The 576,716-nt window shown below is 40.7% G+C and overlaps 1 protein-coding gene across 6 annotated transcripts; it reads right to left on the bottom strand.

Moving 5' to 3' along the window:
• Window positions 1-8,770: 8,770 nt before the first annotated feature.
• Window positions 8,771-334,107, bottom strand: PBX1 (PBX homeobox 1). Of its 6 annotated transcripts, XM_037825461.1 has the most exons (10): window positions 333,931-334,107; window positions 333,451-333,737; window positions 330,210-330,283; window positions 99,074-99,318; window positions 92,481-92,671; window positions 85,167-85,302; window positions 80,657-80,816; window positions 73,727-73,839; window positions 72,293-72,382; window positions 36,187-41,538 (listed from the first exon to the last, which is right to left on the bottom strand). In XM_037825461.1, exons 2-10 carry the CDS (start codon window positions 333,639-333,641, stop codon window positions 41,446-41,448), a joined length of 1,293 nt encoding a protein of 430 aa, XP_037681389.1. In that variant the 5' UTR covers window positions 333,642-333,737; window positions 333,931-334,107; the 3' UTR covers window positions 36,187-41,445. The 6 variants fall into 6 exon arrangements, with proteins under 6 accessions (XP_037681390.1, XP_037681394.1, XP_037681389.1 ...); XM_037825462.1 differs by lacking the exon at window positions 36,187-41,538 and adding an exon at window positions 8,771-10,160 and having other exon boundaries at window positions 333,451-334,107; XM_037825463.1 differs by lacking the exon at window positions 333,451-333,737.
• Between the last annotated feature and the right edge of the window lie 242,609 nt (window positions 334,108-576,716).

Raw genomic sequence — 576,716 nt, forward strand, 5'->3', positions numbered from 1 at the left:
AATCCTCATTTATTCAGAATTCACATCCATATTAAACACTCTTCATCCCCAGCCATGCCTCTCCCTTGCTGCAGGGTGAGTGGCCGTGTTGTTAGTCACCACTGTGGAAGGAAACCTTTGTGACAGTTAGCAGTCTCCGTGCATGTAGGAGATTCAAAATAAAGCAAAATAGCCTATTTGCATAAGTAGAATCTGCTCAAATGTTGGCAAGCACAGCTCGCAACAAATCTGAAGACAAGGAGAAGGAAGATAAAGTGCCACTCCTTGTCTCCCACCCACCCTTGTCTCTGCCACCTCTGTCCTGGACCTTATGACCCGCTGGGGGAGCATGTCCTGTCAAATAAGTCCCAGTCAGACAAACGTTGTCATTTGACTTCAGCAGATCGCTCTGATCCAGATCAATTCCAGGTTTAGGCTTGACACCCAACTGTGAGCGGAATACGGTTTGACATGTACCTGGCCATGAAAGCCAAGTTCTTGCCCCCACCCCTGCCCCACCTGACCCCAATAGCCTCACATGCCAGAATGTGACATCCCAGATGTCAGCCAAAACACCAAGGGCACAGAGCCGGAGAAAGATGGGCAATGACAGCCGAGACTGCAGTGCCCACCCCAAGCCTGGCACCCTGCGTGGCCGCCTGCCTGTGTGGAGGGAGCTGACATCCAGCTGTGTGTTTGGGGAGGCTGAGACTGCAAAGACCCCCTGGGGCTGGGTGCCATGGGGCCAGGAATGCCACTGCCATAATTTTGTATGAGCTTATGCCTTGTCCTCTCCTCCTAAACTCTAAATCACTCACTGTGAATCTGGATATCGAATAGCATTTCTCTTGGTGGGAAGAAACTAGGGGCGCCAGCGAATGGACATGAGAGATGGAGGTCACCAAAGGCAAGGTTTGCCAATTCACAGATTTGCCAAGGACTGCCCATCAGGCAACCTACGAAGATGACTGGATGCAGAAAGGAGATGGAGACTAACGTTTCCTGAGCGTTTAGTACGTACCCAGCCCTGCATTATACCTGCTTTGTATAAGTTATATGATTTTACTGTTGCAACAACACTGCAAAGCTCAAAAAGGAATGTGCCCACGCTCATACACCTATCTATTAACAGCCTCAGAATCTGGACTGAGGAGCTCCACACCACCCTTTCTTTCTATTAGGCTTCTCCGCCTGGGGCCAGGAGAGCTGTGTCCGGCACACTGTCAAAGTTGTCAGTTCCGCACACTCGCTCCCCTGTCTGGCACCCCCGAGCTAGGGAGGGAATAGTCCAATACACAATCAAATAGCCAGTCTCCCAGGCTCCGTGTGATGGCTGAAAGTCTCCCCTTCCTCACAGGCATCCTAGGGCACCCTCAGACTATACTGATTCCTCAGACCGCATCAGGCAGGAGCTATGAGCTCCATGAGGGCAAGGCATGTAGAATGCCAGGTCTTACCCCACAGTGCTGAGGGCAGCACTGGGCACAGAGGGGTGATGGCTGCTGGACAGGATGAACAGTCAAGTGCTTGCAGGAACTTCCCACTCATCCTTGCTGACACTGCTGGCAACAACATAAATGACATCACTGTATTCCCAGACTTCGGGTTGTTTAATATTTAAAATCTTGAGGACTCACATGTAGTTTCCAATGTTTTATTTTGCCAAGCAAGTATATAAGCCACCCTCCATTTATTATCACTATAAATTCATGAAGAAGGGAACTTTAAATACCAAAAATGTGGTAAAGACACCATCTCATTGTAAAAGAGAGCTTTTCCCAAGAAAGGAAATTAGCAAGCTATGTTGACATACATATATGCAGATTTCACATTTTGTCACAGATACATGAAAATGTCATCAACCACCAGCATAGGTCCTTGGGCCGACATTTAGGGACCCCTGATGTGATGGAAAGCTCTTAGACTGAGAGTCAGGATACCTGGGGACAATCCCGGACCCCATGACCAGGTGGCCTCAGACAGGTTGCATCATTCCTCTGGTACTCGATTTCCTCAGCCATAGGACAGAGTAGCAATGTACCCATCTCAGAGGGCCAACGTGAGAATTGAATGAAATGAGCGTAAAGCACACATGTGGAAACCTGTCAATATCTTCATCTGTTAAACAAGGAAATTAAATAAATGGGTTTGGAGATCTCTTTCAACACTGTGATTCCAAGAAAGCAGCCCAAGCTTTGTGGCCCAGTCACAGGGCACATACCTCAGAGAGAAAACCTCCTTAAGAGGGAAAGTGCCCCAAGAATCCTGGGACAGATCGGATTTTGGGTGAATCCTGGCAAATTCTCAGCCCCTCCTTACATGTGGCCTTATTCTCATCCCATTTGTCCACAAATGAAAGCAGCAAGCAGTTTGGGGCTGTGGTTTGGCAGAAGTGAGGCCCCAGAGTCAGCTATGGCAGTTTATCCACCTCAAGAAGCTGAGACTGGGGTCAGGAGGCAAAGCATAAGGACGTGAAAAATGAAATTACAAAAGATTCCACTGGGACCACATAGCTGGCTTTGAATTCCCTGTTTGTACTGGTATCCCTGTTTCCTTCTCCCACTCGGCCACTCTCTCTTCCAGACTACGACACTCCCGAGAGGGTCACCTCTCAGGGGAGCCCGGGGAAGAAGGTGGGAGGGAGGGTATGTGGTGTGTGCTGGCTCGTGCACATGTGTGAAGGTTGAGGCTATTAATGCAGCATTACTCATTGATGCACACTAGCTCATGCTCCCTTACATGCCCACAGATTTACAAGCCACATGTATGAGGCCAGAGACAGCTTAGGCAGGAGACACATTTTACAAAGCTCAAAGAATGATTTAAAAGTGCTCCGGGCTCATGGCATTGAGTGTCAGGCTGGATGCAGGTGCATCAGTGGCATCTGCACTTGCCTGACTGTTGGATTTCACCCTGTCTCCAGCCCCATCCTCACAAAGCCTGGCCCAAGCCCAGTCTCTTCTCTGAAGAACTTATTTCTGGACTGTCCCATTAGCCCCAAGAGGTCATGTGAATAGGGCCATGTGTGTGTCTGTGTGTGTGTGCTCATGTTTGTGTGTGTCTGTGTGTGTGCTCATGTTTGTGTGTGTCTGTGTGTTTATGCTCACGTGTGTGTGTCTGTGTGTGTTCATGTTTGTGTGTCTGTGTGTGTGTGTGCTCATGTTTGTGTGTCTGTGTGTGTGTTCATGTTTGTGTGTGTCTGTGTGTGTTCATTTGTGTGTGCCTGTGTGTGTATCTGTGTTCATGTTTGTGTGTCTGTGTGTGTGTGCTCATGTTTGTGTGTGTCTGTGTGTGTCTGTGTATGTGCCCACATTTGTGTGTGTCTGTGTGTGTTGTTTGTGTGTTTCTGTGTGTGTGTTCATGTTTACGTGTGTCTGTGTGTATTCATGTTTGCATGTGTCTGTGTGTGTGTGTCTGTGTGTGTTCATGTTTGCGTTTGTCTGTCTGTGTGTTTGTGTTCATACTACCCAGCAGGGAAGAGCAAGGGCAATCCAGATGCAGCTTGCTAAAGGAGCCCAGATATCAGCATGTAATCGGCAATGTTGTGAAGGTCCTAGCTTGCCAATGTCAAAGTGCATCTGAAGGTCCGCACGCCCAAGGGAAGTGGTTTTAGAAGTTCTCACTAGGAAAGGAAGATTGAGTGGAGCATGCCTCACAGCCTCACCACCAACTACCCCAAACCTTGTAACCAGCCTGAGGAAACTGCATCCAGCCCCACAGATTGCAGTATTTGGAGATACGTATTGAGCTGCTCAGGGGCGCATGACTCTATGGGAGCTGGGAGATGGCAGTGGCAGAGGTTTGTAACAGACCTGGAGAATGTTTCATAGCTCCAAAATCGGTTTTTTCATCTGTTCTTTTATGGTGAAGGTTGAGACTCTTGCCTTACTCAGGGGCTCTCTTTTTTTCTTATTTGCACATGTGAACCAGAAACTTTTAAACAAAACCCAGCAAGTTTTATTGCTTTTTTTTCAGAACAGCAGAGATTGTTTCTATAAGAGCCATCACAATTAACATGGCATCCAAAGAGGCGTCTGTACAGAAATAAAGTAAAATAACAAAAAAGAGGAAATAGTTCACTTGGTGCACAAACCATCATTCACCCGCACCCCACCCCATGCTCCCATCTCTTTTCGTCAGGGGAGAACTGACGTTTAAAATACTGCAGGTCCCAACAGGAAATCTGCTGAAGATGCAAGAGTGAAGTTTAATAGGGGCCACTCTGTGCTTGGTCATCTTGCTGCCAGTGGGGACACCTACTATTGGAAAGAATGACAGGTCATGTGAAAAGAGAAGGGAATGGCCCACAGGGTTAGCATCCAGGGACAGGCAGCCCTTTGGTGAGAAATCCTCTGCTGGAGTAGGGGGTCAATGCCAGCAGCCGTCAGGGCTGGACTGGAGCAGAAAATTTCATGTTCCCTGGAGTGGGTATGGAGGAACAGACCTAGAACGGGCTCTGTCCAGGTTTGCCATAAGCCCTAAACTCAGGGGAAATAAAAGGCTATCACAAATGCACTGAGCTGGGGCTGATATCTCTGGCATTGCCAACCTTAGGAGCCTGGAAAATATTATCAGTTAAGTGAAGTCTCTACATATAAAATCTTACATGCCAGTCAACGTGTGCTCTGGTGTGGCTCCTCAACACACAGAGCTTATTGCCGTCCCTCCTCACCATGAAATAAATGTGATCCACTGGCATGTTTCTTGGTACTCTCCTGCCAAGTTTTCACAGTAGACAGTCAAGTGCAGCAACTGTGCTCTGAGGGCATGGGGACCAGAATCACCTGGACACCAAATGTATTCCGCCCCCTGCCTCAATGGGTAGCAGCAGCATTGCCTTCTCATCAGGGTCAATTACTATGGACTCCTTTCCCTGCCTGCTGGTGTCTTGACAAACAGAGCACAAAGTGTCCAAGCAATAGCCATAACTTGGAGACTCTTGTTTTATCTCCCAGAGGAAGCATTCCTTCTGTGTGAACCAGACTTCCAGACTCACCGAGGCTAGAGTTACAGGGACAGGAAGCATAAACCCCTAGGTGGGTCATCAGGAGTGATGGGAGTGGGGTCACTCTTTCTTCCACTCTTTAGTCTTAGATTCATGTATTCTGCTATTAAGGACTCAACATCATATAATGGTCACTGGTTTTGCATGCATATTGTCTTCTGGCGGATGGTGCCCCATCATTACAAGGCATCATCTCCAAGTTGGTGCTGTCTTCAAAAATCCATTTTGTCATTCTGCCAAGCCAGTAGCTTCTAGCTGGTGTTGAATTGTGATGGGAAAAGTAGATTCTATGGTCATGTGCTCACTGCCACTCCTCCTTTACTATAAAGTGGGTTCCTTGGTCCAGTGGGATGTTATGCAGGGCCTGTGTCAGTGGGCCATATATTTTATAATCCCTAGAATGGTGGTCCTAGCTAAGGCCCCGAAGGCAGCAAAGACAAACCCAAATGTGGGATACCTTTGATTCCAGTAGAGATGAAGTCTTGCTCCTCACAGAGTGGAAGGGATCTTATGTGGTCAAGTTGACACCAAGTAATTGGTGTTTCTCCTTGAGGGATGGTGCCATATTGGAGGTGGGGGGTGGGGCTCAGTTCATTCTCTGTTGCTAGCATCAACACTGGCAGTGGTGATGGTTAGATCAGCCCTGGTAAATGGGAGCCATGCTCTTGGGCCTTCGCATAGCCTCCAACCCTGCCACCATGGCTATTCCATTCTGTGCCCATTGTGCCAGCATTGGAGTGGCCAATGAGAAAAACAGACGGATGTCAACTTTTTGAGCCAAGCCATTTGTTTGTTTAATGCTTCTTCTATAGTGGATGCTCTCTGGTGGGCATTAAATATGTGATGCAAAGGTTTTCAATCTCTGTGCCCACTCCCTTAAGTTCACCCACATATGCCTTCCTCAATTGTCCTTATTCTTTAAATCTCTATCCTTCCAGGCTCCCAACCAACTAGCAGAGCCATTTGCCAATGCTTATGAGTCTCTATGTATTCCTATCTTAAGCCACTTATCTTTCCATGCAACACAGATGAACAGGTGCATCATCCCAAAACTCTGCCAATTGGAAGGATTTCCCCTCACCACTTTATTTCAGAGTGTTACCAGAGAGGGGCTGTAGTACAGCTGTCATCCATTTTTGGCTTGTAGCCACATACAAAGCTTAGACTTTTCCTCCTCAGTCATTTGTTCATAAAGGATACTTCAAGCAGCCAAATGTGTAGCTGATGGAGAGGCACCAGTACAACAATGTGGGAGAACATGGGTGTCTGGGCCACCTGCTCATGCAGCTTACTTGTGCCTTCCTGCCATGTCTGATCCTGGACATAACTCTACCATCTTACAATGGATAGCTGCTAGGAACACTGTATTAAAATTTGGTGGATCTGAATGAACCCAGATCATGATAGGTTGTCTGGCCAGCCATTGGTCACTTGATATCCCATGGTCAGGTAGTCCATCTATACTAGGTCCTAATAGTATACCAGAGCTCTTTGTCAAATGGTGTGTAATTCTCTGATGCAGAAGGCATGACCTTTCTCCAGAATTTCATGGTTCTCTATTGTGATTCTCTCATTGAAATTTGTCATAAACTCCACAGAGCATATTTGCCTGCCATAGATTCCTCTAGTACCACAGAGACTTCTGGATCATATGGTTCAAGTTGCAAGGCTGCTTGTCCCCCCAACCTGGAACTTCTGAAGATCTCTTTCCTACTGTGGGTCCCATTCGAAGTTGGAAATCTTCCACGTTACTTGGGGTCAGAGAAGTATTCCCGAGTGTAGAATATGTGGAAGAGGTCTATGTGGCATTGTGACTCCTTCTACGTGGCAGGAGGTATGAGATGCAATGATTTGCTATTCTATTTGGAAGGGAAGCCTCAATATGCCTGACACCACTGGACCTCTAAAACTTCATTGATATGGCAGGTTCTTGACTATTTATAGGTGTTTTCTCCTATTTTCTGAAAGCACATGTATCCTACTCATGGCCTCCAACATATTTGCTACCTCTTGCTCATCTGGTCCAATTAATATAAGCTCATCAATATAATGGGTAGATGTGATGTTCTTTGGAATGTTCAGACAGTCCAGGTCCCTTCAGACTATGCTGATGGGGGGGGGGGAGAATTAACTTAGCCCAGTGGCAAGACCACAAATATCATTTTTGTCCACCCTACATGAACGTGATTGCTTCTTGTCCCTCCTTGATAGGGCTGAAAAACAGTATATTTTCCAAATCAAAGTATGTATACCATATCCCCATGGTTGTGCTAAGATTGTGCTTGCAAAAATACCACATCTGGCAAACGAGTGGCAATTGGGGCTACTACTTAAATGAGTTTGTATGAATATACTATCATCCTCTAGGATCCCTCTGATTTGTGTAGCGTGAATTCTGAATCAGATTCTGAATTAGAATCCCAGGAAATTCTGCTGCATTAAGTGGGTATATAATGGGTACCACCATCCCTACATCTTTTAGGTCTTTAAGAGTTGCCCTCATCTCTTCCATTCACTCTAAGACACAATAGTACTTTTAACTTACTGTCTTGGAAGGAAAGGGGATGTCAGAGGAGAAGTTTCAGTTGCTTCCAATTGGCCTTTCCCATTACAACAATTCTTAACCAAAAGCCCAATGAACACTGTTGAGTTTCTACCAACTACCAAGTATGTCCATTGTAATTATTTATTCAATGAATGAATGGACCCACTGGACCCACTGTGAGGCAAACATAACGACTCCACTTGAACAGTGAGACCATGATGACTATTTGGGTCACCAGATATCAAGGTCAACTCAGGCTGTTTCTGACAGTCCTCCAAATGTTTGGATAGACTTCTTCTCCCAGTATATGGCTACTGAGCAAAGGGTTAAGGGCCTTTTGGAGAAGGAATGGGAGAATCATTACCACATACACTTACTCTATTTGAGGGGTCCTTCCACCTGGGAACCCAGCCTTTCCTATCAATGGGCTGTGGAAGTGAAAATTGACTCAAGTCTGGAAATTGATAATGGATTTGACTTTTATTGGGGTGGCTTTCCTCAGACTCTTTATCATCTTTCTTTGATTTCTGTGATTGCATAGATTAAGCAATACTCTTATTGGCTTTCTGTCTATCTTGCCCTTAGGGATACCATGTTTTATTCGCCATCTACAGAGCCCTCTAAGAATTAGGTCCTCTTGGCTGCACTTCAAGCTTGTTACTGATTATAATAATTATAACCAGGGTCAGTGAGACGTGGTTAACCAGCTTCTAGGACACCTGCAGGCATGAGATGCTCACTATCTCCTGGGTCATCTTATTCCATCATGGGGCAACAGATTTCGTAGATACGCTTTCTTATGCAGCAGAAATATGCCTTCCTGGAATTTCTATTCATGTGACACACCTTTAGATATTTGAAGGCAGCTACCATGAAAATCCTCTCCCTAATTTCCCTCACAATTACTAATCCTTCTTGTTTCTAGACTAATCTCAAGAGTCAGGCCTTCACATTCACCAAGGGGGTCAGGACACTAATCCCAGGTTACCTGGAGGGGAAAGAGAACACACGTGCCCATTGAGACACAGCAAAGTAATTATAAAAAATTATTAAAAAAAAAAAACAAAAAACAGTTAATACATATGGAGTGCTTACTAATGGGCCAGGCCCTGAGCCAAGCACTTTACTCACATTAGACTCACAACAACCACTCATTTATGCAACAAATTTTATTAAGCACCTAAGTCATTCTAGAAATCAGGGATTCAGCAGTAAGGAATACAAAAAAAAAAAAACCCTGCCCTTATTAAGCTTACATTCTAGAGGTAAGAAACAAACAATAAATAAGAAAATGGAGTGCTATGTATAGTATAGTAAGTGCTGAGTGTTAAGAAGAATAAAATGAGGAAGAAAGGAAATGTCAAATGATTTGCAAGTTTAGATATGGTATTCAAGGTCTCACTAAAAAGTTAAATTGAGTGAAGACCTTAAGGAGGTAAAAGAGGGACCTCTGTGGATAACTGGGGAAGCCTATCCCAAGGAGAACAAACAAAAAGGGTAAAGATCCTGAGGTAGGTATTATTATCTCCATATTACAGATTGTTAAATGTCTTGTCCAAAATCCCATTGCTTAAGTATGGCTCCAGGAACCCAACTTAGGTCTGCTTGACTTTAGGACTTTCATATCATACACCTGCCCAATGATAGAAGGTGAGTGACATTAGACAATTTAGAAGTGCTCTATGTTACACAAACTCTAGAAAAGAAAAGCAACTTGCTCAGATGAATACTTGTAGATAATGGCTCAGCTGAGACCAAAGTGCTGTCATTTCCACTCCACCATCCTTGCCTTCGGAATCCAGACATTTATACTCTGGCCAGAAATCTTTCCCAAATCGGTTAAAGGACCTCGTGATACTTTATCAATGTATTTTGCTGATACATATTTTAAAGGACCCATGTTTTCTAAATGATGTCACTGAGCTCTGATTTCTCTTTTTGGCAGGTGTCGATCAATAACAGAGCACAGGCTTTGGAGTTAGACCTATCTAGATATGAAAACAGTCTCCACACCCTTCTAGCTATGTGATCTTGGGCAAGGTATTAAACATCTCTGACCCTCAGTATCATCATCCATAGCAAAAGCACAGGAATGCCTCTTAGCGATGTGGTAAGGATCAGATAAAATAATATATGTACAGCACCTGACACAGTGACTGGAATATAGGAGGTGCTCTAACTGTGTTAAGTCTTCTCCCCTACGTAGTTAGCTGTCTTTGCACATACATGGCTCTTACTCTCTTATTTATTATAATTTTATTGAGGGTTGAGAAGTTGTCTTATATTTCTTGCTACTCACCACAGTTTGCATTATATCGTGGTATATAGTAAATGTTTAAAACTATTTGATTGCTGGAATAGTGGGGAAGAGAAAGAAGAGTGATTATTGCTTTGGGACTTTGTTGGTGAAACAGTCATCTCGTTGCAGCATCTGTCAGCTCACGGCTCACCAGAGCTTTTTTGCTGATGTGAATGACCGGCAAGTATCCTCTTACTCCTTCAAAAGTCGATATATGTCATTCTGGAAGGGAGACCACTTTTCAGGCAGAGGAAGACATTTCTTCAGTCAAGAGAAGAGGAGTAGCTGTCACCACCAGGTCATCCAAGCAATCAGTAGGTTCTTGCAATTTCCTGGTAAGAAGGCAAAATTCCAGTTTAACTTAGAACTTCAACACTCTCTACTCACAGATCTTTCATCAGGGCTGCTATCAAAGAGCAAAATTGACCAATTTCAGTTTTTATTTCTTTTGCCCACCCTCTGGCAAGATTTCAGTGAGCAGCTAACCAGCTGAAAATATGAGGAGAAGGAAAAGGCCCAGACCTAGATGATTTAGAAAATGGCTCATCAGCCACCCCAAATTGAAGTTGCTTTTTCATTCATATGATGTGGAAAAAAAATGTCTTCATGATGAATATTAGGAATAGTGCAGTGGCATAACCTATTTATAATTTGTTTTTAAGGAAAAAAAAAGTGTTTCATTTGTGTAACACTTTCCCCTAAACTAACTTGTTTAATCCTCATAGCAACCCCGTGAATCATTATTTTACCATGTTTTACAGGTGAAGCAAATGATCCAAAGAACGTTAAGTAACTCGAGAGAGGTTACACAGTTGGTAAGTGGCAAACCCAGGACTTGAACCTAAGACCTCTTAATTTGAACCCAGTGGTTTTCCTCTGCTCCTCGTTTTTCTGCCACCATCTAAAAAGGATTAATGAAGGCCAATCTTTCCTGACCCTATTATAGGCCAAGGATGGGTGAGAGGAAGCTTTATAGATAGAACTGTCCTCTCTTTTTATACATCCTAGCCTTAATATGAACAATTTTCAGAGGAAAAAAATAGTTTTTCAAAGTTAGTAATATATCTAAGACTAATTTGTATTTGTCTCTGTAAAGCTGAGAAGACTTAACAACTGACACTTTATCCCTAGTCACTACAGAAAGAGAGGAACAGTGTCACTGTTCCCAATTTTGTGGCCAGGGATCAAGAGGACAGAAAGAGAACCTATATAGCAAAGTTGGGAAAAGAACCTGTTTTTCTAACTTCTGAACTCATAAATTGAAAATTGCCAAAACTAGGCATTATATGTATATATGCAATTATTAGAAAGGAACAACGCAAAAAATATTTCCTTCCTTCCTCCTTCCCTCCCTTCCACCTTCCTTCTCTTCCTTCCTTCCTTCCTTCATTCCTTCTTTCCTTCCTCATCAATTCTTCTTGGGAGCACTTCCAAATATCAATTGGCTTTTATACGGTGGTGAGATTAGATTTTAGCACCCAAGGGTAAGCTGTTTTCTCCCAGAAAAATCCCCACTTATCTCCAGACTCCAGGGAGAATGCAGCCCAAGGTGGGAGAAGGTAAGCATTGCCGTGGCTGCAGCTGGGTACCAGAAAGCTGGGCGCAGCGATGCCCACGAGGACAGGAGCCGGAGAGGGCTTGGAGCATTGGGTTCAGAGCAGATGGCTAGAACAGTTCACCAAAGACCCCTAGGTACTACTGCCAGTCAGAGGGGTTTCCTTTCGGAATGTTCCCATTAACACATTTTCTTGGCTTGGGCCTTGTGGCTGCTGGGATGAACAGCCTTTTTCCTTTTCCAAACCGTCTTTATCAGTAATGCAACAATAGCTAATTTAATTAGCTGACCTGAACGGCAGCCAGTTTGAGCTAATTTGGTTTTGCTAGCTGCTTCCTGGGACATACAGAACTGATGAGCATACTTCCCTCTCCAGACAAACAGTGGGGAGTGGGATGGGGCAGAGAGGGTGACGTGGCTCCTCCAAAGTCCATTCTACACCTGTGGGATTTAGCATTCCAGCGACCAACAGTAAGTTATTCTTGAGTCAGTATTCCCCAAGGGCTTGTCAAATTTGTCAGCTGAAAAGATAAAATAGACAACTAGGAAATTGCAAAGGCAAGGTGCCCAGGTTGAGAGTGCTGGGAAGAAACATTCCCTTCAGTAGAAGGGACACTTAGCCAAAAAATTTGGATCTCAGCCACCGACTGATCTTCCCCAAGTCACTATAACTCTGTGTCTCAGCTACCGGACGCATAATAATAATCATTGCCCTACTTGCTTCACAGATGTGTTGTAGAACTCCAATAATATAATGTAGATGAGAGTGCTTTGAGTCATATAAAGAACTAAACAAATATAGAATGTTTTGATAATTAGCACGATCCCATGAGGGTATTCTGTTTCTCAAGGGCAGGGACTATCTACTGTTTATCTTTGTGTCCCTAGCACCTAACATAGTCCCTGCATATAGAAGGTGTGCAACGGGTATTTGGCGGCTGAATGATACAGAATTGGGGATATGAAGAGATATGAAGGGATGGTTTAAGGTGTGGGGAAGTCAACACATAACTAATTGAACACCATAGAACTTTAGCCTTCTTTCCAGTTCAGTATCTTAACTCTCTCCATCCTTGACCAAAAAATAAATAAGTAAATAAATATTATATATATTATATATAGTTTTGAGTAAGACATGACTTTTTATATCAGATTTGTATTCAATATATCAAAATAGCTATTCTATTCCACCTGCCCCTCTGCCCACCATTCCCTGCCCCAAGCTCTCCCAGAGTTACTGCCCCAAAGAATAGGTAAAGGACCACACCCACGGTAGGTTTGGGGGTCTTTTTCCCTTTGAAGCACTGTATTTCAATGGGATATGGATTAGAGTTCACATCTATTCACATAGAATAAATGATCTGTGCTTGAAATGAATGGATTTGAAAAAAGTTTGAATAGGAAAGGTCTATAAGGTAATATTATCTATCACCATCACTTTAATATGCTTTCTGGTTTTGGTATTTGGTTAAATTTGTTTTTTCCATCATGATTACTGCACTGACCAACTATGCTCACTCCACACACTCTCTGTGGGTGATCTCATCCACTTCTGTGGCTTCAACTACATCTCACATGCTGACAACTCACAAGTCGTTTTCTTTAATCCTGACGTCACTCCTGAACTCAGGCACCCGGAAACATAACTGGATCCACCGGGATCACCTATTACACCTCAAACCCAAGATGCCAAAACTAGCCTTCATCTCATAGTTTCCCAATCTATTTGTCTTGATTCCTTGCCTTTGCAGGAAGCTCACAGTTTCTGAAGCCAGAGCTCCAAGCTTTCCTTCATGCCTACTTCTAGGTAGTCACCTAGTCTATTGCTTTTACTTTCTAAAATATCCCTTGAATATAGGCCATTCTTGCCACTGAAGTTATTTTATTTATATCTTTCATCCCCTACCTCCACTCCAAACAAGAAGTCCTCAAAGACAGAGCTCCTGTGCATACCAGGCAAACAAGAAATGCTGGTTTATCTGAACTAAATTAAAATCTCCCTCACCCTATGCAATCAAATCCCAATCTTTAGTGAATGCCAATTACTGTACTTAAGACAACTGAAGATGTAGCTGAGTTTTTCCATTCTGCTATAATAGCTGTTGCAATGGGCTCTAAGTTGACAGCCAACCCCCACATTTAGGGTGAGTACAGTCTGCTCAGCTGGGACAGTATAACCTCAATGACGGATCTATCTTCTGGGTCTACTCTAAAACCTGAGGCTCCCATGCAGAACACTCATTAAGTTTCTCAAGTGTTTCCAGTTAAGGCAGAATCTGTTCTGGCTGCCATAGTTTCTTCTTTACAGATTCCCTGTCTTTGACTCTCTCATGCCTAACTCGAGAATCAAGTGTGGATTACTCTTCCTAAACTCAAATTACAGGTGTATGTCTATAATACATCGGAAGTATTTAATATCCCTTAATGATAATTGGTGTCCCAATAAAATTTTATATTAGTCATTTCTATAACTTTTACTGTTACTTATATGTTCTTCATGTCTAGGTCATTTTTTCCCCTGAAGTCATGTCCCTAGAACCCTAGTGTTAGTGGGTGACCTCACCGCAAATTTTGAAAGGTAGCCAAACCAAAATGGAAAAGAACACAGGGTCTGGAGCCACCCTGCCTCATTTCAGATTCTGATTCCACCACCTACCATCTGTGAGAATAGAAAATGTCTGTATCTCTCTTTCACAATTTCCTCATCGGTAATATGGGAATAATGATATATATACATTCTCTACAGGCTTCCTGTGGGAATTAAAAGGCTAGACCATTTAGCATAGTTCTTGACACTATGTGTGTCAGCTATTATTAAATTACTTGATAATTAGGTCCTAGAAGACATCAAAAGGATTTTGATGAATAATTTGTTTGCATCACAGATTCTTTGCATGTGGTTTACCCACATTATCTCATTTAATCCTCACACTAACCCTATAAGGTGCTTTTATCATATTCATTTCACAGATGAGAAAACTAAGCTTCAGAGAGGTTAAGAAACTTGTCAATTGCCACACGGATAGCAAGTGACCGAACCGGAATTTGAACTCTGGACTGAGTCTCAAGTTAGACATAAAGAAACTAGAGACAAATTATTCAAAGTCTTTACTTCTTTGTAAATAAAATAAAGAAAAAAGAAAACACTTGGATGAATCTTGAAATAATTACGCTGCATAAAAGAAGCCAAACAAAAAAAGAGTATACTATGTGATTCCATTCATATAAAATTCTAGAAAATGCAAGCCAAATATGACAGAAAGGAGATCAGTGGTTGTCTGGGGAGAGGGGTAGGTATGGAGTGGTGGGAAGAATGGACTACAAAGAAGCACCAGTAAATTTGGGGGGCAATGATATACCTATTATCTTGACTGTCATGATGGCATTACTGGTATATACGTATGTCAAAATTTAGCAAATTACACCCTTCAAATGTGTGCCGTTTATTGTGTGTCTGTTATGCTCAATAGAACTGTTAACATAAACACTCTAGCTACTTTTATACCCACAAAAGCAAGCACATTAAACAAAGGGTAATTAATCATTATTAAGAACAGAGTCTAGTGATGGGCAAAGAAAAAATATCCCAAGAATCAGGGCCTCTGAGTTCACGGGTCATAGCTGTGCAGTTAAGAGCCCAAGCTTTGTTGACCAAGCTGGTTCTTACCTCCTCCTTCTTGAATTATTTGTGTGACTTTTGGCAAATTACTTAAAGAAATCTTAGCATGCTTACCTATAAACTGGAGGCGATAAAATATGCTTCATGGGGTTGTTGTAAGGATTAAATGAGATAATGTGCACAAATCCCTCACAGTGTAACACACATCTGCTAAATGTTGTTTAGGTGCACAAAACGTTTGAAGGGGGTTCTACCAGGCTCTGGTGACCAGCGTTAGTCAGATCCACAGCAGGGGACAAAGAGAAGTGGTTATTCTGTGTGTAGCCTTGAAGGAAGAAAGTGATTCATCATACAGTTGTGTGTCCTGATTTGTGGGACAAATCAGCAGGTCAGGCCTTCTCTCATTTCCTGGGGGCCCCTCCTCATGTTCCGGGTCCCACTCCTGCCCAGCATGCAAATAGGAAAACAGCAGCTATGCCACTGTGTATGTAAAATAGTAATGCATTCTGCTTCATTCCACTCCTCTATTACTTTAATGTGCTGGCCTGGAGGATAAATGAGATAATAAATGCAGAGCACCGAGCACTGTGTCTGGGTCAAAGGAGGCACTCAATAAATGTTCGTTCCCTGTCCCCATCCTCCTTCTAGGGCAGACCTGACTTCTCAGAAATGCAAATCCCTCTGCACTCCCCTAAGTCTACATTCAAAATGCTACTCCCTTCAAACCGGCCAGAATCGTTCTCCTCTGCTAATTGTCCCACAGAGGCCAGGGGAGAAGGCAGCCCATCCAGGAGGCCCACGCCTCGCAGCAGAAGACACTGTGCTGCGAACCTGGCCTTCATCCATCTTCACAGACAGTGCTGCGCCATCCATTTTAAATGACATGGAAGCCGACCCGTTCATCAAGATCAGCATACTACTATATTATTATGATTATTTGGCATTTACATAACACTGTATTTGCAAAGTGCTTAATAATAATTTATTTATTACTTCATCTAGTGACTCACTAATGGAAAATCCAAGGGGTTGTCCTGAGTTCAGTGACCTCCACTCTGGAGACCCCTTAGGCCATTTCCCATAGCTTGCCCAAATGCCTGCTGTAAAGTATTTTAATGAAAAACCATTTGGCATAAGTTTTTCTTTTCTTTTTCCTGCTTGTAATGTATCTATTGAGACAATACTTTTATTTTACAATGAATAAAAATAAGCATTACTGTTATTATAAATTCACTGAACATAATCTCTCTCTAGAACTTACAAGGAACCAACAGGATTACATCCCAGTTCTGTGGCAGACGTGGAAATGCACCCTTCATACCTCCCAGCAGTGAGGGGTGTGGTTTGCTGACAGCCTGTGGCTGTTAATTCCTTTAGGGTCCTCTTCAGCTTTCACCTGATCATGGTGATGGTTCAGAGGCCTGGCCATTTCTGCCCAACATGGGACCCATCTAAAAGGCGAGCTTTGTTCCAGAGCTCTCCATTGGGTTGGCCAAAGCTTTTTCAGGTCTGTATCACTGTTTGACAGCTTCCTTGCCCAGTCAGGCTTCCTTCCCCTTTCTCCTTCCTGGGTGTAACTCCCCAATAAACCTTTTGCGCTCTTAACATTACCTCAACATCTGCTTCCCGGAGAACCCAGCCAGCACAAACACCTACACTAAGCCATGCCATTCTAGGCAAGTGTCTCTGGACTTCAGATTTTTCAACAATACATTATTAGGGAGGTGGGTTTGATTCTTTCAAAAGTCTTTCTACCTCTTTCATTCTATGATACTTTATATGCAATGGAGTTCAGTATAAATTCTGCATCTCTATTCTCTATCCCAGGGGGTTTTGTGGTGGAGTCCCCTATTTTCCTACCCACAACACTGTTATGACCCCACCTCTGTTAAAAAGTGTAGTAGAAAGATGATTACAAGTGATGATGGTTGCTTGTGAAAATTATACGGTAAGAATTTATATGTGTCAAACAGCATATGTATATCTAGCATTATATAATGTGTAATTATATATATAGTTCAAGAAATAATACCATAATATAAATGATATACTATTAGTTGTAAAATACCAGTCAAGACAGGGGATCCACCACCAGAGAGAAAATGGGTAAGGAAGTCCCATTGACAGATGGGACAGATGGGGGAGGACAGGACCGTACATTGAAAGGGTCTTAATACCTGGGACTGACGGGCTACATCCCCAAAGTTCTTCTCTCAAACTACACACAACAGAGGGAAGAAAAACCCCAAGTGAGCCAATTCCAAAGGGAGCAGCCCCTCGGACAGTGCGCATTTCAGAATTCTGAAGGATGCAGCCTCCTTATCAGCTGCTCAGGCTGGTCCCCTGTGGAGGTTTTCGTTTCCAAACCAAGAATCAGAATGAAAGGTTGAGAGCCCTCCTCCCTTGTCTCCCTATTTCCTGTTTTTCTTTCTTTCTTTTTTTTTACTATTTTTTTTCTAAACAATCTTTTAAAGAAGTCTGTTCTCTACCTTTTGCTCTGGATTCTTCGGTGGTCTCAGATCAACGGTGCTTGTCACAAAAAAAATTATTAAGAAACCCAGTGAAGTTTTCCCAAATTAAAACCCGAAAAGAATTTATTTACTTCTGTATTCTAAAAATAAACCTGTCATCGTAAAGTCTGTGTATAAGGTTGTCATTTGACCCTGGCTCTGAGATTCATGTATGTTAATGGAATTTTCTAGTTTAAGAGGTGGTATTATCTAAAACATGTTCAAGAAGTTTTGTGTAAACTGTGTAAAGCCATGGAAGATGGCTATCCAGTGAGTTGGGGGACACACAATGAATCAGTGTATCTGAGATGTTTTTCCTCTCTGCTGCTCTTGGAGGCCTGGTAAAAATTGTACCCCACCCCCCACGACCAACTAGGAGGGCTCAGCAACGTTCGATGGCAAGAGTCTAGACTCAGTTCTTTTAAACAATGGTTTCAAAGCACATAGAAAAGGAATCTGGGACTCATAGACACCAGCATGAATTTACCAAAATCAAGTCACACCACATTCATATCATTTACTTTTTTGGTCAGGAGACCTGTGGTACAACAAAGAATTACCGTAACTATGTTTCTATAAAATGGTAAACAAAATCCCTCTCCCTATTTATTCCTCAAGATAAGATGAGGTAATGTGGTTAGTGACATGCCAATTAAGGGGAATCATGTTGAATGATCAACCCTCAACCTGAAGCTATCGCTAATGTTTCATTACAAGGTGCTGGGTCCACCTTCCTGCTCAAAACATTAATGAGTGAGATGGATACAACAGAGAGGCAACAAGCATGGCTTTCAGAGTAAGACAGTATTGGTTTCAAATCCCGACTCCTCTCTGGACTGGCTGTGTGTCCTTGGATAGGTTACTTAGTCTTTCTGAGCCACAGTTTCCTTCTCTATATGATGGGGATTATAACACACACTTCACAGAGCTGGCATGAGGATAGGATGCAATAATATCCTGTGTAAAACACGGTATCTGGCAGACAGAAATACTCCCCCAAATGGTTGCTTTTTTGTGGCACACTAAACATATTGTCTGAGATTAATGAGCTAATATGTTGGATGACAAAATCAGGATCCAAAAAGGTCTCACCAGACTGGACTCAAGGACCAAATCTAATAGGATGGCATTTAACAAGGATAAATGTAAAAGTACTGCAATTAGGTCTGAACAGCAAGCTGCACAAATGCCCAGAGGGGAGATAGGGCTTATCAACAGTGCACCTGAAAAAAGACTTGGGAGCATTAGCTGACTCCTTGCTCATTAATGGGTCAGTGGCGTGAGGTGGCTGCCAAAAGCGGATGCTGTATGCTGTATGCTGCCCATCAACTGGAACAAAGGGAGGTATAATGCCCATCTCCTCTGCCCCTCTCTGGACACCACATTTTAAAAGAGGTAGCGACAAGCTGGGCTTTTTCCAGAGACACAGAATCAAGGTGATGAGGAGACATAAGCCCCGTCAGAGCAAGGAGGAGCTGTAGCAAGAGAAGTCCGAGGAAGCTCAGGGCAGGTGTGGACTAACACCTGAAAAGCAGTTATGGGAGTGACGGGTTAGACCCCTGGTGATAAGAAATGTCCAACTCCTTCCCTGCTTAAGGTTTCTCAGCAGAGAACAAGGATGATGGGTGGGAATTATAGAAAGGAAGTTTTCTATACACTGTGAAGAAGATGCCTCTAACAATTAAAGCCACCATGGGCAGGGGGTGAATTCCCTGTGGCTGGCCCTGTTCAGGCTGCGGCTGCAGGACTGCCTGTGCAGGAAAGCGGAAAGAGATGACTATGCCCGCCAGGGCAGGGCTCAACCTGTAGCGCATGTGCCCCAGAAATTGCTTGCAAAATCTGATGTGCAAAGTGCAGTTTTCTTGGAGCGGGGGGAGGGTTCAGAGTCCTATTATCCTTTATGGAATTTGAAACTCCACCCAGAAAAGATTAGGATGAACTGAGCTGAAGTATCATTCCTTTCAACATTTCTTGGACATCTTCTATATACTACTAGGCTAGATTCAGGGACACAGAGAGGAGGAAGATATTGTCCATCATTGTAAAGTGAAACTTTGAGTTGGTGTGTTCTTGTAAACAAACAAGTGTAAAAAAAGCATCTTTTTGGTGCTGTGACACGGTATGGGATATGGTAGGGTGACAAAGAGTGGCCTGAGACGCAGGGACTCTGTGACAGCCAGTGGTGAGAGAGCCTTTGGCGGCCTTGGTCACTGTCTGGGTGGAAGTTATGTTCACAAAAGGGCATATGGGCAGATATGGCAAAAGGGCAGATATCCTGAGAGCTCCCTGCAAGGCTCTGGGAATTGCTGATCTCCAGACCTGACCTTTCTCCCAAGATGCCATCTCAGCTGTCCATGATGGGGCAGGTTCACTCAGATGTCCCAAAGTGAGATGTTGTAAGATCTGTAGGAATGTGTTTTGGGTCAGTCCATGAAAACCCAAATCATCGGCTGCCTGTGCTTGTGCTCACACCAACATCAATCTGCCAATGTGCTTTACATTTATTTACCCACTGTGTAGTGACTGCTTTATTGGGCCAATAACTTAGAGGCGGCAATATCCACCCATCAATATCCTACCTGGCTTCCAAAGCCTGGCTCCTGCCATAAACCCTCAGTGTTTTCCCCAGTACCTCTGTCCACTGAAACCCCTCCATTCTCTAGACCCCTGCATCACCCCTTGTGTGTCTCTCTCATTAGGCACCTACTGTTTACCTTTTTGTGCTGTTACTTAGCTGGGTTCCATGAGTACATTTTGTCTGCCTGATAAGATAATTAACTCCCCAAGGATAAAGAACCTGTCCTATCCTTCTCCTCTGTCTTCCACTGAGTTTTTCATGGGGTAGGGTATTTGGTAGGGGCTCAGCAAATACTTAATAGGATAGAAGAATGCATTAAATAGGATAGGCTAATAATTATAAAACCAGGGCATTTTGTATAAGCTGCTGGATCTGGTTGTCAGGCATGTGAAAGGGGAGTGGAGGTAGGATTTGAGACCCTCGTGGAGTTGTAGCTTAGTCTTCTATGCCTCTGATCTGTCCCCACATTCTGAACTGAGTGGGAGATGGGGAATAAGTGGCTTCTCATTGTGATCTGGTCCAGAGGAGCCCTAAACAGGGAAGAATGTGGGAATGTGTCCTTCTGATGCAAACAAATGGTTTCTCTGATTTACTTATAAATTTGTTTACCTACATCACAGAATGTTAGAGCTGGGAAAGATCTTAGAATTCAAATTACAAACTCCTTATTTTAAAGGTGATGAAACTCATTTTAAAGGCTGATAGACGTAAGCAATTTTAGGATGAGAATAATTGAAAATATTTGGTCATAAAGCTAGTTAGTGGTAAAACCAAGACTAAGACTTAGATCTCCTGTGTTTCAAATAAGTGCTCCTCTACTTAAACCCTCCAGAGACTCCTCATCTCTGTTGGAGAGTTCTTATCCTGGCAATATCCTTGTCCTGGCAGTGGTCTACAGGGCCCTTTGGGAAACAGCCCTGCTACTACCTCTACCACACTCCCTCCACCTCACTTCGCTCCAGCCACGCTGGCCTCTGTGATGTTCCTTGAACATGCCAGGTATGCTCCCACCTCAGGGCCTTTGAACTTACTGCATCCTCCACCTGGATATTGCCCCAAATATCCATGTGACTTGCTGCCTTACCTCCTTTAAGTCTTGTTCAAATGTCAACTTCTTGATGAGTCCTTTTCTGACCATTCCAACTAAATCATATGCCCCCTACTACTTGCCCCAGCCAAGTACTCTCTCCCTTCCCTGCTTCCTTTTTTCTCTTTATTTTCTCTTTAGCATATATCACTAACATTCTAAGTATTGTATTTATTTATTTTGTTTTGACCTGTCTCCTCTACTACAGTGTGTGTTCTCAGAGGGCAGAAACCGTTTGATCTGGTTCATTCAGTTATCTGTCCCCTTTATTTAGAACAGGGCCTGGCACATAGAAGATGCTCAACAAATTCTTATTGAATGAATGATGCAGTGCTGCTGGGACAGAAGCCAAAGCCCAGGAGTTTCCATGTGAGATTCCAGGGACATGTGAGCCAGTGGCCAGATAGGTAGCCAAATTCCAGCCCTTAGGTTGTTCCTGAAAGTCTCCTGGAGCCACAGGGAGCCAAATCTGGGAAGGTAGCCCACCTGCCCTTGCCTGTAGGGGTTGTCCAGACCCCCTGATGAGCAGAACAGAAGGAGGCAGATGGGTCTCATGGGTTTTCACTACGGATTTAGAATTGTGACCTTCAAGTGAACAATTCAGTGGAGTGAAGGCCCCATGGACCACCACTGTCAACTGTCCATACAGCATTCTGAACAAATCTCAGCAAATGAATGAAAGTCTGGGGATGACTGGGATGGGCATCACCAAGGTGATATTTAGGTTTTGATAAAGTACAAGTTCATTCTCAATTCATGCCAGAGATACAAGAACCAACATTCAAAACGTCAGGAGGCTTATCTGCCAAGAGTCAGGAGAACCCTCCTCACCTGAGCAAGGGTCCCCCAGTCATGCTTAGAGAACTGCTGCATTTAGATGTGAGTGAATCATGTTCTTCATTCATTTCTGAAAACCGTGAAACAACTTAGATGAGAAAAGAAAATACGAATTGAGGACAATTAAAATCAGTGGTGCTGGTAATGTGGCATGCCTCCCTACCCAGGGCCACCTGAGTGACAAAGGTTGTAACTGGCTCTTAGAGGGACCCGAAGGCCCATGTCTGTTTCTCTGGTCGGTTCTCTTAACTGAGCGTCACCCAGGGGATGCTGGACTCACAACTGTGAGCGGCCTCTGCTTAAGAGCCCAGACCGTCCCTAAAGGCCTCTCACTGAATCCTATCCTCTGCATCTGCTTAAAGAAAGCTAGGACTCTTTAAGGGCCAAGGGATCCAGGACAGAGAATGTCTTCATGCCCACTGACCCAAATCTAGGCGTTTCCCAAGCTAAAACGTCAGATGCCTTTTGCCCCACCCATTCCTCAGACTCTGCGATTTGCAAATAAACCCTGTTTCAGAGGTCAAGGGAAGTCTTTCTCTCTCCGCCTTTCTTACACTCCACCTGGGGTCCCCGTGGGTGGTGTAATCATCCAGATTCAGGTCCAAACACTATCTCGGAGCAGAAAGACTTCCCAACAAAACCCGGGGCCCTTAACTGACGAGCGCACGCTCTCCCTCCTGACCCGCTGTCGCCTGCCAGACCCCCAGTGCCCCGCTGCACTGAGACAGATCCAGTGTGTCTGGGGATCACGAAAAGCCCTTCCTGCCCTCTGGTGCCACGCTGGAGCCTCGGAAGCCACCTCTGGCTCTGGCTGAAATGGGAACCATCGCCGATTTCTTAGGCCGGCCTTTCACATGAACTGGAAATCCAAAGCGAGCTGTGAGCTGCTCTATTCTTTCTCTTTCTTAGTATTCTCTACTTCCTCCCCCACAAAATGCTTGGGGCCCACCTGAGACCTAACATTTGTCTGTTTTGAGAATAGATGAGTATTTATTAGAATTAAACAGCTGGGAGCCCTGTGATATTTAGACGGGTATTAGGAGGAGCGTATGAGAAGAAGATAATGCCAGGTCTTTTTTTCGGTAAACCAGTCTGGGCTTAGTTACTGAGGGGATTTCTTGGGTCTCCTGTGAGAGCCAGATACAGTTAATTTCCTGCAAAAGCTGCGGGCTGGGCCGTGCTGATATTGCAGTGTTATTTAGAATAGAAAGGTCAGGCCTGAGATTGAATAATCATTGACAAGAAATCCATGGGGGATAAGAAGCAGTTGGTGAGCAGTGACTGAGACCGAGTCTGTCTCTGTCTCCCCCTCCCTTTCTTTCTGGGTATCTGGCTGATTTGGGGGTTTATTTATCATCCTTTTTGCAAAAATTTTCACAAAATCTCAGAGCTAATGGGAAAGGTGTGCTGAGATAGGGAGAGTGACAGCTTTCAGGCTGCCCTTCAAGATAGGAAGTTCCACCTAAAAGACTTGAAATACCTACTCTGGGGCCACCACTCATCCTGGATACTCGTGCATGGAATTTTCAGATTACAAATGGTGGCTTTCCCTTCAGGACCTCAAAGCACTTTTTTGTCCCCTCCAGAGCTTTTTTTTTTTTGCCTTCTACATTGCCTCTGAGCTATAGTTTGAGTAGCCCAATTTTATAGCCTGTCCTATGTCCTAAGAGTGTGAAACCAAATGTAGAACATCAGGGGAGCACAAGAGGGAGAATCAGATGGGCAGGCACTTGCTATGCCATCAGGTATGTGCTGTGTCCTTTGAATATATTGTCTCATTAGTCCTGATAGCCTTGTGATCCCTGGTTTGCAGAGGAAGAAAAAGGCCCAGAGAGGCGGAATAACTTGGTCAAGAGCTCACAGCTCCGAAGCAGCAGAGCAAAGCTTTAAAATGTAGGGCTCTGTGAGTGCCAAGTGCATGCTCTTTGTCTGTGCCGTGCTGTCCAATAAATCTCCTCATCTCGGCTGTGGACATTTTCCCTGAGGCCATCTTCCTTCTCTTTAATCCAGGTCACCTTAGATAACTTCTCAGAAATCCATGTTTTCAATAAAAGAGTTTCTTTCTTGCTGAAAATTTTCAGTAGCAACAATATCAGAAGTCAGATCCTACACATTTGGTGGTATAGGATATGTCTAGCATGGAAAGAGGAGGAATGGGTAGGGGGCTTCTGAGGTGTCTTTTGAATCACAGGTGCCATACAATTTGTTTATTTTAAACTCAGATTCATTTCTTTAAAGTTTGGCCTTGAAATGATTCTTCAAATCATAGCCATATTATTCAATTTTGTAAATTTAAGGGCACAAATAATAATAGAATAACCAACAAATAATCTACCAGCAACCAATTGTGAATTAGCCTCTAGGTCAAAGTTAAAGCTATTCCAAGGGTCGTGAGTCGAGCCAGGTAAAATGTTAGTATCGGAGGTTCTGGTTAGAATTAGGGAAAGGTTTATAGTTATGTTCAAGGTCAGGGTCAAGGTCAGATCTCTGTGGATAGCTCATAATTGAGGGGAGATTATCAATTCGGGAATGTCATTTTAGGAAGACTTCTTGGTCCAATGACTTTGACTTGTGCATTTGCTGGTTTTTTGTGTCCTGTGTTGTCACAGAAGGGTTCTGGCATCTGCTGATACTTCCTGTGCTCTCTGCAACTCCTTGGCTGGGTAATATGAAGGAATCCTGGGTAATGAGCTGAGAATTAGGAAGGAGCTGGGGCCAACAGCCTCTTCCCTAGGCTTCACCACTAGGGGGCATGAGCTACAGCGTGAAGATACATGGTGTGTGATTAGATTACCCAAATCATCTGCTTTAATGCAGTTTCTAGAAATTCACCTCTTTAACTGAGATGAAATTTTATCACAGCTACAAAATAGTGAATCGAAGTACATTGCATGCTTTTATGGATTTTAAAACATAGACTTAAAAAATAATACAAGTTTTAAGGTGTATCATCATGGAAGCTTGGAGGCTGAGTTTAAACTCCAGAGTGGATTCCCCTTTTCTCCTGAGAGAACTGAGGTAGCTTTGTGCCTTGAGTCTGTTTCCTAAAGCTACAGAAATTGCAGGGAGGTGTCATAGCTTCATATTGTATTCGTTTAAAAGGTCTAAGTTCTTTAGGGAAGCAAAGATGTCTGCTATTATTTCCTTCCTTTCTTTCCTGAGCTTTCCAGTCCCATGCCCAGGCAAAAACTGCTCCTTTCTTTTCACCTGAATCTGAACTCTGGCCATGAGACCACTAAGACAAAATATATGTAGAGCAGGAGCTTGCATATTCTGGAAAAAAAATGGAGAGGCATTATGGCAGAGTGATCAAACTCTCAGACTCTGAAGCTAGATTGCCAAAGTTTAAACCCAGCTCCTTTGCTTTGTAGCTTTGTACCCTTTGGAAATTGCTCATCCTCTTTGTGCTTTTCAGTTTCTTCATTTTGAAATGGATCTAATGATAGCATCTTCATAGGCTTGTTGGGAAAATTAAGTGTGTGAATATACACAAAATCTTAGAACCATGCCAGTTCCATCATAAGTACAATAAGGTGAGACAAATTTTTCCCTGCCTATTATGAATCCACAACTTCAAAGCACCTTTTCCAATTCCCAGAACTCTGTAATGCACAGGAATTAACTAGGGGAAACTGGTGGTGATTTCTTATCCGGCTGGCTTAGGTGGAAGCTGCAGGTTCCACGATCTCAGTCCTGGACCTTTCCCTGGATATGGTTCCAGAAGCAAACTTTGACATGTATCCCTGAAGCTCTTTAGGGGCAGCAAGAACCCACTCACTCATTCAACAAACACTCACTGAAAGCTGACTATGAGCTGGGTACTACCTTGAGCAACTCACTCCCTGGTCCTGAGTCTCAGTTTCATCACCTGCAGGATGGGAATCATAACACCTGCCCTGCCGGACTCACGGCACTGTCACAAGGCTCCAAAGGAACGTGTCAGTATACCTTGTAAAAGGCTAGACAAATCATGATGCCGACATTATAACCACCACTACTGTCATCTCTCCAGAGTTGTGGCCCTGCCGTCAGATGGCAATGTCCCCACTGCAGAGTGGCACTACATCAGGCCGGATGACCTCGGGAATGCAAACTCCATGGCACCATCTGGCATCCTCTTTGCCTTTGATTTATCAGTGCAGAGCTCTCCCCGTGCAACACCATAAAGGCAGGTGGTGTGACACCTTTACTGCCTGGCACAATGTGGAGCTGGGATGAACTTATGCATGCAGCGACAAGGCGCAGAGGCTCACCTCTGCCTTCTCAGCATGTTTCTCAGACTGGGAAGGGCCCCAGGTGCTGCTCAGGGGCACTTGGCCCCTCAAACTGCCCCGGGAGAGGCCAGGCTGAGCTCAGGGCAATAAGAAGCACGGCCAAGGCCCAGCCAGGTGGGATGTGTTTCTGCAACAATGCCCCCTCCCCTGTTTGCTCCGGTGGCTGCCATCTCTGAAGTTTATAGGTATCATTACCTATGAAAAATCTGTTCCATCTGAAGACGGTCAGGGTTGGGGATGGGTGGCAGATTGCAATTTAATGATCAGATTAAAATATGCTAAAGCAAACAAATAAATAAATAAAAAGCCCAGCAGCCTGGAGCGCCACAATTCATTCTGTGGGCAACAGAGGCTGGGGCTCCCGGGACCCGCTCGTAACTCACCCCACAGGCAGGTTTAGTAGCCTGTTACTGTAGGACCACAAGGAGAAACAACTCTCCAAGAAAGATTTACACTGAATGGTTCCAAAGCTGAAGGGCTAGGGGCCGGGAGAGGAGAGGGAAGTGAGAAACTAACAGGTCTAGTAGCTAATAATGGAAGAAGAAGGAGCTAAACTCATTCACCTCAACAACAATGGCCTGAACCTTCCCTCCTCTTCAAAATCTTTCCCAGCCCTTCCCCAGTTCCCCACACTCGAGTCACCTACCCCCTGGCGATTAAGCATAACTTGATAATACCACATATCATGTAGAGTCATTTTTCTCTTGTGATCTCCTGAGGTCAGAGGGTATGAATTATTTATTTCATTATCCCTACTCTTAGACACAAAGTTGCTACTCAATAAGTACATGTTGGAAGGATGAATGAATGAACTGCTCCATCAGAGCTTACACTCATCAGTGAGAATCTATTTTGTGTGGGCTCTCCTGGGGGGCAAGGGGATGGGTGAAAACATGGCATCAAAGCCTCACGCGGTTCAGCCCCAGACTCCTTACCTTCCCCAGGGACCCTCCCTTGCTCTCTCTGGCCCATGTTCTGGTGCTGGTACCTGTCAGGTCCCCTCCAGCAGCACAGCCTTTGTGCCTGCTAGTCCCTCTGCCGAGAACTCTCCTTTTCTCCATTGCACATATTCAACTAATTTTTTTTTTAGTTTGCAGCAAGAGAGACAATTCCTCAAGAAGACGTTGCTGACCCCCTTGTCTAAGTCAATTCCCTTTATTATAGACTCTTATAGGATCACATACCTTTTATGCATATTACATATCACAGTTACAGATTTACATCTATGTGTGTGAATAATGGATTGATGTTAGACACCCCCACTAGACCATAAGCACCATGACAGCAGGGATTAGGCATTTTCATTTTTGCCTGTCACTGAAACCCCAGCACCCGGCACAATGCTGGGCATGGAATAGGCTCTTGGGAAACGTTTTGAAGCACAGTACCTTTCCTTAGGGTTATATGAAATGTATACGAAATGTAGGAAATGTACATCACGAAAGCCCCCCACCTCACCCTATCCTATTACTCCATGACCCATGGCCTTTTGCCCACCCCTGAAATGTCTACTGTCATTACAGCAACAGATCTCCATGAAGCTTGAATGTAAAACCAGTTAGGGCAGCTCCCTGCTGGGGCCCTGCATGGCAGTGGATTGCTGTTGTGTCTGAAGGAAGAGAAAAAGGTGGGGAGATCTGAGATAATCACTCATTCCCCCCCTTTGGGGAAATTTTTTTCCTTCACACTCAGCAAACGATGCTCTTGTACCAATAACAAATGTCAAATGCTCTGCCAGGAACTGGGGGGAAGATAGAACATTAGCAAAAGAGGAGTAATTCAGTGAAAAGGACAGAATTTCTGTTTAAGGACTGAAAAGCCAAGTAACAAATGTCACCAAGAAACTCTAGGGAGACAGTTTTGCATCAACAGCTGCTACCATAGAAAAAAATAAACATGTCCACGACTACCTATAATCATTTTGTGCCCTTCATTTCCTGGCATCTTCCATGGGATTGGGATCTTCCTCTCTCCCTCTGATGGGATCCTTAGCTCTCAGCACTGTGGGATCTCAGGGCAACTGTCCAGGATGGCCCGAGTGCTGAGAAATAGTGAGGGAAGCATGGGAGAAGAAGGGGAGGGGCCCAGGACCTTAACTAGCCTGGTAAATAAGGACGCCACTTTCCCAGCCTTATCAGGGCTTAGGCTCTGGTGAATTTCTTTATTCACTTATTCATTTGACAACCACGAACTTAACTCTGTGCTAAGTGTGGGAAGAGTCATTCTGTCTTCTCCTGCACTGCATTGTAATTAGGATGTCTTACTTACCTCTTTATTACCACTCACTAGTTCAGTGGCTAGAACACAGTAGGTGCCCTTTAACTGTTGGAACGGAGCTGAAATAAAAATGTTTTCAATTTAAATGGGCGGTGGAGGGATAAATGAATAACTGCAAAATGATATGATGAGTGGTACAAAAGAGGAATAAATAGGCAGTAATCCCCTATGGGGATTCTGGGGAATGGGTGACTTTGGAGTTAAGCATTGAAATACGGGAGACATTCTAGCAGGAGAAAGGCATTCCAAGCGGAAGAAATGGTGTGTGCAAAGGTTGGTCCTAGCGAAGGCAAACGGACTTTGTTTACACTGCGGTTTTCTCTGGGTCTGGGTCACCATCTTCTCTTGCCCAAAATACTGCAGTCACCTCCTCACTGGTCTCCCTATTTCCAAACTTGCTTCCTGTAGTCTATTTACAACACAGCTGCCAGAGTCTTACTGTTCAAACTCAAGTCACACCATGTCAGCCCTCTGCCTCCAGACCCTGCCAGCTCACTCAAAGGGAGAGCCAAAGTCCTGACAGGGCCCTGCAAGATGTCCTCTGTGGTCGGCCTCTCCCTCCCACCATAAATTTTCTCCCCTCAACTCCAAGTTATCTCCCCTTCACTCTCTCTCTGACCCAGCCACACTGGGCCCCTGGCAATTCCTCGAACCTACTAGACACATTCCTCCCCAAGGGCCTCTGTCTGCCGCAGTCTTCGCAGATATCCTAACGGTTTACTCCCTCACCTCCTTCAGTTCTTGGCTCAAAACCACCTCTTCTGTGACCTCCCCCAACCCCGGACAACCCAATCTTAATTCATCACAGCACTCCCCATCCTCCTTTCTTACTTTTTTCTCCCAGCATTTACCACCATTTAACACCAATTTGTTTTATTTATTTTTTTGATTGTCTCTTTTCCCCCTCACTGGAGTCTAAGCTCTGTGACAACAGGGATTTTGGTCAACGTGGTATCACTAATACCTAGACTAGTGCCTGGCTTGTGGGGGGTGTGTGCCCAATATTTGCTGACTGACGGAATCAATGATTGGGTAGTTGCAAATAACAGTGTGTTCTAACCAATTGTTGGCAGGGATATTCAGGCCTGCTAGATGCCCCAGTCCCCGATCTTAAGGAAATTTAGGATTCCTATATAAATCACAGACTTGATGGTTAGATGTGAGGTAGGCAGGGCTGCTCTTGAACAATACTGTGAAGTCCTCAGAGTTTGTCTTTGTGAATACTTTCTTTAAAACCCTTTCTCTCTTAGCACCTCTTATTTTGATTTCTCATTGCCAAGGTGCTGGAGAGCTCACCTTAGTGGTGGAAAGGATGTGACATGTTTCCAATGTCTTCCATCTTTCTTTTTTTTCCCCCTTGATCTCTAACACTTCTTCAACCTCTTCCTTTTTCATTCTTTCTTACCATTTCCTCTCATTTCTTGTCTTTTCTAAGTACTTTACCTCCTTCTCTGTCCCTTTATTTTCTTTTCTTCCCTCTCTTTCTTTCCCTCCTTTTCTCACTCCTTTCCTTCCTTCCTTCCCTCCCTCCCTCCCTCCCTCACTCCTTCCTTTCTTCCTTCCTTCCCTCCTTCCATCCTTCTCTTCCTTCTTTCCCTCTCTTACTCCCTGCCTCTCTCCCTCCAGGGAGAGCATGTATTAAGTATATAATATGATGCCTCATTTTCTGTATGTGAAAGATCTGGCCCCTTGAGTTCTAACAATTGATGTGGGGAGATAAGATATTTAATAACAGTTCATGGCAGGGCCAAGTACACACTGAAGGAATTTTAAGGAGGGACAGACGACTTCATGGAAGATAGACTTTATGAAAGAGATGGACTCCTGCTTGAAGAATGAGTGGGTCTGTAAGTATACTGGAGACCACAGTTCTACATGGCTGGTAGATCATGACATCACGAGCAAAGGCAAAAAGAGAGGAACAAGCTCAGAATTTCTGAGGGTGCTTTGAGAAAACCAGTCTGGCAGGAGCCAACAGTTTTTATATGAGCCTATAAGAAAAAGAGGAAAGATTAAGGAAGGGGGCCCAGAATGCATCCTTTCTTTTCCAACAGCATAACATTTCTTCACTTCTAGAGAGGAAACTAAATGTACATACAGTGTTTTTTTAAGAAGGCAATTGCTAACAGATCTCAGTAACCTTGTTCATTGGGGTATTTCCAGCACTGTGCTGCCAATGAATATTGGTTGAATTGGATGGAACTGAGTTCTTGCAGGGCTGTGGGAAGGTAGAGCAACTACATTCCAGGACTGGGGAAGTTTGAAATCTCTATCAACATTGCTTCTGGGTGCTAGGAATTCCTGCCCAACATCCTTTGTCCTCTCTTTGCGGCTAAATAATTTAAAGTCATGGAGTCATAGCTTTTCCTCAGCAGCTTTTTGGACATCCTATTGTTCCATCCCTTGATGGGATTAGTTGCTTCAAGTCATCCAATACCAAAGACTTTTTCATTTCAATCCACATATGTTCCCTTAAGCCTAACATAATTTCCCTCTTGTTTAAGCCATTGTTAATAGACATCATAATTTTAAATTCTTGCCCAAGCTTATAAATTGATGAATACAGCTGTCTTCAATCAGTAAGGTCCCAGAGATTTGGTTGCTGCTTTGTTTTATCATTTGACTTATCAAGTCAGTCTTCCCAGTAGCAGTCCCAGGGGAAGCTAAGATCCTCCTGGGGTACAGAGCAGAGCATGGCACATAGGAGGTGCTAAGTGCATGCTTGCTCATTGGAGAAATGCAAGGCTGGTCACACAGAGAGCTGTCTGTCTATGATGCCCCATGCAACAACTCCCTGGGAGAGACTCACAGAATCTTCAGCAGAGATTTTGCTATGGGCACCACGAGGATATTGGCAATGCAAAGAAATTCTCAGGGAGGGAAGTATAGACAACTCGAATAAAGCAGTAATATGTGGAGAAGCAGGACCACAGACCTGGCTTTATGCCATTGAGGTCAAGATGAAGTGACTTGGCTGGGATAAAACAGTGAAGACGATAAGTGGTTCATGTGATTGATGAGGTCACTGTCCCTCGTTCTCTGGAGCCAACTGCCTCGAGTTGCCAAGGGGCCTACTTCCCGGATCAGTGGACAAGTGGGCAGTCAGGGCTCTTCAAGGGTCTCTACCGATTGGTCTGGCCTCTCAGATGTGTGACTGGAGTGAGATTCAGGCCAGGCATGAACTGAAGGCCATTTCTCTTTGGTTTGAGGTGGGTCAGGGAGGCCTGTTCCATTCTCTAAGAAAGTTTATCAGGGCCCTGCATTTGGAGAGCAACTGGGTACCTCTTTAGCCATCAATAAAAAGGATTCTTTGATTCCCATTCAACTACCGCTCCTTGTTTCAATTAGTATGAATCTGGAAACCCCTAACCTTCAACTTAGATTATATGGGTCTGGAAGACTTGAGAATAAACCACCAAACTAGTATTTGGAAAGCAGAGCATCACATAAAAAGAGATTTTACATTTTGAAGCCATTCAAGTAAGATCTTAGAGAAGTGTCACTTCCTTTCCTCCTACGATGAGTGGTCTGGCACATTGGCAGTGAGAAGACAAGAAAAGCATCATTAGGAGAGAGCGAGGATTCAAAGAAAGCATGCAGCCTATGTGAAGATAAACTTCAGTGATCTCACAGATTTGTCTAAAAGCAACTCTGCCTACCTTGCATCTAACCATCAAGACTGTGATTTATATAAAGAATCCTAAATTTTCTCAAGATGAGAGCCTGTGGTGTCTAGCACCCTACGTGCCCCAAGCTCTAACCTTATCCTGCCTCATCATATCCCAGTGTTTGGTTAGAACAATTGTTTGCAACTGTCCATTCATTTATTCACTCAGACCTTTAGGTTTCCCATACTGAGCATAGGTAGGCTGCGCTGCATCAGCTACCCCAAATTCCCCTTTTCACTTTCTTGCATTGAGCTAGAGGATCCATGAAGGTAACATTAGAGGAATTGAGACATGTGCCATATTTCAAGCTGGCTCTCATGAAATCTGTGGATTTCATAAACCCAGATTTGCGCTCAGCCATGTGTGTGCGCGAATCTGTGTATGTGTTATGTGTGTGCGTTGGCTGTGATGGTGGTGAAAGGGCACTTTATCAATGAACTGATACAAAGGAATGGAACCCTTGTTATTTGTGGGAGATGCCATCTACTCTTGGATTGAGATGGGGAAAAATCTCAATGGTATTTTTACAAACCCAAAGGCTACACAAGACATCTAGAAGGCATGTACCTAGAACACTCTGTCTCTGGGAATCAGGCTTGCTCAGATTTTCAAGGATAAATGGGATTAGTATTTTAGAAATAATTTGCATCTTTACTTTCAAAATAGGAGCAGTGAGAGAGCAAATGAAAAAATGATGGAAGATACACTGATTGAGCTGGGGTAATGATAGAAATTTCCTCAGGAAAGATAAAATCTTAGAGGGTAGGTTAGACCAATATGAAAACAAGACAACAGTTCTTTACAATGGAACTAGGAAAAAGGAGATTTTAATTGTTACTTGTTCAAGGATGGAGATGCACCCAGAGAGATATACCACATTCTTAGCATTAACTGTTTTCTAAGTGTTTCACATATTATCTCTATTTTACAGATGAGGTAACTGAGGCACAGAGACACTAAACAACTTATCTAAGGTCACCTAGCTAGAGAGTAGTGGAGCTGGGATTTACATCTTGGTAGTCTGGCTTTTAAGATCTCAGGAAGCAAACTACAGCATTCTGTATACCCAAGTACCCAGGAAGCACCGTCTTAAGCAGCCAGTGGGGAAATCTTAAATACGTCTACTGAGGGGAAGATGGGAGACGCCTCAAGGTAGCCTGTGGACTGGGGTACCCATTGCACATTTCTGAATTTTGCCCAGAGACAGGAATATCTCAAAGGTCATCCTCTGAGTGAGGAGGCAGAGTGCATTGATTACATCATCCCTCCGAAGATATTAGGGAGCAAAGTGCAAAATGAACCTCTTGATGGTGGCTTTTTTTCAACACTACAGTTGATACTAATCAATGAGCAGTATAAAGACCGAAATAAAGATTTCCTGGTTTACTCTTTCATGTGTTCTCTGTCTTTCCTGCTTCCTCCCCAGACTACCCAATCTGTGCTATGGGCATTGATTTGCAATAGTCATGTGGCCTGATCTGGATTATGTTCTGGGTTCCAAGAATTTAACTTTGCCATAGGAGCCTGGAATTTGCTTGTGTTTTCTAAATTCTGTGGGTTAGGCAGAAGCTGGGACATTTTCCGTATGCTAACGAAGTGACTTTTTGGGAAAAGAGGTTAGAGTAATTGAAATTTGGAGATGCCAGCACAACTACCCCCATTCCAATAGAAGAGGCTTCCCTGTTGCTTTGGAAGGAAGGGCCTGGACTCGGCTTCTGGCAACACACTAGGAGCTCTGGCTGAGACTGAACAAGGCAGGAAATCAGCAAGGGTAGAATTTTGGACTTAAATTTCTTTGAACATTAATTTTTTAAGACAGAGGAGGATTTTATTTTGATTTTCAATTTCCCTCTGGATATTTTTTAGTGAGAGATTGATATTCCAGCAGCCTGTTGTCACTGTTGCACTCAGGGTGTTTTCTGCCATCAAGAAGGGCTCATGGGTAACTTCAGCGAGTTACGCCGGACAGGGTGGCTGTGCCCCATGGGGGAACGTGAGTTTTGGCTTAGACTTGACCCTTCTAGCCCTGCAGTAGATGTGGATGAGTGACCTCCCAAAAGTGGAAAGAGGGCTGCCTTAATACACTGTGGTTCTCCTCTCTTGGTGACCACAGGCTTGGTGCTGAGACCTGAGTTTAGAAGATAAAATTTGGAGAATATTGGGGAAGAGGGAGCGTTTTTCCCTCCATTCTTACATTTCCATAGAGGAGGGGAGTTTGCTCCCTTTCTCTTGAGGTGGCAATTTTGGATTGAACATCTCCAGTCCTTTTCTTAATCTTCCCCACTGAAGAGTAACAAAGCCAAGTCTTGGAAGTTGACTGAAAACGTTTCTACTGGAAAGACTATGTGGGCTTGTCTTTCACCCTTGCTTATCCTTTTGGTCACTAGGTGTGACAGAGACGGCCGGCTGTTCATCCAAGCCATGCTCCCTGTTCAGTGTGAAGTTGTTGCTGGGAAGTGGCTGCCTAGCCAGAGACTACCTTTCCAAGCCCCACCCTCCACACCTCCCACCCTCGCACGCAGGTGTGACTATAGGACTAAGGCTCACCAAGGAATATGAGTGGGTGGAAAGTGTCCCTCCCCTTGGTCAAGTCTTTCAAGAGGTGGGCAGGCTTTTCCCAAATTCTTTCTCCTTCTGCTGGCTACATGTGAAGGACTACAAGTGGCTGGAGGCCGGATCCCTCAATCACTGCATAGAGAAGAGGCCACTGCTTACCAGGAACATTTGCCTCAGGCTATTACCTGAATGAGAAACAGACTTATACTCTTTGGGTCTATTGGTTACAAGAGCTTAGCCCTACTCAAAGGAATACGCTGAGTGAGTTAGGTCCACAATTCTCCACGCAACTGGAAAAGTAAGTGAAGTAAGCGGTCTGAGTGGGTTCCAGGGTCTACAACTGAAGAGGGAATATGAGGCCCCCATTTTGATCCTTGAACGAAGTTCTCCAAATCAACATCAGCAGATAGCCTTGTACTTTTGAAGTCATTGGGTACTTGGCTTAGGTCATTAATAAAAATAATAATTTGATCCCTATCAGCTCTCCATTTCTTTGATCTACTTTCTATTGATTAGAATAGTGATCAGAATTAGGAAGTAAGTGACTGATACCTTGACTTTCAATAAACACATGCTTTGTAGGGATGATGTGACTGAGAGAATTACAGCATGAAAATGAGAAAACAACCCATTCAATGGATAGGAAGATGGTATTAAAGGCTGAGACAAGGACTCTGGTGTGGAGGGCTGAAGTGATCTTCCAGCCAGAATACTCTTTGACAGCAAACTCTGTTAACAGACTATAGCTCAAGAGGTCAGGGGCTCAGTGTGAATGCAAACTATTGGAAGAGATACTTAGATGGCATGGCAGAAGCAATATATGGTAGGTGTGTGAAACGACTGCAGCAACATCTAGCATGAGAGCCCACGAGTGAGTATGATCTGTAATCTAGCTTCCTTCCCCTGAAACATCTCTTGGGTACTAGAGCTTTCTTTAAGTCCAGATCCCAGCAGACAAAGAGAAGGAAAGGAGAAACACTGGGAGAACAACTATGACTTAGGAATTTAGTTTGTTACGGGAAATGTCCCTGATACCTTTTTTAACCGATGCTAGGCAGATGGCAATCAAGAGGGAACTCAGAGTCAGACAAGAAGACAAGATATGAGGTGCTCTGTTCCATTGCAGCAGTCACGATAACTAAAAAATATTTGCCCGTCAGAGATCCTTACTCCCTCCCTCCCTCCCTTTCCTCCTCCTTCCCCACCTCCCCCTTCTTTCTTTCATGGGTGAAGTAGGTGGCTCAAGAGGTCATTTTCCCCACCAACATGATATGTAAACTGTAAAATGATTAGGGCAGCAGTCTAAACCATAATCCACACTAACCCAAGTTTGGGAAAGACAAGTTGTCAGCACTTAAGAGAAGAAATTTACACAAAATGCAAGTATGTATTTTTTTTTTTTTTGCAACAAAAGAAACTATTTATTTGGAATATGCATTACCAGTACAAATTAGGAGACTGTAAAACCTACACCGTGTTAGTATCATTAGAGAACACAAAAGTTCAGTTGGAATCAAAAGGGACAGAAGCCTGTGCTCTCACAGAAGCAAAAAAGCTTAAACTTTCAAAACCAAAACAGAGCAGAGCTTTGCAGGTTTATACTCTGGATAATAATAAGTAAAGGGGAAGGGAGGGGGGAAAGGGGGAGAATAAAACCAACAACCAAAGGAAAGCATTTCAAAGTAATTGAAAACTTTTAAAAGCCAAAGGAAAGGGAAGAATAAGAGAGAAAGGGGGAAACATTGAATGTTTTATTCGTTTCAACAAAAGAAAAAAAATGTTTACAAAAAATAAGATTCCAGAAAGCTTTGAGCTAGGGATTGAAACCAAAAAAACAAGAAAAAAAAAAGGTGATGTGAAAAGCTCGTCATTATTTTATTATGACTTAAAAACAAGAGACAAGAGCTCATGTGTTTGGGTGGAAACACTTCCTAAAGGGTTGCTCCACAATTCTGCTCTCTTTCTTCACTTTTCTTGTTTAGGTCTGGATGCTTTCTGAACACTTAATAATTTGCTGAATGAGAGATGTTGTAAAATAAGTTTCTTCCAGATAACATTGCTTTCATTTTTTCCTACAACTAATAAAAACATTCCGAATCAGGCCAGTCTTACATTTTACTTTAAGCAGTGACCTAAATCAGAGGTTAATGAGAAGTATACTGTCAATAAATCAAACTTAGCCTCTGAACTTGAAACTATAGCTCAGTAAGTGCATTCGCTCGATATCTCACCAATTCTTCATCCAAAATCAGAACTCAAAAGGATCAAGAGGCAGACCAGCTCCAAGGACTGCTTTGTGGATCTAGTTTATTGAGCCAATGATGCCCTTCACATCAGCATCTCCTGTGGGATTCTTCTGGAAGAAAAATTCTTCCTAGTTGGAAGAGGCCTTGTGGCATGTTGGTATTAGCCAGGGAAACAGAAAAGAAGGCATGTCCTCTGTGATACTCAGAATAAACAAGGCAAAAATCCTTTCCCCACAGTATTCAAGGTCCTCTGAACTGATTCCTTGAATTTTTAAAGGGCCAAAAGAGCCCAAGTCCCTGACTTCATTTTTCTCAGGGACCCCAGGGATGCCACCCTTTCTGAAGTGCAGGTGAGCGATGCAACACCGATCTTTGTTTTTGAGTCAACTGAATTCTGAACCAAAGTAGAAGAACAAGGAAACTGCCTAGTCTACCAATGTCATCTTTTCACATCACCTCGTGTACATAGTAAGGAATAAAAAGAGCAAGTTCATAATCCTGACAATAAAAAAGCCCCCCTCCCCCGATAAACAAACCAAAAACAACACAAAACAAAACATAGTATTTTTTTTTGTATTTTTTAAGGGCAGGAATAAAGAAAAGAAAGAATTTATTTCTGGGTCTCAAAGTTAATAAACATGATAATGTGTTAGGTTGTACCTATTATGTTCACTATTCCAACTTTTTTTTTTTTAGCTTACAAAATGAATTACTGTCACTTTTAAACATTGTGAAACAGGAAATGGATGTGCACAACTCGACACTTTTCTAGCATTCTTGAACTAATTCACAAATGTGAGAAAATAAAAGAAAAATGGGGGAAATGAAGAATGTAGGTAGTTTGGTGTTAAAAACTAATGCAGGAATGATGCGCATTGTCACAGAAAGAAGGGGAGATTTCCCCATCCTGTTTTGCGTGCTATGAGGGTCATTTTTAAAATTTTTATTATAAACACTATTAAATTCAGACCGCTTTTTTGGTTTTTTTTTCCTTTATCTGAATATACAAGAACATTCATTATCAAATGTTCATCATCAATACTACAAAGAACGAGACACAAGTTGCAAGAAACAATGGAAAATGTTAATAAAGCTGAAAGAATCGTTGAGGATTTTTTTTTAATTTTTTTTAAATTTGAGTTTCTGTAGTTTTATCTTTTTTTGGTATCGAAGTCAGGTTTTTCTGGGCAGAAAAAAAAAATCAGAAGGAAAGAGGAGGAAAAAGATATGTGTGAGAAAAGGTAACTGGCAAAGAAAGAACCACCACCACAGCAAAATAAAAAAAATAAATTCAAAGAAAGTGCCACTTGGCCAAAGTACTGCAAGGGAGTCAATTCTATGCCAGGGGAAGGAGCCTGGGATGAAAAGGAGGCTATCACGAAGAGCTGCAAGGCAGGCCAACCCAAGGTCTAGTACCACTTCTCAGGGGAGATTTGCTGTCAGGGAAAACGGAGCACTCCTGGTTCCATTAGAAAATGAAGGGATTCTGGGGCACATTTTGGTACCTGTAGAAATGACTTAATAAGAATTCCCAGGGAGCTGTTATTTCCAGAGGCACGGCTGTTTCCATTCCCATCCTTCTGCTGCCAGCGTTCTCATGGTTGGCTTAATGCTGGGAGATCGCGTAGCTGCTACATTTGAAGTGATGGTGCACCTGGACGGGAGGTTGTGGGAAAGGTGTTGGATATAGAGAGGGCTGGGAAAGGTGTTGGATACAGAGGGGGCTGAGTGGAGTGCTGGGTGGGGAAGATGCTGTGAGAGGTGATGACCAGTGCAGACTAGTGCGGTGGGGGAAACTGCCCGTGCAAATGGAGCACTGCTCTGATCTTTTTCACGAACCTAAAATGGCAAGCAATCTTCAATCCAAATCTGGAATCATCCTTCCTGTCCCCAAGAGAACCCTTTTGTACCTTTTTTGTATTTTGCCCAAAGTCAAGTGGCTGTGATCCAACCATATGCTCTGGAGGGACTTTCAGTCTACTCCTGCCACTAAGACATAGTTCTCCACTGGTTCTAATCACTAGAGAGTTGTCACAAAGATGCTCCCTCTGGGAATCCCCTTTATTTAGCCCTGTTCTGAGTACGGCCCAGGTTAGCAGACACGGCCTTTCAGTTGTTCTTAGTCATCAAGGCATCATCTCATATTGACAAATATTTACTTTTTCCATTTCCTTCAAATTCACATATCTTTGGGTTTCTCAATGTAGCAGTTGCTTCCTCCCCTTCCACCCATACACACAATACAGGAGCATTTTCTGTGTGTCACTGTAGTGCCAGAAGGAATTCCCTGGCCTTGTTCGCTGGCCATCCTCACCCCTTAGGGTCTGTGCCTCTACCTGGATGCCTCTCAGGCAGAGGGGATGTGACAGGGAACTAAATACTTACAAGGCTACATATTGGATTCAAGCGCCCACTAAAACAAACAGGTACTATTTTTCTAATTTGGATGCCTTTCTCTATTCTAAGAAACCAAACGGACCAAAATTACAAAACCAACAACAACAACCCTTTGGTTTATCATCAGGGTGCTGATGGTAACCAGAAATGCAAACAGGAAAACCATTTATTGCCCCTACATGGCATGGTCCAGGGACATCATTATATTCCAGTAATGTCTCCAGGACATTACTTCCCCTTACTTCCAGACTGGGGATGAATGAAATCAATATCCTCAGTCTCTGACATGCCTCTTGGTGAGCAGGCATAACCATCTTCATTTTACAGGTAAAATAATGAGGCGCCAGGAAAGTTGGCTCCTTCCCCCTTAACCCGAGTGACATAGCTGCCACCTTCATCACTGGCAGAGCTGGCTATGAAGAAAGTCAGCCCAAGTGATACTAGAGAATAGCATTCTAGTACATATTCTTCCCTCTTAGCAGCCCCCAGGGAATAAAAATCACTATGATGACTCTCAAGGAAACATTACCTTTGTTTTCCCCATGACCCTCAGGTCTTCAAATTAAGCTAGGAAAAAGTTAGCCTGAGCCATGCTCTTATTCAACTCTCTCCTCCAGAACAAGAGGTCAAGAGTCAAGAACATGGTGTTGTATAACACTTCGGAGAATTAATGAAAGATCCCCAATATAAAAATAAAACCAAAGAAAACCAAATCCACTATGGATGCTATAAGTACTGTGTGTGGCTCCCTGAGAACTCCAGAGGTGGGAGGGAATGGGAATAGTTAACACTGGAAACCTGGCCTTCAACACGAGCAAATCCTGTGTACGTTGTTCTGTTATGTGCATGTGGGTGGGCCTTTAGGTCGTGGAAGCCCCAGACTCATATCCTTCTCAGTGACAGCAACCTTCACTCAGAGTGGCTAATTCCCTCTCCTGGGCTCACAATGCACAGTCCTATGGTTACTAATGTAAATGTTTGCAAATAACATGTGAATGTTCTCCAGAAAGTGAATGTGTGAGGTTGTGCATATACCTGCATGTGAGTGTATGTGTGCACACGTGTATGTATGCACGTGAGGAAGGACAGTTGAAGGGTTTCAGGAAAAGGAAACTTCTACTTGTTAAGTGTTGCATTCATCACCGTGCCCAACTCAGATTCGAGCAGGTTCTGAAAATTGCTTTACTAAATGCTGAATGGTCTCCAAAGACTGTGCCTCCGAAACCAAGAACTGTTATCAGGAAGATGAAAAAGCCTATAGGAATTCTGCCCTTCCTGTTCTGTGTGCTCTCCTGAGGCCTGATATCCTGCCTGGGAATCAACCTAGTGGAGCTGTAACCAGAAAATGTGGCAGCTTTCAAAGCCCTGCTACGCCAGTCCCCAAAGAATAACTGGGGATGGGAAGGAAGAGGAGGAAAACGTTCCAATCAGAATTGTCCCCGGGGAGTTAAGAGCAAGAGGGGACAGGGAGGCCCGGAAGTAGTAGGGCAATGTGGCGTATTCCTGCTAAGAGGTAGTGAGAGTAACGAGAAAAACAGAGAAGGACTGCCTGTTGATACAGGGAGTGAGGGATCCGAATGAGGTAAATTTGGCTCCTCAAACCACCAGCATGAAAACATACAAACGCTTTTATTATTTTCTTTGTCATTTTTTTCCTCTTTCAATTTCTCTAATGGTTGAAAATATCCTTCAGTGATGTAATAGAGGGCAGGGGCCCAGGGAGTCTAGGACAGGGGGAAAGGGACAGGGAAGATGACGGAAACCAGGCTGACAGCTGGAGGCAGGGAAGGGTGGCTTCTACCCAGAAAATTAAAAAAAAGGGAAGAGAGTGTAAAGAAGTGTCCAGATTGGCTGAAATAGCATCCCAAAGAAGAGAAGAGAAGGAGACTCTTATTGTGTTTGCTGATTGCTTCGACCTCCAGTCTGACCGCTTCAGCGTTGGGAGAGAAACCCCCCCTCCTGCCCCTGCCCCGACTGGGGCACAGGGTCAGCCGGGATGCGATTGCGGGGAGATCAGTTGGAGGTATCAGAGTGAACACTGCCAGGGCCTTCTGTAGGGGAGGTCACTGATGAAGGGGTAGTAGCATCCTGCCAACCTCCATTAGCCTAGAAGGGAAAAAGGGAGAGAAGTCAGTTCTCTGTGATCTAGTGGCCTGTTCTGAGCAAACAATGACAATGAAGCAACTTGTATAAAGGACTCTGCCTGGTGCCTGGTACTTGGGGGCACTCATCAAATGAGAAGCTGTGATTGTTGTGGATACTATTTCCACCACATTCTGATGTGTTGGGATCCTCCCAGTGAACCACCAGATACCATGTTAACATCTCCCACTGGAGCAATGTGTTCGCACTTCTCAAAGCCATCAGATGATTGTTAGGTGGGCTGCAGTAGAATGATAGCTTCCTTGCAGGTCAAGAGACAAGAGTTTTAGTTCTGATTCTGGCAACAACTAGCTGGTGACTCTGGAGAAGCAATTTTATCTCTCGGGCCTTGGTTTCCCCTTTGGAAAAATAAGAAGGTTGCCCCAAATGATTCCTAAGGTCTTTTCCAGCTCTGGATACTCCATATGTTTATGCAATTCCAGGCACCTGTTCTGTGCAAGGTTCTATACCAGATGTTCTTGGGTACACAGTGAGTGAGATATGGGTCATGTCCTCAAGGAGGGGGATAAGACAAGCACATGAATGAACTGTAATTCAAGGCAGAACCTAATAAATAGTAGAGCCTGGTTGTTAGGACGGTTCAAATGAAGGCAATATCACATCTTGAAGGAGCATCAGGAAACACTTTGTGGAGGAGGTAATCTTTGAGGTGAGCCTTGAAAAGTACAGAGGGTGATTCAGGTGAATATAACAAGGCAAAACAACAGTGCCAAGACCTTAAGGACTGGTATGAGTGAATATATCTAAAGAAATGGTGAGATGAGAAGCTACATGTTTGGTCTGCATTTTGTAGATTATTTTTCTAAGACTCTAATACCAGAAGCATCCAAAACAACAGAATTGTTCTAAAAGGATTTGTTTCAGTGATCACTCCTCTCAAAAAAGATCCCACCAATAAAATGGTTGAAGAATGATTTGCTATTGGAATCTTTTCATGATGCACAATTTATGATTACTTACATGTTTTAAAGCATTGACACACAAGTGTGCTAAAATGTCTTCTTTTTCCCAATTGCAGTATTCATCTGGAGCTAATATACCACAATTCTGGAAATACTGTTAATGTTGAACACAGCAGTCTTAGGCGTTCTTGGCAAATGATTTTCTATTGTACTTTCCTCTCCTTTTGCCCTTTGAAAAATTTGGTGTAGACTGGACAGGCAATATTATTATTATTGCCATTTGGGAGTGACCGTGGCTTCTACACGAAATAATTACTAGCAAATGTCTGTTCACACTTCATTCATAAGAAAGTAAAGTGTGAGAGAACAGTGAGCTTCCTGGTGTATGGCCGAGACAGAACACCGGCCTCTTAACCTTTGAATCAATGTCCTTTTTCTCTGCCATTTTCATCCATTTGGCTTTGTTTCTCATTGGCTCAAACAAATGAGGCGCCAATTGTCCCAGGAAAGGTGGGCTTTTATGCAAAGCAGGTGGGCATGAGGGTAGGTTTTGCTCATACCTCATTAACAAGCAGCAAGTCACACACCTGGATTCCAAGAGGACAAAAGGTCACCCTGGGTGATGACTTCACCTCAATCTCGGATCAACTGCTCTCATGTTCATGTTCAAATCTTCCATCTCCTAATCTAGTCAAGTAGCTTCTCTTGCTCCCTTTCCCGTTAGAGGACATTCTCCCCTGCTGTTTGTGATAGAGATATTAGTAGGAGAACTAATAAGGGGAAATGAAGATTTGTTCTTAACAGAAGGCTTTACAGTATGATCAGAATCTAGAACAGAATTAATTCAATTTCCTAATGCAGTTTTGTCACAGGGGTGATGATATCTTAGTCTTTCTTCCTAATCAAGTAATTATTTATTTTTCCCCAAAGAAAATCTATTAATGTCATTTATCTTTTCTGATCATAGCAGTAAGATATGCTTATCATACAATTTTGGAAAATAGGAAAATCATAAAAAAACAAAAATAAACACCCATAATCCTACCACTCAGAGAAATTTACTGTTAGCATTTTGATATTTGCATGTCCTAATAATCTTTTTATATGTGTTTGTTTACCTGATAGATGGATATAGATAGATGTGTGTGTATTTACATATGCATCCTGCATAGCTGAGTAGTTGAGGATTTTAAGGAAAGATGAAGGGGGTTAAGTAAAATGTCATGAAGTAGACAATAAAGTACTAATTTAAAAAAAAGGCCATGTATCTTAGAATCAACCTGTTATGAGACAAACAGATGAAGTTAGCACCCATGTCATAGCTAGCACACGGCACAAGGGACTTTTATTACACTGCTCACAAATCACCACTATTAACATTACTTAGCCATGCTATGATTCTATTAAAGTAACAATAAGCGGTGTCAAAAATGAAGTCATTGGTAAGGAAAATTAGCTCTGTGTTGTTTCATGAGGAAGGAATTGGCAAGTGATTCTATATTGCCCAGAAGGTTTGTGGGAGACTTCGAGCCATCTTTGAGATGAAACAACTCAAACAGTAGACATTTGATCTCTTTCCCTAAAAAAAGTTCTGTTTTCTCAGACCAGTGCGCAAGATGCCAGAGGGTGCAGAGATCTCACAGATGGTAAAGACAGGAATTAGTTCAAGCTGATATCAAAACCAGCATTTTAATTATGTTAATTGGTCTGGTGAAGAAGATAAAACATCATCTATTAAAAAAAAAAAAACCTCTTTGATTCCCTCTTTTTACTCTCCCTTCATAAAAGCGCACACTCCCTAGAAAGGGTGACCAACTGTACCAGTTTGTGCAGAACTTTTGCAGTTTTAGGCACTGAAAGTTCCATGTCCCGGGAAAGCCCTCAGATCCAGGTCAGCTGATCACTCTCCACCAGGCTAGCCCAGCTATGGCCCTCTCTAATGCCTGCTAAATTTAGGACACTGCAGCCTATGAGATCCAAATTAGACAAAGACAAGTCGTTTTTAGAACAAGCATGTCTAACACTGGAAAAGGTTGAATAATTCTTCTCTCCGGAGGTGCTTTATACAACTCTGCTGAAACCTCCCCAAGATCAGAAACTGTGAGCAAATCCAACTCAACAGGGTTTCCAGTAAATCACTTTGGCTGCTTCAGCTGTATCATTCTAGCTTTAATGTAAGACGTTCAGAGGCTGCATCGTCTTGGGAAACAGCTGACCTCGCTTACTGCCACGTTAACCCTGGGGAGCAATTCTTTCCCTCTTCCTGACTGCGGGTGAATATCAAGTAGGAAACTCCGCCTTTGTGTATTTATTTATCTCTGGGCACAGTAAGAGTCAAAGATGCTCTCATTAACAACCATGTGGGGCTGGCAGGAAATAAGATTTTTGTTTTTATTTTTCTTCTGCACCCCAACCACCCCTTCAGTCTCAGATGCAAACTACATCCTTTGTAATGGACATATACACTTTTCAAAATGCTGATGCCAGAAACTGTACTGAGGAGTTACAGGGGTGGGGAGGTGAGAACTGCAAAACCAAATGTGCCTTCCATAATGGAAAAGATTCTACATTTGCACCTAATTCAAAAGGTAACTCTGTGCTGTGATGCAAGGCCTGTGAAGCAAGACCAAATCTAACCTTTAATTCCACCAGGTGAGGCCTAAACCAACAGCAGGTACCACCTGAAACGGCACAGAAGGGGGAGCTAAATAGAATAGAAATTTAGAACAAAATGCAGAGTTCCTATAGGAGAAAATCTGTGTTTTCAAAACACAGATTAAAGGTATTTGGTAACAAAATGATTCCGGACCAAAAATGATCGGCTATTTTACTCGACATCCTATCCTAATGCATTTGATACTTAATTATTTACACGGAATTTTGCCAGAGCCCCACCTAATGGATAAGGGCTGGCATGCCCATCTGAGAAGATGGGGGAGCCATGGAGCTGAGCATGGGGCAACGGTGGACGGGAAGACCACATGGTTTCTCCTAACAAAACTTCAAAAGCACAGAACTGCCAGGGAAGTCCGGACTTGTCCCTTCTCTGTCGCCCTCTTGAAAATGAACACGTGCCACCTGCAGTAGCCTCTCCTGGCTGTTGCGAATCAAGTCCTGTTTTAGCCTAGAGCAGCGGCTGCTGGGCTGAGATCCGCCTGTGCCATCCTCCTCTCCTTCCTGCTTTTCCTCTGCGCTTACCTTAGCAGCACACCGTTGATGCAGAGAATTCATCACCTGATGTGACAGCCCAAGCGAGCCTGGCACTAAGAAACTCTCATTTGCAACCGAGAAATACGCTGAGGTGCCACAAACCGGCTGATGTCAGCACCGAGTGGAGCAAGATCTGCATATGGGCCAGATGCCATTACTAAAGATGCCTTCGGCGTGGGTGCGGAGGTGTACGTGCTCCAGGCCCTCAATCACCAGGCGCTGGTGGAGCCGACCAGGAAGAAAAACAAAGAACGCGGACGCCTCCTCTCTCTCCCTACCTGCGCTGGCGCGGCCACCGTGTGTCAGGAGAGTCAGCAGCTCCCAGAGCGGAGGTCGTGCACTAGATCTTTCCATCAAGTTAGCAGGAGAACTACATATTCCTAGTATGTCTGCACTTTTCTCAAGATTACACAGTGAGCACCTACCACAGGATGCCTTGGGATGCAAAGATGCTACTGCAAAGCCCCCTTAGGAACACCAAGGGATTCAAAATTTCCCCAGGAAACTTGACAGTAAAACCCTTCCCTGCCCAGCACCCCTCCGGTCCTGTCTTTAGCTCCAATCAGAATTGTCTTTCAAAAATGTAACTGTGATTCTGTCACCAATCTGTTTAATCTTTCAATGGCTTCCCGTCGACCTCAGGATGAGGTTTGATGTCCTCATCAGGCATAGTGTCCTTGAACCCATTACTCCTCAACTCAGTGCTCATGGTTAAGACTTCATCCATATCAGACTTGATATTCCTACAGCAGAGCAGCTACTTCACTCCTGCTTCTTCCCCCTTGAATACAGGCCCTCACATATCCTATTACATTCAGCCCATAACCTGCCTGTCTTTCAAGATGGAGTTTCAGAATCCTTGCACCCCTATCTGTACCTGGCCATGCCCGTTCCTCTTGCAGACCTCTCTTTCTCTTCATGTACCTTTTATCACAGCCTGTAGGTTACCATACTGCACTTGTTCTTTACAATATCTGTCTCATCTTGCCTACCAGACCATGAGAGCAGGGCTGTGGAATTTACCTTCAATTCCAAAGTGCCTATCAGTGTCAGACACATCATCAAGTTTGAGAAATATGTGTTGGAAAGATATGAGAAGTAAATACACGTTTAGCAGCACTGTAACATCCATCCTCAATCGTGGGCATAGAGAGATACATGGTACCAAGACCCTGACCTCCAAAATTCAATCTGACTAAAGATAAAGGAAATATCCAGGAGACAGATCAGCATTAGTACTGTATTTCACGGTAACTTTACGTTCAGGATACTGAACTTTTCGCTTATTAGAAAGGCATCAAGGAGATTGGTTACTGCATAGGGCATCCCAAACAAGTAACTATGGCTGATATTTGTATTGCTCTGTTTTGTTGTTAGGGAAAATAGCTGAGAAAGACATTGGATCCTGTCTGTTGCCTCTCCACAGCTTAGCACACCAAGACACCAAGGAGTGTTCTCCACAAGGGCACAAGAGAAAGATGTTTCTTTTGCTCTGCATCTGGAACAGTCTCCAAGTCATTACCTTAGGCACAGCAGGAATTGCAAAAATGTACAGAACAGATAAGTCCACAAATGGCCTGTAGGGCCCTTGTCCCCCATCTCTCCTCTCTTCAGGGCTAGATCCCTTGAGCCCCACAAGCCGGCTCAGCTTATACCTTAGGATCTGGGTATACGGTTGCCAGATAAAATATAGAACACTCAGTTAAATGTGAATTTCAGTTAAACAACAAATAATTTTTTGGTAGAAGTATGTCCCATGCAATATTTTCAGTTGCTAAATCTAGCAACCCTATCTCAGAATAATGTCTACTCTCAGCCAAAATGAAAATTCATTCTGGACTAGTTTTGTTGCATAGGCAATGCAATCAATTTTGCTGCCTGTCCTGCTCTGATTTTTTGCATCAGCATCTTCTTGCAGGAACTTCTTTCTTGTGGCCGAGACCATCCATATCAAGCCTGTGCCGAGCTTCTGCTTGATTTCCTGCTAATTATTGCAGTTCCTTCAAGACTAGACAGTGACTTGCTTTTGCAAATCGAATCTGGCTCTGAAATCTCACCCAGCTCACCAATTACTACCTGTCCTGAACTTGATCCTGTCCCTGGATTTTCCCATGCTGCCAGCTCTAGGATACCTGTTTCCATGACCCTTGCCCGCTGGGAGAACCCCCTCTGATTGCCAGCTCTCCGCCAAGCCAGTCCCTGGTAATCTCATAGCCATGTCACACCCCTTCCCAGTCTGGCTCCTACCATAGCCTTGTGAGCCCTGAGATCTTGCTTGAAGTTCTATATGTCCGGAAAGATCCACATTACAATCGACTGTTACTGGCAGTAGATGGATACCCCTACTGCCAAGACTTTTGTAGTTTAAGCTGCTGCAAAGACATTACGTATTTCCCCTTACCAAAGTGAGATTCCTTATTACTCTATAGGGAAGTCAAATGACAGGATTTCTGCCTTGGCCTGTCCCTCTCCACTGGTTTACAGGAATTCCTCTCACCTTTCGAGGTCCTGCTTGAGAGCCATCTTCTTCCTGTGGGTTTCTTCAAACCACACCCTGACCTGCTTCTCTAAAGTCCAGTACCACTGACTTTCTGACCCTTCATCTCGCATTTAACCTTGTGCAGCTTTTGTTTATTTCTTAACATCCCCATATGAGCACCAGAAGATCATATTCGGTGTAGTCATTTAATCTTCAATTCTATAAAATGTATTCAGTTCCTACCTTGTGCTAAGTCCTGGGCATACAGTAGTAGATAAAAGGAATTTTAAAAAATCTGATTCCTGTCTTATGAGAAATACATGTTAAATAATCATCAAAAGAACATAAATAGTTTCTAGATTGTAATAAATACTATGAAAGAGTACAACAGGGGCTTCATTGAGGTTGGGGTTTTAGGAAAGGTCAATATTACAGCTTCCTAGCTGCCAAAGCAGATATTTTGCAATGGGCTTAAACAAGGGGAATTTATTGGCTCAGTTTTGAGGCTAGGAGAAGTCCAAACATCCAGGCATCATCAAGGCGATGCTTTCTCCCAGAAGACTGTGGCATTATGGGGCTGGCTGCTGGTGATTCTTGATCCTTGCCTTTTCTGTCAAATGGCAAGACACGTGGCAGCTTCTGGTCTCTCCCTTCTCTTCCGGGTTCCGATGATGTCCGGCTTCTGGCTGCTCCCTCTGTCTTTTTCTTTGGTCTGACTTTCACTCTGTGTATAAAGGACTCCAGTAATCTTGATCACTCTGTTTATAAAGGGCTGCAGTAATCTCGATTAAAGTCCTATCTGATTCAGTTGGGCCACCCCTCAACTGAAGTAACTTCTTGAAGAGATCTTATTTACAATGGGTCACACCCAAAGGAATGAATAAAGTTTAAGCACATGTTTCTCTGGGGTATACAGGTCCAAGCCACTACAGTCAGCTGAAGGGGAACAAGAGATAGCCAAGTAAAGAAGAGGGTGAACAGCATTCCAGCCTGTGCAAAGATCCAAGGAGTGGAAAGAAGGCCAGCAAGAAAGGAATATAGGAGCCAAGTGGTGAATGTAGCAAGATGGGGTTGGAGAGCTGGGAGAGCCTCATTATGCCACTAGAGGCCATGAGAAGTTTTGACTTTTACCCTGCATGACACAGTAAATTATTCAATAGCAAGCCATTAGAGAACAAGAATTATGTCCAAGACATCAGCTGCACATATAGGTACTTGCTGAATGAATGCAGAAATGAATAACTTTGAAGGCTTCTTTTGGGGCCACAGCCTGTGGATATGGGGCCACCTGGCTGCTGGGGATCATGATTACTGCACAGATGCATGTACAGGAATCTGAACAGGCCATTCTCTGACTCAATGACAAATATGTAATGGTATGTAAATCTGGTAAATCCAGTGGGAACTCCCTACTTCTGCTTCTCAGGCGAGGAAACTAAAAATCAGGAACAAGGATTTGCCAAACTTAGTTCCCACTCTGTGCCACTGCCTTCTGGACATTTCTGATTTCAAAAAACGGGGACTGTGTGATGTGTTTTGGGCACCCCACGTGGAACACTGCTGCTACTGACTGTTCAAGGCTGAAGACAGATGATCCTCCATTGTGATCCGAGAACCTATGTGTTATTTATTAAGGTTCCAGAACCCATGAACCATAAGTCTGCCCTTGGAGAGTCTCTCAGGGAATTCTAATACCTGGCCATTCCTAAATCATAATCCACCTTCTCAAACTTGATTTTGGGTGAGACAAACTCTGTTCCTGTTGGATTATACTTCTGAGGTATCACCATGTGTAGTTCCCATCCTGGCAGTTAATATTGTTTATTTTAGGTAAATACAACATTGCAGAGTCCTTGTCTAAAACCTGTGTAGTAAGACGTAAACCTGATCTGTATTCACTTGGTATGAATATGAACTCTCTTATTAAGAGTCAGTATCCCAACCCTTATCTGGTATGCACCTTAACCACTGGCTAGGAGGTGCTCAGTCAAAATCCAACTGCAAGACTCTGTCAGTTGCACCCCCACCATGTCGTGTCATCCTGTCAGCACCATGACACTGGATTATCTCTGAGACAGAGGTCTGTCTATCTCTTGGCTCCTTCTTTGCTTCATACCTTTCTAATTAATCTGTCCTGAGGGCCCAGAATTAATAGTGCCACATAAAGCACCTGAGGCACACTTCAGCCTCTCTGCAGCTCATACAGGGTAAGAGCGAGTACACATTTTCAGATTTACATAAGGTTGCTTTCTTATTTCTGTTAAAAGCACAAATAGGACAGTAACAATCAACATTTCCATGTCCCACAGACTTGGGGGTCTATAGGTTAAATATACATACAAGAGGTTAAAACTTAAAGTTTGTTTTTATTTAACTTTTCAAAGCCCATTCTGAGCTCCTGGCAAAGAAAAATAAGCTCAGCTTGATTCAGCTAAATGGAGGTAGAGAACTCTATTTATATCTGAATAAACATCCTTGACACTCAGAAATGCACAAACCAAAACACATGTACTTATACATCCACACAGTTTGCATAATTCCATACACTTTAATATAGTCACATAGAGCTAATACACGTTCAGAAAGTACTCACTGCACCTACAGAATGCACAAGTGTGCACACGCATGCGTGGGTGCACACACACACACACGCACAGGTGCTGCTTAATCTGTAGCTGAGTAAGACAACAGACAATTACCTTTACTCATGCAGCCAAGTCTGGATAATTCAAGCCAAATTCAAGCAAAAGGTATTTTTTTTCAAAACTCTAAGTAAAAATAATATGATTGGGTGATTATATAGCTCCAAATTCTTAATTTTGTTTTTTTAACCTTTGATTTTGCTTTGGCTTTGCTGACAAGGTTATTATTTTCTAAGGGTACACACAGAGACTGTATACATACAATGATAAACACTAAAAGGGTGGCTATGCACAGAGTACACACACATACTGGTGCCTGTGAACATGCCCTTGTGGCGTAAATCTTGATGCTATTTACATTTGCACAGGAAGCTAAAGCCCCTTCCACTTTTCTGACCATCCAAGAGACAGCAATTACCCCAGATTATCAGACCAACAATGACATGCCGCGTAGAGAGAGACACTGAGCCAACTCCATATCCCAAAGACTGGCATATTCAAGTACACTTAGAACATTAATAGCAATTTACGTGCCATCACTGAGACAAAGCCACAAAAGCTCCGTTGGCAGCCTCTTATTTTGAAGCCTATTATTTGTGGGAGTTACAGGCTATAATCACAACAGAAACTTTCAAAACCCTTATCTTCCGTGACGCACCAAATCTATTTCAGAGCCATAATTGCTATGTCACGGGAGAGTTTGCTGCTTAATGCACTCAAATGTCATTTAGTGTTTGTGGGGTCATTACAGCTAACACAAGGGCAGGGGGAGATATGGAGGGAAGCTGTGGGGGAGGCGCAGACAGAGAATGTGTGTGTGGGGGGGGAGGGATGTGCTAGAACGGGGCACCAGGCTCCATTGTGCCTAATTTATTTATAGGAGAATATTGCTGTTTCAAGAATTCTATCTACTGAAGAAATAAGTGAAAGGGCTTGAAAAAATATCTATGTGCTCAAGAATTCTGAAATCATTTGACACAACCCTAGAGTCCTAGTTAGATGCTGGGGTTGCCCTCCTTCATTCTGGGATTCTTAATCAAGTGTATTGCAGAGGGGAGTATTCTTAAAAATTTTGTTCTTTTTTAAATGATCCCAGAAATCTCTGGAGTGGAATGTTTCTTGCTGTACAGTGGGTTCTGGAGTCTGACTTGGTTTTCGTGTATATGTGCTGCTATGGAATGAGAAGGGGAATGAAGATGATGGTGAAATGTCAAAGGTTCAATCTAGAAGAATGCGCTTCCTTGCATAGATGGCAAAAGATCCAAGGAGACCGGTATAGCATCCAAAATAAGAAAAAAACATCTAGTCACTCAAAAGACCATTTTCTTGACCTAAGTCTAGCTAAGGTCATAAGAAATCTTTTTAAATATATGTAGCTTTTGTTTTTCCAACCTGGCTGTAAACCTACCAAAGACTTATTTATTTAGCATCTCATAATGCTTAGAGCACTACTAGGCATGGGGTAAATTTTCAAAATTTTAACTGGACTAACATATCTCTGTTAGGTTCTATTTGATAACCCTGGACCTATTTTTATAGGTCAGATATATAGAAAATTCCAAGCTAATTCAGATTGCATGTTTGATTATTATTATTTTTAAGATCAACATCATTACCACTTACAGATCTGCCTTGGGAATAATTTTCCTTTAGTTTTCCTAGGATGACAATTCAGCTCTCACTGAAGAACTTTCCACAGCGAAAAACAGGATGTGACTCGGACTTATTCCACACGAACCCTCCACCATTCAGAAAGAGAGTTACTCTACTGTTGGCCATAAGTGGAATGGATAATATCCTTATTGGGTAAAGAGTTATTAGAAATCAATAAGAAAAAGATGAACATTTCTAGAACACATATAGAAGGCCAATAAACATATGAAAAAAGTGCAATCTCAGTAGTAATCAGAGATACAAATTAAAGTACAATAAAAATGAGATTGCACTTATAATTTGATAACTGGCAAAGATTGAAAAACTCCTAAGACATTGTTTTTGAGGGAGTGAGGAAATGGGAATTATCATCTTCTACTGGGAGAACCACAAAATAATACAAATTTTCAGGACTACTTTCATCACAAACACCTTAGATTTGTTCATATTCTTTGATTCAGCAATTCCATTTCTAGGAATTTATTCAAGGAAATAATAAAGAATATACACTGACTTTTCTGTATTATGTTTTCACAGAGTTATTAATAATGGTTTAAAAAATAAAGAAAAAACCTTAAATGTTCCACAGTAGAGACTGATCAAATAAATAATGAACTTTCCCTATAACAGCTTCCATGAAGCTATTTAAAGTTATATTTAAGAAGAATGTTTAATGATAAGGAAAATATTCATAATATATTTTTAGGGAAATAAGTAGGGTACAAAATAATATGTTCAATATGATCATAACTTTTCTACACCCACACAAAGCTACACATGTCCAAACAAACAAAATCACAGACGGCTATAGAACAAAGAATTAGCAGTAGTTTTCTTCTGTGTGATTTTCCTACATTCTTCAGATTTTCTACATTAAATATTAATTTGTAAACAGAAAGTAAGTACATATAAAATTTAAATAAATCATAATAGGAACTTTCATATTTAATTTCTTTGTTTTGTGGTTTGAAAAGGTCTTGGCCAACTTCCCAAGCTTATTGGAGAAGAGGCCAATGCAATTATTGGTCTTGGGAAGAATGGCTGGGGGAACTGGAACTCTTTTGCCTACAGAAGAGAAACTAAGCAAGTGAACTCATAACTCTCTTCAAAATACAGCAATTACCTGTGAAAAGTGTTAGCCAGGTGTTTTCTCTTTCCGCAAAGAATAGGGCCAAAGGAATCAGGCTGAAATCAGAAGTCAGCTTAGACAAGGTGGAGAGCTGCTCAAGAAGAGATATGCAACCTCCTGCCCTGGTGCCCAATACAATTACTGGTTCATAAGAGAGGCTAAGAAAATGCCTGCTTGATGAATGAATGGAAAAATAAACTGTGGATCAAGATCAAGGTCACAAAGACAAGTGCCCCAGAAAAAAGTATGGGAAAGAGAAGAAACAGCAATAGATATATGGTCTTTAAATATATACCCATCAAAGATTTCTGGTGTGAGTTGGTGAAGATCATATGGTACAAAGTATAGAGAAGTAAGAGGTAAAAAGTAGGTACCAAACTGTACCTACTGCCTGGAAAGAAAAAAGAACAAAAAAGTCACTCTCTTACAGGAAAGACTCTGGATAACAGAAATACAAAAATGCTTATGCTGGTGGGGTTTCTAGGAGGCAGAAAATACAGCACTATAGTCTGATTGTCAGTAAAAACCAAACAAAACAAAACCTCTTGACAACTGGCCCAACTAGGCTCAGTTCAATAAATGTTCATTGAGCAGCTACTATATGCCAGGCCTATGCTGAAGGTCAGGATGCCAAACTATGATCTTTCTCCTCAGAAGTAGGAGAAGGTCTGTAGAGAAGTAAAAGAAGAGAATCAGATTAAGATTTCCTCCCCCAACTCCAGTGAATTAAGTACTGTATAGTCTGGAGGGACTAGGAAATACCTCCAGGAAAAGACAGTGCCTGAGTTAAGTCATGTAAGAAAGGATTATGAGATGTTTGCCCACCGCTGTAGGTTCTGGCCCATGGATATAACTGCTTGAGAGTTTTAATCTCTGGGGAGTTCCTCTAGGAAAAGGCCAGGCTTACTGGGACAGACAAGAGCGGGGAGTAACAATATTTATCGAGAATCTACCATAGATCAGGCACTTCAGGAACCTAGGGTCTAGAGAGGAAGTGAAAAGGAAGTACTTGGCTAGGAGCTTTTAAACAGCAACACTCATCACAACAGACAGCAATGAAAAATGACTTTGATAGGTCCATTTTACAAACCTTGAGATGTTTGTTGATGTTCTGATGCCCAGTTTCCCTGCTCTGAACTTTTTTTGCTTACATTTTAAAATGTCCTAATTATTTTCATAAACTTGAATTAAATGAGTTAATGCATATAAAGTGCCTAGCACATGGAAAGAAGTCAGTGTTAGCTATTAATACAGTTATTAAGTGTCATTTTATCCTGTTAATTTTCTATCCTTATTGCTTTTTAATTGTTCTTTAATTTAGTGCTTCATACCACTTCCTTATTTTATTACTATTTGATCTGTTTTCTTATCTTTGTAAGTATCTTTTTAGCTGATGTTATTTATTTTAACTACTCATCCTAGCTTATGTTATGTTTTTATTGTTCTCCTTAGTACTTGTGTATCTTAATTGCTTTTAACCTTCATTTTGCAATTTCACATGCAATTTTATCACTCTCCTGCCATTTTATCTTTCCACTGCCTTGTATATTCTTTCTCTCTACCTTCTCGCTGTTCTTATTCCCTGGATAGTTTTTAATTTTTTTTTTTTTTTTCATTTTTTTTCTACTCAGTTTTTCTAATTTTATTCATATGGCATTATCCTTGCACTCTGTTGCATTTATTCTTCTAACTTATTAAAGTGGCAAGTGTTGACTGTTGATAAAGAAGAGGGAGTATTTTGATAAAAATCCTGACCCCGTGAAGTGAGGGTGGCTTTTCTTTGACTTTGTCCAGGAGTCTGCTATTTCTGTGGTTGATACCCCAGTTCCTCCAATGCTGATCTTCCCTCTAAAACCTTTATTTAACATGTGTAATGTAGCAATTTTTCTGGCAAAATTTTCTTGTCTTGCACTTAACTGCACCCTCTACCACCAGATTAAAAAAATAATCTACCTCGCTTTTTCACACCTAGATTCCTGGCACAGTCTAATGGACCACCAAATCCCTTTATGAAGAGACACTTGATCTAAAACCCCTGCTCTCTCTCATGTATTATCACTGGTCACTGGCTAACTAATATGACTCAGTAGTGGTGTAGAATAGGTTATGTGCAAGGAAGGACTTTCTATTTAATTTTTGAGGTTTAATTTTAATGAAAAAAAATCAACTTACTCTTAAGCCTTTTTATACAGGATCTTGAAAGGATGCACAACAGAACCATAACTGAGCCCTTATAGTTCTTTTTCATATAACCCAGGCACCAAAATATTTATTACCAGGCAAGGTAACAGAGACTCTAATTCCTTGGAAGTTTTTACCAACTCTCTTCACTTGTGTAAGGACTGAAGGGTCCGTTTGGAGAAAGGAAACAAACAGAAGTTTAGAGTTAGACTAACCTGCATGCAAACTCTACATCTTTAACATATTAGCTGTGTGATCTTGGGTAAACTACCCAACCTCTCTGAGTCTCAATGGCCTCATCTCCAAATTGGAGATGTTTATAAAGGTATTGTATCTTGAGGGCCCTCAATAAATGCTATTGAGTTAGAATTTTTAGAATGGATATTGGTGGCAACTAAAATTGCCTCCAGAATGTTAGGCATACAAGTAGTTATGTTTTATGTTGCCTTGCTCCTCTATAAAAGTAACAGAGCCCTCAGTAGTTACCTGAATCTCTCCAGAAGGGCAGAGCCCTGGTGAGAGAGGGATGTGGTAGTTATGTCAGCTTGGCTAGCTTATGGTGTCCAGTTGTTTGGTCAAGCAAGCATTGGCCTAATTGTTACTGTGAGGGTATTTTGGGCATTTAAATAATTAGTCAGTTGACTGCATCTATGGCTGATTACTTTTAAAATCAACAAAGGAGACTGAGAAGCCTCACACAGTAAGTTAAAGTCCTTAAACAAAGAACTGATGATTTCAGCAGTCAGAAAGAATTTCTAACTCTACTTGGCAGCCAGCTTCTCTGATGAATTCATCAAAACCTTCATCAGTGTTCCCAACTTATGACCTTTCCTATTGAATGTGGACTTGTCATTTTCCATGGTCGCATGAACCAATTTCATTAATAAATCTCATAATATTTACTTACATATATATCCTGTCAGTTCTGTTTCCCTGGAGAACTCGGCTAACACAGATTTTTGTAATGAGAGTGATCTTGAGAAACACCATCTTGAAGATGAGATTTCTGAATTGGTTCTGCAGTTTTTGGAATTAGTTTTCTAATCTGATTAGATTAAAAGCTACTAATGGCTCTATTTCTAATGATTGAGATGACACTGATAGTTCATAGTGTGAATTGGTAATAGAGAAACATAAAATATCACCATTGGATACTGCTACCCAAATGCTTGTAAGAGGCAAGACTCTAAGTGATAGTGTATTTGATACCTTAATAGAGTTTTGTGGAGTTAAAAAGTATACTGATGTCGGCTGGTTTTTCTTAAATATTCTGGATATGGTTATTAAAGAAAGGGATGAACAAGGCTTCAAATTCCCAGCTCAAGTGTCATATGAAAGACATGAAAGTTTCTTCATGAGCCCTGAAATTAACTCTTATTACTTGTAGCCACATGAGATTTCTGAAAACCAGAAATCATTGTGCAAGTTGATGAATTACAAAGTAAACTAAATTCCTAACCTTGCAGATTGTCTGTTGTTAAAGTGAGGGCATTAAGGGGAAAATAATGGGAATAGGGGAATATGGGCTGCTAATGATGATGGTGGGAACACTGAAAATCTACATTTTGCTAAGTTGTCTGCCAAATAAACCTGTAATGGTCTGCCCTGAGGAATCAGCCATCCAGCCTCCACCTAAAGAGATTAACCTTGTTGTGCTTGATACCCTGCAACTGCCTCCCCTGAAGAAACAGCCCTCACATCTCCATCTGAAGAGATTAACCCTGTTTCACCAAATGAAACTGTAATGGAATGCCCTGAGGTAGTTAGCTTGCAAGAAAATGCTAAATCCTCTCATGACCCACCCCCATCACCCCTCCTTTTCTTCCAGACCTGTAAGTATAGTGAAGTCCCAACAGGCCCCAAAAGGTGAGGTCAAAGTGTGACACATGAGGAGGTGTACTACACTCTAAAACTGCATGATATTTCCGATTTTATAAGCAGAAATCAGAAGAACATGTGTTGGAATGGATAGCAAGGGTGTGGGATAATGGTGGAAGAACTAGAAAGTTGGATCAGACTGAATTGGATCAGGCTGAATTTATTTATATGGGCCCATTAAGCAGAGACTCTGGATATGATTTTGTAGCTTGATGGGGTTAAACAGGGTTCTAAAGGTTTGTTCGGGTCATTGGCTGAAACACGGACCTAAAGGTGGCCTACATTTGCTGAAGTTGAAATGCCAGAACTTCTCTGGTATAATGAAGATGAGGGGATCCAAAGGCTTAGAGAGACTGGGAAGTTAGAGTGGATTTATCATGGAAGAACTGCTTATCCATCACAGGAAGGTCCAGCGGACACAACTTTCACCAGAACTGTGAGGAATAAATTTGTGCCAGCAGCTCTATCATCCCTGAAGGACACTGTGGTCACTCTTCTTTGTAGGTCAGACATTCCTATGGGAACTGAACTTGGATCTCCAACACAATGGGGATGATTGGGTCCCAGGTTAGCAGGAGCCAAGTGGCAGCACTTAATTGCCAGACAAGTTGGGCATGGCTACTGTGCTGGTTTGAATATATTATGTCCCCCAGAAAAAGCCATATTCTTTGATGCAATCTTGTGGGGCAGACATTTTAGTGCTGATTAGATTGGAATCCTTTGAGTGTTTCCATGGAGATGTGCCCCACCCAACTGTAGGTGATAACTCTGATGAGATAATTTCCATGGAGGTGTGGCCCCGCCCATTCAGCATGGGCCTTGATTACTGGAGCCCTATTATAAGCTCAGACAGAAGGAGCGAGCTTGCTACAGCCAAGAGGGACACTTTGAAGAATGCACAGAAGCTGAGAGAATAGCTGCAGATGAGAGACAGTTTGAAGACGGCCATTGAAAGCAGACTTGTGCTCCAGAGAAGTTAAGAGAGGACAAAACACTCCAAGAGCAACTAAGAGTGACATTTTTGAGGAACTGCAGCCTAGAGGATGGTCCTGGGAGAAAGCCATTTTGAAACCAGAACTTGGAGCAGATGCCAGCCACATGCCTTCCCAGCTAACAGAGGTTTTCCGGATGCCATTGGCCATCCTCCAATGAAGGTACCCAATTGTTGATGTGTTACCCTGGACACTTTATAGCCTTAAGACTGTAACTGTGTAACCAAATAAACCCTCTTTTATAAAGGCCAATCCATTTCCGGTGTTTTGCATTCTGGCAGCAATAGCAAACTAGAACAGCTACCATAGGGAAGGCAGTATCAAAGCAGTAATCAGAATATCTGACTTGCAGAGACTTAGGGGCATTGGCTAGTTGATTATGGAGTACCTAGAAGTAAAATAGATGGGCAGTCTACTAAATTCTTACTTCATTTGTATAACCAGATTTCTAAATCAAGTGAGTAAGTCTAACTTGCATCACAAAACAGAGAATCATGGCCCCTCAATCAATTCCCAGACTGGAGAAAGTTTACAGACCCAGAGCTCCTTGAATGAAGGGAAGGCCAGGCCCCTTGGGTAAGACCATGCTACAATGCCAAAAATTTGTACTGTTTTTCTCCCAGTCCCAGTCTTCCTACAGCCTTTTACCAGTGTAACTTTGCATTGGGGAAAAGGAAATGATCAGACATTTTGGAGATTATTAGACATTGGCTCGGAAGTGACATTAATTCTAATACCACATTCCTGGAGGGATTGCAGAGATTCCCACCACATCCCCATTCAACTCTGCCTTTTGGCCTGTGCAGAAAACAGGTGGATCTTGGAGAATGACAATGAATTATCATAAACTTAACCATGTGGTGACTTCAATTACAACTGCTATTCCAGATGTGATATCATTGCTTGAACAAATCAACACATCTCCTGGTAGCTGGTGCAGCTATTGATCTACCAAATGCTCTTTTTCTCAATACCTGCTAGTAAAGATGACCAGAACTGATCTGCTTTCAACTGGCAAGGCCAGCAATACACCTTCCCTGTCCTACTTCAGTGATACATCAGCTCTCCAGCCCTATGTTATAATCCAGTCTGCAAAGACCTTGATCATCTTTCCCTTCCACAAAACATTATACTGGTTAATTACATTGATGAAATTATGCTGCAACTGGGCCTAGTGAGCAAGAAGTAACAATTATCCTAGATCTATTAATAAGGCATCTGTGTGTCAGAGGGTGGGAAATAAATCCAACAAAAACTCAAGGGCCTTCTACCTCATTGAAATTTCTAGGCATCCAGTGGTGTGGGTCACGTTGAAAGACCCCTTCTGAGGTGAAGGATAAGCTGTTGCATTTGGCACTGCTTACAACCGAAAAAGAAGCACAATGCCTATTGGTCTCTTTGGATTTTGGAGGCACCATATTCCTATTTGGGTATGCTACTCTGGCCCACTGACTGAGGGACCCAGAAAACTGCTAGTTGGGGGGACCAGAACAAGAGAAGGCTCTGCAACAGGTCCAGGCTGCTGTGGAAGCTGCTCTACCACTTGGCCCATAGAATCCAGCAGATCCAATGGTGAGTTTCAGTGGCAAATAGAGATGCTGTTTGGCGCATCTGGCAGGCCCCTACAGGAAAATAACAGTGCAGACCCTTACGATTTTAGAGCAAAGCCCTGCCATCCTCTGCAGATAAGTACTCTTCTTTTGAGTAACAGCTTCTGGCCTGTTCACTGGGCCTTAATAGAGACTGAATGTTTAACCATGGGCCACCGAGTTATCAGGTCTCACTGAGACCTGAGCTGCCCATCATGAACTAGGTGTTGTCTGCTCTATCAAGCCACAGAGTTGGGCCTGCACAGCAGCACTCCATTATCAAATGAAGGTGGTATATATGACATTGGGCTCAATCAGGCCCTGAAGGTATAAGTAAGTCAGTCAAAGAAGTGGATCAAATATACATGGCCCTCATTCCTGCCACATTGCCATCTCTTGCCCAGCCCACAGCTATGGCTTTTTGGGGAGTTCCCTATGATCAGTTGACTGAGGAAAAGAAAACTTGGGAAAGTTCTGTATGATACACAGGTACTGTCCAAAAGTGGAAAGCTGCAATACTATAGCTACTTTCTGGGACATCCCTGAAGGATAGTGGTGAAGGGAAATCTTCTTGGTGGGAAGACCTTCAAGCAGTTCATTTTGCTTGGAAGAAGAGACTGCTGGAGGTAGGTTTATACACTGAGTCATGGGCGGTGGCCAAAGGTTTGACTGGATGATCAGGAACTTGGAAGGAACATGATTGGAAAATTAGTGACAAAGAGGTCTGGGGAAGAGGTATGTGGAATGGGCGAAAACCATTTGTGTTGCATGTGAACACTCACTAGAGGATGACTTCAGCAAAGGAGGATTTTAATAATCAAGCGGATAAGTTGACATGTTCAGCGTCTTTCCCCGGTCATTCCTGTCATTGCCCAATAAGCTCATGAACAAAGTTGTCATGATGGTAGGGATGGAAGTTATGCATGGGCTCAGCCGACCTGGCTGAGTGCCCAAGCTGCCAACAGCAGAGATAAAATCTCAAGTCCCCAGTATGGCACCATTCCCTGAGGTGATCAGCTGCTACCTGGTAGCAGACTGATTACATTTGGCCACTTACATCATGGAAGGGGCAGCATCTTATTCTTACTGTGATAGACATAAGCTCTGGATGTGAACTTGCCTTCTGGGCATGTGCATGCAATGCTCCTGCCAAAACTACCATCCATGGACTTACAGAATGCCTTATCCACTGTCATGGTATTTCACACAGCATTGCTTTCTGATCAAGGAACCCCCTCACAGCAAATAAGTACAGGAATGGGCACATGCTTATGGAATTCACTGGTCTTATTATATTTCCCATCATCCCACAGTAGCTGAATTGATAGAATGGTATATTAGGCTTTTGAAGACTAAATGACAGCACTAACTGGGTGGCAATACCTTGTAGGGCTGAGACAATGTTCTCCAAGAGGCTGCATATGCTCTAACTCAATGTCCACTCTATGAGGTGATTTCACTCATGGCCAGGATTTATGGGCACAGGAATCAAGGGGTGAAATGTGAGTGACATCACTCTTTTCCCTAGCTATCCAGTAGAAAAAATTTTTCTTCCTGTCTTGTGACCTTAAACTCTTCTAGTCTACTGGTCTTGGTTCCAAAAGAGGAGTGCTTTCATCAGGAGACACAATGATGCCATTGAACTGGAAGTTAAGACTGCCACACTGTCATTTTGGGCTCCTCACGCTTCTGAATCAATAGGAAAAGATGGAATTACTATACTGGCTAGGGTGATTGATCCTGATTATCAAGGGGAAATAGGACTGATGGTACACAAGGGAGGTAAAGAAGAGTATGCCTGGAATACAGGAGATCTCTTAAGGCATCTCCCTGTGATTAAAGTAAATGGAAAATCCAACAACCCAATCCAGGTAGGGCTACTAATGCCCCTCACCAGGCAAAGAACTGAGACCAGTTGAGGTGCTTGCTGAGGGTAAAGGGAATATGGAATGGGTAGCGGAAGAAGGTAGTTAAACACATGAGCTACATCCACATGACTTTTGCAAAAACAAGGACTATAATAGTTATGAGTATTTCTTTCTTGTTTTGTTAGGAATATGTCTGTATATGTACTTAAAGCAATTGTCTTTTTTCTCCTCTTTTATACACTTATAAGTTATATTAACTTTATATAATAGTATCCAAGCTAAAGGATATCAGAGATAAGAATGAGTATCACAAAAGGGCTTGCATTTTCTTCTGGAAGGGTTAGTGTGTTTCTAGTGTACCCAGGGCAACTGAATTACATTAGGTGAAAGTATGACTATTATTTTTTTAATTTGGTTTGATGAAATGTGTATGGGTTCCAAGTTGTTTGGTCAAGCAAACACTGGCCTGATTGCTACTCTGAGGGTATTTTGAGGATTTAAATAGTCATTGATTGCATTTATGGCTGATTACTTCTAAAATCAACAAAGGAAGTGGTCTTCAGCTATGAGGGAACTCTCATCCCATCAGCTGAAGGCCTTAAAGGAAAAACTGATGGTTTCAGCAGTCAGAAAGAAAAGTTTCTATCTCTACTTCAGCCAGCAAACTTCTCCTGGGGAATTCATCAAAAGCTTTATGAGAATTTCCAATTTGCAGACTGCTTTATGGAATTCAGACTTGTCAATCCCCATGGTCGTGCGGGCTAATTCCTATATATATTTAATAGTATTTTCGTACATATATATCTTGTTGCTTCTGTTTTTCTGGAGAACCCTGACTAATACAGGACCTGTCTGCGTCCGTCATTGGAACCTCATCCTCTTACATGGTACTCTCTTAGTACAGGGGTTGGCTGAGGATGGGTTTCCATATTTTCACCACAGATCACTTCCCTATACTTCCCAACAGAAGAATAAGAGGCAATTCTAGACAGGTGTGTGTCTTTGAAAAAGAGTAAATTTGTGTAAGTTTGGGGAGGCATCAGTAAGTTAATCTGATCCAAGGTAAAATACACTAGAGATGTAATAGAAGAAATGGCAAATGATAAAAAAGGAAATGAAGTATCTTTTAAGTGATGAAATAATACTGAAATTTAATTTTCAAACATTAGTTTCTATTTTTACAGATTTCAAGTTTTTATTATGGAAAAGGGACAGTAGTCTCTTTAAAAGGAGGCATACCAGGTCAGAAGCTAAGGCAAGTGTAGAATAAACAACCTTATTCATTTTTAAATGGCCTTTCTAGCAGTGCCTAGCTTTAAGATTGGATGAGGGGATGAGCAGCTGAAGGTGGGAGAGGGTGGGGAATCTCTGCCCAGAAAAGAACAGATTAGTCATCTGTGGATAACCTTTGTTCTCTCCTTTTTTTTCCTCTTGTTTTTGCTTACGTAAACTATGAGAAAGAGGTAGACACAAGAAAATAAAGGGTGGTACCTTGCTACACAGGTGTATCATACCTGTCAAAACTCAGAGAATGTATACTTACTATTTGTATACTTAACTGAGTATAAATTTTACCTCAGAAGAAAAAGAAACTGCAGAAAACACTGAACTCTATTGAATCATATGCACATCCATAGTATTAATTTAGGGAAAAGTGTACTGTTGTCTGCAATTTACTTTGAAATGCCTTAAAGAAAATAAGGTGGATTACTGGATGGACAGGAGATAGATATGAATAGATGTGTGATAAACATGAATGGTAAAACATGAATGGTAAAATCAAGGTCATGGGTATACTGGTTTCACTGGAGAGTTCTTTCAACTTTTCTGAATATTTGAAAAATTCTCAAACAAAATATTGGAAAATTTTAGAAAGGTAGTATCCTTAATGCAAAGAAAACAATGTGATTTCCTCTTTTAGGTAGACTCTAGGCAGCACTTAAAATCTTTAGCCACTAGGGCAGAGTTTCTCATACGTAATGTGTTTAGGAATCACCAGGGGATTTGGGGTAAAACGCAGAATCTGATGCAATAGGTCCGGGGTGGGGCCGGGGATTCTGCTTTTCTAACTAGCTCCAGATGATGTATTGCTGTTGATCTGCCCACCACACTTCGATTACAATAGCAGAGCAAGGAGGACCAGCTAAGCTAAGCCGAGTCTGCAGTTACCTGGGAGATCTGAAACAGAGATTGGACTTTGTATAAGTCCCAAAGGGTTTAGACATAAAGAAAGGGTTCAAGATGAGTTCAAAGACATATCCTGTTTAGGCTTAAAAAATTATTAGGTAGATGAATTAGTGGCTGGCAGAGTTGAAAATTCCTGTAAATAGACCATAACAAATGCAAGTATTTATATATTAAATCTTCTTCTTTATTATTTCATTGTTTAAATCATATTATTATGCTAATCTGAGTTAACTTTTTGTATATGGTTAATTTTTAATAAAGAGTTCTATTTATATTAGGAGAGGCTTATTAAGTAGAAAACATTTTTTTCTGTGTTCTGTTTTAGGACATCTACTCTGTTTTTGCAACATGGTCATGGCTTTCATGCCATCATCCCATGCCATCATGCCATCTTTGGGGATGAACTGCACTGTCCAATAGCCACTAGTCACATGCAGCTATTTAATTTGAAGTGATTTATAAGTAGATAAAATAGAAATTTATTTTCTTAGCTACACTAGTCATATTTCAAGTGCCCAATAGCCGTATGTGGCTAATCACTAATGTATTGGACAATACTGAAATGGAGCATTTCAATCATTGCAAAAGACAATTGTACAGCAGTGTTCTAGAAGGAAAGAATCACTTCTGGGCTGGTCACTTACAAAAAATAAAGGCAAGCATTCATCTATGTTTATAAGCAATTCATGTATTTTCAGTTAACAGGAATGATTATTTATATGTAAATAACTCTTACAATAAAACAACGGCATTACCTTTCCCAAAATTCTTTAAAAATGAGATAGGGAGTTACACTGGGAGGTGCAATCCTTCCCTTTCTGAGAAGCAGGGGACTGGACCAGATAACTCAGCTGTCCTTTTGGCTTTCTGTGACTTTATGGAGAGCAAGAACCAGGTCCGATTTATATTTGTATTCCTGGTACTGGATGGTTAGATGGTTCTCAATAAAATATTTGCTGACTAAAGCTTTTATTCATTTATTTACTCATTTCGTCAAATTGGAGGAGCTCTTATTATATAGAGATGCAGAAAAAAATTTCCCCAAACTCAAATATGGTCAGAGATTAAGTGGAGATTTAAAAATTTACCAAATTCTAAAATCACAGTAGGATCTTCTAAGAAGAACTCAAGTCTAATTACCTCTGAAAACGGGCTTATCTAAGAACATGGAAGTTCTTAGTGGAAGGCAAGAAAGAAGTGGTGAGACTAGACCCAGCAAGGAGAGGGCCATCTTCAGAAATCAATGCTAATGTTTCCCACAATTAAATACAGTCTGTTTAATTAACTTAATACTAACTGAGGCCTGCAGAGGCCATACCCCTTTCAGAAGCAACCACAAAAACAAACTGCCCTTCTGAGCTTTTGACTTTTTCTCACAGAGCAGAAAGGAGGAGCGATTTGAGTCTGGAACCCTAACCAAAACCCAGCCCAAGGACAAGTTGCACAGTGTCATCTCACAGATAGGAGTTTTTCCCAAAACGCAACTCTTCCCTTTTATTCATAGCTTTGAAGTACATCTTTTCCCTGAGGATGGAAAAACAATCATGATTTATAATTAGAATCTTAGACTATGACACTGGAAGAGGCCTTAGAGATCACCTAGCTCAGTTGTCCTTTCTCGAGTTCAGGAAACTGAGGCATAGAGAGAGAAAGTGACTTGTCCACAGTTACACAGGCATAAAGTGCTGGAAATGGAATATGCATGTGCACACACACACACACACACACACACACACACACAGAGTATTATGAATGTGATGTTTAGAGTGATCATATCACTAGGTTTGAGACCAACAAAGTTGGTTGTGACTAATTCTACAAAGAGAAAAATAATTTCTCTACAAAACACGCTTATTATTATAAAGCCATTGTGTGTCTGTTTGGTTGGACAGGGTAGATTTCTCAAACTACTGCTGGTTGGTCTTGAATTCCTCTCTTCTACTATGTAATTTCAAATTCCTTCCTAGACTACAGAGTTGGTCAGCTCCCTTATCCTTGTCTTAGAAGAACAGGAATCCTAATCCCAGACCCAAAGTGAAAACACATCCTGATGGCATCAGGGTTTTGCATCATCTCAGATACACAGTTTGTCCAACTTGACTAGATATAGTATGACATAGTGTCTTTCCAACAAAGTCAAAAATGCTCTTGATCAATGCTATGGAATGAATGGATGAATGGGTGAAGGTATAAACGCATGCATGCATGAATGAATAAATGAGTGAATGAATGTGTCTATTTTCTGTTCCAGGCTTTCACCCAGGCAGCTGAAGAAAAATGATGAACTTACAATATTGCAGAATTTGTGCTTCCTGAACTTTGTTTGGCTGAAATAAAATGCTTTCCTGGTTTCAAAGGCTCAGGTGATATGGACTTGAAGTTTAAAGGCCTTGTCATGTAAGAAGAAAGGGAATTTACTTAGCTTCCCTTTGGTTCTGTCATGAAGGAAAGCCAGTTTGTAAGCTTCTTGAAGGTGGGACTCTATTTCTCTACTCCTATGCCTTTAAAACCTTCTGAATTGGGTTCTCTGCGACCAGACCCATCACTTCTCCCTGTCCTCCACCCTGTGGCTGTTCACTCGTCACTGGCAGCAGCAGCAGAAGGCTCCCAAAGGCAAAGGGCTGGGAAGGTGAGGGATTCATATTGGCACATCTGGATACATCTGGATATTTCAATCCCTTCAAAATTCAAATTCATCTTGGAAACATGGAAGACCAAAAACTCTATACAATTAAAATGAGTTTTCAGAGATTTGTGTATGCCTTTTAATTATTATCCTCACTTTCCAATCTTACAATTCCACATACAGCAGTAACTTATTAATATATGCTTTAAGTGGAGGGAGGTCCCTCAGAATTAGTTTTAAAAAATTAAAATTGTGGCAAGTTGCCAAGTGTTACCAAGTAACGCTTGTGATATCCAAATGCCTGAAAAGTGTCCACTTAATAGGAAGTTGTTTTCATTCTAATGATTTATATTTTATTTATTTTCTTAGTAAATGTCCTTTTTCCCTCTTCTAACATAGGAGAACAGAAATATAAAACAAAAACACCTATATTATGATTTACAAGATGAAAGCTTCACCTCTATTTTTCCACTGCTATAATTATTACAAAGGCAAATTAAGATTTTTCTGTCATGAACTGACATTAATGTCACATTTGCCTTACACAGAGAACACTGACACTTTTATTTTCATTTTCACTGAAACTGTTGAATAAGAAAAATCTCATGGGAGTATATATTTACATTTGAGACTGGCTGGAACAAACTGACTCCCTTAAGTCACATTTTTAAAAACATTAAAAATAAACTGTTTCACTCTAAAGAATAATGCTTTCTGAATCTCTGAGAATTCAAGGAAAAATTTCCTCCTCCCATTTAGAGGCCTGAGATCCAATACGAGAAGAAAATGAGGGGTGGGTTATAAAGTATGGAAGAGACCACTTTTAATGAAGGAGATTTTGGGGGAAAGGACTCAACCTGAGTCTGTTGACCCTTGAACTAACAGTGAGCCTCAAAGATCCTTCTAGAACTACTGAGTAGAAAGGGGCCTTAGAGCTTGCTCCCCTGGGCCAACTGGTAGATCTTACAGATTAAGCAACAACATGGGGAGGTGAAGTGACTCACCTAAAGAAAAGTCACAAAAGGATCCGAGTTTCCTAACTTCAGGTTGCCTCCACCTTCCACCAAGCTGTCTGTGGTGGTTCTAGTCCCACACCTGGTAGGGAGGGCACCGAGACTCCTCTTAGAAACAATGCTCTATTGCTGGCTGGATGGCTATATAACAAAAAGTTCTCAATACAGGAGTCTTTTAGGATAAGAACAGTTAAAGAAAGCAAACGGATAACTGTCTCTTAGCAATATTATCACCACATGGCCTCACTTATTTAATACTGATTCAATCACTGTCTCAGAATCTGCATTGGCCAAAAAGTCTGGAAAACTTCTAAAAAGGAAGACTTTAGAACAAACCTTTTTGAATCAAAAAGCCAGTATATCTATGGATGAATGAAGCATTTATAAGAAAAACTAAAACTATAAGAAAAATTATGGCTGATACACAACACAAGATACGGCTGTCGATCATCAAAATGTGTGCATTTCAAATTCAGTGGCATCTTGTCTTCTGCTTGATTTATTCATTCAGCAAGCACATTTGAGCAACTAATACATATGCATTTTAGGGTCATACATGTATGAGGGAGTGAAAGACATAAAGACCAAGTAAGAGGGCATGTTCTGTGCACACATCTGTAATGCAAGGGAGTGTGCGTGATAAAGGAGAGAGGAGAGGGGAAGAAGGGCGAAGGAAGAGGAGAAGAAAGACAGTGAGGAGGAGCTGGGCTTCGAGGAATAAGTATGAATTTGATGGTGGGGTGGGATGGGGAAGCTGGTTTAGGGATGAAAGGACATTTGTGTAGATGGATTCAAGAGAAGATGTAGGGGGAAAGGTGCATAGTCAGGTACAGGTGAGCAGACCACACTGAGTAGTGTCCATAGGTATCTTTGGTGATGGGAGGATGAGGCTGGAAGGACAGGTGACTTGGACCAGAGCCTAGAGGGCCCTGAACGCTAGACTCAAGGTGTGAGCCTGCTGAGATAGGCCATGGGAAGTCACTGACTACTAATGAGCAAGGAATCACACAATTCAGGGGATGTGTGCAGGAGAAAGGAGGAACTAAAGGCAGTAATAGTAATTAGGAAGTTGTTGCACTAGTCCAGCTAATTATTCCAGAAATATTTCCACAACTAGGAAGGTGGCAGTGGAAAGGAAAGAATTCATTTGATAGCTAAGTGATCTTTAAGTATGTCTGATTGACAGAGAAGTGGAATAATCTCCCTCCATTACTAAGAGCCACTCTAAACCTAGTAAGCATTGCCTGTTGTCATTTGAGAACACAAAGTACTTCAAGAGGTATAATTTAACTCTCACAGTGGCTATGGAAGGGGGTCTTTAGGTCTTACAGAACTCCATATCCATCTCAAAAGCATACCTTTCCCATCAGAAGAGAAAACACAAGTGACAACTGTGTCTTAACTTATCCTCACTAGGAACTTCCTACTGGGAAAACCGCTCAACACAAGAGATGATAAAGGTCAAATTAGAAAGTTATCACGTAAGACATTTTATACTGCATTTAGGCAGAACGATTTATGCTGTGTCTAGCCTTTTCCCACTTATTTTCTCCTTTTCCCCAAGCAACCCTTGAGGTATTCAGGGTAGGACTCACTGGTCCCATTTTACAGAAGAGCGTTAGACGCTTTCCCATGGGCACAGAGAGTGTTCTCAGGGCCATATCCAACCCCAGTTAAAGAACTCTTACCCCTACATCCTGCAACCCCAGGCCACAGTTAAAATGGTCACAGTAGAAGTCGAGTGGTCTGACCGTTACGGGATTTAAAACAGACGTCTGTTGGATGAGATATGGGCGCTGTGAAACCCAGCCAGGGTAGGGGATAATGGCTGCCCAGAAAATGTCTTCCACAGAATGAAACACAATCCAGAGCCCAGCTGGGAATTCCATTACTGCTTTGGGTTTAGGAATTGTTTATTTTTATTTTTTGGCTCAAATTTTTCATTCCTGTCCCTGTCTCTTCTTGACTCCCCTCCTTTTCTCTCTCTTTCTTCTCCTGGCAGCCATAGCCATACCCTGCATCTAACACCACTATCTAAAAATACATATCACCATAAGAGGCTTAGTCTCCTGCAGGTGGCACAATTTAAAACTGATACCTAAGGAATCTATCATATCATGATCAGTTTTTGATTCATTTACTCTGCATATTAAAGAGCCAGAAATGAAATAACCACAGCTCATAGGAAAAAAAAAAAATAATGCACACTGAATTAGACTCTTTCAAGTGGCATTTTCATGCCTCTTTTTTTTCCCCCTGTGGTGGGCTTATAAAATCAGACATAATTGTCTGCACATGTTTGGTTACACTATTCCAGAAATGATTCCCAGCCCACCAGATGACGTCAGAGGGGTTTCACTGCTGACCCCCCAGAGTCTGAGAGCTGCTCTCTTTTCTGTGCTACCCAATTAAGAAGGAAAGATGCCAAATAGCAGAACTGTCAGCCCAATTTACCACCCAGTCATAAGGATTTTCTTCAGTTCCCTTTTTGAGTGTGCCCACATCGTATCCCTGTACTCTGAATTTTCCTCATGTTCTTGTCTTTCATGTGTGAACAGAGCAAAGCTTTTGCTGGAAAAAAATCGATCTTATACCTCCAAAAGATTCAGGAAATGCATCAATGCATATGTGCTTGAACATGCATGGGCACACAAACACAGGGTAGTTTCATTCTTTTGGCATCCATTTTTGAGAATGTACTTCCCTACCAAAGTATCTCACGTTTCTCTAAGCAAGCTTCTGGTGAATCAGCCACGAATATAGCAATAATAATGAGCAGCATTAGCAAAAGCACAAGATGGGAAGGATTCCTCTCCTTTGGAAATCCTTCCCGGAAAGTGACATGATTTCCCAGACTATCTCTAACAGGGTTAGCTCTGACCTCCCTGTTTCCCCCCTAGAGGGGAATTTGTCTGAAGAACATACAAAATAAAGAATTCCTGATTGGAAGAACCTTAAAAAATCCTCAAGACCCATCACCACCTGGTGCCCGACTCCCTTCTCCAATATCCTTACCAAGCTCCTAGCTAAACCACACTTGAATTCCACTGATGGGGAATTCTTGAATTCCAGAGGCAGCCAATCCCTTTTTTGGACAACACTGACTGTGAGAAAGACCTATTTAATGTTGAACTGAAATCAGTTGCTCTGAATCATCTACTCAGTAATCCTATCCCACCCGCTTCAGATCCTTCACCATGAATCTGTTCCTTCTCACAGATGACAGCCTGTCTAAAACTAGTACGTACCACCCAAATCTTCTCTTTTATGGACTAAGAACTCGTAATTCCTTCAACCATTCCTCATAGGACAGAATAGTTGGTCTTCTCTCAAAGCCTTCCTGTATGACCATGACCATGTACAATTCAACCAAGGCAGAGTTGAAGGGGCTTCCACCTCCTTCACTGCAGAGACGATCCCTCAGTCAGGACAGCTAGGATTGCATTTATAAATCCTATCCACCTTTCCTTCCTTCCTTCCCCAGTTTACTTTAACCATAACAAGAGAAACAACAATAGAATAGCACCAGAACTTCTATAGTTCTGAGCCAATGGTTCTGCTGGAGCCTCTCGTGACCTCTAAAAGCCCCAAATTACCCCCAAAACGAGAGAATAGCCTCCTTTTCCAATATGCCCTCTTGTCCCAGCTTGCTGTCACCGCTGCTGAGATAGCAGACGATTGATCTGAGAAATCAAGTTGGATTGCTGTCCCAAATCTACACTCGGTTCTCCTTGTGTCTGTCTGATCGATTTCACTCCGTGCAACATAGCTTGTCGCTATGAATTTTCATGCTAGTCAGAAGCCGCGAGCATACCCAAGAACAAGTAGAAGATGGTCTGCACCCCTCCCCATCCCTTCAACAAACCCAGCCTCTGTGTTCATTTCTTTTTTACTTTTTTTTTTGTCGCCCACAGATTGGAGAAAGGTTTTTTGTTTGTTTGTTTTGTTTTTCAGACCACAGACCTGGATGCAATGGATTTTAGCCACCGGTTTTTCTCCCCAGGTTCCTGGGCCCAGCTTGTGGTGCTATTTCCTTCCACTGTGGTACTAGGTGTCACCTGTTCAGCAGCTCCTCTCAGCTGAACGCATGTGGCCGCAGGTGCCATGCAAACACTGATTGCGTCTGACAGCCCTACACGCCAGCTGCCTGCATGCAGTCTGCCCAATCGCCACTTTTTCTGTGGGTAGAAAGCTGCCGATGGCGTGACCGATACAGAAACAAGAAACTAGGTGACTGGAAAGCTTAGGCAAGTCCTACTAAGTGGCATTCTGAGCCCCATGGCTTTGAAATAATTGGTAGTGATAGAATAAAAAAAAAAACAAAGGGAAAGGGGCCTTGTTTTCTTACACTGATGCCCTGCGGACTGTACATCTGACTGGCTGCGAGTCCGTCACTGTATCCTCCTGTCTGGCTGATAACATGGCGAAGGGTATCCACCTAAACAGATGAACAACAGAGAAGAAATTAGTCAGGGATATGCAGGGAAAGGGAGGCAGATCATCACCGCACAGGATACCGTTTGGGCATGGCAAAATGTAATCATTTGGAGGTGCTCTTCCTGGGGAAGGGGTCAGGAGGAGGAGGCTGAGCGCCTTCTATCTGCCAAATCCAGTGTCCATTCTGAGTTCAGTAAGCAAGACGGTGAAATGGTAAAAGGAAGCTGGGATTCCCAACAATGAACCCAATTCAACAGTGGTACATGAGATGGCAGGGAGTGGGGTGAACAAAAGGTTAGAGGGGAGTACGAGAAGGAACGTTCCCTTCTCCCCATTTTCCCTCCCTACGGATCATCCTAAGTAGCGTCTCCTTTGCTGGGTATCCTATAAAAGTCCAGGTTCTGTCTAGAGAAGGCTTGGGCAGCCGTCTCACAGAGATAGTGACAGGTGACTGAAGACCCTGGTTTTTTTGAGGACTTAATGGTCAGTTGTATAGCCACTTGACTAAAGTTGAACCATATCACCTCAAACTTGTTTCCCGGTAATGTTTCCTGAGCAAGGGGCTGAATCACTGACCAGTTGGTCTATTCCAGGCAGGTAATGCCTCCAGTTCCATTGCAGGGTGGGAAAGTAGATTGACATGGCTCTGAAATTTCCGAACCTCCTGATACCACATACTACTTTACCCTTCACTTCGCGCTTTCATGCTGAGGCAGTAGGATGGCTTCCTGAGCTGTGGTGATGGGGACAGGCTTACTGAGGAGCACTGAGGTTTTACACATGCCTTGATGTTTGCTTCCCAACATGGACTTACACTCATCACCAGAAACCCAAGTCCTTTGGCTCCAGGATGACTGAGAAGATGAGTTTAGACAACCTGGCTGAGTATTTGCAAAGCTTAAAAAGAAAACATGACTTTCTAACTAATTTGCCTACTCATTAAGTGTTTCCTTATTTGGCCAATATTGAGTGTGGGAAACCAACAAATGAGAGGGAGACCTGGAAAGTGAGACAATGGGCTGAACTCCTCCTTCCTTTCCCTTTAGTGAACAAAGAACACACGGTTACACTTGCCTGACATGCCTCGGTCACCTTGCCCTGTCCTTGCTGCTCCTCTCCTGCCTACCTAGTTTGACTGACAAGCCAGAGCCAAATGCATTCACAAAGTGTGGACGAGATTCCCCACAACAATGGTTGTCTTTGTTTTGGTTTCCTTTTGGTTCTTTGTAAGGTTTTGTCTCAGTTATTCTCTCTCTCTCTCTGGACAGGAGCAGAAAATGCCAGTACGACTGAGGCTCTTGGACTCTAATGCATTCACCTGGCAGTACAATGGCTGGGTCCCTACCTGTGATTGCACGTTGGCTCCAACCTGGGCCCCTTGGTAAGAATCCCCATTGAGTGACTGCACGCTCATGAACAAATCTCCAGAGTTTGACATGTTAAAAGAACTGGAAGAACCTGGAAAGGAAAGAGTGAGGCACCTGAATCAAAGAAAGGAAAAGGCTCAACCCCCGCAACTAACAGCCAAGAGGAAGGATGACATGCAAAGCAATCCCCCCAAATAAAAACGAAAATGAAAATAACATCAACAGAGTCTGGTTAGTAGCATGGAGAACAGAGCAAGCAATAAAGGATGCATATTGCTCCTGTTATGTGAAGCCACCCCTCACTACAAATTGTCAGCAGGGTCGCTTTCCCTTAGCATCTTCAAGCTGAGAAAAGGAAGATTTATTCATCTTAACTTAGGCTATTTGGATTGGAGACTGTCTTCAGATCCAGGATCTCTCTTCCTGGCCTCTGAAATTCTAGGGTTGGTCAGGGGACCACAGACTGGAGAAATACGGGCTGGTCAGTGATGCTTTCCTGCCCCCACTATGGAGCACGTGAAGTATTCTGCTGGATTCCAACTATGCTACTGCCAAACCCATCTACTCTAACATGGAAGCAGCACATGGACAGGGAGTACATGAAAGCATTGCCACGCTTTAGGGCTGGTCCTGTGATATGAGTCCACTGGCATTCCTGACTTCTAGAAAAAAGCTGGGGTTCCATGCTGGGTGGCAAACATCCCAGGAGAGCCTTGACGACTATAAAAATAGGTGAGGGTCTTCTACCCTTCCTTGCCACTGTCATTATGGAGGAAGATGAAACAGAAGCGTGGGCCAGGGATTCTGAAGCATGCATGAAATATGAAATAATATAATTAGTAACAATAATAATAATAAAGCAGACCTCAAGAAGGGCAGTTAACCATCTGCATTTGCCTCCCAGAGATGGAGCCACAGCTTGCCTTTAGGTCCATCCTGGCCACCACCCCCTGGTTCCACTGTGTTAAACCTAGCCTGCCCTCAACGTAAACACATGGATGGTAAAGCTCAGTATTATTCTGAAGTCATCGTGCAGTTCAGCGCATTAGGAAAGAAAGCTCAACGTGCAAGGTTTGGTTAAAATATGACGTTAGCCTGGAAAAGGAGAGACCTTAGGGACCCAGGTCAGTTCCACTCTATTGTTTCCAACCCTGTATTGCTTAAATTGCTCTCTTGCCCTCTCATTCTGACAGCCATCACCTGTGTGGAATCGCCCAACAGTGATTCATGGCTCAGCTCTGACACTTTGCTCCCAAGATGGGGATTTGAGTTCTCCTGAGAGAGTGGCCCTGGCCGGTATGAAGAGACACAGCTAAGCAGAAGAAATGATTTTTCCCCCACAGAAGAACCACTTAACTAGCAACAAACTCTAAACTCTGCCACTTTTATCTATGCTTACCTATCCACAGGATCCTCCTACTTCAAAGGTAAGAGTCATTTTGGTGAACCAAATGATAAACAAACTTGGAGACTGGGTAAGAAATATCTCCAATTTTTACTTTGTTCTTTTGGGATGTTCATCCATTTGCAAAGAATTAACTAACAATTTTGCTACATAGACCCCACCTTCACTCTAACTCCCCTCTCCTTTCCTAGGAGAAAGGAAATGCTTTCATTGGGAGGTATGGGAGATTCAAGTATCAACCAGAGAACAGTGACATCTCCCGCTGCTCTGCAATATATCCTTTCTCTTCTGGCACAAGTCTATGTTTAGCTTATCTGAAAGAAATTAGAAAAGTTGGGTCTTGGCAAAATAGGTACAAGATCTGACCAGGTGTGGTTTACACCCAGTAAGTGGGGTGAATGCTTTGGCCTGTAACTTCCTTCCATTAATGTGGTACAAATGTTTCAACTATCCTCCCCAACATATGGGTGAAGCAGTGTGTAGTACCCAATACATTCTCATATTAGGATATATAACGCTCAGGCCTCTTTGCACTAGTTACATCAAACCTTTTTTTAATCACAGGGATATAACCAAAAAAGCTATTTTGTCCTAAGTGTTATGATGCATGGTCATGTTTAGATGTCATCAGGACCAAGAATAGTCAGCAGAAAGAACCCAAATTATAATTGTTTACACATCATCAGTCTTTTTTTCTTCTGAGACTGCTCAGTTTGAAGCCCAGGTATTTGATTTCTCTCCCAATCAAATACCATGCAATAAACACACAGGCTATATGCTTGGCTGACGGTTTATTGGAAATTAGCACACAAACTGTGAAATGGGAAAAAACCCCAAAGGGCTACAGTGATTCCAAGTAACACGGTGTCCATGAAATCATGAAGGCATGGAATATGCCATTTACAAGATATATACTGCAATTGACACACATGATTTTAAAAATATATGGGCATAGATAAATTGCAAATATGTCTGGCTGCTTAATGTACACAGGGATAAATATGTGCATATAAATGTACTTCATGTACAAATGCATTTGTATCAGAGCAGTAATTGCAGGAATAGTCCCTTGTGCTCTTGGCTGTGCTGTTTCAGCATTTTATCGTCTCTGTATGCCCGTGTACAGCACCACCACGGCTTCTGACTCTCTGATAAGCATCTAGAGGCAGTGATTGCTGTGAGGGAAGAGACTAGGGTGCCACTAATACCACAAGAAAGCAGACAGATGTCCACAAAGAAATCTAAATAATGAGGGGAGGGCACTCTTCATCCAGCACTGGAAGTTGGAAAGAACTGATCGCAGAATGGATGATCTCTTGGGAAGTACATAATTCGTTGTCAAATAGTGAATGGTCTCCCTTGGAGGTGCTATGGAATTCTCAAATTGCTGAAAAAGAATTACCTGGCTTGATGAGAAGGGCATTCAGAAACCCTACCTGCAGGTTGTTGTAAAGTAATAAGCAATTACCCGAAGCACTTCTTAAGATGTGCTTGTCAGTTAAAAGATTCTGAATTTGGCTTGGGAAGCAAGGCAAGTGGCTTATTTAAGCTGCCACCCAATCAGGGCAGGTACAGAACTGAATCTGCACTCAACTAGACAGAAAGGAAACAATGCATCACCTATGGATTCTAATGCATTTGGAACATGATAATGTGGAGATGTGTTAACTTCCATTAAACACTTTCCCAAAGACTACATTTCCACACTAGAGAGTCTTCAGAACACTCAAATAAGTGTAGGAAAGGAAAAGACAATTGACTTTAAAAATGAAAGATAGAATACCAATGATAAAATCTAAACCTAGAACAGGGTTTTTCAACCTTTCGACATTTTGGGCCAGATAATTCTTCACTGTGGGAGAATGTCCAGTGCATTGCAGGATGTTAAGCAACATCCCTGGCCTCTGTTCGGTAGCACACCCTTCCCCAGAAATGAGACAACCAGAGGTGTCTCCAGGCATTGCCAGATGTTCCCTAGGAGGCCAAACTGCCCCCACTTGAGAGCCACGGACCTAGAACAAGGATGGCTTTACTTTTTCCTCCCAAGGAACTCAGAGTGTTTAAAAGTATAAGATCTTTATTTCTCACAGCATTTTAATGAAGTAGCTGCATGGCAAATACTGCCTTAATTTTTCTGTTTTAGAAACTGAGGATTCAAATAAATAAGGTGAGCAGCTCATCAGCTTAGATTCCCATACCATTTGGAGGTGCAAATGATAGAGCCACTTTACAAGGTGTAAGCAATTGTCTCATGCTAGCTTTTCCATTTTCCATGATTCTTCCCTTTCGAATTACCAAAATTATTGTTACTTTATACTAAGGGCACAGTAGAAGGGTGAAGTGTTGTCTGGTTCAATGCATGCATGTCAAGGTTCTAGAGTTCCAACCCCAGGAGGCTGTGGTTCCATTTTCCACTTAGAAATAAAGGCAAGAAATTGAGGACAAAAGTACATGAGCGGAAACACTGATAGAATAAATTCTTCCACTTGATTTAAAAAAATAAAATTAATTTTTTTTCTGAGGATTTACTAGAGTCCCAGTCAATTTCTCTGGATGCTTTGCCTCATCTCTAGCTTTATGTACTATATAGATACTTTCCCTAAGAAGTTCAATATGATCACTTCCCACCACCCAGAAAAAAACCAAACCTCCTATTAGCGGTGTAGTAGGAATACGTACAAGGGCTTGCCATTGACAAAACAGTGCTGGAAGGAGAACTTCCATGGCTGAGCTCACTGTTGTCCTTGACACATGCACAGTTAAGAAAAATAATTCAAATCTGGGTGTTCTGAGCCTCAGTAAGCCTGGGATCACCTACCTAGTCACAGAACCCAATATAATATCAATGCTGACATGATGCTATACCAAACATCTGCAATTCACAAACCAATTTCTTTATTCTTAGATGTCAATATGTTCTCCAGAAGATAAACCAAGCTTCCGGAAAGGGTCCCCTTTTCCTGAGGTCTTAATTCTTGCTCTTAATAATCTCATCAAGAGATAGAAAATTGAGAATGTGTCACTCCCAGTTACTCCAAAAAAATTTTGGCGTCAGGGTTACAACTATTACTTCAGTTGGTCCCCAGTTTTGTTTTCTTCTTTCAAAACTTAATATTCCCGCCTTCTTTGTATTCTTCCTCTTTTGCTCCCTCCATTTTGCCCAACTCTGCTAGTATAAAAAATGAAGCATGATAAGTGTCTCTGAATGATTGCTAATCCCCCACAGGGCCTGTTCCTAAGTGATTTTTCTAAATTATGCTTGAGGTAGTAAGAGACAAGGCATGGATCAACAAATAGGAATGTTTAGAAGTGGCCTAAATAGAGGTACTATAGTACTGCTCTTCACACAAAAACCTCTAGAGGGAGGAAGATTATTTATAAGGTATCTTCCCTGCAGTAGAAATGAAGTATTCATATGTTATAAAACTTGGGAAAACTCCTGTTTCAGTACTGAGGATACAAAAAGCTGCCAGGTCTCAGAACTCGGGACTTCAAACACAACCCAAATATATTTTCACATATGAACCTCTTATTTAAAACTTCCTATCTATTTCAATTACCAAATACTCTTTGAAATGAATAAAGAGCCAGAACCCAACATAATAAATACCCTTTGTGAAAAATTTGAACATTTTTAAGCTCTCACTTTATCTGTGCAATGATTTGGGTTGTGTTAAGAGCAAAAGAAAATACCAAAAAGCTTACTTATAACTTTTCCTGTAAAGATGTTTATCTTTGAAATTCCATGCTATTGCACATACACAATAGGATTTTCTTTTGATTTTACTTGAAAGAAAGCTCTACAAAGGAGTTCCTCTGCATATTATTTCCAACAATTTAGACACAACTGGAAGGCTTAGCTCAAATTTTCCATAATAATTTACTTTGTGCTCAGAATAGTCAAAATGAAGTTTAAGCCCCCAGAAAAATTCCTTAGAAAACTGTAATCATAGACTGACATTCCATAGAGCCAATATGATTCTTAAACACAGAGTTCGGGGTTAAAATGCTTACTTTTCTCTTTTTAAGTGCTTTAGGAAAGAATAAAGAATTATGGACATAGTAATGAAGGTAGTCCACAGGGCCCTTCTAAGGACTAGTCATGAATCATCTTAAGCCATCTGCGATGCAGATATATCAGGGACAGGAAAAAGTCATTTCGGTATCTGTTTTGCATTATGACAACCTTTGCAGGAGCGTTGAGTGTGTTTTTGCTAATGTTGACAGAATGGTACTCCTTCCAGAGAGACAGGTGAAAATGTCTGCCTAGTAGTACAATTCAACTAGTGTTGCTGGGTCTGAAATGCTTAATAATTGACCAGATGGGGAAGAAGGAAACTCTAGCTATTGGACCTGGTATAGCCTTGATCCTTTGTCATTACACCATGATGGGAAAAGAAGGACATATGCAAAAAGCCACAAAAAGCTAACATGCTTCTCATGGTAACCCAATCTGCAGTGCTGGGAAAAATAAAGCTGGACTGAATTCTGCTTTGTCTTACCATATCCATGTTTACAAAGCCCAGGCCACACTTCACGCCTGATTCCATTTAAAAAACAGAAGACCATGCTGGTATGGCCAATGACTTGGAGAACCTTATGATAACAAATCAGTGCATCCAGAAGCTCACAGAAGATGTTAGTGTGTGGAACCCTACATGTCTCCAATAAAAAGCCACCATAAGGCAGAGGGAAAACTGATTTTTGCAGACAAACAAGCTTTGGGGTCAAAGACACCCCAAAGTCAAACCCCAAAATATATTACATTAGCCTAAACTCTGAAATTAATGATATAATGCATATTTACTAAAATAAAACCTGGAATATAGCACATGACTGATATAACATGAACACTGAATCTAAATAATTTGAATCAATGACTGGCAATTTTCTTTGTAGTTTACATAAAGAAAACCAATAAAATAAAAGAGTAAAGAACAATGACTATAAATATAAATGGAAACATATATATACAATTATAGCCTGGCTTTGCAGACCAAAATATTCCAAAGAAATGTTTTCTAGAAGAGTGAAAACCCTGCATAGAATATATGCTAGTAGGCGACCCATAAGGTATGTGATGGGAACAGCAAAACAGATAAGAATAAGAATAAAAACTTCATATAAAATAGACCAAATAATAGAACCCCAAAGTCTCTGCCCATGTTAGATCTTGCTTATTTATTAGCATCTCTTGAAAAGAGAATTTAGAGGTCCTCTCATCAAAACCAACCAACTTGTCTCTGTATCAATTTGAACAGGACATATCAGAGCAAACCTCCAGACAATCCCAATTTGTAAACAGTATTGATACATTGCTCTTTGGAAATAAAAAGAAAAACCCAAAATGGTATCAATAACAACAACAACAACAAAAGATCAATAATCAAATACATAAATCAATCAATTAAAATCCTAAAGAATTAAAAGGAAACCCCAATGTAGGAAAAGCAAGTATAAAAATGAAGAACAATTCCCCCAAATCAAAGAAGAGAAAACTAACCAGCTGAGTTGGGAGTTGAGGGTGAGTTAGCTTGGCTTCCATGGGCTGACACATTGGTAGCAGTGACAGCCGTTTTGGCAGCATAAATATTGGCTTCCTCTTGAAATTTACCTATGTTCTTCTTGTACCGGATTCGCTTATTTCCAAACCAGTTTGATACCTACAGCAGTTTAAGAGAGGATGAGAAAGTTAATATTTCACCCTTCACAAACTTGCCAGAAGAAAAGGAAGGGCTTAGGAGAAGGCTGAAGAGGAAGGCTAACTGGTTTTATCCTATTTACGATTCTGCAACAAGCAAGAAAAGGCTCGAGTTAAGAACTTTGAGAGCAGCCAACTATATAAAATGACTTTCTCTTGCCTAATGTAACTAAAATTTAGAAAAGCCATTGTGATAAAAATTTTCCAGTAGAGCAGCTGCTCATTTAAACTAGGACCCTTTTAGTTTAGGGGGAATATTTTAAATTTGCTTACCTCTTAACTGTACAATACTAAAATAAACATAATTTATTTTAGGAGAAATGCCTGTTCCTTATCAATGCCAAAGCTGACTTTGGGCAAGTAAAATATACAGACTTTAAACTTCCATATGAACCTATGCTGACATATTGGTGTTTCCATGTGATGCATTAATTTTAGATTTTTAGGTGTTAAATATTCTTAATATGGACTTAGATTCTTAGTTGCATTGTACTATAGACCTTAGATTCAACATAATTCAATCCAACAAATTTTACTAAGTACCTTCTGCAAAGCTTGGTGTTACATACATAAGGAAAAATTGAAGCACACAACTGATTATTCCTTTGAATTCCAGACTTTAATTGTTAAAGCCAATAAACAAAATAAACCTAATTTACTTTCATTTGTTACTTTATTTCCTTCATGTTGCTCACAGCAGCTGCCCTGGCTTGATTCTATGTCCCTGCTCCCTTTACACCAAGACCGCTGCCAGATACAAGCGGAGATGCAGTTAAATTCAAGTTTTTCCTCCGTAATTCCTGCCTTAGGGAGGAAAGTTTTATATCCCATATTCCAGATGTGACTCCAAACTAAAATGCTGTGGTTTTTATATAATTACAAAACTATGAATTTGGTGAGGGAAGGAGAAGCTGATAACACCGCACCACAGCTTACATATAATTTATATTTACCCTACCTCCCACCCAAAAAAAGGTAGAAAGAGAAAATTCTTGCTAAACTACACCTATTTGTAAATGCTTTAGTAAAGTTAAAACATCTTATCAGGCTATCCCTCAATGGCCGATGCGGCTTACAATACACTGAAAGGCCACACCTTGGCTCCTAAAAACAAATTAAACTCCATCATTGTAACATTAGTAAACAAGAGCAAAAAAATAAAATTTAACAAGAAAATGCTTTATTCCTTGTAAACGTTAGTGCCTACAGTAAAACAGTTAAGGTGACTCCTAGGTCCATTTAAGGACCAATGCATTTCTAATTTCACTTCAAAACTCACGTTTCTCTTGATAGAACTTTCACTACTCATATGAATCAATCATAATTATGGTTGCTTTTTAACTTATAAATGGAATAGGGAGAGGGAAAAGGCAGGGAGATTTTTCTGAGGTAGCTGGATGAGCTGGAAGAAAGAGGGAAAAGATGAAAGCAGTTTGGAGGGACTTTCACGGAAATGCCCGAGGTCTAATTAAATGAGCTACATGTGAGAAAAATGAGAAGGAAGTGGGTGGAGAGAGACAAGGTGTAGGAATGATTCTCTTCTACATAGGAATAGAACTGAGCTGCACAGGGAGGACATGAGGTCAGTTCGGGCATTTCCTGCATTGTCCACTAGGTGATATCACAGGCCCTGGACAGTCAGTGCTTTCACTCATTTACTCACTGTCCAACAGTCATGTGCTCAGGGCCTTCTATGTGCTAGGCACTGGGGACACACAGATGACAGATAACAGTCTGAAACAGGTAATACAGGAGGAATAATGGACTTTGTGGGGAGAGTCTGATTCACATTCTGAACACAGAGTTTGAAGGGCCTGTGGGCATAGCCATGGTGAAGTCCAATAGGTGGTAAAATTTATGAGTTTGGTGTTCAGGAAGAGAAGTCTCATCTGGATATCCAAATAGAGGTATAGCTACAGCTGTGAGTGGAAGAACTCACTCAAAGTGTGTAGAACAGTGCTTTTCAAGGTTGTATGTGCATGGAGAGCTTGTTAAAACACAGATTCCTGGGATCCACTCCCAGAGATTCTGATCCAGGACTCGGCTGAGGCCCAAGAACTTACATTTTCATTTCTAATATGCTCTTAGGTGATGTGGCTGTTGTGATCGGTGAATCACACTTTAAGTTGCACAGAGGAAGAGTTTGTTAGGGATGGATTCTTCAGAAGAGGATGGTCAATAGATGGATTTCAGAAGGATTTTTGCATAGGAGAATATTTTTGCATTAGACCAAGGGAGGAATCAATAGCTTTTAAGATAATTTTTAAAAGAATCTGTGACTCAAAAAAGAATGAACAGGAGTGGCTGAAGAGGAGGGAGGAAAACACAGAGAAAATTTTGTCAAGGAGGCTGAGACAGGAGAATTTTAAGAAGAAGGGGTGATTATTATTTTTCTCCAGTGACAAAAAAAAGGTACAGCCAAAAAGCATCCACTGGATTTGGGAACTGTGGGGACATTTAATAAATCATGTGGGGCATGACTGGCAGGTAGGGCAACCAAGATGCAAAAGGAAGAGTCAGTTCTTCAAAACCCCACAGTCAACTCTTAGCAAAACCAAGCTCCCAGCCAAATGTGCTTTCCATGGTAGGATATTATGTAGTCTCCCACTGGGACCTTTGTGGTAGCAGCACAACAGCCTAGTTGCTTCTGGGAGAGAGGAATGCGATGGAGGTGGAAGAATGGCATCGCCTTGAAGTGGGTAGAGGAGAGGGAAAGGTGACATCGCTTGCAAATAATCACTTTCGTGAACAAACTATCTGCAAGTTGAGTTCCCATAATGAAGGAAGTAAAGTTTGCTGGATCAGGTCAGAATTCTGCCTCTTACCTAGATATAATACAAACTAGTTCCCAAAGAGTTCATTTTACCTTCGATAGGGATTTGGGATTCTGAATTCCAGACATGGAACTCAGACAACATAGTGATCTAATCCTGCTTTCGAAGTAGAAGTTTCCATGCCTGAAATTTACTGATTTGTTGAGTTAGTGATGTGTTTCATACCTGGAAATATTCCTTAAACTTTAAAGGAAACTTTAAAAAGCATCAGTTCCTTTTTTGAGTGGACAAGGAGTCAAGATTTGGACAAGAATAGTTATTAGATCCCCAGGCAAAACTGGGCCAGTTCTGCTTTCCCAGGATTGTCAAGACTGGAAATGGCCTTCAGCTTGGGAAGCTCTGGGTTAAAAAGGAGCCAACTGATTCTGCCATAACGGAAAGGATGTTTCCAAGGCTTCTGCAAAATCACCCCAATCTTGTTGGGGAAGCCCAGGCAATCCCTTCATTATAATACCCTTCGTAGATATCTATATTCAGACTAGACCTAATTCTGCTTGGCTAAACTAAGGTTCATGGGATCAGCACCCCGTGGGGAGCAGCAGGAGCTGAGATTCATTTCAAGGAAGTGCAGATGCTCAGTTTACACAGAACAGCATCTACTTCACTGGGAAAACATCCGGCGAAGCTTCTCAATAAATTAAACCTCATCCTCCCTCCCTCCTTCAACTTTTAGTGGAAAGACCAGTGTATCTGGTTCTCTTGCATGTGACATGATCCTGAGGAAAATGTCCTCTGATGGATTTCAGAACTCTCACTACTGGTCTCATCTAGAGACTGGGTGATGGTATTTGAGGTTCAGACTGAATAAGAAGTTTGGATGGCTCCTTTGAGTGGTCATATAAATATTGCTTAATTTCCTACTTCCCATTAATGCTGAGACTCTAGATCTATAAAAATGTCTATCATGTACCTTTCCAACCCAATAGCCACCTGTTACATTATTGCTCTTTAGGGGAAGGGAGACTCAGTGACATTTTAAGCAATCATTCCATTGTAATCATAGTGACATTAAAATTCCTCTACTCCATCAGTTAGAGAGTCAGAAAATCGAGACAAGATATCTAAGTTCCTTTTGTTTCCAAGGCTACATGACTGTCAGGTCCATTCACTGACTCTTAAAGTCTGGGTTGGCCATAAAATAGGCTAAGCAGTTGACCAAGTTTGAGAAACACAGACAGTATTCCAAACGCACGCAATAAACTTTACCCACATGAAGCAAGGGAGCACTCCGTGGGAAGGGCCCTATCCCTGTTTTCACACTGTAGTTATTCTCCTCTTATCCTTGCTGGCCCCCTCAAAGTTTTGCCAGGTTTTACCTGGACTTTTTTTTTTTCCTTACACACACAATGTGTTTACTTGCCATTTTAAGGATTTTGCCGATACAACTTTGCAAGGCATGAATGTTCAGTAAAGCAAGACCTCCAAGGCCCAGCTGTGTGGAGGGCCCAGCCCTCTGCAGGTGCAGACGGGCTCCTTACCTGGGAGACTGTGATGCCACACTTCTTGGCTAACTCCTCTTTGGCTTCCTCACTGGGATAAGGGTTGCTGAGATGGGAATAGAAATATTCGTTCAGGATTTCTGTAGCTTGCTTGTTGAAATTCCGTCTCTTCCGCCTTGATAAAGAGAAAGGGAACAGAATAACAAAAGTTCAAACCAAATAAATATTTTAAAAAAGGAGGGAAGAGGATCTGCTTCTGAAAGAAGATAAGCTTTTGACCAAAGGTGAGCTGGAGGAGATTTGGAAAAAGGGGCTGGACACCAAAACCAGGGCTAAAAGCATTTGAGAAATACCTCATTGTGCACCTGTCCAGGTAGTGAACAGAAGGATGATCACAAATATTTATATGGAATGGTGAGGAACAGAAAACTTCAAAATTTTGACAATCTTGAATTTGGATCCTGGATCAACTGAACACCACCAGCCGGGTGACTTTGGGTTCCTGTCTAAGCCTCAGCTTCTTCAATGGAAAGTGACAGGGTGGGAGTTAGGGTGCCGTAGGGCCATACAAAGACAGCACGCAGCACAGTGCCTCACCAAAATGTTAGGACATAGCACTGGTAGTTTCATAGCACTGGACATAGCACTTAAGAGTTAAAAAAAAACTGCCAGTGCTATGTCCTAACTCGAAAGTTTCAGGCATTTAAAATTATTCAGTTCTCACAACTAGTAAGGTAGGTATGATTATTCCCATTTACAGATGAAGGACTAAGGTCAAAGGTCACTCCATCGGCACATTAGGTAGCCCATCCACAAGCCCAGCCTCTTTCTTCTAAACAAATTGTAGCCAGAACTTTACAAAAAAAAAGTTATCATCTTCTCTCTGTTCTATCCTGGTCTGAATATATGCAGCATTTTAAAAAGGCATTTGAGGAAGAGGGCACAGAATTGACTGAAATTAACCCCTTGACTGCTTGACCTCTCTCAAAAGGAGAGAAGTGGCACTTCTTAAGCAAGAACAGCTGCTAAATGGTAAAACAAATACCCACAGAAATCTTTTTAATATACAGGTTGCTGCAAAGGAAGAGAACCACTTTTTGAATAAAAGCATTTTTCTGACTTTTTAAAAAAAGTGCTAATTGAACTAATTTAATGTGAGAATCCCTTTATTGCCTCCTCACAGCTAAGGCCTGTGGATAGCTGGGGAATTTGCTGAGAGATCCCGGCTCATTGCTGAGGATGGCTGTCTCTCCTTGACACTGTGGGCTACCATCTTTAAATTAGCTCAATTAGCGCTTTTGCCTTTCTTGCTTTTATCAAATGCTTTTCCTTATGGATGTGCAAAGACTTCCAGAACATCTCTGGTTATACCAGAACACAGAATTTCCCAATTTAACCAGCATAAAGCACTAATGGCCATGCTAGATGGGAAATTCAGCTAATACTGTATTTTCAGGGTCCCACTTGGATTAATTAACACAATAAAGTGCCTGATTTTACCAGATGAACACCATCTGTGCACAGGTATTAACCACATCTGTCCAGACTACACCAAGTCCAAGTCACTCTCCCAAGTCCTGCTGAGTTTCTGGGTCACCCAGCATCAGAAATCGCGCAGACTGGATGAAAAAGCCCGACGAAAAAGTAGGCATGTGCTAAAAGCTCTTGCATTTTGAGGAATATGGCCAAGTGGCTAACCGGGTCTCCGGGCTGGTATTTATATGACCTCTGGCTTCGTCTTTGCCTAAAGAAGACAGTTGTTTTAGGCCTATGGATCCAGACCCTGAAGGCTCCCCTAATTGGGAGAGCCTGGGTTCATGCACTGAGTTGTTTGCATTAGCATTACAGTGTATTTTTTGGGATTCTTCCAATTGAGCTCAAAGGAAGCCTCTCTGGAATGAGCTGGTGGTATGGGGATGGGGCAGACAGCTGTTCCCGGCCCTCTTCTCGTTTTGACGTGTAATCTTCCCTGGGTGGTCTCATTTACACTGATGGACTCGCTTATCACCTTTCGCAGTGGCTCCTCAACCCAAAGGCCTTTGAAATCCTAGGACCAAAATGTTTCAGGATTTTCAGAAACCCAGTGAAAATAACACACCTCTGATGATAAGGTTGGTCAGAGCTAAGACACCTGGTTTCTTCTCTTTGGTATGACGTGTTATCAGTTCAGAGCTAACATTTGTGATCTCAGGATTTTAAAAAATGTGGAAGTTGATTAAATATTACTGGATGAATACAGTGCTTTAGGGAGAGTGGCGACAGAAACCTTTCGAGGCACAGGATCTGGGGGGGGGGGTTATAACAGATATGTGATGGTGAAAAGTATAAGGATCACAGACGTAGACTGCTAATTCCAAATGTGATCTCATGCCCTAACACTGCTTCTAGGAGCTGCTGCCCACTTACTGCTGCCTCCTTCAGGCACCTTCAAACAAACAGTTTCCAAAACTAGTAACACCTTCACCCCAAACATCTCCATCTTCTTTATTACTCATATTTTATAACAATGCCACCACAGATATAGTTCATTGTCTTTGTTAACTTGTTTGCTCGCTCATTCATTCATTCAAATGTTTGACAACTAGCTTGTACCAGAATCTGGGAGTGATTCTCAGCTCCACCTGCTCTCTTACCTTTACCAGGTAATTGACCCCAAAGCAAGTCCTGCCAGTTCTATCCATTCAAATCTGTCCCTTGTGCTCCATCCTTATTGCTGCTATCTTTGAAATGAGATTAGATGAGCCACTGCCTATCCTATCATGCGCTCTCCTAGTGCTCTCCAGTAGCACTTTCTGCAATGACACAAATGTTCTGTATTTTGCTGTCCAGTACAGTAGCCTAATTGATTAGCCTCATGGGGACTTTTGAGCAGTTACAATGTGGCTAGAGCAACTGAGGAGCTAATTTTTTAAAATTCTATTTTAATTAATTTAAATTCAAATTCAAATACATGTGGCTAGTGGCTGCCACACTGGGCAGGTACCTCCAGACCAGGGCTTCTCAGAAATAGTGCCCAAGCAGCCCTGCTGGAAGGGGAATATGAACTCACAGCCCTAGGGATCCCATCCAAAGCATGAAATGTCTTTAAAACCTCCTGTTTTAATCTATTCCATGATATACCAATGTTTATCTTAAAATAAAAATGTTTGCCCCTGAATACATGAGTAAAATTGGGGAAAGTTTACATATACCTTCCAGATTGAGAATCATACACCTCAACAGCCATCCCCAAACTATTCTCTCCTTCAATTCAGCTCATCTTCAGAGAATCACCACCTAATTTTTCTAAAGCATAGATCTGATCATGTCACTGTTAATAATTAGTATTATATGCAATTATTATATAACACTAATCACAGGTAATTATTATATATATTTATTAAAACTAATACCAATAATTATTATAACTAAATTGTTGTGTGCCAGACACTATACTTTTTCATATTATGTAAGTAATCCTGTCTACAGGATTATCCGTAATCTACAGAAGAAAAATTGAGTCTTAGGAAGGATAAGCCACCAATCCAAGGTCACAAAGGTAGCCAGATGTGAATCCAAGCAGCACAATTTGAAAACTCATGCTGCGAATGACTACACTTCCTCCTAAACAGCTCTGAGTGCTGCTTTTGTTTAACAGGTTAAAGTCGAAAACATCACTGGAACATTTAAGGTTTTTCAGTGGTTCTATCCTCTCCCCAGTGCCTCATTCCTCCCAGGCTGACACATGCTGAGCATAATTTCATTTAGCCACATCATAAGCTCGCCCATTCCCCAAAGGCACCGTGGCTTTCATATGCTCCTGTGACTCCTCGTACCACCCTGTGTATTTCTCTCCCATGGCATTTGCCACAGGTTTACATATGTCTTCCCAGCTAAGTAGTATATTCTTCAAAAGTAGGAACCATGTCTCATTCATATTGGAAACCTTATGTCTAACACATAGTAAGCATTCAAATACGAAATGCATGTTTAATCATGCTGTTTTACTTTGCTCTGTTATTCCTTCTATTTGGCAAGACATCATGCTCCTTTGAGATTCAGTACTGTCTCCTTTCTCTCCAAAACTCTGGCCCCTTTAAGTGGAGTTGTGGGACCACCCCGAGCTCCCCCACTGCTTGGGAGATGTACTTCATGTGTAGCACAGTTTTCTGTTTAGTCACAGGAGGGTCTGTTTGCCCCATGAGAATACAGGCTCCTTAAAGGTAGGGTCCACATTTTTATATACATTTTTCACCCTTGTTATGCCAATGGCTAATATAGCATCTAGCAGACAGTAAGAGCTCAAATGGATAAATACATAAATCTGGATAAAATGCCAACCTGACTAAACTTCACAGTTCTTGTCCCATCATACCCTTTCCTCTTTCTTGCCATCTTCATCTTTGCACATTCATTTTATGCAATCCCCTCTATCATGGCAAAGTGTGGAGGTGTACTTCTAATCATCTGTTGTGTTCTTCTTATTGCCAGCAAAATATTACAGAAAAAAGTTAAAATTATTGCTTGGCAATCATTTAGATGGTTAATAAACACCCCTCTCTAGCTTTCAACTAAGAAAAACACTATCTATAGTCTTGACCACAAGCTTACCAAGTCTTACTGCAAAATGCTTGGTATATTGCATGAGAGGATTGATGACGAATGAATGAATGAAGGAAGGAGTGAATGGAATCTGTAAGTTAAACTTTCCAGGCCCAGTTAAGGCAATGTAAGAAAGAGAGAGGGGGAGGTGACAGGACTGGAACAAAGCTGGGCCACGTGCTCAGCTGAAGGTGATAGGCAGAATTCTGAGATGACCCTCAAGCTTCCCGCCCCCTGGTGTATACACTCTGTGTGATGTGAACATCACACAGTTGTGAACTGCCTCTGGGGAGGGGTGGCCTCTAGGAGCTGGGGCCAACAATCAAGGACCCTGAGCCTCAGGTGAAGTCACAGCCTCGGCCGACAGCTTATTACAGCCTTGTGGGACCAGAGCAGAGAATCCAGCTAGGATGTGCTGGACTCCTGGGCAGCAGAAACTACATGCAAACCCACTGAATAAAATAAAATTGTGTTGTTTTAAGTCTGTGGTAATCTGTTATGCAAAAATAGAAAACTAATACAAGGAGTGTTACACAACAAAGAGGTAATATTCAATTCTGTACACAGATTACATTAGGAAGACCAATCTGTTACTAAATCAAGTCCCCTTGTATTTTGTCTTCCACGAGATCTCTTTAGAAGAGGCTCTGCCCATTGCATGCATGGGTAGGAATGTGAATATTAGCAGTGAGGATGCCTTTCTCACTAAGGTTTGTTCAGCCAGCACTACCAACTATACTTAGCAACACTGGAGACAATGATATGAAAGCCCCGAATCAGGAAGTCTGGGCACACATTTGTTTTGAGCTGGGAAAGTCATTTGCTGCTCAGCGTTAGGCTGACATTCAGGGGTTATTATTTTTCACTGGCACTAAATATGCCCCAAACTAAAATGATAATAACCATGACAATAGATGGGTTGTTTTCATTTGGAATCTTTGGCTCAGAGCAATGAATCAAAGGTGGCAACCAAAGCAAGAAAGAGGCCCTGTCTAAAAGCGACTGTCCTTCTGGTGCCAACTGGAACAATCCAGGCAAAGGCTGGTGGAAGTAAGAGAAAGGCAGTGGGTACAAAGCTTGGCTAGTTTTGTCTTTTGGAGTCTGACCTTCAACTAGGCACACTAGAATTACTGCGAGAAGAAATCTGATGAGACAATGATTCTGCTCCTCCCTTTTCCCCCGATTTCTTTCTTGAAAAGAACACAGTCTGGGTCCAACTTTTTTTTTTTTTCCAGGATCTGCCAAGTCCAGCATTTTAACTAGGGGAGTTACCATGGTGATGGAAGCAATGCATGCCAGAGTGGCGGTGGCTGCAGCAAAGAAGAAGGACCCAGACAGGCCACCAGTCACTAGCACTTGGCACTCCGCAGAACAGCACGCATTAAAGAAGCCAGGCTGGCATCAGGCCACGGGGCGAGGGAAATGTAGAGGATCCTGGTGGAGGGCGACCCATGCCTTCCCCCAGGGCATCACCATGCCCACTTGGGAAAAGCTATCTTCATTTTTACTCTCTTGTGACTTACTCTATGTAATCCTATTGTCCCAGAGATACATTTTGCTAGCTCACATTCTCATTTCATATTCCATGTGATCCAAAACACTTGGAATAAAAAGGAGTAGAGGAGAAGATACCAGGAGGAGTCTTAATATGTTCCATTGACTGTAATGACCACATTTGTGAAGACAGAGAAAAAATCCAGGTAAGAAAACTGAATGCCACATGATTCACAGGTAAGAAGAAATTCAAGAAGTGAATCTTTCTGTCTGATTGAAAAGGAACAAAACTATAGATCATGAAATGGTATACACTGACCTCTGACACACCTAACATTTGAATAATAATCATAAATTGCAATTCCTTTCGGTTACAGCAGTAATTAATTATGACGTCTGCATTTATAGAGGATGGCTAATTTAAAATGAACTCTAGATCACAAAGGGTGCTCAAGCTCTTAAAACATATTTGCTAGATAAATTAAGATACTCTTCTAGAGTAGATAAAAGATATGGTTATCCCATGTTACTGGCTGGATAACAGAAGCAAAAGTAATCAAAGGGATTAGGATAAATCCAATGCGATAGGGTAAGGGAACCAAGAACTAATTACTTGTACCCTATTCTCAGTTTTTGTTTCTTTTTATTTAATTACTTTTCCATCCATGGTTTCTCCAACTGAGTTCTTTTAACTGGCAGCAATGCCAGAAAGAAAACCTCAAATCTGCATTAAAAATGTGGCCCATATCAGACAAGCTCCTTCCTCTCTATGCCCAAGGGATCATGTCTCAATCATCTTTGTTCCCCTAAAACTTAGCCAAGAGCCTGGCATGCGGTCATCCATTTATAAATATTTGTTGAATTAAAGTGAATGCCTTCTCTGATTATAAGAATATAATATATATTATTCTTATATATATAAGTGTATTATGTTACACTTATAAATGTGCTCATCATACAGCTCAGGGTCCATAGTTATGAGACCTACCCATAAAGGAAGTACCTAGTGCTTTGAGCAGAAAAAAAAAAATCCTGACTTTTCCATAACTGAGCTAAGTCACAGAGTGAGTAGCAGTGGCAATAGAAATCCCCCTCCATTCACATATCACTCACTTTCCTGGCGCTGTGTGATGCCAGTGGGCGATCTAGCCTCATGGCCCTCCTTTACCTGACCTGGGAACCTTCCCCAGGCTGCCACTGGGCACAGCAATGAACAGGGCAGGGCTGGAGGCTTTCGAGAAGGCTGGCCAGCAGATTCCAGCCCCATCCATGACTCACCGTGCGTCCAGAAACCGGGAGCGCAGGATCATGACGGCTTCACACGTGCTCTGCTTGAGCTGCATCTGGATGGAGCTGAACTTGCGGTGGATGATGCTGACCATTCGCTCGATTTCCTTTGGGGAGATGGGCCTGGTCCGGCTTTGCTCTCGCAGGAGGTTCATCACGTGGGTGGTGAACTCGTTGCATGCCTGGAACGGCAGGACAATAAACATCAAGAGGCGTTGAGGGTCCAAGCCTCGGCACACGCAGATCCTGGAATGAAGGCTGTGTGTGTGCTTTTCTAGAGACTCTTGCAAATAAAGAGAACTGGGATAAGAGGATAGAGTTTCCATCTCATTTCTGGTAGAAAGCAGAGTTTCTATTTGGGTTGATTGTAAAGGTTCAATAATGGATGGCGGTGATGGTAGCACAACATTGTGAATGTAATTAACAGTGCTGAATTATTTATGTGAATGTGGTTAAAAGAGGAAATTTTAGGTTGCATATATGTTTCTAGAATAAAAATTCATAAAAAACAAACAGGACTGTACAGCACAGTGAGCCCTATAGTAAATAATGGATAATAGTTAATAATACAATTACAAAAATGTTCTTTCATGAACTGTGACAAAGGTACTAACTACACTGATGCAAGGTGTTAATAAATAGGGTGGTATATGGGATCTCTGAAGTTTATGTATTTCATGCAGGAATTTCCTATAATCCTACAACCTCTCTAATAAATAAAATAAAATGAATGACCCCCCCATCAAAAAAAAAAAAAAAATGAAAGAAATACCTTTCAGCCCCCAAAGCTGTGGCCATGATATAGAATTCAAGGGAAAAGACAATTCCTAATCATTTTTCTTCATTATTTTACTGCACTGAAAGGCAAAACATGAATCCTAATATAAAACCCATATTACCATCCTTTGTCCCAATGTTAACAGCCACCAAGAATTTGGGGTCAAATATAGCAAGAGCTTTCTGCCTTGTTCATTATCTCGAGAGAGTACAGCTTCCAAATACTCCATTTTGGGATGGATGAAGAGCCAAAGGGTTTAAGTGGAATCACAGAATTAAAAGCCTTGATAACACTTCTGGGAGATTTCCCATAGATCCTTTTCTACTTGTAGCTTTAATATGCAAACTGCCTCCATGCAGCCTTCTGAGGATCTACTATGCCTATAACATAAAGGGCATCTGTCCCCAGGGGCCTTAAAGAACAGCTTCAAAAACATTAGGGGAAGGCTCAGGAGCCATCCTTGCAGAAACAAAAACATCCAGCTACAGAGCAACGTGCCATCAGTGCTAGAAATGATGATGGAGATCATTTGTGCCACCCTCTCACTTTATACTTGGGAAAACGGTGTCCCAGAAAGATGAAGGGACTTCTCCAAAGGCACATGGAAAAGAGCAATGACAGAGCCAGAACCCGATCACTTTGTATTCCAGGCCAGGGACTTTCTTTCCTTTCCCAGAACCTGAATTTGCTTCTCTGAAAACAATCACCCTTATTTTGATTACTATTACTTAATTCTTGTATTCTTCAGTGGGCATTCAATAAAATATCTGATCACAGGTTAACTTGAAGCAATGTTGTAAGTTGTATTAGATTTGTAAAGGAAAAGGCAAAATGATGCTTTGAGGTTGAAGAACCAAGGACTCAAAGGACTATAACTTAATATTAAGAGCAAAAAAACACTCATTATCAGTAACACTGCATTGCCATTGTTTTACAGCACGAGGCCCTTCATATTTGTCAATGACACAGAAACAATAACAGTAATACCCATTTACTGTTTATTTCTCTGAGAAATCTTTTGAGGTTGGTTGGCCACCGGATTGTGTTTGAACTGAGGACTGAGAGGCCTGGTTTCTGAACCTGCCTCCCTAAGTATTTGGATGAATCCTTTCGCTACTCAATGCCTTTCTTTATTCATCTGGGAGTGCGTTTAATCAGTGCTAGCTCTTTAAGCAAGGCCTGCGGTGTCCATGTTCTTATGCAGTGAGCAAATCACTCACATGAGAATAGCAAGGTGCACTGCTTAAGAGCACAGACTGTCTGGGTTAAGATCCTAGCTCTGGGACTCATGTTGCTGTGGGAACTTTGGCAAGTTAGTTAACGTCTCTGGGCCTAGTTTTCCTAATTTGTGAAATGGGGATGACGATCACCTCATAGGGAAGCCAGGCTTACTGGCGAAGGATTAGAGTTACTACGTGTGCCTGGCCATGTAAGTGTTGATCATTATTATCTGTTCTTAATATAGATGCCTTAGAAAACCAAGATATTACCACGATTGGGGAAACTTCTCAAGGCCTCAGTTTCCATCTTGGTAAACTAAAGGTAGTAATAAACACTTCCTTCCCACTCTGCAGGTGTACACTGAAGGCAAATGAGATCAGGTCTTTAGAAAAGTGCTGTATTAAACACAAGATCTGTCTTATAAGCATCTTCCCTCCCTACACCAGTCCCCAACTTACAACAAAGAGAAGGAAATAAAACCTGGCAACAGCGACTTGGCTGAAATTCTATGAGGCCACGGGGTGGGGAGTAGAGGGTTAGGAACATAGCAAGCATCCCAACTCTCTTTCTGGGGAAAAGCAGCACCCTGCTGGGCTGCTGCCTCCCACCTCATGGGGGCTGAAAGGGAGGAGGGGCTGAATGTGAGGGGATATTGTCAAGCGCACCCGCAAGCTCAGCTGGGAAGCCACAGTTCCCGGCTAATAATAATGTGCTTCATTACGGTGAATAAAAATACTCACAATATCTGATGTTTATTCAAGGCATTTTATCCCGGGGCCCTTTCTGCTCTGCCATAAACAGACAGTGGAGTCCTTTCACCCACTGCTGAGGTGGAGCAAAGCAGCTGCTGAACAGCTGCTCAGAAATACACGAGAGCAGAAACGAACTCCAAGTCAACGTCAGATGGACAGAACATAATGATTCCGGTTTCCCCAGCACCTGAATTACCCTCATCTCCTCCTCAGTTCCCCCGGCTAGGCAGCCTCAGAGGCTGCTAGGCTTCTGCCAGGTCAGGTGATTACCGTGCGACATTTACGTGACTATTTAGGGTTACAACTATTAATTATGTAGAATCCTCACAGGCTGGAAGTTTCTGTGACAGGGAAGACTCAGCTGTAGACTGTTGCAGAGAAAGTCGCTTCCTGGAGCTAACACTGAGCTGTCCTATAGGGCTGAAGTTCTTCTGAAAGGAAGGTTTCAGGGCAAGGATGTTCCTGGGAGCAGTAGACTAAAGAGAAGCTGCCTTAGAAAATCTTGCTGAGGGTCCTAACGTTGAAGCTTACATCCTGCAACTCTACACTGTCCATCTTCTTCCTTCCCTCCTTCAGACTGGATCTGTCTGCCAACCTCATCAACCAAAGTAAACTGGACACTAGGATTCTCTTAGCTGTGAAGAGAACTAACCCAGCTCATTTAAGCATTAGCTATTTAGCCCCATCAAGGCCTGGCAAAAGCTCCAGAACTGCAAAGTTACAAGGGCATTTTAAAAACAGTGCTTGGAACAAAATTCAGGTTTCTGACATCATGGTTTTATCTGTTAGAACACCCTGGCTCTTAAACACCTTAGTTACCAACATTATCTGCTGAAAAAGTGTTTTACCAACCCCATTTAATGAATAAAATGATTTCCTTCCTTTCTTTCTAATGAAAGTCTCTGGAAGCCTTCCTTATTTAATAACCTCAGGGTGAAACAATGGCTGATTCAGGTAGTTTGGCTGTTTTTTTTTCTTTTGAGAGATGGGGGCAGGGAGGGTTATGATCATTAATTACTCCAAAGCCCATTGATTGTGTGGTTATCTGCCACTACCACACCAAAAATAAAACAAAACAAAGACCCCACAGAACCAATTATTAAATATAATTTCATATACGCACAACTAAAATAGAGTGACATTTTTACTTCACCGAGATTTCCTATTTTTAAAAAAGCTCCCATGAGGAATTGTTACGAAAAATGAAGATATATTTCTCAGAAATACTAGCTAGAAGGTTAATCTGTAATTTCCCTACAATCTATTTACAATAATTAACAACTAGTATTAATAAACCATTAAGCACCAAGAGTGTGATAGGCTGTATTTAGTTCTCATCCAGAAAAGATCCATTTACATATGAAATGATATTTTAATACTTTAAAAAATATAATAAATACAGATGACTTCTACTACAGTACTATTGTATGAACATAATTTGTTCTCTACTGATCGATTTTTTTCTTGGGTTCTCAATTTCCAACATCTTTGTTTTTTAAAATACTCATGGGAAGTCTCTAAAGTAGAATGTTTTTATCATTAGCCTCTTTTAGGCACCAGCAATCAGGTCCAAAGAACTTGCAGAGACGACAAACTGGTTAACTCTATTGTCTACAAACGTCTATACCCTCTTATTAAGGAGAGTCAAGTGTTGTTCCAATAACAGCCCTTGGGCTTAAGGTCAAAAAAACTGGATTCACAGGCAAACTCTGCCCCTAACTGGATATGCAATGTCAGATATATCGCTTAACCTCTTCGACCTCCACTTTCTCACCTGTATCAAAATGGAGATGATGACAGTAACTGTCCTGAGTGCCTAACCACAAAATTATCTTGAATGCAAGTGCAATTATGTTGGCCAAAGCGTTTTATAAACAGTAATATGCAATTGAAATTAATATTGCTGCCAGAATTTTTATACATTTGGAGGAGGATGGAAGTGTGACAAAGGAATTTAAATCAAGAAAACAGGCAGTCCTTCTATGTTACCAGCAACCTAAGTTAAGCATGAAGCCTGTTTTCAATACCTTCCAGCCTAACATACATTGCCAGGTTTGGGTCTAGTCGGGGAGGCCACGCTGGGCTATTCCTATGTCCCTGGAGTCTAGCGTGAGCTAATCAGGATGACAGGTCTATGCAGGTTGCTTTGCCAGAGGCCAGGCTCACTGGTGAAGGTGAAGCAGAAAGAGTAGGAAGAAGCCAAGAGGCCAGCTGGGAGCCTTTATAGCAAATGTCTCCATCTCCCTTCCAAGCTGTCCCAATAGGTTAGGGCAGACTCTGGAGTCAAAACTGGCAGTCCAGGTGGGGGCAACTGGTACCAATTAGCCAAGGTGAGTTCAGCATCTCCTGGGATCTGGGGAAATGTCTGCATTAACCAACACTGTGATAAGAGCATTTGTTCCTTCACAAGGGGGTGAAGGATGATGATTCATGGGTTCTTACCACAAGCTGACTTTCATTTTCCTCCTCTTGAACACTCCCTAAACCTTATCTGATGGTTGATTTTCACCATGCTTGGCTTCAAGCTTAACAGCTTCTTTTCCCCCCACACACAAGGAACTTCGTAGCAATCCGTTGCAAAGGTGGAAAGGAGTGCAACCATAGAACTTTCTTCACTTGAAATTTTAAAATGTCTATTTCCAAATTTTTAAATTTATATTTTCTATTACATTTGCACTGGCCTTGGACCCAGACAGCCATGAGGGAACTGCAGAGGGTCTTCTACCTTTCTTTCTCTGCCCTCTTTTTTCAGGATCTTAAAAAAGAGAAAAAAACCCAGGAACCTAACAATTCAATCAAAATAAGTTAACTATAGAGCAATTCAATGACAGTAAATTAATTACAGAACTTCAGGACAATGTTGCACCCAAAGATACATATTTGGATACAAGGTGATTGTCAGCTAACTGGAGGAAGAAAAGGCTGACATGAAGGGACTCCTAAGAAAACGGTCCTGCTCATACCGCCCAGTATTGGTGCATAAATTCATGTGTGGATGGGGGGTGCTTTTAGTGGGAAGGATCTGGTATAAGAAGACGAATACCTTACATTCATATGCTGCTCTAACACTTACAATTGCACAATTTAAAATCTCTCTTATCCTTTCCTTCATTTGACTTTTGTGCTCTCTTTGACCCTAAATCCACACTATTCCTTGCCATATACAATCAGCTTTCAGGGTAGGGAGTGCAGACCACTGGATCCCACAGGTAGTCAGTGGAGGGCCAAGATCAGAGGTCGAGTTTCTCCAACTTCCAGGGGCTCTCCTGGGAGATGCAGGTCCCGTATTATGACACAAGGAGAATGTTCGACTCTCCATTGAACTGAGTCTGGGGTACAGTGAGGGACTTCAAGGTCAAGTGTGACTGTCCTTTCCCATAGAATCCTATGAACCCCAGGAAGATCAGGAATCTTCCTAAATGAGGGTGAACAAGAGCAAGGGAAACCTCCTCCCTCCCGCAGGTCAGATGGGGACTCGGCCAGTGATCCATCACCCCGCGAGCCCCACACTATGTGAGGTCCAGGCACTGTCTGAGCGTTCCTCGTATTGACTATTAATGTTTCTTGAAATCATCATCTACAACTTCACAACATTTTCCAATGTCTTTATCTCCAGTTTGCCTGGGTTTTTAACATTTGAGCCCACGGACTGCTGACTGCCTGGACTCAAGTTTTGAGAGTGGCTCTGCGGTTGGGCAGGGAATGCCGGGACAAGAATGCCCGGGTCCAGGGCAGGCAGCCCCTAGGTCTCTAAGGAGGCCCCCAAGTGCTCTGTTTCTTCCACCCTTCCCTAAAGGGCCCAGGTGCCAGGAAGCCCTGCTGGCTGTGGTTACCTGCTCGTATTTCTCCAGCTCTGTGTGGTAGATTTGTCTGATCTGTGAGAGTTTGGCTCTGTAATCGGAATGCTCCACTGAGTTGTCCGAACCTGCCCCTCCAGAAGCCGCCGCGGCCGCCGCCGCCGCTGCCGAGCCCCCTCCCTTCTCCGGCCCCGCCACTCCCTCCGCCAGCAACATGTTGTCCAGCCGCATCAGCTGGGGGTCTGTGGGCTCCTCTTCCTGGGCTCCCCGGATACTCAAAACTACAGGAAAAGACAAAGAGAAGGAAGACTGTTAATAGCAACCCAAGGGAACAACAATAACAAAAAACCCAATTGTGTTACTTGGCTCAAGAAATCTCCAAATTACTTGCAACATGGCATTTCAGGAAGGGGTGAGGGTCTGGGAAAAGGGAGCCACAGAGAAGGTGAGAAAAGGCAATGAGAGACTTGTTTTGCTCCAAAAAATAATTTTAACAGAATTTTTACCTGCATTGCAAAGCAACCAAATTTCAAGTAAGGAAAAACATTTCCTTCTTCATTTCTAATTTTAGATTTCTGTGCATTTGTGGGTTTACATGCACTGAATGTGTCTGTCATAATTGATCAGCCTCGATTTTCTTTTCCAAAATAACCAGAGCCAGGTGTTAGGGGTTGAATTATGTTCCCCCAAAAGACATGTTCAAGTCCAAACCCCCAGGACCTCAGAAAGTGACTTTCTTTGAGTTTAGGGTCAGGACGGATGGAATTAGGCACAGTAAAATGAGGTCATAGTGGTGGGCCCTAAACCAATATACCTGCTGTCCTCATAAGAAGAGGAAATTTGGACACAGACAGAGAGACAGAGGGAAGGACACCATGGAACGACCGAGGTGGAGAACGCCATGCATTGCCGGCAAGCCACCAGAAGCCAGAAGAGGAACAGGGCAGGTTCTTCCCTGCAGAACTTGAAGGACGCCTGGCCCTGCGGACACCTTGGCTCAGAATACTGTCCTCCACAACTGTTTATACAAGCCACCCAGTTCATGGGTCTTTGTTCGGCGGCCCTAGGAAACGAAGATACCAGGTAAATCCAGTAAATCTGGAGTCAAATCTTAAGACCTTTCCCACAGACGGTGAGGTAGTTTAGAGGCATCTGATTACAGCAAGAAGACAGACTGGCCTTCCAGAAGCGACTTCCATCTCCCAAAACTGAGATCTGTCCTAGGTGACAGGATTCTGTCCTGTTGGAAACCAGGGGGAAGCCCCTTCAACAAGCTGTCAAAAGGGATTCAGAGAAGCAGGCTCTGGTAGGTTGGAGGCCCAGATGAATGCGATGGCCACTTTTTATTAAAACACCACAACCGTTTATGGGGGAGGTAATTTGGACCGAAAGAAATATGTGATTTAGTAAATCAGCAGAAGAGCTAAGCAGTCTCTTTTTACTACCTTCACACAACCTGCCATAAAATAAATCACTCATCTAAATCCAGTTTAGTTGTCAGCATTCAAATCATGAAAAGAATTTTCAATTTTAAAAAAATCAAACAAATTTTGGGGGTAGGGCAGGAAAGGAGGGCAGTGAAGGAAGGCAGAGGAAAGGATTCCAGAGGTCACATTTGGGGGAAGGCAATGACAGGGTCTAAACTATAGCAATCAGAGAGTCAAGAGCTGTTTTCAGGCAGGGCACCTCTGGGAGCCCCAGGGGACAGTGCCAGCTCCCATCGTCTCACACGGCAGCCGCACCTGCTGTGATCAAGAAGGTGGCTATGAGCTCAAGAGGAGGTGACATCTAGATGTTGGGGCATTTCATCAAGTAAAAGACCAGCCTAGCTGCTGGCTGCACCCACAGGCTCCTGGCTTCTAGCAGGCATGAAAAGAATCAACTTTGAAAGCTGTTCAGAAGGAAATCCCAATTCCTTTTCTGAAAGAAACACCACAGCACTGCTTTTGTGAAACAGGAGGCAGTCGAGCAGGGTGCCAAGCCTCCCGGGCCAGTTGCTGCAGTTAGTAGCAAAGAGGAAGAAAAGCACGGGGGAGAAACACTTGCTCCTTGATGAAGTAAGAGAGGATGGCCCTGATGGAATGGAGGAAGAAGGGAAGGCAGTGAGCTGGGAGGGAGGAAATAAGGAAACTCACTTACACATAAACCCGCAAACATTTCAGTACCCAGACTCTCCCTGCTTCACACCTTAATTCTCAGTATTCAGCTGAACTAAATAAAATTACTATGGCGGTGATGGCACAGGGTTAGGGGATCTTTGAGGTTTATTTTGTGGACTTATTTTTTAATGAAATTCTCCTTTTGTAGGCTCAGGAGACTAAATCGGAAATTGCCCTGGTGGCTGATCGTTGAATAAAGATTTGGGCATTTTATTCTCTTCCTTGAATTTATTTACTCAAATCTCCAATGTCCTTTGAAGAACACAGCACCAGTAACAGAGGTTTCCTTAAGAAAATAATTGAATGCTGTAACCATTTCCTGAATACCAATCCCTGGACATACCAAAAAAAGAAACTAACCTTCCAAGCATTAAGCATCAGGGTCCAGCAGCCTCCTTCCTCACTTCTCCAGGCTAATGAATTTCTTCAAGACAAAGGCATTTATTTGTGGAGTTTATGGGCATTTCTCTTAATTTAGTGAATTTTAATTGCTTTACCAACAAAGATATTTATGGGCCATTTAAAAAGGAAAAAAAAAAATTACCTCTCAGCCATTCTTAATAAACTAATGTAATTGTTTCACTTTCGTTTGGTTATTAAAATAAAATGGTGCTGGGGCACAATTTCAGTCTCTAATCCACTCTGTTCAGTCTCATGCCCGAATACTCCCTTCAGAAACAGTCATAAGCTCCAGGAGAGCAGCCGCTGAGGCTCACAGGAAAATTCCTGAGACGTTAGGCTGGTGACACCTGATCTGGGTGATTGTACCTCCAAGGGGGTCTTCCCCTCGACTCCATAATCAATCCATCTTGCAAGTGTTCCAAAACTGATAGAACTTAAAATAATTTCTGGTCTCAATGATGGTAGCAAAGTAAAAAAGAACAAGGTCAACTTAATGGTCAGGGTTTGCCTTATTTGATCTAGAACAGACACCATCTACCTGAGAGGACATCCAGGGTCCTACGCGTTCTCCAATCCCACTGATGCCCCAAACTGCCTCAGTAGCTCTGTGTGCTTGTTTCTCTGGCAAACTGAGTCCATTCTGAGCGAGTCGGAGAGGCAGAGCAGCTGCATCCACAGACCTAGGTTCCTCCAGGTCCTGGGTATGTGACCTTGGACAAGCCACTAGTAACATTTCCCACATGCTTCCTTCTTACCTCTGAGAACGTGTTCCCTTCCTGGCCCCTTAGTTTCACCCACGCCTATACCCTGCTTTAAAATCATCAATGTGAAGCACAAACTACCCATACAAACCCGACTCACCAAGTTAATATCTATTTTGGCCTTGAAATCCAACTGGCTTTAAATAAAGTAAGAAAGAAAATTGCCAAGGCTGGCAAAGGACACCAAAGAAGGCCTTGAAAGGATACACTGCAGGGCCCCACCCACCATGGAAGTTTCCGGACAGAACTTAAAGCACTAATCTATATTGACTCCTTTTTTTTTCTTCTTCCTTTTTTCAGGTGAGAAGTGATACACTGAGTTGGGGAAAAACAAACAATAAAAGTGTTATGTTTTCTCAATTTTTCCATCATTTTATGAATCCTGTAAGCTAATACTTTTTAAAGAGAAACTTGGATTCACTAAGATTTAATATAAGTGGTTTCAAAATGTGGCCAATAAGAAACTGGTATGATAAAAACACAATGTACTTTACAAGAATGCTGCTTGCATTTACACTCAGAGTTCAGGTTACATCATTATGTTGCAAGCCAGAGATTTGAAGAAAATAAAAGAATGAAGGAAAAAAAAAAACTCAGAAAAGAAAAAACCCAAAGTCTTCCCCATCTTACACCTTTTAAGTTATACTGAAATTATTACGGAAATCATAAATAAGTCAGAGATGTGCCAGGACACAAAAAGTAAAATAAAATGGAAACAGTATAAGGCAGAGAAAACCTTAAAGAAAAACCTTCACCTTCCTCTATTTTACCTAGAGATTTTGGTTGTGATGGACGTGGGCTGTGTATATGTATGCCTGGAGGGGGGATAGACATGAACAAATGAACAATACCGCATGCATGCACATGTATCTACCCAGACCCAGGAGTATCCTAATTTGTACTATAAAAATCGGTCCTGGGATTCACTGACACCAAAACGGTTCAGCCAGTCAGTATATTAAAAAAAAAAAAATCCCACCAACATTAAATAAATAAATGAAAAGGGTGATATGTCTAAGCAGAACTGTTGTTACCTATTTATTCCTTGCAGCCAGCACTCTGGCGAGTAGGAGACAAAATGATTATTTAAAAGCTCCTTTTTATCTCTGCGGCACCATGCAAGACTCAAATGAACCTTTCGCCAGGACACCAGAGATGTTAACACTCATCCTCCAAGATCCAATTTCAACCAGCAGAGCTGTTACCTAATCCAGCAACCATCACATACGATCAGGTGCCTGCTTCCCTGATGGGTGCTCCCCCCGCTCCCCGCCCTCCCCCTTCCTCCCCAGCCTAACAGCTTTTCCTGAAATGTTTTAAAGGGCCAAATTCTCCGTTTATGCCAATGTACACAAGGTTTTCATGGCCAGGCCTGCACACTTCCATTACAAAAAAAAAAAAAAAAAAAGCAATCAATTGCGGTGAATTTGCTATCCGCAGAGGGGTCAGTCCATTAAGATATTTAACCCATTTGGTAATAATTCTTAAAGAATTGGTAAGAGACCAGTCAAGACAGGCAAGTGATTTATACAGAAATTGTCACAAGCCCTTTAAAAAGCATCTGATGGCACATCCACCTTGCTGCCATCCCTTGCCCTGGGGTTAATTCTTTGGTGAAACTCCCAAGATAAGGGGGCTGTCACTGCTTGGTCGGAGCTGCTCTCACAACTGGCTCCCTGCTGTTTTTTTATTTATTTATTTTTCTTCACACAAGGAGAAAAACAAACCAAACCTAAAGGCCTATTCAGGATGCTTGGCAGGAGGGATGTGTGGGGGTGGTTTTGTCCTTGCCTGAGCAACACGGGTCTGGAGCAGCTCCAGCCGGTGCCCACTAGAGGGCACTCTTTCTTCACCAAGGACCGGTACTCCGGGGCGGGCTTGGCAGGCTCCAAGTCTGCAGGTTAGCACTGGTGGCAATGCCCCTGCACAAGATTCAAACTTCCACAGGTGGGGCAGGTAGGGAGGGGAGGAGGGAAGATCTACAGGAAGGCTGGGGCAGCAGTCCCCATCCAGGGCTAAGACGAGAACGAGAGAGAGTCAGAGACAAGAAAGACTGAGAGGTGGTTCAGGACAGTGCACGAGGCGGCTTTCCTGGGTGGGTATACAAACGCAGGCCCTCCCTAATCCTCTCTGGCTGATTTTTTTTGTTTGATTTCAAGGCACGAGTCTCAACATCTATTCACTCACATGCAAGCTCTGAGATAAGTCTATACTGCATGTTTCCAGGAGGAGGTAGGAGAATGCAGCTCTCCAGGCTTCACTGACTGCTCTGCAATCTCCCGGTCAGTCAGGACTTTGGAGAGACGATGGGACAGAAGAATGGTGCCCATAAATTTTCAGAGACTGTCACAGTTACACTTTTTATTTATTCATAAAGTACTTGCACACACTGAATTGCATCACCCTACAAAACACAAAATAACATTCCAAATTTTCGAAGAAGAAAATTCAACATAAAAAGGCAAAGGAACCTTCCAAGAGTCAAAGCAAGTGGGAAACAGACAAGACTGGAATCTACGCCTTTGCTTCTTGGACAATATTCTCTTCTACATTAGGATTCTGACTCTTTCACAAATGACAGCTAAGTGGATGTGTAGTGCTTCTCCATTACTATATATGCATGTGCACACACACACACACATTTTACACACACACAGTGTCTCTGCACAGATCGTGACAGATCCTCGTGACAGAAGGCAGATGCTAGGAAAGGAAGGAAGTTCTTCCCTATTGACCTCTTAATTTCTTTTATTTCTTCTGAATCTGCTCTCTTCAATTACCTCTCTCTGCTACTGGCAGCATAACGGTCAGAGCCACTGTGCCCTGTGATAGAACGCCCTCTTCCCTCTCAGTCAAAGAATCCACTGACCACAGTGCCACCCCATTTCAAATCTCAGCTCAAACCCCTTCTCCATGAAAACTACCCTGACAAAAAGGGCCCAAAGTGAACAAGCTCGCCTCTGAGCACCAGGGCATGTACTTCCACGCCATGCTGTGGAGCATCTCAAAACACCGCAGATCACACCTGCCATCTTGCCAGCAAGACTGTGAGCTCCTGAAAGGCACTGATGACCTGTCCTTCATGTGTGTCTCCCCCATATGACCTCACAGAGCCTCTTGCACAAAGTCTGTTAATAAGCATTTCTTAATACATAAAAAGAGCAAAGGAGAAAAGGGGAATGCATGATGGCACGATCCCAATCGCTCTGCCTCGGCCTCCCATTCTCAGCCAAGCACTCAATTCCCTTTATGTGCTCTTTCTTCCTGCCTTCCAGTTACGAGCTGTACCAGAGCCAGCACGCTGCTGGGTAAAAGGCCTTTCTCTCTGCCACCTCTTCTATAACTACTTCAAAAAACTGTCAAATGTGCCTTTTCAAATCTGACAATTCTAAAACCAGCAAACTCCCTGTCGTTAAGCCAGAGCCTCCCAGAATAGCCTGGCATGTCCCAAAGAAGCCAACACTGTCAGTGACAAAGGCTCTGGGTGTTTGGGAGGGTCTGGCATGTGAATGATGCCTGGGGAGAAAGAATCATGTGAGGGCCAACAGTGGGCCCGGCTCAGGAAGGGGCCACACAGGTGACGCAACCACGGATGGGCTCCCTGAGGAAGGCTCAGCTCAGTTACACAAACTACTGACCAAGCACCTACAGTGTGTCAGGAATATGATGGGTGCTGGGATTTCCAAGATGGATCAGACATGGGATCTGGCCTAAAGAAGTCCACGACTTATGCTGCTGCTCTTATTCCTTCTTACACATTATGCCAACTGCTTTAAGGCCCATGGTGGATCCAGAAATTGCCAGAGGAGGTGGCTGGCAACCAAAATAAATCCAATGGATACACACTCTTTTCTCCTTCCCCCAGTTTCTTCCATTTCTCTTAAACACAATTACATCCACAAATCAGAACTTCCAAACTTGAGTTGAGAAAGCACCATGACATGATTTGATTTTTCAAAATTGACAGAGGGAACTAAATCTTCAGTTGGTGGCTTGAAGCTTACAGTAGTGCATCCTTATGTTCTTTGCCACTAACTTCAATCCCTTCCTTTTTTGGAGGGCAAACTCTTTTTTGTGTTTTTTAAAGGGTTTGCCCATCAAACAAATGGAAAGGACTAATAATTCAACTTCCTGAATTTTACAAACCAGCCTTCTAGGTACCTGCCAATAGGAGCTTCTGCCTGGCATGGCAGAACCAGTTACCACTGTGGGTTGAGGTTTTCCAATGCCAAGTGGGGACTCTGATGCTGGGCTTGGCCTGGAGCAGCCTTGTGAGATGAGAAGCACTAATAGTTCATGAAGTCCTGATATGCTGAAAACAACCCTTGGACTTTCAGTACTCTCTCAACCGTTTAGAAGCTCAGGGATACTAGAACAGGACCTGTAGATCTAGGGTCTCTTAAAATGGCACCAGGGATTTGATTTGAGGATGTCTTTTAGCCCTTTTGACATTTTCCCTGGGCTTGTTAAGCAGGGAGGCTAAAATATAGCCAAGCTTCAGTATTCAAGGGCTTTAGTCAGTCAATGAGCAAGTTTTGGAGATTCCTCAAATATGTCAGCCCATATATATTGAGAGTCTTCCATTGTGCCAGGCACTATGGTGAGTTTCAAAATAAAATGTGGTCTTGCAAGGAGCTGACTTGAGGTGATACGCTCGTGTATTATCACTTGGCCAACAGGCTATACTATGTGCAGGGCTTTGTGCAAGGATTTAGGGCAGGGGATGAAAACAAAATACAGGAAACTCCCGAGAAGGTTTTAGGGTTTTGGTTGTTGTTGGTTTGGTTTACGTGGTTGGGTTTTCCTCGGAGAAACAAAAGAAGTCTTTTAAGGGCCGGGCTTCTGTGGTTCTGGTCGCCAAGCATTTTCTTCTTCTCAGGGGACACAGTGTGGATCTCACTCACATGTTCCCCTGCCTGGACCAGCTGGCAGAGACAGGGCTCGTGTGCCAGGCAACAGGCTCCTGCCCTTCCGGATGGGCACTGGCCACCTGGGCAAGGGGCTCGGGTTGTACTTGGGGGACCCTTTTAACCAGACAGGAGAAGCAGGAGTTGGTAGGAGGGTGTGACTTCACACTGGCTTTGGCCTCAGGCTGCCCTACTCAGTGGTGCAAGGGAAAGCGGTAACATCCTCAGGAAGGACCACAGCAAGGTGTGTGAGGCTAGACTGCACATGGCAACCCATGACGCAAGAAATAGTTTCCTATTTAGTGGTGCCTAAAGCAGGAAAAATGTGGAGCCATTGGTTGGTGGCCTCCTGCACATTCCCTGGAGATGAAGTCTTTTTTCTATAATGGTAGTGTCTAAAAGAACTGACCACAGAGGAAGCAGGAGAAATTTCTCAACATTTTTTTGCCTTATGAGGAAAATGCTCTGAAGCTCGGCATCTCAATTAGGTACCTGCCACATTGCTACATAGCAAGAGCTAACACTAGACAGATTTCTTCTCTCATTATACTCTAATACCCCAGAAAACTTCATACATGGGCCCAGGACTTGCTTCTGTTAGCTCCATAGCATGGCCCAAAGAAAAGGCACTGGAGGAGTCATTGGAGTGTCTGATACCTAGCTGGCTCCCAAGCCTCACACCATATGTATGACTTTGAGTTCCCTTAAGCTCAATTTTGTTATCACTGAACAGGGGATAATGATATCACCCACTCCATAATTCTTGTTAAGGAGTAAGTAAGGCTATTTTTACAAAAAGGACCTATCAGGGCCTGGAAACTAGTAGGTTTTTGTTCTAGTTTGCTAATGCTGCAGAATGCAAAACACCAGAGATGGATTGGCTTTTATAAAAAGGGGGTTTATTTGGCTACACAGTTACAGTCTTAAGGCCATAAAGTGTCCAAGGTACTTTTATTTTTATTCTTATTGTTCTTTTTGGAGTATGGACAATGTTCAAAAATTGGTTGGGGTGATGAATGTACAACTGTATGATGGCACTGTGAACAGCTGTGAATAGGTGATTGTACACTGTGGATGACTGTATTGGTATGTGAATACATCCCAATAAAATTGAATTTAAAATAATTAAAAAAAATGACTGGCTTATCTCCTCCGCTGAGACACAGAGAAGCCCCACACTCAAAAAATTAAAAAAACTGAATGTTGCTGCATTTGCATCACGGGAAGTATTATTACCTTGCTGTTGATACCATCACCAAGGTCTTAGGGCTGCAAACAGGATTCCAGCTCCCAGTGGCAAGCAGGATTTTTCTCCCTAAGTTTACAAACTGAAAAGTAGCAGAACTCTTTTTTTCTTTAACTCCCCGAACAATTTCATCAGGACTAAGTTTGAAATAAGAGCATTTTGTTCCCACAGGAATCCTTCCCAGGTTTTGAAAACCACTGAAATCATTCAAAGGCAGGATTTCTAATACAATGTGCTACTGACCTCGAGGGGTCCTTACAGTACACAGGGATACTTTAGTCCTAACTTGATCCATGATCATTTATCATTATCTCCAATTCCACACATAACAGAAAACATATACTGCTAACAATAGTATGCTTTCACCCTGCTGTAGTGGGGTCTCTTTCCAATAAGAGATGGAGATACAAACCTATGGTGGACAACGGCCACAGACAGAGGTGCAGAAAAACTAAGGACAGACAGAGGACTGATGTCTCTGGCAGTATGCAGAAAATTCTAGGCAGAATCAGACATGGGATCTGGAGTCAGGAAAGAAGGTGCAATACTTTACCTCACTCTATCTTTTCTACCTCTTTGATTTGGTCCTTCCACTTCTCTCTCCACTAGAACTAAGATTCCTTTGACTTTGTAACATGATGGAAAGTGGGAGTGTGGAGAGAAAAAGGACAGGCACGTCTTTCTTGAACAAAGCAAGAGGAAAGGACTCACTGGATCCCACAACCACCACTGCCACTACAGCTACTTTAATAACAAGATCATTTTGTGTAAATGTGCATGTGAACTATGCTAATATTTATATTGAATGAGATATGACAGAGCATGTTTCTTGCTCCTATAAGGGACCTCGGAGAGGGGACACCTAGGGAAGGGCTGGGCAGAGGGTGCTTGCACAAAAATGAAGGAAAAGGCAGATGTGCTGGTTTCTTCCAATACATCCCTCTCTGTAGTAAAAGAATCTTGATTTCTAGCTGAGTTCATGGTCACTGGGAAGAAAGACACTTTCCAGTTTCACTGACACTTAGATGTGGTCATGTGTCATGTGACAAAATTCCGGTCACTGATGGTGAAAATGGGTTTTAACCCTGCTAGGAAGTGTCCTTAGAAAAAGGAAATGCTCTTTTTGTCCCTCTCTCCTTTCTTCCTGCTGGCCAGAATAGGAATATAATGGCTGGAGCTCTGGCAGCCACCTTGGACCATTAGCTAAAATAGGGAAAGGAAGCCACACGAAGGAGAAAAACCCAGTGGAAAGAGCCTGGGTTCCGACATGGTGGAGAACAGCCTGGATGGTCGGTCACCTTTAGACTCCATGAAAGTAAGACAGAAATGAACTTGTACTGTGTTTAACCCAAGTTAATTTGGGATTTGCTGTGATTTTGTTTTGTATTTGGTGGGTTTCTTTTTTTATTTTTCTTTATTTTGTGTTTTTTTTTTTTGTTTGTTTTTGGCAGCTTAACCAATCCAAGCCAAAAAGCTGTTATAAAGGAAATCTAGAAGGCAGAGTGATTTCATGTTGGTTTGAAGTGTTCCAGAGGAAATTAGAAAGAGGCAGATTTAATTATGAGAGGCAAGCCAGAGAAAAAACCTGAGTGGTCACCGGGGAGAACTTCTCCTGACAAAAAAAGAGAGTTTAGAACAGATAGAATGAGGCTTGGTCATTAGAGGGACTTCTCTTGGGTATGAGTTTGAGTTATTAGCCAGAGGGGAGAGAAGGTCCAAGAAGTGTGGGGTGAGGGGCCAGAGGAAGGAGTCCCCACCTGCTCGGGGTGTAGGGTGGCTTTGAGGTGTTCAGCTTAGACGGAGAATACGGGTAGGGGCTGGGGGTGACAGGTTGCCTGTATCTGGAAACTAGCCAAGAGTACTCTGCTGCCCTTGTGATTACGGGGTTAAAAGAAGATTCTATCTTGACCAGGGAAAGCTAAGGTAGACCAAATTGTAAACCTGGAGGCAAACCTAAGAGCTGGAGCAATGTGTGTGACTAAGTTCTAACAAGTTACCTGGGGATGCATACCTGTAACTGGCCTACCTATATATAGCTTGCACCGAGAGATTTCCACACACAATAGTAAAATCATGCTTGTACCTTAACCTGACTTTTGAGTGTGTCAGGTGCAGAGAACTACAAGTGGAGCACAGGAGAAGGGAAAGAGAAAAACTGTGATCCCCAATGCACTCAACAGAGAGAAATCACCTCCTCTCACTTTGGTGGTAGCAGGAATTCACCAGCTGAAGGACACTGAGTCTGTTTATGGGTGCCCCAGGTCCATTTCAAAGCACATGCCAAATAGCTTTCCTTGTTCAGTAACCACATACAACACCTGTGACCCCAGACAGCCATCTCACAATGCACACAAGGTCAGACAGGGTCCTTCAGGGAGAGAATGTGGCTGATTCATCACCACTCATTACAAAAGCTACCCCAAGCACAGGTCTCACTGCCAATGAGTCACTTGTGCCCTCTTCTTGCACAAGGAACAGTGTAATACACAGGCAAACAGGCTGCATGAGAAGAGGGAGGTTTAGTAGCCCCTGAAAGCACCAAGCCTTTTTTTAGGGACAGGGAAGATGGGATGGCAGAACGGGATGCTAACTGTGCCTAGATTCCCATTCTGGGCAGGTGGTGCTAAATGAGAAATCCTAAGCCGAGAGCGGAAAGGGAAGTGAGGGGAGATTGTGAGCTCCAGATGGCAAAACATGCCTTCAGTGTTCAACAGCCCCATCTCTGGACAAAAGAGAAACACCTTCTCATGAGGACCAAAAAAGCTCTTGGCTTGACACCTTAAGGGAAGCGTGGCATTTCTGCTTTGGGGAAGTCTATGGAGTCCTCACTGCCTGTCTCTCCCATCGCAACTCATTAGGGAATAAGCCCTAAGACGCTGCTCTATCTCCTGGGCTGTCCTCACGGGGCCTCTTCTTTTGCTCGCAACTGAGTCCAAGTGGCTGAAATCTTGTACCAACCAACACCTGGCTGTCAAAAGGGTTATCTTTTCTTGAACGTGAGAGCAAGTATTCAAACTCCATCTACAGCAGGGCTTCTCAAATGCTGATTCAAGTTTCCAGGGGGACATTTTAAAGGAGAAGTACATTTCAAGTAAATGATTGCAACTTATCGAAAATAATGTGCTACTTAGCGTCTGCAGCAAACATCCTGGCAGGCAGCGAGGGGAAGCAGCAATGAAGCAGATGGGAGCGATTAGGCTCTGATTTTCAGAAGGGCTTTTTTTGTCGTCCTCGTTGCCTCCGCTCGCTTTCACATACTGAAGAAATCGAGACCATGGGGAGAGAAGGGTTTTCTGGCCCATTCCTTCTTTCCTGCACTAGAGAGGGAGCCCACCCCCCACCAGCACTCTCACACCAGAGGCCCCCTCCCCCGTGGGGAAGGTACAGTGGTCATCATGAGCTTCATCATCAAAAAGCATTTAGCACCACAAGGCGCTAGCTAAATACATCAAGGGTTGACAGAGAGACGGATGAGGGGCTATCTTAATTTTCCTTTAAAGATCTGCCTCCCTGAGGCTGGGTCTTATTTGCTGTGGTTCTTACTGTATTTATCTGAGAAGGTGTCTTGTTTTCTCTTTTGCTGAATGAGCCAACATCTCTCCCATCCATGTAATATCTGCTTTCAAGAGATGCACACTCCAGCCTCATGAAGGCACCCCTAGCAAGATGCCTGCAGTCTGAAAAGGACACCCCAGCTGTCCCCACTTCAGCAGAGTACTTTGCATGGGCTCATGCTCTCCGGGGAAATAGGCAAACAGTTGTCTCAGAGGCCAAATCTGTTTTTCTCTTTCGGTGCTGTCTGTTTCTAGCCCACTCTGCTCCACTCTGCCAGACTGGCCATGTCCACTTATGTTTAGTGACAGCCTTTCAACTCAGTTTAAATAAAAATCTCTCAGCCTGCACAAGGTGGTACCAGCCTGCACAATTTCACCCACACTGCCACCATAAGGGTCCAGACTGGTCTCTTGGTCAACCATTTCATTCATCAAACGTGGACTGAGGTTCTACTCTCTGCCGGGTCCTAGACTTACACTAGGAAAACTTGACCAGGAAGAAGATATGTTTGCAGAATCATGGGAGAGAGAAGCATCAGTGAATGAAACAAAGTGAAAGCGAGAGAACAGACTAGACAATGTGGTATGGGAGAACCAAGGAAAACCGAGGAAGCGATGTTTTTGTATGTTGGAATCAAACTCTACAAAGCGATTTGTCTAAAAATTAGCACATTTTCCTTTATTCTCCAAAGAACGTTATGGGCTACTCTTAGTCCCTTCATTCAGAAGACCAAACTGCACCAACAGCCCAAGGTCCCACAGCTAGTTTAATGGGGTTGACTAGTCAGGGTGTCTCTACGATACAGCTGTCTCCAGTAGTAGCAAGGCTGGTAGCAAGCCAGGGCCAGGGCCCTGAAGAAATCACAGGGCTGAACCCAGATGTTAAGGCCTGAATCAGTTTTCACAGATTGGCGGTCAACGTGAACTTTCTTGCTGCCTTGTGCAGAATTTCATTTCTCTGCTCTCCTGAACCAGCCTAAACCAAGAAAAACTACTAGCAACACACATGTGGATTTCCCACCTTCTGTGCCCTCTCACCTATTCTGTCTAAAAGTAAGCTAAAAAGCCACAGAATTATTTATACACCAAACCATGAAAAATTACATTTGTGTAAACATGTTTTTTTTTTAAAGCTGAGTTTTACTTCACTTTTTGTGATAAGCGATGGAGGAGTGGAATTAAAGGCACTCTGCTGTGGCTCTGTTTGTTAACGAAAGGCATTGGGTGGCTGGGAGAAGATTATGATGCTGAGGGTTCACAATCATTCCTTGAGTGCTTACTCTGTGTCAGGCAGATACTGGGGACCCAGAAATAAAAGACAAAGTGTCTACCCTAGAGGAACTGATGATTTCGTGGAGAAAAGTGGACAAATAAAGAGATCATTATAAAATAAACAGATCCAGTCCCAGGGTCTGTTTGCAATTTCAAAGCAGAACTACAGAACCACCCCTCTTCCTTCATATACTACCAAAGCGACCCTAAGGCTTTCAGAGAAAGAGTGAGAAGAAAGGTACTTTGAAATTCTCCAGTGAAAGAAACACCTAGCCCTTGTATCAAGATTGTTGGCACACGTGTTTGTTTATATACATGCATATTTCTAGAAATATATAGAAAAAGTAGAAAAAAGATTTATAAAATCGTCTTAGTTTATCCTCATCTTCACAAATTATGTCAAACAGGTGACAGTACATGACAACTTCAGTAAATAAACTAATAAGGTTCTGTAAACCGATGTGAATTGTGTTTTCTTTCCTCTTCTGGAGAGACCTGGAGATGTCTACTGTAGGAAAATAGTCAAACAACACTCCTGGTCTTATAACTCGCATGGCAGCTACATGCTGGAGATCAGAAGTTATCCAGCTTTTAAGTGGCAGGGCTATAAAGAATTATGAACAGAATAAAAACCAGGAGGCTTTCTTAATTCCTCTCTCGCCTATGGCTACTAGTGCAGTCCTGAGAGTCGTAGGACCCTAGACTCTCAAAACTATTGGCATGTGCTAATGTCCCATGAGAAACTGTCCAGATTCTCTGGGATGAAGCTTTACCATTCATCTCGACTCTAAAATCTCCTGAGTTTATTTCAAAGATGCTACAGTGAATTTCAAGGTGTGGTTTCTCCAGACTATTTTTTTTTTTAAATAGCCAAGCATTTACTCAGTTCACACACAGAAGAAAAATGGCTCCATGGTTTGTCCCTCCATCCTTGGAATGAGAGCATTCTCTCTCCCTTTCTCTTCCTCTCTCTCTCACACACACAGCACACACAACTGTACAACCACAGATCGAGAAGAGGCATCCAGTCTTAAATTTTAGTCGAGCTTTAGGAGTTCAAGCCCTATATACAATTACAGGTAATACTAAGCTCATAATTTCATAACCCCTTAAAATTAAAGAAGGGAAAGTTAATCATTCCATGTCAAACGAGCCTTTTCATTGATCAGTCTTAAAACTTTGCAGTCACTCGCCAAAGCTCTGTTTCACTATTTAGTACTGTCTGTATGGGTCCTTTTGGATTTTTCCCAGGATGGCATAGACTAATTTAAATTCAGGAGGAGAAGAAATCCCCCTGGGGGTACAATTCACCCATTTTGAGAACATGCTGATCTTTAGGAACACCAATTTCCCTAGAGAAGACAAAGGGTGAGGAAGAGAGTTTAAGGGGGAAAAAAAAAGAGGACTAATATGGGGGGATAAGGAGTATGGGAGGATTAGGGTTTTCTTTTTTATTTTATTTCTTTTCTGGAGATTTCTATGACATCTGAATATATCTCAATACAACTGCATTAAAAAAAAAAAAAAAGAGGACCAAGAAAGGCAAGTGGGAAAAGTAACAGCAGAAGAAAAAAAAAAAAAAACAGAGGGAGATAAAGTAACCCTCAAGATGCCTGTGGATCAAAGAGGCATTACCTGGATCAGATGTCCCAGCCGTGAGGACGTAAACACAGTGGCCCTCTTTCCACATCACATGCCCCAGTGGCCTCCTAACACACCATGTGGCTTCTCAGGGTTTCTGCTCAGCCTTTGCTCTCCATGCCCTTTACACCTAACGTGCACCCTTTCCCTGGGGATGGGGATTCTGTGCTTCATAGAAGGAAAGGCAGGGAAGGTAGGTGAAACGACATTCCCCTGCAGTGAGCTGTGACATATGCCTAACAACTTACACTGTGCATTCACTCTGGGGTAGACCTGCTCTTGACTGAAATACATCAGTTAGTTTATTCTTTCATTAAATCAAGCAATCATTCCTTGAGTGCTTACTCTATGTCAGGCAGGTACTAGGGACACAGAAATAAAAGACAAAGTGTCTACCCTAGAGGAACTGATGATTTCATGGAGGCAAGTGGACAAATAAAGAGATCATTATAGTACAGTGATGTGCAAAAACAGTCTTCTGCTTGTGATATTATCACAATGAAATGTGTTGACATTCATCCATATTTCCTTACTCCAAAGTAGGCCTCCCCATACTCAAATACACAAACAGACCCCAACATACGCTCGTGCTGAGGCTGATGAAGACCAGGTGCTTGTATTTACCTGTAACTATTTCAGCGCTCACCTTGCCCTCCCACCCTTAAACCCATAAGACTTAAAGCACTTGAGGGCCATTATTAAGCAGAACCTCGGCTCTCCCTCTGGAAGTTCTGCCACCCTTTCGGTGAGGAGCTGCTTTCAGTGCAAGGGGTGGGAATCCCGAGAATGCAGCCAGCATCAATCACGCCAGCCTCACTTCACAGACGACGGTAACACAGGCACTTCCTGCTCCACGAAGAGCGAGGGATTTGTAGACTGGACCCAAGCCACAAGCTGCAAACCAGACGAGAGGGGGGCCAGCAGGGAGAGATGAAGGTGGTTTCAAAGGCTTCTGTGGCTTTGAAGAAAACATCTCGGAGTGAGAGAAGGCTTTCTAATGGTCTCTGTGGGCGCCCTCACCCTGTGGTCACGCCCGCTGGAGTCTGTGGCTGTGGGTTTCACCACACACTCAACTCTGTGCCACCATATTCCTCCCTGACTTAGCCCTCAAGATGACATAACCTCTCAGCTCACCCTACAAGCCTAATCAAGAGCGTCTAGGGCAGTGGGTCCCGGGGGCAAAAGTCTCAGACCCCAAAAATCTTACCTGGTTCCCTCCCTTACGGAGGAGACAACCCTTATGGAGACAACACTTATGGAGGAGACAAGTAAATATTTGGCCACTTTCGAAAAGGTTGAGAGGGAAGCAGCTGTAATCAAGACTCCACTTCTCACCCCTCCCAGACCCGAGGTGGAGTTTGATACCCATGACCCTTTAGCAAGCTGACTCAATGTAGTGAAGCACAGAGCCAACCCGGCAATAATTCCACATATAAACAACTCTTGCTAGGCATGAAGCACACACCAGACAGTAATCAGCTTATCTAATAGAACAGGCCTCTTTTCCTAACCCGGAGGAGGATTAGCAGGCTTGAATTACAGCCGTGAAGTGTAATCAAGCCCTGATCTACACTGGCAAAGGATACTGTATATTCCTGCTGGGCCCCTGGTTCTTGGCACAATGTGTTATACCTACAGGGGACTAACAGGAAATGCGAGTGATGGTAATTACACTGGGAGGTATCAGTTGAGAAATGGGGAAAGCGAGTATTAGGGGAGGAAAATTAGATTACAGATGATGCCTACATCCTCAGCTCCTTCTAATCTTTGAAAAGTCTTGAAGTTTCAAAATTCTAACAGATTTTCTGGTCATTAAAAATATAATATCCCCTAAACCACAATGAAGGGTAAAATCCTTCCTGGCTTGGCCCCAGAGGCATCTTTAGCATTGTCTGCAGCACACAGCCCACAGTCTTTAAACATGGTGTTATGTGCAGGTTGGTGATGTGAAACTTCGGCAGACAGAAGCAGAGATGATCTGGAAGTCAAAAAGGAATTTGTTCTGGGCCTCAGAAGCTCAAGTACATAGATTTAGGCAGTCCATCCTCACCTTGAAGATGCCAACACCAATGCAAACCAGAGAGTATTTGCTTTTTCTATCTCCCAGAATGGACACCTCTCATCTCACTTGAGAGTCCAGCATTTAATGATATACCTGCGAAAAGGTCTTTCTTTCCTTAGTAAATTCCATGACTTGACTTTATTTTGAAGCTTCCCAAAGTATCCTGTACCTGGCTTTTTAAAAAGGAAAAGATTGACTGTAAGTTTATTTTCTCTTGCTCTGTCCCTTGTGAAGAACTTTTCTGAACATCCTCTTTCTACCACCCCTGTACACAAAATGCAACAACGCCTTAGCCTCCTTTTCCAAAGATTAAATAATCACAGCCCCCTTTGAAATTCCTCATTTGTCTTGCCATCTATCCTTTTCTCCTATTCGTATTTCTTAAAGATCAAAGAATCCAAAGTGGACAAACAATTTTAGCAAATTGCCTCCACTAACATAGGGAATAGTAGAAAAATAACTTCATACTCTTCCTAAGTTCTGGACCTTTTGATGCAGATCCATTGCATTATACTGCAAATATGCTACTCACTGACACTGGCGCCCAGGCCTCCCTCCACCGTGCTTGCTTCTCTTCAGTCACTTCTCACCTCAACTAATTCTTTCCAATACTTCCCTTTTGATATCTCCCCAACAACTTTTTCCAATTCAGTTAGCTGGTATCTTGGGGGTGGCATCCTGAATCCCCTCTAGATCCATGGGTGAGTCAAGAGTCCTAGCCTGAAAGGTAGCTCAGGGGTTCTCAAAGGATGTGCCACGGCCCCCTTGTCCTACCAGTCCCACCCTGGTCCTATCTTATCTCTCCAGACACATACTCCCAAAAGCACTCCACACACTAATCACAGCATGGAAACCCTACACCTGTGATCTCTAACTCCATGACCTTTCACAGGAAATTCTGAGGTGAAAACTGTCAGACTCTTAAACATGCATAAAACTGTTTACAAGGATTGAATACACTACCGTATATTTTCTGCTACACGGGGAGGAGACACAGTGTGACAGCAGTGTCTAAGTGGAATGCTGAGCTGAGCAGGTCACCAGGCTATCAGGCTACAACCCCCGAGAGTAGAAAGTAAGAGACAGCACCATATCAAGAACGATTGTGTGGATATTGGCTATATTCAAGCGCTGGATCAAAGAAAACAGTTCTCCTTCAGTGAGAGACATGAGGCTGAAGATCCTTGAAAAGAGCTTTAAATTCATTCAAAGTTGCAACCAAAATAATTCTAGTAAGCAAAACTGTGCTGCCACCAGAAAGAGTCTGAGAGTCACTACTCTTAGTGGGATAGAACACAATACTCAAAAAGGAGCCACGATCCATCTTGGCAATGAGTTAAGCCAATCTGACCTGACATTGGTATTCAGAGCCACGGAATGGGTCAGGGTGGGGCCCACAACTGGATGTGGTTATATCTGAGAAATCAGACACCCCAGATGAGCTCCTTCTTTCTGCATCTGAGTCATCAGGCACCTCCCCACTCTTGACAGGTCTGACCACTTATCACGAGTGAGGAGCACACTCAGGTGTTACTTAAATGTTAAGTACTGCCAGCTCTGCTCAGACTCCCAGCCAGGCCTGGAGCTCATCACAGGAGCCCATCCAGCTAGCCCTTCAAACCTCAAGCTGATATCTCCATCCAGAAAAGCGTTCATGGCTGCAATAGTCCACCACCACACCATCTTTCTTGGGGTGGGGGTGGGGTTGGAAGGGAAGTGCTGTTCTGGGGCCACACTCTAAACCATGAATCCTGTTCCTATTATCGTTTTCCAGATGTTATGTGATCCAGATAACGAGTCACTCCACACCCAAGTGAGTTAGCACTATCCGTAAAATGGGCCACTGCGTTTCCCTTCTGGGCCTGTTGTGGCTTCTATAAACACGCTCCCTGCAAAGCCCTCTCAAATTTATTTTCTTAGCTGACATCTTATATAGCCCCATCAAACAAACACGCTTTTAGAGTGGCTTGTCAGGATGGGTAAATGGTGTTGCATCTTTGGCTAGGATGTAAAATGTCTGAAAGGTTTTTAAACCATACGTTCTTTTAAATATCGACTTCTAAGAAAAATAGCATTGCTGAACTCCAAGATCCAATGGCAAAGAATTTTGCTATAGTAAACCTGTTGTGAGCTATACACTGTGGTGGAACACATTGTGTAATTACAAGGTGTTCCTGCTTTACAACTCTTCTTCGAGTTTCCTATCTGTATGGAAAATGGATTTTGCAGCAGATCTTCAGATAAGGTGCTTTCCTGAGAATGGGTGATCAGACACAAGGACTGCTTGCCTTCTTGGGACCAGTAGGGGGGGTAGGATTTCTCTTCTTGGGGTAGGGCCCAAACTTGAATTCAGCTCTACCTTCTCTTACAAAGAGCTCAGGTTTCCACATTCCATTCTCCTTCCCTCATATCTGCCCAGCCCCCCTTCCGGCCTGGAGGCCCAATCTCATCTCAGGCAGACAGGTCTGGCAGGGGGGCAGATAGGTAATTTTTCCTTTCAGCTTTAACGGCTGCTATTAACAATAAGTTGCCCTGCCCTACTAATGGCTCAACTTTCAGCTTTTTCTCTGATTGCCTATGAGTAACACTGTGTCACATGAGCTGTGTTAACAGAGGTGTAATAAACGCCAAAGAAGAAATATTACCCAAAATAAAAAACAGTTTGTCCCGGTGTGGCCAAGATCTCATGACTCACAGTGTTCATTTCAGTTTCTAGCGCAATTTCCATTTGCATTCTTTTTTTTTTTTAAGGGTCTCGGGGGGGCTTTAAAAAAGCTGTTTAAGAGAAAAGACAGCAAGACTGCTGTAGCAATTGTCAAGTACAGGGAGTTCTGAATTCCAGGCAAACAAATGCAGGATGTAGACCACAGGCAGACTGACAACATGGGGACCCTCCGAGCAAAGGGGACAGAGGCAGGGGAAAAGCAGCCTGTCCTCCTTGTTGTGGTTCAGGATGCTGAGTCTGGGTACCATGAGACAGAGATGGAGAAAGGAAGGCTGAACCCCACCCCCATCCCCCCAACACACACACACACACACACACACACACACACACACACACACCCTTGGGGCAAGAAAGATATCAAGTTCTCATTTAGTTGCAAGAAAGCTCCACTCTCCTTTTGATAATAAAAAATACTTCTATGTTTCCCAAATAGTAGCTGGTAGGAGCTGTTCCAATCCCAGAGAAAAAAAGTAATAAATACTGAAATCCCCTGGCAGTGTTCCCTGTTTGAAAACGTGGGCAGGAACTATTCCAAATTCTAAAGGTTTTCAGGGAGAAGAAAGACGGTATAGGGAGTGGGGAGGAAGCCTCCCAGGAGGGTCTGAAGTGAAAGACGGCATCTTAGGGCAACAGAATCAGAAGGCGCCGGCATTCTTTTTTTAAATAAAAAAAAAATTTTTTATTAAAGAAGTTGTAGGTTCAGAGAAAAAACATGCATGAAATACAGAGCTCCCGTAATCACCTGATTATTTTAATTCATTTTACTGAAAAGAATTGGCCAAACATAGCAAAGCCGCAGTGTTTTGAAAGAATGAATGAATGAATGAATGAGTGAGTGCTGCTTCTATTGGCCTATATCTCTCTTTCAGAGGTCATACCTGCCTCGCTTTCTCTTTCCACAGCTCCCACACCTACGCAATTAACAAAACTTTAACTGCACATCTGAGCAAGGAGACTAGGGGCATCAAAAGACATGGTAGTGCCAAACTTGCCTTCTAAAATGCACTTTGCTCAAGGAAATTCTGAGTCACCAGCGAGACAGTTAAAGACGGTGTTTTAGTTTGCTTGGCTGCCAAAAGCAGATACCATGAAATGGGTCGGCTTTCAACAATGGGAGTTTATTCGCGTTTAGTTTGAGGCTGTGAGAATGTCCAAATCAAGGTATCGTTAAGGCTATGCTTTCTTTCTGGAGACCAGCTGCTGGTGATCCTTGGCTCCTCTGCCACGTGGCAAGGCACATGGTGGTGTCTGCTGGTCTCTCCCTTCTCTTCTGGGTTTCGTTGCTCTCAGCTTCTTGCTTCTGTGGCTTTCTCTCTTCCTCTGAATTTCCTTCTCTTATAAAGGACTGCAGTAAGAGGATTAAGACCCACTCTAAATGGGGTGGGTCACATCTTAAGATCCTACTCACTAAAAGATACTACCTACAATGGGCCAATCCCTGCAGGAATGGATTAACTTAAAGAACATACTTTTCTGGGGTACATATAGCTTCAAACCATCACAGATTGTGACAGTGTTCAAAAGTTACAGCAGACAGAAGAGATGGGCAAGTAGGATAATTGCCTAAGGACATCCTAGAGGAGAATGTCCTTAAGGTGAAAATGGTAGACCCACCTAGATGCAGAATGGCCTCAGGCCATCATGCCAGGGCATTGGAGCAATGCTGTGTGGCAGGAAAAGGGAAGAGTCTGGCTGTAATGTGCTGTGGCTGAGAAGGGAAATAACAACTGGACAGTGAGGCTGGGGCGGTTGGAGCACAGATGGTTACGTTGAGTGATCCTGGAGATTTCACCGTAAGAAGGTGGCCCAGCAGAAAGAGGACTGGTTTTCAAGGGAGACCAAGAGCAATATCCTTGGTATACTACTCCTGATCTTTGTGATCTTGGGCTAGTCACTTTATCTATTAAATGCAGAGATGGGACTCAGAGCGTTCCTAAGAATATTTTTTTTTTCAAGATCTTGGTTACTAAGACATTTCTCTGGTAAACAAGCCATTCTCTAAAGAAGAGCTAGTCAGACCCTCTGAGCAGCAATTCTGACTCCTTTTCTTCTATAGTGCTTTAAACCCTACCAAAGGGCTTTCATCTTATCCTATCTGATTCTCACAAGAATCTTCAGAAGTGGATAGTGGATATCCATTATTTAGACGAGGAAACTAGCTCAGAGAGGCTGAAACCAGACCCGATTGTACTGAGTACTCAAGTCCATGCTCTTTGCACACTCCTGGGCTTACATCCTGGTATTGAGAGAAGCATGGCAGTGGGGTATGTGGAAGTATGTGTTGGTCTCAAGCCAGTTACCACTTTGTGACTGGAAGAGGGAGTAAAAAGATGGGGAGGCAGAGTACGTGCAGGGATGTCAAGGGAAAGTGTGGTGATATGCATGGGCACTGACCTTTTTATAGACTGAAGGAAGTAGGGCAAGATGGTAGTAACTGGACCCAAATCCCTTTCAGTAATATAGCATGTCATCACTTACAAAACAGTTACTCATAAACTATTTCATTTGGTTCCACTGTAATAAAAATTGGATTGACATCTACATTTGGCACATGTTGACTAGATTGCCAACTCAAACTCTAGCTTCTTGGTTACGAGGATATTGTGTGCATTTGTATAGCACACACAACATCTCCTCTGGTCCTTATGATAACTCCAGAAGGGGACCAGTTTTATTGGGCTCATTTAATGAACAACAAGATGGGACTCCTCTACTTGAAGAACAGAGAAGAGTGTAACCCAGTTGTCTTAATTAGGGGCTTGGAGCTTTTCTTTTGAGCCATATACTTCTTTGCTTCACATTTTACCCCTCAGGACCTGAGTCAAAGATGGAGCTGCTTTTGACTTCAAAGGGAATGTGCCTTCTTCTGTATGGGCCAGAAAGTGAAAGAAACCCCGAGTATAGATCCATATTTTGGAGACAGTCTCATTTAACCTCTGTGAGTCTCCTAAGTTCTTCATGATCACCTCTACACCAGCAAATTCAATTTATTTGTATGGGAGGCAAACCACATGTGCAAGTTCAGGCAACGGATCTGAAGTTTAAATCAATTGAGAATGGATTTATTAATGGAAGGATTCTTATTTCACGCAAATAGATTACCAATACTTAGGATCTGAGGTGGAGAGGTAAACAGAGTGGAGTGAGCGGACTGTGGCAAGAAAAGTCATGTTTCTCTTCTGGGAGCATTGATATGCTTCTTTCTTGATTGTTTTTATTTTCCCTTCTACAGTCAGCACAAGGTAAGTCTTCTTGCTGGCTGGAGCCATTTTATTGGGGACCAAAGAGTTCCGCACAATGGAAAGGCTACGCAACCTATAAATCTAAGTCACACTGCAGAAACACATAGGGAGAAGCAAAGGGAAAATCAAAGTTATAAAGCAGTACCCTGACTTCACAGGGACCCAGAGAATGTTAACAACAGGGTCACCCCCCTCCTGATGATGGGCTAGAATATGCTGCAAGGCCCGTTACCCTTTTGTGTCGCTGGCTTCCCATATTGGAATTTAGAATGCAGGTGGGCAGTTTAGTGAATGGGGAGAACACAGGCTTTGGAGTTAGAATTCAAGTACTATCTCTATCGTTTATTAGTACAATCACATTTCTGAGCTTGTTTTTCTCAGCTGTAAAATAAAGTCGGCATTAATTGCTATTTATGGTTTTGGTGGACTCCTAGTACACGGCTGAAGTGAAGTATTAGATTTCTTTCTCCCTCTCAATGTCCCTTTTGATAGCATGGTTCAAAAGAGTGCTAGATTCAGCTTAGCGCCCCCCCCCATGAGAAAAAATTTCTTTGTTAAATGGGCAATGTGTCTCAGATGTGGGAGTTGTGGGGGGGACCATAATGAAAAAGACAAAAAAAAAAAACAAAAAAAAACTCTGCCCCCCTTCCAAAGATGTAATTGAGTTAACCACAATTCAGTTTCTACAACAAGAGTCCTTCATTTGAAACCTTGTTCTATTTAAATACTCTGTGGTTTTAGCTGCGATTTCATGTTTTCCTTAATTGTCCAGGGTGGCAGATGTGATTTTTGTCTAAGTTTCTATCCCATCTGTTTCTCTATGCCCAAAACATACTTAGAAGGTGCTGGGGCTTCTCTACAAGGATGGGACTTATCTATGCTTATAATAATAAACTTGCAAACTTGAAAATGAACTAAATACGAGTTGGCAGTGAATAGAGAAGGCCCATGTTTTAGTGTTTGTGCTGCCTCCCACTTCTCCATTCTCTCCTTTGCTCCAAATCAGAATTCTTAGGGAATGACTAATGGAGAGATATCTTTCCTTATGCAACAGAGATTTAACATGTTCCTGGTACTCGGGAGCATCTACACAGGCAGGCAGGCACAGGAAACGGCCTCTAACGCACACCGTGTCCCCTGACCCCTTCCGCCTCACAAACATATGCACCCCCCACCCCCACCCACTCTGTCTAGGGAGGCCCAGATAAAGCTTCTAAGCTAAAAGAAATTCACTGCTTCATTCTGTACCAAACCTCCAAACAGCACTGGCATTATGGGAGTGAGACCTGTGCCGTCACACCAGGTCCCATGCTCGGAAGGACCCTACATTTGGTTTAATACTCTGTGTTGCCTCCTGAAATTAATAATTTTTGACCAAGAGCTCTGCATTTTCATTTTGCACTGGGCCCCTCAAATCATATAGCTAGTCAGGCCTCAGAACGTATTTTCTTATTAAAAGCTCTCTTGTAAAACAGTGAACAGAAGTAGCTGACATGGAACAAGCACTCTTCCACGTGAGGCATGTTCTGTTTTACGATAGGCATTTATGTTTGGAACTGGGATGCTAGCTTTAGAACTCTTCCAGAAAATGGGTTCCAGGCTACAAAAACAAGGAAAAATAAATAGAAAGAAAGAAAGAAAATTTTGGAATATAACCCACTCATAAACTGGCACCTGTTTATAGGGAATATCAAAGTCTAGAGAAAGCCCTTACTTTTCATCCAAACCTGAATTCTGAAAATTTAGTCTAAGTCCAGTTATGTGCTTCTTTCTAGCTGCGTGACCACAAGCAAGTGTGCCACTGCTTCTCTCTCAGCCCCAGTGTCCTCCATTCATTTCCTCGACAGCCATTTGCAGAGAACAGTGTGAGCCAGCTATGGGGCTTGGTCAGTGTTCATCTGCAAAATGCGGTGATTGCAATAATAGCAAATCCTGCACCTCAAAAAGGATGACCGTCAGGATAAAATGAGGTAGGGAAATACATGTGCTTGGGAAACTGAAAAGTGCCAGGCAGATGTAATTACTCTTACGTCTGCAAATGGCGATACTCTATGTTTTTACAGTCAATCCTTCATCCAGCTGTTCTGCTAAAGCCTTCCCTTCATCCCTCCAAACAGTCACATTAAAACTTTCCTTCTAGGCTCAGTGCAACTCAGCACATACTAATCTCCCTCGCTCTGCCTCTGGATCTCTTATTTGAATGATATCATACAGTTACTTAATCTCTGTTGACACCCCACAAATCATGTATTTAAAATGGTCACGGCTATCTGTTGTTCCACATACCATTTTCTCATCGTCAACTGGGAGCTACCCCAGGGCACAGACTGTATTTTACCCTTCTTTTGTACCCCCAGAGCATCTGGAACTTTGCCAGGGGCATGATGGGTTCATAAATAGTTTTTTAATTTATTCAAGCAAGGTAAGCAGGGTTAGTGAGTACAGCACATAAAACCACCAGGTATGATTTCACATAACAGTATTTTCAGGGGCATTTCATGCCCTGCCAGAATGAGTGTATCTGACTCACAATGACACAAGTTCAACCTTGTGGGAGGCTGCATGTCATACTGGAAAGGGGATGGTTTTATAATCAGACAGACTTAAGTTGAATCCTGACTCCTCTGCCTCTCCTCAACTGTCTGACTACAGGCAGATTGGTTAACTTCGCTAAGCCCCAGTTTGTTTCCTCACCTGTAAACTGGGGAGATTCACATTTATCTCACAAGACAGCACCAGGTTTAAATGAGTTAACATGTTAAAGTCATTAGAATGGTGCTTGCTTGGCACATGGAAGGCATCCAATAAATGTTAGCACCCTTCTCTTCTACTTTCACTAGGTAAAATTCATTTTGAACAGTTACGACTCCAGTAGCTGTTTGTTTCCTCCTCCCCTAAACCTGGCTGCAGAAGAGAACCATTACCAAAAGCCAATCATGTTCATAGACGAAGTCGACTTCCCCCTTACTGATCCAAGTTCCCAAAACAAATCAGAGCAAAATTATCCTGTTTTCCTCTATTGGAAAAGGGCATTTTATGCTCATTCCATTGCACACACACACACACACACACACATACATATGTACACACTTGCATGTACAGCACATCTGAGGCACAATTTTGAAAGATAACATTTAATCTGGCTGAACAGTGACAAAATCATGGAAAAAATAAGGTCAGGGCTGGTGCATGTTTTGATACTGCCTGCCACTTCTTGTCAGGACGTTGCCTCTGTTCCGAAAGCTGAGGGTTAAATCAATATCCACTCTTGACCCTATACTTGGTCACTGGTAGAAGCAAACAAGCTGGAAGGGCCAGGGTGGGGGAACAATATTTTAATTTGTAACCATACGGATACCTGTTCTCCAGGGCTGGAAAATCCCTTCCCAAATGAAGAAGACAAATTCACAAGAGAATCATAGTGACAATTTGGCTGACAAAATAGAAACAAATATTTTAAATTCGAAGAATAATGTCTTTAGAATGTGTGGCAAATGTTGCGATGATAAGCTTAGACAGTTTCAATAATGGTAAAGAAATATATTGACTTCAATGTCTCACTTAGGGTTGCAAAAAAGGTTTTGTACCTAACAGCATTTCACTGCATTTCAAATTATATTATGCATAGGTTTGGGTGCCACCATTGCCACAAGTAAAGTCTTTTTCTATGGAGGTGGACTGTGTCTATTTAGAAAAATGCCAATAAAATTTTAAAGGCACGATAAGCAAAAGAAAAGAGAATGCAACAAAAAAAGACAACTAAATCATGAGTCCAAACATCTTTGGTCTAAATAAAATATGTGGTGATGCAGGTAGCACCATAAAGTTTCTCCTGACATTCTGAAGCAACCAATGTATCTCGCGCCTGAGTAATGTGGTCATCCCCACATTACTGAGACAAAAATATTAGAGCAAGCTACCCTGTTGAATGCACTATATAGATTTGTGACCAATGGAAAATCACATTAAGAGGCTAATGTGATAAATAATGTGAACTTTTTAATGTAGATATACAAGTACACACAAATGAAATGCTGTGAAATGCTGTTAGGTACAAAACCTTTTTTGCAACCCTAAGTGAGACATTGAGGTCAGTATATTTCTTTATCATTACTTCTTTACCTGTCATGAACATATATATATAAGTGCCCTATTTTCATCTTTGTTAAAAAACATAACTAAATAAAAGACGCCCACCAGTCATCAGTGCCTCTGAGATGTGATGTTTGTGTATGGTCTGATTCCCAAAGCCCTTGGCACAGCTGATACAGACAATGAAGTACTGAGGAAAGACCCTTCCCACCATACCTCTCACTTCCACTGAAGAGCTAGGAGAGATTTGGGCTACAAAGCATAAAGTACATGTCCACGTACTTTGCAACTTGGATTGTTTCCTCCACAAATAAAACTGACAGCAAGAAGCCCTCCTGACTGAAGCCACATGGGCATTTGGGTTGCATGACCACTGGCAATAAGATAGAATAAACAAGACGTTGACACTATAAATCTCCCACAAGCCTATAAATGGTGCTTTTTTGATTGAAATGGGAAGGAACACCATGGAGGCATGTATATTCAGCAGACACATAATAAAAAATTTCTGCAGGGAGCACATAAGTTAATCTCCAAGAATTGACACCGGAACTTGGCGATTACTCCTGTGTCTCCGTGGATTGGCCCACGGTGGCAGGATTCGGTCAGCCCCTTGTCAGGGCTGCTGCTGCTTTGTGAAGCACACCATCTTCTCTTTCCTGCAGGCCTCACCACTGACATGTCCGGTTATGCCCAGTTCAGCATTCATTAGTACCAGCAGGAGCTGCCTTTGCCCTCAGCCAGCTTCACTAGTGTAATATGACCCCTGGATTCCAAATTAGATCCGGACAATAAAAATTACTACCCTGTCTATCTTACCTGATCAGGGGAGATTTGAGGGGCTAAGGCTCTCAATTCCCCCTAAACCCAACTGCAGTGCCATCTTGGAAGCTTGTTCTACTGCTTAGAGATAGCTGAAACATTTCCACCCAGCTACATTTTCAAGGTTCTCTGGCAACTAAGTGCAATCGTATCGGTGACTCCTAGCCTACAGGATGCAACTAAAACTGCAGGTAGTATGCTAGAAAATTTTCCTAAAGGGGAAGAAGTCCACCCTTCTTCCTTGCCCCCTCCTCCATTCTAATGCCTAGAATGCATATGGGATGACTGGAGCTCTAGGAGCCAAATTGTTTCATAAGGATGACAGAGGGTGTTACTCTAGGAAAGGTAGAGTGACGATCACGAAGGAGCCTAAGTTTCTGTGGGCTGTAAGGTCACCCTGCCAGCCTTGAATTGCCTACATCTTACCTTCTGTTTCTTGATAGGGGTAGGGATGGTTTCTGTTATTCACAGGTGAACCTAATCCGAACACATTCACAATGGATTTGTATGGTGATTTTGGTTAAGTTGTAAAATTATTTGACAATTATTGCACAATATTAATAAGGTTGCTATTATATTCAGTTTATTTCAAATTTTCAGAGGAAAGCAGGTCAATGATTGACAAATTAAAACTAGCTGAAAACAGGAACTCCAATTTCATAATTTGGCATGATGCCATAGTGTCAGAATGCGATCAGTTTCATAAAAGTGACCATAGGCTGTTAATCATTTCTAATTGTTGCATTCCTAGGAAATTTTCTGTAAAGATGTTTTAGCTATCTGAAAAATATGGAACAACATTTATAACTCCATCTAGGTCCCAAGTCTTTACTTCTGGCTCACCTAAACTCATTTGGATACAGACACTGAGCCAGGAATCAAGGTAGATTAGGACATACACAGGAATCTACCGTGCTTCCGCAGAACCAGATCTTCAATTGCAAGACAGACTCCGAAGGTGGGTTATCATAAGCCAACGTGAAAATGAGACACACTATTTTATAAGATATGTCCTAACTCTCAAAACACTTGGCCCTCTGTTTTGGGTTACTTTTCACTGTTATCTCTAATATAGGTTGGATCTCATTTAATTGAGGAAGAAAGTGAAACTGAACTGAGAATTATTGCAACATGCATGAGAAGAGACCACATCTCCTTAAACCACTGGCTTTCTCCTATTCCGTATTGATCTAGAACATAACAACTCAATGTAAAATTCTAAAATTGTCTCTTTTAAATTGGCAATTGGTCTGTAGGCCACTTTATCCTCCATCATAACGACTTAAACTTAGAGAAATGTGATGATTAGGGGATTCTATAAATCTATATCCCTGTTTAACTTTACAAGGGCAGATCTTCAAAAGAAGGGTAGAAACAACATACGGCTACATGAATCTGTGACATGGCAAAGCCAATTTCCCAAAGTAGTTGAGGAACAAAGTGAAATTTATGAAAAATATTTGATCTTCATGGAGCATCAACTTAATCTAATGAAATATTAATCAATCATTCTAAGAGAAACAAAGTCAGTGTTTTTTTTTTTTTTCTCTCCTTTGAAATTACATGTAGATATTTGAATTAGTCATTCCTCTAAGAATATCTATCATTTTGTACCTGTCGGACACTTAGTACTTGTGAATTTGGGGTCGAAAGAAAAAATATCTCACATTCACTAAAATAAATAAATAACATGTTTTACTATTCACCAAAATGCTTATAAAAATAATGCCCTGATAAAACAATATATTCAATGTTTATTTTTCAGACTTCCAAAACCACACCAAAACCAAAAGCCTTTTGGCATGTGTGTGTGTGCACATGCACTTAAAATACTACTAGTGTCTAATAAATATGTGCATATAAGATTACATTCATAGGTTTGCATAATTTACCATACACGTGTGTTCTATTTTTATATATTGATTTACTGAGCTGGGTATGCATGTCTTAATGTGAGGAAAAGTCCTTTTCCTGACCACCAATGTGTTCCTAAGCAGTAGGATGTGAGGAGGCAGGCATCTTAAGGGCAGAGAGGACAGAAGTGGTTTTACTCAAGGTTCTTGAATAAATCATAGAGGAATCATAAGGAATTGATGAAAAATAGAAAAGAAAAAGAAAAAGAAGAGCGGGAAGCGGCGGGAACAGGGGTCCCTTGTACTTTTGGAATACGGCTTTAGTCCAAGCAAGAGGAAAGAAAATGTCCAAAAAAAAAAAAAAACAATAATAATAATTACGTGAGTGCAACTCCGTTACTCTGAGGAGAGATGGAACTGGGAAACATCCGAGGCAAAAGAGAGGCAGTTTGAGAAATTCCTACCTATCAAGCTTTATTGTGTTATTCCAACTAAGCAGAGAGAAAAAGACAAATCTCAGCTCACTACTTTCATTTATAATTGAACCAGGTCCAGAAGGATGGAGCAAGTACCATCTGTAACACATGCTGCATTAGCAGCCGGGAGAATGAAATATTCAAATTACTCTAGGCTACCTCACATAATGACAAGGCTACAAAAACTGACTTGTAAATGGGGAGGGGAGAGGAAGAAAAGTTTTTTGTTGTTGTTGTTTTGTTTTTGCTGTTGTTGTTGGAGCATGAAATAAGCTAACAAAATGTTACGCTCCAAGCAAGAGAAAGTTATCTCAAAGCATGCTCCAAAAAAACCTTTTAATTTATCATTCCCAGAAAATCTGAAAGAAAGGAAGAGAAAGAAAGAGAAAAAAGGAAAGAGAAATAGATCAAACCTCACAAATTTGGACGCCCTCTCACTTCAGATACAGGATCCCGTTTTGCTTCATGTAAATAAGAGGTACTATTTTTGGGGGGTGGAGTTGGAGCTGCTCGTTCCGATACCGTTAATCAGGGCTGCTGAAATGTGTGACATGGTAAGTGGCTCTAGCCCCTAGCAGTAGTCAAGATGGAGTGACAGGCTCCATTTAAGATGTCACTGCACATAATAAAGTGTAAAACTATACTTAAAATAAACGAGATAGAAACAATAAACTTGACTCAGTATTTGAACTTTTACAGACACACGGGTGCTGAGGGAGAAAGCACGTGTGGCTGTGTGCCTTGGGACCTCCCAGAGGCCCCTGGCCCTGCCGTGCTTTGCAGGCGGCCCTTTTTAGGGGGATTCAGCCAGGCTCTGAGTAGAGGTCAAGTGGTCAGATCTCATCCGGTGAACCGGGCATGTGACCAGCTCATGGCCAAAAATTCCCCAGGGGTAAGTGGCACCAGCCATTCCAGCGGCCAGGCCTGGAGATACGGGACTTCTCTGCTAGTACCTCAGAAGTGTAGTCCTGGCAACCTCCTGGCTCTGGAAGCTTCTCCGAGCTACGGTTCTCTGGGCCCCTTCATTGTCGCCTGTGCCAGGGTGGCCTTGCCGCAGCGTGGCTTTATTTCTTCAGAAGTTTTGGTACAATATTGTCAAGACTGGTTTGCCCCAAATTGGAATGATCCTTTTTTTTTCCCCTATAGGCCCTGCAATTACTGTTACAAGTGGGGGTGGATTCAATGTCAAAGCAAATGTTTTCCTTATGTTTCTTTCTTTTTAAAAAAAAAAAAATCATAAATGGGAGCCAACAGACAAAGCTCCTGAAACAGCCACCCAGGCTTCTGCAATACCCAGCGGGCACCAAGTCGAGACTGACGTGTGAGTCAGGCTTAGGGACTTCAGCTCAGGTGATGATCTACTCCCCAGAAATCTCCATAAATGCAGCACCTAAGTTCGGAGCTCCAACTTTATCCTTCTTTCCGTCTGCTATCATAGCATGTTACTGGAATTTTCATCCAGCCAAATAATGTTATAGTTCCTTGCTTACATATTGGTTTCCATCCCCACTACTAATTAGACTGTAAGCTACATGAGCAAAGACACTATCCTTTTAATTTTTTTAAACTGAAGCACAAACTATGTTAAATAAAAGCACATAACTCAAAGCTGCACAGCTTGATGGATTTTTCACAAAGTGCACACATGCCAGTATCCAGAGCCCAGGTCAAGAAAGAGAATATTATTGGCAGCACCCAGAAGTCCCAGTCAACCCCTTCGTGGTCACTATCCAATGGCAACCCTTCCCCTGCCTCCTCTTAAGCAGTGTGATTTTCCCTTACACCTCCTCCTCACTCCCACCGGGGCCTGCCACTGAGTCATTTGCTCAGTGACTCAAGGAGTATTTAGTGAGTCCCTACTATGTGCCATGCTCTAGGCTAGGTAAGCACAACGGGCACTCAAGACATGTTTATGGAATTGACTCAACTGAAAGGAAAAGGAAACCAATTTCAATTGAAGTTTCTTGGCTGATGGCACTAAAGGAGGGTGACAAGTAGAAGGTGCTAACCAGCGCACTCCGAGGAGGCGAAGCTTACTTTTATATTCCAGTGTGCACTCTGCTCTTATATTTGGCGGGAAAGAAATGAAAGGGTGCAGCACAGACTGTGCTGGCACGAGCAAGGGTGCAGGCAGGGGAGGCAGGTTTCCCCTGACCACGGGCACAGGAAGCCTCCTTCCTTCATCCTCTGGCAGGCAACCATTAGGCAGCGACCTTCCGTTATCCGCTTTGCTCTACAGGGCTAAGATCAGTCCCCAGCATCAGGGTAAATCTAAAACCTGCCTCTTCAAAGCCTGACTGCAGCTCCCCATGTCACTTCCCACCAAGCCAGGCTGCAGTCACTCAGAGTGGGAGTGTTATTAGCCATAAGCATGACACCATGCGATGATATATTTAAGCAATAATGAACAAGAAAGTGGTGGGTTGTCTGAAACAACTACTGAAGTGGTAAAAATAACCATTGTTGGTTTGTGAACACAACCAACTCACAGATCTGTGATTCTCTGACAGGTGAAAATACAGTGGGAATGCAGGTTTTCGTTTTGTTGAGTTTTTGTTTGTTTTGTTTGTTTGTTTGTTTGTTTTGGGGGGTGCCATATGTTTGTTTTTGGGGGGGTGCCATAAGTTCTAGGACCATAGAGGAAAAAATGCTGTGAAAAATTAAGTGCTACATAAACACGAGGAGGTCTTGGTGGGGGGTGCAAGTGGCCGATTGGATGGTTCAGAGCAGATCTGCTGCCCAATCAAAAAAAAAATTAAGATCTGGAACATCTAATCCCAGCCTGTCCAAAAGGTCTAATCACCTCGAAAGCCATGAAACACCATTTTAAACTATGAAACAAAATGGTGAAAAACACTAAAGCGCAGGAGTACTTAGTCTTATTAGATCCAAACAGATCCAAAGTTTTACTTTGGCGTGCCCACCAAAGATGCCAACCAGAGCTTGGAGTTGTAGTTGGGATTGACCCAGTGGCTTACAAGCCTCAGGAAATTTTACTAGATCATCATAACCTCATGTGATCACCTTAATGAAAGCATGCTGAGCTACGTAATTTAGAGGCTAAAACATAGGCTAACCAGCATGGAAAAAACGTCTTTTGGAAATACTTTCCTCACTCCCTGTCAATATCCAATCGACTACAGGTAGAACACACTGACTTCATTGGCTAGATATGTTAAATGGGTAATATAATTTATATGATTAAAAGGGTGAATGAGATAACACTTCTCAAGCCCTTAAATCTCTTCAACATTTTGAAAGTTAAAACATTACTTGTGGTCCACTATTTAATTCTTTAATCAACCCTTTTGTATCCCCTATTTGGTCAATTTCAGACAATAATCCAAAATATTAATCACCAGTGAGCTGAAGAGTTAAAACTCCAATATTAGGGCCAAGTATTATTAGGTAACAAGGGCATATGCTTAGAACTTTACAGGTGTCTTGATAATTTTTTTAAAATTACAATATTTCATGATTTCATGACTTTTCTCCATCTGTACTCTTTTAACTTGAACTTTGAAAGTCATAATCAGCTCATTAAAAATGGCCCTGCCCCCATCCAGTTATGTTCCTGAACCCTCACATTCTATTTCATATGTCTCCCCTACGAGAATCTGGGCTCCTGATTGCTGCTATATCCTCTGTACTGGGGCGAAAAAGGACTCTAAACATATGTTGCATCTTTTTTTTGATGAAAAAGTGCAGTTAGTTTCAGGAAACATTTCCCCAAACACTCTCCCCTACCTCTCCTAAGATATCACCAAGCTAAGAGTGTCCAGTTCTTCAGTGAGTTGGTACATAAATTCAAAAATGTTCTCTTCATCAAGTCTTTATCTTTGACCATTCTTTGGGTTATTAATTTTTTTATATTATCATATTAGTAACTCCTTGTATCCCAATGCCTACCCTTCCTCTCTGCGTGTATGTTCATGTCATGATATCCCTAAACACACACACACACACACACATATACATGAGTGCAGATTCCCAGAGCATTTGTCTTATAATGAACACTGAAACTGGTGAGCTAAGAAATATACCAGGAATTCTCAAATCGGTTTTCCTCTAGTGAGTAGATTTTAAGGTTCTCGTATTTTCACCATACAGGCTTCTGTTCTGAATTACTAAATTTTATTTGACGCTTTTTTTTTTTCTGTGACTGTTGTACAGTGTTAGAATATCTTAAAACCTCATAGCCAAGTTTTTTTTTTTTTTAAATCACAGGGAAAAAAGAAAAATGAATTTTAAATATGATAGCATGCGTGTATATGCACTTCTGTGTAAAAATGTGTAAATTATCTCTCTGGAGAAAAAACACTCTTCCAGTTTTTAACATGTTTTGCAATGAACAAAAGAAAGGGGCCTTTTCAAAAATCGAAGTTTCCAACTGAGGTCACTATTTTCCATAAGACTGTGGAGGGAAAACAAATCAGAAAGTCCTTTTCTGGCCAGGATTTGGGTTACATAGGGCATTAGTGAGGAATGGGGGACTAGCCTTTGTGCCTGGCCATACCCTGTGCAGTGCTATTCATATAACACAACAATGATGGCTTACATCAAAAGCCACAGTGCAAATAATCCTCTTCTCCATGCCATCCCAAGGCAAAAGCTGGCCCCTAAAATTAGGGGCAGTGTGCCAACCAAGATATTCCCTGTAGCTAACTCTATGCAGAGGAGAAAGCAAGGGAGTTTTTCTGAATTGGGTTTTTCAATGAATGTTGACTGGCACCAGGAGGCTACCTTGGGCCCCCAGAGCCGCCTTAAAACCCTGGCACCCTGCCAGGGGAGCTCCAACTTTGTAGCCCAGAGAGAGCCATGTTGGCAGCTTGTCAGGAGCCAGGGAGTTACATGGCGCCCTGGGGGTAATAATATTTTCCAGAACGCTCAGGCTAATAGTCCCATGATGGGTGATTCAAAGGACTGTAGGTATGCTCTTCCCCTGTCCTCAGCCTTGGAACTCATCTATCTCTGCAAAGTGTCGAATCACACTCTGCTGACCTTCCTTCTGTGTCCTTTGTTTCACTTTACCTCCTCACTGCCGTGGTGTTACATTCAAGCCAAGTCTGGCTTCTAGGTATTGTTATGCTTTGTATTCATTTATTTAAAAATGTATGTACATGTATCCAAAGGCATTTTGGCACTGAGTGCATTGTTGTATCTTGTTTAAAAAACAAACAGCATTACATATACGTACGTATATTTTTAAAATATGCGTCATTTTAGTAGAATGTCTAGTTCACCCACTGGTTTTTCCGAAATCAATGAATTGGAATCTTCGGTTGTTTTTCCTAGGGTAGCTGCAGAAACTGACAGCTATCTTTTGTTCTTCCACCAAAAGCGAAAGGAGAGAGAAGCCGTGTTCAGACCCTCAGAATTCATCCTCAGCTCTTAATTCCTCTCATGAAGATGTCATTTAATTCTTGGCATCTTATTCAGTATTATACAGAAATTTCTAGGGCCCTCTATTGATCAAATACATAAAGACAGAATAATTGGGTTCCTTTAAGCTTTCAGATAAAGAAAGATCCCCAATGCCATTTAGACTTCCAGGTGAGTTGAACTATTTCAGAGGTGCTAGAGTATTATTTACAAAATACTTACCACAAAAAAAATGAAGTATAACATGGCCATAAACAAATGTATTATCCTAATTCCCCCTTCTCTCTCTCTCTCACACACACATACACACACTCCTACCTCTATTGTTTTAGAACAATAAACTGAATTTGGTTACACTGATGTAAAGTAGGGTAGCCATTTCTCTTTACACAATGACTTTTTTCAGGCCCTGTAATGCAACCGCATTGAAACCCACATACAGGTTGATGCCAGTTTTACGTGTTGAAACAAACCAGTCACTCTTTCTCCCGCTAAGCAGTTAAATTAGAGAGTATTCAATTAATAACAGCTGAATATTCTGTCACATTTAGGAAGATGTATGGTAAGACAAGCGAGTTGTGATGTATCTGACAGAAATGATAAAGGTTCTCCCGACACAGTCTGGCAGATACTTGGCTCCTACTGCAGTTCTTTCTCGAGTTTGAAAACGTCAGCAGCACAGACCCAAGATCCAGCACGGGCTTCAAGGAAAGAAACGCTCCCAAGTGAACAGGGGAGCCTTTGCCAAACAATCTAAAGGTGCCCGAGCCCCTGCTCTGTCCTGGGAGACGCCACCCGCGAGCACACAGACTCGTGTTCCTGTTTGCCGCCAGCTGGGCACACGCTCCAGCCAGAGGTCCAAGCAGGATCTCCACCCGCCCTGGTCGAGATGCTCGTTTTCTCAAGCCCACCTTTCCCTGGCCAAGGGGAAACCCTTCTCTTTTTTGATATGTACCAGACGAAGACAAGCGCTGACCCTTCCTGGCCACACTGAACAGAAATCCCTCGACTCGGAACCTTTTGAGGCTCCTATGGCCGGTAACCTTTGGACGGTGAGGCAGAAAGAAGCCCTCTCTGATCAAACTGCATTATTCCTGCTCCCGACACCAAGGGCAGTTGATCCACATTCCTTTAGGAAACTGCCCAAGCCCAAATTGAAAAGGAAATAAAAGAGACCACAGTCAAATTGCTAACATACGGGGAGCAAGGGAGCAATCCACGAAGCAATTCTTTTACACTTTTCCCCCAAGCCCCGAGAGCAGCCCCCATGGCCCAGGAAAGGAGGAGGCACTTGTTTCCCAGAACCCGAGGGCTCAAAACGAGGCAAAGGCTGTGTCGCAAATGGGTCTGGCTGGACCCCACGAAGGCAAATATGTTCTTGCAGGATGCATTTTTAAATTCCAAGGAATCCTTTTCTAAAACTGAAATGTCATCTCACTAACTTGGGGACGAATGTACCAATAGCCAGGTAAAACAAGGAAATATAAAGAAGTCCTGCTATAAAACAGCATGAAAAAACATCAGCCAAAAAAGAATAGGGAAAACTCAAGTAGCCCTGCTTTTTACAGAAAAATGAGTGAAGCATCAGTCTAAAGGTTTTTTGTTTTTTTAAGACTATTTAACAGTTTCTGATTTAACTCGGGAATTATTTTAAAAATTCAGTTACACCACCTAAAAACAATCTCAGAACCACATGTTCTGTACTTTTTTAAAAATTATGAGCTCTTTCAAAGAAACAAAAATATATGGATAAAATCACGCAATTCTTTTTTGCATTTCCATTTAGAATTTTCAAGGGATAGAAAAGAAAATGATGCAAAAGCTCTTTTATGACATTCACATAGGGTTCAGGTCATTTTTAGTTTTCTCACCATGTCCATCAACAAAAAACTTGCAAAGCATAAACTTATTCATGTTTACTATCAAGAAATCAAATTCATCTCCAAAACCCTTTCACGTTACATATTTTCTTTAAAAACTGTCATGCCAAAAAACAAAAATCTCCACCCCACCCCACCTGCCCCAAAGGTAGTTTGTAAAACTGAAACTGATAGAAGTTTCATTTCCCAAGTGCAGAAAATACTTACATAAAGGTGCTATGGCACAAAAGGATCTTACCTACCTGTCACAGCCAGAGTCACCTCACCCCAACACACCCCCACCCCATGGACAGAAGCCGAACCATGCAGATCACACCGGGATCACTTCAGAGGATTCACTGCTCTCCTACCCAGATCTAAATTGTCTCTTCAATGTTTCCATGTTCCATAAAATTATTATTATTGCCGATTTTCCCATCTACTTTATTGGCAAGTGCCTTGGATTAATAAAACTCTCACGGTGTTTACGAGAAGAAGATCACTTTATTCTCCTAATACACCCAATGAATGCCACTGTGGGGCAACAGGCCCCACCACTTAATTAGATTATATAACTGTCAGGAGTTGGTGAGGTTTGGAATTTATATTTCAATTAATATTTAATAGGGCTTAATTAACAATTCCCCCCTCTCCTCCCTCTGCAGCCTGCATTCTCCCTGTCTTATTTCCCAGAACTCATTCCAGAATGGCAATCTGGTTCATAGTATTTGGTAGGGTGGCCCCTGTGCACCAGGGACCATTTTCTTTAGAAATGCATTCATCATGACACCAGCAGAAGAAAATTATGGGGAGATGAGGGTCTCTTTCTGAAGAGTTGGTTCTCTATCTACCTTAAAATCTGAGCATGGAGAACATGGAAAACTAAACAAACCCTGAAGGGAGCTGAACTGACACACTGCCTGATGTCTCTAACTTGCTCATTTCTCAGGAAGCCACTTCTAAGCCTCCCTCAGCACTGGAAAAGAAAGAGTATTGGTGACTTTCCCCAATCCCACGACTCACACACAGGTATAGGCAGCCATTATTTAGAAGCAGACGTTCTCAAACTCTTTTGTCTCGGGACCCCTTTACACTCTTAAAAATTACTGAGAACTCCAAAGAGCTTTAGTTCATATAGATTATATCTATCAATATTTACTGCACTAGAAACTTTAAGAAAATTTAAAATATTTATTAATGCATTTAAGGTAATAATAAGCTCATTACATATTAACATAATACATTTTTATGAAAGGTGATCCTATTTCCAAAAAAAAATTGGAGAGGAGCGGCTTTGTTTAACATTTTTGCAAATCTTTTTAATGTCTGGCTTAATAGAAAACAGCTGGATTCTCATATCTGCCCCTGCATTCAGTCTGCGGCGATAGCACATGTCATGTAGCCTCTGGAAAACTCCATTATACACTCATGAGACTGAGGGTGAAATAACAAAACATAATACAAATAGTTTTAAATTCACAATCCTTCTGAAGGGATCTTGAGTATATTCCCCAGGGTTTCCCAGACCATGCTTTGAGAATGAATGCTTTAGAGAATTTCAAAATGTTTTATGCCCAGAAATGACAGGCCTGAAGAGGTAAATTCCTCCTTTGTTCTCCCGACATTCCTACCATTTTAGCTAATTAGAAGATGATATACAATCTACAGGCTACAAATCAAAATGAAGACAAATCTGAATGTAGGCTTTCTGTTCCAGAATCTTGTGTTAGTTCCTATAGAACTTTCTTACTCAGGATATAAGGAACTGAAAAAAGAGGTGGGGTGGGGTGGGCATTAAAAAAACAAATAGAAGAAAAAGAACAGTCTTTCCTAAGCCTCACGCATGCTACCTCTTGTTATAGCATCCAAACTGAGTAAAAGCGCCCTCAGCCCGTGAAACTGACCAAGGCCCACAGAAACTGGAAAGAGGACATCATGCTATTTCAGATCAACTTTGTTGAGACCCAACAGGAACAGCTTTGCCCAGACATCAACTATGGGTATATTTTCTTCTTTTGTGGACTTTTTCTTTTTCTAATGCTCTTGTTTGAGAATGTATTTTAGTTGCTAAGAAACTAGTTTCTTATTGTAGACTCACTGAGAATAAAGATAAAGCAACTGTCAAAATAGCATGTTATTTTGACAGTAGCCATATCATAACCATAATAATATAGTTTATCTGTACATTTTTACCCTCACTAATGGGATCTAAATACTGTATTCTTAGATATTTTATACATACACAGATATACACATATTTGTGTAAGAAAGGCCACCTCACAGTCAGCAATGAGCTCTCACAGGACATACGTACACAAAACACAGACACACAGAAACACAGAGACACACACACACACACACACACACACACACACACTGCCCACTCCCCAATTTGAAAGCTCCTCCAGAAAAGTACAAATATTGTACTGGCTTTAGTGTAGTGTTTAATGCATTTTATGAATTTTTGAAAAAGATGAAACGTCTTTTTTTTTAAGTGACATATATTTTCCCCTAGTGAATAATGTTTTGTTTAAATCTTAACTTTCTATGTAAAGTAAAAGGGCTTGGATATGTCTCTGTTCACTCAAGGACTCATTGCCCTACATACAGACTTTTGATCCATCAGCTGACTACCACAACCATCTACATTGGCCTGATCATTCCATGGTTGTCCTAAACCACAAATTGTCCTTTGATTAATGATAAACTCATTCATTCTCTCCTTCTCTCCCTACCTTTCTTCTTCCTTCATTTTCTTCCATCCATCCATCCATCCATCCATCCACCCAACCATCCCCCAGCTACTGTCCTTCCACAGTATTGGTGTGGGCAAAGGGTCCAAGAGTTCTGCTAAAAACAATAAGTTCAAGTGAAAAAAACCTCCAGGGACTCAAACCCTAACACCTGAACATGCTCGTCATTTCACTTTTGCTGAAAAGTGGTATTTGGTAAAATGTGAAGAAGGGGAAAAACAAAAGTAGATCGTCATCTCCCTCTGTCTGCCCGGGACTGACTAATAAATGCTATTCATCATTATTTTTACCTATTTCTACAATCATGACTCCTGCAACTCTATCTGAGAAATGCTAAGCAGTTGTTAAAAAATAATTGTATTAAAGTTAATGAGGCAACATAGGAAATTCCTATCCTTTTTTAAGTTGTAAATTTAACAAGCAAGATTCTTACTGTATATGTTCTATTTTCAGCTGTCTAATATACATATGCTAAAGAATGAAAACTGAAAGGAGATACTAAAATAATGCAAAGAGTTGCTTTGCTGTATTTGAGGGACAGAACTATCAGTATTTCTCACTGAGTTTTCCAAAATTTCTGTTGCCTACTTTCTTGAAGGTCTTTTAACTGTGCTTGATTTTTCCTACTTTTGGTGGCTGAGAAAGTTTTCTCACTGGGAATGAGGTGTACCCAGCAATGTCAAGGTGAAAAGAGTAGGCTAAATAAAATCAACCCCTACCATAGAGCTGTGAGTGTGTTGTTTTTTTGTTTCCTTCTCATGTTTCCACTCCTTTTCTGAACTGGTACAGGATTTCCTCTAGTTTTCTTCACCCCCCACCACCAGGGTCATCTGCATCCTATCCATCAGGTGCTCCAGTAGGCATAGGGTGATCTTTTCAAATCTTCACTCCAGAATCTAATGCAGTGTGTTGGCCCTTCTCTTCATCTCATCCAGAGCAAAGGACAGACATCCTTGATTTTTGCTCTCTGTGACAATTCCCATACTTGTCGGAGTTCCAAGAGAGCCTCCTCCAGGTTCATCCAAACTGCATTGTGTAAACATTTCTGCTGTGAGATTTGAAATTAGTGATAGAAATTCCAAGAAGCCAGAGACCTCTGCAAAATATGTGAATCACAGGGAAAGAATCTGCTATTTTCCGATGGACCCTTTTAATGACGTATTATTTAACCTTCAATGATAGAGATCACAGAGCCAACCTTGACCTCTTCTAATGACTGTTAAGCTGATCTTAGGCAACAAAGCCAGCAGGAATCAGATTGATTAGGAGGATTTGCTACCTCCTTCTGAAGAGGCCAGATACAGAGTTCTTATATCCACTTAATTATCTCTTGGCCTATCCACTGATACACATGACTGCTTCTTGGAACCAGCAGAAAATGTGAGGCAGCAGAAGTCAATCGAACCCCAATGAACTGGCTCTCCCTGCTATCCCTGGAGACACACACACATACACCCACACTGTATATTGTAGAATTACTATTTATGGTGTGATAGGAGCTCTCTCTATCTTATATTTTGAATACAGGGTTTGAGTCTCTAAGTATTTAACACTTTGCCTCTCAAATCCTGCTAGCCTATCTGTATCATGAAAAGTAACTTTGCTTTTCTTGACAAACCAACAATAAAAAAGGAAATGAATGATGCCAACCCCACTGATCACATTGGCTAGACTTCTTGATTTTGAATTTAGAATGGTGGGTAGATCACTTTTCACGGGCTGCTGGGTAAGAATCATTCTAATACTCATGATCTGTGTATATTTTAGTAGGTGGAGTCAGAAATGGTCCTGTTCTGATTTATAAATCTTATCTTCCAGCTCTCAACCAATCAAAGCAAAATTCAAAAGCAGTCTAGCTCTGGCATGCCCTAGTGCAGAATTTCTCCATCAAAACACAGAGTATCCCCTTCCTTGGTAGCTCTGTAGCTCAGATCAAGCTCTAGGATACTTAAATATCACCAAGGTCCAGCAAATTTCTCCACTCAAAGGATTCTTAATTATCTCACTGCTGCTATAATCCTGAGACAAAGAGAAAACAATAAACACAATGGTGCTTAGCTCAGTCTTCATGTGGAAGCTGGCAAATACTTTCATTTCTGGTCTGCCCATGGTCATTCAAGATTCAGAGGTATAGTTACTTGCTTAAAGTCACACACAATTGATGGCTGTTCAAATATAACATCTAGCAAGCAGACCAAAAAATATACAAGAATACATGGTCATATGATATCCATAACAGACCAAGAATATAAACATAATCAAACTTATCTTGGCAAGTAACTCCAGCCTTACCTTTTTGTACTTAAAATTATAAATATGAAATACATATATGTGTGTGTGTGTGTGTATACAGTTTGTACATCTACAGATGCCACATTTATATTAGTAGGATTATAAACCTATTATGCTCTGCAGCCTTGACCTGCTGAAAGAAACAATATCAATCTCAGTTACTGGTATTTTAAATCAGGAAATAGAATCAGCATTATTTACGGGTAAAAAAAAACAAAATTTAGAGTCAGAAGATCTGAATTTGAGCCAGTACTCAGTGATTTAGGTGTTGGATACTCTCTGGAAACTCACTTAACTTCTTTAGGCCTTAGTTCCTCACCGGGACAAAAGAAAGAACTTTATCTCCTCGAAGACTTGTGGCAAGAATAAAAGAAGAAAATGCAGTGATTCCCAAAAGAATTTTGAGTAACATGAAACCCTTTCTTTAATATTACTTGGAAGCCCGATATGTAAAATAGATCAAATTGTCCCTACTCCATAAGAAAAGTGGGGTCCTGTAATGGCTCTCCTTCCAGCCCTCGGCCTCACCCCCATTCCCTTCACCTATGTGCAACCACGTGGGTCCCAACGAATTCTTTGAGAAACACTAGAGATAATGCATGCAAATGCAACATAAAATTGCCACTGTCGAAATAAGGACTGGCAAGTCTCTAGACAAGAATAACTGAGAGGAAAAAAAAGACAACTATTCACCATAATTTTCTCAAATTACATTTAAAATTTTTATTCTTTGTTATCACGTTCATCTATAAATTCATGCTAAGAGACAGACTTGTGAGTGATGTGCTTCATATGACTATACCGTCTGCTCTCAACCTCTTGCACTATACTAAGATGCCAAACACAGGAAAAAAATACTTCTGAAAGCTAAAAGCTGACTTTTCTAGCTTTTCTTTGGCCATATGAAAACTAAACATTTGATTTCAAAGTATTTAGGACGGCCACTTAAACATATCAGAGGTATATTTTCCTATTGTAAAAGTAATCATAAGCTTTTCGGGATAATGCCAAGGGCTGTGTTTGAACAGCAGATCAGTAGTTGTTTGACTCTGATATTTATGATGCATGAGGAGGCCAGTGGGGAGAACAAGGGGAAGTTTGTAAGTTCATGACTCAATAATGCTAACTTCAGCTGCCCTGAAAAGTAAAGGTACATGGAAGAGCCTGGAGCACAGGAATACGTTATTAGTAACTTTGAGTCATGTGCGCACACATGAAAGCATGCTATGGGACTTTTCTCAAGGCTTCTCGAAAGGTCTTCCCATAGATGCTGGGTCATCACTGTTACTGTCCTTGTTATACTTTATAGCAAGAGTAAATTCTCTTTGGCAGAAAAATGCTTAGAATCTTTGGCCCAGCCTATAGCTTGACTATGTTTATTACTAATTCCTACTGAATTGATACTTCTACTATTCTACTACTACCTTCTTTGGGTATTTTAAATTTAGATGACCGAGCTCAGTTGGAAGATCCCACATTACTTCACAAAGTTACTGTGCTGAAAAGTAGTGATGTTTAAAAGGTGCAGCATTTGTAGTCCTCTGAGCACTCTGTAACATGTTAACCATTACAGCGCTTTGGTGAAGAAGCATTATTAGCCCAATTTTATAAGGGCAGAAACATGGGCGTAGATACAACTATTATTAAGATGAAATATCATTTGTGTAGAGCTCGATGCTTTATAAAGCACTTTTAACAAACAGTCTGCAATGATAAGGAAAAGTCCCAGGGCAGCGTTGGGAACACACAGAATTCAGTAATCCTAATTTCCAGCCCATTGCTCAGTCTGTGGCCCATGCTTTCCATCTATTTTTCACTGTAAAGTTTAAGTTCCTTGCTCTGATATTCTTCCTTGGAGAGCCAATGTGGCATAATGGGAAAAATGTGGCTTTTAATATCAGCTTAGCCACTCACTAGATGTGTGACCCTGAGCAACTCACTTCATCTCTCAGATTCAGTCTCCCCACCTTTAAAACAAGAAAAAAAATACTACTTGCAAATTTGGTGTAGAAAATAAAAATACTAACTTGCAAGTCTGGTAAATTACATGCCATAGAGTCAAGGAAATGACAGGTAATCAACCAAAATACAATCCCTGTCCCACACCTCTTGTCTTCTTAAACAAGATACTGGGCCCAAATAGCTCTGCTAAGATTTGGAACCTATGTAAAATGTGTGCCTATGCTGTTGAATAAAAATCTCCTCAGATTACCCATTTATTTACTACTTCCTGAGCCACAGCTCTCTAAGAGCAGAGGCCACATTTGCAACATCTTTCTACTAACCTTTATAGATCTGAGCATATACAGTATTGAGGAAGAGTGGGGAGAAAGTATTTATCGAGCAATTGTTACATTCCAGGCACTGTTCTAAACACTGGGAATGCAGAGGTGATCCAGACAGATTGGGATGTTCTCCCACAGGTAAGACACAGATATGCAAGTCTTCGGACTCCTTATTTTTAAGTAAGACAATACTCCTGCTATTTAGGGCTGTTGCAAGGATATAATGAGGCAATGGATCTCAATGCACTTGTTCCCTTATGAAGGTTATATAAATATGCCAGAGTAAACACGAGCATTGTTGTTTTATATAAGAGGAGTTCTGTTCAATAACTATTTGCTTATTGAGCATATATATAAACAAGATTGTTTTAGTTTCCCATACAGTTGGTTGGCTTAATAAGAGAAATTTATTGGCTCATGGCTTCAGAGGCTAGAAGGCTTGCTTCCTCCCGGGGGCAGTATCTTCTGGCTGTCTCGCAAAATTTGGGGTTTCTTGGCTTTTCTATCACATGGCAATGTGATGGCGATGTCTTCTTTCTCCTCCGGGCGGGTTCTGGCCACACCTGTGGCTTCTCTCTCCAGCTGACTTTCACTCAGTTTATAAAGGACTCCAGTAATCTGGATTAAAGTCCAACCTCTTTCAGTTGGGCCACACCTTAACTGAAGTAATATCTTGAAGATATCTTAGTTATAATGGAGCTGCACCCACTAGAATGTGTACCAAGACTAAAAACATGACCAAACTGGGGTACAAAGCTCAATCCAACACAAAGATGTTGTGGTTGGAAGTTCTTCAGTAGTAAACACATGAAGTTTTTGATATCTCAAGCCAAACACAAGGTAGCAAGGCAATGTGGGATAGAGAAGAGGGCATCTTCCAAAATTGCAAAATTAGGCTAGGATAAAACCTAGAATAACAATCTGTCACATAACTCTGAATTTCTGAAACACTGATGTGATGGAAATCCAGCAGTCATGCTGAGCTATAAGGTGATTTTGAGGGTGAAAGCGAAAAGCAAACTGATGCCTTTATGAGGCGCCTGGTTCCTGATAACTCACCTTTGGAATTCTAGTCTACTAGACGTTGTTTAAACCACCATTATTTTTTTTTTATGCTATTAGTAGAAAGACTTAATCCTAACTGATACAATGCTGGTAAGCTGTCTGGATTTTTTTTGGAATCAATTTTGGAAACATGAAAGATGATACACAGCCTCAGAGAAAGCCTCTAATGAATTTTGAGGGGCCCTGCATATGTTTATGCAGAAGTACAGGTTGGAAATATGTCACTTCCAACAGCATTAGAGGGAAGTATTTGAGAAAAAGCTCAAAATATGAATGGCTAGACTGGGAGTGTCCGATCCTTAAGTCTAGGGGAAAAAAAAAAAAAAAAGAGTAAAAAGGAACAATTCACCATGTCAGCCTCAACCAAAATTCTAAAACTTTGTAGTGAATAAAGGAAATGAATAAAACAGATCAATAGAACCATTATCAATTTTGTTATCATGGCAATAAATATTACTATTATTCTGGTTGTTCTATTATGTTGCCATTGATTGGGTGTTTGTGAGGAAGGAGTCGTAACACAACTGAAATACCACCATGAACACCCCCTGTAGGCTAGCTGGCTCTCTCTGAGTTTGCTCCCCAACTGGTCCTGGCTCCCAAGGATCTTCTTCACTGGCTTACATTGCTCTGTGCAGGGAACTGAGCCCATAGCAGGAGAGTGGATCATATTATTGGAGTCAAAGCTAGGTGCCTCTACTTTTGTCCAGTAACCAGTATGCAAAGCCATGACATCTCTGCTCTATTATGAAGTTATTCATTACTATTTCACATCCATCATTGTCAATTGCTCTGCAATCACTTCCAGAAGCCATGCCTCTAGCATTTTCAAACAGCAAACTGCCTAGGGCTGTCAACACTCAGTCTGTAGATATCTAAAGAAAAGCCCAAGTTGGGTTACACTGATCTCTATATGGGTTGTTTTGTTTTGTTAGTCCGCAGAAGTTATCTGGTCTTATTTTGTAAAAGTCGAAAGTTAGGACAAGATTAGTTTAAAAATTGAATGCTTTTATGTTCCCATTTCCTCAAGTAAATGACTGAGTTCTAATGAAGATATTAGCCTCAATGTCTTTTTTGGGGGGTGGTGGGGACGGGATCTATAAAATAGGTCTACTACTGTACTGGAAATTAGTTCTTGATTCTGAGTTTTGAATATATAACAGGTCCTCTAGTCCATAAGTAATATAATTACCCAGTAGCTTGAACCTTTATTGAAGCCTTTTCTCCCTCTACCACAGATAGAATAAAGTATCTGCAGGTTTCCCTATTCTAGTGTTTCTCCGGAAATCAAGAGTAGGAAAGCTACCCTGCTCTTTGTGAATCCCTAGAAGACTCCTCTTCAAAGATGGGTATTTTTAATTTGGCTTCTAAATGAAAACCACAACTCTCAGCTTTTCCTCTTGCCATAAATTTGTATTTTTCCAGATGGGATACAATTTGTCACAGAAAGGTTAAAGAAATTTCTACTTTAAAAGAATTAAATCATTGGCTGTTAGCTCCAGGTTTACAAGCCCCTCTCGGAATTGATGGTGACATTTTTCGCTGTAACATAGGTGATTTTCACCCTAGTACTTCATTGTGGTTTCGGTGGTTCATAAATCAAGCGCGCACACACACACACACACACACATACTGAATTAACCCCCCTAAGATACCAGCCTCACAAAGTTGTCTTCATCTAAAGATATAACTATGACAATGACCAGGGGATTTATTAAAACACTCTCACCATTTATTAGAACAGTAAGGTGAAAAAAAAGAAACTAAAGTTTGGCTACCATCCCACCAACTCACAGGGATGCACACCCCATTTTTGCATTATTTCCCTGTAAAGATATTACAAGCAAACGACAGGGGCAAGGATAAAACCCAGTATCCCATCATTCTTTCACTCTTTTGGATCTAAAACATATCTTACTAATAGGACTCCTTCTGGCTACTTTGAGGAGGACGCTTATTAACAAGGATTGTTATTTATAACCTTGAAAATCTGTCTAGCACTCTTTGGAATGGTGAAGACACAGATATGAATCATATGAATGCTGAATCACTAAGAAGAATTTACTAACAAGTCCTCCCTGACCCACTGAGCCCAGAGACATCTTCATGCTCAGTGGATGCTGTTCTCACTTCATGACCCTCAAATAGTCATGAGGACTGCTTGGACAACTTTTGTGCTTATGTCTTTGACAATCTGCCCAACAATCTAAACCTCAGCTAAGATAAGCAAAACTAATAATTCCCACACAGTGGCAAAGAGGAACAGGGAGAAAGGGCTGTTTATTGCTGCAATAACACACAAACACATGTACATAAATTAGCATTCTTTAGATTTTCATTTTTACTTAGGCTGCTTTATTTAACAGTGTTCAACAGTTTAGAAATCTTTATCCTGTATCTTGTAACGGATGATCACTATCCACAGGCAGAAACAGTTGTTCTGTTCTGTCCTCCCATAGCATTTTGCAAATATCTATATTATAAGATACATTTTATAATACACTGAAAAAAGTTGAATATGTGTGTCCTCTATATCAATTGTCCTTGAAACCAAAGATGATGTCTTATTCATGCCTGTACATAATAGATACACATCCAATATTTTATGGATGGAGTAATGAATTCATCTTATATTCCAAGCACCAAATACAATCCTTGGCACATCTGAGGTGTTCAGTATACTAATTCCACATTACACAAACCCTTATTAGTGGGGTCTGAACTTTGAGGTGTTTTTCTTTTTTTAAATATTTGTTCACCAAAATGATCATGGTTGTTTTGTTTTGTTTCCATCCATAGATCCTCTCTCTGCCACCATCAACTATTAGTAATATAGCTGGCTAATATGTGGGGTCAAGTCTATTGCCACTAGACTGAGTTCCTTGAAGGCAGAACTGAGTCTTCTTATATTTTGTATCCTTTCCATACTATAATTTAAAATGTAATTTTTTTCATCATGTAGTTCAGCACATAGAAATCATATGGCATGAAGCAATGGCTCCAAATGATTTTCTCATGGTCACAGATCACAGTAAAGATAACTATGGACTACATGGATAAAAACATAGCACTAAACCCATGATACTGGTCATGAATAGGATGCTCTAATGGCCTCTGCTAACTAGCCATAGGCTTTCATCACCATCTCATTCTTTCCTGCATCCTCCATCCTCCAGCTTAAGTCCTTTACTTACACTTCTTTTTTTCCTTTGCCCACATTTATATCAAATTCTGTCTCTTCTTCAGATACAAAATCTTTAAAATGAAACTTACCTTACTTACCCTTATGTCTGTGGGGCTAGTTGCTACTATATCTTCTTCCACAAATGAAGAGATTTCCATTAGGTGCATTTTTTTTTTTTTTAACCTGAATACCTCTAGTACTTGGGCTTAGAGAAAATGGACCCAAGAATTAAAATATAAAATTTCCATAGAATAGTTCAATATAATCTTATTTTGTCTATGAGATCTCAGATAAATGAATACTAATGTTTAAGGAAACACACTTCAAACCCTGCAGCAAGAACTGCGTCCAAACCCAGAAAAGGGGATGGCATTGTGCTGCTTAAATGAAAAGGAAGAAAAAAGGCAAGAGGGGGAAAAAAAGTATAATCATGTAAACTTTTAAAGACAGCAATTTAAGCAAATTGCCATATCTGCTTTTAGAAATGAAAGGGGAAGAAAAATGCTCATTTCTTTTGAGGTAAAATTGAGTAGGTCAATAGCTGTGACAATCCTCTCAATAACCACTAACAAAAGACCAGGTTGGGTGGTTAGGGAAGCCGCTCAATAGCAGGTATTCATTGAATCTTGGAATAATTTCGCTTACCACAAGCTGTGAGAAAGAACCAAGCACTGTGTAGAATATAGCCTGCTAGGTAACACATCAGCAGCCGAGGTGGAAAAATAAAACCCACAACCAAATATTTCTTGAGCTTTATAGCATGATTATTTACTCAAAGGCAGGGAGCTGAATGTGGAGCCCATTTAATGCACATGAGGAAGAGAGACGGTTTTATAAGAAAGAACATACAGACTGGGTATGCAAGTGAATGCATGCCTATGATGGATTTACATCAGGGGATCCTTACATATTATTTAAGACATTTTACCCATAGACAATATGAGTGGTGGTGAATTTTCTGCACTAGAGCTTCTGATGTCTACATTCATCTATTCAAGAATTTATGGAGCACCTATTGTCTACATGGCAGTATTAAATAGCACAGTGACTATGAAGAAGTACAGAAAATATACTCCAAATTTGTAAGGGACCTATATCAAAATTGATATCACTAAAGAGACCAACCTCCAACCAACTAGAAACAACTGAAAAGCTGTAAAAATATTATCCAAACTGGATGGCATTACAGCATAATTTATATAAATAATAGTGGCATGCATAAGGTTTAAGGGAGTTAAGGGTATAGATACTTAGGAGATATTAGAGACCTCAGTAGGATGTTAGAGAAACCAGGAAACGTAATATACTGGCAGCAAAACCATGTGCCTATTTTTTCCTTAAATAACTGCGCTACTCAACTAGATAAACTGCTAGTTAAGACCTGTACATTTTAGGAAATATTTTAGTCTAGTGTTATTTAATCTTAAATAATGGAATCATTTGAGCTATTCATCTAAGCACAAAGCAGCTTTACAGAACATGAGAAGCTTATATCAACTGGTCATGCCTATTTCTATCACTATACTATGCAATATCTCATCTAACTTGGCCTTTATGGAAAAGATGGTATGGTCTTATTCAAGAACAGCTAAAGCTATAACCATTTTGAAAAAGCTTTGTAGTTTCTCATAAAATTAAATATATACTACCATATGATCCAGATATTTAAATAAGAGAAGTGAAAACATGTTCACACAAAGATTTATATGCAAATGTTCACAGCAGCTTTATTCAGAAGTGCCCCCAAATGGAAATGACTCAAATGTCCATCAATGGATGAGTCAGTAAGCTAATTATTGTTAGCCACACAATGAAATACTACTCAGCAACAAAAGGAACAAACTACTCAGCCAAGCAACAATATGGATGCATCTCAAAACATTATGTTGAGCAAAAGAAGCCTGACACAAAAGACTACTTATTGGATAATTCCATTTACATGAAATTCTCAGCAGAGACGAAATTAATCTGTAATAACAGAAGCAGATCACTAATTACCTGGGGCCAGGGATGGTGGTGGGGGATTGACTGTGAAGGGGTATGAGGAGAACTTTGGGGATGATAAAAATGTTCAATATCTTGATCTGGGTGGTGATAAGGAGGGTACATATATCTGTCAAGATCATCAAACTGTATACAGAATATAGGTGTGTTTATTGTATGTACATTATACCTCAAGAGTTGGGTAAAAAAAAACTGAAAAGAAAAAAAAAATACTGAAGTAAAATGTTTTCCTAATTTTAACTAATTTATTTCTTGGTTTAGAGGACTGGCTGAGTTCACATGTGACTCACGTTAATCTAACTTCAAATAAATGATCATTGTGAGACCTGAAAAGTTTGTCAGCACAGGGATCATCTAAGGAGCTTTTCTCAGGGGCTTTGCCATCAGGGGCTGAGAAAAGCATAGAGTGGCTGACTTCTCAGGAATGCAAAAAGTTAAGGCAAGGAAATGCTCAGACACTACTGCTGGGCGTGTCCACTTGGACACAAACCTTTCTTCCTTGTCTCCTTGCATCTCAGTCAAAGACATAACATCTTGGTTCACCCCATAGGCCTCCTAAACAACTATGGAAAGTACTTCCCAGGAACTGAAAATCAGAGGCTCAAGGAATTCACATTATATCTATTTTCTGGCTCCACCATATTCCCTCTCTACTTTCCTTCAATAAAATGAAACTCTAGGCTTCACTTAAGGAAGTGTTAGAAGTACACTGGACAATGAAAAACACACACAGCATTTTCACTCTCTTTACTACCCTCATTCTCCCTGATTTTTGTGTAAGTTTTTCTCTCCTTCCTTTCTTTCCATACTGCTTTGCTGGCCTTCTTTCTATGTCTCTTTCCTCCATCTGTCCATTTGTCTGCCTTATATTTGTTTGACAATTATTTTGCTGACTTTCGGTGCATTTCCTAGCTTGAGCCTTTGTGAAAATGTATGTATTTTCTGCAGGATAATGCATACGTCATAGTTCCTTATGTGGCCTTTTCCCGTTTCTTTCTTTGGGTAGCAGAGGAGTGGATTTTTCTTAGAGAAAAGAAAAGAAAGATGAAAGGAAGAATTAGGTTGAGAAGCGAGAGCGTGGAATGAGAGAGGAAGGTGTCAATTAAAAAAATGAACCCCCACTGCATCCCTCTCTTGACAGGTGGGGTGAGTGGAGCTGACAGCCATTGCATTTGCTGGCTTTGGTGGAACCCTCATGCCTTGTCGTCTCCTGAGCTCAAAAGAAGTGATTCCATGGCCGGCGGACCCACTCACACATTTTTCCTTGGTGTTCCAATGCCTCTCCCAGCAGCTATTTCTAATAATGGTAATTATAATGATGTGAGGCTTAAGCAGGGCAATTCTGGCCTGAAGGCAGATTGTAATGAAGTAGTCAGGGTGAAGGGAAGGGACGGGGCAGTAGTGGGAGGGGGTTGCATGGGGCACACTCAGGCCTTACATAGCTTTGTCTAGTCAAGTGCAGCCAAGGCGGCTTCATCCTTGGAGCCCGAAGTTTTGTCCTGCGGGATATTCGGAAACCTGCTTCTGCGAGGCAAGGAGGATCACTTACATCCACAGTCAGGCCATGCAGCCTCCCGGGCAGCTCTGGGCACCGGGAGGCTTCCCCAGCCTGTGGCCCAGGCTGGCGGCTGCTCTCTCGACCGTGGCTCAAATCCCCGCCCTTCTGCTTTGTCCAGCCCCTCCCTGTTCCCTCACCATAGATAATACTGTCCTAAAAGCCCTGGCCAGGATCCAATTACTGCTGATATACATCTTCCCTTGACTCCAAATGACTCTTCCTGCCATTGAAGGATACCCCGGAATGCTGAAAACTTGTCTTGATGGTAGAGTTAATGGTCACGCGGTCCTTGTCACTGAGGGAATGGCCTTAGGGGGAGTCTTGATGGGTCTCTCTAGTCATCAGTGTTACCCCACCTCTCTGCTCTGCCCTTATTAAAGCCATTCGTTCTGAAAGCTAAATGAATATGTTTCATCTTCAAATGCTAGAAAACAATAGCAGGCAGCCAGCGATCAGTATAGAACAATGCTGGCTTAATCACTATTCTCTTTCCTTCTCGCTCTTCTCTCTCAATTGCTCTTTTCAGCTTTGTTCCTGCTTTCATCAGTGAGGCCCCTTATATATGACTCCACGATCTGTACACGCGGGTATCAGCACACACATTCAGGCACACACAAATCTGTGATTTTTTACAGTAAGTTTCTGAAGGGCAAAAACATACATATTCTATATATGTGTAACACTCATAATTTAATCTCTCTATATAAATACAGACCATGCATATTCATGCATGTCTATTTTTGGACTCTAAATATTCAGTAAATTCCTATGTTGTCAAGTGTTGAATGAATAAATACTTACATCTAAATACTTCATTTTACAAAAGTGATATATATTTTTTTCAAATATTGTGGTGATGTAAAGATGGAACACATTTACAATGAAACTGAAATACAGATGAGTGACAAGCTATGGTGAATACATAAGACTATACAATATAATGTGAATAACTGAATAATACATGCAAACAAATTAAGCACTCACATTGAATTTTAATTTGAGAAGAGCATTCTTGTAATAGCATTAATGAATGACAGAAGCCTTTGGACTGTTCTATATTTCGCTTTGCTTTCACCGCATATCTATAGCTCTTGCTATCCAGTATGCAAAAGAAGAAGTCGTGATGTTGTCCCTTTATTCCACCTTTCCCTACTTCAGAGATATCTCTGAAGTAACTGATTTCACTGGCAGAAGGACAGTATGTAAAGATGTCCTCTCAGATCACAGCACCATTGTATACAATTTCATCTGTCCATTCCTTTCCCCTCGCATCCTATCTAGGCACTTGAGCAAATGCCACCTCTAAGAGAGAAAAATGTTTATTATGTTGAACATTAGTAATGGCATATTATTAATTTTATCACACTGTAATTCACCACAGGTAATTTATTACCATGTTATCTGCAGTGCCTAGTACTGTGTGGGACAAGCAGCAAGTACTCAATAAATGCTTGTTAAATGAACTACATAGAGTCATTTCATATATTAGGGGGAAAATACCCAATCCCTAACTTCATGAGTTAGCACATGGCAAGTAAGGGCAGACACATTATCTTGATGGTGATGGCTTGCAATATCACAAACAAAAATCACTTTAAAGGAGAATTCAAATAGTGAAGTTAATTATTTGGACAAGAAACAACAGGATGTTAAGCAATTCAGCATTGCAGTCTTTATATTTTCTGTATTTTAAAAGTGCAAATGATTTGTCCATTGACGTTGATTCTGGTTTATTATGTACAAGAAATGCTTCCTTCAAATCATTACTGGGAATCTGAACTTCCAGTAATATACTTCATGCAACAAAATTCCAGGAAAAAAAGAGAAAGCAGATAACTTCAAAGTAGATAGTAGTAGCATCTGATGTATCTGGAATCTATGTAAAGTACACCCTCACTGAAATAACATATGTTCAATGTCCATTAAAATCATGATCAGCAAACACAGTGAAAAACACATGCACGCATACAAACATGAGTCCACCCTTACACAACAGAGCTATATATGTCAAGTAAATATGCTAAAGCCCCACAATCCACTTGCAAATTAGCCAAACAAAGAAAAAATTAATAGAATATTTCTGTGGACTCAGCAAAAAACAAACAGAGAGGTCTATTGAAAAAAGAAAGTTTAATTGTATAAGTTATTTTCCTTTAGGTTGTCAACAGGTTTGGTGTAAGATTTTAAACTATTTCATAAAACTTAAAATCACACTCTAATTAATTCAAATATACAGCTGTTTAATATTTGTCTTACAATTATTAAATATTTTAATTGGATAAATTAAAGAAATACTCATTTCAATGTTTCTTTAGCCCCAAATTAAGATTTCCTTTATACTTGTGCAGCATCCCTTAGTCAATATGGAGATGTCCTTACTTATGTTATATGTAAGCAGGTTACTTTTTGCAAGTGAGTATAGTCCATAGAGTAAATGCATACTACATATTATGCTCAGTGTTCCTTTTCTGCACCGACAATGCATCTTCTGGAATTTTAAAACCAAAAAAGGCCTTCTTTGAACTTCACTTTGAAACCACCCAGTCCCAGGATTTTCTTAAATGACTCAAAGCCTGGCCTCACACACAAGGAGAAAAATCCTCTTATGTAATGGTAAAAGTGGCAAGAGAAACAAAAATGACCCAAAGACGCACAGGACCAAGTGCTCTGTCAGTCAGCAGGCAGGGGATACCGAGTGTATCAGGGGCAGCACTACATCCAGGGATATCCAACAATGAATGAGACACAAGGTTCACCTTCAAGGAATTCTCAGACTAGCACAAGGGTCACAAACACCCAGAGAGGGATAAGATCACCCAACAAATGTGTGCGATGATATCCATGTATAATCAATCTGATAGGGAAACACCTACATTTCAGGGCCTGGTGGGGAAAGAGCAGTCCATTTAAGGAGAACAAAAGCATTTCCAGTCACAGAATCCAAGGGAGTGAAGTTTCTGAGAAGACATAATGAAGAAAACGTTGAATACAGCACAGAAAGGGATCCAAAAAGAAGAGGACTGAAAACGTCTCATTGTGTTAAGCAACCGTGGGGCTTTGTTGACATTACCTAGAACAGTTTCAGTAGAAGACAGAGACAAAGGAAGGCTGGAGGGGTTGAGAAAGTGTAGATTTTTGTCTGAGACTGTGAACGATATGGGGAAGGGAAAGACTATATATAGCTAGAGAAAGAGGGAGTCAAGGAAATGTTTCATTAGGTTGAGAGAGACTTCAGCATGCCCATAGGCTAGAGGGAAAGAAACACTTGAAAGGGAGATATTGAAGACACAGAAGACAGAGAATGATGAATAAAATGAAGGACCAGTAAAGAAAGAGGAGGCTAGTAGTGTCTAAACGGCACAAGAAGAGGAATCACCTTTATTCAGGAAATGGAATAGCTCTTTCACCGAGAAAGGAGACAAGGAAAAAAACGGATGTGGATACATTTGGAAGTAATGTAGGGAGAGATTGAGGGAATTCATGATTAAAGGCTTTAATTTTCTTTGTGAACTGGAAGGTAAGGTTATCAGTTGGGAGAAAGTTGAATTCAGGACATAAGGAGGAAGGCAATGTTTTTGATTAGTCACTAAGGTTAATTAACTTCTCTAAAACAAGTGAAAGCATTAACAAAGTTGAGCGCCTAGGTGTAGTCGGAGATCAGACATTTGGGGTAGCAGTAATCCTATGTGTAGCCTTAGATACAGTGGGCTTAACCATTCCTTCAGCCATCCCTACTACAAAAACCAAGAAGACTGTGTTTCAAAAGGGAAAGCAGAACTCAGAACAAATGGCTGAACTAATACTGATTTTCAGCATCCTCTTTTATTTTTACTCCAATTACTTCTGGTGAACACCAACCATGCCTCAGCACTGATAGGAAATTTTGGCTTCTTCACAGCTCACAAATACCACAGTGCAATAACAGAAAAAGAAGACCAGCTCCTACATTTGCTGATAAAGGTTGGTGGTACTTTACTCATCTCTTTGCAGGTCATCCAGGCCGTCTCCCCAACACCATCCCTGCCCTTCTGGTTGCCCCCTGTGCAATGAAGTGCCTGTTAGTTGACACACCGTGAGGGCCTGAGCACTGACCCTTCCTGCACCTCTGGCCCTTGCATCTCACTGGTGATGCTGGAAGGTCAGGAAGCTTTGTGACAGCAGGGGCCCCAGGCGATACAGAGACCTGCAGAGCTCACACAGGCCGCCGAGCCTGTGCTCACTTCTGTGGCAGACTTCATAAGGCTCCGCTCTTTGACTGGCGTTGAGTTTATGTGAAAGTAATTAACAGTAATTAATCCTTAATTACAGTAATTAGCCAAGTCGCAGTAAATTAAACCACATCTGGAGCAGATGAGGGCTTCCGAATGGGAGGCAAAGAGAGGCGACAATCGGGGAGATGCTGAATTCATCTGACAGCATCTGATTAAGTCTACCTGTTGCAGGCAGCCTCATTTGCATGTTGTTTTTGTTTGCATTTCCCAGTAACCCTTTCAATGGCATTCATAGTGTGGACCTCTTGGTCCCTGCTTAAATACCAGTTAGGCGGCCCTGCTGCCATCAGAGGAAGGAGTCCCTTCATATCCAGCAGGGTGGTTGGGTTTGCCTGGGCTTTATTTATATGTTTCCCCCCTCCCTCCTAACAAACAAAAATATAAATAGCAGGGACCTCATCAAGTGACAGGCTGAAATCAGAGGAGAAGCCAAGAGAGGCTTTTTTTTTTTTTGGCTGATGGAAAGGGAAGATGATAGAAGCCATTAACATATCTGATGGAGGAAGGGAAGCAGAGTGTAGGCAAGAAGGCAAAAGATACTTGCAAAAATAGGTCAAGCGGGTTGTCCTCTTGCAGAGAAGTCTCCAGAGCCTACAGAAAAGGGGCCCAGCCTTCAGAAGACCTGCTGCTGACATGCCACAGACAGACACAAGCCTGCCCACGCACACACACTTGCAGGCATGCAGAATGCATGAGTCCTTGATTTTTCTGACCTCACTCTGATAGGCACTATCCATCCTTATATATATACATGTTATTTTTTTTCGTATCAAAAAAGAAAATTAAGGCATGCAGAAAAACATGGTGATGAAAATAAAATTCACCTCAAATGCCATTATCTGGAGCCAAGTGTTGACAAATCTTAAAAGGAGAGAAAACATGGCAACATATTGGGATAAATGGTTATTCTATCTGCTTCTTTAGCACCAAGGGGAAAGAGACAGTTGAGTTAATCTGCTGTTATATCCTGTCTGTGCTCCAGACTTGGTCAACTTGCAGAAAATGGTACTTTTTCTAGGGAGCTGACCTTGGAGCCTCACCTGCCAGTGTAGTCCGCTCCGAATGTAACAGCTGCGGTAGCTAAAGCAAGGAGAGCAGAGAAAACACAGATCACTTTGCTTCAGTAACACCTCTCATTGGGGGTGACTGAGCTTTCTTGGAGGGGATGGGTGGATATTGGGGAAAAAAGGTGAGAAGAAGGAACCAGCTTCCCTAAAATCTTATACCCAACTGGGTTATAAGACCCAGGATGAGAAAGACACTAAGTGGTTTCATCCCTACCATACACAGAGCAGTCCCAAGAGCCACACTTCTGCTCCCTAGGGCGTGCCCTACAGATGTCAGGACATACACTGGCTTCTGGGCATGCAGTTGGCATCACGGGGTCACAGCCAACAAGGCGTGAGCTTCGAGTTCCCCATCTGGAAGTGATGGTTCTGTACCAGTCTGTCCACATTCTCTTTCCCCACCAATGCCACTAACTCCAGGACTAACAGTCAGGGTTCAGGTACACAGAATAGAGCACAACTGACTTACAAGACATGGATTCATCAACTCCATATTCTAACAAGCTAATCGAACTGTCATTTCTAACCTCCAACAAATCCCAACTCTGCTTTATGCTACCCTCAAACTGAAGCCCTTGAGGACTTATCCCAACAATAATAAGTGGCTCTGCTGCTTACTAGTGTGTAACATGGGATGAGTTTAGAAACTTAGGTCTATTTCTAAATATGTGAAATAGGAATAGTGTTGGTACCTACCACCATTCAATTTTGGGGAAGACTAAATGAGGTAATCAATGTAAAATGCTTACCCCAGTGCCTAATGCATAGTAGTAGTAGTAATAATAGTAGTAGTAAGTCCTTTTCTTACTACACATATACTGCAGGGCAGTACAGTATACAGGTTAAAAGTGCAGATACTGGAGCCAGACTGGCCTCTCATTAGGTTGAGTGAGTAAATATGCTACTTATGAGCTGTGTGATCTTGGGCAACTTAATTACCTCCTCTGGGCCTTAGGATCCTTAACTATAAAAGAGGAATAATAATTATGCCTACCTCATCTGGTTCTTTAAACGTTAAATGACGTGCCTAAAAAGTGCTGAGAATAATGCCCAGCATATAGTAAGTTCTATTTAAATGCTACCTGTTATTATTATTAATTATACACACAGACACATATACATGTATATCTTGACATAATACTTGTGAAATCTTTATATCTATATTAAAAGCATTTGTACTTTATTTGTGAATCCCTAAAGAGCAGACCCAGCCTATTGCTATCCTTCTAGATGGATTCTTAATAAATACTTCTTGATGGATAAGGAAAAGAAGGGAGAAGAAAAATGAAGGCACAAATATAAACACATGGATAAATGGAAAAGGTAATTCAGCAGGTCAAATCAGACCATTTCCTAGTGAGTGAATCTATCAACAGGATATCATTTAAGGAAAATTCACCTTTTATCAATAAAAGTATTCCAATGATTTGAAACACACTGTCAAAATTTATTTCCTACTTACTACAAGAATTCAGCCAAAATACTTTTATTTTTGCTTTTATAAACCTCTAAGGTAAGTTACCAAATATTCCTGGATGCTGCCTTGCAAATTCTGCCTTCCAAATGCACGTGAACCACCTTTATTTAGATGCCCTATAAAAAGTATAGCAAAGGGAAGTGGCTATTGCAAAAAGGGAAGTTGAGCAGAGAAGACTCTAAAGGCCTGACACAATGCTGAGGAGCCTACCAGCAGTAACCTTACAATTATCTTGTGGTTTCCTAGAAGTTATAATGAGCTGACCCACTTGGCATATCAAATTCCTCCTGACTGGTTTTGCAGTTCTCACCCATGCAGAGACACGGCTCTACGAAGAAAAATAACAGGCCATTTAAACTGAAATATGTTGCAGTGGGTGGAGAGAATACCGGGAAAGAGATGCATCCTGCAGTTAAAAATTACTCAATGACTCTCAACTGGTATTGTAGAGTTAAAATCAGGGGCCTTGAGCAAAAATATGCATTTTGGGGAAAATAAACAAATCTTTGGCTGAGAGAGGTCCCTCCCTTCTGTTGACTGAAGTATGCTTAGTTAACATTAATACCCATATTTTCTGCTTTTCTTCCAATTTCATTATTCTGGCCTTGTCTAAATCAAAGATATGTTATAATTTTGAATAATGGGCTATATGCTGCCTGTGGGGAAATGTTATGGTGATAATAAATAATTTCTGAAAATTATGAATTACTTCTCCCCTTTCAGCTTTCTTTTGGAAAACAAGTAAATTATAGGCTTGTACAGGAAGTGGGGACATATTTGTGCAGGACCTCTTTAACACTTGTGGGTTTGCTTATTTCTCCAACAAGCAGGGCCTGAAATGGCTCCCCTGTTTTGAACATCACTGCACCAATTCTCCCCAGAGGAAAAGGAATGCTAACCTGGATGTGGGGGGAAGATCTCTGGTGCTAAACAACAAGACTGTACCCTGAATCCAAATTCTAGCAGCTGACACAAGCAAAAGGCCTCATGGCAAGTGGGGCACCAAAAGTTTGGTGACGGTAGCACAACATGGTGAAAGTAATTAACAGTACTCAAATATATGCCTCAACATGATTAAAAAGGCAACTGTTAGATTGTATCTATGGTAACAGGATACAAATCCTTTTAAAGAAATACATGGAACTATGCTACAATAAACAGTGAACTCTAGGTTAAACCATGGACTCTAGTTAATAGAACAATTATAAAAATGTGCTAGCATCAATTGTAACAAATGCTCCACACCAATGGAAGTTCTTAATAATAGAGTGTTCTACGGGAATCCTATATTTTATGCATGATTGCTTAGTAAACACCAAACTTCTCTAATAAAAAAGGAAAAGCAGTAGGATCTCCTGGCGACCTCGCTGGCCCCTTCCCCACCCCTCACTGACTTAGTGCACAGACAGTCCACACTCCCAGTGTGTAGATCCCTGGTCCTGGTTCAGCTGAGAAAAGAGTAAACCTCGTTCATATACTGGGAGCATGTGGGTCTGGCTCAGTCTCTCCCATGGTGGCCTAAGGGACTGGCCATCCCAGGACTTTCCCTGTATGTGGAAGGCAGTTCATCAAGCTCTCTTACAGAACACTGAGGGAGAGCAGTCAAGTCATGCTGCCCGGGGCAAAGGCTTGTTAGCTGTAGAACATACGGTGCAGTGCCCTGGATGGCGAGGAAACTTTCCTAGGGTAGAAGGGAACTTTATATCCATATAAATAGAGGAATTCCTAAATCCACATGCACAGGACCAAGAGAAGAGGCAGGCACAGAAAAACCAGAGAGGCCCCTACGCTTTGGCCTGGAGCCATTCTCTAAACTCCCTGTATGGATAAGCCAAGAAGGAGAGCACTTGCACAGATCAATCTGTAAAGACTGGGAAAAGCATTTTTCTTTTTCCCTTCTTCTTCTTCTTCTTTTTTTCTGTTTTTTTTTTTTTTTTTTTTTTTGTTTGTTTTTTGTTTCTTTTGTTTTTGGTTAGCTCCTGGCATTCAAGGAAAGCTCTGTCACAACACTAACTGGATACGAGCTTAAGGACCAGACACCTCAGAATCTAAATTCCAGCAATGACACATTAAAATATCAAAATATCCAGGTTTCAACAAAAGATTTAAAAAGATACAAAACATACAAAGAAGCATGAAATGATGGCCCCAAGCAAAGGACAAGATTAAAGCATTAGAAACCATCAATGAGGAGGACCAGACCTGAGGCATACCGGAAACTTACTTTTAAAAAGAAGATCCTACATATGCTCAAAGAGCTAAAGGAAAACATGGACTAAGGACTAAATAAAATTAGGAAAATGATAGATGAACACAAAGGATATATCATTACAGAGATGGAAATTATGAAAAGGAGCCCAACAGAGCTGAAGACCACAATAACAGAAATTAAAAACTCCCTAGTAAGGTTCAACAGCAAATTGGAACTGGTAGAAGAAAGAATCAGAAAACTTGGAAGTAAGATGATTGAAATCATGCAATCTGAGGAAAAGAAGGAAGAAAGATTTAAGAAAAGTGACCAGAGCCTGAGGAACCTGGAACACCATCAAGAGTGGCAATATATATATTGTGGGACTCCCAGAAAGTGAAGAAAGAAAGGACAGAGAGAATATTCAAAGAAATAACAGCTGTAAACTTCCCAAATTTAAGAAAAAAACATGAATATACACATCCAAAACGTTTGAGGAACTCTGAACAGGATAAACCCAAAGAGACTCAAAGCTGTAGCATGTTATAATCAAACTCTAATGCCAAAGATAAAGTGAAAATTCTTAAAGCCACAAGAGAGAAGCAATGTGTCATGTCCAAGGGAGCCTCAATAAGAGTAAGTGCTGATTTCTCACTGGAAACCATGGAAGGCGGTGGGATGACATATTTAAAGTGCTGAAAGCAAACAAATGCCAACCAAGAATTCTAGATCTGGCAAAACTATCTTTCAAAAATGAGGGAGAGATTAAGACATTCCCAGATAAACAAAAAATGAGGGAGTTTGTCACCACTATATCAGCCCTACAAGAGATGCTAAAGAGAGTTCTGCAAGTTGAAAGGAAAGGACAATGGACAGTAGATTGAAGCTGCATGAAGAAACAGAGATCTCAGATGAGAGTAATGACACGAGTAACTATAAAGGCCTGTACTGTTGTATTTTTGTTTGTAGTTCCGCTTTTTACTTCCTAAAGGAGCTAAAAGGCAAATGCATAAAATGTAATGCATAAACATGTAATTTATGACAAGAACTACATAAAGGTGGGGGGACAGAGTGATAGAGGAATGTAATTTGTGTATAGTATTGAAGTTAATCTGGTATCAAAGCAAACGGGATTGTTATAGATTTAAGATGTTGAATTTAGGCCCCATGGGAAACCACAAAGAAAACATCAGAGAAGACACAAACTCACAGAAACAAGAAGTAGAGTATAGGTTGCCAGGGGTGAGGAAGGGGCAATGAGGAGTTAATGCAAAATGAGCGTAGGATTTCTGTTTGGGGAGAAGGCAAAGTTTTGGTAATGGGAGATGGTGAGGGTACCGTAATATTGTGAATGTGATGAATCGCATTGAATGGTATGCTAAGGAATTGCTGAGATGGGAATGTTTATGTTGTATACATATTCCTACAATTACAAAAAAAGAAAAGGCAACTAAAAAGAAAATGACAATTAAAGGCCATACATCATCCACAATGGGATCTAGCAAAGGAGAGGAAAAGGCTTATAGGGACATTACTGGAATATTTGAGAAAATTGGAATATGCACTGTAAATTTATATCAGTGTTAAATTTCTTGAAATCGATAATTGCACTTAAGGTGAATACATAAGTGAATATCCTTGTTTTTAGGAAATGTACATGGTAATATTAAGTGTTTAAGGACCATGATGTATACAACCTATACTCAAGTGTTCAGAAAATGAATTTATCAATAGATATAGACAGAGAGAGAGAGAGAGAAAGGAAGAGAGGGAGAGGGAGGGGGAGAGTGGGGGACAGAGAGAGAGAGAGAGTGAGGAGGAGGGAGGGAGGGAGGAGAGAAAATATGATCCAACAAATGTGGCAAAATATTAAAATTGGTGAGTGGATCTGGGTATCTGGGAGGGGGTACAGATATGCTGGTGTTCTCTTTTGGGGTTTGTATTATCCTTGTAACTGTGCTTTAAATTTGAAAGTATTTAAAAATTTAAAAATTAAAAAAGAGAGAGAGAGAACTACAACCCTCTGCTCCCAATGACAGAACCACTAAATGAAGGTTACGGGCCCTATTTCCTTTCTAAACTATAGGAGTTCTTGCAAAATCTACTTTATTAAAATGTTTTATATATGAATTGTATTACTCCAAATCATAACCAAATCCAGTTTCATTAATATGACAGAGTGAGTGGCAAATAAAATTAAGCAGCCGTAACCCCTGTCTTCTAGTACCTTATAATCAAAAACAACAATATTGCGCAGATTTTTTTAAGATCCTAAGAAAGACATTAAAGACACATATTAAACAAATACGTAAATTAAATAAGTTAATTACTGAATTTCATTACATGTTCATTACATGAATGTCAGGGGGGTGAGTGCCATAACTCACTCAGGAGCTGCTAAAGGGTCAAAATATTTATCCCTCAGGGTCTGTAACTTGACAAAGCCTAAGCCTGGTGTTGAGCTTTAGCAAAACCATAACACCATATTGCACTCCTCAAACATCTGACCAAAATGAAGCGATCACAAAGAGTAGCTGGGGGGAACCCAGAAAACTGAAGGGAAGGCCTCCTCCTGCATTATGGAGGCACAAGGGCATCTCTGGTAGAGAGTGGACACTAAGATAGACGCTGAGCCCCCACTACGCCTCGATCCAAAGGGAGCGTGACGACGTCACTTCCGCCTAGATGGGCCTCAGTTTCTTTCTGTTTAAAATGCAGTCTACCATCTACATAAAAAGGTTGCTATAAAGAACTATCCAAAGAATGTCTGTGGGCAACCATAGCCTCTATTTGAAAAGCTGTTTCAGTGTGAGGTACTGGGCCACTTTTACTAGTGAAGTATTACTTTGTCATTACAGGTATTAGGAAGTAATTCCCTAACCAAAGACTTTTAAAAGACCATTTCTAATCCATAGACCTCCGTTTTATTCTTGTAGACTTCCAATAAAGTGCAAATTCAATGATGAGGAAGTGGCCATGTAATTCCGTGATGTGGTTTCAGCATGCACCCATCCATATAACCAGATGTGACCAGGTGTTTTGTTTCGTTTTGTTTTGTTGGTTACTTCATTGGTTCCAGCCATATTTACGACTGAATGCAACCTGACTGATTAAACCAATATATGGCAAGCTAAGTACTCACCGTCTGCATGGCTAAACATCTGGGCCAGCAGGGTCACTGCCCAGTTTTTCAATTGCTGCACAAGCAGATTTAGAATCCATGATTCCCATTCCACCCCATTCTCCCTACACTAAACCCATGGAAGAAAAAGGTCAGAGTCTCAGTAAGTTCTATCAACTTATGCAAATCAGAAAGATCCTGTTCTCTGGAGAAGGCAGCTGTGGGTTGACAAAAATGTTTGCATGGGAAAAAAAAAAAGAAGAAGAAAGAAAAAAAGAAAAAAAAAAAAACCTCACAGGTAAACACTGTGCACAAACTCTGACCATTCTATGAGTCCAAAATGGCTTTCAATCATGTCAAAAACATTCAATTCTTAAGGTAAAAATGGACATACAAGAAATTTCACTAATCTAACACTTTTCAGGCAAGACAGCATCTAAATCACTCGGGGGTGGGGGTGGGTGTCAATTTCTAAGAAGGAAATTCCAGAAGCTCTTGGGTTCCAAATTTCTAAATCCTGGGGTTGTCAGAGATTCCTTATACCACTGAAAAGTAAGAAAAACAAATCCCACTATGGTGTCAACCATTCCAGTTGTCTTGGACAAGTCACTTTATCTCTCTGCCTTGGCTTTCTGGCCAAGAAATGATGGAAAGCTACTTCATACTGAGGATTTATTCATGTAAGCAAAGTACTTTAAAGATAGGAAGCCAGGCCTATTACAAGACCATTATTTTTGCCCTGAAATGCTCTTGCTATGGGTTGGGCATCAGATGTTCCTGATTAAGTGTGTCAGTCTGAAAATGTTAGACATGCAGTGGTTTCTGATGTGTTTACGGGTAATCAGCCAGTCTGGCTGAAACCATCAGTGGCTGAAACCTTACCTGCAGGGAAGCAGAAAGATGCCACGGAAGTTAAGGTCATGCAAGCAGAGGCAAGTTAGGGGAAATACGTAGATCAAGAGAGGAGTGCAGAGGATTAGTTTGCAGACAGTCATTGCATTGAGAGGCCCTAGAACCCAAAGGAGGTTTCTCACTGGTATAATTTTCCCTGGTGTGTCTGTGTAATGTTTGCCAACAGGGGCAGACAAAGTTACTATATTAGGGACAGATAAATATTCTGAGGACCAAAGAATGAGAAGCCAACTGAGCTTCATTTCAACCCAAACCTTTTGGGGCTTATGCATCATTAGTCTGCATCATGGCTTCCAGCCATTTGCCCTTAGAACAAGAACTCTCAAAGGCCCAACAAAGAAGAATGGACAACGGCAGATTCCTGTTTTGCCTTCTCATTCCCTCTGAGTCACTACTGAGAAGTCAGTGTGGTGCTTGGGTGGCCATAAGTGCCAGAAGGGATTTTCTAATGAAAAGCACAATCCAAAGATGCCTCTGTTTACTACAGCACCACAGCATTTGTCATTCAAAAACCAAGCGGCACCCAAAGGACCTGTGTAGACAACCCTAAAGATACAATAAAGGGTATGCAGCAAATGTCTGCAGGAAACATGCAAAACACTCAGCAAGTTGCAGAACCACCACCAGTAATAAGCAGGACGACCTAGAGAGGCAGCAAAGGACAAACATCACAAAGTAGCCGGAAAGTGGCAAGCAGCGGAAGCAGCAATCTGTGGACCAATCTCCATCTCTGAACGAGGCATTGGTCTCTTTTCCCATTACTCTGTTGCTACTGGAATAGGACTAAAAGTATCTCTCTTAGCCTATTACAAAGGGCAGCTAGAAGGAAGAATAAGATGCTAGATATGAAATGTACCATCACTGTGGTCTAGAGGAAGACATCTGAATTTGTTGCTTTATCTGTGTGCATATGTGAGAGAGACAGAGAACCCTTGTGAGGGAAGAATCTATAGGCCTGCAAGCTCAGTGAAACACCTGAATTTCTGGATTTGATTTATGCCCACTCCCCACCCCCCCACCCCATGAAGTGCAGAAATGAGTGAAGGTTCTGATGGAGCTCTCGGCAGGACCCCCTGCTACAGACAGATAACCCAGTAACATCCAACAGTCTCCCTTCTCCTTGGAACAAAAGATTATTCTGGGGTGAGGGAAGGGTGAATCAAAACCAATTAAATCCCTTTTGAGCTTCTTAGAAGAACAGACCAAGTTTTTGGACAAAGTCCCTTGTCACAGGTAAGCACATGAATCCAGGGAGACCCTCAGGCTTGCTCCACCTAACCCATATGCCGATTTACACTGTTTGGGGATAGAAGCTGAGTTCAGTAAACACTCCCCACACTTCAGCTCCTTCCAGCCTGTGGGCTCTGGCCCTTCTTCTCATCTGCACGGTTCAAATTAATTATACACTTTAATTTCATGAATTATTAATTTGATTCTGACTCGGCAGCTTATGATTATCCAGCGCTACAGACTATACAATTCCAGCTTCATTAAAATATCACCAGCTGCCTGAGAGACAGACATTAAATAGGGGAGAGCAATAATAAAATTAAGCTTCCGGCGCATAGCAACAGAGTCTTCCTCAGCCACAGGCAGTGCAGGGCTCTGCTGCCTGGCTGGCCCAGGCAGAATGGAAAAAGTCCTTTTAGGCAAGTCCACGCCCCTTCTCAGAATGTGTTTCTTGGCCTTCCACAATGCACACAACTTCAGATGGTCAGATGGCATGGGGGGCAGCAGGGAGGGGGGTTGTACATTCATCTGTCTATCTCCCTCTCCAAGCCCTTCCATTTGCCCATCACCCACATTCATCCAACATTAACTCTTTGATGACTGCCAATGCTCCAAGCACAACCAGGCTGGCCACCACCCAGCATCCACCGTAGTGCCATGCTGCTGCCAGTTGGGCAGACAGAGCAAAGCCAAAGCCTCTAAGAAGTTAGCCCAAGCTACGTCTTTTCACTGAGTCTCTCTTTCCTCTCTTTTGCTATTTAGTTTAAGAAGAGGCTGGATGACAAATGGAAAGGGACTGGGTTTTAGCTGCAGCTTACAGTGCTACCAATGCTGTCAGTTACTTCACCATTCAGAGATTAAATATACATAATGCCTAGTCGAGGGCCTGGCACATCATAAGTGTGAGTTTCCTTACCCCCATCTTTGCTTTTATAAAACAAGGGAACTGAGCTCAGACTCTCCATAGATTCTTTTGAAGCTGACTTCTACACCTCTGTGTGGAAGACTCCTACCCATCATGTGAACCCAAACCAGATTTGATGTCTCCCTCCCTCAGAAATCCCTTGCTTACAATTAACCAAGAGTATTAGAATATTAGATCTGTATAACTCAACAAGATCACTGCCCTGGGGGTTTGCTGTGTCCTCCTGGAAGACATCATGGGCACTTGCTCTTCGGAAAGAGGTGCTGGGAGGAATGTCCTCGCTCTTTGATTGTCACACCCTTCTTCAAGAAATTCATGAAATCACTGGCTGTCAAGGCACGGTCCCAGCTGAGGGAGCATTATGGATGTATGACAAAGGAAGACAATGACCAGAACAAAGAAGAGAATGAGGAATGGACTTCTGATGGGGGCGGGGGAGGGGGGTAAAGGAGGAGGTAAAGGAGGAGGGAGCGAAAAGAGAAAGGGAGAGAGGGCGGGATATACAAGCACCTTTTTTCTTCTGCCTTGTGTAGAAAAGCCCATTTAAGAATGCAGTGTCCTCTGTGGAATAATACACTCTTTCAAATAAATAAAACCATAGCACTTCCTCCCAGCAACTTTGTGGCAAAACAATTTGTGGACGGAAAATGTTGGAATTTAGACATTCCATTTAGCTGCTTCAGAAATCTAAGGACCCCGAACCTTGTGGGATTTGAAATCGATGGAATTAATTAAGGGAGCTGTCCAGTGCGCTCCACTAAGTAATCAGCAGGTACAGTAGACCTGAAAGTCTATAAAGAAAAATGGAACGGGATGACATTGAAGAAGGCGGCAGAGAATAAAAAATGAGCATCCAAGTGGGAAAGACACACACACACACACACACACACACACACACACACACACAGCCACTGATCGCGGCATAAGAGATTAAGGCTTCGGTGAGCAGCAAGAAGATTCTGTAACAGAATTCTGGTTACAGAGCATGAGCAGAAGCCCTGAAGATATCTATAACCAGTGACGGCCAGACACAGCCACAACAGGGGACCACCTGCCAGGGAGCCTGGAGCTGAGAGTAGGTCCAGGGATAAAATACAAGACTGGCTTTAAAAGATGCTAGTATTGTACAGTATACAGGTCATTTTCTACCATATTATATCCTACTTATTGTCTGTTTCTTTCAATAGAATGGAAGCTCTATGAGGGCAAGGACTTTGTTTTGTTCACTGTAGTATCCACAGTGCCTAGAACATAGCTTGTCACACACACACAAAAAAGATGATCTATTCATTTTTATTAAAATGGAGGAACGAATGAAGCATTTTAAGCAAATATGTGTACCCCCTTTCGTCCGAATGGGACTCCCCATTTCCTTGGGGCAAACCAGGGCCAGGTGGAGAGAGCGGGAACTCACAGACAGACTCTTCAGAAGCTAAATAAAATGTTCAGGGTTTGTACCTGTAGAACATGGGTGAACCTCTGATAACTTGATTTTTCATGCCAATGACAACAAATGGGAAAATGAGAGAATCTAGATAAATGTTTTTTAAGCCATTCTACAGTGGAAAATAATTGCACTCTCTTGACAAAGCACTGTAGCTCAAGTGGTTCAATAGCTTTTGCTTTTACATCATTATCCTCCTCTCTTCCTCCATACTCTTCCAACCCTGTACAGGAAAAACCAACAAAAAACCAAAAACATACTGACACCCTATTTTACAGATGAGTTACTGAAATTTGGAGCAGTGTTCTAAAAAGAAATCTGGCCACACCAAGAATCAAGTAGAAAATCTAAGAATCTTTAGCCCCCTATTTCATGTGCAACCAAGTCAGATGTTGGGTCAAGGGTCAGTGGGGGTAAAGAACAGTGAGTTTCATGTTCCTTGGTGCTCAGCTGACCTTTCCACCACAAAGCAAAACTAGAAATAGTCCCCTGCATGACAACTCCAAGAAGCAAATTCCAGAAATGGGAGTGGACAGTCTCCCACAAACTTGAATGTGTGCAGGCTCTCGGATTCGGAAGAAACCTTGCTTGTCTAGTCATCTTCCCTTTAGTTCAAGTATAGGATGTAACACCGACTAAAGATATTGTGCCATTCCTTTGAAGAAAGAACTCCCCTCCCCCTGTCCATGAGGATTCTACTGAAATTTGTCTTTTGCTGCAAAAAGTCCTAAGCCAACCCCAGTTTCAATATAGAGGTAGCACCTTCCTTGCACCAGAGATCACAGACCAAACAAGAAACGATTCACTGGGCATCTCTGGTGCCTTATTAGTCATCTCATACTTCCTTGCCCCAGCATCACTTGCTACACATAATAATAAGATGTCAAGTAGGGCCTACTAGAGGCCACCACTAATATTTCTCCGTGTTGGGTCCCCAGTTTGGGCACTGGCAGAAGGCATCCTTGAGGAACTTCTGTTTATGTCAGCAGATGTTAAGCCTGAGAAGAAGCAGCTTTGGTTTCTGTAACTTCCTTCAAATGAAGTTAGAAGCCTCCAGAGCTCTTGTATACGTAATAGAGATCTAGGAGTGTCACTTCCTTTGCAGCCAGCACTATAATGTGGCAAGTGAATGCTGACTTTCTTTGCAGAGTATAAAATGTCAGTCATGTTGCCAAGAGTCTCTCAGAGGGGTCAGCAGGTAACATCAGGATTCCTGGCCCTATGGGGGGATTTCACACTCAGAAAAAATCCAGCAGTCTCTGCCACCTACAAGCTTAGAATCCAGCCAGGGTGAAGTTTCCCATGAGCCCAGATACAGTATCTGAAAAACTGCCTGTGGTCATTAGAACCACAGGACTGTGGGAAAAAAAATAAAAATATGCAGAACAATGAAGGAAGGATTTTCTGAAAGAGAAAACAATCTTTCATCATTTCCCTTGTCTTCACTACAGAAACACAGCATGGGACCTGCCTGGACGTGGGGACTTTCCAGTTCCCATGTGAAGCTGGACATTTGGCATTCGGTACAAATTAGTTCCTCAAAATCAGAATCAATTGTCATAAAATGTAGGGAAGTATTTTCCCACGGGGCAAGCATTTGCGGTAAAACTGGAAATGTTCAACTTGATTATAATGCTTTACGAAAAGGTCAGTGTGGGATTTCAGAGCTTTACCTTGAGGATGTTAACTCTGTTTGCAGGCAGGATGAAATGCAGAGAGTCAAGTTGCCCAGGCTTGCCATGTCCATATCGCTCTGATGACATGTCATAGGGCCAGCAGCAGACTGTGTGCTTCAGAAAACAAATGCATGCATACACATGCCCACTGAGCACACACACATACACACATGCCAATCCACATGCTTTCAGGAGCCAAAGCACCTCTAGATTTGGTGACAGCAAAAGTGTGCCATCACAGGCATGTTCATTGAATAGACCAAAAACAATGTGATGATATAATAATCTAAAGCAACAGATCTCAATTCAGTGAAGCATGGCATAGAATCACCTGGGGAGATTTTCGAAAATACATATATCTGGTCTTCCCTACATCCAGTGATACTGATCTAGGACATGAACAATTTTTAAAAGGTCTCCAGATAGTTCTGACATGCCATACACCTACTCCCTGGTTTCCTATAATTACCACATTTACCACTCCAATTAAGAGTCCAAAACTTCCAAATACTAAGGGCCAGGTAAAAATGGCCACCACTTCCTGATGTTTAGGTTCTGGTTGTACACTTGTCATAGAATTTCATCACATTTGGAATCAAGATTCACAATCTACATGTTACCCTGGACATAGAACCATTGACTTCTCAATTTTCCTTCTAACAGGATAAAGAACAGACAAGAATTTCTCCTAACCGTAAACTTCTGATTTAAACCTGAATGAATGGATAGAAAAATGGGTCAACATTGAGTCACTCACTCTTAGGACACTCCCTGACAATTTATTTCCCCTCACAGACCAGCATTCCTGGATAGGTACCTTTTTCAGATCTTCATAGCCCTGTTTCTTGTTCAGTTTATCAGATCTAAGGGGGTCAGAGCCCAGAAAAAAAGGCTGGATAGCTTTTTGAAACACTTTTGTCATCAACCAAAAGTTGTCCTTTGGCCAGATCCTGAAGGTTAGCCCCTCCTCTTACAGTAAATTCAAGTGTGATTCAACTTGGGGGGAGGGGGAGAGTAACCATGAAGACCAGAAAAACAGGACTGCATTCTCAAGTTTCAAAACAACCAAACTATGCCTTACTTGAATGTCATGACATTCGTACATCGTAAAATCTGGAATTCTGAAATAGTCTTCTCTTTCAAAACTAGTTCCATCCACAAAGATAAGAGTCTTTCACTATCTCCACCATCTTAATACAACATCTGGATGGTCAAAGTGTCAAAAGCATTACTGAGCCAGACAATCTCTGTCATCCAAAACAGTAGAGGTGGATTTGGCCCATCCCAAGGCCTGGGTAACTCAGGGTTTGGCTGCTCATTTGCTCCTAGATCAATACCACACAAATACTCATCATGTGATAATAATTAGCACAGTGAAATTATGGAAACATTTTCAAGACTGTATCTGCCACCCAAGTCCTAAACTCTCCTGGTTGTCAACTATTGCTCTTGGATTCATACCTACCAGAGTTAGTCTCACGAGGAGCAGTGTCCAAAATGTCAAAGGTCACCACAAGCCGTCCACACAGAGGCTGTCAGAGTTCTCGATTATGATCCAACCGGGGCTTCCAACAGGGAGCAGAAGCTTTTCAACCCAGGCATTGCTGTCTATCTGGTGGGTGGTGGTGACAGATCCTTTGACCAAAAACAACCCTGATCTGCCAAAATTACCTTGAATGTGCTAGGATGCCAACACTACAAAATACTATTATATTTTATGTATGTGGGAAAGTTTAGTCAAAGAAGGTAAACTCACTGTATTATTGATAACCTCATGTGGAAATACAACTAGCATTTTCATGAAGGTATTCATAGATCAGGATTCAGACTCCCAAATGTATGATTTAAAGCATGTGTGACCTTTGCAAGCTGTGTAACTATTTTGAACTTCACCTTCTGAATCTATATAAATGGGGATAATATTATCTACCTTGATATTCTTTTGAGGATTAAATAAAACAGCAAATACATCTGACACATAGTAAGTACTTAATGAAAGACTGCTAATGCCTTAAGAGTCACCATCGCTATGACTATTAATAGGGATTTATCTTCTCTTTGAGGTTATGCTTGGTGTTAGGTGTTAGTGATGGGGAAGAACTGGATCAGGAGCTGGAGATCTAAGACTATGCATTTTGCTTACTCCTCTGAAACCACAGTCTCCCCCTAGTGGAGACCCATTAATTTGTTTGTTTTTTAGCTCCACCTCTGAGGTGTTCAGCCAAGGCATGCCTGTTTCCAGGCAGGGCCGGATGAAACAAATGCTTCATTTTGTTTCTAGGTCAGAAATGAGCCCCTGGTCCATGTAGGGGATGTGTCTAGAGTGTGTTTGTTCTAACTTTCTGGAGCCAACACACACCTGCCAAAGTAGCTGGGATGCTGTCTTCCCACCATCCCAGAGCTACTGAAAGGAACTCCCAGCTGCTGCTGGAAGTATTTTTAGCTGCATTATTTATTTGAACACCTGCCTGATAATCCTAGACAGAGGTCAGTCTAGGAGGGGAGGGGACACTGGGATTCCCAAGGATTCTTTCCCAATATGGGCACATTCGTTAGTCTGTATCCATCCTGTGGCCAAGAAGGGCCTTCCTTCTCCCAAAGTCTGGTTCTGATCACACCACACACCAGGTGGAGAGAAGTCTCCAAAGAAACACCTCCAATTGCATGTTCTTATGCAGAGGCTCTCAAGGAACCCAAGAGCTTAACACTAATGCCATACCGGTGCATGCACAAGGGACAGTATCTCACCCAGGCAGCTATTAAGACATTAGCTACCAGCAGCTGTCCTTCCTGTGCTGGCAAACTACTAACCAAGATGGTTTCCTTTATTTTTACCAGTAGGAAAACTGAGATACGGTGAGAACTGTGACCAAAATGGCATCCTCTCTCCTACTTCTCTGCTTTTGCTTATTTGGTTCTTCTCAGATGTAATGTCCATTCTTCTCCCTTCTGCTGACTCAAATCCTACCCATTTTTCAGTTCATACTAGCCCCAATTCCTCTCCCCACCACCATCAATTCCCCACTATCACTACCCTGCAACTTAACTGCTCTCTGCCTCCTAAACTACTTGTCCTTTTTATAGTCTTTAACATTTTAATCATGCTCCATATTGTACTGCCTGACATCCAGTACATGCTCAACAAATTGAAAGAATATTTAGATCTTGTAAGAAAGGAATTAGTACGTCTTGACCTTTATTATTACTTCTTAAGTGATTTTTAACTCAGTACTAGGCACATACCAGGTGCTGAACAGAAGCTTGTAAACTGACTGAAAGCCCTCTCTCAAAGCCACATTGCAATCTACCATTATAAAAAGGGTTATAGTTCAAAATTCTTGTTGCTGGCTCTCGGGTTTGTGGCACCAGGTCATGCTTTTTCTGCACATTCAGCTTTGAGCTAAATTGCCTAATTTCTCAATATTTAGGCTTCATATTCTGTTCAAGGGGGTAAGGATCATATTATTTATTTAAGTCACAGAGTTTTAAATGACTGTATGTTCATGAAAGATTTTGAGATCCAGGAATGACTGATGCCATATTTAGTTCAGAGCACCACTGCTTTACATAGACCAGAGGTGGTGTGTTCAGAGACAGACACATAAAAACACTGCTTAGCAGTCACCACACATACCATTTTCATATGATCTGAAAACATCTTGCTAGCATAATTCATAAGCAGAATGTCTTTATATTTAATGACCCAAATATGCCAGTCACATGCCTCTGAAAATCAAGCTACCTTCCCAAACACTGCAATTTTCTATTACTCCTTCTCTCCCAAATCTCTCTGCCTTAGATTTGGACCTCTCTGAATTGCTCCTCTGGGAAGACCAAGTGGGTAACAGGCCTTTGTGGGTGCTCATCTTGTGAGGTAGGGATGAGAGGAGGCTGGGGGTATAAATGGTTCCAGCAAAACGAGTTACAGTTCCAGTGATACAGATTTTTAACTGACCAACAGACTTGACACTTTGAGAAGACTTTATCCTAGCCCATATTTCCAAGCCAAAGGAATCAACTCTGATAATTCACAGACTCATATATTTTGGGAGGGAACTTACTTAACAGTCATCCAGTCCTACTTCCTACTTTGAAGGCACAGACCATTCAAACAAAAGTAGACCTTGTACACTTATTCATTCATTTTACAAATATTTATCCAGTACCTACTATGATCCAGGTGTTATTCCAGGCACTGGAATGTAGCAGGAAACAAGCTGGATAAGGTCCCACCCACAGTTCCATATAAGTTTTCATCCTCTCTTCAGACAAATGAAAAAACCCACAGCAACAAACTGGAGAAGGTTCTCCGGCAGGTAACAATGCACTAATCCTTGCTACAAACAAACTTCAAGTCCCTCAGGATCACTAGGCCTGTGCAAGGCTTCATGAACAATCAACTGTACAAAACACAAACACACACACACAAATTCCCATGACTCAATCAGGCCTCTGCAGTACTGAAAGGTCTTCCATCAGAACTACCAAAGACATCATCATCACTTTTCACTGCTTCTCCTGAAAGAGATTTAGGAAACAAATGGCTGAGAATGTACGCACAACTTAGAAAAAGTATTTAATGAAAGAGTCATCACTTTAGAAACCCAATTAAAAGTCATATTCATTCATTCATTCATTCATTCAACTATTCAATATTCAACATTTATTGAGCAGCTTTGTGTGCAAAGCGCCCTATTAGTTAGGTGCCTTGGGAAATACTGAGATGAATGGCACCATCCCAGCTCTCAAAGAACTTAAAAATCAATTGGGAAATTACAATATTCATTTTACAGATGAATAAACAGTGGCTTGGACAGTCAAGGGCTTTATTTCAAATGGTTCAGCCTCTAACTAAATCATAATATAAAGGCATTAAAAAGATGAAAAAGCACTGAGCTAGATGGCAGGATATCCTAGTTCTAGTTCTGGTTCAGACTCATTAGGCAGGTCCAATCCCTTCTCTTGGTTTTACCTCATCAACAAAAAATGAGGTATCTTTAGAACACGTCCTTTCAGCTCTCAAGATTTTAGAATTCTAACATTTATGACCAATGAAAGAACTCAGTCTCTTGGCGAAAGGAATGCATTGTAATGAGAACTGTTATTTAAAGAATTTAAAGTACTACTTGAAGGAATATGGGAGCTATTCCGTTCCATTGGCCATTGTCTACTCAGAAGACACTCAGTTCCAACTGGGAATATGTCCTCTTCTGCAGATTTTTTAACTGGCAGCCATCTTAGCAACAATGCCAAAGAAAGCTGGAGCCCTTTCTTACATCTCCCTTAAGTCCCTGCCAAGTGTCCATAACACAGGGCAATAAGTGTTTACAAGAGCTATGTTGTTCCTTGTAAGAATAACTGCTCCAAAGATAATGTAAGCAGTCTACGTGTGATTTGACAAATGGGGGCCTAGCCTACGTGTAAAGAACTCTTAATTAAAGGTTTAATGGCCAATGAGAGGATTGAACTAGATCATATGTAAGGTCCCTTCCAGCTTTAGCTTTCTATATTACTATGAATTCTGTGAGGACAATGTAAAAGATTCCTTTATTGAGTTAATTAGTGAAATTAGGATGTTAATCAAAATTATTTATATTCAGTTTGTCGGTAGTAGTTTCCAAACTGAAGAAAAAGAGTTAGTATACAAAAACCTCATTTTGGATTTTTAAAAACAGACTGTTTAATAATTTCATTACATTTTGAAACAGTCCCACCCCCCACCCCCTGTAGAGATTTCCTCTGAACTTGGTGGCTGTATCTTAAATTGCCAATCAGCTGGCCATTTCACAACACCAGAGCTATAAATCATATAATTAAAGATCTAAAAGACAGAAAGACTGGATGTGGAGCCTTTTGCTTATATTTAGTTTTTCCCTTACTGCTTCGACATATCATTTGGCCTTAACACTTTTATAGTGTGGCCCTAGAGACACAGGTGGTTCTTATTTCAGGCAGTGTGAGTGGTTCTGCTATTCAAAGATGAATGAATAAGGCGGCCTTGTAAATAGATTAGCATAATAATGGTAATAATGCTTTCTGCTGCCTTCTGTGCCTACTTCAATCTGTGGGCCCCTGAAAATACCTCCCCTCCTCCATGCACTGGTCTCCTTTCCCCTCTTTCCCACCACCTGATTGTACTATTTTGGCCTTGGGAAGACAAAAGTGAATCACCAGTCAAGCAGCTGCAAGAGAGGATGGGAGGAGGGAAGAGAGGGGGAGCAGAGAGAGACAGACAGACCGACAGAGAAAGAGGAGGTGAGGAGCAAACAGTAAAAAGCCTAATATAGTTTAAGATAGGAAGGTTTATGCAGAATGAATTGGGAAAACACAGACTTCGCTATTCAACACGGACAAGACCTTCAATCTTCTTTTTATGACATTTGCTGTCTATCACCATTGTATCTTTCCTCCTTTTTATTTTAATCACATGCTTGACCTCATACACCTATATTTATATCTCAAATTCCTAATTGTTTTAGAACCACGCATAGGTCCAGGCCCAGATGTAATGTAAGAATTTTGGAGAATTAGGTGCAGAACCTTAAGCCAGTGGCAGATTGGGCTTTTATCTATCAGTGTAGAGGGACAAGTACAAGGAGCCTTTACCAAGTCCAAGGACTTTGCCAAGACGCAGAAATCCGGACCTCTCTGAAGACTTAAAATCCCTCCCTGGGGTTGGGAGTTAGTAGCAGTAAATCAATGACTCAGTGGGGGCTTCAGTTTACATACCTCCTTGTGTTTTTAGTCAATGTCCTTTCTCATAGACATTCATTGACTTACTATGTGTTCCTGCTCTCTCACCCTAACCCTTCATCTGGCCTATAAGGACGTGGGAGGATGATGAGTGACAGGTGGTCAGGAAAAGTCCTTCTAGGAAGCTGCCATGAAGACCTCTGGGAAAACGGATAAAGGAAGCAAGCAAAGGGCAGTCCCTGCAGCAGCAGGGAATGTGCGAAAGGAGGCATCTCACACAACCCCAGCACCCAGGCCTGCCTGTTCAAAAGGAAACTGCCAGAGCAGGGAGATCCCAAGACGAACAGGCAACAGGGCCCACACACCAGGCCAGGAAACACAGCCACTTCCCTTCCTTTGTCTCCTAAGACCTGTGCATGTTTTCCCTCATTTGAAGGGAGCCGGGAGCACTGGAAGCTGGGCTGACCCTCTGGCTCTCGTGTTGATTAACATCCCCCCTCTGCCTTGCTCTGACCCCCTCGGGGGCACACATCACCACCCACCCCACCTCCTTCCTCCGCGCCTTCTGATACCAACCGGGAAAAGGGAATCTAAAAATAAAGCCCGGGCCAGTGTGTACCTCTCGATTGGGCTCCTGTGCTCACAGATCTGCTTATTTTGGCCTATCTCTCCCCGGCGATAAGACTGCTAACAGCCTGTTATCAGCCAGTCGGTGAAAATGTGCTCCAGCCTGATTAGGCCTCAGTCTTTGCCAAGGTTATAAACAGCCGTTATCGTTTTCCCGAACAGAATAATCCGGACAGTATCAGCTCAGAAACATATGGGCCACACAGAGAAGATAGCCGCTGACGGACACTTCATTTTAATTGTAACGAGTGGGTAGCAGCAGCCTGCAGACAGCAGACAGAGAGCTGCCCGATTGGCAGCAGGACTTTTTTTTTTTTTTTTTTTTTCCTTTTTTAATCCTTTCTTCCTTCCCTGGTTTCTAACGCCTAAGCTGCTTTCGTATTCTGGGTGGCATAATGAACTGGGCCCTATCCCAGATGTTACCACTCATCAAGTATGACCCTGCCCTGCAAGGCAGATGGGACCCTTCCGATTCTCTTATGGAAACAACGGCAAAGGGGAGCAGAGGGGAACCAATACAACTCTCTCTGTTCTTCAGCCCCCAATTCTATTTCAGTAACCTTCCCTCTCACCCCATCCAGATCTTCCCCCCAGAGCCATGCTTTCTTGAAGATCCCTATCTAAGAATGCCTCATTCTCAGTGCCCTGTACAGAGTGCAGGTCCTTAACCTGAGTTGGCTGAGTATTTATGAATGGAGCACGTTAATATCATTTCCTTCATCCTTCCACAGCTAGACATACATATGCATCAACTAAAATTAAGCTTGTGTGAGACAAGCCCATGCATGTGGGGATTTTCTGTCCTGAAAGCAATTTCAAAAATCCGGTTTCTCACCATGGTACCTTTTGTGACAAGACTAGTTTCTCAAGCTTGTCACAAAATGTCAACTAGCTGGCGTTCGGAGGATAAGGAGGGGGGCCTAACAGCAAGAGAGGGCTGTGATGATAAAAGTTTTGGTGAAAGGGTTCACCTCTCTGCTTCCAGGTCAGTAGACGTCTGGGTTGCCAGCGTTTAGCCCTGGGTCACGCTGTTGGCGAACAGCCAGCAGTCACCCTGTTCTTTCATAGGGTGATGATTTTTTTTTCCCCCTTCACGTGTCACAAGAAACAAAGTGGTAGGAAAGGTGTGGAGTGAAAGGGAGAAGAGGTCGATAGTAAGAGGGTACAGGAAAAGCAGTGCCTTCTCCTTCCATTCAGCAGCAGGCTCGTTCTGTACTGTCACTGGTCTTGCTGTGTGTGACGTTGTCGCTGTGGCTCTTACACTAGGGCGCACACCTGGCTGGCCAGATGGGGTCAACAAGAACAGGTGTGGCACAGAGGAGGACAGACGCTGCTGTCCCATCTTGAACCCAGCCATCCTTTTTCACTCTTCAACATTCACATCTCATAATATTTCAAATAATTAACTATCCTCAACTTGGGCTTCCTTTTCTGACCCTTTCCTCTGTTCTCCTCACCTCTCTTTCTTAAACCCTCAAGCTTCTCTTCCCTTTGACCACAGAAAGCCAGCACTTTCCACCGCCCTTCCTCCACACAGTTAAATTCAAGCATTGGAGAAGCCCCCAGTATAAATTCCATATCTGGTGGCTTTCTCCTAAGGAAGAAAGGAAAGAACCGAAAGGAAAACAACTAGAGCAAGTCAAAAGGAATTCCTTCTAAACTGTGAGCGTCCCTCTTTTGGGGGGCATCAGTTTGCAGTTCTGCAGAGAAAGGATAATGACATTGCTTTGCCCAGTACGAAACAGTAACAACTGCTAATATTTATTGATGCACGTGTCAAGCACTGCTCTAAGTACTCTACATAAATTTATTAATTTAATCCTCCAAATAATTCTGATCCTTTCACACCCAAGTAGCCTGCCCACTGGCTGCGACTATCAATTCAGCGGCTCCTGGGTCCACAGCAGCCTCACATCCAAGGAAAACTCTTGTCCACTGCCTCTGAAGGTGGGTGCCTCAGTTCTCCTGCCCGCTCACTCTCTTTGCACAACCTGGGCAGATTTTACGATTCTGGTTCAAGGGAAGCCCGCACATCAGGACAGAACACTCTGGTCATGAGGAGACTTCTAATATTTCACTCTCAGCTGAAAATGGACTCCAAGGCAATGTTTCTGTAATAATATCAAATTCAAAAGGAAAGAGGAAGGAAATTTTGCTGCCAGCCAAACCAAGCTTGAGGCACGTTTTTGTTTTAATTCTTTTTTTTTCATGACTTTTCAACACCTGCCTTCACTCTTGCACTCACCCAACAAAATACGGCTCGGGTTGCTTTTCATTCTTATCAAGAGACTGGTCAGCAGATCTAGGCAAGAAACTCAGTGTGGGTGGTCTGTGTGCAATGTCTTGGTGGTCTTGAGTTCAGTCCCCTGGACAAGGTTTCAAGGTTACAGCGGTCTTTCCCTAATTGCCATCAGAACCTGAAAAGATGTTGGAAACATGAGAAACCCCCTCTGAATCCATGAACCAGCCAGGCAGTAGTTTATTCAACTTAAAGTGCTTTCTTTTTTTATTTTTCTACTTTTGTTTTCTTAGCCTTACTATTTCAATGGACCCAGCTTTGTTCTTCTACCATTTCAGGCTAACAAGACCAGCAGGTTTCCTAAAACAAGCAGCTGGGCCTCTTTCTCTGGGGGAGGGGGAGTCTGCTTCCCATTTTGTCCCTGGCCCCTTCTGCCCATTGGCTTCCACTTAAGTCAAAAGGAGCTGGCTTGCTCAGAGTCACACAACAGAGGCAGATGGAGCCTTAAGGGTAGTAGATGGTGACAAAAATAGCCACACGAAGTTGAGTGCGCAGTGGCCGTCCAGTCTCTCCTTTGCTGCGGACACTGTGGGCTGACAGGCCCCACGAGCACTGTGCCCACCTTCTCAGAGCACCTGTGACACCCTCACCATTGCATGACTGTGAGCCGCCAGAGGGGGAGAGGGGCCTATCCTCCTCCAGTCCATACCCCAGAAGCCAGCACAGAACCTGGCATACAGTCAACACAATAAATGGTGGTTGGAAGGAAAGGATGGATTCAGCCCAAACCTGCCCAGATGGGGTGCGTAAGGCACTCTGAAGACAGCCAGGGTTCAAACCCTGGCTCTACCCCCATTTTATAACTCTGACTTGATTACTTCTTTAGCCTCAGTTTGCCCCATCTCTAAGATGGGACTAATCATAGTACCTGAGCAATAGATATGCTATTAGGACTACGTACGTAAAAAGCACATAGCAGAGCACCTAACACATAAGTGTTTGTTAAATGAATGACTATCCCTCACTCATCCACAACTGCTCCTTATATAGCTACTATGTGGTAGTCAACACCCTCTGAGCAAAGAAAAGGCTGCAGCCAAGAACTTCGGTTCAGATCCCTGCTTTGTTAGACTCCAACAGTCATTCAGTCTTTCTGCTGCCGTGGCCTGGGTCAGGCTGAGGATCGCTGCCTTCCCTAACTGACCGGTAGGTGGCTATGAGACAGCAGGACCTACCAGACGTGGACATATGCAGAAAAGCAAAATTCAGACTATCAACTCATTCACCAAGGCATCGTCTGTCAAAGCCACATGGAGCCTAGCACTCTCCAGAACTTGCTGCCTGCCCCAGGACACCTCTGGCTCTCTGGGGCTTAGCCAATGCTCTTCGCCTTAGATTTGAGCCTCCAATCAAGACAGTGTAATCCAAAGCATCTGCTTGGCCCAAAGTCCTTACCATGTTCTCTGCTGAGATTGAAATGAAATCACCCTTAAGTGATAACACCCAGACAACCTCCCACTTGCCCAAAATGCCATTTTCCGGAGGACGCATGGCTTCTCCCTCTGGGAGCAGCAAATTCTCATTTTCATTTCCTCTCACTATCCTTCCAGTCTCTGGAGATTTTTAATTTTTTTCTTTTCCCAAAAAGGGCAGCTTTAGTTTGAGACTCTTAAAAAAAGCTCATTTGCATTCCCAAGACAAGCTCTTAAGCATAAATTCATTTCAGCGTGGGGGTCTTATTCTCTTCCCTTCCTCTCACTATGAAGCTGGGGAGAATTCATAAACAGCTCTGGTGGTTTTAACATGATGCAGGATTACAAGGGATTCGGGCTTTTCTTTTCCTCTCTCTCTCTCTCTCTCTCTCTCTCTCTCTCTCTCTCTCTCTCTCTCTCTCGCTCTTTTTCACACACACACACACACACACTAAAACAATGGTTTTAGTCTCATTAGCTACAATACTATTCTCATCTCTTCCATCTCTAGACACGCCCTACCCCCGGCTCAGTCGATGCTTTCTTTCTTGGCCTCCTGCGGGAACACTGACAAATAAAGTAACAAAATATTCATATGGTAAGGCACATCGAAACCTTGGGAAGATTTAAGCCTGGGCTTCACGTCACGGATGCTCCCTCCCATAATCTGTATTCCATCTCAGTGTCAGCGGATCTGTGATCAGAATATCCAGGGTCTCATAAAAGATTCAGGGCTCACTGACTTCCCTGACATTTGCTGTCTCATGTCGTTCCTGTTTCCCTTCAGCCTCCAAAGAGTCCACAGTCCCTTTCAACTCGCTGCTGCAGATGGCAAACTTGATATTCAAGTAACTCAGAACAAGTGCAGGACCTAGATCTTCCTGGGAATTTAGTTGTGACTGGGGTTAGGGTTCTTGTTTCCTTTAGAGACTTCTCTTGTCTGGTTGAGGGTTTTTCTAAGATACATTCCTTCTGCTTCCTCCATGGCACCTGGAAGTAGAGCTATATATCCAGGAGGTTAAGGAGACCTGTGCTCTGGAGTGCAGGAGTGGGTATGCCCTACCGAGTGTGTGTGCATCTTCCAGGTTCTCATTGCTTTTAAAACCAGAGGCTGAATTATTTAACCTTGTAAAGCACTGAGGCTGGGTTGAGCACACTCTCCAATGGCCCATGATTCAAGATTAACATTAACTGTGTGTGACTCCATGAAGCCAGGAGGACACAGCTATCATTCATGGGGACCACACTGGTATGGATATCAGTAATTTTTAAATTCGAGCAATGTATAGCATGATTTAAGGAACCCAGGTATAAGTAAGTGGGTAATTATGAGCAGATTAGCCCTTTGGTTTACTAAGAGGATCAACACAGATTTCTTAGCCAGACCCACTCCCAAATTTCCAGTATGATTTACTTTCCAATCACACAATGTACACTCGGCTTATCAGAAAGATATTTAGTGAATAAAGTGAGTTATACCATACTTCTTAAGGATATCACACATCTTCACAAAAGGAAATCTCTGATACACCTCTAGTTTAGGGAACCAAAGACCTTTAGTGATGGCAAGCAGACGAGACAAGACACGTAGTCCTATGGCTAACACAGCCCAGCCATCAGAGGCTAGAGGGCAGGAAAGAACCTCTATTTAATAACAGAATGGAGACACTTTTAAGATACCCCTTAGCAAGCCACAAGTATTAGAAATTAAAAAAAAAAAAAAAAAAAATCAAGCATAGCAGGCAGTCAAAATCCAAAGGCCTATTATAATTTAAATTCTTTTGAAAACATATTAGCTTAATTATTTCTGTAAATGCTATGGCCATTAAACAAATTAACACAACATCCAGATCAAAGTACCATTTACATGTAGGTACTTGCATAACATTAAGTAGCAGGAAGGTGAACAGATGCCATAACAACTTCTCTGAACATTTTTAATGCATCTGCTACTAAAACCTTCTGAAGAGGTTAAAAGATTCTAAAACACAAATTGAAAATAAAAGGCAAGTGGATGGTACCTCAAAATTAAACATGCCAAATGAGAAAATTATAATCCAAATCTTCGCTGTACTTCTCAAATCTTTCACACATATGTGTATAATAAGCATATGAAAAATCAAAGAGTCAAATATGCAAGTGGTTAATCCTAAAACAATATAAAAATATGCAATCCAGTTTCATAAATGAATATACCAATACATACCTTCTCTCAAAAGTAAGCAAGCAAACAGGGCATCTCCTATTACATAGTAATGTGCCCCTGAAAAGTTATATGCAAAGTTTTAAAGACTGAGTTATGTTTTACATTCTTTGGGAACACAACACATTATTTAAAAGAAGTCAACAGTCAAATATTTCTGAAAGTAAATAATCCTTCTCTAATTCATGTGATCTGGCAATATTCAGTGTTCACATATTAGACTGATTTAGTGTGGGGCACTTCTGATTGCTTTCTAAAGTGCTATTTATTACCAAACCCAGCCTATATGTAAAGAGTTTACAAAACGCATTTATTTCTAAAATTTATTTTTTTCCCAAAATACATCATAATACGCTATAGATGAGCGGTTCTCAACCAGAAGCTATTTTGCTCCCCAGGGAACATGTGAGAATGTCTGGAAACATTTTCAGTTGTCACAGTGGTGGTGGGTGCTATTGGCATCTAGTGGGGAGAGGCCAGAGATGCTTCCAAACACCTTACAGTCCCCCACAACAAAGAATTATCCAGCCTAAAATGCCAACAGTGCTGAGGTTGAGAAACCCTGGTCTAGATTATCACAGACATTACAAAATCCCTCATACCATGTCCACAAAAAACTTTAAAGAACTGAAAAAGAAGTTGGAAAACATACAAGAGAACTTTTTAAAGTGCTATTTTGAATATCGAAAGTATAGCTGCTTTTTGTGGCTGCCATGATATATTACTTCACCATAAAATGGGCTCTTAAAACCTACCACCTGCACTTGCAATATGCCCACATACTGAGAACACTGGAAAATCAGCAAGGATCTGAGAGGAAAACATTTACTCTGCAACATCCTTCAACGACCAGAGGAATATCCAGACGGGCTGTGTTAAAATCAAATAAAGTAAGATACAACAAAAGTTAACTTTTTAGCCAGTAAAAAAAAATAAACTCTTCTGGTATGGAGAGTCCTACACGTATGCGTGTATCCATCCACATGCTCAATTCTATAGCATCAGTGATCTGACACTCAATAATATAATAATATTATTTTTGAGATCAGTTAACGTATAAAACGTCTTTAATATTAATAAGTCTTGTAACTAGCAGTTTCTCATAGCTCCGAATTCTTGAGCACAACTAGAAAGGGCACTTATCCTGAAAAATCTAATAAATTTACAGTTTTATATACTTCCTTCAATTGTAAAAGTCTTGTTCAATAAACTTTAAAATGCCACTATAGAGCAATAACACAGACAGTATAAACCCAGCCCTGGGAAAGCTGTGCAACCAGAAATTGTTCCCCTTTCTGCTAGAGCAATAAAGTTTTATATGTTTGAACTGACTGTAAAAAGGTTTGAATGTTGGCAACTGGGGAATAATCTGTCTTCTTTATAGTTATTATCATATTTCCCACAAGACCCCTTGGTCTGTGTCAATCCTTCTTGTATATGACACCTTTGTACTGTCAGCGAAAGCAAGACTACTTTACTTTTTTTTTTTTAACTGTAGGACTTGTATCTGTTTTCCTTCAGATTACAGCTAACAGGAATAAATTATTTCTGACAAGCATCTATTGCAGCATTTTACCAAATAAAGCTGGTTGTGAGCTGCTTTTCCAAAGGAGGAGGGGAGAGGGGCCTCCTCCTTACTCCTTCTCTCTCTTTCTCAACTGATTCAAATGCAATTCAGGGATGGTTAAATTGGAGGGGATGTCAATAAAAAGAGATTTGTAGGAAAGTTGCTCAGAATGCCAGAGCCCCTTGTTATGTGGTGGTTTGGTCCTCATGGGTGCTATTGGATCTGTGTGTAGACAGAGCTTAGGAAAAGGTAGGCAGTGGAACCATCCCTTTTTCCTCAGTCCCTCTCTCAGGTCTGAGAGAATCTGCTTCTTGGTTTCAGGCAGAAAGCAGAGTTCAGCCAGCAGAAGGGGCTAGGGTTTCCAGGCTCTGATTAGCAGGCAGTGAGGAAAGCTGTGACTATGACCAGTGGGGGCAGATACCCAAGCTGTCACATGTGAGCTTCAGCTCTCGGCTAACAGGTCATCTCAGTTGAAATGAGTTTAGGTTCATGGTAGTCAGCAAAGTGTCAGTGTGTATGTGTATGGGGGTGGAGGGGTGAAGTCTCCCCACTACCGTAGCTCTATGACAGATACATGGATCCATACTCAGTAATAAATTACACACAAACCAGCCATACTAAATGCATTCTCCACTCTCTCCCAACTCTCCACCCACATCTCAACGTTTCTCTGCCTTCCAGCTTTTAGAATCTACGAGGTGGGGAAGTCAGAGGGGAAAAAGAATGGATATTTGCAGAGAGCAGGTTTTAAAAAATCAAAAGACTTTACATGGTTGGACATTAGCAGAACTGACAGCGTGAGTTTTATCTCTGTACTCTGGAATAGACAGTCTCTCCCACAGACCATGAGAAGAGGATGGCCAGTCACACGAGCATTGGCACATATGCATATCTGCACAATGACATATCATTGTGAGTGCACACACTCACACTCAAACATAATTCTGCCAACTCAAAATGAATAGTCAACTCAGACATGGATGCTTTGGCACAGAAAGGTAAATGCCAAAATAATATCTACACATGTATCAACTCTACCAGAATGACTGAGGCAATGCAAATAAAATTGAGTAAATGCAATTACATCTCAGTGACCTTGGCAAAAGCCTCATGCTCATGAAAGTGAGATCCGGACATCCCCTTATTTTCTCCACACTATCCCCATCTCTATGAATGTTTAAGACCACATTATGACGTGTTCCCCTTGCCCAGTTCAGACAACAAACATTTTAATCTGTATCTGGTAGGCATCAAAAAAAATCTCATCCAGGTTAATTCCCTAACAACACTGGGAACAACCAGGAAGAACAAAGTGAACTGCTTCCACCCCTAGAAATGCTACACAAGCTACACCTGTTAACAGTTGTAGCCACATGTATCTTAATATCCCTTACATGGCAGCTACCCACTGAAAAACCACAGATCCATAATAACATATTTTGTTTTTATTTTTATTTTTTTTTTACTTTCTTCATGTCCTCTTCATGCACTTTGTCTATGTGGTTAAAGTTTAAAAACTATCTGAATTTAAACAGGTTTTTGATATACATCAAAAGTTCCTGGATTAAGGTAACACGCCAGAGTGACATTAATAAAGGAAAATAGATGCTATTTTTAAAAACTTTTTTATGTACAACAGAGATATAGAAAAGTACACAAACCACAAGTACACAGCTCAATGAAAAACTTATGGAATGGGTTACAAATTTGTACATCATCCTTTGTGCAGGCTCCACATTAATAGCCTCTTGTATTGTTATTTTTTTATATATGTGCTGCTGACATGAGCACATGAGGCAGCATTTTAAAGGCTCTCACATGGCAAGACTTTCCATTTCAGGACCAGTGACTAGACATCACCACCAGTGGAATGGGAGACGTGTGGAGATAGAGGTATTGTCCAAAGAGTGAGGTGTGTACCACGGGCATCTGTGTCATCAAAGGGGTTTATGAAAGGCAGATTTCCAGGCCTCACATCAAACCTGCTGGGGTAGGGCCTGTGAATTTTGCCTTTTAGAAACATCCAGGGATTCTTAAGAACCACTGAGCTTGGCTAATGAACCAACCAACTGCCTTCCTAAATCCCTATCATACTCCCTTGTTCAAAGATGAAAGGCCACTGCCCTGACTCCCAAGGCTTCAAGCACACACATGTCTGAGATAACAGTTGATGAAGTTCAAAGAATGGCACTGGGTGACCAACAAGGAAAACATACTGTCCTGCAAACCTGGCCCCAGTCTGCCTTTCTCCTGAACTCTATATTCTACATATCCTATGATTCTATTCATCCTAATGAAATAAATTGCAGAGCGGCAAAAAGCTTCCTGCAAAGATCAAGAATTGGATCCCCATTCCTTATTTCCGTACTTGCAAACTTCAAGCAAATCAGGGATTTGTATCCGACTGGGTCCTAGAATGAATCTTCCCTCATGAACCCAATATGATTTGGCTTTTTTAGTGACATATTTGAAGAGAATATCCTACGGTTGCAGAGGAGTTCAGGATAACTCTGTAATAGAGTCTCAGCTTTTAGAACAAGTGAGGGGCAAAAGAATTCACTAACTCAAGCCAGACTCACTTTTCACAGAGTCTGGTGTTATTATTCCACAGCTTATAGATTCCGATCATTATTTTTTATATGTAGAACGTTACCAAGATATAAACGGAACAGAAAAGATCAGTAGGGAACATGCACCATCACTACTACTGCTGCTTTTATGACTTTCATTATCATTACTATTACTACTACTATTACTACTACTGTTACTACTATTACTATTACTATTACAACTACTACAACTAACAACTTCCTATGCATACCATGTGTCAGGCACCATCCTAAATCCTGTAGATGCACTGTCTCATTTAAACATCAGAGCTACACTTACTTAAATACACTAACTATATCTTTCAATAAGAGACAAGATCTTATCCCCGGCTGGTGCTATCTTTCACTTACACATAGCATTTATTTCCATTCCAGTTACCCAAGGCCAAATGTAAGAATGTCTAAGCATGCAGAGCAGACAAGGGCAGCAAGAGAACTTTTCTATTAAAAAGCATCAATAAGTTGAAGAATTAACAAGAGAAGTTATGTGCTATATGCCTTGGGACAACAAGACACCTGAGATAAGGCATTTGGCTGTAAGAAGCTGCTAAACTAGTGAGGAAGACCCACAAATAAGCAAAAGGAAACTATAAATCATAAAAGCATTATATAATGGATGGATGGCAGATGATTGGCAAAGAAGGCAGTGTGATGCCAAATGTAAGAAAAAGATTTATACAGGACAGATCTTTTTTCCCAAGAAGATGTTCATATCCTTCTCATATGGAACAATCAGACAAACAAAGAAGACTATATGGCCCGGTGTTACACACAGCAGCAGACTCGAGGAATCAAGAGAAGGGAAAATTCAATGCAAAATGCAGTTGTTGGGGAAAGTGAGAAGAAGCTAATCTTGAAGGATGGGTAGAGAACAGATATATAAAGAGGGTGAAAAGAAAAAAGCAACTCAGGAGGAAAGGATGGGGAGCATAAGCAGGAGAGAGCAAGGAGATCAACCTCCCAGCAACAGAGTTGGGCCCATGAGCGAAGAATAGAAATAGGCCAAAGACAGCCAGAAGGCACTAGCCCCTCACCTAACCAAAGGGCAGTACGTGCTAACCTGAGACCTGGAGCAGACCAGACCACACATGACAAGATGCCAGCCAGCCTGGCTCCTTCGGCTGCTGTGGAAACACCAAGCACCTTTGAAAGCAAAATGCCAGGCACAAAATCCCCAGGATCTGTATCATCATCTCACCACAGTAAGAAAAGGGCCCCTGGTGTCTTGACTTCATAGGCAGCAGCCAGATCTCAGAAAAGGAAGTTGGGCTGATGGACATTTTAGATGGACAAGTCCCAGGGAAAGATCCAGGAGTTGCTGGAGGTGGGATTTGTGCTTCAGTAGGAAGAACTTTAAAAACTAAATCAAGGCCAGTGACAGATGCTTCCTAAGGGTCCTACCAATGCTGAAATTCAGCGCTTCTGTGAAATCTTGGAATGGGAGAGGGAAGACTACCACAAGTCTGAGGTGATCAAGTTTGCCTGCATGAGTGTTTGTGGCTCCCAATGACCCAGCGCCGACAATATAAACATCTAGCCAAGGTTTATATTGTTGCGGATATAACCAACACTGAAAGCAATGAGACATGATCGAACATCAAACAAGAATAACAATGCATGGGTAAAAGCAAGTGAAGCTGTAGACTTGCAAACATTATTTCTCAGGCAAAGTTCTTCACCTTATTTTTTAATACTTTACATTTATTATGATAATACTGTGCTATTTGCACAATGTCTCACAGCCTGTCAACAGGCTATGGTTATGTTTAATCTTGTTAATAAATTTATGAGGTGTCATTCTTCCCAAGTTATAGATGAAGAAACTAACACCTAGAGAGGTTACATGACTTGTTCAAGGTCACACAGCAGGTAACGGCCAGCGCTAGACAAGGGTTAAACCAACTGTGCCCTCATAATTTACTAAACTCTTGCTATATGCAAGACATAGGGCTGGCCTGCAAAGATGGGTGGGAAGGGTCACAGGAACAATACAAGGGGGAAAACACCTTGTTCACTGAACCTGGCAACCTTTCGGTTCACTTCACCCATCTCAGCCACCCTGGCTAGCCCCTTCCATCACCCCATCTGATGCAGGGTCTCCACCTGACTGGACAAGGAGGTAATAAAGGTGACCACATCTGCTCCTATCCTTTCCACCTTACAGCAAAGCTATGACATTCTGGTCAGCGAGTGGGAAACTAGGCATTTGCTACCTAACGTGGCAGAGAATCTTTGGGGGGCCACTAAGGAACACACGCAGCATGAATTTCCTTCTTTTCCAAGTAACCAAAGCACTTCTCTTAAGTCTTCAATGGAGAAATCAACAGAGCCTCAAGCTTCCCCAGAAATGCCCTCCCTGTCTCTCCCTAGCCCAGCGACCACGGCATGTTCCGTCTCACATAGCCACAGGGATCCCTCACCCCTCAGGAGTTGCCAAGGCTGTCTGATGTACAAGCTGCTAATATAGCATTATTAAGAACGCGTTTGTCTCCATCCTCTAAGCATGCCTGCTTCCCTGCCTGAAGGAAAGCTGCACACAGGGTCCCACTGAGGGACATGGTGAGAAGCCCTGGAACCCACAAAGGGAGATCAGCATGCCAAGGGTTAAGCACACCCTGTAATAAGCATCTCTGTTCTGGCATGTTGCAAAAGCCCATTACCTCCCGCCACATTACCTCATTCATTTCTTATATGCGGATGGTTTATTTTCCCATGAGCACCCTGGCTCTCAGTATTAAGTCCCCTCCTTCGCCTCTATTTCTCTATCCATCACATTTAACACTCTGACAGTAACAGTCTATAATGTTTCTATTCTACAAAACCGCTCTGTCAACTCCGGGCTTCCAGAGCAGCAACTGAGGAAAATAAATAACATCAACGCCAGGGACGACAGCATCACAGCTCCCTTTCTGCTGGGCTTTTTTATTTTATATTATTCTACAAAGAGAGAAAAAAATAAAGGGGATAGGGAGAGGTGGAAGCAAAGAGGAGAAGGAATTTCCTTCTCCCCCAATAGACACTTAACAGACCTAAGGAAGGGTCTCGGCATTTCCCTCTCAGACAAAGAAGTGATTTCCCCCTCTCCTCTGTCTTCCCCTGGCCCCCTACTTTTCATTTTCATGGTGGTTTAAGAGAGGGCTGATATTTACTGCACTGCACTCCCACTACCTGCCACCATAGAAGCAAAGCAGCACAGAGTCAAGTGTGTGTGCGACACCCATCCACGGTATAGGGCAATTCATAAATTTTTGTCATCTTTTCCAGAGCAAGAGTCCAGTGAGGAGGCACAAGGCAGTCCTCGGGTCTACAACCTTTGTTCTTGGGGAGACTCTGGAACCAAGGAGCCAACAGATATGCAGGAAAATGTTAAGTACTGAAAAAATAAATCACTCTGGAAAGCTGCCTTGTCTCCATATTACTAGGACTTCACTGAAACTTTTTTTATTTTAATCATTGTGGATAGAAATCTTTTAAAAACATGCTACATTTCCATCTAGCTTCTTTAAAACTAGATAGATGTATAGAAAGATAGATGGATGGATGGATGGATATCCTGAACTTAATTTGACCACCTCTTCATGACCCACATCATTTATCATTATGAATGCTGATGACCACCCAGGCTCACCGCTATGTGGGAGTCTCCATGCCTGATTCTACATAAACTCATCTGCTGGGCCTTTTATATTCTTGAGTTTCCTTTTTATAGTTCACCTGCCTCCCCCTTGCTGTAACTAAACCTTCCCGAAGTTCTCATGTGTTGAGAAATCTCGCCTCCCCCTCCTGAGGCAGTACAGTGTTAATAGTTAACTGGGACACTGGCACAGACCATGGAAGCCAAACATGACCATGTATTGGTTATGGGCTCTAATAACAGTTTCTGAACCCTTCCAGACTGTGTCCTCACGTGGAAAATGGGGACAATCGTGGTCCCTACTTCTTGGGGTTGCTGGTTGCATTACCTGAGTTAATGAACGTGAAGTATTTAGGATTGCATCTACAGTTAGTAAGAACTCAGTAACTGTTAGTGGTTACCATGTGTATTTTCTGGTATAGGCTGGGAAACCAGATAACCATACAGTTAGAGTCATGATCAAGCAAGAGTAAGGGGGTTTTGAGATGCGGCCTTAGGGCACTCTCATGAGTCAACTGCACAGGCTTAAGTTCGTGAGGGCATTTATTTTGGTTACCTAGAAGCCTTCTGTGCTAATGTCTGTCCTGGATTCTCAGTTGTTTCAGATGGGTCTGGCTGCCAACATCAAGTTCTGAATGGTGAGACACCACTGTAGAGTGACTAATCCAGGGTAAGAAAAGAATGAGGGAACCGAGAACAAAGCAAAAAGAAATGACTAAAGACCTTTCACTGAATAGAGCCAAACACAATTCTGCAATTTCTTCTATTCAACCTCAAAAGGCTATTTAAAAGAGCAAGAATGTGAGGTACCATGTGTAAGATTGCTTTGATAAGTATGAAATACTCAGTGTATTACTATTTTTATCAACAGGACCATTATTATTACTCAACTTTGTACCCTAGAACAGTTGACTTATTTTTAAAAGTATTTTTAAGTATCAAGGCTTTGAGAGGTGGGAGTCTTGCCTTCACTCTCAACTAATACCCAAAGGGCCATGGAATTTCTTTTTCCCATCTCAGGTAGGGCAGAATAGAGAAGAAGACACACTGAGGGCCCGGCCCTCAGAATTATGGGTACCCTGGAAGATTCATTCACATCTACTCCCCAGAACCTGCTTTTTTAACCCTCCCTGAACAGAAGAGTCAGACTCCAGAAAATCCAAGGTGCTTACAGCCATGCTTCGGTATAATACCTGCATCCCAACCAAATGGCAAATGTGAGGAAAGTTAAGACCGAATGGGATCTAGCATGTCTGACACCAGGAGGTAAGGAGGGACTGGTTCCTGATACTTCATTTCTTGTCTAGTTCAATTCCAAATATCATAAACAATCCAACCTAGTGAGGCAAAGAGCACTTTTGCTTTTATGACCTTTTCTTTGGCTGGGGGAGGCAAGGTAGGGACCACAATCAGCTAAATGACATTATTCCATTATTTTAAATGATCATATTTCATTACTGCTGCACATAGTACTCCTTGGCACTTTAATTTTTCTATTTCTGTGACAGAAAGGCAAAGGTGACCTCATGCCACCAAATGGCTAAAGGTGTCCCCAGGGAAAGAGTAAGCCTTTCATATAATTTCTTTCCAACAAATGAATATTGAGAACTCTGATGAATAAAAGAAAGCAATGGAGGGAAAATACATAGGTGGGCACACTTCCTGCTTTCCAAAGTTTATAATTTAATGAAGAGAGAGGGACACATGAACAAATCACTGAAATTAAGGGTTGAATAAAGGGGGGATAAAATACGTGCTAATTAAAGCTACAGGTATTTTATTATAGGAACATGGTAGTAGGGGTGATTAATCTGGATGGGGTCTTAGTAGAGCTTTTATATTTTCATAGAAAAAGTGATATTTGGGAGGCAAATATCATAATAGCTTTTAGTTATTAAGGGCTCATTCAATCTAGGTTTTGCAGTCATTCAACCTAGGTTCATATCCTGGCTCTGCCAATTCCTAGATCGGTGATGTAGGACGAATTATTTAACCCCCTTAAGTTGAGTTTATTTGTCCATATAATGGGGACAATGATAGTACATACCTCACAGATTTTGCACTGAGGACTAAATGAGATAATGAATGTGAAGCAACACAGTGCCTGATATAGAAGTCTTAAATAAGTATTAGCTATTATTATAATCTTTCCCCAAACACGAAGTAGATGGTATTATTATCCCCACTTTTAGTATTGAGAAAACAGAGGGATGGAGAAATAAGGTAACCTGCCAAAATCACACAGCATGTGGAGGATCCAGGACACAAATTCAGGTCAGTCTGACTCTAAAATTCAACTTCTTTCCCACTATAATTTTAGCCTGGTCCACTGTTATTCAACACACTCTGACCTCCCACCAGAAAATAGGTCCCTGGGCCTAGAGGGCTCAGTCTAGCAATCGCCTGAAGATAGGGCATGATTCTAGCACAGAGAATGTCAGAGAGACAAAGCCAACAAGGAAATCAACAATTATATGGACATTATCACAATATGCCATGAAACTGAAAGAAGTACTACAATCTGGAGTAAACAAAACTCTACCTGGCATCCAAATCCTCTCCCCTTCCTAATTTCCTCATTCTTATTAATGCCAAACCCATTCTCCCAGGTAACCACATCAGAAAATCTATAAACATGAACACAGAGACTTTGAGATAAAAAATGTCTCAGAGTTTGTCTAGCTCAAACTTGCACAGTGCAGCAAACTCCCCTGTTGCAAGCCTGGCAAAGCCTCATTTCCGACAGTTACATGATAAAGCTGGCAACTGTGACCACACCCTCCAGCCACTGGGGACAGTTAAAATTGTTAGAAAGTTGTTCCTTATATGAGTCATTTTCTATCTCAAACTTTCTCTGGAATCCAAATTAATAAACGAATTTACAAGATTCGGTCATTCTTTACTCATCCCTTTCCTTCAACCTCTATAACCAGGTGATCACCAGGATCTTTCAAAAACTCTTTCAAAACAATCTGAACCTTTTCATTATCAAAATACCATTCTCTTGCTCAGACCCCATGACCTTTTGCTCTTGGCCAAAATCCCTGGCTTCAATCTCTGTACACTCGAGTACATCTTCCACATTTCTACCCGACTAAAGTCCGTAAATTTGGTTTCAGCACCGTCAGCTTTGCTTAAATAACCACTGGGTCTCCATTTCTTACCAACAAGTCTAAACCTCTCTGCTGTATTTCCAGTGCCACTGTCAATGTCAACTATACAGGACTTACTCTACCTAATACATCTTCTTTCCCATATTTTCCAATATACATCCTCCAACTTGGTTTAGGCAACCATTTCATAGGACAGTCTCACAAACATATCATACACTAAGAAACGAGGCATATATAAGTTTTATGTAACACGCCCAGGGCCATATAACTCCTCGTGGATGAGATGGGACTAGAATCTAACTCCTCAGACTCCCTGTCAAAGGCTTTCCCTCTAACCCACCAAGCTATGGGATGGGACTAATTGCCCACCCCTGGAGAATGTTGGGATCAGGGTATAAGATGGTATCCATATGATACCCTATGGATTATTGATTATGGTAAACTTAGTATATGTCCTGGTTTGTCCTAAAAAATGACAGAAGAATCTGAAAAGGCATTAGCCTGGACCAACCCAAGTGTCCATCAGTACTTGAATGGCTAAACAAAACAGGGCATTATCCATACAATGGAACATTATTCAGCCATAGAAAGGAATGAAGTTCTGATACATGCTACAACATGGATGAGCCGCAAATAAGTTATAAGTGAAATAAGCCAGACACAAAAGGACAAATATTGTATGATTCAAGTTATACAAATTATCTAGGATAAGCTAATTCATAGACAGAAAGCAGATTAGAGGTTGCCAGGTCTGGGCAGAGGGGGAATGGGCAGTTATTGCTTAATGGATATAGAGTTCTCTTTGAGGTGATGAAAATGTTTTAGTAATGGAAAGCGGTGACGGTTGTACAACAATGTAAAAGCAGTGCCACTGAACTGTCCCCATAAAATGGTTAAAATGGCAAATTTTATGTTATTTCTATGTCACCACAATAAAAAAGGGGGTGGTGGTGGTGGTGATATTAACTTCCAGGTGCTTGCTTGGGAAAATAAACATGCAAAAAATAAAACAGCATGCAAAAGTCAAACTCACAAAGACCATATAATATGGGTTTCAATGAAGGAAAATATAAGGCAAAGTGAGTTCAAAGAGGATAGAATATCTAGGAAAGAGTCAGGATATTTAGGGAAGGCTTCTGCTAAGAGCTGAATGATTTAGCAAGCAGGAGTTTTCCATTAAGATGATAGGTATAGGGAAATCATGGTAGAAGAGACAATCTACAATGATGTAAGAAAAACAGAGGCAGGTGTTAAGGATCACAGGTAACTCAGTATGGTTATAGCATAGGATGAGAAAGAAGAAACCGGTAGAAAACAGGCCTGGAGAAATAGCCAAGGGCCAGATCACAAGGGTAACATAGGTTATGCCAAGGAATTTGGATTTTGTCCTGCAGACTTCAACCTTATGCCCATTCCTACATGCATGCTCTGTGATGATAAGATTTAAGGCACACTCTCAAGGGTGTGGCCACAGAAATACACAATTTCCAACAGGCTATGACACCCTTCATTTTCTTGCACTGAAGAAAGCAAATGGGAATTCAAGTGAGTGGAAGTGACATTGTTATCGTGAGCGCTTGAGTTAGTTGAAGATTTTAAATAATTTTCAAACCTCAGGTCTTAGACCATTATTAATATCAAAATTACTTGTGACACATTTCACAATCAATCATGGCACAAGACTTTTGAGATCCAGAACTGCAGCTTTTGACTGGGCTGCCAATGAAAAATTCTGAATAGGGGTTTTGCAAGCAGGTTTGCATCCTAGAAGGAGCATCCTGGTAGGTCGTAGAGGGGACAGGCAGTTTGAAGACATGAATGGCAGAGGTATCGGCTAGGAGGCCAGTAGAGCCGTCGGGTAAGAGACGGTGAGGGCCCGACCTAGGACTGTGGCAGATGGGGAGGCGGGAATGATAGGGGAGATAGATGGGTGGCATTGAGTTTTCTCTTCCCTCACCTGGCACAAAGCCTGGCATAAAATGTTCAATAAATGCTTGTTGGTAAACTCAACACAAATTTGTCGATGATTAGATGGCAGTAGGGTGGGGGACTGAAAAAAATGTTAAAAATCTGATGTGAATATGAGGTTTCTGGATTGGGCAGCCAGGGCAGAAGAGGAATACAGGAGGAAGGGCAGTACAGGCAGGGGGGCTGTTGAGTTCTGCACTGGATGTGTTGATTTTGAGGAGCCTCCTGAACGTGGATGTAGAGATGCTTGCTAGGCTGTTATATGTACGGATCTGAAACTCACAAAACCAATCTGGGCTTGAAATACAGGTTTTAAATTAACAATTTTTCAATAAATATTTACCAAATACTGCTTTATGCTGATCACTGAGGATACAGGGGTTGACAAGAGTGAGTCATGAGTATTCAGGGGATAAACGAAGCCATGAGGAATGGTGGGGATTATATTTTAGTGATGGGTTAAGGAAAAGGCACCACTGAAGTTTACTGAGAAGGCCCAGCCAGAGAGATCTATTCTTTGTTGGCTGTGTGATACTCAAGAAAAGCCCTTGCTATGAACTGGCTGAGCGTGGAGAACGAAAGTGTGTGAAAGCAGCAGAGGGAAGAGCCAGTGGCACAGGATCTACTGCTCTGCCAACTGAAGCAGCTTAATGTAGAGATCAAGGAACAAATGGCGGTGGGAAAGTGGGGTGGGGGGTAAGAAAGGGAAGCTCTGAAGTTAACTTAGCATAAATGTCTATCCAGAGACAGGAGGCACCTACAGAATTGCAGCTTTTGACCTGGAGGATGCCAATAAAACGGCATGTTTTGCCCTCTCAAATACACCCCATCCTTAAATTTACAAGACCAATTTACAAGACTAAATTTACAAGACCAAGAACTATGGGTGATTTCAGTGACAGACTTGCCCTCAGGTATAGCACTAATTTTATTAACTCCCTTGTTTCTCAGCAGGAACCCAGAGTGCATCAGGCCCTCCCTAAGGACCAGGTTAAGGTCATCTGTTTCATGCTTCCTCCCTTCTCCAACCAGACTTGTCAAACAGCAAGCATGAACTGCAGGGCCAATTCAGAGATGCCTCCTGGCATATCTTCAAGCACTGTTCCACTGTTCCTAGTAGTTGACACGGTGCTGTGTACTGCACAGCAGCGTTGAGAGGGCCCCCAACTCAGATCCTCTCTCTTCTTCTAGAGGCCTTGGTACACACATGGAAACACTGGCAAATGGAGATCCGAGAATGCCCCATCAGATCCCATAGACACAAAACCCTCTGGGGAATGCACGATGGGCCAAGGTTCACAGAAGACATATGCTGTGGTGGAAAGAACCCAATCTGGATTTAGTCTTGACTCTACAATTTCCTACACAACCTTAGGTAAGTTACTTAAGCTCTCTGTGCCTCAGTTTCCTTATGAGGAATTAGGACCTAATAAAAAATGCTTCCCTTACAAGGTTATGGTGACAATTAGGTAAGCTAATTGTCCTTAAAGATTTTTTTAATATTATTTTTAAATAGATAATGCATTTATGACATAAAGAAATATACATATATTTTTGAAACTGCCCTGTGAGTTTGAAATTATTTCAAAATAATAAGTTTAAAGAAAAATAAATACATTTAAAATAGATACATTATGATTACCACATACTCATGAGTCTCACCACCCCTACACCCCTGTCTCCAATCACCCTACACCCCTGTCTCCAATCACCCCGTTACCCATCCTCATGCTGGTCTCTACAGATAACCAGTTTTACTCATTTCTTGTTTATCTTCTCAGTGGTTTTGAAAGGATTATTTTAAATGTAAAGCACTGTGTAAATTAGTTATTATTGTAATGGAAAAGTGGAAGGGGAGGTGTGGGAAGGGGATGGATAGTTGTGTTATCTACAAGGGGCCCAATTTCCTTCATAAAAACCTGCCTTATTACTACCATAGTTCACACTGATCCCTTTCATTCATTCATTTATTCATCCATTCAACCAATTATTTGTTAAGTGCCTGCTATATTCAAGACACTGGACTCAGCAACAGTATTAAGGAATGCTAAAATTAAAAAGTGCATCTACAGCATTCTTGAGCTCACCCCATCCTCATTTATACTGATCCTCACCCTTAACACTATTCATTTCGGCCTGGGTATAAGCCACCAGTGGGCAATGGCCACATATGTTTTTTTGGTATTTCCAATAGCTATAGGGCAGTACACATGAATATCTACAGGAGATGGTCAAACTGCTGAGTTGCGCTGGTCATGGGCAAGAAACCTCCTTGGGTGGTGGTGCAATTGCCAGTGAGGCAATCATGGGCCCAGCAGCATTTCTACCAGCCATTGAGAAAATCCAAGATTGCCTGCAGACCCTTTGCTCTTTACCAAGGTCTTGGGGTAGGCTACCGCCAGGGAAATGCTTCAGCCTCAGATGTGGCTGGATGGGACAGAGAGAATGTGTCTCCAGGTCCTTACCTGGCAAGTGGAAATGACAGAGCAGGAAGAGAAGAGGAAGGGAGCTTAGAAGACCTTAAAAACATAGTTCAAACTGTGAAAGAGAGAAAATTAGTCCTCAGATGAAAAATGCTATATGCCAACTACTCTCAAATATGATTTGTGTTGGGTCAGGATGTGCTAATCAAACAACTACTGCTCCTGCCCAGACATTCAAACACCACCACCACCTTTTTTTTAAGTTTAACAACTCTCAATCATTTTAGCACATCCTTGGACTGCCCTTCTGAACCCGCTGCATTCTCAAGGACTGGGAATCTGAATCCTCCTCTTTTGCCACCAAGTGGCTTTGTGACCTTGAACTGTAATGTAATACACTCTTCTCCCTGTCTCCATTGCTTCATCTGTAGAATGGGGACAATGATTCCTGCTCCACCCGCCATGTGAGACGCTGATGACACTCAAATGGGCTCATATACATTGAATACACTTGTGTTATAAAAACAAAATGTATTACTGGTATTAGAATAATTATTAGTTCTCCAGGAAAGAAAAACCATTCTTTCTAAATGACTCGTTTTCAAGGTAAGGACCGACTAATCACTGACACAGCAGTCATTTCTTTTTCTTTCCTTTTCTGACCTTTGAACCCTAGAGGGACCACCCTGGCCTCTTCTCACAGCAGACCTGACAACCACTTCCAAAAAATATAATGTTAAAGATTAATTCCAAATACAAGCACAGAGTCTCTTCTATTCCTTCTCCACCAACCTTTGTATCTGGCTGTCTGATATGCCTTCTTCCCCACAGACCCCCAGGCCCTCCCTCTCTAACCCCTAGCCCACATCCTATGCAGCAGAGATGATAACCGATAATGAAAACCTGCGGCCTGCAGACACGGGAGACGAGAGCAGCAGAGGGGAGGCCGAGGAGGAGCCGGTCAGGATGCATGTAATCAGAAGGGTTATCTAATGCTAGTTTCATTCTAATTGAGTCAGTACCATATGTCACCCTGCAATAACATCGCAAGCAGCATGCAACTGAATACATATTTAATTCACATAATGGGTACAGCAGTAGAAGTAATCAAGGCAGTTTGCCATAAGCCATAAAGAAATGTAGCTTGTTCCTATCAAGAAACATTTGGCACTTAGGGAGAGAACTGTATCACCAGTGAGATTGGAACTGCATTACTGCAGAAGCTCAGAAGCTCAAGGGGGAAGGGGGAGGAGATGATGAGGGGAGCAGAGGCATGGGGGGGGAGGGAGAGAGGAAGAGAGAGAGAGAGAGAGAGAGAGAGAGAGAGAGAGAGAGAGAGAGAGAGGAGGAGGAAAGGGAGAAAGAAATAAAAGGATAAAAACACCAAAGAGATTAAAGCCAGAACATCGATTCCCTGCAAATGAAAATCAATGAAGGAATATTGTCAGCACATCGCTGGCCATCTCAATATAATTAACAGTAATGCATATATTGGCAGAAGCTTAATGATTTAATGTTAAATGCACCCCAGAATTTCCAGTCCTTCTCATTCTCCTCTGGCCCAACCAATGTCCCAAGAAATAAATGCAGCTATGGAGGGTCAGGAAAAAAAATTTTTTTCATACCTCTTCATCTGGATTGGCATCTGACAGAAACCTGCTTGCCCATTCCCTTCATTTCCTCCCTCAAGGAGATGATTAATATGGCTGGGCAATGCTCATCAATATCTTTGGACAGATCAACTGGAGTTTTCATTAAACCCATATTAATGTCCCAGATACACAGCTGTGGACAGGTTATTCTTAAAAAAAAAAAAAAAGTAGAAGAAGATGAAGGAGAGAGACAGCAAGAACGAGAGAGAGAGAAAGACAGCAAGAGAAAGAAGGAAGGAAGGAAGGAAGGAAGGAAGGAAGGAAGGAAGGAAGGGAGGAGGGAGGAAGGGAGGAAAGGAAATTTCCTCCACCTTGCTTAAAGTATTTGTCTGGAATTAACAGGAAACCTGGCCCCTTCCCTCATTAGAGTTTCTTCCACCAACATGTTTTGATGTATATTTCATGAGGATAAACAAACATTCATTTCACTTTGGGAAGGTGTTTGCCGTAATGTATTGTCAGCGTAGCCAGCAATGAGGGGACATTAATTTCAATTCTGGTGTTTAAACACTTTGGCGAGTCCCAATTACTCATTCCTTGGCTCCATATCAGGAGGCCGGAGGAAGGTCGCTGGCTCCCCGAGCCGTCCTAGTCGCCAGTCGCCAAAGGGAGGCCCGGCTCCACCCTCCAGCCAGCTTGGCTCTCCTCGGACTGGAGGGAGCGGGAACGGGGGACATGGGATTGTTACCCTCCCATTCTTCAGCCAGGCAGAAAAACAATAGGAAAATGAAAGGTCACTATAGGAAATACCCAACCTTGCATTACAGTGCAAATAAGAGTTCAGGAAATGAAATTATATTTTTTCTTGGCCTAAATCTGAGCATGCCAACCATTTAATGGAAAAGAACAAAGCCTTGAAATATTCTAAGAAGGGAGAGATTATGGGAAGAAAATCTTTAAAATAGATGCGTAGGAGGTCATGGCCCATTTGCAACTGGACAGGGTCACTGTGGCAGCTTCCAGACACCCCAGGGCTCTTTACAAATGTGTGTGGCAGCCTCTTCCATTCTCCAGAGGATCAGGGATGGAGAGCCCATATATCACATGAGAAAACATGTGAATCAGCTTTGCTAAGCTAGAGAACTAAGACAATATCAGGGGTCATTATTCGCTTATATCTCCATTTCTGACAGCACCTGCAACTTTAGCTAAATGTTCTTTCGCAATGGGCCAAACCTCTCTTTCAAGCTGTAACTGATCTGACACACAGTCAAGTACACCAGAGAATCTCTCTACTTACAGGAGCTCGTTAGCAAATACTTCACCAAACCAAAGAATCCTTTTTAATAATGTGAATAACTACCCCCAAATCTATCTGAAAAGTTATTTCCAGTTAATGATAAACTGTCTAGGGCAGATGCCCATGTGTTTCAAAGATATAGCTCTGGCTAAGGTGGAGAAAATGAAGATGGAGAGAAGGCAGAGATGATGGGCTCAGGAATGAGGGAAGAAGACCTGAGAAAGGTGGAAGGCCCCCAGTCAAGGCTGGCTCCAGGAGAGCACCACAGGGTGTCCCAAAGGGCAGGGTCATGGACTCATGAGACATCTTGGGGGTATCACAACCTACAAAGTCCCAAAGCAGGTGCCCGAAGCCGGGCAAACTGGGGAGATTTAGTGAGCTCTGAACATCATGAAACCAGTAAGGAGAAAGAAACACCACCTGGTTCTTATCAAAGTCACTTCTTCCTTAAGTGAGTGCCAACTCCACAGTTTCTTCAGATACATTTTCTAAAAAGAACACAACCAAGTATCGGAAGCCAACGCTGAATATTTACATGACTGTTCCACATTATATTGCCAATATGATGTACAAAATGCTCTTAAACCTCTGCATGTTTTGGACTTGATTCAGACTTGCATGAGAATCTCTATAGTCAGGCAAGATGGGCTGATACATGGTACATACTAGTTCAACTGTCCCACTTGTTAAAATATTGAAATACTTCTATACTGGTTGCTGAAGACTGTGCCTTAACCTCATCTGTACCTCTGAGTGCCACCCCTCTTTGCCCCAGTCCCTTCCCCATTCTTCCACAGGATCCAGTAGCTGAAGTTAATACTTAGGGCACACAGAAAGGGGTCTTGAGGACTTGCTCCAGCCAACAAACCATTTAGCAACAACCATGCCACCCTGGTTGTTGTTAAATAGTTTGAATACCACTTCTGCATCCAAGAGTTATGTATGGTTAATGCTTCACTCATTTTTCAACAAACTTATCCAAGGCTGAGGATGCTCCAGGCCTGTGCCCAGAGGACCAGGGAAACAACTTCAACCTTGTCTCTCCCACTGACTCACTGCAGTGGACCCAAGGAGCATCACTTCCCGGAGGTCACAGCGGCCTGAGACTGGTTAGGGGTCTGCTCACTGATCCAACTGTCTTCTGATATCTTAACTAGTGCCTCCCCCAGAACATTGATGGGCAGCCAAGGAAAGTTCCTGTGGCCTAATTATTCCGGATGTTACCTCTACTACAGCTGACCCTGCTTCACCCTGCTTGATTCCCAAAAGACAGGCCAGGGAAGCAACCCAAGGAGACAGACCAAACACAAATGACAAGTTTGACAACAACAGTGAAGCCTGGTAAGCTCTTGATCTCTGACCCAAGGTGGAGAGACTGGGACACTGGCAAATAGTTTTATCACAGATCAAAAAGTGTATGTGCTGAATAGCATATACCTTTACAGGTTCCAGGTAACCTAACACTTTCATCTGAACACATTATAATGGTAATTGCCATAATAAAAAGGAGCACCATTTATGGAGCACCTACCAGGTGCTGGGGCTTTGCACATATCCTCTCATTTCAACCCTGACAAGCTCCCTGCCCTGTAGGTAGCTCTCCACTTTACAGGCAAATAAATGGAGGCCTGGTGAGGTTAAGCAACATGCACAAACAATAACAGCAAATCATCGAAGCAGGATTCAAACACAGGTCTAACTCCTAAGTCTAGGCTCTTCCCACTGGACAGTGCCGCACTCTGTAACACTTACCATGGGCCATAAGCACCTAATGTTCCAACCAGAGGGTTGCAGGAAAGCCATGGTCTTCGGTTTTCTCCAGCAGACCCTACGCTCTCGCTGGAGGGGAGGCAGCCTGTGTAATTAGAATGCACACAGGTTTTGGAATCCTGCAAATCTGAGACCCTGCCCAGGCTGCATCTCTCACTAATTGCACAATTTTGGAAAGTTATGTATGGCTCAGCTTCCCCATCTAAAAAAATGGGGATAACGCCTACTTCACAGAACTGTCGTAATAACTGAAAAATGTTCATAAAAGTAAGTCCTAACACTGTGCCTTGTACAGAGCAGGTTTATAATGACTATTAATTCACTTCCAGTCTCCCAAGATCCCCTTCACTTTGCATGGGAAGCAGAAATACTTTCCCATTATTTCATGGGTCTACAAAGTAGGAAGGGGTAAGGAGTGGGGCATGGAATCTACGGTAGGATGAGAGAACACTAGCTTTAGATGACTACTGGGAGGAAGTTCACTTTGTATTCCTTCCATCCCAGGAAGTATGAAGGTGTCACTAATTTGTAGGTGACATAAGCCCCTCCTGTTCTGGAACGCTGTGCTAAGCAGCTGCTATGCTATTTCCTTGGGCTAAAAGTACATTTTTCATGAAAACACAACTAAAAATAACAATAGTAATAATGTAGAGAGATACAGGAAAGCCGTTGCCACCTCCCAGGAATAGCTGTGACAGCAGGAAGCCTTCAAAACAGAGGGCTACAGAAAAGTGTGAATAGAACTAGTAACATGTGCTGATGCTTTTGGATTGTATGGACATAACTTAACAGAGCTAGAACTCTGGGTGCAGAGAACCAGGTTCAGGTCTTGGTCCTAGCATGTAATATCCTGAGTCCTTGGGGAAGCCCCTTAACCTCTCTGAGACTCAGTTTCCCAATCAGCAATTGGTTCTGATAATTTATGTCCACCCCTTAAAGTTGGGGTGAGGACTAAATGCAATAATACATCTATAAGTGAGTTTTCTTTTACTTCTTACAAAAGTTCAACACACAATTGTAAGTAGCTCTTAACCATAAAAGTCTATTAAATTTGTTTACTTTCTATAGTACAGATGAAAGCGCAGACAAAAGAGGAATATATTCTATATGCGTATGAGCAAAGCTATTTTGCCACTATAAGGTGATGTAAGAAGAATTTGTCAGGTTGTCTCAGGAAGCTCACTGGAAAAACTACTGATCCCTTTTTAAGTGTTTCTTGGAAGCAGAGAGTGATAATTCTTTTCCTATATTTATTATCCTCAGGAAGTAACATCTACATACATCTTGTGTCCAGAGAAAGAATAGTCACCTAGGTCTACAAATCTAGCACACTTAGAGAAACCTCTGAATGCAGTGTTCTCCACCAAGGGGCGTGGGGTCAGAGAAGAATCCCAGGCTGCCTTGAATAAGCAGGATATGTACTTTAAGTGTCTGTCAATTCTGGCTTCTAAAATTTTTACAGAGATTTTTAAAACCATTTCTCAAAACTTAGGGAAAGCACTAAAGCATAGGTTTCCTTATTTCCCCCTCAGAGAATTCATAAAGCATAAGAGGGATCAAAGAATAAAGAAAGAATAGGGACAGTTCTTTTATTTCTGCAACACTTTCACAAAGCATCAGGAAACAGGGAAAACACGATGATAGTGCTATCTGCCAAACAAAAAGCAAACAGTAAGTTTGAAGAACTCTCAAAGATATTCATAAGGGCATTTTAAAGGTAACTTCAGCTGTTAAATATTCTGTTCAGAACAGGAAAGAAATCTTAAGAATATCGATAAATTGTGAAGTCACCCTCTCCCCATCAAATACTAAAAGGAAAAAAATAAAAGGATGCACACAGAACAACAACAACACAAGCTTATATCAAAAATAAAATTTTAATTTTATTATCACAATAAGTTTCTGGGACAGGTTCAGCAGTTCTCAATTATTCTATTCTGTCTTATATCTAGCAAGGTTTTCCCAACTTATTAAGCAAGGTGGTATAGCAGAAAGGCTTAGATGCACATGGTCTGGAAATGAATCCCAATTCTACCACCAACTATGCAATTCTCTCAAAGCCTCAGTTCTCACATTTGTAACACAGGGAAGATAATAACCTGCATTCTGTCTGCCTCAATCATGGTGAGAATCAAATGAGATAATACGGGTGAGACAATGCAGCCTGACAGAAAGAGCACTGGCCTTGGAATCAGAGGCCTGGGTTAGATCTTATTCTGGGTACTGTCTACATGACTTTAGGAAAATTTCTTGGAATTCTGTGTTTCCTCTTCTTTCTATTGTTCCTTCCTCTGTCATGGCATTCCGATGGGGCTCACATGGTACAACTGATATGATATCCGAAAATCCATATAATGCTAAACAAAAAGAAATGTTATTGACAAGTAAAGGACCATGCAAATGTAAGTACCAACTGCTTTCTGACACTTAGGCAATTCTGAGGTTTAAACCAAATTTGATGATGGTCATAGCATTAACCATCCACTTAGAGGTTTTCTCTCCCTTTATGCTCCTCCTCTCAGTGGTATTCTTTAGTGAACAGCTCTGCAAATGAAAGAAGTCTCATATCCTGGGTTCTGAGCAGTGCTGCATTTGGGGAAAATAACTAGAATGAAAGAAATGGGCCTGACACAACTGAGAGCTGTTCTGCCCTTGCAATTATCCAATCTTCAAGGAACGAAGGGTTTGAGGTGCACAAAAGGGGAAAAATTCCCTTTTTCCCAATCAATCTGTGTTCCAAGGATGAACTCTGCAGGTGCAGTAGCTCTCACCATTTATATTCCAGGGCATAATAGCCTGATTACTCAGTCACTGATTCCATCAGCAGCCTGAAGAAGGAGGTTGCTATTTAATAGCAGAAGAAAAATAAGGGGTAGAACGTTAAGGAATTTGGCTATCTACACATGACCATTTTACAAATTGTGCTCCTGGTACTCACTAGGTACTCAATAAATATTCATTCAACAAATTCACAGATGGATGGATGGATGGACGGATGGATACATAGGTCTTCAAGTGGGTCCAGAAGAGCACTACCAAAACTACTTCTATTTCTAAACACTTCCAAAAAAGGTGCATGAATTCAAAATCCAATTTACTTATGTGCCTGTTCTCTGACCAATTCAAAGTAACCAGAAAAAAGTCTTGTCTCAATTAGTGATGGTTGTCTAAGAGAGTATGTTTAGAAAAGAAAAGGAGGTTTATTTCTTTCCAATTTTCATTGGACCTACTATAACTAGGTAAATAAAATTTTTAACTGCTGGACATCCTTGGTAGATCCCATCAGTTTTAATAAATACATAACATAGATATGTTATATAAATATGTATAATATATGTAAATATAATATAAATGTCTAAAAATCAACAGGCTGTTAACTGAGTTTCTTTCCTCACAGACATCTAGGCCTAGCAATCAGCTGTGATGTATCTTTGAACATCTCTGTCTCCATGAGGCAACTATAATTAACCCCCAAATTAATATCTTATGCCATCAAAAGTCAAAAGATTCATTTTAAATGCCTAATTAGCTTTTCAACTTCTTTCCCATCTATTTACTTTCTAGTTTTCATTCCCTAGGGTTAAATATATGTATCTATCATTCATTTTCTATTACCTGAGCATGAAGAATGAATACAACTAGCTTTCTTTTCCCAAATTTTCAGGCTGTAATTCATATTGCAAGGAAAAGGTTTAAATAAAAACAATACCTAGCTCACACATAGTAGGTACTCTATAAATGTCTATAGAATTAACTATACATTAAGAAAAAAGAATATATAAGGAATGCACAGAAACTTAAGGAACTGGAAGTATTCAGCCTAGAAAAGAGAGGAGAAAGAGGAGAAAAAAAATGAATGGTCTTCAGATAATCTGAGTGGCCTATGTGAAGAGGAGCAATGTATTTGTTCTGTATTTGCAACCAACGGGGGACCTCAGATAATGAGGGAAAGTTTCACTGAGGCAGACTGCGTTCATCATGAGAAAAATGTTTGTTTGATGTTATCATAGTCTAACAGCTTTTTTGTAAAGTAATAATTACCTCTAAGGTTCCTTTAAGATAGAAAAATGTATGACTCTGTGATCCTAGTGCTGATTTCTAGAAGTATTTAGACAAAATCCAGATGACATTAGCCAGCATTATTGTAGCTGTTGGAGCGGTAGAGCCCCTCAGTAGGAGTTTAAAATTGAACCACGTTTATGAATCTGTAATCCTAAAATTGTTCATGCCTTCTCTTTCAGATATACCCAAAATAAGCACATGGATCAAAATATCTGGGCTTTGTTTTAGAAAAAGGGGAAGGGCTGCAAAATGAGTATAATAAATGTTTTCTTTATGATTCTTCTAGAATATAATTTTTTAGTAACTAATTTCTAGTTCCTTACGGAGTAGCTGTTGGATCAAACAGCCTGGAAACAGGCTTTCATCCCGCTTTTATTAAACCATCTAGGCCACCCTACCAACAATATACAGGTAAAGGCCAGATTTCCCCAAGGGATGGAGTAACATATCTGCTCCACTCTGCGTTCTTGCTCTCACCAAGAAGAAAGAAACCTTTAAGTAATTTCATGTGGTTCCTGATATTTTAAATGATGCCTACTTTGTACACCTCAGATAAGATCACTCTTTTTTTCCAGAAAAAAGCAGGAGTCTGGAGTCAGAAACCTGGTGAACCTTGTCCCATCACTTCATCTCTCTAAGCCTCAGATATGCCATCTTTAAGATGGGGAGATCAGTGTTTGCCCTGACAAGCTACTTCACAGGGCGGTTATAAAGACCATATGACAATAAAACATTAACGGATTCTCTAAAAACCTACAATGCTATTACAAATGGGCAATTGTTTTCAGGGAAAATGGAGAAAGCAACCGCAAAGCATAAGGTAAGCACAGTTTGTGTCTTTTAATTGCATGGACAATAATTAAATGAAGGCAATCTGTTTTTACTTTTTCTTAAAAAGCAACATTGACTCCCAGTGATCTATAATCTTGGATTATTTATTTCTGTTTTTTTTAAACAATCTGACATCTCAGATGATGACTTTATAAATGAAAAGTCCAAAAGAGGATTTTTGTAATAGAAGCCCAGATGACTACAAGCACTTTGTTCACTGCCTACTTTCACAGGGGCCTCCACCTATGTCTCCTCCTGAGGTCTCTAAGTCCTGATGGACCCCAAAGTGGCCATCCAGCGTCCAGAGGAGCAGACTGACTGGTTAACCATCCCATTAACTGTTTTAGTCCTTTCAAAGTGCAAATGGAGTTTGGCAAAGGCTTTGTCATCCTCCGTCTCCTAACCATCATCTCCTGCCTAGTGATCATTCATCAACCGAATAAAAAGGCACCGTCCTGCGAGCCCAGCCCAGGAAACAAATTATTTTATGTCGTTAATTAAGAGTGTGAAAACCAACGTAACCTTTAGGGGGAGGATGAGTAGTGGGAGGAAAACTTATGGAGGGTTTTTATTTATATTGGCGAGGCACTTTAATTTATTTGTTTCTCCCTCTGTATAGGTGAGAACAGTTTCCTCTCAACTTATACGATTTCTCTGCAGTCTCAAATAAATCTAAATTCAATTGACTTCAGAGCTCTTCCTCCTCGCACCTCCAGACAGGTCTCCTCTGGAGCTAGCTCTGATTAACAGATGCCCTCGGGAAGCAGGGAGTTGTCCCCAAAGCTACCCTGTGGAGCAGGGGCAAGGGAAGGGCTTGTAGAAAAAGTATCCTTAACTTCGGTCTCCTTAGTTCTAGATTGGTGGTAACAGAGGTTGAGGAAGAGGAAATGATCTCTAACAGATAAAAAGTCTCCCATCAGTGATCTCAGAAGCAATCTGGGTCCCCCAGCCAGATCTGCAAAGATTGAGAGACCTATTGCCTTGAATGTGACTAAGCAAGAGCTCACCTCCAGAGAAGAGGTAGAAACCTCCCCTACTCCTCTGCCCCACTCCCTGCAAGTGCCAAATAACCAAGTTGCTTAATACCTCTTTCACCTGAAAAGCTGTGAGAGGTGAAAAGGCTCATATGCTTTAACGCCCACCCCCACCCACACAAAGCGTGTTTAAGGAGAATCTGGAACCTAGGACTCTGGTTAGACACCTGCTAATAGCAAAACCTATCACAGTAATGCATCCTCTTCTTTAATAAAGAGTAATTTTATTGGGATAATTATCAGTGTGCATACGGGCTCATGAAAACCAACAGATTGCAAAACAGCGCTTAATGCGTCTCAGGGATGGGGTTTGCTTCCCGCTAAACGGGCCGCAGCAGCCGAGTGGCGGCTCACCGTGATTTCTCACTCGAGGCCCGGACCACCTGATCATGTTCCCAACCAGTCACGTGAAGAGGGCCAACAGCTTTGCTCATCAAAAATGCAATTTCCCACACACACAGGGCAATAGCACAAAACTATTTTCTTTCATTGCCAAATGAATTGTGTTTGGTAATCTGAAAGCATCATAAATTATAGAGGCACAGGAGGAGCCTGCCTTTTATGCCTGGCTGTGCCGCCCAGAGCCCTGTGGGGATACAAAGGAAGGTGGCTGCAGCTGCCGGTCCACGTGGAAAGGAGGCAGATCTTGGGAACTGAGGTCATAATCTGACATTCAGGTTTGCCTCTTTGACTGTTCTGTTTCACCAGAGTAATCCGTTCTCCTATATAAACAGAAAGCACTCGTGTGCAGTAAATAAATTCACTGGTGACCACTTTTACGTAAAACTCCTCTGCTCAAGAACCCATTACCTACCATGTCAAGCCTAAGATCCTGTTTTGCATGCAAGGAACCATGTTGCATTGGAAAGAACATGCCCTCTTAGACCTGGGTATGTACACTATCAGGTTCATTTTCTATAAAATGGGGCTAATGACGCTACACAGATAGGGCTGTTGCAAGAATTAAATGGCAAAATACATGTAAACTACGTGTATTCAAAATGTTAAATTCCCTTTGCCTCCTCTCTGAAACCTGACCCCATTCATTCTATCCTACTCCATCACCACTCTAACCCAAATCATGCACAAGAGGCAGGCCAGTCTCCTCACCATCACATCCTTCCCATGACAAGTTAATTTCTACCTCTGTGCTTCCTTAGTGCTAGTCACTTTCTCCTCTTACACCCACCGCCTTCTCCTCCCACACTAGGACTTCTATGTATCTGTCAAGGCAGACCTTAAGCCCCCATCCCATCCCCTCACCCACTCTCACCCTCCCTCTATGAAACCAACCCTAATTACCATGAACCCCAAACCACTGCTTTTGCCTCCGAAATATCACTGTACTTTTCATCCATGACACTCAATTCATTGAACATTATTGTCTGCAATTTGTGTATTTTAGTCTTTTCTCCCAAATACTTGAAGCTCCCTTAGGGCAGAGACCAATTCTTGTACTTGTCTAGTGGACCCCAAAGCACCTTCAAAATTGTGAGTAAATGGTGCTAGCAAATGCACTTTGTTAACTGTAAAGTGGTATATGCATGGAAGATTGCCATGAGGCAATCAGTTGCCATGAGGGCTTGGCTATAAGTCACACTGACACCTTAGCAGCACCATCCAGTTAGGAAAGGTGTAGCAACTAAGTTAGCAGTCTAACTGCAGTGTCGAAAGGGGAGTGACAGTGATCAGAGGAACCTGACATGACAGTCTTCTGCAAAGATAAAAAATGCCCAGGATATAGTGCATGGCAAGACTTGGTGTCTGAGCCAAAAAGGCTCCTTAACTACGAAGTCTACACCCATAACAACCAAGTTCCTGGGCTTGAGATTTTGTCTCCTTCCATCCCAAGGAACATTTTTGTTTCCACATGGCCTTTGGATTTCTGCCTTTACACATGATCTTGCCTCTTGGCCGTCACTCACTGGTTTGACACTTTGGCCTACCTGGATTTGATTTATCCTCATTCCATTCTCCATTGGCCTAGAAACAGCCCTATTCGACTCCTGCTACCCAAATCTGGTAACCCATGGGTCTCCTCATTCAGGAGGGGTTCTGAACACAGAAGGAATTGAAAGTAGAGGCCCAGGCATTTGGGATAAGCAAATACAGCGGTGGTTATAATAATACTTTGTGGGCCCATGGTGACCCTGGTTTATCCTAGCAAATCAAAGATTGACCTGTGGCATCAAAGAATGCAAAACCCCTCCTTTTCCCTCTTGCTCTCTTCTGCATCCAGCTTTCCTCTGTAAAGATGGGATTGGGAACCAGAGTGGGGGACTGAGTCTGCAAACTGCACAAGTTCATGCCAACAGCAAGCCTTAGCAGAATGGCATGATGGGAGAGAGCCATTGAGAAAAAGGGGTCAAGAGGTTGTCACACTGAAGGAACAGAGGGAGGCCCAGCAAACAGACCAGAAATATGTGGGCATGCAAAAATTCTATAACCTAGTCTGATGGAATGTGGACATTTCAAGTCCAATTCCACCAGTATCTGTTTAAAATTTTCATCTGAGGGGGTGCAATGGGATATAGCACCAAGTAGGCAGCAGTCAGTCTTGAACATACCATGGGAAGTCTGGGTCACATTACTGGGGTTCATTCACAATGATCTGAGTAACAGCTGGTGAATGGATGTTGCAGCTACAAGGACAGAACATGGGAAGAAGACCCAATAAAGTGGATGGACCCCTCATAATGGTGCACAGGTCAGAAGTGGGGTGGGCAGCCTGATGCATCAAGTACATGAGAATAATTCCTGAGGCCCCTGGTTGGTGGGGAAAGCCTCGGTATGTCGGATCTGATTCTGGCTGTCTCAAGCCCGAGCAGTGCTGTGCAAGGCCAGGGTGGCAGGATCAGTCTGAAACTGAAGAGCTAGAAAGGCACAGACTGTTGATTATTATTGTTAATACTTTTTAAGTGAGTGATAGAAGGACGAAATTTCCTGTTCTCCTCAATGCAAAGGGCTGGATGCCAGAGGTAGAATAAAGACCTAGAAGAGAAACTTTATTCCATTCCCACACATGAAATGGTTTTGCAATTTGTTTTTACCAAACATCAAGGGAAAGGAGTTGATGACATTATCTATCAGCCCAGAACTGGGAAATTGAAGCCTGGGATTATTGCCCTGGCGCTGTCCTCTACCAGCTGTGTGACATTAAAGTCATCCTAGTCCTCTAAGCCTCAGTTTCCTCATCTTAAAGACGGGGGTTTAATTGTATTTCCCTTGCCAATTTCCTAGGGTTGTTATGAGGATCAAATAGAAATATGGATGTGAAAGAATTTGATAAACTGTAAAGAACCATGTCAAAGGGAAGGGTTAGTTTCATGAGTACCACAAAATCATAACACAAGTTCCATCAAGTTTAAAGTCCCTTTTGGGTAGGTGGGTCTGTAGTTTCTTTCTCTGATCAACCACCCAATATCACCTTTGATCTTCCTTAGGCTGAGGCCAGTTGCCTCCAGAAGCCACTGGAGTCAGACTTTTAAGTGTTTCTTCATTTTCTCCAGTTTGTTAGAGTTGGCAGTTTTGCACCCCTGAAGCTAAGGCACACTGGGTGGTTTCTAAATTCTGGCAGCATCTAACAAGTTCTGCCTATTTAGTTGGCATCAAGTTCTTAATGGTACTTAGGGGTTCAGAATTAATTCTCCCACCACAGAATTATCCAGGACATTCCATGTCTATTTATAGTTTTCTCAGGACTCCTTGACTCCTAGCTTTCAATCCAAGTCCCCAGGCTGTCTCTCTTACCAGAAAAAGGGTTTCCATGGTAATTACCAAAAGGCAGATCTAGCACCCCAGCTTAGAAAAAGCAATGGTGACCTTTGACAGAGAAAAAAAACATAAAGAACAAAGGAAGAAAACTAAATATATGGACACCTAAATCACAGAAGCAACCAGAACTGTACTGAAAACACAAAGATGCTAAAACTCTTTGGAGTAGAGTAAAACTCCCCCTTTCTTCTTGTTTATGTGTGAGTCATGACCCCCAGGATCACCAGGTTTGAGGCCATGAAAGGGAATCTCCTTCTAGAAATACGCTTCTGAAAGACACAAAAACAATGCTGTCTCTCGTAAAACTGGGAAACCCCATCCTTAATGAACTTGCAGAGGCTGAAGCTAACTGATGGCTGCAAAATGACACGTGACCGGAAGTCGACTAGATGGAGAAACCAAACCGTCGGAAACTACAACATGGTCCAATGCCTGGTTTTCAGATCAGAGTCACTTCGTCTCTGGGCACTAGGTTTCCAATGTGTGAAAAAAGTTATTCACCGCCCCCCTTAGCACTTTCCCTACAAGCGAAGAGCAAGTAAAGTATCATCCAGGGCCGTGTTTTTGTAGCTTTTGTAGCTATGGACCCGGCGTGGTTCTAGAGACGTACATACCACAAGTCTGCTGCTTGGCCCCCTAGTGTCTGGGTGCAGCACATGCCGAGAGATCAGTGTGAAATCGCACATTTCCTGAGAAGCTTCTTCCGGTGGGAAGTTCAGGATTGAAAGAAATGCTTTCTTTAATCAATTCACAATGCTAAAATATAAGCAGGTTAATTAGAGTTAAGCAAAACTTAAAAATGTCAGTACTTAAAAAATGCCAGGGAGGGTGGGCTGACAAAAGTACAGGGAGAAATGGTAGCCTGTGAAACTGAAGCTCACTGGAGGACAGGTTATTTTCTCTTTGGGGAGATGTCGAGGTTCTGGTTGCTCCCGATCCCACTCTCACCTTTGGGGAGAACACTGATAACTTATTTACTGCCTTACATTATTGTAGGTGATAAATATTCCAGTGACTAACCTTCCAAAAACTGCTATTTTCTTTTTCCTTTTCAATCTTAATATATGTCATATACTACGATCATTTTCATGTCCAAGCATTCATCTCTCTGGTCAGTATATATGCAGTATATGTATTCATTGAGGCCCAAATAGGTTGCTAGAATTCCTCAAAGAATGCCCCTATACAATAACTCAGGATTTTATTACATACAGATGCATACCCACATCTGAGTGAGCGCAGTGCTTTGGTGTTGCCCCTTTAAGTCGAGTACAATTGTGGCTTTAAGATAAAGGAGGAAATTAGACAGAGAATAAAAGAAAAAAGGAAGGAAAAAAAAAGAAAGACTGACATTTTACCCCATCTTTGAAGTGGCTGCACATTTACCAGATGAATTTTAAAAGGACAAATCACAGGGAGCCCAAAAGCCAAAACAACATGACTGAGGACTCTTCCCAGACAAGAAGAAAATAGAAATCTATATGCGCTCATGTGTGTATACACATTTGTGAATAATCAGAAGTACATAAGAGATGCACAGGCATGCATCTGCACATTTGTGTGATATACAGACATATGTTCAAATAGATGAAGCAAATATCTTTTTATAAATATAATGCAGCAGATATAAGAAATGCCGATCAGCTGCAGCTTAGGAAGAAAGGGGAGAAAAGCCTATGGAAATCATTAATACTCCGAGAACCTCTAAGACTCAACCTGAATGCAGACACTTAAGCTCTCAGCTTTTGCCATTAAAGCTGGGGCCTAAATTATTGATCTCTTGCCTTTATCAGCACAACAGTCACGTCCCAGTATCAAGATCTAAGTACACTGCAGTCCCTCTGCTGCAGCCACTGAAATAATTAGGAGAAATTCTCATTAAAGGAGAGTGAAAGGTTCAGAGACAGAGGCAGAGCAAGGGGTCTGTGAGGGTGTTTAATGTCTTCCATGGGGTCGAGAGATCACTGCGATCCAATCCCCAAGCAGTGCCCACAAATGACAGCTTATCAAAGGGAAAAAGTACAAACAATACACTCAGGCGGTGGCCCTCTCCAGTGTGTTTACACCTCTGAGCATCTATGTAGAGTCACACACATGCTACGGAGAAATCACTAAACATGATGATTCAAATAGAGGGAGGAGGGGATGGCCAGACTGTGTGCATAGTGTGGCAGAGAGGGAATAAAGGAGAGGGGGAGAAAACAGAAAGAGAAACAGCCAGAGTGAGAAAAATACATGAAAAATAAATAAAAAGAAACAAATTAATAATGGAAAATCCACCGTGGACTCTTTTCGATTTAATTTATTCATTCTTTGGAAGTACAAGGGGGTCTGGGGAAGAAAGGAAAGGTAAGGCATATGGCCAGGCAAGAGCTTTCTGATGAGCTCCCGATTGGGTTGGCAGAGAAACCAGGATAATACATACCACTGATTCAGACTCCCACACTCACACTCACACTCACACAAAACCTTTATTCCAATGGCAGAGTGGCTTTCTATTGATTTAAATGCAGACTTAACCAGCTTCCCTCCCCCTCCCCCACCACTTACCAAAAAAAAAAAAAAAAAAAAAAATCAGCCTTTCACACATGTTCCCAGAAATGGCCCAGACTTATGGGGAGAGAGAGCAAAGGACAGAGAACAGCCTTTCAGAAATCGTACTGACAGAAGAAAAGGGTTACAACCAGGGAAATTAAAAATGAAGCAAGTGGTAAAACAGTGAAGGAGAAAGGCAAGAATGAATATAAGATTCTCACCCAGCTCCACGCAGGCACAAACGCTAGCAGGCAAGCCTAGTGCACACACACACACACACACACACACACACACACACACACAAAGTTTGCCCATATTTAATGTCATTGTGCAGTAATTTAAAAGAAAAATTCCATCTTACAAGGCTAATCAGAATTGTTAGAGAGACCATTACCACAAACACTGGGAACATCTGAAATTGATTATTTTACTTCATTCTGTTAATGAAATCCTCCAGCGACCAAGAACTAGCCCTGGACGATTTCTACATAATGAAAAGACACACACACACACACACACACACACACAAAGAGTAACTTCGCTGACCTGAAAAATAAATAAATAAGAGGACTACCCATGTATTTGAAAAAATATATGTTTATTTTGTGATTTCTATCGGTGGGAAATAATTGAGCTGGGCTGAAAGCTGTTCCCACCATTTTGTGAGCGCTGAATATTAGTATGGACCTCACATCCCATAAGGAGTACCACATCATTAAATGTCTTGGGCTGGTGCATAGGGAAGAGAAATGCGGGATGTCACTGGCTGATAGGGAAGAAGACTTGATGTTATTTATTAGGGAACACTTACCAGAAACTGCATTTTCTCCATTTGCATTAGATACGGCACCGTTGCCTTTGCAAAGTGCACACAGGCACGCGGACACAGGGAGAAAGAGAACACTCTTTCAGATCCTCCCCCCACCCTTTGTTCACTGTCCCCTCAATCTCACTGGCACCCAGGCCCTGGTTTACATGATGCCTTGCCCTATCACTTTCTTTTCCCTCTCTATGCCACTCCCAGGCTCCATTTTTCTGTCCCAGAGTTGCTTTGTTGCTCTAAAAGCCCCCTTTTTCTCACTTGCTCTTGACAGTCTCAACATACTGTGCTTCAAACAGTCTCTTGCCTGCTCTCCCATCTTCCCTTCAAACCTGACCCCGGATGCGCTCAGTCAGTTGGCTATTGAGATGTCAGAATGCCTACAAGGAAAGGCCATCACAGTGGTGGCTATACGTGGGTTGCTCCTAAATTCACGAATTACAGGAGTTGCACGGGGTGGAGGAGAGGGGATAGCTGACCTACATATTTTTAATGAGAGTAAGGGGAAAACTGAGTTAAGGTTTCCAGTGGAAGAGCTGAAATTTCCCACCAGGGGATTCTCCAGGCAAGGGATTGTGTGGAACCTTAATTGCTAATCCCTGGCCCCCAGGATCCTCCCCAGCATTTCTTCGGTGAGGCAGTCATCAAAACAATCCGGAAATTTGCTTTAGAGATGCAAGCCTCAGGCCATCAGCTCTCAAAAAGGTCCTGGACTATTTCCCCTGGATCTCCCTGAGGGTGTGTTACCATAAAGGAAAGGAAAAAAAAAAAAAAAAATACACACACACACACACACACACACAGGCCTTTTCTGCTGTGGAAGCTCTCAGGAGTCTGGGCATGCAGTCTTGACCACCTGAGGGCAGAGCCTGGTTTCCTAGCAGACACTGCCCAAAGCTTATGCGCCTCACACTCAAGAAGCAGCCAAATGCGCAAGAGGAAATATTTCCAGCCTCACGAATTACCTTTGGAGTTGGGAGAGGAAGGGCTTGCAGAAGCCCAGACCAGCAGGGTCCGTGAAAAGCTCCTAAACGGGCATATGTACAACAAAAGCCAAATGGGTGGCAGAAGTATTGGTAGGCTGTAAGCATGTGTTTGGGGTTAGGGGTAGAACAGTGAATTACCTAAGAGTGTGGGAATTTATTGTGTGAATCCAGGAAAGGGCAACAGAGTGGGCCCAGAGACAAAAGGTCAGCGAGGTGAGTACACACATTGCTGAGAATCTGATTCCTGGAACAGACTCTTGGGGCTAGAACTCAGCCCACTCTTGAGACTACTTCCTGGGAGTGGAAGGAAAAGGATGAGAATAGGGGGATTCCTGTGAAACAAGTTTTGCTCACCTGCAATATCCACATCTGATAGGAGAGCTTGCTCTCCTCCTCCCACCATATCCTCTGTGCACTTCTTAGGGGGCAACTCTCACCCCAATCCCTCGATCCTGGCTCCCCAGTGTCACGGCCTCTCCCCCACCTAAAGAAAGTGGCCGAGTGTAATTATGCAGAAAACACCACTGGAGCTATATCAATAAGACAGACGTCTGTTGTATCATTCTCTCTCAGTAAGGCATTTCTTCTCCCCAATTGCTCATATAGAATCATAGCCTAATAGCATCCCATTAACATAATTGCCAACACAACTAGTGTTCCGTGTCTCAGAGCCATTTACTTACTTTACCATAAAGAATACCAAAACAGCCCTAAAATCACAAAGAGGAGGGAAGTAAAGGGGTGGGTGATGGGGGAGGAGAGAGGAAAATTTTACCCCCTTTATAATCCCTTTGCTCCCCAGAGTAGGGCTGCAAGATGATAAACACAGGAGTGCCTTTCTCATCTGCAGGAATCGTAACACAGAGCCTTCCTACCAGACTCCCAAGCAGACGTGTGCTAAAATCTAAACGGATTCTGCCAGGCGAAATGAAATTCCCATTATTTTTAATTAATCCTTAATTAAAATATATTACTCCGCAGATTCCGCAAATCTCTCTTAATATGCAAATGCGGCCCATTCAAGGATATTTACATATCATTAATTAAAACGGCACATTCTTTCAGTCTAACAAGCTGAGGGGCTGTGGCTGCTGCCACATTGGCGCGAGGAGCCTGTCCTGGCAGTGCCAAGCTCATCTGTAAAAAGATGTCAAGTGTTGGCCGTGCCAGGGGAAGGTAAGGCGAAAGGGTGAGAGTACTTTATACTTTGACACTCTCTAACACAAGGATGCAGCTTAAAATATTATCTTGGGACCATGTTTTGGCAGGGCTCTGGGGCTCCCTGTTATCTATGCCTATATAAAGATCACCTGAAGACGTAAGGCTAGGTCTTAGCTGGGAGACCCTGAATCTCTCACTCGGGAGCCCATGAGTCACCGTAGAGGTGTGCTGGGAGCAGAAAGATGCCGCGGTGTGAAAGGGGAAAGAATTTGCACACACTTGTCTGGTTTTCGCTGCAGAAATGAAGTCTTTCTGAGCCTCAAAGGCAACCACCTCCACAGTCAAGACACAATCAGGTTTGGTGGAGAGAAATGATAATAAACACAGTACAACAATCCCTTTCACAATTGCTTTGGTTAATGACAAAGGACATTCTAGGAAAAACGAGTCTCTTGGTTGGAACTTTGCACTAGATTTCACGGACTCCTGAGAAGACAAGTTCAGGACCATGTAGCAAAGGGTTGACTGTCGGGAACAGACTATAGGAGGGCGATAATGATGGCATAGCTAGTGACCAAAGCATAAAGAAAGAGGAGTTCACCTAGGAAAAGCATGTAGAAATGGACATTAATCACTCAATTTCTACAGACAAGCCCTATCAGTCAGGGGGAGACTTGCAAAGTGCACTCCACCCTCTCTGGAGGAGCAGGCATGCATCTGTGTACGGCCAGAACAGCCTGCTGGTCTCATGTACTTCACTCTCTGGTCCACCCGAGGCTAGGACAGCTAGGGGGAAAAATACAGGATGTGTAAAATGGCATTTACAGTAAACCTTGTTGTCCTGAGACCTCTGGGAATCCCCATATCTGAGAACCCCCCTCATGGGGATGCTGGCAGCTGGCTGGCTCTCTCACTAGCTAAACAGCTCACTCCTGCACGTGTAATTCAAATTTGTGTCTCAGAAATATTACAGCTGATTACATGCCATAGACATTTGTGGTCACTTTTTGATAGTTAAAATCAAGAATATTAAATCTTCAAGTGCCAGGGTTCTACCAATTTTAGCTGGGAAACTACATCTCAAATTACAACAGGGGCTTCTTCCATGTGATGTGTCGAGGCTGAAGTGGTGACCAAAGGGGTCCAAGACACAGCTCAATGACCATCACCCAATGTTTTGGAGTTAGCCCAAATGTGCTTCTTTGTATTCTGTAGTTCCATCAGGGTCAGAGTTAACGTTCTGCCAACTTTTTTTTTTTTTTTTTTTTTTTCAGATTATAAACTGATACAAGGTAAGAAACCTTAGCCAGAAAATGTGCATTGCTCTTTTATCAGCTCACTGTCATGGAAAGACAGGAAATAAATACCAACACACCGGATGATCAAAGTGAGATCAGGAAGAGAAATGGAAGGTTGCAAGGCCAAGGGTTGGTAAAGCTGGGGGAGCTGGATGGAAAAATCTTCAGAAACAGCCTTAGTCTGGGTGGAGAGAGTAGTCAAATTTTCAAAACGTTTCACTAGAGCGGGCAGGACCATCCCAACAGACATGATTTCAGGCTCTTCTTAGGGTGTAGCAAGTGCTGAACAGCAAATACAAGTTCAAATCTCAGATCTACCCGGTACAAAATGTGTAACAAAGGCTATTTACATAAAACCTCTAAGCTTCAGTTTATTCCTCTTTGAAAAGGGGTTTCAATGCCTTCCTTTAAGGGTTACTGTGAAGGTTAAAGGAAGGAGATAACCTAATAAGGACTTTAACACAGAATCAGGACTCAATTATTAAGGTAGTGATTATTAAATCATTTGTTGTTAATAATTTTTTCACAAATTCCAGTACCTTTGTCTCTGAAATCCTTCCCAATGTTTAAATTCAGTGACTCTCAGGAGTCTTCTCATTCTCATCCCTTAGCCTCCACATTTATTCCATCCCCTCTCCTAGGCCCATATGCATTATGTGGTGATAGTCTCTGAAATTAGTCCAAGGACATTTCCATCATTAGAATAGGAATATCAAAAGCCTCACAGTTCTACTGGGCTTATCTAGCTGTAGAATATCTGCTCCATCAGCCAGAATCTGTTATCAAACTTCCTAGAGCAGCTATCATTATTTCATTTTTCCTTCTCAGACTAATCTGAGAAAGGAACACACTAGTACATTATAACAACATAAACATTAGCAAAATATATCACTGAATCTTTGAAATCTTAGGCATATTTATATATAAAAGCATCAAATAAGAATAATGATAATAATGGACTGAAGCCTCCTTTTAGCATTTGCAATGTATCCACTAAATACAGAAGTGAACAGAGCCTCTTTTCTCTCCGTCCAGTTTCTGAGGCCACTGGGAAGAAGAGCTGAGATTCCACATGGCAGGTGAGAAAGCCCCAGGAGAGAGCCAGTAAGTTAGGCAGATACCCCAAGAATATGGCCACAGGGACATCCTCTGGGAGGTGAGGAATTCATGGGAACAGAGAACAGCATCCAGGACACAGTCCATATCTCTTCAACTCCATCTGACCTCTGCAACACACCCTCCTGGAGTTGCCCAAAACTAAGACCCCCATACCCTAAATGCTATGGTTGCTTAATTTCTTTGAGACAGTTGAGACATTACAATTTTGGTAATCTCCTATATTGCGACTGCCACTTTCCCAAGGTCAAATCAGAAAACTTAAAACCCCAGACTCCCTTGCAACCAGGTGCAGGCAGGTCAAATGGGTTCAATTATCTGATGAACCGTTGCACAAGGTGGATTCTGAAGGGCAGCAGCAGTTGAATGCAGAAGAACCGAACTTTAGGCAGGCATGGTGATGACAGAGGCATGAGGATCTTTGGAGGTGGAAGTGGCCCAATTACTGGCATCGGGTCTGAGTGTCCTGACTTCTGAGCAAAGAGGTAGAGGTGTTTATTTAGAGAGGCCTCCATGGGGCAGCTGAGTGCTACACACCTAGGCTGTCTGGCCCACCCAGGCAGTCTGTGAGTTAACCAATATCCAATGTACTTTTTTCCAGCCTTTTTTTTTAAAAACCCAAGGTCTTTTAATACATTTTTTTCTGCTTAAGCTGGCCAGCATTGGTTATTTTTAGTGCAACTAAAAACCCCAACCAATACAGTTATGCTGCTTATGTACAAGAGATAATCAATTCTTTGTACCCACTTAGACAAGAATCTTACAACTCAACAATCCACAGAATTCATCACAAGATTGAAACTCCATTGAGAAAGGCTCACAGCCCTGCTTCCCCCATTATCCAAAGCTCCCTTTTCTAAGATCCTGCACCACAGTTCCAAGTCTGTGCCATCATGGAGCTCCGGAACAATGCAGAATTATGCCAGGAACTATGTCTCATGCTGGGTGTTCAACTCAAGCCAAAAACCATAATATATTGTGCTGGATGATATTGTGACCAGTGTTGGCACTGCTGTTCCCTGTTTCCAAAAGCAGCATGGATATCTGACTAGAGGGCTAGCCACTCTAAAAAAAAAAAACAAAAACAAAAAAACTCCCTGTTCTTACAAAGGAAGACACAGAGCCTCAAAAGATAAAGACATGGAGAAAAGTCCCACAGCTGGTTAATGACACATCATAATGAGAAGGAAAAGTTCCATTATGTGAAGAGCAGGGAAACCTGGACTTTCAAAATTCCTCAGCATCTGCTCATCTACTTCAGTTGAGACCCTTATGTCCTTTTCTTTGACATCGAGTTACCTCCCTCAGTTATGTGGCTTAATATTAGGTGATTCAATATATTCACCACACACAAAGTCATTGCTCCATCTCTGATTGACAATGTAGGATTTTTTTGCTCTTTCAAGATTTGCGTGTCACAAACAGGGAGACTGTTTGAAACCCCTTCATGAAATAATCAGACACAATTCAGCAGGTGTGTAGCTCCCAAAACACAAGCCTACCACCTCTAACTTTCCTTAACACATGGCTTCTGGGGAGAGTAATTAACTTAAACATCATCTGATTAGTCATAGCTGTACCATGAGAGGTGGCAAGGGTTCACCCCAAACTTACCTGGCAATTGATATTTGACTTCAGGAGTCAACACACTTCACTACACTTTGCTAGTATAATGATTTGCATGGGACTATGATGGATAGGATATCACACCAAGAGCAATACATTGAGGAGCACTCAAAAATGTGTTTGATGATCTCATAAATGTTTTAATTGCCATGAAAGACAGGTGCAATCATCTCATTAAATGTAAGTATCTTCGATACAGCTTTACTTTTAAAGAATACACAGCGCCCCGATGATAAGTATCTTTACTTTCAGGGCCTACTGTACAAGCTGCAGGCCAGAGCCCAACACATGTAATGTTTAATGGATGTCATGTTTTGTGAACAGTAACATATTATTACACTAGGTCATGCTGAATCCATGGAGAGAGATGCCCCACTAGGATACCTTTGCTCTGACCAAATCTCAAGATAGAAGATTAACTAAAAAACAAAAAATTCCAAAAGACTAAAGGAGGGAGAAATTTATACTTCAAGGGGAAGAAAAGCTATTTCTGATCAAAGTTCTGCACATTAACCACCCTCTACTGAAAGAAAACACACATACATGGCCTGCTCATATGCATGTCAAACATAAAATGATACATCTTCACATCAAAAGGAGACAACAATAGGGGAGAAAGAAGTTATCATAATAACTGAGCACCCAAACTCCAGGCAATTGTGCAAAAGACCACTGCAGCTTGGGTACGGAACAGAAGCGTCCCACTGCCAACGGGCTGTGCAAGAGGCCTTGATCAGAGTGCACGCAACCAAATCGCACCGTGGGGCTGGAGGCTTCTCTGGAACGAGCAGAGGGTTTCTTCTCTGACCCCGAGCTATCAGGAATGACACTAGGCCACCCTGACTGTGGAAATTCAGGATTGGCTTGGTCCTGGCAGCAGCACAAAGGATGTACTTGGGGCTTCCCCTGACTTTGAGGTATTCTGTGAGGCCCCATAAACTCTGACTAAATCCCATCTCCCATCAATCCCAAGGTCTGGTCAGAGTGAAATTTCCAAAAAAAAAAAAAGACAGAGGAGGTTATTAAAAGGGGTTTTTTCTTCAGGTCTGTGAGGAATTGATTTGATAGAATTTGGAGAATATTCAAGAAGAAAAAGATTGAAATAATTGATGCTCTCCATGGAAATGTAGTTTTAGATCTTCAAGTTTGTTTTGCTTTGTTTTTCTTTTTCACTCTATAACCAACCCATTCACCCCTGCTTGAAAATACGAAATAAAAGAAAAAAAAAAGCTGGCACTACTGTTTCTGAGCTTCCAATGGGTGATAACACTTTTGTACAGATGACTAATATCAAAAATAAAAGAAACTGCCATACAGTGAAATTGACAGGGATTCCTGGACCACACTGAAGACACATGGTCCCAGGGCTCTTGTAACAGTGACTTTTTAAATATAATCTTAAAAACTGTAAGCAAGCAGGAAATTGTAAAGTAGCCTTAAAAATTGTAAAGTAACCTTCAAAACTGGAAACAGCTATAATGGAGGCTCTTATTCACAAAAAGGAGCAATATGTAAATATAAAATCTGCACCCAGATATGAATAAAGCCTTTTCGTCTATCTCCCTAGACACCTGGAAGCACCTTTCCCAGGTGTCACCTAGTTCCCGAAGAAAACAGGAAATAACTAAATTACTGAAGTTCTTCAAATCTGTTACATATTAACTAAAATAATTAACTCTCTTTGTCTCTAATGGGATTATCCAATTAAAGAATCACTGGACGATTGCCCCAAACCTCTCAGATATAGACAAGCCTTTGTCTGCCACTCTTGTTGCATGTTAATTAAATGATTATCTCTCTTTGTCTCTGAACCTGCATAAAAACAAATTGAAGAAACCCTTCGGGGAGGCAGATTTGGGAAAGCTTCCCCTGTCTCCCGCTGGCATAAATAAACCCTTTCCTTCTCAGCTTGGTTTGGTGTGACTTCTATTGGCTGCACCGAGGGATGAATCCAGATTTGGGAAGGGCCCCTTCTACACTCTCTCTATGAAAGTGGAAGGTCTTTCGGCATGAACCACAGGTAACATTATCCAACTGCCTCTTCCTTCATGCCAGATGGAACGTCCTTCAGACGCCTGGAGGAGAGGGGCCTCTGTCGGGTTCACACACTGATGCTCAGAACATTAGCACTTCTTCCCTTTCTGACTGCTATGAATGCATAAAGGATAAGAACATAGTGGCAGAGGTTCAATTTATAAAGAATACACAGGCTGACAAGGAAGAGATGGTGGCTACAGAGAAGGGGTTTTCTCTTCTTGGCTACTTCCAACCTGTGTTTACTTACATAAGGTGAACAGGTTCAGTGACAAACAATGTGTTTGTCTCCAAATGTGCTCAGCTGTTTTAATGTGGCAATTATCTTGCTGCCCTCCCCAGGCAGAAGCACAGTGCAGATATTAAACAAGGCACTTGGCTCCACAGGTGAGGGAGACAACCCCAGTGCTGAAAAGAATTTGTGGGGAGGAGTATATGAATCCTAAAAAGGGAATTAGTAGTACCGACAGCTGATGCATTATTTATTTGGGGGCATAGACCACAATCTGTATTACTGTTAGGACTGAAATGAAATACTATATACTTTTTTTAAAAATCAGCTTGCGCTTGGTGTTCTAAGCTCAATAACTAGCAAATGCACTGAGGAGGAGCAGCTAAGGATAAGGTACATAAAAGCAGCACTATACTGTTAACCAAGAAAAGCAACAATAGCAGCAGGCGTCAGTACAACCGCCAAGTACAACCTCTAGACAAAAACACTTTCTTCTTCCTCTGCTAATGCTGCTTACAGCTGACTTGGGTTTAGTCTAGCTGATGTGGTGACAAGGAGCAGCAAGTTAATTAATGTAAGGGAAATTTATGTAATGGCATATAGATCCCACACTTTTTATCCCAAAAGAAGATCCCCAAAATGTCCTTGATCTCTCACCAATCTCACCATGCAGGGGTTTGAGTTTTCTCAGCACTGCCATGTCAGCTACAGCTGAGACTCCTCAGCCTCCTGGCAGATGCTTTTCAAATCCAATGTCAGTTCCCCCAGAGCTCCAGGCCCCAGCATGTCCCATGTAGGCAAGGTCCCCAAAAGGCCCCATTCAAAAGCCCAAACCGGTATTTCAGGTTTTGACAATGTTCCCTTGTATTTCAAAGCCAGGTGCAATCCTTCCCCAGGAGACTTAAACCTCATTTTCTACCAGAATGTTTAGCTCACTCAGAAAATCTTGTCCTTATCGCTGTCTACCCTGAAGAAAATTGTCCCTCCCCATTTTCCTCTGGGAAGCAGTTTTGGAGACAGCTTTAATTCTCCCCTTGAGCCTCTCCTACCTGCTTATACCAGTCAAGGTTTCTGGTTGCAAACAACAGGAATGGACTCTGGCTAACCTACCCAGGAAAGGAATTTATTGGACAGATATGCAGTGCCTCACAGAGTCAACAGGAAGCCTGGAGAACCCAGTTCAGAAAAATAAGCACAGGCAGCTGAGAACACAGCTAAGGCGCTGCCACAGGATGCCTGTGGGGAGACTGGCAGCGGCATGGAGAACCCTGGGGACTCACTCCTGCCATGGCCACCTCTGTGAATCGTCTACAGTCGCCCTGGCTCTCTGCTCCTCTTCTGAAAATCCAAGGCCAGACACATGCTTCCAATTGGCCATGTGCTAAGTGCTCATACCCCAGCTGGAGGGAGAGGGGACAAGGGGGAATGTATGCCCCCTTTGTCTTGTTCAGTGGGCAGAAGGCTCTGCAGCCAGCCAACACGGTTCACAAAGGACAAGTACCCTCAAATACCAAGAGTATGCCCTTCCCAGACTCATCTCCTGCTTACTCAATTCAAATTCCTATTTCCTTTACTCACTCAAAGGGCCCCACCTGGTTCAGCAAATAGTTATTAAATTTAAGTATTTCATCTGGACCCTCACCCCTCTCAAGCTAAGATGACGCGAACCAGTGTGTATCTTCAAATCTGGGTACATTCTCAGGATGTGATTTCTAGAGCTTGAAATACCAAGCCGAATACCTGGGGTCCAGTCCTTAATTCCTGACTATTTGAGGAAAGAAATGTTTTCTTTCTGTGCCCATGTCATGGTATTCATGGGTAGGAAAAAGGGTGGCAAAGCAACCAATGCTTACTAAGAGCCTCCTATCCAGCAGGCACTGTTGCAGGCTTGTTCATGTGTGATTGCTTTTCAAATGCTTTGTCAGTTCCCCCTTTTAATAATCATGGGGAGGCAATGTGACATAGAGGCCAAGGGCAAGGGTTGTGGAAATCAGAGCCTGAGATGGAATCCTGGCTCTGCCACTTCATGACTGTGAACACTTGGGAAAGTTACCCAACTTCTCTGTACTTTGCTTCCCTGGCGATAAACAGGGATAATGAGGTCCTTTACCTCAAAAGTTTATAGTGAGTATTAAAATAGATAATATAAGTAAAGTGACTGTAACAGTGCCTGGCACACAGGCACTTACCCACAAAAAGATCTCAATAAATATTGGCTGTTATTATTTTTAAGGTAGCCATTAATATCCCTATTTTACAGAGAAGTAATCTGAGGTGTGCAGAGGTTACATAGCCTGTCCAAGGTCACGCATTCGACCAGATTTATCTGTAGATACGTAACAGAACTGGAATGCAAAACTCAGGTTTGACTCTAAAATCCAATGTTATTTCCATGGCACCATGTGGTGGACACACTTATATACTGTCACAGACACTTGGGGATACCAGGCTGCTATCCAGATGAAAGGCTGTAGTTCTACTGCTTTTGATGCTGAGCAACTGTCACAGCAATTATCTGTATTAACAGAGCGCTAGTATTTTATCTCTAATAATTATCTGTACTTATTTTGGTCATTCTTAGAAAGGCAAGAAGTGAAATTGCCCAGAAATCCCTAAGACCACAGCAGATAAAGAACAGTTTTCGATTGGTTAATCTGCACTTCAGGCTGATGAGAACCTTCAGAAATGACGGCTTTTACTTTACTGGTGTTGGGGTACAGATTCGCGTTTACAAGAGAGAGAAATCATGGCTGCAGGAACAGACTGAAATGGAAGGTTCGTTGGCTTTTGGTGTTTTGCAATTTTTCTTCGTTTTTTTTCTTTCTTATTTATTATTTGAGAAATAACCACAACTTCTGAATGCTTCTCTGAGTTGAGAAGGGACCGGACTTTGAATTTTAGGTCTCCCCAACCCCCTCCTACCTGCCACCTTGTCCCCTAGAAGGTGCTTGACAGTGGGGCACAAATGCTGCAGCCCTGACACCAAAGCTGCTGGGAGACACCTCTCCAGAGGTGCCATAGCAGGAGGCCATTCTGAAAGCCATAGGAATGACGGGATGGCAAGACATGGAGTGGCAGGGGCACCAGGAGTTGGTTTAACTCTGGGACTATCTGTCCATCACCTTTCCTTCCTGCACAGCATGCAGCTTGCATGGGCTTAAACTGCAGCAGTCGATAAAGCCACAGATCAAGGTGAGTAAATGAAAGGCAATAAGACAGCAAATCTAACTCAGATAGGAAAAAGAGTATTTCTTTCCTTGACCACCCTATCAAAATAAGAGCAAGTCTCCTTGCCACTTGGGCAGACTAAAAGAAAACAATAGGGTGTTTTCACTCAGACCAACTTAATGCTGAACCGGAGAGGTGCAACATAAAAGGTACTCCACATCCAGTGCTCCACAACCCAGCACCAGCCAAGTTATTAGCAGCTTGTATGGATTTTGTATTTTGTTTCTGCCCTCTCAGAATAGGCAGTCTGAAGTATGCTAGAAATGTGAAATTATTGTTTATTTCTGATTTTGAAGTAAATCTTATTTAACACATTGCATAAGCATGTACTGTTATTTTGATTTTATTGCTTCGATTAATCCAGTTTTAAAAATCATGATAATATGAGGTTTGGTTTACCATATTATTATTGCCTACTGTCTAGGTAAACGTCTCCCAATCATATGACAGACAGCACATGTCCCCACCTTCTCAATAGATACCAATGCATGGCGAATCTCCTAAGTCCTACAAATACTTAACAAGAACAGGTAGAACTACCCAGTCACAGATGTCCTCCAATCACCACATATTTCAGAGGCTTGTCTCTTGGATCTACTACCTTTTTTTTAATCATTTCTACATATGCTCTTGTTATTTTTTCCCCACCGTGTGGAAAAATACCAATACACTCGATTGTTTTTGTTTTTGTTTTTTACCAAACAGCAGATTATTTGCTCAAGTGGACTGGAATATGTTGTCTTAATATCATTGCTTCAGTCAAACACCCCAATTAGGAGATTTCTGTTTTGTTTTAATATAGGCTTGACATTATACATATAATCTAGAGTTAACTCACTCCTAAGTACACTCAGGGCACCAGTTCATGAGCAATCTTACCTAGGCTTGGAGCACATCAGTATATTATTTCATATACATTGAGATATCAGCAGCAGAATTCATATCCATATACCTGATACATAATTAGCCACATTAATTTTCATTTCCTGTACATTTTGGATTTTTATTGGCCTGTATTCTATTTCACATTAGGAAGTTTTTTTTGTTTTTTCCTTCATTACTTCAGTATCCATCACTCAATCTTAAATTGACATAGTAAATCCTCCGGTGGCACCAAATGGCATACCATGCTTCAGCCAAATTCCAGACAGTTCTCTCTTCATAATTTATCTAAGATGAAGGGAATAGGGGTTTTGTGGTTCAAAATGGGTTTGGGGGTCTATTTAGTCTTGAAATTTTGTGAAGAAGTATAATCTATTTTCTAATTTACTTTCAGGGAAGTGAAAATGCTCCCAATACATACCAGTTTGTTGATCTAAACTAATTCAGATGAGATTAATTCTATTACTATTTTGATTTTCTGACTATGCAAAATATGGATTAAATTCATTAGAAGAATGCATATTCTGCACGTAAATATAGCTGAAACAAAAATTTCCATGAAATACAGTAGGCATTTGCCTTCTGAATTATTGTTTCCTTGAAAAAAATTCCTGATTCTATTAACTAAGTATAACTGAGATTCCATCAAGACCTAACTGCCTTTGCTTCTACATTCCTCAGTTTCCATGTGCCTCAGCTGCCTGGCCAGAGTAACATAATTATTTACATATTAGAGCAATATTTATGTGTGATTTCTTTTTTTTTTTCTTTTCTTTTGTTTCTTGTTTTTTTCTTTTTATGTGTGATTTCTTATCACTGAGGAACTGTATCCGTAGAGTCTACAGAGTTATCCTCTACATTAAGCAGCCCAATTTCTGGTTAATTGATCAGATTATGAAAGTATCTTATTTTCACTCTTAAAAATATTATTTCTAAATTATTTCAGAATATACCATGTCAACCACTTTGTATCTGGAAAAAAAAAAAAAAAAAACCTGCTTTATTATCTGAAAAAAAAAATGCTTTGGATCTGAAAAAACAATAACAACAAAAAAAGACTAGATCACATTAATTCCATTCTCCTACAGTTGAAGGCTGATTATCTGTATTGATCCCCAACAGCCAAGCGGTGTACACTATATAACGCTGGATAGTTACATTACCTTCTTTTTCCATGTATCTGTCACCCTAAAGGCAGCCACAGCTTCATTCATTATACAGAATTTTCACCAAGTTCTTATAACATTTTAGACTTTAAAAACTGTGGCAGTTGCTATTATAAAACCAATATATACATGTCATGTAAGACCTTTTTCACCAAGGTTTGGTGCAAAAACATCACACAATTGTTTGCAATGATTTTTTTTTTTTTTTAATCTATAGCCTAACGCAAGCAAACGAATGAAACAGCAACAGATGACCACAGTCAAGGATGAAAAGTGGAGCTCCCAATGAGCAAACACAAAAACTAAAGTCAATTACAAGAAGAAAATTCACTGATCATTACCAGAAATATACGCATTGTCTTGATCATCCCAGTGGGGCAACACGAGAAATGGCTCACCCTTTGGGAGGTTGAGAGTACTCCCAATACCCATGTGTCTCATCAATCTCTATTCATAATGGACTTTTCTACTCCCTGAACGAGACCACAGCTCCACAGCATCGTGCTCTGCAGAAGGCAGGTGCTCAAAAAGGATGTCAGGGGTGGGGGAGGAGAAATGCTGAATGAATGAATAATTCCTTTGATCAATTTCCATAAAACCAGGTCCTCACTTGAGTTATGTTCAGAGTGGCATCTCTAACCCATGCTAGGGGCCCTTTCTCACTGTTCCACCATACCCTGTGCTCCTCCTGTGACAATACTTATCACACTCTGCTTGCCTGACTGTGAGCCCCCTGAGGGCAGGGGCTGACCTTATTTATTATTTATCCCCAGTTCAATAAATGTTGCCTAATGAGTGAATGAATGCCTAAGACTCACTTAATGGCATTGGTTCTTCTATTGACTGACCACACTGAGTCCCTCCTAAATAGGCCTTAGAATGCCACATAACTGAATTTCTTTTCATGGCTTTCATGTGCGGGAGGTGTGAGAGAAGGTAGGATGCTTGATGTACTATACTCAAACCACTACTCTCAGACCATTTTCCCAATTTTGAATCTTTGGAAAGTATAAATGCCAGCAGGGAAAGTTTAAAGATGGAAAGTATTTAAATTCCAGTATTTCTCATTCACTTGTCCCCATCTTTCCAAACCCTTCTTGATCCTATTCCTAATCTAATGTGTTCAGCACAGCTGAAACAGTGAATCTAATGAAAAAGATCATTAGTGAGGAGATAATCTGATTACATAATAAGTTTAAATCAATGAAACCTGAGGACTGATGTCTTGCCATGATGTCAACTCCAACCAGAGTACCGGGCCTCTTTTTTGTCATGGAAAGAAATACACAAGTGGCGGTCCTCAGGAACCCAGACATGCGCACACACACACACAACCCCCACCCACCTGGTTCAAGGTAAAAGCCGTGGGCTTTTCCCTTCAGGGAACCTGGATTTCCTTGCCACTCTAAGTTGCGAGACAATCTTAGTGGGTGACAAAGTTCTCCAGTTTGTCCCCATTTACAAAATGGCGATATTATAGCTAGACCCGACCCTATTCATCATGTTTATAAAATATATGCCAGAGATTTCTAGTTCTGATTCTGTGGACCTCCTAGGTTGACTCTGCTATTTGGAAATGGAATGGGAGAACTTCCTCAAAACTAAAATTCCACTTTAATCTTAAAAAGGAGGGGCAGACTCCCCTCTACGTGGTATCTGACTCCCAGGGGTGTAAATCTCCCTAGCAACATGGGACGTGACTCACAGGGATGAATCTGGACCTGGGATCGTGGGATAGAGAACATCTTCTTGACCAAAACGGGGATGCGAAATGAAACGACATAAAGTTTCGGTGGCTGAGACACTCCAAATGGAGTCGAGAGGTCACTCTGGTGGGCATTCTTATGCACTATATAGATAACCCATTTTAGGTTTAAATACACTGGAATAGCTAGAAGTAAATACCTGCAACTATCAAACTGCAACTCAGTAGCCCTGACTCTTGAAGACGATTATATAGCAATGTAGCTTACAAAAGGTGACTGTGTGTAAAAGCCTTATGGATCACACTCCCTTTATCCAGTGTCTGGATGGATGAGTAGAAAAATGGGGACAAAAACTAAGTGAAAAAAAGGGTGGGGGGATGTTTTGGGTGTTCTTCTTTACTTTCATTTTTTTTATTCTTACTTTCACTTTTTCTGGTACAAGGAAAATGCTCAAAAAATAGATTGGGGTGATGAATGCACAACCATATGATGGTGCTGTGAACACCTTGGATGATGGTATAGTCTGCAAATATATCTCAATAAAATTGAATTTAAAAAAAAGAAGGAGAGGCAGAGTTTTGAAAAAAAAAAAAAAAATCAATACAGAATGACAAAACTCCAAAGAAGAAGGGAAATACTGTTCTATTGTCATACCCATTGTTATAAATAGCAAGGGACACTGAACCAGAGAATGCAAAGCCTAAGCAAAGGGGAAAATTAATCCCAACCATTTAAGGAATTTGCAGGCCAAAATTTGAGAAGCTGACCAAACAGCCTCCATTAACTCTGTGTCCCAGCTCTCCCCACCCCTTTTGCCTGGCAGCACAACCCCATCACTCAACCCAGGGGAGTGGGCCTAGGTAAACACCCATAGTGAGCCAGAACTTTTTGAAAGGATGTGTCTTTAATACCAAAATATGGTCAAAAGATTTTTTTTTAAACCACAAGTGAGACTGGATGAACAAATTGTGGTACATGCATATAAACAGAATATCCACTCAACAATAAATAGGAACAAACTACTGGTACAAGCATCAACATGAATAAATCTCAAACACTATGATGATGAGCAAAATAAAGGCACAAAAATATATATGCTGCATGATTCCATTTATATAAAGCTCAAGAATAGATCAAAATAATCTATGATGATAAAAATCAGAACAACAGTTGTCTCTGGGGGTTAAAGAAAATCAAACTGAAAGGGGCACAAAAAGAAACTTTCTGGAGTGATGCAAATGTTCTGTATCTTAATTGGGGTATTGGTTACATGGATAAATAAGCTTGTTAAACTCTTCAAATTGTATGCATAAGATCTATCCATTTCACTATATGTAAAGTCCCCTCATTTTTAAAACATCACAAGCTGACACATCCATCATCAACCTCCTTCCACCTCTTCACTAAATCTAGGAAGTTTAGTGCTAAAAGGGAAAAAACACAGAGTTCTGGAAAAGAGGAGGTGAAATGTAAGCCCTGTTCTGTTACTTGCTAAAGCAAATGAGTTAAAAACATCTCTATGCTTCACTTCCCTGTCTGTAAAATGGGAAAACTACACTAACAGTTGCCTCAAACAAAAAGCTCCAAAATAAAATGCCCTTAATATACCCAATAATGCTTTGTAAATAGCATAATGTTATATATAAAAGAGATAAAGGAAATCATTATTTCCCAAATTGGGGGTGGGGGTGGGGTCAGGAAATCTGTCAGAGCACCCCCACTGGGATTATTTAAGTTTGTGAATATTTCATCTTTCCACCATTTTGAAACATGGATTTCCAGAGCTGATTGGAGCCACTAAGCCAGAAGCTCACTTTTGGTCTCCACTTTTCCTTAGACACACATACATATACACAAACTCCCTCCTGCCCACACTTGCTCTCACTACTCTGCCTGCTTTGCAAGGTGCCCGATCTGCATAAACCACAAAGATAAATCAACCAGGCAATGAGAAAAAGATGACAAACCGCAGCCAAGACCAAGGTACAAAAGCCCACACTGTGGGGGACAGGTAATTAGGTCCTGCTGACAGTTGTGCATGTCACCTTGCTTAGAATGGACCTGGTCACAGGAACTTGCCCATTTGAGAGGTTCCTCACTGTCCCATTCTCCTCTATTCTTCTCCCCCCACCTTCAAATGTTCTTCTTTGGGGAGGGCTGTTAATGTGCTCTCTGCACCTCCCTTTTGTCCAGCTCTTGCATTCTCTCCTGCACTTTCTCCTTCTCTCTAGGCTGGGTTTAATTTGACACCTTGAGCTTTGGTAACGAGGTGGGGAGTGGAGCAGCCACAGTGGAATTCATTAGGCTCAACACTGCAGGGCCCGCTCTCTGTGCGTTAATGACATCGGAGGATAGGGAAACGAGACAGCCACCACGCGAGATGAAATAAACATGAGGACTGTCAGCAGTGACAGCCTAAGCAAAGGGGACAAAATGAGGCAGGTAGAGACCTTTCCCAGTCCGCACAATGCAAATCGACAGCTTGCAAAGCCTCCCCCCTCTCCACAGCCTTCACCACCACCACACCCTCCCTTACCCAAAGCTGTAGAGTGGGTAGGGGGTGGGGAGCAAGATGGAAGTGTGGATGGGAAAGAAGAAAATACAATTAAATTATCATTGTTTTAACATACAAATTTCATTTATCAGTTTAATGTTGGCGGAAACCAAATTCATCACCCTCCTTCAGAGACATGGTGTAAGGCGGATGGGGGGCTGGAGGAGTGTGAGCCTGAAGGGGTGTGCTGTGCTTGGAGTGTTCTTTCCTCTCCCCCCACCCCTTAAGCTCTCCTAGCTGATTTTTTTCCTAAGCAGCATCACTCCCCCACCTTCAATCACAACTCCATCTCTCCCTGTTAGTAAAGGAAGAGCTGAAGGAGGAAACAGAGGGAGAACGCAAGCACAGGTGGCAGAGGAAGAATAGAAAAGCTGGCTCCTGTACATGTTGTTTTTCTTGAGGGTGGAGCTGGGGGTGGACGAGGAGGAGAATGACAAAGGAAATTCAAGGAGCAAGAGCTACAACCACACTGAGCAAAGCCCCAAATGTGTACACCGAGAGGAGCGAGGGCCTGTTCTCAATTCCCAGGCGTCAAGAGACAAAGACGAGTTGTCCAGCAGGGTTTACTGTCAAGGAAGGTCTTATGGATTATGATGATCTTCTCTTCTCCACACAATACAGGAGGAATGAACTGTTCTGTAATCAAGCTAAACAAGGGCCTTGTTCTCTTCCAATAGTGATAACACCATATCCAGAGCAGCAAAGTGAAAGCCTCCCGTTACGGCAATTGCCTAAGAGACATGTGGCTTCTCCATCTCCAAAAAGAGCTGATGCCGTATCGTCAGCCACAGTGTGAATCCCAGGGCTGGTATATGCAGTGCTACATTTTTCCTAATTTACTCTGCAGATCCATACAGCCAGAGTTGAAAGTTTCATCCATGCCTCTTCCCAGAAACCTTCAACGCTTTCTGAAAGAGAGGACCCTGGTGAGCCAAAACCCAACTTTAAAGCCAAACATCACTGTTTCCTTTGGCCATGGACTTCTCAAGCGAGGTTTTCAAAGAGCCCCCAAAGCTTGCATTACTATTACAAGAAGGGAAAGGAAAGCCATCATATTTTTATTAACTAGTATTAAAGGGAATTCATAAGGGAAAGTATTTGAAAGCTGGATCAATGACAGAATTCAAACTTAGAATGGATCCAACATGGTCATTTTGAGTATCAGGAATATCTGTTCAGCCTATCACATCGTGGCAGGGGGTAGAGGACAAAAAAATAAAAGCAAACTTACAAGTTTGCAAAGTGGTCTGCTCTGCTACAGGGATGTGAAGGATGTAGGAGGTGAGGTGTGAGGGTGAAATTGGGGTTCCTTGTGCTTGAATTTAGTAGGAGATTTCTAGGACACTGAGGAACCACAGCTCCAAGCCACAGATATGAACAACTGATAACTGGAAAATTGTTTGTTTCACATACTGGAAAACAACTGATAGACTTGAGGCATCTTTCTGGGGAACCATGACAGCTTGTCAAACAGGTCCTGGGTTTAGGGCTTTGCAGCCCTCAGGGCCTTAGGTTCCTCATCAGAAAATAGTTAACACCTTCCTTTCCTGGATGATGTGAAAATAGATGAGCTCTAGCGTTATAAAATCCCTGACAGAAAACTACCCATTAATAAAAGTGCCTTAGAAGTGTTTTACATTTAAGAGACTAATTTTATTTTAAGATAGAAAATATTATAGAGCACTTTATTAAGGGAAGGAGATGCACAGAGTACATTTTTCCTGGGAAGCAATAGGTGTAGTGATTAAGAATATGATTTTATGAGAGGACTGGAATAGATCTGAAAGCCAGTATTACCACATTTGGGCATGAGTCATCCAAAGATGATCCAGAAGTCCACCAGGAAACCTGTGTCAGGACACAAAGATAACACCATGCAAGGCCTGCCATATTAAAATGAGAGAGGCAGAGGGCTTAAGTGACACCCATGATACCAAAATCACAGAGATCATGGGACTTGCCTTTAAGAAGCCTGTTAGTGTGAAGAAGATAGGCCTACTTACAATTGTGCCTAAGAGTCTCCCCCTGAATCCCTCTTTGTTGCTCAGATGTGGCCCTCTCTCTCTCTCTAACTGAGCCACCTCGACAGGTGAACTCACTGCCCTTCCCCCTACGTGGGACCTGACTCCCAGAGGTGTAAATCTCTCTGGCAATGCAGGATATGACTCCTGGGGATGAGTCTGGACCCGACATTGTGGGACTGAGAACATCTTCTAGACCAAAAGGGGAATGCGAAATGAAATGAAATAAAGCTTCACTAGCTGAGAGAATTCAAATGGAGTCGAGAGATCACTCTGGTGGACATTCTTATGCACTGTACAGATAACCCTTTTTAGGTTTTAATGTACTGGAATAGCCAGAAGTAAATACCTGAAACTATCAAACCCCAACCCAGTGGCCTTGATTTGGAATAGCCAGAAGTAAATACTTGAAACTATCAAACCCCAACCCAGTGGCCTTGATTCTTGAAGACGATTGTATGACAATGTAGCTTACAAGGGGTGACAGTGTGATTTAAACACACACACACACACACACACACACACACACACATACACACACACAAAAGGAAAAAAAAATCACAGCAGTTAGAAACTCGGACAGTCCCACAATTTTATTTCTTTTGGCATAGTCCTAATTTCAAGCAGGCCCTAAGGCTTTAGCTCCATACTTATTTGTATATTTTCATTGCATTACATTGCATTGCTCAATCTCAAAGATAAAAGCTTCAGAAGCTGATTTCTCCCCTCATATTTTTTCAACTATCTGAAAGAAGACAGCCAAAGACCTTCCCACCAAGAGAAGGCAGTAGACAAACTAACAAGTACTGTCCCATTCTAACAGGCAGTAAATACAGTGGCTTTAGAATTAGATAAACAGGTCTGATTCCCTTCTCTGCTATTTATGAGTTTTAGGACCCTGGGCAAGTTATTTAACCTCATTGGGCCTCACTTTCCTCTCTGTTAAAATGAAAAGGATAACACCAACCTCACTTTCATGTGAAACTTAAATATCATACGTGTAATATACCTAAAGCTGTGCCTGGCATGTGGGAGGCACTCTTTCAAAGAGAGCCAGGTAGCTGAGGAAGTGTCCAAAGAAGTTGCTATGACAGTTCTGAAGTTTCCCAGCTTTGAAGTATGTGAAAAATGAGCTACACAAGCCAAGTGAACTACTCACTACAAGAATAACCTCTAGCTAGACAATATCAAAGCAGCAGCACAGTTTTAAATCCCTTCCCCCACTCTTTATCAGGAGAAGCACTTAAAATCATGCTTCCAACAATAAACCCTCCCTTTCCTTTCTTTGGACATTCTCAACCCAGCCTCTTCTGATCACCCTCCCCAGTTCCACGCAGCACTATTTCTTAACCCTGGTGCATAATAGAATAACCTGGGGCACTTTGAGAAAATATGGATGCCCAACACCAGCCTCCAGAGAGACTGATTTCATTGTTCCAGGGTGGAAACTGGGCATGGGTGGTCATTTTTTAAAGTTCCCCAGGTGATTCTAATGTGCAGCCAGGATGGCAAACAACTCTGTACCAAATATACTTGTTTTTGAAAGGTTTATGCATATCATTAAAAATACACACACACACATTTTTATTACTACTTTTATTGCCTTAAAGACTCTGTAGGAGGGTGAGACCTGCTCACCTAAAAAGGAAAACCCCTCAGCTTCCCAGAAAGATCATACCCGAGAAGAGTCTGGGAAGTCAACTAGTTCACCCTCGTTTTATGGAAGAGGTTCAGAGAGGGGAATAACTTTCTCTAGTCACACAACAGCCTAAAGGCTGAGCTGAATTCCTCCCAGGAAAGCCAGAGCAAGAGGGTACCACTTTAGGTCACTCTGACTACTCAGCTTTGGCTCTGGAGGTGGCCCTGGGGTCTCGACTGCTAAGCCCCCATCCTCTATGTTGTCTCCTTACCTCGTTTCCCATCCTTCCCAGGGTTTCCCCAGCAGCTGGCCCTGTTTCAGATCTCCAGTGCTGAAAGTGGTAAGTCTGAAGTGTTCCATACAGTGCCTTGAGCTTTGTGAGGAAAGGGGCCATGAAAATCTTAATAAACAAATAAATAATTCATACAAGGTACTGGTCTATTCTCTGCACCACTTGGTTTCAAACATTTCTTAGAAGCAGTCTCTTAACCATAAAGGCAAACAAATAAAATCCATGAAACAGAAGTGCTGTGGTTGAAGCTGGAATAACCTCAGCCCTTGAGTGCCCAAAAGGCAGCCCTGGGGCACCTCCACACTCTTCCCTGAGGTACTGGGAAAACAACTGCAATGCAGGACCAGAGCTGGCACTGGCCCATTTGGGGCACACGGCCCAGGGGACATAATTTCATTACATTGCCTGCCCCACCCCCAACAAAGAAGAAGAGGGCATTTGCCACATTTTCCCCTTGGAAGCAACCAACAGGTCTTTAGCAGCCCAGGTGAGAGGTAGCCTCTTCCAGTTAATCAGCCTATACATGAAGCTCTAAAAAAAAGCAGCTTTGACAATGATTCCTCAATTTATGTGACTATCAATGACAAGCTTTTCTACTTTTGATCAAAACTAGTTTTGCAGCACTAACTACTGATTAAGTGGGTCAACTGGCCCAAAACAGCAGATTATTTTTAATGATTTTTGTAATACAGATGCAGTGAGGATTATAACAGGATTTTTTTTTGGGGGGGGGGTTACTTTGTTTATTTATTTATCTATTTAGCCATCATGCTGCTCCTGAATCAATTTCTCCTTTGTTCTTCTGCTCCAAAGATATTCTGGCTTGCTTAAAAGACCTAAGGTCTAAATATCTAGAAGGCCTTCAAGAAAAGAGGATATTGATGTAAGTCAGAGTGCATTTTGTGTTACTAGTCAAAGTGCTATGATTTGAACCTCCTAATATCTCTACAAGGCAGTGGTGGTCTTGAGCCAATATATCAATGAGATAACTGAGGCTGAGAAAGGTTGAGTGACTTGCCTAAGGTCACACAGTTTGCATGGGACGGACACAGAGCTTGGATCAAAGTCTTCTACTTCTCAATGCAGTGCTGTACACACCACACAACTCCTGCCTCAAAATTCAAAGGGCCGGTTCTTAACCTCTACCCAAGTAAGTCAGAAATCACTGCAAAACTTTAATTCATCAGGATCACATCACTATGGCACTGACATTTCTCTCCAGTAAAATCTTAACCCCATTCCCCATTTCTCTGCTGCCAAAGTTGCACATTAATTGGGAATAAAGTGTGTATCTGTATGTATGTGTTGGGGAGAATATTTTCAAAGGGCCACTAACTGTCCTTAATATTTCAAACCCAAGCCCTTCTGCCATCATTTTCTTCCCATCTCTCTTGCTCCAAGTTCTTTGATCACCAACCCCCCTACCTCCCCCCCCACACACATACACTACACTCCTTAGCCTTAAAAACCACCCCCCCTCCCACCTTAAAATCAAACAGCCATGGAGTTTGTTCAGATTCCCTATTCATCAAGGAAATGAATTCCATATGCATAATTCATTTCTTTTGTGAACTTTTTTCCCCTGCAGGGAGTTAATGCTCCCCAGTGCATTGGGAACAGAGGCAGTGACAGAAGGACTGGAGAGCAAGGGGGCAAAAATGCCCTTCCCCATCTAACCGGGACAGATAGGGGCCAAAAGGTCTGGCCTCTGCTGCCTGGCACCCTGAGCTCACAATTCTGTCTCACCAAAAGGAGGGGAGACCTCGTACTGGTTATTAGGGGACAATAGGCTTCATCCTTCTCTGGACGAGCAGCCTGGGGAGCCTAGAGGCCTTTCGAGGCTGGAGGCCTCATTTCCAAACCCAGTGGCTGACTCACAGATAGAAACAAATCGATGGAGTCCTCCCACTCCTTTATGTCTCTGCTCTTATTAAGAACCCAAAACTAAACAAAGAGATACACACCGTGCCCAATGCACCATGTTTAACAGCTGTTGCAATTGGAGAAAACACAGTCCCTAGTCCAAAGTCAGATTTGAAAAACGGCTTTATTAAGAGAAAGATTTACTGTATATGAACTCCAAGATTAGAAACTGGAGGAGGAGCAGCTGAGAAAGACAGATCTGCCAGACGGGAGCCCAACTGATTCCACTGGCTGATGTTACCTTTTGGCAAGATACACTGACCCACACAACATCCTGCAAGTCACAGGCCCTCGGTTATTAACTCTTTAATAGCAGTCTGTAGTCCTCGAAGTTCAGAACTCATTTAGTAAATGGCAAAATGGAATTTAAGGCCTGTCTAGGTCAGGTCAATTTTGTACACAGCTCCTCAGCCTGGACTGATCTGAAGATGCTATTGAATAAGTAATAATCCAATTTCATTTGTTATTTACTTTTTTCTCTGTGTGGTCTGACATAGGATAGATAGAATGACGCCAGGGAACTAACAGGAAAGAAAGCATGGATCCACCAAAAAACAGAAAGCAAAAGAAATTTCTCTGTGATTCCCATAGGATTAACATGTAAACACAAATAAAACGCCTAATGGTTTTCAAATAATATATGAAAACCAGGAAGTGGCTGGCCAGCTTTATTTTACCATCCCACCAGAAGCACAATGCCAAAAGTAAGCAACCTATGTTGGATAGAGGGAAACTAATAATGGATAGATGAGTTATAAATCAAACTGATCAACGGCATTTGGAGAATTTAAAAAAGGGCCCTGCCACTGGCCTCAGAAAGCTTATTTGGGAAAGAAAGAATTGTGAAGGGTATACTGAAATTGAAGTTAAATTGAACCTGAAGAATACACAAACGAGGAAGTAACCAAGGCTGCTTCCAATGGTTAACTGAGATTCCCTGCTACGCCCTGCGTATGAGCCATCAGATTGTGGTTATAAGTAATTTGGTTTGGCAAAAACTTGGAGGCATTCTGGAACATTCTAGAACTTACAAACAAAAATACCTCCCTCTCTGCAGTGTGCCATATACTTGGTTCTGATATGGAGTGGCTAGAATGTGAGCCAACGAGAATTAAGTGAGCCCTTTTCCAAAACCCAAGATTGTCCATCCTGCTCTGCAGCATTCACCTCTGAATCTTGCCCTGCTTTTCTGCTGTAGATGGAACCTCCACCAATATTCTGTCTCCTACCACAACACCACATCAGCATTGCTCTCCTTCCTATACTAAATCTGGACAGTAAGTGGCATTGCCCTGTCACAGGGGTACGGAGAGCTTCTGCAATGCCCCATTTAACTGCTCTGTGCTCCTATCTTCGGGCGTCATTAGCATATTTCAGCAGTGCCTTGATGGATGAAGATAGATGGGGGAACATCATCCTTGGTGAAATCACTGTTTCATCAAGGTTAAACCAGCCTCAGGCTTCGCCACCTCCCTTTGTTTCGCTAGGTCTCTAATAACAAAATTAACGGCAGAATTAATGCCCAGGAGGCGCCCAGTGAAATATACTCATGCCCCAGAATGAAGCTTTATCCTGGACCTCCCAAGTTTATAATCCATCAATCAGTTGCTTCCATACTTTATCTTAAAATAAAACACCACCTCCATCACAGCAGAAGCCCGCCTCTCTATCCTTTCATCTGAAACAGATGGGCTGGGTAAACGAACAAGGGGTGGCCTGCTCCTTTAGCACTGTGATCACAGTGACGCCAGTCCAAACAGAGGACAGAGGTTTTGTGTGCATGTCCTGCTTCCCCAGCTTGACTATGAGCTCCTTGAAGGCAGATACTTTTTATTATATTTCCTTTTACTATCTCGTAAAGTTTGAATTTTTTTACTCTGAGGCAAACAGTACATGTTCACTAAATCCTTGCTGATATTAAAGGAACTGTGTTCACCATGATAAAAATATCCAATCAAATCAATAAATGTATATTGAACACTTACTATCTGTCAAGGACTGCACAGGACAAGAAAACAGAACAAATCCTTAGGCCCCAGGAACTAAAACTGCCTTGAAAGGTTTCAGCCTCACTCGTAAAGGATCTGGTCTCCTAGTCGACCACTGAGCCATATTTGGATGTTTCTCCACGTGGAAATGGGGAGATGTCCTGACTGTCCTGCTATGAGACCAAACAGAGGAGTAACATAGAGGAGAGCCAGATGAAATGGCTGGGATCATACCTGGGGTTCTATTTTCAGCTCCATTTTGTATTAATAATTACATTCCCTTGGCAAAACACTTCCACTCACTGCAGCTGAATCTCTAAAAGTATGGAACAACCCTGCACTTGGTTCCCTCTTTGCTGACATGGGATCACTACTAACTTCTCATACAAATCTCTCAGAAAGATGGGGATAGAAAAATGAAAACGCACATGGGCTCCTCTGAAAAGCAGGCATGATACAAATAAGCACTATTAGAGAGGAGGCTTACCACATACAAGTAAAATATTGCTAACCTGTAAATTCAAATAATGTTTTAACGAAGTGAGAGAGAAAGAAAGACAGAAGGAGAGAGCAGCCAAAAAGCTGTTAGCATGTTATATAACTCTAATCAAGGCTCTTTACTTCATTGGAACTCAGTTTTCCAGGGGTATTTGTGAAGATCAAAGGCTTAAATTTTATCAAGTATTCTAACTTCCTTAGAGGAAGGGTGTTAGCTGAAAACCAAAAGTCACCATGACCATGCAAAACCAAACCTATTATGTGATATTTGTCATGGAAAGGATGCAAATCCACAATCTCACTCCATTTGGAGGGTGTTGAAATTCAGCAGACAATAAAATCTCCTTCCTTGCAGTGTTTTCTGACATAGATTGAGAAATCCACAGGAAGAAAGCACAGGGAAGAAACAGAAGCCTGAAAGTTGTTCCTAAGGCCTACTACTACCCTTGCTTCTACCTCATTATGTGCTCTCCCCAATGGATAGCTGAGGGGAAAGCACTGAGTGGGACTGGAGTCGGGGCTGCACTCTAAGCCGGCTTTCATGGCAACCAAAGCCCTTGTCACGAGTCACATAGAAGAGAAGTCACACAGAAGTAGGGCACAAGAAGACGGGGCATTTCCAGATATAGCCAAGTGGGAAGGCAGCTGAGGAAGCATGTCTGGGACAGTCAAAGGCCAAATTGCTTAACTGGTCTAGATTAGGGCACTGGTGTCATCCTGTCTGAGCTAGTTTCTCTAGTGCCACAGTGTGAGTTGCTGGGCCCCTTAAGCTGCAGATAAATAGGTGAATGGAACCCACCCATGTCTCTCTCCTCCTCTCCTTCTCCTACCCCTCCCTTCTCCTCCACCCCTCCCCATCACCACCTTGGCCACTTCTCCGTTTGGTGTTGCAGGGAGGGACTGACCATCAAGTAAAAGGCTAAGATCAGTATCACGAGCTGACTGTGGCACATGGCCATGGAATGTGACAGTCAGAGGCAGCTCAGAGAGGACACAACTGAAAGAACAGGTGGTGTGGAATTTTAGAACCACACTGCTGTAGTATTCTGCTGAAAGTCCCAGAATGGTTTATTGGAGGGATGGTCAGTCCCCTCCCTGCATGCCAAGCGGAGAAGTGGCCAAGGATGTTGGTATTATGGAGAGGTTATACCTTTGAGAGCTAAAAGGGCTCTGAAAGGCCAAGTCCCTCCTTTGACAGAGAAATTAAGAAGTTAACACTCACCCATACTCTAGCCATATCACATCCCAGGAAACAGAGTCTGGGTTTGCGTTTAGACACCAGTACATACTGCCTTTCATGCTCATGTCATCATATCATTTCCAAGTATCTATGTTCTGCAAGCAGTGCTCTGCCAAGTGGAGAACTTTTAGAGTAGTCAAAGCTGATAATTCCTAACCCCAGACCTTCCTTATCTGAGATGCAGGTCAACATTATCATCATCCAAACTAGGGAAACTGAAAAATAAGGGCTCTTAGCAGGATGTGACCTACTAAGTCATCTTCCCCATCTGAAGGTCCTTTGCTACTCAGCATACTAGGAGATATAAAATTACAAACAGAACAAAGACACAAAGCTTTATTTCAATGCTGCTCACGTGCCCAGCACATCCAGATCTGCAGAAGCCTACTGTAATCTGTCCAGAGAACACTGATGGATTGAACAATTTTGAAGAGAATTTTAAAATTCAAGTCTCACCAGTTTCTAGAAACTTGTGACTCCAGTAACACCCTACGCTACACCATCCACTCATGGTTTCCATCCACTCTTAGTTTGCTAGTAGGGGTTACATCCACCCCATCAGGCCATAGGATTTTTACCTCATCTTAGAATCAGTGGTCTCTAGGATCCCAAAGAAATAATCCTACTGTTTCACATCATTATCTCATCATCTGTAAAATGGGAACAAACCATCCTAACTGATTTTATAAGGATTATCCATGAACCCACTAAAAATAAATTAATATCTTCCAGGTACCCTATGAACCAAGTCAAGCGTCCAAGGAGAGAGTCATCTCCCTCTTTATAACCTAAATGGAGGGAAATAAAGGCTCTTCATTTGGAAGGCTAAGATTGAGGAAGAAAAAGAAGATGCTGATGTCTGGAATGAAAAGGGCGGCTATAGTGCTTGCCTTCTCCTGACTTCGTGTTCTTTAACCACTGGGAGGAGGTTCACAGCAACAATTACTTCATGCATGCTGCATGCCAAATGTGCTCGCCAACTTTTACCTCTTTTAACCTTCCAGCCCATTCTGTGTTGTCCCTTACAGACAAGAGCTCTAGGGTTCAGGGGAGACAAGTGGCTTGCAGGAAGCCAGAGCACTGGTGGGTAGCAGAGGCAAGGACTGAACTAGGACCTTCCTACACCAATCCTGTACTTGGCCCACTGTTCAACTCCTACAGGCAAGAAACAGGCAGGGATGAGGATGGGGTGGGGGGGTGCTCAATCCCTGTATCTTCCTGCTAGACAATATCTTCCTTAAGCATTCAGCTCCAAATCCTTCCAGTACTACACACACACACACACACACACACACACACACACACACAACTATTAAGAAGAGTGAAGGCAGGCACTGGGATCCATAGGCCTCTGCTAAGCAAGCCTCTTTAGAATCTGTACTGAATGGGTGATTTCACTGAGGAGTGTCATGTGTGAGGGGTGATTGTCAGAGCTAAGAGAAAGGGCAAGCCAGCAGGGTTCACTTGCCTTTACCACTCCCGACTGCTTTGTTCCTCCGGCCCCAAGCAACAATCAGCAGTCACATTCTGCTCCTCCTGTCTTCTTCACACAGGGTATGTGGGGGTGTAAAGATGTGCACGCACACATGCACACATACATGCACACATATGTATGTATCCTGATTGGAAAACTGTCTAATATTCACATGCATGCAGAGTAAAAGCTTGTCAAGTTCAGTAAAGGCAGCACTCGGCAGTCTGCCACTTTTCTAAAATGCCCCTTCTGGCCTAGGAGTCAACTAGCCGGTGCAGCGGCACTCAGTAAAACTTCAAAGGGAGAAACTGAGGGATGCTGGCACAAACCAGTGCTTTGCCCTAAACAGTTTGGAGAGTATCATTTTTAAATATCCATTTATGTATTTATCTACCCCAGCTCATCATGCTTCCTGTCATCACGTTATGGGTAGGGCAGAGAGCGACCCAGGGAAGCCATCTGTATTTTCCTGGAGACCAAACAGGAAGAGGTGCAGAATTCTGCGCAAGTGACCACGCTGCCGCTGTTGCTAGGCAGCACGATTATGTCCATTCCCCGCTGCTTGGCAACCAGCACTTCCCATCACATACACACACAGCCATAGCAGAAACACAAGTGCCCTTAACTGTGGTCTTACGGCTTTCAAAGAAAAGGGCTGAATTTCAAGAGAATTTATAAGCCATAATGGACCCCCCACCTTGACATTCCACTCATATCCAGATGGCCCGTAGAGCAAGGTGGCCCCACTTAATCAGAAAGTGTCCCTTTGGTGACACCTGGGTTTGCACCTAATGGCTGCACAAATCTGAGTGCAGTGGCATGCCAGAGAGGTGGGAAAGAGTCAGCATCCTCCATCTTTCTGGGGGAAAAAAAAAAAAAAAGACAGTGCTGTCTGCCCCATCTAGTGGACAAGGATAAAGTAAGAAGGCTGGATACATTAAATGGGTGTGTTTCTTTCTGTGGTCCCTGACCAAACGTCACTTAGCAAGCCTCTCCTAACCTCACTGGTCACAATCTGCCAGCTCCTCAACAGCAGAACCCAAGTCACCAACTTACCGTTCAAATCAAATAGCTGCCCACTGTCGAACAGGACTCCCTCAGCCCACCTCCTGCCTGTAGGTGATAAAGAAACAGATGCCCCAAATCCCACTGGAAGTTACCATCCCAGCAGGCCCGTGAACTCGGAAGCCCTTGGCTTTCCGTTGGCTGCCTCAGCCACTGTAAGACTGGCTTCTTTGTTTTTATGCCAGACCCGCATAAGAATAGCGTTACTTCATTCTTCCTTTCAGTTTTATTTTAGCCCAACTTTTTAGTATGTTAACTTTTCCAACAGCCCCTTTAGGAAGGAACACATAGAGCTGTGCTCTGCCCACCAAGGGAAGCAGCCTCTTATAGCTACCAGGGGCAAACACCTTCTCTTCCAAGTCTCTCCACAGGATTTTAGGAAATTCTCCAAGCATCATTGTGATTCTACTCTGAATTCAGTAAGATCATCCAAACTGATAACCTCATTGGTATTTTATTTTCTTCTCAGCCCCAGCTGGAGAATTTTTCCCCTCATTAAAATTAACGAGGTCAGTCTCCCAAGCTTAAATACTGAACACTCCCGTTGGTGGAGTTTTGTTTCTTAAACTGAGCTACAGTTCTATAAGTGCAAAGTTATACTAAACGTCATTTACTTTATTGCTGTGTAATAAGAAACCAAAATGGAAGTCCAAAGCTGTTCCCCTAACATATCCTACACTCCATCGGCCACATGCAAAAACACAGAAACCACAACACGTCTCCAACTCAGCCCATGGTTTCCCCTGTATTCTGGCCACAAAAGAAAGCCCACTGCATTTAGCATCAACAGCTTGGAGGGAAAGGGAAAAAAAAAAAAAACTCAGGCCTTCGAAGCGGCCAAGGGATCTAGCATTACAGCCAATTTGAGAAGAAAGGCACAGTCTCCTTGGGCATCTGACAAAGCTACGGCGTCCAGGCGTAAAGTAAGAAAGGGTAAAAAGATCTGAGCAGATGGGAGGATTTTCTGTCCTTTCTTAAGCTCTTGTCTGCAGCCAGCCAACAGGTGAACAGATCGCCAAAGCTTACTGTTGCATTAAGCCATAGTCACAGAATACCCATTCCCACCAAGAATCAAGAGGAGATACCATGTCACCAGGTTAAAGACACACTTAACCAATGCTACAACTCTGGTGAAAGGAAAGGGGGAGAAAAGGAGAAAAATATAAAAGTAATTTTATAAAGAAGCAGAAAGGCACCTTCAACAAAACTACAAATGTATCTGTAAATACGCAGATCCCATATGCTGCAAACAAGCTGGACTCATGCCCCTTGTTCCAAGTTTCAAGTTGGTCACATAGAAAGGAAAATACCCTTCCCCAGGCTCACTCCTTCAGAAATCCTTTCATCAGCCTCCTCTTGGGCTAACCCGAGCACTCTGCTTTCTCCCTCTTTCAAATAAAATCTGACCCTATGTGCAACGGAGATCAAGAAGACGAATAAAAAAACAAACAAAAAAAAAAAACAAGAAAAAGAAAGATGCTGGGGGCTAGAACTGAAGCCTGGGGTAGGAGGGGTGCCCACAGACTCCAGGCCACCAGATTTGTCAAGGCCCATTTACCCAGGCCGGGCAGGGAAGGCAAAGCTCACAACTCCCATTGTTGGCTGATCAAAGTCCAATCAGAAAGTAAGGGAGAAACGCAGCCAGCCTCATGTGATCCAGCACAGGAAGCCAAGTCTAAAGAAAATGAGCTGTGCTTGTGAATAAGATACACCAAGACATCTTTACTGAGCACACCACAGAGCAGGCGAGAGAGCAAACGAGCAAGGGAGTGAGCAAGGGAGAAGGGAGGCTATTTGAAGCTGCATCCTAACGAACCTTAATAAGTTAATGCAGAAATCCTCCCAAGGAGTCTGGCTATGGGAGACACTGGTCTCTACTGAATCAAAATCTGCTATGTTGTCATATAATAGATGTAAATTAAAACAGAAAATCTATCATGCCTCTAATGTACCCTGATAGCTGAGTATGTGGATCTGGACGAGGGGAGGCACCAGGAGAAAGGGTGATATATGGCGAAGCTGGATGGAGGGTGAAAAGCGTGGCGAGACGAGCGGGGAATGGCCCAGCCCGCTCACGCTCCTCAGACCCAAGGGCAAGAGACGAATAAATGTTGATTAGTGTTGATTTTGTCCGACAAACGCCTGTCGAGTGACAGTTGGGCTAAGCTGCACTGAAAGAGAACCATTAATCTTGGTCTGGTTTAAGTAGAGTATATTAATTTGTGTCATTTTTACTAAGTCGTACTGAGAAAGGCCTCTTACTGCTTTGCATTTGACTGCTTTGGTGGTTTAGCCTGATTCCCCTCCCTCCCCACCCACCCCTTCCCCCACCCACCCACCCCCCACTTTTTAAAACAGATACCATAGTGGCAGCGGTGGCAGCAGCAAATTCAAATGACACAGCAGGGGAGCAGGGGACTGAGAGCTCCTCTCTTGGATTAAGAAAATAAACTCCCAGGGTGTTGGCATAGCAACAGCATTTCAGATGAACTGCTATATATTCAGTGATTAATAAATTAACATTTTTTACAGTTGTTCCTCCTTTTCTCCCCACCCCCACCCTCCACAATACCCCCCCGCCCCCCCCAACACACACACACACATTGAACCTTCTCTAAGCTGCATCTCTTTCCTGCTATAAGAAGGCTCAAGTATTAGCAGTCTAGGAGTTAACTCCTGCCCACAGTTGCCCTCTCTAAAGACAGACACCATCAGCTCTTGCCACTTAGGAGGCTGCAAAGGGCCTGCTGGGGCCAATGGGAAGTCATATGTGGAAGCAGGTCTTAGCACTCTCAAGATTCTGACAGCAGCAGGCCCAGCCCCCAAATTCTCAGGCATTTCCAGGTCCAGGGAAGCTAGGAAACGACTAAGAGGATTGCTTCCTCCCAAAGAATACATCTCTCTGAGACAAAGACCCTAAACAATATCCAAGGGACTCCTGATCTCCCACAATTATGCTACATAAAAAGAAAATCTGTGCCCATAGGATGGTCTTGGTGAATTAACAGGAAGCTGGCACTTCCCTTTTAAGCTTACAGTCCTCCACCAGGCACAACCACCAATTTGAGCAATTCGTATTTCAGTAATGGAGCCCAACTAGCACTGTGGGAAAAAAGAAAGAACAGACTGTAAACGCTGCCATGGCAGTCTGGTCCAGACTGTAGTAACAGCAACCCAAGTTCAAAAAGCACTTGCTCCAAAGCCTTAATGAAATACTGTTATGCTTAAGGTGATAATGAACAAGGGAATTTTGTTTTCACAGCGCTCACCTATATAAGAGCTTTATCAAAGACATCATCTTAGTCCAAGGCGAGCTTCAGCAGGTGTGGACCCAGGCAGGGAACTGCAGAGGGTCCCTGGCACTAAATCACGATGCCCAGGAGACAGCTGGCCACTGCATCCCTCAGGGAAGCTCTGTCCAAATCACCCAGCTCCCCACAATTAAAGGCTCTAGGGAACCAGGAGAAGGAACACTCTAAAAGCACATAGGAGCCACTTCCAAACAAGAAGAAGGAATAGACTTATTCTGTATAGGGACAGAAGACAAAGCTGATACTAATGGATGAGCATTACAGGTGGTGGCGAGCTGTCTTATATAGAAGAAAACCGCCAACATAATGTGCTAAAGCAGAACTGTATGACCATTATCAAGTACTGCTACAGGGGGCTTTCTTCCTCAACTGAATGAGGATATTAAATTATATAACTTCTTAGGTAGCTCAAGGCCGCTGCTGGAGGGTGAAAGGAATGTTAAAAAAAAAATTTAAAAATCAAAATAATAATAACAACAAACGCACTAAGGGACTTAACATGTGCCAGGCACTGTTTTAAGTACTTTATATATCTTGACTATAAGGTAAATAACACTATTATTCTTCTTGTTTTATAGTTTAGGAAACTGAAGGAAAGAGAGATTAAGTGCCCAAGCATATAAACTGGTGGGGCTGGGATTCAAACCCTGGCAATCAGAGTCCAGAGTCTGTCCTCTTAACCACTATGCTATACCACCTCTCCAGTACTCTTTGACACCTATAGGGAAATTCTCAAGTATTTCAGTACTGATGCTGATACACTCCACTCAAATTCTGCAAGATCCAAGAAGAGCCCATATTGAGACCCTTGAATAATAGCAAAATGAACCTTACAATGAAAACACTAGTAACAGAAAATGTGTAATTATTAACAGTATAAGGTGACAAAGAGAGAAGATGGTGTATAGATATATACAAAAAAAAAAAAAAGTCAGTCAATACTATTTATTTGAGTACATTCTACAAAGACAGTATAGTATAGTGGACATAGTGTCAGGAAAACTGGTTCTGAGTGCCAGCCATGCCACTGACTAACTGTGTAATATCCATTCTGGGATTTCTTATCTGTAAAACAACAAGTTGGGGATTTCTAAGATCTCTACCAGGTCTTAACCCTTTATGAGCAGCACCACGCTCCAAGTACCTTAAAATCAATTTCTCACTTTTTGGGTGACTTCTAGAGTCACGCCAACTACCTCCATTTTTACTGTTCCAATATCAAGTATGTGGCGAGTAACAATGAGTTAATGGTTACAATATTCTCTAGACCATAAATACAACATGTGTGCAAACCATCGATTCCTCTCCCTGGTCTGTCATTATAAAGGCCTGGTTAAGTGTCTTGGGGAGGTTGATATAAAACAAAAAATTGAGAAAGAAACCCAAACACCAGGCTTGTGCGGGGTTGAATCCACAATGCATTCACACGTTCGATACTAAGAGAACATCTATAACTCCAGAAATTATTGGTGGATTATGAAAATCTATACACTCAAGGTCACAGATCTTGCCTTTTTCCCATTCCCATTTCCAGGAGGAGAAAGGCTGGGATGTGAACCTGTAGGCCACAGGTGCACCAGCTCTAACTTCTCTCAACTGCAGAGTTGGACTTCCTCTTCCAGCCCTTTTGAAAACATAATCTCTAGATTTTAATTCCTTGGGAGAATGGACAGCACCATAGAAAAAAAAAATGCATAATGACAACTAAGGAGGCGAGGGCAGTGGGGGCACTAATGATACTTCTCTTCTTTGTAACTTCAACTCCAGTACAGACAAGTCAATGAGGTGCTGCGAGGGCTATTAATGACTCAGCCGTGGCAAGGTCCTACAGTTTCAGGGCAGAAGGGGATTAGGTCGGTCCCAAGTAATCCTGATGATAACAATAATAATATTAGTATTTGTCCAGAGAGGGGGTGGTGTGAAGGGAATCCCATTAATTAAAGGGGACTCAGATAAAATGAAGTGAAGGGTCAGGCTGCATCTAACAACAGCCTGTGATTTGTGGCCGATGCCACTGCTCTAATTTGCCTCTCCACGGCCGATGGCCCATGAGGGTGAGGGGTGTTACTGAGTGTTGCCCAGGCTCATCTGGTGGAAGAAGCAAGTCACAACACTGCTCAGCCAGTTCCCGACTCTGCTGCAGCCACACCAGCTTGCAGAAGCATGTTTCAAAATTTGAAAATAGTCAAGATATGGACCCAGTCTGCTTCCAAGTCCTCAATTTGCTTTCTTTTCCTTAATTTGTTACCAAAGCTGATTTATCTTACTGATTCCATGAGCATATTTGTCGCTTTACTGCAGTTTGTTTAAAGCGTACATGGATGCATGTGTTGATCTACAAAAACAATATGTCTTGTTTATATTTTATCTATTGTAGATTGTAAACAGTAATGGCAGGGACTGTCTTGTTTCTATCACACTTGTAAATATGCCCAGAGGCTAAGCTGCAATGAACTTCTCCAATAAGTAAAATAAATAATGAATTAAATAAGTGGACTTGTCACTCTCAATATGGATTATTTATGTTTTGCACCTTATCTCGGTAAAAGGGTCAATGCAGAGTGATAGCTTTTACTTTCCTCTCTTACTTAATTTTTTGTCCCCTTCATCCCTGATTTTATTACTTGAATGTGAGAGCTATGTCTTCTGGCTTCTCAATATTGTTTACAACCAAAGACACTGAAGTTTGTTCACAATGCCCTTTGAACAATGTAGGAGAAAAACTGTCCCTGCCACTGGGTTTACAAAACTATTTGTTTTGTTTTAACCAGAACTTTCATCTGGCACCTAAACCATATGGTGTCTTTTAAAAGGTGTCTTTAAAAGAAAACAATAATAGCGAGCTAACAGTTATGTGCTTTAACCTGCAAGAAAAAGAAGCAGCAACTCTGTGTGTTAGAAAGGTTGATACATTGCTCCTGTCTCTTCCTCCACCCCCAACTTCTGTCAGGTCCCAACAGTTCCCTCAAGCATCTCCTAATCCACTCTGTCAGTGACATCATACTACCTGGAAACCTGCCGGACCTGACAAAAGAACCCCCACAGGAAGGTAAGCCTTGCTGAGTCTTGGGCTTCTGTGCAATGATGCCAAATGCTCTCCATTCTTATTTTACTGTGAGTTGTAGAGGGAGGAATTAAGCACATTATCAAAGCAAAGACCCAAAGATTACACAAGAGCCTAACTGCCAAGTACCTGGCAGGGTACCTGGCAGGGGCAACGTAATTCAGAGGAAAGAATGTGAGCTCTGAAATCAGTGGCCTGAGTTTTGTCACTTACTTGTCATATGAGATAGAGCAATTTATTTAACCTCTCTAGGGCTCAGTTTCCTTTTCTGTCAAATGGGAATAATAATCCCCTTCAGGGTCATTTTAAGCACTTTACATTGATTATCTCATTTCATCCGCTTAGTAGGAGCTCAATAAAATGTCAGCATTCTCTTCTCCCTAGTATTTTGGTAAAAGAAAAATGATAGTGTGAAATATTATGGTATTTCCTGACTGATAGATGGACAGATGGCAAATCACTGATTGCTACAGGCAGCCTAAGTATGAAAACAGCATATATGTTCATCAAATATGTGATCACTGCCCCACACCAAGTTGGAAAGCCCAAGCAATGGTAGAGAACAGGGACTTGTGTCCTAAAATGCCACCTTTCTCATCCGTGTAGAATACTGTATCTCACTCCAACTTCAGAAACGAAACACAGAAAAGAAAAATACAGTCCATATCCTTTTTCATGCCATCCAAAAACAGATTATACAATCTTTCTTTCTGTGCTCTTGCCAAAAGTCTCTCAGAACCGAATTTTTTTCCTCAATAAAAATCACTAATGTCAGCCATGTAGTGTTTCCCAAGCATCACCCCTCTGCCCGCCCCCCGCCCCCCCACATACACCATTCACAACTACTGGCTTTTCTGATGACTTTACAAAATGACATTAGGAACAATTTTATATTGTTTGGGGATAATTTTATTTACCTTCCTGAAAAATTGCTTTTATTGGTAGCATTTCTCATATCATCTGTGATTTTTTTTATTTTTTTGGCATACTCATTCACACTGTCTTTCAAAACAGGAACAGTCAAAATATTGCCTAAATAAAATATATAAATATATGTAGTCATATATGCAAGCACCCCAAATGTGGCTGAGGTAACAGATTACAGAAACTCCTACCTTTTATCAGAGAGTTGGTAAGCCAACTTGCTGGTTGGAAAAAGAATTAAGAAATTTGGAGTTAGAGCCTCACCACTGCCAATGTTTGCTGATCACTCCACTACAGCTACTCCCACATTAAATAGAAATGCTGGGGTGGCTTGATGGGAAATTGGTCTGACAGTAAAACCTGTCAACTAATTTCTGTTTTCAAGAATCTACTAATTAAGATAAAGTTGAAGTCTAACTGGGAGCTGGGAGATGTGGGCTTTCACACCATCTGCACCACTAAAAGCTTTTGGGCCTCAGCAAATCAAATGACCTTTGGGTCCCAGTTTTCCTATTATTGTAACGCATGGGCTGGACTCAATTCCATGAGGCTAGGAGAAGTCTACTAGAAGTGACTCCTAAGAGTCACATAGAAAGAACCTAAAAATGCATATGGTAACCTGTCAAAACTGTATCCATAAGGAAATTCCAAAGAGGATTTTCATACATAGACAAAGATCTTCCCAAGCCTTTCTGTCTGTCTACAGTCTGTGCTTTGCTGCCAACCACGCACACAGTTCCATATTTAACTCAAACGCTTAACATCAACTTTATTTTAAATTTTTAGATCATGATTATCAGCTTCTTCACACATTCTACAGAGGACAGGTCAATGGAGACATGAAGACAGATTAATGTCACAGCAGTCTAATAAACAGAGCTTGAGGCACAAAAGAGAAAAAAGTGCCACAGATGACCAGGGTAAGGGCCACAGCCTGGGGCCCTGACTGAGTGTCTACAAGGTCAGCCCCAACACACTCTGACTTAAAGAATCTTGTGTGAGGATGTCATTCTGCTCCACCCTAAGCAAAGATGGGAGTGTTGCCATGGCAACAAAGGTACTTGAGAGGGACGTGAGCAAAGGGAGACTTAAAAAGAAAAAGAAAATATGTGGCCTAAACAAAAATATGTGATGGTGTAAGGGGTGCTGTAAAGCCTTTATTGCCACTTGTTAAGGAAGACCTGTACAGCTCACTCGTGAGTAATAAGGCGGTCAACCCAAACTAAGGCACTAAAAATTTTATAGTACCCCACATATCACATATATCTAGGTAGATAGAGAAACAGAGAGAAACATATATAAAGTATCTCCACAGATACACTGACAAACACACAAGCAAACATTCCAGCTGATTTTGGAAATGCCATCTTCTGATAGAGTCGTTAAATTTACCAATACCCTTAATTTATCGGCTATCAAACTCCACATCCCATCAATTCAGTTCTTAAAAGGTTCAGAAAGCTCAGCTACAATGAGAAGGAACAGTGGTGGTTTCACAGGGAGTGCACACTAGCCAGCTGCATAAAGCTAGTATTCCCAGTTCTAGAGGTGACTCCACAGCTAATTTATTATTTCATAGTTGGATTAAATGTCCCTACTGCCATCAGGGACTGACTACTGGGGACTTCACAGGAGATCATCATCACAGCCTGGTGCAGGAGATCAGAGACTGTGCACTGTACATGTGCATGCTTTACCTTGCCCCTAAAAAATATGCTCCAGGAGTACCAATTATAATTAGGAGAAGATAGGTCTAGAAGACTTAGCTATTTAAAGCAAGCCTGTAGTAAACCATTTTGGAGGAGACTTTGTAAAACACTTTTGTAACTTGGGTAATGACTTGACTTCTTCCCCACATTTAGTCACTTTTGTCACAAACTGAAGTCACATAACCCAGGGAATTTCACTGAGCTCTCTGCTAAGAACAGTGTCCCCCAAAGCAACTGACGTACTTCTCCCAGTCACCTGAATCTAAAACAGGTGCAGAAAGATGCCATCTTGCACCTCATGCTCTATTGATGGAAACTCCCAGCTGCCAGTTTCAAAGGGACCAATGCAGCAGCAGGAAGCCAGGCTGAGTAAACTCGGAGGCCTGGTCTTGTTCACCCCTATGTATTTTACAAAGACATGTGAGAAAAAAATGAAATTATATGGATAAATGTGCTCCAAGATCTTTGGAGGGAAAGTACCATGGAGATGCAGTAAACTGGTATGATTATTTCTACTGTGCCATTTCTGAAGCAAAGGCTAGTAAAGAGAAAGCCATGGTCAATCCCTTCCATAGCTCAGAAAATGTGAACAACCTAGTCTAGCTTCCCCCAAACATCTAGTCCCCCACATCGGCTTCCAATCTCTTGGGACTTCCTTCAAGCAGAATATAAGTAACTTCCTTGGTCTCGCTATTCTGACTCTCCTGTTCATTCGCTGAGGGTCCATTCTCAGGAGCCCCTACCTCTCATTCCACCAGCTGGGCTCACCATTTGCTAAGATGAGCCTGTCTCCTACTAGGCTTGGCAAAGCAGGGGGCATCTTTTGCTAGAATGAAAACTCAGAGACTCCAGGTGACACAATGATCAAGCCAATCAATTGCTAGCTACACATCTGTACCAGTGCACTCAAAAATCAATAGGGCGTTTAAAATCACAGAAGTTCAAGGGCTTCCATTCTGTAAAGTCTTAAATGTGCCAGGGACTGAGTTAAAGTTCAGGTTATGAAAAGGGGCTGTAAGTTATACTTCCTTTAAAAAAAATTAGCAAATGGTTCATTTTTCCTTAGGGGAAAAAAAGGGGGGGGCATTTTTCAATTAGGGGAATGGAAGGACAAATGCTCCAAGTGCCTTTTGCTGGAGTTATAAGTGCTTTTGAAACCCCTCCTGTCAAGGCGTTAGTGACACAAGATTTAAGATGCCCAATTAATTTTTTTCAGCCACCAGCCAAAAGTGGATGCAGGAGGAGGTTAAAAGCTAAGTGTTTAATTAATATTAAATTTATAAGATTCTCTATCACTGAAAGCATTGTAAAATGGAAAAAGCAGTTAATTTTAAGGTTGCTATGTATTCCTTTGCTTTGATCTTTGATCTATGATATAAAATCACCAACTGTAAAGATTCCCCAGCTTTATTATACCTGTTTAATGGTGAGAAGAAAGGAAGAGAGAGGGGAACCTACAGGCATGCTTGGGAGTGAAGCCCTAAAACTGGTCATTAAGGTTGATAGGAAAACAAGAAGAAATACAGGAAGACTCTTATGCACAGACAAAGCATACTCATTTCACCCATTCTTCATGCCCCATTTTTCCAGAGTAGCAAGGCTGGCAAACGGTGGTTGGTTATCTCTGACTTAAGACAAAACACTAAAGCCAAAAGATTTAGGTTGGATTATGAAAGAATTTTCTGAATTTGAGAGTTGTCAAGGCTTAAACTGGTCATTGGATTAGACCACAGCATTTCTTTTCTACAGGCCACAATCTTTAAATTACAAAAATGTGTGTCTGTCTTGAACAGTCTATAATCTACTTTATTCCACTAAGGGCTCCATCTATTCACCCATGTGTAGAAACCCAGGCCTGGAGAAGGAACGCTCAGGCCTCAGCAAAAGGACCTCTTTAACCAATGGCATTTTCGAAAGTCTACCCTGGGCAATGGATAGAAACAGAGGCAATGGGGAGGGAAACCAGCTACCAGAAATCTTATCATCCTGCAAAAGGTTTTCCCAAGATTTCAAAACCCCCTAATTTTTGCCAATCAACACAGATGTTTGTGGCCTCTACTCTAAACCGAATTAGGAATCCATTAAAAGGGGAGAGGGGAGGAGGAGAGATGCGCCTCAAAAAAACTGCACATTTAACCTGCAAATACATCAAATACTCACCTTTGCCTCCACCCTACCCAAGCTGGGGAGGGGAGATGTGGCAGGGGTGCAGCAGGAGCTGGCGTGGGGAGCAGAGCTAGGAGAGAGCTCTCACAGCCTCCTAAAATTTGTTTCCTAATCACCAAAAAGAACAATTGGGGCATTTCCTGGCCTCCGTCAATTCTGTCTCAAATCCAGAGACAAAGACCTATTATGCAGAATAGATTTTACGGAAACGCAGAAGGAGGGTGAGGGTGAAATAGGATAATTCATGTGAGGTGTTTTTTCTTTCTTTCTTTCTTTTTTTTAAATCCCACCAGGGATCTCATTATAATTTCATTATTAGCAGAAAAACCAAATAAGTGGCAAGAAAAAGAATTCAACTTAATAATAACACACACATACACACATACTCGCTCACACGCACAAAGATGAAAGATACTCTGAGCTTCAAAGCGGCTGCTAATTTTCCCAGCTTCAAACGACTCAGTGAGAAAGGCACTGATAATGAATGTGCTTTTTCTACTGGCTCACTTATAAACTTTTTCCCTTCCCCACTCCTTCCCAAAAATTAGTTCTCATTTTTAACTGGAAACAAATATCAGCTGAATCCTGAGTTCATTCACAATCTTCCCTCAGTGATTTATCAATTAAAATGTAGGGGAAAGAAAGACGGAAGCAGAATAATATGATGCTTACTTAAATATGAGGATATTGAAGTAGTGGAGTGCAAAAGGCTACATTAGTGGAACCTTACAAAGTTAGCTGCTGAATCCAGGTCCTAACCATGACTCCCATAGGAATCTAAGTCTCCAAAGGGGACAGTCGAGAGCCTGAACACTGAGCACGGGAGGAAAAGAAAAGAGTCTCAGGGCTAAACTCATGCAGCATTTTCTACCTGCTGCATTCCAAATGAGCTTCCCAGGCAGGTCTTCTTGGCATATTTCTAAAAAGACAGCGGTTGCTAGCTACCCTTTAAAAGACCAGTTCCCTCACTAGCAAGCATTTATCACAAGCATGACTATAGGCAGTGTCTAAATTCAGAAGACTAAATGCCTTCCGTGTCAGGAGGGCACAATTAAATGAGTCAAATGATACATATTTTTCCTCCCTTCTTTTTTAAATCAATCCTTTAAGGTAACACTGGGCAAGGCAAAGGAAGACAACCTCAAGATCCAACTTAAGTACCACTGTAGGAGGCTATTCTGCTCCCAAGCCATTTCCTAGCACCGAACCAGAAGGAGATCACATGAGGAAACTGGAACCAGTTAATAAAGGAAAAGCATTTAAAACTGTGCCTGGCACAAGTTAGTGAGCAGTAAATATTAAAAACAAAACAAAACACCTGCACCCTTCCACCTTCCTCAATGATAATCGGTCATGGGGAAGAACAAAAGTATAAAACCCTAACTTTCCTTATCTCTTTAGCTGTTTTTTAATCCAACAAGCTGCAAACTTGAAACATTTTCACATTAAATACACGTTTCTGTGCTTTACTTGGTGGTGAAGTGTGATACTGCAAGTCTCCTTCTCTTGGGTATTTTAATCCTAGATAAAAAGTAAAAGAGGGCAAGTTTCTAGAAGTGAAGCTCCCATAATTGCCACCAGTGCTCTGAAGTGTCCAAGATTCTATGTGGTGGGATCACGTTCTTCATCAAAACTGTTCAATTCTGACTGAAGGGAATTTTCTACCCTGTGGAAATATACTCCCAAATTTATAATGTAGTCATTGGAGAAATAGGCAACATTTTAAGGAGATCTTCATAAACACATTTCTAGAATAATACGGTTGGCAAAAGTGAAAGTTACTTGGTTAAAATTTTTATAAGCAGACTTTATGAGAACAGGCTAGCAAGAAATTCCCAACCTTTGTGAATGTAAAATCTCCTTTGTAACATCAAAAATATTGCAAGTTATGTATAGACACAAAGCCACTAGGAACTGAAAAATACTTTTTTTAAGTGAATGTGCATTTCATTAACCACAAAGGATGTCATACATTCGAAGAATTTTAGTAAGGATATTTATCTGTGTGTGTGTGTGTGTGTGTGTGTGTGTGTGTGCAAGCACATGGCATTATTTTGTTATTGACAATGCTTGGTGTGTACGTGGATATATCAAACCTTTTCAACAACTTCATGGTTCCCCCAGGGTTTGAGGCTCACAAATTGGGAATCACTTTACTGGAGGAAGATTCCAAATGAAGGAATATATGCCTCTAACCAATTCTTTCATTGAGAGAAAATGACATTCAAACAGCTGACTGATTTTACACACATCACTCCTTGTTTTACTCCTACCAATACTATCAGAATGTTGAAAAACATAATACAGATTATTTCCCAGTTTACATGGTCTTGACTGTTGGTTTATAACAAAATAAAATTTCTCTTTGGCACCAGAACCTATCTTCTGGGTTTATACCTTCTATTAAAAATTGCAAGTAAGGACATTGTGGAGAATAATGGGATCAAAATAACATTTCTAACAAAGATATGTGTATGATCAATGGCAGCAGTACATTGCTTAAGAAAAACTAGAAAACAATTCTTCAGATACACTTAGCCTTGTGGTTTTAAGACACTGGAAGGATAGGAAAGCAAAATTATGCTTAAGAAAGACTGACCCCACACACAAATATACATATGGGCATTTCCACCCCAATACATACCTCCTCCCTTTATCTCCCCATCTGATTTCCACTCATCCATTCTCAGCTCCTGTTTGTCTGAGGCCACATGCAACTGGATTTGTCAAGCCCCCTTTTAACAACTTGTTGTCACAGTCCATTACCAAATTGCATATAGTTATATATTCCACTAATTAGGCTTCTAAAATATCATTAACATGTCTCTTGATCATTAGCATAACGTATGAGGCATCCTCGTTAGGCACGACTCAAGTTTGTTAACGTGGTAATGAAAGGCGGGCTTGGCAGGCACCAAGCCCAGAGAGGTGGGGAAAATCGAGACACAGATGCCCAGCCACAGAGCTACAGACAGAAACACAGACAGACAAAGGCAAGCACAGAGGGAAGAAGCAACACGTGAGGCAGAGGCAGGGAAACACACCCTGAAGAAAGCATCAGAAGGTCGATGGCTTGGGCATTTAGACGGCTTTTCGGCATGAAGGTAAAACCTCATGCATCTTTCCCAGCTTTGAGGGAATTGGAACCTGGCAGGTCCTTCAACTCGCTTAAGCAGAATCAGCTTTTAAAATTTCCTGGACAAAAAGAAATTCAAGTACAGAAATTCCTCATTCATGTTCCTTTTCACTGACCTAACACATGGGTACGTTCCTATTCCATCTTTCCCGTCTTGGTTCCAGAAGACTGCGGGAGGTCACCACCACCTCCATTAGAGTTACCTGGGGGTGACATTTTTCTATTCCTCTCCAGGCCCTTTATTAACACACTGCTAGATGTCTCTATCTATCTGTACCCACTGCGTTAGTGATGATCATCTTGTGGGTAATGGGGCAGGTCTTACCTCCCGAGATTACAGGCATGCTATAGCTAGAGAGAGAGAAGGAAGGGAGGCAAAAAAAAAAAAAAAAAGAAAAAGAAAAAGAAAAGACAGCAATTGTGTGTATGTGTGGTGAGTGTGTGTCACTAAGTGCGTGAGAGCCTGCACAAGCAATGTGCTGGATGTGTACCAGGATTTCAGACAGCCAGTTAAGCCTGGCTTTCATATTTCATGGAAAATTTTCTAAATGCAGCTGTTAGGACTCACAGAGCTAAGGTAGAATAAAGCATTTGGTTCAGGACAGTGGTGAGCAAATGATGGCTGGAGACCGTGAAGGAGTTGGAGAGATGAATTAAGAGCTTATGCAAATCAAGTGCCTGACATCCTAGAAAAGGAGAGCTTGGTCCAAGTGTCTACACCTTGGTCAGGCTGAGGGCATCCATAGGTGGACAGTCTCAGAAACAACCAAGAGAACGCCATCCATTTCTACCACAAAAAATGGTCAATCAAGAACCTGGGAGTCCAAGAGTCCTGCCAGTCTTCCAGCACAGAAAACTCTCTAGGCTAATCTCTATGGGCTGCAAATTTCATACTGACAAAGTTGGATCATCCAAAGCACAACTAGGGTACAGTACACAGAGAACTGTGTCCTATGGTTCTTCTTCAACGATATGGAAGAGAGAACACTGGGAATGGAAATCAAGATGTCTGGCAGCCCACTGTTTTAAACCAGCTCCTCCCAATGTGACATGCTCTCCTACCTAGCGATCATTCCAGCCAAGCCTTGCTTCCCAAGTCCACACTGAAGACCAGTCTACTCAGTATTTACAACTATTGCAGTCAGCAGAAAAGAGAGGCCGGATGCCCAAATGGTGCCTAAATGGAAGTTTTTCCTGTTCTGTCTATCCCAACTGAGATCTGAATGAGTGGCCCTAATAATGCATCAACAATCCCATAACTTGACACTTTAAAGTCTATGCAAACAAGGCCCTCTTATGGGGAGGGAGAATCAAAGTTAGCTGGTTTTATAGACCAGATTTGCTGTGAAAGACGGGTCTTCTCTGGTCCTAACTTCTTGTACCTGAAGAAGATGAAAGTAAACTAGTAAAAAGTATCGCCCAAATACCTATTGTATCATTTAAGGGAAGTCAGGAATAATCCTGTGTGAGCCCTGAATGTAATCCTTGCATTTCAGAACCAGAGAACTCTTTCTGATCAGATCTGTGCATTCATTCTTTTCTCAAAGGGCTTGTTAAACTCCACTGGCCAAATATGTACCCCGAAGGTGACTAATTCTTAATTAAGGTCAAAAATAGAATGGGAGGTAAGAGGTATGGCCAAATTTCATGATTATTTCAGTACAGCAGACTTTTGTGGCTTATGGAACAGGCACCTAAGTCAGCCCAGGACTGCACAGTGACCCCAGACAGACCCTGAAGGAGAAGCTGCAGTAAACCGGTCTGCACGCCACTGCCCAGTCCAAAACAGCTCCCATAGGCGTTCTTTTGCAATGCTTTCCTACATCCCTAGAAGACCAGTAAAAAATGTTCACTACTAGTTCTGGGAACAAAATTCTCCTCCACTGTGGATTTAAAAAAAAAAAAGATTTTTTTAAAAACTGAAAAGGTGAGTGGAAAAGAGAAAGGTTCTTTGACTTTCCTTCCAAAACCTGGTAAGTCAATAGTTAACTAATCCAGTCATGGATTCAACAGCCTACCTGTTGCCTGGCTCCATTTTAGGTTGTGGAAATGAAGTTGCAATCAAGTCCCAACCTCATGTGGGGGTAGGGGGAGGCAGAGGGCGGAGAAGATACTACACACACACAAATGAGTTGGTTAAACAAACAAAACCCTAAACTGCATAAGGGCCATTTTTAAATACATGTAATTTTATTGTGTTTAAGTGTATACAATAATTAGAATTAGCTAGAAATATGCTAACAAAAATAGTGACTTATAAGTCCTGCTTTAATAAAGTAGATTTGCATTTTGGACCTTTAAATGCAAATACATAGGTGTTAGGAAGTACCTTAATACAAGTTTTTTTCTGAAGCAGTTTTACTACAAAAATGTGCCTAAGTTTTTACAGTTTTTATGTCATGGGCTAAGCCTTATAAGTAAAACAAAAGTAAACTTTAGCCACGTCCCTACAAGAATTATCACAAATTCAAAGTCAGACTTTGCACTATGGACAAAGAAAGAACAGTTCTCCAGTCCTCTTCTTGTGCAATTCCAGAAGTTGGTGCAGATAAGGCCCCTATATCTCTGAGCAACATCAGCTGTTCCACCTTCACTCCACTGAGTGGTGGTCAGGGCAGATGCTCCCCACCTCCAACTGCTCTCCCTCCGCCAAGCACTTAGATGGGATGGGGCACCTGAGAGGGACAGGACTCCTGATCCAGAAAGCTATTAGTGATAGGGATTAACAATGTAGCCCACCTCACAGGATTGAGATGAGAGCTCAAGGGGATGCTTAAAAGGTGCCCTGCAAGCCACAAGATCCTGATAAATGATGCTTCCTACGCTCACTGCGGTGCAGGAGGGAAGGGATGGTAGACAACAGATACTTCCACATACTTCGAAAAGCCGCAATTCACCATTGCTTTCATTGAGATGTCCTGGGTGCCCACGATATTATTTCTCCAAAATCTAGAAAACTCTGCCCTACCTCTGGATCTAAAGCAGGATTTTTTTAACCTGACCAACTAGAAGATCCACGGATGGGGCTTTCAGAGATTCCTTAGCTTCCTGAAAATACATGGAAAAAAAAATATGAGTCCAAGTTCATTTTTCAGGGGAGAGGGCCACAGCTTTTCATCAGAATAAAAGGAACACATGACCCAGAACAGGTGAACCGCCCCTGCTGTAAAGGGAGGTGTGCCAAGGATTGATACCACATAGGAGTTAATATTTCAAGAGTTTAAGAACGCACCCATCACTATCTCCAAGACAACGGATTCATCTGGTCATTTTCCTCCTCATGAGAACTCCCCACCTATCCCCGACCATGACCCCTTCACTGGATAACCCAAAAACACTGCTTGAAAGATACTGTAAATAACTCCAACAGAGTGCAGTTTGGGGCAGCTTCCAATTAGCCTTCACTTAACAGTCTTTTTTTCCCTGCCAAGTTTGTGCAGTGAATATCCAATGCCCCGCCCTCTGCTTGGCTCAGAGTTTAGGGTTAGGGAGGGATGGAGTTTGTGATAAAGCTGGAAGATGTCAGCTCCAAAATGTACGTATGCTCCACCTGAAAGCTGAAGAGAGGAATTAAAAGAGTGTGCCTGGCAGTGTGGGAATGAAGGGAGCTGGTTTCCTGTGTGTTTCCTTCTTTTGTTTCTCTCTCTTGCCTAGCCCTAACTTTCTCCATTGTCACTTAATTACCCATGATCATTTTACCCTTTTCTCTGCTTACTGGCTGATCATCTCTCTATTTCATTTGCATCCCAGTGGAGATACATAAGAGCTAAAAACAAAGCTGATGGCCAATTAAAAGGTAAGTGCCTTATGTTAAAAGCCAGAACATTATACTTCAATATTCATAATTAGGTAGCTTTTGAATGGCTGAAGAACAATACAGGTCTATCTATAGGGCTAAACAGGGCACCTATATTTTGCAATCTATGTGAACTAACACCTATTTGACTGATTGCTAGGAATTACCTGCCTCCTCATTGGCTGGCAAGTTCCTAATGTGTTTATCTCATTATAATGAATTCTACGGGCAAGTGATAGGATTACTGAAGCAGAGCTTTGTTGTTTTTTTTTTTAAAAAAAAAAAACCCTACTGATTTGGGCAGCTCTAGTATTCTTCAAGAATAGCATCTAAATATTACTGAGGAATAAAGCATAAAAATTATTGACTTGGGTGAAATTTTTTTAAGGAAAATGAAATTTATCTTCTGCTCTTTCCTTTATTTTTCAAATGGTCAGATCGCAAAAACTACCACTGGAGCTGTATAAAATCAAAACAGAGAACTACATGAGAAAGTGAGCTTTGGAGAAGATGGACATTGACCAGATTCAAGTGTAATTCAGCATTCCCTGGGTAAGCCTCTACTCTTGCCTGGGAGAAGCTTAGAGACTGGTGCTGGATACCTCTTGAGTCCCTCCAAGGCAATTATTCTCCCTATGAAGAGTCAATTTAGAACGTGCTGACAGAATCTCTAAGTGATGCTTTTAGGTGTTTGTTAATAATGCTGTTAATTTTTTGAGGGATAAGAGGATTACTCAGTCTTGCTCAGACAGGAAAGACTATTGCAACTTTACAACAGAGAGCAATGGCAGACCAAAAAAAAAAAAAAAAACAGTAAAAAAGCAGCAAACCCCTTTCTAGAAAACATTCAAGCATGAGTATCTCTGCTTCCTGCAAATGCTCTGTCCACTGGGAGGCAGCATAGGCTGTTGGAATGAGAGAGAAATGAGCAAGAGCCCAGAGACCTGGGTTCTAGTCCCTGCTATGTATACTTGGGGTGTATGCTGTGACCAGCAATAGAATCCCAGTTAAAAAGATAAAAGACAGGACCCGAGCAAGCACTCTGGAAGTAAAGATAAAACCTGCCTAAAGGAAATCCATCACACAAAAGTTTGGGAAAGACAGAAACTGATCCTTTTACAGATAACTGACTATGCCACATGAAATGGTACTGCTGCTACAGAGATTTAAAACAGAACAAAAAGTGAATACACTTTAAGACAGAATTTTCTCAAGTGTGTTTCTAAGAATCCTATCCAGCGAGAAGGTCAAATAAATTCTGAAAATTCAGCACACCCCTCTTAGAGATTTACAACAGGCATTAACATATAAACACTCTGAAATGCCCTGTAGCATAGAAAGCTCTTTAAATTCATTATTTCCCAAACTTAACTTGACAATGCAACCTTTACCCACACCCAAACACCAAGACAAGTATTAGCTCCACAGAGCACTCTGAGAAGTGCTGTTTTAGGTATCAATGGTGGTAATAATATCTGATCCCAAATTGAAGAAACAACATTATTGAGCCGCCATCCATGGTCTTGGGTGGTTGGTTAAGTGGTTTGTACCATTTTATCCACAAACCCTTCCTTATTCTCTCGAATCAACAACAGGCATTTGTGAGGCAGCTGGCCAAGGTGAAAGGTTAATCCTGTGGCCATGAAACTCAGCCTAGCTAACAGACTCGTATGGGGGTTGAACCTTGTCACCTTGGCCTCATTAGCATTAACCAACTGAGCTGACTAGCCTCAGACATTAGCCTTAGTTATAATCTCTTGGGGAAATAAAAATTTAAAGCCACCAGCAAATGGCCAATGGGCTTTAGCTTTTAAATTTAAAGACTTTTTAAAAATAAAGTTTTGAGATGAAGATATCCTACTTATTTTATCCTAACAGGAAAGAAATGGTTAGGAGGCAATATAATATGGCCTCTGGGGTTTGCCTCCAGGTGCGTTTAGAAAAAAAAAAATCCCAGTTCTACCACAGCCATATGACCTTGAGCAAATTACTTACTTGAACCTCAGTCTCAAAATCTGTAAATTAGGATAAATATATTTCATTCCTCAAAGGATTATTATAAGGGTAGTGTGGAATGATCTATGTCAAGGGGTTTAGCACCGTGCCTAGCACATGACAGCCCTCAATAAATACTAGTTATTATTATTACATGTAAAACCACTGGATAATCTCAGAAAATGCAGCTCCCTCTCAAGTTAGCATCAAGGAAATGCAATTTTGGATTTTTTTTTCTTCTGTTACATGAAGTGCTTTTACCTTGTAATCTATCAGAAAATATGCCTCTTAAACCATCACTGCAAATTTCAGTGTGAGGTTGATTTAGCCTTGGTCAGGTTTTGTCCTTGAGAACAGATTTCTAAATTAATAACTTCAGTAGGTATAAAATATGATTCAGCTAACTGAAACCCATTTTACTGGTACACTCCCAGAAATACATTTCTCAAGGGAGATACACCCAATATAATGCTAAATAATTGCAAGGCATTATTATGTGCCCTAGCCAAGTGGTTCTCACCAACACTATAATGTAGATCAGTAAACTGAGTTCCCTGCCACACATCACAGGAGCCAGAGCAAGAAAAACATGGGAGGGAGACAGGGCAGCATAGAGAGCAGCAAGAAGCAGTGAGAACAGACAGAAAAGACACAGGAACTACCTGGACACACAGGGCAGTGACAGTGTGCCTGCTGGACCAGACCTGCTCGCACAATGACTCAGCCCCAGATTTCAAGAGGAGCCATTTGAAAGTTTATTGGGAGCCACAGAGCAGCAGCTCCCGAGCCCAAACACTGAAGGTGACTAAGCCAATCTTCCCAACCCTGTGCCACAGTTTGCATTCCCATATTGCCCATGGACCTATCCTGGGCTTTTCATCTCAGATGAGATCCCAAGTGAAAGGGATTTCCATGGTGACCACCTGGAAGGCACCTCAGTCACCAAACATAATAACCCTCCAGCTCCCCACAGAGTCCTGGCCCTTAACCCCCTTGACCCTTCCAGGCATATCCGGCCCAGGGAAGCCAAATCCCAAAGTCAATACGCTGTTGCAGTCATTCACTGAAGGCCTCCAGGTGCTCCATCCCTGCTCTTTATTCGACTTTGCTCCTCCTCTCTTGTGACAGGTCATTTGTAACTGCCTTGTGAGTTTTATTTCATTGTGGTGGGCACAATTATATGCTGTTCTAACTAACACAGTCCTCATGCAGAAGACAGAAACCACACAAAAGTAAATCTGGTTACTTTGGCCACATGCAGTGACTGCGTCACATCACCACCTCGTCGATCCAATCAATGCTATAGCGGTTGGCTGTTAATAAAGCTGGATAAAAACAAATTGATCACAAAAAAGGTCAATTTGGTACCTAACATTTAGAAGGCTAGTGTCTGAACATGTCTTCTATGGGGAATCAACTTAGTATACAATCAGGATTATTCCACCTTAATAAACACTCATTTACCTGCAAGAAGGAAAGTTTACCCAAGAAACATAATGAGATAAGTTATTATTTTATTATTTTTATATTTATCAGTACAAGGGAAAATGGACACAGAAAAAAAAAACAGTGAATTTGTTTTTAAAATAATTTTTCTTGTGGTTACTTTAAAGGTTATTTCAAGTAGAAATGGAGATAAAGTGGCCAAGAAGACTAGACTAACACATAGATTATTAACAAAAGAAAAAGAAATGAGTTCTAACTAAACACTTTTCCTTATTTTTATACATGGGCTAATACATACAGAAATTGTGTCCAAAGACTTCTTTTGACAGCCAGAGAGATATATAGTTTTCAAGATCTTAACCAAGCATAAATAAAGGAAAGAGTTGAGCACGCTTAAACAGAGTTCAACTGACACGAGCAGGGAAGTCAGCCCAAGCTGCCCGCCAGTCATGCCCTACCAAACCTGTTTATCATTACCATGTGTATTGCATTAAAGCCCAATTTAGATCTGCAAAATTATGTGGGAATCCATTTTTATGAGTTGCTTCCACATTTCAGAGGGTGAAAACCGAGGCAGAGGAAAGTAGAATAGCAGGACCATGGTCAGCCAGTTGGCAAAAATCAATGATCTAGGTAGGAACACTGCAAATGCCACAAGTCACATTTCAATGGTAAAAGAGATAATGCAACAGGAGAGAGGGAAAACCGGAGAGGAAGCCAGGGCAAAAACAGGAGGAAGTGAAAAAGAAAGGTAAAGGTACAGCCGAAGAAAAGAAAAGGGAGGTTGACATGGGCTGAACTGCATGTGAGCCTTTAAATTCAGAAGGCAGTGTGGCTAGATACTAGAAGAACCAGTAACCCAAGATTGAGATTTCAGGCCTCTCTTCTGTCATAAAATAGGTCTGTGTCCTTGGTCAAGTCACTTATCTGTTCTTTGTCTCACTTTCTTCATTTGTAAAATGAAAGGAGTTGGACTAAACGGTCTTTAAATATATTAGCCCTGTGAAGTTGTCTCTATCCTACTTTCATGTACCTACAAACATAGAAAAGAACCAATCATTGAATGTCTCAACTCAGAGTATACAAAATTATACTTTGTTTGCGGAGTGTTAATGGGCAAAGAACTGTGCTAGGTTTCTTCTGTTCTGTACTCTTCTCACACCCACCGCTTTCAGACACCCCAGAGAAATACCCTAGAAAGGTATCCCTGGAGGCGGGGCAAGATGGCAGACTGGTGAGGGGTATGTTTTAGTTACTCCTCCAGGAAAGTAGGTAGAAAGCCAAGAACTGCGTGGACTGGACACCACAGAGCAATCTGACTTTGGGCATACTTCATACAACACTCATGAAAACGTGGAACTGCTGAGATCAGCGAAATCTGTAAGTTTTTGCGGCCAGGGGACCCGCGGCCCTCCCTGCCAGGCTCAGTCCCATGGGAGGAGGGGCTGTCAGCTCCGGGAAGGAGAAGGGAGAACTGCAGTGGCAGCCTTTATCGGAAACTCATTCTACTGATCCAAACTCCAACCATAGAAAGACTGAGACCAGACACCAGAGAATCTGAGAGCAGCCAGCCCAGCAGAGAGGAGACAGGCATAGAGAAAAAAAACAACACGAAAAACTCCAAAATAAAAGCGGAGGATTTTTGGAGTTCTGGTGAACATAGAAAGGGGAAGGGCAGAGCTCAGGCCCGAGCTCAGGCCCTGAGGCGCATATGCAAATCCCGAAGAAAAGCTGATCTCTCTGCCCGGTGGACCTTTCCTTAATGGCCCTGGTTGCTTTGTCTCTTAGCATTTCAATAACCCATTAGATCTCTGAGGAGGGCCCTTTTTTTTTTTTTTTTTTAATCCTTTTTTCTTTTTCTAAAACAATTACTCTAAGAAGCCCAATACAGAAAGCCCAATTTGGGCAGGTCAAGTCAAGAGCAGAACTAAGAGAGCTCTGAGACAAAACGCAATAATCCAGTGGCTGAGAAAATTCACTAAACACCACAACTTCCCAAGAAAAGGGGGGTGTCCGCTCACAGCCATCATCCTGGTGAACAGGAAACACTCCTGCCCATCGCCAGCCCCATAACCCAGAGCTGCCCCAGACAACCCAGTGTGACGGAAGTGCTTCAAATAACAGGCACACACCACAAAACTGGGCGTGGACATTAGCCTTCCCTGCAACCTCAGCTGATTGTCCCAGAGTTGGGAAGGTAGAGCAGTGTGAATTAACAAAGCCCCATTCAGCCATCATTTCAGCAGACTGGGAGCCTCCCTACACAGCCCAGCAGCCCAGAACTGCCCTGGGGGGACGGCACTCACCTGTGACATAGCACAGTCATCCCTCAACAGAGGACCCAGGGTGCACGGCCTGGAAGAGGGGCCCACTTGCAAGTCACAGGAGCCATACGCCAATACCAAGGACTTGTGGGTCAGTGGCAGAGACAAACTGTGGCAGGACTAAACTGAAGGATTAGACTATTGCAGCAGCTTTAAAACTCTAGGATCACCAGGGAGATTTGATTGTTAGAGCCACTCCCCATCCCTGACTGCCCAGAAACACGCCCCATATACAGGGCAGGCAACACCAACTACACACGCAAGCTTGGTACACCAATTGGACTCCACAAGACTCACTCCCCCACTCACCAAAAAGGCTAAACAGGGGAGAACTGGCTTGTGGAGAACAGGTGGCTCGTGGACGCCACCTGCTGGTTAGTTAGAGAAAGTGTACTCCACGAAGCTGTAGATCTGATAAATCAGAGATAAGGACTTCAATTGGTCTACACATCCTAAAAGAACCCTATCAAGTTCAGCAAATGCCACGAGGCCAAAAACAACAGAAAATTATAAAGCATATGAAAAAACCAGACGATACGGATAACCCAAGCCCAAGCACCCAAATGAAAAGACCAGAAGAGACACAGCACCTAGAGCAGCTACTCAAAGAACTAAAGATGAACAATGAGACCCTAGTACGGGAGACAAAGGAAATCAAGAAGACCCTGGAAGAGCATAAAGAAGACATTGCAAGACTAAATAAAAAAATGGATGATCTTATGGAAATTAAAGAAACTGTTGACCAAATTAAAAAGATTCTGGACACTCATAGTACAAGACTAGAGGAAGTTGAACAACGAATCAGTGACCTGGAAGATGACAGAATGGAAAATGAAAGCATAAAAGAAAGAATGAGGAAAAAAACTGAAAAAATCGAAACGGACCTCAGGGATATGATAGATAATATGAAACGTCTGAATATAAGACTCATTGGTGTCCCAGAAGGGGAAGAAAAGGGTAAAGGTCTAGGAAGACTATTCAAAGAAATTGTTGGGGAAAACTTCCCAAATCTTCTAAACAACATAAATACACAAATCATAAATGCTCAGCGAACCCCAAATAGAATAAATCCAAATAAACCCACTCCGAGACATATACTGATCACACTGTCAAACACAGAAGAGAAGGAGCAAGTTCTGAAAGCAGCAAGAGAAAAGCAATTCACAACATACAAAGGAAACAGCATAAGACTAAGTAGTGACTACTCAGCAGCCACCATGGAGGCAAGAAGGCAGTGGCACGATATATTTAAAATTCTGAGTGAGAAAAATTTCCAGCCAAGAATACTTTATCCAGCAAAGCTCTCCTTCAAATTTGAGGGAGAGCTTAAATTTTTCACAGACAAACAAATGCTGAGAGAATTTGCTAACAAGAGACCTGCCCTACTGGAGATACTAAAGGGACCCTACAGACAGAGAAACAAAGAAAGGACAGACAGACTTGGAGAAAGGTTCAGTACTAAAGAGATTCGGTATGGGTACAATAAAGGATATTAATAGAGAGAGGGGAAAAATATGACAAACATAAACCAAAGGATAAGATGGCTGATTCAAGAAATGCCTTCACGGTTATAACGTTGAATGTAAATGGATTAAACTCCCCAATTAAAAGATATAGATTTGCAGAATGGATCAAAAAAAATGAACCATCAATATGTTGCATACAAGACACTCATCTTAGACACAGGGAAACAAAGAAACTGAAAGTGAAAGGATGGAAAAAAATATTTCATGCAAGCTACAGCCAAAAGAAAGCAGGTATAGCAATATTAATCTCAGATAAAATAGACTTCAAATGCAGGGATGTTTTGAGAGACAAAGAAGGCCACTACATACTAATAAAAGGGGCAATTCAACAAGAAGAAATAACAATCGTAAATGTCTATGCACCCAATCAAGGTGCCACAAAATACATGAGAGAAACACTGGCAAAACTAAAGGAAGCAATTGATGTTTCCACAATAATTGTGGGAGACTTCAACACATCACTCTCTCCTATAGAAAGATCAACCAGACAGAAGACCAATAAGGAAATTGAAAACCTAAACAATCTGATAAATGAATTAGATTTAACAGACATCTACAGGACATTACATCCCAAATCACCACGATACACATACTTTTCTAGTGCTCACGGAACTTTCTCCAGAATAGATCATATGCTGGGACATAAAACAAGCCTCAATAAATTTAAAAAGATTGAAATTATTCAAAGCACATTCTCTGACCACAATGGAATACAATTAGAAGTCAATAACCATCAGAGACTTAGAAAATTCACAAATACCTGGAGGTTAAACAACACACTCCTAAACAATCAGTGGGTTAAAGAAGAAATAGCAAGAGAAATTGCTAAATATATAGAGAGGAATGAAAATGAGAACACAACATACCAAAACCTATGGGATGCAGCAAAAGCAGTGCTAAGGGGGAAATTTATAGCACTAAATGCATATATTAAACAGGAAGAAAGAGCCAAAATCAAAGAACTAATGGATCAACTGAAGAAGCTAGAAAATGAACAACAAACCAATCCTAAACCAAGTAGAAGAAAAGAAATAACAAGGATTAAAGCAGAAATAAATGACATAGAGAACAAAAAAACAATAGAGAGGATAAATATCACCAAAAGTTGGTTCTTTGAGAAGATCAACAAGATTGACAAGCCCCTAGCTAGACTGACAAAATCAAAAAGAGAGAAGACCCATATAAACAAAATAATGAATGAAAAAGGTGACATAACTGCAGATCCTGAAGAAATTAAAAAAATTATAAGAGGATACTATGAACAACTGTATGGCAACAAACTGGAGAATGTAGAGGAAATGGACAATTTCCTGGAAACATGAACAACCTAGACTGACCAGAGAAGAAATAGAAGACCTCAACCAACCCATCACAAGCAAAGAGATCCAATCAGTCATCAAAAATCTTCCCACAAATAAATGCCCAGGGCCAGATGGCTTCACAGGGGAATTCTACCAAACTTTCCAGAAAGAACTGACACCAATCTTACTCAAACTCTTTCAAAACATTGAAGAAAATGGAACACTACCTAACTCATTTTATGAAGCTAACATCAATCTAATACCAAAACCAGGCAAAGATGCTACAAAAAAGGAAAACTACCGGCCAATCTCCCTAATGAATATAGATGCAAAAATCCTCAACAAAATACTTGCAAATCGAATCCAAAGACACATTAAAAAAATCATACACCATGACCAAGTGGGGTTTATTCCAGGCATGCAAGGAAGGTTCAACATAAGAAAATCAATCAATGTATTACAACACATTAACAAGTCAAAAGGGAAAAATCAATTGATCATCTCAATAGATGCTGAAAAAGCATTTGACAAAATCCAACATCTCTTTTTTGATAAAAACACTTCAAAAGGTAGGAATTGAAGGAAACTTCCTCAACATGATAAAGAGCATATATGAAAAACCCACAGCCAGCATAGTACTCAATGGTGAGAGACTGAAAGCCTTCCCTCTAAGATCAGGAACAAGACAAGGATGCCCGCTGTCACCACTGTTATTCAACATTGTGCTGGAAGTGCTAGCCAGGGCAATCCGGCAAGACAAAGAAATAAAAGGCATCCAAATTGGAAAAGAAGAAGTAAAACTGTGATTGTTTGCAGATGATATGATCTTATATCTAGAAAACCCTGAGAAATCGACGATACAGCTACTAGAGCTAATAAACAAATTTAGCAAAGTAGCGGGATACAAGATTAATGCACATAAGTCAGTAATGTTTCTATATGCTAGAAAGGAACAAACTGAAGAGACACTCAAGAAAAAGATACCATTTTCAATAGCAACTAAAAAAATCAAGTACCTAGGAATCAACTTAACCAAAGATGTAAAAGACCTATACAAAGAAAACTACATAACTCTACTAAAAGAAATAGAAGGGGACCTTAAAAGATGGAAAAATATTCCATGTTCATGGATAGGAAGGCTAAATGTCATTAAGATGTCAATTCTACCCAAACTCATCTACAGATTCAATGCAATCCCAATCAAAATTCCAACAACCTACTTTGCAGACTTGGAAAAGCTAGTGATCAAATTTATTTGGAAAGGGAAGATGCCTCGAATTGCTAAAGACACTCTAAAAAAGAAAAACGAAGTGGGAGGACTTACACTCCCTGACTTTGAAGCTTATTATAAAGCCACAGTTGCCAAAACAGCATGGTACTGGCACAAAGATAGACATATAGATCAATGGAATCGAATTGAGAATTCAGAGATAGACCCTCAGATCTATGGCAGACTGATCTTTGATAAGGCCCCCAAAGTCACTGAACTGAGTCATAATGGTCTTTTCAACAAATGGGGCTGGGAGAGTTGGATATCCATATCCAAAAGAATGAAAGAGGACCCCTACCTCACCCCCTACACAAAAGTTAACTCAAAATGGACCAAAGATCTCAATATAAAAGAAAGTACCATAAAACTCCTAGAAGATAATGTAGGAAAACATCTTCAAGACCTTGTATTAGGCGGCCACTTCCTAGACTTTACACCCAAAGCACAAGCAACAAAAGAGAAAATAGATAAATGGGAACTCCTCAAGCTTAGAAGTTTCTGCACCTCAAAGGAATTTCTCAAAAAGGTAAAGAGGCAGCCAACTCAATGGGAAAAAAATTTTGGAAACCATGTATCTGACAAAAGACTGATATCTTACATATATAAAGAAATCCTACAACTCAATGACAGTAGTACAGTCGGCCCAATTATAAAATGGGCAAAAGATATGAAAAGACATTTCTCTGAAGAGCAAATACAAATGGCCAAGAAACACAGGAAAAAATGTTCAGCTTCACTAGCTATTAGAGAGATGCAAATTAAGACCACAATGAGATACCATCTAACACCGGTTAGAATGGCTGCCATTAAACAAACAGGAAACTACAAATGCTGGAGGGGATGTGGAGAAATTGGAACTCTTATTCATTGTTGGTGGGACTGTATAATGGTTCAGCCACTCTGGAAGTCAGTCTGGCAGTTCCTTAGAAAACTAGATACAGAGTTACCATTCGATCCAGCGATTGCACTTCTCGGTATATACCCGGAAGATCGGAAAGCAGTGACACGAACAGATATCTGCACGCCAATGTTCATAGCAGCATTATTCACAATTGCCAAGAGATGGAAACAACCCAAATGTCCTTCAACAGATGAGCGGATAAATAAAATGTGGTATATACACACGATGGAATACTACGCGGCAGTAAGAAGGAACGATCTCGTGAAACATATGACAACATGGATGAACCTTGAAGACATAATGCTGAGCGAAATAAGCCAGGCACAAAAGAGAAATATTATATGCTACCACTAATGTGAACTTTGAAAAATGTAAAACAAATGGTTTATAATGTAGAATGTAGGGGAACTAGCAATAGAGAGCAATTAAGGAAGGGGGAACAATAATCCAAGAAGAACAGATAAGCTATTTAACGTTCTGGGGACGCCCAGGAATGACTATAGTCTGTTAATTTCTGATGGATATAGTAGGAGCAAGTTCACAGAAATGTTGTTATATTAGGTAACTTTCTTGGGGTAAAGTAGGAACATGTTGGAAGTTAAGCAGTTATCTTAGGTTAGTTGTGTTTTTCTTACTCCCTTGTTATGGTCTCTTTGAAATGTTCTTTTATTGTATGTTTGTTTTCTTTTTAACTTTTTTTTTTCATACAGTTGATTTAAAAAAGAAGGGAAAGTTAAAAAAAAAAAAAAAAAAGAAAAACAAGGAAAAAAAAAAAAGATGTAGTGCCCCCTTGAGGAGCCTGTGGAGAATGCAGGGGTATTCGCCTACCCCACCTCCATGGTTGCTAACATGACCACAGACATAGGGAACTGGTGGTTTGATGGGTTGAGCCCTCTACCACAGGTTTTACCCTTGGGAAGACGGTTGCTGCAAAGGAGAGGCTAGGCCTCCCTATATTTGTGCCTAAGAGTCTCCTCCTGAATGCCTCTTTGTTGCTCAGATGTGGCCCTCTCTCTCTGGCTAAGCCAACTTGAAAGGTGAAATCACTGCCCTCCCCCCTACGTGGGATCAGATACCCAGGGGAGTGAATCTCCCTGGCAACGTGGAATATGACTCCCGAGGAGGAATGTAGACCTGGCATCGTGGGACGGAGAACATCTTCTTGACCAAAAGGGGGATGTGAAAAGAAATGAAATAAGCTTCAGTGGCAGAGAGATTCCAAAAGGAGCCGAGAGGTCACTCTGGTGGGCACTCTTATGCACACTTTAGACAACCCTTTTTAGGTTGTAAAGAATTGGGGTAGCTGGTGGTGGATACCTAAAACTATCAAACTACAACCCAGAACCCATGAATCTCGAAGACAGTTGTATAAAAATGTAGCTTATGAGGGGTGACAATGGGATCGGGAAAGCCATAAGGACCACACTCCACTTTGTCTAGTTTATGGATGGATGAGTAGAAAAATAGGGGAAGGAAACAAACAGACAAAGGTACCCAGTGTTCTTTTTTACTTCAATTGCTCTTTTTCACTCTAATTATTATTCTTGTTATTTTTGCGTGTGTGCTAATGAAGGTGTCAGGGATTGATTTAGGTGATGAATGTACAACTATGTAATGGTATTGTAAACAATCGAAAGTACGATTTGTTTTGTATGACTGCGTGGTATGTGAATATATCTCAATAAAATGAAGATTAAAAAAAAATTAAATTAAATTAGATAAATAAAATTAAAAAAAAAAAAAAAAAAAGAAAGGTATCCCTGAGTTGGTGGAGTTTACCTGCTCAAGTCCACTTCTCTAGCTAGGCAATAGGTATATGCCAGAAGCTCTTCCTAGGTTCCGGGTGCCCAATGGGATCACCACTGCAAGCCCCAGGAAGAGAAAGAGAACCCAAAGGGGCAATCCAGCTGCAGCCTCTGTCAAGTTCAGCATTAGATGGAGTATGCTTTGATTAATCCCATCTCAAACAGAGTTCAGCCAGATCCAAAAGTGGAGCTTGATTTCTTTGTTTTGTGCCCAAGGCAACAATTGGCCAACCTCACCAGAGATAAAGGTAAGCTAAGGAAATTTATATGGTTGTCACCATAAAGAGCTTATTCGTTTACTTATTAAAAATATGGAGAGAGATTAGTGGGAAGATGGCAGAGTAAGACACTCCACGAACCAGCCCCACCAGAAGCTATTCCCAGCACCCATCCCCCACTCTCATGGCAGGCAACAGTGGGGTCCAGCACTTTGTCTTCAATTCAGGCACCTGATAAATTGGTTGACACTCAGAAAATCTCTGTCTTATCACCAGCTGGTTACAAACTGAAGAAACAAACATCTGAGGGAAAAAATCCCAGAACAAAAATTTTAAATTATTAAAATGTACCAGGTGCAATAAAAGATTATGCGACAAAGAGAGAAACAGGAAATGATGGTTCATCCAAAGGAATGGGATAAAAATCCAGAAAACATAAACACAAAAGAGCAGACTATGGACATTCTGGATAAAGACTGAAAATATGATCTTCAATATGCTCAAAAAGATGAAGGAAAATACAAAGAAAAACTAAAGGATATCAGGAAAAAAATGAATGAACAATATGAGAAACTTAATAATGAGAGAAATTTTTAGAAGAAACCAAACAGACTTCCTGGAATTGAAGATCACAATAACTGAAATGAAAAATTTCCAGGAGGGTTTCAACAGCAGACTGGAGCTGGCAGAAGAAAGAATCAGCAAACTGAACAGCAACACATTGAAATGAGTCAGGCTAAGGAGCAGAAAGAAATAAAATTATAAAAAGTGAAAACAGCCTAAGAGACCTCAGGGACAACATCATGCATACAAATATATGCATTAGGGTATCCCAGAAGAAGAAGAAAGAGAGAAAGGGTCAGAAGGAATAATCAAAGAAATAATGACAGAAAACTTCCCAAATTTAGGAAAAGATGTGACTATGCACATCCAAGAAGCCCTGAGAACATCAAAAAGGATAAACTTGAAGAAAAATATGCCCCATAACATACTGATCAAACTGCTGAATGCAAAGGATAATGAAAAGAGTTATGAAAGCTGGAAGAGAAAAGTAATGTGTTACTACAGAGGAGACCTAACTAGATTAAATTCTAGTTTCTCATCAGAAAGCATGGAAGCAAGAAGGCAGGGGATGAAATACTTAAAGTGCTGAAAGGAAACAACTACCAAAATGAATTTTACATCAGCAAGACTTTCTTTCAAAAATGAGGGATAGATAAAGACATTCCCAGATTAAAAAAAAACAAAAAACGGAAAATCTGAGGGAATTCAACACCATTAGACCTGCCCTACAAGCAATATTAAAGGAATATCTTCAGAATGAAAGGAAAGGAGACTAGATAGAGGTTCAAAGCTACATAAAGAAATAGAGACCTCTGGTAAATGTAACCATTTAAGTAATTATAAATGCCAATATTATTGTAGTATATTGTTCGGTAAGTAATGCCACTTTTTACTTCCACAAATGGTAAAATGCAAATGCATAAAAAGTTAGACAAATCTATGGTTTTGGACATACAATGTACAAAGATATCTGTAACAAGTACAAAAAAGGTAGGGAGGGGCAAAGGGGTATAGGAACATGTACACATATGCTACTAATACCAAGTTGGTATCAAATCAAATATGAGTGCTATATATTTGGGATGTTAAATTTTAATCTCATGATAACTACAAGCAAAACAGATGAAAAGAATATCCAGGCAGACATGAGAAAGGACTCAATATGGCACAATACAAAAAATTTAATAAATATGAAAGTAGGCATTAACAAAAGAATTAAGGAACAAAAAAAGGTATAAGACTTACAAATACTAAATAACAAAATGGCAGAAGAAAATCCTTCATTATCAGCAGTGACTTTAAATGTAAATGGATTAAACTCTCCAGTCAAAAGGCAGTGATTGACAAAATGGATACGAAAGCATGACCTCAGTATATGCTGTCTACAAAGACTCACCTTAACTTCAAAGACATAAGTAGGTTGCAAGTGAAAAAAACAGAAAAAAAAAAAACCACGCAAGTGGTAACCAAAAAAGAGCTGAGGTAGCTGAGGTACCTTTAGATAGACTGACAAATAGACTTCAAGTAACAACAGTTAAGAAGGACAAGGGGGTCAATTCAACAAGAAGGCATAACAATTATAAATATATATGCACGTAAGAGCGGAGCCCCCAAATTATACAAAGCAAATACTGACAGATTTGAAGGGAGAAATTGACAGTTCCACATTAATAGTAGGAGAATTTAATGCACTATTTTCAATAATGGATATAACTTCTAGACAAAACATTAATAAGGAAATATAAGACTTGAACGATACTCTAAGCCAACTAGACCTAACAAACATATGTCACCCTACAAAGACAGATTACTCATTCTTTTTTAGTACACATGGATCATTCTCCAGGATAGATCATATCTTGGGCCATAAAACAAGTCCCAATAAATTAAAAAATCTTGAAATCATACAATGTATATAATCTGACCATGGGGGAATGAAGCAAGAAATCAATAACAAGAGGAAGAAATGGAAAAATTACAAATATGTGTAAATTAAACAACATACACTTAAACAACTAATGGACGAAAGAGGAAATCACAAGGGGAATTAGGAAATATCTTAAGGCAAATGAAAATTAAAATACATAATAAAATTTATAGGATGCAACAAAGGCAGTGCTGAGAGGAAAATTTATAGCTCTCAATGCTAACATTGAGTATTTCAAATCAGAGACCTAACCTCAAAACAGGAAAAACCAGAAAAAGAAGAGCAAACGAAACCAAAGCAAGCAGAAGGAAGCAAAAAAATAAAAGACTAGAGCAGAGATAAATGAAATAGAGAATTTAAAAAAAATAGAGACAATCAACAAAATCAAAAGTTGGTTCTTTGAAACGATCAATAAAAGTCACAAACCTTTAGACAGATTGACAAAAAAATACAAATGACTAAAATCAGAAATGAAAAGGGGGACATTGCTACAGACCCAATTGAAATAAAAAAGACTAAAAGAGGATATTATGAACAGCTGTACACCAACAAATTAGATCACCTAAATAAAATGGACAAATTTCTAGAAACATGCAAATTACTTACACTGACTCAAGAAGAAACAGAAGATCTCAACAAATGAATAACTAATAAAGACACTGAATCAGTAATCAAAAACCTCCCAAAATAGAAAAGCCCAGGATCAGACTGATTCACAGGGGAAATTTTTTTAAACATTCCAAGAAGAATTAACACCACTTCTGCTCAAACCCTTCCAGAAAACTGAAGAGAAGGGAACATTCCCTAGTCTATTCTACAAGACCAACATCACCCTCATAGGAAAGCCAGATAAAGACACCATAAGAAAAGAAAACTACACACCATTTTCTCTTATGAAAATAGATGCAAAAATCCTCAACAGAATACTAGCAAACCAAATCCAAAAGCATATTAAAAAATGCTTAATACACCATGATCAAGTGGGATTTATCCAAGTACACAACAGTGGTTCAACATAAGAAAATCAATTAATGTAATACACACAGTAACAGAATGAAGGGGAAAAAAACCACATGATCATCTCAATTGATGCAGAAAAGGTGGTTCACAAAACCCAGCAACCCTTCTTGGTAGAAACACTTAGAAAACTAGGAATGGAAGGAAACTTCCTCATCATGACAAAAGGCACATATGAAAAACCCACAGCTAACCTCATAGTTAATGCTGAAAGACTGAAAGCTTTCCCTCTAAGATCAGGAACGAGACAAGGATGTCCACTGTCCCCACTGCTGTTCAACATTGTACTGGAAGTAATAGCCAGGACAATTAGGTAAGACAAAGAAATAAAAGGCATCCAATTTAGAAAGGGATATTCCTATTTGCAACTGCCATAATTCTATATCCTAAAAAAAAAGTACTGAAAAATCCACAACAAAGCTACTAGAGCTAATAAATGAATTCAGCCAAGTAGGAGGATGCAAGATTAAAATGGAAAAGTCAGTAGTGTTTCTATATACTAGTAATGAGCAATCTGAGGAAATCAAGAAAAAATTTCCATTTACAATATAACTAAAAGAATCAAATATCTAAAAATAAATTTAACCAAAGATGTAAAGGACTTGTACACAGAAAACTACAAAACATTTCTAAAAGAAATAAAGAAGATCTAAATAAATAGGGCATTCCATATTCATGAATTGGAAGATTAAATATTGTTAAGATGTCAGTTCTACCCAAATTGATTTACAGATTCAACACAATCCCAATCAAAATTTCAACAGCCTACTTTGCCAGAAATGGAAAAGCCAATTATCAAATTTATTTGGAAGGGTAAGGGGCACTGAATAGCCAAAAACATCTTGAAAAAGAACAGTTGGAGGACTCACACTTCCTGACTTTAAAGCATATTATTACAAAGCTACAGTGGTCGGCATGGTACTGACACAAGGATAGGTATACTGACCAATGGAACGGAATTGAGAGCTCAGAAATAGACCTTCACATCTATGGCCAATTGATATTTGACAAGGCTGCCAAGTCCACTCAACTGAGACAGAATAGTTTCTTCAACAAATGGTGCTGGAAGAACTAAATATCCATATGTAAAAGAATAAAAGAGGACCCCTATCTCACACCGTGTACAAAAATTAACTCAAAATAGATCAAAGACCTAAATATAAGAGCCAGGAACATAAAATTCCTAGAACAAAATGTAGGGAAGCATCTTCAAGATCTTGTGGTAGGCAGTGGTTTCTTAGACTTTACAACCAAAGCACAAGCAATGAAAGAAAAACAGATAAATGGAACCTCCTCAAAATTAAAACCTTTTGTGCTCCAAAGAATTTTGTCAAGAAAGTGAAAAGGCAACCTACTCAATAAGAGAAAATATTTGGAAGCCATATATCTGATAAGGATTTAATATCCAGAATATATAAAGAAATTCTGCAACTCAACAATAAAAAGACAATAAAAAACAACAATAAAAAGACAAGCAACCCAAATAAAAAATGGACAAAAGACTAGAATAGACATTTCGCCAAAAAGGAAATGCAAATCAAAACCACAATGAGATATCACTTCACACTCACTAGAAAGGCCACTATTAAAAACAGAAAACTACAAGTGTTGGAGATGATGTGGAGAAATAGGAACACTTATTCACTGCTGGTAGAAATGTAAAATGGTACAGCTCCTGTGGAAGACAGTTTGGCAGTTCTAAGTATAAAGCTGCCATACGATCTGGCAATCCCACTGCTAGGTATATACCCAGAATAACTGCAAGCAGGATCTTGAACAGACATTGCACACCGATGCTCATAGTGGCATTCTTTACAATTGCCAAAAGATGGAAGCAACTAAGTGCCCATCAACCAATGAATGGACAAACAAATGGAATATTATTCAGTTGTAACAAGTAATGAAGTCCTGATATATGTGACAGCATGGATGAACCTTGAGGACATTATGTTGAGTGAAATAAGCCAGACACAAAAGGACAAATATTGTATGATCTCATTGATATGAACTAATTAGAATAAACAAATTCAGAGTCAGAATCTAGAATACAGGTTACCAGGGAATAGAACAGAGTAGAAAAGGGGAACTGATGCTTAATTGTGCAGAACTTCTCTTTATGTTGATTTTAAATGTTTGGAAATGGTTAGAGGTAATAGTAGCATATTATTGTGAGTGTAATTAATAGCGCTGAATTATATTGCTTCATGTGCTTGAAAGGAGAAGCCTTGGGTTGGTCGTGTATATAACTAAAAGGAAAGTTAAAAGATAAAACGTACTGTATAACACGGTGAACTCTGTTGTGGATGACAGACTATGGTTAATAGTACAAATATAAGAATGTTCTTTCATTATTCATAACACTTTGATTAATTACTAAGTGTTAATAATAAGGTGGTATATGGAGAAAATATACCTAATGTCAACTATGGATTTAGTTAAGAGTAATATTTTAATATTCTTTCATCAATTTAACAAAAGCAGCACATTAATGAAAAGCTACAATAGGGGTGTATATGGGAATGTATTTTTTACATGACTTTTCTGTCAACCTACAACCTCTCTAATTTAAAAAATAAATAACAATAATTTTTTTAAAATACAACATTATGCTAAGTGAAAGAAAACAAAGTACTACACACTGTATGATTCCATTTATACAAAATGTAAAGATAAATTTATGAAGACGGCATTAAATTAGCGGTTATGTAGGGCTACTAGGGAAGGATAGAGGGATTGAGAGATAAGTGCTAAAGGTTGCGGTTTTCTTCTTTTCGGAGTAATGAAAATGTTCTAAAATTGACTATGGTGATGAATGCACAACTCTGTGATTATACTAGAAGCCAATGACTGTATACTATGGATGGACTGTAAGGTACCTGAACATATCTCAATAAAATTGCTTTAAAAAAAATCATAGTACTGGCACAAAGACAAACAGACCAATGGAAGTGAATTGAGAGATCAGAAATTAACTCTCATATTTATGGCCAATTGATTTTTGACAAGGAGGTAAAGAAAAGTCAATTGGGAAAGAATAGTCTTTTCAACAAATGGTGCTGAGAAAACTATTCTAAAAGAATAAGTCTCCAAAAGAATAAAGGTATCCTCCTACTTCACACCATATTCAGAAATCAACTCAAAATGCATCAAAGCCCTAAATATAAGAGCCAGAACTTTAAAGCACCTAGAAGAAAATATACAGAAGCATCTTCGGAATCTTGTGTTAGGCAAATACAAAAGAAAAAATAATGCAAAAAAAAAAAAAGATAAATAGAACCTGTGCCAGTTTGAAGGTATTATGGCCCCTGGAAAAAGCCATATTCTTTGATGTAATCTGTGTGGGCAGATGTATCAGTGTTAATTAGATTGTAACTCTTTGAGTGTTTCCATGGAGAAGCGCCCCACCCAACTGTGGGTGATGACTCTGGTTGGATAATTTCCATGGAGGTGTTGCCCCACCCATTCAGGGTGGGTCTAAATTAATCACTGGAGCCATATAAATGAGCTGACAAACAGAAGGAACTCAGTGCAGCTGTGAGTGACATTTTGAAGAGGAGCTACAGCCAAGAGGGACACTTTGAAGAGCGCACTGGAACTGAGGGAGGAGCTTCAGCTTACAGAGACATTTTGGAGACGGACTTTGAAAGCAGACTTTTGCTCTGGAGAAGCTAAGAGAGGACAAACACCGCAAGAGCAACTGAGAGTGACATTTTGAAGAGGAGCTGTGGCTAGAGAGGAATGTCCTGGGAGAAAGCCATTTTGAAACCAGAACTCCAGGGCAGACACCAGACATGTGCCTTCCCAGCTAATAGAGTTTTCCAGAGCCATTGGCCATCTTCCAGTGAAGGTACCTGATCGTTGATGCATTACCTTGGACATGTTATGGCCTTAAGACTGTAACTGTACAACCAAATAAACCCCCTTTATAAAAGCCAGTCCATTTCTGGTGTTTTGCATTCTGGCAGCATTAGCAAACTGGAACAGGACCTAAGCAAAATAAAAAACTTTTGTCCTTCAAAGGACTTTATCATGAAAGTACAATGACAACCTACACAAAGAGAGAATGTATTTGGAACCCAAATAAGAGTTCAACATACAGAATATACAGAGAAATCCTTTAACTCAACAACAAAGACAATTAATAACTGGGCAAAAGACTTGAATAGACATTTCTCCAAAGGAGATACGTAAATGGCCAACGATGCTCATATAATTAGCCACTAGAGAAATACAAATCAAAATCATGACACCATTCCATACCCACTAAAATGGCTGCTATTAAAAAACAGCAAACCAAAATTGTTGAAGAGAATGTGGAGAAATAATACTCATTCATTGCTGGTAGAAATGTAAAATGGTGCAGCCGCTGTGGAAGACCATTTGGCAGTTCCTCAAAAGTTAAGTATAAAGTTAACATATGACCTGGCAATTCCACTTCTAGGTATATACTCAAATAATTTTTGAAAGCAGGGACTCAAACAGATACCTGCACACTGATGTTCATCGCAGCACGATTTCCAAAAGGCAGAAACAACCCAAGTGTCCATCAATCGACAAATTGATAAACAAAATGTGGTATATACATACAACAGAATATTATTCAGCTATAAAAAGGAATGAATTTCTGATACATGCTACAACATGGGTGAACCTTGAAAAAATCATGCTGCATGAAATAAGCCAGACCCAAAAAGACAAATATTTTATCATCTCACTGATATGAACTAATCTGAATAAGCAAACTTTCAGAGTCAGACACTACAATATAGTTATAATGGAATGGGATGAGGGTAGGGAATAGTGAGTTAATTCTTAAAATGTAAATAGTTTCCATTTGGGATGATGGAAAAGTTTTGTTAATGGATGGTGGTGACGGAAGCACAACACTGAACATAATTAACAGCACTTAATTGTATATTTGAATGTGGTTAGAAGGGGAAATTTCAGGTTATATATATGGTACTAGAATAAAAAGTAAAAAAAAAAAAATTCCATGGAACTGCACAACACAAACAGTGAACCCTAAGGTAAAACCATGGACTATAGTTAATAGTACAATTATAAAAACATGCTTTCATCAATTGTCACAATTGTACCACACTAATGCAAGTTCTCAATAAAAGGGTGGTATATGGAAACCCTGTATTTTACGTCTGATTGTTCTGTAAACCCACAATTTCTCTAATAAAATATGTATACATATTTATATATATATATACATATCCACATATATATGTGTATGTGTGTATATGTATACACATATATACATATCTGTAGAGTACTATGTAATAAGCACTGAACTAACTGCTGGTGCTCAGAGGCTCCCATATACCCATATACCCAGATTGTAACAACCATCTAGTGTGTTAATGCTAGTACAAAGATATATGCAGAATGCTCTGGGAACTCACAGAGGAACCTGAGGAAGTTAAGAATAGCTTTACAGCAGTACTGATATTTGAGCTGCTTTGGAAGAAGGAAGAGAAGTTTGCCAGGCCACGTGGAGTCAGGGGAACGCATTCAAGGCAGAGGACACAGAGAGAAGGCCTCAAGTCAGCAAAGGGTGTGACCTACTCTGAGAATAGTGACAAGTTCAGAGAGGTTGGAAAAAACTGCTTTCCTTGGCAATCCAACATGTCTTTTGGTATATATATCTAGATGATGGTGTCAGATGGCTTGCCTATAGGTGTATTTAAAAAAAAAAAAAAGTTATGAATTAAAAATTGGAACATAAGGCCTGATTATGAGCCTTTTAAATTTGGGAGACTAACCTACATTGCTAAGAAGTAAGCAAGGAAAAAAAAGCAAGATGCAGAAGAGTACGGACAGTATGCTACCATTTGTATATGAAAAAAAAATAAAAGGTGGGGGAAATATATTTATAATTTGCAAAATTATTTCTAGATGGATTTTCTTAAGCAAATCCTCCGATAGTGTTTCCCATGTGCCAGGCACTATTCTAAGCACTGCATGTATATTAACTCATTTAAGCTGCCCAATAACTCCTTGAGGTGGGTCTATTATTCTCCTTACTTAACAGATTAGGAATTAATACAGAATGTCAAATAACTTGCCCAAGGTTAATCAGCCAATTCGTGGCAGAGCCAGGATTTGAAAACCGGGTTAGACTCCATCACCAGTGATCTTAACCACCATGTTTTACCACCTTTCACGAGACACCGGTAACACAGTCACCTCCAGAAAGGGAGAGGGACAAGGCAGATGGGGACAGAAGCAGGAGCTCCATCAGGTTCTCATTCTCTCCCTTGGCCTAGGCTGCTGCTCCCAATGAGCACTGTAGAATCTCTTGTACCTTTTGATTCAAAAATAAACAAACAAATATAAATACAGAAATGGGACTGTTCTGAATTCTTTAGGGTTCAGGTTACCGTCCACAGAAAGGCCACAGGGAATAACACAAGGAGCCCACAGCCCATCAGCTTTCTCTTTAGCCACCCCTCCTCCCCAGTCCAAGTCCAGCAGCACTGCCCCAGCACAGGCCTGGAAGACAGACCCAGATACAAGGAAGTCCCCCCAAGTCCCTCTTTCTGTTGTCACTTCCTACATCAGTCTCAACCACCACAGAGGCTCAGCAGCAAGGCACTGGCAAGAAAGACAATGGCCACAGCCAATGGCAAAATAACTCTAAAGAGGGTAGCTCCCTGGTCTCCTTCCACAGTGGCACCTCCTTCCCATCAGCAATAGGATCGGTTCACTTAAGCACCCAGAGGAGGAAAAGCTGGACCAAAAATAAGCTTTACTCCTTACCACCAGCTGCCCATGCAATCCCCCACTCCCATATATTGAACGAGGAGCCCATATATTATACCACGCCATGGTTCATTTCAACAAAAATCAACTAGCATTCTTCTGACCTGGGGCAAAAAATTCCCTCATTGAGATCCTGAAAAATAACATTACATCATGGTGCCCGTGTCAGGTTTATAAATGGGCCAGGGGGAGGCTGGGGTGTAACCTGACACTATCAAAACACTGGCCCTAGGAGAAGAAAGGGGGCCATTGTTGCAGGCTGTCAGCGCTCCTCTTGCTGGAGGTAGAGAGGGAGATTGGAGAAATGTTAGTGGGAGGCCAGGCTTGGAGTAAGCCTCACTCCCTATCTCATAAGAAACCGGGCAGCCTCCCTCCAAAATGGGGTTGGGGGGTTTTCCCCATTTCCTGTGGGGTGTGTCATCCTCCTTTCTATTCTCCAGGCAGAGTGGATGAGCAAAGTGACTTTTATTCCCATGACCTCAGAGCAAAGAAGTGGTTAGGCACTGGAGGTCCAGAGGGCCACTTTTTTTTTTTTTTTTTTTTTTTTTTTTTTTCTGGGCAGCCCTCAATTCTCTTAACAGACAACCAAAGAGAGAACTGAGCCTCAATAATTGTGTGTGCACCAGGGTAATAATTTTATTGAAAAACAGAAATGAGAACATGGCCCAAAGGGAGAGAGAAAAACAGAACGCAAGAAGGGCCAAGTGAACATCCAACCATAAAGCAAGAAATCCCGAAATCTGAAAAGAGAAACCAGCATTTCAAAGACAAGGAGATATGATTCGGATCAGGAGACTAGGAAGTGACAAAAAGAACAGGGAGAAGATTGTAGAGCTAGGACACACACCAAAAAAAAAAAAAAAAAAATAGCCAAAAGACAGTGTTGGCACACTTCAAAACATTTTAATGGATACATTTTAATGGATAAAAGGAGAGGGAAAAGGATTTATAGTGAGAGAAAGTCCAGAAAATAAAAAGCAAGACAAATGTAAGCCAGCCCGACTGGAGACAGAATTCATCCTGCTGGTCAAACATTTAATTCGGTTTTCTCTTTTCTTTCTTTCCCCATCTCCCAGCTCAGCCTTTAAGGACAGGGAAGCATGCAAATGTGCCGTCTGGGGCAGGCAGAACTTGCGTAGATGATTTTGGCAGGAGGGCCAAGTGATTCGTCCCGCCAGCCTGTCCACAGCAAGGACGACGCCAGCCCTGTGATCGTTTAGGACAACGGCCCTAAACCCACCAGCCAACCAGAGACGGAACACGGTACAGAACTGATCACTTTTATTTCTCTGGGGATTCTGCTTGCTTGTTTCCAAGAAATTGCTGCTAATCCTATCATCACTCCACCAGGACCTTAACCTCTTACAAAAGCTCTCCCCACCCACTCACCCTCCCACCTCCAATCCCTTCCTGGCTTAATTCACCAGCAATTAAGAAAGCAGGCCTTATAGACTGCTAGGCTCCTGGTTGCTAAATTCTGCTTTTATGTTAACGCCACCACATTTTCTTTGGAACACAACAGGACGCTCTAGACTAAAGTGGAATGGTGCCCCATGGACCAAGTGCTTCATCGTCCTTCAAAAGAGCTTTCCCACAGAGCCAGGGAACCAGCCCCCTCCCTGCTTCAAAGAAGAGGAGGGGAGGGGCCTAGGGACCACCCTCCAAGCTCAACACTTACATTTCCTCACAATTCCAGTCCCTCAAGCCTCTCTTTTGGCAGGGTGACTGTTACTGGCGCCAGAGTGTATGCTGATGGCAAGCGGGGACATGGGGGTAGGAGGGTAATGGAGGTGGCAGCCACCACCCACTCTGTACAGAACTAACAGAAGAAAAGTGAGGCGCAGAGCATGGAGGGGGGCATGCTTCCACAGAGGGCATCTGTCAACATGCACCCACTCCTTGGGGGTCTTGCTTAGGACCTGGAAACTTCTCTGATCTCTTCAGTTAGTCTGCCAGGAGGACTCTGCTCTGCCAAGCCCAGTCAAGGGCCGTCCCTCTCCGTTGAAGATGCCCATTCATTGTCTAACTCCTCTCTTCTTTGTTTTACCATATCCCCCAATTAAATTACTCATTGTATTTCATTCGACAAAGACTGCACGCCTACTAAGGGCCAGTCACTGGTTTCAGTAATAGGAATGAAATGATAAGCAAAACAGGAATGATGTTTGTCTCTAGACTGGTTTGCCTTCCATTTCCCTTCTCCGTTTCCAAGGCTCTTGCCAAACCCAGCGGAAAAGTTTTAGGTGATTACATGAAATCCATGTATCTTGCATTGATCTGCCCAAGAAGCAGTCCCCGTACTCTGAAAGAGGGCTGAGAACCTCAGAGTATCCAAGGGAATGGGAGATGGGAAGGCCTCGGGGAGCTTGGGGAGAGAAATTAAGTTCTGGAGGATGGATAACTTTTAAAACGAGGGAAAGGGCACGGCAGCATGAAAATGGTGATTTGAGAAATCTGCCTACACATTTTTGAGATTTTTATTCATGTCCTGCCATGCTATCTATCCCCTCAAGTGTCCATATCTATGACTATCATGAAGAAAGTACTGGCACCAAAAGAAATTTGCCTAGCATGCTGAAACACGGTGGGCTTGTGGGAGTGGCCATGTCTGACCATCATCCCTCAACTTTGTGTTCTCAGAGACTCAGTTTCCTGTTCCAATCGTATCACTCTCTTAGAAGAAAAAAAATAGTCAGTGTTAAAAGAGGCCCCCTGAAAAGTCTGACACTTCTGGCCCTAAATTTATTTTCTCATTAATGAGCAAAGGGGGATTTATTGTTTGAAACAATGTCTGTTTCATATCAACTCTTTCCCTGTTTTTACCCCCAGACGGTGGAGCTCCAAAGAGACTAAGACCAGATGTTTTATATTTCAGGAGAGCGTGGTCTCCCCCAATTCCTGAAAGATTCCTGGAATTCTTATACTTAACAAAAATTAGCTACAGAGAAAGACTCATGAATCATGAATCGGGAGCCCGAGAAAGGGACGGTCATTTCGTCCCCCCCCACCCTCTTTCTACTGACCTTCCACCACCCAAAATGCTGCCTGTCACCCACTCTGGGACTCAGCAAATAACCCCTCTGAATAATGAGGATCAGGCTCTTCTAACTGCCTCAAGTTGTTAAAGAGTGCAGCCATATTTCAGGATCAGAGATGCCAATCCTCATGACATAATCTACAGAGCTAGAAGTGGGAGTCATACCTGTGCCAATCCTGGCTCAGTCTCAGCCTTCTTAGTCATTTAAATAAAACATATCTCTATCACCTCATCTGTCCAATAGAGATAATAACAACATATGATCTATATCTTTTGTTGGATTAATGCAAAGATCAAGTGAGATGCAAGTGTACTCTAATAAAGTAAAATAATAATAAAAGTAAAAAGTATTTTTATTAAAATAATTAACATCTGGCATACTGTTAACAGGGAAGCTGTGTATAACTAGTACATTTTTGCACACCCTGAAGACAGGATCAACTGAGGCACACAAAATGGAAGTTGACATCAGCTAGGCTCTCAAAGGTCGCTTGGCCCAGGTCAGGTCCCTTTCCCATTCCTTATGAAGGCGGCTGCAAGCCTTTAACCATTCCACATTTATTCAATAAACATTTTTATTGAGCACCTGGCACAGTACTTGGCATATATCGGATGCTCAGTAAATATCTGTTGAATAATGAATGAATGAGTGCCTAATGCAGAGATGAAAAATACGTGGCAAGTTGCCACCACTCCCTGATTCTGAACCCATATAGGAAATTATTAATGGATTAAGGCACTCTTCTCTGAAGACTCAGACTCAGCTCAGAATTCTCTGAGTTGGCACATGAAATGAAACCTATTTGCCTTTCCTGGCCTGGCCACAAAGATAAAACACAAGGTCCCAGCTTTCAGGGAGCTCACAAACTAAAGGGAGAAAGACAGTAAATAGACAATGTAACATAATATGATGTATGTTAAGATAGAAGTATAAAAGTCCAGGGGAAGACCATGTAATTTAATGACGTGGATGAACCTTCAGTTCTCAAACTTGCCTTGGCTTTTAAGACAGCACACCATTCCCTCCAGTTTTTCTCCCACCTCTCTGACAACCCTTTTCTTATTCTCTCCACTGCCCACCCTGTATATTTTAGCCTTCTCAGGGTTCTACCTTGGTCCTCTTCATTCTGTATAAACTCTCTTGGATGACTACTACCTCTTATGACATCAATTACCATTTACATGCTGATTACACCCAACTTTATGTCTCTAGCCCTGACCTCTCTCCAAGCTTCAGACACATATCTCTAACTCTGCCAGAATATCCTATAGCCTACTCAAAACCTAACTCATTAACTCTCTTCTCCTCATCTTCTCTAGCAGCTCTGTTTAGCCTCTAACATTATTGATATCCTTTAACAGATTATTCAAATCTTCCAAATGTAATTTTACTATTATCATCATCTCTTCCTTCTCTCTTGGCCCCTCACGTTAGTAGCAAACCTCTTATATTTAACTTCCAAAATATCTCTTTAACTTATTCATTCCACTCTACCACATCATCTCTCACTTTATAGCTTGCTTTCTGTTTCTAATCTCACCCCTACTTTAATCCAACCTCCACAGAGCCACCAGAATTACCTTAAAACACAAATCGCATCTTATTAACTCTTATTCCCTTCTCTCACCCCTGCCCTCTGATTTTCAATAGCCCCCTATTGCCTTCAAGATTAAATTCTTAGCCTGGCAAAATCTGACCCCAATCTACTCGGACCTGTGAAGGCCCTATACTCTGGCCATAAAGATTTTATGATTCTAGGCCTCTGTTCCCACTGTGCCCTCAGTCTGGTATACTGTAGGTTTGCTTTTTACCTACATTCTTCAAGATCCAGAAACCCAATTCCAATGACTGTGGAATATTTCACCCAATACCCTGCAGCAGAGTTGAGTCCTGTCATTCTCTGTAAATAAATTTTACAAGATTCTGAAATCCCTCTGTCTTATCAAAGAAACAAGTTCCATATAGGGCAGCGTTAATGGTTATGTAATATATTTTATACAAAATTTGCAAATATCTTAAGTTACCATGTACAAATAAAGCACTCACTCTTTCATTCACTCATTTAAACAAATGTGAAGTCCCTGCTATGTGGCAGACAGTTGTAGGGGCTGAGGATATAGCAACAAGACAAAGTTCCTGCTATCACGGAGCTTATATTCCAGTGGAAAAGACAGACAATAAGCAAATACAACATTGGATTACCAGAGATCATAAATTTATCACAGAAACTAGAGAGACTGGAAGATGAAAGTTGTTTTAAATATATACAAAATTATAATGCTTGATTAAAGAGGGCTTTTTTTTAAATCCTTATAAAGCTGAAGGGAATTACTCTTACCCTACCCACGCCCTATATGGTTATTGTTATTATAAGAAAGAGAATACAGCTACAGTAGAATCTTACCAATCTAGGGAAACTGGAGGGAAAAGGGAAAGCATGAATTACCAAAACTGACTGATTTAAAGAACTTTAGTGAAAAATAAAATTTTTAAATTTTAGGAGACATGAACACTAATTGCTAATACATGTTTCCACAAAGAGGCACCATCTGACCTGCCTTTGAGAACAGAGCATAATGGGAATTGGTGTGCAAAGAGATGCTGTTCACTCTATAAAGCCGTTTTAAAGTTTGAGTCTATAAACCCCACACCCTACACATTTAAATGCTTAATACATATTTATTTATTTATTTAATAATTACATTATTTATATTACATGGTCAACTGCTTTTTATGGGAAGGCCTCCCAAATCACCAAGCATTTTAAATACTGGAGTTTGAATTAATGGGATTGTATTATGCCTAATCTGCCAGACAAGTAAAAGCCATCAGCACAGCCAATAGCAAGAGTTAGAAACTCAATGCCCCTTCCCTCACCAAAAAGATCCCTGTTCTTCCCCCATGGAAAAGTATCACTTCTACAGAGGTTAAACTCACCATTCCAGCCCTGCTATAAGATTTGCTCATTTGCTTTAGGACACATTACCCCTTATTATAGTCTCAGAAGCTCTGCTGTAGAATTTTAGAGGACAAAAAGTCATCTTTCTCCAAAATAACAACAGCATTTTAATAGAAAGGAAAAACAGGGTTCTGCCACTCTTCTCCCCTCCATCACTTACACCTACCTCATCTGGCTAACTGCCACTCATTCATTAGATCCCTGCTCACATGCCATCTCTTCTGAAGAAACTTCTGTGGCCAACCACCTCACACTCCAAGATGGTGCAGTATCATCCTGAGCATATCTATAATCCTCTGTATCCCCATCACAGCACTTGATACATGGAACTGGGATCATTTACTTGTCTGCTCCCACCAGAATACAACTTCTTTGAGATCATTAATGTCTTCCCAGAATTGAACACAGGGCTTCATACATAAAAAGCATGGAATAAAGGAAGATGTTGTCTTTTCTTTGCCATTCTTTACCTTTTCTTTCTTTCTTTTCTTTCTTTCTCTCTTTTCCTTGAAGCAGAGTGGGAAACTTCAAATACAATTTGTCTAAAAATGCAATATTTCATAAATGAAAACAATCAGCCCTTGATATGAGATCTTAGGGAAAGCCGCAAAGGAATGACTCAGCTCTATACCAAGGCGCTTTTCTGCTTATTACTAAGAATTCTTCCTATTAAAATTTAATGCAGTACTCTCTAGCAGTTCATTTTGTCTGCCAAATCCTTTATGACTATTTTGATAAGTTATTTATTACATAGGCATGCCACAGTAATAAGTAGATAGCATAAGCAACAGCTTACAGGGCAGAATGAAAGGGCCATGTCCACTCCTGATTTGTTAAGGCTAAATCATTAGATCCTGTGACAAGCAGTTATCACCAAATGCTGGCCTGGAATGGCAGGGCATCCTGGCACACAACTGGTGCTCAATACATGTGTATAACTGCTGACTGACTGGACGAATCAGTATGGAAGGGACCTCAGAAGTCAAACTGTAAACCTAAAAGTAATGGGACCCCAATTGTGCCATTATGATGAAACACAGGTGGGCTTGAAGGCAAGCAGTAATCAAGTACAAGTTACATAACCTCTGCAACCCTCAGTTTCCTCATTTCTAAAATGGAGCTGATAATAGAGTAAAATGAGATAATGTACAGAAAATGCTTTGCACTATATCTGGCAAATAGTGTTTATTTAAAAATATTATGTTATTACTTCATAGGTGCAGTTGATAGCTACTAAACTGAAAAGCACACCAGACTAAACATAAAACTCAAAACATATAAAGTGGATACCACTAGGAAATATTCCAAACCCAAGGAAGTGGAATATGTAGGTGCTCTTCACACAATTTGTTATACATATTCTACTCTGTGTAGAAATGGATTTTTGGTAAAGTTAATCACACCTTAAACTCAGAAGTCTGTTATCTAAAAAGAACCTAGCACCTTGCATGGCTTACACAATGCAGTTTAGAAATGTGTTGCAATGAATTATACAAAGACTTCTTTTGCAAATGTGTGAATCTTTTTGTATATATTTCTGTAGATCCAGATTTTCACATAATGGAGTTGCTTAAAATAAGACTGTCCCTTATGCAGGTGTAAATATATCAGCTCTGAAACAGACTAGCTACCACTGGCTAGCCCCTCCAGGCCAAAGAGGCGTTATTCTAATTTTAATTGTTAATGCATGGGCAGAGCTAAAAGTTGTCCACATTCTGTTTAACTCAGGCAGTTATTCAAAATTCCTCTCTTTTGCAAGCATCAATTCCAATCTTGGCTTAAAGAGAAAGAAATAAAGCAAACACAAAGAGAGAAAAGGAAAATAGAAGGGAAAAAAAAATAGAATAGGCTCATTTGGCCCTGCCTTATAAAGGAAAAGAAAGAAATGCTGCTTCTCTAGCCTCATTATTCCCACTCCATTCCTCATGCTTGCTTTTAGAAAAATCCAGAGGGGTGGGGGTGGAGTAGGTTTGGAAGAAGGAAGGAAAGAGATGGGAGATAAGGAAGGTAAGGAAGGAAAAAAAACAGTTGCCGAAGAAAAGAAGAAAAGAGAGTGAGAAGAAAGAGGAGCTGAAACCTGATACCCGGGAACTCAGGCCTCCAGCGACTTCTCAGACTGAAAACCTGCCAGCCTGGGGAGGCTGGTTCCAATCGTGGCCTTCATTAAGGTTTCGTATACTCAGCCCCTAATTTACAACCCCTTAACTGCAAACACTCTACAAGTACCTTTGGGAACCTCTGAGGACAGAAAGAAATCTAAGAGAAATTAGGTGCCTAGAGAGGTACCTTCAAAGGCAAGAAGAGCCCTGTTGTGCAACCAAGCAGTTTAGCTGTATATTTTTGTCTGTTTGGGGCATTGGGGAAATAGTGGGAGGAGGAGGGTAGAGCATAACAGACACACAGCCAGTCAAAAGCTGTGAGGTGGGTGATAGAGTGGGGGTGTCTGGGTGTATGTGCAGGAATACACAAGTGTCATGTCTGCAGGGGCTGTGTGTGTCCCTGGGTGCGTGGTGTGTACAAGCAGGTGGACACATGCACAACTAAAGGCAGGGACTCTTCCCATACAGCCAAACCCTTGTTCATGCAGTGTAAAGAAACAACACCCCCCAGCCACCACCACCCCCCCAAAAAAATAACAAAAGTCAACTAAAACAAACATTGCAGAGTGGTTTCCTTGCCTGCTAAAGTAGAGATCAAATTCAAAAAAAAAAAAAAGGGATCACATGGAGGGGGCAAAACCCTGAAGTTTACCCCAAGCTGCTGAAAACTGAAACCTGGCTAAAAGGGGGAAAGATGGGTTGGAGGGTGGGACACTCCAACAGTCAAGCCTTTCTGGTTGCTCTCCAAAACTTTGTTTCTCTTCAGCCGATACCTGTGCTGGCTGTGAACATCTCAGGGTTTTAACTAACCAGGGCCTGGGAACTGGTTAGGCAGCTTTTCTCCCAAGGCCACAAAGAACAATCAATCTCAGCCAAAACACAGAGTCCTGGAGAGAAGACTTGAACTCTCTCTCCTCTGGCAGGAGAAGGAGAATGGGAAAGGAGAAACTAAACAGATTACCTTTTAACTAACAGCTTTACTTAAACGGATTAATATTGAGGATTAACTTTCCCAGAGCCACAGAGCGGAATCACCACTCCAAAGGGAAGCTGGTCTCTGCTCTCAGCCAGGTCCTGGGAAGGAATGGTTCCACCTCCGGGTCTGAAAAGTAGGGCAGTGTTACTTTCTAGCTTCCCTTTCAAAGGTGCTCTCCAGATTTTCCAGAATGGACTCCATGGAAAGTTAATCCCACAGGCTAAGGGATTTCACCTTCAGAGAGCTTTTTAAAAAAATAGTAACAATCCTCAAAGAGGCCCAATGGCAATATTTTAAACCATTTAACCTTCCCTGAATCAACAAGGAAAAACAGCGTGAAAGCTCAAGGTAAGGTAGGTGACAGGGATTGGGGAGATGTAACTGGAGAGAAAGGCTTGCACTTGATGTGGCCCCAGGTAAAAGGCAACACCATAACCTATTCCAAAAGTCCCTCTAACATTTTAGCTACAGTCCATGCACGCCCTCTTTCCCCAGAAAAGAGCTTTTCCATGCTTCTCCTGCTGAAGTAAGAAGCAAACCATACCACTTAGGTTCTTTTTCCTCCTTTGCCATCAAATTTGATAAAAGAGCTGTCACCTTCAAAATGAGCTTACCTGAAAGTGAATGAGGCTTCCTGGGAAACCCGTCTACTCATAGGACAGATGCTTCAGAAAGAACTAGTTACCTTCATCCTCTCTTCTCTTTGTTTTATTGTAATCATAGGAGTTTTCCAAGCCCTGCTCCTCTGAAGAAGACTGCACCGGGCAGAATCAGAGGAGACCTGAGCACTTAGTGATCCCTCTCTGAACTGTGACCTGGAACAGTGAATCTGGTTAATTGTGAAAACAGCACTGCAGAATAAGTTCAACTCTGTGTCTGCTATTCTGAGGGCAGAGGGATCCCCAATTTTTTTATGAAATGCAGAGGCCATTCTTCAGGTATGAAGATGATAACCTCTGACCCAGCAGTAGAGACCTGTTTAAATTACTCCAGTCACTGGATCAGTTTTGATCCCCCACCAGTTCACTGTGTGACTAGAGGCAAACATTTATGAGAAGGCTAGACTGCGGTAACGTGTTGGAGTCTGTGGCCAAAGAACAAGCAAAGCTAAGAGGCCCACAGGGGACTCAAACCCCTATCAAGTGTTTATTAGCAGAGTGCTTTAACCAGTCAAGCTAGTCTGCCTTAATTAGGCATTGAAAGGGGGACAGGCTAAAAGGCCTGAAGTATGCTTTTTGTGGGAAACAGGGGGTGCAGGTAGACTGTAGTTAAAAAGTAGCAGAAGAGTTTAGGAACTTAAATATTGCCATCATTTGAGTCTAACTTTACATTGACAATATGTCTTGGATTTGGGGGACAGGCCTGACTCAAACATGCTATCCAATTTCTCCCATAATTATATTCACACTTATCAGGCCAAACAGACTAAATTAAGATTTAGGAAATAGGAACAGCATATTTAAGTTGCTCAGAAGTACTTCAGATCGCCAGGATGATTTGGATCTTAGCAATGTCCCCAAACAGGCAGCTGTGAATTAAATTTTGCTTTGGAAAAGAATTGCTCATGAGGTCTTAGTTGCACACACGCTGGCTTCAACTTTGTTGGCTTGTTTCAAAAGAGTACAGAGGCTTTTTTTAGAAAAGGAAAAAAATGGGGGAGAGGAGTTACACAAAGCCTGTTCTTTGCTTAGCAAACCAATAGGAAGAATAAAATGAAGAAAGAACACATGCTAGGATGTATTTGCAGTCTTACTAACTTCAGCAGTAGGCTTCTAGAAAGGCAAGACCCATTTAGTCTAAGCTTCCCTAAGCATTTCTATTCTATAACAGGGTAAGAAAAAAGACAAGTGTCCTCACTATCTTCAGGCGTCCTCCCTGAGTTTCCAAACTGGATTCCCAGTTATCCCCCATCCCAGGTCCCTTCCCTCACCCTGAGGGACAGTACCACTCCAGGCAGCTTTTGTTAAGTCTCAAACCTCCAAAGAAATATGACGGGTTTGAACTATTAACCCCTCCCCAGAAAGGAATAAAATTAAGAAGCGGCCACTGACAAAATATTCATATGGGAATACTGTAAAAAATAACAAGCTAAATATTTGCCCAGCAGTTCCAGACTTGCCTGAACAAAGAGGAAGAAAACAAAACTGGAGAGGGGAGTGGTCAAACAGAAGGCGATTGTGGGGTCAAGCTCATGATCTATTAAGAAAGAATTATACAATTGGGGAAAAACTGAAGTTCATGTTAGTGTCAGAGGGGAGCAAGTGGTGGTAAAGAGTGGTGTTGGAGAGGAGATCTGTAAAGAGATAATGAAAAGGGAAAAAAAGAAAATGTAAACATCAGGCTGCTGGCAATAACACCCTTCTCTGCTGAAAAAAGTGACAGAAAATAGGGTCTGGTGTAAAGAAACTCCATGTTGTCTATCAGAAGGGAGGGGCTGTCAAGGGCATAGATTACAGCCAGACATGCTCAGCCGCATACCTGTTAAATAACCTGGGGCAAATCATTATACCTCTTTGAGCCTCCATTTCCTTTTATGTAAAAGGGGGATAATAATACCTCTCTCCTTCCTACCTCCAGGTTGTTTAAAGGTCAAATTTGATAACATAAATGAATTGTGCTGTAAAAGCGAAGGTACTACTCAAATGTCAAGCTATTTTAGGTATGAGACTATAAAAAACTTGGCTGCCCTGTAGCCCTTCAAAAAGTCAAAGGGGATAAAAGTAGGGGCAGAGTGGAGCTGGGATGGAGGGAGCTTGTTGCCCAAAAAGGAAAAGAACCAGTGACAAAACCAAATGTGACCAAAGTCTCCCAGGCTTCTACCACACACTGACGGCTCAGTAGACACTAGTTTGATCATGAGAAAACTCTAGGAATTAAACTAGCTCACATCCATGAAATGCCTCATCTAGCTCTAAGCTTATATGTTAGGGAACCATATGGATGAAGGACACAGAAAAGTCATGAAGCAATGGAAGGTGCTGGTTTAGTCCCTCCACAATTTGCATTTGTCTCCACCCATCTCTGTAATATGGCAGTTCTGGAATCCACCACCCTCTAAGAAGAAAAAAAAAGGAAGGGGAAAGAAATCTTATTCTAATAACCAGGTTTAAAAAAAAAAACAACAGAAACCCAGGAGTTGAGACCCTACAGAAACCCTACAGAAATATATTAGAAATATATGGCAACAATTCAGATCACTTTCTTAAAAGGCCAGAGCATCTTGGGGCCCAAAGTTATAGGCCACAAACTTTTTTGGGATATCACATTTATCATCAACATGGCCATAAGACTCCCCCTCTTGCTCCCAAAAAAGGCCATAAAAAGTCCATTCTTAAAGATAAAGTCCTGAAACTTACAGAATTGGTGGAGGAAAAGTACGCACCAGGTCCTGGCTTCAGGGCAATGACTATGGAATCATCATAGGCAGATATATTCACATGGGCATAATGGCCCTCCTAAGGCCATATAAAGACCTGGGAAATTCTTGCTATTTCACCAACGAATTTTGAAATGTGGCAGAAAATTATCTGTGCCTCCAAAAAGCTCCATTATGATACCATTATTCCAAAAAAGTCAAATTATTCCACCTTTTCAAAGAGCTATGTTGTATCTTCCAACCATCAATCCCACCGTGATGTCACCATCTACCTTCCAACAAGATGAGATGACCACCCTTCCAGTGAGACAGCCACCAGCTCTGTCTTTCCACAAAGGACAAGGAGAAGGAGCTTCAGTGGCAGAGAGATTCCAAAAGGAGCCGAGAGGTCACTCTGGTGGGCACTCTTACACACAATTTAGACAACCCTTTTTAGGTTCTAATGAATTGGAATAGCTAGCAGTAAATACCTGAAACTATCAAACTACAACCTAGAACCCTTGAATCTTGAAGACGATTGTATAAAAATGTAGCTTATGTGGGGTGACAATGTGATTGGGAAAGCCATGTGGATCACACTCCCCTTTGTCCAGTGTATGGATGGATGAGTATAAAAATGGGGGCAAAAAAAAAAAAAAAGGCACCCAGTGTTCTTTTTTACTTTAATTGTTCTTTTTCACTTTAATTTTTATTCTTATTATTTTTGTGTGTGTGGTAATGAAAATGTTCAAAAATTGATTTTGGTGATGAACGCACAACTATATAATGGTACTGTGAACAACTGAATGTATGCTTTATATGACTGCATGGTATGTGAATGTATCTCAATAAAATTGAATTTAAAAAAAAAAGAAATCTTACACCATTGGGCAAATTGTAAAACAAAACCAAGTCACATAAAACAAGCAAAAACTCCTATGTTAAAGCCTGGGTCCTGGAGCCTGCCTTCACTGAAACCCCACAACTTCAAAGTCTACAACTGAAAGACAGAGGGTACAGTGACATACAAATCATTAATCCGAGCTACGAGAACCAGTCTCAACCCTAGCTGTGCCACTTACTGGCTGTGTGGGCTTGGCCAAGACCCTAAATCCTCTGAGTCCCAGGTTCCTCATGGATAAATCTTTAAATCTTTATTTTAGAGAAGTTGAACAACATAAGAGATTTAAAAAAAAAAAGCTCAGATTAGCGTGGACACAAGGTGGAATAATAACTCCCCAAATACTGTTACATAATTACTATTATCCCTATTTTATAGATAAGGAAACTGAAACTGAAAAGTTTAATGCTGCATTTAAGATCAGGATGAATAAAACAGAAGCTTCTGCCTCAAAAACAAGTGCTCTTTCCACCAGATCTAAATTCTTCTCATATCATGGGAGGTCTACAATAATGATTCTTGTGATATTCAAAGTCATTAAAAAGTACACATAGTACACAATAAAAATGTCTTAAAAATGAACATGCATGCCAAAAAAAGAGACCAAACAAAACAAAAAGCATATATACAGCTTTTCTGTTGTATATGCTCTTTATAACTCATTCTAATAGTGAAACCAGACTGAAACAACTGACTTGCATTTAATAATGAATTCTAATTTCCATTTTTAAAATCTGTGTTTAGGGCACCATACTTGACTCTACCAAAGCCCTAGGAATTACAACCTTTGGAGCTACTTTGTCAGCTGCATTTTTCTAGAATGTGTTTTTTTCTGGCTAGCTCAGTTTGGGTGTCTCTTCCTGTCATTTTTTTCTTAGGAGACCATATGCAAAGACAGGGTCTTATTCTGTGTTCTTTAGTGTACCTTTCATACTGTTGCTGATTAACACCAAACAATAATGTTGTTTATAATAATGGCCATCAATAATCATAACCATAACCATTATCACCATAAATAAGATTTCTCCCTGTTAGTTTCCTGAAGCCAGTGAACATACAATGATCGTATCAGTTTGCAGATCACCTGCTAAAAGCAAAGCTGAGCTGGGTGATGACAATGAGCAAATGAATCACACGTAACATGCCAAACTGAGTGATTAATAAAGGGTTCCTCTTCAACCTTAAAAAAAAGGATCCCACAATCGTCATCCAGCCAGGTAACTGACCTTGTTTTCCAGTAAAAGTACTCAGTCTTAGCTTCAAGAAGCATCACTCATGTCATCCTCAACTGCTCTACAGCTAGCTTGCCACTGTGGGACCATTACTGAAAACTGCTCTACTGGCACTGCCCACTTGGCTCATCAAAGCAATTTGCCAAGGGCTCTGTTCATGGTTTCCAGGGATTTTTAGGGAGAGTCATTCCCAAGTCCAAAGGGAAGTACAAGGCAAGTTCTGAGCAGTACTGACTCCATTCCACTGAAGGGAAGTCTGCAAGAAAGAAAACTCTGTGGATTTCCCATATTGCAACAACATACTTAAGAATCAGAAAGATCTCTCTACTATTGCAAAGAAAGATTACAGTGTAACTTTGGGACAGACATGGTACTGTCTTAAAGCCTGTTAACAAAACCCTCTCTAACCTGAACTCCAAAGTATGAGAGGAAGATATAAAGTTACAAGCAGAAACTAGGTTCGTTTGTCTTCGTGTTGAAGACAGTTGAGTGAAGATAGCATAGCAAAAGAGCTCTGAAGGGAGATGTGTTTCATGTTTCATAGTTCTGGGTCTCAGTGTCCTGGTGTGTAAAATTAAATACTTAGACTAAATCTGTGCTGTCCAATAAGATAGCTACTAGCTACACATGGCTTGAGCGTGCTTGAAATGTGGCTAGTCCAAATGGAGATGTGCTGCTAGGGTAAAATATAAACTGAATTTTGAAGGCTTAGTTAAAAAAAAACAGAATAAAATATCTCAATAATTTTTATATTGATTACATGTCAAAATAATGTTTTGGATACACTGGGATATATTTCATTAAAATTAATTTCACTCGTTTACTTTTACTTTTTTAAAAGTAGCTACTAAAAAATTTAAGTTGTTCTACTGAAATACAGAATATCCTCCTTTTTGTCAATGCTGGACCAGAGGATCTCTAAATTCTCTCCTGACCTTCTTAATATTCTGAGTTTCATTTTGTGTTTCTGAGTGACCTTCCTACAAGTCAGTAGCAGAACAGAATTTCTATCTTTTATTTTTAGGTCTCAATTTCCTTATCTCTACAATGGGGATAATATTACTTTTGATGTGAGATGAGATGGGAAAGTGATTTTAAATTATTAAAGTGCCATGCAAATTAAGTTATTTTCCTTATCACACTATGCTATCCCTTCCCAGGAGGTCTACAAAGACACAGCAAATGAAATGGCAGACATAAAGGAAGGGCCAAGTGGGAAAAGTGTAGCTTCTCCCAAGGAAAGAGCACATCCTCAAGCCTAGCCTTGAAGTTCCCAAGTTCATAGGCGTAAATGAAGAATGAGAGAATCAGGAACTGAACCTCTCGAGAGCAAAGAGGGACCCAGAACAGTTATGTAGAGCCAGGGGAGAAACCAAGAAAATAAACGTTAAGTGTATGCCTTGCATGTAAAAAGCGACTTGTTCCCCAAAGCACAAAGCACTTTACACTTTACACGAAGCACGTGATGGTGTGTTTTCCACCTAGTAAAAGCTAGAAAGGAAAGAAGAAAATTAGCAATACTTTTAGCAACACAGTAGCTATGTTTTCATTATTTTTTAGCCCTCCCAACAACTTTTAGAGGTAGGCCATATACCCACATTTTTAGAGATGGGAAAAAAAACGGAGGCTCAGAGAAGCTGAGTAACTTGACCTGAGTCGTGCAGCTGGTAACCATTTAAGACAGAACTCAAACTCGTATATCCCTACCTGATTAATTCTTCCACCAGGAAAGAAGGAAGAGTATGAGGCAAGTATAGTAGTTCTAACTTTTTAGGGGTTCCAGCTTAATTCTTCTAAAGTAGCCCTACAATTTGGAGTCCACCTAACATTTGGAAAATTTAAGCTACCACAGCAACACATCCTTAGTCAAAATCTAATAATATAATTGTGCTAGATCTGTAAATGGGTAGGTTGAATTAAAAACAATTTTGCAGTTCTGTGCTACAAATGCTGGGAAAGTACTAGTTCCCAGGGTGGGGAGAGAGAAAGAGAAACCTGTCATAAGTGAGTGCTGCAGTAAACAGCCAAGACCCCACTCAGAAGAGATGGAGTGCAAAGAGGGGGGCGATTCCTGAGGGAGAGAATTCAAACCCAGAGGAGGAAGAAACCCTGACACCACCCAGATACCTGTGGCCATAGGTCTCACAGTGCTTTCTAGCTAATTGTGTGGAGGTGCCACATCAATTCCAGCAAGTTCACTCCCTTTCATTCCCCCAGAACCAGGCTAGACCCTGCCCAATAGCCTCTTCTGCCCAGTTGCAGCCCCCTCAGATGCTGCCCATCCTCGATGGCAATGAGGAAAGACCACAACCATGACCTCAACTTCTTTCCTTTCTTATCACATCATCAACTTTGCAGAACCTTGAAAATTAAATGGCCAGCAGGGAAAGCATAATTTTGGACAGTCGGATAACTAGGCAAATATGAAGCAAGGGAAGTTACTTTGTGAATTCCCATAAACTCAACTGAAAAAGATGGCATGGAAGTTTCCAAGTTAAAGCTCAGGGCTCCTGTTCCCTTTCCTAGGATATGCACCAGAATAAAGTAGAAAAGCCTCATCTACCCTCTCTTACTGAAACCATGAACCCTAAGCAGATCCTGTATGCTGGGATTCCCTGACACCCTCTCTCAGAACCAAAGACTTTGAACATAACTTCGTGTGAACAAAGAGTCATCTCCCCATCTTCCTAGCACCCCCCCACCTGCCTTTCTCCCAGTCACATTAACTACTCAGAAACACAGTCACTCCACTCTAGAGTAACTCAGGAATCACATTCTTAGAATAACTCATCAATTATACCTGTCAACTTGCCAAAAGTGCCACAGGGGAGGTGGAAAGTCTAGACTGCATCTAACTGCAGGAGCACAGCACCCCTGTTCATAGAGGGCCCCAATTTTGCAAATTGCCTTTCCAAGCTCACACGAAACAAGAATCCAAGGAAATTCAGGAACACTGGGTTGGAATGTGGACACCGTCACCAAGTTACCCTGGGGCCCGGAATAGGGCATTGCTTTTGCAGTTCCTCTACTTGGAGAATAGGAAAACCCACACAAGTCTGCTAACAGGATGTTCCACCACAAAAAGCCTGAGTTAAGAAACATTCAAAAGAAATGTCATTGTATTATTTAAATATGCATACAAACTCATTGTCAATAAAAGTGCTGCCAAGAAAGCAGAGCCATGGCAGACTTAGTCTTTAATTAATCAGCAAGGATCATTAGTAATTAAAACATTTATTATATGCAAATGATGCTGCTAAATCTTTGAGAAGTTTATTCTCTTGAAGAGGATAAACACTCCCATGAACACCATTCATACTACTAATAAAGTTACAAAGCCCCTTTTTCTACATGGGAAAAGGTAAGTTTTCATTCATCTTACCCTAAAATGATTCAGAATCCAAGTTATCCAGGACCCTAACTAATAAGGTTTTCCTTTGATTGCAAATGCTCTGTAAACAGAGCTATTCTGCAGAAATATTGCATTGAAAATACACTGTTATTTCCATAATAATGCATATAACTATTTACTAAAAGAACCTTAGGCAAGTTAATTAATCATTCTGTGCCTCAGTTTCCTCACCTGTTAAATAGTGACAATTCCCACTTTACAGGATCATTGTGTGGATTAAATGAGATAACACAGATGAACTTATTGTACAATAAGTGGCACACAAAAGCTCAATGTTATTAAGTGTAGTGCATTCAGGTTTTTTTTTTAATATCCTAATCCTCAAACATCCCTGCAAAGAGTATAATTTATTATTTATTTAAATTTATAGATTATTCAAGAAATCCACAGTCAGAAGGGGAAACAAAACGAGGCAACCTAACTCCTCATTCAATCCCCTGTTCCCCTCAAGAGACCAAACTCCCAATTCCTCTGATCATCCAAACTGTGATCAGCTGGGTGAAAGCATCTACTTTCAGGAGCCATACAGTTCACTGTGATTTTGATGATTTAGGGGAGAAAAAGGCAATAGATCTTCTGGCCACCATGCGAAGCAAGATTTCACACTGTCGTCCTCCCCATTAAGGCTCACCAAAAATGGCACCTCGCGATTTAACTTCCTCCTCACCAATTTAGGCCCCATTATTCACTTCCCACTAGCAGCTTGTTTACCTTAACTCGGCACTAGTGACCTCTGAGGCACAGGGCGGTGGTGGGAATGGGGAACCTTGGGCAGGAGCAAGAGAAGCAAGGCGTTCAAGTGAGGGAGCCCAGAGCCTAAACAGAAAGACAAAAGTCACAGGCGGAGGGCCCTCTGGTGGCCTCCAAGGAGTCAGGGACGGTCACGAAAGTGTCCCCCTTCCCAATAAGAGCTGGATAAGGTATTTCTCCTCTCAGTCCTTCTAAGTGAGGCTCCAAGTGAGAGTTAAGATGCTTATTTTTCCCCAAGAAACGAGAGTATTGCAATGGGAACAGAAATCTAATTCCACTTCGGTCACCGGCCACTATAAGACCTTGGAAAAGTCACTGCACCTCCCTCCACCGCAATTCAATCCCAGAAACAAGAATCAGAAAGGTACTTGTTAGCCCCCTTCCCTGCGTGTTGACAGGTCGATAATATACCTCCACCCTAAGTACCTCGCAGGGATGTGAGAGGATGGACGAGCCAGCATTACAGCCAATATTCTACTCTCTGGCAATAAACAACTCACCTTTGGAGGTAAACAGGCTCTTTCCAGGGCACCAGGGGATCATTTAGCACTCTGGAAGAAGTAATTTGCTCTATGGTCCTCTGGTGTCCTGAAAAGTGTAATCCAGCTCCAAAAGGTGAACCCTTCACTCCAAGAGAATTTGTTTTCTCACAGTAGGATCAGAAAGCCTGAGTGTTTCCAGTTTGGGGGGGTGGAGGTGGGGGTAGGCACCACAAGTATCATTTTCCCTTCTCTTCTCTCCCTGCTCCCAGCCCCCTCTCCTTACTGATCATCCCATACTCTCTTCTCGTCAAACAAAAACCAGATGAAACCCTCAGCAAACAACTTGGGAATGCTCCGTGTGTGCCTGGGGAAACTTAAACAAGAATCTTCTCTGGGGCTGCCACCCTCCTCCTCCTTCCCCTCCTTCCTGGTGGTTGTTAAGGGCCCAGGGAGTTAATGGGAACTTTTCTCCTTTCTCCTCCCTCCCCCACTGCCCCTCTCCCGGCTGGGTCCTCAGCATTTGATTCCTGTCTGTCACTGAGTGATGAGGACAAAGGGTGAGGAGTCAGGAAAAGGTCTGCGCCACTTTGTTCAGAGTCTGGATGCGAACTTTGGATGAACTCTTCATCAGGGAGGGGGCTGGGGGAGGAGAGAAGAGGCCAGCAAGGAGAAATTCCCTCTCTCGGCTCAAGTCTTAAAAAGAAAAATAAAGAAAAGAAAGAGACAGAGAGCGAGAGAAGAGACAACAGAAAGGAAAAAAGGTGGGTGGGAGTGTAGAAACAGCCTCCATCGGCCCCTTTCGATAAAAAGAGGGCATGGGGGAGGGAAGGAGGCAGTGCTTAAGAAAACAGGAGGCAAGAGCAGTGCTCTCAAACAGGGCTGTTGGGCCCGTGATATGGGCGACCAGCCAAGAGCTAGTTTTGTTTCTTCCCCCTCCAGCCTGTCTCTCTCTCTCTCCCCCTCTTACTTTTTTTCCTAAACCAAAGGGAATTCCTAATAAAGCCGCAGCAGACTTGTAGACAGCAAAAGAAAGGAAGAAGAAAGCAGGAATGGGAAAAGATGAATCAAACTCACTGCTTTCCAAAAGTACAAAATACAATATAGATGCATGTAAAATTACAGCACACTTCACCATGTACTTCATAAACTGAAAATGTTTAGTCCTGAGTCTGTATCTTTTTCCTCATCTGTGTGTATGGATGTGCTTGCAGGTACAGCAACTTTTACTGTGTGACTTTTTCCACTAATCATATACTGCAGTTTTCAAAAGGCACCATTAACATACAGTTGGAACCACTGCAAAAGCTAGTTTGTCTTCTTTGTGGTCAATAAAACCCAACTAAAACTCTTTCACCTCCATTTACTATTGATTTTTCTATCGTCCTCTACAGACGTGTGGATCTCACTCATCAGACTGTTTCATTCTGTGAACCTCTCTGACCACATCTGGACAGGAGGTTTTTCAGCTCACGGTGATGGGGTATCCCCGCTTCATTCAATCAATTTGTGCTTGCGTGCAGTTGCTTTGGGTCTGGCCTCTGTCCTTTGGTCTTTGTCTTTCAATTCCCACCCCCCCCCCAAAAAAAAAAAAAATCAGGTGCCTATCTCACCACGGGGAAAGACGGCAAGACGGCAAGGCCTCCCGCTGTGTCCCTGGGCTCTTTCCCCCTCTCTTCCTGCATATAAGAAGGGGGCTTAAGTGACTAGGGTGGGAGATTACACTCCCTGGGGTAGAAGAGGGGAGGAGTGTTGCCTGCCACAACATCCGGCACCTCATCTCTCTCCCTCTCCTGGTGTGGTGTATGTGAAGCTGTTTCCCTGTAGCAGTACGTGCTGGACTGCTGCAAATGAGAGCTTCTGTCTGAGCCTGAACTTCTCAAAATACTACACGAAGAAGAGAGGCAGACAGATGGGTCAATAAGATGACCAATCATCAGTCTTCTGAGAAACTGGGGTTGTAGTCGAAACTGTGTATTTAAAGCCTCTCATTTTACATTCCCATAGATAGAATAAACTCCACACATAGAATAAGCATGCAGGATGCCCTCACTCTAAGAAAATCAGACACACAAAGAGGAACAACAACAAAAAAGGCAGATAAAAGGCTGGGTGTGTTTTCACGTTACAAAAAAAGGGCTCTTTATTCTAAAAAAGGAATGCTAAAAGCCTAGCACTGGAGGGGACATTATTAATCATACAAATCTAGCCCCTTCACTTTAAAGATGAGGCAGCCAAAGCCCCCAGAGTTGAAGCAACTGACCCAAGTCACCACTCTCCAAAATGTCACCATACAGCGTTCTTTCCATCATACACACAGTTTCTATGAAGAATGTTCTTACATATAGGATACAAGTTACCAAAATTAAAATGCATCCCTACAAAGCACAAGATCCCAGTACACTTTACCTGAAGATATCACGGTGGTCGTAGCCTCCTACATGCAAAACCAAGATATATGAAATAGACAAGAAGGGACACAGAGAGCACACATACAAACAACACTTGCTATTCAACCTTAAGGACGGGCTTGCTGTTTCCTTTACATGCCTAGTCATGTACTCCATCCCCAGAACTCAGAGCTATTGCTGAAAATGGGTGTGAGGGTTTGTGAGGCCCACATTCAGGTTTCATTCTCCATATAAAACCCTGGTGTACCACTGACACTATTCTCCTCCGTGGGCAGGTGACTTCTATTCTCTAGTTCCCTGTGTGGTTAATGGTCTTGACTTGCCATCATCTAACTCTCAATCATACCACTGTGTTCAACTCTCTTGGGCTCTCTGGCTCCATATTCACTGCACACCCCACCAATTCTGTGTTCAACAAGATTTCTAAATCTATGCCATGTTCTAAATCAGCCCTACACATGCCTGCCAGTCTGTGACTTCTTTCTCTTGCTTTGATTTCATAAGCAATCATGACAGCATAGGTTAGAAAAAGAAATTTTAAAGCTGTGTCATGCTTTATAATTTACAAAACATTTTAGACCCACATCTCACTGGAGATTCACAACCACCCTGCAAGTGGACAGGGCCTGATAATGAACGCAATTAGTGCCCAATCACAAATGAGGAAACTGGCCTGAGGGGCTTGCCCCTCATTACCTATGTAGACAATGGCAGAACAGGCCAGTAATTGTTCCCCTGCATCATAATGCCACTGCAAAAGGGTTTGGATGCTTCCATGTTGCCTCTGAAATGAAGAAGGAAAAACATGCATTTGTTGAACCCTCACATGCCTAGTATGGTGTTTGATGCTTGTTCTTGCAGTAAGGACACCTTCAGCATCTTTACCCATGAGTAACTTCTAAGCCAGCACTGAAATATATGCATGGTATCTTCTGCAGATAGCACCCCTTTGCTCTTATTTCTATTGGTCTGAACACATTAGAGCAATAACTCTACCAACATAAAGACTAAACATAAGAAATGATCTCCTTAGAGGTGGATGTTGGGTATATTTTCCCATATGGTTTGATGTGTGGATTTGCCAGCAGGACTATGAGAGTGATCACCTGTATTTATGGTTCTTTCAACAAACAAAAAACAAATGCTCTAATTTCAGAAGATGTGAGTATAGCACATATCTTCTGTACACATCAGTTATACTGCCAGACTCATGTTACACTTTTCTCTCTTTTACTTAGTAACCCCAGGAAAAAAGCCATTTGTAGAATATTTTAGTGAATGAATAAATGTCTATGAGCACATTCAAGGAGTATTACAGAGAAGAGGTGACACTATAAGTTGAAATGTATTTGTTTAGTAATCACACAAAAGAAAAGAGCCCTTATTCAAGAAACCACACATGAACACTGGATGTAAAGAATAAAAGCTACAAATCAAAATACTAATAGCTTCCCAACTAAACAAATATTGCTATTAGCTACAAAGATGCCCAATTTAGGGTGAGAGCTTTGGCAATCGAGAAGAGTTGAGATAAAAAGTCCTAAACAGATTGTGGATTGAAAACCCTGGAGTGATTCTGCTGAGGACGAAGGTGGAAAAGACAGAAATGAATCAGACAAAGGAGCTGGTTCAGTGGTCTCCAAACCAACCCAAAGGAAACCATCAGCACTTCAATGGTGGCAGGAAACTTTCACTTAAATGTACTGGTCCCCAGTGACTGCCAATTCCCCTCAAAGCCTGGACTAAGCTTCCTTTCCTAAGACCTACCCCCAGGAAAAGGATAAATAGCAAAGCCACTAAAGCAAATGCAAGACTCAACATGGAAAGGAACAGATGAAGAGGGAAATTTGTAGGAAAAACTGAACTTCTTACTAGTTACTCTTCACTCAGAAACATTTGAACTGAACTGGGATTGGGGGAAGGGTGTCCCCAGGGAATTACCCTGGAAAGTGACAGCCAAATTTGAGCTATCACAGACTTCGACAAGGAATTTTTTGCTGTGGGAGGAGGGGATGGGAAGAAGGTAGGGGCAATTCTTCCTTTACTCCTCCCCAGGGAGAGGTTTAAATGTTTAAATTACACCGGGTCTTGCTGAGAGTAGGGGGAGGGAAGGATGTGGAGTATATCAAGAGCCTCCTATTCAATATTTCCCCTGCCTTACATTCTACAACCTTTCACTTGAAAGAAAGAGAGAAAGAGAAGGAGAGGAGGGAGGGAGGGAAGATAAGTTTCCACATTCAACTTTTTGGCTTTATTTCTTACTTTCATTTATTATAATAATAATAATTATTATTATTATTATTACTATTACTGATGGAGGAGTCCTTTCCCAACATTTCCAATCATCTGATGGGACGGAAACTGCAAAGCAGTGGCATTGACATAAGCAGACAGAAAGTTAGTTTAACATTTGGGCAAGGGAAAAGAGACAAGGGGAGGCATTGCAGATGGGAAAAGACAGGTCAATTTGTGGATAGGGATAAAAAGGAGGTTCTGGAATCTGAGCCATTGATTAGTTAAAGCAGCAGCTGCCTCTGGACGGCTGTGTCTAGCCGGCTTCCTAAATCTGATAATCACTTGTCCATACACGGTTCTCATGTGTCCTCTCCCCTTTCTATCCTGGTACACCCCTCTCGCTCTTCAGAATCACAAAGGCCAGGCCTGGAATCAGAGGAGGTATTCAAGAACTTCCCCCATTCAACAGCAAGCTGATTCGAATCAGAACCCTCTCTCTGAGCCCTGAAGATCCATGGGGCACTTAATTGGAATGAGCCAAGAGATGGAAGAGCTATCTCCAACCAACTCTTTTTCTTTGACACATTACATAAGCACATACATTAAGATTCAGAAACTAGTATCCCCACTATAGATAGGAGTAATTTTGGAAATACTTTAAGATGTTCAGTCTAAAACTATAACCAAGTCCAAAGTGGATACAGTTGAATTATCTGGGACTCCTTCCCTCATTCACTCAATGAACATTTATCGAGGAGCAAATATATATCAAGCACTAGGCCAGGTAGGCAAAGATGAATAAAGCATAGCCCCCACCTTATGGAGTTTACCATCTAGAAAGGGAAGCTTACAATCTTAGAGAAAACAAAAATCTATCTTTCAGGAAACTTTCTGAGAGCATACCGTGGGTTAAACACTTTAGAACTTCTAGGTCACTTTCAAGGCCCAGGTCAACAGCCACCCTGAAGCCCACTCCTTTTTCTCTCATGGTGAGCAATTTGAGGACTGGGTCATATTTGCATTTCTCTCTATGCCTAGCTTACAAGTGCCTCATAAATGTTTTTTAAATGGAAAGAAGGAAGAAAGGAAAAGAGCAAGAAAGGAAAAGAAGAAAGTCAAAGTCTCTCTGGTAAGAGTAATAATGAACATCTAAACCTTAAACTCTGATAAAAGTCGTCAGGTGTGGCAGTTATTTCATCGTTTCAGTCTTTGTTACATGTTTGTTCCAGAGCACATGCCTCCTGGTTTTGGGACCCGTGTTTTCTCTGTAAGCCAAAGAATCACGGGACTGGCAGTGGTGGCCAAAACCCAGACTTCCGATGGAAAATGGATCTACAGCATCTCTCAGCCAAGGCTGCCAGGTCAAGCCAGGAGGAAACCAAAAGAGAGCCCCCCACTCTCCCTTTCATGCTGGTTACCTGGAGGTCAGGGAGGTTGGGTTAGTTAGCCATGATGGTGCTCTCTTTACCAAAAGAGAATCAAACTGAAAAAGCAAATTGGCAAGACAATCACCTCTCTCCTCTCTCAGGAAACCCACAGATGCCCTCAGCATTTCTGTTTTTTCCCCTCTCCTCCTGGTTTAAGGATCCAAACTCCAAACTCCAAAGGGGGAAGCCAGCCATTTGAGAGTGTATTTTAAGCAATCTTTTACCTCAATTTACAAAAGACAGAATGCCCACACATCTACCATATAGCACTTATCAAGCAAAACACCAATTATCTATTAAGATGTGTTTATTTCCAGTAGACCATAAGTTCCTGAAGGGCAAGCACTTTTGATTGATTCCTCTTTTCATCTCCAGAGTCAAGAGTAGCAAGTGCTCAATAAATGTTAATGCATAAATAAATTTTTTGATAAACAGAAAAAACCGTTTGAATTCAAAACTTTTAACAAGTATCTATTGTATGTTGGGCATATAATCTGATACTATTTTCGTGAAAGTCTAATGTGGGACTCAGATAAATAAAACAACAATTATCATAAAATTTGGTGCCTGCTGTGGGGAGGTTATGGCAAAATACGAAATATAATATTTTGTTTATTGTTTGTTGAGAACAATGTTCACCATATCACTTAGCATCTTCTTGTTAGAAACAATCAGAAAAATTCCTCACAGAGCCCAGTACCAAAATCTGCTTCTTCTAATGGAAAAAAATTAAAAATCTGCTTCCCCTAAACAACCGAATTGTTTTCAATTATAAATACTTTGAAATTTGAAACTGAGCTTATTTCCCTCTTTGCTTTTGCTACTAGGAAGTACAGAGTCAAATCTGTAGCCAGGTCTGGACTGAACAAGCTCCTAGACTAGTTTGATCCAAAGACATGGGTAGCTATTTCCTTACCACCAAAAGAGCAGGGAGGATCACAATGCGAAAGGAGTGTATGCATGCACATTTACATACTAACATTCCTTTACATTTTGTTTAATTTCCTCATTAATTAGCAGATCTCTGTATCACTTTTACCTTTTTGGTAAGTTGCTTGAATTCTTCTTTGGAATGGGATGAGCAACAAATGAATAAGATACATAATAGATTCTGTTGATAAATAAAAGAGAATTTCATCCCTGAGTATATAATCATCCCCAAGAAATGGAAAATTCATACAGACATAAGGAAAATGAAAGGAAGAAAATATAAAAACACACATATCCAAAACTGAAAGTAGAGGTTGAACTAGGATATTAGGAGTGAAAATTAGTTTCTTTTCTTTTATAAACTTTTCTTTATTGAAGTCTTCCTGGTGTTTTACTGTTTTCTAAACAAAAAACTTAAACAAAGGACAACTTGAGTTCTTCTCCTTCTCTTCCAGTACCCGAAGTGACTGATCTGAAGGTAATCTGCCCTGCCCAGTCACGAGGACTTCATCTGCAGCCAGGTCCTTTACACCAGGGTACTCTCACCTGAGTAAGAGATGTCCCCTCCTCAAAACTGAGAACACTCACTTATCTAAAAGAGGAACCAGTCAACCTGCTGTTCTGATGAGAGTGGCTCTGTAACTGGTAAATGAGACTTTCAGGTCTCTGCAAGGGAAGTTTCCATCTGCACTTTTTACAATCACCTGAGCACTCTGCGTCTGTCGTGTGGCGTCACATAGAAGGACGGCAGAGCCAGGAAGAGTGCATAAGAACAACATACTGTGCCCTGCTTTGTGTTCCTGTCAGAACCCAGGCTTCTGAGAAGGATCCAGAAAAGGTGATATAAGATGGGTGGTCAAGATTCAAACTACCTGTAAAAATAAGTCATGCTCACTGTTGTAAGAAACCAGGTAAAGCCTAAAAGAAAAAAGGCAGAGCCTTAATGAAAATATGGAAATGGGTCCAAGAAGAATTTGGAACTTAATCTTTTACTTATGTTTTACAGCCAAGCATGGCCATGGGATAATTAAGTTTCTTTACCTGAGAAACAGGACCAGAGAAGGGTGGAACTAACCCAATTGTGTTTTGGATAACTGAATAGGATTCCACAGGATTATCTGGGAAGAAGCACAATTTGAAGGGCTGTCACTCAATGGGAATGAATATATTTGGAGAAAAAAATCTACCCTTAATAAAATTCCTTAGAAAAACCTGTCCTAACTTAGCCACTCCTTAGCTGTGTGACTTAAGGGAAGTTAATTAAACAAGTCTTCCTCATATTAAAAACTGAGGTAATAATCATACCTAGGCATATATTGTGTACTTTATGAGTATAAATTATTATTACCAATTGACAGAATGCCCTGCTCCACAAGGAATTAAGGGGCATCATTCTTGCTGACATCTTCTGTTCAGCCCCTATTCTAGGATGACCCACCACCCCTCTTCTTCCAGCCTGGGACCCACAGCACACTTTCCTCCAAATCACTCAGAGAGGGTAAATGTAAGTTTAGTTTAAAGTCACCTCTTAATCATCCACACTGCCTGTTTCCCCTCCTCGGCTCGTAGTCAGGACAGACAGACTGTGCATCTGTGTGTTCCAAGAGTCAGAGAAGCCTCCAGGGCCGACCTTTCCCAGTAACTGGACTGAACTAGTACCTAGACTAGTTTGATCCAAAGAGACAGGCAGCTATCTCCATAGCAGAAGAAGGGCTGGGAAGGCCACAGTGAGAAGGCCATCACCCGAAGTATCATAAACCTTCAGGAGACAGGTGGTCCAATGGCACAGGCCTCAAAGGACATTAAGTTAGCCCAGTGTCTTCTATCAGCAGGGAGGGAGAGGAAGAAGAAAGCTAGCTGTAAAAGGGGAAGGTATGAACATGAAAGAAGACACTAACCATAAAAATTTAATTTGTTAAAATAATGACTAGAGAATGACAGATAATGCACAAATTGTCTACGTGCATTTATTGAATACATAACAAATGTACGTATGACTGTATATACAACTATATATGTGCACCATGATAAAAATTAATTCCAGCTTCTAGAAAGCATCATTGTTTGTCTCCCTGCCTGCAAGAACCCTGGAGCACAGAGGTAAATTTCAGACTCCTCTCAGTACTCCTCCAATGCAAACCATGTAGCTTAAGCTGCCCAGGTGAGCAAATGTCACAGAATGCCTATTGGGTGGGTGGTAAATTCCAGCCATCCCGGGAAATGCCAAGTGGTCTCAGGTCACAAGTTTGGCAAATAGCAATTTGTGTCCGGGGAAGAGGGGGTGGGGGGAATGGCAGGAAAAGACACACCAACAGAGGAAAGGAAGGGAACAAATGAAGGAGTTAACAGAGGAAGGCAGAAAAGAAATGAAAGGGGATGCAGCATTCAGGGCAAAAGACCAGAAGGCCAAATATGCAAGGACTCAAGCACAGAACATTTCTCAGTCTAAGTAAAAAAAAAACTAGAACCCTTTGGATCAAAGGAAGCTTCTGGGCATAATCACCCAGGGTGGCAATGAACTTTGACTCAGAATGAGAATGACCTTTACAGCCACACTCTGCATCTGGCCCTGAGGAACACAGTCCTGTCATGGCACAGGGCTTTGGGAGCAAGTCAGCTGCCCATGTTATAATTAACGTGACCACAATTCAGGCCCCTTACTGGGCTGTAAGTTCCTTGAGGATAAAGGCCATGACTTACACATATGTGTATTCCTCCATCTCTTTCACAATGCCTCATACATAAGAGGAGTTTCATAAATATTTGCTAAAGCAATGAATGGACAAAAATAGAATATAAACCCTGCAGACTCATCATGCTTTCCAGGAGGTCTAAAATGTAAATGTCTAGCTGGTATTGAAAAAATAAACCCAACAAGGCTAGGAATTCATTTTTAACCTTTTCACTATTCAACCTGTGGCACATTAAGAGTTTTCCCCAATAGCTCCAGAACATACAGTGTTCAAAAATATTTAGAAAAACTTAACTTAAAAAGAAGGAAGCTCCTATAACCTCCACTTAAAAGGGCAATATCCAGAAGGTGACATTACAGGTAAGGAGAAGTTATATTCCAAAGGGATCATGACAAGATAACCAATCTTTGCACACTCATGTCCAGATAGAAGCCACTGGAGAGATACTTCTCTTCTTATCATCCAGGTAAACCTCTAGGAAGCTAATCAACAGCTATGGTTACCAAGACCACCCCAACCTAAAATCCCTAAAAGGAGAGGAGTTTTGTGTAGTAAATGAATGGGGGGGGGGGAGGGTGTATCCCAATTAGGAACAAAGAGAAGCAATTATTTTTATTTTCATTCTTTTTCATCACTAGTGCCAGTATTATTGTTTCTAGTCTTATATTTTAGATACATCTCTAACAGTCAGAAGCAATGTGTGAACTCTCAACCTGCATTAATAATCCTCTGGTCCTCTCCCCAAGAATTACTGGGATGAGAAGCTCATTTTGTGAAATGAATAATTCTGATTCTTCAGTTGGCGGATCAGGGACCGGGTTAGAGGAAAGTTAGAGGGAATTAATTCATAGATTTTTGAAGTGAGGGAATTCAACCTATCTGACGTCAAGCTCCCCCACATTCATTCAATGGAGTTTCTGAAGGGTCTACTGTAGAACCTGGTGGTTGCTCTGTGAGGCTGTACCAGAGCAATAATAGGAAAGCACAAGAATATATTTAAGAATAATAATCACACATCAAGAACATCTTTCCTAGTGCAACTTTCTAAGAAGAAAAATAAAGTCATGTGGCTTAGGCATGAGCTCGATGACAGCCCCTTCCTGCCTTGGCTCCAGCAGTTTGAGGGTGGGGGAAGGAGGAGCAAACTACCAAACCCAATTCTGTATTTTCCCAACACTCGTGCAAAAATAAGGTAGCTCGAGACAAGCCCTTTAAGCCATGCCTGAGACAAGACAAGCAGCCATACAAGAAACTAGGGATATTTGTAGGCCCCAAACCTTCTTCAAGTGTTAAATCAGACCAAGCTTAACGAAAACAAATGTCAGTGCTGTTTAAAGTACGTCAAGGTTCTTTGGGTTAAAAATCTCCCCAGGGGAAGATGATGCGCTCACTGTAAGAGCAGAGAGAGAGAAGATGAGAGGGTTTCTACAATAACTTCAGATCATTTAATTCATTTCGATACCATAAAGCAACAACTGAAATATTTATTGAATAGAGCCGAAACACAAGGCCACCTAAGAAAGGAGCTGCAAATCAACATGTGTGCTTGTGAAAACACACACACACATTCACCCACGTGCTCACAAGCTGCCTTCTGAATTTCACTTCTGTAAGCAAAACAAGCGCCAGCGATAGCTGCACAGCATCGGCACTTTGCATACCGAAAACGGCTCCGCGGGCCCCAAGGAACAGACCCGTTGCAGGATGACTCCGGCTCGCTGGAGTCACATCGTCCCCATCGCTCTGCCTCAGAGGCTGTGACTGCTGTGATTGTCAGTCCAAGCTCAGATTGACACGTTTTTAATAAAGGAATTATCGCTCCCGAGAGGGGATTTTTCTCTTGGGAGGCGGGGGTCCTCTCCTTTCCACTCTTTGAGAGTAAAGAGAGGGTCGCCCCTGGGTAGGGAGTGGGCGTGTGTGTGAGTGCAACACGGGTCAGTCCGAGTGACCCCGGAGAGGGACAGAGGGACAGAGCGCCGGTGGCTGACCACTGCGTCCCGACAAGGAAAGGAGAAGGGAACACTCCGGGAAAACTCGGCTCCCACGTTCGCGCGCGGGAGGCCGGTGCCGCGGGGCCTGCGCCCGGGGGACTCGAATCCGGACCCAGCGCCAGGCCGCACTTTCCCGGTCCCCTCGCTCGGTCCACCGCGAGGCGCGGCGCGGGACACAGATGCGCAGGGACCGCCCGGGTGCGGAGCTGGCGAGCCGCGCGGGCACTCCCGAGCGTTCCCAGTGCCGCGTGAATCCGCCCGGCGGTTAAGTCAACAGATTTGCGAGAGGGGTTCGCGGCCTCGCCCCGCTCTCTTCTCTGAAAGGCTAATTGTACTGAGTCTTGCGGCAAGACCCAGGCGCCCGTCTACCAAGGCCCAGCTCACAGCATTATTATCCTGTCTAAAAGGGGCCTCTCTTGTTAGCACAAGGCCATGTGGCTTGCTACTCAGCTCCACTCTTTCTTACGGTTTTTTTTAAGTTCCAAAAGTTTTATTTTGTAATGCACCTCCCCCCCTTGAGCGCTTTCAGAAGACTCCGATTTCACTTTTCCACCTGATCTGAGCCAACATTCTCTCTCATCTCTTGTTTTGTTTGGTTGGTTGGTTGTTCTCCCTTTCCCCCTTAATTGGCCTCAGGACGAAGCTCCTTTAATTTATTCCTCACACGACGTGGTTACTTCTCAGGCCTTTATACTCCACGTTGGAAGCAGCATCACCACCCACCCGCACCCACCCAGGCATTTCCCTCGCAAGGGGTTAGGGATTACAGGCACCCTAGTAAGGAGGCCACAAAAAGGAAAGCTGTGCTTGTGTTGCCCGCGCTTTGTTTTTAAATGTTTATTAATGTAAGCAGGGTGAAGGCCCTAGCGCCTCTGCATGCAAATTCTGTAGAAAGGAATTAACGTCTACACTCTCCTATCCATAGAGTGCCTTTCAGAATGGATGTAGGCTGTGCTCATCATTAGGGTCTCTGAGAAGTGAGGGACAAAAGGTAAATGCAAAGTTTCAATTCTATTAACAATGGTAATTATCAGGAGGATTCTCTTACAGTAACAACACTTGCAGTCTCAAAGCACGGAAAGGCCTCAGAAAAACAACTGATTATTCTCCCTCTTCACCCAACCAGCGCAGACCACTAGGTAAATTTATTCCTCTGACCTACTGGCAGATTCAACCCAGTTACAAAGCAAGACAAATAAAGAACTTTTCTCTCACACGTATTGACCACACTTTCTTAGGGAAACTCAAACTTCCCTCTAAACATCCTCACTTTAAGTTTACTGAAGCCCCACTGACAGGTAGGTGGAAAACAGACATTATTTCAGTATCTCACCTGAGGCAAATGGTGAAGGAGTAACTCTCCACAATTCCAAGGTGAAAACCAAACCCAAGTTTCCTAACTTCCTGGGCTGTATCCTATGACTTTACAAAGCTAAACTGCACTTCCAGTCCTGCTATAATAAATTCTTGCATTTTTCAAAAGCAATTTCCAGTCCAGAATCCAGTAACTACAAATACATAATATAGTATGGAAACATTATTTGCATTCAGTCAAGAATTCAACAAGGTGGATTAAACTGGACTGGCTTCCAACTGGCCTTGTAAATGTGATGCTCAAGGCTTCAAGTAAAAAAAAAAAAAAAATTCCACTGATTTTTTTCCCTCCCAGTTTGCCTTCTCCAATTCATCTTGATTGATGGAAGGAGCTCCACCACCACCATAACCAGTTTTACATGACTGTCTAGAAAAGATGTGTGGCTTCACAGAATAAATTAGAACTGCCATAACAGTGAAAATGAATTTTCTTTTATACATTTTCCACCAGTTTTCCCTCCTACGAGCCGAGGCCTAGCAGGCATCTTGATCCATGGAATGTAGGGTCAGATTAGTGGCTCTCTAGAGTCACCCATTCCATGGATGTGGAAACCTGAGACCAAGAGGTTAAATGGCATTCTCAAAATAACATACTAACATGAAAGCAGAACTGAGGGTTAGACCTCAGAACTCCAGACTCCAAGTCCAGTGAACTTTGTCACACCAGAGTCCTCTGTACTTGCTTCATTGTATTCTAGCAGTAGAAAACAAAGTGGCTGCTTCCACCCACTCATACTATTTTAGGGAACATTACAGATTTTGTCAAGGATAAGGAAACAAAGCATAAGACGAGGAGTTTCAGAAAGAAAGAAAAGACAGAGAACGAGGTAGAGGGGAACCACCCCATGCCAGCTCCCTATGGTGACACTCCCTGCCAGAAAGAGATGCTTTACAGATAGAAGCTTTATTCTGGAACATGGCTATCCATCAGGAAACAATTTCAAAGGCCAGAGAATTACCACATCAAGTTTTAGTAGGGTACAACCATGTATGTTCCTCAGTGCTGCAAAACCATGCCAAAAAAGGGAACAAAACAATTAATGCCAGAACAACCATTCCATGCCTATGCTGTCCAATAGGGTAAGGCCACTACATGTGGCTTGAAGTATGGCTCCTCCAAATTGAAATATACTGTAAATGTCAAATACACAATGGATTTCAAAGAATGTAAAATATCTTATTAATGTTTACATTGATTACATATTACAATGATATTTTAGATATACTGGATAAAATAGAATGTGTTATTATTAAAATTAACCTCACCTGTTTCTTTTTACATTTTTTTAACATGGGATTCTTAGAAAATTGTAAGTATTAAATTTAAAATTTCATATGTGCTCATGGAACAGTGCTGTTCTATGGGATACTCTTAGAACTCTGAGGTTGGGGAAGGAGGATGTGGGAGTGTTGGGATACCTTTCACTGAGTTTTGTCCAAGATATTTTTCTTTCATACAACCATCTTACGTGAAAGCAGGATCGTACAGCATTTACACACACCTCTACAACCCCTGGGCAGACCTGGTAGAAAACACTACCTGAACAGACAGGGCCAAATGATGAGGGCGGGGGCCACACTTTGCCATGTGGTTTCAGAAAAATAACAATATGCCATTAATTGAGCACATTCATTGAACTATGAGCTTCATATTACTGCTTTTTTTAGTCCTTCAATCAAACCTACATAGTAGGTATTATTATCTTCATTCTACAATGAGGAGATTGAAGCAAGCTGCCAAATAACTTTTATTAAGGTCACATAACAAGCTAGGATTGGAATCCAGCTTGGCTTGACTTAGCAATCCATTTTCTCTCTCTTTCATAGACTGCTATTCAGAAAATTCTCCAATCTTTTCCCCAATGCCCCCCTCTCCTGGAACATGACACCTGAAACTCCAGCATCAGAGATTCACTCTTACATCTTAATTTTTTTCTCTTTAAAATGAAATAGCTTGGAGAGAAGTTTCACATAAATCCTAAGTTTGCATACTTCAGATCAAATAAATTTATCAAATTTTTTTAAGAGTAGGTATTGATCCAAAAAGGCAAAAAAAAAAAAAAAAAACTAAGTAGAGATCAAAACATAGCGGAGAACAAAGGTCACTGGTTGGAGAAAGATATTGAAAAAATGGACTGCTAGGATGGCTTCATACAAAACCCACTGTTGTTTACAATATGGCTTAAGCATAAATCTACTACAGCCACTCTGGAAAAGAGTTTAACAAATCCCAAAAATGCTAAACATAGTTACCATTCAATCCAGCAATTCCACTCCTAGGTATATACCCAAGAGAAATGAAAACAAATATCCACGCAAAAACTTCTATGCCAATGTTCATAGCAGCATTATTCATAATAGTTAAAAAGTTGAAATAACCTAAATGTCTATCAATTGAATGGATAAACAAAATGTGGTATAGCTATACAATGGAACATTTTTGTTAATAAATATTATTAAATATTAAATACTATTAAATATCATTTGTAATGAAGTAATGATAGATGCTACAGTATGACAGCATAGATGAATCTTGAAAATTTCACATTATTCTAAGTGAAAGAAACCAGTCACAAAACACTACCTATTGTATAATTCCATTTATGTGAAATGTATAGAATAGGAAAATCCACAGAGACAGAAAGTAGATTAGCAGTGAACAGGAGCTGGGCAAAGAGGGAAATGGGGACTGACTGGTAATGGGTACTGGGTTTCTTTTTGGGATGATGAAAATATTCTAAAATTAGACTGTTGTGATGGTTACACAAACTGAAGTCTATACTTTAAATTTAAATTTCATGGAATATGAAATAGAACTCAATAAAGCTATATAGAATACATGTACCATGGATCAAGGATTTCTTCATGGCAAAGATATCATTCTCCTAAATAAGGAACAGATTAGGAAGACAGGAAGAGGTCAGTTTGCCCTTAACACATTTTATGTCACTCTTCCTGCTTTGAAACTTTCCAAGTTGAATGGACCTGCCTCTGTGTTTTTGGAGAGAAAATATTTTTAACAATGATTACACAATGTCTCTAGTTGCTGATGCTAAGAAAATGCCATCACTAATATATGCAATTTTAGCTCTTCAAGTGGTCTGGTTTCTAAGTAATTAAAATTTTGCCTCGGTTCTTACCCATTCTCCCCTACCTACTCCACCCTGACTCCTCTTTCTTCAACCCAGTCCCCACCTTTTGGCCAGGATAAAGCGAATTCTCACTTTAAGAGAATGGCAAGAGAAACAAAAGAAAGCAAATCTTAAATTCAGCAATTTTTGTCTCCCTTCAACATCGAATCACAGAATTTTGGAATTGGCTCGCTCCTTAGGGACCATCTGGTACAAGGCTCTCTTTTTTATATAAGAAAACAGGGCCAGAAATCATAAAAGCTAACAGTTATTGACTATTTATTAGATGCCAAGCACTGTAATTTACATGTATTACCTCAATTAATCCTCAGAACAATAGTTCCTTTATTGTCCCATTTTATAGATGAGGACAATAAAGCACAGAGGTTTAGTAACTTGAATAAGGTCACAGAGCTAAGAAGCAGCAGATCTGGGAGACAAACCCAGACAGTCTGGCTTCAGAGGCCATGTCCTTAACCTCTAGTATTATAGGTGCCCCGAAAATTACTTACGTAATTTGCCTATGGTCTTATAACTACTTAGTGGAAGGTCCAAAACTACCACACCATATGAGACACCCACCCTAGTACCCACTCACAGTGACAAAAGTTTTAATGGAAGATGTTGTTGAAACCATGGCCAAACCTAAAAGGATGAATTTTTGTACCCACTGCAATCTTGATTTCCAGCGATAATTGAGAGATTTAAAGAGAGCTGTCACAGGCAAGAAGACCTTCCAGTAAGTCACTACCGACCTTATTCTGCCATAATGGGAGATAGGTTTTATAATCTTCTGACAGTCTATACCTGCACTTTTTTCTCTAGGAATCCCTCTGCCAAGTACTGAGAAATGACATCCTTGAGATGCAGATGGGGCAAAGATGTAACCAGAGAATTCTCACGAGGGAGTCCTGACTACCCCATTACTTAATTATAAACCAGTAGGCATATGTTCCTTTGGCCTAAAAGAGTTAATGTAATGACATCCTGCAAAATGGAATAGGATACAAATACAGAGATCATTTCTTCTAGAAAATACAGCACCTTTTATTTATATAGCCCAGGGAGTGCAAAGCACTTTGCAAACAACAATGAGCTGTTTTCATCTCAGGTAAGGCGTGGAGGTGGAGCCAGAATTATTATATTCTTCTAACGGAAGCTTCAATGGCAACACAAATGGATTAGGTGCTTTTCAGGGTCATAGGAAAATGAATATGAACTGTCCTGGGAAGTGGGCTAGGATACTGCCTCTATCATATGGATGCTTTCAGGTGGAAAAAAAGATATATAAAGGAAAAGCAATAAAAGTATATTTAGATTCACTTCACCAAGTTCAAAACACAACAGCATCCATCTCTGTAGAGGTTTGAAACCAAAATTAAAGACGAGCTTTCCTAAGGCATGCATGTATACTATATCTCAAAAGGAGCTAAGCGTTATGCTTTAAATTTAAATTTAAATTCTTTCCTATTTGAATATGTACCATATCTAGGTTTTGATTTGTTTGTTTGAGGGCATTTTTGTAAACACGCCAAAAATGAACAACAAAAAGTTATTGGATGTCAACAGAAAGCAGGGACAAAAGCATGTGAAAAATACCAGCTGTAAACACAAGCAGGCAATGCCTCCACCCCCAACCCCAGCTCCCACCCAGGTCCAGAGCACAGCCGGCCACCCCTTTTGGAACCAGCATCTTCAGTCCTCCCAGCTTCCAAAACCCCAGAGCTCTTTGATAGGAAGCATCTTTCCGCTTTATAAATCCTTTTCCTGTTACCTCAGTTTAACCTAACTCTGTCTCATTTCCAATCTTCACAGATACCTTTATTACTAGAACAAACTACACCAAGTTTCCAAAAACCTACTTTTAGTAGTTATGACCAAGCCACTCTTTGCATCCTCTTCCCCACATCTCAAATGCCAGAATTTTTCTAAACCCCCCTCTAAAAATGGATTACCCAAAAGTGCCCAGAGAGAAGCGACACTTCTCACCCTAAACTCGTCCTATATTGTGTCACTCACAGAGCTGTATTATTGTATGTCTACTGCTTATATCCAGATCATTATAATATATAGCTAATTGCATTACTTTTGCCTTAACACACTGTTGTGCCTGAAATGTTCAATTAAATTGGCTTGTAACTTCTCTTCATTTGCCCCCCTTTCCCTCTCTTACTATCTAGCGCCTGTCACCACCACCCCCAAAAAATAAATAAATAACCTTGAATTTTCCCAGTTTTGCATTTGCCTGTTATAGATGCGCCTCTATGACAAGTCATTCCTGCCACTTCAACCCCATAAGAAGTCTGATCAGAGATATGTCTAGAGTTCTCTCACTCCTGTTCTCTGCTCACAGCCCGATACAACCAGAATTCTTTCCCTCCAACATACAGCTTCCTTCCACAGTATTCTCCCCACCTACATATACAAATGTACACATGCACATATACACACCTTATTCTCAAATGCTTTAAAGGCAGGAGGAGAGGAGTAAAAGCCCCATAATATAATTGCTATATTAAAAAGAAGTGGCAGGCAAGAATAATAAGGGAAGGTGTCAAAAGTGAAATACAGTAGTAGACTTAAAAAAAAAAAAAAACACTACAGTTCTATGATGGGGGTGTTAATTGAACACAGAGAAAAGGAAAGAGAGAGAACAAAAGGGTGTTAGGGAAGCAGAAACTAATTTCTTAACCTCCTCCAATGATTTGATTTAACTTCAGTGCAGACAGTGCACAAAAGAAAACCGGCTGTAAAGTACCATATATAGCTATCATGTTCTAAAATTAAAAACTATTCACAACAATTACTGCTATTCATTGCTATCGATAAATTCCTCCTTAGTAAATGGCACCCAATATTTTTGTGTGTTTTTCTAATTTTTAAGCCTGCATAATTTTGACACAGAATTAAATTTTAAATATATATATATTCAAGGTCTTTTTAGGAAATGCAGTATGTTTGGCTTTTTTTCTCTTTCTTTTCCATACCAACAATCTCACTAACACTACATATACACACATATAAAACTCAGCCTATTGCTAATATGTCAGCAGACAAGAAATGGTTCTTAAAAAACAAAAGAAAATATTATATTAAATGGCCCCGAACTCTATGTTCCCAGAATGAGCAGGCAGATAAAAGCTACATCTGAAATACACATTGCTATAGATCTTGACAAGATTTTTCTTGCTGCTATTTAGGATTTGCCATCTGAGCATTTTGCCGTAATTCTTTTCTGTAACATTTATTTAAAAACAAAAGTATCAAAAATAAAAGCTTACCTACACTCTGAAGTAAGAAGACACATGGGCTCTTTTTTCTTTTTTTTTTTTCCCTAATATCTCCACAGTAATTTCTGACTTAAATACTCATCAATCAACTGTAATTTAGATGGGACTGCCTACTTTGGGTGTTATGTGCATGTATGTTTCTTTAAAGTTTCCAAAGGGCATAAGACAATATTAGCTAGGTTTCTATTTACTTTTGAGACTTCCAACAAAAATCTTTAACAAAAACTAAAACAAACGAGCAAAAGCAACTACTGAATACAACAGTTACCACCCGCTTCTCAGAATCCTGCCTTCCTTATAATGACCTACGTAAGCCAGATGTGTGAACGCTGTGTTAGAAAGCAAGCAAAGCCCATCTTAAATCAAGTAACCTCTACAATACTTGAAATGGAAGCTCAAAAACACTCATTAAATGGGCCAGGGCTTCAAAGTAAAAATAGGAAACATCCCAAAACAATGAAGACATGCATGTGAACTGATCATTCAAGTTATCTTTTTACTAGTTCTGAATGAAAACAAACAAACAAACAAACAAAAAACCACCTCCAGCTACTTTATATAGACACTTTATATTACTCAGACACATCAACTACAAGGAAGGTACATTGGCATGTCAAAAGAGGGTTAGGCAAATCCTGACTAACAAAGTAATCGTGTTTTAGAATCAAAGGGTTCTTTTCAACTCACCAGAGCTGACTTCTACCTTTAATACAAAACACTCCACATTCCTTGAGTAGTTTCTTACTTACCCTCAATCCTTCCAACACACAAGTTGAAGAATAAGAGGCAGCTAGGGCTTTTTTTTTTCTTTCACCCAGGGGTCCCTCAATCCAAAAGTGCATGTGTGTATTTCCTCCTGAACATGGGGGCAATGATCCTTATCATTTTCAATTTACATTATTTGATAAACTGTTTTTTTAATATATTATTCTAGAGATAACACAAAATCTTACTTTAGATAAAAACAAAAACACACATTTACTCACATTAAATGTCTTGACAGAAAATTTTAAAAAGGAAAATACATAATTCAACCCTAAATTACACCTTCAGCACAGGATTCAGACCAATACTACACTGCTTCCTATCACCATACTTCAACCAATATGAAAAAGGCACAAACTATTTACCAAACCCACTTGAAGGGGATCTCCATTCACACTGACCCACTTTGATCCACTACTCAGTAGGTTTTCATTAGGAGACAAGAATTAAACACCTTGGCTACAAGGTACATTTAAGTGCCCTGGCAGGCTTCCTTTCAATAAAAATCTGATAAGGTGACTTCAAAAATAGACCATCTTTATCCGGGATTATCGCATATGCCTTTTTATTTTGATTCTGCATTTTGTAAACCAAAATCAGCAGGAACTGATACTCAATTGGAAACAAATTTCAACAAACCAAATATTCAAAGTAAACAAACATTAGACATTCACAAAGAAAAAGAAGGAAGAAAAAAAGGGGCAAAAGAGGGGAAAAAAATATATATATACACACACACACACACCCGCACGCGCACAAACACACACACACACACACTTAGGTCTCCTGCTCTGGGCTAACAGAAGAAAAAATTAAGCGTGACAAACTGAAAAAGCTCTTTTGATATTTGTATGCACAATCCATAAATCTCTTAAAAGGTGTTTCACAGCTAAAATGCAATTAACAGCTTTGCAGTGAGGTTAGGCTTTGGCCACACAACCTGGAGGACTTAAAGGTCTGAACATCACTGTTCAGGTGCTTTGTCTAGGGTGGTATGCACAACACAAATAGCAGTCAACAAAAGAGCTGCTTACTAATTTTACATACATTTCAAGACAAGTAATTACATTTTCAATCAATTTTGAAACTATTTCTTTTTCAGAAGAGAAACACAGCTCTCAAAAAGAAAGCCACCCTGTGTGCCCTCTCCCCACCTTTTTATGTGTAACTATCAATGTATATCAACCAGGCATGCAATCATATTTATTGTCACTTTCATTCATGTCATGCCCTTGCTTATATGGTTTAGATATGAATTATTGACTGTTACACTCCTTGTTGTAAAAAATAAATAAATAAATAGGATGTCAGGTACTTTGCACTGCTCTAAAGCGAGCGAGTCAGAGCCCAGCAGAAGCTCCCGCTTTATATAACCACCTCCTGTCCCTCATCTTTATGCCCGCGTTTCAGATTGCCTTCTCCACTCTTTCTTCTTAAAAGGGAGAAATTTACCCACTTTGGAAAATTAAGGATTAAAATAAACAAGAGGGTGTTGCTAAATGTCCTTCCCAGAGCATCTGTTGTTTAAGAACACCTCTGATTGATGACTGCTATTTTTTAATTGTTGCTTTAAAATTTAAATGCCCTCCTGGGAAGTGTTATAAGTGTGTTAGTCCATGATATGAGGACTAGAAAGTAGAAAAACAACAGAATGAGTGATCTCATGGCATTATACTCTCCTAAACCCAACTGGGGTTCTCCCTGCTGTAAAATCACAGGGCACTCAGATACCGATAACCTAATATTGTATAGCGCTTTCCACAAAGGTTTTGACAACACTCTACTTTAGAACCTCTCGACTGTTGCTTTGTGTAATTACAAGAAAAAAAGGAAAGGAAACTTTAAACAGCTTAGCCCCCTCCCTGCCTCCCATGCCCAACTCCAAAAAAAAAAAAATACAATTTTTAAATGGGACAAATATATTCCTTCAAGACGTGGACTTTTACTTTCATATTTTCCCCCAAAGCCATATTTTATAAATTTCCCTGCAGAATCTATATTTTAGTTCCAATTTCAAATAGGCTAGGAATAGAGTTAAGAAAAATAAACCAATAATACTTGATAATAATTGTCAAGAAAACTTAATGCTTTCTTTAAAGGAAGCTGGGCTAGGACTTCCTATTGGAATATGCAATCAGTCTTGATAGTACTTACAGTCTGAAATTTTAATATTTAAATAATGGGTTAGCGATTGTGTTAAGTGATTCAACTGGCCAAAGAAAATGCTTAAATATTGAAATTTCATTCCTACCTGTTTTTTCTTTGATTTCACACAACACATTAAACAAGGCAGGCTTCATTCTGTGGCAGTTTAAAGCATGTTTTCTGCAAGAAAGAAACAACATGATAGCTTAGGTAGACTTTGAAGATCAAACTGCTGATAATGCACAGGGGAAGAAAAATTTGAACATTTAGCCAAAATTATATCCCAAGCATAACTCTGTGGCATGCTTCGATTGTTTTTACGACTTAATATACAAGTCCAACCATAGAAAATGAAATAATGTTAATCAGTAGGGAGAGAGTAGGGATTTAACTACACAACAGAACTAACCTAAATTATGCCCATTTAGACAGAGTTGTTGCTGTCGTTTAAGTAGTTTAATCAAAGTGGAATTCCTAAACCAATACTCCTATCCAGGGCAATGAATACAGCAAAGCCAAATGCATGTGTTAACAGTTTTGTATAATCTATGCAACCACCACAGCCTAGGAGCTGTCTGCCTCTCGGTCTGTGTGTGTTTTCAAATTTAATTCATCCATGTGTTCGAATTCATTCCGCAGATGCCCCTGTATTCTCATAAACACAAGATGCTTGAAAGGTCTTCTGTGTAGAACTGTCAATTTATAAAATTTCAGTCCCCAACTTAAAAAGTATGGAAATGCATTGCCGGGGGCAAACATACCCATATGGGGAATAAATTCATTTCTCTGTGTTCACATTATGCCTCTTGTGCACACACCGCCTATTTGCAGGTGTTGAAATTCAATTATTTACAATTAGAACTTTGCACCCAATGGGGGAAAAAAATACCATTCCGCCTTTTAGATTAGTGATTTACCTGATTCTTGTGTGTGTTTGTATTCAGAATGCACTTGAGAAACAAAACAATACCTTTCCCTTTATTTTATTATGCAATCACTTAGCAGAAGGATATTGTTTTAGAAACAAAATACTGAACATATCAGCTATTAGTTTAGGGAATTCTGTTAGCTAAAATTAATGTGTAAAGATAAATGGAAATCCCTGGCTCTCAAAACACATGTAGTTTATTTTTAATCCCTTTGGAAGTTAAAAAATAGATGCACATCCTCATGAAGAACAAGAACCAGTAGCATGCTGAATATAATGTTCACCAGGGGTGGAATAAGCTCAGAATTCAAGAGTATCCAAATAAACTCATAATTTCTGTCTAAAATATTAATGGTTTTCTTTGTAAATAAAAAATATACATTACGAAGGCACGACTGGAGAAAAGAAAAAAAGGACATAGTATTTGCTACGTAGTTACATCGTTTAACCAAAAAGAAAGCAAACTGGTGATTTAGTCAGTCCTCATGTGGGTTGAGAGAAAGGGTGGAAAAGACTTCTTTAAGGTACTAACAACCACTTTTGTGATCTTTTAAAATAGTTTTCATTAATTGTATTCTCAAACATAGGCCCAAATGCAAACAAAAATCCCTGCACAGCTATATAGAAATATTGCATTTCCACAAAACACAAATGAGGTAATAGAAGAATAGAAAATTTCCCTATCCCAAAATTGCCTGATCTCTCTCTAAGCATCTAGGCCTTTCAAAGGGGGAACGCCAAGCCATGTTTGTCCTCAGTTTCATAAAAAAAGGAGAGGGACTAAACATCAGAGAAGTGGTGGGTACCCATTTTTACTGGCCTCTTTCACTTCACAAACTTGTTAATAATCCAGTTTATTGGTATGCCTGAGTATATTTTTCTGGAACAATGTAAAGGAGAAATCTGATCCAATTCAAAAGAGAACAGATAATAAAATTCAAAAAGAACACCAATTAATTTCTGAAAACTTTTCCCCATTAAAAAAAAATTACAATAGTCAAGTCTTTGAACATTTCCAAGTTTTCAAGAACCCATAAGCCTCAGCACTTTTGAGTTTACATGTTGCATGTGCTTACAACTAAAATAAAACTGTAATTCATACATCAACGCTTTTTGCTACCGCTTCTCATTTTCTCAACTCAAACTTCAATTTCCCTTAAGACAAAAATACATATATTGATATCTTCTCCATATAACTAAGTCACTTGAGATATGGGAATGATGTATATATGTTTAAAAGATTTTCAGAGCAAAGAGAATACTTCTAAGATTTAACAAACCTGGGTAATTGTGTGGACATATGTGGTCATTAGTTTTTAAAATTCTCCCTTTTGAGCTCAGCCTTGGGCAAGCTGTTGGTATGTGGCCACTTAGTCTGTTTTATTTTGAAAGAGAATTTACTGTAAAATTCTAGATTGGAAGACTATATACCTGGCGGTGGATAAGTTGAAAAGCTACACAGCTTCCTTTTCCTTAATGAAGCTCTTCATGCCCTATAGTATTGAAATACATAAAATTCATACATGCTTTCATTTTTATTTAGTTGCAGTCTAAGTGGTGCTGAAGGAAGCATGGGGAAAACAGCATGCTTGATTTTTATCCCCCCACCCCTTTTTAAAGGACCATACAGAGCTGTCTGTGTCACCCAAGGTTAGTAAACCGACTCAAATTGAGACAATAAAGTTAAACAGACTATCTGAGTCTCTTAAACCTAACAAATATATCTAAAAGCAAAATTGCATTTTTTTCTTTCCATTACCTTTTTTTTTTTTTGAGACAGAATTAAGTGAATGCAAAATATTCTATATTCTATAGATAGCTGACAACTACTGACAAAGAAATACCCTGTTTTTTTTTTGAGAAGGAGGAAAGGGAAAAAAGATAAATTAGTTTTGGAGGGGCAAGTCAAGAAAGAAAATCAAAAGTCGCTGAATTAGGCAAGAAGACAACTAAATTTGCAAATAAAGTGTTCCCGGGGCATTTTATTTTGTAATGTTACGGAGTCCCTCAACAAGAAGACATAGAATGCTGTTCAAAACTTGACAATTCTGCTTTCTCTGATACTTTTTTTTAAAGCAGTAAAAAGTGCCGAGGGCCGCTTTTGGATCAGTTGGCAGCATTTTCGGCATGCCTGAGTGTTTTTGTGCCTATATATGAGTATTTCATATTCATACACACACATACACACACACATCTATATATATGTATACACAGCACATCACGGCATGGGCGATTACACTTTCGATAACAACGCTCCTGCAAATTTAACTCCTCCGCCATGTAGTTGCTCGTCAAAATGGGAAAAGAAATAACATTTAAAAAGAAAGCGCTGTGGTGATTCGGTTTCCATTGTTTCCCCCTGCGAGTCGGAGAAAAACAAAAAAAAAACAAGACAGGAAAAGAAAAGCCTCCATCTCACCTGGCCTGCGCCTCATCCAAACTCTGGTCTGTGATGGTCATAATTTGCTGTAAAATGTCTCCAATGTCCTGCTTCCTCCCGCCCTCCCCCTCGGTCCCTCCGGCCCCATCCTGCAAGTGCTGGGACAGGCCGGGGTGTCCGGCCATCCCGACCCCAGCATGGGAATGCATCAGCCTGGGCTGCTCGTCCATCTCCAAAGGCAACGGCGGCCCCCGGCTCTTCCTCTTCTTCTCGGCTTGGCTCCTGGAAGCACCAAGGCTTTTTATCCTTCAAGCTGTCTTCAAATCCTTTTCAGGATAAACAGGGAAGGGGGTTAAAAGAAGACCAAAAGAAAAAAAAATCCCTTTGCCTCTTTAGAGGATGGGAGGATGGAGAGTGGGGAGGGGGAGGGGGGGGCGTGAAGGGGTTGCGGGGGTGAGGGTGGGGATAAGGGCTGGCGGGGAAGGGTGTTGACTCCAAAAAGCAAGAAAAATAAACCACCTTCCCACTTGGCGAAAAGAAATCAGAGCAGGCTTTTGGTTTTTCAGTCCGGTCTCCTTTGCAAAGCAGAAATGGGTCCCGGCGCTTAAATCTGTAGCTTAATCCTTTTGCAAATATGCATTGATCGGGAGAAAGGGAAGGAAGGCAGGGGATTGCAATGCAAACTTTCCCCCCCCCACCCCCACTGCCCCCACCCCCACTCCGGGCCAGAGTGATCTCAAAGGGGGTGGGCTGTTGCAAAAGCCAGATCTCCCCCGGCCGCGGCGGCAGGCAAAGCACAAGCTCTCTTCTCCTCCGTGTCTCTGCAAACTCCAGCAACCCCGTCAGCCTCCTGCTTTTGTTTAGCTCAGGCTCAGGACTCCAGAAACATATACAGAAAAACCACAGCCTGAGAGGAGGAGGAGGAGAAGGAGGAGGAGGACAAGAAGGAGGAGAGAGGAGGGGGCAGAGGAAAGGGGAGAGGGGGCGGGGACGCCAGGAGGCGGAGAAGGGGAGGGAGGAGGGCGCGCGGAGCCCCGCCCTCCTCCCCTGATTGGCCATCAGAGAAAAGACGGGCTCCTCCTCTCCCTACTTTCCTCACTGCGCCTCCTGTTCAGCCTCCTTCTGCTCCTCCTCGCCGGGCGACCTGTCAATCAGAGTTCAGAGGTGGGCCGGGAAGGAGGCCGAGCTAATACCAAGTCTCCAGGCCTTAAAGGTGCAATGGTACCGTAGTTCCAGCTCAGTTAGTCACTTTTCCACATTTCTTTCCTTTCTCAGGTCTCAGCACATTCTGATTCCGGCCTTGAGGCAAACGTGGCTCTACTTAGTTGCAAACGTATAAAATTAACACGAAAGAACACAGTTGATGTGAGATTTTTTTTCTACCCGGGTTTTTTGGTTTGTTTTGTTTTGGGCTGTAACGTTGCCATTTAAAACTCGACTCTTTTAAATCCTTAGAACCAGTGGAAATTGTTGAGAGCAAAAATTTGTCAGCATGAAGGAGGTATAAAAACCAATCCAACTGTTACTATGACTAATAATGATCTCTAATAAGCAGCAGATGTAATAATAGATAAAAACAACAATCACAGTAGAGTTAAGAGGAATACTGAACTGTGACGTTTTTGTGGTATGAAAACTAATTACGGACCATGAAGCTAAATAATGCTGAAGAAAAAAAGATTAAGAAATAAGTTCACCAAATGAAACTAATTCAACATTTCTCTCTGCTCTCCCCTGGGGGAAATTAGTTACTGGCTTAAATACTTAATAAAGAAATGCATTATCACAGTCCAGTTCTAGTTTTTAATATAGGCTAATAAGCAACTGGGAGAAGAAAAGAACTGACATTTATTTAATGCCTACTATGCACCAAGTAATTTAAATGAATTCTCTTAATCCCCAAGACATCTCTGTGAGTTGTGGACTATTATTTAAGTTTTACAGAAAGGGAACTTAGAAAGGTTAAATAACTTGTCCAAGTTCCCACTGTTCTTAAGTGTCAAAGCTGGAATTTAAACCCAAGTGTGGCTCTCTCCAAAGGGGGTGGTGTTTACATTGTACAACCAGCCTCAGTCTAATGGAAAGGGGGAATAGTGCAAAAATTAGTTATTAATGTATTTATTGCCTATCTTGTGTGAAAAGAGGTTTCAGGTCCTTACAAGGATACATATCCAAACAAGATGACTCAAATTGAAAATGGGTGGGAAAGAAGAAAGGAAAACAGGAATAAAATGGAATCAGGAAAAGAACAAATGGACTTGTAGCTAAAGTCCTATACTCTAACCCCAGGTAAACCAGAAATTTGACTCTTTTTTCAGTAGGCAAGTCAAAAGGGGAAATCTGGCTGGTTACACATTTACAATGGCCATAAGATAAAATAGAAGTCCAATTACTCAGGAAATGCCCAGCATATTTTGGAGAATAGAATATTCTGTTGCTTATCCTGCCCTCTCCCTGGATGGCAAAGGATATGCATTGAACCACTGCAAACGTCAGTGTTCCCAGTCTGCAAAATGGAGTCCAGTCTTGCTAAATGCTTTGAGATCCTGAAATAAAATGTTATTCTTTCATCAATCCAGCCTCTTTCCCAATCATTATGCAGAACAAGTTTGGCAAGATAAGGGACACTTATGAAAGCATTTTGAAGCAGTTCTTACCAAGCTACTTGGCACTTCTTCACATGAGAGCATGCACAGTGAGTATTAATTGTAATACCATGTCCTATTACTTAATCATTGTTTTATTCACAAACATACTCTTGTAAACTATTTGTTTCATCAGCACTAATCAAAAAGTTAAGCACAAAACTATATCCTCAAATCATGTACCACATTAAGTGTGAGTTAGCATATCTCTTACAGCAAAAGAAGTTATCACATCTTAAAGAAGAAAACGAAGTCAACCAAGAGCCTACAAGAAATCCATTTGTGAGCAAGTGATTCTAACTGCAAGCCTAATAAAAGCTCACAGGGCAAGACATTGAGAAAGGTACCATCAATACACAAAGATCATGTCATCTAGAAACATTTTATTAGGGAAACGAGAAATGTATGCAATAGTAATAATTACTATATTTAACATTGAGTGCTTACTATGGTTGGGTATTACATTCAAGGTGCTTTATTAGTTGAATCAGCACAATTGACCAAAATACCTATGCTTTTAACCTTCACCCTATGGCACTGCCCAAATACATTTCAATATGTAATAAATGCTGTAGAAGTGTCACCATGTTCTAGAAGTCCTATAAAGGATTAGAGACAGGAACAACCTGATTGGGGCGATTGGAAATTGGAGGTGGATCTGAAGGATGAATTGCGTCTGGAGAACAGGGTGAATGAATTCGACTAAAGCACAGGGTATCTGTTTCTGTTGGGCACAATGGAAGTGATATTAGAAAGGTATGATTGTGAAGACCATCAACCCTTAAAGTTTGTGCTTTATCCGGTAGACACTGGGGAGCCACTGATTTAGGCTGTTTGTTTGTTTTAAACAAGGAAGCAGAAAAGCATGTTTCAGGAAGAATTATCTGTTTGCCTAACACAAAAATGGTTGGGAGGGAAAATTAAATAAGGCCTGAATTAGGATAGTGACAGTAAAAATAGAAAGGAGAGGACAATTACAAGGAACATTTTCAAAGTAGAGCCAGTAGATAATTTATTTTATGTGTGTGGGAAGGATAAAGGAAATGTTTTCAAGCTTGGATGAGAAGAATGTGATAGCATTAACAGAACAATAATTATAGCTATAGATACAATTTGTTGAGCACTGTGTTTTAGGCACTATATGTACATTACCGTTTAATTTTAACAACTGAACATTTAATTTCTGCAACTTCCCTGTGAAGTTATAATATCCATTTTGTATATGAAGAAACCAAGTTTCCTAGAAGTTGAATTACTTGACAAAGAACGGATGTAACAACTCTGATTTTTAATACAAAGAATGAAGGAAGTTAAGAGAAGAAACTACTGTAGCTGAAACAGAATAAAAATTAGGTTCTTACTCTTTTTACATTAAGAAATCCCTAAAATTATGCCTTAAGGAGAAACTTATACATGCAATTTCCTTATCTTACGGGTTGTGACAAGGGATGGATAATTCTATTTTATACCTTCCATATCTTAGCAGTGCCTTAATTGTAATAGATGTTTAACAAATCTGTGTTGAAAGAATGAATGATGCCAGTAATCATGCCATATTTCTTGAGACTAATAACTGAAGCCCACTGAATCATGTTTTAAGGACATGAGTCATTATCGAAACTTGGCCAACTATCAAAGTAGTTCTCAATCTTATTGTCACATGTTTACAAAGTCATTTTACCTTGTTTACCCCTATGCCAAATATTTAGAAAACCTGAGGATTCTCTTTGAAACTTCCTTAGAAGCCCACTACTCTATACTCTCATCTTTGTTAAGGGACAAAGTGGGAAGTGCAAGAGGAGTGTGCTAGGGCCCCAGTCTATTCCCCCAGCAAACAAATGGTTGCAAAAAGATAGGTGTCCTTGCATGGTCACATAAATAAGTTCACCACTACGTGGTCTTATATCATCTAAGCAGACATTTGTCTATATATCTTTATGACTATATTTGCATTGGCCTCTAGATTTCTATAAGTCTACTACCAGGGAAAAGAAATTCTCCCTTGCACAACAGAGTCAGAACCAGGGCTAATGACAAAAGATAGTACCTGGGGCAGTTGATGGTATCCATTCCTCTGCTCAAGGCTTCTTGTCTTTCTCTTTTAGCTATTCTTTTACCCCATTTCTCCATGCTTTTCTTCAACTTTTCTACTCTCTTCTATACCTCCATTCCTCTTGCTCTTCCTTTTCTTCTTTCCAACTTCCTCTGTCCTGCTCACAGCTTGTTTCTGTTTCCTTGCCTCAGTGGGCAGGCCCTAAAGCAGTACTGGGACAGGATAATAGGGCAGAGATTAGAATAAGTTGTCCTAGCTCAGTTTCTATGAATGAGTTTCAGGAGATCTGTGAATCCCTGGAAATTATATACAAAACTTAGTGGTATATGATGCTTCACATTGTTCTTACAACAGGGCCCGTTTGTCAGAGTCCTGAGGAATTTCTGGACCCCAAAAAGGTTGCATCTTCTAGCCTTGAATGAGCAAGTGAAATAAATGGTACAACCCTATACTGCATTGGTCTGGGGAAACCATGCAGCATTTAGCAGGTGGGGTTTTCTAGGGAATATCAGTCTCTATTGCCTAAACAGAACAAGTGTAGACTGTCAGCAGCCCTTAGGAATGGCCATTGAATGATAGTCAATCCAATATCAATATGATGGCAAAGAGACCCAGGTACCTTGGATGCAAATCAAAAGGAAGAGGGTGGAGTTGTGGCAGAACATCAACGTTGTTATATTGTTCGAGGCACTGGTAATATAAGACAAAATGGATTCCCCGATTTCCAAGAATTTGCATTAGTAGGAGATAAACAATAAGCAAATAAAGAAATACATATGTTTAGAGACTCATAAATGCTATGAATGAAATAAAACAAGATAAAGTGACATAGAGTTGAGGAGGTAACACCAGATAGAGTGGTCAGGGAAGTCCTCTCTTAGAAGCTGACAATTGTGTTTAGTCTCGAATGATGAGAAGCCAGCTATGTATAGATCCTGGGAAAGAGAAATGAGGGTGGTGGAGGGGGGAGATTGGGGGGTGGTGTGCACTACAGGCAATGTGTGCATAGGGCCTTAGCTTGGATAATTTGAGGCAAAGAAATCCAGAGAGACTGTAGCACAGTGAGCAAGAGAAAAAGTACATAAAGCTGAAGCCAGAGAAGGAAGCAGAGCCCAGATAACATTTTGACTTTTAGGCCATTGTTAGGAGTTTGGATTTTATCCTAACTATATTTGAAATCCATTGGAGAGCGCTAAGCAGAGGAGTGACATTCGACATAGATTCCACAAATATTTGTTAAACAGTATACTATATGCCAGGTACTTTCTGCTCACTAGTGAATGTGCCAGCAGGGAATATGCCAAGCATAGTCTCTGATCTCATGGAACTGACATTCTAGTGTGTTATGGATTGAATTATGTTCCCCCAAAGGATATGTTGAAGTCCTAATTCCCAGTACCTTAGAATGTGACCTTATTTGGAAATAGGGTCATTTCAGATGGAATTAGGCAAATGAAAATGAGGTCATACTGGAGTAGAAGGAGGCCCTAATCCCATATGACTGGTGTCCTTAAAAGAAGAGGAAATTTGGACACAGGCAGAGAGGCAGAGAGAAGATGGTCACGTGACACCTGAGGCAGAGATCGGAAGCCCGAAGATTGCTGGGAAACCACCAGAAGCCAGGAGAGGGTCACGGAACAGATTCTTTCCTAGAGACATCAGACAGAGCATGGCTCTACCAACACCTTGATTTTAGACTTACAGCCCCCAGAATTATGAGACAATAAATTTATGTTGTTTTAAGCCACTTAATTTGTGGTTCTTTATTATGGCAGCTTTAGGAAACTAAGGCATAGTAAAATAAATAAAATTAATGCAAAAGTAAGCAAACATCAGGGAATATGTTTTCAAGATGATGACATTGAAAGGTAGATAGAAAATAGCCTGGGAGGTGCTTTAGATTGAGTGATCAAGGAGGACAGGCTGAGTAGGACATTTAAGCCACATGAGGCCAGGCAAAAGATAAAATACAAAGGTACTAAGTGAGGTATGAATGGGCCTAGATTGTTTGAGGGGCAAGTACTAAAGCCCATGTGGCAGGAAGGGAGATTGGTACAAAATTGAGTTCAGAAATCTAGATAAGTTTTATATTAATTAAAATAAAGAATGTGGAGGGTTTTAAACAGGGGAGTGACATCATCTGGCTTTTGTTTTAAAAGTATTATTTGCCTCAATGCAGAGAGTGGATTACAGGGATTGGAGTGAGTGAAAGCAACAAGAATGTGTAGGATCTATTGCAGTAGCTTGGGCCAAAATGATGGATTGCCTTCTAATTGAAAAAGGACTTGAAGACTATTTAACTGAATGTCTTGTCTTATAAATGGGGAAATCGAGGCAAAACTACATTAAGTAACTTAGCCAATGTCAGCACACCTTGCTGATGGCAGAAATAGGAATGGGACTATTATGAAGCAACTTAATATGAAAGAAAAACAGGCTGAAAAAAATAATTTTTTCCTATTTTTTCTTAATGGTCATTACTTGAAGAAAAATGGAAATTCCTCCTTGATAGAACTTTATCAAAATGTGTAGTTAGCAGGAGTCCTTAAGCCATTCCAAATGCACCTTCCTGATTCTATAAGAATGCATTTATACATCATTCTTTTACATATAACTTAATTTTAAAACCTGCCTTGAGCATTTATTATATGCCAGGCCCTGGGCATTACTTGATTATTGTTTGTATCAACCTCTCAAGTTGATATAATATTTATTTTATTGAAGAAAAAATTGAGGTTCAGGGATTAAATGAGTTTCTCTGCATTATGTAACTAGGAAATAGTGGAGCCCACATGAAAGCATTTCATTTAATTTGTGTATTACAAAAGTCTTTTAAGTACTTGTGCACTCTGAGGGAAGACCACAAGAAGTTCACAGTCTATTAGGAGGGATAGAGGACTTTCTTTTTTCTGAAGTGCAACTTAACATAACATCACCCCCTGCTCTATTTGCCTTTATATCTCCAGAAAGCTAATTTTTCTGGATATGAATGTCTAGTTAAGCCCTTATTTTCCTTCAGCAGTTTACACTTATTCCTGTCTTCTGGCTAACAATGTTTCTATCAAGAAGTCAGCTATCAATCTTATTGTTCAAAGTAATGTATGTGTTTTCTCTGACTGCTCTACAGATTGTCTTTGTCTTTGGTTCTCAGCAGTTATACCATTATGCATCTAGGTATAGTCTTCCTTTAATTCTGCTTGGAGTGCATAGGTATTCTTAAATTTTTTACTTAATATCTTTCATCAACTTTGGAAATTTTCAGCCAGTTTCTTTTCAAACACTGCTTCTGTCCTAATCTCTTTCTCTCTTTCTGGGACTCCAATTATATGTATGTCAGACCTGTTCACTGTGTCTCATTTACATTGTCATGTCTTTTCTATATTTTCCATCCTTTGTTCTTTCTGTGCTTCAATCTGTGTATTTTCTATTGACCCACCTTCTGACTCACTAGTCCTCTCTTCAGCTCTGCCTACTTTGCTGGTAAACTTACTTATTATGGTCTTAATTTTAGTTCTTAGATATTTTGATTCCTGAATTTCTTTTTTTTTTTTTTATTTTTTAGATTGCAATTTTCTGCTGAAATTCTCCTTTTTTTTTTTTTGGAACATATAAATCACTGTTATTTTAAAGCCCCACATGCAAGAATTCTAATATCTGGACCACCTGTGTGTGGTTCTGCAACTAGTGTCTATTTTTTTCTCTTAGTTTTGTTCACTTGGGCTTGACTTATAGTATGCCTGTTAAGCTTTTAGTAATGATAAATATTGTGCATGAAAAATTGTAGTTCTCAAATGCCTTCAAACAGATTTTTTTTCTTTTTACTCTTTCTAGTTGTTATTGTCAGAAGTGTTTGTCTGCAAAAAGCTAGTCTTCCATGGTTAGAAGTAGAAATTTATAATTGCTTTCTTTTTTGTAACCCTGGAGAATTGATCTTTTTCATGGGCTTTGTTTTATAGCAAAAAGAAGAAGCAAATTTCAGTTCTTCTATTCATAAATAGGCTGCCATTATAGAGAGCAATTCCACATGTTTGCACAGGATAAAAGGGGGATCACTTTTGCATGAGGGGCAGAAAGATGTTGTATGTTTGTAGCTTATTTTATACTTCACTCCTGGTGTATCCAGATAGGAAGAACTAGATCTAGGCAAAATTGTGAAGTAGCATTCCCTTTACACCCTTGGTGATCTCTATCCTATTTCATAAGCAATGCCTGGCTTTCAACTACTGATAATTTGGGGAAAGTATCAGATAAAATAATCTCTTAATCCCAACGAATGTAGGGTAGTTCAGTGATTTAAGAAGATAGTGGCTATTAGCTTATATATTTGATATCGATTTTATAAATGTGGTGCAATGAAGAAAAAACATAGAAATTTCTATCATTTGTCATCATTTAGTCAATTAAACTATTTTATGTTGCCTTAATATTTGTTGAAATCCAAAACGTAATTCAGAACTAAAAAAGTTCACTGATTTTTCGTTACTTTTATCTTCATATAATTATAAATTAAAGGCAAGATTTGAGACAATTAATTGTGTAATTGAACCCTACTAAGTCTTGATTTTTAAAATATTCTGATGCACCAACTGAACAAAAAGTTAAGTACATAGAATTGTTGAGTGAGAGAGGTAGCTTGAATGTCTCTGTAGTCCAGTCATTTTCTGATGCATGAATCTCTTCTCCTAAAAATAATTGTCTGAAAGCATCTCACTTTGTATATGAATACGTAGATTCAACTTAAAGTTAATTAGAAGAAATAGGCCAAAAGGAAAGAAAAATAATCTGTAATATGAATCTTCCTCCTTCCTCTTCTCTTTCTTAAATATATTGGGAAGTTTTCCTGTGCCAGCCATCCAGGCACTGAAGCTACACTCAAGGTATTCACAGTCCACTGGCAGATACTTACCCATAAACAAGGAGCTATGCGAACAGCATACAGGGGGCTCCAAAGAATTAATAATTAATTTGCCTGGGATACTCAGAAAGGACTCAGAGGAGGAGATGCTTGAGCTGAGTTTAGACAATGAAAGCAGGCCGAAAGACACCTTCCAGTAGAGCCCATTCTAATTCACAGAACATGAAAGTGCATGGCACACTTGGGGAGCAGAAGTCGAGTATAGAGGCAATAATAGGAAATAAGACTGGAGACATATAGCCTGGAGACAGATTTAGAACATCCTAATATGCCATACAAAGGAAGTTAAACATTCAAACACAAAGCTTCTAAATATCTTAAAGCAAGGGAGTGACATGACAGATTTTGGTTTTTAGGGCTACAAATGTAGCAGTACTTTGGATTTAAGACTAGAATGGGGAGATTCTGGTGCCTGGAAAATTGATGTAATTGTCCAGTGAGACAAAGGATGTCTTGAACAGTGATTTATAATTATGTTTATATGCCTGTCTCCCCCAATCAGAAACCCAGAAGAATCTGAGTTAAAGTCAACTCATGAGGATTTGCTAGTCAAGTGCAGTGGGGGCTGAAGGAGAAGAAAAAGATCTCTGCTAAAGAGACTGGGTGACTAGTGATACCCTTAACTTTGATAAGAAATATATAAGGAAGAAATACAAGAGGAGAATGATGAGTTCAGCCAGCCAACATCTGGCTTTATCAGTGTGACATTCAGAGGATAGCTTTGATATGGTGGACATCTATGGAATGGATTAGCAGTATTCCCTTTCTCTTTCCCCATCCAGATAGCTACATGTAAAAACAAGGAAGATTTTGAAGTAGCTGTGTGAATGATTCTTCAGATTTTCTTATCTAAGTTAAGGGTATCTCGGTAGTTCTTACACCTGGTAAAGGAGGATAAAGCATATACTTTGTAATTATATTTGTTGAACCTTAATTTCCTCATCTGTGAAATAGGAATGATAATATTTGCTTCACAAGGGATGGCTTCTCCATCTCCGTAAATGGCAATATCACTTATTTAGTTAGTCAAGTGAAAAATCTAGAAGTGAGCTCTGATTCCTTTCCCCCTTCTCTCATATCCCAGCCTCTACTGAGTCTTGTTGACTTTAGCTCCAAAAAATATCTTGAATCCAATAATTTCTCACCTATCAAGTACCATTGCACAAGTCCATCATTTTTATGCTCAACCACTTGCATTTTGATTGTTATCATCATGATAATAGGATGGCTACTGCCATATTGTTATTAGGAAGTAAAATGATATTGTGATTCTTGATTCTTTGAGTATGATCTATTATTTTTCCTCTGGGAACTTTTGGGATCTTCTATCTTGAAAATCATTTTGTGATATTTAACCTCTCCTAAGTAATATTGTACCATTGGTATGTTATGAAGCATAACATTAAAATGAATTTTCCTGAACATACTACCCAAATTAAAAACTGGAACATCACTGGTATCTTGAAGTTAACTGTGCTCCTTCCCTGTCTTATAATCCTGCCTTACCCTATCCAGGTGTTTATCATTTTCTTATTTTTCTTAAAAAAAACCTATAAATACTTTACCATATGTATGTATATGTTGCATTGTTCTCCTTTGTAGGTAGCCCAGTATTTTCTCTCTGGATAGTTTCAAGATTTCTTTGTCTTTAGGGTTCTGAATTTTCCCTACAATGTTCATTGTATAGGCTTCTTATTGTTTATCCTGTTTCCTGTATTAGTGGATTCATGTCTGTTATCATTTATACAAATAATCTGTTCAAATAAATCCTTTCCTTCATTTTCTCAATATTCCACTCAGAGCTTCTAATTAAATATAAACTCTACTTCTCTTTTATCCTCTATTTCCTTTAACATCTTTCATATTTTCCATCTTTTTGCATCTTGTTACATTATGAGTAATTTGCAAGACACTTATTTTCCACTTTACTAATTCTTTCTTCAACATTCTCAGATTTGCTATTATTTAATCCTTGCATTTAAATTTTAACCATTTTGTTTTGTATTACTAAAACAAAAATGAAAACAAAACATTTGACTTATTCAAAGCTGCCTAAACATTTCTATAGTCTTTTTTGTTTTGCTTTTTTTTTCTTTTATTCTATATACACTATTTTACTTAAAATATTTATATATATATATTCTATATTCTGGTACTGAAAACTCTAATATATAGAATTCTTGGAGTTGAAATCTGGCTTTTGTAGTTTTTATTGAATCTCAGTCAAGGTGTTTTGTGTCTTTGGGTGTTTCATATTCTTTTGGAATCACAATGGATCTTAATGTATGGAAAATATGGAGAGCTAAACTGAAGATATTTTCCTTCAGAGAGAATTTGGATGTACTTCAGTAAAGATCTGTTGGCTACTATTGGACAGGGACCACTTTATCAACTTTCCAAGGTCCTCTACTTAAGCTGGTTTCCCAGATTCAACTCCCTTTGTTTACTTCTGCTCCAAGATTTAGTTTCTTGATTGCAGAACTGATATCTCCACCTTTGGGTTTCACTGTCACTCAGGTTTCAGCCTCCTCTATTTTCTTTTGATTCTGTTTTCTTACTGTGTGATTTTTTGTTGTTGTTGTTTGTTTGTTTTTATTTTTACTTTTTTTTAACTTCCAACAAGCCAAATGTAATAAAATTTGTGTTTTATTCCATGTTTAATTACTTTATAGTGTGGCTGTTCTTTGTAATATTCTGTCTGTAATACTACTGGAAACCACATCTCTTTATCTCCAAAGTTCTGACATTTCATGATGCCTTACCTTGGTTTGTATCATCTTGTGCATTCAGGAGGACCTCCAATCTGACTTTCCTTCAGTTCTGGGGAATTTCCTGCATCAATTCATTGGTAATTTCTTCCCGTCTATCCTCTGTTTATGGAACATCTATTCATGTATTGCTATACCTCCTGGATTGAACTTCAATTTCTCTCTCCCATTCCTCCTACCCTCCATATTATTCTTCTTTGCTTGTTTGTCTATTTGCTTGTTTTAGATTTGGGAGATTTCCTTAACTTAATTTCCAATACTTCTATTGACTTTTATTTCTGTTATGATTTTAATTCCTAAGAACTCTTTCTTATTCTCGATTACATTTTTATAATGTGATTTTTTCCTCACCTATAAAATATCTTCTTATTTCTCTGAAGATATTAATTGTAATATTTATTTTAAAGATTTCTTATGTTGTATAAATTGTCTCATTCTCCAGGTGTCCTTCTTATACTTATTTGCTTTAGTCTCTATTTTACGTGCTAGACTTTTCTCTAAATACAAGGGTCCTTGTGTCTCTGTTTGCCTTTCAAAGTGGGGCACTAGGAGGTTGATTAAAAACTGTGTGGAGCTGGCTTTTTGACTGGTGGGTTTTGGACTTGATCATACCTGACATGGCCCTTTTCCTCAAAAGTTTGCAAAAAAGTTGATTCTCCTCCTTAGCTAAAAGTTAATCATTTTTTCCAAAGAGTAATCCTTCAATTTTTGTCTACAGGATGCAAGCATTCGTGCTGGAATACCGGAATTTAGGTAGGGGAAGGAAACTGACATCTTTTCATTCAGTATGCAGAACTATCTTAATTTTCCTGCTTTCTGAAAGATAATTCACCCTCACCCTCTGTGCTTCTTACTCCATTGACCCTCATCTTCTGCTGAGGTGAACCAGATGCTCTAATCTGGCTCTATTGCTTGGGTGATGATCTGAAGGCAGCACTGTCCTATAAAACTTTATGCAGTGATGAAAATGTTCTTCTATGCCATGCAAAGAAGCAGCCACTAGCCGTAACTACATGTGGCTATTGAGCAATTGAAATGTGGCTAGCAAAATTGAGGACCAAGTTTTAAATTTTATTTAATTTTGATGAAATTAAAATGTTTTTCTTTTTTTTTTTTTTCTTTATTAGAGAACTAGTGGGTTTACAGAACAACCATGCATAAAATACAGGATTACCATATACCACCCTACCACCAACACCATGCATTGGTGTGGAACATTTGTTACAATTCATGATGGCACATTTTTATATTTGTACTATTAATTATAGTCCATGCTTTGACTTAGGGTTCACTGATGTGTAGTGGATTTTTAAAAATTTTTTAATTCTGCTACCATATATACAATCTCATATTTCCCCTTTTAATCACATTCAGATATATATTTCAGTGCTGTTAATTGTGTTCACAATGCTCTGCTACCATCTCCACCATCCATTACCAAAACATCTCCATCATTCCAAATAGAAACACTGCACATTTTAAGCCTTAAGTTCCCATTCCCTTTCGCCATCCCTATCCTTTGGTTACCTATATTCTAGATTCTGACTCTGAGTTTGCTTATTCTAATTATTTCAAATCAGTGAGATCATATAATATTTGTACTTTTGTGTCTGGCTTATTTCATTCAATATGATGTCTTCAGGGTTCACCCATGTTGTTGCATGTATAAGGACTTCATTCCTTTTTACGGCCAAATAATATCCCATTGTATGTATATACCACATTTTATTTTTCCATTCATCAATTGATGGAAACTTGGGTTGCTTCCTTCTTTCGGCAATTGTGAATAATGCTGCTGTGAACACTGGTGTGCAAATATCTGCTTGAGCACCTGCTTTCAGTTCTTTTGTGTATTTACTTAGTATTGGGATTACCAGGTCATATGATAGTTCTATACTTAGATTTCTGAGGAGCAGCTGAACTGTCTTCCTCAGCAGCTGCACCTTTTTACATTCCTACCAGCAATGAATGAGTGTTGCTATTTCTCCACATCCTCTTTGACACTTGTTATTTCTGTGTTTTTTAATAGCAGCCGTTCTAATGGGTGTGAAATATTATCTCATTGTGGTTTTGATTTGCATTTCCCTGATGGCTAATGATATTGAGCATAATTTTGATGAATTAAAATTTAATTAGTCACATGTAGCAATCATATTGGACATCATAGTTCTTTAGGCTATCACTTTTCCTTCTGGAGAAATTTAAGCAATATGACTAGTTTCAATCCACCCTCCAACTCTGCCTTCAGAAGTAACTAGTCCTTCCCATAACTGAGACTTTTCTGGTTTCTGCACTGAAAATTCACTTGCCTTTTGTTGGTGTACATTGACTGTTCTCCTCACCATCTACATACATTTCATGGATTGGATAAACCTGAAACCTAGGTAAGATAGCACTATTCAGGCATTTTCTGTGCTCCATGATATATTAACTTATCTCATTCACTATTGTCTTCTTTCCAGTTCTCTGTCATTGTTTGTTGTTTGTGTTGATACTTTTCACCTACACCTTAGAGTAATATCAGTATGGCTTTAGGAAAGAGTCATTGGAAACACATCACTGTTGTCTTTTCAATTGTTTTTCTTCTTTTTTGAAATAACTTACTCCTTATTTTAGCTTCATTATCAGTTGAATTCAGTGGTAGCACCAAAATTTCCACAATAATTTGAGAGATGTAAAGGATGCTTGGGAACTTGTCTTAAGGCTGAATTTGCATAACAAGCACAGGTTTCTAAACAGGATGTATGTTTATTTGGGGTGGCTGAAAAGAATGTGCTAATGGAAATTATAATGGGTCTAAATCATTCCCCAAATCACAAGCTCCATGCTCTCACTATTAGTTGTTTATTCAGTATGATTCAAATTTCTGGATATTGTGCATTAGTGGGTTGTAAACCATTTTAAGTGGGTTGTAACCATCATATTTTTAAAATGAAAAAGTATAAAATTGAATAGAAAATTATGGAGTAAAACTAAGATTACTTTTAATGAAACTTTTATTTCTGGTTTGTGTGTGTATGCGTGTGTATGCTAGGTCAGGATACAAAATGTATTTCTTACTTTGGGTCATGTTCAAAAAAGTTTGAAAGCCACTGGTTTAGTTAACTTTACTGTATATAGTGATGTATATTTTTACCAACTGTATTTTCAGTCTACAGTTTGCCACTAATAGGCCTTTAGGACATGGCACATTTCCAATTCAAATATGAATTATCCAAACCTTTATTGCTAGGGAAGATGTATAAATAATAAACTAAAATTTTCCTGTATATTAATCTTTCCTTCTTATTGCCAATTTTTTTTTCTTCCAATAACATGAGAATGGGTGAAGTATGTGGGCCTGGCCAAACAATTTTGAGAGCAACTATTTTAGACCAGTGAATTTTTACTAATGTTTTGAATAGTAAATAATTTCATGGTTAACAATTTTTAAAATAGAAAAGAATATGTAGTGAATAATCCTCCTCTCCACCCCTATTCTCTTTTCTTAAGGTACCCCTCCACTCCTGCCAGGAGAAACTAGTCTTATGAATTTCTTGTACATATATTCTAACATATTTTTAATATACTAGCAAAGTATGTGTGTGTGTGTGTGTGTGTGTGTGTGTGTGTATACACACACACACACACACACACACAACCTCTTTTTTCATAATCATAGCATATCATACACACTGTTCTGCACTTTACTCATTTCATTTAACTATATATATATGTGAATATTTTATATCAATACACAGTGTTTCTTTACTCCTTTCATATGGTTCCATAATATTCCATTGTCAAAGTAAACTATAACTAGTTTCACCAGACACCTATTGGTAAATATTTGGGCTGCATTAAATTTTATTATAACAAATGATGGTACAATGAATAGTTTTTATACGTATCCTTCTGCACATGTACAGGTGTATTTGTAGAATAAATTCCAAAATTTGTAATTACTGATTGGAAGATATTTTTAATTGAGGTAAATATTGCCATATTGCCCTCAAGGGAGATTGTATCAATATTTAACTCCGTTATCAATGTTTCAGAGTTCCTATTTCCCTCCTCCCTCACCACATCAATAATATATCTATCAATCTTTATGATCTTTGCCAAACTGATGGGTGAGAAAATGATATCTGTGTAAACAATGTGTATTTTTATATTATGAGTGGGCTGAATTTCATATGAAAGGTTTAAACAATTTGCATTTCCTTTTGATTAAACTGGCTATTAATATCCTGTACCCATTTTCTGTTAGATTGCTATTTATTTGTAGAAACCTTTTACCCTTCAGAAAACTTAGTCCTTTGTGCCTGATTTGCAAATATTTTTTCCAGTTTGTAATTTATCTTTTGATTTTACTTGTGGTGTAACTTGTCACACAGAAAAATTTATTTTTTATAGTAAAATTTATCAATACTTTATTTTAATACCTCTAGACTTCTTTTGAATAATTCATAAGGCTTTCATAGGGAGATTATAAAGCAATGTTCCCCTAATTTCTTACAGCATTTTTTTTTTTTTTGGTTTGTTATCCTGATATGTGTTTGAGATGTAGTCCAACTTAATATTTCAAAATAGCCACTATTGTTACACTAAATGAGTATTCATGTAACATGGTATGCTGGTTTGAAGGTATTATGTTCCTCTGCAAAAGCCATGTTCTTTTAATCCGGTCTTATTGTGGGGGAGATCTTTTGAGTAGGTCGTTTTCATGGAGATGTGACCCACCCAACTGTGGGTGAGACCTTCTGATTAGATTATTTCCATGGAGATGTGACCCTGCCCATTCAAGGTGGGTCTTGATCAGTTCACTGGAGTCCTTAAGAGAGCTCAGGGGCCGACACAGACCCTGATGCTTGGAGATACAAACATAAAGATGTTTGGAGATGCTAAGCTAAGAGATGAAGCCCAGAGTTTGCCCCAGAGAAGCTAAAAGAGGACCCCAAGATGCTTAAAGAGAAACACACTGGGAGAACAAGCAAGGATGCACAGGAGCTGAGAGAGAGAAACTAAGAGAGACAGAAGCCCAAAGACATTTTGGAGAAAGCCATTTTGAAATCAGAACCCAGGAGCAAAGGACCAGTAGATGCTAGCCATGTGCCTTCCCAGCTGACAGAGGTGTTCTGGACACCATCAGCCTTCCTTCAGTGAAGGTATCCCCTTGTTAATGCCTTACTTTGGACACTTTTATGGACTTAGAACTGTAAATTTGTAACCTCATAAATCCCCTTTATAAAAGCCAATCCATTTCTGGTATTTTGCATAATGGCAGCTTTAGCAAAATGAATACATGATATCAAAATATATAAAACAAAATAGAAAAAAAAACTACAAGGAAACATAAAAAATGTACAATCAAAGAGAGATTTTAACACATTCCTCTCAACATATTGATAGTACATTTGAAAAGCCTAACAAAATTTGTAAACTCCTGGCAAGGCTGATAAAGAGAAAAAGGGAGAAAGCAGAAATAACCAATTGTGCCAGTTTGGATATATTATGTCCCCCAGAAAAGCCATGTTCTTTAATGCAATCTTGTTGGGGCAGATTTATTAGTCTTTTGATTAGGGTAGAAACTTTTGATTGAGTGTTTCCTTGGAGATGTGACTCATCCAGTTGTGAGTGATAACTCTGACTGAATTATTTCCATGGAGGTGTGGGCCCCACCTATTCAAGATGGCTCTTGATAAGTTCACTGGAGTATTTAAGAGAGAAGATAAGAGCCAACAAGACCCAGAGGCTTGCTAACCCTTGGACATGCTTGGAGATGTGGACAGAAGGACTTTGGAGATGATAAGAGATGAAGCCCCGAGTTTGCCCCAGAGAAGCTAAGAGAGGACCCATGCCCTGGGACAAAGGAGTAAGGACGCAGAGGAGCTGAGAGAGGGGAGTGAAGACAGAAGCCCAGAGACATTTTGGAGAAATACATATTGAAACCAAAACCTGGGAGCAAAGGACCAGCAGATGCCAGCCACGTGCTTTCCCATCTGACAGAGGTGTTCTGGATGCCATTGGCCTCCCTTCAGTAAAGTATCGTCTTGCTGATGCCTTAATTTGGACATTTTCATGGACTTCAAACTGTAAATGTGTAACCTAATAAATCCCTTTTACAAAAGCCAATCTGTTTCTTGTATTTTGCATAATGACAGCTCTAGCACACTGGACCACCAATGTTAGGAATTAATAAAAAGCATTATCAATATAGAATCTGTGGATACTGAAGAGGTAATAAGAGGCTATTTCAATAAATTTGCCAATTGTGGGAAACTGAGTCTTCCATGTTGCCTGAGGCATATCTAGGGTGGTGGCTTAGAACGCTAAGCCTCAGGCCTGCATGGAATGCCGTGCGGGCCCGCCCTGTAAAGATATGTGTCTTGTGACTATGACGACAACAACGTTTACAATTGTCCTAAACCTAGATTGTTCCTTCTGATATGCAACAGGATGTAAACATAGGTATCTGGTGGGCTCTCCCGAGCCTGAGGACATTTAGCATATACTCTCTGATCTTCTGAAATAAATAACTGGAGCAAAGGTGCATTATTGTCCACTTAGCACGAGATGCTGTGGGCCCCCTGCTCCCTTAATTCTTAACTTTGTGTCCGTGTCTCATTCCTGCGCCTCCCTGTCAGCAACAAGTGGTACCCAGCGTGGGGCTCAAAGAACCGGACCTGGTTCCTGACAGAAGAAAGGCTTGAACGACTGAGGTACAGTGGCGCTGGAACTCGGGTGGAGGTAACGGCCGTCTTTTTTATGCTTTCCTTGTAGAACGACCCCGAGCATTATAAGCAGGTAATGAGTAATGTTGAAGGACACAATAAATATGTTTCCTGTATTTCCCTCTTACGGCAGCTGCTGCGGGCCAGTGGTGTCAAGGTGGGGGAGTCACAAATCTTAGAATTGCTACAGGTTATTGAAAAATACTGCTCTTGGTTCCCTACCCTTGGCTCCCTTGAATTGTATGACTGCGAGCGAGTAGGTAAGGAATTGAAACAAAAACATATGCAAGGAGTTAATTTACCTATTACTATTTGGTCTACATAGTCTTTAATTAAGTCTGTTCTTGAGACTTTAAAAACTGATGATGAGGAGGAAGAATATGAGTCTGATAACAATACTGGTCCCAATCCTCTTTCTGATGATGATAAGGGTAAAAAAGATCCAGTAAAATCTCAAGTTTTTTATTCTTGTCAATGCCGCAAACCTCCTTCTGCGCCTTGCTGGGAGGAATGGCCCCCGCCTCCTCCGCTGCCTCTTCCTGCGCATAGCTGTACCCCGGTAGATAACCTGCCTGCCTCTCTGGCATACAGCAGGGTCTGGCAGAAGCCAGGCGGCAAGGAGATTTAGAGGCCATAAGTTGTCCTGTTGCCTTCCCTGTTACGGTTCGTGAAGAAGTGCCTCCTGGACAAGACGCTAATTATCCTGATGGAGTTTATACTTACTTCCATGAGCATGTCCCATTTGCAGTTCTTAAAGAATTGAAAAAGCTGTACAAATGTATGGGGTTCATTCCCCTTTTTCAGTTAGCATATTGCAGTTTAGCTGAAGGTTCTTGTCTAATTCCCATAGATTGGACCACATTAGCCCATACAGTCCTTAGCCCAGGAGAATATCTACAATTTAGGACTTGGTGGACTGAGCATGCAGAATGACAGGCTGCACATAATCGGCAACAGAAAGTAAATATAAATCTAGATCAATTACTGGGCCAAGGAGCTTATGCCACTGTTGAAAGTCAGTCTGTTTATAATGATCAGGCAATCGAGCAGATTCACCGTTGTTGTTTGCAAGCTGGGAACAAAATTGAAGCTAAGGGTAAAGCTGCACAATCCTTTCAGAAGGTTTTACAAGGGCTGAAAGAATCGTATCCAGATTTCATTGCCCTGCTCCAAGAGGCAATACACCGGTAGATTACTAGTTCAGAGGCTGCTGATACTATTTTGCAGCTGCTAGCATATGAAAATGCTAATAAAGATTTTCAACGAGCCATTGCCCCATTTAAAGGTAAAGCTGATCTTACTGGCTATATTCGTTTATGCCAAGATATTGGGACTGAAGGTTATAAAGCAGAAATGATGGCTCAAGCCATGGCTAATTTGAGAGTTGGCTTTCGTTTCCCAGGAAAATGCTTTTCCTGTGGAAAAGTGGGTCATACCAGAAAAGAATGCGGTCACTTTAAAAATAAATCTCCACAAAAGCAGCCTGGTATGTGCCCAAAATGCCAAAAAGGTCGACACTGGGCTAACCAGTGCCGATCTGCTTTTCATAAGGACGACACCTCCCTTTCGGGAAACGGCAATCGGGGCGGGCTCCCAGCCCCTCACAGAAAGGGAGCATTCCAATGCAACATCAAAATCTGCAGGCTGTCCCTCCACCAACTCCAAGCCCTCCGTCTTGGAGCTTTCCCCAGCTACAGCAGGGAGCGCAGCAGTAGACCTCGCTGCCAATGCTGAGGTATGTCTTCTCCCCAATAATCCTGTTAAGGCCCCCACCGGCTATTATGGCCCCTTACCTAAAGGGATGGTGGGTCTTTTGCTTGGATGCAGTTCTCTCAATCTTAAGGGTGTTCGTGTACACACTGGAGTCATTGACCCTAACTATACTGGGGAAATTCAGGTGGTCATGTCTTCTTCTATTCTATGGACTGCCCATAAAGGTGAAAGAATTGCTCAACTCTTATTATTACCTTATGTACCTGTTGGTTCCTCCTCTAAAAATTGGGAAAATGGAAGTTTTGGTAGCACAGGAAAGGCAGGAGTTTTTCTCACAGAGGCTCTGCAGGAGCTGTGCCCTATGTGTACTCTTACAACTCATGGGCATAGCTTTACTGGGCTTATAGATACGGGCACAGATGTCTCTATTATTAGTCAACAACATTGGCCCCGACATTGGCCTTTGCAAGAGGCACGAATTACTGTTGTGGGCCTAGGCTCCCCTCAGGGACTTATGCAAAATGTTCATATTTTGCCTTGCCTTGGCCCTGAGGGACAGAAGGTGACTTTACAACCTTATGTGTCTGCTCTGCCTCTTAATCTTTGGGGCAGAGACCTACTTGAACAATGGGGTGCTACTGTACATATCCCTCCTCCTAGTTGAGTGTACAGTATTCAAAGCCACAAAATTATGGCAAATATGGGGTATGCCCCTAGCTGTGGGCTTGGTGTACGTTTGCAAGGTACCCCTTCACCCACACAAGTCTCACCAAAATGTGATCAATTTGGTTTAGGATATAAACCTTTTTAGTGGTAGCCGCTGTTCATTCATCTCCCCAAACTGTCCCATTAGTATGGACTACAACAAAACCAGTATGGGTAGAGCAGTGGCCGCTTACAAAAGAAAAATTAGAGGCTTTACATGAATTGGTTCAAGAACAATTGTCCTTGCAGCATATCAAAGAGTCTTTTAGTCCTTAGAATTCTCCTGTGTTCCCAATAAAGAAAAAATCAGGAAAATGGAGAATGTTAACTGACCTAAGAGGTGTTAATGCTGTCATTCAGCCCATGGGACCTTTACAACCTGGGCTCTCTAATCCTAGCATGATTCCTGAAAACTGGGCTTTAGTGGTCATTGATATTAAAGACTGTTTCTTTTCCATCCCTTTAGCTGATCAAGACAAGGAAAAATTTGCTTTTACTATTTTGTCCCTTAACAATAAAACCCCTTCTAAATGATATCAGTGGAAGGTTCTACCACAAGGTATGCTAAATAGTCCTACAATATGTCAATATTATGTTGACCGTGCCTTACAGCCTGTCTATTTAAATTTTCCTAAAGCTTATATAATCCATTATATGGATGATATTTTGTGCTCTGCACCTCAGGAGACTGAAGTAGAAGCTTTGTTCTATGCTGTTCAAAAAGCTTTACAGGATGTAGGATTGCATATTGCTACTGACAAAGTGCAACGTACTTTGCCTGTACAGTATTTGGGTTCTAGTATCAATAGACTTACAATTCAACCCCAAAAAGTACAACTCCACAGAGATGCTGTTACCACCTTAAATGATTTACAAAAACTACTAGGGGATATTTATTGACTTTGCCCCAAAGTAGGTATAGCTAACTATGAGCTCTCCAACTTATTTTCTCTCCTTTGTGGGGATTCAAAATTAAACAGCCCTAGATCTTTAACTTCAGCTGCAGAGAAGGAATTACAATTAGTGGAAGCTAAAGTTCAATAAGCTCAGATATCCCATGTTGATCCTACACAACCTTTATCTCTACTTATCTTTTCCACTCCCAAATCCCCCACAGGCTTGCCTTTGCAAAATGATAAGCTTGTAGAATGGATCTTCTTGCCCAATTCTTCCGTAAAATCCATTTCCTATTATCTAGATCTCTTAGCTACTTTAGTTGCTCAAGCCAGAAAAAAGGCAAAACAACTCAATGGTTTTGACCTTCCTTTAATTGTGCTCCCTATAACTGCTAAAGAACTCTCAGTTATTTTGCAACAACATCTAGCTTGGCAAATTGCTCTAGCTGACTATGTTGGCCAGCTGGATAATCATTATCCAAAAAATGATCTTTTCCAGTTCATTCGATGTACACAATGGATACTGCCTAAGTATACTTCTTGTGAGTCTTTAATCAATGCTTCCATTGTTTTTACTGATGGGTCATCTAAAGGTTGAGCTGCCTATACTGGCCCTAAGTCCAAAGTTTTAGATCTTCCTCATTTCTCTGCCCAGCAAGCTGAACTGGCTGCTGTAATAGCTGTCTTAACAGATTTTTCTGAGGCTGTTAATATTTTATCTGATTCTGCCTATGTTGTTCATGTAGCTAGTAAAATTGAAACAGCATCCATTAAGCAACAGTTGTGTGCCAGTTTGAATGTATTATGTCCCCCAGAAAAAGCCATATTCTTTGATGCAATCTTGTGGGGCAGACATAATAGTGGGGATTAAGTTGGAATGTTTGGATTAGGTTGTTTGCATGGAGATGTGCCCCACCCAACTGTAGATGATAACTGATGGGATATTCCCATGGAGGCATGGCCCCAACCATTCAGGGTGGGCCTTGATCAGTGGAGCCATATAAATGTGCTGACTCAAAGAGACTGAATGGAGTGCAGCTGTGAGTGATGTTTTGAAGAGGAGCAAGCTTGCCAGAGAGGAACGTCCTGGGAGAAAGCCATTTTGAAACCAGAACTTTGGAGCAGATGCCAGCCACGTGCCTTCCCAGCTAACAGATGTTTTCCGGACACCATTGGCCATCCACCAGTGAAGGTACCTGATTACTGATGGACACTTTATGGCCTTAAGACTGTAACTGTGTAGCCAAATAAACCCCCTTTTTATAACAGCCAATCCATCTCTGGTGTTTTGCATTCCGCAGCATTAGCAGACTAGAACAAGTTGCCTCCTTGTTTATTTAACCTTTTTCTTGAGCTACAATCAGCTATTCACGCTCATGTATCTCCTTTTTATATTACCCATATTTGTTCCCATACCAACCTCCCAGGCCCTTTAGCAGCTGGCAATGCTGCTGCGGATAAATTATTACTGCCTGTTATTTCAGAAGCTTCTCATTTTCACTCACTTACTCATCTTAATGTGCAAGGACTCATGGCTCGATTTTCCCTTACTAGAATACAAGCTAAAGATATTGTTTCTTCTTGTCCTAACTGTCAACTCCTTACTGTTCCACCTTTGCAGGATCCTGGTGTTAACCCTCGTGGTCTAGCCCCCAATGATTTATGGCAAATGGATGTTACTCATATCCCTTCCTTTGGCCACTTAGCCACTGTTAATGTCAGCATTGACACGTACTCTGGCTTTCTCTGGGCCACAGCACAAACCAGTGAAACATTTTGACATGTTCGTACTCACCTTTTTGCCTGTTTTGCCTCTATGGGCTTGCCCCATGCTTTAAAAACTGATAATGGCCCAGCCTATACATCTGCAAAATTTGCTACTTTTACTACAACTTGGGGCATTCATCATACCACTGGTATTCCTTATATTCCCTGAGGACAAGCTATTGTTGAGCGTGCCCATCATACTTTAAAAACTTTGTTAACAAAACAAAAAGGGGGAGATGATGGAACTCCCCATGAATGATTATCAAAAGCTTTATTTACTTTAAATTTTCTAAATTTTTATGAAAAACTGGGTGGCACTGCTGCAGAACGACATTTTCCAGCTGAAAAGACAACACTGAAACATTATTTCCAGAAAGCACCTCCTATATGGTGGAAGGACATGCTAACTAATGAATGGACGATGGGTACTTTATTAACATGGGGAAGAGGTTATGCTTGTGTTTCCCCAGGTGACGGATGAGCACCACTTTGGATACTGGCCCAATGACTGAAGCCGTACCATGAACCTAGCAAAGAAAAGAAAATTCCTATGGGACGTCGAGCCACCAGTGATGCAGTTCCAGGGTCTGATGCTGAAGACAACAGTGATCGGGCCAACACCCCGAACTAGGGAAGCCCAACATCCAACTTGGGGTCAGATAAAGAAATTATGTCAGGATGCTGAAAAACAAGTCCAACGAGACAAGCTGCCTATGACAGGTTCTAGCCTGACGGCAGCAATGTTGGCTTTTATTGCTATTGCTGTGAGTGTATCTCTGGCATGTGCTCATTCTGGAAATTATACCTATTGGGCTTATATTCCTAACCCCCCATTGCTGCAACAAGATATAAACATTGGCAATGCAAAAGAAAACAGTTCGTTCAGTTTTCCCTCCTCCTTATTTTGGCTGCCTGGGTCCAAATCATTGTTGGGCATGGAGGCCACGGGGCATAGGCTGTCAAGGAGACAAAACTAACCCTCTTGGGGGGCATTGCCCCTCCCTTACATCACCCTGTATGGCCCGGAGGATGGCTGGTTAGCCAGAGATGGGTAAGATTCCTCAGGGAAGGAACAACCTAAGACAGGCACAGTCACAGAGGGGCCATCAGGAGAAAACTTGGGGGCCAACAGAGGTGGGGCACAGAACCTCACCCCCCCCAGCTTTGCAAGGGTCTGAACCCTCACCCCTTTTAAGGGAGGTCTCCTGCCTCCGTGGCTACTTTGTTTCCCACGCCTGGCTCAGATCGGAGCCCAAGTGGCAGACAGAGATCTGGCCAGCGGCTAAAATAAAAAGGAGGACATGTGGGAAACTGAGTCTTCCATGTTGCCTGAGGCATATCTAGGGTGGTGGCTTAGAACGCTAAGCCTCAGGCCTGCATGGAATGCCGTGCGGGCCCGCCCTGTAAAGATATGTGTCTTGTGACTATGACGACAACGTTTACCATTGTCCTAAACCTAGATTGTTCCTTCTGATATGCAACAGGACGTAAACATAGGTATCTGGTGGGCTCTCCCGAGCCTGAGGACATTTAGCGTATACTCCCTGATCTTCTGAAATAAATAACTGGAGCAAAGGTGCATTATTGTCCACTTAGCACGAGATGCCGTGGGGCCCCTGCTCCCTTAATTCTTAACTTTGTGTCTGTGTCTCATTCCTGCGCCGCCCTGTCAGCAACAGACAATAATGAATTGATAAATTTCTAATAAAAGCAAATTTATTAAAATGGTCACAGAAAGTAATTGTAATTATGCAAAGACCAATAACTGTTAAAGAAATTGGATCTATAATTAAAAACTTTTCCACAAAAAGAAACTCCAAGACTAGTTCATTTTATTGTTGAAATTCTATATAACACTCAGTAAACAAAGAACACCAGTCTTACATGCCTTCTTCCAGAAAACCCCCCTCTAACCTTGATGTCAATTGTCATGAAATACATTATGAGAAAGAAACATAATATATGTGCTTTTCTCTCTCATGAACATTAATGAAGAAATCCTAAACAAAACATACAAACCAAATATCTCAAATGTAAAAGGGATATACATTATGACTGATCTGAGTTTATTTCATTAATACCAGATCCATATAATGTTAAAATATCAATTAGTGTATGTTCTAGTTTGCTAATGCTGCTGGAATGCAAAACACCAGAAATGGATTGGCTTTTATAAAAGACTAGTTACACAGTTACAGTCTTAAGGCCATAAAGTGTCCAAGGTAACGCATCAACAATCTGGTACCTTCACTGTAAGATGGCCAATGGTGTCCAGAAAACCTCTGTTAGCTGGGAAGGCACGTGGCTGGCATCTGTTCCAGAGTTCTGGTTTCAAAATGGTTTTCTCCCAGGACGTTCCTCTCTAGGCTTCAGCTTCTCTCCAAAATGTCACTCTCAGTTGCTCTTGGGGAGTTTGTCCTCTCTTAGCTTCTCCAGAGCAAAAGTTTGCTTTCAAAGGCTGTCTCCAAAATGTCTCTGGAAGCTGAAGCTCCTCTCTCAGCTCCAGTGAGTTCTTCAAAGTGTCCCTCTTGGCTGTAGCAAGCTCACTCCTTCTGTCTGATTATATACTGCTCCAGTAATCAAGGCCACGCTGAATGGGCGGGGCCATGCCTACATGGAAATCATCTCATCAGAGTTATCACCTACAGTTGGGTGGGTCACATCTCCATGGAAACACTCAAAGGATTCCAATCTAATCTGCACTAAAACATCTGCCCCACAAGAATGCATCAAAGAATATGGCTTTTTCTGGGGGACATAATACATTCAAACCGGCACAGTGTAATTTAACATCTTAACAGAATAGAGGTGAAAAATAATAACAACAATTCAATTGAAAGAGTAAAAGCATGTAATAAAATCCAATATCCACTCATGAACAGAAGGGAGCATTATTAATCTAAAAATAAGTTATTTATATGAAACTTAGAGTAAACATGATTCTTAATGGTTAAATGTTGAAAAATTTTCCTTTAAGGTCAAGAACAAGATAACTATACCTAAAAACCAGAATACTCCATGTTGTATTGTAGGTTCTATCCTGGGCCATGAAAAAAAATAAAACAGAAATTTAAAAACTATAAATATTGGAATATAAGTAATAAAACTGCCATTATTCATGAATTATATATATATATAATATCCCAATTATTAGAACTGAAATGTGAATTTAGTGTATACAAGGTCAATAGACAAAAATCAAATGTATTTCTATAATCAGCCATAAACAGAAAACAAATTTTTTAAGTTATCATTGACAATATTATAAAAAATATCAAAAACCTATGAGTTAATCTAGCCAAATATGTATGAGATCCCTCTGTAGAAATATTTAAATTATGATTAAAGGAAATTTAGAAAGATCATATATATATATATATATCATATACATATATGTACACACACATACTCACACATCATATTTTAAGGTTAGAAGCTCTAAGATTTCAAGATGTTAATTCTTCCTGTATTGATTTATATAGTCAATGCAATCTTAATCAAAATCCCAATAGGATTTTTTGAGGAAATTCACACACTGATTCTAAACTTTACATGGGTCTACAAAGGACCAACGACACAAAATACTCTTGAAGAAGTAAATGGCAGAAGTATTTGCTTTATCTTATATCAAGACATAGAGTTAAACTAATTTTTACAATATGGTATTGCAAGGACAAATAGAAAAAAAAAATGGAATAGAATATTTAGCCAGGAAACAGACCCATGCATATTTGAAATCTTAATTTATAGAGGATTGACACTACAGAGCTATGGTGAAAGAATAGTCCTTTGATTATGTCAGTTGGGACACTGGCTATTCATATGGGAAAACCATGAAAATTTACTCCTACTGCACACTACCATTATTCCAGGTGGACTGTATACCTAAATGTGAAAAACAAAACAAAACGGAAAACTATGAGAAGATAATGTAGGAGTACATCTTCCTGAATTAACAGTAGGAAAACATACTTTAAACAGGATACAATAAGCACTAATCATAAAGGAAGAAATGTATTAAAATTAAGAAATTCTGTTCCTCAAATGACATTAACAGAACAAAAATGCAAGCTACTGAGCAGAAGATCTGTAACACATATAACCAACAAAAGCCTTGTATAGGTAATGAAAAAAAAATTTCCTAGAAATTAGTTAAAAAGTACACATGGCCCAATACAAAAATGTGCAAAAAATGTAAACAGGCATTTCACAAAATAGGATACCCAAGCCGTTAGTAAACATGAAAATGCTCAGTTCCAGTGATAAACAGGGAATAGCAAATTAAAACCACATATGATATTACTTTATAACTTCCATAATGTCTAAAATTAAAAGAACAGACAATGAGGATGTGTAGAAATGGGAAATCTCACACAGTCCTAATGGTAGTATAAATTAATACACATGCTTTGGAAAACAGCATTTACTGATGGTAAACAGCACAGACCTTATGATTTAGCAAGTCTACTCTTAATTATATACTCAACATAGTGCATACATATGTGTACCATCAGATTTAGAAGAAGGTTCATATAAGCACTATAATAGCTGTAGTTTGGAAATAACCCAAATGTCTAAACAATAGAATGGATAAATATATTGGTATATTTATATACTGAAATATTAGATATTAGATGGTCATAAAAATTAATGAGCTACTGCCACAAAAATCAACACAGATGATTCTTCCAAAGATAAATGTTGAACAAGGAAATGAGGTAGAATTAAATATCATTAATATAAATTTCAAATTGTGCAAAGCTAAACTAAACAAGTTAGAGATGTATATTTTAAAATTATAAGAAAAGCAAAGATGTGATTACCATACAAGTTAGGATAACTGTTTTCTTTAATGGAGAGAAAAGGATTATGATTATGAAGAGTACATGGGGGTTCTGTGCTGCTAGCTAAATTCTATTTCTTGTCTTGGGTGATGATTACACAATGTTTACTTTATAATAATATAATGACTATGATAATTCATTAAGCCATACATGTATGATTTATGCACTTTTCTGGATACATATAATATTTAAAAATTAAAAGGTTTATAAAAATAAATACATGTTACATCCTTTCATATATATCCCACAATATTTAAGTTCATAAACTTTCATGAAATAATACTTATCCTTACTGCATGCAATATACTCTGATCTATGTTTCTCTCCTGTTCTATTCTGTTCCATCTCATTTCATTTTAAAAACACTGGTTATGAACCACTAAATGATTCAATAAGTCACAGTTTGAACAACACTCATCCAGACCCTCAAGACACTCTTGGTATTCCTGTCTATTTGTTGGGAATTTCAAGTTGGAATCAGAAATGAAAGTTTGGGCTGGATAATTCTCTATTGTGGGGTCTGTCCTGTATATTGTAGGGTGTTTAACAGTATCCCTGAACTCTATCCACTAGATGCCAATAGCACCCAATCTCAAATGTGACACCTAAAATTGTCTACAGATATTGCAGATGTCTCCGCGGGAAGAGGGAGCAAAATCATCCCAGTTGAGAACTGCTCTAGATGGTCTTTAACTTTCTAAAATATTCCATGTCCTTATGCAGATGAGAATCACCTGGATATTTTGTTTGAGAAGTAGGCTGAGAATATGCCTTTTTAATGAGGACCCCATGTGATTATGATTCAGGTATTTTTAAGAGTCACATTTTGAGAAGCATTGCCCAAAAGGCACTGTAACTTGAACCCAAATCCCCTTGGAGCTACCAGAACCTTCCAGTATAATTAGGTTTCAGGGAACCTTGAGAAGATAAGTATCTACTGGGTGAGAAACCAACTAAAACATCCAAGTTTGCTTTATGGAGCAAAGCTGGTACAAACACTAGTGAAATCATAGTAGTAAAGTCTTTTCTTCATCTCATTATTCTGTGGCGTGTTTGGAACTGACAATTGCCGCACTGTGGACCTGTAGATACTGAGTCCGACTGTTCTGAGTCCAAGATTTCCTTACGCTCACATTTAAGAGTGAGGCAGAAGCCCCTGCAAAGACGCTGCCATGGTGTTGCCAATTACTTCATCCCTGATAGAGAAGCTGAAATGCCTCCCCATACTTCAGATTTTTTTTTCTTCCCAGTTAATTGTTCTTCCTAAATTGAATGATCTATTTTTGGAACTAAAAGAGATGCAGTGTGGAGAGAATGGAACTGACAAAGCCCAAGGCAGAGATGGGAGGTAGACAGAGGAAATGCAGCAAGGGGAGGGAAATACGTCTCCCCCCATCTTCCTTATCACAAACATGTAAAATGAAAAGGAAGGGCATTCTCTCTCCCTCAGGAGCAAGTGGGTGAGATGTGATGGGCAGGAGATGTCCCTAACAAAATGAGGAGCACATGAAATGAAAGAATGCAGAATTTAGAACATACCTATGATCCGGAAGCCTAACGTCCTGAGTGCCGTGGTGCTCTACCTTAAGGCTACAGAGGGCCGGCAAGTTCATAGCACTGGTTCAGAAGAGAACCTCCTCCTTTACTGAATTTCGAACAGAACTTGATACGGAAAGCAACATGGCCTTCATCCTGAAAATGTGGGGATGGCTCACGGATGTGAGTGGGAGACTATTTAGCAGGTCTTCTGATGGCGTTTAGTCCACACGCAAGTCTGATGAGGCATATATGCCCACAGATATGTGTATTTTTGTTGTTGTTGTTAATTTCTTTTTTTTTTATTAAATTCAGTTTTATTGAAATACATTCACACACCATACAATCATCCATGATATATAATCCACTGTCCACAGTATGATAACAGTTATGTGTTCATCACCACAATCTGTCTCTGAACATTTTCCTTACATCAGAAAGAACCAGAACAAGAATAAAAAATAAAAGTGAAAAAAAACACCCAAATCATCCCCCCATCCCACCCCATTTGTCCTTTAGTTTTTATCCCCATTCCTCCACTCATCCATACACTAGATAAAGGGGGTGTGATCCACAAGGTCTTCACAATCACACTGTCACCCCTTGTAATCTACATTATTATATAATTGTCTTCAGGAGTCCAGACTGCTGGGTTGGAGTTTGGTAGTTTCAGGTATTTACTTCTAGCTATTCCAATACATTAAAGCCTAAGAGGTGTTATCTATATAGTGCATAAGAATGTCCACCAGAGTGACCTCTCAACTCCATTTGGAATCTCTCAGCCACTGAAACTATTTCGTCTCATTTTGCATCCCCCTTTTGGTCAAGAAGATACTCTCAGTCCCACGATGCCGGGTCCACATTCATCCCCAGGAGTCATACTCTGCGTTGCCAGGGAGATTTACACCCCTGGGAGTCGGGTCCCACGTAGGCGGGAGGGCAGTGAGTTCACCTGCCGAGATGGCTCAGTTAGAGAGAGAGAGGGCCACATCTGAGCAACAAAGAGGTACTCAGGGGGAGACTCTTAGGCACCATTACATACAAGTTTAGACTCTCCTTTGTGGTAATGAGCTTCATAAGGGCAAGTCCCATGCTCGAGGGCTCAGCACATCAAACCGCCAGTCCCAATGTTTGTGACAACATATGCTAGGGGATCAGCATCTCAAAGTTTAGAGATAGGCCTTACACGTCAGGGATAGAGTTAACTGCTGTAACAGCTTACAATCTAGGGACTATTACAATTATTGTGTCCACGTTAGGCTATGTTCTAAGATTCAATTCTGAGTTTACACATTGTAGTTAGTCCATATTGGTGAGGCATCATCCCTCTCACCATGTTTTCTCCAACACTTTTACTCCTATATATATATTTTCCTACAATTTTATAGAGTTATATTCACATACCATACATTTATCCACAGTGTAAAATCAGTTGTTCATGATATCATCATAAAGTTGTACACTTATCACCACAATCAGCATTTGAACATACTTATTACTACAAGAAAAAATTTTTTTTTGTTTTTTTGTTTTTTTTTTTTAGCAATAAGAAAAAATGATAAAAAGAAAAATAACATGTCATACAATACAATATACTACTAAGGACAGCAAATAACACCACTACCAAGAATCCCATATTTCTCCCCTATATCCCCTTCTCATATACATTTAGCATTGGCGTATTGCCTTTGTTACATTTAATGGAGGTATATTACAATGTTACTGTTGACCATAGACTCCAGTTTGCTTTGATTATGTTTTTTCCTGAATACCATCCCTTTTTCAAATTTCTGCATGGTTGACATTCATTTGCTTTCCCACATGCAAAAACATTTTTATATTTGTATATTTAGTAACAGTCATTGGCCACTCCAGTTTTTGCCACGTTATACAGTCCCAGTCTTTATCATCTATCTTTACCTCTGGTGTCATACATTCTCCTATCCCACCTCTTTCAGCTTTACTCACAGACATCTTTGTTCAGTGTACTTACAATACCGTGCTACCATCACACAGTATTATCCTGTCTATTTCTGGATCTATGCAATCAATCCTAAACATTCTGTAGTCCTTCAGCATCAAATGGCTGATCTCTGCCCTCTTTCTATCTCCTGGTCGCCTGTGTTGTCAGCTTTTAACTCCCAAAGTTTGTTCATTAATGTCTGTTCATATTAGTGAGACCATACAGAATCTGTCCTTTTGTTTCTGGCTAACTTCACTCAACATAATGTCCTCAAGGTTCATCCACATTATTACATGATCCATGTCTTTGTTCTGTCTTACAGCTGCATAATATTCCATCATGTGTATATACCACAGTTTGTTTATCCACTCGTCCTTTGATGGACATTTGGGCTGTTTCCATCTCTTGGCAATTGTGAATAATGCTGCAATAAACATTGGTTTACAAATGTCTGTTTGTGTCTTAAGTTTCAGTTCCTCTGAGTATATACCCAGCAATGGAATAGCTGGGTCATATGGCAAATCTATATTTAGCTTCCTGAGGAACCTCCATACTGTCTTCCAGAGTGGTTGCACCATTCTACATTCCCACCAACAATGAATAAGTGTGCCTCTTTCTCCACATCCTCTCCAGCACTTGTCATTTTCTGTTTTTTTGGATAATGGCCATTCTGGTAGGTGTGAGATGATATCTCATTGTGGTTTTGATTTGCATTTCCTTAATAGCCAGTGAAGTTGAGCATTTTTTCATATGCTTTTGAGCCATTTGTATTTCCTCTTCAGAAAAATGTCTGTTCATGTCTTTTGCCCATTTTTTAATTGGATTGTTTGTCTTTCTGTTATTGAGATGCAGGATTCCTTTATATATTCAGGATATTAAACCCTTATCTGATATGTGGTTTCCAAATATCATCTCCCATTGTGTAGGTTGCCTTTTGACTTTTCTGACAAAGTCCTTTGATGTACAAAAGTGTTTAATTTTGAGGAGATCCCATTTGTCTATTTGTTCTTTGGTTGCTCGTGCCTTGGGTGTGAGGTCTAAGAAACCACCTCCTTTCACAAGATCTTTAAGATATTGCCCTACATTTTCTTCTAAGAGTTTTATCGTCTTGGTGCTAATGTTTAGGTCTTTGATCCACTTTGAGTTAATTTTGGTATAAGGTGTGAGATGGACATCCTCTTTCATTCTTTTGGAAATGGATATCCAGTTCTCCAAACACCATTTATTGAACAGGCTGCTCTTTCCCAGTTGCTTTGGCTTCACTGCCTTATCAAAGATCAGTTGTCCATAGATGTGAGGGTCTACTTCTGAACACTCAATTCGATTCCATTGATCAGTATATCTGTCCTTATGCCAGTACCATGCTGTTTTGAGCACTGTAGCTTTGTAATATGCTTCAAAGTCAGGCAGTGTGAGACCTCCCACTTCACTCCTCTTTCTCAAGACATTTTTGGCTATTCGGGGCACCTTACCCTTCCAAATAAATTTAGTTATTGGTTTTTCTATTTCTGTAAAGTAAGTTGTTGGGATTTGAATTGGTATTGCATTGAATCTGTAAATCAGTTTAGGTAAAATTGCCATCTTAACTATATTTAGTCTTCCAATCCATGAACATGGTATGTTCTTCCATTTTTTCAGGTCTTGTTCAATTTCTTTTTGCAGTTTCTTATAGTTTTCCATGTAAAGGTCTTTTGCGTCCTTGGTTAAGTTTATTCCTAAATACTTGATTCTTTTGGTTGCTATTGTAAATGGGATTTTTTTCTTGATTTCCTCCTCTTGTTGCACATTACTTGTGTATAGGAACACTACAGATTTTTGCGTGTTGATCTTGTAGCCTGCTATTTTGCTGTATTCATTAACTAGTTCTAGTAGCTTTGCTGTAGATTTTTCTGGATTTCCTACATATAGAATCATGTCATCTGCAAATAGTGAAAGTTTTACTTCTTCCTCTCCAATTTGGATGCCTTTTATTTCTTTTTCTTGCCTAATTGCTCTAGCTAGAACTTCCAGTACAATGTTGAATAGCAATGGTGATAGTGGGCATCCCTGTCTTGTTCCTGATCTTAGAGGAAAAGCTTTCAGTCTCTCCCCATTGAGTGTGATGTTAGCTGTGGGTTTTTCATATATTGCCTTTATCATATTGAAAAAGTTCCCTTCTATTCCTATCCTTTGAAGTGTTTTCATCAGGAAAGGATGTTGAATTTTGTCAAATGCCTTTTCTGCATCAATCGAGATGATCATGTGGTTCTTCTGCTTTGATTTATTGATGTGGTGTATTACATTAATTGATTTTCTTGTGTTGAACCAGACTTGCATACATGGAATAAATCCCACCTGGTCGTGGTGTATAATTCTTTTAATGTGCTGCTGGATTCGATTTGCGAGTATTTTGTTGAGGATTTTTGCGTCTATATTCATTAAAGAAATTGGTCTATAATTTTCTTTTTTTGTAGTATCTTTGCCTGGTTTTGGTATTAGGGTGATGATGGCTTCATAGAAAGAGTTAGGTAGCTTTCCCTCTTCTTCAATTTTTTTGAAGAGATTGAGCAGGATTGGTACTAATTCGTTCTTGAATGCTTGGTAGAATTCACATGTGAAACCATCTGGTCCTGGGCTTTTCCTTTTTGGGAGCTTTTTGATGACTGACTCAATCTCTTTACTTGTGATTGGTTTGTTGAGGTCATCTATTTCTTCTTGAGTTAATGTTGGTTGCTTATGCTTTTCTAGGAAGTTGTCCATTTCATCTAAGTTGTCTAGTTTATTAGCATATAGTTGCTCATAGTATCTTCTCATTATCTCCTTAATTTCTGCAGGGTCGGTAGTTATATTTCCTTTCCCATTTCTGATTGCATTTATTTGCATCTGCTCTCTCTTTTTTTTTGTTAGTCTAGCCAGTGGTCCATCGATTTTATTGATTTTCTCAAAGAACCAACTTCTGGTTTTGTTGATTCTCTCTATTGTTTTCCTGTTCTCAATTGCATTTATTTCTGCTCTAATCTTTGTTATTTCTTCCCTTCTGCTTTCTTTGGGGTTAGTTTGCTGTTCTTTCTCTAATTCCTCCAGGTGAGCAGTTAACTCTTCAATTTTTGCTCTCTCTTCTCTTTTAATATAGGCATTTAGGGCAATAAATTTCCCTCTCAGCACCGCCTTTGCTGCATCCCATAAGTTTTGATAAGTTGTGTTTTCATTGTCATTTGCCTTGAGGTATTTACTAATTTCTCTTGTAATTTCTTTACCCACTGGTTTTCTAAGAGGGTGTTGTTTAGCCTCCATATGTTTGTGAATTTTATGACCTTCTGCCTTTTATTTATTTCCAACTTCATTCCATTGTGGTCTGAGAAAGTGTTTTGTATAATATCAATATTTTTAAATTTGTTGAGACTTGCTTTGTGACCCAACATGTGGTCTATCCTAGAGAATGTTCCATGAGCACTTGAGAAAAAAGTGTATCCTGCTGTTGTTGGATGTAGTGTTCTATAAATGTCTGTCAAGTCTAGTTCATTTATCATACAATTCAACATCTCTGTTTCTTTAGTGATCCTCTGTCTAGATGTTCTATCCGTTGATGAGAGTGGTGTATTGAAGTCTCCAACTATTATTGTAGAGGTATCTATTTCTCCTTTCAGTGATCACAGTGTTTGCCTCATGAATTTTGGGGCATTCTGGTTTGGTGCATAAATATTTATGACTGTTATGTTTTTTTGATGAATTGACCCTTTTATTAATATATAGTATCCTTCTTTGTCTCTTTTAATTGTTTCACTTTTGAAGTCTAACTTGTCTGATATTAATATAGCTACTCCCGTTTTTTTCTGGTTGTTGTTTGCATGAAATATCTTTTTCCAACCTTTCACTTTCAGTCTATGTTTGTCCTTGTGTCTAAAGTGAGTTTCTTGTAGACAGCATATAGATGGGTCCTGTTTTTTAATCCATTCTGCCAGTCTGTGTCTTTTTATTGGGGAGTTTAATCCATTTACATTTAGTATTATTACTGTAAGGGCAGTACTTTCTACTACCATTTTGTTTTTTGGAATTTATATGTCATATCTTATTTTTTCCTCTCCTTTTACCTTTCCTGATAATCTTCATTTCTGCACTCTTCTCCAACTCTCTCTCTCCTGTCTTTTCCTATCAGCCTGTGGTGCTCCCTTTAGTATTTCTTGTAGTGCTGGTCTCCTATTCACAAACTCTCTCAGTGTCTGTTTGTCTGAAAATGTTTTAATCTCTCCTTCATTTTTGAAGGAAAGTTTTGCTGGGTATAGAATTCTTGGTTGGCAGTTTTTCTCTTTCAGTATCTTAAATATATCATGCCACTGTCTTCTTGCCTCCATGGTTTCCGCAGAGAAATCTGTACATAGTCTTATTGACTTTCCCTTGTATGTGATGGATTGCTTTTCTCTTGCTGCTTTCAGAATCCTCTCTTTGTCTTTGACATTGGACAATCTGACCAGTAAGTGTCTTGGAGTAGGTCTATTGGGATCTATTCTATTTGGGGTACGTTGTACTTCTTGAATCTCTAATTTTCTGTCTTTTATAAGAGTTGGGAAATTTTCAGTGAATATGTCTTCTATTACTCTTTCTGCCCCTTTTCCCCTCTCTTCTCCTTCTGGGATACCCATAACACGTATATTGTGCGTTTCATGTTGTCACTCAGCTCCCTAAGACCCTGCTCATATTTTTCCATTTTTTTCACCATCTGTTCTTTTGTGTGTATGAATTCGAATGACCTGCCTTCCAGTTCACTGATCCTTTCTTCTGCCTGTTCAAATCTACTGTTGTGTCCCTTCATTGTGTTTTTCATCTCCTCCATTGCGGCCTTCATTCCCATGAGTTCTGCCGTTTGTTTTTTTAAGTTTATGAATTCTTCTTTATGGTCAGCCAGTGTCTTCTTTATATCCTTCAGCTCTTTTGCTATATCTTCCTTCATTTCATCAAATTTATTTAGCATTAGTTGCCTCCACTCCTGTGTCTCAGCTGAGCTATTAGTTTGTTCCTTTGGCTGGTCCATGTTTTCGTGTTTCCTGGTATGGCTTGTTATCTTAAGTTGTCTAGGCATCTGATTCTCTTGATTAGTTTATTTTGGAGCTTGTTTTCTGTCTTTTACCTAGTGGTTTTCTTGTTGGTTGGCTTTGTTTTCTGGCCTCTGTTATTCAGTTCAGCTTATTCTAGACCTCTAACTTAGGTTCTATTTAGTTGATCAGAATTTTTCCCCTCTTGTTTTTTCTGTTTCTTGCTCTGCCTCTATGTAACCTTTTTGTGAGTGGGTCTCCTCAGATATGGTCGACCCTAGTCAGATTTTCCCAGTCTAGTGAGGCCCAGGTCTCAGTGGGAGGGTATGGAGTTTTCCTGAGAATGAGACCCTCCTATGAGGCCTTTAGAATTGGTGCTTTTCCTCTCCTGTCCAGCAGGTGGCGCTGGCCAGCCCGCAGCTCCCCCACCAGTGTAAGGAGGTGTGGAGTCTTTAGTTCTCCTGGTGACTCTGATCCTGTCGGGGGCGTGGCTGACTGAAGCAATGTTCGCTGCGATCTCAGCTTTTCCTCCAATTCCAAACTTGTGTCCAATGTGTGACTGGTTACTGGAGACCCCGAAAACACTGTTTCATATAGTTCTTGGGTAATTGCCAGCTGCTCTAGGGGAGAGACGAAATTCTGCTCCTCACCACTCCGCCATCTTGCCCCGCCGCGATATGTGTATTTTTAATGAACTCTGACCTGTAAGTAATGTCCACCTTAGCCAGATTCATCAGTTATTATTAAAAATGTGTCTGCAAACAAGAGACAGCAAATATTTGGCTTAACTACCCGTTTTGCCTCTTACATTTTGTGGTTTCTGTAACTAGGCCTCTGTTAACCCTGGTGAGTTCTTCTGATCCTCTTTCAGAATGAACATCGTGCTTGAAGCTTTGAAGCATGCCTACACTAGCCATTTCTGCTGGCTTCTGTTCTGCAGGCATTTCAATTGCAGCTACATTTAAAAAAAACTCTCCTTTGTGCTTTTAAATGTTTAGCAAAACTACAAAGCAGAATACACATCATTTTCTTCAAAACACATAAACAGTTTGGCCTGCAAAAGGAGACTAGACCAAAGACATCTAGCTCAACTTTAAAATGCATGAGTAAAGCAGAGACCTTTCAAATTCCTATAATATTGTGCCTTTCTTTTCACCCCTCAATGCATATTTTAACAATACATGTAGTTCACTCCTGAAATGATCCAACTAATGAAAGGAAGAGACTGCAAACAACTGTGTTCACTTGCTTTTTGCTGCCATGAGGTGTCAGGAGAGGATTCCTTGGCTCCCTATGGCATCAATTTTTTCCCATTCCCCTGCCATTTTAGACTCAGCATCCAGTGGATAGTATATACATATTTTTCTGTGTCTAAGCATTTGATTTCCTTCCACTCTAATACACTCAATAGCAGGATGTTGGAGAATGAGGCATGGGAAAGGACAAAGGAAAGATCTTGGGAATGATTGTGTTCTGGTTTGCTAATGCTGCCATTTTGCAAAACACCAGAAATGGATTGGCTTTTATAAAGGGAGTTTATTTGGTTACACAGTTACAGTTTTAAGGCCATAAAGTGTCCAAGGTAAGGCATCAACAATAGGGTACCTCCACTGGAGAAAGGCCATTGGCATCCTGAAAACCTCTGTTAGCTGGGAAGGCATGTGGCTGGCATCTGCTTGTTCCCAGGTTGTGTTTTAGAATGGTGTTCTCCAAAATGTCTGTGTCAGCTTCCAACGTCCTCTTTAAAATATCTGTCTCAGCTACAGCACTGAGCTCCTTCTGTCTGACCTCTTATGTAGGACTTTAGTAAACTAATCAAGGCCCATGCTGAATGGGTGGGGCCACACCTCTATGGAAATGATCTAATCAGAATTATAACCTAGAGTTGGGTGAGTCACATCTCCATGGAAACAACCTAATCCAAAGGTTCCAACCTAATCAGCACTAATACATCTGCCCCCACAAGATTGCATCAAAGAACATGGCCTTTTGTGGGGCATAATACATCCAAACCAGCACAGATTGTATTCAACCAAACAGACAATGCACATCCCTTTATGCCAGGTTATAAAACAAAAATCATAGGATTGAAAGATCATTGTTTTCCTCCTTACATATGTAAACGGGCAGAATCTAGACCAATTTTTCCAAACCCAAACTCTGGTAAACAGAGAAAAATTCCTATAGTGTACTGATAAAAAATGTGGACTTTTCATCAAGCATATCTGGGTTCAAATTCTGGATCCATATGGAATTGTGCAACCTTGGAAAAACTATGTGACCTTGAGCCAGTGACTTATTCTCTTTATGCATGGTTACTCATCTGTAAAATTGGAATAACAGTAGAAATACCACTAGGATTATTGTGAGGATTAAATGTGTGTTTGAATGTGAAAACACTTAGAATGGTTCCTCTCTATTAAATAAGAAAAAATGTTATTTTTATTGTTGATACTATTAGTATTTGTATTATTTCTTTCATACATCTAAAATTGCTGAAAATGATATGGTGGATTGGATTCTAGCAAATTCCGGAGAGAAAAAGAAATAATTATATAGGGGTGCTGCCCCTATCCAGTATACAGGTAATCAAACAGCTCAGACTTTTTGGCATCCCTGTCAAATCCTTCCAGAGCCTCTCTGGATTTTATATTTCCAGAATGACCCAAGGGATGTGATTCCAAAAGATACTCACCAGGATTTAAAGATGAAATGTTTTTCTAGAATTGCCCTATGATCTTCCATCTTATTGGATTTTTTCTGAGGAGTCATGTAGGGGTAAGAATTAGTTAGGAACTGTGGCAGATCAAATCATCCACCCCCAACAAAGACATGTTCTTAATCTTAATGCACATTCCTGTGGGCATGGACCCATTTATAAATAGGACCTTTTGAAGATATATTTTTAGTTAAGATGTAGAATGGAATCAAGGTGTGCCATAATCCATATTACTTGAGTCAGAGAAGGTTATACAGGAAGTCAGGAGAAACCAGAAGAGCAGACGCAAGGAGAGAGAACTCACCATGTGTTGAGAAGCAGAGATGCAAGCCAAGGAACCCCAAGGATTATAGCACACCAGCACCAGATTGCTGAGGCTTTGGGGAGAAAAGATGGTCTTGTTGATGCTTTAATTTTGGAATTCTAGCCAACATAACCATGAGACAATAACTGCTTGTTATTTAAGCAGCCTATTATGTGGTATTTGTCATAGCATAGAAGCAAACTAAGACAGGAACATTCTTGCTATATGGATGTTATTTGGATTTGGTTTGTTACATACTGTGACCATTTTTTTGACCCAGGTGTTCAATGGTATTTTGGCATGTAGATGGTCAAATCTACCATTAATTGAAAAATCTACTTCATCCTGTTTTTCTAGGTTCATAGGGGTCTATAGTATCTATGTCTATACCATTTTGTCACTATTTGATGTAGGAAATAGAAATACTGAAACCATCCCTGTGGTCTACCTTCACCTCAGATATTGGCCTAAGGAACTTAATAGATTATTCTTCACAAGTGAGCAGAAGAGCAAAAGGATATTCTTCATTCATTGATAATTCATTTATCCACTGAATATTCACTTAGCACCACTATGTGCTTGGGACTGCATTGGGAAATCTGTGTGGAACAAAAGACCCAGTATCTGCCCTCATGTGAATGTTCTCATAGGCAAGACAGACATTAGAAAAATAATTATATGAGTATTTGTTTAATTATAAGTGTGAAACATATAGGGGGCACATGAACTCATGTACATGTTCTGTGAATATATAATTGAGTTGTTTGATCTAGACGAGGGGTCAAAGAAGGTTTCTTGAAGAAGTGACATTGAGCCAAGATTTGAAGGATGACTAGGTGTTAATTAGGTGAAACAGAAGAGAAGGAAACCAGTTTTAGGCAGAAGGAACAGCATGTGCAGGATGAGGATGTGCATGTGCATCGTCAAGGTAAGGATGTCAGTAAGATGGTACACTTGATGAGATGAAAGAATATGGTTGGAGTACAAAGGGTTGGGGAGATGGAGATTGGGGAGAAAAACAAAGGTAAGGCAGGCAGATAGAGACTCAAGGACATGTGAGGAGTTTGATCTTTATCTGAAAACAATGGAAGACATGAAAGAAAGTGACATGATTAGAATTTTGTTTAAAAACACTGGCTACCATTTGGAGAAGGCATTGGAAGGGAGATAATTTGGAAATAGCAAAACCACTTAGTAAACCATTAGTTTTAGTAAGTTTAGAAGAATGGTAATGGGAAGGTGGAAATGGATACTAATTGATAGGGCTGAGAAACATTTAGGTAGTAGAGCTAAAAAGGTCTCGGTTATGGGGCTAAGGAATAGGAAGATTGTAAACTTAATTACAAATTGGACTTCTGGAGGTAACATTCACAACGATAGGGAGCACCGCAGGAAAACCATGTTGGGCAAACTGAAGACAGTGTGCATTCAGTTCTGCCATGGTGTGTTGGTAAATGATTAACAACCAGTTCTTTAAAAAGGAAATAAAAAGACAAATAAAAACCAACCCTTTCTTTGTAGAATTTGCTTATTTCAATGTTGTAAATACTACCATCTGGGCCTATTTCATCCTATCAATGTGAGGGCACTGAACAAGGAATTAGGAAGAGATGCGTATAGTCAGCTCTCAAGAGCCAGTGTAAGGCTGGTTTAGAGACCGTTAGAGACATTTAAGGGGAGATGTCAAGACGTGGTTGGATAGATATGCTTTGGGCTTAAAGGATTGGTCTGGGCTGGAGTTTGGACCATCAGGGTATAAATGATAACTATATGGATGAGACTGCCAAGAGATAGTAATAAGTGAGAAAAGGAAATAATTGAGTACCAAGACTTGAGAAATCAACATTTCAGAGTTTATTAGAGAGAGGCTAAAATGGGAAAGAAATTCCTAGAAGGTACACTGTCCTGTGAGCCATGGAAAGAAAGAGTTTTCTGAAAGAGGGGTTGGTTAGCAGTTTTAAATGTTGCTGATAGGTCAAATAAGATGAGGGCTGAACATTTTTCACTAGATTTAGTGACACAGAAATCATTAGTGACCTTAGCATGAACACTCCTCATAGAGTAGTGGGATATATCAGACTGGAATGGTTTGAAAAATAAATTTGAGAAGATATTGGCTTGAAAGGGAAGCAAGAGATAGTCTGTTGGTGATTGGGGTGGGAAATTGATTCAGGGTATTTTGTTTTTGATTTTTAAATGAGAGGAATTTGAGCATGTTAAATGCTGATGTTAAGGTTCCAGCAGAGAGGGGAAGGTGGCCAGTATAGAAGAAAGGGTGTTATACAAGATTTCCTCTTCTTTCATTAGCCTTGACACCTTTGAACCACCTATAAGTGCCATGCTCATTCTCATTCCTGTGCCTTTGCTTGTGTTGTCATTTGCTTTTTCATTATCTTTGCCTTGAAACACCATTTAGATCTTATTTCCTCCGTGAGGCTTTCCATGATTACTCCCTCGTACCCTAACCTCTCCCCTTTTCAATCCTAAATTGCAGGCAGCAAGCAGGCTTTATGTTCAGTAGGTTAGAAGGACAGAAGAAGACATTAAAGGTTCAGGGGCTGTTCTAGTTTGCTAATGCTGCTGGAATGCAAAACACCAGAGATGGATTGGCTTTTATAAAAGGGGGTTTCTTTGGTTACACAGTTACAGTTTTAAGGCCATAAGTGTCCAAGGTAAACACATCAACAATTGAGTACCTTCACTGGAGGATGGCTCATGGCATCCAGAAAACCTCTGTTAACTGGGAAGGCACATGGCTGCCGTCTGCTCCAAGTTCTGGTTTCAAAATGGCTTTCTCCCAGGACATTCTTCTCTAGGCTGCAGTTCCTCAAAAATGTCACTTAGTTGCTCTTGGGGTGTTTGTCCTCTCTTAGCTTCTCCAGAGCAAGAGTCTGCTTTCAATGGCTGTCTTCAAACTGTCTCTCATCTGCAGCTACTCTCTCAGCTTCTGCGCATTCTTCAAAGTGTCTCTCTTGGCTGTAGCAAGCTGGCTCCTTCTGTCTGGGCTTATATAGTGCTCCAGTAAACTAATCAAGGCCCATGCTGAATGGGTGGGGCCACATCTCCATGGAAATTATCCAATCAGAGTTATCACCCAGAGTTGGGTGGGGTGCATTTCCATGGAAACAACCTAATCCAAACGTTCCAACTTAATGCCCACTAATATGTCTGCCCCCACAAGATTGCATCAAAGAACATGGCTTTTTCTGGGGGACATAATTGTAAAGGGCAATTAAGGTAGCATGTATAAAATCCACCCTCAGCAATGCCGGAAATATGCAACATGGCTGCCAGGGCTGATGCAACAACAGCTTAAGTTACCCTCAGCCTTCTTTACGGAAGTAGTTCGCGCCAAAAGTGCTAGTTCGCGCCAAAAGTGCTAACCTTACATCTGCCATCTACCCTAGCAACAGCAGCCACCAATCCTAGACCGCCACGAGCCCTTACTAGCCACTTCCCCTTCTCCTAGAGTATATATGCTCTGCCTCTTCAATAAAATTTTGCAGCTTGATCAGAAACCTGTCTTGCTGTCGTTCCTCATGTCTCTTGTCCCATACCATTCCTCCCTCACAGGATTCGGAGTCTCCGTTGAACGTCCCGCGGGCCGGGACAAACTGGCGCCCAACGTGGGGCTCGGAGTTCTGTGAGAGACGGAACGCCGCACTCAAGGAGAGAGGCCTCTCACACTACCGCACCCGGGATCGCCACGGGGAAGCGCGCTCGCGAGACAGATCCGTTCAGCAGTCGATCAGTGCCGGCGAAAGGAAGAAAAGAAGAAGAAGAAAAGAAAGCAACGAAAGGTAAGCCCCCACCCTAATCATGGGACAAGGAATTTCCCAACACGAATTATATATTAGTCAGGTCAAACAATCGCTCAAGGCACGAGGAACTAGAGTTAAGAAAAAAGATCTCACGCGCTTTTTTGATTTTTTGTTAAAAACCTGCCCTTGGTTCCCTCAAGAAGGTACTATAGACCACCAATGCTGGCTAAGAGTCGGCGACTGTTTAAAAGATTATTCCCGGACCTTTGGTCCTGAAAAGGTACCGGTTACTGCCTTTTCTTATTGGAATCTAATTAATGAAATCTTAAGAGTCCATTCTTTAGCTCCAGACATTCAAAACCTCTGCAAAAAAGGAGAGGAAGCTTTAAGAGAGCACTCTCATCCCGCTTCAGCATGCAGCTCAGTAATTATTAACATACCTGAGGATCTCCTAAACAAAAACCCCAACAGGGATAGGCCAAATACCCCAACCAGTCAAGCTAGTCTATCGCCCGATCAGCACGATATCGAACCAGAGGTTAAAATTTCTCCCTTTTTGGAGGAACCGGAGGCTAAAATCTCTCCCTCTTTGGAGATCAACTCCCTTCCTCCGTTTCGGCCACCCCCTTACGCACCCGATTTTCCAAAACCATATTCTCATTTTTATTCAGTCACGTCCTTACCTCAGTTCCGCGCTTTGGAAGAGGCCACAGAAAACCTCCGGCTACACGCCGATAACTTTAGAGAAACTTTTAATCAAGAGCGGCTGCGAGCCGCCAATTTGCTCGCCGACCTCTGGTCGGCAACTCAGAGCATTGCAGCCCTTGTGCTTCCAGAAAACGCCCACTCATCACGTCCCCATTGCGCTCACCACACCTACGCCTTTCCAGTTACACGTAGTCAAACCCAAAATGGCGCCGCCAGCTCCCAAAATGGCGCTGCCAGCTCCCAAAATGGCGATTCTAGTAGCGAAAGCGAGGAAGAGGAACAATCAAATCCCCCTAGTTCTAACGAAGAAGAGCAGAAAGAAGCTAGTACTACTTCAACAGTTAAATATAAAAAACTCAGTTTAAAATATTTAGAAAAATTAAAAAAGGCAGTGAGTGATTATGGCGCTACCGCCCTCTTCACGCTCACCCTATTAGAGAGTCTCAGTGAGAAAGAACTCACTCCTAACGATTGGTCCCAATTAGCCAGAGCTGCCCTGTCCGGCGGCGATTTCCTGTTGTGGAAATCTGATTATGAAGAGCATTGTAAAAAGTATGCCACCCGTAATGCCCGTAAAGCCACCTCTAAAACCTGGACATTAAACAAATTTTTAGGTCAAAGCCCCTACCATCAGAATAATAAACAGGCTCAATTCCCCCCAGGTCTCTTAGCGCAAATACAAACGGCCGCGCTTAGAGCATGGAAAAAACTTCCGCAAAAGGGTGCCGCCACTGCCTCTCTTGCTAATTTAAGACAGGGACCTGATGAACCGTATAGCGAATTCCTTAGCCGCCTGCAAAATGTGGCTGAGCGCTTATTTGGGGCCAGCGAAAACGAAAGTGATTTTATTAAACACCTGGCCTATGAAAATGCTAACGCTGCCTGCCAAGCAGCAATCCGCCCCTTTCGTAATACCAACCTTAATAATTACATAAAGCTCTGTTCTGGCATTGGGCCCACTCAAACTCTTGGAATAGCCATTGGTGCCGCCCTTCAAAATTTTGCAGCACAGCATAAAAATTTTATGGCACAAGCAAAGCCTCCAACATGCTATAACTGTAAGCAACCTGGCCATTTTTCAAAAAATTGCCCCGTGCCACAAACCAGTTCCTCCTTACCCATTACTAATAAACCCCCATTGCCGCCCTCTATTTGTCCCCGCTGTAAAAAGGGGTTCCATTGGGCATCTGAATGCCACTCTAACGCAGACATTAATGGCCAACCCCTTAAGCCTAAGCTCCAGGGAAACTTCCAATGGGGCCGGCCCCAGGCCCCAACCAGAACAAACCCAGGGGCAATACGGTTTGTTCAGCCATCCCCAGTCGCAGTACCTGCGCTCCCAACTATAAACCACGCTGCTATATCGCAGACTTATGGAGAGCAACAGCAGGAAGCGCAGGGATGGACCTCTGTACCACCTCCAAATCAATATTAACCCCAGAAAACAGTCCTCTCCTCATACCAACGGGAGTTTATGGACCACTGCCCCCAAATACCTTTGGCCTCATCTTAGGAAGAACCAGTACGGCCCTTCACGGGATTCAAATCACCCCAGGTGTGCTGGATAATGATTTTAAGGGTGAAATAAAAATAATCGCAGCCACCTCAAGCAACATTGTCTCTATTCCTCCTGGCACCCGAATAGCACAGCTTGTAATCCTCCCCCTTCAATGCATTAACTCAAACTTCAAAAAAACCCAGCGCCCCACAGAGGGCCCTGGATCTTCCGATATTTTTTGGGCACAGCCAATATCCCATAATCGACCCATCTTACAATTAAAATTAAATGGTAAATCATTTGAAGGTATTTTAGACACAGGGGCTGACGCCACAATTATATCCTCAAATCACTGGCCTAAATCCTGGCCTCTCACGGCCGCTGCCACCCACCTACAGGGAATAGGAGAAGCTTCAAAACATGTTATCTCTCATTTACTGCATTGTTTCACCATTTTAGGCCAGCCTAAAACCATTAAAACAGATAATGGACCTGGGTATACTGGCAAAAATTTTCAAACCTTCTGTCAACAATTACAAATCAAGCATACTACAGGAATACCGTATAACCCCCAGGGGCAAGGCATAGTAGAACGAGCACATCGCACCCTAAAAAATGCTCTGTGCCGCTTAGCCGAAAGCACTCTCAATCTCACGAAACAACGTCCCCGAGACCTTTTACATCATGCTCTTTTTGTTCTTAACTTCCTAACTCTGGACGATGAAGGACAATCTGCAGCCGACAGACATTGGCATCCCAAAATGTCCCGCGCTGCCCCGCTCGGTCCCCGGTTCCCGGCCGGCGAGGGGAAACAGGGAAGGAGAGAGAGAGATGCAGACTGCGCGAACTAACCTGGTCATGAATCACGACTCGAACCACACGGCAGTTGTGAAAGCAAGCCCTTTACTACAGCTAGATGAACATTCTGTGTTACTGGTTCCCACATGGGGCACGGCGCCTCGTGGGAGAGCAGCCTCGATGTGGCCGTCAGGCACGGCTCCTTGTGGGCTGTCTCACCCTACCCCGTCCGGGTAAGACCTTTTATACACAATTAACAACCAATAAGCTTCTAGGCTAGTATCGCGTATACAGGATTTCGATTGGTAGGAGCGGGTGGCGGATACATGCGTCACTATGCGGAAACAGGATGCAGGCGCCATCTTGGCTCACTCGATGGGCGGGGGTAACTCTAGAGCAGGCTGCAGCGCATACGCTAGGCCCAATTCGGGAGGCGGCTTTCCACATCTCCCCCTTTCTTATTTATTTTTGACCCAGTGTCTCCAGTGATGAGCGTGCTCCCGTGAACCCAAATGGTTCACAACCTCTTTGGTGCTTTGGGGAGTCTGGACTAGGCCTCAGCCATCCAGCGGCGGAGCCTCTAGCACCAACCAGAATGCTCACGTCATATGGAGACCGGAGAGTCCGTAAGCTGGAAACAACGTGACTCTCCCTGCAGTGCTTTGCCTGGCAACTGGGGAACAACGACGGGGGCAGGAACAGCAGTAACCAGAGTCGGGGGTGTCACTAGGTGTCTCTGTGCAATGGCTAGGGTCCAGTCTGGCCACAACTAGGACTCTGCCCTAGAGACCCACCTGAGACAAAATTATGACTACTGGTGTCGCCTTTTACACCCGAGAAACAGCCATGTGATTCGCTACAAATTTTGCTCCAAAGCGCCCCACCTGAGGCGACCAGGAAGGGGTATGGTTAATAAATCGGTCACTATCGGGGGTAACAGAGGTGGGAGTCATAGCCATCATAGTGGTAACACGCAATTGCTGCTGCGCTTGAAACAGGCGTTCTAGCAAACATTTAACAACGACTAATCCCACCAATAATCCCACTGCAATGAGGATCCAATTAGTTAAATTGGGCCAAGAGAACCAGGAAGAAACACTGTGCAATAGTTTCTGTAGAACCTCGCCTAACCCGGAGAGATCGACTTTAACGGGTTTTAACTTGATCCCCCCAATTGTGTCTAAACTAGATTCCACCTGTTGGGAGAGATTAACAAATTCAGGAAAATATGACCTTTTCAGCCAATCAGAGACTCTGGAAATGCTTCCGGTCACGTTGGCCCTGACAGGAGTGACACAGAGTTTAACCGTAAGCCACCGGGTGTCACATGTTTGCTGAAGCACTCTCCAGAGTCCATCTATTTCCAGTCCAAGTTCATCTATCTCCGCTTGGAGTTTCTGAATGGCCTGGAAATTTAAGTTCAGCATCTGATTGTGGCGGCGTAGCACGTCTCGGGTAAGGTTGACCAAGCCATTTACCGTTTCCATCGTTATGGCGAGCTGCCGATCTGTCCATGCTTGTAGCACAGCCTGCCCGATCGTTGGGACAAACAAAGAGGAAGCTACACTGGCAGCATTCGATAGCCATTCTTTTATGCCTCTTGGACGCCTAGACTTAGAGAAGGGGATATTGTTAAGTGAAACAACTTGAGAAACAGGGCCAACCCAGTCGGTTGCCTTGACGGGGAGCCAGACATAACTTGGGCGATACACTAGGATAGCGGGGCGGCGAGGCATCCGGGTCTTTGGAACGGTTGCAGACTGTAGGAGCAAGCCCAGTTTCACAAGTAGCATTCGCCGCAACTGTGGTGTTGACAACCTTGACAGAGAGGTTAGCAAAAGAGAGGATCAGTGTGTCATTGGTGAGGGGGAAGGACTCGTTGAAGCTTGTGGAGGATCAGAAGGCAGGTGGTGGAGACCTAGAGACAGGGTACGAGTGAAAAACACAGGAGAGGCGGGAGACCCAGCAGAGAATGGGGCCAGGGTCGGGGGATGATGCCACAGGCCCCAAAGACCACTCTCCTGCGCTACCACAGTTCCACTAAAAAGAAAAAGGCAGATTAGAAGGATTGCTATAGGAGAGCAAAGAACAGAGTTACCGATCCTCTTTTTGGGCAACCGCGGGGTGGTCAGTCGTCTTGTCGGTCGTCGCCATCATCAGCAGGGTCGGAGGCTTGGTCTAATGGTTCAGGTTGTATATTCGTTGGCGTTTCTGACAGCTGTTCCTTGGCTTCTTCAGGTGATGTCACGGTTCTCACCAGTCTTTCCGGAACCCACACTGGTTGACGTCCTGGTTCCTGGGGAAAAACACAAACAGAGCCTCTGGCCCAGCTGAGCACCGGGTCAGGGCCTTTCCACTGCCCCGACAGGACATCCTTCCAACGGACTAGACCTCTATGCGGAGGACTCGGGGTGGTGTGTTGCAGGGCAGGTGTCATTCCTTGTGAATTTTCGTTTAAAAAATTATATGTGAGCAAGGCTACAGACAGTCGAGCTTTTGGGGACAGGCCGTGGCCTATACCCTCTTTCTGTTTTTTAAGCAAGTCTTTGAGAGATCTGTGCGCTCTTTCAATGATTCCTTGCCCCTGAGGGTTATAGGGGATGCCATGTTTTAATTGGACATCCATGTTGTCACAAAATTTTTGGAAGGATTTACTAGTGTAGGCAGGCCCGTTATCCGTCTTTAACGTCTTTGGCTTACCCCAAGCTGCCCATGCAGCAAGGCAGTGTGCAATGACGTGGGAGACTCTTTCTCCTGGTTCAGCAGAGGCAAATAAAACTTGGGAGCATGTGTCCACCGACACATGTAAGTACTTGATCTTACCATACTCTGAATGATGAGTGACATCCATCTGCCAAGTATCCCCTGGGGTGAGACCCCTAGGGTTGACCCCAACCGAGGGGACTGCTCTCTGCTCTGCACAATTGTTGCAGGCTCGGACAATATCTCGAGCAGCCGCACGTGGTATGCTGAACCGCTTAGCTAGGGTACCTGCGTTGATGTGAAACTTGGCATGGAATTCTCGGGCTTGTTGATACGGTACCAGCGTCGGAAAGATGTGCAGCTGTCGAGTGGCTACATCTGCGCTATGGTTCCCCTGGGCCATAGGGCCAGGCAAACCTGTGTGGGCTCTAATATGGGTTATGTAAAAAGGGTGTTGCCTGGTCCATATAACCTCCTGTAGTTTGGCAAAGAACGTCCTTACTGTAGAGGAATGTTTAACAATGCCCACCGTTTCTAAAATTTGTACAGAGTTCACAACATAAGCAGAATCCGAGACGACATTTAAGGGCTCGGAAAGGCTTTCCAGGACTGCAATGATAACCTGCAGTTCTACCCATTGAGGCTTTTGTGGTTGGAAGAGCACTGTTTTAGGAGTGTCCCCCTCCACACAATACGCCCCTGTTCCAGAGCTGGAGCCGTCCGTGTATACGGTGGGGGCGCCTGCTAGTGGCCTAGGAGAGGTTACTTTGGGAAAAATCACTGGGTGCCGGGTGACAAACTGCAAGAGAGGAGCCTTAGGGAACTGATTGTTAATGGGACCAAGAAATGTACACCGGAGAATGGCCCATTGATCTATGCATCCGGTGAGTATCTCAAGCTGCTGGGAAGAATAAGGCACCCTGAGATTTTTGGGCTGCTGACTGAAATGCTGCACAGCCCTTTTAATGCATTCTAGGGCCAAGTCTGCAACCGCTGTAGGATAGTGCTCTAGGACTTTTTTGGGGGAAACTCCAGGGTGGACCCAGAGCAGCGGCCCCCGCTGCCACAGTACCGCAGTGGGCGGTAATTCTGTCGGCAGCACGCAGGCTTCAAAAGGCTCATCAGGGTCTATTCTCTTCAATGCAGCGCCACTGAGCGCCTGTTCCACCTGGCATAGTGCTCGCCTTGCCTCTGGAGTGAAGCTTCGAGGTGAGTTTATATTAGAATCCCCCTTCAACAGGTCGAACAAAGGTGTTAGTTTGACATTGGGTATTTTTAGGTATGGACGGATCCAATTGATATCCCCCATGAGTTTTTGTAGATCATTGAGAGTGTGTATATTGTCTAGCCTGAGAGACACCTTTTGGGGGGAAACATGAGTGGGTGCGACTTTCGCCCCCAGGAAAGTGGTAATGTCAGTCATTTGGATTTTTTCAGGGGCAATCTCTAGGTTAGCTTCTCTAAGACTAAGGACTAAATGTGACAAAACTGTTTTAAGAAGATCTGTGTCTCTATGGGCTAAGAGAATGTCATCCATATAATGGATGATTTTCACTTGAGGGAACTGCTGCCGAGTGCTAGCTAGCTTCGCAGCGACATACAGCTGGCACATGGTAGGACTATTAGCCATGCCTTGGGGCAGGACTGTCCATTCAAAGCGTTGACAGGGCTCCTCTTGATTACTAGAGGGCACAGTAAAGGCAAACTTAGGGGTGTCTTCAGGGTGGAGCGGAATAGAAAAGAAGCAATCTTTCAGATCTATGATGAAAATCGACCAGTGCTCCGGTAATGCCGAGAGGAGGGGCAGTCCCATCTGAACGGGCCCTAAAGGCTCCATGCAATCGTTAATAGCTCTTAGATCATGTAGCAGTCTCCATTTACCAGATTTCTTTTTTATTACGAATATAGGGGTGTTCCACGGTGACGTGGAAGGGGCGATATGGCCCTTTTCTAGTTGTTCTGATACTAGGGCGTGCAACGCTGCAAGTTTTTCCTGTGGCAAGGGCCACTGAGGCACCCACACCGGAGCCTCGGTTTTCCATTTTAGTTTTATAGGTGTGGGTGGGAATCTCTCCTCAGTGGCCCCTATGAAAAACCCAAGCCTCGTCTGTCAGACTTGGGGGCAGCTTGTATAGGCTCCGCACGTCCGTGCAGTGAAGCTCCTAAACCCTTGCCGGGGGTATACCCCATTTCTTTTAGCAGTCGCTTAGAGGTTGGGGAGTAGCCGCTAATTAAAGTAACGTCCATTTGGGTCAGAATGTCTCTTCCCCACAAAGACACAGGCAGGGCTAATACATAAGGCTGGAAACTGCCTTGGTGTCCTTCTTCATCGGCCCAATGAAGGGCAGCTGCACTGAGCATGGGCGCTGAAATTTGGCCTATTCCTCTAATGGGCTCTTCCGCCCTGCTCGTTGGCCAGGTGGGGGGCCATTCTTGTTGTCTTATGATAGACCGATCGGCCCCTGTATCGAGCAGGCCCAAGAAAGATCTGCCTTGCACCTTAATGGTTAGCATAGGTCGAGACTCCAGGGACATATGGAGTCCCTCAAAAATCGCTCCACTGGATCCGAACCCTTTTTCCCCTCTCTGTCTGATTCTGCTTGGAAAGACTGCATGTAAGCTGGGTAAGAGCAGGAGCTGCGCCAGCTTATCACCTTCTGCAATGACTAAGGTGCCCCGCTGAGATTGAACCATAACTTGGGCACGGCCTGTGAAATCTGAATCTACAAGTCCTGGTATAACTGTTAATCCTTTCAGGGCCGTGGATGCTCTTCCCAATATGAGCCCTACAGTACCAGCCGGTAAGGGCCCCTTGAAGGAGGTCCCTACTAACTGGACACCCATGGAGGGGGTTAGTACGAGTCTGGAGGTGGCACAGAGGTCCAGTCCTGCTGAGCCGGGGGACGCACGAATTTGATCGGATCCTGTGTTGTCGAATGGCATGCAAGGGGGTCCGTCGAAAGGGCGGACCCCCTCTTCCCGTTTTTTGGAATCTGCTCGGGGCGGCCAGAGAGGCGTCTACCCTGCGCATCGAAAACCGATTTACAGTCTTCTGCGCGGTGGGGGCCTTTGTGGCAACGGCCACACGGCCTGGTTGCTGCACCTGGTTCGCCAAACCGTTGAGTGGCAGGGGGCTGACGTCTATTGGGACAATCTCTCTTAAAGTGCCCTGATTGGCCACAGCCATAGCACCCGTTAGACTTTGCCCCTAAGGTTCTCGGGCTTTTTGTAGCCACCTGTAGGGAGCTGGCTAGCATGGCAGCTAGACCTGCATTAGTTAAAGGGCTGCCAGCATCTCTACAGAGCCTGACCCACTCTGTCAAATTTTTTGCTCTGTTTTGTGCCAGGATAACTTTGCACTCCTTGTTGCACTGCTCAAAAATCATTTGCTTAACCACAGTCTCTGCTACTCCTGGATCTGAGAAGATTCTCTCAGCTGCGGTTTGCATCCTGGCTACAAAATCCGCAAATGGTTCTGTGGGGCCTTGGTGTATATTGCTGAGTGAGGCCTGAGCCTCTCCCTCACCTGTTAGCTTTTTCCAGGCACCCACAAAACAGCGGAAGATCTGGGCATAGACCTCTTGTGGGAAACCCGTTTGGTTCTGGGCATGGGCGCCTCTCCCCAACAGCATGTCAGCATTCCACCCGCCACGTCTCCCTGCCGCATTCCTTGCGGCCTGCTCTTCAGCTAACTCCTCAAACCATGCTTTCCAATCTATGAATCGGCCTGACGGCAAGCAAGCACGGGCTAGCTGAAAAATATCTGCGGGTGTATGATTTAGAGCAGAGAGGTTCTCGATCATGTTCAAGGTATAAGGGGCATTGGGGCCATACTGATGGACGGCCTGCCTCAATTCCCTCAATAGTTTGTAATCATATGATTCATGCCGATTGCCACCTTGGGGATTGATAATAACCGGGTACATTTCTGAGACTGGCTGCGGCTCAAGTGGCTGGTAGCCACCCAGCATGCCAAAAGGTCTAAATGTTGTGAAAGGGTTCCATCTCCAGAAATGTCTCCCACCACTACCTAATGGCAAAGGGTCCTGAGGGCCTGTATACTCGGGCGGGGGGTACGGCAAAGGTTGCCCCTCCCCTGACCGACCCATCGGGGTTTCCGGGTCTGGCAGCAAAGGATAATTACATTTACTGGGCATGGCCACTAGAGGGAGCTCTCGGCAAGGTCCTTTGGTGGGACCGCCCAAGGCGTCAGTTGGGAGCTGGGGTGTCCCTGGGGGTGCAGCGGTAGACATTGGCGGGGCGGAAGGCCGCACGGGTGTGGCGGGAGGCTCCTCCCACTCAATTAGTGGGGATGCTTCCGCCTTCTCGTCAGTATCGCTATCTGACTCTGAGTCAGAGTCACTGGACTCCGGCGGTTTGCCCTTACAGGAGCCGTCCGCTGACGAAACTGACTGGGTTTCTTGGAGCGCGCACCGTGCTTCTTGCAAGACAGAGGACGGGCTTAGGCCGGTAGCCGATTCTAGTTCAAGGACCGCACGGACGGTCTCCCATATGGGTACTAGAATCGGGTCCATACACACGCCCGTCTGGCGCGCTCGGTCTATGTCGCGACCGAGCTTCATCCAAGAGGGTAGGCTAAGGCTGCCGGTGCAGGCAAACCAAGGGGCAAAAGTATCAACATCATCAAGAAAACGCTGAAGGGAGCTTTTCCTGACCGAGATACCCCGTTGTTTCAAAAGGTTCTTTAAGGGAGCTAAGAGAGGTGAACTTCCGGACTGCCCCATGATTGCAGTCGGCACTATACTTCAGTCACTCGGAGAGCTCTTCCGAGTCCCCCGGGGTCACCTGAAAACCCACGGGCCCTAACTATCATGTAATAAGACGCACTCACCTTCTCGCGTTGATCAGGCGCGGGAAGTCCGCCGTAAGCTCGACGCGCAGCGCTGCTCTCCTCACAGAGGGACCGTCGAGAGCGAGGCAGGAGGAGGAGCTTCCCCGTACGGGCCACCACTTGTCCGGCGCTGCCCCGCTCGGTCCCCGGTTCCCGGCCGGCGAGGGGAAACAGGGAAGGAGAGAGAGAGATGCAGACTGCGCGAACTAACCTGGTCATGAATCACGACTCGAACCACACGGCAGTTGTGAAAGCAAGCCCTTTACTACAGCTAGATGAACATTCTGTGTTACTGGTTCCCACACGGGGCACGGCGCCTCGTGGGAGAGCAGCCTCGATGTGGCCGTCAGGCACGGCTCCTTGTGGGCTGTCTCACCCTACCCCGTCCGGGTAAGACCTTTTATACACAATTAACAACCAATAAGCTTCTAGGCTAGTATCGCGTATACAGGATTTCGATTGGTAGGAGCGGGTGGCGGATACATGCGTCACTATGCGGAAACAGGATGCAGGCGCCATCTTGGCTCACTCGATGGGCGGGGGTAACTCTAGAGCAGGCTGCAGCGCATACGCTAGGCCCGATTCGGGAGGCGGCTTTCCACACCAAAACACAGATGCAACAAGCCACTGTTATGTGGCATGACCCCTCAACATCAAAATGGAATGGACCTGACCCCGTTATCATCTGGGGACGAGGTTCTGCTTGCATATATGACCAAGAAAAAGAGGGTCCTCGCTGGCTTCCAGAAAGACTAATTAGACATATTAATCCTCCACTGTCAAAACAAGCCCCAAAATCCCCCCTTCCCTTTAACAATAACCTTTCCAGGGAACAAGCCCCTCCCTGAGAAAAAATTTCTCTCCTTTTTTCTCTTCCAACACGTCGCCAACTTTGCTGTAGCCTGCCCAGAACACACCCAACCTACGTGCAGCTGGCAACCAAAAAAGGCCCAACTTACAGGTGTTGCTGGCCTAAGCACCAGAGCCGCCTCTATTATCCTCCACAACCAAGGCCTCTCCCACCTAAGAGCTGCTATAGACGAAGATTTAGCCCACATTGAAACCTCCATTACCCATCTTGAAAAATCCCTTACGTCCCTATCGGAGGTTGTTCTCCAAAACAGGAGAGGCTTAGATCTGCTCTTCCTTAAGCAAGGAGGGCTTTGTGCTGCACTAGGCGAAGAATGTTGCTTTTACACTGACCATTCTGGCATAGTTAAGGATTCCATGACCAAACTTAGGGAAGGAATTGAAAACCGCAAACATGAGCGAGAAACCCAAGGAGGTACCTCCTGGGGGCTTAACGGAATTCTCCCTTACCTCCTCCCTATATTAGGCCCCTTTATAACCATACTCCTTATAATATCTTTTGCACCTTGGACCATAAAAAGAATAATACAGCTAGTTAAGGACCAAGTTGATTCTGCCCTAGGCAAGCCTATTCAAGTGCATTATCACCGGCTTCACCTCGCTGACCAAGGTGTGGATCCAGAAAATCTGCCTGCTACCCACCCTTTCGGGTAAGAAAGCCCCCTCCTACGGGAGCAGCATATAACTCGAAAATATGCTTCTAGCATATGCTATGATTGGTACCGCTGGGTGCGAGGCAAAGCACTGCAAAGGAGGGCCAAAACAATTAAAGGCCATTTTCGAGCTCCTTGAGAAGTATGCCTCATTAGCATAGGGGTTCGCTCTGCACAAATTCCCCTCCCCAGAAAAACAGAGCCACAAACAACTTGGGGAATGAGGCCTCTACTTCCCCCAGCAGGTTAATGCCAAAAGAATGCTCGATCAGCATTCTTCCTCCATCCTTTTGAAAAACAAAGGGAGGAGATGTAGAGGGCGATTAAGGTAGCATGTATAAAATCCACCCTCAGCAATGCCGGAAATATGCAACATGGCCGCCAGGGCTGATGCAACAACAGCTTAAGTTACCCTCAGCCTTCTTTACGGAAGTAGTTCGCGCCAAAAGTGCTAGTTCGCACCAAAAGTGCTAACCTTACATCTGCCATCTACCCTAGCAACAGCAGCCACCAATCCTAGACCACCACGAGCCCTTACTAGCCACTTCCCCTTCTCCTAGAGTATATATGCTCTGCCTCTTCAATAAAATTTTGCAGCTTGATCAGAAACCTGTCTTGCTGTCGTTCCTTGCGTCTCTTGTCCCATACCATTCCTCCCTCACAGGATTCGGAGTCTCCGTTGAACGTCCCGTGGGCCGGGACACATAATATATACAAACCAGTACAGGGGACATGGTCACATCCTTTCCCTGAAATTTTTTACCCATCCTTTTAGAAAATTTGGTCCCAGATGGCCCCTTTTTAACTTTTAAAACTGCCTATTGGCCTCAGCTGAGGATGGGAATGGACCTTTAAACAAAGTTGAGTTAATCAGATTCTATCATGTGGGAATTTGAAGTAAGAGACAAGAAAAATGCAAGAACATAAAGATTTGGGTGCTTGAACAGCCATGGGCAGATAGAGGGGCTGATGACCAATAAAGAGAACTGGTGAGTAGAGAAAGTTTGAAGCAGGTTTACAGCAAAGATAAGGAACTGAATCGTGTGTGTGTGTATATGCACACGTGTGTGTGTGTTGAGAGAGAGAGAGAGAGAACAACAAATGAGAGTCTGGCTACTTTTCCTGGCCTTTGGTAAATGGGGCACCCCTCTATCAAAGGACACCCCTTTTACTTAAGCTAGCTTGAGACGGCTGCAGTTTATTGAAAGCAAACCATCCTTGACAGGTGACACAAAGGATCAGGAATGGATGGATCATTCAGAGCTGAAGGTCTCATGAGTTGTAGCTGAAGAGACAACATAAAATCAGGTAAAGATGACTTCAAAGGGTTAGGAAAAAATTGGAATCTAGAGATCAGGCCAAATATTGGGATCTAAGAATTTCGCAAACATGGCAAATAGCAGGGATGCAAACTCTGGATAAACAAGTCATCTCAAGGCAAAAATATTTTTGTGCTACGCCAAGGTTTCCTTTTTTGTTTTTTTTGGTTTTGTTTTGTTTTGTTTAATAAGAAAAGAATTTTAAAAAACTGAGAAGCAGAAAATTCAGGTCTCCTCCCTTGCTCTGCTCTTTGCTGCTTTTCCCATTTTTATGTTTCTGATCTTAACTCTGACTCTTCCTCCTACTCCTCTACTCCTGCTCCCTGATGTAGCCACACTTCAAGAATGTGCTGTAGTTCCTTCCATTTTTCCGTTCACTTCCTTTTCTTTCTCTTCTTTTCCTACACTGTCCACTTTTTAAATCTCATTTTTTCCCCATAGTTTCATCATTGGCCTTTTTTTGCATCTGCAGCCTTCACCTCCATCCCAAACGTGGTACCAATTTTATGACAACTTACTGGATATCTCTACTTGGATGTCCTAGAGGCCCTCAAAAGTTAATAAGACACAAGGTGGGTAAGAACGCATACTCTGAAGTCACTCTGGAGTCAGACAACCTCTTTGTGATTTTGGCAAAGTTGTTTAACTGATGTCAGACTCAATTTTTTTTCACTATAAAATGAGGATGACAATAGTACTTACATCACAGGGTTGTCACTGAGATAAGCACAGTATGTAGAGTTGGTACAGTGCTTGCTTTTTCTGTAAGCATAACCTAAAAGAAATACTTTATTATTGTCATTATTTTCATTTTAATTTTTGTTTTAATTTTGTTTTAAATGTGCTCTCTCCCCTTGGGTTGATTATTTCTCTTAATGTCTCCTCTAACCTTTGACAGGTTATATGACCATTAGAAATCAGACATTTGGGATTCTAGTCTGACTCTGTCATGAATGTCAATTACCTAAACTCTCTGGAGTGCAACTTTCCTCTTTGCAACACTAGGGTTGAACTAGATAAACTCCAAGGGCTCTCCTAGGCATCAAAAAATAGATGATATGATCTCCTCCCTCAAATTCTAAAATCACAGTCATCTTTAATGCCTCCCTTTCTCTTCCTTCCTAAATCTAATTCAATTCCAATTCTTACGGATTTTATCTCCACAGCCTCTCGCATACCTTTCTCCTATACATGCCACTTTACCACCTTCTTTTAGGTCGTTGTTACCGCTTGTTGGACTCTTACAACGGCTCCCACCAGATTTGGCACTATTAACGTGGCTCTCGAGCCAGTCTTCCCACTTCTCTGTTATTTCTTACTTTAGGGCATTTACTATATCGCCAATTATACTTTCCATGCTTGCACTTAATTTTTATTCTCATGCTAAGTCCAAACTCCAGTCTTCTTTTAAGGATAATTCAAATAATAGCCTGTTTTTTTTTGTTTGTTTTTTTTTTTTTTCATTTCAGTTTTGCTCATTTACTCTTGTGAAATGTATTATTCATGCTAATAAACACCATCATCACACCTCAAATGCTAAGCTTATCAAAAATTCTGGTTCTTTCATCAGGGTGGTTGATGTCTATGGAAATTAAACAAACTGCTATTTTTAGCCATCATGAAGAACATTTTTCATACGCACAGAAAATTGAATAAATCTGGTAGCTGATTCCTTTGTGAAGTCGACCAGCTAAAGTTTATCGTTTGGGGATCTGGTATTTTTTTTGTCACATAGACACAGCCATTGTCTTCTTGTTTTATTCACCTCCCTGTATTTCACAGGTGCATCTGTTTATGTTTTCCATAAGGCCAATAAATCCATACTCAATAAATTAAGGAATAACTATCAGTGTGTCTTCTTGGAATAAGCTACTGGTTCTGTGTTATAATGTCACTTAGATATCTGCGTTGTAGTTCTGAAACTCACTTACTTGTTTCCTCTTTGACCAAGAGATTGGTCTCCTAAAAGTAATTTAAGCGGAGTCAAAATCTAATTAACTTGGCAATTCCATGAACCGCAACCTCATTTTAGCAGATGATTTGAGTTAGAGTATTAGAAAACCCAAGTCATTGCTTGCTCTCTTCAGTAGTAGAGAGAGAGGAATAAAAAGAGAAAAGGGAGGGAAGAAAGTAGTTCCAAGCATCTATTCTTCCAGGTATTAGACAGAGAATTGGATAAGACAGCTGAAGACTGTTATCATCTTTAAGATGTCATATGACTTCTGTGCACCTGGTTCTCTGTCTCTAAAAGGGAAGAACATAATAAATGACATGCTCATGTGTTATTGCGTGAGCTTAATGAGACCACATTCCACAAAGTTAGGACAATGTTGACTTTTTATTATGCTGTTGTACAGTACTATGATGCATTTTAGGATAAAATATATTCTTTCATTCTGTTCATTTACATAACTGCGTCAACCCTATGTTGGACCAGTAAGCCATTTAGAAATGTATCTTGAAACATTTGAATCCAGGTACTTATTTACATATTTGTGTGCATATGTATCTGTGTGTATGTGAATGTATATGGATATGTATGTAATGTGACATAAATATGTGTGTGTATGTCTGCGTGTGTCATAAAGTAATGTTTTTTTTTTTCAGGACAGTTGCATTTCCCCAAGCACATTCATAAACAATTGCATTCTGTTTGTCTACCATTAGATTCAGAAAAGCTCTTCTAAGTGTTTACTATTAAATGAATTTTAAAAAAAGCAAACAAACAAAAACCCAAATATTATTCTAATGTCAAGAGTAGGTCTAAAACTGAGAATTACAGGCAATGCCTACGGCAGGGCTTTTTGTTTTTCTTTTAATCTGCCAAAATAACTATCCAGGCATAAAATACTTTTTAATTGTATGATTTCCTTGATCTCGTATCACTCATTTTTTGTTTGTTTGTTTTTAACGAAAATGTATTTAAAGACCTATTTCAGTGTTTTCAGCACCTAGATATTTAGTTTCCTTTTTCCCATGAAAATCAAAGCTCAGTGAGTTTGTTTCACTTTTTCTTATTAGTCTGAATGTTGCAGAATTTTGACATAGTTGATTGCTATTTGGGTATGGAAAAATAAAGGGTGCTCATTTTGTAAGATAAAATTTCAATAAGTAGGTCTTTTAAGAACAAGAATTTAATTTTGCAATCAATTACGCAAGTCAAGGGACTTTATTCCTGGGAATAAGAGAGGTTGCTGTATAATAAAGAACTTTGCTGGTCTTTGTCCCAAGTTCCTGATAGACACTCTCTAAATCTTTGGCATTTCCTTATAGGAGTGCCTTGGACCACACCTGAGAGTTATGCTAATGAGATGACTCAGGGTGGGGCCAGCCTCACAGGTTCTTCTGGGTGGGGGTGGGGGTGGGGAGTTGGCCACACCATAAAGACCAATAGTGTGATTAGAAGATAGGACTGAGCTGCATCTTCAGACCAACCTCTGGGAAGGGGAAGGGGGTTGGAGGTTGAGTTCAACCGTGTGGGAATTGATTTAAAAATGCCTATAGAATGAAACGCCAATAAAAAACTCTGGATCTTGAAGCTCAGAAGAGCTTCCCTGATTGGGAATACAGATCAGTGTGCCAGGATAGTGACATATCTTGACTCCATGGGGAGAGGACACCAAAATTTTGTATTTGTGGTCCCTCCCAGAACTTATAAAGGTATAGTGCTTTTCTGAGTTCTGTGAGTAGTTCCAGTGAATTGAAGAAGCTGAGGGGGTTGTGGGAACCCCAAGTTTGTAACCAGTTGGTCAGAAGTGCTGGTGGCATGGGAAATCCTGAACTTGTGGCTAGTTTCTGAAGTAAGGGCAGTCTTGTAGAGGATTGTGCCCTTAACCTGCAGAGTCTGATCTAACTCCAGGTAGTTAGAGTCAGAATTGCATTGCAGTTGGTGTCAGAAGTTATTGCAGAGATGTTTCTCAATTGATGTGAAAGACGCATTCTTGCAAATTTTTCTGCAAACACGTTCATAACATGTAAACCTCATTTTCTTCAACTCCCACAAAATCAGAGAGTCTACGGATAAACAAATTGTCTTTAAATGCAATGTCAAATTTGTGTGTTTTAATTGGATAATGAGTTATTTTTAATGAATACATCTTGATAACTGAATACTGTCCTTTTGGGCGCCAAAACCTAAAAGAATAAAGCAGCTTTTTTTTTGGTCAGAAATCTTTTAAAAATGTTATTGAAGCTGGTTGGCCTTAATTAGGCAATTGACAGAACAAACCTGAACTTCTGTGGGCATCAGGGAAACAATGTTTAATACTCCTTATGTTATTGGGATGTGTATAAGTTTCAGTCAGCCAATTATAAGTTTCTACCTCAGAAGAGCTTTCTTGAGAGAATATTCCATAGAACAGATTATAGAATAGGGATTTTGAAAGAAGATTAGGTAAGAATCAGCAGGGAGGAGGAGAGAGACACAGGAAAGGAGGGCTAAGGAGTGCCTGTACCAACTTTAACCCCTACCTTACCCTCTGGAGATAACTAATTCTTTACTTTTGAGCCACCATTGTGAAAAAAAAAATTATATTTATTACATGTGTCTGAATATATTACATTTCAGGGTGTAGCTTCTTATGATGAATTTGTGACTCAATGAATAATTTCTGTGTTGGAGTTATGTAAAATGAATTTCTATTTAACAGGAATTACAAATGATCACTTAATAAAAATGACATAAAATTGTTCTAATGTGTCTTTTTAAAGACATACAGCATCATATCTAAAAAGCTAAGATTAAGTAACATTTATTGAGCATGTGCTAGATGCCAAGCACCTTCCTTTTGTTACCTCATTTAATTCTCAAGGCCATCTGCATATCTCAATCTGAACATATTATAGGCATTTCTAAATAAATATGTTGGAAGACAAACTCATTATTTTTCCTCTCTCTCTCAACCCCACAATTACCTATAAAAATTGCTTTTTCCTTTTGGCTTCCTTATCTCTAATGCATCACTGGCTACCCAGTCACCTAAGCAAGAACACTAGCATTTTCTTTGAGTACCTTCTTTTCTTCATAGCTCTAATATGTCACTAGAATCCAAAAATTTCAGTTCTGAAATGTCCCATATTGGCACTATTGAAATAACCCTGACTATTCCCTAGACTCCAATTCTAAATCCGCCCCCCGCCCCCGCCATCTCCCATCCACTCATTTTTCCACCAAGCAGCCAGGGTGATCTTTCTAAAACAGAGATCTGATTATGTCATTCCCTTGATTAACAATCTTCCTCATTGCATATAGATAGGATAAGGTCAGATGTATTTTCACAATCCCACCTTAGCATTCCTTCTTTGTTGTCCGTGGTTACATGCTACATACCTGTGATTGGACCACGAATCTTAATAATCAAGGCTTGTTCTTTCAGGCCTTGGCGCCTTAGGGCAATCTGTTCCCCTTGCCTAGACCATGCTGCTTGAAACGCTACTCATCTTTCTAGACTCAAAGGCCACCTCTGTGAAGGTCCTGCTTTCCCTCTCTAAGACAGGATGTACTGCTGTGTTTTCCTAATCGGTTTGTCCATACCACTATTATTATATCAGTGATGCTTTGCAATAATTAGATATTTATGTGTCTTGCCTATGGTTTGGGATCTCCTTGAGGGCAGGGACTATGTTTTATTGACTTTTGCATCACTTTATGTAGGGGCTAGTAGATCCCTGTTATACATGAATAAGTGAGTAAACTAATTTGAGTGATTCTATCCTTAAGACAGGGAAGAAGTGAGGATGGCACTGGATATTCCTTAAACTCACTCTTCATGCAAAAGACATTGAAGCTGTATTGCAAAGCGTGAACACAACACTCTTTTCATTCACACTGTACAGATAGATAGTTTAGGAGATGATTATTATTATTATTTTCCTGCAAGGATTAAAAAAGAAAAAAGTTACTTTACTAAAAGTTAGGCTACAAGATTCATTTAATCAATCAGTTTTCTCTCTGCAACTACAATCAAATACAATTTCCCCTTTTAGGTGAAATTAACTACTTGAGAGAAATGTACGTGATGTAAAAGGACCTGGCACAGTGCATGGCACATAGTAGATGCTGAGTAACAAAGTGTATAAAGAGAGAGGAAAGGAGAAGAGGGACAGAAACACAGAAGTGAAAAGTGAAAATGTTAGATGCTGCTGCTAGATGATCAATCAGAACTGAAGATAAAACAACTCCAAATGATGATGTTAGTCACCGTGAAATTCTATCCTAAGAAGTGATCATTCCTAAACTTCATTGTTTTTACAGGAATGCACAATGTCAAAGCTGGCATTAGATTTTCTCTGGTCTGGTAGTTTTGTGAAATATGCCCAGAGGAACCCAGGAGTTCCCTGGCAGTGGTTCGGGGGCAGCCAGAGAAGTTGTCAAAAGGAGCTTGTCAAGGTACCTGGTGCTCTCTGTCCTCTGTTGGTATCGCCTTCACCTTATCTGCTTATAAAGGAGGTTTCTGTGTAAGAATATGTTTGAAGAAAGTTTCCTAGCTTAAAACATTGAAAGATTCCTGATCTACTGCTTCTGCCTAACTCTTTTCATTTTTAAACCAGGAAAATGAAGTCCAGAAATTTTAAGTGACTTTCCTAAGGCCAAACTAGTTGGTGTACTAGCAACTAGTTAGCAAACGGCTTTGCTTCCCTTTTATTGATGCTTAAGTATATGAATGTCTGCAACAGCTTTTCCTTTCCTGAATACTCACAGGGGCTCAAACTGGAGTAACTACTTTATTTACATATATATCTTTATATATATATATACACACACTATATTGCAACTATATGTATTACAGAAGGATATATATGTATATATATATATATATATATATATGTATATATATAGAGCATTTCGATGATAAGCGATTTAAAATTTGGATGGACTAGTCGATGTTTGCAGAGAAGATTCAAGGATTCCACAGTGATTTGAAAATAGATTGGATTTGCCTGAGGAAAAGAGTTCTTTCCCCTTTTTGATTCAATTATCTCTCACTGCTGGAGGACAGGGTGTGGTTGATTGCCAGAGGGAATGGACAGAACTGAGGAAAAAGGTTGGAAGAAGTTAAGTCACTTCGTCATGAAAAGAAAATGAAGAAATTAGTTTTAGGTGAAAGAAGCAATGCACTTAAAAGGTAGGGAAACATATAATGATTGAGAGGGAAGGCAGAGGTTACAGTTCAGGCAGTAGTATAAGAAGTTCTGGGACTCCTTAGTAACATTAAGGGGAGATGTTGATTCCATTTGACATAAGAGACTAAACAAAAAGGTATAAAAGGGCTATATCTGAAATTCAATTAAAAAAATAAATTACAAAACGAAAGTATAGGATTCAAGTGAAAGAAAGAAACAAAGAAGGAATTGAAGTCTATAATGGGAAAGAGAAGATGTTGAATGGCAGGAAAAAACAAGTCCAAGGAGACACAATTTGGACAGAATAAACTTCTGAAAATATTGAGAGGGAAAGAAAGTGCCAAAGGAGATGATACTGAAAATTAAGAGTGGAAAACACATTGAAGTCTTGTTGAAAATCAACATAGACAAAATACAATCACAGGAAGATAAATTTGAATACATCCTAGGCAGTTTACCAGGTAATAGCAGAGGATAAATAATGTGGTCATTAATATTGCAAGATTAAGCCTCACTCTTGTTTTGGGGGGAATTAGAACGAGTTCATGCAGAATAAAGCAATTACCACACATGAGCTCAAGTTCAGGTCTCCTGTCTCCTGATGGCACGCCTGGCTTTGTGCCACGAAATCAGAGTAGACAAGACTCAGGCGTGTCATTGGAATTCCAGTAAGTTGTGAACTCGACATTTCAGGGCAGAATCCTGCTTTTTCAACTGCAGGACTGAATCCAAGAAAGGCTTAGGTTTAGCATAAGGGACATTCTCACCTTAAAAAGTACAAGTTGGAAATCATAAGCCAGGATGAAATTGTACATTGTGTGTGTGTGTTTGTGTGTGTGTGTGTCATGGTGAAATAAAAATGAACTGGAGCATGGAAAGTAATTTAACCGTTTAAAGGTACAATTGTTTCATTAATATTTACTTTTACCTGATTAAATATTCATGATGCTTCGCCTTCCCTACCAGTCTAACAGTGCTGCATTCATGGCCCTCTGCACCAGCTCAGCACACAGGAGGTCTCAATTAGCCACTCAGGCTGACAGAGAACTCTCAGCCAAGGGGTCCTTACCCTGCAATAGGCTGAAAACAGATGAATTTGTCTTTAGGCGTAAGTAACGATGCACTGGACTTGCCCTGGACAGAGCTTATGGTACAGCAGAGACAACAACATCATGGACCCCTCAAGAACACAGAGAAGGTTTCAGGAATGTCTAAATAAATACATGCAAATAAAATTTTTCTGCATAGGGTGTGTATGTTCTGTGCGGAGCAGTACACCAGATGTGGATGGGACTAGAAGTGGGGCTCCTGACACCCAGCACCATGCTTCCACCATGAAGCTGGGCAACAGATGACCTGGTTTCTAATCCTAGTTTAGCAATCTATAAAATAGAACTGGAAGTATTTCCCTCTGACGGAGGTGCTGGGAAGACAGTTCTACGTCTCAGCACTTATTAGTTGCTGAAGTCTCTGGCTCCCTTATTCAGACTGCTACAGCAGCACAGGTTCACGTGGTATTGTAATTTCTGCCACGGGTTTCTCTCTCCCATAACCTGTGAAATTCTAGGGAACCCAGACTACATTTTGTTCACTGTGTTATCCCAAGAGTCTAACTAGCATGCTAGTTGGTAACTATTTATTCAATAAGTGAAAGGCTTAGCCTTTGGGGACACAGATTGGTTACTAGAACATGGTCTTAAAAAGTGGCTGAACAATTCTATCCATTTTGCAGACACACTGGCTGTGGAGGCGCTCACACACAATGCAGAAGACATGTCACTGCTTATTATTAAAAATCAAATGCTTGCTTTTTCTTCTTTCCTTTCTAATTCTGCTAGACTCTTCTGAAAGAGAGAGATTGAGACCACATGAACCATTATGTCTGTTTAAGCAGAATAGTGATCCCCTAAATATGACCTTGCCCTTACCCTTGGAACCTGTTACCTTACAGGGCAAAAGCGACTTCGCAGAGATGATGAAGGTTAAGGACCTTGATATGGGGAGATTATCCTGGGTTATCCATGTGAGCCCAGGCTAGTCACATAAGTCCTTAAAAACAGAAGAGAAAGGCAGAAAAGTGGGTCACAGACATTTAACATGAGAAGGATTTGAAGCTGCAGAAGGAGGGCCATGAGCCAAGGAATGTATGTGGCCTCTTGGAGATGGGACTTCAGACCCCCAGCTACGAAGAAGTGAATTCTGTCAACAACCCGAATGAACAGGAAACAGATTCTCTCCTAGAGCTTCCAGAAAGGAACCAAGGCTGCCAACACCTTGATTTTAGTCCAGGGAGACCTGTACTGGGCTGCTGACCTACAAAACTGTGAAGTAATAAATTTGCATTGTCTTAAGCCACTAAGTTTTTGGTAATTCCTGAGGGCAGCAATAGAAAACTCAAGCAGCGTCTCTGACAAGCAGACCACATTTCCCATTAAGCTTTCAGACCCTCTAAGGAATTTAACAGTGTTGGGGCTGTGCTTAGACATTTACCAGTGGTCAGGATGAAATCAAAGTGCAAACAAATTGTCCTTTTCTCTCCTTGGAAAGAGGCACCCAGCGTTCGTTTTTATCTCCACCTATTTGGAAGCCCTTTGAGCTCCCATTTGGTTTCAGTGGGGGAGCAAGATACAAAACCCGGTTTCTAATTTATGTTGTTTAGTTTGTTTCAGCAAATGTCTCCAGAGCAATGTCGTGTGCAAAGTGAAATCACCTATACGCTGTATCTTTAAAAGCCAGGGAAGTGCACAGCGCAGCAGCAGCAGTCAATACCAATTTCCACATCTGGATCAATACCATCTGATGGCTCTGTAGCTGCAAAGATTGTTTCACACACAGACTCAGGGAAAAGGAGGGCTGGGGAGAGAAAGGGAATTGGTTTTAATGATTTCGTGGCTCTGAGTATTCCCTCTCTCCCTCTTTTCTTTAAAAGAAATAAATACATAAAATTAGAAACCAAATTTACGAACCTGTCAGGCCACATCAAACTCGGCTCCTTTCCCTAACCTGTCACCAATCATGGCATCCATTCTAGCAAAACAGTCTTATTCTTTGTGGGGGGTATAAGTATTGGAGAGAAGAAAGTGATAATACTCTCTGCAATGAAGCAATAGTAAAAATGCTTCATATTTACAACATGCCTCTCCTTAAGGACTTTATGGGCAGTCTTCTTAATTTACAAATAGAAAAACAAGGACCAGCAACTTGTTTACCATCACATACAGAGGAAAAAGCTGACATATCAGCTTCTATACTGTATCTACATGCATCTGTTTGGACTACTTTTTTTTTTTTTTTAGGTTCTTTAACTGCAGGCTGACTTTGCAGTTCTTTGAGGGATAGAGTCGCTCTCAGGAGTGGAACTGAGTAGCTGTTTTTCATGAGGTATACTCATCGGAACCGCCAAGAGACTGCAACTGTGATTGAAATGGAAGGGGATGTCCAGAGATTGGATGCCATCAGCTTTCCTGGAAGCTTTCCCAGTAGGCCAGGGTCTCAACCATTTCTCCTTTGTGAGTGGACACAGCTTTGGCTCTACAGCGCTTCTGTGGGGCCCCGCCAACCAGCTCTGCTGCCACGAGGGCCATTAGCTCCCCTCCTAAGGAGGCTGACCCTCACTCAGCAGAGGCAAACTCACCACCAGGATGAGCCAGACAAAGGAATAAATGTGTCCCCTCTGGGCCCTGACATAATGCGGAAGCTTAATCCTCAGCTTGGTAAATGCCACAGCTACAACCATGACCAGCTCAATCTTTAAGGCAGATCAAATGACTTTCAGGGATGATTATATACAACCCCCAGCTGGAGTGCCAAGGGTTTTAATGAAAGAGTGACGTTTTTGTACAGTGATTATAAAAATCCTCTCCCTTTTCATCATCTCTTACATTTATTCCACTTGATGGTTTTACAAAGCGTTGCCGTGAACATTATCGCATATAGTCCTCATGGTAAGCCTGTGTATTTGATTACTTTTCTGTGATCAGAGAGAGAAAGTCACATGGACAGAGAAGGTAATCACTGAAGTGGCTTAGGGAATTGTGGAGCTGGGGACTGAATATTCCAGTCTCTTCCGTGATTGTCAGGGGTGGGACAGAAGCAGGGCAGCAAAGTCTCATACACTCTTCCACTCTGATGGAGTACATTTCCACAAATAGCATCAGGATCACAGACTCCTCAGATCCTGGCTGCCTGATTAAAAATAGGCTGGCTCTCTACGTGGACTCCAGCCATCTGTGCCAGGGTTCACCTCGTGCTCCAACAGGGATCCCGCATTCTCCACTGCTGCCCATTCTCCTGAAGGATCAAGTTCTAACTCATCAGGGAGGGTCCTGGAAGGCAACACTTTCTGAAGTCATTTTGGCTTTCTTTTAAGAAGCAGTAAATTCACACTAAATTAGCCTTCACTAAACAAGATTTGAGAAGAGCCCAGAATTCTGGAATAACCACTGAAAAATGCCACTGCTATTTCGCAAAAAGCCTCCCTGCTTCATTCTCGTTTTCAAGCTGTACCTACTGTATTTAATTCTTCCCGCTGCTTGTTTTACATTCATCCTAGTACCTCCTAAATCAATTAACATCAATTAATTTGATTGTGAAAGTAAAAAACCAAATATTAAAAAAAAGAATTTCCCATAAAGCATGCAACAAAATAAAGTCTCCTGGTTAAAGGCTAAATTAAGTGGGTTTTTTTTCTTTTGTTTTTGGTGGTTGTTGTTATGATTTCCACATAAGCCTAATGAAATGTTTTCACTATAAAATGTTCATCAGAACATAGATCATTAACAGGTAGGTCTTGAAGTTTTCTCCTCGGGGAAGAATAAGTGGAATGTCTTTCTCCCTATGGTTCTATCAACTTTATTTTTCCAGAGTGTTCCCTATCTCCTTTTGTTGTAGGTTATAGCGATCACCCTCTCACAACGCAACATCATTTGTGCTTTGAGGGTGTGGATTATTTTTGGTCAACCTCTACAAGCCTGGTTGAGGAAACCACCATGTTCCACTTAAGAGCAGAAGTTTCAAGAGGCCACTTTTTCTGTCTAAAGCAATAAAAAATGTTGGTCCCTCACTACTAGATAAATGTCCGATAGTTTTAGAGAGGAGTATCCAATATGTTTGTTTAAAGAATGTCATTGAGTGTCCATCAAATTTACTATGTGGCCAAGGAAAATTGATGGATATTTTGTACTTGGCAGCAAAGACTCCCAGGAGAGATCCACTCAGGAGAGATTACTATCTGTCTGTCCCTTGAAGAATTTAGGATTTTTTTTTTTTTTTCATAAATGATGAAGTTACAAAGTTTAAGCTAGCCATTAAAACAGACCAAAACACCAAACTAACCATTAAAAAAAAAGTATCGTTAGGCTATCTGAGTTTAAAAGTGGCCTTTTTTGGTGGTCTGTAGACGACTCCTATACCTGTGAAGTTGACAGAGAGAGAGAGACAGAGAGAGAGAGAGAGACAGAGAGAAGCAGGCAACACTTAACCCTCCCCTCTTTGCCTGGGCATATGACAGCACATGTCATGAAAACGTTTGTCCGTGTAAATTGTGCTCAAAAGCTTGGCAGAAGAGGAATCTTCTTGGATTGATGGGCAATCTGATCCTGTCCTCAGGAAAGGAAACAAAGCTGACACTAGATATAGATCATGTCCCTCTAGGTTTTTTGTGTGTGTGCCAGGTCTAAACCCTCTTTCTTTAGGGCCTCAATGTGGCACACTTAGTTGGGTTCATGGTGTAAGTTATATTTGTTTTGCATTCTGTTCTCACTCATTCCATGAAATTTGTTGAGTGCCTACTAAATGCACAGTTCCATGTGCATAGGCATTTATTTAATTACGTCTTGCATCATTTGGCAGATTGATCCCATAAACACAGATTAGTTGGCTGGGATTCTAATTCTAATTTTGCCCACAATTTGCTGTGTGGCTGTGAGTTAGGCACCCTACCTCTCTAAGATACCTCATTTTCCTTCTCTGCTCTGTGGAAATAATAGTAACTGACAACTGCTTAGAGGTGTGCCAGGATGATTCATGTTCAAGTCAAGGTAAAACTTATGAAGATCAATTATTTCATTCTCAAAATGCCATATTGAGATTGGTGGAAGCAAAGATTTGTTTTTAATTCAAATTGCAATAGTTCATGTTCCTCCAGATATTTTCTTTTTTTCTTTGTTACATTTTCTAATTCAATGACTGCCAGCCAGATTTCTGGGTTTCAATACCAAAGTCATTAAGTTGGATTGATTGTCCAAATTTGAGTTCTTCCCTGAATGATTTTCTGTAGAAGGCAGAGGTAAAAATTCATATATGCCCATAAGGTGGATGAGCACATTTGAATAAGATTTTCTAGGGAACTATATTTATCCTGAGCTTGAATTTGACCTCCTGGCTTTTGTGCTTGGTATGTAGTACTGGGAAAGCTTAATTTCTTTTTGTATGACAGTTAATTTCTAATGACCAAAGATTACCTCAGACATCATTCTCATCCATGCACTCTGAACTGGCAAGAAAGATACCAAAGGTATCTCTATCTCCATGATTTAAAAAAAATCAGTTTATTTTGTTTTAGGTTATTAGGTGTTATAAATAGCTAACTCCCAACACTACTGGGGCTGAGACTTGGTGAACAGGGCTGAAACACCCCAGGAAAACTCTTTAGGTGGCTTGTTAGAGCAAGTCAAATGAGAGGGGTCTTGATGCAAGCTAGAAGTTAGTTATCTTGAGCTCCCCCAGATCAGATGAGAGGAGACAAACTGTGAGCTGGAAGCTAAGACAGTGACTCACGAAGGCCAGAAACCCGGGTTCTGAGGTGCCAGAGCTGGATGGAGAGAGAGCAGGAGAAACCCCCTCCCCTCAAAATAATCACTGTGGCTTTTCAAAATTTCATGAGAGATGGCATGGTGTGTTAGAAGGAGCAGAGTTTTGGAATCAGGGGAAATAGAATTTAAATTCCAGCTTTACTATATTAACTCTGACCTCAGAGTGAATTACCTAACCTCTCAGAGCCTGTGTTTCCTCAGGAAATCTTAATTTTTAACTTGCACGTTTGCTGTTAGAAGTGTATCAAACCGTGTATATCAAGTGTGAGGCAATTTTTTTCACACTGAGTTTCCTCTTTTTCAGTCATTGCTTATGTGACCCAATTCTCAGACCCCTCATAGAGGCCACCCAACTTCCACTGTCCAATTTGTCTCTCTCCCTCTTAAAGTGTCATGTGGTGAATGCAAAATGCCAAGTGCTCATCTAGGGTCTGATCAGTACCACATAAAGTAGAATTTCTGGGTTTGGAAAGCAGAGCCCAAGAGAGGTCCAAAAAGAAGAGGCACACTTAAGCTCAGAATCCTTTGGATTTTAAGTTCCTGTTAGTCAGTGTGGTAGCTTGGCGTTATCTATCCCAGTAAAACAAGTTCTCAATCTCAGTCCATTCTTGTGGGTGTGAATTCATTGTAAATAGGACCTCTTGATGAGATTACTTCAGTTAAGGTGTGGCCCAACTGAATCAGAATGGGTCTTAATCCTATTACTGGAGGCCTTATAGAGAAGGCCACAGAGAGAGAAGCCAAGGGAACAGCTAGAAGCTGGCAGTCAACGAAACATGGAAGAGAAAGGAGAAGATGCCACCATGTGCACTGTCATGTGATGGAAAAGCCAAGGAATCCTGAAGATTGCTGGTCAGCTGGGAGATACTGACCCTGGGAGGAAGCAACCCTTCTACCCCTGGAAACCATGAGCCAATAAATTCCAGGTGATAAGCCAACACATTGTAGGGAATTTGTTTTAGCAGATGCAAAATAAAACATTCAGTCCTTCAGAATGACATGCCTGTGGTAACACACAGGTTCCTCCCTGTTTGCACAATAAGGGCTGGAGACCCTGTCAGGGCTCCATGTGTCTTGGCCAAGAATGGAGAAACATTCGACCCCTCCCCAAAGACACTCTTCAAGGCCTCATCTATTAAGTTACTAACAACTGAGACTGCAGACTTTAGGGCCTAGACAGGTCACCTAGCATTTGGTCAAAATGGTGAACACAATACATTTTAAGATACAAGACTGCTCTTAATATTTTGGATTTCAAGTGTTTTCTTGAGGACATGAAAACTGGTGAGAAACAGAAGAGACTCCATTCTTTTGTTTATTTATTTACATTTTATTTCCGCTTAGTGTTTTTTCATGTCCAATTTTCTTACCTAATGAATTAAGTCTCCGTATGTCTTTTCATTGCTTCATGACTTCACTATTTGTCATTGTGTATATAGCCTGAATGAGAAGTCTTGATAGTCACAAGTTGCTTCACTATCCCTGGGTGTTGGTTTTCTTAGCTGTAAGATGCAAGAATCAAGAATCAGACTATATAATAATAGCTAATGGTTACCAAGCATCACTATGGGCGCTGTTACAGCCTCAGTGAACAAAAGGATACTGTCTGTCTTATATGAATAGAATTCTAGTTGAGGAGAGACAAATAAGCAAATTGCTATGTGATATATTTTCGGGTGGCTTTCTATGAAGAAAAGTAAAGCAGGATGAGATTGGTAAAGAGAGGCAAACATTTTGATATGGTGGTTCAGGAGGCCTCTTTCAAGAGGGGACATTTAAGTAGAGTCCTTTCAGAAAGAAAATAATGAGCTATGATATTTTAAAAGGGAGAGCATTCCAGACAGAGGAAGGGGTAAGGCCTTGAGATGGCAGAGTGCTCAGAGTGCCTGAGGCACAGTCAGGAAACATGTGGCTGGACTGCAGAGGGTAAGGAGGAGAGTAGAGGAGGTGATTTGGAACTCCTTCCAGGAAGAACTTTGGAGCCATGATCACGATTTTGTCTGTTGTTCTTGGTGTGATTTGGAACATTTTAGAGGGTTTTGATCAGGTGAGTGATGTGAGATGGAAGGGACAAAGGTGGAAGAGAGGCCTGTTAGGAAATTATTACAATAAAACACATGAAGAATATTCAGTTTTGGACTAGGTTGGTAGTAAGGGAGGTTGTGAGAAGTAGTTAGAGCTGGTAACCCAAAGGCTTTGCTGGTGGATTAGATATGGGTATGAGGGTGGGAGAGAGAGAAAAGTAAGCAAACAAACCAAGGGTGACTCTAAGGGTTATGGCCTGAGCCACTTGGTGCCATTTACTGAATGGGGCAACCTTTGGAAGGAGCACGTTTGGAGAAGAGCCAACAAGAGTTTTGGACATATTAAGTTGGAGGTGTCAGATGGGCAAGTAGATATGTAAGTTTGTTGTTCAGAGAAGAGTTTGGAGCTAGAGATGTAAATTTGGGAGGTGTTAGCATCATCATATGGGTGAATTTTGAGACTGTTTTTCAGTGATTGTAGCTAGAAGGAGGCCTGCGGAATGAGCCTGGAGCATCCCAACAATGAGAACTCTGGAAAAGCAGGTGGGACTAGTGGAGGAGACTGAAAACAGCCTACCAGGTAGGAGGAAAAGAGGAAAATATGGGTCTTGGAAACCAGGCAAAGAAAACTTTTCAGGATTTGCTGACCTCTGTCAATTGCTACTAAGTAACATAAACTGAGACTGAGGATTAACCAACGGAATTGAAACACGGAGGTTGTGGATAACTTTGACAAGAGCAGTTTCTGTGGCATAGATTATGAGAAAATGGGAGTAGAGGAAGTGGACACAATCAAGCATGGGTTGTTGAAGAGTTTTGTTGTAAAGGAGAGCAGAGAAGACAGATAGTAGCTGGAGGTAGATATACGGTTAAAGGAGAACTTTTTTATTTTTCTAAAGATATTTTCTTGTCGATGGTTTGATTCTGTTTAGAAAGGAAAATTGATGATGCAGGAGAGAGCGGAAATAATGGCAGGAGCAAAGTCCTTGAGTAGGTGAGAGGGGATCTAATCCAGGGCACAGGTGGGGGGTTTGACTTTAGATAAAAGGTACAGTCACACCGCCAGTAGGTGAAGGTGGGGTTTAAACCCAGATAGTCTGGTTGTAGAACCCTATAATTATAACCACTATTTTATGCTGCTTAGATCCATAGTTTAAAATAGTTTTAAGCAGTGAAATCTTTTTTTCTTTTTTCAAGTACAATCTTATGACTCATATATAACAGATAAATCCACGGTAGTAGGGTTGGGTGAGAGATGGTTGGAAAATCAGGAGCCCACCACCTCTGCTTCCCCTGTTCCCCTCTCTCCCATACCTCAGCCCCCAAAACCCCTTTAAGCAGGTTCTCAGAACCCTAAGACCCCTAGGGAATATAGTCTGAAAAGCTGTGGCCTAGAAAATCTTTTTATCCTAAAGTTGTGTGAGTTTGTAATTCTGCAACTGGATAGTCCTTTATTTAAATTTCCCCTTGCTTAGGACACTAGGGCTACTTCCTTGTACTCCAGCTCTGTGACAGCCAAAATGGAGTGGAAGAAATGAATGGAAATATTTGCCTCATAGACATTCAAGCTCTGCACTCCCACCCCCCACCTCCCCACCCCCCAAAAAAGGGAAAAGCAAAACAACCCCAGGAAGTCATTTGCAAAACAAGACATCCTCAGGGAGATGGCAATCTTGTTAACAGTTTAGGCTTGTCTGCATGAACATCTGTTTTAATAGTACATCTGTATGGGTGTAGTACTTAGCAGGGTGACCTAGGTTTTTGTCTTAGAGAATTTAATGGATATTTCCTTTCTTTTTTTTTTTTTTCTTTTAAAGCCCTTTGCTTCCACAGTTAGTCAGTGGAAAGTGAAATCTACTCAGTCCTGAAATGGAAGATCAATAACTGATGGGCGATGCTATCTATGTGCGGAATCCCAGGTAGCAGCCACCGCTAATGAAGCAGCGGATAAGTGATTTCACCAGCGTCTGAGCTCTGACGCCAGGAAGAAGCACATGCGTGCCGCCCAAGCGCCACTCTGCCAACGAGAAGTAAGGAGGGCGGCTCCTGGCTGAGACAGATGACAGTGTAGGGCCAGGTTTGGGGGAGGGTTGCACAGTCTATGTTTGTGCACAGCCACCCAGGGAATAAGGAAAGCATTAGAGAACCTAAGGCAGAAGCTCACACAGTCCTGATGTCTGGGAACTGGAGGGGTATAAAGGTAGCTAAATCTATAGCAAGAAATTCCATTTGGTCATTTGGTCATTCATTTATTGAACGAATATGTATTGAGCACCTACTGTGTGTCAAAGAATTTGTTTTGTTCTGGGACTACCAAGTTAAACATCACATAAGCCTTGCTTGAAAGAATCAAATACTCCAGTGGGTCAGGTGGGAAAGAAATTGAAATAGAGAATTATAGAACATTGGGCACACCCAATGAGGGACCCAATATGTATGTGGGGTATTTTCTCATTCTACATTTTAATCTCCATTTTCTTTAGATTTTTTTAGATTAATACCCTAAAAGAAAGCTAAATGAGTCTCTATTAGGCTCAGTAACATGTGCTTGGCATACAGGAGGTGCCACATAAATATTGCAATTGAAATTAGATAGCACTTTCATTTAATTGTTTTCATATGTGTTATTTTATAAGTTCTTACAATAAAGCTTTGAGATAGATAGGCCTAAGTATAATTATCCTCATTTTCTGACATGGGGTAACACCATATGGGAAATGATATTTATTGACTGCTTCACATTATGATGTAAATAACTAATAAGTGCATGATGTGTAGCTGCTCCAGAAGTTTCTGCATTTTAACAGGGGCCAATATCCTGACTCAGAGGATTGACTCAGATCTGAATTTCAGATAAGGCATTAACCACACTGGCTGATATTTTTTAGAGGGGAGGGATAGAGGGTATCTTGGCATCCCTCAAATTATACCATGAAGTCCAATTGCCCATGGACACTACTTAAATAGGCTTTTTTGTTTGTTTGACTTTTGTTCTAATATAGCCTTTGTTTTTGCAAGGCTATGTGAGAATCAGAATCCATCTTCTCCTTTAAGACACTGTTGTCCATACTTTGCCTATGAGGACTCAGGTGAGGCCACCTCTTCAAGGTCATACAGTTAGGAAGTAACTAAGCTGGGATTTGAAGCATGATTGGTCTGACTCCAAGGATGATGCACTCTATAATATGGGCAAATTTAAAGAAAGATGATTAGATCAACTCTGAAGATTAGGTTTTGCTAAGATTCTGGACCTTACCACCTTATTATGAGGAACTCTTTAACGATTGTGACGTGAACCAGGAAAACAACCAAAAGTCACCAATGAGAAGCTAGCTCTTACAAGTGATGCTGGGCCCCAAGCTCTAGTATCAGGATATAGCATACAGTGATCATTCCTCTTTTAAAACCAGGAACTCAAGTGCAAATCCCAGCACTGCAACTGTCTTAGTTTGCCAGGGCTGCTAAAGCAAACTACCACAGACTAGCTGGCTTAAAATCAGGAAATTGTCATCTCACAGTTTTGGAGGCTAGAAGTTCAAAAACAAGTTGTTGGCAGAATCATGCTTTTTCTGAAGTCTATTGTGTTCCAGAGGTGACATGCAGACAGTCCGTAGCTCAATCTCTGCCTGCATCATATAGCCATCTGTCTCCTGTCTCCTCCTCATCCTATCCACTATGTGCAAATTTCCTCTGCTTATAAGGACTCCAGTCATATTGGATTAAGAGTCCCCTTCACTGATGCAGCTTGGGCTTGTCTTAACTGATAGGATTTTCAAAGATCCCATTTACAATTGAGTTCGCATTCACGGGACCAGGGGTTAGGACTTGAACATGGCTTTGTGGGAACATGATTCATTCCATAACAGCCAACTAGTTTCTGAAAGGCTGGGAGAACTTTATTTCTCCATGCTACAGTTTCCTCAACTATAAATACAGAAAAGAATAGTACACATTCCCCAAAATGTTTTTGGGGGAATTTGATTTAATACACACAAATTACTTAGAATAGAGCTTTACACAGAGTAGATGCTATGTAAGGGTCAACTACTACTATTATAATCTTTCTGCATATTTTTCATTCTTCTCTCTACCAGCACCCAGCACAAATATTCTAAGGAAGTACTTAGGGTCATAAGTTTAAAAATGGCTGTGAGTCATAGATAGAAATTCAGAAGGTGAGTTGCCTCTTCCTTCTGTGTCCCTGAGGCCAGCCAGCACTGGGCAGAAATGGCAGGAGGCAATCCCACCCAGTTGTCTCTTCCACTACCCCTTCCGTGTTATATACCAGAAGCAGGCTAGGGTAGCAAACTTGTTCGAGTGGCTTCCAGTAGTTAGCTGCCTTTAGGTGGTGCCCTTACTTCCCTTAGCCTTACTGATGGTTTCAAGGTGATATGAAATAAGTCATCTAGCCTTGTATTTTGTCTCCTATAATCTCATGATTTAGGGAAGTTCCCCTGCTCTCTTATTACTTCCCCAACTTAGTCACTGTTGGCTCAAGTTCTTTTCAAAGGAAGGAAGGAAACCCATTGAACGTCATCTATGGGCCATCTATGGGCCAGGCATCGTTCCAGGCACTTAAGATAGAAAATCTCATTATATGTTTGTAACAATCCTATGAGGTAGATACTATTGTCCCTGTTTCAGTGTAAGGAAACTGAAGCTCAGCTTATGCAACATCCCTGAGGTCACAGAGCATGTAAGTAACTGAGCTAGGGGTTGAAACGAGATCGGTCTGAATCCAAGGATAATGTGGTCGTTCTACTCTTACAGGCATTTCATTTTATTTCCCAATTGGAGCTAAAACTGAAAATGCAAATGTCACTGGGAGAGGTAACATTGTTATATGTCCATATTAGGGGACAAGATTGTTATCACACCTTTTGTGAGAACAGGCTTTGGTAAGAAGGAGAACAGAGGATAGAATATATAGTTAAGTAACATAAAGGAGATGAGAGGAACGAGGGAGGAAAAGGGATGAAGGGTTGTCTATTGCTGCCATAACAAATTACCACAAACTTAGCAGCTTAAACAACACAGATTTATTATTTTATGGTTCTGTAGGTCAGAAGTCCAACATGGGCTTCAGCAGGCTAAAATCAAGGTGTTGGCGGGCTAAGTCCCTTTCTCTAAGCTCTAGGGGAGAATCTGTTTTCCTGTTCATTCAGCTGTTGGCAGGCTTCAGTTGCATGGGGTTGTAGGACTGAGGTCTCCACTTCCTTGTGGGCTGTCAGTTGTGGTCTACCCTTGGCTCCTAGAGGCCTCTCTCCAGTCCTTCCACATGGGCCCCAACATCTTAGAACCAACAGTGGGGTTCTAAGCCTTCTCATGTTGCCATCTTCAGACTCACTCTTCTGCCTTCCATTGACACATCTCTCTTCTCCAGCCAGGAAAGATTCTCTGTTTTTAAAGTCTCATGTGATTAGATTGGGCCGACCCAGATAATCCAACTGATCTCCCCAGTTAAGGGTTAAACCCTTAATCACATCTGCAAAGGCCCTTTTGTCATGTATATAACATATTCATAGGTTCTGGGGATTAGGGTCTGCATATTTTAGGGGGCCATTATTCTGCCTACCATAAGAGAGGAGCCTGGAGGTCACCCATAAACTGTGCCTCCCTCACAGCTTTGTCCTGGACCTTCTGGTCTTGGGCAAAACTGTTTTGCTAATTCCCCCACGTTATTATCTAGAATGGATCCAAAAGATCAGGATGAGACCAAGAGAGAGAGAAGCTCTGATCTGCTAATACACATAGCCTGACCTACCTCCAAAGGGTTTTTGGCCTACCAGCCTTCCCAGTGTCCCTCTAAAGCAATTTGTAGTCTGTTATCGTGTATCATTAACCTAATTAGTGTAATTGTACCCAATTACATAATCAGTGTAAATATATGAAGAATCCCATAATTAGACAATGTAATTAGGTAATTAATAGATGACGTGGGAAAAATCCATAGAAAACATTCTGAAATGGACTCTGTGCCTGCACGAAGCAGGCAATTTGCTAACTTCAGCATCTCAGCCAACCCTTTGTTTGGGAATAGTGATATCCAAATGAATTAGAATTCAAATCATAAAATTCCTGTTCTAAATACTCCTGATATCTTGTATTATGCCCTTCAACCCTCAATTTTATCAGTATATATGGCCAGGTTCTCTCTCCATGTTGCTCCTGGGGAGATAAACTTCTCCCACAGAGCTGAGTAGGATGAAAAAATCTGGTCCAATGTAAACCAGATTTGACAGTTGAGTCTATAGATAGAATGAGGACTGTTACTAAGGCCACGTCCGTATGACCAAAATAACCAGACTGCAGCAGAGTCAGAGTTGGGCTGCTTAGTCTACTGTCTTACCAGCTGATTCAAATGGAGGCAAAGCCAGTCTGAACATCAGCATATACTGTTTGAGCGGACCCTACTACCCGTGGGAGCTAATGGGGAAAGAGTGTCCAAGGGCCCTGTCAATTCCATCTCCAAATATATCTTCACGTTTTCTACTTCATTCTCTCTCTGTGGCTGCTATCTTAGGTCCAGTCGCTGACATCTCTCACCTGATCTATAGCAGCAGCCTCCTAATGAAACTCCTTGCATTCAGTCTCATTCTTCCTCTGATCTGTTCATCTCAAGCAACCAGAGTGATCTTTTTAAAACTGCAAATAAAAAACTGAAAATCTTTGAATAGAGAAAACCCACATCTTAAAAGGCCTACAAAGTCCTATAAGATCAGGCCTCTTCCTATCTCTCCAACTTTACTTGCACCTTCCTCCCAAAACCTTCCTTTTCTCCAGGCTACATTGCCTTCTTCCAGGTTCTCGAATGCACTAAGCCTATTTCCATTTCAAGGCTTTCCCACAAGCTCTTTCCTTAGCTTGGAGTATGTCACCCCTTGTCTTTTATTGGCTGGGTTCCTTCATCCTCTGAACCCCTGGTTTCTAGCAAAGCCATCTCTGATCCCTTAATGTAAAACATTTCCTATTGCAATTTCATAACACCTTCTGCCTTTTTTTCCTGGCATTGATTATAATCTGTAATTCTGCATTTATTTTCTGCGATATTATTTTATGATCTCTTCCACTCACTAGATTGAAAATTTCATGAAGACAGTAGCCATGTGTGTTTTTGTTTACCATTGAATCTGCAGTGTCCAGCACATAGTAGAAACTCAATAAATAATTGTGGCATGAAAAAACGTGTTGAAAGTGGGAACTGCAGGAACCAACAAGAAGCTATCGCATCAGTGGCAGAGGCCAGTCCAGGACCAGCAGGGTGAGAAGCTGGAATGGGGGCTCAGGCTTCATAGCCACGAACACTCCAAAGGCACCTGCCTGGGAGATTGTGGTCCACTGGATGTTGGTCACTGTTTCCTCCTCATAACTACAAAGACTTGCTGTTTTCATGCACTCCCTAAAGAATGGCACTTAAAGAGAGAAGTCAGCTTCTCTCTCCTGGCCCTAATTTGGTGATAGAGGGAAAGACAGGATCAAGCCTATTTGTACATTGGCCATATTAAATTTGTAAATCTGCTACACTTTGACCATCTCTGAAAGAGCCACCTTCCGAAAGTCAGACAGATGCTGGCCAACTGTATTTGTGGAATCTGTTTCTGGGCCTTGAGCCTTTTAGAAGGCTTGCTGGACTTAGTAAGAAAACATAAAATTTCTTTGAATTTATAGCTGTAATCAGGCTTTGCCTTTTTATCCGTCATCTTTTGATTTTAGCCTTCTCCTTAAAGAGAAACTTATGCAATCTTTGGTGTTGACCAAATACTAAAACATTATCAAGTTGTATTTCACCTTGTGTCTTGCTTTACACATCCTAGAGAAAGATAGTAGATAGGCTGAGATGTTACATCCATCTGGTGATGTACCCTCAGGAACAGATTAAAGTTTCATTCAGAAATGGAGGGGTCAAAAAAAAAACAGGTGTTCTTTGAGTAAAGAGTATTCAAGTCACAAACAGTGGTCGACTCCATATTTCCAAAGACAGAAACTACGCTGAGCTAAGTCAAGGGTGGCTTCAGGTTGAATTTTCACTTTTCATTCACTAAAGGCTATCAGTTTATAGTCGCTTCTGTGATAAGCACTTGATTATTCTGTAATAATTTCAGGGCTATTTCTGCTCATTCATTCATTCATTCACTCACTTGTTTATTCTTTTATAAATATTTGTTGAGCACCTCCTTCTTGTTTAGAAGTATGCTAGCCATTGGAAATGCACAAAATCTTACCAGCAACATAAGCTCTCCCCCACAATCTGTATCTCTGAGTCGCCCTCCAAGGGCATGAGTAACCAAGACCATTTTTAGGCAGATCGATGGCTACATCTGGGTTTCTAACCTGTGCTACAGGACACAGATGGCAAGTCTACCGGATCAATGTGACTGAGACAGACATGGTCCCCTCTCTCACAGGACTTAGAGTCTAGCTGACAAAATAGACTACCAAACAAATAATGCTAGTGATGAGTGTTAGGCTAAGGGAAGGACAGGCTGCTGTGATAACATGTTTTAGGGGGATCTGACTTAATCTAGGGCCTCAGGAAAGGCCTTCTGAAAAAATTACTATTTAAACAGATTTGCAAGAAGGGTAGGATGTAATAAATTAGGAGGCTTTCTGGGATGACGGTAAGAATGTATAAGCAGTGGGAGTGATGCAGGCATAGGAAGGCATGTGCAAAGACCTGGATATGACAGGGTGCGTGGCGTAGTCTTTGAATTGAATGGAAGAAGAGAAATATGCCTGGATTTTAAATTTCCAGGGAAGGTGTTCCTTGATGACAAGGGAGCTCCTATTTTACACTTTCCATAAATAAAACTTTTTACATTTTATATAAATAAAATATTTTGTATGTTATATTTCCCATTTTATATTTCCCCTATCATCTAGCATGACATCAGGAATGTCGATTGATTAAACACCAATCTAGACTAGTTTTTACCTTTATTGGCATTCCATTTGTATCAGCATTAATAGAAGTATGTTGAAGTAGTTTCTAAGGGAGTGTCCAAATAAACCAAAGTATTTTGTATGATTCTTTAAAGAATGTGAATTATAGAAGGACGATGTTACAAGAAATTTCAAATGAGAATTATGGAGGGGAGTTTAATGTGGTCTGTCTTCTTCCCTCCAACCTGTCTTCTCCCTGAAAAGCCACATCTCTGAGTCAGCCCCCCCAAGGCCTTGAGTAACCAGCACCATTTTCAGGGAGATAGATGGCTACATCTGGGTTTATTGCCCGCACCAACAGGACACAGATTGTATGTCTGCAAGGAGCAAGCTGACCAACCTCCACTGTGTGAGGCAGCATCAGTGGCTCCAGTGGGATGCCAGCAGGCACATATATCGATCGTAAATAATGTCTCAATATCCTATAGTAGGTCATAAATCAAAGAGATTTTGAAATATCTTTCTTGCTGGTTTGTTCCAATGGGCTGCGTTCTGTCTGGAAACTTTTATTTTTAGGGTTAGTGCATGACCTGGCTCTCCTGCCCAACTGCAGTTCAAATTCTTTCCTTAACCTCTAGTTCCACAGAGTCTGGAGAGCTTATTACAACCATCCCTGGCTCTGTGTACATATCACGGAGCAACCAAAGAGTTGCAGAGCTTCACACCCTGCCCACTGTTAGTACTTAGCCACTCTGGTGGCTTCTTGATGGACTGCACTATGGTTTGCAGGTGAACTGTTTCCTACAGTTTTAAGAATAACCATTCTGTAGATTTATAGAGCCAGAAAGAATCTTATTGTTCACTAAACCCAACTCCTTCTTTGACAAAAGAAGAAACTGAGGCAAGAGAGAGAAAATAATTCACCTGGGTTCATTGAGGCCTTTTGGAAGGAGGAGTAACCCACCTGATTGGGAGTTTGGAAGAAAGAACTAGTCATGCTTGGTTTCCAGTCCTTTTTTATTTTTCAGATCTTTCTGCCTGTTGAGTGGGTATGTTCAGATTGGCTCTCTCACAGTGACACAGGCTTCCTGGGACAGGCTTTGTCTCTGTGGGGCGTGAGGAGAGGGTCTGAAGTTCTCCGTCTACCTGTGATTTGATAAGTTTAGCTCTGGGACAAAATATTAGGTAGCCCATTGTTGATGTGAACCAACCCGTGTCCTCCAATCTAGGCTTTTGAAAAGTTGAAATTTTGATTCTTATCTTTTTAACTCCTATTTCTTATTGGTTTCAAGCTCAGAGGTGGGGTGGAGAGGAATGCTGTTTACTGATGATTCTAAAACTCCCCAAAGTGACTTTCTTGACATTGCTGATCACATTGATCTCCATAACCTACCACTGCCCTGCCTTCTGTGGCTGCTCTTAATCCCACATTTTTTTCCCTGAACTTTTAATTTTTTAAAGTGGTTTCTTAAATTTATTTTTTAAAGCAGTTGTAGGTTTACAGAAAAATCATGTGGAAAACACAGAGTCCCCATATCTGCTCACCCACCACTAATTTAATTTAATTTTAATTAATTTACATTCAACTAGCCATACGTGGCAAGTGACTACCATACCGGACTGCATAGTTCTAGAGGTTTTAAAACCACCTCCTGGAAAGATTCTCCTCCACCAACCCCTTCTAAAGCTGTACCCGTCCTTCTGACTCTAGCTCAGTCACCACACTCTCAGAGTGGGGGTTGCAATAGAGGCAGTTCCTTTCTGGAGAGAGTTGATGGCATCCTAAAGACCCCATTGCATTTTGGATCCTCCAGAGTTCCTAACATTCTACCATTGGTGATTCATTCATTTAAATTCCACATTTGTTTGCAGAAAGGGCACTTTCTTAATGCTCATATCTTATTTGGCATCTTCTTGTAGAAAGAGTATTATAGAGGAAAATACATAGGTTCTGATTCAGAAAGACTGGATTTCAAATTTGAATCTCAGGTTTCTCACTTGAAAAATGGGGCTATATCAGTTAAAACAGGCCAAGCTATAACACAATAAAAAGCAATTCTAGCATCGCCATGGCTTAACATAACAAAGGTTTATTTCTAATTCACACAAAGTTTGTAGTCAATTCAGACAATTCTCCAAGGCAACCACCTTCTATCTTGCCTCATCTTATAGCTACACTATTGGATGAAGTGTTTCCCTAAGTCCTTATGGCCAGGAGAGAGGGAGCTGCTGACTTAAGCACTGGCAATTAAATATGGAAGTGGTATGTGTCTACTTCCACTCACATTTTTTTTCCATAACTACTAACATGGCTATGCCTAACTTTAGGGGGGGGTGAGGAATTTATGCCTCAGGAACTAGAGGAGAATCATACATTGGTGAAAATTGGCTTATCCTACAATGTTGTTGTAAGAGTTAAAAGGGGCAATATCTGCACCAGTCATGAGACCTGTGGGCACCACATAAATGTCAGTACATTGAAGTTTATTATTAGGAAAAGGCAGAAGCAGGACTGGAAAAGCACATTGGAAGTTCTAGGAACCCAGAAAAGGCAGCTCACGTGACCTGGGTGACCATATATCTTACAGAAAGTGTGAAAGAAAAAGGGAGGTGATATCTACTTGGTTCCTGATAGCTCTTACAGGTGGTAAAGCATATTATGTCATCAACATAAAGGGCTGTTTTCTTTCATATGCATATGCTTATTAACACTCCTTAGATGGTAATGGGGAGAGGGCAACAAAATCTCTTCATATGTTCTCTGTGGCCTCATTGCATCATGTATATTTTCTTACCTAATCCTAATCCTAGCTCTCTGAAAAAAGTTGTTTCCTTCATTTTGCAGATGAGGCAGCTGATTCTTACAGATGTTATCACCTCCGCATGTTTTTTATTGCTAATAAGTGGTGGAACTGGGTTTCAATTCAGGTATGTCTTATTCCAAAGCTTTTACTCTTTCTACCATACCAGGTTGTTCCTTTCTACTCTGCCATCCTAGGCATAATGCCTGGCACACTAGTAAATGTTTTTTGAAGGTAAGTTACACAGTCAAAATTTAATGGTTTCAGTTTGAAAAGGAGCAAATGTCTTTGTTCTGCCTGGGATCATTCTGATGGGAGATGGACATAGAGGAATGTGGTTTGATGTGGAAAAGTGGTTCATGGGGCTCATTAGCCAGAGGTTTTATATGTATGTTAGTTGCTTTTTTCAGGCTAGAGAAAAGATACTCTGGGAAGAAGGGAACAAGAGCCTGGGGAAAAACCTAGAATTCTTGATCAGATATATACTATCCAAAGATCCAAAGTGTACAATCAATTGCCCACGGCACCACCATACAGCTGTGCATCCATCAACACAATTATTTTTTTTTTCAACTTTTATAACATTTTCACTACTCCAGAAAAGAAACAAAGACAAAAAAAAGGAAACTCACATCCTCCCATATCCCTAACCATGCCCCCCCTCCATTATTGATTCATAGTTTTGGTATAGTACATTTGTTACTGTTGATGAAAGAATGTTAAACTACTACTAACTGTAGTATATAGTTTGCAATAGGTATATATTTTTTCCCTATATGCCTCTCTATGATTAATCTCTAGTTATAGTGACATACATTTGTTCTAGCTCATGAGAGAGATTTCTAATATTTGTATAGTTAATCATAGGCATTTTCCACTGCAAGATTCACTGTTTTGTACATTCCCATCTTTTAACCTCCAACTTTCCTTCTGGTGACATATGTAACTCTGAGCTTACCCTTTCCACCACCTTCACACACCTTTTAGCACTGTTAGTTATTCTCATTACATGCTACCATCACCCCTGTCCATTTCCAAATATTTAAGTTCACCCTAGTTGAACATTCTGCTCATAATAAGCAACTGCTCCTCATTCTTTAGCCTCATTCTATATCCTGGTAACTTATATTTCATGTCTATGAGTTTACATATTATAATTAATTCATATCAGTGAGACCCTGCAATATTGCCTTTATGTGTCTGTCTTATTTCACTCAATATAGTGCCCTCAAGGTTTCCTCATCAACCCATTTCTTTTAAGACGGTTTTGTTCAAACACTATATATTCTGCCCTAAGTAAACAATCGTTGGCTCCCCATGTAGTCATGTATTTATGTATTGAGCACCATTGCCACTCGCTATATAAGGACATTTCTTCCACAAAGACGGAGGAAGAGTCAAAGAAGGCAGAGAGGCAAAAGAAAAAGGCAAGAGAAAGAGAGAAAAACAACCAACCAACCAAACAAACAAAAAAACTTGATAGCTAGAAAGTGACAAAAGGAAAGATAGCATTAATCTAAAGCAGAATAAAGAGTCAGACAGCATCACCAATGTCTGGAGTCCCACACCCTTTCCCTATTCCCCACCCCGCCATATGCATTTAGCTTTGGTATATTGCTTTTGTTACATTAAAGGACGCATAATACAATGTTTCTGTTAATTCTAGCCTCTAGTTTGCATTGATTGTATTTTCCCCCCAATCCTACCCTATTTTTAACACCTTGCAATGTTGACATTCATTTGTTCTACCTCATGTAAAAACATATTTGTACCTTTTATTACAATCATTGAGCATCCTAGGTTTCCCTGAGTTACACAGTCTCAGTCTTTATTGTTCGTCTTGATCTGATATTTAAAGCTACTTTTGCCAAAACTTTTCATTCCACAACTTCCTTCATGGATCAAATGGACCTCTAAGTCAGCACTATTTGATGACCACCCCTTCCTCCTGCCAATAAATCACTTAATTTTATCACTGACACAAGAGACATTTGTGACTCTGTTTTCCATTGTCTTCATCCCTCTGAAGTCTCCAGATTGATGAAAATTACCCCAGACGTCACAGTTTTTTCCTTATAGGAGCACAGGGGTAATTAGCATGGAGATAGAAATCCAGCCATTTTCCTTGCAACTTTGAATTGAGAAGAAGAGTTGGTTGCTTTGCAAATGTTCCAAAGAGAGAGCCCATTTTCCTGGATCCTAGCTTCTTCTGGTCTCAGAAAACAAGAGCATTACTGGGAAGGCAGCCTCTGGCCTTTAGAAAAGTGAAAGCGCATTTCTAGGGTTTCAAAGGCAGCCAAAAGGCTTAATCCTTCAGATATTCTCAAGAGATGGATCCAATTCCAATAAACCAAGGAAATGAGAGCAGAGCAGGATAATGTGGGTACCAACTTGTAGTCCAAGTCTTTGCAATGCAGCTCACTCTGCAACAGTTACGAGGGTTTTTCAGCTTTCCAAAAACAGTGATGTAACCTAACAATGACCGCAAGATGGTGAACTTGAAGGCTTTGTTTACCATTTACCTTCTAACCCTACTCCTTCTTGATTTTTTGAAACACTGTCACAGTGTCACATACTACCAATGTGACCTTATTTTTCTAAAGACCTCAATACATTTGGCTAATAATTGGAGTAGAGGTAGGAGTGTAGTATAAAACAAAATGCTGGGCACATATTTTAATAACAGAGCAGACTATCTAAACTCTCAATGTCTGCATGGGGGCAAATAATCTTGGTAGTCAATATTAGCAAGTAAAATTGAAAAGACTTTACTGTTATGTTGTTGGAATAGACTAGCTATTACTATCAAAGGGATGGTGAGGTATACAACTAGATTTTTAAAAATCAGTAAGTATTTAAGTATTTTTTCAGAAATTAGCTGTGAGCTAGAGAGAATGAATTTTGAGTTTGTTTCTTATGCATGGCAATACTAATATTCAGTATTTTTAGAAGAATTTACTTTGTCTAAGATCTTTCCCTACATTATCATATATGACCTTCTTAGAAATGCCGTGTTCCAGTTTGCTAATGTTGCCAGGATGCAAAATACCAGAAATAGACTGGCTTTTATAAAAGGGGGTTCATTTGGTTACACAGTTACAGTCTTAAGGCCGTAAAGTGTCCAAGGTAATGCATCAACAATTGGGTACCTTCACTGGAGGATGGCCAATGGTGTCTGGAAAACCTCTGTTAGGTGGGAAGGCACATGGCTGGGAACTGCTCCAGAATTCTGGTTTCAAAATGGCTTTCTCCCAGGATGTTCCTCTCTAGGCTGCAGCTCCTCAAAAATGTCACTCTTAGTTGCTCTTGGGGCATTTGTCCTCTCTTAGCTTCTCTGGAGCAAAAGTCTGCTTTCAAAGGCCATCTCTGAAATGTTGCTCTGTAAGCTGCTATTCCTCTCTCAGCTCCTGTGTGTTCTTCAGAGTGTCCCTCTTGGCTGTAGCAAGTGCGCTCCTTCTTTTTGAGCTTTTATAGGACTTCAGTGAACTAATCAAGGCCCATGTTGGATGGGCAGGGCCACGCCTCCATGGAAATTATCTAATCAGAGTTATCACCTACAGTTGGGTGGGACACATCTCTATGGAAACATTCAGTCAAAGAATTACAGTCTAATCAACACTAATACATCTGCCCACACAAGATTGCATCAAAGATAATGGCATTTTGGGGGACATAATACATTCAAACTGGCACAAGCTGCATTTCTCATTTTAGAGATAAGTTATCTGTAAATGTTAATGTCATTCATTCATTTGAAAGTATATACTATGCCTAGGTGAGAGAGACAGATATAATTATAATAAAATATGATAACTACTATGATACATTTTCATCCAAGGTGTACACATAGAGTAACAGAATTTGAATTAAACAGGGCAACCAGCAAACAACCACCAATCTTCTGACTAACCAGTCAACATTATTGTGGCTAATAGGTATGAAGATCACAGAGAGAAAAGGAGTTCCTTCTTTAAGGAGGAATAGCAGAAGAAAATGAATGGAGGCCCCAAAGCACAATACATATATGGGGAAGAGTATAATTCTGACAGTTTGATACTGTGAAATTTTTAGGTAATAGTAGAAAGTATATTGGAGAAAATTAGTAGATGATCTAGAATTATGCTATGGGGTTCAAACATTATCATGGAAACAATGGGAAGATTTTTGAATAGGTGAAGTGGTAAAAGTCAAATTTTTGCATTCAGACTGATCTGTGATTATTATTAAATCCCAGCCTGTGCTCTTCCAGTGTGGCTGAATGTCTTTTTTCCTCCTTAACTTTGCCACTTGTTCTTTTCAATTGAATTCAATACATTTTGAGCCCCTGAAAATATATACCTTATATACATTTGCTTTTTTCTGTCTTCACCACACCAATCTTATCTGAAATTCTAGTTCCTTCCCCTTGCACTACTGCAAATGTCTCCTAACTGTTCTCTATTCTCACCCTTGCTTCCTGTGCAGATCCAGTTGACTGGCTAACTCAACTTCCTTCTCCCTTGCCTGCCTCCCACTATTAAGGCTGAAAAATGTCAGATACCCACATCCCTATCCTCCCTTGCAGCTAGGGATGACCTCATGATCCAATCCTGACCGATGAGCTATAAGGAAAGTCTATTGAGAAGCTATAAGGAAAGCTTTATCTTCTAGCTTCATGATCCCTTTCCCCATCCCCTTTCATCCTGCCTTGATTTTGGACATTATGCCTGGAATTGTAGCTGCCATCTTGTGACATAATGTGATAAGCATAAGGAAGAAAAGTCAACATGTTGAGGTTTGTAGAGTAAAAGGGTAGAAAGAGCCTTGTACTTGCTGACACCCTAGAGCTGCTGAACTACCCCTGAGACTGTGTTCACGTCAGGTGAACAGTAATTGTCTTATGCTTTAAACTACTGTTAGGTGTACTGTTAACTGCATTGAAAGCATTTCTAACAGATAGACCTCCCTAATTCACTACATAGCAACTGAAAGTATCTTCTTAGCATATAATTCAGATTATGCAGTTCTTCTCATCAACGGTCCCTATTTCACTTGGATCAATGTTAAAACTTGTTATTGTGCTCTAAATAACTGCATTATCTGGGCTCTGCTAACCTTTTCTACCATCAGTTCTTGACATGGTCCTCCTAGTGCAGTACCCTTCAGTCAGTTTGCCTCAGTTATCTTCCTAGAAATTCAAGTTTTTTCCAACCTCATGACCTTTGTCTCATTGTTCTAATTGCCTCATCACTCTTTCCCTAGCTCTTCCCATGGCTGCCTCCTTCTCAGTCTTTAGGGCTCAGTTTAAATGTCATTTCCATAGAGAACCATTTCCTGAGCATCCTTGGGAAGGCTCTTCTCTTATTCTTTCTCAGAGGTTCTATAGCATGGCAGTTAACAGCCTGACTGACCTGCATTTGAGCCCAGTCCTGCCATTAATAGCTTTGTGACTGTGGTAGGTTGAATCATGTACCCCAACAAAAGTCATGTTCTTAGTCTTAATCTGTCGCCCTGTGGGTGTGAACCCATTTGTAAATAGGACCTTTTGAAGATGCTATTATTAGGTAAGGTGTGGCCAAATCAAATCAGGATGGCTCTTAATCCATATTGCTGGAGATCTTACAAAGAGAGGAAATTTGGATGCAGTCAGAGAGAAAGCCACAGGAGGAGACCAAGGACATGGTCACCACATAGTAGAAGGAGAGATGCAAGCTGAGGAGCTCCCAAGGATTGCCATGAGCCAGCTTCAGAACGCTGCAGACTTCAGGGAGAATGCACGGCCTTGCTGATGCCTTGATTTTGGACTTGCAGCCTTCAAAACAGCAAGACAATACATTCTTATTGTTTAAGCCCACCCATTGTGTGGTATATGTCATAGAAGCCCTGGAAAACCAAGACAGGGATCTTGGCAAATTATTTAAATGCTCTGTTCATTAATTTCCTCATGTGTAAAAGAGGATGATAACAGTATATACTTTATAGGGTTGGTGAAATTTAAATAAGTCCATGCGGATGAAGTTCTTAGAACAGTTCCTAACCCATAAAACACTCAGTAAATGTTAAGGACACAGTATGTTGTTTATTTCCTTCCTAATGGTTATCCTAAGCTACAGCTCATTTATTTAGTTATTAATTATCTTCTTCACTATAAAGTAAGTGTCATGAGAGCAGGAACTTTGTCTACTTTACTTATTTTGCATCCTCAGCAACTGGGACAGCATTTGACCTAATTTGTGCTGAGTGAATGTTTGTTGAATGAATAAATGAATAAACATATGCAAGAAACCATGTGAAGGGTGGCTACAAAGATGATTTAGACATTATTCCTGCCCTCTAGCAGCTTATAATATAGGAAGGAGTAAGACTTGTAAAAAGTCTTACTCAGTCTTGGGAAGAATGTAATTGGTGTTTTTAAGAATTGAGGCACAAAGTGTAATGAGTTGAGGGAAGTAGCCAATTCATTGGCACAGCCAAGAAGGCTTCCGAGTGGCTCTGTCAATGAAACCAGAATACGGCATTTCCAGTTTGTCTAGATCAGGTGGGTGAATTAAAAGCAAATAGGTTGCTTTTGACTTATGATTCATTAAGTTTCTCTAACCTATTTTCCCCCACTTAGGTTACAAATAGGATGCACCTTGTGGCTATGACTGAGCATATCCAGGAAAACCACCTCAGTTCTCCTTTATGCACCCAGGAAAAGCCTCTCTCTCCAGGGTTAGCAGTACTGGGGCTCACCAAAATAGGAATACAATTTCCTTGTCTACCACCTGATACCCTGAGGCTGTCTGCTTTCTTTATGGTTTGGAGCTCTTGGACGTATTTTAATTTAGATGTTCACCCTATCCTCTGCAATTATGAATAAGAAAACCTTTAGAAACATAAGCCGGTTATGGAAAAAAAGAATGGCTTCATTTTCTGAGATCCCTTGGTTGGTTGCTTTTCAAAACAGACAGCTTCCAGATGATCCCAATTGCCAGAATATGCTTAAAAATAACAGATTTTTTTAAAGGTTGCAGTACTCGAAAAACTCTTAGGGGGTTCCAAATTCTTTATAGGTCTATGGAAAGGTCCCATATATAGAAAACAATAGGATGTCTGTGTCTTTCTCTGTATCCTGCTGTCTGTGCATCTGTGAGCAGGTCTGTGCTGTTGTTGCCAGACAAGGGAGGGCACTGTTTGTACCTGCAGTTGGCAGGTAGAGGTGGAGACACCCAGCAAAGTGGATGCCATTTGTCCTTTGGCTCTTACTTTATCTCTGTTGCCTTGACAACTGCCACGGAAGGTGAAACTTCTGGAACACGTAAAGCTTAGAACTCTCTCATTGATATTGTTCATGGGTCCCCAGCTAAAACCCCTCTTTTAAAGAGTGACTTCATTTTTCTTCACGCTAGTGTTGGGATGTCCTTGTCTATCTCGGTGCAAAAACCGTCTTCCTCCGTGGCAGGTGGGGCAGAACTTCCTTTCTGCTAAGAGTTCTCCAGAGGGAGTATGTACCCCAGGGAGTCTCTGAAATCACAAGCATTTAGAGGAAAATTGAAGCTCTGTGGAATTTCAATCTGCCTTCCTAAAAAGGCACATAGTTTTAAATTATTGCTCCATTAAGTCTTTTGTATTCCCCAGTTAGTACTTTCCGTGTTTCCTTTTCTCTCTTTTTTCTTAAGCTTCTCTGCTGAGTCTGCCACAACTCTTTTCACATATGCCCGTATGACTCTGTGATGCCAACGGACTCTGACTCTGTGGCAATTAACCTGTGTTTCAGCAGGCGTGGTCCAGCTGTCTCAGGGAGATCCACCAAGGAGGTCTAAGGGACTGCTTGCTACCCAGTACTCTTATCTGGAAGATGCTTTCTTCTCAGAACAATTTCTAATACCATAGGGAACATACACAAGCATTCTGAGACCCCTGGCTTCTATATCTGTGCTGTTAATATTGAAGTGGCCTTAAAGAATTTCCCACCAAGATGGAAATTCTGAGACGAAAAGTGGTGCTGGAATTCTAGAGGGGGAGGGCAAGAGTCCAGCACCCATGGTCACATTTTTCTGGGACACCAGGCAAAGGCAGGGGACTGGTAGAGACTATTGAATTAGAGATGAATGCCTGGACTTTGTAGACAGCATTGTTAAGCATACAGAAGGAGCCCTAGAGAACATTTGGTTAAATTTATTTTACATATGGAGAAACTGAGACCCAGAACAGGGAACAGCTTAGACCCAATGTCATGTAGCCAAAAACATACCAAGACGAACCTAGATATTCCAAGATTCCAGCTGGTGCTCATTCTCCTGCATTAAATGGATTCCTCTGAAATGGAATTACTGTTTTAATGAAAAAATGGACAGGTTTATTATTGACTATCGAACTGTGTTGGTAGGTTCAGGCCCACTGACAATTCTTAATTAAAGCAAAAGCACTGGTAGACTTTGGAAAAGGACACCTACTAAGTAACAATCCATGTGAATCTTATTCTCTATGGAATGACACTGATTCATTCATTTGTTTCCACCAAATATTTACTGAGCACCATAAAGTATGTGAGCCATTTGGTATTTACTGGGAGACAGAGAGACGAATAAGATAATGCCCCATCATTCTAGATGCTCATAAAAATTTTGTACAGGAGATGCTATTTGACCTGGGTATTGAAAAATGGATTCTAAGTGGAGTTAGTCACAGCAGAAGTTTGGAAGCAGAGAAAACACAAGGAATGTCTAGGAACAGCAAGTACCTAGTCTTTCTGGAATGTAAGGTTCCTACACGGAAGTAATGGCATATAGAGCTAGATTGCGAAAGATCTGTATTCTTCTATGAATAAGTACATAGGCCTGGTCAATTGAGCAGGCATAATAGATATAACCCAGCTTGACTTTAGCAAGACTTTTTTTTTTTTTTTTTTCCCATGCCCAGGAGTTTTATTGGGAAATGCCCTTGGGATAACATCTGTGAGAAAGTGAGGGCGGCAGGATTAGGGAGAATTGGAGAGAAGCTGAACCACGTTGCATTTGTTAATAGAGGCCTCAGCCAATCCCAGGGCGGAGCTCTGGTGCTAGCATGGCCCTTCCAAGTTGTCCTGAGTTGAGGCAGGGGGCCAGGCCTTGTTCCCTACACAGGTCCATTCACTGGGTATGAGCTTGCAAGTCTTTTGAACTCTTCCTTCATCAATAAATTGGAAACCTAATTCTAGGCCAAAGAATGAATAGGAGGGCAAAGAGTTAACTGCCAAGATTAAACTGATAATTGTCTATAAATGCAAATTTAATTAGCACTAATTTTTGGTATAAAGAAGAGGGAGTTGGCAAACCATGACCTGATGAACACATACGGATCATCATCTGTTTTTGTAAAGAAAATTTTGTTGGAACACAACCATGACCCTTCATTTACATGTTATTTATGGCTGCTTTCATAATACAAAGGCAGAGCTGAGTAGTTGCAGAAGAGATCTTATGTCCCACAATGCCTACAATATGTCCTGTGTGGCCATTGATGGAAAAAAGTTGGCCAACCCAGACATAGAGCTTAAGGACTAAATTTGTACTGCAGACCAGTTTGTGTGAGGGAGCTTGTTGACTTATTCTCCCAGTAAAATTGCTTGGGTGGGTTGGAAAAGCATACTGAAAATGAATGAAATTTAATAAAGGAAAAGAAAGAGTAATAAATCTAGGAAGAAAAAAGGAACAGTACAGCTAGGAAGGTAGGATTCATTTGGGATGCAAGTGAGGCAGAAAAATGTTGTAGTAGTTTCTAAAGCTAACCATGGGTCTGCAATGTAGAGTAGAGTTGTCCTGCAGATAAGCAAATGTGCTAAAAATTTTAATAACAATTACACTCGTATTAGTTATCATAAATGGTTAACATTTATTCAGAATATATTTGTGCCCATGCAGTTTTGAATGCTTAACATGTGGTGACATGGTTAATCCTTACAGTAACATGAATATTTGGCCCAGAAGGAACTGAGGCCAGATAAGTTAAGCAATTACCTTGAATCACAAAGCAGATAGATGGTGGATCCAAGATTTGAACTTAGCTGGAAGATTCCAGAAGCTGAGCTCTTAACCAGTAGGCAATAGTGCCTCTCTGTAGTAAATTCCCGTTGTTTATAAGGCAGGCATGACCTTCTCAGAAGGATGTTAAGTATACAACATGAGCAAAGAAGGATTAATCCACCATTGGAAGCAACTGGTCCAAATGAGGACCAGTTTAAAATTCCCAGGCCCCCAGACCAATTTTTACTCCATTAATAGTTTTACCTTATAGAACTCTAAACAGGGTTTTCCTTCTTCTGTAAAATTTTCTTCCCACTGAACTCTAGTTAAAAGGCAAACTGTATAGGACAGACTACATATCTTTATGCATGATTCCAATTTGTTAAACTTTCAAAAATAAGTTACAGTTTGCTATCCTGAATTTTGAGGATTAGAGGATGGGAAGAGAACAACTAATTAGTTAAGGAAATTCTCAATTTCTTCAACAAAATGATAGTCTTGGTGGAGCGAGAGAATACAACCTGATCTGACTTGTGTGAAACTCCAGGTCTACTGGGAACACTTACACTGAGTATCTGCCACTTGTCCATGTGTTCTAGCTTGCTAATGCTGCCAGAATGCAAAACACCAGAAATGGATTGGCTTTTATAAAAGGGGGTTTATTTGGTTACACAGATACAGTCTTAAGGCTATAAAGTGTCCAAGGTAATGCATTGACAACTGGGTACCTCCACTGGAGGATGGCCAACGGCATCCGGAAAACCTCTGTTAGCTGGGAAGGCATGTGGCTAGCATCTGTTTGCTCCCAGGTTGCGTTCCAAAATGGCATTCTCCAAAATGTCTGCATCAGCTTCCAACGGCCGTCTTCAAAATGTCTGTCTCAGCTACAGCTCCTTTCTTAGCTTCCGTGCATTCTTCAAAGTGTCCCTCTTGGCTGTAGCAAGCTCACTCCTTCTTCTGAGCTTATATAGTGCTCTAGTAAACCAATCAAGGCCCATCCTGAATGGGTGGGGCCATGCCTCCATGGAAACCATCCAACCAGAGTTATCACCCACAGTTGGGTGGGGTGCATCTCCATGGAAATAACCCAATCCAAACGTTCCAGTCTAATAAACACCAGCACGTCTGCCCCCACAAGACTGCACCAAAGAACATTGCTTTTTCTGGGGGATACAATACTTACAAACTGGCACACCATGTCTGCCATCCTTTTCCCAAGTAGAAAAAGACCTAAGGCCTGGGACTTATCTATAGATCATTCAGGTCAGATTCTCTGGGAATGCAGACTGAGATGGAGATTTACATGGAGGAGGTTTATCAGGAAGTGCTCTTAGGATCAACATCTGTAATCAAAATCTGTAATGGAGTGAGAGAGGAATGAGTAAGCAAAGGGAGATGTTGAACTACCATGTGTTTGCAGTCAAGGCCTCAGCCCACGTTGGGAACTTGGGCTGGGCTGGCCCTTCAGAACAGTCCTGAACCAAGGCAAGGAGGCTGAGCCTATGTGTCCCCATACTGATCAGACATTGGATTCATGCTGCCAATCTTGGGCAAGGCAGCTCTCTTTGGAGTGAGGTAGCCCTCCCATTGCCAAGGACAATTGTCAGAGAGGGACTCAGATGTGAGTCATCCTCAGTCATCTCTCCTTGAGCCTGGGAGAATGAGTACTTCAATCCTGAGAAGGATCTGGGAGGCATGTCACAGTATCCACTAAAGTCTCTTGCTCATTTTTTTTCCACCAAAAATACTGGGTTGAAACTTCAGATGATATTGATGAACAGTGTTTTGATTCAACTCATGAGCAAAGATCTAGTTAAATAAAAGACCACAAAACCTATGATTATAATCTCCATAAGATGCTGTGGCCACCCGTAATTTTCTATCTTTAAGGTTATACTTCCACCCTCACCCTAGGTGTGTGGATGTAGCATGTAAAGGAAGTGGTTGAGGGATGAGTTTGAGTGAGTTGACTTAATGGTATTTGATGTTCATGAAGGTTCCTGAGTTGTTTGTGGAAATGAAGTCCATCTCCAAGGTCCAGTTGCCTTCATTATACTTGGATTTAAGGTTTCTTCAGAAATTCACTTTACAGTGGAATGGGCAAGCTGCCCTCTCTCTTCCTGGGAGGATTCCACATGGGTTTGTAAGGGCCTGGGAGTTTGGGTGGGGGCAATGAACTAAATAAGTTCTTGAAATTTCTTGATTTTTGTGATTTCCAGAATTTTGTTTGAGATGGGTTTGAATGTAAATTTTAAAAATTAATTTTCCCACCTAGATTTTTCCCTCCACTGTTGCCACAATCAGTTTGAATGCTACTAAGTCCAACCCACCAGAACACATAGCAGGTTTGTACCATATCTACCATGGAAAGCATGCTGGGGAGAGAACATACTTGCAAAAATGTTCACGACAGAGGAGAATATAGTCTCTCATAGGCTTTTTTGGACAGGAATGGGTGGTATCTGTGGGCACTCAGACCACTTCAAGGGAGGCTGGGAGGAGCTATTGCAGAGTTCACAGATAGGGCAAAATAGAATACAGCAGAAGTAAAAGAGGAAAGCCAAAGCAATGAACCTGGAAAAGAATGATAGGCAGTGGAAATTAGCTAGAATTTTGGAACCAACCTTCATTTTCCCAGAAAAAAGACAAAATTTGCTACTTACATCAGATTTAGGGTAACAACTTTTTTCCTGCTGTGCTAGGCAATTTCATGTACTTGAGCTTAGTTAACTATCACAGAAAACTTTCAAATTAGGTACTATTTACCTTATTTATATACAAGGAAAGTGAGACTCACAGAATTTTTGAATGCTTTGGCCAGGTAAAGCCAGGATTTCTGCTAAGCCTATGCAAGTCTGTATATTAACTGAGCCAAAAATTGTTTTGAGCTCAATTCCAAAAGAACACAGGGGAATTCAGAGAATTTTAAAAACATGCTTAAGACATTTACTCATAATTATCCTAACATTAGTTGCCCATTAAAGTTTTTATTTATTGCTTGACTAGACAAAAGCAGAAATTTCACTTCGTGGTTCACTTATTTTTTTTTGTGTGGGGTCTTTCTTTCTTATTTTCTAATTTTGAAATAATTATAAACTCTGAAGAAGTTGCAAAAATACAACAGAGAGCTCCCACGTGCCCAGCACCCAGCAGCTCTGAGCTCACAGCAGCGCCTCACGTAGCTTCAGGACATTTTCCAGACCAGAACCTGGCACCGGCGAATGCAGGTCGCTAGACCGAGTGGTCACTGGGCTTTCTGCCCCCATCATGGTGGTCACTTATTTTGAAGGTCACTTTCAATTCACATATTGGTCCTAGAAAAAGGTTTAGGTCATATGGGTTAAAATGGCTCAAAGGATCCAAGATTAAGTAGAAACATGCACAATATTGCCCATTTACACATAAATGATGCTGAGTAGAATTATTATTTTCTCACCATTGTTGTGGTGTGAATGAGTTGATTTCTGGAGCAGCCAACCCAGGTTTAGGACTGTTTCAATGGCTATATGTGATAGAAAATGATAGAGGTAGGGGTAGCCTAAACCTGAGCTAATTTCATTATCTACAATAGCTTTCTATCTCCTTGAAGTTCTAGGTTACATTTCTAACTTTGGCTGATATATATTTTTTTTATGACAAGATGGTGGCCAGTAGTAGCAGTAAGGTCATGATATCTGGAGTCAAAAGTAATTGGTTCTGGTCCAGTTCTCCAGCATATTAGTGTGGTGAACTTTGGCAAGCTGTATATTGTCCGTAAGTTTCAGTTTTCTCATCTTGTGATTTTGACCTTGCCTACATCCCAAGTTATTGTAAGTACCTTGCCTATATCCCAAGTTATTGTAAGTACCTAATGACCTAATGTATACAAAAATTTGCTGTAAGCTTGAATGTACTATGCAAATACAAACAAAATTTTGCCCGTTTGAATGTATTCTGTCCCCCCAAATGCCATTATCTTTGATGTAATCTTGTGTGGGCAGACGTTTTGGTGCTGATTAGATTTGCATGGAAATGCGCCCCACCCAACTGTAGGTGATAACTCTGATGAGATATTTCCTGGGGGCGTGGTCGCACCCATTCAGGGTGGGCCTTGATCAGTGGAGCCATATAAATGAGCGGACAAACAGAAGGAACTCAGTGCAGCTGTGAGTGACATTTTGAAGAGGAGAGGAGCAACAGCCAAGAGGGACATTTTGAAGAAAGCACAGGAGCTGTAGATGAAAGACATTTTGAAGACGGCTGTTGAAAGTAGACTCTTGCTCCAGAGAATCTAAGAGAGGACAAATACCCCAAGTGCATCTAAGAGTGACATTCTTGAGGAACTGCAGCCTAGAGAGGAACATCCTGGGAGAAAGCCATTTTGAAACCAGAACTTTGGAGCAGACATCAGCCACGTGCCTTCCCAGCTAACAGACGTTTTCCAGACACCATTGGCCATCCTCCAGTGAAGGTACCCGATTGCTGATGTGTTACCTTGGACACTTTATGGCCTTAAGACTGTAACTTTGTAACCAAATAAACCCCCTTTATAAAAGCCAATACATCTCTGGTGTTTTGCATTGCAGCAGCATTAGCAAACTTGAACATGTGTTATTAAGGCATCTTCAATCTAGTGGATCTTGGCCTGCTACTTTATGCATAGTGAGATCCTGAAAATATTATTATTCACCTATGCTTAGTAATTAATTCTGGTCCTTGGCCTAGTTCATAATATGAAACCTCTAATATTGCTTGTGTCCAGAGATAAAGCATTCTTGAAGGGGGTTCCATTTGTTTAAGTGAAAGATGTTCTACATCTTGTGAACTCCTTAAGTGACCTCATTGTGAACAGGGTCAGTGTGACCCAGGATCTGCACAGAGTCACATGACATGGAAGCACAAATCCAACTCCAAAGCTTTGAAGAATGACATCCATTTTTATTGAAGATTTTCTTGAAAGTGGCTAACCTGGCATTTTATTGCAAATAGGAAGCTTCTCCGAAAGCCTTGACATAGTATTCTTTCTTCTCAAAGCTTCCTCCTGCAGACTTTCATCAATCCAGCTCCTTCCTATGACGGCTTTTCCCACTTACATCCTCCTGGAAGCTATGCCATCTGCTCCTCCCACCCACAAGAAGTGGCCTCTCTAACTTCTGCTCCTACCCACTCGACAGACCACACTATTCTTTGTCAGCTCCACGCCTACGGTCTTTCCTTGCTTGAAGAAGAAGCACACATTTTCTGTCATTCCTCTTTTCTTGCGAAGGGTTTTTGTGGAACATTTCTAGAGGATAAACTTCACCCAATTACACAATGTGATAGGTAATTCCTCGGTTAAGGACATTTGACATGGATTTGAACGGGAGTCAGAAGCACCGTGTCTCCATTCCGTGTCTCTTCCTCCTTGGTTATCTCACTTGGCCCCCAATTTAGGGCAAATTTCCATTTTTTACCAATTTACAATCTGAATTGTGAAATGAGCCATCTTCCAAACACTTGCGTTAAAAACAGTTATTTGGAACACGATCCAATTGTAAACTGAGGTTTGCATGTCTTGGAAAATTGGGGCATCAGATCTCACTCTTTTCTCTCTGAGACATGTGACTGGTGATATTTACCTGTGAGGCCCACTCCCATGTGCTCATCGTATTATAGCAGCTGTAGCTAAGAACAGGCCACAAGTTTTATACAGTTCATCCTAAGGTTACCTACTTAACTTAATTCTGTTCCTTTCTCTCCAGCTCCAGCTTGCACATCAGTATGAAAGCAGATCAGAATAGTATTATTGGGATAACTTTGCATTCACTTTACATTTTTAAAGTAGATGATTTACAAATGCCTATGCTTTATTTTCAGTAACACTCTACTTTCAGTGAACTTCATAACTGGTCGCTATTTACCTATGTGTTCTGATATAATGACTAAGAACTGATGGTTTAGGGGTGAGAGTGTGAATTTATAATGTTTTCCTGAACTTCCCCTTCCTTTTCTCCATGGTCATGCAGGCTGCAGAACAGAGAGCAATTATAAGCTTCCCAGTGTTTGTATGGATTGCAGCCATCTATATTTCTCTGCTAAGGGCATATGTAATAAAAGTGTGCATTGCAGAGGCAGTTAAGTGAGCCAGATATAGCAAACTAAGGCAGATAACGATATGGCCTCGGGCTTAACATGGCTGAAGTCATTCCTCCCTGACAAGAGTAACGGCTCTTTTTCCCTTAAGGCCCTCAGTTCCACAAGGCTCTGGGCTGTCATCCTCCTCTCCTCGAACATGTGAGGTCATTAAGAGAAGTGCTGATGCCAAGCTCGGGGCCGTGATCTTCCCTGCCACCAGGTTACAGCTGACACATGGATGACATTTCTTTGGTGTCAAATCCAGGCAAAGCATTGTCCTACCTGTCCCGATATCTGTTGGAAATCAGCTCTTGGAAAGAATTTAATTGGTTCTACCTCAATTCAGATAAGTCTGAGAGGCAAGGATAAAGTTGCCACACAAGGGCAATGCTGGATTCCAAATAACACCAGAAGACCCCTGGATACAAAGAACCCTGCAAGTAAGTATGTGTGAGCTGTGAACAACATCTCGTTAAATCATGATATAATGTGTGTGATATATTAGATCATATTTATGTGGATTTCATATGTATGTTTGTATCTTTGGGTGTATGTAGTAATGGCCTTGTTAATAGTGAGTATATGTTCTGGTGACATATTTGCTCATCAGAAATTTCATTTCCAAAGTTACAAAAAATATAATGGGCATAATGTGCTGTTTCAGGCCATGGGTATTTTTACTCCCATGCTTCAGTGAAGTATATTTTCACCCCATTCTCCCTTCCTCTTTACCAGGTAGCATATGACTCCCTGGACACGTTTGGTGCATTGATCCTGCCTTTCTTTGGGTGATTCTTTTGCTGGTGATGGACAAGAGCGCAAATGAGGGAAGAGACGAAGAGTTGCTCATACTGCCTGCATACTGCTGCTCTAAGGAAGCCCTTTCGTTGCTGGGACCAGGGATTTCATCAACTAACAGGAGCTGGTACCCAAATCAGTGCCATGACCACCACCACCACTGTGCCTACTACCACCAGCACCACCACTGTCTCCCCAGTGGTGTAGCATCTGGAACAATCTCCATGCTCCCCTAGAATGAATTTGTTGAAAGGCATTTGGCTCTTAAAGCATCAGCCTGGCTGTACTGTTTGTTCAAGTTTGAAGAAACAGAGACCCACTCAGGGAACTTCTGTTGACAGTGGGCTATGTAAGGACATTGCTCTGAACTTCTACTCAGTCCCTCCAAATCCTACCACAGACCACATTAACTATTAGGAAATGTGTTCAAACAAAGGTGGGGGGCATTTTCAGGTCCCAACTGTGGTGAGGGGACGCAAAGCATGAGCCATATAATCTTAGCTCTGTCCTTTGTATAAATGGCCCACATAGGGAGGCATCCAAGGGCATGCAATTCTCAAGAGGTAGAGCTGAAATGATTCCAGTATCCCGAATTTATCACCCTTTCCCATACAATATGAGTGGCATGGCACAAGACATAAAGAAGTAGGTGACCATCTCTTGCATATTCATAATAATATTCACATGTATATTCTATATGAAAAATTTCAAAGTCCTACCTTAGGTTTTATTTTAGTTAATGCTCCACAGAGAAACAAACAGACAACAGTTTTAGATATATAATTCCAACTTTACAGATGAAGGGAAGACAGGTTCTGCGAAGTTAAATACAATCATCCAAGGTCAAACAGCTAGTAATGTGAAGATCTGGGACGTACAACCACACCCTCTTAATCCAAATTTATTGCTTTTTCCATCACACAAAAGGACACTGCAGGTCCTTCATAAACAAATAGTAATTATCACTATTTATTGAATCCTTACCATGTGTCATAGACATTATTTAATTTTTATAAAATTTCCTTTGGTAACTACATTATTTTTATTTCCAGTCTACAAGTGTAAATGAGGCTTGTAATGGCTGTATGGTACAGTGGTTAAGAAGATGGACTTTCTGTTCAGTCTCCCTGGTTTGAACACCAACCTCCCCTGTTACCAGCTTCATGACCTTTGGCAAGTTACTTAACCTTCAGGGCCCAAACTGCTTAAAATGCAGATAATGATTGTCTACCTATCAGGTTGTTATAAAAATTCAATGAGTAAATATGTGTAAAGTGAAGACAGTGGTCCCAGGCACACAGCAGCACTTAATAAATGTTACCAGTTTTTATTATTGTGGTTGTTGTTGAAAACTTAATCAAGTTAAAAAGGAAATAATTTTGCAGATACCGGAATAAAATTAAGGTGATATAATTGACAAGTCTGTATGATTAGCAGCTCCACAATTCTGCCCCTCAAAAATCCTCTGTTTGCTCAAATTTATAATTGGACTTCCTCCATGCTCATCTTCGTATCTTTAGACTGTAAGTATAGGGATTATCCATCGGTGGCTATATCTCCTTTATGAGGCCTCTTTGAGCCCTCCAGCCTTCATTGGTGTCTTCTCTGAATTCTACAGCATTCAGAGCCCCAAATCATTTATTTGACGTCTTATATTTACTAAATTCTGTTGTTACCTAAAGGTTTATTTAATGGTGTTAAGTATGCCTCCCCAATTACTTTGTAATTTCTTGAGATGAAAACATTTTTGCCTGTCCTACAATGACTTCAGAGAGAAATAGAAAGTTGAATTTTAATAAATACACTAGTGTGGGGAAACATTTTCTTTCCTTTGCTCATCCTCTCTTTAGAGAACTATCTTTTACTCATTCTTCATCCATATGGTTAAGCCAGGGTTGACTCCACCTTTGATTTCAACCTGACCTTCCTCATTCAATAGGCTGCCTGATGTCATCTCTAGAAAAGGGATGGTTTTTTGTTCTCCTTTGAGAATGGCGAGTGCCTACTGCACACAGGCCAATGCCTTGTGAACTTGGGATGTAGGATAGTGATGTAATAGACATTAATTTTCAGTGATGGCAGGATAAATGTAAAATGGATCTCCTTGGTCTGATTGCATGTTGGTCGCTATTAATAAAGTCAGTGTAATCTTCCACTGGGAGAAAGAGCCTGGGGATGGGAATGCTATGTCTGCGTACATTTACATTTTAGAGGAGAATTGTGCAGATGAAAAATGCTGATGTTGACCATTAGCAGATCCAGTTTCTGATCCTGGTATGGCACTAACAAGCTTTGTGATTAAAAAGATAGGTTTGTGTTGAGTATCCCCTGGCCAGTTCCCCCTTGTAACCAAGGGCATGCACTCTTGAGATAGCTGTCTGGAGTTATCAGGCAGTGTTCACTGTCTGTATGATCCTGGCAGCTGGACTCGGCACCATGCTCCATCCAGCTTGGCTAAATAGCCTAGTGCTTTGACAAAATGCTTAGAGGCACTTGGATGAACTCTGTCATTTTATTCTTTTATATAAATCCAGCACTGGCTTTTCAAATGCTGTGTGAGCATGACTTTGGTGTATAACTGACAATAGTGTAATGTTTTATAAACTGATTTTTTTCAGGTAAAAAATACAAGTGGTAGCACTTCTATAGGCATTTTATTGGGACCTCAATGGATTTATAAGAAAGGAGGGGATAGTCACGTGTCTACCTTGGGAATGCCCTTCTCAAATCTCTCTTCAAAAGAACTTGCTGCAGGGAGACTAGCTGATTGACCTCCTCCAGCTGCTGCTTCTTTGGATCCACTATGATGTTCATTCTGAAGCCATGCTTCCCACAAGCTATTCCCAGCCAATGACTGAGTGTGGCAGGAATACTAGAACCAGGCCGTTCCTTCCTGACACAGGACTTCTCTAATAGACAACTTTGGTTGGGAGTTCCTGTTGACTTGGCTCTTCTTACCCAATCCTTTCTTTTCTCCCTCTGCTTTCTTGGCTGTCAGATCTCTCTTGACTACCAGGCCAACAGCCAGAGCTAAAAGCCAGTGGGACCCAGCTGGAGATGTCACAGGCTTAAGTAAGGAAAAGGATTATATCCCAAAAGAGCTGCAAGTATTAGCTTGTACTGACAGGAGCTGGGGAAATATCCTTGGATTGGATTTTGAGGGTTTTTGATCAAAGGGGCTGGAACATCAGATTGGGTAAGTGTGGTGGTTTGAAGCTGTATGTACCCCAGACAGACATGTTCTTAAATCTAATCCATTCCTGTGGGTCTAAATCCATTGTAAGTAGGATCTTTAGAAGAGGCAACTTCAGTTAAGGTGTGACCCACCTCACTCAAGATGAGACTTAATCCTCTTATTAGAGTCTTTTATAAATGGAATGAATGAAAAGAGAGAGAAAGAGAGAGAGAGAGAGAGAGAGAGAGAGAGAGAGAGAGAGAGAGAGAGAGAGAGAGAGAGAGCGCCCTGGAAACAAGAAGCTGAAAGGAAGGAAACCTAGAAGAGAAGGAAGAGACCATCAGATGCTACCATGTGCCCTGCCATGTGGTGGAGGAGCCAAGGATTGCCAGCAACTGAAACTGATTTGGACATTTTCTCAGGCTCAAACTGTAAGCTAATAAATTCCCATTGTTCAAGTCAACTCATTTCATGATCTCTGCTTTAAGCAGCCTAGGAAACTAAAACAATAAGCAAGAATTCAGTGAACTGGGGGATCTCACTCTGGACATGGGATCTGGACAAAGGCCCAAGGGAAGTGCAAACTTCCTGCTATAGTGGCTCTAAGAAACCTAGAGAAAGTGGCTATGAAAAGCAAAATGGAAATGTCTGAGCTGTCCTGGCAGATGATAGAGGAAGGAACAAAGGGGCTGATGGAAGTTGAAATGTTGGAATGGATATATTATGTGAAGCCAGAAGACCCCCCAGAGGATTATGTTGCATGGGAGGGCTACATCATTCACAAAGGTCACCAGAACTGAGCTAGTAAGGAGGGAACCAGCATTACTAAGAATTTTAGTGGTGGCTCTCCTCTGAAACCAGAGCTGATGGTAAGAAAGGAATAACCTTGAGAATGATGGAGCACTAAAGTAATAGAAGCAAAATGGAGGTGCTTAACTGCTAGAAAACTGGGGGTTATAATTACCATAATGACTGGCAAGTTTGGAGGGGCAGCCAAGGATTCTTGACCTCAAGGAGTTGTGGAGATGGATGATAGGACATAGCTTACTTAAGGACAAAATAGATGGGTAGCCATAAAGATTGCTGCTTAAAAACACCAACAATGAGAAGAAAGTGAGAACCGAGGGGCAAGAGGCTGAGTCAAGATCCCTGTTAAACTCCTGGATTAGAGTCAGTTTTCAGATCTGGAGCCCACTGAATAGAGGCAGTGGTGAAAATGGACCTTGCAACTTCACAGCAAGTATATACTCTACTAGTTCCCCCACCCTTCCCCAGGGGGACCTATGGTAATTTACTTGGGTGACTGTACACTGGGGAAAGAGAAATAACTAGACATTTTGAGTCCTGTTGGAAACAATATCTGTGTTGACCTTGGTAGCCAGGGACCCAAAGTGTTATAACGGCCTTCTATTAGCGTTTGGGCTTATGGTGGCTAGATCATAAATGGAGTCTTGGCTAATATCCTGCTTACAGTGGCCCACCGTGTCCATGGACCCACCTAGTGGTCATCTTCTCAGACCCCAAGTGCGTAATTAGGATTGGCATCTGTAGCAGTTAGAGTAATTCTCACACTGAGTCCTTGGCCTATGGATTAAGGGCTATCATGGTGTGAAAGGCCAAGTAGAAGCTTCAAAAACTGCCTCTCCAAGTAGAAATGGTAACTAAGGAGTAATATCATTTCCAAGGGTAACGATGGGGGACATAGTGGAGGTTAGTATTGCCACTAAAGATCTAACAGATGTAGGAGTCATGTGCTTTGTCACATCTCCATTTAATTTTTCAGTCTGGCCCCTGTAGAAACTGGATAGATCCTGGAAAATTACTATGACCATAACAAGTTTAACCTAGTGGTAGCTCTGATCATAGGTGCTATTCCAGATTTGGTTCCACTGGTAGAGCAGATTAATAAAGGCCACAGTTCATGATATGTAGCCATTGATTTGCTGTATACCAACTTGCCTCCCCAAGCTTATGCCTATGGCCATATTGAGGGTCCTATATGAATAGCTGAAGAAGGAGGAAACAGGCCAACATCAGTTTACAGGTGTGTCAGCTCAGTATGTGGATACAAGCCAAATATGGATAGTAGCTGCACTGTCATGTTCAGGGATAGCTTTGAAAGACAGTGGAGAGGGGAAGTCTTTCCAATGGATGGGATTCTAGTGATGCATCTGGTTATCCCCTTTCTGTGGAAGAAGAAGTAGTCTGAGATAAGGAATATAATTGCTGAGTCATATGGTAACTCTATGTTAAATCATATGAGGAACTGCCAGATTATTTTCCCAAGTGGCTATACCATTTTACATTCCCAACAGCATGTTTAAGGGTTACAATTTCTCCACATCCTCACTAACACCTGTTATTATCTGACATTTGCATTATGTACATCGTTATTGGTGTGAAGTGGTTCTCACTGTGGTTTTGATTTGTATTTCCCTGATGACTGATGATGTTGAACACCTTTTCATGTGCTTATGTGCCATTCGTATAGCTTCTTTTAAAGAAATGGTCTATTTAAATCTTTTGTCCATTTGGTAATTAAGTTATTTGTCTTTTTATTATTGAGTTATTAGAATTCTTTATATATTGTAGATACAAGTCCCTTATAAGATATATGATTTGCAGTTATTTTCTCCCATTCTGTGAGTTGCCTTTTTTTATGTTTTGTTAGTATCCTTTGAAGAACAAATGTTTTAAATTTTGTTTAAGTCCAATTTATCTGTTTTTTCTTTTGTTGCCTGTGCTTTTGGTGTCATATCTAAGAATCCATCGCCAAATCCCAGGTTATACCCTCAGATATAACCATTATGTTTTCTTCTAAGAGCTTTATAGTTTCAGCTCTTACTTTTTAGTTAACTTTGGAGAATGTTCCATGTGTAGCTGAGAAGAGTGTATATTTGGCTGTTGTTGGGTGAAGTGTTTCATAGATGTCTTTTAGCTCTAATTGATTTATAGAGTTGTTCAAGTCTTCTATTTCTTTGTGTCTTCTGCCTATTGGTTCTGTCCATTATCGAAAGGAGGATATTGAAGACTCCAGATATTATTGTTGAATTGTCTATTTCTCTCTTCATATCACCTGTTGTTAGGTACATATATAGTTATAATTGATATCTCTTCTTGAGAGATAGACCCATTTATCATTATAACAAAATGCTCCTCTTAAACTCTAGTAACTTTTTTTTTTAAGTCTATTTTATCTGACATTAGCATGGCCACTCCATCTTTCCTGTGGTTCTTGTTTGCATGACATTTTTCTCATTTTCTTACTTTCATTCTGTGTGTATCTTTGAATCTGAAGTGTCTCTTCTATAAGCAGCATATAGTTGATCTATATCCAGTCCAACCATCTCAGATTTATAATAACTTGATTCCAATGAGATATAGAGATGTTACTCCTATATAAATCTTTCCTCTTTCTCCCTTTTTGTGATATTATTGTTATACACATTACTTCTACAAATGTTTCAACCCCCAAAATACATTGTTATAATTATTACCTTACTTAATTTTGACTTAGACTTTTTTTGCATATATATTTTTTTTATTAGAGAAGTAGGTTTACAGAAAAATCATGCAGAAAATATGGTTTCCATATACATCCTAATATATTTTTAAAATTTATTTATTAATAGTGGTAAAATATGCATGGCACAAAAATAATTTAGCCATCTTAAGTGGACCATTCTTTGAAATTAAGTACATTGACAATACTGTACAACATTCACTACTATCTATTTCCAGACTATTTTCATCATCACTGTCATCACTGCCTTCCCTGCATCCCATAGGTTTTGATATGTTGTGTTCTTGTTTCCTTTATCTGGAGATATTTACTGATTTCTCTTGCAATTTCTTTTTTGACCCACTGATTGTTTAAGAGTATGTTGTTTAACTTCCATATATTTGTGAATTTTCCAGTTCTCAACCTGTTATTGATTTCCAGCTTCATGCCATTAAAGTAAGAGAAAGTGCTTTGTATAATTTCAGTCTTTTAAAATTTATTGTGACTTGTTTTGTGTCCCAACATGTGGTCTATCCTGGTGAATGATCCATGCATACTTGAGAAGAATGCATATCCTGTTGTTTTGGGTGCAACGTTCTGTACGTGTCTGTTAGATCTAGTTCATTTATCACATTATTCAAGTTCTTTGTTTCCTTATTGATCCTCTCCCTAGACATTCTATCTATTGAAGAAAGTAGTGCATTGAAGTCTCCAACTATAATTCGAGTGACATTTATTTCTCCTTTTAGTTTTGCCAGTGTTTGTCTCATGTATTTGGGATACCCTGGTTAGATGCATATTTATGATTGTTATTTGTTCTTGATGGGTTGCTCCTTTTATTAATATATAGTGTCTTTCTATGTCTCTTATAATAGTTTTGCATTTAAGTCTATGTTGTCTGATATTAGTATAGCAACTCCAGATCTTTTTTGGTTACTATTTGCACAGAATATCTTTCTCCAACCCTTCAATTTCAACCTACTTGTGTCTCTGGGTCTAAGGTGAGTCCCATGCAAATACTATGTGGTTGGAGAATGCTTTTTAAAAATACATTCTTCCAATCTGTGTCTTTTGATTGGGGAGTTTAATTCATTAAAATTCAATGTTATTTCTGTAAAAGCAGTACTTACGTCAGCCATTTTATCCTTTGGTTTTCATATGTCAGATATATATTTTTTGCTAGGCTTCCTTTTAGTTATCTTTACTGATAATCTTCATTTATTTGCACTACTCCAAGCCAATCTCTGCCTACTTATCCTTTCAGCCTGCAGAAAGCCCTTTAGTATTTCTTGTAGGGAAGTTCTCTTCTTGATGAACTTTCTCACTTTCTGTTTATCTGTGAATATTTAAAAATCTCCCTCATTTTTGAGGGACAGTTTTGCCAAATAAAGAATTCTTGGGGCAGTTTTCCTCTTTCAGTACCTTAAATATATCATACTACTGCCTTCTTGCCTACATGGTTTCTGATGAGAAATTGGAACTTAGCCTTATTGAGGATCCCTTGTGTGTGAGGAATTGCTTTTCTCTTGCTACTTTCAGAATTCTCTCTTTGTCTTTGGTATTTGATATTCTGATTAGTATGTGTCTTAGAGTAGATCTATTTGGATTTATTCTGTTTGGAGCATGTTGCTCTTCTTAGGCATGTATACTTAAGTCTTTCGTAAGAGTTGGAAATTTTTCATTCATTATTTCCTCAACAATTCTTTCTGGCCCTTTCCCCTTCTCTTCTTCTGGGACATCCAGAAAGCATATGTTTGAGTGCTTCATGCTGTCATTCAAATCCATGAGACTGCTCAATTTTTTACATTCTTTACTCTCTGTTCCTCTGTCTGAAAGATTTCAATTGTCCTGTCTTCCAGTTCACTGATTCTTTCTTCTGCCTGTTCCAATCTGCTGTAGTATGTCTCCAATGTATTTTAATCTCTTTTATTATGCCTTTGTTCTACTTTCTAGGCTTCCAAAAACAGATACCAAAATATGGGTTGGTTTTCAAAAGTTGGAATTTATTAGCTTACAAACTTAGAGTTTCAAAGCTGATAAAAATGTCCAAGTCAAGGCATCATCAAGGCAATGCTTTCTTCCCAAAGACCAGCTGCCGACAATCCTGAAATATTCTGTCACATGGCAAGGCACATGGCAGCCTCTGCTGGTCTCTCCCTTCTCTTCCAGGTTTCATTGCTTTCAGCTTCTTACTTCTGTGGCTTTCTCTCCCTTTGTCTGAATATCATTCTCTTATAAAGCACTCCAGTAAGAGGATTAAGAACCTACCCTGAATGAGGCAGGTCACATCTTAAGTTAACATCCTTGTCACCCAAAATGTGGCTTATGAGGGGGGACAGTGGGATTGGGGGGGCCAAAGGGATCACACTCCCATTTGTCTAGTTTGTGGATGGATGAGTGGAAAGGTGGGGGAAGGAAACAAACAAACAGACAAGGGTGCCCAGTGTTCTTTTTTACTTTAGTTGCTCCTTTTCACTTTAATTATTATTCTGATTATTTTTGTGTGTGTGGTAATGAGGGTGTTGGGGATTGATTTTGGTAATGAATGTACAACTACGTAATGGTACTGTGAACAATCAAATGTACGATTTGTTTTGTATGACTGCATGGTATGTGAATATATATCAATAAAATGAATAATAAAAAAAAAAGATAAAAAAAAAGATCCTTGTCACCCAAAGAGCTTATTTACAATGGGTCCATGCTCACAAGAATGGATTAACCTTAAGATCCTATTTTTCTAGCTGCATACAGCTTCAAACCATCACAGCACTTCATCTTCATAATTTCTGTTATGTTTCTTTTTACACTTTCAAAATCTTCTTTATGCTCATTGATTGTCTTCTTAATATCCTTTATCTGTTTAACCATATTTTCCTTCATCTCCTTTAATTGATTTAGGAGGTTTGTTTGAACATCTTTGATTATTTGTTCCAAATTCCATGTCTCCTCTGAAGTTTTAATTTGTTCCCTTGACTGGTCTATATTCTCCTGTTTCTTAGTAGGGCTTGTAATTTTTTGATGATGTATAGGCATCTGATTATCTTGATGGGCTTACTCTGAAGGTTAGTTTCTCTCTCTTTCCTAGGGTTTTATTGTTGGTTGGCTTTGATGTTTAGTTTAACTACTTGTAGACCTTTAGAATAGCCTGTGTTTAACTGAACAGATTTTTTTTTCAGCTCTTTTTCATCTGCATCTTACCCTGGATATATGGTACAATTTTTAAAATTGTACTTTTTGTGCAATTGTTTCACCTCCAGGAGAAAGCTTCCTTTCCTGTGTTCCTTCTCTGGGTGTCTTGATCTGTTTTTTTTCTCTCTCTCTCTGTTTTGTTTTGTTTTGGTCTCTGTAGTGTTTTATGCTCCTTTCAATGTCTCTAGCTGTTTTTACCCACAGGGCAAATTCTGGGAGGAGGGTCATCCTGGAGAGGACTCTCCCACATCAGTATTTCCCAGCCAACACAGGGCCATGGGCCCATGAAGGTTGGCACAGACTGGCTCCAAAGTGCCCTGGGGAGAGGATCAGGAAGGATGCTAAAACAGTCTTTGATAGTTTCCCAAGGCTGTGCTTTATTTGACTGCCTAGCAAATGCAGCCCTTAGCTAACTTTTCCCTGCAGCTCTGAAGGAGCATTGTGTCTTTAAATCTCCATCACTTCCACCCCTATTCGGGGCAGGGTTGAAACAACAGCTGCTGCTGCCTTTGTCTGGGATGGGGTGAAACACTAGCTCATACCTAGGACCCAGTCATCCACTTTCACAAATGAAAAGCTGTGATCAGTGTTTGGCCATACCCTTATAATTTTCTCCAGTTTCTCTGAGAAGTGTGTCTGTGAAGCAACTCACAGTGCTATGCTCAAAGTGAAACTCCCCCATTCTTTTTCTTAATAACAGGCAGTTGATGAACAGAAATTCCTGTTCTAGACAACTTTTCAGAAATCAACTACGATCCAGGTTGCAAACTGCCTTCTCAATAACCTATAATCTTCCTTAGTAACAGAATCCACATTTACTTGGAATTACAATATGCCCAACTAAAATACTACATTTCCCAGATTTTCTTGAAGTTAGGTGTGACCACATGACTAATTTCTGGCTGGTGTATAAATAATAGATGTTGCATTGGTCTTCTGAGAAACTCCTTAAAAAGCTAGATTGAACTTTTTTGCTCTTTCTCTGCTTCTTTGTATTTCTTGCTTTGTATTTCAGCATGATGGCTGTAGCTCCAGCAGATACTCTGGTTCAGGAGGTGACTTTGAAATGGAAGCTACATACTAAGAATAGTGGAGCAGAAAGTCTGAAGAAGCCTGGGTCCCTGATGATGATACAGGAGCCTAGTTCCTCTATGAATATGAAACATACCTTTACCTTGTATAAGTCACACTTACTTGCACTCTCTTTATAGCAGGTAGAACTCAGAAACTCATTCCTAAGTGAGATGTCATCTCTTCCAAATTTTGAGGTGTTGAGTCTTACTTTCACAGTCTATAGAAGTATGTATAATTTGTATGTTATCAATGTCATGTTGTATTTGTCTAATTTGACCTGGAAATTGCAACTTTTGGGACTGCCTTTTCTTCAAAGTGCACAAAAGCACCTCCAGACACAGAGCTAATAAGTGGTGCACGATTAGTCAAAACAGTTTGCTTGTTTACATAAATATATGTATCACCTTGGTACAACCTGCCACTGCAAGCTCAGACAATTGTATTTGCCTATAGAGTTGTCATTTTATGTAAATGGAGGATACATTCAAGAAAGAAAAATGGGATCTCTAGTTTTTCCAGTTTCTATATCATTGACGAAGTCACTATTTATAGATATTTGAGAATCTCAAGTAAAATTAAGGAAGGCCTGAGCCCCTATTAACATCATCTATTATTTTATAGTTGATTTCAATCATGGGATGCTAATAAAACTAAGTAGTTAAATATTTATTATGTGTGAAGCAGTGCTCCAAGTGCTTTTCATGTGATCCATACAACAGCTTTGAAAGGTATGTACAATTGCTATCCCCACATTACAGACAATGATACTGAGGCACAGAAGGTTAAATAAGTTGTACAAATCACAGTTAGAACTAGGATTCAAACCTTGGCAATCTGTTCCAGGGTTTGTGCTATTATCTACGCTTTATCATTTACATATGATTCTACTTTCAATCCTGGAAGCTCTTCTTGCTGGAAAACATTATTTTGTTTATAAAAAGCTCATTTAGAAAATATTTTGAAATTATGAATACTTAGAATATTTTCATGTGCCTAAATTTTAGTTAAACATGCAGACGATCCAAATTAGTTTTTTATTTTCCTATATAAAGCTATCAGCAGAGATAGTGAGGGGAGAATGGATCAATGACTTTGAATGATTTTGAACTAATTTACCCACCATTTTCCAGTATGACTAGCATTTCTTAACTATATGTTTTGTTATTGGTATGTTGTGAGGTATATCAAACACAATCTGGTACTACTAATAAAGTGTCAAAGTTGTGGTTGACTTGTTTTATATAAATTAGAGTGGATTCAGGGTTATTTTATTATATTCATTTTACTCATCTGTAGTCTCATAAACTTTCATGAGTTTAAGAGCAATGGTTAGAATTATAATTGCCAGTAAATATATTTAACCCATGTCCTATTTCATCAGTTTTGCAAATTTGGACACATTAGGGAAAAGAAGTTTAGAACTATTGGCCTAACCAACTGTGCTGGTTTGAATCTCTAATGTACTCTATAAAAAGCCATGTTCTTTAATGCAATCTTGTGGCAGCAGACTTATTTTGATTGGGATCTTTTGATTAGGCTGTTTCCATGGAGATGTACCCCATCCAACCATGGGCAAGATCTTTTGATTAGATTATTTCTCTGGAGGTGTGACTCTGCCCATTCAAGGTGGGTCTTGATTAGTTTACTGGAGTCCTTAAGAGAGCTGAGAGGCTGACAAAGATGCAGACACTTGAAGATGTAGGCAGAAAGATGTTTGGAGATGCAAAGCTAAGAGAGGAAGCCCAGAGTTTTCCCCAGAGAAGCTAGGAGAGGACCCCCAGATACTTAGAAATGACCTGAGAGAACAAGCAAAGATGCATAGGATCTGAAAGAGAGAAGCTAAGACATTTTTCAGAAAGCCCTTTTGAAACGAGAACCCAGGAGCAAAGGACCAGCAGATGCCAGCCACATGCCTTCCCAGCTGACAGAGGTGTTCCAGATGCCATCAGCCTTTCTTCAATGAAGGTATCCTCTTGTTGATGCATTAGTTTGTACACTTCTATGGCCTTAGCACTGTAAATTTGTAACCTAATAAATTCTCTTTATAAAAGCCAATCCATCTCTGGTATTTTGTATAATGGCAGCTTTAGCAAACCAGAAAACCAACCAACCACCACAGTTTGTCAACTTTATAGGTTTGTTAACTTATTAAGAGGTATGGTGATCAATTTAACATTTTTAGACTTTTATAGGTCTAAGTTGGGATTGGCTCAATGGTGGGAATCATCTTGAGGATAATGTAAGGATGCTTTTAAAACTATTGCCCAGTTTCTTGTCTGAGCGTGGATGTTGGATTGGCCATTTGGCAGGCATATGTATTGTTTGACAATTGTATATGAAACACAATGGAGAGGTAGGTCATCCCAACACACAGTTGCAATAGTCTTGGTCAGTCTCTCACACAGAAAATGAACATAGGATATATGACAAAAGCAATTCCTTCTATATTCATTCAATTATAGAATGAAATATCTCCATTAATATTGGGGTCTCCACACTAAGTACTTGCCAAGACTGTCAGAAAGTATCACAGAACTGGTAAAATGCCTCAGAGTGAAAAGTGCTGCAGGAATGGGAGATATTATTATGTAATATAGGAGGAAAAACAATGGGGAATAAAAAGCATTCACCTGCAGGGAATCAATACCACTGACTTTATTATATTCAACTCAGTAACGTGCTATTTGAGTTGGAAAGGCCATGGGGGAGTGGGAAATTACCAGGTGTTAAAAAAAAAAAAAAACCTGCACCAAGCACTGACTAATGATTTCTGGGCTGAGAGTAGATGTCATTAATGACCCTTTTTATTCATGCAGAAGTTCCCAAAGAGAAGCGTAATGTTCCATTAGTAATAATTGAAGAAGTCTCTCTTCGGGATTATGTCAAAACCTAAAGATGATGCCTCTGCCAAAACATTTTGGTGACAAATGCATGAAGTATTTGACAGAAGGTGCCACTGCAGGTTGAAAAGGCTTCTGGAGGAGAGTCTCAGAGGATCTGGAGGAAATAGGCTAAAATGAGACTCTGAACATCAGCATGGAATTCCTAGCCACTGTCTTGGTCTTAGAGTATCACGTAGTTCCCTGTTTTTCAAAGCCCAACATCTGTTGCATGTTCCAGTCAGTTTTAACCAACATAGGTGGAAATATAAAACGGTCTCACTGGATAGTAGGACTTCCCATTACATAATTTTAATTTTAATTTTTTTCTGCTTAATGGACATCTGTATGAACTCATGGCAACAAAGTGGAGTATATCAGAGACCAAGTTTCAAAAAAAAGGAAACGCCTATTCAATCCCTGCCTCCCTGTGCCAACCTGAGCTGCCCCATCTCCTTTGGTGTGTTGTTTCTGTGCAGTACATTTTTCGTCTAAACTGTTCCATTTTTCATGTAAACTTTTCTTCCTAAGACCCATTCCAAGTGCCTGAGTGCTCAATACAGAATATCTCAGTGCAAACATTAAGCTGACTATTGCCCTGAGGTCATGCAAATTTAAAGAAAAAAATTTACAAAACTTTCCTCTCTAATCCAGCTATGAAGTGTCTGCTATTCTTTGTGGCTCTGTGGTTCTTTATAGATACTTCATTCCTACCATAAGATTTACTTTATTTTAGTTTTTATGTGTGACTCTGTGTAGAATGCAAATTTCTCAAGTTGTGGAGTCTATCCTCTTGATTTAAAATCCGGGCTCTAAAGACCTGTGTAAACCTGGGTAAGTTGTTTACTGTCTCTAGATCTTTGTTTCCTCATTTGAAATTGGAATAATAATACAAACTATTTTATGTTGTAAGGATCAAAGTAGATAAAGCCTACAAAATATCTACTAAGTGCCTGGCACATAATAAATGCTTAATACAAGAAGAAAAATTAGGCATTGATTCTAAGACAGAGGTTACAAGCTAATTATAGAACGAAATATCTCCATTAATATTGGGGTCTCCACACTATGTACTTGCCAAGGCTGTCCTCAAATAAGATCTAACTTCAATCTATTCTTTTGCCTTCCAGGACCAAGCTCAGGATATCAGCTGGGTGATTAAAAGAATAGTGGTACAAGTAACAGACTAAGAAATCAGGAAGAGGAACCGTTTGAGCGTAGTAAAACAGAGCTAGTATTATACCACCTTAGTCACATCTTCAGTGAGCAAGTAATATCACAAAGTGGTATTAGAGAACATAGAAATTTAAACAGTGATTACTGATCACCTATTACATGCCTCTAGGTGTTAGGAAAGGATTGAAGGGAGATTACTGGGTCCTAAATATCAACGTTTTAGAGAAATGTGTTGGCAAACATACAGACTCATTCTAAATAATATACACTAATTATTTCAATGTAGAATTTTTGCAAATTCTTGGTTGTCCTTCAGATACAGGCATGTTGCTTCTGCTCTTCTTTCAGCCTTACATACATTTGGAATTACTTTTCTGATGGGAGTGGTAGGTTTGAATTGATCCACCCAGTTTCCCTTGTGATGACTGGCATGGATTTATGTGATGGCTGTTCAGAGTTAAGATGCAGTTTGTGACCTTAGAACAGAAATTCTTCCTCTATAAATTTAACTGGATGACACTGAAGCTGAAACCGAAATTTTGCCTCAATAGTGCCAGGGTTTGACCAATTTTATGGAGTAGTAAAAAGTTAGCTGTTAGAGACATAATTTTTTTTTTATTAAATTCAGTTTTATTGAAATACATTCGCACACCATACAATCATCCATGGTATACAATCCACTGTCCACAGTATGATCACATAGTTATGTGTTCATCACCACAATCTATCTCTGAACATTTTCCTTACATCAGAAAGAACCAGAACAAGAATAAAAAAAAAGTGAAAAAAGAACACCCAAATCATCCCCCCACCCCACCTCATTTGTCCTTTAGTTTTTATCCCCATTTTTCTACTCATCCATACACTAGATAAAGGGGGTGTGATCCACAAGGTCTTCACAATCACACTGTCACCCCTTGTAATCTACATTATTATATAATTGTCTTCAGGAGTCCAGACTGCTGGGTTGGAGTTTGGTAGTTTCAGGTATTTACTTCTAGCTATTCCAATACATTAAAACCTAAGAGGTGTTATCTATATAGTGCATAAGAATGTCCACCAGAGTGACCTCTCGACTCCATTTGAAATCTCTCAGCCACTGAAACTATTTCGTCTCATTTCGCATCCCCCTTTTGGTCAAGAAGATACTCTCAGTCCCACGATGCCGGGTCCACATTCATCCCCGGGAGTCATATTCTGCATTGCCAGGGAGATTTACACCCCTGGGAGTTGGGTCCCACGTAGCGGGGAGGGCAGCGAGTTCACCTGTCAAGATGGCTCAGTTAGAGAGAGAGAGGGCCACATCTGAGCAACAAAGAGGCACTCAGGGGGAGACTCTTAGGCACAACTACATGCAAGTTTAGACTCTCCTTTGTGGTAACGAGCTTCATAAGGGCAAGTCCCATGATCGAGGGCTCAGCACATTAAACCGCCAGTCCCAATGTTTGTGACAACATCAACACCAGTCCAGGTGAGGATGTCCAACACATCCGCACCTTCCCCCAGATCCTCGGGGCTGGGGAGGGGGAGGCTGTAAATATATTTTTCATTATCTGCCCAAATTACTCTAGGATGTGTCACTATTTCACTCCAGCCTATACTAACCTACCGTATCTCACTTCCTATTCAAAGTTCCATGCAATTGTGGTGTTTGAACAAATCGACTGTAGAGTTGTACCATTTAGAAAATTTAGATCCTGTACCAAATAGATATCTCTTCCTTTGGTCTCATATGGAAGTTGAAGTTTTAAAACACAATCAGTTTCAACCTTTACCCTTTGGCCTGGCTTGCCCTGTTCTTAACCAGACCTGCTTCATTCATATCACTAATTGAAGTCTGGGCTCTTTTTCAGCTTTTTTTTTTTTTGACAGTGGCTGTATGCACTAATACTGACATTCATATCTGTCGAGCTCTAGCTCTGAGTTTCAGGTGTCTCAGAGATATGCATTTTTCTAGAGACCAATCAGGTTATACGCTAGGGGATCAGCATCTCAAAGTTTAGAGATAGGCATTACAATTCAGGGATAGAGTTAACTGCTGTAACAGCTTACAATCTAGGGACTATTACAATTATTATGTCCACATTAGGCTATGTTCTAAGATTCAATTCTGAGTTTACACATTGTAGTTAGTCCATATTGGTGAGGCATCATCCCTCTCATCATGTTTTCTCCAACACTTTTACTCCTATATATATATTTTCCTACAATTTTATAGAGTTATATTCACATACCATACATTTATCCACAGTGTACAATCAGTTGTTCATGGTATCATCATAAAGTTGTACATTTATCACCACAATCAGCACTTGAACATATTGATTACAAGAAAAATTGTTTTTTTTTTAGCAATAAGAAAAAAATGATAAAAAGAAAAATAACATGTAGAGACATAATTTGCAAAGCAGAACAAAGCTTTCTTTATTCTTATCTTACTTTGCAGTGTATTGTGTGTGTGTGTGTGTGTGCATGTACACACATGTACATTTATACTATAGCTGTGTTCGGGAAGCTATAGCCTGTAGTACAAAACCAGCTTACCAGTTGATTTTTTTTTTACTCTTTACTAGTTTATTGAGTTAAAAAATTGAAGATCCTGAGCCAATTGCTTTTGTAAATCAATTTTTATTGGAACACAGGCCACACCCATTTGTTTACCTATCGCCTACGGCTGCTTTGCTACAATGGTGGAGTTGAGAAGTTGGAACAGTGACCATATAAAAAATATTTACTATCTGGCTCTTCAAAGAAAAAAAGTTTGCTGACCCATGTACTAGAGAACATTTGTTTTTTAAACTGACTACCAAGTGGTTTCCCTATAAAATAAATTAAATTTTGAAACTAAGCTTCACTATCCCAGTACTTCAGTAGGATCAAGGTCAAATTTATTACGGTAAAGGTGTTTAACTAAAATGTATTTTCCTAGAAAAATATTAGACAGAGAGGATACAAAAGAGAAAAATTGGGCATTTTTGAAGTGAAGTTAGATGTTCAGAGTTTCCTTCAAGCCAATTTTTATTGAGATATTATTTGTTTTATAGTTTTAGAATTCTATGATCAATAATGTTATTTTAAAAGTTTGCTGATTCAGTCAAAGTCAAGTACTTGACTACTAGTATTTGAAAGACACCATATAGAAATTAAAAGGCTATCCACAGATTGGGAAGAAAAAAAAATGTATCTGATAAAGGACTTGTATTCAGAGTACAGAATACATAAAAAACTCTCACGACTCAATAATAAGATAAAAAAATACAATAAAAATTGACAATTTGAACAGATACATCACAATAAAAGAGAAATGAATGATCAATAAACATATGAAAAGATACTGAAAGTAGTTATTCATCAAGGAAATGCTAATTAAAATCAAAATGCTATACCAGCATACATTAATTAGAATGGCTAAAATTAAAAGGACTGACAATACAAAAAGTTGGTGGGGACGTAGAGCAACTGAAACTCTCATATACTGCTGATAGTAATAGAAAGTGGAACACTCACTTTGAAACATTTTGGGTGTTTCTTATAAAGTTAAGCATACCCTTACCCTATGACCAAGATATACTTATAATGGTATACTATTCAGAAATAAAGAGGATTGAATCTGATATATGCAACAACATGGATAAATTCATTATGCTGAGTGTAAGATGACAGACACCAGCAAGTACATGCCACATGATTCCACTTATAGGAAAATCTAGAAAAGGCAAATCTAATTGGTAGTGGCAGAAAGCATATCAGTGTTTATCTTGGGCTAGAGATGGGGGGATTGCCTGGGGAGAGGCGTGAGAAAACTTTTTGGAGTGGTCTGAATTATCTATATCCTGATTGTGGCAGTGGTTATAGAAATGTATAAATTTGTCAAGACTCATCAAATGCATAATTAAAATAAGTATATTTTTGTATGTACATTATACCTTAGTAAAGTTAATTTAAAAACCTAAGCATTTTAGAGAGAAAGACAAAGAGAAAGAATGACATTAAGTCAGACAAATAGAATTATGACATAGATAGGAAGAGATAGAGAGACATAAGAGAGGGAGAGAGAGTCAAAGAGTGACGGATGGGAAGAAAGAAAATTTCACTCACTGTAATTCCCAGCAAAGAGAGAAGGTGGACAAACTAAAAATTAACAATTAACTTTATAAAGCAGGATTCTGAAATTGAGTTATATTCCAAGCTATGTAGTAAGTACCTATGTAAATCTTTTACCCTTTTGTTTTTTGTTCAGTTTTTTGCAGTGACTCCAGTGGTGTATAGTCATCAAGTCAAGTCGCAAGCACAGTTTTCCAATTGCAGTGGGAAGTGGGGCTTGTGTGCTTCGTGCCCAAATCCTTGAGGACACGTATCAGCAACACACGCCCTTAGTGACACTATCAGTGGCCGGCAAGTGAAGGAATTTCCACGTACCCTCTTCTGCATTCTTTCTCCACCACCTTATTGTCTCTTTATCTTCTGTAGTGTCCAGTGGCCTAGTTTATTTTCCTTCTCAGCATGCTGCCATCCTCCTTGCCATGCATCCTTTCTCAGGAGAAGTTAAAATGTTACTTAATCTTCAGAGAAATTACATTAATGTGGCTTTCTTAATCCACAGCTGGGCCCCTTAGAAGCATTTCAGACTGGCAAGGGGCAGAAATGGAGCCCTCCCACATTCCTAAAATCAAACTATTGAGGCCCAGGATAACTCTGATAACATGTTGGGCTGCTCTCAAGAGCCCAATGTATATGTATGTACCACCTAAATTAATGGGGAAAGAGAAGTGAACAGAAAAGAGCAGATCATATGTGCCCTTTAATGCTACTTACTTGTCTTAGATTGCCAGGGCTGCTATGACAAATACCGCAGGATGGTGTGGTGTAACAGCGGGAATTGATTGTCTCATGGTTTTGGAGGCTGGAGGTCCAACATTGAGGTATGGGAAGGGTTGCTTTCTTCAGGAGACTGGAGTGATCTGGTAATCCTCTGTCACGTGGCGACCTCTCTCTCCTTGGTCTGCTTCTCTGATTTTTGCTGACTTCTGGCTTCTTCCAACTGACTGTGTCTGGATTTCCTTTGCTTATAAAGACTTCAGTCATATGGATGAAGGCCAACCCTGATGGAATTTGGCCTCATCTAAATAGGATCTTCGAAAATCCTATTCACAATTAAGTCCACATCTTAGCTAATAATAACATCTTCAAAGGACCTAATTACAAATGGGTTTATACCCACTGGAATGAGGAATAAGATCTAAGCATGTCTTTTATGGGGGACATGATTCAATCCCCAACTCTACCTTATAGGGTCCCTGAAAGCAATTAGTCTGTACTCAGTTCCCCTTTCTTTATGTTCCTCCAACTATTTAGAAACTACCTAGCAACATTTTTTGTTTTCTAGTCCCGTCATGTGTATAAATCTTGCCTGCTTATCCTTGTTTTGATTCTTACTTGTCAAGGAGGGGAAAAATCATTACTCCTTCACTGGGTAAAACCCTTTCTTTTTTCAAGGCATGTGCCATCTGGCAACACCAACAGCTGTTTCACAAAAGCATTGGCATATGACTTCTAGCAGGGAGGTGCTCCAAACTCCAATAATACTGCCCTGTGATTTTAACATCTCACAATTGCTGACTTTTGCTGCAATCTTCAGTCCCCATCCATGACCATTCCTTGGTATTTATTTAGCCTGTGACTTCTCCACCTCTTTTACATTGGTATCATATGTCTGACCACAGCCTCTTTCATATCCATGTTTTTCATCTCATCCCCACTAAATTCACTTTTAGATTTCAAGGTCCCCTACACCTTAACTGCTCCATTTTCTTCAAATCTATGAGACAAGACTTTACTTCCTTTCAGATCTGTGCTAGGTCACCAGTTCCTCATTTATCCACTCTCTTTTGCCAATCCCATTGTCTCCCTTGCTCCTTATCCTTCCAACATTCTACCCAGAATAAATGAACTAAGGACCAAACCAGTCAATCCAATTATTTGCTTTCTGTGCTCTTGTACTCCAAGTGATGTGACTATTAAAGAAAATTACACACTTTATATAAATTATGGCTTCCATAAATCAATGGTTCTTTTCTATAACAAATATTGGTTGAGCACTTACTATGTGCCAGACACTATCGTAGGTTCTGGGCTTGCAAACACAAATAAATTGAACTTCTAGGGTCTTTGACCGGCATGTATTACAGAAGAGGAAAAAGGGATTCCTAGAGGAAGAATGTAAGTTGTTGGCAAATGGTTTTATTCTGAGGTACAGTGCTTCCCTTATTACATCAGGTGAACAGGCTAGAAAGGTCAGAGGGAAGGTGATGGTGTGTAATGAAAAAAGCATAAACTCAAAATGAGATAAACTAGGATTTGAATCAGGCAGAGGGTTGAAGTTGAGGGCAGATAGAAGGCTATTGCAGTAAACTGGCAGTAATGAGAACTTGAACTAGGATAGTGACAAGGACACTTGAAAAGAAAGAAGTTTTATCTGCTATTACCTGACACTTTAATTTAAAAGTGAAAGGCATACTAAAGGTAAGAAACATTTTCGACTATTAGAAAAGCTGTGTTTACAAGAGGGCAGATTTTCAGATGAAAATAAAACACGCTCTTTAAAAAATTTCAAGACAGCTGCTTAGAAAATCAAAGGCAATTGAGAAAGTACCAAGTCCCTGGTTTTTCAGAGAGTGAAACAATCTACCACTATATGGTAGATAACTACTCCAGAGCTATAAAGTAACTTATTACCAGCTCAGCACAAACCGCATGTAACCTTCTTTAAGCATGCCTGTCAGAAACCTAGGATTCCCAGCAAAGGCTCTTTTCAGCCAGCCTGGCAGAACCTGCTGGCTGTTTGGGAGCACATCTCTTTCAAAAAGTCACCAAGCAGGGACCGTGTCCAACTCTGTGTCCAGTGCAATACTGGAGGGGGTGGGTGGTGGGTGGTGGTGGTGACAGTTGTCTCTGTAGGTGCTAGTTTCCCTACCTTGGCAGGAGAGTGTTAGTTAAATGCCTGCAGGGATGCTCTCCTTTCTCTTCTTCCTCCCCTCAAAATTCTTCTTGTCATCCAGGAAAATGCCTGGTAGGGAAGAGAATATATGATAGCTAGAAGCAGCCAGTATTCTCTCTGCCAGAAGGTGTATTTTTTGATTCAGTGATTCCTTTTTTTTCTTTTCTTTTTTTCTTTGGTGGAAATGCTGGAGATTATAACTTGGCAAGAGTTTACTTACATTAAATAATGTCTGGGTCTGTTGTGGGTTGAATTGTGTCCCACAAAAAGATGTGTTGAAGTCCTACCCTTTGGTACCTGTGTGTATGACCTTATTTGGAAATAGGGACTTTGCAGATGTAATTGGTTACAATGAGCTCACCCTGGATTAGGCTGGGCCCTAAGTCCACTGTGATTGATCAACTTAAAAGAAGAGCCACAGAGAAACAGGCACAGAAGGGAAAATGCCATGTGAAGAGACAGAGACTGGAAAGATGTGGTCACTAGCCAAGGAATGCCCGGGTCTACAGGAAATGGAAGGGGCAAGGAAGGATTCTTCTCTGGATGCTTTGGAGGAAGCAAGGAATGAAGGTCCTCTGACACTTTGATTCTGGACTTCTAACTTCTAGAACTGTGAGAAAAATTTCTGTTGTCTCAAACCACCCAGTTTGTGGTTCTTTATTATGGAAAGTGTAGGAAACCAACATAGGGTAATAGCCTCCCTGAGATATGCTCTTTCTTAAGTCTAAACTAGTTTTCCCTCCCTCCCTCCCTTCCTCCTTTCTTTCTTTCCCTTCTTTCTTGTTTGCTTGCTTGCTTTCTGGCTTGCTTTCTCCACCTATATTTGTCTATATTTATCTATCCATCCATCTATCTGTAACTGATAAAATAGGATTGTAATTACACTTGAGCATTTGTTTCAGACTAGCATATTCTGGCAGAAAGGATTTGAAGTAGACTAGAATCAATCAATCAATCAATCAATCAATCAAACACAAAGTAAAGCAAGCTCATGTACTTATATACATACAAACACATATACAAATGAAACTCTACTAAAAGTAGCAAAGAAACACATAAAGTTTTTAACCCCAAAGGACAGAAAACAGAAAAGGAGGTAACAGTAGATGGGAGAATTCAACACATTGGAAGAAGTTAGTAGAGAGAGGAGGGTTAATTGCCTTAGCAGAAAAGACAGAGTTATAACTAAGTATCTGCAGTTGTGGGTATTGATGTGGAATGAACCAATTTACTCTGCAAAAGCCTTAGAGGGTCAGCCTTTGGAGGCATATGTGAAAAACAGGTATGAGACACTGGACTGAAAATGAGATTAATTGAATGTCTGTATTTAGAGTAGTGGGATCCACAGGTTCCCTTCTCTACCAACATAAAGGCTGATGTCCTCCTTGCTTTTCTGGTAAAATAGAGGTTTATATTGTGAGGAAATTATTCAGCAGATACACAAGTAAGTGTCTGGGACAGCCATAGATATAGTGGAGTTCAGGGCTAAAAACCAAGGGATCAAATGAGAGTGTACATAGCAAACTGTGAGATACTTCAACTGCCTTCCCATGTTTAGCTCCCAGAATTCCAGGAGGCAGGAAATATCCCTTTGTTACTTCCCTCTATCTACGCTATTCTCACAGTAGAATGTCTCTGGGGGGAGAACATTCACAGTATTTGGTGACCTCTGATGAATGATAACCTTACTTTCCTACCATTTATAGAAAAACTTCTGAGGGAAGACCTACCCTTGCACATAGAGCTGTGCTCATTCTTAAACATGAAAGCCAAAGTTTGTCAGACAGGCAGGTAAGGCCTCCAGAATGAAAGAGAGTGACCAAAACAAAGAGAAAAAAGGAAAGCTAGAGGAAACAGAGACATTGCAGCTAGAAAAACAAACAGACAAACAAACAAAACTTCAAAAATTACAGTTAGTAACCCTACAGAAATAAAAGAAAACACAGCTTCCAAGAAACAAAGACAAGTATGTTATTATAAAGGAACATTCAAGAAAAGAAGTTTTGGAAAAAAATTAATGACAGAAATAAAATTTTCAACAGAATTGGAGAAAAATTTTGAGGAGAACTGCTGGAAAGTAGAACAAGTCTAAGTGATGGGAAACTAGAGAGAAAAAAGTAAGGAAATTAGCAGATTAAACCAACAATTGACTAACAGTATTTCTAGAAAGAAAGCAGACAAAAGGGATGGTATATATTGCCAAAGCAATTCCATACCCATTTTTCCAGTTTGCTAATGTTGCGGAATGCAAAACACCAGAGACGGATTGGCTTTTATAAAAAGGGGGTTTATTTGGTTACACAGTTACAGTCTTAAGGCCGTAAGTGTCCCAGGTAACACATCAGCAATCAGTTACCTTCACTGGAGGATGGCCAATGGCGTCCGGAAACCTCTGTTAGCTGGGAAGGCACGTGGCTGGCGTCTGCTCCAAAGTTCTGGTTTCAAAATGGCTTTCTCCCAGGACGTTCCTCTCTGGCAAGCTTGCTCCTCTTCAAAACGTCACTCACAGCTGCACTCCGTTCAGTCTTTTTGAGTCAGCATGTTTATATGGCTCCACTGATCAAGGCCCACCCTGAATGGCTGGGGCCATGCCTCCATGGAAATATCCCATCAGTTATCATCTACAGTTGGTTGGGGCGCACCTCCACGCAAACAACCTAATCCAAACGTTCCAACTTAATCCCCACTATTATGTCTGCCCCACAAGATTGCATCAAAGAATATGGCTTTTTCTGGGGGATATAATACATTCAAACCGGCACACCCATCCAGACTACTAATGATTTGTTATGTACAAAAACATACTTAGAAATATAAGAATTGAAAAAGCATTATCTGGGAAGCCATACAAAAAACATAAAATTTGATTCATTCCCTACACTATAGAGTGGGATAAATTCCAAATGAGTTAAAAATGTAAAAAAAAAAAAGAAATGTTAGAAATTCTAGAAAAAGCAAATAAGGGAATTCCTTTATAACCTCAGAGTACACATTGTTTTCTAAGCCTTTATATCTAGCAGCAATGAGGGAAAAATTTAGTGAATTAGATTTCAGAAACAAAAAACTCCACAAGTTTTGCATGATAATTGACTACTTGCTATATAGAAACATAAATGAAGACAAAGGCTTAATATCCCAAATAGATAAAGACCTTAAAACAGAGAAACAAAAAAGTTCAGATACTCTAGAAACATGGACCAAAGGTATGAATGAGTAGGTCACAGGGAAAAAAAACCCAAGGGTCTTGATCATATTAAAATATGATTGACTTCACTTATAAAACTATGATGCAAAAGAAAATTACACTGAAATACCACTTCTCATCTTTTAGATGGAAAAAAAATCCAAAGTAACATATCCTTTTGGTTAAGCTGCAGGGAAATGGGTATGCCCAAATATTGGGTGGGAATACAAACTGGTACAACCCTTATGAAGGGGAATTTGGAAAAATCTGTCAGAATTACATCTTCCCTTTGACCCAGAAATCCCACTTCTAGGAGCTGACCCAAAGATACATTGGCAAAAATATGAAGACAATTGCATCAAGGTTATTCGTTGCAGCTCTTTGCTACAGAAGCCTGAAGCAACCCAAGTGCCAATCAGTATAGAACTGGTTGAATAAATTGTGATATATCCAGACAAAGAAATATTATGCTTGTCTAAAAAGGAAAAAGGAATATATTTATATACTGCTATGAAGCATATCTAAGGATATATTGTTAAGAGAAGAAAACAAGGTTCAGCAGAGTGCTTATAAAACTGCTTTTAGTTAAGAAAGGGGAAGGATAAGCATCAATATCCTTATTTTCCTTAAAAAAAAAAAAACCTGCTAGAAATATATACCAAAAATCATTTAAAAAAAAAATTTTGCCCATGTTGGAGGGGTGGTCAAGGAGATGGAGGAGGAGTTTAGGATGCAAAGAAGATAGACTTTTTTGTATGTATATTGGAACACTATAGATGTTTTAAAAAAATTATAAAACAAAGTAAAATCAAAAGAGTAAAAAGCAATTCCTAAAAATTGAGAGCAAAATTAAATAAATTAAACTGGGAGTAACAGTTGCTTAACACACAGAGGAAAATTGTTTCAAACTCACAGCAATTTGACTATATATTCCTAGTGGAATATATTATCCAGGACAAAAAGAAGAACTAAAAATAAACCCTAAACTTTAAATAACCACATTTTTGGAATAATGTTGTCATTGTTATTCTGACAAGTTTTAAAAACAAATAACCAAGTTAAGTACAAATATAAAAGCAAAGAAGTTAAGGAAAAAGACTCCAACTTGTTTCCTAGCCATGTCTGCTGAAAAGTCCTAGAAACTAAACTTTCAATAGCAGTGGCACCTCCAGCTCCCACACTGGATCTCTAACCATCATTTAGCACTAGAAAGAACTTGGCCTCCTTCAAAAAATGGCTGATTCCAGATCTGGGACAGGAAAGATACAAGATGAATCTGGAACATCTTATGGTGCCAGAGAGTAAGAAATTTTCAAAGGCTACTTCAAGATTTCTGACAAAAAGTCTTGGAAGTTAATCTGGTCAAAGTTGGGAGAATTAAGTATCCAAAAAAATCTGCAGTGGTTTAAAATACTTAAAATAGATTAAAGTCCGTGAGTCCGTTATGATACTAAAAAATAAAGATATCAGTGGTCATCTTTGGAAAATGTAAGGGAAATTCATGTTAGGGAAAGAAAAAGAAAAAGGAAATTGAACCTGAATCTGATCAAATGTTTAGTTCTAAGAACTAAACTCAGTTTATAAAAAATGCAGGGCCACTGAAATGTGTTAAACCACATTATGATCAGTGAGATCCAGATGTGGGAAACTTTGCGGAACAAATGAAGTTCAATAAATAAATAGCAAGGAAAATAATCAGGAAAGGAAATTTACAAAGTAAAAGACAATTAGCCCTATCAGCCAAATATAATTTGCAGACAAAATTTTAAAAAGATTAAAAATAAATTGGAGGACTATAAACACTGATGGGATATTTGCTATTGAAGAAATTATTGCCAGATTTTTAAGTGTGATAATATTGTGTTTATGTTAAAAATATCCTTATTTATTTATTTTTTTTTACAAGTATTTACAGTTGACATGATAGAGATCCAAATGTTTTGTTTATGACACAGAAGAACATGGCTGCCTATATTGATGTCAAATTCAGAAGTCCGGAAACTATTATTGCCAAAATAATAATATATGTTTATTATACATGTATATGAACTTATTTTATAAACAATGTATACTTGTTGCCAAGAAATTTAGCCAAACCTGTTTTGAATCACTTTGCATTTTTAGACAATGTCATGTTTGTCAGGTATTTAATTTTACAAATATCAAATGAGATAATAAATGCAAAGAGACTATCAAAACTGCAAAGCATCATAAAAATATAAATGCCTGTAATTATATGGAATAATAGATGCTTTATTTTATCTCTCTAAATTGTTGAGATATGGCTATGTGTTCTTACATTTTGAACTCTGTGTAAATAAATATATGTTGGGAGAGAAAGAGCAGGCGATTCAGAATCAGAGACACTTCAGTTCTAATTCTAGTACTAGTGGGCAATTAAAAATCTGTTTGAGTCTAATTTATTCTTCTGTAAACTTGGAACAAATAAACCTATATCCAAATGATATTTTAATACTTAAAGGAAATCAATTATGTAAATCTCCTAGTGCACAATAAGTGTTCAATAAATGTTAGCCATCTTTCCCAGCCCCTTTAAGAATCAATGCCCTCCATAATAGTCTTTAAAAGAAATAAACAAAGTTTAGCCTTTATTGTAATCTTAAATTCACAATAACATCCCTCTATATGTCAATATAAAGTAAGCTATTTTCTGAAATTATCTCTTAGAAGGAAGGAATGGCCTTTATTCTTGAGCCCATAATCCCTCATGTTATGACATCCTCTTGCCAGTATTTTTTCCTAAACAATTGAGTACTTTTTTTAGAGAAGACACATTATCCTTAGATGACTTCAATCAATGCTAGTTTGAGTTGCTTAGAGAAATCATCTGATGAAATTGTTAAAAAAAAAAAAGGAGGCAGAAATATTAGTAATTTAGTCATTATTTCTAGAAGTATAATCTCACAAATGCAGGTGTTCAATGTCATTGTGAACAACTTTAAAAAGCAGCACAGATAAGTGGTTAAGTTGTGGAGAGAATACTAAATGAATTATAGTGTTATAGTTATCATAAAATTATAGGATGAATGAAATGATCAATTGTCCAAGTGCCACATGAATGGGTACTTGTGGGCTGGAATACAATTTGGGGTGAAGCACCACACATGGATTCAAAGGTATGCTGCAGCTCAAATGACTTAGATGGGAGTAAGCAAGATGTGCTTTGAAAAAGTGTGTTAGACAACTCAAGATGTGACTCGAATAATGAAATGGTTATTCACACTAAAGGTTCACATGAAGAGACTGACTGTAATTGTTTCATGAAATATGAGAGTCAGAAAAAGCATTATTTCTAAAATAACATTTTGCTGTATTTAATCTGAGATTTTAAATACGTATGTGTAGTTAAATTAAGAAATGTTGTTAAATATTATATGGGACATCAATGGGAGAAAATTGCTTTTACATAATCATAGTGTAATTTAAATTTTTTGAGCCTGTCCTGCAATGACTACCACTTTCCATGCTCTAAACTATTAATATTTTCCTCTTCTAGATCTGTTCTAATTCTTCAGTCTGTTTCTAGAGGTGTAGCAACTTGAAGAGCACTGCATTTCAGAGGAGAACACATTGGTTCTGTTTTCTGGGTAAATGCTAAATGTGTTCTGCTTTCTGTTTTACAATGCCCTTTTGGATAATACTCATCATTTTGTTGACCTTTTAGGCCACAGCACATTGGGCTGATGTCTTTAGCAGTCTGCAATAAATTCTCAAATCCATTTCTCAGACCACAACTGAGAGCTCTGCAGCCTATAGTGAAGGTTTGGATAATTTCTATCTAATTGTATTGCTTTCCATTGTACTTGCCTGCAATGAAGCTCACCTGTGGTTTCCATGTCAACCCACACAGGGCCTAACACATATTTAATCCAAACCCTTTGTTTTATGTGCAAAAGTGTAAAAACTAAGAACAGAGAGGTTAAATGACTCGTTGGAAATCACAGCTATTTGGTGGAACAGCTGGGGCCGATTGCCCTCCCTTCCTCCTTCCTGCCCACTCTTGGGTCCTGTGACACCAGAGCACAGAAACAAAAGGAAAATTGTTTGTCTCTGGTCGTGAAATAAGAGTAAGTCATAGATTGAACCCACCTGGAGGCCCAGTATCCATTTGCTTGAGGCTTATTCCACAGAAGTTTCCAAAACAGGCATTTGCAAGGATGAAAAGCAAGGTCTTTCTATCCAAAGCCCTGGCCCAATGTTCAATTTAGAAGCCATATGAATTTGAGCAAAACTCCCTGAGCCAAGTTTTAGTTTACTCATCTCTAAAATGGCAAACTAGAAATCTTTTCCAACCTGTTGATGAGAACAAGGCAAAGGAGGAAGTACAAGCAACCTCTGCTAGATGGGTGGGCAACTTCCCATGAGCTTAATTCTGAGGCGGCGGCCACTGTCTTTCCTCACAGCTCTGCGTTAGAAGGTTGAGCAGCCCCACACTGCCCAGCACATGTCATCATGCTTTGTGATGCAGAGAGGATCTGATGCTTTTCTCTTTGAGAGATCTTCTCTGGGGCTGGGTATAGAGACAATAAACTTCGAAGTGTCAAGAATGTTGTGTCCTCATGATGCCTCTGTTAGCAGATGGGTAGACTGATTTTGGCTTGTCACTAGGCATCTGAGAGAGACATTGTGTAGCTGTGTGTGCATGGTAAACAAAAACCTCTGACAAAGTGCCTGACTGGGAATGGCTGCACACTAATGTTGGAATCAGTTTCCATTCAGCATACCCATTTCAGAAGGGCACCCTTTCTAAGTAAATCAGGAAAGATTTCCACCCATTCATTCATTCATTCACTCAAGCAAGTTTTAGTGCCTAATATATACCAGAAACTAATGTCAGGTCCTGGGGATACAAAACCAAGTATGATCCAGACTGTGTCCTCCAGAGCTCCTCAAAATGGCAGCAGAATGTTAGTGGTTAAGAACATGGGTTCTCAGTTCAAATGCTGTTGCAACTCTTACTGACTTGATATGGGAGGCAAGTTACAACCCTCATCTGTAAGAACCTATTTATGGAGTGGCTATGAGGATTAAATGAGTTAATATTCACAAAAAGCTTAGAACAATACCTGGCACCTAGTAAGTGTTATAGAAGTGTTAAATAAGTATGTAAATTAATGTATAATAAGTTAGAAGAGAAGTCATACAAGTAAACAAAAAAAAAAAAAATCATGTGCTATGATGGGGCTTTCAGCTCCTTTCACTCTCTTTGTCCCTCCCCAACCAGCTGCTCTACCTTCTCCCTTGCTTCCAATCCCCTCCACATGGGGAATTGTCTTTTAGCATGATGATCTTTTTTGTTGTTATTTCCTTCCTTCTGCTGTTTGTTGATATTTTATTGCATCATTAGTAGTTATGCTATTATTAAAAATAGTGTCCCACCATCAAAGGGTATATTAGCCTGTAGCAGAATAAAGCAACTGGAAATAACTAGGCCCTCTGATGATAAGCACCATAAAATAGAGAGCTAAGCAGATAGTGATAGATGGAGAGACAGGAAGAATTAGAATTTGTCTGGGACTCTGGAGATCTCACCCTGTCTCTTACATTCTATATTTAACATCAAATGGCAGAACAAGGTCGCTAAGAGTAAGAAGCTGGAGTGCGGCCAACCCATGGCATTGAAACCATGCACTTTGAGACTCAACTTCTCCAGGCTGTTCATGTGAGGAGGATGGATGACAACAGGGGTCCAAAGAAATTACTTTGCCCTGAGCTGAGAGGATAACCATCAACAAACCTTCACCAGTAGGTCAAAGGAAGCTCTGCAAGGATGCTTGAACGTATATAGAAGTACTGCCACTTGCTGTGGGTAAACAGCACAGGTCAGATTAGATGCCATTACAGGTTTGGGTTATAGGGCTCTGGGGACTCCGGATGTTTGTGTATATGTTTGCACACACGTGTGTGTGTGTGCATGCATGGATCTATGTGAGTGTAGGCATTTAATATAGGGAGGTATCACTTTTGTTCCTAGTGCTATGCCCAATAAGTGTCCTGATTCTATCCTCATGTTATTTAATTTATTGCTAAATACTTCTGGATATCAAAATATTTTTCTCTTTATCATCTCTGCATTTTTTATTTATATTCTTAAGCCTCCCTGAAATGCTCTTCCACTTTAGGTGTCATTGGGCAGATGGTATTTTCCAAAGTTGGTTGCAACAATATCTCTCATTTCCCATGATCTTCTTGCATTGTGACCTTGGCATTCTTCCCATTGGAAGATGTGATGAACTCTATCCCGTTCTCTTGTATCTGAGACATAGTATGACTCATCTGTAAGCAATAGAATGTGCCAGAAGTGATACTGTTCTACCTGGTTAGCTGCAACACTTGTGCTGGAACCATAAGCCTCCATGTAAGTGGTCCGACTTTCTGAGGCCACCATGCTATAAGGAAACCCACACTGGCCCTGGCTCAGAAATCACATGGAGAAGCCCTGAGACCACATGGAAAGAGAATGATCCCCAGCCAGCCCCCAACCTTTTTCCCCCATGGTTCCAGTCTCAGGGACCATCTGATCGTAGCCACAGGAGAGACCCTGAGCCAGAACCACCCCACTGCGTGCTTCTGGAGTTCTTGACTCACAGAAACCATTAGAAATGATAAAATGATTGTTTAAATTTTATGCTACCAAGTTTGTGGTGATTTGTTTTGCAATAACAGAGTCCAGATACGTTCATTTAAGGCTTTTCCCTTGAATACATTTATTAACATTTTTACATTGAACTAAACTATCTCTATGATCTCTTCCCACATCTCTTCCCACATCTAGCCATAATTTCCACACATTGGACTAGATAATGTCTAAAGGAGAACTGGAAGAGTCATACACAGCATCTTATTCTGCTTCAATGTTGTACATAAGGCTTAAAAAGTAAGGCCAGATGGAAAAACTAAGATGGTGGCTAGGTGAGACAGGGCAAAAATACACCTCCGTGAAAAACACTAGATAAAAACTAGAAAGTGACCCAGAATACTGGTTACAGCAATGCGCCAGCTGGATGAGGTCTTCTAGTTCCACAGAGGCCATATACTTGGTGAAACCGGGAGTCTGCATTCTGAAACGAGTGATAAGCTGGCTGGAAGACCCGCAGCCACGCGGTGGTCTGGGAAAGCCAGGGTTTGGCGTTTGGAGACTGACGGGCTCTTTAAAAAAAAAAAAAAAAGGGGAAATACCCAGGAGCAGCTGCAGCTGCGATAGTGGGAACCATGCAGTAAAACACAGCAAGAGGGGGCTGGGCCAGCCTCTTGGTGTCTGGCCTGGAAGATAGCCCACTGCAGATACTCTTGGGGCCGGGGGAATGGAGGGGAGAGCCAGAAGCAGAAAGAAACCCTGCGGCTAGCAGCTGGCTCCCTGGAGGGCTGGATAAACTCCTGCCCGGGGTCATGCCCACAGCCCACAGCCCTTCCAGTTGTCCTGGAGCTGGGAAGGAGGAACTGTGCAAGGAGGGGGGTGTGGAGACGCCCCATTCGGCCATCTTTGCATCAGGCTGAAAGCGTTCCAGTGTGGCCCGAGGCTTCCCTTGAGGGATGGCGCGCACTGGTGATGTAGCACGGCATTCCCTTGGCAGAGCTCCTGGAGGATCACAGCTGGGAGGGGAGACCCACTCGGAGAACCCAGGGATGCTACGCCAAGTCAGGTGGTTTGTGGGACAGCGAGAGAGAGGGTCTGGGGCTGAACTGAAATGAAGGCTTAGACTCTTGCAGCAGCCTTGAATCTCCGGGAACCTGGGGGATTTGAATATTAAAACTGTCCTTCCTCCCTGGACACCCGTACACACGTCCCACATTCAGGGCGGATGGCTCCAGCAACACACCCAAACTGAGTTCTCCAACTGAACCCCACAAGAATCATTTCCCCATACACTGCGGGGACAAGGTGAAGAACTGACTTGAGGGGTATAGGTGACTCACAGACGCCATCTGCTAAGTAGTTAGAGAAAGTGTACGCCACCAAACTGTGTTTCTGAAAAATTAGATAGGTACTTTTTTTTACAACTTGAAAGCACCCTATCAAGCAAAGCAAATGCCAAGAGGCCAAAAACAACAGAAAATCTTAATGCATATGATAAAACCAGACGATATGGAGAATCCAACTCCAAACACACAAATCAAGATATCGGAAGAGACAGAGTACCTCGCACAATTAATCAAAGAACTACAATTGAGGAATGAAAACATGGCAAAGGATTTAAAGGACATCAAGAAGACCATGGCCCAGGATATAAGTGACATAAAGAAGACCCTAGAAGAGCATAAAGAAGACATTGCAAGAGTAAATAAAAAAATAGAAGATCTTATGGAAATAAAAGAAACTGTTGGCCAAATTAAAAAGACTCTGGATATTCACAATACAAGACTAGAGGAAGCTGAACAATGTCTCAGTGTTCTAGAAGTCCACAGAACAGAAAATGAAAGAACAAAAGAAAGAATGGAGAAAAAAATCGAAAAAATCGAAATGGATCTCAGGGATACGATAGATAAAATAAAACATCCAAACTTAAGACTTATTGGTGTCCCAGAAGGGGAAGTGAAGGGTAAAGGTCTAGAAAGAATATTCAAAGAAATTGTTGGGGAAAAACTCCCCAACCTTCTACACAATATAAATACACAAAGCATAAATGCCCAGCGAACTCCAAATAGAATAAATCCAAATAAACCCACTCTGAGACATATTCTGATCAGACTTTCAAATACTGAAGAGAAGGAGCAAGTTCTGAAAGCAGCAAGAGAAAAGCAATTCACCACATACAAAGGAAACAACATAAGACTAAGTTGTGACTACTCAGCGGCTACCATGGAGGCGAGAAGGCAGTGGCATGACATATTTAAAATTCTGAGAGACAAAAATTTCCAACCAAGAATACTTTATCCAGCAAAACTCTCCTCCAAATTTGAGGGAGAGCTTAAATTTTTCACAGACAAACAAATGCTGAGAGACTTTGCCAATAAAAGACCTGCCATATTTCAGATTCTAAAGGGAGCCCTACCAACAGAGAAACAAAGAAAGGAGAAAGAGATATAGAGAATTTTAACAGACATATATGGTACCTTACGTCCCAAATCACCAGGACACTCATTTTTCTCCAGTGATCACAGATCTTTCTCCAGAAGGGACCAGAAGCTGGGACATAAAACAAGCCTCAAGAAGTTAAAAAAAAAAAAAAAATGTTGAATATACTCAAAGCACATTCTCCAACCACAATGGAATACAAATAGAAGTCAATAATTTTTGAGCTGTAACTCCACTATTTACTTCCTACATGATATAAAATACACAAACTCTAATGACAGATCAGTGGTTTTGAACTCAATGTAAAATATGTAATTTTAGACAACTATATAAAGGTGGGGGAATGGAGGAATATAGGAACATAGTTTATGTGTCCTATTGAAGTGAAGGCGGTATCAAAGAAAAACAAGACTGATATGGATTTAAGAGGTTAATTTTAAGCCTCACAGTAAACACAAAGAAATTATCAGAGAACATAACCATAGAGATGAAATTAGCGTTTGGGTTAAGAGAAATGGGGGAAGGGGCAATGGGGAGTTAAGAAATGAGTGTAGGGTTACTGTTTGAGGTGAAGGGAAATTTCTAGTAATGGATAATGGGAAAGAGCATTACAACATTCTAAATGTGATTAATCCCACTAATGGAAGGCTAGGGAGGGGTAGAATGGGAAGATTTAGGCTGTATATATGTCTCCACAATTGAAAAAACAAAAGAAAAGAAAAAAAAAAGACAGTCTAAATAGATGACAATTGAATGCCAAGGATGAACTTGGATGGGATTGGAGGATAGAGGACAGGTGGCTCAAAGGGACACAGTTGAGACATAAGGAAAAGGAAATATAGAATGTAAGCTTTGTATTGTTGTTCAATCTCTTGTACTTCTTAGCTGCACTTAATGGGATTGCATAAAAGAATGTTCTTGTTCATGGGAAGTGTATACGTGAATTATAGTGTATGTTCAAGGATGTGTGCAGCTAACTCTCATATGTTCAGAAGACAGAGCAATAGATGATGGATAATAGATAGGGAGGGAAAGAAATAGCGATGTGACAGCACATTAAAGTTGGTGGATTGAGCTATCGGGGGAGGGGGTCAGGGTATGATGGAATTCTGTGTATGGGGTTAGTATTGTTTTTGCAACTGTTCCTATAACTTTGAATTTATTTCAAAAAAAAAAAAAAAAAAAAAAAAAGTAAGGCCAGAGGTATTAAATGGCATAGTTTGCATATATGGGAGATGATTACACCATTATCTGTTATTCACATGGCAGCCGGAGTGATCTTTGAAACACAAAACCAGACTCATAATACTACCCTGCTCAAAACCCTCTGTGACATCCATCGCTCTTAGAATCCAATATAAATCCTTCCTTTGGCCTAAAGGCCCTACCCTACAGGATATGGATCTTACCTACCCCTCTGATGTTAACTTCTACCCCTTCTTCCCACTGTTTAACTCTGTCTACATTGGTCTGCTTGTTATTCCTGAACATACCTGGCTCATTCCCATTTCAGGGCCTGTGCATTTTGTTTCCTCTGCCTTAATGCTCTTGATCTTTGCATGAATCACTGTCTCACTTCAATCGGGTTTCTACTTAAATGTTTCTACCTCAGAGAGTCTTTCCCTGACCATCCTATGTGGAGCAACCCTTGCAATTTGCCCCCTTGACACTTTCTGTCCTCTTCTATGACTTATTGTTCTTCACAACAATCCTTACTAAAGTGAAATTAGACTGTGCATGTACCAGATGTACCATGTAACTTTTCCTGTTTCTTAGTTTTATCTGAGGCTGCAAAGGTGAAAGCAAGGAGTGTTGATTGCTGACACATTCCAAAGAAAAGTGCCAGACGTTCTATGTATGTTTTGTGAGAGGAGCCTTAAAAAATGATCCAGCAGCCCCTAATCCTCACCCATCTCAAGGGTGTGTAAGAGGAGGTGACACAACTGATAAGAGGAAGATTGGGGAGCAAGTATTTGTCCGAAGAGTTGCTTATGGTTATGCTGAGAGTTGACTCTTTCCCTTGGGAGAAGGAATATTTCCTCTTTAACGTAAGCCAAGTAAGTGAATTACAAGAAAACTGTTCACAAATGTGATGTGTGTCCTTGGATTTTGATGGGGGAGGGGATGGTGCACACAGGAACTGGTACCAGTTACTTGCCTGTAAAAATCCAAAGATGGGAAGCTGTCAGCAGCCACTCTGAAGGCAGGCTGAGCAGGAAGGACCACTGTGAAAGCAAGCCGTATCCACAGACGGTAGGATAAAGATGCTCCTGCTTTTTAATGGATCGGGTAGACCCGAGAAACATACCAAACTTTAAATCTTGAAGTGGACCTTACTCAAGAGGGTTCCCTGCAAGGAGAAGATACCCAGCAGAAAGGCTGGAGTTGTAGTTGTGACTGTCAAAGTCACAGTAGGCGTGTGGGTCAGGAAGGTGAGTGATGGGAAGAGTGTGGTTATAACACCTGATTGAGGGCTAATACCCTTGACGGAAAATGCTTCTGAGAGAGGTCTTTAGTGAGAGGAGGTCATCAAAGGACCTACCAAAGGCCCAGGAGGCATCAATGCTAGACTTCTACTGTACTGAACTATGACCTAGCTAGCCCTTGGCCAGCCTCCCTCTTCTCCCTGCCCACCACCCCCCAGATCTGGAGGAATCAGATCCAACCAAAATAGGGGTGAGTTCCCTCAAAAAGTTAAACATAGAATTACCATGCAAACCAGCTATTCCATTCCCAGGTATGAACCCGAAGGAGTTGAAAGCAGGGACTCAGATAGTTGTACACCAATGTTCATAACAGCATTATTCACAATAGCCAAAAGGCGGAAACAACCTAAGTGTCCATCAAAAAATGAATGGATAAACAAAATGTAGTATATGCATACAAAGGAATATTTGCCAGTCATGAAAAGGAATAAAGTTCTGATACATGCTACAACACGGACCTTGAAGACATCATGTTGAATGTAATAAGCCAGCACAAAAGGACAAATACTGTATGGCTCTGCTTGCATTAAATATCCCGAATAAGCAAATTTATAGAGACAGAAAGTAGATTAGAGTTTCCAGGGGCTGGAGGAGTAGGGGACTGGGAAGTATTGATTAATGGATTTAGAGTTTACGTTAAGGGTGATGAAAAGTTTGGTAATGGAAGGACAACATTGAAATATAATTAATGCCACTGAATTGTACACTTAAAAATGGTTAAAAGGGTAATTTTTCTGGTTTATATATGTTACCATTAATTTTAAAAGTCAGGTGAGGAAGAGTGAAAGAATAGAGTTAAATAGAGAAGGAACTAACCAAACCCTCTATCCATTTTCTGTTGCAGATTTCTTAGCCTACACTGAGGTTGAGCTAAAACTTCAAAATGGATAGGATTGGAATTTAAAATTCCTGAAATTGAGATTGTTCAATAATACCTGGAAATGATGAGAAAAGCTGTTCTAGGTGCCCTAGATTTCATCTAGGGATCAGGAAAAAGATTCAGCATAGCCAATTAAAAAAGCTGATGATGATTTAAAAAGATAACAATTTAGGAATCTAGGTTAAGTACTTGTTTTACACACACACACACACACACACGATTTGTTGACTATTTTCTGTCTCTTATACTAGTAGGTAAACTCCATGAGGGTAAAGCCTTGGTCTGCCTTTGTTTGCTGTTGTGTCCCAGTGTTTGTGTCCTAGTATTTAGAAAAATGCCAGCACCTTGGAGCTGCTCAATCCTTTTTTCCCTTGAAAAATGAATGCCAGGAGGATTGAAATAAATGACTTTTATTTGGATGTTATAATTCCTCGGTATAGAGCTGTTCTGACTCAGGACTCTCATTGGGAACATTTTCCTGTGTAGTCTGGGGAGTTGGCTGGAGGGGAAGCATGGGTAGAGACTAGAATGCTCTGGTACAAAGCCTACTCTTTCACTGACTAGCTGTGTGTCCCCTGTAAGATAAATAAAGATTCTGTTATTTATCTGACAAGGTCATGGCAAAGATTACGTGTCAGAATGTATAACCAGTTTTTAGTTCAATATGCTTACTAACGGCTAGTTCTCCTTTCTCTCTCTGCAGAAAGGAATAATAGCTTGTTAGGACTTGCTGAGGTTTTTCTGGTAGACAGAGCCATTGAACTTTTGAATTTAGAAGTGTGCCTATGATTTGTGGCAGGGGCAGTGTTTTCTCTGGGAGTTCTCTGGCCTCAAAGGTGATGGATGGACACCTCTGAGGCATAGTTTCTTGATCAATAAGCCATAAAGTCTCAAATTATTTTGTTAGATCCATTGATCAAATCCATTGAATTTGCCCCAACTCTTTCATTTTTAAGGCAAGGAATGGCGATGTGCAGTTTCTCTCCTTTTGCCACATTTTCCTTCCATTTGGCTTTATAATACTGGAAGTGGACAATGGGAGTTATTATCCCCACAAATTGAAGAAAAAGTGCTTATTTTGGTATGTTTGTTTCAGAATTAGGTAATATGGATTTTTCTCTTTGGTCTCTTAAGAGGTTCTTCAATATATTGGCTCCTTAACCCTTCTTTTTAAATTCATGCCCTCATTCATTCATTCAAACATTCTGCAATTATTTAATATGTGACAAATACTGAGGGTGGGTTATATTTGCCTTGTTGTTTGTTTTCTCTAGAAGGGCCAACCAGGTTTGAATCTGCATGAAGCTGCAAGATTTGCTAGGTGCATGAAAATAGTATTTGCTCAATAGTTTTGATTGTTGGATGAGGGAATTAAATTGCTTCTGGAGCATTTTGTTAGATGGAACACCTATTTACTCATTTACCAAGCATTTATTGAGTACTTTCTATTATAAATAATAATAACTAACTTTCAGGGTTGTCATGAAGATTAAATGTATAGAGTCTCTAGTCCATTTGCAGGTACAAAATTAATTCTTAATAATATTATTAATTATTATTATTTGTATTTATGTAAATATTATTATTATTATCTCCTGGTAGAGTTGAGCTATGGCAAGATAATGCCACTATTTATTTGATTGGTTTATTTTATCAAATCCTGTTGTTGAGAATCTCTGACCCCTATGCAATAAATAAAATGATTTAATTAAATAGAGTTCTGAGTATGATTTCCCCTTCCCACCCTGTCCCCCAAACACATACACGGTTATTTAGCTCAAGAAAGATACCACCATTGTAGAATTACCCAGCCCTCAGGGAGCCTAGAAAGGAAAGGTGTAATCAAGTCTTATCTTAGAGAGTAAAATACAATCATCCTTGAAAATAAAGACTTTTAGCTCCCTGTGTAAGGAAAGCTGCCTCAGGTAACTAAGCATTTTTTTTTTTTTTTGTCCCCAATGAGAGTTTCATTCGTGCTCCTTAAAAGTGAATCCAATATTTGGCATTAGTTTATTTGTGTTGTTTATAGAGTAGTTTCCCACACTAGCCTTCCAATAAAAAACTCTAAAAATTGCACATACTTTTTAATACATTGTGATAAAAATGGAGAAAACCTGAAATTTCATTTATCTTCTTCCTTCTTTACTCTCTCCTTCCTCCCTCCCTCCCTTCCTTCCTTCATTCCTTCCTTTTTCACTCCATTTTACTCAACAAATGTTTTTCAAATGCCTTCTATCCTCATAGTACTGTGCTTTCTATGTCTCTTCCAGGCTTTTGGTCATGATTTTTCCTTTCCTTGGAATGTTTTCCCTACCTTCTACAATGACTACAAGACTTAGTGTTCTTGGTTTATAGGAAGGGCAGTCTGTGTGACCTGGGATGGTGACGAGCTTCACAGAGTGGAGGCATTTAAGATGATCCTTAAAGGATGAATCAGTATCAGACAGATATAGCCATAGGAATCCAGTAATTGGCACAATGATTACCTAACCTGAGTTGTTCAGTTTGAATTTCCCTAAAATTATATCCCAAGCTGGAAAATTATGAGATATTACTAATGAAAGCACAATGGGTATGAATACAGTACTTTAAATAACGTTTGAGCTGTGTCAAATACTGTTATATTTTATGGATCCTATTAGAGTTACCATCAATATTAATTAAAAAATTAATGGTGTCTACAGACATTTAGATTTTTGAATTATGTAAAGCTTGTTTGTGGAAAAAAAGAAACCCCAACCCCCATGTTTAATGACTTTTTTTCACATTGTCAAATGTAGAGAAGGAAGCAAAGCTTTCTATACATGTATGTACTAAAACATCTCGTGAAACTTCATATATTTCATGAAGAGTTGTGATTTTGGAAATTTATACAGAGGCAAACCTATGACAAGTGAGCAGTGGATAACTTGTAGTCATTGTAGAAGGTAGGGAAAACATTCCAAGAATAGGAAAAATCATGAACAAAAGCCTGGAGGAGACAAAAAAGCACAGTGGTATGAGGATAGAGGGCATTTGCAAAATATTTGTTGAATGAAATGGCGTACTGAGAAAAGACATCATAATGGGGTCAGAAATTATAGACCTATTGTTAAATGAGGTATGGGGTACCACTGTTGCCAAAGTTTTAAGTTAATTGCTGGCATGTCTTTGTGCATTTGATCAGCCATGAGAAGGAGAAATTGTTGCCCTTCATAAAGTGTCAACAAGCCAAGCGATATATATGTCTTGAGAGTAAATGCAAACCTTTTTCATAGTTAAGGAAGAACACGATACAATGATTTAGGCACTTGGAAAATAGGGCTCTTTCCCCATCATAACTATTTTTTGCATTAAAGTTAATATACTGATTATGTACTTGAACAGCTACCCTCGGATGGTCTGCATAAGGTTTTCTTCAACTTGACGGTAAAGCAATATGTAGTCACCTCTGGATTGCCCATATGTGTATTTTCCCACGTGTGAATTGTCTGTGGTGCATTTTCCAACAGTGATGGCCTAACTCCATTATCCAGCATATCAGAACTGGTCCTCCCTGTTCAGAAAATGAAGAAATCATTTGAAGTTGAAGCCAAACAAAATCCGTCTGTAGATAAAAATGCTGCAGGAAAAAAAAAACCAAAACTATAAAATGATGCATTTTCAAAGAGCTTGAGCAGAGTGAATGGATTCCTAATCTTTATATTCCTATAGCAATTTCGACCAACCTCTCTTTAACATTTATCACATTTTATTATAGTTACTCATTTGCTTGTCTGACCCGCTGGGTCTGTGAATGCTCACGGTAAAGGCAGATTTCTAATTCAGTTTTTTTCCCTTAGCCTCAAATTCTATATCTAGTATTGAATAAAGTTATGTTAATTAATTAATGTACAAATGAACGAATAAATATGGTTTTGCAAGATTGAAACCAACATAGGACCAACATAGGATAATAATGGAGAATTGATTGTAAATAACTTACATTTCAAAGCATTTAAAAGCTGTAAGTGATCTTCAAGAACATCAGTACAATGCTTTCAAGCATTAATTTTTCCTTTAAGCAACAGAATTCTGATTTCATTACCATATTACTTTGAACTCCATAAAGCAGGAGGCAGGAGAGTGTAAAACTGACCAAGGTGGAGAGGAGATACATCATCCAGCATCCCATTTGCATAGCTACTCCACTGGCCAGGCCAACCCCCGTCCCCAACACAGAACCCCACATCTCTGTGGAAAGCCATTTGGACAACAACTTTGTGCACCATGTCATTGTTTAATGGATGAAACCTAGAAGTTTATGGGAGTTCCCCAAGGCTAGTCCCAAACCAAGACTGGAACCCAAGTCTTCTGAACGAGCAATGCTTTATCAAATATACCATAGTTTTACCTCATCATTACTTCCGAGGTTGTTTCAGATCCCCACACCCTTACTCCCCTTCATGAGTCAAAGGAAAGACAGCAGACTATAACTTCAATTAGTTTAAAAGGAACAGACCCATGTGACTAACATTCGAAGTGCTCTCTTGGTTTTGCTTCTAGCAGAAAATCACCCTGAGTAGGATACTATGTGGTGTGCCTGAGAGCTTATTGGACAGAAAGCTTTGCAAGGCCCAGGCACGATTGCCTGAATATGTATTAATTTTCCCATGGGCAACAGTGGTTCAACAAGATCTTGACTATGTGGTCAATAGGAATTGGTATTAAAAAAAGAGAAAGAAATCCATAGAGAATTCCCAAACCTCACAGTAGCTTGGCATCTCAGGTTTCTTCTCTTCTAAACTTGTATCTGATCCTGATAAAAGGTAGACAGAGTGACTGTCTTATCTAGTCTGATGGGGATAGGAATAGATAATTCTAAGGATGATGATGGTAATGATGAAGATAGTAATGCTTACAACTGAAGAGTACATTTAAGTTTACAGAGCATACTGAAAGGCTACATCTCATGGCATCTATAAAATAATCTGTAAAGCAAGAGGGCAGGTATGTTATGCCCTTTATAAAAGTGACTGAAGAGGAATGCTAAAATGACTTATCCATGGTGATACAATAAACAGCAGAAATGAAGAAACCCAGTAATATTTCCTCAATGCAATACAACCTGGCATGACAGCTTTAAGTTGCAAGAAGCAGCAAAAGGCTTCAAAAAGCTCATATTAGTCCCTGCAATGCTGAGCTTTAATTCAAAGAAACTTACTTCTGTTCCTTATGGAAACCTATGAAAAAGCTCAGTCCTTTAATTGAGTGAAATTTGTAGGGCCTTCTCCAATGATTTTCAACACCAGAATAATCCCCTTCCATTATGGTTTGCTAAAGCTGCTGGAATGCAGTATACCAGAAATGGATTGGCTATTACAATGGGGATTTATTAGTTTACAAATTTACAGTTCTAAGGCCATGAAAATGTGCCAGTTAAGGCATCAACAGGATGATACCTTCTCTAAAGAAAGACTACTGGCATCTGGGTTTCCTCTGTCAGATAGCAAGGCACATGGTTGGCGTCTGCTGGTGCTTCTCTCCTGGGTTTCATTGCTTTCAGCTCCTGGCTTCAGTGGCTCTCTCAGCAACTTGGGCAACTTTCCTCTAGGCTTCTCTGGGTGTTTCTTTCTCTGAAGTCTCTGACTTTTTTCTGTCCTTTATCCTCCCATAATGGACTCCAGTAAAGGATTAAGACCCACTTTTAATGGGCTGGGTCACATTGCAATTCAACATAAAGGTCCCACCCACAACAGGTCTGCACCCACAGGGATGGATTAAAAGAACATGGCCTTTTCTGGGAGTACATAACAGCTTCAAACCAGCACACCTTCTTTGGGTAAAATAATGACTTAGATAGTTTATCTCTGGTGTTTTCTTAGTTAATTGTACTGTATGGCTCCACTTCTTTTTATTTTAGAGGCAAATTCTGGCAAAGATGCTTTATATTTCACCTTGCTTTTTATTATTTTTGTTTGATTTATGCAGGGAGATGTGATATACCCTGATAGAGTGCTCATCATTCCTGTTCTTTTCCTCTCCTTAGTTTCACTGATGCTCAATCTCTTTGAGCTTTACTTTCCTAATATATGAAATGTGGGTAATGATCTGCATCTTGTGTGCTGTCTCAAAGCATGAATGAGGTTGTTTATGTAAAGCTCCCAGTATAGGGAGCATATGAACAAGTTGTGAGCATGTCTTGAGTGTAAGAGGCCCTGGTAAAAGCTCATTTCTTCCTTTCCACTTTCCCCTTCACCTCTTTTCTGTCCTCCTGCTATTTTGACTCCAACTTTTTATGTTCTTCCTTCTCCCTTTCTTTCTTTTTTTCCCTATTACTATCTTGTTTCTTCTCTTTATTTTCCTTGTGCTTCTCATTTTCTTTATTTGTAGTATTCCCATCTTCTTTCTGTTCTCTCCACCAGTCGGGATTCACTCAGGGAAGATGAACCATCGTGAGTGTAATGCAATAGGGATTTGTCACAGGAATTAGTCCTCACACTAATGAGGGTGGAGCTGGGGAAGTAAAGGTCCCAAAAGGGGAATTGAAGATCAGATAGAGGCCACTGCCCAGCCCTGGTGCACTGAACAAGTCAGCATTTTCAGGAAAATCTGACATATCTGGGTGCCACAGTACATCTACAAAAGGGGCTGGCTTGGAAGTCTCTAAAAGTTTGTTGGCTTTTCATGGCTACGGCCTCTGTGACTTCATTGCAAAATGCCTGGTTGGCTTGGGGCAGCTGTTAGTTGCAAGGGCAAGCTGTCACAAAAGAGAGTTAGGCATGCAGTGGGGGAGAGGAAAAATTGGAACCTGTCAGCACCTCTGAAACTGTCTCTCACAACCTCTAACCAGTGACAAGTTCTAGAAAGTAATGACTGCTGCTTTACTTCCACTTTCTGAAACTTATGTAGCTTCACTTTTGGCCAAGTTCAACCCAGAACCATACTGGAAATGGGATTTTGAAATATGTGATTCCCCGTGTAAACAAGTTGGCAATAGAACAATTCAGCATACTCCGATACCACACTTTACTGATCTTACAATATATCTTCTGTACAAGGTAAACTACTAAAACTTTAAAACTTCAAAGCAGAAGAGCAAAAACAAAAACAAAAAGAAAAAAACATAGGAGACTATCTTTGCAACATTGGGCTAGACAAATACTTTTTACACAAGACACAGAAAACAAAAATCAAAAAAAAGAAAATGGAAAATTTAAAAACCATCAAAATTTAGACTTCTTTTCCTCAGAAAACACTGTTTAGAAAATCAATAGAGAAGTAACAAATTTGGATAAAATATTCTCAATACATGTTTCTGTCACAAAGGACTTTATCCAGAATATATAAAGAATATCTACAAAACAATAAAGAAAGCTCAATAAAAAATGTGCAAAAGACATGCGTTTCACAAAGGAAAATATACAAATGAACAATAAGCACATAAAAAAGCACTCAACACTTTTTAACCATTAGAACAATGCATATTAAAACCATGATAAGATACCACAACACTCATTAAAATGGCTAAAAGTAGAAAGGCTAACAAAATCAAATGTTGGTAAGTATGTGGAGCAACTGGAATTCTCATAGATTATTGTTGGAATGTAGAATGGTACAACCATTTCAGAAATCAGGTTGGCAATTTTATATAATGTTAAACATATGCCTACCCTATGACCTAGAAATTTCACTTCTAGGTACTTACCAATGAGAAATGAAAACATATTTCCACAAATAGACTTGTATACGAATGTTCATAGTAGCTTTAACTCAAGCTGGAAGCAACCCAAATGTCCCTCGATAGGAGAATGGATAAACGAGTTATGGTATATTAAGTAAAGGAACAAACTATAGATACATACCTAAAAAATGCATGAAGTTAAAAAACTTTACAATAACTGGAAGAAGTCAGATACAAAAGAGTGCATACTGAATAATCCCATTTATATGAAATTCTGGAACACTTAAAATTAATCAGTGGTGAGAGAAATCTGAAGAGTAGTTGCCTCAGGGGGTAGAGTAGGGGAGTGGATCATGGGGATTGACCTAGAAGGGGCAAGGGGAAATTTACTGGGGTGTTGGAAATGTTCTTGTTTGCATAGGGTGCAGATTTACTTGACTTTGTGCACTTATCAAAACTCATTGAACTATAACACTTATGAGCTATACATTTTACTGTATGTACATTATACCTCAATACAAAATTTTTAAAAATTAAAGTTTTTATATAATGTTTGCACATGAATATAATGCAAATAAAATTTCCACACTGCTGCTATTTACTGTGTTCCACATCCAAACCAGATTTTAAAAGCACAGACTTTGGCATGAGAGGACATGAATTTAAAATTCAGATTCACCATTTTGTTTTTTTTTTTTTTTCTTTGTGTAATTGTGGGGAGGTTATTGACAATCCCAAGCTCATATCCCTTATCTGTAAAATGGACACTAATAATATCCATCTCATAGAGATATTGTGAGAATTAAATGACATAATGTAGGTAAAGAGCTTATGACAGAGCCTAGAGTTGCACTATCCAATACTGTAGCCACTAACCACATGTGCCAAAATTGAAATAAATTAAAATTAAATAGGATTAAACATTTAATTATTCAGTTGCACTAGTCATTACAAGTGCTCAAGAGTCACATGTGTTTAGTGTCACCATATAGGACAGTACAGACAGGATGTTTCTATCATCACAGAAAATCCCATCTGCATAGTGCTGTTCTAAAACATAGAACATGCTTAATAAATATTAAGGAAAAGCATTTTCTTTAAGCATTTCATATTTTATTGGAGAAAACAGACAATGAAAAGTCAGAAAACAATGTGATAAAATGCTAACTTGGAGGGATATTATGGCAAGAGAGAGGAGAACCTTCTTTGCAGAAGGGCAGGAGCAGTTCCTGAGTTGCTTCTGAGGTGTTACTGTGGAATACTGAAAATAAATGCATATGAGAAGAGTGGCACTAGAGCAAATCCTAGGAATGCTGTGCATATGGTAGTGTTCAGGCCATCCCTCTTTACTGAGAGCAGATCCTTAAACAGGTCAAGCAGGAGGTGGTGGAGTGGTAGGGAGGAAAGACAGAAGGCACTCTAAGCAAAATAAACTGCTCAGACTAGATAAGGCCGAGAACACCAGAGAAGAAAAGAGACTGATAAGAGGTTCAGGCCCCCATAACCAATAGAAATTTTATGAGTGGTGGTTGGGGGTGGAATGGTAGGACACGAGGCTAAAAGGGTAGACAGGGCATACCTGAAGAAGTGGCATTATGCCACCAATGCATGATTAAAAAAAATAAATTTATTTAATTATTTGGATCTATGATACCTTCATATGGTCTACTAATCAAAAACTATTAAAAGAAATACAGTGAAAATTTCATACATACTTTTGGTAACAACTTCTGTTTGTTACTTGGGTAACATTCTGGAGTTCATTTTATACAAATGCAAGGAAATACAAATGTGTGTATGTGTGCGTATTTTCCCCTTTTAATACAAATTGGTTTTGTACTAATCTGCACCTTGCCTTTTGCCACATATGATATATATCTTGAAGATCTTTACATGTTTGTACATAGAAAACTTCTAAATTTTCTTTTTATTCTTTTCTTTCTTCTTCTTTTTTAAACACCTACATAGAATTCCATCATGTAGATCCATGATTTCTTATTTCATTAGTCTCTTATTAAAGGATATATGTTTCCAATCTTTTGCTATTACCAAACGCTGCAAAAATAATTTTGTACATGAATAATTTCTCAAGTAATAGTGTATATCCATAGGGTAAATGCTTTGAAATAGAATTGGGGGTCTGTCTGTGATTCTGAGAAATAATGTTACATTGCTCTCCACAGAGTGGTCTTAATTTATGCTCCTGCTGACAATGTATGAGTGCTAGTTCCCCACAGCCTCACCAGTAGAGATTGCTATCATACCTGGATTTTTTTTTTGCCAGTCTGATAGGTGAATACCTGTCATTTTAATATTCATTTTTCTTATTATGAATGAGGATGAGCATCATCTCATATGTTTAAGAGCCATTTGTTTTTCCTTTCCTAAGAAACATCTGTTCATATTTTTGCCCACTTTTTTATTGTTAAGCATTTTGAGTTTAACTTTGTTCTAATTATGCTGGTAATAGAGAATCTTTGAAGGGATAGTGATGCAATAAGGTATGTTTGTTAGAAAGTTTGCTTTAGAGAGTGGGTTGAGGCAGGAGGGACTGCAGAAAAGAATGCTAAAGAGAGGAATATAATTCACATTGAAAGTTCAACAAGGTGAAAGGGGGCTTCCAGTTGACTAAGATGGGGGCATAAGACACTCCAGGGTGCTGGTCCCTCACAGAATCTTTGAACAATTAGCAAAAACTGGCAAAACCATCTTCTTCAAAACTCTGAAAAACAGTTAAAGGGATGCAGTAACGGGGTGAGGGCCTAATGAAGAAAATGCAGCTTTAAAAACAGTAGAAGAAGCTTGTGACATCAGCCTGTGTCACCATTGTGGGTTCCTGGCCTGATCCAGAAGGAGCAGAGTAACCTCTACACATACACTGGGGTGCCTGTATGTTGGTATCAATGTATTGGGTAAGCAGCATAAAATATTGAATCAGAAAACTTTCTTCTCAGCCTCACCCTCCCAGAACTTGCCCAACAGGCAGAAGCAGCTTTCAAACAACTAAAGTAGTGTAAGAGACCTTAGGCAAAGGATTACTTGCTTTAAATAATACAATAGAGCACCTGGGAGGGGGAGAAAGTATATCATAAGCAGTAGAGGGGGTAGAAGGGGTGTTTGAATTCTGTAAACACGGGAGTTCCTAAAGCCATGAGCAAGCACAAACCCAGCACAAGATGCAGGCTCAGGAAAGAGAGAGATGTCCCTGCAGTTCACATTCATCTTGTTCTGCTCTTCTTCGTAGGAGGGCTACACTCTGAAGGGGAGCACCAGCCAGTGCAGAGTCAATTTGCAAAGACTGTGTAAGGTGTTTTTTTTTTTTTTTTTTGCCTTTGGTTTGCTTGTTTTAGTTAGATGCTGGCACTCAAGGATATCTCTGCCATATCACTAGCTAGATACAAACTTAAGGAAGAGACAGTGCAGGGATTAAATCCTAGAGTTTTAACACTTTAAAATACTAAAATATAAAGAGTGCAACAAAAGATAATAAGAAAAAAAAAGAAGCAGGAAATTATGGCCCATTCAAAGGAACAAGATAAAAATCTAGAAACCATCAATGAAGGATATGAAACTTTAGACATGAGAAAAAGACTTTTACAATATGCTCAAGAAGATAAAGGAAAACACAAAGAAAGGACTAAAGGATGTCAGGAAAACAATGAATGAACAATAGAATAATGTCAATAAAAAGATAAAAATTATAAAAAGGAACCAAAGAGAAATACTGGAGTTGAAGACCAAAATAAATGAAATGAAAAATCCCTAGAGGATTTCAACAGCAGATTGGATTTGTCAGAAAAATATTAGTGAACTTGAAGACAATACAACTGAAATGATTCAGACTGAGGAGTAGAAAGAAGAGAGAATTTAAAAAAGTGAACAGAGCCTAAGAGACATGTGGGACACCAATAAGCATACCAATATAGCCATTGTGGGAATCCCAGATGGAGAAGAAAGAGAGAAAGAGGCAGAAGGGATAGTCGAAGAAATAATGGCAGGAAAATTCCCAAATTCAGTGAAAGATAATGGATTTGTACATTCAAGAATCCCGGTGAACCCCCAACAGGATAAAGTCAAAGAGAAACAACCTTAGACACATAGTAGCCAAATTGTCAAATACCAAGGACAAGGAGAGCTCCAAAGTTGCAAGAGAAAAGCAACATGTTATGTACAAGGGAGACCCAATAAGATTAAGTGCCTACTTCTCATCAGAAACTGAAGGCATAAAGGCAGTGGGACATAGTATTTAAAGTGTTGGAAGAAAACAATTGCCAGATAAGAATTATATATCCATTGAGACTGTCTTTCAAAATAGAGGAAGAGGTTAAGGCATTTCAAGATAAACAAAAACTGAGTGAGTTTGTCTCCTCTAGGCCTATTCTACAGGCAATGCTAAAGGAAGTACTTCAGACAGAAAGGAAAGGGCATATTATGGGGTAATTTGAACAATTATATAGGTAATTATAAATGCCAGTACTATTGTATCATATTTTTTAGTATGTAATTCTACTTTTTACTTATTACAATTTCTAAAATATAGAAAAATATAAAAAATATAAAAAATGATGAATCTATGTTTTTGGACATACAATATATAGAGATATAATTTGTACAAGTATAACAAGCAGGTGGGGGGAGGAAGGATATAGGAACAGTTTATGTGTATGCTATAGTAGTTAAGTTGGTGTCAAAACAAATGTGATTGTATCGATAGGATGTTAAATTTAAGCTCCATGGTAAGTACAAAGAAAATATGTGAAAAATATATACAGAAAGAAAGGAGAAGGGACTCAAAATGGTATACTAAAAAAAAAACCAAGTAAATATGAAAGCAGGCATTAATGGAAGAATCAAGGGGAAAAAAGATGTGACTTACAAAGACCAAATAGCAAAATGGTGGAAGAAAGTCCTGTGTTATCAATAGGTACTTTAAATGCAAGTGGACTAAACTCTCTAGTCAAAAGGCAGAGATTGGCAGAATGTATAAAAAAGCATGGCCCAACAGTATGTTGTTTACAGGAGACTACCATTAAATTCAAAGACACAAGTAGGTTAAGAGTGAAAGGATGGAAAAGTATACTATGTGAATGGTAACCACAAGAGACCTGAGGTAGATAAAATAAACTTTAAGTCAAAAATTGTTACAAAGGTCAAAGAAGTTCACTAAATGGTGATAAAGGAGTCAATTTAATAAAGAGACATAACAATTATAAATATATATGCACCCAATGGCAGAGCCCGAAAATGTGTGAAGAAAATATTGATATATCTGAAAGGTAAAACAGACAATTCAACATTAATAGTAGGAGACTTCAATACACTACTTTCAATTATGGATGGAACATCTAGAAAGAAGATCGCTCCAATGCATACATTAAAAAAAAAGAAGGTCACAAATCAGAGACCTAACATTACAACCAGAGGATGTAGACAAACAAGAACAAACTAAACCCAAAGTGAGAAAGATGGAAATAGCCAGGATTACAGTAGAGATAAATGAAATCAAGATTGAAAAAAATAGAGAGAATCAACAAAACCAAAAGATGGTTCTTCAAAAAGATCAATAAAATCAACAAACCTTTAGCTAGACAGACAAAGAAAAAAAGAGAGGATATGCAAATAATTAAAGTCATAAGTGAAAGGGTGAATATTACCACCAACCTCACAGAAATAAAAAGATTACAAAATGATACTACAACCAATGGTTTGCCAACAACTTAGATAACCTAGATGAAATGGACAAGTTCCTAGAAACATGCAAAGCACCTACAATGACTCAAGAAGAAATAAAAGATCTCAATAGACCAATAAAAAGTAAGGGAATTGAATCAGTAATCAAAAACCTCCCAATAAAAAATCCCAGGACCAGATGACTTCATAGGTGAATTTTACCAAACATTCTGAGAATTAACACAAACCCTGCTCAAGCTCTTCAAAAAATTTGAAGAATAGGGAACACTTCCTAACTCATTTTATGAGGTCTACATCACCATAATACCAAAGCTGGTTGAAGATATCACGAGTGAAGAAAATCACAGACCAATACCCTTTATAAATATAGATCCAAATATCCTAAAAAAAATACTAGCTTTTCCAAAGAGCACTTTGAAAAAAATTATACAACACAACCAAGTGGGATTTATCCCAGGTATTCAGGGGTGGTTCAACATAAGTAAGTCAATTAATGTAATATACCATATAAACAGAATAAAGTGAACAAAGCCATATAATCATCTCAACTGTTGCCGAAAAGGCATTTTACAAAACCCAGGACACTTTGATAAAAAGCACTCAGAAAATGAGGATTAGAAGGAAACTTCCTCAACATGATAAAATGCATCTACAAAAAAGTCACCACTGACATCATACTCAGTTGTGGAAGACTGAAAGCTTTTGCTCTAAGATCAAGAACAAGACAAGTTTGTCCACTGTTCCCAATGTTTTTCAACACTGTACTGGAAATTGTATCCAGAGCAATTAGACAAGAAAAAGAAATAAAAGTCATCCAGATTGAAAAGGAACAATTGGAACTTTCCCTATTTGCAGATGATGTAATCCTATACAAAGAAAATTATGAAAAATCTACAATAAAGCTACTAGAACTAATAAACAGATTCAGCAAAGTGGCAGTGTACAAGATCAACAAGCAAAAATCAGTTTATTGTCTGTACACTAGTAATGAAAAATATGAAGAGGAAATCAAGAGAAAAAATTACATTTAGATTAGCCACTAAAAGAATCACATTTCTAGGAATAAATTAACCAAGGATGTAAAGAATTTGTAATGGAACACTACAAAAAATTTGTAAAAGAAATCAAAGAAGATCCAAATAATTGGCAAGGCTTTCCATGTTCATGGGCTGAAAAATTAAATGTTGTCAAATCAAAGCAATTTACAAATTTAATGCAATCCCAATCAAAATTCCAACAGCTTGTTTGCCAAAATGAAAAAGCCAATCACCAAATTTATTTGGAAGGTGAACAGCAAAGTTGGAGGACTCACACTTCACAATTTTAAAACTTAACAACAAAGCTACAGTAATCAAAACAAAATGGTACTGGCACAAGGACAGTCTTATAGACCAATGGAATCAAATTTAGAGTTCAGAAATAAGCCCTCACATCTATGGCCAGTTGATTTTTGATAAGGGAGTCAAGTCCACTCAGTTGGGAAAGAATAGTCTCTTCAACAAATGGTGCTGGGAAAACTGGATATCCATATGCAAAAGAATGAAGGTGGACCTCTACCTCACACGATATACAAAAATCAACTCAAAATGGATCAAATGTAAGGACCAAGAGTATAAAACTCCTAGAAATAAACATAGGGAAGCATCTTCAGGAACTTGTGTTGGGCAATTTTTTCTTAGACTCTACACCAAAGGCACAAGCAACAAAAGAAAAAAAAAGATAAACAGGAATTCATCCAAATTAAACACTTTTGAGCACCAATGGACTTCATCATGAAAGTAAAAAAAGTCAACCTATAGAATGGGAGGAAATATTTAGAAACCACATATCTGTTAAGGATTTAATATCCAGAATATTTAATGAGATCCTACAACTCAACAACAAAAGGCAAAAAACTCTATTAAAAAATGGGCAAAAGACTTGAATAGACATTTCTTCAAAGAAGATATACAAATGGCCAAAAAGCACATGAAAAGATGTTCAAAATCATTAGCCATCAGCAAACTGCATATCAAAACCATGAAATACCATTTCACACCCACTAGAATAGCTACCATTAAAAAAACAAAAAATAACAAGTGTTGGAAAGGATGTGGAGAAATAGGAACACTCATTCATTGTTGGTGGGAATCTAAAATGGTGTAGCCACTGTGGAAAACAGTCTGGCATTTCCTCAGAAAGACAAGTATATAATTATCATGTGACTGGGCAATCCCACTTCTAGGAATGAATATACCAAATAGAACTGAAAGCAGGGACTCAAGCAGATAGTTCCACACTGATGTTCATAGCAGCATTATTCACAATTGTCAAACAATGGAAGCAACCCAAGTCTCCATCAACGGACAAATGGATAAACAAAATGTGAAATGTACATAAAATGGAATATCATTCAGCTGTAAAAAGGAAAGAAGTTGTCACACATGCAACAACATGGATACACCTTGAAGACATCATGTTTAGTGAAATAAGGCAGACACAAAGGACAAATGTTGTATAATCTCACCGATATAGAGAAATTAGAAGAAGCAAATTCATAGAATTCATAGAATACAGCTTACCAGGGCTGAGATGGGCATGGGAAATGGGAAGTTAATGCTTAATTGGTACAAAGTTTCTATTTGGTACAATAGAAAAGTTTTGGAAATGGTTGGTGGTGATGGTAGCACAATATTGTGAATGTGGTTAACACCACTGAATTTTATATTTGAATGTGACTAACTGAGGAAATTTAGGCTGACTATATGGTATTAGAATAAAAAAAAAAAGAAAAAGTTTTGTTGGTTGCTTGGGGTCATGAGAAGGAAGATTCTAGGAAGATTCTAGAGAGATTCACAGCCATCCCACTTGAGGCACTGAGTGGCCGATAACAGACTGGCAATGCAGGGGTGGGAATTAATTTTGGAGAGCAATTGTGAGCATAGTTTTTCACATTCCTGTGGAATGTCTGTTTGGTTTACGAGGTTTAGAAATTTACGAGGCCAAGTCTAGAGTTTATATGAGCTTATATACGTATGATCTTATTAATCTGTGGTATTTCTATAGTAACAAGGCTAACAGGGAAAGGGGGGGCAGAGTATCTCCGTTGGAAATTCTTGTAACTGCTTTAACAAGTGGATAAGATTCTGTTATAATTAGCATATTCTTTGTTTGAATGCAAATGTTCTTTCTAAATTTCCTCCTTATTAGACTAACACTTCCCTTGTTTCCACCAGTAATTTGCTTGGCAAATCCTTTCTGTACTATTACAGGCAAAATCCTATCACAAATGCTCTATGAAATACTCTTGGCATATTGTCTCTAGTCCAGGGCAGCTGTGTTTGTGATGCTGAGGAGAGGGGCCCTCCGGGACCCCTGCGAGCAACCATAATGCCCTGTGGAGTTTTTTTTTTTTTGTCTTTCCTAGGATCACACTGTTCTGAGGGGAGACTGGCTGAGTTTAAAGTACCTGAGGAATGCGCATTTGGTTTATAGACTGTCTTACCTGCCTTTGTATTGCCAGGACACCAAATAGGGCCTGACACAAAGCATGTGCTCAGGAAATAATTATTGAAGGGAGAAAACATTAATGGAGGGACAACCAAATGACAGGCATTGAGAGCTAGCTGATTTTTTTTTTTTTCATTCTGATTTACAGTTGAAAAACACTCTGGCATATTGAACAAAGCCCTCTCACCTCTCACTTAAAGTGAATCCTATGACCCCTCTCACAGAATAAACAGGTATGGTTTTCTCTGTAGATTGGGAGTGGGAGAGAATTCTTAAACTAAGATGTTCCAGTTTGCTAATGCTGCCAGTAAGCAAACTACCAGAAATGGATTGGCTTTTATAAAGGGGGTTTATTTGGTTGCAAAGTTACAGCCTTAAGGCCATAAAGTATCCAAGGTAAGGGGATACCTTCACTGAAGTTTGGCCAGTGGTGTCCAGAAAACCTCTGTTAGCTGGGAAGGCACATGGCTGGCGTCTGCTCCAGAGTTCTGATTTCAAAACTGCTTTCTCCCAGGACGTTCTTCTCTGGGCTGCAGCAGTTCTCCAAAATGTCACTCTTAGTTGCTCATGGGGTGTTTGTCCTCTGTTAGCTTCTCTGGAGCAAAAGTCGGCTTTCAAAGGCCATTTCCAAAATGTCTCTGTAAGCTGCAGCTTCTCTCTCAGCTCCTGTATGTTCTTCAAAGTGTCCCTCTTGGCTGTAGCAAGCTCCCTCCTTCTGTCTGAGCTTATATAGTGCTCTAGTAAACTAATCAAGTTTACTAGATAGTTTGGCTGAATGGGCAGGGCCACACCTCATGGAAATTATCTAATCAGAGTTATCACCTGCAGTTGGATGGGTCCTATCTCCATGGAAACACTCAATCAAAGAATTACAATCTAATCAACACGAATATGTCTGCCCACACAAGATTGCATCAATGATAATGGCGTTTTTGGGGACATAATACATTCAAACTGGCACATAAGATAAATTGTATCATTGCTGAGCTGTATTTCAATGATTTACTCTGTTAACAAAGTATAAAGTACTAGCTAACCTTCCCAAACATCTTGTCCCAAACACATTTTTTTTTCCTAAAGTCACAGACTGCAGGACAATTCATCACAAATTATTTAGAAGTTGCAGTGGGTTGGTAGTGGGGAAGAGGGAGAGAATGCCTATTAATTGCATGGCATTTTTTTCAATTGCAATAAAACAGCGAAGATATATGAAAGCATCACTTCAACTTACTTCCTACCATTTACCTTAAACCTCCAGTCCAGGTGGACTTGTAAGTCCATCTCTTTACATATCTTGGATTTTTCACCTCAGGCCTTGCTCTTTGCTTTTTTTTTTTTTTTTTTTTTAAATTGTAGTAAAATGTATGTATACAGAAACACCCCCCTCGTGAGTACAGAGCTTAGTGAATTTTCACAAACTGAACCCACTCACGTGAACAGCAACACAGCCCAAACACCACCCCCAGAAGCTTCTGGCACACTCCCTGCAACCCCCCACTACCCTTTCTCTTCCCCAAAGTGAACCATTGCCATAACCACTAATTTTATTCTAAATTTTGCCTTTGGAAGATTATATAAATAGAATTTGAGTGTGATATGTTCTCTTTTATGTTCCCCCTCCAAATTACATGTGTAATATTCCCCCATGTTGCTGTATTTGGTGGTGGTTCATTCATTTTGTTGCTATATGGTATTCCATGTGGATATAGCACATATTCATTCTACTGATGATACAAACTTTGTTATTTGAAGCTTTTTGCTTTTACTAATTGTGCTGCTATGAACATTCTTGTCTGTGCTTTGTTTATGGTATTTCCTCTTCTTGAACTTGCCTCCTCCCACCTGTACCATGAAACTCCTTAATTCCTAATTCAGATTTACCTAATTACTTCAGCTATGAGCCTCCCCATCATCCAAAGCTTCCACATGTCTACTCTCCTAAATTACATCTCATGTATCACCAAATGGATCCTTACATTAAAGCTATTTGTACCCAAAAATTATTTCTTACATTAGATTGTAAGTTATTGAGGGCAGAAAATGTCTTATGTATTTTGTAATACAAACAACAGGGTCTTGCTTATAGTAGAAATTCAATAAATTTCTGGTTAGTGTATGAATAGATGACTTTGTAAAATTCTTCCATAATGTGTGAGATATTGCATTCATTTGATTGTGTGTAATCCATTCTGATGGGGGGTTGATTAGAAATAAGATCTATGGTCAAACAGTTAAAACAAATCCATTTTTTGTAACTGTAAGATTCATGTGGTGCCTACTCAAAAGTACTTGAAATACAGCACTCTTGCATGGAAAATAATAACTGCAGGTGCCACTCAGTGTAGACTTGTGGCAATATTGTTTAAAAATCTTGCCATAGTTGGTATTCTTTCAATGAACTTTTATTTTATTCTTACATTGTACAAGTATTATGCTACAGCCACAATATGCTGTCTATTCATTTCATGTATTAACAGAAAAAAAAAGCCAGAACATTTTTATTAGGGGGCTATTTTGAATTCTTCAGTGTAGCCATGATTTAGCTTGAGCAGGTTTTTTTTTTTCATACAAAGCAGCCCAGGGCATATTATACTGCACAGAATTGATTAACAGCAAGAGAAGAGCTAAAAAGACAGATAAGAGGAAAATATTGATGTTTGAAGGACTCTTAATCACTCAACCAGTCTTTGCTTCAGCTTCTAAACAATTAAGAGCAGACTAGGAGCCAAATAGAGATTGCAATGTCAGTGTTTTAACTGGTAAGGCTGGATTGGTGAACGTGGCAGACCCTTCTATCTCTTGCTCCATAGCGATTGCTCCATAGCGAACGCTCCTACTCCAGTCCCAGACAGGGAAACCAGAGGTGGGCAGGCCTCCCTGCTGTGTGAGGCCAGGCCACCAGGAGTGAACCATTAGCATTCGAATCAGAGTCCAGAAGTGGAGGAAAGCCCACTTCCCTGAAAGCCGAGTGAGCAGTATCGAGCAAGACAGGGAGGAGCTTGTTTTATATTTTCATATTTTAAATATTTTTTGCTCTTGGGTTGTCAAGCATTCCCCAGTCTCAATAATCTGATAATCAGTGCTCTGATAATCATGTTGATGAATGAGTAGGGGGTGAAGGAGGGATGAAAGTGTTCCCTAAGTATTTCTCCCTTCTGAAACTGGAGGAGATGCCCCATCCTCTCTACGGAAACTTGAGAGAAAGCAGAAAGGGAGACAAGGAAGAGACATCGAAAGTAAGAATGGGACTGAGGGCAAGAGACTGCAAGAAAAGTGAGAACTTTTTTTTTTAAATGTAATAATCAAGGCAATTGAGAAATGTAGAAAGGTATAGACAGAACTGGAGAGGAAAAGAATTAGTGTGAATTTAAGGCCACATTTTGAAAAGAGACAGAGGGGAGTTAAGTTTTAGATAAAAGGAAAAGACAAAAGCAATATTACAGGAGATCCATATCATCACACTATCTTGGTGAATCTCTACAGCCTAGAAAAAGTGAATTGAGAATGCAGATCACAGTTGAAGTGGGCATCTGCCTAGCTTTGCAATGAATTCAAAGAAGGGGGAAGAAAGGAGAAAACTCTGCGTACATTTAGTGGAAACAATGGCTTACGTAGTGGACCTGTCTCAAATTTATTACATAGGGTTTTTTGTTTTGTTCTGTTTTAGCAGAGAGCAATGTGGCAATCTGGGATATTTTGAGATAAAGAGCTGCAAATGTCTAGTTGGAGCTGTGTCATTGAAAGAAGAAAAATCTTGAGAAAAGAAAATCTGCTGAATTTTTTCCTCTCCATTTTTTTTCCTCCATTATTGCATCCTCTTTTAGTAGAAACTTTATCTTCTTCAAATTAAACTCTGCTTGTTTATAAAATGATTAAATAGGTTGGATTATACTTTACTCTTGTTCCAGTTTGCTAATGTTACCATTATGCAATATACCAAAAATGGATTGGCTTTTATAAAGGGGGTTTATTTGGTTACAAAGTGCAGTCCGAAGGCCATAAAAGTGTCCAAACTGAGTCACCAACAAGAGGGTATCTTCACTGGGGAAAGGCTGAAGGCATCCAGAAAACCTCTGATAGCTGGGAAGGCATGTGGCTGGCGTCTGTTGATCCTGAGTTGTATTCCAGCTCCTCTCTCAGCTCCTGTGCATTCTTGGTTCTTTTTCCCAAGATGTTTCTCTCTAAGCACCTGGGTTGCTGTCTTAGCATATCCTGGGGCAAGCTCTGGGCTTCATCTCACAGCGAAATGTCCTTCTGTCTGCGTCTCCAAGTATCTCTAAGTGTCAGTGTCAGCCAGCATCTGGGCCTGTGTGGCTCTTTTTAAAGGACTCCAGTAAACTAATCAAGACTCACCCTGAATGGGCAGGGCCAAATCTCCATGGGAACATTTAATCAAGAGGTCATACCTCAGTCAAAAAGATTAATCAATCTGCCCCCACAAGATTGCATTTAAAAATATGTCTTTTTCTGGGGGACATAATATATACAAACTGGCACAACTCTCTGGATGCTTAATTACCAGATACTAAAAATGATCTGAATTGCAATTCTAAAATTTTGCCCAAAGCATTGAGAGAAGCACCAGAATGAGATATGAGGCCTAAATGTTTTGCATGACTAGCCAAAAGGAGTGGGATCTCAGGACGTGAACTATTTCCTATATACATCCCTGAACACTGTGTCTGCTGACATGGTCTAAGGTGATTCCAAAACCATTAGTGTTGATCAAAGTTCTGACAATTCTCTTGCCTCTTTTCTGGCCTTTTCTAAGCTTCCTCATAATATCAAATCCTGCAAGTCCTAATGCTACCTTGATTTTCATACTTCCTGAAGTATTTTCATGGAAAATTCAACTTTTCTAGAGCCTTGCAGCATGAAGAAGGGGACCTATATCTCCTCAGTGCACAAAAATACGTCAATAAGGAAAGAAGCAATGCTAGAGAGCAGAGTTCCAAACAATATGGCAACCAATATTCAATGCTCAGATAGAAGTTCTCAGGACCAGAGTAATCCATGACCCTAGGAAATGGACAGACCTATGAGTACATTTTAACTATCTCCAACAATGAGTTCCCTCTCTGCCCAAAGCCCTGAAGAAGTTCAGTAAAATTTTGATTTTAGAAGAAAATCTCCTGATTTTCTAAGCAAACATATGCAAAATGACCTCAAAGCGCCGATTTTAAATGAAAAGAAGGATAAAATGAGATTTACGTTTCCCTAATGACTAATGATATCAAGCATTTTTTTGTGTTTATTGGCCATCTGTATATCTTATTTGGAGAAATGGCTATTGAAATCCTTTGCTCATTTTATAATCAGCTTGGTTGCCTGTTTCATTTGGAGTTGTAAGAATTCCTTATATATTCTGGATAAAAGTCCCTTCTCTGGATACAAGTTCCTTATCTGATATATATGCTTTGCAAATATATTCTCCCATTCTTTGGGTTATCTTTTTACTTTCTTAGTGGAATCCTTTGAAGAACAGAGTTTTAAATTTTCATGCAGTCCAACTGATCTATTTTTCCTTTTTCAACTGTGCTTTTGGTAGGCTCCTATCTTTTGATCCCTTGCCTCCACAGATAAAAGCTGCCAGCTCTATGTGTTTTACTTAGGTAAGCAACTAAGGGGCTTAGATCCAGCCTATAGGCTCATTTGAAAATGCATCCTAAGTCCAGATGTCTGTTTCCTCAAAAGTTAAGAGTTAAAAGAAGATTCTAGTTCATACCAAAGGACATTATTAAAGAGAAATGAACTATATGTCAGTATTGATTTACTTTTGGATGCTACTAGAGTCAGACTCAATCTGTAAGATATACATTTATAATTCTAAATCAAACATAAGTAAGTGGGTATTTCTAGGTCTGAGAAGATTGGATTCTACATCATATAGATGGCCAGTCCTCCAAAAAAGAAAAGGCAAGCAAGAAAATATGCAAATGTAGAAAAACGAGGGGCATTGAGATGAAGCCTAGCACAGGAGACTCACATTTATGGAGTTCTGATGCTTCTCAGGTTCCTCACTTTAACCCTTGTAATTCTCACAACACAATGACTGGCCATTGTTATTCCTAGCATATAAAGTAAATGAGGCTCAGAATAATTAAATATGTTTAAAATGAATGGCTGGTAAGTGGTGAAAGCAAGTTTGGACCCTGGTAGGTTTGAAGAATAATAACCATGAACATACCTATGATAATATAGGACATATACTTCAGCAGCATAGTCATTTGCTTATGAATAGGAATAAATCCCTATTGCATAGGTTATTAGATACTTAGCAGACCTTTAACTAGCAAAATCTGAGCATGGGAAGCTATGAATTCCAAGGCAGATAGAGGTAGTTAAGCAAATCACAGGGAAGGCTCTTCTCTCAGCTGGACAATTATATGGAAGCATGTGACCTGGATCAATGAAAGGTATGCATACTTTTACTTTATAAATTAATTATCTTGAGGCATAATTTACATAAAATAAAATGAACCAATTTTCAGTGTATACCTAGTTCCTTGACTTTTACAAATGGACAAACCTCTAAAACCACCATCTTAATCAACATACAGAATGTTTCCATGAACTTGAAAAGATCCTTTGTGCCACTTTACAGCCAGTTTCCCTATCCCTTTCTGCAGGCAAGCCCTGATCTGCTTTTTGCCACTTTAGATTAGTTTTGCCTGTTTTAGAGTGTCATATAAATGGAAATGTAAAGTATGCACTCCTTTGTGTCTCACTTCCTTTGCTCAGCAAAATGTTTTGGAGATTCATCTATGTTTTTGTATGTATCAGTAACCATTATTTTTAATTGTTAGGTTGCATTCCATTATAAAAATTTACCAGTTTGTTTACTTATTCACTTATTGCTGAATATTTGGATTGTTTCTATTTTTTTTTTGTTATGAATAAAGTGCCTAGGCACATATATGTAGTCTTTTTGCAGACTTATGTTTTAATTTCTCTCTACTAATTACCCAAGTGCGGAATTGCTGAATCATAGGGTAAGCATATGTTTAACTTGACAAGAAACTGCCAACCTGTTTTCCAAAATGGTTGTACCATTTTACACTGCTTAATGGCAAGACATACAGATTCCAATTACTCCCCATCCTTACCAACACTTATTATAGTCAGTCTTTGTAATGTTAGCCATTCTAGTGGGAATGTAAATGTAGAGGTGTTCCATTGGGGTTTTAATTTCCATTTCCTTGAGGATTCATGATGTTGAGCATATATATTCATGTGTTTATTGGCTATTCATATATCTTCTTTTGTGAAGTGTCTGAAAGAAAATATCTAGCAAAATACATATCTGAGAAAAGATTTGTATACAAAATGCATAAAGAATTCTTACAACTCAATAATAAGGCAAACAACCCAATTAAAAATAAGTTGGCAAAAGTTTTAAACATAGCAGGATTGGTGTTAATTCCTGGAATGTTTGGTAAAATTCCCCTGTGAGAAATGTGAAAGGAAATGAAATAAGCTTTAGTGGCAGCTAAAATAAGCTCTTGTGGGCACTCTTATGCACAATATAGACAACCCTTTTTAGGTTCTAATGAATTGGAATAGCTAGCAGTAAATACCTGAAACTATCAAACTACAACCCAGAACCCATGGATCTTGAAGATGATTATATAAAAATGTAGCTTATGAGGGGTAACAGTGTAATTGGGAAAGCCATATGGACCACACTCCCCTCTGTCTAGTTTATGGATGGATGAACAGAAAAATGGGGGGAGAAAAAAATTCCCCTGTGAAGACATTTGGTCCAGGCTTTTCTTTGTTGAGAGGTTTTTGATAACTGATTCAATCTCTTTACTGGTTTTTGTTTTGTTGAAGTCTTTCTTTCTCCTCAAGCCAATGTATGTAGTTTTTTTTCTAGGAATTTGTCTGTTTTATCCAGGTTATCGAATTTGTTGACATACCATTGTTCACAATATCCTCCTATAGTGTTTTTTATTTCAGTGTGATTGGTAGTAATATCCCCCTTTTTACTTCTGATTTTAGTCATGCCTGTCCTCTCTCTCTTTATTGGCAATCTAGCTGAAGATATGCCAATTCTATTCAAATTTTCGATGAACCAAATTTGGTTTTGTTCATTCTATTCTTTTTTAAAAATACTTTATTTCATTTATCTCAACTCTAATATTTGTTATTTCTTCATTCTCACTTTATATTTAGTTCGCTCTAGTTCTCTCAGTTTTGAGGTTAGGTCTCTGATTTGAAATCTTTCTTTTTCTTTATTGTAAGCATTTAGAGCTATGAATTTCCCTCTACGTGAGGCCTTTGCTGCATCCTGTAAGTTTTGATATGCTGTATTTTCATTTTCATTTTCCTCAAGATATTTCTTAATTTTCCTTATGGGTTTTCTGCTTTAAGCAATTGGTTTTTAAGAGTATGTTGTTTAATTTCCACACATTTGTGAATTTTCCCTTTCTCCCCATTATTGATTTCTATCTTCATTCCATTGTGGTCAGAAAAGATACATGGTATAATTTCAGTGTTTTTTTCATTTATTGGGACTTGCTTTGTGACCTAAGACATGGTCTATCCTGAAGAATATTTCATATGCACTCAAGCAGAATGTATAATTTGGTGTTTTTGTGTGAAGTGCTCTATAACATGTCTGTTGGGTGTAGTTGGTTTAGAGCATCATTCCAGTCTTGTACTTCCTTATTAATCTTCTTTCTAGATGTTCTATCCATTATTGAAAGTGGTATGTTAAAGTCTCCTACTATTAATTTAGACCATCAGTTTCTCCCTTCGAATCTGTTAGAATTTGCTTCATATACTTTGGGGTTCTGCTATTAGGCACATAATTATTTATAATTGTTAAATCTTGTTGAATTGTCCCCTTTATCATTATACAATGAGCCCATCTTTATCCATCATAAATGTGTTTGGCTTAAAGTCTGGATCTGATATCAGTATAGCTAACCCAGCTCTCTTTTGGTTACTTCTTTATGGTATAATTTTTTTCTATCCTTTCACTTTCAACCCACTTGTGTCTTTGAATTTAAGATGATTCTCTTGCAGACAGCATGTAGTTAGGTCATGCTTTTTTATCCATTCTGCCGATCTCTGCCTTTTGCCTGGAGAGTTAAATCTATTTGCATTTAAAATCACTACTGATAATGTGCAATTCTCTTCTGCCATTTTACTATTTAGTCTTTATATCATTATAACTTTTTGCCCTTCATTTCTTCTGTTAATGCCTACTTTCATATTTATTTGATTTTTGGTATTGTACCATACTGAGTCCCTTCTCATTTCAATCTGGATATACTTATCAAATATTTTCCTATGGGGTGCCATGGGGATAAAATTTACCATCCTAAATATATAACAATCATATTTGATTTGATACCAATTTGACTTCAATTGCATACACATACACTGTTCCTATCCTTTTCCGTCTCCCACTTTTTTTTTTTTGTACTTGTTACAGATTGGACCTTTGTACATTGTGGGTCCATGATGATGGGTTTATTATTACTCTTTATGTATTTGCATTTTAGCCTCTGTAGGAAGTAAGAAGTGGAGTTATGTATCAAAAATACAATACAGTATTACTGACATTTGTAATTGTCCAAATGGGAATCCTTATTTACTGGGAATCTGTATTTCTTATGCTGCTTTGAACCACTGTCTTGTATCCTTTCCTTTCAGCCTGAAGAACTTCCTTTAGCATTGCTTGTAGGGCAGGTCTAGTGGCACTGGTGATGGACTCCCTCAGCTTTTGTTTACCTAGGAATATCTTTATCTGCCCTTTATTATTTTTTTAAAATTCAGTTTTATTGAGATATATTCACTTACCATGCATTCATCCATGGTACACAATCAACTGTTTACAGTACCATCATATAGTTGTGCATTCATCACCCCAATCTATTTTTGAACATTTTCCTTATACCAGAAAGAATCAGAATCAGAATAAAAAATAAAAATAAAAAACAACACCCAAATCATTCCCTCCATCCCACCCTATTTTTCATTTAGTTTTTGTCCCCATTTATCTACTCATCCATCCATACATGGGATAAAGGGATAAAAACCACAAGGTTTTCACAATCTTACTGTCACCCCTTGTAAGCTACCTTGTTTCACAATCGTCTTCAAGAGTCAAGGCTACTGGGTTGGAGTTTGGTAGTTTTAGGTATTTACTTCTAGCTATTCCAATTCACTAAAACCTAAAAAGTCTTATCTATATAGTGCATAAGAATGTCCACCACAGTGACCTCTTGACTCCTTTTGGAATCTCTCAGCCACTGAAGCTTTATTTCATTTCATTTTACATCCCCCTTTTGGTCAAGAAGATGTTCTCAATCCCAAGATGCTGGGTCCAGATTCATCCCCGAGTCATATCCTGCATTGCCAGTGAGATTTACCCCCTGGGAGTCAGGTCCCATGTAGGGGGAGAGGGCAGTGAGATCACCTGCCAAGGTGGCTTAGTTAGAGAAAGAGGGCCACATCTGAGCCCCAATGAGTCACTCAGGGGGAGACTCTTAGGCACATTTATGAGCAGGTTTAGCCCTCTTTGCAGTAACAAGCTTCATAGGAACAAAGCCCAAGACAGAGGGCTCAGCATGTCAAGCCGTCAGTCCCCAGTGTTTGTGAGAACAACAGCAACAATCCAGGTGAGGAAGTCCAACACCTCTGCATCTGCTCCCAGCTCCTCAGAGGGGCCCCAAATATATATTATTATTCTCCTCCCAAATTACTTTGGTATGTGTTGCTATTTCACTCTAACCTATACAGACCTACCATACCTCACATCCTATTCAAAGTTCCATGTAATTGTGATGTTTAAAAAAACTGACTGTAGAAGTTATATTGTTTAGAAAATATAGATCCTCCACCAAATAAAAACATCCCTTCCCTTGGTCTCACATGGAAGTTGAAGTTTTAACACACAGTCAGTTTCAACCTTTACCCTTTGGCCCAATTTGCCCTAGTCTTAATCAGATCTGCTTCATTCATATCTCTAATTGAAGTCTGGTCTCCATTTCAGCTTTTTTTTTTTTTTTTTTTTTTTTAACAGTTTCTGTATGCATTAATACTGAAATTCATATCTGCTAAGCTCTAGCTCTGAGTTTCAGGTGTCATACAGATACCCAATGTTCTAGAGACCAATCAGGTTATACACCAAGGGATCAGCATCTCAGAGTTTGGAGATAGCCATTACAATTCAGGAATAGGTTTGACTGCTGTAAGAGCTTACAATCTAGGGGCCATTACAATATTCATTTCCCTGTTAGGCTGTGCTGTAAAATTTAGTTCTGAATTTACACATTGTGGTTTGTCCATATTGGTGAGGCATTATAGTGTTTGCCTTTGTTTCTGGCACACTTCACTCAGAATGCTGTCTACAGGATCCATTCACCTCCTTGTGTGTCTCACAACTTCACTCCTTCTTGTAGTTGCTCAATATTCCATTGCATGCATACACCACAGTTCACCATTCTGTTCTTCAGTCAGTGTACCCTTAGGCCACTTCCACCCACTGCAAATCATGAACACTGATGTGCAAATTTCCATTCATAGCTCTGCTCTCAGATCTTCCAAGTACATACCTTATAATGAGGTTGCAGGACCTTATGGCCCCCACATACTTAGCTTTCTGTGGAACCTCCACAGTGACCTTCAGAAAGGCTACACCATTCTGCCTCCTCATCAACAGTAAATAGGCACATCTCTCTCGCCATGTTTTCTCCAGCACTTTTACTCCTATTTATATTTTTTATACAATTTTATAAAGATACATTCACATAACATACAATTATCCACAGTGTACAATTAGTTGTTCAAAGCATCATAATATAGTTGTACATTTATCACCACAGTCAGCACTTGAACATATTGAATACTATGAGAAAGTGTTTTTTTTGTGAATAATAAAAAAGATAATAATAAAAAGAAAAATAAAGTGTTATACAATACAATGTATTAGTAAGGACAGAAAACAACACCACTACTAAGAATCCCATATCCCTCCCATATATCCCCCTCTCATACACATTTAAATTTGATATATTGCCTTTGTTACATTTAATGGAAGCATATTACAATGTTACTGTTGACCACAGACTCCAGTTTGCTTTATGATTTTTTCCCAAATACCATCCCTTTTTCAACACTTTGCATGGTTGACATTTATTTGTTCTCCCACATGTGAGAACATTTTTATATTTGTACATTTAGTAACAGTCATTGGCCACTGCAGTTTTTGCCAAGTTATACAGTCCCAATCTTCATCATCTATCTTCACCTCTGGTGTCATACATTCCCCTATCTCACCTCTTCCAGCCTTACTCACAGACATCTTTGTTTAGTGTACTTACAATATTGTGCTACCATCACACAGTATTATGCTATCTATTTCTGGGTCTACACAATCAACCCTGTCCTTTATTATTTTTTAAAAAATGCAATTTTAGTGAGATGTATTCACACACCATATGATCCATCCCCATCCAAATTATGTAATCAATGGCTCACACTATCATCATGTAGTTGTGTATTCATCACCATAACCAATTTTAGAACACTTCCATTACTCTAAAAAAATTAAAAATAAATAAATAATTAAAAAAATAAAATTAAAATTAAAAAAAAAATCTCAAACACCTGATAGTCCTTATCCCATCCCCCCTATTATTTGTGTATGTATTATGTATATTTATTACTCATCTGCCCATACACTGGATCCAGGGAGTGTCATTCACAAGGTTTTCATAATCACACAATAAAAGCTATATAGTTATACAGTCATCATCAAGAATCAAGGCTACTGCATTACAGTTCAACTGTTTTATGTGTTTCCTTCTAGTTATTCTAATATACTAGAAAATTAAAGGAATATCTATATAATACATATGAATAACCTCCAGAATGACCTCCTGACTATTTGAGATCTCTCAGCCACTGAAACTTTATTTTGTTTCATTTCTTTTCCCCCTTTTGGTTAAGAAGGCATTCTCAATCCCATGATAGCAGGGCCAGGCTCATCCCTGTGAGTCATGTCAAATATTGCCAGTGAGATTTACACCCTTGGGAGTCCTGTCCCATGTAGGGGGAAGGTAGTGAGTTAATTTGCAGAGCTGGCTTAGAGATACAGGCACATCTGAGCAAAAAAGAGTTTCTCTAGGGATTATTCTTAGGCATAGTTTAAGTAGGCTCAGCTTTGCCATTGGTATCTCTCTCTTATTTTTGAAAGTCAGTCTCATTAGATATAAAATTCTTGGCTGGCAATTGTCTTTTTTCAGCACTTTAAGTATTTCAACTCACTGCATTCTTGCCTCCATGATTTCTGATGAAAAATCAATAGTCAATCTAATTGGGACTCCTTTGACCACAACACATTGCTTTTTTCCTTTCCAGCTTTCAGAACTCTCTCCTTTTCCTTTGCATTGAACAGTTTGATGAGCATGTTATGAGGTGTATTTTTCTTCAAGTTTATCCTGGTTGGTATTCTCAGGGATTCTTGGATGTGCATATTCATACCGTTTGCTAAATTGGGTAGTTTTCTGTCATTATTCTTTGGCTATTCTGTCTGCCCTTTTCCCTCATTCTCCTCCTCTGGAACTTCTATAATGCATATATGGGTATGCTTGAAAATGTCCCAGAATTCTCTTAGTCTATTTTCACTTTTTATAATTCTTTTTTCTTTCTGTTCCTCAGCCTGGATCATTTAAATTGTCTTTTTGAGTTTTCTGATTCTTTGTTCTGCCAGCTCAATCTGCTGTTGAAACCCCCTTGAAGTATTTAATTCCATTTGTCTTGGTCTTAAACTCCAGTAGTTCTGTTATATGCCATTAAAAAATTTCTATCTCTTTTGAGATTTTCATATTGTTCAATCACAGTGTTCCTGATATCCTTTAGTTCTTTTTCTGTATTTTGCCTCATCTTCTTGATCATATTAAAGATCATTTGTTTTGAAGTCTTTCTCTGCTATGTCCACAATCTGGTCTTCTTTATTGTTGCTTCCTGATTTATCCTCTTCCTTTGTATGGGCTATCATACATATTATATGTTTCTTTGCCTTATAATCTTTTGCTGCACACTATATATTTTAATATTTTAAAATGTTGACTCTTGGGCTTATTCCCTGGGATGTCTGGTTCTTGAGTTTTTAACCAGCTTCTGACATGATGAAGACTTTTTTCTTTCTTAACGTAGGCATATACAGCTCTAAGTTTTTCTCTAAACAATGTTAGCATTCTTTGCCAGTTTGATTGTATTATGTACCCCCAAATGACATTATCTTTGATGCAATCTTGTATGGGTAGACATATTAGTGTTGATTAGATTGAAATTCTTTGATTGAATGTTTCCATGGATATGCGACCCACTCAACTGGAGGTGATAACTCTGATTGGATAATTTCCATGGAGGTGTGGCACTGCCCATTTGGTGTGGGCTTTGATTGGATTACTGGAGCACTATATAAGCTCAGACAGAAGGAGCCAGCTTGCTACAGTCAAGAGGGACACTTTGAAGAATGCACAGGAGCTGAGAGAGGAACTGTAGCTAAGAGTCACATTTTGAAGATTGCCGTTGAAAGCTGACACTGATGTTTTGAAGAATGCCATTTTGAAATGCCACATGTGAGCAAGTGGACACTAGCCACATGCCTTCCAAGCTAACAGAGGTTTTCTGGACACCAATGGCCATTCTCCAGTGCAGGTACCTGATTGTTGATGTCTTACCTTGGACACTTTATGGCCTTTAGACTGTAACTTTGTAACCAAATAAACCCGCTTTATAAAAACCAATCCATTTCTGGTATTTTGCATTCTGGCAGCATTAGCAAACTGGAACACAGCCCCATAACTTTTGTTATATTATATTATGTTTCCTTCTTTACCCATTGGTTCTTATGATTAATTCTTGCATGATGTAATTTTTTCCTATCTTTTCCTTTTAAGTCATCTTTATCTTTATATTTAAAGTGCATTTCTTGTAGAGATCATATAGTATGGTCTTCAGTCTGACAGTTTCTTCCTTTTAATTGTAGTGCTTTGACTATTTCTATCTAATTTTTGACATTGTGTTTTATGTAATTTCCTATTTGATTTCTTCTTATCCTCTTTCTTCATTTCTATTTAATTCATTTCTTGTAGTTTTTTGAATCAATTGAGTATATAAGTGGTTTCATTTTTTTAAGATTTTTTTTAATTGAGAGTGTTCACATACAGTACAATTATCCAAAGATCAAAGTGTACAATCAGTTGCCCATGGTACCATCATACAGCTGTGCATCCATCACTACAATTATTTTTTTTCCAATTTTTAGAACACTTTCATTACTCCAGAAAAGACAAAAAAAAAAGGAAACTCAAATCCTCCCATACCCTTAACCACCCCCCCCATTATTGACTCATAGTATTGATATATTAGTTACTGTTGATGAAATAATGTTAAAATACTACTAACTGTAGTATATAGTTTGCAATAGGTATATTTTTTTCCTATATGCCCTCTATTATTAACTTCTAGTTATAGTGTCATACATTTGTTCTAATTCATGAAAGAGATTACTAATATTTGTATGGTTAATCTCAGACATTGTCCACCACGAGATTCACTATTTTCTACATTCCCATCTTTTAACCTCCAACTTTCCTGTTGGTGACATATGTGACTCTGAGTGTACCGTTTCCACCACATTCACAGAACTTTCAGCACTTTTAGTTATTCTCACAATGTGCTACCATCACCTCTATTTCCAAATGTTTAAGTTAACTCTAGTTGAACATTCTGCTCATAATAAGCAACACTCCCCATTATTTAGCCTCATTCCATATCCTGGTAATTTATAGCTTATGACTATGAGTTTACATATTATCATTAGTTCTTATCAATGAGATCCTGCAATATTTGTCCTTATATGTCTATCTTATTTCACTCAACATAATGCCCTCAAGGTTTCTTCATCAACTCACTTTCAAAAGATGGTTTTGTTCACACACCATACATTCCGTCCTAAGTAAACAATTGATAGTTCCCTGTATAGTCACATATTTATGTATGCACCACCATCAGCACTATCTATGTAAGGACATCTCCATTTCCGTCACAAAGAAGGAGGAAGTGTCAAAGAAGGTAGACAGACAAAGAAAAAGAAAAAAGAGAGAAAAAAATGACAGCTAGAAAGCAACAAAAGAAAAGATAGCATTAAACTAAGGTAGAATAAAGAGTCAGACAACATCACCAATACCAAGAGTCCCATACCCCTCCCTTGTGTCCCCCTTTTGTATGCATTTAGCTTTGGTATATTGCCTTTGTTCCATCAAAGGAAGCATAATATAGCTTTCTGTTAATTATAGTCTCTGGTTTGCATTGACTGTGTTTTCCCCTGATCCCACCCTATTTTTAACACCTTGCAATGTTGACATTCATTTGTTCTCCCTCATGTAAAAACATATTTCTGCTTTTTATCACAATTGTTGAGCACTTTAGGTTTCACTGGCTTATGCAGTCCCAGTCTTTATCTTTTCTCTTTCCTTCTGTTGTTCCCCATGCTCCTAACCTTCCTCTTTCAACCATACTCACAGTCATCTTTGTTCAGTGTACTTACATTGCTGTGCTACTATCACTCAAAATTATGTTCCAAAAAGTCTCACTTCTGTCTTTTCTTATCTGTCTGTAGTGCCCCCTTTAGTATTTTCTATAAGTATCTTGTTCACAAACTCTGTCATTGTCTGTTTGTCAGAGAATATTTTAAGCTCTCCCTTGTATTTGAAGGACAGTTTTGCCAGATATAGGATTCTTGGTTGGTGGTTTTTCTCTTTCAGTATCTGAAGTATATCACCCCACTTCCTTTGTGCCTCTGTGGTTTCTATTGAGAAATCCACACATAGTCTTATCAAGCTTCCTTTGTATGTGATGGATCGCTTTTCTCTTGCTGCTTTCAGGATTCTCTCTTTATCTTTGACATTTGATAATCTGATTATTAAGTGTCTTGGCTTAAGCCTATTCAGATCTATTCTGTCTCTGGTATGCTGTGCTTCTTTGGTATGTAATTTTATGTCTTTCATAAGAGATGGCTAATTTTCATTGATTATTTCCTCTATTATTGCTTCTGAACCTTTTCCTTTCTCTTCTCCTTCTGGGACACCAATGACATGGACATTCCTGCATTTCATGTTGTCATTAAATTCCCAGAGACGTTGCTCATATTTTTCCATTCTTTTCCCTATCTGTTCTTTTGTGTGTAGGCTTTCCAATTTTGTGTGTTGTTCTCCAATTCCTGAGTGTTTTCTTCTGCCTCTTGAGATCTGCCATTGTATGTCTCCATTGTGTCTTTCATCTCTTGTGTCATGCCTTTCATTTCCATAGATTCTGCCAGTTGTTTTTTAAACTTTCAATTTCTACCTTATGTTTCCCCAGTGTTTTCATTGTACACGTCATCTCTTTTGCCATATCTTCCCTAAACTTTTTGAATTGATCTAGCATTAGTTGTTTCAGTTCCTGTATCTCAGTTGAAGTGTAAGTTAGTTCCTTTGACTGGGCTGTAACTTTATTTTTCTTAGTGTAGGTTGTAGTTTTCTGTTGTCTAGGCAGCTGGTTTCCTTGGTTACCCCAATCAGGTTTTCCCAGACCAGAACAGGTTCAGGTCTCAGAAGGAGGCAATAGTATCACGTCTCCCTGACCGTGTGTCTTAGAAGATAGACGTACCCTGTGAGACCTCAAGCCACTGTGCTTTTCTGCCCAGCAGGTGGTGCCTGTCAGCCTATCACTCCTGACTGGTGTAAGGAGGTGTGGCCATGGCTGTTTTCCCCCAGGCTCTGGGGTCTGGTTTTGAATGGAAGGCAGGTAGTAGAGCTTAGCACCAGATCCTTCTTCTTAGGAAAGATACATCTCCTTGGGAGATATCATTTGCATTTGAATAGTCTCTCTGACTCTGCTATTTCCACCCTTGTCTGGGTCAGAGCACTGGGAACTGAAAATGGCTGAGACTTTCTGTATTGAGCCAAAAAAGGGACAGAAAGCTCCCCTTCAGGGCCAGTCCATGGCCACCCTCAACTTCAAGTGTCACCCAGAGATAGCACCTGGTCCTCTAGGTTCCTGCTCTCTCCCAGAGAGGTCCTTTAGCTCTCCAAGGTCAGTCACCACCATAGCCTCTGTCTGCTTTTTGGGGATTCATAGCTTGTATTGAGCAGTCCATATTTGTTAATTAAAACCCTGGTTGGGGCTGGATTGAGCTATATTCACTCACCCCTGGAATGCTGCTTTCTACCACAGTGAGGTTTTGCAGTTCAGGCTGTCATGGTGGGGAGGGGGCTCCCAGCTTGGTCCATCATTTTTACTTACAGATTTTATGCTGCAATCTCAGGCATTCCTCCCAATCCAGGTTGGTGTATGATGTGTGGACAATCATGGTTGCCTCACATCAGTTATTCCAGATTATTTACTAGTTGTTCCTGGTTGTTTATTAGTTGTTCCAGGGGAACTAACTAACTTTCACTCCTCTCTGTGCTGCCATTTTCTTCTTCTCCCCATGGTTTCATTTTATTTTTGTTATTGGCTTATCAATACCACTTTGTTTTTTAAAATTCAGTTTTATTGAGATATATTCACATACCATACAATCATCCAAAATATACAATCAGTTGTTCACAATTCCATCATATACTTGTGCATTTTTCTTAGTCCAAAAAAAGAATAAAAATAAAAGTAAACAAGAACACCAAAAGCATTCCATCCCTCCAATCCTACCCTATTTTTCATTTAATTTTTGTTCCTATTTTTCTACTCATCTGTCCATATATTGGACAAAGGGAGTGTGAGCCACAAGGTTTTCACAATCACATAGTCACACCACGTAAGCTACATAATTATATAATCATCATCCAGAATCGAGGCTAATGGGTTGCAGTTCAACAGTCTCAGGTATTTCCCCCTAGCTACTCCAATACACTGAAAACTAAAAAGGGATATCTATATAATGCATTAGAATGCCCTCCCCAGTGACTTCTTGATTCTATTTTAAGTCCCTGAGCCACTTAAACTTTACTTTGTTTCATTTCACTTCCCCCTTTTGGCCAAGATGATTTTCTCAATCCCATGATGGCAGGGCCAGGCTCATTCCTGGAAGCCATGTCCCATCTTGCCAAGATTTATACACCTTGGAGTCATGTCCCACGTAGGGAGGTGGGAGCAAGTTTACCTGCCAAGTGGACCCAGAGAGAGAGACAGAGGCCACATCCTAGTAACAAAAGAGGTTCTCTGGGGGTGACTCTTAGACACAATTATAAGTAGCCTTAGCCTCTCCTTTAAAGTAACAAGCTTCATAAGGGCTAGCCCAAGATTGAGGACTCGGCCTATTAAATTGGTAGTCCTCAACGTTTGTGAGAATATCAGTAATAACCCAAGTGGGGAAGTCTAATATATCAGCATCTTCCCCCAGTTCCTCAGGGAGGCCCTGCAAATACATTTTCATTCTCTGCCCAAATTATTTTGGGATGTATTGGGATTTCACACTAACCTGCACAAAGCTACCAGATCTCACTTCTTATTCAAAGTTCCATGTAATTATTGTGTTTGAATAAACTGACCATACAAGTTAAATTATTTAGTGTGCTACAGAAAATATAGATCTTGCATCAAATAAACATCTCTTCCCTTGGTCTCACACAGAAGTTGAAGTTTTAAAACAAAGTCAATATTGTCCTTTACACTTTGCCCTGATTTGCCTTAGTCCAAACCATATCTCCAATTGATGTCTGGACTTTTTTTCAGCTTTTTGTTAACAGTTTCCATATGAGGTAATACTGACATTCATAGCTGCCGAGCTCTAGCTCTGAGTTTCAGGTGTGACACAGATAACCAAAGTTCCAGAGACTGACCAGATTATATACAAAGAGTTCAGCATCTCAAAATTTGGAGATAAGCATTAAAACTCAGGAATAGTTGTGACTGCTGTAAGAGCTTACAGTCTAGGGACCATTACAATAATCATTCCCCTGATAACCTGGGCTTTAAGATTCAATTCTCAGAATTACACATTATAGTTAGTCCATATTAGTGATGTGTTATAATGTTTGTCTTTTTGTTTGTGGTATACTTCACTCAAAATTCTGTCCTCAAGATTCATTCACATAGTTGCATGTCTCACAACTTCATTTCTTCTTACAGCTGCTCAATATTCTATTGTATATGTACACCACAGCTCACCATTCTGTTCATCAGTTGATGTACGTTTTGGCCACCTCCGTCCATTGCAAATCATGAATACTGCCCCCATAAACACCACTGTGCAAATGTCCATTTGTGTCCCTGCTGTCTGATCTTCCAAGTATATACCCCATAATGAATTTGCAAGACCTTATGGCACCCACAAACTTAGCTTCTTGTGGAACCACCACACTGTCCTCCAGATAGGCGACACCATTCTACTTCCCCACAACAATGAATAGGTACATCCTTCTCTCCATGTTTTCTTCAGCACTTGTATTGCTCTGTTTATTTTTTCCCTGCAATTTTATAGAGATATATTCACATACCATACAATCATCCACAGTGTACAATCAATTGTTCACAGTATCATCATATAGTTGTGCATTCATCACCACAGTCAGCACTTGAACATATTCATTACTACAAAAAATATTTTTAAAAAAAGAATAATAAACAAGGTAAAAGAAAAAATGCAATACAATACAATACAACACAATGATAAGGTCAGACAACAACACCACTACCAAGAATCCCTTACCACTCCCTTGCATCCCCCTCACAGACATTTAGCTTTGGTATATTGCTTTTGTTACATTTAATGGAAGCATATTACAATGTTAGTATTAACCATAAACTTCAGTTTGCATTGATTATATTTTTCCCCAATACCATCCCTTTTTCAATGCCTTGCAATTTTAACATTCATTTATTTTCCCACAGGTAAAAACTTCTTATATTTGTACATTTAGTCACCATCATTGATCACTCTAGGTTTTACTATGTTATTCAGTCCCAGTCTTATTACCTATCTTTCCTTCTGGTGTCATCCATGTCCCTAGCCCTCCTCTTTCAACCTTACTTACAGAATCTTTGTTTAGTGTACTTACAATATTGTGTGACCATCACACAGTATTCTGCTATCCATTTCTGGATCTATACAATCAATCCTGCTGAACATTCTATACTCCTTCAGCATCAAATGCCTGATCTCTATCCTCTTTCTAACTCCTGATAACCTGTGTTCAAAACTCTCAAAGTTTGCTCAAGCTAAAGCTGCTGAAATGTAATATACCAGAAATGGACTGGGTTTTAACAATGGGGACTTATTAGCTGTAAATTTATAGTTCTAAGGCTGTGAAAATGTCCAAATTAAGGCATCAAGAGGAAGATAACTTCTGAAGAAAGGCTGCTGGCATCTGGGGTTCCTCTGTCAGATAGCAAGGCACATGGCTAGTGTCTGCTTGTTCTCTGCTCTGGGTTTTGTTGCTTTCAGCTCCTGGTTCCAGTGGCTTTCTCTTATAGCTTCTGTGGGTCCTCTCTTAGTATATCTGAGACATTTATCTCTGTAAGCTCTCTCCAAACTTCTCTGGGTGTTTCTCTCTAGTTTTTTCTGTCCTTTATCCTCTCATAAAAGACTCCAGTAAAAAGGATTCAGATCCACCTTGAATGGGGTGGGTCACATCTCAAATTGAAATAAGCTAACTGAAAGATCTCACCCACAACAGTCTGCATCCACAAGAATGGATTAAAAGAACATGGCCTTTTCTGGGGAACACAACAGCTTCAAACCAGCACAGCTACTTTGTACACAATGTACCTTTTTCTCTGTCTCTTTTAAGATTTTCTTCTTATTCTTAGTTTTCAGTAATTTTATTATTTTGTGTCTTGATGTGATTTTACTTGCACTTATTCCAGTTGATGTTCCATTGAACTTCTTGTATCTGTTTGCAGTTTGCTTCACACTTGGAAAATTTTTTCCTATTTTTTCTTCAAATATTTTTTCTTCTCCGTCTTCTTCTGAGAATCAAATTAAATATATGGTAGATGGTTTAACTTTGTTCTACAAGCCACAGATGTTCTGCTCACCCTTTGGTCATTTTTCCATTTATGCTTCAATTTGGATAGTTTCTATTAACATGCCTTCAATTTTGCTTATCTTTTTTTCCTAGAATATCTAATCTGGAATTAGGTCTTTACTCATGTTTTTATGCTTTAGATATTATGCTTTTTCAATTCTTCAAGTTCATTTGGTTATTTTTTGTAGTTTATATTTCTGTCTTCATTATGTTCATGTTTTCCCCAAATCCTTGAACATATTTATGATGCAGGTTTTAAAATCTGTCATTTCATTGTCTGTTTCTATTGACTATTTTTTTTCTGAATTAACTAGTCACAATTTCCTACTTTTTGTAGGTCTAATTTTTTTTTTTTTTTAATTGGATTCTGGTCATTGTAATGTTATAATGTTTAGTGTTGGGTTTTTAATGTTTTACGTTGGCAGTTGAGCCTGATTCTTTGGAAGCTCTCTTCTTCTCTTTTTTCTTAGCTTTGTTAGGGTGGGCCTAGAGTAACCTTTACTTGAGACTAGTGTATACCTATCACTAAGACATGGACCTTCAAAGTTCTTTTCAAAATATCTCAGATATTCAATGTGATTGATCTACTTTGTCTAATTGTAATAAACAAGTGATGATTTTGTATGATCTCTGGGAATTTTTTATCCTACAGCTACTGTGTAGTTGTTCTTTGCCTAGTTTTGTGGAGTTTTACCCTATACATCTGCAATTTGGTGTTCAGCCAAAGATCAAAGGTGACCTCTAAGCAAATTTCAGATGCTCCTGTGTGTGTGTGTGTGTGTGTGTGTGTGTGTGTGCATATAGCCCCCTCCCCTTCAGTGCTCTGTCCAAAATCTAGCTGTGTTAGGCACTCTGAATTCAGATTTCTAACTCTTTGACTCATTAAGACAATTACATTATGTTTTAGGTCCTCCTCTTTGGACCGTGGTCCAGAAAATGTCCTCTACAAGATAATATATGAATGCAGGAAAGGGAAACTGACATTTATGTGTAATGATTCTATCAGTCATTATCCCATTTAAACCATTGATTATTACCATAATCATAAGTAATATTTTTCCCATTTTAAATATGAGGAAACTGAGATTCAGACAACTTAAACTACTGGAAAGCTAATTTATATGTTTATTGAAAAACTGTTGTATTTACTGAGCATCTGCAATGTGTCAAGCTTTTAGAGGCACTCAGTAAATGTTGATAGACATATAACTGTGGGTCCTGTCTTGTGGGGGGTTTGGTTTAGTGGGAAGTCTGATAATAAATAGTCAAGGTACAAGACTACACACACACACACACACACACACACATACATAATAATAACAACCATAAGGAAGATGAAGAAGCCAGATTTGTTTGACATTTGGTAGACATTAAGCAGAGACCTGAAGGAGACCTAAGGAGCCAGATATGTGTGAAGAGTAGGGAAAAAATATTTAAACATTTCAAACAGAGGGCATGATAGTCATGGAAGTATGAAAGGATTTTACGTGTTCAAGGAAGTGAAGAGGCCAAAGTGGCTGTGGAAAACTGGTTGAGGGGAAGAATGACCTCAAATGAAGACAGAGAATCAGGTAGGAGGGAGATCATTCAGGATTTGTAAGGAATAAAGTGTATGGTAAATAGATTATGAAAATATAAATATGATTCTTATTTTCAATTAATGTATTTACTGTTTAGAACATTGGTTTTTTGAGAGGTAAGAGTAGAATTTACAAGTGTAATAAAGTCACTATTTTAGGAATCTAGGTAGGAGATTATAGTAGGTAAATAAGGCAGGGAAAATGGAGAGAAGTGAGTAGGTTCTAGATATGTTTGAAAAGAGAAGCTATAGGATTTGGTGATAGCTTGGAATTTGAAATTATAGAGAATGAATCAAGGATGAAATCAAGTTTCTGTCTTGAGCAACTAGATAGTTGGATCTTCTATGTAATAAAACAAACAAAAAAAAAGGAGTGAAACAGACTTGGATGAAGGAGGAATAAACTGAAAAATTTAATTAGAATATTGGAATATGAGATCTCAAGGTGGAGATGTCAAGAGAACAATTGGTTCTAGAAGAAAACTCACAGGAGAAGCACTGGCTGAGAATATAAGTGGTGAAATACCAATACACACATGCATTTAAAGTCATGTGAATGAAGAAGTTCAACTAGACCACATAGTAAGAAATGAGCAGAAGAAAGGGTCCAGGATCTAGTGCTTATAAATTTCAACTTTTAAACATCAAGTAAAGGAAAGGCAGGCTTCAAAAAGCACCGAATAGGAATGACCCTAAAGGTAGATTAACCCACACCAAGAGCAGAGAACATTTTATAAAGGAAGGAAACAATATGAGGAAAGAGAAGTAACTGTCAGTTTTTGTCCTTGGTAATCTTGACAGTCACAGTTTCTGTGGCATGGTGACAACGGAAGTCAGATAAGAGTGGTTTGAAGAGTTAATGGGAAGTGAGGAGGTGGAAAAAGAATATAGACAACTCCTTTGATCACTTTGGCTTTGAAAAGAAGCAGAAAAGAGATATGTCAAGTGAGAGCTATATTAGGATGGAAAAAACAGAGAAGTTCCACATGCTAAATGATCCTACTAAAGAAGAAGAGTTTTATGATGCAAAAGTGGAAGAGGATGTCTGGAGGAAGGGGAGGTGAGAGAGGAAGAGATTCAGAACCAAAGCAGGACAAGCCTTTGAAAAGCAAAGGAAAATTCTTCCACTGCGGTAGGAAAGAAGAAATAAAAGGTGAGTTTAGATACAGGTGGCTTGAAGATATAGTGGTGGGACCAATAGTAATTTCTGAATGACAATTTAGAATTTCTAAATATAGTATGAGTCAAGTTCATCAGCTGAGAATGAGGGGAAGAAAGGAAAGAGAGGGATGAGTTATGAGGAGAGAGGAGAAAGGAAAAATAGTCCTCTTGGAGGTCCTGGAAACACAGGGTAGATTTGTCAAGTAGTGTGGAGCATCAAATTAAATTTGAGATCATGATTTAATGTGAAATCATTTAGCCTACTTGTTTGATTTTCTCTGTCAGTGTTGTTTCTCAGGTGTAGCAGAGAAAATGCTTAGTTGAGTTCACATAGGACTCCTACTTTATTTTATGAAACTCCTACTTTATTTTATTTTATGAGACAGGATAGAGATGCAAGTAGTTACAGTTGCAGAATGTCCTTATAAGAGAGGCTTAGGAGAAGCATTGTAGGTTGGAAGAATGGGGCTAGAGACATCGACATCTGTATTTGTGAGTGGGGTGGGTCCAAAGGAATTGTTTTGATGTTGCATCAGCATAACAACCACACTGTTTTCATTTAGGTGGTATATTTATTTGGCTTAGCTAGAAGGTGGGCAAATGAAAAATTTTTGTACTCCCCCAACTCCCTCTGGGTGTCCCTACTGGGAGTTAAGTGTCTATGCAACGGAGTGACTGGGCAATATGATATAGTGAAGGTTGTGTCTACTGGCAGGCTCTGTCCTTTTATTAGATTTGTGAAATTGGACATATTATTAACATCTCTGTGCCTCAGTTTCCTCATAAGAAAGATGTAGATGAGAAAAGTTTCTATATCCTGTGGTTATTGTAAGCACTGAATAGGTTAATGCATATAAAATGTGTGGACCAGTGTCTAACACATGCAAAAGCTCAATACATGTCTCCTCCTCCTCTTATTTTTATTATTATTATTATTATGGGCCATGGATTCTAAGCAGGAAAGGAAGGGAAGTGAATTCAAAAGAATGCCATGAATAGTGAGACAATAGTAGAACAAAGGATTGTGGGTCACGGTGGTTGTAGAATTATTACAGTAGGGGTAATAGAACAAGACAGTCGATAGGATAGAAAGCAGTCAGTAGAGAGTTGGAGGTTAGCATCCAAGATTTCAGAGATGGTGCAGGCTTTCCTGATGATAAAATATATGTTTTGAAAAAGAGGTAGTGTGGTAGATTGTACTATTGTACTTAATTATGTAACGTCCTCCCTGCATGAGTATTGTACATCTCTTTCCCTTGCATTGCCTCCCTGTGGGAGGGCTGTACTTCCCTGCCCTGTTGAGCCAGGATTCACTGTGTGTCTTGCTTTGGTTAATGGAATGTGAAAAGAAGTGACATCGACTGTTACTGAGCAGCAGCCTTAAGAGCCATCACAAGGCTCTGCCGTTGCCTGCCCCCCTTCCCTTCCCTTCCCTTTCCTTCCCTTCCCTTCCCTACCCTTCCCTTCCCTTCCCTTCCCTTCCTTTCCCCTTTCCTTTCCTTTCCCCTTTCCTTTCCTTTCTCCTTTCCTTTCCTTTCCTTTCCTTTTCCTTTCCTTCCTTTCCTTTCCTTTCTTTTCCTTCCTTCCTTCCTCCCTCCCTCCCTTCCTTCCTTCCTTTCTTTCTTTGCCACAAAACCCACATGTCTCAGATAGCGGCTGATCTGATCTTTTGGTCTAGACTCCAGACTTATAATGACATGTAGAGCAGAGCTGCAGCTTACCAGCAGCTGACATTTCACATGAGCAAAAATAAGCCTTTGATATTTTAAGGTGCTGTGCTCATTTGTATATATTATGTGGCCCAGAAAAAGCCATGTTCTTTGATGCAAACTTGTGGGGTAGATGTATTAGTGTTGATTAGGTTGGAACCTTTGGATTAGGTTGTTCCCATGGAGATGTGACCCACTCAACTGTGGGTGATAACTCTGATTAGATAATTTCCATGGAGGGATGGCCCTGCCCATTCAGCGTGGGCCTTGATTCGTTTACTAGAGCCCTATATAAGAGTTCAGACAAAAGGAGCTTGCTGCTGCAACTTACAGACACATTTTGAAGATGGCCATTGAAAGCAGAGTTTTGCTGGTACTTTGGAGGTACTAGCCCAGAGTTTGCCCTGAGAAGCTGAAACAGAGACATTTTGGAGAATGCCATTTTGAAACACAACCTGAGAGCAGCTAAGAGTGACATTTTGGAGAACTGCTGCAGCCTAGAGAGGAACATCCTGGGAAAAGCCCTTTTGAAAACCAGAACTCCAGAGCAGATGCCAGCCACGTGCCTTCCCAGCTAACAAAGGTTTTCCAGATGTCCATGGCCTTTCTCCAGTGAAGGTACCCTATTGTTGATGCCTTAGCTTGGACACTTTATGGCCTTAAGACTGTAAATTTGTAACCAAATAAACCCGCTTTATAAAAGCCAATCCATTTCTGGTGTTTTGCAAAATGGCAGCATTAGCAAACTGGAACAGGTGCCTAGATGTTGGAGTTATTTGTTAGTATAGCATAAGGAAAAACTGACTAATATAGATAGAATGGTTAATGTAGAGTGGAGGAAAAGGTCTTTTGAGACAAAGAGCTCAAGGATGTGAGAGACCATGGTTTTGAGAGCCAGAGCTATCCACAAGAATACTGAATTTCCAAATACAGTGACTGGAGTTAGGTTGGGAAAGAATAGTGTGATCCAGGAGTTAAAGACTTCAATGAATGAGGGCTCATCAATAGGATATTGGTAGCAACACAAAGGGATGGAGGATGGTTTTTCAGAGGAAGAGAGGTTTTTCTAAGAAGAAAGGACAGGGAATTGATTATAAGAAAGAACAACTAATCCTACCTCCTGGTCTGCTAGTATAAGAGATATAAGCTGACACTGGAATAGATTGTAAGGGAAGTAGGGACTTCAGGATTCAATTATTTTTCAGTAAATATGATTTTATTAAGAGAATGTGAAATGATATTGGGTCACATAAGTGAGTTGATCGGTTACAGAATGGGAAGTTCCAGAAGGCAGAGAGGAAGGATTTAGGAGAGGCAAGAGAAGTGAAGGATTGGGTTAGATTTATCAGAAGTGCAGAGAATATTTGGTTTGGAGTTAGGATGATAAATGGCCTAGGACTTGTGGCCATGATGAGGTCATCAGGAATGGGAGGTGTTGCAGTTGGCTAAAGCTGCTGGAATACAATATACCAGAAAAGGTTTGGTTTTTACAATGGGGGTTTATTTAGTTCACAAATTTATAGTTTTAAGGCCATGAAAATGTCCCAATTAAGGCATCAACAGGACAATAACTTCTCTGAACAAAGGCTAATGGCATCTGAGGTTCCTCTGTCACATGGGAAGGCAAATGGCCAGAATCTGCTGTTCTTCTCCCGGGTTTAGCTTCTGGTTTCAGTGGCTTTTTCCAGAATGTCTCTGGGCTTCTTCTGCCTTTGCTTTTCTTGTGGGTCCTTCTTGCTTCTCCTGGGGCATTTTTTTGCTATACATCTCTCTCTGTATCCAAGCTGTCTCTCCCTTTTATCCTCTCATAGAGGACTCCAGCAAGGGGATTCATACCCACCTTGAATGGGCTGGGTCACATCTCCATGGAAACAACCTAATCAAAAGGTCCCACCCACAATAGGTCTGTCCTAAGATTGGATTAAAAGCACACAGACTTTTCTGGGGTGCATAACAGATCCAAAACAGCATGGAGGTTTGATGGAGTAGCCATGGAGGGAGGCCTTCTGGAATTGTGGTCCCGAATGCTTGCCTTGGTGTTATAGGAGTATGTAGTGTAGAGGCTCCTTTACTCACCTGTCTATTTTCAGGGATATGCTATACAATTTTATTAAGGAGACAGAAATGGTTTTAAGGAGAATAATATAAAAAAAATAAATCTTAATATTTCCACCCTCCCTTATAGCACTAAAGTGGTTCAGAAATTTTTTCTTCTTTTCACAAATTCCCTATAATGATGGGACATCAAACACCATCCTAGGCCTCTGAAGAAGATATATTTGGTCATATAGTCTCTGGTGCTCATCAAGTTACTTTTCGTAATTCTGCCTGTACAGAATTGGCTTCATCAACCCTGGCTTTCCCCATGGATAAAGACAGAGAATTTCAAGACCTCAGGAGATAATGTTAGCTGAATATTTCTAGATGTTCCATAATATTAATAAAATGATCATTTTATGTCATCATAGCATGTAGCATTTTGTACTTCCTTTTTCATTACAATGAGATTGCTTGCTAAAGTTAGGGATATTAAAAAAAATATCCACATAAATAATTAAACCAAAATGGGGGTAATTGCCCTTGCATGAGCAATTGCTAGTTTATTAAATTGCTTACTCTCTGAATATTGTTCAGTGTTCAAACACTTAAGCAGCAGTCATTAAGACTGCCAAAATGATAGTTCTTATTTATTTAGCACCTTCTATGCAGCGACCTCAAATAAGTAAATCAAATCTTGAATATTTTATAAAAATAAACATTGACCTTGAGATCTCTGAATGAATTTCTGCCTTGATTATTGCACTCTGATTGTCCTATTGAAACTGGATCACCTTTGCATTGACAAAATTTTGATTCTTGTTGGCTTTCATTTTATTACAAAGAAATTGAATCTACACCCTTCAGGAGGATTTCAATAACAGAGTAAAGAAATTGTCACAATCTACTATATTCTAAAGTGGGCTTCCTCTCAGTAGATCAAGAGCTTTGTAGGAAACTCAAAGCTTTTACCAGTGCTGCTGGCTGATAAAAGGTCTCTTTCTCTACCACTGTCCTGGTGGAAATGTTCAGAAGGGAAAAAATGGAAAGTGATGATGATGGTGATGAAAATAATGATGATAGTAGCTATCTTTATTTACTGCCCATTTCTGCCAGACACTTTATATTAATTTCCTATTCTCACACAAACCCTGCAAAGTGGGCTTTATTATTTCCATTTTGCAGATGAAGGATTTGAGGCTCAGTGAGGTAGCATAACCTATCCCCAAATCAAACAGCTTGTAACTGGTTGAATGAGGATCCAGATAAAATCTGGATCCAATATCAAGCTGACCCTCAAGCATAGAAATTCACATTACTTTTTCACCTCTTTCCAGACACTTTTATCATTTATTTATTCTTTTTGTCAAAGAAATGAAAAATTGCCCATCTCTATGAAAATATTAAAATTGTCATATTCATAATTATAATAACAAAGCCATTTCATGCTTGTTATTTCTATTGATTGTCAGAAAAAGCCTGTAAGGTAGATATTACTATTAAGCCTAAAATTGAAGTTCACAGAGTTTATGTCCTTGCTGAAGACCACATAATGGTAAGTGCTAGAGCTGGTAAATTTGTCCCACTCTCTGATTCCATGTATGCTTTCCACTGTGCCATTGAGTCTTTCAAGTGATTTTTGTATAGCAGTTAACAGTTCACAAAGTACATTTATGTATATTATTTAATCTGAGTCTCATGGTGTCTTAAGTCAAAATTTTGTTATATGTCAGCAATTTTACAAATTTTTATTAGGATTTGACAGAAATTGATTGCTGATTCTTGTGGTATGATTTTAGATACTTTTAGAAGTCTACCTGCCTCTATCTACCTGTAGTCTACCTGACTTTGCCAGAGACATTGTGGTCCCAGAACAAGTGCCAACAAATATGTTTTAGAAAATGAAATATCTATTGTTAAACACAAAGGTCAGTCTTATTTATCTCATAGAACCATCGTGAATATCAAGCAGATAATGTAGATACTCTTGAGTCTCACTCTTTCTTCCTTTCTTGGAATAGGCGTGATGCCTCAGTAGCTTTTTCCTCTCTGTTCTGAATTTTTGCCCAAGGTCATCTAGTTGTTAAGGAATAAAGCTAAGATTTGAACCCAGCCTCTGAGTCCAAAGCCAGTGTTTCCACCCAGTGTGTTTTATAGCTGTGCTGAATTCTATAACATGTTAGTCCTTCGAACTTTTGCTCTGGGTGAAAGGTTTCCTGTCTCCCTGCTGTACTCTTCTCCTGGCCACTTGACAAATATTTATTCATGTTTTATTATTCAGTTCAAATTTTACTTCATTCATTCAATAAACATTTATTGATCACTAACTATATGCTAGGTCTATGCTATAGCTGAGGAAAAAACTTAGTAAGACGTAGTTTCTGGCCACAAAGAGCAATCAATGGTCTAGAGGGAGGGTGGATAATTAAACCAATTGCAATGTGATAAATGGCAAAGGAAGTTAGAACAAGATGTTTAAGGACTTATTGCTGAAGAACCCCAACCCCAGCTCATGATGTGAATCTCCCACCATCTTATGGTTCCATGTGATCAGAAACTGCAAAGCTTAAACCATGGCAAGAGGACACACATAGAATCAGATCCTTCAAAACAATCTGGTTTAGTATAGCAACAATGTAGTTCCCTAATTCCTAGAGTATTGAGAACCTGGGAATATCAGCCTGGTGGGATTATTTTAATGAGCCACAAATTGTTACGTTGATAATATCTGATTGTACTGTGGGTATAAAGGGACCTTAGATGCAGATTTCAATCCTGTGAATTAGTTTTCTCTACATCCTTGTCTTCACTGTTTACTGATCTCCATAGTACATTTCCACTTTTCATAGTGACAGAAGTGTCCACCTCATGTCTTCGTTAGCTTAATTATCCATGTTGAAGACCCACTTGACAGCCTCACCTCCCAGTTCCTGAACTCCTCATCACCAAGAGCAATTATCACCACGGTACTTTAAACATCCGCTAGCAGATCGTGGAGCAGACCTCCCCATCATCACTCAGAATGCTCTCACCACCAAGGTCTTCACAATTACAACTTTCCATGGCCTCATGCCCCTCTCTTCTTCTATTTTGCAGGCTCATTCACTGCTGAGCCAGTTCTTCACCCTCTGAACCTCCAGTCCAATATCTTTTTTAGTGATGGGATATGAGGCAAGTCATTTAAACTTTTCACTCTCCAGGATCCTTATCTGTGTATTAGGGATAATATTTTCTTGAGGAGCCATTGTAAAAATTAGCTTAGATAAACCACAGAAGTGCTCCTAAGTAATTTCACCATTTGGTTTGCACAGTGTATATGACATTCACCATATTGCTTTGTGCAGGATAATTTGTGTAAATCCTTTCTTTCTCCTACTGGACACAATCTACATTTTTATCAATTATGATCCTTAAAAATAATAGATAATAAATGGGTAAAGAATTGTACAATTTTTAATGAAGAAAATACAATTTTCTGTGTCTTTAAATAATCCTTGATGCTCTATTTAATTCTGCTTTCTCTTGACATTGAGAGGATTCTTTAAAAATATTTAATTATATTAAGATTTAGTTTTTTTTAATCTTATTCTCCTGCTGCTCTGAACTCAGCTCCTCCTGCGTGACTCTGAGTTAACCCTCAGCAATAGCACTTTAACAGTCAGAATCAGAGCTGCAGATTCTGCAGCTGACTTGGGGTTGGGGATTCAGCAAGACTGTCTCATAGTTATGGTGACCTTGATAGGCTTTTTAATTTTTCATGAAATCTACCACCTGTCCTCATTTCCCTCTGTACTGTCCCGATTTAGGGACATGAAGCTCTGGTCTAGGAGAAAGACTGCTAGGGATATGAAATTCTCCTGACAGTTTTTCCATGTGCCATGGATTCATTCCCTTTGGCCAGGCTATTTAACATTTGATACAGTTATTCAGCACATATTATTTGCAAAGCACAGTGTCCATATTTAAAAAAAAAAGAATTGGTAGTTTAGAAGATGTACATTAAAAAAAAAATTCAGACTTGAAAAGAATTTTCCCCATGTGTCTCCTCATTAAGAACTTAATATCCAAGGCAGGAAGGCATCCTAGAATGTTTGCCTACTTTTTGCACAGTATCAGGATTCTTACGCTGTAAAATGAGAAGGCTGGGCACAATTAACTCTAAAACCTCTCCCAGCTTTAAGTGACTAGCAAAACCTCTGCTGGAATCAGGAGTCATCCATGAACTACAGAACCCATTCCTAAGGCAGAAATTTGTTCCCAGCCAGATTCACATGAAAATCACTGGTTTGCTCAGGCCACAGTTACTGCAGACCTGCGGATGATTATTATGAAGAATGATAACCAAACATTATGATCATGTCTACACGTGGTCAGTGAATCAAACCAAATTGGGAGTTTAGTCATGATTGATTTTCTTGGCATCCTGCTAGGTGATGACTGTTTTATAGGAGTAAATGAGTGGTTTTGTGAGTGGTGGCGCCACGTATTCCCAGCCAAACTGGTGACTGTGTCTGCCACCTGGGGTTTTGATGGCAGGAAGCTGTATCGTGTTGTCTGGCCAGCTGATGTGGCTGCAGCCTAGCCTGGGAGCCAGTGCTGTTCCCCAGAGGGCCACACCAAATCTTCTCTTCAGTCCAACCTATGAGAGTCTCAGAAAAATCTGTGCTCCTCTCCATGTTTCTCTGTTATCTTGGGAAAAAAAATTATTTGATCTCTCAGTTCCGCAGTTTCTTCATATGCAAAATGGGGGAAAATACCTACTTCACAGGGTTGTTGTAAGAATTACATGAGATTTAAAACTTCTAGAACAGGGTAGGGCTTTAGTAAATGTTATTTTCCTTTTGTGACATCGCCCTTTTTTTAATCCATAGCTGTCATTTTGGCACAGCTGGGATCTGAAATTTTAATTGCAGCAATTATTCACTGGGGCAAGCACACATCCCTTGTTATATCCAACCCCCCACCTATTCCACTGTACCAAATATGTTGGAGAAAAACCCACAACCATGCTGCCTTGTCTTAGTTTCCTAGCTGCTAAAACAAATACTATACAGTAGTTTGGTTTAAACAATGGAAATTTGTTGCCTCATGGTTTTGAGGCTAGGAGAAATCCAAACTTGAGACATTGGTAAGGTGATGCTTTCTCCCTGAGGACTGTGGTGTTCTGGGGCTAGCTGGGTCCTGGGCTTTTCTGTCGCATGGGAATGCTCGTGGTGACATCTTTTCCTTTCTCTCTGGATTCTACTGACTTCTAGTTTCTATTCCTCCCTGGTGCCTTTCTCCCTGCAACCTTCTCTATGAGGTAATAGGAGTAAGACTCATGCTGATTCAGTTGGCCACACCTTAACTAAAAATAACATCTTCTAAAGGCCCAATTTACAATACGTTCACACCTACAGGAATAGATTATGATTTAGAACATGCTTTTCTGGGGTACATAATTCAACATACCACACTGCCTGACTTTATATTCCTGACCACTGAGCCAGGTATGTTCTAGGCTACTTAGAGGTCCTAGTCTATTCAGTCTCCTGCTTTTCCATGGACTTGCATATTTTCCTTTTCTCCTCAAATCTCCAACATCTACTCCCCAAGCTCATTCTCAATTAATTACCATCTTCCTATTCCACTGGGAAAATCAAAGCTCTCAGAAGACAACCTCCTTGAGCCTTCACTACCTCACCTATGCATCTACTCAAACCTGTGCTTACGGGCTCCACTGTTTTTTAGTTTCTGTGGATGAACTCTACATCTATGGTCACCCTTCCTCTTGGGCAAAGACTCCATTGCCTCCTTATCAAGTTACAGTAAGCCTCACCTCTTTCTTCTGCATCAACAAGTTATTCCTCTCAATTGGACCCTTCCCAACACAAACATGCTTTCATTTCTCCTAATCTAAAAACAAAAATAACAGCTTTCACTCCACTTCTACCTCAGCTAGTCGTTCTTTCGTTTTTGAAATGCTTTCTTCTTGGTTTTTGAAATACCTATTTTCTTAGTTTATTGCTGATGTCATGGTTATTTTAAATTTGTTTTCTTTGCTGCATCCTTCTTCTTTTCGTATCTTCTAAATGTGGTGCTTCAAGGCTTATATTGGGATATTTTCTCTTCTCTTATTCTCTATTCTCTGGTTTACATATCATCTACATGCATATGCTTCTCAAGTTTATAGCTCTAGCCCTGGGATCCATGTTTGTTCTTCCTACTTGACTTATCCATTGGATGTCTACAAGGCATCTCAAAGAAAGCATGCCAAAAAAGTACCACTTTTGGTTTTCAACCCTAAAACTATGCCCTCTACTCAGTTTTGCCCATCTCAGTAAATGGTACCATTTTTCATTCACTTGCTTAGGCTAAACACCAGGATAGATATCTTTGTTTCATCTTTTTCTCTCATCACTCATCCAATTCATTACTAAAGTAAGATTACATAAGGTAACATGAGGACCACAACACACCATTGAGTCTATATCTGAAATACATCCTGAAACTGTTATGGTTGAATGAAAGAGAGAAAGGAGTAGGTATGTATGTATGTATGTATGCATGGATAAATATAGTGGGCCTAGGTTTTTATTTCTTTTTATTCTTCTGGAAATTTTCTTTAAAGGAACTGCTTAGCATATAAAATGAAGGCAGACATTCTGAAATGTCCCACATTAGTTCAGAAGATTCTATTTCAGATAGTAGGTGTCCAATTAATATTCCTTAACTCAGAAGAGAGAATTAAGCCACAAGTAGAGAATGTGCTATGTAATATGATTTTCCCTAAATGGTTCACACGTTGCACAAATAGTAAAATAATTAAAATCCAATCAATTTAGCAAAAATTGTACACTTATATTCATTTTATAGTTAGAGAAAAAGAAACATTGATACGTGAAATAACTTGTACAAAGTATCGTAATGAGGCGCTTGGTTGTAGAGGACAAGGGTGGAAGTAATTAAACCAGTTAAGAGGCAGTTTCAACAATCTAGGCAAAATACAGTAATTTTTTCACATACAGCACAGGATGCCATGAGCTTCAGTAGAGGCAGCCTCACCCTATGTCCAGACATAGATCTGCTTGGGCTAAGTGCAATCTCATTCCCTTGCCGATGTTTGGTTCTGGAATACGATCTGACTGAATTCTACCCAATGGGACATGAGTGAGAGTCCACTGAGGGGATCTGGGGAACAGAGTCCTCATGCCCAAAACAAAGCTAAAAATAAAAACAATCTATCTTCTACCTCTGGATAAAATTCTCTCTGGCTGTAATGCCTGGAACTGTAGCAGCCATCTTGCTAATAACTTGAGAGTGCAACCAATCTGAGTAAGGATGGCAGAGCAGAGAGAAGAAGAAGAAAAAAAAGCAAAACTGAGACCTTGATGACACCTTTGAGCCACACAATTAATAAATCCTGAAGTCTGCCCTACCCCAGAATTCTGGTTATGTGAGATTACATATATATCCTTAGATCTGAGCTACTTTGAGTCAAGAATTCAGTTACTTAGATCCTAAAGCTGCCTAACTAATCCACTCTGTGGGTAGAGACTATGTTCTCTGTTGTCTTCCGTTGTGTTTCCAGGGACCAGAACAGTGCCTGGTTCAGAATAGAGGCTTGGGAATTATTAGTAAATGAGCGCAACTGTTCTACTGCCTGAAGCCAGACATATAATGCAGACAAAACTGCCAGAGGTACCAACCAAACTTAATGGATAAGGGAAAGTCTTTTTAGTAAATGGTGCTGGACCACTGGATATCCATAGGGGAAAAAAGTAAACCTTAGCCCCTACCTCACAGCATAAACAAAACTTGATTTGAGATGGAGCCCAGATATGAATGTAAAGGCTAGAACAAAAAAGCTTCTAGATGAAAATGTGTTAAGAATATTTTTATGATCATGGGTAGGCAAAGATTTCTTAGCACATAAAAAAATAGCATAGGAGAAAACATGATAAATTAAACTTTATCAAAGTTAAAATTTCTATTCTTCAAAATATACTGTTAAGACTATGAATAGGAAAGCCAGACTAGGAGGAAATATTTTCAATACATAAATATGACAAAGGATTTATTTCCAGATTATAGAAAGAACACCTATAAATCAATAGTCAAAAGACTAACAACCCGATAAAACCAGGCATAAGAACAGTCACTTCACAAGAGAAAAATAGGAATGATCAATAAACACATGAGAAGGTACTCAATGCTATTCATTAAGGAAATGCAAATTAAAGGAACAATGAAGGCATTCTTAGTAAACCATTCAGGGAAAGTGGATCTGGTTATGGGTAAGTAACCACTGATTTTCATGATGTGTTCCTTATGTTCAGTTAGGGCAGATGAACATTAAACATGTAAATAAACCATCATAAAAGTAAATAAATATAGAATCTGATAAATATTGTAATGGGACTTAAATAAGATCTTGTGATAGAGGATAATTGGGAGTTACCATTTTAGGTAGATTGTTCAAGGCAGACCTCTTTGAGGCAATGGCATTAGGAAGCCAACCACACCCACAGATGGGGGGAGAACATTCTTGCCAGAGGGTGCAGAGTCCTGAGAAGGGAAAGAGCTTGGCAGTTTCTGAGAAAAAGACCACTGTGCCATGAGTCTAGTGAGTGAAGGAGAGGGTGACACAAGGCACAGCTGGAGAAATAGAAAGGCCACATTATTCAGGGTCTTTTAGGCCTTGTTGGACCCGGGACCAGTTTGAATACTTGCATTTTCTTTCTTGGGAATTTGGAATAGGGAATAGCAGAATATGTTCCAGTGTGGAATCGTCTCTCGAGGAGAAGGATGTTAACTAGGCAGCTAGAGTGGCGATAAGGAGGTGAGGGATAATCTGCATGGCTCATAGAATGAGAAGCAGAGAGAGTGTGTCTGCAAAGAGAAGGAGAAGCAGCAGATATGTGGAAAGGAGCCGAGATAAGGCAGATGGAGATAGACTCGGGATTGCCCTTAGCTTCCTTGTTCCAGGACCTTCCATGAGTCCCCACTCTAATCCTTCCTTTAAATTGCATGAAAGAGCTGGATTCATTTAGTCAAGTAGCCTTTCTTGCTTAGGATAACTGATTTCGATTTTATTACTTGTGACTAAAAGGCTGTTAAGCAATGCACATATAATTTCTGTGAGTTTGACATTCTATCAAGCAAGATAACTAAAGTCCTGTCATCTATAAGAGTCAATCCCAGGTAAGGATCATTTTTCCAGACTTGGTTTCTTATGTCGAAGAAGTAGCTAAAATACTTGAAAGGAAAAAAAAAATCAGAACAGAAAAGAAAAAATAATTTATGACAACAACTAATTCCTTTTGTATAAACATATGTATTTTATATGTTCATAAAACTGTTCTGTTTCTGTTTGCATTTTACTTCTCCTATAGTTATTTTGTCCATATTTTTGAGATTTAGTCACAATTTTTCCATAGCATTCTTCTCCCAGCATGACAAGTTATTAATAATTACCAGGGATTTGAGTATGTGAAAAATTAACCATTTCTACTGCTGTGACCAGACTAAACATTTCTTAAAAGAACCATAAATTTCTTATCACTCCATGTTATTCTTTTCAGCACATTAACTTGAGAGCTGGTTCTTTCGTCGCACTTGGTAATCCCCACATTTCCCCCTATAGGGACAGCTTTCTTATATACCCTTGCATTTGTTTTTTTAATTGCTTTCTCTCTCTTTTGAGTCTTTTCTTTACCCTTTATTTGTTTAATAATGAGAGTTCTCCTCTCTACTTGTCCCCTGTCCAAATCTGCTGCTTTCTCCAAGGAGTGGTTCATGTTTAGCCTCCTGCTGGAAACCTTTGACTGCTCCAGCCTGCATAGATTTTTGCTTTCTCTGATATCATTTTGTCCTTGTAGTTAGAACCATAGAGTTTAGAGTGTAATCATTTTTCTCTCTTTTCTCTTTGAAAATATGCATTTGTCCTTTCTCCTCTGTAAGATTATAAGTTTTTGAGAATAGGACCTCAGTTTTATATGCTGTACCAGTTAGGGCTATAATTTGCTGCATAAAACAATAAAGTTAAATGAATAGGGGTTTACTACTTTCTAATGTAAAAGAAGTCTGGAGCTTGATAGTCTCAGGATGGTATAGCGATTCCCCTGTTATCAGAGACCCACAGTCTTTTTTTCCTTTTGTTCTACCTTCCTTAATATATGACTTCTATCCTCAGTGTTGTGTTATTATCCAAGTTAGCTGCCACAATTCCAGCCATCAAATCAGAATTCCAGGAAGGAGGAAGGGCAATGGACAAAATGACTATTCTTGAAGCCCCTACACAATGACCTTGTCGTTCTCTCATGGCATTTGGCATAATGTAGGGAGAACTTACTATTTATCAACATCTGTGCACAACACTTTACGAATATTATACAATATACCCACTTACCCTGTGAGGTAGTTGCTATTGTCCCCATTTCATGTGTTAGTTATTTTAGGACAGAAAGGGTCTAAGCTCCAAGAATTGGCAGACTGGGACTCAAAACCAGGTTTACCTGACTCCAAAGATGGTGAGATAGAATGATCAGTAACTTTTCCAGAAGCTAGGGAATGTTGAAGAGACTTTGAATATTATTCTGAGCTGACAAAAATACTTGAGAAAGCAATTATTGGAGGAAATATTCTGTAAATGAAGGAGCACTTATCTTAGAGACGGAAGAGTGGGCATGACTACTGTCTCTGAGATCCACTCTAGCTGTGTGTACTGTGGTAAGTAATTTAACATCTTTGGGCCATATTTGTTATCTATGCATAGAATAGGTAATGGAATTTTGGAAAGGCTTGTAAAGGCTTAGATAAGGCACCAGATGTGGACAACCCTGAGGGGTTGATGAGATAATTGATCCTAAATACCATGAAGAGTTAAGGTTGTTGGAAAAAGAGGTCAGAGAGGAGTATATCTGGAATCTAAAGGATTCTCTGTGGCATCTTGTGATGGCTAGGTTCATGTGTCAGTTTGTCAGGTGACGATGCCCAGTTATTTGGTCAAGCAAGCACTGGCCTATTTGCTGCTGTGAGGACATTTTGTGAACTTAAATCATCAGTATGTTGATTGCATCTATAGCTAATTACAACTGCAGTTGGCTAAAGGGAGTGTCTTCCACGAGAGACATTGAATCTAATCAGTTGAAGGCTTTTAAGGGGGAGGTGATAACTTCAGCAGTCAGAAGTGAGAACTTTCATCTCTGCTTCAGCCAGCCAGCCTCTCCTTGGGAGTTCATTGAAGACCTTCATAAGAGTGCCAGCTTGCAGCCTGCCCTATGGAGTTTGGACTCATGCATCCCCACAGTTGTGAGAAACCCTTTTATAAAATCTCATACTTTTTACAGATATCTCCTATTGGTTCTGTTTCCCTAGAGAACCTTGGCTAATACACATCTCTTGGTGCTTCCATGCCCAGTAACAACAGTGAAGAGTTAAGGTTCATTGTTGGACTAGGGTAAGGCAAATAAAGATACAGATCCTTCAAGGATAAAAGTCTGGGTTGTGCTATCAGAAATGCCATCTAGATCCACTGAAGTGCTGTCTGTCAGTGAGGAAAATCTAGATTTGGTATTGTTAGAGGGATGTGATGAATGTCAATTTCTACCTCATGACCTGTTGCTTTTTCCACTAACTCCCTTGTATTAAACATGCAGAGATGATGGTTGTTCAACAATTTAAATAGGACTCAAATATAGGACTTAAGAGAGATCTAGGTTGTACAAGGGGTGGACTGTATTGGGCACCTCTTGTGAGCCATTCAAATTCACATAGTCCTGCTTCTCATTCCAATCACTCCTGCAACAGCATGTTCCTTATAGGCTTTAACTAACCTTGCATAGGTGAAGCCTGACAATGTTCCTACTTAGGCCTAAACTGCATGCCTCTTGCTGCCTTTCTCAAGGCTTCTCTGATGCCAAAATGTGGAACACTTGTGGAGACCTACCTCGCCTTTATGCCCCCAGGCCACCTTTGACAAGGGGGAGAAGCCAATGGACATGATCCCCAAACTGTACAGCTTTTAGGCTCACTTTGTAAGACACTTCAAAGTGTCATGGGATTGAATTCCCAGTGGCTAACTAGATAAGTTGCTATATTGGCTTTCCTTCTTTCTCTGTTTCATTCCCCGTTTCTTATTTCCACTTTTGGGTGTCACTTCCCAAATAAATTCCCTGTATCATTCTTTTTCTCAGACTGTGCTTTTGTAGAAACACAGGCTAAGGCAAAAAAAAATATTTAATGTTTATTCTGCCTGAGGCATAAATGTCTGAGAGCATTCTGATGTTACATTGCTCAGAATATTTGCAGTATAACAGAAAAAAAAATCCATGTTCAAAGGGCTGACTTGTCATATGGGTTTCCAGACATTAGTAAGCCCTAATAAGGTATTTTTGCATTGAGAGATTTTACTTACACTTTTTAACCAAAGCAGGATCTTGCTCTGACTTATTTAGTCTTCATTTCTTCTTAGGTTTCTAACATCTAGGTAATAATAAATTCCAACAACCTTTTCCAAAGAGGCCACAGATTGAAATAAAAATGCTAGAAACATATTAATGTTAAGATGCTCTACCACCTTTCACTGTAGGCTTTAGGAAAACTTACATATATTTAGTTATCTTACCTCTAACTTCATCCCAATAGGGTTTCACCCATTTTCAGTCATATTAGGCCTTCATGGAGAGGAGAAAACTTGTACCTGGGGTGACTGCAGCTGTATCACTAGTCTTATGCTTGTTTTATACAGGACATAAAACATTCCATTAATTTAGTTCACACTGATTTGAGAGCTAATTTACTACACTTTATCTGACTCTCCTATTCTTCAGCAAGGAGAACTGCACCTATTATAATAATCCATGAAATTCAGCCTGAGTAGAATAATGTCCTGCAGGAGGTAACAATTGCCTGACACAGAAGTCTCAGCACTTTGCAGAGTGGACTTTGTTAAGGGTACGTTTCAAAGACATCCCTTGGGGACTCTCAAGAATATTTTGTGGGGGATGGGAGATACCAGTTTGGAAAGGTTACTGGTCTTACATTTGATGAAGCATTAAGGACCAGAAAAATTTGTGTTGTTCCTTTTTATGTGATTTTTTTAAAACAATATAAGCATGAAAAGACCTACATGAACTTATTTCACATTATTATTCTCATTTTCAAGTGGGAAACCTGAGGCACCATTGGGGCAAATGGGCCTTGGAGACATCTTAGCCTCACGGAGACTATAGATCAGTAATCATGTGGGTAGTAAATAGTGGAAAAGGGACTCAAACCCCTATAACTTATTCCAAACTGCCCTCCTGACACTAAATTATGCAGCCCCCTTGTTGCAGTTTGCTAGTCTACTTCACTGATTTCATCTCAATAGCTGCTAATGCAATGCTGAGAGCCAAAGTACTGAGTAAACATTAATTGATTAAATGAAATGAAATTATTTTTGTGTCACTCCTGTCTGGCTTCAACCACTGCAGATATTAATGATTTCTGCTCTTTTTTTACCCACTTCTCCATGTTCCTTACTTAGCTTTCCAGCCCTTGTGACACACTTGACACTCTGGATGATGATTATTGTCCATTTTTGATTCAACCATATCCAGATCACCTTCTTTCTGGGGACTAACTGGTCATGGCTATATGAGCAGGTACTGTACTGTTAAATGCTTTTTCTCTTCTTTGTTTTGGCTCATTGATTACTTTGTCCTTATGGAGCCACTCAGCTCTAATTGGGCTTATCTTTGGGTCTGTGGTTCATGCTGGAAAACTTGGCTTGGCCCCTGGCTTCATGGAAGTTTGCCTGGCTGGCTTTTAGAGGTTAGCACCTCATTATATATGATCTGTGCTCATGGCCGCTGGGTAACCTTTTGTGTTCTCTATTTCTTCTACTGTAATAGATTAGAAGTAATAAATAAGGCCACAATAAGGCTACGATAACTGTATAAGTATTCTCAGGTGCTGTCTTCTACTAATGTTGGGGTTTTAACCCATGGTGAAGTCTCTGCAGGTTATTTTCTTGGAATTTTCAAGGGGAGAAAGTGGGGGTTGTCATTTCACGTGTGCTTGGAATGCAGCACCTTCAGCTGCACCTATTGCAGTTTTACTCTTCTATTGCTCTGACATTTGTGATTGTCTATTTCTTTTAGCATCTGTGACAACCCATGAGGGTACCTCACAGCTTTGCTGCATCCATGACACATTGCATTCCAGTGTGCCTAAACCACCATGTGTAAACTCAACAAATTCTGCTGATGTTAATGGGAGGTTGAAGCCCTGATAGCTGCTCATTGAATTAGGGGAGAATTCTTTTTGTCTTGGTCCTATAACTCAAATTACATGACAGGGGTGCCACAAATAGTGCTGTCTTGTGACACTGTATAATCTAGCAAAGTTTTTATGAAGTGAGTTGTACTTTCAGCCCTCTCTTCCTAGCATTTAGGTGTGATTCCATGAGCCTGGGGCCAAAGGACGAGCTAGGTGGCAGGCATCATATTGGGCACAAAATCATGCCCTCCTCAGTCAGTTGGGTATCAAAATTGGCCTGAGTTTATGCGCCTTACTCTGTATTTTGGGCCAGGTCTTTCCCAGTTGATTTTTGGGAGCTCATGCACACAAATCCTATAGACAGCTGATCCTACAGACTTGTTTCTGTACGTTGAATCCCGGAGTGAACACAGTTTATGCATAATCTAAGACTCCTTTCAACCACCCTCACCCCATCTTTATGACCCTTTGAAGTGGTCACAAGTTAATTAATCCTTTTGCCCTCAAATCTTTCCTTTTTCCCAGTGGAATATGGATAGCATATTACCCTTTAATGGAAGGAATGTGAAAATCTATAAAAAAGACCATAGAATCTTAGCTGTATCTTCTTTAGCTGCTTCCTGGGATTGATAACTTTGGCTTTATATTTAATGATTAGTGCTCACATGTAATAAATTGTATGTATTTGGGATTCATTAGTATCACATTTGTTGTGTCTGAAGTTTGTGTTTATTTGTGCTATTTTCAGAAGTAGACCATCTCCGTATACCCAGCATTGGGTAATGAGTTGCTTGCAAAAAAACTGACTTTTTTTGTTACACATCTTTAAAAAAATCAATTGAGATGACTGGAATATAGATTAAAAGGATAAACTCAGAGTTAATATATTATGAGGCTGATATTTTCAACATTAAATATAAAAAAGTAACATGTGGTCTGTCAGCCCAAATAGTGTGAGTAAATTGAGGTAAGCTTAATGATCATTGGATCAGAAATATTTGAAGAAAGTGCTATCTGTGTAGATAGATAGACAGAGAGAGGTCGAGAGAGAAATACAGATAGAGAGGGAACAAGACCATGGCAAGGTTTATAAAGCAGCATTGCTACCTACACTTTGGAATACAACGTACCCTTTAAATTTTACTGGAGAATATACATAATGAAATCTGACATTCTTATTTATGGGCTGTATAGATTCAATAACCAACATTTTGTGAAAAAAATACACTAATGATCCTATTAAAAATAATGACTTTGTGCTTGTTAAGTGCCCATTGATTACTTAAAAACTCACATTTGTTTAAGCTGGATGAATAATTAATAGAAGAATCATTTCAAAGTTAAATTTCCCAATTACAAAGTTTATTTCTACATTTACTGTTAAAGGGACAATATTGTCACAAAATGCAAAGCTGTACTTTCCTGTGTTTTACTACTGCTCTTTGGACCCTTTCTGAGGCTGCTGCTGCTCTCTCACCTCCAGACTCCTAGCGGACTCACATGCTAAGATGCCACTCTGCCCTATAAGCCCACTGAAGGCCTGACTGTGGAGAAAATAGTCCTAATATGCACTTATCAACAATTGCTTCTTGGACTGGAACTAACTTCACAAGAGAGTTGTTTTTAACTCTGCCCAAATATAGTCTGCTCTGACAGAGGCTAAAATTGTTGTTTGGGGGACCATCAACCATGCCTGGTTGATTCATTCATGGATAGCAAGGGTTTCAGAGAAGGTATAAAAATGGAGGCAAATAGAGGGCTCTAATAAACAGTTTTCTTATGGTCAATTTCCATTACAAGGCCAAATAGCTTACATCTGTTGTGGCTCTATTTCCTGGGTGCCATAAATGCCTAATGCCCCAAAGAATCCACTTTGCTATCAAGTGCTATACTGCTGACTTTTAGAAATCACAAGAATCAAAACACCTTTGATAATTAAATCTCATTACATTCGTTACACTACTTTAGATTCCAGACTCCCAAGCAGTACCTGTATTCATTTTGCTGTTCTGAAAATCAACAGGGAGTCCACGGGGAGATTCTCCCTTTTCAAGCCTCTAAATGCTGCAAGGACTGTCCACATGATAGCTGTGCCTGTGTTTTCTAGAAGGCTTTTGATAGTGCCTGTTGCACCGTGTGAGTATACCTCCGATCAAGAATCTGTGAATGAGGAACTTGGGCTTGCTTGCCCTTTGATATCCCAAACAAATGAACACACATAACGGATGTGATTAGCTATCTGACCTGAGGTAATAAATCTAAAGAACATCAGAAAATATGTGATGAAAGCACTTGGGATGCCCAGAACTCCAATCTAGGCATTCCAGGTATCATGTAAGGGAGGCAGGGCTGCATGTAGGTGTAATTTTATAAGGGGACATTTAATCCATTTTATCCTACCCAATCTGGAAAAACTAAAAGATAGTAAGCAGACTCAAGGCATAAAACACAGAATCCCAAAGAGCCCAAAGTTGGCTGAATTTACCTAGAACTATCCTAAAGAGAGAAGCACACACAACAGAAGACACAACTTTCTTATCACTGCAGAAGAGTTCTCTGTTGTAGCATAGGAAAGATCCATTAGGTCTATGGCTAGCTCTAGATCTTGCATTTGGCAACTCACCTGTCTGAAACAAAAGAAATAATAGAAATATTATATCTACACTTGAAAACCATTTTTTTTATTGAGATTGTTCACAAACCATACAATTATCCAAAGATCCAAAGTGTACAATCAATTGCCCGTGGTACCGTCATACAGCTGTACAACCATCACCACAATTAATTTTTTTCAATTTTTAGAACATTTTCATTACTCCAGAAAAGAAATAAAGACAAAAAAAGGAAACTCAAATCCTCCCATAACCCTAACCAACCCCCTCCATTATTGATTCATAGTTTTGGTATAGTACACTTGTTACTGTTGATGAAAGAATGTTAAAATACTACTAACTGTAGTGTACAGTTTGCAATAGGTATATATTTTTTCCTATATGCCCCTCTATTATTAACCTCTATTTATAGTGTCATACATTTACTCTAGTTCATGAGAGAGATTTCTAATATTTGTATAATTAATCATGGACATTGTCCACCACAAGATTCACTGTTTTATACATTCGCAACTTTTAACCTCCAACTTTCCTTCTGGTGACATGAGTGACTCTGAGCTTCCCCTTTCCACCACCTTCACACACCATTCAGCACTGTTAGTCATTTTCACAAGTGCTGCCATCACCTCTGTCCACTTCCAAATGTTTAGGTTCACTCTAGTTGAACATTCTGCTCATAATAAGCAACTGTGCCCTATTCTTTAGCTCTGTTCTATATCCCGGTAACTTATATTTTATGTCTATGAGTTTACATATTATAAATAGTTCATATCAGTGAGACCCTGCAATATTTGTCCTTATGCATCTGACTTATTTCACTCAATATAGTGCCCTCAAGGTTTCTTCATCAACCCATTTTTTGAAGATGGTTTTGTTCGCACACCATACATTCCATCCTAAGTAAACAATTGATGGTTCCCTAGTCATGTATTTATGTATTCACCATCATCACCACTATCTATATAAGGACATCTTCATTTCTTCCACAAAGAAGGAAGAATCAAAGAAGGTAGAGAGACAAAAGAAAAAAAAGAAAGAGAAAAAGAAAAAAAAAAACAACAAAAAAACATGATAGCTAGGAAGCAACAAAAGGAAAGATAGCATTAAACCAAAGTAGAATAGAGACAACATCACCAATGCAAAGCGTCCCATAACCCTCCCCTATGTGCCCCCCTATATGAATTTAGATTTGGTATGTTGCCTTTGTTGCATTAAAGGAAGCATAATACAGTGTTTCTGTTAATTATAGTCTCTAGTTTGCATTGATTGTATTTTTCCCCCAATCCCACCCTATTTTTAACACCTTGCAATGTTGACATTCATTTGTTCTCCCTCATGTAAAAGCATATTTGTTCCTTTTATCACAATTGTTGAGCACCCTAGGTTTCACTGAGTTATACAGTCCCATTCTTTATCTTTCCTCTTTCCTTCTGGTGTCCCACATGCTCCTAACCTTCCTCTTTCAACCACACTCAGAGTCATCTTTGTACTTACATTGCTGTGCTGTTATCTTCCAAAATTGTTTTCCAGACCTCTCACTCCTGTCTTTTCCTTTCAGGCTATAGTGCTCCCTTTAGTATTTCCTATAGAGCAGGTGTCTTTTTCACAAACTCTGTATTCGTCTATTTGTCGGAGAATATTTTAAGCTCTCCCTCATATTTTAAGGACAGTTTTGCAGGATATAGGATTCTTGGTTGGTGGTTTTTCTCTTTCAGTATCTTAAATATATCACACCACTTCCTTCTTGCCTATATGGTTTCTGCTGAGAAATCCGCACATAGTCTTATCAAGCTTCCTTTGTATGTGATGGCTCACTTTTCTCTTGCTGCTTTCAGGATTCTCTCTTTGTCTTTGACATTTGATAATCTGATTATTAAGTGCCTTGGCATAGGCCTATTAGATCTATTCTGTTTGGAGTATTCTGTGCTTCTTGCATCTGTAATTTTATGTCTTTCATAAGAGATGGGAAATTTTTATAGATTATTTCCTCTATTATTGCTTCTGCCCCTTTTCCCTTATCTTCTCCATCTGGGACACCAATGACACATACATTCCTGTATTTCATGTTGTCATTCAATTCCCAGAGATGTTGCTCATAGTTTTCCATTCTTTTCTCTATCTGTTCTTTTGTGTGTAGGCTTTCAGGTGTCCTGTTCTCCAGTTCCTGAGTGTTTTCTTCTGCCTCTTGAGATCTGCTGTTGTATGTGTCCATTGTCTTTCATCTTTTTTGTTTTGCCTTTCATTTCCATAGATTCTGCCAGTTGTTTTTTTAAACTTTCTATTTCTACCTTATGCACGTCCAGTGTTTTCACTATAAGCTTTATCTCTTTTGTCATATCTTCCCTAAACTTTTTGAATTGATTTAGCATCAGTTGTTTAAATTCCTGTATCTCAGTTGAAGTGTAAATTTGTTCCTTTGACTGGGCCATAACTTCATTTTTCTTTGTGTAGGTTGTAGTTCTCTGTTGTCTAGGCATCTGGTTTCCTTGGTTACTCCAATCAGGTTTTCCCAGACCAGAATGGGCTCAGATCTCAGAAAGGGGCAATATTTAGTATCAGGTCTCCCTGAGGATGTGTCTTAGAAGATTGATACACCCTTTGAGGCCTCAAGCCACTGTGCTTTTCTGTCCAGCAGGTGGTGCCTGTCAGCCTTTCACTCCAGACTGGTATAAGGACGTGTGGCCCATGGCTGTTTTCCCCTAGGCTCTGGGGTCTGGTTCTGAATGGAGGGTGGGTAGTAGAGCTCAGCACCACCTTTTTCCTCCTAGGGAAGAAGCACCCTCTGCGGAGATATCATTTGCATTTGAATACTCTTTCTGACTCTGCTGTCTCCACCGTTGTCTAGGTCAGAGCACTGGGAACTGATAATGGCTGAGACTTTCTCCACTGAGCTGAAAAAGCATTACAGAAAGTCCCCCTTCAGGGCCAGTCCACAGCCACCCTCAGTTTCACCCTTTGGCCAGAGATAGCACCCAGTCCTCTGGCTCCGCATCCCTCCCAGAGAGGTCCTCTGGCTCTCGAAGGTCAGTTGTCACCAAAAACCTCTGTCTGCTTGTTGGTGATTTGTAACTTCTATTGAGCAGTCAACATTTGTTAATTAAAACCTCAGTTGGAGCTGGGCTGAGCTATATTTGCTTATTCAGAGAGTGCTGCTCTCTACCACAGTGAGGCTTTGCATGGGGGAGGGGCTCTTGGCTTGTGTCCACAGTTTTTACTTACAGATTTTATGCTGTGATCTCAGGCATTCTTCCCAATCCAGGTTGGTGTATGATGTGTGGACAGTCACATTTGTCTCCCAGCAGTTATTCCAGATTATTTACTAGTTGTTCCTGGTTGTTTATTAGTTGTTCCATGGGGACTAACTAGCTTCCACTCCTTTCTATGCTGCCATCTTCTTCTGATTCCCTGAAAACCACTTTTTTTTTTTTTAAATGAAAGACTGATTTTATAGAGACCATCCCATTACATTAAAGTTGTAGAGGATAATTATAAAAATAATTATAGTTATAAAAATAAACCTCTCTTGTGAATAGATACACCCCAAATTATATTGTCAATAAATCTATTCTATAGAACATTGCAAAGATGACTGGGGTTTAAACTTACATATAGAAAATTATGTATTTAATAGAGGATATGTAAAAATATAGTAACTTTTTATTATAACAATTTTATTCAATAGACATTTATGAGTACTTGCTCTGTGGCAGGCTCTTTGCTAGGCACTGGAGACAAAGCACTGACCTGAAGAGGCTTAAGGTGATAGAAATATATGTCCACAGGATTACAGAAAAGGTATGACAAACTGATTAGCTTAAAACAACAGAAATTTATTTTCTCACAATTCTGAAGCTTAGAAGTCCACAGTCAAGATGTCAGCCAGGCCATCCTCCATCTGCAACCTGTTGGGAGAATCTTTCCTTGTGTCTTCTAGCTTATTGTGTTTGCCAGAAATTCTTGGTGTTCTTTGGCTTGCATCCCTCCAACCTCTACTACCTCCATCTTCACATGGCCTTCACCCTGATGTTTGTTTGTGTCTTGTCTTCTTCTTATGAGGACATTGGTCATATTGGATTAGGGGCCAACCCTACTTAAGTATGATCTCATCTTAACTAATTCTACCTGGAACAACCTTATCTCCAAATAAAGTCACATTCTGTGGTACGGGAGATCGGGCTACAATGTATCTTCTGGGAGGCCACAATTCAACCCATAACTGGAACCATAAAAGGAGATATGGACAAGTGCTACAAGAAGAATCTAATGTGACTCACATGCACACACACACACACATGCATAAACCACACAAGTTATGAATCACTTGACATATCAGCAGACACTGATCACTTTTGAAGGCTACTGTTGGCTGAACAAACTAAACACTAGGAGGAATCCAAGGAGGAAAAAGTCCCTTCTCATTCAATTATTTATTCATTTACTCACTTTATTTTCTTACTCACCAAGTATTTTTGAAGTCTAACTCTACTATGTTGATTCCACTCTTTGAAATGGGTGATGGTCTCACACTTAGGCACACTCTCAGGTGGATGAGGACAATTTTTACAGCTCTTATCTACCTCAAGTGCCCTCATTTTCATCATTTGGGCTTGGATTTCCTTCTATGAAATTGTCCACTGAGATGCCCTGAGACCACCTGACATCCCAACTGAAAGCTGAGGTATAGCCAGGGTGCACATAATGTAAGCTTGGCCACAGCCCTCAGGAAGGGGGATCATTCTCTTTTTTATGTTCTGGCTCACTTCCTGCTCCAACAATTTTAATGACGAGATAGGATGAGCCAAGCTAAGAATTAGTGCTAAGGGAGGCCATTTGGTCAGGCTCTAGAATAAGCCTTAAGCTAAAGGAACAAAAAGAGATAAGAGAGCATAGTGGTTATTACTGGAGGTGAGGACTGAGGAAATAGCATTTAAGTCAAGACTTGGATGAGTATTGTTTGTCCAAAGGAAGGATAACAGGGAGGGTGGGGAGGAGAGGGTGTTCTGAGCAGAGCGAACACACCTGAAAAAGGAAAATATGGCACATCTGAAAAACTGAAGGGAGTTGAGTATGGATGAAACTCAGGGTAGGGTGTAGGTGCAGGTTGAAGAATTTTAAGCAGGGAAGTGTTATCTAATTTCACTTTTAGAATGATCACTCTGGCTGCAGTGTAGAGAGTGGATTGGATACAGAAAACTGAAAGAAGGTAAAACAGTTTTCTAGCTGTGAAATGATGATTACCTGATCTAGGGCAGTAGCTATGGTTATGGAAAGATACAGATTTATTGGAAAGCCATCTTGAAGGCAGAATCTGCAGAAACTTACATAAAGAAATTTTTTTAAATTAAAAGGCAGAGCCAGAATAGGTGCTATCCTAGGCAGGATAATTGTTTGCTTACATGTTGTGAGTTAGACATCCCTAGGGAACCTCTATCCCAAAATATGATGTTTGTAATCTGGAAACCAGTGTCTGGAACTCTATCATTATCATTAATGATTCATTTCTTTTGATAATTGCCCTGGATTTTCTGTTGTCAACCAGGCAGCCTCATCACTTCCTTCTAAACTCTAGGTGCATTGAAAAACCAAAGCCGAAATTACGTTTCCCAGAATGCTTTTGCCTGTATAGTTCTATGCTAGATTGATTCCAGTAAGAATTCATGTATGATTTGGAAGGCAGAAGAGGAGAAGCCATTATTCTCTGGATGCAATTGCACTAGTTGCAAGGGCCAAGGAGAGATTCACAGTGGCTTCTCAGTGGGCTTTTAAAAACCAATCTTTTCACTATTGCAGGCTGAGACAGTTGGAGCAAGTTTCCTGGCCAGCTTTTAAGAACTATCCACTTTGGAGGTCCAGACACAGCTTCAGTGTTGGCTTCCCTGACCTTTGCTCCTCTAGCTTTTTAGAAAATTACATAAGCCCCTAATTCCTATATTAAACTTTTTATACCCTGAATACATCCAGTGGCTTCTATTTTTCTGATGGTAGTCTGGCTGAAACAATTTTCTGTACCAAAAGTGTTTCCAGGGGAACACAAAATAAAAAATGGGAATCTCAAATTGGTTCCCTGATCTGGTTGTATTTGGAGGCAATAATAGCATCATTGCCGGAGGAAAATAGATCACTGATAGTCCATGGTATGCAATGACAAAAAAAGTTACTTGAATTTTTACCTTCAACTGCGGGGAGTTGAGTCTCTATGGAAGGTGAGGCTTGCAATGACCAAGTTGATGCACTAATAGAACTTACAGTGGGTAAAAAGTAGTGGGAATGGGATGGTTACTTTTGAGTGAACTTGAGAACCTGGAGAAAGAAGATAAGTTGAAAACTTAAAATTAGCAATTTGGGGCACAAATAGAGAACCAGAAAGCTTCTATGACTGCCCTAAAATAGTCCCCCCTCCTTTTTTTTTGGTAGCTGCTGGGCTAAGATTGCTGAAAAGCAAACCAAATATCTGATTCTGGGGATTATTGAATTGAATATAAATGGAATCCATAGCCTCTCTTTATTTCTTAGGTTAAAGTTAGGCCCTATTAGGGAAGACTGGGATTTTGAGAACTAGAATGGGGCATTTGGGTAGATTATTATAAATCTCAGCTCCTTGAGGCCCTACACCCCACCAACACTTCCTTCCCAGCTGAAGCAACTCCTCCCCTGTCTAAAGAATTCAGTTTCCCCTTGCAGGAAGACCTTGTGTGGACCTCAGAAAACATACTTGCCTTGCTGTGGAATGCTGACTCTCCTCAAGACTGTCCCCTGTCACCTTTCATTTCTTCTAGACCTATAACTAAACTCAAATCTCTATAGACCTGTGGGAGATGAACACTAAGTCTGATCCATGAGGAGGGAGATGGGTACATTCCAAAAGGAATGTAATATTTTGCCAATTTAAATGAGCAGTTATCTGGGAAACATGTGTGGGAATGGATTCTACGTGTGTTAGACCATGGAGGAAGATATATAATGGATTGGGTCAAATTTATTGATGTGGGTGCACTAACCAGAGCTTCTAGATTTAATGTGTTATCTATAAGGGACTATTAAAATTTTTGCAGTTGATTGATTGAAAGTTCTCTTCAGTCTTAAATAAAGATGAGAAACTTTCTTAATATACTGTAGAGGAAAGAATGAAAAGACTTAGGGATATAGGAAAGCTAGAGGGGCTTTATTATAAACAATCTGTAATCCCTTCCCATCTACATCCCTCCATAGGTTCCAGAGGGACCTGCCTTCATAAAGGTATTGAGAAATGCATCAGCATCCTTGAAAGGCTCTGTAGTGGTTGTTTTCTGGAGGCTAGGGTTGACAGTGGAAGATGCTGTTACTGACACGGAATCCATGAATTCACTGGCGATGATAAGATCCCAGCATAGGAGAGGAGACACTTAAACTCCAGGAACAAGGTGTGGGAGGGTACTCCAATGAGCATCAGGAGCAGAACATTAATTTGAATGCTTTAAACTTAGGATTGAAATAGACGGGTAGCCCACTATTACTTGAGCTGAATAAGAAAATGACCAAACAAGAAACCCGTTAGGTCTGGTAAACAGAGACCCGATTGAGACACCACAATGGAGAGTGTGCCAGTTTGGATATATTATGTCCCCCAGAAAAAGCCATGTTCTTTAATGTAATCTTGTGGGGTCAGATGTATTTAGTCTTGATAAGGTTGTAACCTTTGGATTAGGTTGTTTCCATGGAGATGTGATCCACACAACTGTAGATGATAACTCTGAATTATTTCTATGGAGGTGTAGCCCCACCCCTTCAATGTGGGTCTTAATTAAATCACTGGAGTCCTACAAGAGCTCAGAGAGAAGGAGCTCAGTGCTGCAGCTGAGAGAGCCAGAAAGATGTTTGGAGATAGCCATTGAAAGCAGATTTTTGCTGATGCTTTGGAGATGCTAGCCCAGAGTTTGCTCCAGAGAAGTTAAGAGAGGACAAAACACCCCAACAGCAACATTTTGAAGAATGCACAGGAGCTGAGAGTGGAGCTGGAACACAACCTGGGATCAGCAGATGCCAGCCACATGCCTTCCCAGCTAACAGAAGTTTTCTGGACACCATTGGCCTTCCTTCAGTGAAGGTATATGCATGTTGATATCATAATTTGGACATTTTCATGGCCTTCAGGCTGTAAATTTGTAACCAAATAAACCCCTTTTATAAAAGCCAATCCATTTCTGGTATTTTGCATGACAGCAGCACTAGCAAACTGGAACAGAGAGTCACGACTCTTCACCAAATTTCCAGGCCTGATCCAGTTTGCAGATCCAGAACCTCCTGAATAAAAGGGAGACCAGATCTCTTTAAGGAAGAACTCTACTACAGTACCAAAAAATGCATAATGTAAACCTTCCTACTGGACTTCCCTAAAGGGACATTCAGCCAATACAAAGGTGATTATGCATTGGAAAAAGAGAATTACCTAGATCCTTCAGGATTTACTGTTAACTGGATCTGAGCTGATGTTTTTTCCTGGAGACACAAACACCACTCTTGTTCATCAGTCAGAGTAGGTGAGGCTTATGGTGATCAGGTAGTAAGTGGAATATAGGCCTGGATCCATCTCACAGAAGATGTAGTGTCCTCAAACTCACTTTGTTGTTATCTTCCCAGATCACAAATAAATATTTGGATAAACATATTCAGGAACTGTTATTCCAACATCCATGTAAATATATACATATTCTATTAGTCAAAGTTCTCTAGGGAGACAGAACCAACAGGAGAAATCTGTAAACATGAGATTTTATAAAAGCATCTCATGCAACTGTGGGGATGCATGAGTCCAAAATCCATAGGGCAGGTAGCAAGCTGGCAATTCTGATGAAGGTCTTTGATGAACTCCCCAGGACAGGCTGACTGGCTGAAGAAAAAGTGAAAGTTTTCTCTTCTTCTTGAAAAGTCTTCAACTGATTGAATTAAATCCAACGGATTAGATTGTCTTGTTGCGGAAGACACTCCCTTAGTTGATCATAGTTGATGTAATCAACCACAGATGCAATCAATTTACTGATAATTTAATAAACCAGCCTTCTGGTTATTAATCAGTCATGAAATGTCCTTGCAGCAAGTTAGGCCAGTGCTTTGCTTGACCAGAAAACTGGGCACCATCACCTGGCCAAGTTGACACATGATCCCAACCATCACATATATACCCACATTATCAGTAATTTGCAAAGACAGTAGGTAATAGTATTTCTAGTTAACTGACAAGGAAAGTAAGGCTTAATAATTTAAATAACTTTCTCAAGTCTACTCAGTTAGTAAGTTGCAGAAATGAAATTTCAACCCAGTTCTCTGAGATGCCAAAAGCCTGTCTTTTTTTGATTGAAAAGAAAGGTAATAAAGAAATAGGAATTCATGAGCATGAACAACCCATTTAATTTATCTTCCAGTTTTGTTTGGGATGACAGTGCAGATAGCAATTTAATCTATATAAATGTAATGTAGTCTTTGAGAGATTATAGGCTTTCTTGGGTGAAGAAGGGTAGAGGTAGAGTCTTGTGTATTCCTATACTACTTCATTCCCCAGGGAGGGTCAGGCCCTTCCTCTTTCTTGGCAATAAATTCCTTTTACTGACTCCCCAGTGCATTGCTTCTGATAATGGCTGCTTGTTCCTCCGAATCCTGACAAGTGACAGCAGATTGGCATACACAGAGTTAATATTATTGCCATCTGCGTGTAGTTTATAAGCAAGACCCTTTGGCTGGCTCAAGGGAGTCTTGAGAAACAAGAATTAGACTGGGTCCAGGGGAGGAATAAAAACTGTTACCACTATGGAGCAATCTTCTATTTATTCTGTCTGCTTATTATTTTTTTCCTTACCTTAGCCCCTGTGACAAACTCCTGACCCTGCAACTTTGCAGTAAAAATTCTGTACATTGTTTCTGGTTCGCTGAGTTCACAGGACACTCTCTGTGTGGCACCAAGCATTGAAATTGTTCTGAGCAATTCATTGGCATAGCAAACCACAAAAATGACACCACTAATTGATGTCCACAGACTGTGCTCTTGCTCAGCAAACAACATTGAGCTAAAGTCAATATGGCTGCCACAGACTTAGTCCCACTATAGACGCTAGGTCTGATCTTGTCAAGCTGAGTAGGGAGAGCCTGGACATAAGAATTAGAGACTTGGGGCAGGTACTTGAAGTTGGATTCAGCTGTAAAAGTTTTGTTTGAGATAGAGCCAAGCAGGAAGATCATGATGTCCGAATATTATAGGGATGGATGATCTCTGAATCCCGCCCCTTGTCATGGCAGTGTAGGAGGAGCTGGTGCTGCCTGAATGGGATGTGGAGCATCATTATCTGAGGCTGGGAGATAGGGAACAATGGATATGTGAGTGCTGTGGGAGTTAGAAAGGTTACTACTTCTTAGAAGGCCAGAGTGAGAATTCAGCTGGGACAGGGAGCCAGGAGTTCAAAGTCAGGGAAAGAAGGTTCAGGGAAAGCAGGTTAAGAAAAAAATGGGGCTGAGCATGTGTTCTAGTTTGCTAATGCTGCCGGAATGCAAAACACCAGAAATGGATTGGCTTTTGTAAAAGGGGGTTTATTTGGTTACAAAATTATAGTCTTAAGGCCTTAAAGTGTCCATTAACAAAGGGTACCTTTACTGGAGGATGGCACGTGGCTGGTGTCTGCTCCAAAGTTCTGGTTTCAAAATGGCTTTCTCCCAGGACGTTCCTAGGCTTCAGCTCCTCAAAAATGTCACTCTTAGTTGCTCTTGGGGTGTTTGTCCCATCTTCGCTTCTCTGGAGCAAGAGTCTACTTTCAATGGCCATCTTCAAACTGTCTCTCATTTGCAGCTCCTCGCTCAGCCTTGGGCATTCTTCAAAGTGTCCCTCTTGGCTGTAGCAAGCTCGCTCCTATCTGAGCTTATATAGGGCTCCAGTAAATTAATCAAAGCCTGCGCTGAATTGGTGGGGCCACACCCCCATGGAAATTATCCAATCAGAGTTATCACCCACAATTCCATGGAAACAACCTAATCCAAACGTTCCAACTTAATCCCCACTAATATGTCTGTCCCACAAGATGGCATCAAAAAATATGTTTTTTTCTGGGGGACATAATACATTCAAACTGGCACAGCATGAGAAACCTACATTTAGTGTGTAGTATGGGTGGGGTTCGTTGGTCAGGTGGAGGCTGGATTAGAGGTTGAGTTTGAGGGCAGGGGATGAAGAAGAGCTAGTGAGCAGATATTAGTAATTTAACTTTGGGGCTGGTCTGGAGTAGGGCTTCAAACACAGTGAAATTAAGGAACTACGGACCTGGCATATAAGGTAGGAACTTATTCACAAAAATAAGGCAGTAGTTTAGATATCAGAACCAGGGCAACAATTTCAAGTACAAATGCATAACTATATTAAAGTTCATTAAATTTCTCTCATAGAGTATAATTGATCCAGGACCTGGGGTAGAATGGACTAAGGCTGGAAGAAGAAGAGAAGCCAGATGGTTCAGAACAGTTTATACAGGAACCATCATTAAATAGGAAACCAACATTTGTTGGGTATCTACCATATTCAAAGCACAGGTCAATAAAAAAGAGATATTTAAAGGTGAGTGTGTGTGGGTGTGTGTGTATTTGTGAGCATGTTTGTGTGTGTATTGTGTATGTGTGTGAATGTTTATCTGGGAGGTGAGAGGTGAGGTGCAAAAATAAGACAAATAAAACCTGGTTGTAGCTTTTGTTCACCTCTTATTTTGTTTGAAGAAATAGGCTATAACGAACTTTCACATGGAAAAAATAATTAAATTGCAAATGAATAAGTGAAAACGAGGTCAAGCTCATTGGGACCAGGGTGGCCAGAGAAGCCCATGCAAGAATATACATTTGAAACTGGATTCAGTTAGAATTGCTGGATTTTGATAGACAGAAAATGAGAGAGAGCATATGGAGTGGGAGGAAAGGTATTAGAAAAGAGAGTGGAGGTGGAGGTGGCTTGGCATGTCAGGGAGAAGGCAACCTTGGCTGGCATGAAAAGTTTGCATAGGGGAGTAGTGTAGACAAAACCAAAGAGGGAGAAATTGGGTACACATTTTGTACTTAAGACATCACCACTGACATAGCTACTTTGTTGTTGTTGTATCCATCTTGATTCTAACAGGAATTGGAAAGCATAAAGGGATTCTAGGCACTAAATAAATAAATTACATTTTTGTTTTTTGATTTCTGGGAATATTTTCAAAATTTCTTAACTTTTAGTGCCACAAAGGAAAGTTCCATTTGCTTTTGTTCGCAGTACAGCTAAAAAGCTAATAGGTGGTTGTGTTGTTTGGAACTATCTGTACTCCAGAAAATCTTTTGATGAGGATACTTCAGTTAATGCATGGCCCAGGGTGGATCTTAATCCTCTTACTGGAGTCCTTTATAAGAGAATGAAATTCAGACAAAGAAGGAAAAAAAGCTATTGAAGCAAGTAGCTAAAAGCTATGAAACCTGGAAGAGAAGGAAGAGACCAGCAGATGCTACCATGTTGCAACTGCCATGTGACAGAGGAGCCAAGGATCTCTGGCAGCCAGTCTTTGGGAAGAAAGCATTGTCTTAATGATGCCTTGATTTGGACATTTTTCTCAGCCTGAAAACTGTAAGCTAATAAATTCCATTGTTAAAAGCCAACTCATTTTATGGTACCTGCTTTCAGCAGCCTAGGAAACAAAAACAGCAGTCAAGCTGGAATCCAAATCCATGTGTCCTTTTACTAAAACTTGTATTTTCTCCAATATAGGGTGAGCCTGTAAATACCTCTCCCACCCCTCCTTCAACACCTCTTTGGTTGTGCTCATATATATAGATATCAGTTATTGATCTCTTAGTGTATGCCAAGCACCTTGTCAAATATTTTTCTTCCACTTAAATTTGTAAAACTACATAAGGAATGTGTATGTTTGTCTGACCTGCATTTAATTGTATATGAGTGTAACGTGAAAGAACTGAAGCCTTGTTTTCTTTTGTAAGAAGCTATCAATGAGTGAATGGCATTGTATGTACACAAACTTCTAATGGGGTGACAGGTGACAATGATTGACTGCATGGGTGGGTACGCCAATGAATGCTGAAGTGGGAATGATGCATGCATAAGGTGTGTAAGAAGGGAATGTGGCTGAGAAAAAATCAGTTAGTCAATTGGGGGTACATTAAGGATAACTGTGTGGCAGGAAATGAGGTGCAGCTATTGCAGGCTTGGTTTCCCACTTGTGGGTGGATGATTCAATCAGTGTCCATAGACGTGGTCCGCTTTCTTATAATTATCACTAAAGACACAGTGATTGACCAAATGATGAGACTGGACTGGAGTAGTCTCCTCTCAGAGGCAAAATTTCCCTAGTTAAATCTGCAAAAGAGAAGTTGTTGTGTTCTTTGTGTGTTGTCTGTGTTGTATTGTGTGGGTAGGTTTGTGTGTATATGTTTTTTTTCAAAGCTAGCAGTGAAAGGCCAAGCAAAGCACTACAAGGCAACATAAATGATTTAAGACCCAACGATTTTGCCAGGGAAACATTCAGGATGGAGTCTAATCCTTTAATCTAACCCCAGTCCCTTTTAAAAGCTTTGAGCGAGGAGTTGACTCAGCATGTCAGTGCCAAGAAGATCCATTGACCCTGAGTTCAGTGCTGAGAAATTGAGAAATGTTCTTTTTAATGTCTATTCAATAAATACAGCATCCACCTTGCAAGGGGCTGCACAATCCACTTCAAATCCATTATGGGATGTTCTTGTGGGCTGACAAGTTGTCCTGAGACAACAGTGGCCATGAGATGAGGTTAACCCTTCCTGTGGAGTGTAAATCATCACAGCCACCACCATTGCAGGCTCTCCTAAGACCTTGGAAAGAAGATGATATTTGCATTGATATGAGAATCCTGTGGTATGCATTTCCTTCCAGACTAAGGTCATCTTTGGAATATATAAATTCATAAAGAGACTTTACAAATAATGACCATAAAATGACATTTAAAAAAAAACAAAAGCAGTAACAAAAAAGACACCAAATTATAGCCTTCCTTGTCACCAATCTTATGGATAGAGATGGGATTTCTCTCAGCTCATTTGGCATGGAACATTCCTACTGTGTTGCCTTTGAAAGCTGTGGTCACACTTTATGAATTTCATATGAAGACATGATATGATAAAGAATAGTTATGCTGATAATAGGTGAAAGGAGAAATCTAAGAAAGGTAGTGTGCCAGTTCGAATATATTATATCCCCCTGAAAAATCATGTTCTTTAATGTCATCTTGTGGGGGCAGAATACTTAGTCTGTTGATTAAAGTGGAATCTCTGATTAAATCATTTCCTTGGAGATGTGGACCCCACCCATTCAGGGCAGGGCTTGATTAGTTCCGTGGAGTATTTTAAGAAAGCTAAGAGCCAACACAGACACTGCCCCTGATGCTTGGAGATGCTTGGAGAATGCAGGCAGAAGGATGTTTTGAGATGCTAAGAGATGAAGCTCAGATATTTTGGAGAACACCATTTTGAAATCAGAACCCAGAAGCAAAGGAGCAGCAGACACCAGCCATGTGCCTTCCCAGCTGACAGAGGTGTTCCAGAGGCCATTGGCTATTCTTCAGTGAAGGTATCCTCTTGTTGATGCCTTAATTTGGACACTTTTATGGCCTTAGGACTGTAAATCTGTAACTTAATAAATCCCCTTTATAAAAGCCAATCCATTTCTAGTATTTTGCATAATGGCAGCATTAGCAAACTGGAACAGGTAATTTGGACACTGAGGTATTAGAATTGTGTGCACATTTCATTGGTTTATGAGACAAATGGGAGAGAATAATGAAAATCAGTATAATTAAAAAAAATATCTAATGAATACTAACTGTCCTATGAGGCCAGAGGGAAATGTGACCTAGAAATAACCAAGCTGTCAGTTTTGTCCAACAGTTGGACCAAGTCAAGACTAAAGCTCAATGCTTTTCATTCTTTACATGATAATAACAGATACTTTTTTATGAAACAATTCACCTCACAGCAAAGGGTATATGCATTGGATAAATATTTGTGGGTTGATAGATTAATCGATTGTACGTGAAGTCATATTAACCAACATAGAATAATTGTCTGTTGTTTGCCAAATGGCCAACCCCTTGTGGGATCTGTTTATTTAATAAATACTTATTTAGTGCCTTCTATCTCCCAGAGACTCATTAAAACTTAAAGTAGTATTTTGGATATATGGGAGAAGACAGATCTTAGACTACCTGTGGTTTGCCAAAGTGCATTCTTTGTAACCAATTTCATAGAATTTTACAGATATTCTTTGTAAAGTCCTATGCTGTTTTTTTTGAAAGTTTTTATTATAGTAACATATAAGCAACCTAACATTTCCCCATTTAACCACACTCAAATATATAATTCAGTGCTGTTAATTACGTTGACAATATTGTGCTACTGTCACCACCATCCATCACCAAAAACTTTACAGTCAACCCAAAAAGAAACTATGTACAATTTAAGAATTTACTCCCCATCCCCTACCCCATCCCATCCCCTGGTAACCTATATTCTAGATTCTGACTCTATGACTTTGCTTATTCTAATTATTTTATGTCAGTGAGATCATATATTATTTGTCCTTTCTCTGGCTTATTTCACTCAACATGATGTCTTCAAGGTTCATCCATGTTTTCATTTTAGACATTCTTTGAAAAAGAGGTTCTATGGTAAAATTAGTTTGGGAAACACTAATCAAATAATAGACATTGTTTTACCACTGTCCCTCACCCATAATGAGATTATCATCAATCTCTAAATGGGGGATATAGCATGTAATGTTTTGTCTACATTGGATCATAATATAGTCTTTTTTTTTTTTAAAATAATCTCTAGGAACCAACATTCTGTAGAGTGTAACTTAAAGACTGCTTGCCCATTGGACTTAAGTAGGATGCCTTTCTCAAAGCAACTAGAAGAATTTTGCAGTCAACCTTGATTTTCTCCTTTATGTCTTAGAAGGTGCTAGCAATTTGCTACAGTGGACTCTGAGGAGTCCAGATTTATGCCTCCCAATAGAATAAAGTGACTTCAATGGACAGATTGCTGGTGTTGAGGAATATAAGCTCTGGGGATACGGGGAGGGTTGAAGCGGCCAGGGAATATTTCAGTAGAAAAAAATGACTACATGGCTCTGTCCTCCTCCATCCCTGCCGTGCTCCCCGCTGGGTCTGTTTAGAACAGGGATAGAGTACTTTGCTGAGAATTTTGCTGCCTGAGTGCAGGATCAAGGGTAATTTCTTCTCCCTCTTTTGCACTTTCCTATGCCTCTCACTGAGCACCTCCACACCCCTAGGTATAGGTCGTATTAAGACTTTTTAAAGCTGACCTCTTCTCCCCTTTGCAGAGGGAAGAGCTACCTCCATTGCTTAATCAGGATTGTGCAGTGAACAGATATGGGAGAGAATGGACATTGTTATATTCCATGTCCTAAGTATGGTGCTGGGCATTTTATACATTCACCTGTGGGGCAGGTATCATTGTTCTCATTTTCCAAGTGAGGAAACTTAGTTTTCCCAAGGATATGGAACTGGTAAACAGTAGAAGTGGAATCGAATCTGGGTCTGCATGACTCAGAAGCTCAGTTCACCATGAGATGGGTGTGTAGTTCTTTACAGGTGGAAAAAGACGTTCACGTGCACCATCTCATTTGAATTCTTTAAATCTGCTTTCACATTAAAAAATGGAAGGATTTCCACCTGCCCAAGGTCACCCAGCAAGTCAAAGACTCAAAGGAAAATATTTTAGTCTAAGCTTGGACTAGGTATCTAAACTCAAAACAGGTGACAACTCAGGGAATCTTAACTTGTGCTTTTAATAATAATAACTGTCATTTGTAAATTCATAACTGTTCAAAAATGACATTCTCCCATTTAATCCTTGCAACAACTCTAAAAGTAGGGATTTTATTATTATTATTGTTATTATTATTATTACCTGTTTATGTCAAATGAGGAATATAAGGCCACATCATGGCTAAGTGACTTGATCAACATCATGATTATTTGTGGTATAGATAATACTAAGAGGTATCATTTATTGACTTACTGCTATACACAGGTACAATGCTAAGAGTTAGGCAGTCATTATCTCATTTAATCCTAGTAATCTTACATGGTAGATACTATTATCATCCCCATTTTACAGAAGAGGGAACTGAGACTTAGAATGCTTAAGTTAGGAGTGATGGAGTCCATTAAAGCCCTCTTCAGATTCCAGAGCCTCAGCTCTAATTCCAGTGCCTGGCTGCCTCTCAAATTAAGACTCATCCTCAAGTCTTCTGTTTCAGATTCCTGTTGTCTTTCCAGTATAGTCATGAACTGTCAAAAGTATGGATGTAAAGTGAAAGTAAATCAATAGCTCATGTACCTTCTCTATGAGAAAAATCACGCATGTGCATGTCGAAATATGTGCATGTTTAAGATCATCATTGTAAATACAGCATGCTGTATTTTAAAAAGTTCATTTATTTTAGAACTATTTTAGGGGTTCTCTGTGTGCCCCGTTTCCATGCCTTTTGCTCATGTTGTAGGGAAATCTTATCATAAGGCCATCTCTCTATTCCTGAGTCCTGGTGAGTTTTTCCTGATTGATTAGGATGGAGTATCTATCCCTTGATCAGAACTGCACATTGCAGTAGCTGGAGTCCCAGATTGGATTGTGCCCGATCATTGACATTCCAATATTGATGCTCATGTGACACCATGAGCTACTGTAACAATCTTTATTTTATCTGTGGCTTTTGCTCTCGGGCTTGGGTTACCATGATAATCAACACCTCTAATTAGCACTTAGAAATGTCTGGCTCCCAAGGCTGTCATTAGAAGACAAGCTTGGTGTGCAAAGTACTGAAGCTCTTGCATTTCCCCAGCAAAATCTTCCTCCCAGGCCTACATCATGGATTGTGATTTCAACACTCTGCTGGCAGGGGACCCCCCTCCCTGCTCCCCTCATTTATGAAGAACTGAATTCAGGGGATGAGGTCTGCATGGGCAATTGGGAACCTGGAAATTAGACATCATGTCACATGCCTGATTCTTTCTGCTCAGGAAAGCAGGTCCCTGATTCGGGCCTTTGCTCTCCACCAACCTGAGATGATGGTGTGTGAGGTGATCAATGCAAAAGAATGTTAACAGGAGCCTCTTTCCGTTCCTAGCTCTAATTCTCTGTTTACAAATGGGATGGGGGAGAAATAGCTATGTACTTACTCATACCTCTGTACTCAGCAGGCCCAGGGGACCCCCGAGAAAGACAATGTGTCCATTGCACTCACTTCTACCTCCCCCAGCAGGGAGCCCAGTGATGAGAGTCAGCGGGATAGTTACTCAGCGGAGGTTTTATGTGGGGAGGGAAATGATCCATTGGTCCGGGGTACCGTGGTGTACTCCAGAGCAGACTGGCTGTTTATTCTCCACAAACCATGACCAAGTCAAATGTAAATTAATGCTGATACTTTATTGCTGATATCCTTGCTATTATTGATATGAACACAACCTCCAGAGCAGTGAGAGAGCGTTAGGACACCCAGCTGCAATGGATGCCTTGGACTCCCTCCTCTAAACACATTCTTCTCTGTAATCAGTTGACACCATTTCATGCCCCTGTCCAAATTTTAGGGGTCACTCTTAGGAGACTTTATTTTACTTTGAGGGACAGGCCAAATGCCAGGGGTGGGAGAAAAGGGAATAAGGATTAGCGATGGTGAGGCTAGCCTAGATACCGTGGTCTATGCGCAGTCCACTCCTACTGCCTCACCACACCTCCCCACCGATCCTTGGTTCTGACAACTGTGGTGGAATGAATTCCCCCAGAATCAAATCCAGGCCAAAGCCATGAGGAGGGGACAGAGGCTTGATAAGGCCAGTTGCAACCTTCACAGCGCTGCCATGTGCAGAAGTAGAAGCTTTGGATTCTAGTTCTGCCCTTAGCTGCTCCCTGGTAAAGTTGCTTGAGTGTTCTAGTCCTTGTTTTCCATACAAGTGAGTTAGCAATATTTAGTCTCTGAAGACAGGAGGCAAATGACCTCTGAGTGCTCCTTCCAGATGAATGATTTAAGAAAATCGGCTCTGGCATTATCTCTTCAACCTTTTCTGGCAAACTTGACTTTACTACCCTTCCTTCAGTTATCCATTATGCAAAATAAAATTCACTCTTGTGCATATAACTGCACAGCCTTCAGCTAGTTATCAAGGATGAGAAGTGACCAGGTGCTACAGCCAATAACCAGTTTATTGTGCTATCCCTCCCTAGAAAGCACAGACACACACACACACACACACACCATTTTAATTGAGGTCTATTACCCCAACAATATTTTAACTACAAGGAAAAAATAGCTAATGGTATTTCAGACCTCTTCTTACAAGGAGAATAAGATTCATATTCGAATTCGGCTCTTGAGCACCTAATATGTATCAGGAAGGAGTCCAATCATTTTGTATACATTTTTGTATTTAAATCTCATTTAGCTCTCAAAAGAAAAACCTGTGGCTATTATTTGATGTATTTTAAACATTAGAAAATGGAACCATAGAGAATATAACTCGCTCAGTCTTACAGGGATGGATTTGGGATTGGAGTGCCTTCTGATTGTCCACAAATTGAACCAAATGATGGCAGACATTTCATTTTCCTGTGAGGCTGAGTTGGGCACCAGCTGCATAAAATCTGGGCTTGAAGCTGGGTGTGGCCCAAGAGTGGAAGAGGCAGCTTTGCATGTGCTGGTCACCGTTGAGCAGCGGGGTGTTGGGCAGTGAGAGACTGTAGAATTCAGCCCATAGTGAATTCACTGCTAGTGCTAATAAGGACAGGTACTTACATTTTGGGCCTCAATTTTCTCAGAAAATGGGGATTAATATACCTTCCTTAAATTTAGCAAGGTAATGATAAAAGTGCCTGTCAAATAGCAGGTGTTCAATACAAGTGATTTTGCTTCCTTTGGACTAAGGTAGGGTTGTGCTTCCTTTAAAAATATGAGCCAACACTTCCGGTTATAGTTTGCAGAACACTTTCACACGTTCTTTCCCCTGTCACCTCACCCCTTCTGCATAGTAAATATAAGAGGTAGTCAAAGACTAAATATTTTGGCATTATCCTCTATCAAGTAGTTTACTCTGGAAAGGGAAAAATTAGATCTAGTGGGTAAAGTCAATTAGAAATACGGGAATGCAATGTTTGTTTTCTTGACTGAGTACCTGGGAAAGCTAGAAGATGGGAAATTAGCTTTCTGCTTTGTATATCCCATTAAAGCATTCGCATTTGGTTCCACACCTGCTTTGTCAGTATGACCAGGATGAGTCCTGTTTGGTCTGTTTACTTGATGTTTACCCAAGTCTGCGATCAACAAGAAAACACATCTCAGCATCTCACTTGGCAAGAGGAAGAATTGAGGCAGCACAGCAGCTGTCATATTTATTTCAGTGGCAGAGCAGGTCAGGAAAATTGATAAAATTAATCATACAAACTAGCAAACATCAGGAGTGAGTACGTGAAGGAGCAGATGAGTTCCTGCTTCATTCCAAGCTGCACCTGCCCTTCTTTCTAATGGAATCTGTGCAATCAGCTGATGAAAGCGGGAGTGCAGGAGTGGAGGGGGCTGTGGCAAAGGGAATACAGGCCTGAAGAGAAATTGGAACATGAGAGTTTATTGGGCAGGCCTTAGTCTGAGGGCCCAATGGTGTCTGTGAAACTCTATTAAGTTCTCTGAAGGAGGAGGAAATCCATCTTCAGGTGCCCCATGAAGAGAATAAGTTCAGGACCTAATATTGGCTTGGATCTATAGCAGTGGATCCTAAGTAATTTGGGAAACATTTCTTTCCTGTTATGAGAGGCAGGGTGGCCTTTACTGCAGCGGTTCTTGAAACTCTGGATGTACTTCAGCATCACCTGGGGAGCTCTCAGAAATATGGATGCCTACACCCAACTCCAGATGAAGTGCACAGGCTCTCTTGGGGGGTGGGACCCAGGCATGATGATTTTAAAAAACTCCTCAAGTGATTCTAAGGCAAATCCAGTGTAGACAGCTACTGGTTTTGCAGCAGTTCTCACACTGTAGCATTAATTAGAATCATCTGGAGGTTTTTTAAAACAGAGATTGCGGAACCTCAAACCTGGGGTTTTTGATTCACAGGTCAGGGATGGGGCCCAAGGATTTTAATTTCTAGTGGGGTCTGCCCTTTGAGAGCCAGTGGATAGAGGAAATGGCACTGTGTTCTTGTTCTGATTCTAACACTTGTTAGCTGTATTACTTAGAGCAAATCACATAGTTTTTCTTAAATCTGCATTTATAATAATTATTTCTTTTTTTATCTTAAAGATCTTTGGGTGAACCAAGTGAGATAATGTATGTGGCAGTACTTACAAACTATAAAGCATAGGATGAAAATTCATTTTAATTAATTTCTATTCAAATTTCTATTTTGCTTCATGTTTGTAGATCTAAAGTAGCTACGATTATGACAAAGCCATATTTATTCATTCATTTATAAATATTTAAGGAGTGTGATTATATGCCATGCAGTGAGCTGAAGGCTGGATATAACAATGGCCATGGTAAATGCACCTCTTTCCTTAAAGGTCAAATCCACTTGTTTTTGTATGACCTGCAAACTGAGTATATTTTTACATCTTCTAATGGTTGTAAAAATATCAAAAGAAGAAGAATAGTTTTTGACATATGACACTTATCTGGAATTCAAGTTTGAGTGTCCATAAATAAGGTTTTCTTGGAACATGGCTATGCTCATTCATTTTCATGTTTTCAGAGTTGAGTAGTTGTGAGAGAGACTCCATGGCCCACAAAGACTAAACTATTTACTATCTTGCCGTTTACAGAAAAAGTTTGCAGACCCTATTTGAGTGGAAGAGTTAAATTCCATCATAGCAAGTGCTGGGAGGGAGCAAACAAAAGGCTGGACAAGGACCCAAAGGGGTGGGGATCTACTTTAGACAAAGAAAAGAGACAGTATTAAACCAGGAGCTAGAGAATGAAAGGTGTTAACAATGCAAATTTTCAGAGAAGAACAGAATAACCTATATAAAGGCTCCAAGATGGGAAGTTTGGCATTTTTGAGGCACTGTGAGAAAACAAGTTTAGCTGAGGCACAGATTCAAGGGATGGGTAAGGAAGTTATTGTTTCAAGATGAGAAAACATCTAGGCTGGCGCCAGGTCAAGAAGGACCTTGTATGCCTTAATGAGTTTGGATTTTACTCTAAACACAATGGACATTAGTCTAAAGAGAAGATGGTAATCTTATTTAAGTTTTGAAAGACCACTTTGTACCTGTATAAAGAACAGGTCATGATAAGGATATCTGATTTTTAACATGCTTATTATGTGCCAGGTGTTTTTCTAAGGGCAGTGCATTCTTCAAAAGAACACAAGATAAGTGCTAATATTATCCTAATTTTATTTATGACCCAAGTAAGGTACCAAGATGTTAATCAGCTAATGTCACAAGGTTGGTAAGAGCAGAGCTGGGATTTGAACCCAGAGCAGCCTGGTTTCTTAATTATTTTGAGGGTATGGTAAGAGGAGAAGCAGTGAGACCAGGTGGAAGCTGTTCCTTAAGTCCAAGCAAGAGAGGGTGTGGACTAGTCCAAGGAGTTGGCAGAGGAGATGGGCCGAAGTAGAAGAGACAGATATAATGCAGGGTAGGGTTGATAGGATTTGTGATTATATAGATATGGGGGTGAAAGAGAAGGTAGGGTCAAGGACAACTTCCAAGTTTCAGGTCTGGACAAATGGGTAGATGTTTGGGCTATTCACTGAAAATACCATGGCCAGGAACGTCATCAGACTATCTACTTTGATTTGGAACAAGAATTGAAAATACTTATAAATAAATATCTGTCTCCTACTCTTCCCAGAAATTTGAAACTTTGTGAAACCTTTGAGGACAGAAATGTCCTGTCTTTTTCTACCACACGCAGGTAATAACAGTGCATCACATTGCGATTGCCCATACAATTTATAGAAAATGGAATAGATTTTAGTATTTATTGGATGTTGCACGTAAATAGGGTGAATAAGCTAGGCCAGATTGAATTTCTTTCTTTCAGATTGGATTTGGACTGGAAAAGTGATGTTTCAAAGGTTTGCCTCAACATCCAGGTAGACCTGTTCATTGCGTGTGTGCCTGTGTGTGTGTCTTTTGCTTCGCCATGTGTCAGATTCTTCGGGATTTATTTGATTCCTTCCTAACCATTCCTTGAAATCCCCCGAGTATTCTTCAACCTGTTCATAGCCCTTAAACTTAAAAATAAATGTAAAATTGGTCAGAAAAGAATTTAGAAATGCCTGCACCTATGATCTCTGTTGCTTCTTTCGAAGATAACAGGAAACTAAATTCAGGAATAATTTGATTTGGTTTACACACATTTCTACTCACAGATCCTTCAATTTCTCCACACTGATGAGAATCAGATCCATTTGAAACAACTATAATCAGATCAGTAGAGACTTTGGTGGATCTTCTGTGACCCTTCAGTTCCCTTGATTTCGGATGCCATGACCTCTCCCAACTCATTGGATCCCTTCACATTTTCCAAGATGTCACCCAGAGGTTGCCAGGCAACGCTAACAAGACCAGTCTTTACCTCTCAGTTAGGCATCAGCTGCTGTCATCACATTTTAAGTCATTATTACTATTTAACAAAACAATGGCCGAGGCCTGTGTAGCTCTCAGTGGGGTACTCTCTCTGGAGAAAATGCTCATGTAGATTTCCTGGGAAACTAATTTATTTTCTTTTCTTAAAACAGATCACAGTTAAGCCTTGAAAGGATAGAAAAGGTCTAGGATGGGGTATAAGGGAGTGTGGTGCTGGACTGATGAAAAGACACAATACAGGCAGTATGTGCAAATTATACATAGGAGTGGAGCAGAAGACACATTTATTTTTGACAGTTGCTAAGACTACCAGTGTTTTGGTAAATTCTTGAGCATGAGCCTGAACTTGAATTATAGAAACCATGCATGTTCCTTGGAACCAAGCTTTCAGTGTAATGATGGGCTCAACAAATAGTATATACATATGTTTTCATCACCTAAGCCTGTGACTGGTCTACTTTGATATGAATTCACTAAATGGCAAGAGATGGCATGTCGAGGAAACTGGATTTGTTTCAAGGTATTTGCTAAAGATTGGACCAGTAAGGTTTTAGTAAAAGGAATAAGAGCTTTGTAAAAGTTTACACAATGTAAGGAAAGACCAGGAGACAGAGGTTACCGTAATATCTAGTGGTAGAAATGGAAATGATTAATTCTGGGAAGCCTTAGTATATCTGTGAAACCATGTATTGCAATGATTTGCATACTTTTGGGGACTTAAGGTCCTGGAACAGAACTCCCCTGTGTACTCCCATAATTTCCACCTCTGACACAGTATTTTCATTTCTTAAAGTTTTAGAGATTTTTTTGTTTTTAATTCTTTATTGGGTGTCTGGTTAACACAATTACTAGCATGATTCATTGAATATAGCCATTACTTGATAAATGTCTGTGGATCTGGGTGACTTACATAACAAAGTTTTACCATTGTGCTTAGAGCTTGAGTTTATCAATCAATCAGTCAATCAATCAGTCAAACAGCCAAGCATGTATTTATTAAGCTCCTACAATTTTTCCTTCAATGAGTCAGGGATTCTGAGAAATATGAAGAAATATAAGATCTGACGGGTATTTTTAATTGCACAAATTGTGATCATAATTATAACAAGAGTTAATAGACAGATTCTCTGTTATTAGACAGAGCCTCTGTCTCTGTTCCTTGCAACAGACCTCCAAGGTAGGTGGTTGTGCTGGGTTGAATGTATTATGTCCCCCAGAAAAAGCCATATTCTTTGATGCAGTCTTGTGGGGCAGACGTTTTGGTGCTGATTAGATTTGCATGGAAATGCACCCCACCCAACTGTAGGTGATAATTCTGATGAGATATTTCTATGGAGGTGTGGCCCCACCCATTTAGGGTGGGCCTTGCTCAGTGGAGCCATATAAATGAGCTGATGGGCAAAGCGAACTCAGTGCAGCTGAGAGTGACAGTTTGAAGAGGAGCTACAGCCAAGAGGGACACTTTGAGGAAAGCACAGGAGCTGCAGATGAGAGACATTTTGAAGATGGCCATTGAAAGCAGACTCTTGCTCTGGAGAAGCTAAGAGAGGAAGAGTGACATTTTTTGAGGAACTGAAGCCTGGAGAGGAATGTCCTGGGAGAAAGCCATTATGAAACCAGAGCTTTGGAGCAGATGCCAGCCACGTGCCTTTCCAGCTAACAGAGGTTTTCCGGACACCATTGGCCATCCTCCAGTGAAGGTACCTGACTGCTGATGTGTTACCTTGGACACTTTACGGCCTTAAGACTGTAACTGTGTAACCAAATAAACCCCCTTTTATAAAAGCCAATCCATCTCTGGTGTTTTGCATTCTGGCAGCAATAGCAACCTAGAACAGTGGTGTTGTCTGTACTATCTTTTCCAAGGTCAACAGATAGTTAAGGAAAGAGCTGGAATTGAATACCAGCTCTGCTTAAGTTTGAAGCCCTCCTTCTTTTCCTTATGCCTGTGCCACTGACACATATGTAGACATTCATTCATTCATTCACTCATTCATCTAATATCTAACAAGGATTTGCCATATACCTGACAGTGTACTAAGCACCATGGAGAGGGAAAGACTTGGCGGACTTCCTGAACAATACAGGTAAGGTTCTTGCCCTCCTGCAGCCTATGTTCCAGTGGGAAAGAAAAACAATCAAGTAAACAAACAAGCACACAAATGCATAAGCAAGCAAGCAAGAAAGTTTGCTTTCAGAAAGCAAAATATGCTATGAAGAAAATAAAGGAGGGTAGAAGAAGAGAGAATTAAAATGATTGGCCACAGTAACCCCACCTAGATCCAGAATTGCTGATTTCTGGTGCAGGATACTTTCCACTACATTATATTCTAGAAAAGATAATATATGCAAACATTTCCAACTATCATCATGGGATTTAGACTAATTTGTGAATTGTGCTTTTCTTAACATCACAATATAATATTCCATTTAGAATCAGGTCAACCAACTTTGAAAGTAGAAAGTCAAAACAAAATTACATCTTTGTGATATGTGCGACTCAACCAACTGTCCTATATTTCAACCCCCAACTCTTTGGCTAAGATTGGATGTTATGATAATATTAGTAATGCAACGCATTTCTGAGTACATGCTATATGATATGTACAGTGCCACTACCAAGAACAAAAACAAACAAGCCAATCTTATACTCTCCCTGTATCTTATGACTCTGAGGAGAGAAGGTCCTTTTAATTCTATTGCTTCTCTGCCCATCTCCCCCACCTTGCCAAATGATGCTAAGTTGCAAGCAGAAAGGCAGACAAACATTGCTGCAAACACAAAGCATAATTCTAATATTAAGGAAGAACAACCCAGGAAGACACAATCACTAACAAGCATTAAAAAAACACAGAACAAACCCTTGTATAGAATCTTGCTGACAAGTTCTATTAAATATTAATTCTATAGACCGTGGAGACATCATTAAACAAACATACATACCCTGATGCTGAATGTGCACTGGTCCAGGCATTTGTTTCACATGTGGTAGTTGGTAAGGTGTATTCTTTTGTGTTGCTTTACAGGCAGAAGGCATTTTCCCCCCACTCCTATTAATTATCTCCTTATACATCACAGAAATTCTCATTGCCTTTTTGGTTATCTGTCTTATCCTTTCCTTTCATCTAATTGGGAAGACAATTTTTTAGGGAGAATGAAGGGAGTTATCAGTTTAAAGCTGTTGTGCATGAATAAAAATGCTTCATGGTTAGCCAGAGATCTTAGATTTAAAGAACCTGTGCTATAAGCAGAACATTTCAAGAAATGAGAGCACAGAGCAAGCTTTGCCCAGTTAAATGCCACTTTCCAACTTCTCCTAAATAAAGATCCTAAAGATTAAAGTTGAAAAATTCCAACCCACTGAACTAGTAAAGCTTATCAATGCTGTTTATTCCCAAAGTATAGCTACACTTTAAATACTGCAAATATAAAGAAACAACTTTGCCACATCTCAATCATTATCATGGAGCTGCAAAGGGCAAGATACCATCTAGTCTGGTCATTTTCAAACTTAAGTGGCATCAGAACATCCTTGTTAAAACACATGGCCACACCCCATGCCCAAAGTTTCTGATTGAGTATGTGTAGGTTGAGGTTAAAGAATATGTGCTTCTAGCAAGTTCTCAGATGATACTGATGCTTCTACACTTTGAGAATCGCTGGTCTATTCTCTCACATTTTACAGATGGGAAAACTGAGACTACAAGAAGTTGCTACAATTTGCCCACGTTTACACATTTAGCTAACTGCTGATTCTCCATGAGAATGTAGGCCTCCAGAGCCTTGACCATGCTTTTCCAGCTGCACCATCAAGAATTTTAGACAGATACTATCGAAAATATATAACTCAAGCTCTCTGTTACTGCATCAGGGAATCTCCATTCTATTCTCTCACTCCACCCAGGAATCTGAGAAATTTGAGAACTGTTCTGTGGTACAGCTGGAGAGCACCTAAGTAATCTCCCAGGTCTATTAGCCTCTTGAATGGCAGTAACCAGGCTTACTAAGTGATACATTCAGGGCTACTCACTACCATCTACCGAAATGGGATCAGAGGCTGGCTCTCCAAAATCCCAGGGTGGGGATTCTGTCCTGGATATGTCATGAGATAAGGCAACCTTTGCATGCCCGCTTTCTGGTAAGACTTCAACCAGAAACAAATCATGGGTCTGTATTTCAAAAATTCCTGCCGAGTACATCATGTAAAGGGTCTATCCAGGGCCATTATGACTTTCAATGGCCTTTTGCCTTTGTGGACCTCTTCTTCCATTAAAAAATATTAAAAATTATCTCCTAAGACTATGTTGACATGAAGACAGATATAAACCAGACCGGCTTTATTATTACATATTCATGATTCTTTCTTTTGATTTTCAAAGAAATTAAAATTAAAACATTTTCGTGGGCCCCTCAAAGTGCCGTGGGCGCACGGCTCTGTCCCTACTGGGCCTAATGGGTAAGTGGGCCCCGGGTCTCTCTGGAAAGCTCTGCACTTGGTTGGCGATTCGGCTCTGAAATTCGGACTGAAGACAAAGGGGCGGGACTACAAGGGTCTTCGGGTCAGAATCTAGGCGCAGCGACAGACCCCAGGCCTCCGTGTGCCGCTCTCAGGAGGAAAAGCCCCCGGCCCCAGCGCAGGCCCGGCGGAGGGCCCAGCGGGGTCGGCGGCGCGCGGAGAAGCGGCCCCCGCGGTGCCAAGCCCCAGCCGGGCGGGCCCCGGGAGCGGGCGGCGGCTGCGACCCGCGTGCGCCCAGGAGGAGGCGCGTCCACGGCTACCCGGACGCGGCGCACACAGCAGAGGGAAACGCGGCTCAGTTTTTTTTTTTTTTTTTTTTGCATACAATTATAGTGATGGCATCATTTTGTTTGAAACAAACTGTCCATAAATGTCACTGAAAATCCGGGTCTCCTTTTATTAAAACTGAAAAATGTGTATAAATGTAAATAACAAATGACTGATACAGGGATAAGAACACCACAGCGGCTGCTGGCGTCTCTCCCTTTCTCTCTTTTTTTCTCTCCTCCTCATGTAATTTGCATTAATAAAGAGGCTGTTCCTTGTCGGAATGTGTTTCATCCGGTTTAAAATCCCAGGGCGATCCACTAGGAAGAGCTCTGGGAGAATCCAACTGTCAGAGCCGACAAGACAAATGAATCCCGGTGTCAGGAGCGTGTGGTTCAACGATGACAGATTGAGAAGAACTGTCCCCCTCTCGACAGGCGGGCTTCATTTTCAAATTAATAAATCTGAATAAAATATTTTTCCTTTCATTACGAGCGGAGCCTGTTTGACAGTTCCAGTGACAGGAGGGAGTAGCAGTGTTGATGAGAACAGTTTGCATGAATTCCACCTGGGCTTTTTCTGTTTTATTTTTACCTGCAATCTCATCCCTGTTTGCCTCTCTTCTTGCCCTCACCTTCCCGTACTTTCCCTTTCCCCTCTCTTCTATCCCTTTCCATCTTCTGTTTCCCCCCATATTCTTGTCTCATGATTCTTTCCCACGTTCCATTCCCCCTTCACTATTCTCATTCTCTTAAATGTCATCCGCTCCTATTCTTGCTATCCTTGTTATTCACCTGCAGGGTATTACCCTGAATTAAAGGCCAGAGCATTATTTCACTGAAAAAAAGTCCACAACTAATTACTATGAACTGTTTTCTTTATTTCATGGTTGCTTATCCTTGATCACATTATGTTAGCTCACACCCTGGCTAGGGGAAGTTCTGGATTTCTCTCAGTTATAATTTCACTTTAGGAAACAATCCTCTCCATTACCTCTTCACATACACATGCAAATAAAGTAAAAAGCACTCCTTCCAAAGAGCAGACACACAAACAAAAAAAATCTCTTTCTTGTCAATTTCCCTCCCAAAGCCCAAAGAATATCAAGTGCACCTTAGGAATTGGATATGCACAGGCAGATCTTAATGCATGGGGTGACAGGCTGTTCCTCTTAAATAATTTAGGAGCACTTTATGGGAAACAATATGCGATCATTAGAGAAATACCATGAAGAAAAGTGACTTTCTTGATATCAGAGGGGGTTTTGTTTTTGCGTTTGGTGTAGAATCCAGGCACAGCAGGCAACTTTCAATGTCGCAGTTCTGCAGACTAAAACCTACAGAGTCAGAAAGAAATTAATCTGAGTGCAGCAGTCAATGACTCCCCAATCCCCAACTTTAAATGCATTACTCTTCCTCAACTCCCTCCCCGACCTGCAAAGAAACAGGAAACCTGCCAAAGTTGCCAAAATAAGAAAATGGGAGTGCCTGGAGATCCTGAGGTCTTTAGCCCAGGAATGCGGTCTTTGTCCCAGATTTGTTATATCCTGCCCCTCTGTGGTACCTACTCTCCCCCAGCCTTCCACACAGTTATGAATCTTAGGTCCCAGGGATTTGCCTCTGAGGTACATGGAAATTCTGCTCCTCTTCTCTGAGACCACAGGTATGAAGATACCAAGCTCTTGTTTGGGTAAAAGTAGATGGAATCTTGAAGCAACAGCCTGCATTCTTATAGGTTTAGGAAAATATGTTATCATATTTTGGATCTGATACTTGAAGTAAATCACTTGAGCAGTACAAATTAAGGCAAAGGCAACAACAGAAGAACTTTTTAAATATACACATTTAAGTATAGCAAATTTCACTAGACAGGAAGTCAGAATATAATGTTCAAATTTCTCAGGTGACTTCCAGCTTTAATTTTGTGGAAATCCCAGTTTAATTAATTAATAAATAGAATGGCCTTCTATGAAATGGGCCCAAAGCATTTCATCATTGGGAGGATTAAAGGAAATTTGCCAGTTAGTGTCGAGAATCAACAAGTTATTACACAGGTTGTTGTGATTGCTTTATTTTACATTTCCTTAATATTGCTTTTTCCAATACATCAAAAATATCATTATGCTAAAATCTCTACCAGTGATTAAAAAACTCAGTATATTATAATATAGATTTAATATCTAACTAGCTATCCTGAAGGTTTATGACCATGAAGAAAAGAACGTGAACTTCTAAGATTTTTTACATACATTAATTCATTTGATCTTCACAATAATCCTGGTAGGTGAGGCAGGTATTATCATTATCACTTTACAGAGTTTACTCTTTGCAGGAAACTGAGTGTCAGGGTTAAATGACTTACAAAAGATCACTTGGCTCATAAGTAGAAAAGGAAGAATTTTGTTTTTTTTCCCTTACACCATCTGCCATCGCCTTATACTAAATTATTCTACACTCTGGTGTGTGTGTATTGTGTGTTTATGTGTATGCATGTACATGGGTGAGCTGGTGAGTAGTTGGAAAGTAGAAAGAAGTCATCAGGGAAATCACACAGTAGTAGAGTTGGCAATTATTATTAATTCTCCAATGGCTGGAAATTACTGTTTTTGAATCTTACCAAATCCACATTACATTTTTGAGAATTGGCTGTTATCTGCCTCTCACAAACCTTTTTCAGTTCCTCTCTTACACTTTATTCCAGGATGATGTTCAGATAGTTAAGAAACAGCTGTTACAGAGCTATCACTGCCCCCAAGCAAGTGGCAATTATTGATTATTGTATGGGAAAACACCCACAAAAATTTGAGATCCTTTACAGTCTTGAATGATATTAAGATCATAATAGATAAAATGATTTATGTATTTATTCTTTTAAAATGTGGTTCACTTTTAAGTTATGTGAGGAAAGGGAATTATGTTCTATCATCATGGTTCAGTGAACTGTTTACTTATTGAGTATTGGATTTTTTGACAATCTCACTTCCTTGAGGCTATATTAATAAAAATGGGCAGTAATTATTCAGATAAGAACATTTTGAAGACTCTTGAGGATAACACCTTACATTTACATCTTACAATTTCTAAACTATCACAGATACATTTATTCTTTTCTTTCTATAATCAGAGAATGAATGAATGAATGAATGAATGAGTAAATAAATCCCTTTGTCTTCATGTCAACTCTGTAAAGTAGGTACCACAAAGAGAGTAAATAGCTCAGAGTGTTGAGAGAGTCAATACAAGGCAGAGCCAAATTCAAACCCAGGTTGTCTCAGTCTTAAGGTTCTTGCTATTAATTCATAGTTATACTTTGAATCTAATTTCTGAAATGATAGAAGAATCTTTTACTCTGGGATTGGGTTCCTTACATTACTAAACAGACTATCAGCTTCACTCACTAGGTAAAGCGCTAAACTGGCTAATCATGTTTGGCGCCAACCCGTGCTGGGTAATGGGGTGGTATTGCAAAGATAGAATGAGTCATTTCATTCAATGAATCATTTTTCCCGTTCAGAAATCATTAACCGTACCTCCCTATTTGCTAAGCAGCTGCAGGCTGAATATCTATTTGTGCTTCAATGGATCCAAAACCTCCACAAGCGCACCAATGACCCTGAGGGCATAAGGGTTCATGGCAAGCAGAGGCCAGCCCAGCCCAGGGGATGACTGGCCTCCTGCCAGGTGTCCTGAGAAGTTCTGAGAGAAGTCAACCCATGCGGGCTGCTTCTTGCCTCATTACATGGGGAAGCACCAAAGGCGGGTGGAGATGAAGAGCTGGATGGTAATTCATTTAACAAACATTTTGTTAGGAAGTGGGGCCACAAAGCACAGCAAAACTTGTGCCTGCCCTCATGGAGCTGACAGTCTATAAGAGCAGGATATGTAAATACTCATAGTTCTCTGTGCTAAGTTCTCTAACAGGCATGTTCACAGTGCCCTGGGAGCACAGAGGATGGAGCAATTAACTTTGTATGGGAGATTCATGGGGAGTTTGCCTTTTTGGTTGAGGCAGAGAAGTAGAAGTTGACTGTAAGGCATTTGCTATTTATGGAGGTCTATCAAGGTCCAAACTATTCTTTTCTTCCCATTTTTCTTTTACATACATTCAAATTTCTACTTAAATTGAATTAGTTTCCGTTTTATAACAATAATAACTGCCAGTAATATTATTATTATATTATTTATTTGGCCCCTACTGTGTGCCAGGCATTTCATATATGCCTCATTTAATCCTGACAATAACTTTGTGAAAATAGGTATTTTTAATAGCTTTCTAATTATATAGATGAAGAAATTGAGGCTTAGAAGCCAAGCAAATTATCCTCGGTCATGCAACTAGTAAGTGATAGAGCTGGGATTCAAACTAGGAGCTTAACTCCAAAGTCTAAATTGCTAATTTTGTGACATAGCTATCACTCATCTCATTTATTCAATGTCTCCGTGCCTTTGTTCATTTGAAAAGGATTCCCTTTCCTTCTATTGCCGTTTGTCAAAAATTTCACTTAGGGCCCAGTTCAAATGCTTACTCCTTTGTGAAATCTCTCCTGATTTTGTACCTCTAGGGTGAAAAATGAGACCCTTGAACTTGGAAATCAAGACAATCATTTTAGGATAATTGCGAAATCATGACCTAAGAGCCCATGCTCCTTGTCTTCAAAATGACTCAATCCATTGTGTCCCTCCCCTCAGGAGACATGCATCTGCATTCTTCCTTAAATATTTCTGGGGTTGGAATTTCTACAGTGTCTCTAAGTAGTCTATTTCTTTTGGTAGATCAACATTTCCCCACTTAATCTAAATGCATTCCTTCTTGCTTGATATTCTGTAGCCTTGGTGGCTACTGCTGCTTACAGATAATGCACCATCTAAAAACCATCCATAGGCTCGAAAACAGTAACCAAGCAACCCTTTTGCCTTCCCCTCTCTGACTAACCTTTTGCAATTCTTGTGACCTTTCCTCCAAAGTCTGTTTTTCATCCCTTTAATCTTTTTGTCACTGCCCTTTCTCACCTCTAGCATCAGCAGCAAGGAGACCTGGTTCTGACACACAAACATGCCACTAGCAGGTGGCAGGAAAATTGGCATGCTTAGCACAGCCCCATGCACCCTCAGGGGATTAATAATAAATACTATTTGATGATGAAATCTGAGTGCATTTTCTTTTCAATGAGACAGTGTCAACTGTTTTCTTCTAAAATAGAAATGAGCAGAATACAAAATTGAGCAGCCTTCATTTCTCCCCAGTCAGGAGCTGTTATTACTGATCTGGTCGGCATTTCTCCAGCCTCAACCCAGACGGAAAACCTTAGCGGGGGCCATTGCTCCTTCCCTTGATAACTGGTTATTATTTATGAAAAATTGGAGATGAGTACTTTGAATGATTTGTTTTCTTTATTCCTTGGTCTAGTGTAACTTGAATTATTAAAGATGGGTGGTTTTAACCATAAAACTAGAGCTGCAAAACAAAGCAGAAAATCATGTATATATATATGTATATTTTAAAAATTGGATGATTTTTGCAAGGGTTAGCAGGATCCAATTTTTGGATATTCATTGAGTCTTTTCTGTATTCTAGGGTTGGAGTGATGCTGGGAGATGGGTGTGGAGAGAGCAGTAAGGGTAGAGATCCTAAAATAATCTAATCCAAATCCTTTATTTTCCAAATAAGAAATCAAGGCTCTGAGAGGCTGAGTTAGATGTACATAATTACCCAGGTGTTTATTGATAGAATTTGTTTGTCAGACCTCATGTCTCCTTATGTCTACTTCAGGGCTATTTCCAATGTTACCCTACTACCTCTATTCTTTTTTTTTTTTTTTTTTTCCTCAAAGAGCATTAGGCCAGTGCTGTGGTAAAAGAGAAGTATAAAACTATGGTGAAGACATTCAAGGGCACTGAACCTCAAAATATAGACAAGGTGAACTTGGAGTTCATTCGCTTGAAGGTGGTGGGTGAATTAGGTGGAGCTCTGCTCCCACTTGCCTCCCTTTGCTACCCCCCCCCCCCCCAGCCACAGGGCTTTGAAGAGCACATAAAATCATTTCTCTGGGGGATGCAAAGAACTATAAGACACTCTTCCTGTGTTGAAGGAGAGTCCACATTTGTTAAGGCTGAAAGTCAGAAAAATGCAGAGTTAAATAATAATGCAGAGATAGAGAAACATGCCAACAAAATTTACACTAAAATTATGAGTGCATGATTAATTGCCAAAGGAATGATTCCATGACTGCTGTAAGAATTTAGATGTGGGAGAAAAGCTATGTGTAAGGAAGGGAGGAATTTTAGCCATATCTGCAAGAATGCATATAATCTGAATGTATAGAAAGGACAAGGAAGAACCTTTAGGGAGATATGGAGAAGTATTTGAATCAAGAAACTGTAAAAACACATTTGGATAACAATGAATAAATCATTTATTATACTGGATATTTGATGAAGTGAGTTGTTGTTAGAGATAATTCTGGAAAGGCAATTTTGGGTCAGATGGTGAAAAGCCCTGAAAGTCAGGCCAAGGAAAATGGAATTTATTCAAATTCCTTAGTTCTGGATTGTTTCAGTGTTACCCAAAGAGGCAGCCCATAAGAGCCATTCCACACAACCTCTCTAGGTAGACTTTTTTTTTTTTTTTTTTTTTTTTTTGTGACTTACACATAGTCTCTAATTTATTAACCAATGCTGACTTCTACCACTTGTCCTAGGTCAGTTTGGCAAGGATGTGTCAAGGGTGTATCCCTGCATCTCATTTCAATGCCAAGGCAGATATTGCTCTCCAATCAGGTCATATCAAGTGACTATAAAATACTTCTTTGTATTGTGCTACTACCAATCAATAGGGAATGACACAGGCAGGAAACCAATTTGCTGCTCTGGCTCTAGTTTTCTATCCATAACATAATTTCATGAGTAGTAATAGCTGCATTTTCCTACCTTTAAAATGGGGTAGTACCAGATTGCATGTTCCCTTCATTGGAAGGCATGTACCTGTTTAATTCACAAAGTATCACATGCAAATACTATATATATTGAATAATCAATGAAAATGACCTTTCTATTGAAAAATCTAGGACATGGGTGTGATGCAAAAGAAGACAAAAGCACATTCCTTATCATGTAATTGGGGAAAAAGAGAAAATAGACATATAAAAATCAGAAAGTTCTTGGAATGCTACTGTAATTAGGGTTCAGAAAAGAAAGATGCTACTCTAGACTTAACAAATACTTAGTTGAGAATTATTTGATTACATTAAATAGTCTATATGATGCTTAAAATTACATTATCTGTCTGTGGTCAAATGTGGTCAAAGACTAAAAAAAATAGTGTTGTCATTAGACCCACCATAAAATATTTTCAAAAGGACGATCAGTTTCTAATTTATGAAAAGTTAATTATTGGCAGGAACCTATGCAATTGGCCAGAGAGAGAATAAAGGGAGTTAAGTATCAACCAATAAATTTTGGAAGTAGTGGTTAAACTTTGAGTGGAATAGTTTAGGAGTCTTCCAAGAGGACATTGTGAAAATTCTTTGGAGATATTATATGAAGTGAAACAAGTACTGGAAGAATTACCGAGTGCCTCTATGGAGAGCTAGTGTGCTAAACCTGGAGCCTATTACTAAATGTGTGATTTCAAATAAGTCATTTACAGGGATCCAAGTGATTTTCTGGAGATGAGTCAACGCGTAATCTAAGTAAACTATTTTTCCAGTTTACCGTATAACACTGACAAAGTTGTGAAACTTGAACTTTTTGTAACTTTGGTATTTCCTGTCACACAGGCAGGTTGTTTCTCTTAGCTCACTAACTCTTCACAGAGCCTTTACCAGATGGCCTTAAGGAACTTTTTCTATGTGGTTCTGATTTTCTGCTGCATTTACAAAAAAAAGACAGGTCAATAGTGTATTTTTACAGTATATCTTTAAGAACGATGAATTCTAATTAAAATTAACACATATTTGCATGGTTTTACCATTTATCAAATGCATTCACATGCAGTTATCATGAAACTCTTATTAAAACCTTCCAAGATAAAAATAAAAATTTGTATCTTAAGGTACAGAAACAAAGGTTCGATGGACAAACTACTAGACCAGTAATCCATAACTGATAGTATCTACATCCTCTGGCTCCAAATTCTGTGTGTTCTCCATGTAAAATTTCTGGTCCAATGCAAAATATCTGGAAATTTTTAGGTGAGATTCTAGCTTATTTCACTGCCTGGTAATAAATGGAGAAAAGTTTTTGATATCTGAGTAAAGTCAACAAAGTTTACACTCATCGTTCATACCAAAAGGTTGCCAGAAAAATAAAATATTAAAGTCTTCAAGGAGTCAAGAAGACAAATTAAAACCAATGACTCCTATGGATAAATGTATTTTAAAAATTATTGCCTGATTTTTTAGAATGCCTAGAGCACTTGTTAAAAAAAAAATGTTTTCATGGCTCATGAGTTGGTTGCTTGGCCACAGACAAGAAACATAGTCTACCTTATCTTCTCCATCTGTAAAATGGAGTTAATGTTACCTGTCACCTCTGTTTGCTGCAGGGCGGTGATGAAATGTAACGGATGCACTGCTCCTTGGAGTAAGGAAGCTGTCTAAATCCAAGGTATTATCATTAAGGCGCTGCCTGATATCTACATAGTTCTTTTCTTCTTCAGGTCACAGAGAGATTTTATGGCTTCACACAGCTCTCGGAAGTGGAGCAGTAATGCTCTTCCCAAATGGGAAGCTGACCAAAAGAGTGGATAAGTGGCTGACTCCCAGGTGGCACAGCGAGGTGACATCCTTATTGCAGAGTAACGTTGATTAATATTTGCCAGTCCAACAATTAGCCCGGTGAGTCCAGCTTGCTGCTGGCAATCACTACAGTAATAAAAGCCCCAGCCCTCCTGTTATAGAATGGCCCATGGTTGAGGGCATGGGATTTAAAGCGAACTTTAAAATTTTTCCTGTGGCTCTTTAATTCTCAGATAACTTTCTCTTACACTTACTTTCTGGTTTCGATAGAAAAAAAGCACAAACATGCTGACTGTGGAATTCCTGGCCATCAGAACAGGGTAGGGTTTGAATGTTGCAAGAAATATAGGTTTTTTTGAGGCTTTCAGATGTTTTTTCTAACTACACAAATAGCTTGGAGGTGAAAGAAGGAGAAGGCAAGTGATGGGGAAGGAGTTGACATGAGGATGAAAATGTTGCATTTTCAAAAGAGAGTTAGATAGGCTATGGCTATCAGTGTTGTGCCTCATAAAAAGGGGGGAGCCTAGGTATTGGGGATGGCAGTGTGAAATAGTGCGTATCAAGTAATTTGACAGCCTGGGCCCTGGGTTTGATTCTGCCATTGAACTAGTTATTTAATCTTTAAAATAACAAAGATATATTAGAGGGTCTCTAAGAGCCTCTGTAGGTCTAAAATTTGCTGTATCCTCCAAACGCCATGACACGTTTCTACTGCACCAGCTGAATAATCCTTCCCCCTTCACCCTTTGTGCCATGACAGGACTTTTGCATGTAGAAAAGTAACTGTGAGGAAGGGAAAGCCTGGAATTCCCCAGCTGGCTTTCTGAAGTTGTAAAATATTCCACGAGGGTTAGTGTTCTTTTCCAAGGTTGAAGTCCCCTAATGATGACTGAAGGAAGACCCTTCTATGGACCTTGAGAATCCAAGGTCAGATCCGAGAAGAACTGGTTCTGTTTGTGGGCTTCAAGAATGAATCCTTATCTCTATCGGCTTCACATTCCAACAGTTTTCAGTACTGGGTTTGTTAATTCATTTATGTAAACATTTAACCCCAATATGCAGCTCTGGTAAAACAGCAAGAAATAAAGAAGGGAGAGATAAAGCTACTTATCCATTCACTGAAGTTTCAAGATAGTCAGTATGATTGGAGATCTGGATGCCTGAAAATTTGGTTGACCTGGATTATTGAAGTGGCCAGAGATCTTCAAATGAATGAAAAACTTACCTGATTTGGTCTAGGCAGAAACTGATTTACTGAGTTAATGTGGTCATCAAATGGCTCACCGTTCATTCAGTACAACTGATTTTTAATCATGGTAATAATAGTTCAAATATTTGCTGTCAGATAAACATGGTTGTAGAATCACCTACTTTCTAATTCCTTTCTATGTCATCCTGAATATAAGCAGTACATGTAGCTCTTACTGAATATTCTTAAGCAAACACCTGATGTCATTTTCCTGTTAGAAATGGCTGAAATTAATTTTTTTCCACCTTAAAAAAAGGTAGTTAACACTGTCACTGTGGCACTGTAATAAACCCCAATATATTTACAGGCACTTTCCATTTTGTAATTCATCTGAGGAGCAGCCTGGACTCCTGAGAGGTAGAAATCAAGCATTGAGAAATCTCTGAGCCTTCCCTTCTCTATAACTGAGACCTTGTCCCTTGAATGGATTGTATCTTACAGTGGTAGACGTGCTACTTCATAGTACTTCTAGCAGAGGAAATGTCCCATGTGACATCTTCTGGTGGTTGTTATAGAGGCATTTCAAACAGGATTATAACAAAAAATTCTGATTTGCTTTCTCAGACTATTCTGCTTTGGATAGGAATATTCACAGCTCTCTCGGTGAATTCATTTGCAAACTCCAGTTCATACACAACTGTACCTAAAAAGTATGACCATAAGAAATGAGAAATCCTAGCTCTGATTTAAATTGGAAGCTCTGTGCAGGTGTTATTTTCAATTATAAATTAACAACTGTTTTAATTTGCTAGATGATTCTGGAATCTCTCTGTGGCTGGCCAGCTCTGGACCAAGACTTAGGATGTTAGTCTGACAGAGTAGAACAATCATGTAGTCCAGCTTCACATTTAAACTATGGAGATTGTTCTTACAGAAGTTGTAATTGCTTTTTTTTCACTTTTATTCCCAAACTCAATATATTTGACTATTGAGCATTCTTCTCACACATACAGCTCAAATGGTAATTTGTATCCTCCCTAGAATTAGAATGGGATGCCACATGACCCTGGAGCCTCTTTGGCAAAAGGCTCTCAAGCTCCCTGGTTGGACTACAAGAAGGATTTTTAAAGGGCTTAAAGTAATGTCCCCAATTAGGGCCTGGATACTTATATGAGAGACATGATACCCCTTGGGGAGAGCATCTCGACAAAAGAAGAATAGTAGAAGAGAGGGCCAGAGCAGGGACTGTTTAGGTTAGGAAGACTCCTCCTGGAAGCCAACATGTATTTAGCTTCTACACTTTTTGTCTCAGTCAGTACAGCATGGAATAATGCTCCTTTGGCTCTCTAGCATGCCATAGATGGAGGCTACAAGAGCAAAGCCTCTCTGTGTCAGCCAAACATGCCTAGTAGCCAAAACTGCTGACCAGAAGGAGAGGCAGCAGTCTCAGCCAGAGTTGGGAGGAAGTGCCCCTGGTGTGGATATGAAACTAATAGAGTTCAACTTTAGAAGAGAGCACTGGACTATGGTACCAACTAGTACCGTATTATTTAATTATTAACATTTACTTTGCGCCAGATGCCTAATATAATCGTATACCTTAATTCTGATAACAATCACATGAAATGAGTATTACTATCCTTTTTGTACAGATTAAAAACAAGAGTTGCCTAAGACTCAGAGCTATAAAGTTAGAGCTAAGATTTGGACTCAGTTCTGTCTTGTTCTAAACCTACTATGGTGGCTCCAACCATAAAAAATGTCCATACAATGGGCCTTTAGTAACTCAATGATTAGGGCTAATACTCCCAAAGGAGCCATCTTGCTAGGAAAGGTCAGCACTGGAAGATGATGGGTAGTGGCAATGACGCCAGGAGTGTCTGGCAGAAAGGATGTCAGAACTGAGCAGGTTATCTGTGACAGAGGCAGTCAGTAGAGTGGCCTTGGTACCTGAAGTAGAAACAAATATCAAGAATAGCCTATGTGCTTCCTCTTCTAGACTGGAAGCATTTGGAGGGCAGGACACATATCTTATTAATCTTCATATTCCCAGCACTTAAGATAGTGTCTGGTACATTCACAGTAGCAAACAATTTCTTCTTAAGTGGTTGCATTCAAAGCAGTTATACAGGATCAAGGTAGCCAAGAGGTGGTGGTTAACCAGACGGACAAGACCAGATGTCAACAGGATGATGCCAGAGTGAGTCTGTGGCCTAGAGGGCCTGCTCTACCTCACTTCAGAGAGTCATTTGGATCCACAGGAAGTGGAGGACACTGAAGGAGTTTCTCGTTTCATGACTAATAAAGGCAGAACATCATGGCTCATGTCATTTTTGTTTTAAAGGAATATCACATGATATATTTAGACAATGTTAGTTACCAGCAGCTTACTATGTGCCAGTCATGGTGCCAAGGAACTGAGGCAAACAAGACACCAAAAGTCCTTCTCCATAAGAACCTTTGCAGGGGGCCATGGGCCACCATGCAAGTATAATGCAATGTAAGTGCACCGACAGGGGAAGCACAGGTGCAATAGTTGTAAGTATAGGACATCTATCCCAAAACACAGAGTGTCAAGGACAGCTCCTCAAAGTGGAAAAGGGGCCTTCAGTTTGGATTAGACTTGGGTTTGAAGCCAAGTCCTGTCCTTTTGTAGCTATGAGAACTTTGGAGAAAACTTAAACTCTCTGAGCTTTTGTGTCTTATCTTTAAACTAGGGAAAAGTAAAATGGAACACTCAGGGTTATTTCAACAATTATAAGTGCTTAGAGTACCCAGCACAGTGTTGGACACAAAACAACTCACCGACAAAATTTCCTTCCTTTCCCATCTTTCCCTTTCCTGTCATAATGTTAACATGAAGTTTTGGATTGGCTGGCACATAGAAGATGCTCAGTAAGTATTTTTTAAATTCATTTGATTCTCAAAACCACAAAATAGCCATTGGTGCCAACATTTCCATCTTCTATGGGATATTTGTGATTTTAGCATCC

The sequence above is a fragment of the Choloepus didactylus genome, chromosome 2 (assembly GCF_015220235.1).
Source record: "Choloepus didactylus isolate mChoDid1 chromosome 2, mChoDid1.pri, whole genome shotgun sequence".
Classification (NCBI taxonomy): domain Eukaryota; kingdom Metazoa; phylum Chordata; class Mammalia; order Pilosa; family Megalonychidae; genus Choloepus; species Choloepus didactylus.

Bases quoted from the DNA above. Each gene is read 5' to 3' on its own strand.
- PBX1 (XM_037825461.1), bottom strand. From the start codon at position 333,641: ATGGACGAGCAGCCCAGGCTGATGCATTCCCATGCTGGGGTCGGGATG. The intron at 330,284-333,450 runs GTGAGATGGAGG...TCTTTCTTGCAG, and splicing joins TTGGATGAGGCGCAGGCCAG to AAAACATGCTTTAAACTGCC. The intron at 99,319-330,209 runs GTAGGAATGAAA...CTTTTCCTGTAG, and splicing joins TGAAATCAAAGAAAAAACAG to TTTTGAGTATCCGGGGAGCC.